Source organism: Pinus tabuliformis, chromosome Q, assembly GCF_031772625.1.
Source record: "Pinus tabuliformis cultivar Carrire ecotype Pingquan chromosome Q, CPIR1, whole genome shotgun sequence".
Lineage (NCBI taxonomy): Eukaryota > Viridiplantae > Streptophyta > Pinopsida > Pinales > Pinaceae > Pinus > Pinus tabuliformis.
In genome coordinates this window covers 242,738,755-243,315,470 of record NC_142296.1, presented here as the reverse complement: position 1 = coordinate 243,315,470, position 576,716 = coordinate 242,738,755, and the positions used below count along the sequence as shown (strand labels likewise).

Below are 576,716 nucleotides of genomic sequence, written 5' to 3'. Positions count from 1 at the left end.
GCTCATATCATTGACGGTTACCTCCGAAAGCCATAGCGGGACTAATGGCGAGGGATCGAATTATGAATGTGTAATTTGATTTTAGTTTTACTTTTCTGCAATTAGATATTAAATTTCTCATATCATTGATGGTTACCTCCGAAAGCCATAGCGGGACTAATGGCGAGGGATCGAATTATGAATGTGTAATTTGATTTTAGTTTTACTTTCCTTGCAATTTTTGATTTCTTTGAGTGCAGTAGCTTAAATCGCTTTTCTATATTTAGACAACAGCAGAGATAATAGTTTCATGATCAGTAGTTCATTATTTACTTGTTTAAATAATAGCACATTTTCCATTCTTGTTCAAGCATTACTGTCATCACTAGTATATTCTAAGACCTTCTGAAGTGTTAAGTTCTGGAAATCATTATAGAGGACATAATTGCCTTAAAATCTGTATCCATACTTACCTTCTAGAGACTTAGGAATAGGATTTCCATTTACATTAGACACTTTAGGAGATCAACAAGAACAAAACCCCAAAACAAAACAAAACAAAAACTATAAAACAAAGAAGTAAGAAAAAGGTTAACTAAGCACATATGGTGCGCCACACTTCATTAGTTTACGATACCCAGATTGATAATTTATGTAGAGTAATTTAAGACATTAAATTGACTAGACATTTTGGCGCCATTGCCGGGGAAGTGTAATTAGGAGACCATATTTCTTACATCTAAAAAAAAATAATAATTCTTGAGTATGCTCTCCTCCTGCACTTTGTGTGATCTGGAGGATCAGAAAAAGGATTGTTATGTAAAAAAAATTAATAATTCTTGAGTATGCTCTCCTCCTGCACTTTGTGTGATCTGGAGGATCAGAAAAAGAATTGTTATGTTAAAAAAAAAGGGGGACAAAATAAACTTCATCATTTCAATTGATTCAAGAAAAAAAAAAAAAAATCAAACCCAACTGCTTTGATAGATTTAGCTGTCCAAGATTGACTAGTTATGGTTTGTAGTGGTCCTCAAAACAATGTATCCTGTTTTAATAAGGTTTTGGATTGTAGCCTGATTCCGCAACTAGTTGAGAATTCCGTAGCTGATTTCAAGGTTTAGCAGGTTACAGGCGTCCAATGAAGAAACCGACCACATGGGCATCTCCAGAATTGTCCCGACATGGATCCTATCCTAGTCACCTAGCCCAGACTGATAAAAAAATGAGCTTAAGACCTCAGTCAAAGTCCTACTTTTAGCATGTTTTCCTTGAAGTCTTTGCTGCCTGAAATTGAAAATCATTAATCCTTCTTATAAATTTACAATTTCAGAGAGAAAAGAAAAACAATCTATGGCTATCTTCAATCTGAGCTTTCACTGTGGCTTCAACAAGAAAATCTGCATCCCTGTTCAAGTTTTGACCTTAAAACAAACCTGCAAAAGCATAAAAAAAGAAGAAAAAAACTCTGCAGATCTATGGAGTTAACTAAGATCAACTCAAATAATTATGCCATAGCTTGGAATAGAATGCATTATCTATTTGGCAGAATTCATTATCTATTATCTATGTGGCTGAATTGCAACCATGGCTTCCACACAGAATGCGTAGACAAATGGATTCATTCTAACTCTTCCTGCCCTACTTGTAGACATTGTCTTCATTTTGGCTTTAAAACAAAGGGAAAGCACATTCGAATCAACAAATTATATCTTTGACAAGCTCAAATTCATCAACCAAGAACTTCTCAGGAGTGTGATGTAATAGTTTACTTAAAGCAAAAACGCGACCTAACAAAAATAAAAACTTTGACAATATAAAAGGCAAAGTCAACCTCCTTTACATACAAGGGTCTACAGACAAAATCTCCCGCATCCTGAAAAACAATGGAATTCTAACCACTTTCAAACCCTTAAACACGATCCGCAATTGCCTTAATCCAGTGAAAGACAAAGTGGACCCTAAATGCCATAAAGGGGTCTACTTAATTCCCTGCTCATGTGGCAAACCCTATGTAGGTGAGACTGGAAGATCCTTTAACACAAGAATCCAGGAACACTCAGCTGACATTAAACACAATCGATCCAAATCCTCAGCCCTAGCTGAACATTCTGATAAAACTAAACACCAAATATGTATAGAAGACACCAGGATCTTAGCCAAGAGCGATCACTACTTCATAAGGAAATTCAGAGAAGCCATAGAAATTAGCAAACACCCTAATAACCTCAACAGAGACGATGGATGGACCATAAGCAAAAACTGGGTTCCAATCCTATCATCCAAATCTACCCCTAACCAGAATCCTCCCCTAATTAACCTAGAACAAACATAATAGATCTAATCCATTTTAATTTAATAACACACTTTGACCTTAATAAAATTAAAATTCAATATATATATATATATATATATATATATATATATATATATATATATATAATCAGAGGAATTAAACATCAATCAAAAATATCTTAACTAGAATAAACTCCTCAACATAGGGCAATCTATAGAGAGCCTTAATAAATAATCACTACTTATCATTAAAGCTAATACAAATACAAGGTAAAAATAACTCAATAAATAAATAGAAACTAAATAAATTGAAATAAATATAATTGCAACAATTAAATTTATAATTATAATTATAATTAATAAATATATTAGAACAATTTAAATTTATAATTATAATTAATAAATAAATTAGAACAAATATAATTATAACAATTAACAATTAAAAATTAAAAATTAATAGTTAATAAGAATAATAATTAAAAACAAATAAATAATCAAAATAAATACAATCAAAACAATTAAAATTAATAAATAAATAAATAAAAACTAAATAAATGAATAAATAAATAAATTGAAATAAATATAATTACAACAATTAAATTTATAATTACAATTAATAAATATATTAAAAACAATTTAAATTTATAATCATAATTAATAAATGAATTAGAACAAATATAATTATAACAATTAACAATTAAAAATTAAAGAATATTAACTAAGAATATTAAATATTAAAATAAAAAATAATCAAAATAAATACAATGAAAACAATTAAAATTAATAATTAATAATGAATTAAAATAAACAAATAATTAAAATTTATACAATTAAAACAATTATAGAATCAATATAATTGAAACATTTAAAATTAATAATTAAAATAATTATAATAATCAAAATAAATAAATAATTATAATTAAAATTAATTAAAATAAATAATAATTAAAATTAAGATTAAAAAATTAAAAAGAATTATAATTAAAATAAGAAATAATTATAATTATAATTAAAATAAGGAATAATTAAAAATTAAATTAAAATAATTAAAATAGAAATAATTAATTAAAATTAAATTAAATTAAATTAATTATATAATTAGAAAATTAAAACAAATATAATTAATATAATCATATAACCTAAAAGTAAAAAAGAATAATTAAATTAATGATATTTGTCGGCTAAGCATTCTCTATATATAATTAGAAAAATAAGACCATTCTTTCAATATTTTCACATCCTGAAGATGAACCACCATTGCTGGTTCGAAACGTCGATGAAAAAGAATCCTTATGCGATGGATCCAGAAGATAATCTAAACAAATTTGGGTTTAATCGATTTACAATTCCTTGATCAAATTATTCTGAAAGTGCACCTCTATTTGAAATGATGCTGTACTGGAGGAAGGGAAGGAAAACCAATCAAGCCAAAAGCCAAACCATCTTATGCTACAGTAGTTGTTCCTGTCGTCGATGAAGCAGCTATTCTCTATACTAAAAATTGCAAAACCAACCATAGCTCAGACTTAGTTTGCTTCTATGAAAACATGGGATAATTACTGTAGAAAATCTTCACTCGCTACCACTGGTTTACTGTAGATATTGCAAACACATTTGCGACAGCAATTCATAAAATGCAGAACAATAAAAGACATTAACTCAGAAAAACGTAAACAGCAAAAAAAATCAAACTTCACACACACGATTAGGCCAAACAGAGGTGGATTTGAAAAAACTAAAACATGGGTTTTTTCGCCAGTAGGGTCAGTTAGATAACCCAGAAACCGTTTTAAGAAATTTGTGGCGGTTTAAGATAATTTCTCGGTTCTTTGAAGCCCATTTTTGCAGGCCGCGAGGAAAAAAAACGGGATTTGAATTAATTAATTAACAGTTGATTTTTGGCTACTTCTGATTTGAAATCAATGGCATACTGATAATTAACTATACATCTTCCACCTTTTTCCACCATGTCTCCTGCCTTTTATTTCCACCTGTTAACAAGCAAGCACAATTGAAGACGACTCTCCATTACGTAAACTGGTTGGATACGGCTCTTCACAGTCGATTGATAGACATGTTATGGAGATTTTTAGAATTTAATTTTGACTTTAATGTATAACAACACTTCTCCAAGCACCGGGAGCTGATTGCGATTTGAGAATGATTGGGCTGAACGATGAACCCTAACAACCTTGGCACCCCCTCCCTTCCTTCGGCCGCCGTCTGACCTCTGCTTGGCCCTGCTGTTGACGGAGACGCGTGATATAGTCATGGAGCGCTGGCTTCCCCCTTCAACAGTGAACTGCATGTCTTCCAATTTCTTCTGAGCGCCTCCCTCTCTCCTTTCTGTTCCGTTCAAATCTCTGGGGTAGCCAAATTGCGGCCCTCTGATGCTGCTTCTCGCATTCGTTGCCCCCTTCAGATTGCAAACACAATGGTTAAGGACGAACAGGCAGATTATACTCACGCTTCTCCTTAGGTGGTGGCTACTGGGAAGACTTTCTATGATCTGGAAGGTTTCTCAACCTTATTACTACCTCCTCTGTCCCCCAAGAATAGCCAATACTCTGTTTTTAATCTTCAGAATTCCCTCAGATCCCTGGATCTGCCTGGATGGTCCATCTGGAAGCTTTATGGGGTGGAAAGCAACGACAGGCTCAATGACGATGGGATACTCCCATCATCTCCTCACTTGCCCCTGCGGCAAGTTCAGAAAAAGAAAGCCCTGCAAAGCTCCTGCCTCCTCTCGTCTCCGATTTGCAGAGGAAAGAGGAACTCTGATCTTTCTGCCTCGTTTCAGATCCAAATCAAACTCATCTCTGGCAAAACTCTGCTACAATGGGTGAGCTCATCGGATCTAGTGCAGGACCTCAAGCATGCTCTGGAACTCAAGCTAGGGATACCCTCTGCAGCTCAAGGACTTCTCCACGAAGGTAAACAACTTGAGGATCTCTACCCCCTTTCTTTTTACAGCATTAAGAGAAATGTCTCCATTATTTTTGCTCTTCGTTTGAGAGGGGGAGCTGTAGGACAATCATCCTCAGCCAAGGCATTTTCATACAAAGATGCTGTCCATGCACAGAAGTAGGAAAAGACAGTTCCACCAGTTCAGGCTCCCAAACCTTTTCTGGTGGACAAACTGGAGGAATCCCCTTCCATTGAAATAGTGCATCCAACGCTGGATGAGCAAACCCAAAAGTTTACAGAGCATGGCATTATTTGCAGGTTCAATGGGCTATGGCCACGCACAACAGACCTCTACTAGTGGATTCCACCCCTGGTTCCCAGACTTTGATCCATCTACAGCAATCATCACCAAGCTCCCAATCTGGGTCAGACTTCCTAATCTCCCAGCGCATCTGTGGCACTTTGCTGTATTCCAAGGGATCGGCAATTCTCTAGGCCGCTTTCTAGACACAGACATTTCTAGAGGGGAAAAGGGCCTATACACCTTTGCCAGAATCTGTGCAGAAATAGACATGAGCAAAGGTCTCCCTGACAAGATCAATCTCAAAATTGGAGACTTCCATTGGACTCAGAACTTGGATTACGAGAACACAGCCTTCCGCTACCGCAACTGCCATCACACAGGGCACCTTCAGAGCTCTTGTCCCTCGATGCCTGCCCAAAAGAAGAAAGCCAATCCTAAGCAGAAATCCAAAAGCTGGAAGCCTCATGACCCTCCCCCCATGGACGATTTTGATTTCAGCTCGGATGAAGAGGAGGAGAGTGAGGAAGGAGTGGAAGCAAAGATGGCACAGGATCCGCCCTCGGCTGAGCCTGAGGATTTGTCTGTCCAACCAATCTCTTAGAAAAGGAATCATGAATCCTCTACCTCGGATTCAAATAAGGAAACCTCTCAGTCAGCCCAGCTCAGTCTGCAATTCATGCCAGCTCAGCAGTGCCCTCCTGAAGGGGTCAAAGTTGGTAAAAAGAAAGGAAAAAAATGCCAAATAGTTGATTCTTCCCATGTTGGGTAGAATCCTATGCTCTGTTTTGCTCCCCGATTCTTCTAGTTACTTCTTGCTCAGCTCTACTCTCTTCTCTTCTCTTCTAGGAGCCGAGGTGGACAGCCTATCCTTTCCGGCTACCTGTGTTCTTACTTCTCTTGGCTGTAACTTCTTACTGTACTATACGTTCTCTTAATAGAATTAGTTTTTACCGAGAAAAAAAAAAACACTTCTCCAAGCACCCATCTAATAACTATTCCTATGACTCGGCATTTTACTTGCTAAAATATCGGCACAGGTGTTGATACTTGTGGATTTTGCCTGCATTAACAAGTTCTGTGTACGTGTTTAACTTTATTATGATGTGCTTGGCAGTTTGACGATATTTTCAACCAAAAACTCTGCAATACAACGACCTCTGTCAACCCGTAATCCCATGAAAAGAGTTGATCAAGCTCATAACTATTTTCCACTTCATATTTATCAAACTGCGCTTACAGTGAAGGTGGATTATACGCTTTGGTTTCAAGTAATCTGAGTAAAACAATAATTAGCATATGGCTGAATCCAATTTCTAGAATTTCTTTAATCAGCGGCCTTGAGAACTATGCCTTGGAACCAATGAATCTTGCTATTGATCATACAAAAGTAGGAGGATTGCGTGCTGAATTTCAAAACTAATGATTGACTATCTTGTAGCTGCGGAAAGCAGCCTGATTCCGCAGCTGATTCAACTTTCCGCAACTGTTTTTGTTAAACTCTAGGTTGCAGGTGTCATCTAGCAAAACAAGCCACATGGGTAGCTGGGAAAATGTCAGTACATGGATGGTGTCCTATTCATTTGATCCAATTCGATGAAAAAGACCCCGGTCAAAGGGAAGTCATGTTGTGTGTTATCATGAGTTGCCACACTAAGTAGCTGCATGTCAAAAAAAAAAAAAAAAAATTTTGAATCAATGAAATGAATAAGTTATTTGCTCACTTTCTAAAGGTATCGATTAATTTTGGACTGATAATGAAAGATGAATGGCTAACTTTGTATTCAAGATTTTTAGCTACAGAAACTGTGCACATTCCGTAGCTAAAGTCCAATTCCGCAGCCAGAAAAACCTCATTGTTAAAATCAGCCTATCTTTCAGATTTTGATGATTTAAGTACCATTGGAAAGATCTCAACAAGATCCACACAATGAGAAATCCATCATTAAAGTTTGAAATGGAAAATAATGAAATAAATTGCTGAAAAGAAGCAACATTCAACTTGGGGCACCAATTCCAAAGCAGGGATAAATTCTTTTGATTTTTCCTTTAAGAACTTGTTTCATTAATACAAATTCTTAGTTTTGTGTGTAAATATCATAACTAGAGAGATCGGCCATCTCTCCTTTGATAATCTTACATTCCATTGCAGAAAAAGTATTAGTTTTTTTGCAGGTTCCAGGAGAAAGGACAAATGACTACAAGAGAATGGTGTCTCTCTAAGAGACCAATTTGTTTAATAAGAGGATGATCAGCAACAAAGAGGAAATATGCTAATACAAAATCAGATCCAAACACTTGAAAAACTTTCAGATACTATTGTCTCCATCACATCCATACTTCATAATAAACCATTCACCTCATTTCACTCCATATTTTCCATTTACATTCACATACACTTTCCATCTCTTTTTCTCCATTCATAACCCACAAATAAAAGCAAGATGCTCATTTACATGCTTATTTCCCATTTCCATTTCTGCTCTCCATTGCCATTTTCCGTTTTCATCTTCCATTTCCTGTCATTTTCATTTCGCAAATAAGCCCTGCTTCAATGCAAATAATTAAGTCCATAGTCCTTTGAGTCTAGTTCTTTGTAAAAGAACCTTGAGGCTTGCATGTCTTAATGGCAAGTCCTCATGCTGACAAACAATGGGAATACATTAATGTCCCTTGTTCGTTAGATCTTCTAGGTGACTCGACATCGGCAAATTCATTCGTACCTAGCAAGATGTGTTTGGGCATCTTGACTCTCATTGTCATCAATGGTGAGAGTTCTCGTGTTGACTAGTGGCATCCATTAATGGTCACTAAGTCAAAAAATTCTTACTATGTTCGACATCAGAACATATTTTCACATAGTAGGAATTGTGCCAATGAGTTTTGAAGACATGAAGACTATTATTTTCAACATTTTGGAGCAGATTCAACAAGTTTTAGTAGAAGCAATAAAAAGTCATCTTATCTCTTTATCCATGACTCCTCTTGTTCAGCCACTTGAAGAAGAATATGATCAAAATTTTTCAGCCACCACATATACAACTCATCCATTCCAAAGGGTAAGTGAAGGTATGTCATTTTCTAACTTTTGACCATAGAATTCCATAAAAGGCTAGAATGATAATTGTTGGAAAAATATTTTTCTTCCTCATTTCATAAAATTGTCAATACCATCAGTTGGGGGGGGGGATACATTCATCTTCATGTCTTGCCATGTCCATATCATATTCAGGAACCCACATACTTCCAACATATATTAACTATTACATTGTTATTATGAGCATACAATGGCTTTTCAAAAAGGTGCTTAAAGGATATATTGGATACAAAGAAAATCATGGTTGTCACACAAGAACCGACCATCATGCAATCCAATAAAGATATACTCTGCAAAAAAATAATTAAAATATCATTATGCAAAGTTCAAAGATCAAAATAGAATGCGACAACAACAAAAAAAATTGGTTGTAACACAAGAACCAACCATGTTGCAATTCAAGTAAAACACTTTGAAGAAATATGAAGTTATCAAATGATATCATGCAAAGTTAAGCCAAAGCTCAAGGATCAAAAGAGTTAATGTAATATATGTTGCATGAGGAAATGCAATAGCTTCAGTTGGGGGGTATGTTGAGTCTTGAAAATGTCATTCATTTCCATTACACTTTCACTATTATGTCCATTATATCACCTCCATTTCACCTACATTTCACTACTATGTCACCACATTCATCCCACTTTCATTATCATTGGGCCACATTTATGTTTTTCCAAACTTTATTAATTCTAAGCCTTTTAAGTGAATTTGTGGTTAAAAATTAGAAAATAATGTGTATATGCTTATACCTAACAAATGGGTTGAGATTGTTGACATGTGTAGGTTGAAATGAGGCTTCTAGAAGACCCTTATGTGGCACTCTAAGGCCAAATTCGAATTTGAGTGGAAAGAATCATAGGATCATGAGGATATGTGTCACATCTCCTAATTGTATTGTAACTCTAAGAAGACATGTGTCCTATCAGTTCCTATTTTGATTAGGACTCTAGAGGTAGAGGGAGAGATTCATGGACTCTCATTAATGAGATGGCTTATCATCTTTTTGTATAAATAGGAGATCTCTCTCCTTCATTTGTTAGTTCTTTAGCTTGGAGTTTGTAGTTTTTCCTTGATGGCTTTTGAAAGCTTTGGAGAGCTTTGTTGTACTTTGTAATTTTGAAGAATTTGAATAAATCTTTGATGTTCTCAACATGGAAGGAGATGTGAAATAGATGTCATGGAGCATATTAGAATGTAAGGTAGAGTAGATTTCATTTTGTAATTTTGCTTTGATTTCATTATGTCATTTGATTGCTTTCAAGTTTGATAGATTATATTTTTCATTCATGCAATTTTAATTCATGCAAGTGTGTTCAACCGGTTGATTGTATATTATTTTTTCTTTACATATTTTTGCATCAACTAGTGACATGAGATTAACCTCTTTGCTGACTTTTCTTTTTTTAGTTTTTTTTAATTCCAGTTCTGTTTTGATTTAAGTCTTCTTTACTTGCTTTGTTAGTTAGTTTAGAAATCAACTTGCCCATGTCATTGACGGTTACCTCTGAAAGCCATAGCGGGACTAATGGCGAGGGATCAAATTATGAATTTGTAATTTGATTTTAGTTTTACTTTTCTGCAATTATATATTAAATTGCTCATATCATTGGCGGTTACCTCTGAAAGCCATAGTAGGACTAATGGCGAGGGATCGAATTATGAATGTGTAATTTGATTTTAGTTTTACTTTTCTGCAATTAGATATTAAATTGCTCATATCATTGACGGTTACCTCTGAAAGCCATAGTGGGACTAATGGCGAGGGATCAAATTATGAATGTGTAATTTGATTTTAGTTTCATTTTTCTGTAATTAGATATTAAATTGCTCATATCATTGACGATTACCTCCGAAAGCCATAGCGGGACTAATGGCGAGGGATCAAATTATGAATGTGTAATTTGATTTTAGTTTCACTTTTTTGTAATTAGATATTAAATTGATCATATCATTGACGGTTACCTCCGAAAGCCATAGGGGGACTAATGGCGAGGGATTGAATTATGAATGTGTAATTTGATTGTAGTTTTACTTTCCTTGCAAGTTTTTGATTTCTTTGAGTGCAGTAGCTTAAATCGCTTTTCTATATTTAGATAGCAGCAGAGATAATAGTTTCATGATTAGTAGTTCATTATTTACTTGTTTAAATAGTAGCACATTTTCCATTCTTGTTCAAGCATTACTGTCATCACTAGTATATTCTAAGACCTTCTGAAGTGTTAAGTTCTGGAAATCATTATAGAGGACATAATTGCCTTAAAATCTGTATCCATACTTGCCTTATAGAGACTTAGGAATAGGATTTCCATTTACATTAGACACTTTAGGAGATCAACAAGAACAAAACCCCAAAAACAAAACAAAAAAAAAAACTATAAAACAACGAAGTAAAAAAAAGGTTAACTAAGCACATATGATGCACCACACTTCATCAGTTTACGATACTCGGATTGATAATTTATGTATAGCAATTTAAGACGCTAAATTGACTAGACATAGATATATTGCCCAGGACATCCAAAGAAGGTTGGAAGTCAAATTTCCATCACACATGTGGCGAGTTTACCGCTGAGGATAATCCTGTTCACCATAGCTCAAGTGAAAGGATCAGCTTCCCTACACCAGGCATCACGGCTAACCATGAGCGTGGCAGTTGACCGTCTCACCACTGTATTTGACTGGTGTACTCCTCTTCTTGCTAGTATGAAGAGCCAACTCACTTCTATCAAGAGGGGGCAGACCAAAAACTTTGGATATGGGACTAATCTGTGTTTTTTCTTTTTTGAGAGGGTCCCTACACTCCGCCCTAGGGTAGCAGTTTCCATCAGCACCCCACGAGATCCACGCATGGGCAGGTGGGCCGACCTGATGAAACGTCTAGGGGGTGGGGACGTCCCACGGACTGCATTTGACGATGACTCCTTTTCCTGGTGGGATCAACAAATCATCGCCATAAATGACTACCCTTATGCTGGGTTGGATTTCCGAGGAGATCTCGATCTAGCATTACCACTGACCGCAGCATGGGGCGACATTGGTAAATATTTTTGATTTTATGTTTTTTTTTTTCAAATATAATAATGAATTTTGAAAAATATTTTTGATGGGATTCAAATGACTAATATGATGATTATGTTCCAGATATTGGGACGGTACGACCAGATGGGTTCCTGTGGCATAGACGACACGGTCGAGGAGCCAAAGAGGCTGCTGCTGATACAGAATGACTTCTACATATAGTTCAGTGACACTTGGTGAGACAAACTCACTGATTACCGATGGCTGTCGTAGAGGACCTTCCTGAGGATATGCAACGTCATGTGGTTGGCATGCCACGTGACTGGGTTCGCACTTTTAGGCATGTAGCCAATGCGATAGCTACCTACTTAGCCACTCATCCTGAGCCAGGGCATTAGATATACCGAACATGATTATGGGCATTTGAGTCCCAATTTTGTATATTTTTTGGATAGACTTATGTACACTGAAGATGTTTTATATATATATATATATATATATATATATATATATATATATATATATATATATATATATATATATATATATATATATATATATATATATATATATATATCAGTTTGACTTTTTGATGCTTGATTTTATTGTGATGAATGATTGATGTGCCAGTCTAATGCTTGATTGGCGATAGAATCCACTAACCAATTATGAGATCTTGGAATGTGAAAATAATTAATATAAGTAAATGATATTTGCAACAACCTCACCCTTAAATACTGGCGATATAAACATGGATCCCTTACCCGATAAATGTTGTTCAATTGTGACAATGTCAATTGTGAATCAAGATAAACTACCAACGAGTCGATTCCATAAGAAATTACCTCGAATAGTAAATTAATGACGGCAGTATACTCAGCCATGTTATTTGAAGCGGGACCAATGCATATGCCCCTTGATACCATCAATTGACCAGTTGGATAGTAGAGTACCCAAGATGCGGAAGCGAGATTCTGAGTGTGCAGACTAGCACCATCGGCAAATCCAAAATAGACCAAGTCATCCATCAACACCTGCCACAACAGACCAAAAAGTATTGATATCACAAACTCTCAATGAGATATGTACAAATATACATAATGTACAAAGAAGCCATTCCCTAAATCCTACTTAAGCAAAGTACTTCTTTAGGTAGAGCCTGTTTTGGGGCTCCGCCAACTTGTTTCCCTCAAAATCGATTAACTCATACAACCCTTTTTCTAAAACTCGTTTAATAATGAAGGGACCGTACCACATAGGCTTAAACTTGCCTGCCCCCAAGGTGTCCTTATCTTGGTCATAGACCAAGACAAGGTCACCTTTAGAAAAGACTCGAGGACGGACAACTTTATCATACTGCGTTTTAACCCTTTTCTTATGAGCCTCATTCATTGTGGTGGCATCTCAACGCTGCTCATCGAGATGTTCCAAATGAAGGAGGTGCTCTTCGAGACTCGAAGTCTTTGGAAGGAGCTCAACAGCTAACTTAAGAGATGGAATTTCACATTCAATAGGGAAGATAGATTCCATCCCATAAACTAACTGAAAAGGTGTAAAACCAGTAGCAGTCTTCATGGAGGTCCAGTATGCCCAAAGAGCTGGATACAACATAAGATACCAATTGGACCGATTTTTGTCAATTGTCCGTTGCAGGATCATCTTAAGAGTTTTGTTGACTACCTCGACCTGAAGATAATAAGGAGACGAATGCTCCTACCAGAAACCCAATTTGAGAGCCAATTCAGACATCAGTTGATTCTGGAAATGACTACCATGATCAGTGACAATCTCTCTCGGGATACCGAATCTTGAGATAATCTGATTAAAAAGGAACAATGCTTCCATGTCACTATCATTCTTATAAGTGGGCATGGCCTCGACCCACTTCGTAAAGTAGTCTACAGCCACGATAATGTACATGTGATTTGCTGCTGAAGGCGGATTACAAGTTGTAAAATTGATACCCCACTTAGTAAAGGGACCGACAGTGACAACGGGGAAAAGAGGAGCTGGATGTGCGCGCATCTTTCGAGTATAGATTTGACAAGGGTGACAGCATTTGACCGCTTCAACACAGTGTTTAAAGAGCGAAGGCCAAAAATAGCTGGCACGCAAGATGCGTTGGGCTGTAGCAAGCCCTGATAGATGACCACCACAAGCTCCACTGTGGCAATCATTTAGCACTGACTCTGCTTCCTCTAAGGTTAAACAGCGCCGAAGGATTGAATCAACCCCTCGACGATATAATGTATCACCAATGATAACATAATTTTTATCCAGGTGACGTAATTTTCGACGTTCATCCTTGGAGAAAGTAGATGGAAACTTCGAATTCTGGAGACAGACAATGATATCTCTATACCAAGGGTCGAGGGAAGAGATGAGGAATAAATGTTCGTTGGGAAAACTTTCCTCATAAACAGTATCCTCTCCACAAGGCAGCTCAGAAATTAGCTCGGTGAAAACCATGGATTTCTTAGACTTGGCGGACAAGAACTTGAGATCAAATTCTTGTAAAATGACTACCCATCGATTATATTTGCACCCAATCACTTGCCTACAGAGGACAAACTGAAATGGATTGACCACTGTTAAGACAAAAGTTTTGCATAGCAATATATAATGGCGGAGCCGCTGGACAGCATGGACAGTTGCCAAGGCCAACTTCTCAACCGGAGAATAGCGAAGTTCAGGACCTATCAAGCCTCAGCTCAAATAATAAATCACATGCTCTGTGAGAGCATCATCTTCCTGAACGAGAACCATACCAATGGTTGATTCTGCTGCAACGAGATATAAAAGGAAGTCCCTACCATAATCCGGTGGACTCAAAAGCGGGGCAGAGACTAATGCCTTTCGCAAAGCATCAAACGACCACTGTGCAAAGTCGTCCCATACAAATGGAACTCCTTTCTGTAGCAAACGCATGAACTCTTTAGTGATCTCGGCATAGTTCGCTACAAACCGTCTTAAGAAATTAGCCTTCCCTTGAAGACTTTGAAGTTGTCGAATTGAGGACGGGGGTGGCAACTGAATTATTGCCTCTACCTTGAAGGGATCGACCCTAATCCCTTCATTTGACATGGTGAACCCTAATAACCGACCGGACGTAACCGCGAAAACGCACTTGTTGGGATTCAACCGGATTTTATAGAAACGACATCGCTCAAAAACCAATCGAAGATGACTAGGGTGATCAGTTCTCTTTCGAGAACGAGCAGCGAGATCATCCAAGTATGCTTCGATGATATGTTTAATGTCATGGAAAGCATATGACATGGCCCACTGAAAAGTGGCTCCAACATTTTTAAGACCAAACAACATCTTTCTGTATGCAAAGGTACCCCAAGGACATATAAAGGCTGTCTTAGGTTGATCTTTAGGACGGATAGAAATTTGTTTATAACCGGAAAAACCATCCATGAAGGAAAAAATCTCATTACCCGCACACTCGTCAATAATCTGATCAATGAATGGCGTGGGATAATTATCTTTCGGACAAGCCTTGTTTAGGTCCCTAAAATCGATGCATACTCGGATTGTTCCTTGCTTTTTATCCACAGGGACTGGGTTAGACACCCAATCGGTATGAGGAATAGGGTATATGAAACCCGCCTTTAGCAGCTTCTCTACTTCAGCTTTAATAGCTACTGCTTTCCTGGGATTAACCGGCCAAAGCCTTTGACGAACTAGTTTGGCGTTTTCATATGTCTTGATCTCATGTTGAACTATGGATGGATCAATGCCAGGCATTTCTTCATAAGACCAAGCAAATACATCTCGAAATTCCTTGAAAAGGTCGGTGTAAATTTGAATTTCTTCAGGGGAACATTCGATTCTGATGAAGAGATTCTCGATCACGTTAGGGTCCCTAGAGATGTTTATAGATATCGTTTTTGAAATCATCGACATATTACCTTCGGCATGAAAGTGTGCTAGAGCCAAAGGATTTGATACCGTACAAACATCACTAGTAAAGAGCTCGGAGAACCTAGATTCTACTTCCTGCAATGGAGGAAGAAAGTATGAACGATGGTGTAAGTCTTCCCAAGGTCGATCTATACCCATCATCGCTTCGAGGATTGCTTCTTCAGAAGGTAAAACTGAATCTAAGCAGTCCAAGGCAGAGGTAGAATCAAGGCTCCAGGCCGGGGCCACATCACCATCTAACTCCTCTTCGGAAAAAGGAGTAGAGTGGTCGTCTGCAGAGTTAACGATAGACTGATATCTAAGCTCAGCTGCAGACATAGGGAATGCCATTCCATTTACTTGTCCTTCAGCTAATGTGGTCGTAGGTGAAGGCAAGGTCCAAGGGTCTGAAAAATAATGAGTTTGAAAGAACTCTTCTCGAGGAGACTCCTTAGATGATGAAACGACATTGATTTTAGTGATAGGAGAGGGAAGATCAAAGGTACCCATCAATGAGGAATACATCCCAACTCCTAGATTCTCAGTAGGCAGACGAGGGTTATCCACTAAAGGAACAGTAGAGTCAGAGATTAACTGGGGATCGACTGGACAATAATTCAATTGATCAACCTTAACGATTTTCCCTTCATGAGGAAAGCAAATGACACGAAAGAGAGTCGAAACAACGGCGTCCATTTCATGTACCTAGTTCCTTCCTAAGAGGAGATTGTCTAGGTTAGCATCAATGACTTCTACTTCAATGTTAACGACCTTCCCCCCAACACATATGGGAAAGGCCGGGATAATCCCATGCGGCTTATGAGAATGACCATCAAATGCAGTCAGGATGGTAGGTGAAGGAACAGCCGAAGGCGATCCAATAGCCTTCCAACATGACATTGACATGCGCACGTGGAAGCTCCTTCATCAATAACGGTATGAAAAATGTTAATTTTCCGGTATGTAGACTTTATTTGGAAATCCATATGATGAGGGAGTCACTTTTTGACATTTAACATGTCGAAAGTGAGCACTAAAGAGTTAGTTGGATCAATTGCCCCAATCGCGAAAAGTAAAAAACTTCGTTGAGCCAGACACGACTGGAGAACCTCTAAAGCTGACATGGCACACAGACTCTGAGCTAGATCCTCAACAATGGAGTAGTTCTGGGCGGCCCTAGCATTAGGATTAATAGTCGCGCGTTTAGCGGAACCTTTCGGTATCCGTAGTATAGTATCGACAGGGGGTCGCTCAATATGAAGGTCGGTATTTCCAGGAGCAGTCTTGTCCTTGGAAGTTTTGGCTTCACCGTAATCATGTGACCGAGTGGCCACATGGACATTGGAACCCATCATGAAAACATTTGATGACTTTCCCCTTCCTGGTTGCCCCCTGCGGAGGTCCCAGGGTTTGAACTCGCGCCAGCAAGAAGTTGTTGCCCTTGGGGAAAAGGGTTGGTTAACACAGCCTGAGAACTAGAAGTCCCTTGCTGCCCTAACAAGCACTGAGCATCTTCAATCTTGGGGCAGAGCTGAGTTAAATGGTCTCCACCGCATAACTTGCATGGAAACTTGACTTTATTTTTAGACTCATTTCTACCACCACCAGCATTATTGCCAGGATTGTTTTCATCAGTCTTCCCATCTTGTCTCTTTTTCTTACCTCGTCCTTTCTTCTTCCCATTGGAATTTTGATTTCCTTTGGGGTTGGATTGGACGACATTAATCGAAGAGGGTTGGGAAGACGGGGGGTTAGACGATGTGACTTGGTTGTTAGGAGCAGTTTGCAAAGACAACTGCTACAATTGGCTCAACAAGTTCACCGCATTTGTGTCTACCGATCCAACGATACCATCTGCATGGGGACCTGGCTTCGACTTGGCTATATCAACCTTAGACCCAGGAGCATCTGGCAAGTATTTTTGTAGGATCCCAAACTGAGAGTAGATCAATTCTAATTGTTGGGCCCTAAAAATGGCTTGCTCCTCAGAATAGACTCCGGACATGGAGACATCCTTAGAGATATCAGGTTGTAAAGATTTCAAAAACCATTCGAGACGGTACTCTGGAGGGATTTTGGCTTTAATGAGCCTCTTTCTCCGTCTCCATTCCTGAATATGATCAGAAATGTGAATTGTCATGTCCTGACGAAAATTGGCCAGAAGTTCAGTTCCGGCATCATAACGGACAGGCAACTGGAAATGATTTAAGAAAATATTAGCTAATTCGGCAAAAGATGTAAAGCTGCCCGCTGGAAACTCTATATACCATTTGGCCGCATTACTAGTCAAGGTGCGTTGAAAAAGTCTCAACCTAACCGAGTCATCGATAAGGGAGTTAGATGAGCACCACAAATGGAATGTGGTTACATGGTTGCCTGGGTCTTCACCGCTCTTCCCTTCAAATTTTGGAATGTCCGAAGGGAGTTTGGTTGGGATCAAGGCCAGGCCAGATTATATTTGATTAGATCGTTATGAGCCTCATTCATCGTGGCGGCATCTTGACGCTGCTCATCGAGATGTTCCAAATGAAGGAGGCGCTCTTTGAGACTCAAAGTCTCTCAACAACTAACTTAAGAGATGGAATTTCACATTCAATAGGGAAGATAGATTCCATCCCATAAAATAACTAAAAAGGTGTAAAACCAGTAGCAGTCTTCACGGAGGTCCGGTATGCCCAAAGAGTCGGATACAACATAAGATGCCAATTGGACCGATTTTTGTCGATTGTCCGTTGGAAGATCTCTTAAGAGTTTTGTTGACTGCCTCGACCTGTCCATTGGCCTGAGGATAATAAGGAGACGAATGCTCCTACCGGAAACCCAATTTGAGAGCCAATTTAGACATCAGTTGATTCAGGAAATGACTGCCATGATCAGTGACAATCTCTCTCGGGATACCGAATCTTGAGATAATCTTATTAAAAAGGAACAATGTTGCCATGTCACTATCGTTTTTATAAGTGGGCATGGCCTCGACCCACTTCGTAAAGTAGTCAACTGCCACGCTCATGGTTAGTTGTGATGCCTAGTGCAGGGAAGCTGATCTGTTCACTCGAGCTATGGTGAACAGGATTATCCCCAGTGGAGTTGCTAATTCTTTTAAGGGAAAAGTTCCCTTAGGGTCTTAGGCTGATACCCTAGCAAACTGAAAGTTGTCTATACAGAGAAACACACATTCCATACAACCATGATGCTAATATAAGCAAACTCTACGATAAGGGGCGTACCTAAGGTCCAATGTTTGAGAAGGTCCTTCCAGGGTCCAAACCCTTCTTGGAGTTCCTTTGCTCCTTTGACCTGCAAAACAACAAATTCACAAAAGTACAGTAGTATATGGACTAAACATCATAAAGAAATCATCTTCATAATATATTGAAAAGTAGTTGGTTATGCAATTAAACAACCATTCATATATGAATCATAACATGGATATCATAAACATGAAGAAGATTTATATCAGGAACAAAGACATGTGTTTCTTTTATTATAGAAAAATAAAGTACAGAAAGGAATAATTTCACCTGAGTCGTCCTTTCACAGGCTCCAAACGGAACTGCCCTTCGGATTTGTCCAATCTCAAGCCTTTAACAAACTCCTTCCATGACTTACCCCATGATATCACAAGTAGTAGATGCACATCATCACACAAGGAAACAAGGGTTTCCTGTAAAAATGAGGGAAGTGCAGGAGGCACAAGGATCTTCAGACCTAGTCAGGGAAATATTAACATAATAACCTTTCTCTCTCTTCTCTCCCCCCTTAGGCCTTCCCATTGAAGCATTTTTATACTTCTCCCAAAGTAGTTTTTTAGTTGGGAATTCGTTGGGAACAGTTGGGCCACGGGCACTAACAGGTGATCAGCAGGTAAAACCTGCAATCTCCGCCTGAAATTAAGGAGATTTATTTTTTTTTAAGTGTTTTAAGACATATACGCGGGTTGGGTATACACAGACCCACGTATACATGCATTTAGCTCAGGGCAATGTCACGTATAGGGAATAAAACACTGTTTTTTAAATTTTGGACCAAGTCTGGAAGGAGGGATTGCCCTGGGCCATGAGTGTAGCATCACAAACCCCAAGAGTGAGATTTGGAGCTATAACACCAGGAGTTGCAGCATCATTGTTGCAATACTGGAGCTCACCAGTAGCCACAACTAGAGAAGCTGAGAGGAGATTGAGTGGAGGCATCCACTCATGCAAAGACCTCCAGTAGGGGGAAATTTCGAGCCAAGTGGGCAGAGGGATCACATGCAGCCATACCTCTAGGTGTGAGGTGGGGCGATGTGAAGTGATAGTCCCAAGAAGGCTGAAATAGGGGCAGGATCCTTGAGGTACCCAACCTCTTTGATTAGACCTTGCTATGGGAGCCCCAACAAGGAGTAGTAGGACTGGCTAAGTGGGTAGAGACAAATGCAGATGGAGCAGCAGAGGGAGCTTTAGCATTGAAGGGTGTTTCTAGCCCAACAGGGAAGTCAGTTGGTAGATCAGTTACTTACTTCTTAGTAACTGAGTTGCAGTGCAGCATTGGGCATCACAATGCAACAAGATGATAGGAGGTGCAGTGCGGATGCAGTGCTGGGAGATAGGACTAGAAACAACACGGATGCAGCAGGAGGAATCAATGGGATTGATGCAGTCAGATATCAAAGTGATAGAGGCTAGAGCAGTCAAATAATGAAGCGCATAAAGGTGCAGAGTTTTCAGTTGACAAAGGCAATAGTAGTCAGAGACTTTGATGACAGATGCATCATACTAATTCAGGTTGGATATTTTTTGTTTCTGGAGTTGTTGGAGCAACAACACTTGAGCGAAGTGTTGCATGCATAACATTCCAAAGATTCAGGATCGGGTTCGAGTTGAATGCATTTCTTGTCGAGAGGGAGTGTTGAAAATAGCAACAAGAAATGCTAAAAATAGCATTGCTATAAATAGCATTTCAGGATATACTCCAACTCTGTTGGAAATAACAAAAAATAGAAATGCTAAAAATAACATTTCGGGATATATTCCAATTTTGATTTGTCCTTGAATCAAAATTGAGAATTAAAATTCGAATTTAGTCTCACTAAATGTTTGAAAAATAATTAATTAATTCATCTTGAGTTAATTAGTTGGAGAAATTCAAACATGAAGTCTTTATGAAGACATGCAACAGTTATCCCTTTAATTGAGGAACTTATCACTTAATTAAGGAGATAAGGATGAGTTGTATTTGAGTTGTAATTAGTTAGCTTAGTTAATTGAGTTAAGTCCAGTTAGATTAGTTCCAAACAGTTTGTGTAACTGATTGTGAGTTCAGTTAGTTAATGCATGCATGCATGCAACTAGTGTTCTCCAGATAACTAAATATTCTCTCATAAATAACTCATGCATGTCAATTTAGACAGAGACCAGTTGAAATTAAAGACAGGGACATTATACTATCAATTGGAGGAATTTTCCTATAAATGAAACTCATCCATGCAGAAGAATTAACTCCTTCAGGATTGCGCAATTATTTTAGAGGTCAGAGCAATGTGTGAGGTGAGAATCACAGAGGTTACAGCTGAAGGACCCAGGGAAAATTGTGCAAGGAAATAGGAGGTTTGGAGGACTGAAGGAAGACATATGTGTTGTCTATTCTATCTATGAGCAGCAGTGAGGGATTGTACTCAGAGCTGGATAGCTTGTGAGCTAAAGCTTTGTGTAATCCTGAGATATTTCCACTTGTATGATAATACAGATAGTGGGGTTTTTAGCTGAGGCTTTCCCCAGAGTATTCTTCTGTGTTTCATGCATGATTGCATCTTCTTCTCTATTATATGTGTTCTGTTTGATCTTGCTCAAAATCGATTAAGCTTCCGCAAGTTTGATAGTAGAAGTAGATCAAGTATTTTGCTTTAGTTACATTGCATTATTAGGTGATCTACAGTGAGAATTTCTAGATGGTATCAAAGCTAGCTAATCCATAGAGAAATTTCTACAAGAGTCATCACCTGAACCTAGAAAAAAATAAAAAAGCAACTAAAGTTACAGTTGTTGCTTCCCCATTTCCAGAAATATTGACTATAGTTAAGCAACCAATATATCCTGAATTTGATCTAATACGGGAGTTCCAAAATATTTGTGTTAAGATTCTTCTTTTGCAGGCTCTCAAAGACGTGGCCATTTATGCAAAAACTATTAAATAATTTTGTGTTAAGAAACTTGGATGGAATCCTAAAGACCCTCCCACTATTCAGAATGGGAAGTGGTGCATTTGCGTAGATTATAGGGCATTAAACAAAGCCACCTAAAAATGCCACTTACCTCTTCCGTTTATTGATCAATTCCTCGACACTCTTTTCGAAAAGAAATATTTTTCTTTCCTAGATGGATATAGCGGATATAACCAGATTCAAATTTATTCAGAAGATCAAGACAAAATTATGTTTACTATCCATGGGGAACGTTTCCATACCGAGTTCTCCCATTCGATCTCTGAAACACACCCACAACTTTTCAAAGAGCAGTTATGAGTATACTTTTTGAATTAATTAATGGCAGACTTGAGCTCTGTTAGGTCCCCATGCTACTAGTGTAACCCCTTATTGTTATTAGTGCAACCACCTTATTATATTGTTGTGCCCATGTAGTCCCCATATTGTTATTATTGTGCCCCATAGAAGCCCACTATTGCTATTATTGTGCCCTTACATTATTATTTTTATGTCGACTCTGATTATATTATGACCCCTTAGACTCCTATATATAGAAAGGAGGTCTTGCCGTTTGTATCATCCAAGAACTGTTCATTTGTGTAATGTAAAGGACGTTGTCCCCTTGAAGAGGCTTGTTTTTAAGGCGTTGATCTATCTTTTCTATCTTTTTGTGAGCTGGTTTCATAATATCTGGTGCCATTTCTTATATTAGCAAAAGTTTGATGCCTGCAAAGTTGAATTATACAGTGACGGAAAAATAATTTTTGGTTGTTGTCTATGTTGTTAATAAATTTCATCATTATATTACATGATATCTTGTCTTTCTATATACCGATCATTCTGTTATTAATTATATATCTAATAAACCAGTTACTAATGGTAGAGTGACTGATTGGATTATCCTGTTGTAGGAGTTCAACATCACTATCAAATATTGGCTAGGGAAGAAGAATCTCATTGTATATTTCTTATCTAGGATCCCACTTGCAAATGATTCCTCTATTCTAGAAGAATGATTTCAAGGCGAACATTTATTTGCAGTATCTTTTAAAACACCATAGTATGTAGATGTTGTGAATTAGCTAGTAGTAGGAAAGCTACCTTTACATTTTTCACCTCACGAAAAGAAACATATTATCCAACACAGTGCTCAGTTTTCCTGGATAGATGATTATCTTTTTCACATAGGAGAAGACCTTCAGATTCGAAGGTGCATAAGGGAAGAAAAAGTTACAATATTCTTAAACTCTGCCACAATGAGCCCTATGGGGGCCATTTTGTTGATCGAAAATAGGACATAAAGTGCTACAGATGGAATACTTCTAGCCCACAATATTCAAATATTCTAAGAAATATGTTCAGAGTTATGATAATTGCTAAAGAATTGGGCATCCTACTTAGTCTAATGAAATGCCTCTTTAGATGCAGCTCATGTTGGAGCCATTTGAAAGGTGGGTTATGGATTTTGTAGGCCCCATCAACCCTCCCTAAAATTATAAATCGTATATTTTGGTTTGTATAGATTAGTGTAGGTTTTAACCCCGTATAGAAATTACCTGCATACAAATTCTAAAACACAAAAAGTAAACAATGCGAGAGCATAACACATAAAACACATATACACATAGATTTTCCCCTGGATCCCAAAATTGGACTACTAGCTTGATTTTTCATTATGTTCCTTTTAATGTTACAATACATATTTATACATGCCGAAGCATCCAATACCATGGATCGAAAACCATTGCGTCCAAAACCATGTGCAAAAAACATGCACAAAACCATAGGTAGGTTCGCCCAACCTAATATAGGGTCCAAAACCAAAATTTTCCAGGGTGCTTCCCTAGACCCCATAGAGTGGGGTTACCTACACCCCTCAAACCCCCTATGAATCCCCCGGCTACGAAATCGGTGCAACAAAGGGGGGGCTCCGCCCCTCTTCTAACCCCTTGGTTAACTACATGGGCTAATCGTGGAAAGAATATAACACAACCCAACATTCTCCCATTTGTTATTTTCTTTCCACAGGGGGCCACAAGAGAGCTTAGTCATTTATCCAGCCCTATAACAACCATTGTTTTTCTACACCGAGAGAACTTCTCAGAGCTCATAGATTTTGTCAATGCATCTACAGTATTCTTCAAAGTGTCCATCTTTACCTGCAACACCTTTTTGTCTTCTATCATATCCCTCATAAAGTGATATTGAACATAAATGTGCTTTTTGTTTGAATGATATGCAGGGTTCTTTGCCAAGAAAAGTGCACTTTGGCTATCACAGTCTATCCTTATAGCTCCCTATACTAACCCCATACTTGAACACAATATCTACAACCAAACTGCTTCCTTGCTTGCATGAGTGGCTGCCATGTATTCTGCCTTTGTATTTGAGAGTGAAACTACAGATTGTTTCTTACCCATCCAACTGATTGCACCTCCAAATAGGTTAAACACATACCCACTTGTAGATCTTCTCTAATCCAGGTCTCCAGCCCAACCTGCATCAACAAAGCCATGAATATCCAACACTCTGTCCAATCCCGGCCTTCCTTGGTAGCACAAACCATAATCACTACTGCCACACAAATACTTGAAAACCCACTTCACTATTTTCCAGTGCTCCTTCCCTGGTTTTGACATAAACTTGCTCAATACTCCCACTGCATGTGCAATGCCTGGTCTAGTACAGACCATTACATACATCAGGCTACCGATTGCACTTGCATATGGAACATCGGACATGTCCTCTTCCTTTTCTTGTGCCTTGGGACACTGTTCAAAAGATAACTTTACACATACATGAATAGGAACCTTCACCGGTTTACTATCCTGCATATTAAACCTCTACAATATTGTCTCGACATACTTTCTCTGGTTTAACCAGAGCTTCCTCTTTGTCCGATCTTTTTTAATTTCCATGCCCAAAATATAGTTTGCAGCACCAAGATATTTCATGTTGAATTTGGAGGACAAATGGGTCTTCAAATCCTAGATAATTTCTTTGTCATTTCCAACCAGCAACATATCATCCACATAGAAGATCAGATAAATAACACGGTTTCCAATTAATTAAAAATACACACAGTGATATTCTTTGCTTTTGGTGAAGCCAAGTCCCCGTATAAATGTATCAAATTTCTGATACCACATCCTTGGTGATTGTTTTAACCCATATAGAGACTTCTTTAACTTGCATACCAGTTCTTTCTTACCCTTCAGCTCAAAGCCTTCAGGTTGCTTCATGTAGATCTCCTCTTCCAGATCCCCGTGAAGAAATGTTGTCTTCACATCCATCTGTTCTACCTCAAAATCAAAAGTAGCAACAATAGATAAAAGTAATATAATAGAAGCTACTTGGCAAAAGGAGAAAAAATATCACCAAAATCAATTCCTGACACCTGGGAATAACCTTTTGCTACCAACCGAGCTTTATATTTCTCCACCTTTCCTTCTGCATTTGTCTTCTTCTTAAACACCCATTTGCTGCCAATGGTTTTCCTTCCAGCTGGCAACTCCACCAGATCCCAAGCCTCTTTTTTGTGCAAAGATGCCATTTCATCTGCGTTCTTTCTCGAACTTATCTTCTCACACCTGGAGTTTGTGGCTCTTCATCTTCTGATTCCTCTTCTACTGTAGAGTCTGATTCTTCCTCCTTTAGCTCAAACTCTATCTTCTCAGGTTCCTTTGGTTGGACTCCATGTTTAATAACATATTTCACCTCTCTGAACACCACATCTCGGTTGTACACAACCTTCCTTGTCACTGGGTTCCAAAGCTTATAACCCTTTAAACCATCCTTATACCCAATAAAGGTGCACTTTTCAGATTTACTATCCAACTTGGTTCATTTCTCCTTTGGAACATGTACATATGCATCACATCCAAATACCCTTAGATGTGAAAGAGAGGGTTCCTTACCAGTCCATACCTCTTGTGGAGTCTTATCCTCCAACGTTGATGGAGGTGATCTGTTGACCAGGTAACATGCTGTCTCCACCGCCTCTGCCCAAAATTCCTGTCCTAACCCAGCACCACTGAGCATGATTCTTTCCCTTTCCATCAACGTCTTTCTCATTCTTTCTACAACTCCATTTTGCTGAGGTGTATATGGAGTAGTCTTCTGCCGTGATATACCACACTTCTTACAGAATTCTTCAAATTCCTTACTGCAAAACTCTCCATTGTTATCTGTCCTCGGCACCTTTATCTTCTTCTCTGTCTGGTTTTCCACCAGAGCCTTAAATTCTTTAAACTTGTCAAAGACTTCAGATTTCTTCTTAAGGAAATATATCCATGTATTCATTGAGAATTCATCTATAAATGATACATAGTACACAGAATTACCTAGTGATGGAACCTTCATAGGTCCAAACACATCACTATGCACAAGATCTAATATTTGTTCGCCCTCTTACCACCAAAGGGGAAACTCACCCGATTCTGCTTCCCATATACACAATTTTCACAGAAATCAAAATCCAAAGAGCTATTACTCATGCCTTCTACCATACCTTTACCATGAAGTATTCAAAGGCCCTTCTCTCCAATATGTCCAAGCCTTTAATGCCATAGCATGGTCTTCTCTCCAAAGACCACTAGATTTTCTGCTCCACTTTAAGGAACCAAAAAATTGTTGCACCCATCAACAACAGTGCTACCTTGTAGCTTGTACAAAGTTCCAATTCGAACTCCCCGCATCAATACCAGTGCCCCCCAAACCATCTTGCAGGTATCCTTCTCGAACATTGTTTTTACACCTGCATCATCCATCTTGCTTACAGAAATTAGATTTTTGGCTAATGCAGAAATATGCAAAACACCCGGAAGTGTTTTAACCCTTCCACCTTGCAACTTCAACTTTACTTTTCATTGACCAATGATTCTAGCCTTCCTGTCATCCCCCAAGAAGACATCACCACCATCATATTTCTCATAATCGCAGAACCACTCTCTATGGGGAGTGAAGTGAAAGGATGCACCTAAGTCAATCAACCATGCCTCATGATCTACTTGTGTACTTGAAGAAGCCAAGTACACATACCCACCTTCATTTGAGTTGGTTTTAGCCTCTGCAGAAGGAGCATCATCAGATCCCTTTCCTTTATCAATAACTTTATATTTACAGTCCCTTTTTTAGTGCCCTTCCTTTCCGCATTTCCAGCACACCACCTTAATAGGTTTTCTTGGAGATTTAGATCTCCCTCTAGATTTAGATATCCCACTTGATAACTTATTTTTGTTTTTGTTCTGGGACTGCCCTCGTACAAACAAGGAATCACCATTCTGGCTCCCCATATTTTTCTGTCTCGTCTCCTCCGTCAGCAAGGATGAGACTATTTCATCAAACTACAAGGTAGTTGTATTGCTACCTATTGCAATAACCAGACTATCCCACAAATCTGGTAGAGAACACAACAAATTGATGCACTTATCTTCATATGAAATTTTAATATCAACAGATAATAACTGACTTACCACAGTATTAAATGCATTCAGATGCTCTGTCACCGAGTCTCCATATTTCATCCTCAGGTTATACAACTTTTTCTGCAAGAACAATTTATTCACTAGAGACTTAGATTGGTACAAAGTCCCTAACTTTTCCCACAAAGCCTTCGTTGTAGCTTCCCTTGACACATTCAGCAATACTGACTCTAAGACACACAATCGTATTGTGATCTTTGCCTTTTGATCCAACTTCTTCCATTCTTCATCAGACACTCCCGTTGGTTTAGTACCTAGAACTACCGCGATCCACTGATCTTTATCCACCAACAGATCCTCCATCTTGAGTTTCCAAAACTCAAAACTCTGACCATTAAATTTCTTGATCTCTATCTTTCCACTGCTCGCCATCTTCTTTCACCACCAGAATCGATCTCGCAGATCTCCCACTGAACAGGGTCTACCACAGTCCCGAGCGAAAGCCCTCAGCAACAAAGGCGTCCCCTTGAGTCCAAAACAACTCTGATACCAAATGTAGGTTTTAACCCTGTACAGAAATTACCTCCATACAAATTCTAAAACACACAAAATAAATAATGCGAGAGCATAACACATAAAACACATATACACAAAGATTTTCCCCTGGATCCCAAAACCGAGACTACCAGCTTGATTTTTCATTATGTTCCTTTCAATGTTACAATACATATTTATACATGCTGAAGCATCCAATACCATGGACCGAAAACCATCGCGTCCAAAACCATGGACCGAAAACCATCGCATCCAAAACCATGTGTGAAAAACATGCACAAAACCATAGGTAGGTCTGCCCAACCTAATATAGGGTCCAAAACCAAAATTTCCCGGGGCGCTATCCCGGATCCCATAGAGTGGGGTTACCTGCACCCATCAAACCCCCTATGACTCCCCCGACTATGCAATCGACGCAAAGAAGGGGGGGCTCCGCCCCCCTTCTAACCGCCCAGTTAACTACGTGGGCTAGTCATGGAAAGAATATAACACAACCCAACAATTAGGTGATGAAGTGGGTGGAAGTGATAGCCATTTTGAGAGCTAGAGAAGTAGTTATAAATTTCTTTTTTAAGCTCTTTGTTCAATATGGCCTACCTAGATAACTCGTTATCAACAGAGGACCACAATTTAGATCCAATAAGATTTCTGCAACTCTACAAAAATACCACAATAAACACAAAGTTAACTCTCCATACCATCTGCAAGCAAATGGTCAGGTTGAGAGCATGAACAAAGTTTTGGAAAATATTTTGACCAAGATAGTGGCTATAAACCATTGAGACTAGGCTTCTAAACTCCCTGAAGCCTTGTGGGCTTATCGTATGACTTGGCGTAACACCATCAGATTCTCATCTTACTAGTTTGTGTATGGAAAACGTCCAAATTTTCCAATTGAATTGGAAATCAAGACTCTTAAGACTACCCAAGAAGTCAGCCTAGATCTTCTAGAAGTGTAAAAACAATGTCTATAATAACTTAATGAATTGGACAAAATGTGCCTGGTCACCCTTCAATGAACATCCATAATTCAGTAGCAAAGGGTTAAATGGCATGACTGCCTCATTAAAAGAACTACTTTTAAAAACATCGATTGGGAATTTTTATATGATTCCAGGTTTCAGGACTTCCTGAGGAACCTACAAACTAGATGGTTAGGCCCTTATTATGTGAGTGAAGTATACGATAATGAAACTATATGCCTCACTACCATCGATGGCTCTAGCACTTATTTTCTTGCCAATGGTCATCAACTATGCCTATACCATCAATCGATTGCAGAGGAGTATTTTCTTCATAAAGTTACAGATGATGCATATTTGTAGATTGTAGTCGGATAAGGGAATATTCCCTAGACCGCAATTGGGTAAAGTCATTCTTTTCCTTAAGTTTTTTTCATTAATTGTTTTTTAATACATATTATAAATATTTTTTTCCCTATTTAGTTTATTTTTTCTTCGATGCATATATTTCCTTTTCTGCTTATAATTTGTTTTACCTATGATTGAAATTGTTGTTACCTAAGTCACAATTGTTTTTACTTAAGTTGCAAATGTCACTACCTTCACCCACAATTGTTGTTACCATTACCTAAGTCATGATTGTTGTTACTTAAGCCACAATTGATGTTACTTAAGTTGTAAATGTCACTACCTTCACTCACAATTGTGATTGTCATTACCTAAGTCATGATTGTTGTTACTCAAGTCACGATTGTTGTTACCTAAGTCACATATGTTATTAATTTTGGCTACAACCATTGTTCCTTTATTCAAAATTGAACAATTGTATCGCCATTGAATATTAGCAAGATTTATGTGTATAATGACCTCTTGATCCCCATTTGAAATAATTGATTGAAGAGCCTTCCCTCTCCTCCTCATGACTCACTTTAGCATCCCAATAATTGACTGAGGGGAAAGGGTTGTATCATATTTTTTTCTATTAATTCGAACAATTACCACTCATTCATGCTAGTTATTCTTTCTAGTACCCTTTTTTGAGAAATTTCTATTAATACTTATTAAAAATACGAATTATTGGAATTTTTTTGTTATTACCTAAAATTACCCATCTCATTTCACATTAAAATAGCCACAACAGAGGGACTATGGTGAAAGATGTGCTCAAAAACCCAAGACGTGATGTGATCTGAGGTCGCAACCTCAAGCTGATGGCATACTTGAGGTGAAATTTAACCTTAAATATCCCCTTCTTCTTGAAATCCATCTTACATGAGATTACATGTCAAGTTAAAAAGGATAAAGATCCTCTTGTAGTTGTGATTCATCATGGGTTAAATAAACTATTAGTTGTAAGGAGTCTACACCAAGCCCAACAGACTTAGGAAACGTTTTTAGGGGGACCCATGAATGAACATGGAACCTTTTTGTTTGCATAGCTTCCAACAAGCTCCCATTAGGATTCATGCTTGTGTTGCAATTGTAATGGAGGTAGGAGCTAACTGGATGGGGTGTAGATATTAGTTCCCATGATTTGGTGTCCTCTATCCTGCTACCAATCTAGTTATGAAATATCTCAACAAGGTGAGTACTTATATTTTCAATAAAACAAGAATAGAGATGGATTCAGAAATAGACGAGAAGAAACTTATGAAGCCTATTCCATAATTGCCTTGCATGTCAATTACTTATTTGCTGGGTAAACAATTATTGCATGAGGACATGCAATTAGGTCATTTGGGGGGTGATGTTGAGCCTTGTAATTGTCATATTTCTCTTATTTAAATATTAAAGTTTTTATACTAATTTTTTATTTATCTTCTTCATATTTATGATCTATTGCTTGGTATAGCATAAAATTTGGAATAATTAATTCGTTTATATGATCATGCCTTAATAAAGTTTGTTCTATTTATAAAATGAACTAATGATTCACTGGTTGAGAATTTATTATAAACAAAGGCTATGAGGATGATTGAAAGACAAATATAAGTTGATAGAATTCAAGATTTTTCGTAGTAGATTCAAGCGAGGCTATTCTAAACTAAGGAGTCAGTTACAAGACAAAATTGTTGGTTTCTTCGTTTGAAAATATCAGATCTATCTTAACTAGGAAAGAACGTCTTGAGAATATTAAATTATCATATCATTCCTTATCAAAGAGATTTTTTGTTGTAATCTTCGTTTTGTATTATAAAAAAAAAGGAACTTTCCTCTAGCAAGGGATTTTTTGACAATGTTGGATACCGCCAACATATAGGAGATCTCCCCGATATAAGGTCCCAATTAGAACTCACATCATTTGGTGTAGGAGTCCCATCCAAAATAAAACCTTGTTGTCGTTTACTTAAATATATGCCTTTTATTTAGCTATCAACACATGAGAGAAACACGTATGTGACTTTGAATGAGTAAGCGAATGTGCCTTATGACTACCCAATTGTAGATGTATCAAGTTTCTTTCATTGCGGAGGGGAAACAAAGTGAGCCTTTCAGAGAGAAGTAATAGTACTACCCTAATGGAGACACACATAGAAAGAGAAAGGCTCGTATAACATCAAGCGAAATAGTTCACATAGATGGAACTATCATTATAAACATTACAACACAATTCCAATAAGTTAAGCATTGAAGTCACTGAAATAGTTCAATTAGTCCAGTTTTTCCTTTAGAAAACATGAATCATAAACATTCAAAGAATAGTCTTAGAAACATTCACAATCCATGTGTGAAATTGTGCTGGCCTTAAAAGGTTTCAATATTAAGCAAAAGTTCCAAGATACATAAATACAATGGACATCACTAGCTCCAATAGTGGAGCATTAGAGCCACTACTTTCTCCCCAAAAGTACAAAATTTGTCTCTCTAATTCCTTGTGGGAGAAGCCAAGGTTAAAGGTCCTCTACATGAGAAATTAAGATCCTTTTATAACTTTATGCATGGATTTTCACATACCCATGACTCTTGACTTTCCAACTCCTAATGACCTTTGGACTTCTACAGCCTTTGGACTTCCAAATGACTTTTGGTATTACATGTATTTTGGACTTCTTTAAATCTTTTTTCCATACATGACTCTTGGACTTCCACTTATTTGTCTTTACAATGATAACAATATTACATGATAACTTCCACATCATCATATGATGAAGACGAGACATGTCACTATATTTGATGACTAGGACTAATAGTGACCGATGACTTGGACTTTCTTCAGTGGTGAGACGATTGCCACTCTTGTCTTTGTTCTTCATACATATTTTGATCATTGAAGCCTTCACCCTCCAAAGGGTCTTTTCTCTTGGAGCCTTTAGGGTGATTCAATCATCAAGCTTTCAATGTGTTCCTTTTTCTTTGATGCTTCCTTTGTTTCTATTATTTGCCGGATCTTCCTCATATGTTCTTTCACATGTGGTTGCAATCAATCATGACAAGCAACCATCATCCTAAAAATATCCTATCCTAGCATGATATATGCAGATTTTCTATTCATTCCTTTTCAGTGCACTTAAAATGGATAAGGAGAGATTCTGGGTGCATTGGTGTACTTTGAAGGGTTGAAGGGATGAAGAGGGAAAGCTTCAGGGCTTTAGCATGCACTCACGTGTCCAAGGGAGAAAGACAATCAAGGTAGGGTGCATGGCACAAGTTTGAAGGAAGAAGTTGGACGATTTGGGCTTCCCGCATTGTGCACCCAAGGGAGAGAGGGAGGGAACAAGGAACACTCATGAAGGTTGAAGGAAGAAGGCTTCAGGCCTTCGGGGTGCACTCATGCGCTCAAGAGGTCCAAGAGGGTGCATGGCACAATTCTAAAGGCTAAAATTTGATGCTTTGTGCCTTAGAAGTATGCTCATTCCCTCAAAAGGTGTAGGAGGCACATGGTGCATTGTGGAAGGATGAAGGGTTGAGCTTAAGGCCTTCAGGGTGCTCTCATGCGATCAAGGAGGATGCACTTCTTCAAGTCGAAGGAGTGCGCTCTAAGGAAGACTTGGTCTCTTGAAGGGCGTAATTCAGAACAAGGAAGGGGAAAGAGCTTAAGGAATGTGGTCTGCACTCTTAGAGGGTGCATGGTACACTTTTGAACAATAAAGGATTCCTGATCAAGGCCTCAAAGTGCAGTCATGCACTCTTGGCCTCAATGGGTTTGCTTTGAAATGGAATTTTTGTCTAAGTTAGGATGATATGATGAGGGGTGACCAAGATGATTTTAAACATGAAACCATGTGCGAATCATACAAACTCATCGAGAAAATTTAGACGATCTTGAACAATGATAAATATGCATCAAAATGCCACTTTGTACACATTCCCCAAGTACAACGAGTGAAGTGTGTACGCCTGCGACCAAAAAGTGTCTTCTTACAACAACAAAGATGTTATGACCATGAAATGCACCTAATGATGTTATAACCAATGTGATGACACTTGATACTATTCAAGGACACTTTAAATACATATAATAACGTGATATGACACTTGATTATCAAGGTACTAGTGATAGTAGGCTCCAAAGTTTGAATGTAGTGAAATTTTTTGAAGGGTGTTGTAGTAGTGACAAAACTTGGTGACACATTGGGTGGACTTCAACTTCTCTATCCGAGAATAGCTTTCGGTTAAGGGTTAGACCTTGAAGAAGTATTGATTGCCTCAATTTCCCCCTTTCGACATGGTTTTATACATAACATCTCACTTTTCTCTACTTGGTTGAACACACATAAAGATACACTATATCACAATTGTTCCAATCCAGGAAATGGTAATGTGTGGCGAATTTATGATATTCAAAGTATGATTTTTCATCTCTAGTGTTGCTTCACTACCAACAAATTTGGAAATTACCCTAGTGGAGTCACTTTAGGAGCACAAATGTTGCTTCTTTGGTAGCGAGCATGGACAATACCCCAACGAATTCACTTTCTTCACCTCCCTGGGAAGGAAGCCTTTCTCTTCTTTCACTTTTATTTATTTATTTAATAGAACTATGCATTAGAACTTATTATTTTCGATGGGGGGGAGAGGGGTCCTGACTTATTGAGAGAAGAGGAGGTTTCCCCTTAAGAGAAGTATTTATAGACCTCTGATATTTGTTTTCTCACTTTAGATTTCCCCTTATCAATTCTCTACCATATTGGACAAGAATTAACACATAAGTAGATTTTCACTAAGTTAAGTAGTTCTGATACTAGCATAGGTGTGGATCTAATAAGTTCCCTTAAGGTTCTCCTATTGGACGAATCATATTTTCCATTCAGACTTGGTTCAAGCTATGGAATTTTTCCAAACAAAGAAGGATAATAATAGAAAAACAAGTGTTGTGGTTGTCATACTTCTCCTTTATTATACCACAAAGTCTTTTGAACCATGCACTTTTACACAAGGCCTTACTTATGTACAATGACAAAAAAACATGACAGGAAAAGACACAAATAACATAAGACATGTATGACTAACACAAACAAAAGGAAAGGAAACAAAAAAATTGTACAGGTAGCGCAACTTGTAGCTACTACTAGAAGTAATGTTTCAAATCTTGACCATTTATGGGAAGGTGGTTAATCCTCTCTTCTAAGGATTTCATTTTGAAGGTGTTATGGCTGAGATTTTCTTCAATGGTGAAAGGTCCAATTCACAGAGTTGGAAATTCGTTTGTTTACCTTTGTCTTCGTGGGGTTTATCCCACTTTAGTACTAGGTCACCCACATCAAAGCTCTTTTCCCCTACAGACTTCTTATCAAACCAACACTTCAAATGACTTTGATGAACAACAAATATTTCCTTGGTTTTAACCCTTTCTTCCTCGAGTTTGAGTAAAGTGTTTATCTTTCTTTGAACTAAAATTCAAGGCCTACCTTGTGACTCTTGGGAGAGTTGTAAGGCTAGAAGATATAGGTTCAGGGGCAAGATAACTTCTTTAACATAAACTAGAAAGTACAACAAGGTTTTAATGGAATTATTGGGAGTTACACTGTCACCCCATAATGCATCGGACAAAGAATTATGCAAGTTCTTGTGCTCAGAGAAAATAGTTTTCTTGATTATGCGGATAATATTTTTATTTGTTGATTCAGCCAAACCATTTCCTTGCGGGTAATAATTAGATGCATGTTTTAAAAAAATCCCATTTTCTAATGTGAATTCATAAAGCTTTAATGATGAAAAGTAAGCCACATTATCAAATACAAGTGATGTAGGAACACCAAACCTGGTTATAATGTTCTGTTGTAAGAAGTAGATGACTTCCTAACCATTTACTTGTCTGAGGAGAAGTACTTCTGACCACCGGGTAAAATAATATTTCACTATTAGGATATATTGGTATTGCTTTGAAAAGTGGGGACATATTTCTTCAATAACATCCAGGACCCACTGCTAGAATGGCTCCTTAACTGCTATTGGTAGCAATGGGGTGATTGACCTTTGATTGTGACCATCGCATATTTGACTAGCTTGGGACTTGCAGACATAGGCGTGAGCATATTTGAATAAAGTGGGCCAATAATAAATAACCCTCATAACTTTATGTGTTGTAATCTCACCTGCATAGTGGCCACCCGTTAGTCCATCATGCAAGTCTCTAAGTACCTTCTATGTATCCTGCGGCTCAAGAAATCTTAGCAGGACCCCATTGTGGTGCCTCTTGAAAAGAACTCCATGAATAAATTGATAAGATGGAGCTTTTAAATGGATTTACCTCTTTTTCTTATTTGATAAGTTCGTGGGAAAGGTGTCATGCTCTATAAATTTCCATAAATCTGAATACCATGACAATGTAGACGTGGACTGAGGAACATGTTCAATATTGTACATTTCTATATCTTGCTCCCAACCTGAAAGATCTTGCTTAGGAGAATCTCTTGCTTTGGCTGCTAGCTTATAAAATCCATGGCCCTTTATGGTACGAACTGGTTTGAATTCCATATCATATTCTTGTAAATAGGTCATTCAGTTAGCCCTCTTCTCACCTAATTCTTGTTGCACAAACAATGTTCTTACCACTGGATGAGCCATAAAAATGATCGTGTGAGCTTTCAAAAGATAGGTCCTTAAATAATTAACTACCTTGTATACAACATATGATTGTTTGTCAATGCTAGGGTAATTTAGTTATGGCCCTTGTAAACTAGCACTTATAAAAGAGATAGGTCATTCATTTCCTTCAATATCCTTTTGAGTAAATACGGTTGCAATCAATGAATCCGAAGAAAATGTATAGAGAAGGAAATATTTACCATAATCTAGACTGAATAATGTGGGTGCATCAATAATAACCTACTTAATTTGAGCGAAAGCGTCCTTCTCCCATTTATCCCATTTGTATACTACATCTTTCAAAATCATATCCTATATGGGATTAACTATCTAAGCATAAACAAAGATGAATTTCCTCAAGGAAATTGATTTTAGCCAAGAAAGACTGCATGGCCTTCTTATTTACTAGAAACGAGATCTGTGTGATGCCTTTGACCCTATTGGGATCAATTTTGATTCTTATTTTTTCAATGATGTACCCTAAGAGAATCCCTTCGGACAATCCAAAGACACTCTTCTTGGGATTAAGAGAAATCCCATAATTTCAACACCACTAAAATATTTGTTTCAGATGACATATGTGATCTAATATTTTCTTGGAAAACACAGTAACGTCATTCAAATAAACAATGACACTCTGACCTATAAGGCCACAGGAGGCAATATCCATATCTCTTTGGAAAGTTGCACTAGCATTGATAAGCCCAAATGGCATCCTCTTAAAGGCTAATATTCCCCATTTGGTCCTGATTATAGTCTTCTATCTGTGTGGTTCCGCTACTAGCACTTGATTATAACCAGAGAAAACATCTAATAGTGAAAACATCTTAGACCCATATATTGTTTGAAGGATCTATTCCATGGATGGCATTGGGTAATTATCTTTATCATAAGATTGGTTGAGGTTTCAGAAATCAACACATAGGCTTATTTCACTTGAATTATTTCTATCCAGGACCAGGTTGGAAACCCAAGGGGAATGTCTGACTTTAAAGATGATCTGAGCATCCAACAACTTTCTCAATTCCTTTAGGATGAGGGGTTCCAGTGTTGGATGAGTTTTTCGTAATTTCTATTGGAAAGGCTTTGCCCCTTATTTTATAGGAATAATGTTTCGGATATTACAAGTATCATATGTCTTTAAATCGTCATATGTCCATGTAAATACATCATGGTACTGTTTGAATAAGCAGATAAAAAAATTCCTATCGCTCTTGTGGAGAACAACACGTACCGAGGTTTACATAAGTCAGATCTTCTTATGTTCCCAGATTGACTTGTTCGGATGATAACTTTGATCTTTGAGTCTTCGTGTTGGTTGGTACTCTAAACCAATTCTGTAGGTCATATAAATTCTCCAGGGACGCCATACCCTTAGGCATAATGTTTCCTTTCGTTGCATTGGATGCATCCTGCAAAGCCTGATCGTTCTCATCCGCATTTATGGCATCATCTTTGAATACATCTACATTAGCCATAAAATGCATTATTTGTTCGTAATCAATGAAAACACGTAAATTAGTGACGTTATTTGGAACAAATGGTTTATATATAATTTCAATAGAAAAAACATTTTTCAATGGCGACATCCTAGCGGCTACATTTGCTAATGCATCTGCTGCAACATTTCTAACTCTAGGAATAGAAATAATATTGAAAGCTTTGAAATTATTAATTAAACACCATACCTCCTGCTGGTAGTTTTTTAGATTCGGTGAAACACCGTGTGTAATATCTCATACCTGAAAAAGGCCACCTCTGAGTCACCGAATACCTTAAGAATCTCTACCTTTAGGTCAATAAAGTTCTTTAATACGAGTATGAGTGCTTCATATTCAATAGTATTGACAGTACACTCGAACTCCAGCCGACATGAAAGGATATGCTTCTCGTTGCATGGATCTATAAGCACACAATTAGCTCTAGAGCCGTCTTTAATCTTTGAACCGTCAAAATATAAAGTCCAAATATCATGAGCTACTAAGATGTTTACTATACTACTATTAATATTATTATTCTGTACATCTATATTACATGATTCATTTGCACCAGCTGGAGAACAAGGAAGGATCTCTAGTTCTGTATTTGGTGGAACGGGTGATGGTTGCACCTAATAACACCCAAGGTCAGTTTCAAAGAAATAATTCCCAAAGATTAGATTGGAAAAAGTAACAGGCTCATTGTGGCCCTCAATTGGTTTCACAGTGTATTTCATATATGTCTCACTTTCCACCCGAATCTAGTTACTCTTGCCCCAATATAGAATCCATAAATGTGACCAGTCTATCGGAAAGTACCCTTGTAATTTTCTCGACCAGTCTCTACTGAGGAGCACACCATAGGCTTTTGGAATGTCCACAATTATAATACTTATACATTGATGAAATCGATCATCTTTTGATAATATAATAAGAATTTTTTTTATTTCACCAATAGCTTAGATAAGAGATTTCTCTAGCTGAATAATTTGTGCATCGGTTTTGTCCCATTTAGAAATTATTTTCTTTGCAATGGATAATGGCATTACGTTCACATATGCACCAAAATTGACTAAACAATTGTGGACATTGTAATTTAAAATATCAAATGTCAATAAAAAAAATAAAAAAAATAAACAGAGAGTGTTCACTTCTAATCTTACGAAAGTAAATACAGATTCAAGGGGACCAGTTGACTTACCGGACACCTTTTGAGAAGAAAAATATTTATTACTTGCTGAAGGTTGTTAAAAGGCTTGAACAGTTAATTCAAGATGGCTTGTAATCCTCACGAGTTCATAGATTGAAATATTGGTGTGCACTCTCTTCAAATATTCAATAATGTTATAATCAATTGTTTCACCTCTAGCAGGTTGTGCTGAAGTGTCTGGAGGAGTAGATTTGTTTGACACTTCTAGAGTGGTAGACTTACTTTTATTATTGGAGGAAGTGTTCTTGGGATTATTTGCATTTTCATACTTACTTTGTGCATTCTGAGATGAATTGATCGGTGGTGAGATCCTTCTTAAAAATTTCTCCCTCAAATTTTGTCTTGTCACCTCCTGATTAGAAATGGGCCCTTTACTCCTCAAACTATATCAACCATTTTTATTTGGAGGAGGGGCTTCACTTTGTGGTGGTTCTTCAAAATTATTCTTGTAAGTGTTATAGATACAATCAAATGCATTCACTGCATGTCCAATACCTTTTCTTTCCTCAGCTATTGCAGGTTCTTTTATTTCTTCTGTTTGTTCCACCTGCTCATCTACTAGTAAGGAATCCACAATTTGTGCGGCCAAAGTGTTCATGTTGTGGTTCGACTATGGGAATGTATTTTTTGAGTGATATTCCCAATGGAAAGAACAATAATGATCTATGTTGATACTTTCTATATTCATCACAGCTCTGGGTAGACTTGGTAGGCTAATTGTTATTGTTATTATTATTCCTTTGAAAAGGGAAGGACTTGGGAGGCTTGCTTCTAGTATAAGTCTCTCTTGACCTCTTTTTTAGCTCTAAAATTTCGTTAGTAAGCATTTTCACCATCCTGGTCAAGCTTTCAATATCTAGTGATTCTTTTTCTTTAACCTTGCTAGAAGAAGGCTGAGATTCCCTACTAGTTTCTTTGGAGTCCTTTGATTTTTCATCATCAGTAATGACTCTGATAGAACACAAATCCTTCTTGACGATGATCTCTTATGAAAATTTTAATGCCAATGTTCCCTTTGCAGCTCTTTTAACGAATTGGGAAATGTTAGCAATCAAGGAAACTGTATAATAATTGATAGTAATTGAATCATGTGTTTGTGTGCCTAAGGGAATCTTATTCAATATACAGCTGAATCTCTGATTAAATTCTTTCACTTTCCCTTTTCCCCCATCTTACTATTTCCAAGCTCTTTCAGTAACATGCCAGGATTTTTTTCATCAGCATATTTCTCGAGAAATAACTTCTTGAACTCCCTCCAAATTTGGACTGAATTAACAGGCAGACTTCCTGAACTCCCTCCAAATTTGGACTGAATTGACAAGCAGACTATGGTACCATGTTGTTGCTTTATCTTCTGATGTATAAGGAAAAATTATGCAAGCACCATCATCATAACTTACCTATAACATCCATAGATGCATGTAGAAGTCATCGATGTGATCTTTTTCCTTTGTCTTCTTGTCTGGATCGAAATTTGATAACAACTTTTCCAGATGTCTAGGCATCCTATGGAGAAATGTTAAAATTGGAAACTAGGGAAAAACTTCATGTGGGTCATCTTATTCATGGCTGATAATATTTTTATTAGATTCCTCTCGTCGAGAGGTGTAGGATTGATATAAATATCATCCGATTCCGATAAGTATTCATGGAGATATGAATTTATTTTGATTATGGAATTATTATCAAGCTGACCTACAAATCATGTAGGCTCAAAAGCCCAACAGTCGTATCTATTCAAACACCAATGTTGTGTATAAATACAGGAGGACTTTTCCTCATTTGGACACACTCATCTCATCACATCTCTCTCTCTCTCTCTACTACGCAGAAAAGAGTCTCTCTCTCTCTCTACTGCGCAGAAAAGAGTCTCTCTCTCTCTCTACTGCGCAGAAAAGAGTCTCTCTCTCTCTCTCTACTGCGTAGAAAAGAGTCTCTCCTCTACTACGCAGAAAAGTGTCTCTCCTCTACTGCGCAGAAAAGTGTCTCTCCTCTTCTGCGCAGAAAAGGGTCTCTCTCTGACACATGTGAAGCTGGAAGCTATTGAACCTGAAGCTGCAACTGCAGATCCAATGTTTGACCAGTGTTGACCATCATATCTCCTCCTTAGAACTATGCTGTAGGTCCATCTGGATCTCTTTTGAAAGCCGCATCTTTTGGTGGTGGAATCAAGTCAATCCAACGGACGGTTTGCAAGATATCGACTGCCCTAGTTTGAAGCCGGAAGTGGCCGAAACTGAAGCTGCAAATGTAGAAGTAAAGTTTGACCTGCGTGGAATAGAATATCTCTTCATCTAAACTGTGTTGTAGGTTCATCTGAACCTCCACTGGAAGCTGCAACTTTTGGTGGTGGAATCAAGCCAATCCGACGGTCAGTTTGTGAGATATCGTCTACCCTAGTTTGATAATGAAGCCGCTAATACTAATGCTGTTGATCTAGGGTTTGTTACTACTGATATGAATCAGATTTATTGTACTAATTCTCTCTACTTAATTATTGAAGATAAAAGAAGATTTGATCAAAGGGTTTCCCCACACATTGTGGGGTTTGTCCTTGGCTAGCCGCCACATCTTGTGTCTCTTGTCTTGGCTTGTTTTTTGTCGATCGTTTAATGTTCTATCTGCACTTTACTTTACGTACATGTGATTGCTAAACTATGGAATATAATAAGAAAAAGAAGTAAACTTTTATAAGCATAGAACATACCATAACTTAACATGGTATCATAGCAGAGGTGAAGACAAATCCCAAGCAAGAGCAAGAGCAATCACCGAAGAGAAGATTGGCAAAGCTATCCTAAAAGAATGATGGGGTCCTCAACACTCTTTCCTGCTGAAGACAAGCTCCGTGAGAAAGCTGACTATCACGGTTGGAAGATGTCTATCGATCTAACCCTTGAGGATCAAGGAGTGTTGGATCATGTGAGAGGCAATATTGTTGAGCCTCCATCAAGTGCACCTCTTGTTGCTAGGAACAAATGGAAGAACGGAGAAATTAAAGCGAAGAAGATCATTTGGGACTCTATTGACAAGTGCTTGGTGGCCTACATCTCTAATCTAGACACCTCTAAGGAAATCTACGATAGACTGGTGAGTTTATTTAAGGTTAATGATGCAAATCAAGTTTTGTTTCTTAGAAATACGTTGAGGGAAATCAAAAAGGGTAAAGATGAGAGTATGAAAACATACTTCTTAAGAATCACCGAGATCAAGAACGATCTCCTATCTATTGGGGAGACTATTACTGACAGAGAAATGGCACTCATAACTCTTGGAGGATTACCATCCGAATGGTATGTGTTCAAGACTACTCTTTTGAACAATAATGTAATTCCTGGTTTTGAGGAATTAATGGCTAGATGCATTCAAGAAGAAACAAGGGTAGAAGAGCAAGAAATGCCCTTACCTAAAGGTCCTCCCACTGCTTTTTCTTCTCATGCTAAGAAAAGAAATAATTATGGGTCTAAATCAAAAAGAAAGGCTGGAGCTAAGGGTGGAAGAAAAGGACGATGTTTCATTTGCAATAAAGCAGGTCACTATGCAAGGGAATGTCCTGATAGAAAGGACTCTCACCATGACCATGATCAAAATCCCTCTCATGGTAATCGAAGGAATGGAAAATTCAACAGCAAAGGTAAAAGGAATGCTGGAAATCAAGGAAGAGGGCAACCATTCAAGAAGGCTAGAAATTCCAGGTATGAATCTAACATTGTTGACAATAAGCAGGCAGAATATTATCTACCAGCTGCTCTATCTACCTCCACTCCTTCAGACTCAATGGGAATTTGGCTTATTGATAGTGGTGCCTCAAGACACTTCACTTGTTACAAAGAAGTACTCCATAATCTGGTAGAGAAAGAAACTAACCTGGAAATTGTCCTTGGAGATGACATGAAATACCTCATGAAAGGTGTAGGCAATGTTTCTCTCAAATTGAATCAAGGTAATACAATTAACTTACAAGATGTATTATATGTACCTGATCTCAAAAACAACCTGGTATCCATCTTGGCAATGGAAGACAAAGGTTACAAGGTAACCTTCAGCAATGGCAAGGTACGTATATGGAAAAATAATGTTAAAGATGCTTTCACTCTTGGGTTTCAAGTTGATTCTTTATATCAGGTCGGTGGAAGTCTGCTAGGTGTCATGTCTTATGACACAACTCTTCAGTCCGAACTTTGGCATCAGAGGTTTGTCCACCTTCATTACAAAGCTCTACGTGATGTAAGACAGATGGTAACAGGGATGCCCAAATTCCAAGTAGAGAAAGAAGGTGTATGTCTGGGATGTGTCGAAAGAAAGCTCAAAAGGGGACCATTCCCTTCAAGTCAAAGCAAGACCTCCGATATATTACAACTAGTACACTCAGACATATCAAGCATGATGCCTGTGAACTCCTTGGGAGGATATTCATATTACCTCACTTTTACAGATGACTATTCTCAAAAGACCTGGATATACTTCTTGAAAAAGAAGGATGAAGTGTTCTCTTGGTTTCGATACTTCAAAGCCCTAATCGAGAATCAAACCGAAAAGAAGATCAAGATCTTAAGAACTGATAATGGGATTGAATATGAATGTAATGAGTTCCATGATTTTTGTAAAGAGGCTGGCATCAAGAGGGAGACTACTACACCATATACTCCTGAATAGAATGGTGTGGTAGAAAGGAAGAACCGCACAATTATGGAAGCTGTCTAGGCCATGCTACATGATCAAAGACTTCCAAAGTTTCTATGGGCTGAAGCTGCAAACACTGCCGTGTATGTACTCATCAAGCATTGGGTTCCAAGACTCCTGAAGAAAAGTTCACCGGTAAGAAACTTGATGTTTCTCATTTTAGAATTTTTGGAAGCCCTGTATATTTTCATGTGCTAAAAGAGAAAAGAAATAAATTGGGTGCATTTGGAAAGAAGGGAATTTTTGTGGGCTATGGTGAAAATACTAAAGGCTATAGAATCTATGTAGCTGGTCAAAGGGAAGTCGTAATTAGTCATGATGTCACCTTTGATGAAGATATGGCTCTCAGCAAGGTGAACAATCTTTTGACTTTTAGGAGCTCTCAAGAAGCCAACACCAGGGAACTGAAAGAAAAGGATGATGAATCAATGCCTGATGTAGAAGAACCCATGGATCTGATTGATCCTCCTCCACATGAGCCTTCCTCTTCTAGGAAGAGGCATTCATGGCTTAGGGGGCTACTTGATGATGCTGAAGGACATGTTGCACCTCGAGGAACCTTTCGTGAAAGTAAGAAACCTAATAGGTATCAGGGATACCTGACCATCATGAGCACGATCATACAAAATGGGCCTTCATCATTCTCAGATCAAGCATCAAGTATGGAAGGATTCTATGACCGAAGAATATGAGTCTATCATGAAGAATGATGTCTGGGAAGTAGTTTCCAGACCCCAGGACAAGACAGTTGTTACTTCCAAATGGCTTTACAAGATAAAGCATGCAGTAGATGGAAGTACGGAAAAGTATAAGGCTCGTTTTGTTGCTCGTGGTTTCTCCCAGAAGGAAGGTATAGACTATGATGAGATATTCAGACCTGTTTCCAGATATACGACCATCTGCTCAATCATAGCCCTTGCCGCTTCACAAGGATGGAACCTACATCAGATGGATGTCAAGACTGTGTTCTTGCACGGATCAATCAAAGAAGAGGTCTACGTGGAGCAACCCAAAGGATTTGAAATTTATGATTGGAAATCTCATGTATGCAGGCTAAAGAAGGCTCTCTATGGGTTGAAGCAAGCACCCCGAGCATGGTATGAGAGCATCAACAGCTACTTGATGAAGCTAGGATTCACTAGGAGTGAAGCCGATCCTAACCTTTACTTTAAGGTTGAAGATGATAAACCTCTCATACTGGTGTTTTATGTGGATGACCTCTTTCTAACAGGTGTAGACCCTCTCATTCTCAAATGTAAGAGGGAGTTGGCTTCTGAATTTGAAATGAAGGACCTAGGATTGATGCACTATTCCCTAGGACTTGAAGTATGGCGGAAGCCAGGAGAAACTTTCCTATCTCAAGGAAAATATGTGGTGAAGATATTGGAAAGATTCGGTATGGTGGATTGCAAGCGTGTAACTACCCTGATGGAGCTTGACTTCAAGAAGTTAAGCGGTAGTGCTGTTGGACCTGTTTTACGAAATGATACCAAGTATCAGCAACTCGTCGGAGCATTAATGTTCTTAGTGAACTCTCATCCAGATATATGCTTCACAGTCAACACGTTGAGTCAACATATGGTTGAACCCCACCACATACATTGGATTGGTGCCAAGAATCTGTTGAGATATCTTCGTGGCACTATCACTTATGGGTTAAGATACACTGCCTGAGATGTGAGACTATTTGGATACACAGATGTTGATTGGGCAGGCAATGTGGAGGACTGTAATAGCACTTCCAGGTGTTGTTTCTCCTTTGGATCTGCTTCAATATCCTAGATGAGTAGGACGCAGAAGTCGATGGCCTTGAGCACCGCCGAAGCAGAGTATATTGCTACCAGCATGGCCTCCTGTGAGGCAATTTGGTTGTGAAAGCTCTACAATGGACTGTTTGGATTTACATTGGTTACCACCGTGATCCTTTGTGACAACCAGAGTGGGATTCATTTGTCAAAGAATCTTGTATTTCATGATCGCTCCAAGAATATCGATATCAAATACCACTATATTTGAGATATGGTGCATCGGGGAGCTATAAGGCTCCAACATATCGGTACAGATGAACAGGTCACCAACATTCTGACAAAACCCCTTGCAAAAGTAAAATTTTTGACTTTCCGAGAACAACTTGGAGTTGTTCAAAGACCCTCCGATGAGGGTCATGTATGATGCATTGAGATATGGGAGCTCCAGGGGGTGCGGGGTGCTTCTTGGAGCAACATATGACCACAGGATGATTCACTATCCCCTGGTGGTATATATGTACACCCTGTCGCGACATTGTAGCAGGATTGACGTGTTCTCCTGTGAGTCCTGGATTGATGTTTTCTCCATGGCGATTGTAGCAGGATTGATGTGTTCTCCTGTGAGGCCTGGATTGATGTGTTCTCCATGGCGGCCTGGATTGATGTGTTCTCCATGGAGATTGTAGCAGGATTGATGTGTTCTCCTGTGAGGACAAGATTGATTAGTTCTCATGTCAAGGCATCCTACCCATGCAGTCTTGGACTCATGGGAAGTACCTCTCATCTGATCAATGAGCAGGGAAATGAAGTTAGGGGCCATAGTAGTACTGATGGATGCATCGATATATCTATTGTACTCCCTATGCTAGGATGACCTCCATTGATCTAGGATCAATGATACTGGTCTGGGGCCAGTGGTAGGAGTTGTACCATACTATGACACTGACTTCGGGTCAATTGAGACTAGTCTGGGACCAGTCGTACACTCTCTGAGACTGTGATACTGGTCTGGGAACAGTGGTAGGAGTGGTACTTACTATGAAGCTGACTTCGAGTCAGTTGAGACTGGTCTGGGACCAGTGGTACGCACTCTAAGACTAACTTTGAGTCAGTGGAGGATGATAATGGTTTGGGACCAGTGGAGTTGTACTCACTATGACGCTGACTTCGGGTTGGTTGAGACTGGTTTGGGACCAGTGGTACATACTCTAAGACTGACTTTGAGTCAGTATGATACATCCTCGATCATTTCTTCTTCTTCATAATTCAAACAAAAGCAGAGCATAACAGAACAATGCAAGAGCAGAGCATAACAATACAGATCAGTACAGGGCAGAACAAGACAAAGAAGAACAGGTAGAATAGAGAAGAGCAGGGCAAGGGACATGCTATACAGGGCAGTTCATTTGATGGATGAATAGTAATGACTGATAGACAGATTGCAGATGAAGTTGTCCCTAGTTGAGAGGGAGTGTTAAAATTGGACTAGGGAAAAACTTCATGTGGGTCATCTTATTCATGGCTGATAATATTTTTATTAGATTCCTCTCATCGAGAGGTGTAGGATTGATATCAATATAATCCGATTCCAATAAGTATTCATGGAGATATGAATTTATTTTGTATCAAGCCGACCTACAACTCATGTAGGCTCAGAAGCCCAACAATCGCATCTATTCAAACACCAACGTTGTGTATAAATACCGGAGGACTTTTCCTCATTTGGACACACTCATCTCATCACATATCTCTCTCTCTCTATTGCACAGAAAAAAGTCTCTCCTCTACTGCGCAGAAAAGGGTCTCTCTCTCTCATACATGTGAAGCCAGAAGCTGTTGAACCTGAAGCTGCAACTACAGACCCAAATTTTGACCAGCATTGACCATTAGATCTCCTCCTTAGAATTGCGCTATAGGTCCATCTAGATCTCCTCTGAAATCCACATCTTTTGGTGGTGGAATCAAGTCAATCTAACGAAAGGTTTGCAAGATATCGACTACCTTAGTTTGAAGCTGGAAACTGCCGAAACTGAAGCTGCAACTGTAGAAGTAAAGTTTGACCTGCATGGACTAGAATATCTCTTCATCTGAATTGCGTTGTAGGTTCATCTGAACCTCCTCTAGAAGCCATAACTTTTGGTGGTGGAATCAAGCCGATCTGATGGTTGGTTTGTGAGATATCGTCTGCCCTAGTTTGATAATGAAGCCACTAATACTGATGCTGCTGATCTAGGGTTTGTTACTGCTGATATGAATCAGATTTATTGTACTATTTCTCTCTGCTGAATTATTGAAGATAAAAGAAGATTTGATCAAAGGGTTTCCCCACACATTGTGGGGTTTGTCCTTGGCTAGCCGCCACATCATGTGTCTCTTGTCTTGGCTTGTTTTTTGTCAATCGTTTAATGTTCTATCTGCACTTTACTTTATGTACATGTGATTGCTAATTTGTGGAATATAATAAGAAAAATAAGTAAACTGTTATAAGCATATAACATACCATAACTTAACAAGAATGTCCAGAAGAGTGAGAGGCCCTTAGGCCATCCAATCCAAGTCTTGGTTGGTCATTTCTTCATCTTTGTGCTCCTTTTCCTTTTCAAATTATGAGGAGTCTTCTCCTTCGCCATCTAAACCATAAAAAATGTCTTCATAAAGAAAAGCATCATCCTCGTACCCTTCGTTAATGGGTGGAAGTTGATCTTGATGCACTATATTTTCTGCGGATTCTGCTAACTCTTCAAGAGTGGCAAAAGCCAAATATTCCATTGTAGAAAATAATATACCAGTACGAGTTGTTCCTTTCTTCTTTGGAAAATGTGGGAGAATCTGCACTCTAGGAATTAATCTTATATCCTTTGCAAACCGATGGGTTATAGGTCAAAATGACTAGATTTGTTCGTATGTAACTTCATATATCAACTTCGAGATATGATGAAAAGACCCTCCTACTTCAAGAATAGGGTTCGGGGTGGTGCTTGGAATATTTATACCTTGTCAAGAAGTCAAATGATTAGTGTTTGTGGAGTTATCAACCATAAAAAACTGGTTTCCCTCCTTCTAGCACCAGAATATTGACAGTGTTGGATACCGCCAACATACATGGGATCTCGTCGATATAAGGTCCCAATTAGAACTCACACCTTTTGGTGTATGAGTTCCATCTTGAATATGTTGAAAGTAGCAACAAGAAATGATAAAAATAGAATCCAGAATATTCCAATTTTAATTTGTCCTTGAATTAAAATTGTGAATTAAAATCGAATTTAGTCTCACCAGGTGCTTGGAAATAATTAATTAATTCATTATGGATTAATTGGTTGGAGAAATTCACGTTAGAAGTCATTCTGAAGTCATGCAACAGTTATCCCTTAAATTAAGGAGATTATCCCTTAATTAAGGAGATAAGATTGAGTTATATTTGAGTTGTAATTAGTTAGCTCAGTTTACTGAGTTAAGTCCAGTTAAATTAGTTCCAAGCTGTTTGAAGAACTAATTGTGAGTTATCAGTCAGTTGATGCATGCATGCACTCAACCAGTGTACTCCAGATAACTAAAGATTCCCTCATCAGAAACTCATGCATGTCTGTTCTGAGAAAGACCCAGTTGAGCTAAATGTCAAGGACAGTGTACAATCAGTTTCTTGTGTTTTCCTATAAAGGAAACTCATGCATGCAGTCAAGGAAAGGTTCCTTGAGGATTGCGCAGTTCTGACAGTGTGTTATAGCAGTGTGTGAGAGAAATGTTCCACTGGGTGAAGGAGATCATCCCAGAGGAACTGCGCAAGGAAATAGGAGCTTGGGGGTAGAGAGGAAGGCTTATGAGAAGCCAGGATTGTGAGCATCTGTGAGGATTATACTGAGAGCTGGCTAGCTGTGAGAGCTAAGGCTTTGTATAATCTCTATATATTTCCACCTTGTATGATAATACAGATAGTGGGGTTTTTAGCTAAGGCTTTCCCCAAAGTATTTTCATGTGTATTATGATTTTTCTTCTTATGGTTATATTGTTCAACTCAATCTTTAAGCTTCCCACAAAGAAAATTGATAGTAGAAGTAGGTTATAGTATTTTTCTTTGGTTATATTGCATTATCGGGTTAACCTACAGGCAGTTTTCTACATAGCGAGATTTGTAGAAGAATTCGCTGAACTTCTACATGGTATTAGAGCAAAGTTTATTGGAGCTGTGAATAGTATACAGTGAAGAGAATCTGAAGTTTGAAGTTCGAGGTTGCAGGTGCAAATCGAATTCATATCATACTTCAATGGAGATGGGACATTATGCGACTAATTTCCCATCGAAGAAGTCCTTGAAGGGATCCTCAGAAGGATCGGAAGGTGAGGCATTAGCCTCTCAGTTCGAAATGGACTTTACCCTCATCGCATGCATGGTGTCATCGATGATGGGTTGTGTTTGGTATCTTGACAGTGGAGCTTCATTCCACATGACCGGTGATAAAATTTTATTCAATGCCTTGGAGGAGAAAGACCTCAAGATGCGCATAGAGATGGGTGACAACGAAAGGTATAGTGTTTCAGGAGTGGGCACGGTTGCTTTTCAGAGGGAGCATGGAGCTCCTATAAACTTGACAGATGTGAAGTAGGTGACTGAACTGAAGAAGAACTTGGTATTGGTCACGATGTTGGAGGACAAAGGCTACGATGTTGTCTTTAGTAAGGGAAAGGTTTTGCTTAGACACATCACCACGAGACAGGTGAAACAGATCAGTTCACGAGTTCAGAACTTGTATGCTCTTGAGGTTCAAGGTGCATGAAAAGCCTTGAGGAGCAAGACAAATGTTAGAGACTTGGTGGTTGAGAGTGAGAGTAAATTACCTCTCAACATGTAGCCCCAGAAGAAGTCTCAGACAATTGTGGAGGAGCCATAATTGGAGAAGTGGGCAGAGGGATCACATGCAGCCATACCTCTAGGTGTGAGGTGGGGCAATGTGAAGTGATAGTCTCAAGAAGGCTGAAATTGGGCAGGGTCTATTGAGAGGTTTTATCTCATGGATCGTACCTTGCTACGAGAGCCCAAAGTACATAGTAGTGGGAGGAATGAGTGGGATTGATGCAGTGAGAGATCAAAGTGACAGAGGCTAGAGCAATCAGATACTGAAGAGCGCAAAGAAGGATTGACAACAGTGCAGAAAGGCAGAGTCAGCAGAAGCACAAAGTTTTCAGTTGACAGAGGCAATAACAGTCAGAGACTTTGATGACAGATGCATCATATTGATTCAGGTTGGATGTTTTTTTTGTTTCTAGAGTTGCTGGAGCAACAACACTAGAGAGAAGTGTTGCATGCATAACATTCCAAAGGTTCACGATCGGGATCGAGTTGAATTCCTTTCTTGTTGAGAGGGAGTGTTGAAAATAGCAACAAGAAATGATAAAAATAGAATCTAGAATATTCCAATTTTAATTTGTCCTTGAATTAAAATTGTGAATTAAAATTGAATTTAGTCTCACCAGCTGCTTGGAAATAATTAATTAATTCATTATGGATTAATTAGTTGGAGAAATTCAAGTTAGAAGTCTTTCTGAAGTCATGCAACAGTTATCCCTTAAATTAAGGAGATTATCCCTTAATTAAGGAGATAAGATTGAGTTATATTTGAGTTGTAATTAGTTAGCTCAGTTTACTGAGTTAAGTCCAGTTAAATTAGTTCCAAGCTGTTTGAAGAACTAATTGTGAGTTATCAGTCAGTTGATGCATGCATGCACTCAACCAATGTACTCCAGATAACTGAAGATTCCCTCATCAGAAGCTCATGCATGTATGTTCTGAGAAAGACCCAGTTGAGCTAAATGTCAAGGACAGTGTACTATCAGTTGCTTGTGTTTTCCTATACAGGAAACTCATGCATGCAGTCAAGGAAAGGTTCCTTGAGGATTGCGTAGTTATGACAGTGTGTTAGAGTAGTGTTCCACTGGGTGAAGGAGATCATCCCAGAGGAACTGCGTAAGGAAATAGGAGCTTGGAGGGTAGAGAGGAAGGCTTGTGAGGAGCCACGATTGCCTGTGAGCATCTGTGAGGATTGTACTGAGAGCTGGCTAGCTGTGAGAGCTAAGGCTTTGTATAATCTCTATGTATTTTCACCTTATATGATAATACAAATAGTGGGGTTTTAAGCTGAGGCTTTCCCAAAGTATTTTCATGTGTATTGTGATTTTCCTTCTTATGGTTATATTGTTCAGCTTGATTTTTCAGCTCGATCTTTAAGCTTCCGCAAAGCAAATTGATAGTAGAAGTAGGTTATAGTATTTTTCTTTGGTTATATTGCATTATCGGGTTAACTACAGGTAGATTTTCTACAGAGCGAGATTTGTATAAGAATTTGTAGAATTTCTACAGAATACGGCCCAACCTTCATTTACTTAAAGATATGCCTTGGCTTTAGCTGTTAGCACGAGAGAGAATCACATATGTGCCTTGTCATGAGAAAGAGAGTGTGCCTTGTGACTTCCCGATTGTAGATGTATCAAGGTTCTTTCACTGTGGAGGGGAAACAAAGTGAGCCTCTAATAGATAAGTAATAGTACTACCCTAATGGAGACACACACAAAAAGAGAAAGGCTCATCTAACATTAAGCGAAATAGTTCACATAGATGTGATGATCATTATAAACATTACAACACAATTCCAATAAGTTAAGCACCAAAGTCATCGAAATAGTTCAATTACTCTAGTACAGGTGAAAGCAACATGAACCATAAACATTCAAAGAATAGTCTTAGAAAAATTCATAATCCATGTGTGAAACTGTGTTGGCCTTAAAATCCTTCAATATTAAGCAAAAGTTCCAAGATACATAAATGCAATGGACATCACTAGCTCCAATAGTGCAGCGTTAGAGTCACTACCTTTTCCCCAAAAGTACAAACTTTGTCTCTTTAATTCATTTTCAGAGAATCCAAGGTTAAAATTCCTCTACATGAGAAATGAGGATTCTTTTGTAACTTGAGGCATGGATTTTCACATCCCCGTGACTCTTGACTTTATTTGTTCTTTGATTCTTCCTTTTTTTGTATTCTCTACCTGATCTTCCTCATGTGTGCTTACCATGTTGTTTCTGAGATACCTGTTGTTGCAATCACTCATGATAAGCAACCATTAGCCTGAGAATATCATATCCTAACATGTTTTATGCATATTTTCTATTCATTCCTTTTTAGTTCACTTAAAAGGGTCAAGGATATCTTCTGAGCGCATTGGCTTACTTTGAAGGGATGAAGGGCTGAAGAGGAAAAACTCCAGGGCTTTGGCATGCGCTCATGCACCCAAGGGAGAAAAGATAGCTAAGGCAAGGCACATGGTGCAAGTTCGAAGGACGAAGAAGGAGGCTTCAGGCTTCCCAAGTGTGTTGTGCACCCAAGAGAGAGAGGGAGGGTGTAGGGTGCACTCCTGAAGGCTAAAGGAAGAAGGCTTCAGGCCTTCAGGGTGGACTCATGAGCTCAAGAGGCCCAGGAGGGCACATTGCTCAAGTCTGAAGGTTGAAGGTTGATTCTTTGTGATTTTGAAGTGTGCTCATGTAATCAAAGATTCCAAGAAGGCCCATGGTGCATTGTGGAATGCTGAAGGGTTGAGATTGAGGTCTTCATTGTGTGCTCATGTGCTCAAGGAGAGAGAACTTCCCTGAGTTGAAGGAGTACACTTTAAGGAAGACTTGGTCTCTTGAAGGGCACAATTCAAAACAAGGAAGGGGAAAGAGCTTAAGAAGTGTGCTTTCTGGTCTTGGAAGGCACATGGGGAAATTCCGAAAAATGAAGGATTCCCAATCAAGGCCTTAGAGTGCGCTCATGCACTCTTGGCCTCAATGCATTTTCTTTGAAACTAAATATTTGTCTATGTGAGTATGATAGGACGAGGGGTGAACAAGATGAGTGTAGACATGAAACCTATAGAATAATCTCATAGATTCACAAACTCATGCAATCTACTAAAGAAAGAGACAAGAATATACTTCTACTTTTTACAGCGGAAGCACATAAATATCGAGCAAAACAATAATCGACAAGAGGAAGAACATCAATGGCACATAACTCAATAAATATCTGGGGAAAGCCACAGCTTAAAACCCCACTATATGTATTGCATTGATCAGAAATCCAAGATGATAATACAATTCTTGTTCTCACAAGAACAATCCCAACACTCAGTAAAATAAATCTCCAACTCATAAGCAAGCTCAAGCCAAATCTAGGCCTCTTCTTTGCTCTCCAAGCTCCCTATTTCCTTCCGCCCTTGGTCAAAGAACTTGGATAAATACAATATGCTATGCTCAACCTTGAGTTTAACCTACACAAGTATAACCTATCCTCCACTCGAGGACTTCCATTGGACAATATTTAGCCAAATTTCCAAGCCTCCAAGCTTCTAATTCTTTGCACAATTCCTGAGAGAATTAGCCCATATTTAAAGGGAAATTCCTCATCCATAACTGCGCAATCCCTTCTAGGTTCAATTCCTGATTGCCTGCACCATCTGTACAACTCAGAAAATTATACAACAAATAGTACATTGTCCCTGCACTCTAGTCTCAACCGGGTCTTTCTTAGAATCGACATGCATGGGTTTCTGATGAGGGAATCTTCAGTTAACTGGAGTAGCACTAGTTGAGTGCACTAATGCATCAAATCACTGTTAACCCACTTTTAGTTCCTCAACCAGTTTGGAACTAATTTAATTGGACATAACTCAATAAACTGAGTTAACTAATTACCGCTCATACTTAACTCATCTTGGACCCCTATAATATAGGGAGAACATATACATGACTTCAGAAAGACTTCCAACTCGAAATTCCTAAGTTAACTCACTCTAGTTAACTATTACAAGTTGTTATGAGAATAGAATTCAATTTTAATTCTCAGTTTAATTCAAGGACAAATAAAAACTGGAATCTTTGGATTTTATTTTTATCATTTCTTGTTGCTATTTTCAACACTCCCTCTCAACAAGAAAGGAATTCAAATCGATCCCGATCCTGAACCTTTGGAATATTTTGTATGCAACACTTATCTCTAGTTTTTTTTCCTCCAGCAACTCTAGAAACAAAAAAAACATCCAACCTGAATCAGAATGATGCCTCTCTCATCAAAGTATTTGACTACTATTGCCTCTGTCGACTGAAAACTCTGCGCTTCTATTGATGTTGCTTTTCTGCACTGTTGTCAACTCTCTCTATGCTTCTTCAGTATCTAACTACTCTATCCTCTATCACTTTGATCTCTGACTGCATCAATCCCAATGATTCCTCTCGCTACTATGTACTTTCGGCTCCCGTAGCTAGGTACGATCCATGAGATAAAACCTCTCAAAGGACCCTGCCTAATTTTATCCCTCTTATTGACTATCACTCCACATCACCCCACCTCACACCTAGAGGTATGACTGCATGTGATCCCTCTGCCCACTTGGCTTTAAATTCCCACCTACTAGAGGTCTCTGCATGACTAGATGCCTCCACTCAGTGTCCTCTCAACTTCTCTAGTTGTGGCTGCTCCACAACTTCCTAAAGCTGCTTCTAAGACTACTTCTTCTAGGGCTACATGTTGAGAGGTAATTTACTCTCCTTCTCAATCACCAAGTCCCTAACATTTTCCTTTCTCCTCAATTCTTTGCATGCATATTGTACCTCAAGTGCATATAGGTTCTTGGCTAGCACACCAATATCTTTCATATGTCCCATCGTCATGAAATTTTCTAGAAAAAGAGATGATTTTAAATCAATGATATCTCCCTCATCCAAACTTCGATTCGGCCGATATTTGTTTTGAATTTGGGTATTTTTTCTTGCACCCTTAGTCAATTAATTTGGATAAATACAATATTCTATGCTCAACCTTAAGCTTAACCTACACAAGTATTTCCTATCCTCCACCTGAGGACTTCCTTTGGCCAATACGTAGCCAAATTTCCAAGCCTCCAAGCTTCTAATTCTTTACACAATTCCTAAGAGAATTAGCTCATATTTAAAGGCAAATTCCTCATCCATAACTACGCAATCCCTTCTAGGTTCAGTTCCTAATTGCATGCACCATCTGTACAACTCAGAAAAATATACAACAAATAGTACACTGTCCCTGCACTCTAGTCTCAACTGGGTCTTTCTGAGAATCGACATGCATGAGTTTTTGATGAGGGAATCTTTAGTTAACTGGAGTAGCACTAGTTGAGTGCACTAATGCATCAACTCACTATTAACTCACTATTAGTTCCTCAACCAGTTTGGAACTAATTTAACTGGACTTAACTCAATAAACTGAGTTAACTAATTACCACTCATACTTAACTCATCCTCTACCCCTATAATATAGGGAGAACATATACATGACTTCAGAAATACTTCCAACTCGAAATTCCTATGTTAACTAAGTCAACTCACTCTAGTTAACTATTACAAGTTTCTATGATAATAGAATTCAATTTTAATTCTTAGTTTAATTCAAGGGCCAATTAAATTGGAATCTCTGGATTTTATTTTTATCATTTCTTGTTGCTATTTTCAACACTCCCTCTCAGCAAGAACTGAATTCAACTCGATCCTGATCCTGAAACTTTGGAATATTCTGCATGCAACACTTATCTCTAGTTTTGTTGCTCCAGCAACTCAAGAAAAAAAAAAAACATCCAACCTAAATCAGAATGATGCCTCTGTCATCAAAGTATTTGACTACTATTGCCTCTGTCAACTGAAAACTCTGCGCTTATTTTGATGATGCCTTTATACACTGTTGTCAACCCTCTCTACTCTTCTTCAGTATCTAACTGCTCTATCCTCTGTCACTTTGATCTCTGGCTGCATCAATCCCATTGATTCCTCCCGCTACTATGTACTTTGGGCTCCTGTAGCAAAGGTATGATCCATGAGATAAAACCTCTCAATGGACCCTGCCTAATTTTAGCCCTCTTGGGACTATCACTTCACATCGCCCTAGCTCACACCTGGAGGTATGACTGCATGTGAAACCTCTAGCCACTTGGCTTGAAATTTCGCCCTACTGGAGGTCTCGGTATGACTAGATGCCTCCACTCGGTGTCCTCTAAACTTCTCTAATTGTGGTTGCTCCACAACTTCCTAAAGCTGCTTTTGAGACTGCTTCTTCTGGGGCTGCATGTTGAGAGGTAATTTACTCTCCCTCTCAACCACCAAGTCCCTAACCTTTTCCTTGCTCCTCAAGTCTTTGCATGTATCTTGTACCTCAAGTGCATACAGGTTCTTGGCTAGCACACCAATCTGTTTGATATGTCCTGCCATCACGAAATTTTCTGGAAAAAGAGCTGATTTTAAATCAACAATATCTCCCTCATCCAAACTCCGATTCGTCCAATTTTTTTTGTTGAATTTGGGCATTTTTCATTGCACCCTTCTTCAAATAATTTGGATAAATAAAATATGCTCTACTCAACCTTGAGCTTAACCTGCACAAGTATTTCCTATCCTCCACCTGAGGACTTCCTTTGGCCAATACCTAGCCAAATTTCCAAGCCTCCAAGCTTCTAATTATTTGCACAATTCCTGAGAGAATTAGCCTGTATTTAAAGGGAAATTCCTCATCCATAACTGCACAATCCCTTCTAGGTTCAGTTCCTGATTGCATGCACCATCTGTACAACTCAGAAAATTATACAACAAATAGTACAATGTCCCTGCACTCTAGTCTCAACTAGGTCTTTCTCAGAATCGACATGCATGAGTTTCTGATGAGGGAATCTTCAGTTAACTAGAGTGGCACTAGTTGAGTGTACTAATGCATCAACTCATTATTAACTCACTATTAGTTCCTCTAATAGTTTATAACTAATTTAACTGGACTTAACTCAATAAACTGAGTTAACCAATTACCAATCATACTTAACTCATCCTGAACACCTATAATATAGGGAGAACATATACATGACTTCATAAAGACTTCCAACTTGAAATTCCTAAGTTAACTAAGTCAACTCACTCTAGTTAACTATTACAAGTTGCTATGAGAATAGAATTCGATTTTAATTCTCAGTTTAATTCAAGGACAAATTAAACTAGAATTTATGGATTCTATTTTTATCATTTCTTGTTGCTATTTTCAACTCTCCCTCTCAACAAGAAAAGAATTCAACTCGATCCTGATCCGCAACCTTTGGAATATTCTGCATGCAACACTTCTCTATAGTTTTGTTGCTCCAACATCTCTAGAAACAAAAAAAACATCCAACCTGAATCAGAATGATGCCTCTCTCATCAAAGTATTTGACTACTATTGCCTCTGTCGACTGAAAACTTTGTGCTTCTATTGACTCTACCTTTCTGCACTGTTTTCAACCCTCTCTATGCTTATTCAGTATCTAACTGCTGTAGCCTTTGTCACTTTGATCTTTGACTACATCAATCCCACTGATTCCTCCCACTACTATGTACTTTGGGCTCCCATAGCAAGGTACAATCCATGAAATAAAACTTCTCAATGGACCCTGCCCAATTTCAGCCCTCTTGGGACTATCACTTCACATCGCCCCACCTCACACCTAGAGGTATGACTACATGTGATCCCTCTACCCACTTTCCCCCTACTGGAGCTCTCTGCGTGACTGGATGCCTCCACTCAGTCTTCTCTCAAATTCTCTAGTTGTCGCTGCTCCACAACTTCTTGAAGATGCTTCTGAGACTGCTTATTCTGGGGTTGCATGTTGAGAGGTAATATACTCTCCCTCTCAACCACCAAGTCATAAATATTTTCCTTGCTCCTCAAGGCTTTTCATGCATCTTGTACCTCAAGCGCATACAGGTTCTTGGTTAGAACACGAATCTGTTTCATATGTCCCGCTGTCACGAATTTTTCTCGAAAAAGAGATGATTTTAAATCAACGATATCTCCCTCATCTGAAATCCGTTTCGGCCAATTATTTTTTTGAATTTGGTTATCTTTTATTGCGCCCTTGGTCAAAGAATTTGGATAAATACAATATGCTCTTCTCAACCTTGAACCTAACCTGCACAAGTATTTCCTATCCTCCACCTGAGGACTTCCTTTGGCCAATACTTAGCCAAATTTCCAAGCCTCCAAGCTTTTAATTATTTGCACAATTCCTGAGAGAATTAGCCTATATTTAAAGGGAAATTCCTCATCCATAACTATGCAACCCCTTCTAGGTTCAGTTTTTGATTGCATGCACCATTTGTATAACTCAGAAAATTATACAACAAATAGTACACTGTCCTTGCACTCTAGTCTCAACTGGGTCTTTCTCAGAATCGACATGCATGAGTTTCTAATGAGGGAAGCTTCAGTTAACTGGAGTAGCACTAGTTGAGTGCACTAATGCATCAATTCACTGTTAACTCACTATTAGTTCCTAAAACAATTTGGAACTAATTTAACTGAACTTAACTCAATAAACTCAGTTAACTAATTACCACTCATACGTAACTCATCCTGGACCCCTATAATATAGGGAGAACATATACATGACTTCAGAAAGACTTACAACTCGAAATTCCTAAGTTAAATAAGTCAACTCACTCTAGTTAACTATTACAAGTTGTTATGAGAATAGAATTCGATTTTAATTCTCAGTTTAATTCAAGAACAAATTAAACTGTATTTTCTGGATTCTATTTTTATCATTTCTTGTTACTATTTTCAACAAAACCATATGTGAATCATACCAACTCATCGATAAAACTTATATGAGATTGAAAAATGATAAATATACATCAAAATTCCACTTTGTACACATTCTCCAAGTACAACGAGTGAAGTGTACGTGATTGTGACAAAAAAGTGTCATTTTGCAACAACAAAGATGTTACAACCATGAAATGCACCAAACGATGTTCTAACCAATGTGACGACACTTGATACTATTCAAGGACACTTGAAACACATATAACAACATGAGATGATACTTGATGATTAAGGTGATGATGATAGTAGGCTCCAAAATTTGAATGTATTGAAATTTTTTGGAGGGTGTTGTAGCAGCAACAACAAGGTGGAAAAAATGTAATTTGAGACAGAACAACAAATAAGGTGTCGATTTTATTTACTTTTTAGATACCATAACGCAAATAATTTTTAATTGATTTCAATTTTCATCATAGTGTTTTGATCTGATTCTTTTTAGAAGACAGTTTGAGAGTTGGTGGGTCAGGCCCGCTTCTTGGACGAAACGATGTCTTTCATCTGTATCATTGAATTAGTACGATTCTACATCATTATTCTTTTTCATGTGATCCATATATCATTAATTGAATAAGCAAATAGTCTTTTGGGAATTACATATACGTTTTCAAAAAGTAGCATAACTTATTGTGTTAGTTATTATCACTATTTCTTAGATGAATGTTTGTTGTTTCTTAGTTTTTCCATTACTGTTTGTTAAGTTTCTATTGTTGTTTCGTAAAACACAATTGTTATTTAAATAGGTGTTGATTTATTCTATGAATAATCGAGTAGTTGAAGCTTAGGATTGAATATTCTTTATGATGTTTCTTGGATAAAGTTACTGTTTAGAAGTTAGTTGTGTGCATGGAATTCATTTTTGCAAGTAAAAGATTGATTTAATTGAAAATAGAATCTACTTTTAGAATAGTCGTTGTTTTCTATCATTGGATAAAACTAATTTATTTATGCGAAAAAAGGTTGGGTCATTTTAGTACCAACACTAGTTAGTGGTAGTTCCTCGAACAAATTTTGTCGACCTCTTTGGAATAAAAAGATGATTTCTTGGTCGATAAATTATTGTTTGATGTTTGATCTTAGACTTTTGTGATCCATATTGATTTTTGTAGCTTTCTTTCGGATAAATCACATCAATAATGTTTTATGGTCAACGTTTCAAACCTACTAATGAGGTTCATCTTCAGGACCAAGTTAATAAAATTGATCTATCAATGGAATTAAGTAGCAGCAAGATGCATCAAGTTCCAGAATTAGTCGTTAGGATTGTAAGATTATTTAATCAAAACTAACCTTAACGACAAGTTTTTGGTTAAGGAATTATAACTAATTTAATCAAAGAAATGATTAGATTAGTAATAATTTAAATTAATTATTAATTATTAAATTATTAATTCTTAAATTATTAATTATTAAATAATATTTAATCCAAAACTAATATTAACTGCTAGATTTTGATTAATATATAAGAAATTATAACTAATTTAGTTTTCGTTAATAGGTAAGAAATTATTAAATTGGTAAATGATTCATTACTAAATTATTATTAATTATTTAATAATTATTTTTAATATGATTAAAAGAGAAGGGAACAAAAAGATATTTTATTTTATTTTTATTTTCGTAGCTTAAAATAAAAGGGATAAAGAAAGAATGATAAAAGGAATTATAAACTATAAATTATAAATTATAAATATAAATATAATGAAAAGTATAAGGTAAAATAAAAATAAGAAAAATATTTAAAATAAAAATAAATTAAAAATTAAGAAAATAAATAATCACAAAGGGAAGGCAAGAACCCAACTCTTACCTAATTTCCAATCATCTTCCCTATTGAAATTTTTGGCTTATTTCTCAATTTCAATGGCCTCTCTCAACTTCCTATGTTGAAAATGATCAATCCTCGCAATGACCTCAGAATCCTCAATGCAAACATGGTGCTTAAGTTGTTTATTCTAAACAATTAATAGTCCCAACACAACAGAAGAGAGGTTCACGAGGTTGGAAGAGAAATTCATTGACATAAATTGTAATATGAACCTCGTCATGGTGGCCCTCGCAAACAAGCTTGGAATTATGGAAGATGGAGGCTCTGACTTAGAGATATAATTAGAGGTGAAATGAAGAGATTGTGAAGACCTAGAAAAGGAGTCAAGGAAAATGCCTCATAAAAAGTAGTTAATTTTGAGTGTCGTCAACCATTCATAGTACCTATTACAGATGGAATCAAAGGTATCCATAAATCCATACTAAGGTGAATTCAATGCTTTAAGACCAAATCACTAGTTGAGACAATTAGAGGATTGTTTTATCATTCACCATATACATGAGGAGCAAATAATATAATTTTATTTTATAGATTAAAGTTAGAGGGACTTGCTTTGACCTAGTGGGAAAGGCATATGAAAACAATTAGGTTGGAGGGTGATCCACTAGTAAGTAAGTGGGAGGACCTCAAAATCCTCATGCAGTCCCATATTTATCCTATCACTTATGTAGAGGACTAATGGATCTAATGAAACTACTTTAGGTAGAGGCAGGGGTTGAGTGTACATGAGTGAACCATTGAGTTTGGGAAGATGGACATCATGATGGGTATCTCTCCCAAGATCCCAGATGTAATCCTCAAGTATTTGTTTGTTTTAGACAACCATTTATGAAATCCAATGATTATTTTCAAGCCAAGAACAATGGGTTAGACATGTTTACAAACATAGTATCTAGAGATCATAGGAAAAAGAAAGGGAAGCCAAGTGGTTCGAAGAAAGGCGAGTAATAGGAAGCTTCCAAGAAGGGGAAGAAGATGTGGAAAGGGGGAAAGGATAAGAAGATAAGGACCAATACACATCATTGAAAAGATCTTAGCAACCCTTGTAACCATGTGACAACATTGATGGTCAGACGAAGGAGAGGTGTTGGAAAATTCATCCATAGTTGAACCCAAAGAACTACAAAAGGATGGGAAGAAAAATAATATTATATCCATAAATTCAAGAAATCGAGTCAAAAGTAGCTCTGATGTGGACAATAATATTTTCTATATGACAATGTATAAAGATGTGAATCTGAGTAGCCTTTCATCCTTAAGAAGAGAAGGAAATGACCAAACTCTTCCATGTTAACATCCATGTAAATAAGACCAAGATAAATGCTATGTTTAACTTAGGTTCATATGCTAATCTCATAGCAACAAATTTGTTCAACAAACTTGGATTGGAGGGTCACAATCATCCTATCCCACAAGCATTAGGATGGCTAAATAAGGATGCAAATATCAAGGTAACAAAATAGTTCAAAACAAATTTGTTATAAGTGTTTATTATATTAATTAAGTAAAACTAGATGTTGTACCACGATGTATGTGGATCATGTTTTGGATTCCTTACATGTATATGTAGGATGCAATATTCATCTGAAGAGACAAAAAGTACCACCTCATCAAGGATGGGAAATCATTCATCATTAACATTCTCAAAGGAAAGTCCAACATTTTGCTGATAAGTTCTAAACAATCCATTCACTATTAGTGTGCTCAAATGTAAGTCCAAGATTTCACTGGTAACTTCCAATGAAACCAAGAAGCTAATTAATTCCAATAAAATGTATGTTTTACTTTTCTTAAGATAAGATGTGTCTGATGATGAGTTAATAAGGGAAAATGAAACCTTGGAAGGGTGTGATAAATAATAGAAACATAAAATGGAAGAGTTGTTATAGGATTATAAGGGAGTGTTATAAGAGATTAAAGGGCTACCACCCAAGAGGAAAGTGGAGCATGAATTCTAATTATTTCCAAACTTTTTGTTGTTGAATATTGGGCTATATAAAAAGTTTGTTCTAGGAATAACCAAACTGAAGAAGTAGTTGTATCAACTGCTCGACAAAGGCGTGAATTGACTAAGTACCTCACCTTGTGGGTCACCCATCATAATTCTACCAAAGAAGGATGAGACTTGGAGAATATGCATTAATTACTGAGTATTAAATAAGGTTTTTCTCAAGAGTAGTAACCCCTTACCTAGTATTGATGATATGTTAGATTAGTTGCAACACACAAAATACTTCACTAAGATGGATTTAAAATCAAGGTACCACAAATTTAAAGTCAAAAAAAGATGAAAAATAAGCCACTACTTCAAAACAAGCAAGGTTTGTATGAGTGTTTTTTAATTACATTTGGTCTATGTAATGTAATGACTACATATACGAGGCTAATGAATTATGTACTACAACAATATATAGTTTCATTTGTTGTAGTTTGTTTGGATGATATATTGGTTTATAGTGCTACCTAGGAGCATAAAGTTTGGCATTTGATGCAAGTGTGAGAGACTTTGAAGAAGAAAATTTAATCTCAAGATAGATCATGCTAATATGGAGGCCATAAATAAGTTGATGGTGCATACAAATGTCTCTAAAATTAGGATTTTTAGTGGACTAACACAATACTTACAAAAGTTCATGGTTTCATTTTCAATAGTAGTTGCACCACTCCATGCCATAACAATGAATCGTAAGAGTTGCCTATGAGGGAAGATTCAGTAAAAGGATTTTGAGGAATTAAAAAAGAAAACAGTAAAGCACTAGTTCTCACATTACAAAACTTGCAGAAACCCTTTGAAGTGGAGATGCGTGCAAGTGGGTATGTCATGGGAGAGATCTTGATGTATCAATAAAGCACTAGTTATGTTATGAAACCAGCTCAAGAAAAGATAGAAAAGATAGATCAACGCCTTAGAATTCAGCCTCTTTGAGGGGGCAACCTCCTTTAAATTACATAAATGAACAATTCTTGGATGATACAAATGAAAAGACCTCCTTTCTATATATAGGAGTCTAAGGGGCCATAACATAATCAGAGCCGACATAACAATAATAATGTAAGGGCACAATAATAACAATATTGGGCTTCTATGGGGCACAATAGTAACAATATGGGCACTACATGGGTACATCAATATAATAAGTGGGTTGTACTAATAACAATAAGGGGTTACACTAGTAGTATAGGGGCCTAACATGGCCCTCTCCTTCAAAAGCGTTGTCCTCAACGCTTGCGTTGTTCTTGATGCTTCTGTATAAAATTCTTGTCCTCCCATGTGGAATCTTCAGCAGGTAGGTTCTTCCACTTGATGAGATACTCTGAAATTGATCGATTTCGTAGTTGTCGGGTTCTTGTTTCTGTGACTACTCCAGGTTCCAATATGATTTTTCCTTTCACTTCAATTTCTGGAAATATTGTTTGAATTGGGATCTTTTTGCAACTTTTGAATAAATGGCCATACTTCTTTGTCCTTCTTCCATTCATCCCTTGCTTCATTTATCCAATCTGGTTGGATAATAGAAATAGCACAAGACAATGCTTCCACATCCTCATCCTTGAAGAGTCTTCCCATTTGGTAAGGTCACCATTTTTTAAGTGCATGTAGTATTGCCAACATTTCCTTCTCATAAATAGCTTGCTTTAGATGTAGCAGTAAAAATACCCAATCTTTCTTACATTACCAAACTTGCAGAATCCCTTTGAAGTGGAGAGGAGTGCAAGTAGGTAAATAACTTTTTCCTTCATTATGGAGTATTTCATAGGGTGGTTATCAACTACCCTACCTACATTAGTAGCTTTATTCCCTCATACAAGTTGTCAAAAAGTGGAAACACTATCTTATGGGAAAGGAAACCATCATCTATATAGATCACTAGTTGTTATAATATCTGTTGGCCTAGAGTAAGCTACAACTGACCAAACACTACAAGTGGATGGGGTTCCTACAACAATTTCATTTAGTCATCATGTATAATAAGGGAAGAACAAAAAATATGGTTGGCATACACATAGTCTGCATTCAAGGAGGGAAAAAAATTACAACTTTGGGAACTCGAAGACATGTGGAACCTTTCACCAAGTATGCATACAAAGAGGCATACACAAAAGATGAGGAATTCAAGGAGGGATTTCAGTAGCTATATGCCAAATTCATGTAGAAGTCAATGGAAAAAAGTATTATGCATTATGGACAAGCTTTATGTTCCTAAAGGTGACCAACTAGAGCCTATTAGAGAGGTTCACTCCTCCAAGGTTGTAGGAAATTTTGGTTTTGGGAAGAAAATTTCCAACTTATAGAGATATGTGTACTCACCCAAAATAAGAGGAAATAGGGTCTACACCATCCCTTAACTGTACCCACTCATCCTTGGTAAATAATATCCATGGATTTTGTAGGAGGTTTACCAACAAATAGGAAGGGACATGAAAACCTACTTGTGGTAGTTGACAAGTTCAACACAATGTACATTCTCATGCCATGTAAAAATACCATCAAGGTATAGGGAGCAACAAAATTTTACTTTGAATAGGTCTAGGTGCACTTTAGAATACTAAGGAGCATCATTTTCAATAGGGACACCAAATTTCTCAGTGAATTTTGGACTGCATAGTGGGTGAAGACAAACACAAAGTTGAAGAGGTTAACAAAATTCCATGCACATACATATGGGTAGAAAAATTAGTCGATATGACATTGTTGCATCTTTTGATGGGTTATAATCAGAAGCATATGTTAACACTTTTACTAGTAGGCCCCCTTTTGAAACTTGCTTCGATATTTTCTACCTTCACCTTTGGATGTTGTATATGGCGAGAAAGGATAAGTGAGGGAGGATCTCATAGGGGATGCATTAAGAGAAGAAAAAATTATCAATAATGTTAGGTGGCTCCATTTGCAAATATAGTGGAAAGTGAAGAAATCATAAGGAAAATACAAGGATAGGCATGACCAACATAGAACAAAGTCATTTAGAGTGGGAGATAGTGTAGGGTTCTAGTTGAAAAAGGAAATACTATAGGGTCTCAGTAAGAATATCAAGGATATACGGTATGGTACTTTCGAGATACTAGAAATAGTGGGAGATAATGCCCACAAACTCAATCCGTCCCCATAGATGTGCATTTACTTAGTGGTGAGTGCTGCAAATAAAATCAAACTCTATGAACTTTCCATGTTCAAGTATGAGGGGGGGAAGGTACTAACTTCCATAGAGGACTTACCACTAGATGATCAGGCAAAGTTGGTAGAGGACACACTTTTTCAGAAGAGGTATAGAACTACAAGCAAGGGGAAGCATGACCTTTGGTAGATTAGGTTGAAAGGACAAATTCCATGCAAGGATAAATGGTATTCTAGGTATAAGGTAGAGGAAAAATTTCCTCCCATCATTTATTATAGTTTTTAGGGACCAAAATGTGGAGATATGACCTATATTGTATCATTATAATATTTTTCATCTATCTTGAAGCTTTTAAAGTGGAGATAATTAGAGGAATCAACTCTCAAGGTAATTTTAATGGTGGTCCTAGTTTGGAAAATTAGGGACAAAAAACTTTAAAATCCATTTTGAGGCCATCAATGACAATGTTTTGTGGTCCCAAACTTACTATGGACTAAGATTCCACATTCAACACACTAATACCTTTCTAGTGACATAATAATTTCCTCAATTGAAGCTCATATGAGAAAGTTATGCCTCCCACAAGTTGTCCTACCTCGTTGACCACCATGGTATGAGTGGATTCCATGTCCACCCATTTACTTATGCATTTTGGGCTAACCATGTGTGGGATTTCAATGTCTCTAGAAGTTCTAAGAAACCTATCACTAATTTTAGGTCAAGGAACTCAAACGTTAACCACAAATGGCTATTATGCTATGTTAAATACCGAGCCACTATGAGGAGTATGGAGTGGGAAGATAGAGAGAAAAATAGGAGGGGTTAAGTTTCTTACTAGCCATATAGGCTATAGGACTTAGGTAACTCCATAGATAGTCCCTCTTTCTTTATACTTTCACATTTTCCATACTAGATAAAGGAGAGTAGGGAAACCTAACCTTCTAGATGGATTTTCTCCCATAAGGGTTTCCCAAGGAAAATATTTGTCTCTATTGCAAATTCTGTGTGTATTTTTTTTCTATTTCTTGCATTTCAGATATTTAAATTAACTAAGTGGAAGATTTCTTAATTGGATAATCTATAATCTAATTATATTTCAATGATTTTATCAAATCCATTGTGACGAACTATTCCAATGGAATATCCACAATATCTTAGAAATCAATTTTTACTTTAGAATCTATATGCATTATTTACTTATCATGTTCAAAACAAACATTGGGTATAAAAGAAAGCTTTTGGCTTTAGGGGGGCACCTTCATTACTAAGGGGTTGGCTTGTTTTCGGCATGTGATAAACTTGTGATGAACCTATCTAGTGAGATATTTGTAGTGGTGATTATTGTATTGAAAGAATGATAAGAAATTCTAGAGTGGAGATTGAGAAGTTCAATGGATTAAATTTTGAGTTTTGGAAGCACAAGATGAAGGATATTCTAGTAGATGGGGAACAATGGGTTTTTATTAACCTAGGTGTGAAACTTGTTACTATGTCAAAATAATATTGGGAAAAGTTAGAAAGAAAAGAAAGGAATATCACTCACCTTTGTCTCTTAGATTCAATATTGTTGAATATCTATGGAGAAGATATTGCAAAGAAGCTATGGAAAAAATTAAGGAACTTGTATCACTCAAAGTCCATGGTAAATAATTTGTTTCATCTTAGGATGGAATATGATGACTTTGTGACAAAGCATCTAAAAGATTTCAATACTTTGGTAAGTAAACTTATCTCTATTGATATTAAGTTGGAGGAAGAAGATCAATATATTACCTTGTTATGTTCTCTAATAGATTCTTGGGATAGTTTGGTTGTAGCTAAAGGTAGTACCAATCAGTGATATGCATTAAAATTTGAGGGCTTAATTGCATCCTTGTTATTAGAGGAAATAAGAAGAATGTCCATGGGAGAGCATAACAGATATTCCCTAATAGTAAGGTTTTGTCCAAAGAAAGAATAAATAAGTTTACAAGAGGGAGAGCTAGATCTAGAGGTAGATCTAAACCTCCAAGGGATCCTTTAAATAAATTATGTTGGAAATGCAATAAAGCAAGTAATTTTAATAAGAAACAGATCAAAAAGTTGTAAAGGTTTTCCATTACACCAAAACTTGTAGGAATTAGAAAACTTCCAAACAAGTAACATCATCCAAGTGGTTGGTTATTCCCATGTTCCTCAAGTGATGGTTAGTCCAACACTCCCCCTTCAACGCAATTTGGAGGAATCAAACCTAGGTAAAGGTTCTGACACCATGTAAAGGTCTTCCATAAGACTAAAATATATAGCCATTAACAAACTTCCAAATAAATAACATCATCTTGAGTGGGAAATCAGTCCCACGTTCCCAGGGTGGTAGTTAGCCCATGAGATTTATTTCCAGAGGTCTGGCGATTATTCCAACATATGTATTCCCATAACAAGGTGCAAGGAATATGTATACATTGCAAGTCGTATTAATGCAGATCACCGTTTTATTTTTCAATCATTATATTATAATGGCTTTGAGATATTTATCAATCATTATATTATGTTAGAAGAACTTTTTATAATGTAGTATGATGATGCATAAGCTTTCCATACTCTATATGGAGTTGGAAAATGAAATTTTAAAACATATATATTATAACAAATATATATATATATATATATATATATATAGATATATAATTCCCTTGATATGTGCATTTTATATCTTAGTATGAGCAAGTTATGTAATTGTGTGTGTGTGTGTTTACAAACTTTGAATTTTTTTAATGTAGAAAAATAAATCAAGTCTTAGAGGTGAAAACTTGTTTTAAATTGTCATGAATGAGCTTTTGTTTTCTGCCACTAAAATACTTCATATCCTATGCAACAACCATGGCTTATGTTGCAAAATATCATTTCCCTCTTAATGTGATCGACGAAAGTCCCAGGAAGCATAGGAAGCTAACTTCATCATGGGATGTTCTTCCCTATCAACTTCAGCCTTCGAATGTCACCCTATCTTTAGGGTTTTTTAGCTCCAAGATTCCTCCCTTCATCTGGAGCTCCCTCATTGTGTCACCACACTACAAATCCATTAAACTGTGAGGATTTTTTTTGTAGAAGGGTTCTTCCATCCTTCAAGGTTATGTAAACACTTCAAATCACTCAATATTTTTGGTCTTCTTAAGGCTTCTCTCAAGATGTACCCTTTGTCTATAGGTTGGAACCATCTACTTTGTCTCAAAAATTGCAATCAAAATACAAGATCGAATGGGAATCCCTTCCATCTCAATGCAACTCTTACATGGGGGTAGGTAGATTTATGAGGGGATTTTGATCAAATATTATGATGTATCCAAGGACACCTTAATCCTCTTTATCTCAATATTGAATGAAGGAGCTAAAGGCTAAGTTTCTCCCTCTTCCTCTTAGCCATGATCCTTTAAGGATGCTCTATACCTAGAGCTCTCGTAACAGACTCCCAGAGATCTCTAAGGGACAGATTTCAATGTAGAACAAGTAGAAAGTTTTATAGAACTAAAGGTGGAGGACTCTCGATTAGGTATATTCAACCTATCCTATGAGAGGATGCCATAATCTATCATTTTAATGGGTCCTAGCCGTCAACATTCGTGCTCCAAGAATGGGTGCATCAAACCTAGTCCCTAAATCTATTTGGATTAGATATTACACATAAAAGCATGGTTATAAGTGCTCTAAGTGATCCTGTAATAAAATTATATTTTATATGTACTAAGATATTGTAGCTCATGTTCATTTACTGGTATATCATTACCTATAAGAATTTGTATTTCTATTCGAAGGGATTCTTTGTGGTTTTTTTCAAAAATCCATAGGACTGTCAAAGAGTTTTTAATCAAGTTTCCTGGTTTTGAGGCCACTCTTGGTTCTCCTTTCAATAATGGTTTCTAAATTCAACCCTTTATCCATAATAGCTATGGGTGCTCCAGTTTGGGTATGACTTCCTAATATTCCCATTCATTCATTAACTCTATATGCTTTAGCTTCTGTAGGAAACTCTCTAACCTATTTTATTCAAATAGATACAAACAAGATTGAGAGTAGTGTTGTCAACTTTTTAAACATCTATGTAAAAATAGATCTTAGTAAAGGGCTTCCTGATAGGTTCCTTATCAATTGGAATGGCATAAAATTTTCACATTCGGTGGATTATGAAAACACATCCTTTTCCATTGTAGTTCCTCTCAACATCCAAGTCATCTCCAAAATTCTTTCCCTTCTTCTCAAGGGAATTCTCATCCCCTTGATGCCAAGAAAAGGAATCGAGGAAAAATACCCAACATGATATAATAAATCCCAAACTCACAAGAAAGTTAGCATGCAATAATAAAAACAATTGTAACCGAAAATAGTCCTTCATCCTTAGTTCAACACCATATAGTGTTAAATCATCCCACAACCTCTACAATCCCTCCTCCTCCTTCACCATCTGCCCACTCTTGTCTGAGTCCATAAGATGGAGAAGAGAGAGATAAAACTATTATTATGGCTTCATCCATGAGTAGACATAAACTTCTTCATGAATAAGATCATTCAAATAGTGATAAGGAATCAACCGTTGTTTTAGATCCTTCGTAAATGAAAATACTTCAAGGAAATGCAACTATTGCCTCTATGTCATATGCTTCTAAAAACTTCTTGTAATGTATTGATGTTCATAATAAATATGGAAGAAAATACCTTCGAAAAACTCAATGATAAAATTTTTTCTCCTGTTGTTGGTCTCCCTAGAGTGGGGCAACAAATGGTTTTGGCCTCTATTTTTCATGGACTCTCCTCTAATTTTGCAAGTTATTGAATCTATTCTTTACGACCTCTAGTCTAGTTTCCAAGAAGGTAGGCCAAAGAGTAAGTTTTCTAAACTAATGTAAATATTTTCGATTGCAATACAAAGGCAATGTACAAAAAATGAAAACATGTTTTAAATTTAAAAAAATAAAGAAATATTTACACTTAAAGATATTCTATTCCTTTTATGTATAATAAATATAGAATTTAGATACATCTACATGAGTCCATTTTAACACCTCAATATATTACAATGGAGTGATAATGAAGTGCACTATAATATAAAGGTTATTAAATTCATGAAAATATATGCAAAGTTATTATTTAGATCATTATTATTGTAATAATTGTCTTATCTTACCCCTGTATTTGGGCGGTACATTGTGTAGTGTGTCATGTCATGCAACACATGATATACATCATGTTTTCATTCAAAGGTGAGATTGGGTGGCAGTCATGCACCATAGATCTCAATTCAGTGAGGCTTTGAGACAGTTAATTGGGATCGTCAAGAACATTCCATCCAATTCTATCATGTGATATGCCTTAAATTGGCATTCATGCCTCTGTTCATATTTATGCTTTTGTACCTTCCTCCCCTCCATTCTTTCTTTTAAGTGGTAGGCTTTGAAAAGAGGGGCATCATTTGTGTAGTGAACACTCCCAGACTTCATTTCTCCAAGAACCATCGCACCAAGAAGGTAGAAATGGTTAGGGAACACGAAAGAGATGGATATGGAGGCAGAAGGCATGGGTGTCCTCCCCTCCCTCCCTAGCATGATGAAGATGTGGATTTATTTGAATAGGATATTCCATCCCACATTTGTCATTTGGTTGCAACAATGAAGGTGGAGGATCAAAGCCACTTGGGTGACGGAGTTTGGGCAGTAAGGAACTTGTTAGTGCACCACCTTTGGACCATGGAAGAAGCCAGAGGAGGAGTCAAACATAGAATGGAAAAGGTTGGAATCTAATTCAAAAATACTCATCTCATGTTTCATAATATCTCTATTTCAATTAACATAAAGTTCCCTATGTCCCCTTAACTCTAGTATCCACCAGTTCCAAGGAAAACTCTACATATAAGGATTCCTCATGCTAGATTAGAACACCTCCTCACCCCTGGCCCTTTAGTGGAGCAGGTAAAGGTCAGAGATCAAGCAGTTTTTAGTTCCCAATTCATAAAGAGGCCTAGAATAAAGTTGATAGTTTTCCAAATCCTCCTACAAGTGTCGCCCAAATCTCCGAAGGTGAATCCTCTCAGCAAGGCGCAAGCTCTTATGGATGTGTGATTGAATGGGAGCATCCTCCCTGGCTACTAGAAGGATATGATGACCATTTTGCATATTTGGACATTCTGGAGCAGGTGAAGAAGGTTAAATCCAAGAAACGTCATCCACAAGAGGATCCAGAGCCAAGAAAGAAACATGACTAGGTCCATCATTAGTCAGCTTATGATTTTGTCTTCCTTCAGTTTACATAGTTGTTTCAATTTTTATAGTCAAAATAGAAGGCAGAATTTTTGTATGGCCTATGTCAATTTTTGTCTTAAACTATCTTCTGCATTCTCTTATGGACCTGTTGTGCTTGTCAACAACCCCCCATTTATTAAATTTAGTAGTAAAATATTACTTTAATAAAGGGGGACCCTTTCAAAAAATGTATATACCCAAAAAAATCAATCCTGTCATGTAGGTATTTCTTTTATTTTTAGAATAAATCAAGATATCAAACAAAACCTATAAAACCATCTAAATGCTACTTTTTCTTATTTAGCATGAAATGCATCACAAATGATACCTTCCTAACCCACCACGATCTACGATGAAACAATCAAAAAAGTAAATCTATATTCGAAAAACGGTCATAATGTTAGAAAGTCCTTAAAGATTCTTTTAAAAGCTAAAAGTCTCACATCGCAACATCGCTGTTTGTAAAAGACTTCTCTTAAGAGGCTACCCCGAAGTATTGCGATTTGCGAGATTGCAATCTCTGAAATTGCGATGGTATAATAGCCTTCTCGCATCACATTTCAATCATACGACACAAGCCTAAACCTATCATAAACCAATATTGCGAAATGCGATCACGTCTTGGACCCACCTCTTAATATTTCCACCAACACATGCGGAGGTCCATTATTCCTTAAAAAAAAATCCCGATAAGTAATGACGTTTGTTTCTCGCATCTTTCATCTTGCACAAACTCAAAAAGTGGTAAGTTAAACGAAAACAAATTATGCGATATAGCAATCTGCGATATTGCTTTGCAAAAGGCTCACCACCCTGGGAGATTGTTTCCTGATTTACGATGTGAATATTTATGGACATTAAAGTTAAATGATAACGAATAATTAGTGGGCATTTATGAAGAAGTATCTGCATTTATGTGAGAAAGGCCATTTAGAGTGATTTGATATCTTCTTACGTGATTTCAAATAAAACACCTTTATCACCTTTACTGGTTTTCTTCATTGATTCATTCCTACGTTCAGTATCATTTTTATCCAATAAACTGTTCCTCTTGAAACTTTTAGGGAAAAGCCGCAGAACAGGGAGCCGAAAGCAATGGTGAAGAAAGGGAAAGCGGTCGCCTCTGAGAAGTTAGAAATGACTCCTCTGTTCACAGATACTACATGTAATAGGGAAGCAGGGATGTCTACATGGGAGACTATGTATCAGTGACTGGAGGAAGAACAACCAAGGATTCTTGAGACAACGATTACAGTTGATGGGTGTGATTCCTCTCATGCTTCCATAATTGAGCTTGCATGCTCATTTCTGCACCGAATAGCCGCACGACCAAAAATAATCTCCTATACCGACATGCTTAAGTGGATCATTGATGACGCTGATATATATGATAGAGAATTCAAAACAAGAGGCCATGAAGTTATAGGATCTTTCACTCCAGATAGCCTAAGGCTTATGTACCACCTACCAGAGGCACAGGTTACCTAAAACAAGCAATTTGTTGAGAAATTCGTCAAAGAAATTGAGGACCTAACGGACTGTACAAAGATTTGGTCAAATAATGAAGAAAGAATCAAGAAAGACAAAAACGGTATGTACGCCACCGCATCTATTTGTTCCCCTTTCTGTTTTACTGCGGCTATGCTCTGTAGACTAGTTTGAAAACCCGACAGTAAAAAATTCTCCTTAGAATGGTTGCCCTTAATAGATACAGTCGTTAATGCAACAATAATAGATTGGGCACAAATCCTATCTGATAATTTAGCTAAAGCAATTATAGAGTATAGAAGGAAAAGGAGTATTGCTTTGAGGGTTTACCCTCCATTTTTCATGTGTGCTTATGTTATGGACGCTATTTGTTTTGGTTCTAAATTCCCTCTTATGGGATGGAAGTAAACTATTCAAGATCCACTTCCTATTCACATCCACCACAAAGACATGTGAGAATCCAAATTTGAACCACATTTTTTCAAGATCTGTCACAGGGTTATGCTTCCCATCCATAAAAAAAATTTATAACCGAGATTCCCCCAGATTCTCCCAAGAAGCCGAGATATACATCCTCCCAGTAGCCTGATGGTTTAGGGAAGAGACATTTACATATATCAGAGTGTTTGGTAGCATCACCTCTCCCCATGTTCTCCCTTTCTATGTCCCAGATAAATTAATGGCTAGAGAGATAGCCTATTAGACATGCAGTGAAGGAGGTATGAGCAAAGCATTGAAGGAGTCAAAGAAGGCCATTTGGCCTCAATTTCCTGTGTCATGTGGAGTGTTTTCATTACATGACCTTGGACATGCGTTCATGGAAGTGGATAATATTTTATCTCTATGATTACCTAAGTTCCCTAGAAGACAATACGAGCCATTTGGTATTGTCAAGGATTTTACCACTATGGTCAAAGTAAAAATATTCAGCCATGAGAAGGACCCATTTGATCATGTTTTCTTACAGAAGAATACCTTTAGAGAAGTGAAGCATATCGCTCATATACTTTTTGATCGAGGGGGTCTTGAAACATTTTATAGCTACATAGAAAAGAGATTATCAAAGGTCCCACTGGACCAATTGTTAATTGAACCAATAAGGGAGCCCACTCCCAGTGTAAGCATAGATGGGGACTCTAAGGAAAAATATAAAACCAATTCTGGAAAGGCAGCCGAGAAGTCTTCAGAAAATAAGAAAAGCAAGAGCAAAGAATCAATCCAGGATATAGCTCAATCTACAGCAAAGACAGATGAACAGACTTCGACTATCAAGCAGACTGAAACCCATACTCCCCCTATACAGCTAATAAAGCCTCTAGTAATTGATTTGGAATAGGAGTGGGATAATTTCAACAAAAAAATCAACATAGATGAACAAGCACCGGATGTTAGCGCTCGAATTTTCCTCAGGCTGAGGAAGGCGAAACTCAAGGCAACATCAAACCAAGCTCAGCCTCGTAGCTAGCCCTACGAGGACAGGAGAGGGCTCTCTCCGGGTCTATCTCGACAAAAGGTCTTCAAAGGGGCCGAGATGAACGATATGAATACTGATTTTAGGCTAGTAAATTGATAAGATAGTTTGATTTAAGATTTTTAGAGTTTTGTTGGAAAACAGGGAAAGGCAATTTTGGGTGCGGGGATGTGACACAGTTTTTGCAGAGGTCATTTTGGGGCAAGGTAGGCAATCGTCTTGATGTCTTTAAAGGAATTGAATGGATAGAAATGACTGGTGAGGAGCTAAGGAGAGCGAGAGACTTTCAGGAGTTCTCCTTAAACAGATGAAAACATAGATATTAAACAAACTTAAAGGCAAAGCCTACAAGATTATGAATTCTACCTTAACACTTCATTTGTTTAATTTGCAGAAGAGAATAGTAGGAAAATGATACACATAAAAAACTTACAAGCACATGAGAGAAACACACCATCAACACAAATAACCACAGGAATCCCAAATAGTGCTGCAAAACCCTGGTCTTTCCTTTGCCAAAATTGCAGAGATACAATGTGTAATACAGTCTAAGCTTATCCCCCAAGAGTCCAACCTCGGCTACTGAATGAAAATTTACATATATAGACCAAGTTAACCTCATTCCCTACCCTCTAGGGGTCGAGCTCCTCCTTCTAGGATTTGTTTCAACCAATTCTAAACATGGAGCAGGAATCTAGTTGACCAAAACAACCTACCTCTAAAAAGAAGGAAACTGATTTCATTACATTAATTTCTTGGTAATTTTGTAAATGAACCATCTAGAAGGTGATAAAAGTGCCATGTTACCTTACATACATCAATTTAAATCATGGTGAGTCAAAAATCACATCAAGGAGAAAAACTGGTGAAAACTGGCCGATTTCCTGAGCTAAAGGATGAAAACTGGACCAAAAACCTCAACGCGCAGCGCCATGATCTCAATGCGCAGTGCACCTTTCAGACTGATTTTGAAGCACTCCCTGGCATCCAAATTGAGCTCAAGATAGCTCGTAGGAAAGCCCTGGATGTCTACTTTCCAACCCAAGTGGAATTTCTCAATTTGGAGCTCATTTGCCCCCTCAAAACTTCATTCTCCCAGAGGTACTTCCTGTTGTGGCAAAAGGTGGCAGCAAGGTGGTTTTTATGGTGTTTTTGAGCCTTTTGACCATCCAGATCTCGATGAAATGCTTCGGCAATAGCTGAGTAGGCATATTTCATCATGAAAAATCCAAAAATGCAAACCGTTTGTGATTTGGACCTCCCAATCTTACGGGCAGCGCGCTGCGCGTTGAACCAAAAAACCTGTTTTTAGGACAAAATTTTCAAAAATGACAAAACTTTCTCCAAATTTGCCCAAATTTGGAGTAATGACCCTTTATCATGTATATTGCCCCACCAATGAAGCCTCAGCTAAAATTTGGAGTGGGTCGGGCTTTTTCTGCCGTTTCAGTGCCTTGCTCAATCGCCTCTTAAGGATCTTCATCTTCACTTTGCAAACATGCATGCGGGCCCAGTAATGATTTTTCATGTGACGAAGCAAGTCTTTGTCTCTATTGGCCTTCGCCAGCAACCCCTCCAAGTGTCGTTTGACCTTCTCAAGCACAAATTTCCGCGCAACAGGTGTCAAATCACCCGGTCTTTTACGGGCCAACCTATAGTCTTCACGGATTCGTTGCAGCTCTATAAGTGTGTGCTCATCCTCTAACTGTTTATTGCGCTGCTCTATATACCTGATATATGAAGTTGCCTCATCATGACTAGTAATAAAACCCGAGGGCTCGCCTGAAGGCCTCTCCTCATGCTTGGGCTTCTTGCCCTTATCCTGTACCTGCGGTGCTGCTGTCGAAAGCGAGGCCCCTTCCACACGAGGTGGAGATAACACTCGCTGTGCTGTTGAAGTCAACGAGACCCCTTCCACCCCGGGTGAAGATAGTACTTGTCGTGCAGATGCAAATAAGGCCCTGTGTCCTTGCTGATATGTTACACATGCTGGAGCACTGACATGCTCTGTCTCAGGAATGTCAAACTGATGTGAAGGCTCTGCCTCATCATGAACTATCTCTAGAGCTGGCTGAGGCGCTGTGAAAAGGTCACGAGAAATAAAATCCTCCCAAGTGATGCCCTGCTGTGCCAACTGATGAACCACTACGATCTTGATCAACACGTAATGATAAATACTATTATGCTGCTGTGCTGGGGTCTTCCTTTGTACAAGAGGCACCATCTTCTCTATGTTGCGAAACATGAAGTATGGAATGTTCATCATACGTACCCTTGTAAAATGCATCAACAAACGGACATGGTACGCATAAAGACGGGAGAATCTGCCCTCACAACTGAAATACCGAATGATGAGTTTCATCAAAGGTGCAAACTGATCTTTGAGGTATTGAAAAGGAAAAATGTTGCTCAAGTGCCTCATATAACCAGGTTTGATGTATGGTTGATAGTAAGATTTCTCTAACTGCTGACGTTTATTCCATTGCTCTCCAATATTTGGTATCCCAGTGGCCTCCGCAATAATCTCTGGTGACAAAATGAAGTCCACTCCAGCGAGATTTACGTGGCCATCATGTAAATGTAGAATGAACAAGCGAGCTAATTCACGATGATGCTGAATTTGTGAAATTAGCTCACAATAGTGATAGCATGACTGTCGATGAAAACAATCCATTGCAAGCGGGCAAGCCTGCAATTGCTCCAAAGAAGTAGGCTCTTCCCTGCGAGGCTTACCACCTTTTCCACCTTTGCGAGACCTTCGTTGCACACTACCCTCTGTTGTAGAATCACTGTCATACCCCTGCTCATAAGATGAATTTGTGTCCGACATAGCTCTGAAAATACAATGTCTGCAAAATGTATGCTGTTTGCAATGGTAGGTTGTAGGTGTGGTGAAATTACTTTTTCAATACATGCTCAAAAACCAACCGAAATATCATGAGATTTATGCAATAATAGACATTCTGTTTTAGTATATTGAGCATAAAACAGCCATAAGGGCAGTTGGACAAATGGACCAAAATGTGATGTGTTGCTGGCTCAAAGCTTTCAAATGGGCATGAAGTTATGTTTCACCATGGAGCTAATCTTCATCAATCATCCATAAACACCCTTAAGGCAGATTTTGGTGAGGCCTAGGGTTTCATTTGATGACCTAGGGTTTCATTTATTTCTCACATCCAACACATCACACCTCTCTTCAAACACACCATAAATGATATGAAATTGATTGAATCGATGATAGAACACCTACTTGCAAATTTGGAGGCAATTAGACACGATTTAGGCGCTTTTCCTGTGACTGTGATTCAACGCGCAGCGTGCCACCCCAACGCGCAGTGCCTGTGTAAATTTACACTGGCTCCAACTGCCCAACGCGCAGCGCTCCACCCAATGCGCAACGTGCTCTTTCTACACGCAACGCGCACCTGTAAGACTGTCCACGGGTATATAAACTTGGTCTTTCTCCTTCCAATGCTTGAACATGCTCTTGCCTTGATTGTTGGTGAACAAATAGACTTGATTTTCCCTTTTATAAGCAAACAAAATATCTCATTTGAATTAAATTGAACCAAAAACCCACTTTGTAAGGTTTGGGTGTTGACACTTTTTTGAATTAATAGGCTCTGATTTCTGGTTTCACTTTTTAAAATAAATTGGTTGAAATAATGATTTCTTCTGATGATTTTTGCAGGGATAGCTCTGAAATGCTTTGGCAAAGGAAACCAAGGCTGCGCTTCAACCTTTGGAGAACTTGAAATTTTGACAATTTTTTACAAAAACGAGATGGTGACTTGTGTTTTTCAAAAATAGAGTTTTGAAAACAAAGTCCAAATTTAGCTGTATAATGATGAGAATTATTGAAATGATGCTCTATGAAGGACATCCCTCTGGCCTGCTGGTCCTTTATGACTTCTCAAGACAAAATTGACTCAACCCTAGACTTAAGACCTCGAAATTTAAAACACGATGATGAATGACCCTTGAAGACTTTATTTACTTAAACAGACCTAAACCAGCAGTGCCAAACACGAGGGGAATAAATGACACAAAACTACTCCACCAGAGTTATGGCATGCCTAACGGAATGCAACTGATCACACTGATGAGACACCTAACCATGAAATGCAAAGAGCTTTGATCTCTGGTGAAGGGCTAGTAGACCAACTCTAACATTGGCTCCAATGGGGATGGTAGCTCCTTGGAGGTGCCAAGAACAACAGATCTTTGGGAGAGCAGACCAGTGCCTTCATCCATTGGGCGATGGAGTCATTATTTTGAACCTTTGACACATTTATTGAATGCAAACTTGACTGAAAACTGACTGAAACTTGACTCAAACCGACTCGATGGCAAACTGAAATAACTTGAAAAAAAACTGACTCAACAGACGAAACACAAATGACTCATGACTGACTTAAAACAAGACTTTACAAAATTTTTGGAAAAACGGCAGCAATCCATCAAGATTTGGAATCATGATGACAACCACCTGCATACTAATGAAATATGTACAATCATGTATAATGAGCTTTCCAATGTAACCAATCAAGCAGATGCCTTCTTGACTGATTCTTCCAATCAGATCTCATGATCAACAATAGATACTGGTAACTGGGCATCCAAAAACATAGCTGACCATGATCTCCTTGATCACTGAACACAACAATAATCACTTTCACTACTGACTGTAACAAATCTGCCATTGGATCCTGAAAAACATGAAGATTTGCCATTGCCACCTCCTGCTGAAAGAATAAGGTGTCCTTTGCTTCAAATTCTGATCTGCCTTCGTCATGTGCTTTGGTAAAAGTATGCTCATGGGCTTCAAAAAACTCTGAATAAATGGATGAGCAAATCTCTTCTTGGAAAAACATTTCAGCATATGAAACATATGAAGAGGAATCTGAATGGAAATCCTGAATGTTTTGATCTTCTGTGGTGTGAATGTGCTGTAGCTCGTTTGTATATGATATGATGGCCAGGTTTTCATGTTCCTTATTACATTCATCAATCATAAGAGAAGGAACTTCAGATGATCCTTGAAGCACAATATTATCATTTATGTCGTCTACCACAAATTCATTCAGAGAAACTGTTTTACTTGCTTGAGCAAAGATCTCACCTTGTTGTTCATGAGCTGACTGAATGACCTCCTCATGAAGACTCTGTTCTGACGACAGAAGGGCAGCACGACTGAGAACATTTGAATCCTTACCTTTGTCTTCTACATTCCAGATGAACTCAACAGCAAAGTTCTCATTGATGGGTTTCAACACAAGATATTCCTGGTCATCATAATCTGAATGTTGATCTGAAATTGCTGACTTGACTGCATCACATTCTAAAATTGAATCTTGACTACCCTGCATGCTGTCTTCTTCTGTGGGCAGATCTGAAATAGAACCCTCTCTTTCATCATCTTCCACCATATGACCATCTTCAGCCTGCTGATCTTGATTCTGTTGCAAAATGTCCTGATCATCTTGACAAATATTGTCTAAGTTTTCTTTATGCTGCTGAAACGGATTCTCATACAGAGCCTCCATGATCTCATCATCCATAAAATTATCATCTTCATAATATTTCTCAAGGCTTTCAATAAAAGTAGAAGCATGTTTGCAACAGTCATGAACTAATTTTAATGATGGGTAAGATACTTGATATCTTTCAATGAACAAGGCATGAAAATCCTTTAAACAGTAAATACAGGCCAGCGGCAAATTTTCATACCAAGATTGGGCTTCACCTTCCAGAGTGGCCAGGAATATTTTCATCAAGCAATCTTCAGGAAAATCCACCTTCAACTTACGAATATGCATATGAAATCTAACTAGATGTAAAGCAGCATCCTTCTTACCATCATCGTTAAATGTAGGCAGATTCCTTGACCAATCTACCTTGGGAATCTTATTCGGAAAACCTGGAATGTGATCTCGGCTCATGGGAGCATATCTTCTTGTGATTCGGTCCATCTTGAAAATCTCACAGCCACTGATCTCCCTGCAGTGAAGTCACCATGAAGCATTGATTTCTGAATTTGTCAGTGAATGAAGTCGCCAGGTGAATGATTTCAGCCTTGCCAGTGTCTGATTGTTGTCCACCATCAACAATCAGATCTGAACTTGATACATGTACTGGGGCAATTAACAAGTTAAATGTCACGTTTACAAGCTAGACCGGAGATTGACTGAAGCAACGTTTATCTACTTCCGCTAATGCAAAGCAAAAGCATTTCGAAGGCTACCTGGCATAACTTCAGGCTCCGTTTGTAGCTTATAAAACAAGTGACATCAACAAGTAAACCATTTGTTCATCCCCAGTATGGTCGCCAATATGTTAGCGCTCGAATTTGCCTCAGGATGAGGAAGGCGAAACTCAAGGCAACATCAACAAACTTCCAAATAAATAACATCATCTTGAGTGGGAAATCAGTCCCATGTTCCCAGGGTGGTAGTTAGCCCATGAGATTTATTTCCAGAGGTCTGGCGATTATTCCAACATATGTATTCCCATAACAAGGTGCAAGGAATATGCATACATTGCAAGTCGTATTAATGCAAATCACTGTTTTATTTGTCAATCATTATATTATAATGGCTTTGAGATATTTATCAATCATTATATTATGTTAGAAGAACTTTTTATAATGTAGTATGATGATGCATAATCTTTCCATACTCTATATGGAGTTGGAAAATGAAATTTTAAAACATATATATTATAACAAATATATATATATATATATATATATATATATATATATATATATATATATATATATATATAATTCCCTTGATATGTGCATTTTATATCTTAGTATGAGCAAGTTATGTAATTGTGTGTGTGTGTGTGTTTACAAACTTTGAATTTTTTTAATGTAGAAAAATAAATCAAGTCTTAGAGGTGAAAACTTGTTTTAAATTTTCATGAATGAGCTTTTGTTTTCTGCCACTAAAATACTTCATATCCTATGCAACAACCATGGCTTATGTTGCAAAATATCATTTCCCTCTTAATGTGATCGATGAAAGTCCCAGGAAGCATAGGAAGCTAACTTCATCATGGGATGTTCTTCCCTATCAACTTCAGCCTTCGAATGTCACCCTATCTTTAGGGTTTTTTAGCTCCAAGATTCCTCCCTTCATCTGGAGCTCCCTCATTGTGTCACCACACTACAAATCCATTAAACTGTGAGGATTTTTTTTGTAGAAGGGTTCTTCCATCCTTCAAGGTTATGTAAACACTTCAAATCACTCAATATTTTTGGTCTTCTTAAGGCTTCTCTCAAGATGTACCCTTTGTCTATAGGTTGGAACAATCTACTTTGTCTCAAAAATTGCAATCAAAATACAAGATCGAATGGGAATCCCTTCCATCTCAATGCAACTCTTACATGGGGGTAGGTAGATTTATGAGGGGCTTTTGATCAAATATTATGATGTATCCAAGGACACCTTAGTCCTCTTTATCTCAATATTGAATGAAGGAGCTAAAGGCCAAGTTTCTCCCTCTTCCTCTTAGCCATGATCCTTTAAGGATGCTCTATACCTAGAGCTCTCGTAACAGACTCCCAGAGATCTCTCAGGGACAGATTTCAATGTAGAACAAGTAGAAGGTTTTATAGAACTAAAGGTGGAGGACTCTCGATTAGGTATATTCAACCTATCCTATGAGAGGATGCCATAATCTATCATTTTAATGGGTCCTAGCCATCAACATTCGTGCTCCAAGAATGGGTGCATCAAACCTAGTCCCTAAATCTATTTGGATTAGATATTACACATAAAAGCATGGCTATAAGTGCTCTAAGTGATCCTGTAATAAAATTATATTTTATATGTACTAAGATATTGTAGCTCATGTTCATTTACTGGTATATCATTACCTATAAGAATTTGTATTTCTATTCGAAGGGATTCTTTGTGGTTTTTTTCAAAAATCCAGAGGACTGTCAAAGAGTTTTTAATCAAGTTTCCTGGTTTTGAGGCCACTCTTGGTTCTCCTTTCAATAATGGTTTCTAAATTCAACCCTTTATCCATAATAGCTATGGGCACTCCAGTTTGGGTATGACTTCCTAATATTCCCATTCATTCATTAACTCTATATGCTTTAGCTTCTGTAGGAAACTCTCTAACCTATTTTATTCAAATAGATACAAACAAGATTGAGAGTAGTGTTGTCAACTTTTTAAACATCTATGTAAAAATAGATCTTAGTAAAGGGCTTCCTGATAGGTTCCTTATCAATTGGAATGGCATAAAATTTTCACATTCGGTGGATTATGAAAACACATCCTTTTCCATTGTAGGTCCTCTCAACATCCAAGTCATCTCCAAAATTCTTTCCCTTCTTCTCAAGGGAATTCTCATCCCCTTGATGCCAAGAAAAGGAATCGAGGAAAAATACCCAACATGATATAATAAATCCCAAACTCACAAGAAAGTTAGCATGCAATAATAAAAACAATTGTAACCGAAAATAGTCCTTCATCCTTAGTTCAACACCATATAGTGTTAAATCATCCCACAACCTCTACAATCCCTCCTCCTCCTTCACCATCTGCCCACTCTTGTCTGAGTCCATAAGATGGAGAAGAGAGAGATAAAACTATTATTATGGCTTCATCCATGAGTAGACATAAACTTCTTCATGAATAAGATCATTCAAATAGTGATAAGGAATCAACCGTTGTTTTAGATCCTTCGTAAATGAAAATACTTCAAGGAAATGCAACTATTGCCTCTATGTCATATGCTTCTAAAAACTTCTTGTAATGCATTGATGTTCATAATAAATATGGAAGAAAATACCTTCGAAAAACTCAATGATAAAATTTTTTCTCCTGTTGTTGGTCTCCCTAGAGTGGGGCAACAAATGGTTTTGGCCTCTATTTTTCATGGACTCTCCTCTAATTTTGCAAGTTATTGAATCTATGCTTTACGACCTCTAGTCTAGTTTCCAAGAAGGTAGGCCAAAGAGTAAGTTTTCTAAACTAATGTAAATATTTTCGATTGCAATACAAAGGCAATGTACAAAAAATGAAAACATGTTTTAAATTTAAAAAAATAAAGAAATATTTACACTTAAAGATATTCTATTCCTTTTATGTATAATAAATATAGAATTTAGATACATCTACATGAGTCCATTTTAACACCTCAATATATTACAATGGAGTGATAATGAAGTGCACTATAATATAAAGGTTATTAAATTCATGAAAATATATGCAAAGTTATTATTTAGATCATTATTATTGTAATAGTTGTCTTATCTTACCCCTGTATTTGGGCGGTACATTGTGTAGTGTGTCATGTCATGCAACACATGATATACATCATGTTTTCATTCAAAGGTGAGATTGGGTGGCAGTCATGCACCATAGATCTCAATTCAGTGAGGCTTTGAGACAGTTAATTGGGATCGTCAAGAACATTCCATCCAATTCTATCATGTGATATGCCTTAAATTGGCATTCATGCCTCTGTTCATATTTATGCTTTTGTACCTTCCTCCCCTCCATTCTTTCTTTTAAGTGGTAGGCTTTGAAAAGAGGGGCATCATTTGTGTAGTGAACACTCCCAGACTTCATTTCTCCAAGAACCATCGCACCAAGAAGGTAGAAATGGTTAGGGAACACGAAAGAGATGGATATGGAGGCAGAAGGCATGGGTGTCCTCCCCTCCCTCCCTAGCATGATGAAGATGTGGATTTATTTGAATAGGATATTCCATCCCACATTTTTCATTTGGTTGCAACAATGAAGGTGGAGGATCAAAGCCACTTGGGTGACGGAGTTTGGGCAGTAAGGAACTTGTTAGTGCACCACCTTTGGACCATGGAAGAAGCCAGAGGAGTCAAACATAGAATGGAAAAGGTTGGAATCTAATTCAAAAATACTCATCTCATGTTGCATAATATCTCTATTTCAATTAACATAAAGTTCCCTATGTCCCCTTAACTCTAGTATCCACCAGTTCCAAGGAAAACTCTACATATAAGGATTCCTCATGCTAGATTAGAACACCTCCTCACCCCTGGCCCTCTAGTGGAGCAGGTAAAGGTCAGAGATCAAGCAGTTTTTGGTTCCCAATTCATAAAGAGGCCTAGAATAAAGTTGATAGTTTTCCAAATCCTCCTACAAGTGTCGCCCAAATCTCCGAAGGTGAATCCTCTCAGTAAGGCGCAAGCTCTTATGGATGTGTGATTGAATGGGAGCATCCTCCCTAGCTACTAGAAGGATATGATGACCATTTTGCATATTTGGACATTCTGGAGTAGGCGAAGAAGGTTAAATCCAAGAAACGTCATCCACAAGAGGATCCAGAGCTAAGAAAGAAACATGACTAGGTCCATCATTAGTCAGCTTATGATTTTGTCTTCCTTCAGTTTACATAGTTGTTTCAATTTTTATAGTCAAAATAGAAGGCAGAATTTTTGTATGGCCTATGTCAATTTTTGTCTTAAACTATCTTCTACATTCTCTTATGGACCTGTTGTGCTTGTCATCAACCCCCCATTTATTAAAGTTAGTAGTAAAATATTACTTTAATAAATGGGGACCCTTTCAAAAAATGTATATACCCAAAAAAATCAATCCTGTCATGTAGGTATTTCTTTTATTTTTAGAATAAATCAAGATATCAAACAAAACCTATAAAACCATCTAAATGCTACTTTTTCTTATTTAGCATGAAATGCATCACAAACGATACCTTCCTAACCCACCACGATCTACGATGAAACAATCAAAAAAGTAAATCTATATTCGAAAAACGGTCATAATGTTAGAAAGTCCTTAAAGATTCTCTTAAAAGCTAAAAGTCTCACATCGCAACATCGTTGTTTGTAAAATACTTCTCTTAAGAGGCTACCCCGAAGTATTGCGATTTGCGAGATTGCAATCTCTGAAATTGCGATGGTATAATAGCCTTCTCGCATCACATTTCAATCATACGACACAAGCCTAAACCTATCATAAACCAATATTGCGAAATGCGATCACGTCTTGGACCCACCTCTTAATCTTTCCACCAACACATGCGGAGGTCCATTATTCATTAAAAATAAGCCCGATAAGTAATGACGTTTGTTTCTCGCATCTTTCATCTTGCACAAACTCAAAAAGTGGTAAGTTAAACGAAAACAAATTATGCGATATAGCAATCTGCGATATTGCTTTGCAAAAGGCTCACCACCCTGGGAGATTGTTTCTGGATTTACGATGTGAATATTTATGGACATTAAAGTTAAATGATAACGAATAATTAGTGGGCATTTATGAAGAAGTATCTGCATTTATGTGAGAAAGGCCATTTAGAGTGATTTGATATCTTCTTACGTGATTTCAAATAAAACACCTTTATCACCTTTACTGGTTTTCTTCATTGATTCATTCCTACGTTCAGTATCATTTTTATCCAATAAAATGTTCCTCTTGAAACTTTCAGGGAAAAGCTGTAGAACAGGGAGCCGAAAGCAATGGTGAAGAAAGGGAAAGCGGTCGCCTCTGAGAAGTTAGAAATGACTCCTCTGTTCACAAATACTACATGTAATAGGGAAGCAAGGATGTCTACATGGGAGACTATGTATCAGTGACTGGAGGAAGAACAACCAAGGATTCTTGAGACAACGATTACAGTTGATGGGTGTGATTCCTCTCATGCTTCCATAATTGAGCTTGCATGCTCATTTCTGCACCGAATAGCCGCACGACCAAAAATAATCTCCTATACCAACATGCTTAAGTGGATCATTGATGACGCTGATATATATGATAGAGAATTCAAAACAGGAGGCCAAGAAGTTATAGGATCTTTCACTCTAGATAACCTAAGGCTTATGTACCACCTACCAGAGGCACAGGTTACCTAAAACAAACAATTTGTTGAGAAATTCGTCAAAGAAATTGAGGACCTGACGGACTGTACAAAGATTTGGTCAAATAATGAAGAAAGAATCAAGAAAGACAAAAACGGTATGTACGCCACCGCATCTATTTGTTCCCCTTTCTGTTTTACTGCGGCTATGCTCTATAGACTAGTTGGAAAACCCGACAGTAAAAAATTCTCCTTAGAATGGTTGCCCTTAATAGATGCAGTCGTTAATGCAACAATAATAGATTGGGCACAAATCCTATCTGATAATTTAGCTAAAGCAATTATAGAGTATAGAAGGAAAAGGAGTATTGCTTTGAGGGTTTACCCTCCATTTTTCATGTGTGCTTATGTCATGGACGCTATTTGTTTTGGTTCTAAATTGCCTCTTATGGGATGGAAGTGAACTATTCAAGATCCACTTCCTATTCACATCCACCACAAAGACATGTGAGAATCCAAATTTGAACCACATTTTTTCAAGATTTGTCACAGGGTTATGCTTCCCATCCATAAAAAAATTTATAACCGAGATTCCCCCAGATTCTCCCAAGAAGCCAAGATATACATCCTCCCAGTAGCCTGATGGTTCAGGGAAGAGACATTTACATATATCAGAGTGTTTGGCAGCATCACCTCTCCCCATGTTCTCCCTTTCTATGTCCCAGATAAATTAATGGCTAGAGAGATAGCCTATTAGACATGCAGTGAAGGAGGTATGAGCAAAGCATTGAAGGAGTCAAAGAAGGCCATTTGGCCTCAATTTCCTGTGTCATGTGGAGTGTTTTCATTACATGACCTTGGACATGCGTTCATGGAAGTGGATAATATTTTATCTCTACGATTACCTAAGTTCCCTAGAAGACAATACGAGCCATTTGGTATTGTCAACGATTTTACCACTATGGTCAAAGTAAAAATATTCAGCCATGAGAAGGACCCATTTGATCATGTTTTCTTACAAAAGAATACCTTTAGAGAAGTGAAGCATATGGAATAGATACTTTTTGATCGAGGGGGCCTTGAAACATTTTATAGCTACATAGAAAAGAGATTATCAAAGGTCCCACTGGACCAATTGTTAATTGAACCAATAAGGGAGCCCACTCCCAGTGTAAGCATAGATGGGGACTCTAAGGAAAAATATAAAACCAATTCTGGAAAGGCACCCAAGAAGTCTTCAGAAAATAAGAAAAGCAAGAGCAAAGAATCAATCCAGGATATAGCTCAATCTACAACAGAGACAGATGAACAGACTTCGACTATCAAGCAGGCTGAAACCCATACTCCCCCTATACAGTTAATAAAGCCTCTAGTAATTTATTTGGAATAGGAGTGGGATAATTTCAACAAAAAAATCAACATAGACGAACAAGCACCGGATGTTAGCGCTCGAATTTGCCTCAAGCTGAGGAAGGCGAAACTCAAGGCAACATCAAACCAAGCTCAGCCTCATAGCTAGCCCTACGAGGACAGGAGAGGGCTCTCTCCGGGTCTATCTCGGCAAAAGGTCTTCAAAGGGGCTGAGATGACCGATATGAATACTGATTTTAGGCTAGTAAATTGATAAGATAGTTTGATTTAAGATTTTTAGGGTTTTTTTGGAAAACAGGGAAAGGCAATTTTGGGTGCAGGGATGTGACACAGTTTTTGCAGAGGTCTTTTTGGGGCAAGGTAGGCAATCGTCTTGATGTCTTTAAAGGAATTGAATGGATAGAAATGACTGGTGAGGAGCTAAGTAGAGCGAGAAACTTTCAGGAGTTCTCCTTAAACAGATGAAAACATAGATATTAAACAAACTTAAAGGCAAAGCATACAAGATTATGAATTCTACCTTAACACTTCATTTGTTTAATTTGCATAAGAGAATAGTAGGAAAATGATACACATAACAAACTTACAAGTACATGAGAGAAACACACCATCAACACAAATAACCACAGGAATCCCAAATAGTGCTGCAAAACCCTAGTCTTTCCTTTGCCAAAATTGCAGAGATACAATGTGTAATACAGTCTAAGCTTATCCCCCAAGAGTCCAACCTCTGCTACTGAATGAAAATTTACATATATAGACCAAGTTAACCTCATTCCCTACCCTCTAGGGGTCGAACTCCTCCTTCTAGGAGTTGTTTCAACCAATTCTAAACATGGAGCAGGAATCTAGTCGACCAAAACAACCTACCTCTAAAAAGAAGGAAATTGATTTCATTACATTAATTTCTTGGTAATTTTGTAAATGAACCATCTAGAAGGTGATAAAAGTGCCATGTTACCTTACATACATCAATTTACATCATGGTGAGTCAAAAATCACATCAAGGAGAAAAACTGGTGAAAACTGGCCGATTTCCTGAGCTGAGGGATGAAAACTGGACCAAAAACCTCAACGCGCAGCGCCCTGATCTCAACGCGCAACGCACCTTTCAGACTGATTTTGAAGCACTCCCTGGCATCCAAATTGAGCTCAAGATAGCTCGTTGGAAAGCCCTGGATGTCTACTTTCCAACCCAAGTGGAATTTCTCAATTTGGAGCTCATTTGCCCCCTCAAAACTGCATTCTCCCAGAGGTACTTCCTGTTGTGGCAAAAGGTGGCAGCAAGGTGGTTTTTATGGTGTTTTTGAGCCTTTTGACCGTCCAGATCTCGATGAAATGCTTTGGAAATAGCTGAGCAGGCATATTTCATCATGAAAAATCCAAAAATTCAAACCGTTTGTGATTTGGACCTCCCAATCTTACGGGTAGCGCGCTGCGCGTTGAACCAAAAAACCTATTTTTAGGACAAAATTTTCAAAAATGACAAATATTTCTCCAAATTTGCCCAAATTTGGAGTAATGACCCTTTATCATGTATATTGCCCCACCAATGAAGCCTCGGCCAAAATTTGGAGTAGGTCGGGCTTTTTCTGCCGTTTCAGTGCCTTGCTCAATCTCCTCTTAAGGATCTTCATCTTCGCTTTGCAAACATGCATGCGAGCCCAGTAATGATTTTTCATGTGACGAAGCAAGTCTTTGTCTCTATTGGCCTTCGCCAGCAACCCCTCCAAGTGTCGGTTGACCTTCTCAAGCACAAATTGCTGCGCAACAGGTGTCAAATCACCCGGTCTTTTACGGGCCAACCTACGGTCTTCACGGATTCATTGCAGCTCTATAAGTGTGTGCTCATCCTCTAACTGTTTATTGCGCTGCTCTATATACCTAATATATGAAGCTGTCTCATCATGACTAGTAATAAAACCCGATGGCTCGCCTGAAGGCCTCTCCTCATGCTTGGGCTTCTTGCCCTTATCCTGTACCTGCGGTGCTGCTGTCGAAAGCGAGGCCCCTTCCACACGAGGTGGAGATAACACTCATTGTGCTGATGAAGTCAACAAGACCCCTTCCACCCCGGGTGAAGATAGTACTCGTCGTGCAGATGCAAATAAGGCCCTGTGTCCTCGCTGATATGTTACACATGTTGGAGCACTGACATGCTCTGTCTCAGGAATGTCAAACTGATGTGAAGGCCCTGCCTCATCATGAACTATCTCTGGAGCTGGCTGAGGTGCTGTGAAAAGGTCACGAGAAATAAAATCCTCCCAAGTGATGCCCTGCTGTGCCAACTGATGAACCACTACGATCTTGATCAACGCGTAATGATAAATACTATTATGCTGCTGTGCTGGGGTCTTCCTTTGTACAAGAGGCACCATCTTCTCTATGTTGCGAAACATGAAGTATGGAATGTTCATCATACGTACCCTTGTAAAATGCATCAACAAACGGACATGGTACGCATAAAGACGGGAGAATCTGCCCTCACAACTGAAATACCGAATGATGAGTTTCATCAAAGGTGCAAACTAATCTTTGAGGTATTGAAAAGGAAAAATGCTGCTCAAGTGCCTCATATAACCAGGTTTGATGTATGGTTGATAGTAAGATTTCTCTAACTGCTGACGTTTATTCCATTGCTCTCCAATATTTGGTATCCCAGTGGCCTCCGCAATAGTCTCTGGTGACAAAATGAAGTCCACTCCAGCGAGATTTACGTGGCCATCATGTAAATGTAGAATGAACAAGCGAGCTAATTCACGATGATGCTGAATTTGTGAAATTAGCTCACAATAGTGATAGCATGACTGTCGATGAAAACAATCCATTGCAAGCGGGCAAGCCTGCAATTGCTCCAAAGAAGTAGGCTCTTCCCTGCGAGGCTTACCACCTTTGCCACCTTTGCGAGACCTTCGTGGCACACTACCCTCTGTTGTAGAATCACTGTCATACCCCTGCTCATAAGATGAATTTGTGTCCGACATAGCTCTGAAAATACAATGTCTGCAAAATGTATGCTGTCTGTAATGGTAGGTTGTAGGTGTGGTGAAAGTACTTTTTCAATACATGCTCAAAAACCAACCGAAATATCATGAGAGTTATGCAATAATAGACATTCCGTTTTAGTATATTGAGCATAAAACAGCCATAAGGGCAGTTGGACAAATGGACCAAAATGTGATGTGTTGCTGGCTCAAAGCTTTCAAATGGGCATGAAGTTATGTTTCACCATGGAGCTAATCTTCATCAATCATCCATAAACACCCTTAAGGCAGATTTTGGTGAGGCCTAGGGTTTCATTTGATGACCTAGGGTTTCATTTGTTTCTCACATCCAACACATCACACCTCTCTTCAAACACACCATAAATGATATGAAATTGATTGAATCGATGATAGAACACCTACTTGCAGATTTGGAGGCAATTAGACACGATTTGGGCGCTTTTCCTGTGACTGTGATTCAACGCGCAGCGTGCCACCCCAACGCGCAGCGCACCTCCCAACGCGCAGCGCCTGTGTAAATTTACACTGGCTCCAGTTGCCCAACGCGCAGCGTGCTCTTTCTACGCGCAGCGCGCACCTGTAAGACTGTCCACGGGTATATAAACTTGGTCTTTCACCTTCCAATGCTTGAACATGCTCTTGCCTTGATTGTTGGTGAACAAATAGACTTGATTTGCCCTTTTATAAGCAAACAAAATATCTCATTTGAATTAAATTGAACCAAAAACCCACTTTGTAAGGTTTGGGTGTTGACACTTTTTTGAATTAATAGGCTCTGATTTCTGGTTTCACTTTTTAAAATAAATTGGTTGAAATAATGATTTCTTCTGATGATTTTTGCAGGGATAGCTCTGAAATGCTTTGGCAAAGGAAACCAAGGCTGCGCTTCAACCTTTGGAGAACTTGAAATTTTGACAATTTTTTACAAAAACGAGATGGTGACTTGTTGAGGAATTTAGACTTCTGTGATCCATAATATTGTAAGATAATCTTCGGCAAAATCACATAACGAATCTTTTGTCGACGCGTTTCGAACCAACCAGTGTTTTGAAAACAAAGTCCAAATTTAGCTGTATAATGATGAGAATTATTGAAATGATGCTCTATGAAGGACATCCCTCTGGCCTGCTGGTCCTTTATGACTTCTCAAGACAAAATTGACTCAACCCTAGACTTAAAACCTCGAAATTTAAAACAAGATGATGAATGACCCTTGAAGACTTTATTTACTTAAACAGACCTAAACCAGCAGTGCCAAACACGAGGGGAATAAATGACACAAAACTACTCCACCAGAGTTATGGCATGCCTAACGGAATGCAACTGATCACACTGATGAGACACCTAACCATGAAATGCAAAGAGCTTTGATCTCTGGTGAAGGGCTAGTAGACCGACTCTAACATTGGCTCCAATGGGGATGGTAGCTCCTTGGAGGTGCCAAGAACAACAGATCTTTGGGAGAGCAGACCAGTGCCTTCATCCATTGGGTGATGGAGTCATTATTTTGAACCTTTGACACATTTATTGAATGCAACCTTGACTGAAAACTGACTGAAACTTGACTCAAACCGACTCGATGGCAAACTGAAATAACTTGAAAAAAAACTGACTCAACAGATGAAACACAAATGACTCATGACTGACATAAAACAAGACTTTACAAAGTTTTTGGAAAAATGACAGCAATCCATCAAGATTTGGAATCATGATGACAACCACCTGCATACTAATGAAATATGTACAATCATGTATAATGAGCTTTCCAATGTAACCAATCAAGCAGATGCCTTCTTGACTGATTCTTCCAATCAGATCTCATGATCAACAATAGATATTGGTAACTGGGCATCCAAAAACATAGCTGACCATGATCTCCTTCATCACTGAACACAACAATAATCACTTTCACTACTGACTGTAACAAATCTACCATTGGATCCTGAAAAACATGAAGATTTGCCATTGCCACCTCCTGCTGAAAGAATAAGGTGTCCTTTGCTTCAAATTCTGATCTGCCTTCGTCATGTGCTTCGGTAAAAGTATGCTCATGGGCTTCAAAAAAATCTGAATAAATGGATGAGCAGATCTCTTCTTGGAAAAACATTTCAGCACATGAAACATATGAAGAGGAATCTGAATGGAAATCCTGAATGTTTTGATCTTCTGTGGTGTGAATGTGTTGTAGGTCATTTGTATATGATATGATGGCCAGGTTTTCATGTTCCTTATTACATTCATCAATCATAAGAGAAGGAACTTCAGATGATCCTTGAAGCACAATATTATCATTTATGTCGTCTACCACAAATTCATTCAAAGAAACTGTTTTACTTGCTTGAGCAAAGATCTCACCTTGCTGTTCATGAGCTGACTGAATGACCTCCTCATGAAGACTCTGTTCTGACGACAGACTGGCAACACGACTGAGAACATTTGAATCCTTACCTTTGTCTTCTACATTCCAGATGAACTCAACAGCAAAGTTCTCATTGATGGGTTTCAACACAAGATATTCTTGGTCATCATAATCTGAATGTTGATCTGAAATAGCTGACTTGACTGCATCACATTCTGAAATTGAATCTTGACTACCCTGCATGTTGTCTTCTTCTGTGGGCAGATCTGAAATAGAACCCTCTCTTTCATCATCTTCCACCATATGACCATCTTCAGCCTGCTGATCTTGATTATGCTGCAAAATGTCCTGATCATCTTGACAAATATCGTCTAAGTTTTCTTTATGTTGCTGAAACAGATTCTCATACAGAGCCTCCATGATCTCATCATCCATAAAATTATCATCTTCATAATATTTCTCAAGGCTTTCAATAAAAGTAGAAGCATGTTTGCAACAGTCATGAACTAATTTTAATGATGGGTAAGATACTTGATATCTTTCAATGAACAAGGCATGAAAATCCTTTAAACAGTAAATACAGGCCAATGGCAAATTTTCATACCAAGATTGGGCTTCACCTTCTAGAGTGGCCAGGAATATTTTCATCAAGCAATCTTCAGGAAAATCCACCTTCAACTTACGAATATGCATATGAAATCTAACTAGATGTAAAGCAGCATCCTTCTTACCATCATCGTTAAATGTAGGCAGATTCCTTGACCAATCTACCTTGGGAATCTTATTCGGAAAACCTGGAATGTGATCTAGGCTCATGGGAGCATATCTTCTTGTGATTCGGTCCATCTTGAAAATCTCACAGCCACTGATCTCCCTGCAGTGAAGTCACCATGAAGCATTGATTTCTGAATTTGTCAGTGAATGAAGTCGCCAGGTGAATGATTTCAGCCTTGCCAGTGTCTGATTGTTGTCCACCATCAACAATCAGATCTGAACTTGATACATGTACTGGGGCAATTAACAAGTTAAATGTCACGTTTACAAGCTAGACCGGAGATTGACTGAAGCAGCGTTTATCTACTTCCGCTAATGCAAAGCAAAAGCGTTTTGAAGGCTACCTGGCATAACTTCAGGCTCCGTTTGTAGCTTATAAAACAAGTGACATCAACAAGTAAACCATTTGTTCATCCCCAGTATGGTCGCCAATATGTTAGCGCTCGAATTTGCCTCAGGCTGAGGAAGGTGAAACTCAAGGCAACATCAAACCAAGCTCAGCCTCGTAGCTAGCCCTACGAGGACAGGAGAGGGCTCTCTCCGGGTCTATCTCGGCAAAAGGTCTTCAAAGGGACTGAGATGACCGATATGAATACTGATTTTAGGCTAGTAAATTGATAAGATAGTTTGATTTAAGATTTGTAGGGTTTTGTTGGAAAACAGGGAAAGGCAATTTTGGGTGTGGGGATGTGACACAGTTTTGGCAGAGGTCATTTTGGGGCAAGGTAGGCAATCGTCTTGATGTCTTTAAAGGAATTGAATGGATAGAAATGACTGGTGAGGAGCTAAGGAGAGCGAGAAACTTTTAGGAGTTCTCCTTAAACAGATGAAAACATAGATATTAAACAAACTTAAAGGCAGAGCATACAAGATTATGAATTCTACCTTAACACTTCATTTGTTTAATTTGCAGAAGAGAATAGTAGGAAAATGATACACATAACAAACTTACAAGTACATGAGAGAAACACACCATCAACACAAATAACCACAGGAATCCCAAATAGTGCTGCAAAACCCTGGTCTTTCCTTTGCCAAAATTGCAGAGATACAATGTGTAATACAGTCTAAGCTTATCCCCCAAGAGTCCAACCTCTGCTACTGAATGAAAATTTACATATATAGACCAAGTTAACCTCATTCCCTACCCTCTAGGGGTCGAGCTCCTCCTTCTAGGAGTTGTTTCAACCAATTCTAAACATGGAGCAGGAATCTAGTTGACCAAAACAACCTACCTCTAAAAAGAAGGAAATTGATTTCATTACATTAATTTCTTGGTAATTTTGTAAATGAACCATCTAGAAGGTGATAAAAGTGCCGTGTTACCTTACATACATCAATTTACATCATGGTGAGTCAAAAATCACATCAAGGAGAAAAACTAGTGAAAATTGGCCGATTTCCTGAGCTGAAGGATGAAAACTGGACCAAAAACCTCAACGTGCAGCGCCCTGATCTCAACGCGCATCGCACCTTTCAGACTGATTTTGAGGCACTCCCCGGCATCCAAATTGAGCTCAAGATAGCTCGTTGGAAAGCCCTGGATGTCTACTTTCCAACCCAAGTGGAATTTCTCAATTTGGAGCTCATTTTCCCCCTCAAAACTGCATTCTCCCAGAGGTACTTCCTGTTGTGGCAAAAGGTGGCAGCAAGGTGGTTTTTATGGTGTTTTTGAGCCTTTTGACCATCCAGATCTCGATGAAATGCTTCGGCAATAGCTGAGCAGGCATATTTCATCATGACAAATCCAAAAATGCAAACCGTTTGTGATTTGGACCTCCCAATCTTACGGGCAGCGCGCTGCGCGTTGAACCAAAAAACCTGTTTTTAGGACAAAATTTTCAAAAATGACAAAAATTTCTCCAAATTTGCCCAAATTTGGAGTAATGACCCTTTATCATGTATGTTGCCCCACCAATGAAGCCTCGGCCAAAATTTGGAGTGGGTCGGGCTTTTTCTGCCGTTTCAGTGCCTTGCTCAATCGCCTCTTAAGGATCTTCATCTTCGCTTTGCAAACATGCATGCGGGCCCAGTAATGATTTTTCATGTGACGAAGCAAGTCTTTGTCTCTATTGGCCTTCGCCAGCAACCCCTCCAAGTGTCGGTTGACCTTCTCAAGCACAAATTGCCGCGCAACAGGTGTCAAATCACCCGGTCTTTTACGGGCCAACCTACAGTCTTCACGGATTCGTTGCAGCTCTATAAGTGTGTGCTCATCCTCTAACTGTTTATTGCGCTGCTCTAGATACCTGATATATGAAGTTGTCTCATCATGACTAGTAATAAAACCCGATGGCTCGCCTGAAGGCCTCTCCTCATGCTTGGGCTTCTTGCCCTTATCCTGTACCTGCGGTGCTGCTGTCGAAAGCGAGGCCCCTTCCACACGAGGTGGAGATAACACTCGCTGTGCTGATGAAGTCAACGAGACCCCTTCCACCCCGGGTGAAGATAGTACTCATCGTGCAGATGCAAATAAGGCCCTGTGTCCTCACTGATATGTTACACATGCTGGAGCGCTGACATGCTCTGTCTCAGGAATGTCAAACTGATGTGAAGGCCCTGCCTCATCATGAACTATCTCTGGAGCTGGCTGAGGCGCTGTGAAAAGGTCACGAGAAATAAAATCCTCCCAAGTGATGCCCTGCTGTGCCAACTGATGAACCACTACGATCTTGATCAACGCGTAATGATAAATACTATTATGCTGCTATGCTGGGGTCTTCCTTTGTACAAGAGGCACCATCTTCTCTATGTTGCGAAACATGAAGTATGGAATGTTCATCATACGTACCCTTGTAAAATGCATCAACAAACGGACATGGTACGCATTAAGACGGGAGAATTTGCCCTCACAACTGAAATACCAAATGATGAGTTTCATCAAAGGTGCAAACTGATCTTTGAGGTATTGAAAAGGAAAATTGTTGCTCAAGTGCCTCATATAACCAGGTTTGATGTATGGTTGATAGTAAGATTTCTCTAACTGCTGACGTTTATTCCATTGCTCTCCAATATTTGGTATCCCAGTGGTGACAAAATGAAGTCCACTCTGGCGAGATTTACGTGGCCATCATGTAAATGTAGAATGAACAAGCGAGCTAATTCACGATGATGCTGAATTTGTGAAATTAGCTCACAATAGTGATAGCATCACTGTCGATGAAAACAATCCATTGCAAGCGGGCAAGCCTGTAATTGCTCCAAAGAAGTAGGCTCTTCCCTGCGAGGCTTACCACCTTTGCCACCTTTGCGAGACCTTCGTTGCACACTACCCTCTGTTATAGAATCACTGTCATACCCCTGCTCATAAGATGAATTTGTGTCCGACATAGCTCTGAAAATACAATGTCTGCAAAATGTATGCTGTCTGCAATGGTAGGTTGTAGGTGTGGTGAAATTACGTTTTCAATACATGCTCAAAAATCAACCGAAATATCATGAGAGTTATGCAATAATAGACATTCTGTTTTAGTATATTGAGCATAAAACAGCCATAAGTGCAATTGGACAAATGGACCAAAATGTGATGTGTTGCTGGCTCAAAGCTTTCAAATGGGCATGAAGTTATGTTTCACCATGGAGCTAATCTTCATCAATCATCCATAAACACCCTTAAGGCAGATTTTGGTGAGGCCTAGGGTTTCATTTGATGACCTAGGGTTTCATTTATTTCTCACATCCAACACATCACACCTCTCTTCAAACACACCATAAATGATATGAAATTGATTAAATTGATGATAGAACACCTACTTGCAAATTTGGAGGCAATTAGACACGATTTAGGCACTTTTCCTGTGACTGTGATTCAACGCGCAGCGTGCCACCCCAACGCGCAGCGCACCTCCCAATGCGTAGCGCCTGTGTAAATTTACACTGGCTCCAATTGCCCAACGCGCAGCGCTCCACCCAACGCGTAGCGTGCTCTTTCTATGCGCAGCGCGCACCTGTAAGACTGTCCACGGGTATATAAACTTGGTCTTTCACCTTCCAATGTTTGAACATGCTCTTGCCTTGATTGTTGGTGAACAAATAGACTTGATTTGCCCTTTTATAAGCAAACAAAATATCTCATTTGAATTAAATTGAACCAAAAACCCACTTTGTAAGGTTTGGGTGTTGACACTTTTTTGAATTAATAGGCTCTGATTTCTGGTTTCACTTTTTAAAATAAATTGGTTGAAATAATGATTTCTTCTGATGATTTTTGCAGGGATAGCTCTGAAATTCTTTGGCAAAGGAAACCAAGGCTGCGCTTCAACCTTTGGAGAACTTGAAATTTTGACAATTTTTTACAAAAACGAGATGGTGACTTGTGTTTTTCAAAAACAAAGTTTTGAAAACAAAGTCCAAATTTAGTTGTATAATGATGAGAATTATTGAAATGATGCTCTATGAAGGACATCCCTCTGGCCTGCTGGTCCTTTATGACTTCTCAAGACAAAATTGACTCAACCCTAGACTTAAGACCTCGAAATTTAAAACAAGATGATGAATGACCCTTGAAGACTTTATTTACTTAAACAGACCTAAACCAGCAGTGCCAAACACGAGGGGAATAAATGACACAAAACTACTCCACCAGAGTTATGGCATGCCTAACGGAATGCAACTGATCACACTGATGAGACACCTAACCATGAAATGCAAAGAGTTTTGATCTCTGGTGAAGGGCTAGTAGACCGACTCTAACACCGGAGACACAAATGACACATCAAGAAACAACTCCGGAAATTATAACAGGGGGAATTGTGAATACTCATGAAATAGAACACATTCCTGTTACCCCCACCTCTGAGATTGTTTTAAGAATAGAAGAAATTCCCCCTCTTGATGTATTTTACAGCCCACAACACAAGGCCATTGTTAAGAGACGGAGAAAGAAAAGAAAATTGGAATCTACAACTGCTACCACTCTAGACAATGAGCCGATGGATGTCCTCTAGAAAGACTTATCCACCGACCCATCGGCCAACCTCACCAGGCTCTCACATTTCGCAGGTGCATACGCTACTGCAACCATTGACAAAGCAATAGAGGTACAACTATTGCTTAAAGAAAAAGAAAACAAAATTTTGTCACTAGAACAATAGTTATAGCAAGCCAAAACCAACCAACAAGCATAAATACAATTGGCTAAGCTACAACAGGAGTTCCAACAAATGAAAATAGAACATCAAAGCAGCTTGGAAGGTAAGGAGGCACATATACAAATCATAATAGATCTGCATAAGGACAACCCAAAGATCAATTAGTTTTTCACCAAAGCACTCAACCTCAACTCCCAACTCACACACCAAAAATAATTGCTATGCCAAAAAATCTCGCAGTGGAACTCTCACTGCGAAATAGGCGACAAGTTAACAAGCCAAGTTGTGGAAATGCGAATTGAATATGATGAAATTCTTAAAAAGGCTTCAGATTTCATAACTTGGAAAAATTCTAAGAATGGGAGAAGATCTGACATGCCCAAACTGGATGAATCACATAAGGAGATCTTATTTGCAAGTTGGGGTTCTCGACTCAAAGAGGCAACAAAGGCAACAGAGGATGCAACAACAGCAGCAAACAATGTCATTGAAAGTGTAAATGAAAATTTTCATAGTGCTAATATTGTGGCAGAGACCACTCCTGGTTTCCTTCCGAATGCAAAAAAACTTGAATTATAGTGGAAACAGGCAGCAGAAGAAAGAATAGAAACAATTAGGCAAGTGACCAGGTTAAACTGGGAGACATATTGGTAATATCTAGTAAAACCGTATAGCCAGTTTATGACCCTGAAATGCCTAATTGTTTATACCGAGAAAATTGTGCCAGTTCTCATCAATGTCATGTTTACAGGACAACTGAAAGCCGAAGTTGGCCAACCTACACTCCTCAGGACCATGCTAGATATTTGTGATCTGAAAGATCAAATGCAGGATTAGTCATTATGCACATTTTTATTTTTGTTTTATTTTGCTTAAATTGAGGCAATTCATTTAAACCTCCTCAACCTTTTTTGTAATAATCTATTTTTAGTTTCATAAGTTAGTATTTAAACCCCTCTCATGCATTTAGAGAGGGGTCCAGAAATTTTATCAAAAACATTCTTCAAAACATGCACTTCTGTCCCTTTGATGAAGTTTTGGTGAAATTAATGGAACAGGATTTATTTTCTACTTGAATTTGACATCTTCTACTGAAATTGCACTTCTGTACTCTTAGATGATGTTGGATGATTTGAAAGTAGATCAATATTGCTAGAGCACATGAGTAGAACGTATTATAAATGGTACTTTTATCTCTTAGTTCCTTTTACTTATGCATCAAGCAATACATTATCTTTAAGTTATTTATGTATGAAAGTTTGAATTTTAGATTGCCATTATTGCACTATAGTATGATGATGATTTATAGTTTATGCTAAATACATGAATGATTTTTATGCGATATATCTCTTATATCGTTTTAGCTAACTTTTTATACGAAACGATCATTGTTAAACGGATTCATTTCTTATCGTAATTGAATGATATTTATTATCAATTACTTTCAGATATCATTTTAGATTGCATATATCATGTTACTCCCAGGGTAGTTATAGTTAGATAAATATTTTTTTATTAGGACAATTTGCGCGTGATTATTAGTTAAATTAGATTAGTTTGAGGTTAAGTATTACTCCAAAAATCTCAAAAACATCATCCCATTAGCACAAGCATAAAAATAGATTGGGAAACGGGTCCCATCATCCCCAGTCAGAGCCACTATTTGAAACGAAAAAGGAGTTGTCCTAAGGTCCAGACTAGTTGGTTATCCCTCTTGTTGAGGCAACAATTTTCGAGCCTTCAACATATTTGGCGCTAGAAAGTAAATCTAAATCTACAGGCCATTCTAAGAGTAATACTCCCTTATCATCACCTCCAACTTCTCGTTTGCATTCCAAATCTCCTATTCCCAAGCGAAAAGTTGAAAAGAAAAATACAGAGCCCACTGCTGAAATCCTAAACAAGTCAGGAAGTTCTTCTTCTGAACCCCCGAAGTACAATCTTTGATCCAAAAATTGCAGGGGATTTCAATATCTCAAGAAGAATCTGAGTTATCCTAAGGTAGTGTCACTTCTCAATATATCCCATCGCAACCGCTAACTAGAGCATAGAGTGAAAAACTTGGAATCCCACCATTTGAATTCCCTCTGCCAAGTCGTTAAAGGGCTAAGAAGATAACATCAGAATCTCACAGTGAGGTTTCTTTCATCATCATCGTCTATTCCATCCATTCCATTGCAAGGTCACACACTTGCTTCCCAACTCTAGATCGTGATTCACATAGGTACAGGAGTTGCACCATCCTCTACCCAATCACCTTCAACCACTGCTTCACCCTCTTCTACTAATATTCCAACAATGGCATAGAATCAACCCCAACCAAGGCCATGGACCAACCCAGGAGTTGTTAAAATGGACGGAACTTTGACCGAATTGCTAGCACAACCAGAAAAATGGTTGCTTAAATTTAACCCTGATAATGGCCTGTTAGCTGAAGAACACATAAATAATTTCATGTTGTCCATTAATTTGAATGGAGTAGCAGAAGAAGACGCAGTTGTAAGATTATTCCCATATACTCTACAAGGAGCAGCAGGATCATGGTACTTTTCGTTACCATCAGGCTCTATTAATAGCTATGATGCTTTTCAAGACCAATTTTTAACTAAATTTGGAGATGATAGGTCTACAACAACTTTGCTAAATGACCTCTCCAATTTGAAAGCCTACCCAAAAGAACCCATTAAGGACTTCAACTCACATTTCAATAAGTTATTGAATAAAATACCTACAGTGTCCAAGCCTAGCGAGGAGGTTCGAAATGAATGGTACATTTATGCTTTACCTTCAAACACAACCATCTTGGTTGATAGAGTTGCCAAACCAACGTTAGGAGAAAATATGAAAGAAGCAATAGCCGTTGAAAAACGTATCTTGGCCATAGAAAAGAAAAACGCATTAGATGAAAGAAAATCCAAGAAAGTAACCTTTAGAGACGATTCTAGGAAAAAACCACCAAAGGATCCTTTTGATCTGGAAGGGTTACAAAAAGTCCTCAAGACCATGTCTAACGATGGTTGACATAAAAAAAACAAGTAGCAGAATCTTCTTCCAAGAAACCTTTTAGACCATATAAAAGGAATTCCCCAACCGATCCTAAACCTCCTAATGCTATATCGAATGCTGAATCAGATGGAGATGAGGAAGAAGCCTTAAGTGAAGAACAAACCGACGATGAAGAAATAACGGAATTACAAGGAATGTGGGATTTTATCATTCCAAATGAAGAGGATTAGGAAGCACTACCTGTTGCCAGTAGAAGCAGAAATTAGCTTGATCCACCTCAATCAAGTTCAAAAGAGAAAACTTCAATGCCACCTCCCGAGATAAAGTCGTAGGTAAGAAATCTTCAAGAAAATCTACTCAAACAAACCCTACCCAATCAAATTCTTCACCTTCATCCAAAACTCTGATAATTCCCGGTGAAATGGAATATAATATTATTGATGATATGAAGAAAACTAGGGCAAACATCACCTTTCATGAGCTTAGTAAATTAAAACATCAGCACAAGCTACTTTTGAAAGAACTTAAAGCAGTTCCCACTACCCCGCTTCCTGCCGCAGTAATATCACAGGCAGCTCAGGAAATGGGAAGACCCCCTAGTATTTCCTCAAACAAAATTGATCCAACCAACATCACTCTAATTGGCGAAAGATCTAAATCTCATACTCCACCATTTCTCCTTAATTTTGAAGTCTTTAATAAAAACTTGCACAACTGTTTAGTTGATTCTGGTGCTTCATCTAACATTTTGCCTAGAACAGTCTATGCTAAGTTAAACGTCCAGCCTCAGAAATCTACAGTACAAATAGTACAATTAGATCGGTCCTAAGTTGAAGTTATTGGAGAACTTAATCAAGTAACCATTAGACTTTCATCAAACCCAAAAGTTTGTCAAGTCATTGATATACTTGTAGCTGATATTCCTGAATTATATGGCTTAATCCTCAGTAGGGACTGGTCAGAAAAGCTCCATGGTTACTTCGCAACCGACTGGTCTCACATCTGACTTCCCTATAACGGCAAGCCAAATCAGATAAGGGTTGATCGAGAGAAACATCAAAAATATATAGTGATAGAACTAGAAGGAGAAAATGAGTCGGTAGCATATAGCAATAATATAATCGGTGTAGGTTTTAACCCTATACAAAAATTACCTGCATACGAATTCTAAAACACAGAAAATAAAAAATGCAAGATCATAACACATAAAACACATATACACAAAGATTTTCCCCTAGATCCCAAAACTGGGACTACTAGCTTGATTTTTTATTATTTTCCTTTCAATGCTATAATACATATTTATACATGCCGAAGCATCCAATACCATAGACCGAAAACCATCGTGTCCAACACCATGGACCAAAAACCATCGCATCCAAAAAACATATGCAAAAATCATGCACAAAACCATAGGTGGGTCCGCCCAACCTAACATAGGGTCCAAAACCAAAATTTTCCGGGGCGCTGCCTTTGACCCCATAAAGTGGGGTTACGAGCGCCCCTCAAACCCCCTGTTAACTATGTGGAAAGAATATAACACAACCCAACATTCTCCCACTTGTTGTTTTATTTCCACAGGGGGCCACAAGAGAGCTTAGTCATTTTTCCAGCCCTGAAATGCCCATTGTCTTTCTACACCAAGAGAACTTGTCAGAGCTCACAGATTTCAGATTTTTTCAATGCATATGCAGTATTCTTTAAAGTGTCCACCTTTACCAGCAACACCTTTTTGTCTTCTATCATATTCCTCACAAAGCGATACTGAACATCAATGTGCTTTGTCTTTGAATGGTATGCGGGGTTATTTGCCAAGAAAATTGCACTTTGGCTATCACAGTCTATCCTTATAGCTTCCTATAATAACCCCATACTTGAACACAATCTCTGCAACCAAACTGCTTCCTTGCTTGCACGAGTGGATGCCATGTATTCTGCCTCTATAGTTGACAGTGCCACTACAGATTGTTTCTTACTCATCCAACTGATTGCACCTCTAAATAGGTTAAACACATACCCACTTATAGATATTCTCTGATCCAAATCTCCAGCCCAGTCTGCATCAACAAAGCCATGAATATCCAACACTCTGTCCAATCCTGGTCTTCCTTGGTAGCACAAACCATAATCACTAGTGCCACGTAAATACCTGAAAACCCGCTTCACTGCTATCCAGTGCTCCTTCCCTGGTTTTGACATAAACATGCTCAATACTCCCACTGCATGTGCAATGTCTAGTCTAGTACAAACCATTGCATACATCAGGCTACCGATTGCACTTTCATATGGAACACAGGATATGTCCTCTTCCTCTTCTTGTGTCTTGGGACACTGTTCAACAGATAACCTCACACCTACAGGAATAGGAACCTTCACCAGTTTACTATCCTGCATATTAAACCTCTACAATATTGTCTCGACATACTTCCTCTGGTTTAACCAAATCTTCCTCTTTGCCCGATCTCTTTTAATTTCCATGCCCAAAATATAGTTTGCAGCACCAAGATCTTTCATGTCGAATTTGGAGTACAATTGGGTCTTCAAATCCTGGATAACTTCTTTGTCATTTCCAACCAACAACATATCATCCACATACAAGACCAGATAAATAACATGGTCACCAATTAATTTAAAATACACACAGTGATCTGCTTTGCTTCTAGTGAAGCCAAGTCCCTGTATAAATGTATCAAATTTCTGATACCACATCCTTGGTGACTGTTTTAATCCATACAGAGACTTCTTTAATTTGCATACTAGTTATTTCTTACCCTTCACCGCAAAGCCTTCAGGTTGCTTCATTTAGATTTCCTCTTCCAGATCCCCGTGAAGAAATGTTGTCTTCACATCCATCTGTTCTACCTCAAAATCAAAAGCAGCAGCAACAGATAAAAGTAATCTAATAGAAGTTACCTTGGCAACAGGAGAAAAAATATCACCAAAATCAATTCCCTGCACCTGGGAATAACCTTTTGCTACCAACCGAGCTTTGTATTTCTGCACCTTTCCTTCTACATTTGTCTTCTTCTTGAACACCCATTTGCTGCCAATGGGTTTCCTTCCAGCCGGAAAATCCACCAGATCCGAAGCCTCATTTTTGTGCAAGGATGCCATTTCATCAACCATGGCCTCTTTCCAGAGTTTTCCATCCTCTGAATCTACTGCTTCCTTCACAGTTCTGGGATCATCATCAGTAACAGACAAAGAAAAATTTGAACAAAAAGCAGATGGACTATACCTTTCTAGCTGCCTTCTTTCTCGAATTGATCTCCTCACAGCCGGAGTTTGTGGCTTCATCCTCTGATTCCTCCTCTGCTGTAGAGTCTGGTTCTTCCTCCTTTAGCTCAAACTCTATCTTCTCAAGTTCCTTTGGTTGGACTTCATGTTTAATAACATCTTTCACCTCTCTGAACACCACATCTCGGTCGTACACAACCTTCCTTGTTACTGGGTTCCAAAGCTTATAACCCTTTAAACCATCCTTATACCCAATAAAGATGCATTTTTCAGATTTGCTATCCAACTTGGTTTGTTTCTCCTTTGGAACATGTACAGATGCATCACATCCAAATACCCTCAGATGTGAAAGAGAGGGTTTCTTACCAGTCCATACCTCTTGTGGAGTCTTATCCTCCAACACTGATGAAGGTGACCTGTTGACCAGGTAACATGCAGTATCCACTGCCTCTGCCCAGAATTCTTGTCCTAACCCAACACCACTGAGCATGCTTCTTGCCCTTTCCATCAACGTCTTGTTCATTCTTTCTGCAACTCTATTTTGCTGAGGTGTATATGGAGTAGTCTTCTACCATGCTATACCATACTTCTTGCAGAATTCTTCAAATTCCTTACTACAAAACTCTCCACTGTTATCTATCCTCAACACCTTTATCTTCTTCTCTGTCTGGTTTTCCACCAGAGCCTTAAATTCTTTAAACCTGTCAAAGAATTCAGATTTCTTCTTAAGGAATTATATCCATGTATTCCTTGAGAAGTCATCTATAAATGATACATAGTACACAGACTTACCTAGTGATGGAACCTTCACAGGTCTAAACACATCACTATTCACAAGTTCTAATATCTATTTCGCCCTCTTACTACCAGAGGCGAAACTCACCCGATTTTGCTTCCCATATACACAATTTTCACAAAAATCAAAATCCAGAGAGCTCTTACTCATACCTTCTACCATACCTTTACCATGAAGTATTCGAAGGCCCTTCTCTCCAATATGTCCAAGCCTTTGATGCCACAGCATGGTCTTCTCTCCAGAGACCACTATATTTTCTGCTCCACTTTCAGGAACCATAGAACTATTGCACCCATCAATAATAGTGCTACCTTACATCTTGTACAAAGTTCCAACCCGAACTCCCCGCATCAATACCAGTGCTCCCCGAACCATTTTGCAGGTATCCTTCTCGAACACTGTTTTTACACCTGCATCATCTAGCTTGCTTACAGAAATTAGATTTCTGGCTAATGCAGGAATATGTAGAACACCTAGAAGCGTTCTAACCCTTCCACCTTGTAACTTCAACTTTACTTTTCCACGACCAATGATTCTAGCCTTCCTGTCATCCCCCAAGAAGACATCACCACCGTCATATTTCTCATACTCGCAGAACCACTCTCTATGGGGAGTGAAGTGAAAGGATGCACCTGAGTCAATCAACCATGCCTCATGATCTACATGTGTACGTGAAGAAGCCAAGTACACATCCCCACCTTCATCTGAGGTGGTTTTCGCCTCTGCATAAGGAGCCTCATCAGATCCCTTTCCTTTTTCAGGAGCTTTAGATTTACAGTCCCTTTTGAAGTGGCCTCCCTTTCCGCATTTCCAGCACACCACCTTTACAGGTTTTCCTAGAGATTTAGATCTCCCTCTAGATTTAGATCTCCCACTCGATGACTTATTTTTGTTTCTGTTCTGGGACCATCCTCGTACAAACAAGGCATCACCATTTTGGCTCTCCATATTTTTCCGTCTCATCTCCTCTGTCAGCAAGGCTGAGACTATTTCATCAAACTGCAAGGCAGTTGCATTGCTACCTATTGCAATAACCAGACTATCCCACGAATCTGGTAGAGAACACAACAAACCGATGCACTTATCTTCATCTAAAATTTTAATATCAACAGATGCTAACTGACTTACCACAGTATTAAATTCATTCAGATGCTCTATCACCGAGTCTCCATCTTTCATCCTCAGGTTATACATCTTTTTCTGCAGGAACAGTTTATTCACCAGAGACTTAGATTGGTACAAAGTCCCTAACTTGTCCCATAAAGCCTTCGTTATAGCTTCCCCTGATACATTCAGCAATACTGAATTTGAGACACAAAATCGTATTGTGCTCTTTGCCTTCCGATCCAACTTCTTCCATTCTTCATCGGACACTCCTGTTGGTTTACTACCCGGATCTACCGCGATCCACTGATCTTTATGCACCAACAGATCCTCCATCTTGAGTTTCCACAACTCAAAACTCTGACCATTAAATTTTTCGATCTCTATCTTTCCACTACTCGTCATCTTCTTTCACCACCAGAATCGATCTCGTAGATCTCCCACTAAACAGGGTCTCCCACAGGCTCGAGCAAAACCCCTTAGCAACAAAGGCGTCCTCTTGAACACAAAACTGCTTTGATACCAAATGTAGGTTTTAACCCTGTACATAAATTACCTGCATATGAATTCTAAAACACAGAAAATAAATAATGCGAGATCATAACACATAAAACACATATACACAGAGATTTTCGCCTAGATCCCAAAACCGGGACTACTAGCTTGATTTTTCATTATTTTCCTTTCAATGTTATAATACATATTTATACATGCCAAAGCATCCAATACCATGGACGGAAAACCATCGCGTCCAATACCATGGATTGAAAACAATTGCGTCCAAAAAACATGTGTGAAAATCATGCTCAAAACCATAAGTGGGTCCATCCAACCTGACATAGGGTCCAAAACCAAAATTTTTTGGGCGCTGCCCCTAACCCCATAAAGTGGGGTTATGGGTGCCCCTCAAACCCCCTGTTAACTACGTGGAAAGAATATAACACAACCCAACAATCGGAAACTATTCTATTGAGTCATTCCTAGGGAATTTCAATGCTCATACTTCACCTTTCTTAGAAAACTTTGTTGTATCTCAAATCAAAAATTATTCCCAAACAGACACCTCTAAATGTGTGAATTTTGTAGATAAACCTGTACATAAATCTTTATTTTGGAAATTATTTTTTGATGGATCTAGATCCAATGATGGAGTAGGGGCAGGATGCATATTAGTTAGCCCAGAAGGGGAAAAGACTATGCTAGCATGTAGACTTGAATTTGATTGCACAAACAATATTGTTGAATATGAAGCATTGGTTTAAGGTTTTTTACAAAGCAATTAGTCTTACTATCAAATACCTCCAAGTGTTTTGAGATTCTAAAATTGTCGTTAGACAAGTAAGAAATACTATTCACTGTCTGACAGGACATTTGAAACACTATCAATCGTTAGTCCAAGACCTAACCTCACATTTTACAGCGTTTAATATTTCCCCTATCCCAAGACTCCAAAATGCTAGCATCGATCTCCTAGCTAATGTAGCTTCCAAGCTTATTCCACCAGAAGACTACAGCCCAGATCGATTCTCCATTGAATTAATTTTTAGGCCGTCTATTCCTGATAATATCACCAACTAGAGAGTCTTTAACAACGACCCCGATATCGTAAGCTTCCTCACTTCAAAAGGCTCTTATGAGGACTAGATAGTTGATGAAGACCAGCATGACAACCAACTGAAGCAAGAAACCAACAACAACTCTATACCAAAATCTATAGTTAAATTGGAAGATTTATACGACCTCAAAGATAGATTTAAACGATCTACTAATTCAAAACTTCAGAGTTCAACTCTGAGGTATGAATTGATCAATCTTGGAACTAACACGAAACCACAAAACATCAATCTAGGTCTCGAACTCACATCGGAAGAAAAATCAGCTTTTATACGTCTGTTGAAACAATATAAGAATGTTTTTTCTTGGAATTACGATGATCTTAAAACCTATGACACTTATATTATTCAACATATTATTCCTATGACCTCTGATGAAAAACCTGTTCAGTAGAAATTGAGGAAAATTCATCCCAATTTAGAAAGCCAGATTAAATATCTATTAAATAAACTACTAAAAGCCAAAATTATTTTTCTTGTCAGGCATTCCAGGTGGGTCTCCAATCTTGTCCCAGTCAGAAAGAAAAATGGTGATATTCAAATTTGTATAGACTTTCACAATCTAAATAAAGCTTTCCAAAAGGACAATTTTCCATTGCCTCCTATGGAACAGATATCGCAGTCAGTTGTAGGTTCAGAACTAATGTCCTTTCTAGATGGTTTCTCAGGTTACAATCAAAACTTAGTCCATCCAGATGATCAACTAAAAGCTACGTTCATAACTAAATGGGGCACTTACGCCTATCAAAAGATGTCGTTCGGACTAATTAATGCTGGTGCCACTTTCTAAAGATCCATTGGCATTGCCTTCAAGGGTTTAGTAAACAGGTCAGTGGTAATCTACTTAGATGATATAACTGTATATTCCAAAAAAAGTAATAATCATCTGAGAGATCTAAAACAGATCTTTGAACATTGCCAAAAGTATGGGATTTCCCTTAACCCAAAGAAGTCTTTTTTCACGTTAAGTGAAGGAAAACTCCTTGGATTTATTGTGTCCAAAATAGGGATTCATATTGACCCAAACAGGATTAAAGAAATTTATGAAATACCTTTACCCCATAACAAAAAATCGATGCAATATTTCCTTGGTCAAATAAATTTTGTCAAACGATTTTTCCCTAACTTCTCAAGAATTGTATTACCCCTTCAAGCCATGATAAAGAAAAATTCTCTATACAAATGGGGTTAGTTATAACATGAAGCTTTTAACTTGATAAAACAAGCAACCATAAACACCACGTCTTTAGCAACGCCGAATTTTTCCAATCATTTCACTTTGTACACTTTCGCTTCCGAGAAATCATACGCAGCCATATTGACACAAAAAAATCAACACAAATTCGAAGCCACGATTTCTTTCTTTAGCTCTAATTTACAGGGAGCTGAATTGAATTACTCAGATGTTGAAAAACGAGCTTACTTTGTTTTCAAATCAATAAAACACTTCAGACCTTTTCTTCTCAAAACCCACACCAAGGTGATAATACCATTCCCAGCAGTAAGAAATCTTCTAGTACAAAGAGATGTGGGCGAAAAAAGAGCAAATTGGGTTACGACTCTGCAAGAATATGACATTGAAATCAAACTAGCAAACATTGTGAAAGGTCAAGATTTTTGTAGGATGTTGGCAGGAGCATTGAATATGTCAGAATCACAACATTCAGGTGATGAAGTACAAATCTATGAGGTAAGCCTTACCAACATTGAATCAACAAATGTTGATATAATATTGTATTTAAAAAATGGATATGCACCTCCACATTTGAATTACACAAAGAAAAGAGCCTTGAGGTTGAAAGCTAAATAGTATCAAATGGTCAACAATGTGTTGTTTAGAATGAATTATGATTTTGTTTTGCTTAGATGTCTCGAGAAATCTGAAGCAGAGAAAGTATTGCAGGAACTTCATGATGGATCGACTAGCGGACACTTTGCAGGAGATGCTACAGCACATAAAATCCTACGTGCAGGCTATTACTAGCCAACCCTATTCAAAGATGCACACATTTATGTAAGGAAATGTAAGATATGTCAGATAGTTGCCAGAAGACAGAAGAAACCAGCATTACCGTTACAACCAGTCAACATCGATCAGTCATTTGAACAATGGGGATTCGACATAATAGGTGAGATCATTCCTCATTCTTCTAAGCAGCATAAATATATCCTTACAGCCACTGATTACTTCACCAAATGGGTTGAAGCAATTCCACTTAAGGTAGCCAACTCTGAGAACATTATTGAATTTATAGATCAATTTATCATCACCAGGTTTGGTTTACCTTCTGCCTTAATGTTCGATAATGCATCTTACTTTTCAGGCAATGCTATGACAGAGTTTGCTCTTAAAAGAGGCTTTAAACTTAAATATTATGCAAATTATTATCCACAAGGAAATGGGTTAGCCAAATCCAAAAATAAGAAACTTATCAGGATTATTAAATGAACTGTTGATCAAAGTCAAAAGAACTAGCATAAATCTTTAGTGTTTGCTCTGTGGGCAAATTGAATAACGTAGAAAACCTCCATCGACACTACTCCTTTTAATCTGGTTTATGGGAAAGAAGTTGTCTTGCCAACAAACATAGCTATTCCCTTGTTTGCCTTAGTTCAATTCATCGAAGAAACTCCTTCCTCATCTATGCAACTTAGACAATTACAAATCCTTAAACTCGAAGAGGAATGAGAAAAGGCTAGAATTACCCATGCACATCATCAGCAGTTAGTCAAAGCATCCTTTGATTCAAATTCTATATCTTCAAAAAATTTCCAACTCGGAGACTTAGTGTTAAAATGGGATAAAGCTCGCGAAGAGAAAGGCAAGCACACTAAGTTCCAACGAATGTGGCTTGGCCCATTCCAGATTGTCGAGCTAATAGGCCCATCAACTTTTCTGTTACAAGATTTAGCAGGTAAGAGATAGCCTCTGCATGTTAATGGGCAGGTCCTAAAGAAATATTTTCCAAAGAAGATGATCTCCTCTGATCACTGTATAGTATATTCTTTAGTTAATTTTATTTTGAAATAATAATACAAGTTGAAAACATTTACGTTTGGTTTTACTGAAGGACAGTTTCACATTTTAATTTTGTTTTCCACTTGTATAAGTAGAAATGGTTATGAAAATTAATCTTCATTCATGAAATAAATAGTTGAGTGCTACAGCTCCAAAACTGCCGATTTTTTTTGCTAAATTATCCAATCTTTGATAAAACTTAACTTTAGAAAGAAATTTTCTTTACATCAGTTAGGAAAAGTATCAACAACAAAGCAAAGTTTCTCTGCGGAAAAACATCTTTAAACTCTACAATTGTCATCTAGAAACTCTTAAGGAGCCAATGATTCCCCCCACCTAAGTAGCTTTCAATTTTAGAGTGCAATTCTAAAATATACTTTAAACTTAAAGGATAAGAGGTCTCATCAAGAGTCAGCTTACCATGATCATAAGATTATAACGAACTGACATTACCAATACTGAATATCAAAACAGGGTAATGGCTTGAGATTGTATCAATCAAAAGACAAGGGGTCTCATCAAGAGCCAACTTGTTCAGTTCAATTACAAATCAAGTGAATGGCATTTCCAATTTTGGCCACCAAACCAAGACATTGTCCTTTAAGAGATAAAATAAGAATGAATTACTTCAATAAAATAAAGAAATCATCAAGTATATAGAAGAATTTATCTTTAAAGTTGCATTCTTACTTAAGTGGGATACTGAATCATTGCTAGGTAACAGGTAACCCTATCGAGGCTATGAACGCCTGCTGGCAGCAGAGGCTCTACCTACAACAAATGAGTATACCAAAACTGGTCTAACGAGATTCTTTTCCTTTTATCTTTATAACCAAGTAATGACTGATTTAGGTAAAATGGATATTTGTGAGAAAAGGGCAATTAGAAGAAAGATAGTTAGAGCAGATGTTGTTTTTTGATAAACAAGAAGTACTACTTACCTTGTATTACATGAAATTTGGTTTTATTTTCAAAACTATCTTTATTTTAGAAGTTTTAGAAAATTCAAAAAACTCTCAAAGATAACTGGTTCTTCGAAGGGAATTGCCAATTGTTGTGCTTGTCAACAACCCCCCATTTATTAAAGCTAGTAGTAAAATATTACTTTAATAAATGCAGACCCTTTCAAAAAATGTATATACCCAAAAAAATCAATCCTAGCATGTAGGTATTTCTTTTATTTTTAGATTATAAATCAAGATATCAAACAAAACCTATAAAACCATCTAAATGCTACTTTTTCTTATTTAGCATGAAATGCATCACAAATGATACCTTTCTAACCCACCACGATCTACGATGAAACAATAAAAAAAGTAAATCTATATTTGAAAAATGGTCATAATGTTAGAAAGTCCTTAAAGCTTCTTTAAAAAGTTGAAAGTCTCGCATCGCAACATTGTTGTTCATAAAAGACTTCTCTTAAGAGGCTACCCCGAAGTATTGTGATCTGCGAGATTGCGATCTCCAAAATTGCGATGGTATAATAGCCTTCTCGCATCGCATTTCAATCATGCGACACAAGCCTCAACCTATCATAAACCAATATTGCGAAATGTGATCACGTGTTGGACCCACCTCTTAATCTTTCCACCAACACATGCAGAGGTCCATTATTCGTTAAAAAGAAGCCCGATAAGTAATGATGTTTGTTTCTCGTATCTCACAGCTTGCACAAACTCAAAAAGTGGTAAGTTAAACGAAAACAAATTATGCGATATAGAAATCTGTGATTAAACGAAAACAAATTATGCGATACAGAAATCTGTGATATTGCTTTGCAAATCGCAAAATCACTATTATCGTAGTTTAAAGGCTCACCACCCTAGGGGATTGTTTCCCGATTTATGATGTGAATATTTATGGACATTCAAGTTAAAGGATAACGGATCATTAGTGGGAATTTATGAAGAAGTAACTGCATTTATGTGTGACAAGCCATTTAGAGTGATTTGATATCTTCTTACGTGATTTCAAATAAAACACCTTTATCATATTTATTGGTTTTCTTCATCGATTCATTCCTACGTTCAGTATCATTTTTATCCGATAAATTGTTCCTCTTGAAACTTTCAGGGAAAAGCCACAGAAGAGGGAGCCAAAAGCAATGGTGAAGAAAAGGAAAGCAGTCGCCTCTGAGAAGCCAGAAATGACTCCTCTTTTCACAGATACTACATGTAATAGGGAAGCAGGGACGTCTACATGGGAGACTATGTATCAGTTACTAGAGGAAGAACAACCAAGTATTCTTGAGACAACGATTACAGTTGATGGGCGCGATTCCTCTCATGCTTCCATAACTGAGCTTGCGTGCTCATTTCTACACCGAATAGCCACACGACCAAAAATAATCCCCTATATCGACATGGTTAAGTGGATCATTGACGACGTTGATATATCTGACAAAGAATTCAAAACAGGAGGCCAGGAAGTTATAGGATCTTTCACTCCAGATAACCTAAGGCTTATATACCACCTACCGAAGCCACAGGTTACCTACAACAAGCAATTTTTTGAGAAATTCATCAAAGAAAATGAGGACCCGGCGGACTGCAAAAAGAATTGGTCAAATAATGAAGAAAGAATCAAGAAATACAAAAAAGGTATGTATGCCACCGCATCTATTTGTTCCCCTTTCTGTTTTGCTGCGGCTATGCTCTGTAAACTATTTGGCAAACCCGACAGTAACAAATTCTCCTCAGAATGGTTGCCCTTAATAGATGCAGCCGTTAATGTAACAATAATAGATTGGGCACAAATCTTGTCTGATAATTTAGCTAAAGAAATTATAGAGTATAGAAGGAAAAGAGTATTGCTTCGAGGGTTTACCCTCCATTTTTCATGTGTGCTTATTATATGGACGCTATTTGTTTTGGTTCTAAATTCCCTCTTATGGGATGGAAGTGGACTATTCAAGATCCACTTCCTATTCACATCCACCACAAAGACATGTGTGAATCCAAGTTTGAACCACATTTTTTCAAGATTTGTCACGGGGTTATGCCTCCCATCCATAAACAAATTTATAACCGATATGCCCCCAGATTCTCCCAAGAAGCCGAGATAGACATCCTCCTAGTAGCCCGATGGTTCAAGGAAGAGACATTTACATATATCAGAGTGTTTGGCAGCATCGCCTCTCCCCATGTTCTCCCTTTCTATGTCCCAGATAAATTAATGGCTAGAGAGATAGCCTATCAAACATGCAATGAAGGAGGGATAAGAAAAGCATTGAAGGAGTCAAAGAAGGCCATTTGACCTCAATTTCCTATGTCATGTGGAGTTTTTGCATTACATGACCTTGGACATGTGTTTAGGGAAGTAGATAATATTTTGTCTCTACGATTACCTAAGTTCCCGAGAAGACAATACGACCCATTCGGTATTGTCAAGGATTTTACCACTATGGTCAAAGTAAAAATATTCAGCCATGAGAAGGACCCATTTGATGGTGTTTTCTTACAGGAGAATACCTTCAGAGAAGTGAAGCATATGGCACAAATACTTTTTGATCGAGAGGGTCTTGAAACATTTTATAACTAAAGGAAAAAGAGATTATCAAAGGTCCCATTGGACAAATTGTTAATTGAACCAATAAGGGAGCCCACTCCCAGTGTAAGCATAGATGGTCACTCTAAGGAAAAATATAAAACCAATTTTGGAAAGGAATCTGAGAAGTCTTCAGAAAAATAACAAAAGCAGGAGCAGGGAATCAATCCAGGATACAACCTAGTCTGCAGCAAAGACAGATAACCAGACTGAAACCCATACTCCCCCTATACAGCTAATAAAGCCTCTGATAATTTATTTGGGAGAGGAGTGGGATAATTTCAACAAAAAACTCAACACAGAGGAATAAGCACCGGAGACACGGATGACACATCAAGAAACAACTCCTGAAATTATAACAGGGGTAACTTTGAATACTCAAGAAATAGAACACATTCCCGTTATCCCCACCTCTGAGATTGTTTTAAGAATAGAAGAAATTTTCCCTCTTGATCTATTTTATAGCCCACAGCACAAGGCCGTTGTTAAGAGACAAAGAAATAAAAGAAAATTGGAATCTACAACTGCTACCACTCCAGACAATGGGCCGATGGATGTCCTCTGGAAAGACTCATCCACCGACCCATCAACCAACCTCACCAGGCTCTCACAGTTCGCAGGTGCATACACTACTGCAACCACTGACAAAGCCACAGAGGTACAATTGTTGCTTAAATAAAAAGAAAACAAAATTTTGTCACTAGAACGGCAGTAACGGCAAGCCAAAACCAACCAACAAGCAAAAATACAATTGGCTAAGCTACAGCAGGAGTTCCAACAAATGCAAAGAGAACATCAAAGCAGCTTGGCAAATAAGGAGGCATAGATACGGAGCATAACAGATTTGCATAAGGATGACCCAAAGATCGATCATTTTGTCACCAAAGCACTCAGCCTCAACTCCCAGCTCACACACCAAAAAGAATTGCTATGCCAAAAATCTCGCAATGGAACTCTCACTGCGAAATAAGCGACAAGTTAACAAGCCAAGTTGTGGAAATGCGACTTGAATAATATGAAATTCTTAAAAAGGTTTCAGATTTCATAACTTGGAAAAATTCTAAGAACGGGAGAAGAGCCGACATGCCCAAACTAGATGAAACAAATAAGGAGACCTTATTTTCAAGTTGGGGTTCTCGGCTCAAAGAGGCAGAACAAGCAACAGAGGATGCAGCAACAGCAGCAAACAATGTCATTGAAAGTGTAAAAATGAAAATTTGTATAGTGCTAATCTTGTGGCAGAGACCACTCCTGGTTTCCTTTCGAATGCAAAACAACTTGAATTACAGTGGAAACAGGTAGCAAGAGAAAGAATAGAAACAATTAGGCAAGTGACCAAGTTAAACTGGGAGACATATTGGTAATATCTAGTAAAACCACACAACCAATGTATGACCCTAAAATGCCTAATTGTTTATACCGAGAAAATTGTGCCAGTGCTCGTCAATGTCGTGTTTACAGGACAACTGAAAGCCAAAGTCGGCCAACCTACACTCCTCAAGACCATGCTAGATATTTGTGATCTGAAAGATCGAATGCAGGATTAGTCATTATGCACATTTCTATTTTTGTTTTATTTTGCTTAAATTGAGGCAGGTCATTTAAACCTCCTCAACTTTTTTTGTAATAATCTATTTTTAGTTTCATAAGTTAGTATTTAAACCCCTCTCATGCATTTAGAGAGGGGTCCAGAAATTTTATCAGAAACATTCTTCAGAACATGCACTTCTGTCCCTTTGAGGAAGTTCTGGTGAAATTAATGGAACAGGATTTATTTTCTACTTGAATTTGACATCTTCTACTAAAATTGCACTTCTATACTCTTAGATGATGTTGGATGATTTGAAAGTAGATCAATATTGTTGGAGCACATGAGTAGAACATATTATAAATGGTACTTTTATCTCTTAATTTGTTTTACTTATGCGTCAAGTAATACATTATCTTCAAGTTATTTATGTATGAAGGTTTGAATTTTAGATTGTCATTATTGCACTATTGTATGTTGATGATTTATAGTTTATGCTAAATACATGAATGATTTTTATGCGATATATCTCTCATATCGTTTCAGCTAACTTTTTATACGAAACGATCATTGTTAAATGGATTCACTTCTTATCGTAATTGAATGATATTTATTATCAATTACTTTCAGATATCATTTTAGATTGCATATATCATGTTACTCCCAGGATAGTTATAGTTAGATAAATATTTTTTTGTTAGGACAAATTGCACGTGATTATTAATTAAATTAGATTAGTTTGAGGTTAAGTATTAATCCAAAACTCTCAAAAACATCATCCTGTTAGCACAAGCATAAAAATAGATTGGGAAACTAGTCCCATCATCCCTAGTCGAAGCCACTATTCCAAACGGAAAAGGAGTTGTCCTAAGGTCTGATCCGGGTGGTTATCCCTCTTGTTGAGGCGACGATTTTTGAGCCTTCAACATATTTGGCGCTAGAAGGAGGGCCTGACTATGAATGTCCAGTAAATCTAAATCTACAGGCCATTCTAAGAGTAATACTCCCACAACATCACCTCCAACTTCTCGTTCACATTCCAAATCTCTTATTCCTAAGAGAAAAGTTGAAAATAAAAATACAGAGCCCACCGTTGAAATCCTAAACAAGCCAGGCAATTCTTCTTCTGAACCCCCTAAAGTACAATCTTTGATCCACAAATTGCGGGGGATTTCAATATCTTAAGAAGAATCCGAGTTATCCCAAGGCAGTGTCACTTCTCAATATATCCCATCGCAACTGCTAACTAGAGCACATAGTGAAAAACTTGGAATCCCACCATTTGAATTCCCTCTGCCAAGTCGTAAAAGGGTAAGAAGACACCATCAGAATCTCACAGCGAGGTTCTTTCATCATCATCATCCATTCCATCCATTCCATTGCAAGGTCACACACCCGCTTCCCAACTCCAAATTTTGATTCACACAGGTACAAGAGTTTCACCATCCTCTACCCAATCATCTTCAACCATTGCTTCACCCTCTTCTACTAATATTCCAACAATGGCACAGAATCAACCTCAACCAAGGCCATGACCAACCCAAGAGCTATTAGAATGGCTGGACCTTTGACCCAATTTCTAGCACATCCAAAAAAATGGTTACCTAAATTTAACCCTGATAATGGCCTTGTTAGTGCCTAGATTTACCTCAGGCTGAAAAGGTAGGATCCAGGGCCAACATCAAACCACGCTCAGCCTCGTAGCTAGCCCTACGAGGACAGGAGAGGGCTCTCTCCGGGTCAATCTCAGAAAAAAATAATCAATGGGCTTGAGATGACTAAAATAAAACTAATTTTAGGCTAGATATGAAATACAAAGATTTGATTTGAGTTTTTGGGGGTTTTGTTGGAATCAAGGGAAAGGCAGATTTTGGGGTGCGGGGATTGAGGCTCAGTTCTGCAGAGATCTCGATGGGGCAAGGTAGGCAATCATTTTGGCACTTAAATTTTAATGAGATGGAGGGAAAAGACAGGTGAGGTGTTGAAGAGGGCAAGGGAAATCATGAATCCTCCTCAGATAGCTGAAAACATCAAATAACTAAAGCAAACATCAAGTAGAGCATTGCACTTTCAATGAATTCTACTTACACTCTTGTTTGCTTAGTTCGGAAGAAATAAGATATATGATGGCACACATAACAAAATTCACAATTACAGAGAGAAGCACTATACCAATACAAATTGCCACATGAATCCCAAAGAGTGCTGCAAATCCTGGTCTCAATTCCTTAACCAAAATGAAAATATGAGTGTACAATGAAGCTCAATTCTTTCTCAAGAGTCCAACCTTCTACCAAATTCCAACCCCTACACTATTAAATTCATAAAATATATACATTTTCTCATCCTTGTACTAAGGGATTGAGCTCAACCATTTTCTTCAAAATAGAATCAGTTACATTAAACTTGGGCCGAATTTCTGAAAATAGGTGTTGAAGATAAACTCGTATCTCCTAAACCATAGCACCTGTTACAAAAATGAAATATGTTTTTGTATATAAGGTCATGTTGGAGAAAAACCTCTCTCAAATTTGGGAAATTTGTTTCCAGTTGCTCGCAATATGTTCCACAAAATCATCTCTAAAACAGAAAATCATTAAAAATTTAAATCTGTGAAAATGAGCTGTAAAGATCTAGTCACATATCCAAATCCATGACACCTATGAATAAACTAAAAGAGGTTTTTATTATATGGCTCGTTATTAACAAAAACCTCTTTGGGTTTCTCAAAATTACTTTCCATCTGTTGTAAAATGGCCCCGCACTAAAATGACTAAAACAGTAAAAAATATGAAAATTTTGCTTTGTTTAAATGTAAGCTCCAAATATCACTGTATATCTCCCACATGGTAGCATATGTGCATAAAATGAAGGAGGTTTTTTTATTTGTATGTGATGAACAAAAACCTCTTTCACTTTTAAAAATTCCTTACCATTATTTCAGAAACTGATTTTGTACTAAACTTGTCATTGTGTGCAGCAACTGACCTCAAAACATGCATAACCAAGAATCACTCATTCATTTTGATCATATCTTCTAATCCGGGAGCCAGTTATAGGAGTGTGATATATCGTTGGAAATATTTTTCTGAGCTTCTTCTGATGGACACACTTGTGACATGTTTTGTGCTGAACATCATGTGCAAAACATCTAACAAAACCAGACATAGTAAGAGCTCATGTTGATCCTTGGTGACAGGCTGCGAAGACTGGAACTAACAGGCCTGTTAGCTGAAGAACACATAAATAATTTCATGTTGTCCATTAATTTTAATGGAGTAGCAGAAGAAGACGCAATTGTAAGATTATTCCCATATACTCTACAAGGAGCAGCAGGATCATGGTACTTTTCGTTACCATCAGGCTCTATTAATAGCTGGGATGCTTTTCAAGAGAAATTTTTAACTAAATATGGAAATGATAGGTCTACAACAAATTTTCTAAATGACCTCTCCAATTTGAAAGCCGAACCAAAAGAACCCATTAAGGACTTCAACTCACGTTTCAATAAGTTATTGAATAAAATACCTACAGCGTCCAAGCCTAGTGAGGAGGCCCGAAATGAATGGTACATTTCTGCTTTACCTTCAAACACAGCCATCTTCGTTTATAGAGCTGCCAAACCAACGTTATCAGAAAATATGAAAGAAGCAATAGCTGTTGAAAAACGTATCTTGCCCGTAGAAAAGAAAAACGCATTAGAGGAAAGAAAATCCAAGAAAGTAACCTTTAGAGACGATTCTAGGAAAAAACCACCAAAGGATCCTTTTGATCTGGAAGGGTTACAGAAAGTCCTCAAGACCATGTCTAACGAAATGGTTGACATAAAAAAACAAGTTGCAGAATCTTCTTCCAATAAACTTTTTAGACCATATAAAAGGAATTCCCCAACCGATCGTAAACCTCCTAATGCTATATCGAACGCTGAATCAGATGGAGATGAGGAAGAAGCCTTAAGTGAAGAACAAACCAATGATGAAGAAATAGCGGAATTACAAGGAATGTGGGATTTTATCCTTCCAAATGAAGAGGATCTGGAAGCACTACTTATTGCCACTAGAAGCATAAATTAGCTTGATCCACCTCAATCAAGTTCAAAAGAGAAAACTTCAATGCCACCTCCCAGAGATAAAGTCGTAGGTAAGAAATCTTCATCGAAATCTACTCAAAAAAACCCTACCCAATCAGATTCTTCACCTTCATCCAAAACTCTAATAATTCCCGTTGAAATGGAATACAATATTATTGAGGATATGAAGAAAACAAGGGAAAACATCACCTTTCATGAGCTTAGTAAACTAAAACATCAGCAGAAGCTACTTTTGAAGGAACTTAAAGCAGTTCCCACTACCCTACTTCCTGTCGTAGTAATATCATAGGCTACTCAGGAAATGGGAAGACCCCTTAGTATTTCTTCAAACAAAATTGATCCAACCGACATCACTTTAATTGGCAGAAGATATAAATCTCATACTCCGCCATTTCTCCTTACTTTTGAAGTCTTTAATAAAAACTTGCACAACTATTTAGTCGATTCTGGTGCTTCATCTAACAATTTTTCCTAGAACAGTCTCCGCTAAGTTAAACGTCCAGCCTCTGAAATATGCAGTACTAATAGTACAATTAGATCAGTCCCAAGGTGAATTTATTAGAGAACTTAATCAAGTAACCATTAGACTTTCATCAAACCCAAAAAATTTTCAAGTCATTGATATACTTGTAGCTGATATTCTTGAATTATATGGCTTAATCCTCAGTAGGGACTGATCAGAAAAGTTCCATGGTTACTTCACAACTAACTGGTCTCACTTGTGGCTTCCCTATAACGGCAAGCCAAATCAGATAAGGGTTGATCGAGAGAAACATCAAAAATATATAGTGACAGAACTGGAAGGAGAAAATGAGCTGGTAGCATATAGAAATAATATAATCGGAAACTATTCTATTGAGTCATTCCTAGGGAATTTCAATGCTCATACTTCACCTTTCTTAGAAAACTCTGTTTTATCTCAAATCGAAAATTATTCCCAAACAGACACCTCTAAATGTGTGAATTGTGTAGATAAACCTGTACATAAATCTTTATTTTGGAAATTATTGTTTGATGGATCTAGATCCAATGATGGAGTAGGGGCAGGATGCATTTTAGTTAGCCCAGAAGGGGAAAAGACTATGCTAGCATGTAGACTTGAATTTGATTGCACAAACAATATTGTTAAATATGAAGCGTTGCTTCAAGGTTTGTACAAAGCAATTGGTCTTAATATCAAATTCCTCCAAGTGTTTGGAGATTCCAAAATTGTCGTTAGACAAGTAAGAAATACTATTCATTTTCTGTCAGGACATTTGAAACACTATCAATCATTAGTCCGAGACCTAACCTCACATTTTACAGCTTTTAATATTTCCTCTATCCCAAGACTCCAAAATGCTAGCGACGATCTCCTAGCTAATGTAGCTTCCAAGCTTATTCCACCAGAAGACTACAACCCAGATCGATTCTCCATTGAATTAATTTTTAGGCCATCTATTCTTGATAATATCATGAACTAGAGAGTCTTTAACAACGACCCCGATATCGTAAGCTTCCTCACTTCAGAAGGCTCTTATGAGGACTAGATAGTTGATGAAGACCAGCATGACAACCAACTGAAGCAAGAAACCAACAACAACACTATACCAAAATCTGTAGTTAAATTGGAAGATTTATACGACCTCAAAGATAGATTCGAACGATCTACTAATTCAAAACTTCAGAGTTCAACTCTAAGGTATGAATTGATCAATCTTGCAACTGACACGAAACCACAAAACATCAATCTAGGTCTCGGACTCACATCGGAAGAAAAATCAGCTTTTATACGTCTATTGAAACAATATAAGAATTTCTTTGCTTGGAATTATGACAATCTTAAAACCTATGACACTTCTATTATTCAACATACTATTCCTATGACCTCTGATGAAAAACTTGTTTAGCAGAAATTGAGGAAAATTCATCCCAATTTAGAAAGCCAGATTAAATCTGAGTTAAATAAACTACTAAAAGCCAAAATTATTTTTCCTATTAGGCATTCCAGGTGGGTCTCCAATCTTGTCCCAGTCAGAAAGAAAAATGGTGATATTCGGATTTGTATAGACTTTTGCAATCTCAATAAAGCTTTCCAAAAGGACAATTTTCCGTTGCCTCCTATGGAACAAATATTGCAATCAGTTGCAGGCTCAGAACTAATGTCCTTTCTAGATGGTTTCTCAGGTTACAATCAAATCTTAGTCCATCTAGATGATCAACTGAAAACTACATTTAGAACTAAATTGGGCACTTACGCCTATCAAAAGATGTCATTCGGACTAATTAATGCTGGTGCCACTTTCTAAAGAGCCATTGACATTGCCTTCAAGGGTTTAGTAAATAGGTCAGTGGTAATCTACTTAGATGATATAATTGTATATTCCAAAAAATGTAGTAATCATCTGAGAGATCTAAAACAGATCTTTGAATGTTGTCAAAAGTATGGGATTTCCCTTAACCTCAAGAATTCTATTTTCGCGTTAAGTGAAGGAAAACTCCTTGGATTTATTGTGTCCAAAACAGGGATTCATATTGACCCAGACAGGATTAAAGAAATTTCTGAAATACCTTTACCACATAACAAAAAATCGATGCAATATTTCCTGGGTCAAATAAATTTTGTCAAATGATTTTTCCTTGACTTCTAAATAATTGTATTACTCCTTCAATCCATGATAAATAAAAATTATCTATTCAAATGGAGTCAGTTGGAACATGAAGCTTTTAACTTGATAAAACAAGCAATCATAAACGCCCCGTCTTTAGCAACGCCGAATTTTTCCAATCATTTCACTTTGTACACTTTCGCTTCCGAGAAATCATACACATCCATATTGACATAAGCAAATCAAGACAAAGCCAAAGCCATGATTTCTTTCTTTAGCTCTAATTTATAGGGAGCTAAATTTAATTACTCAGATGTTGAAAAACAAGCTTACGCTGTTTTCAAATAAATAAAACACTTCAGACCTTTTCTTCTCAAAACCCACACCAAGGTGATAATACCATTCCCAATAGTAAAAAATCTTCTAGTACAAAGGGATGTGGGTGAAAAAAGAGAAAATTGGGTTACGGCTCTACAAGAATATGACATTGAAATCAAACCAACAAACACTGTGAAAGGTCAAGGTTTTTGCAGGATGTTGGCAGGAGCATCGAATATGTCAAAATCACAACATTAAGGTGACGAGGTACAAATCTATGAGGTAAGCCTTACCAACACTGAATCAACATATGATGATATAATATTCTATTTAAAAAATGGATATGCACCTCCACTTTTGAATTACACAAAGAAAAGATCCTTGAGGTTGAAAGCTAAACAGTATCAAATTGTTAACAATGTGTTGTTTAGAATGAATTATGATTATGTTTTGTTTAGATGTCTTGAGAAATATGAAGCAGAGAAAGTATTGCAGGAGCTTCATGATGGACCAGCTGGCGGACACTTTGCAGGAGATGCTACAGCACATAAAATCCTACGTGCAGGCTATTACTAGCCAAACCTATTCAAAGATGCACACAGTTATGTAAGGAAATGTAAGATATCTCAGACAGTTGTCGAAAGACAGAAGAAACCAGCATTACCATTACAACCAATCAACATTGATCAGTGATTTGAACAATGGGGATTCGACATAATAGGTGAGATCATTCCTCATTCTTCTAAGCAGCATAAATTTATCCTTACAACCATTGATTACTTCACCAAATGGGTTGAAGCAATTCCACTTAAAGTGGCCAACTCTAAGAACATTATTGAATTTATAAATCAATTTATCATCACCGGGTTTGGTTTACCTTCTGTCTTAATGTTCGATAATGCATCTTACTTTTCAGGCAATGCTATGATAGAGTTTTCTCTTAAAAGAGGCTTTAAACTTAAATATTCTACAAATTATTATCCACAAGGAAATGGGTTAGTCGAATCCACAAATAAGAACCTTATCAGGATTATTAAATGAACTATTAATCAAAGTAAAAATAACTAGCATAAATATTTAGTGTTTGCTCTGTGGGCAGATCGAATAACTCAGAAAACCTCCATTGGCACTTCTCCTTTTAATCTAGTTTATGGGAAAGAAGTTGTCTTTCCAACAAACATAGCTATTTCCTTGTTTGCCTTAGTTCAATTCATCAAAGAAACTCCTTCCTCATCTATGAAACTTAGAAAATTACAAATCCTTAAAGTTGAAGAGGAACGAGAAAAAGTTAGAATTACCCACCTAAGTAGCTTTCAATTTTAGAGTGTAATTCTAAAATATACTTTAAACTTAAAGGATAAAAGGTCTCATCAAGAGCCGGCTTACCATGATCATAATATTATAACCAACTGACATTACCAATACTGAATATCAAAATAGGGTAATGGCTTGAGATTGTATCAATCAAAAGACAAGGGGTCTCATCAAGAGCCAGCTTGTTCAGTCCAATTACAAATCAAGTGAATGGCCTTGTCAATTTTGGCCACCAAACCAAGACATTTTCCTTTAAAAGATAAAAGAAGAATGAATTACTTTAATAAAATAAATAAAGCATCAAGTATACAGAAGGATTTATCTTTAAAGTTGCATTATTACTTAAGTGGGATACTGAATCATTGCTGGGTAACAGGTAACCCTGTCGAGGCTATGAACGCCTGCTAGGAGCAGAGGCTCTACCTACGACAAATGAGTATACCAAAACTGGTCTAACAAGATTCTTTTCCTTTTATCTTTATAACCAAGTAATGATTGATGTAGGTAAAATGACTATCTGTGAGAAAAGGGCAATCAGAAGAAAGATAGTTAGAGCAGATGTTGTTTATTGATAAACAAGCAGTACTACTTACCTTGTATTCCATGCAATTTAGTTTTATTTTCAAAACTATCTTTATTTTAGAAATTTTATAAAATTCAAAAAACTCTCAGAGATAATTGGTTCTTCCAAGTGAATCACCAATTGTTGTGCTTGTCAACAACCCCGCATTGATTAAAGCTAGTAGTAAAATATTACTTTAATAAATGGGGACCCTTTCAAAAAATGTATATACCCAAAAAAATCAATCCTAGCATGTAGGTATTTCTTTTCTTTTTAGAATAAATCAAGATATCAAACAAAACCTATAAAACCATATAAATGCTAACTTTTCTTATTTAGCATGAAATGCATCACAAATGATACCTTTCTAACCCACCACGATCTATGATGAAATAATAAAAAAATAAATTTATATTCAAAAAACGGTCATAATGTTAGAAAGTCCTTAAAGATTCTTAAAAAGCTAAAAGTCTCGCATTGCAACATCGATGTTTATAAAATATTTCTCTTAAGAGGCTACCCTGAAGTATTGTGATCTGCGAGATTGCGATCTCAAAAATTGCAATGGTATAATATCCTTCTCGCATCACATTTCAATCATACGACACAAGCCTCAACCGATCATAAACCAATATTGCGAAATGTGATCGCGTCTTGGACCCACCTCTTAATATTTCCACCAACACATGCGGAGGTCCATTATTCGTTAAAAAGAAACCCGATAAGTAATGATGTTTGTTTCTCGCATCTTTCGTCTCGCACAAACTCAAAAAATGGTAAGTTAAACGAAAACAAATTATGTGATATAGCAATCTACGATATTGCTTTGCAAATCACAAAATCGCTATTATTGCAGTTTAAAGGCTCACCACCCTAGGAGATTATTTCTCGATTTACGATGTGAATATTTATGGACATTCAAGTTAAAGGATAATGGATCATTAGTGAGCATTTATGAACAAGTAACTACATTTATGTGTGAAAGGGCATTTAGAGTGATTTGATATCTTCTTACGTGATTTCAAATAAAACACCTTTATCACCTTTATTGGTTTTCTTCATCGATTCATTCCTACGTTCAATATAATTTTTATTCGATAAACTGTTCCTCTTGAAACTTTTAGGGAAAAGCCACAGAACAGGGAGCTGAAATCAATGGTGAAGAAAGGGAAAGCAGTCGCCTCTGAGAAGTCAAAAATGACTCCTCTGTTCATAGATACTACATGTAATAGGGAAGCAGGGACGTCTACATGGGAGACTATGTATCAGTTACTGGAGGAAGAACAACCAAGGATTCTTGAGACAACGATTACAGTTGATGGGCGTGATTCCTCTTATGCTTCCATAACTGAGCTTGCGTGCTCATTTCTACACTGAATAGTCGCACAACCAAAAATAATCCCCTATACCGACATGGTTAAGAGCATCATTGATGACGTTGATATATCTGACAAAGAATTCAAAACAGGAGGCTAGGAAGTTATAGGATCTTTCACTCCAGATAACCTAAGGCTTGTGTACCACCTACCGAAGCCACAGGTTACCTACAACAGACAATTTGTTGAGAAATTAATCAAATAAAATGAGGACCCGGTGGATTGCACAAAGAATTGGTCAAATAATGAATCAAGAATCAAGAAAGACAAAAACGGTATGTATGCCACTGCATCTGTTTGTTCTCCTTTCTGTTTTGCTGCAGCTATGCTCTGTAAACTATTTGGCAAACCCGACAGTAACAAATTCTCCTCAGAATGGTTGCCCTTAATAGATGCAGCCGTTAATGAAACAATAATAGATTGGGCACAAATCCTATCTGATAATTTAGCTAAAGCAATTATAGAGTATAGAAGGAAAAGGAGTATTGCTTCGAGGGTTTACCCTCCGTTTTTCATGTTTGTTTATGTTATGGATGCTATTTGTTTTGGTTATAAATTCCCTCTTATGGGATGGAAGTGGACTATTCAAGATCCACTTCCTATTCACATCCACCACAAAGACACGTGTGAATCCAAGTTTGAACCACATTTTTTCAAGATTTGTCATGGGGTTATGCTTCCCATCCATAAACAAATTTATAACCGAGATGCCCCCAGATTCTCCCAAGAAGCCGAGATAGACATCCTCCTAGTAGCCAGATGGTTCAGGGAAGATATATTTACATATATCAAAGTTTTTGGCAACATTGCCTCTCCCCATGTTCTACCTTTCTATGTCCTAGATAAATTAATGGCTAGAGAGATAGCCTATCAGACATGCAGTGAAGGAGGGATTAGCAAAGCATTGAGTCATGTGGAGTGTTTTCATTACATGACCTTGGAAATGCGTTCAAAGAAGTAGATAATATTTTGCCTCTACAATTACCTAAGTTCCCCGGAAGTCAATACGACCCATTCGATATTGTCAAGGATTTTACCACTATGGTCAAAGTAAAAATATTCAGCCATGAGAAGGACCCATTTGATGATGTTTTCTTATATAAGAATACCTTCAGAGAAGTGAAGCACATGGCATAGATACTTCTTGATCGAGAGGGCCTTGAAACATTTTATAGCTATAGAGAAAAGAGATTATCAAAGGTCCCATTGGACCAATTGTTAATTGAACCAATAAGGGAGCCCACTCCGAGTGTAAGCATAGATGGTGACTCTAAGGAAAAAACTAAAACCAATTCTAGAAAGGCATTCAAGAAGTATTCAGAAAATAAGAAATGTAGGAGCAGGAATCAATCTAGGATACCACCCAGTCTGCAGCAAAGATAGATGAACAGACTTCGACCATCAAGCAGACTGAAACCCATACTCCCCCTATACAGTGAATAAAGCCTCTGGTAATTGATTTGGAAGAGGAGTGGGATAATTTCAACAAAAAACTCAACACATAGGAACAAGCACCGGAGACACAAATGACACATCAAGAAATAACTCCGAAAATTATAACAGGGGGAACTGTGAATACTCAAGAAATAAAACACATTCTTGTTACCCCCACCTCTGAGATTGTTTTAAGAATAGAAGAAATTCCCCCTCTTGATGTATTTTACAACCCACACACAAGGCCATTGTTAAGAGACAGAGAAAGAAAAGAAAATTGGAATCTACAACTGCTACCACTCCAAAAAATGAGCCGATGGATGTCCTCTGGAAAGACTCATCCACCGACCCATCGGCCAACCTCACCATGCTCTCGCAGTTCACAGGTGCATACGTTACTGCAACCATTGACAAAGAAACAGAGGTACAACTATTGCTAAAAGAAAAAGAAAATAAAATTTTGTCACTAGAACAGCAATTACAGCAAGCCAAAACCAACCAACAAGCAGAAATACAATTGGCTAAGATACAACAGGAGTTCCAACAAATGCAAATAGAACATCAAATTAGCTTGGCAGGTAAGGAGGCATAGATACAGAGCATAACAGATCTACATAAGGACGACCCAAAGATCGATCAGATTGTCACCAAAGCACTCAACCTCAACTCCCAAATCACACACCAAAAATAATTGCTATGCCAAAAAATCTCGCAGTGGAACTCTCACTGCGAAATAAGCGACAAGTTAACAAGACAAGTTGTGGAAATGCGACTTGAATATGATGAAATTCTTAAAAAGGTTTCAGATTTCATAACTTGGCAAAATTCTGAGAATGGGAGAAGAGCCGACATGCCCAAACTGGATGAATCACATAAGGAGATCTTATTTGCAAGTTGGGGTTCTCGGCTCAAAGAGGCAGAACAAGCAACAGAGGATGCAGCAGTAACGACAAACAACGTCATTGAAAGTGTAAATGAAAATTTGCATAGTGCTAATATTGTGGCAGAGACCACTCCTAGTTTCCTTCCGAATGCAAAACAACTTGAATTACAGTGGAAACAGGTAGCAGAATAAAGAATATAAATAATTAGGCAAGTGACCAAGTTAAACTGGGAGACATATTGGCAATATCTGGTAAAACTGCATAGCCAGTGTATGACCCTGAAATGCCTAATTGTTTATACCGAGAAAATGGTGCCAACGCTCGTCAATGTCATGTTTACAGGACAACTGAAAGACGAATTTGGCCAACCTACACTCCTCAAGACCATGCTAGATATTTGTGATCTGAAAGATCGAATGCAGGATTAGTCATTACACACATTTCTATTTTTGTTTTATTTTGCTTAAATTGAGGCAGGTCATTTAAACCTGCTCAACTTTTTTTGTAATAAACTATTTTTAGTTTCATAAGTAGTTATTTAAACCCCTCTCATGCATTTAGAGAGGGGTCCAAAAATTTTATCAGAAACATTCTTCAGAACATGCACTTCTGTCCCTTTAAGGAAGTTCTGGTGAAATTAATGGAACAAGATTTATTTTCTACTTGAATTTGACATCTTCTACTGAAATTTCACTTTTGTACTCTTAGATGATGTCGAATGATTTGAAAGTAGATCAATATTGCTGGAGCACATGAGTAAAACGTATTATAAATGGTACGTTTATCTCTTAATTCCTTTTACTTATGCGTCAAGCAATACATTATCTTCAAGTTATTTATGTATAAAAGTTTGAATTTTAGATTGCCATTATTGCACTATTGTATGATGATGATTTATTATTTATGCTAAATACATGAATGATTTTTATGCGATATATCTCTCATATCGTTTCGGCTAACTTTTTATACGAAACAATCATTGTTAAACAGATTCACTTCTTATCGTAATTGAATGATCATTATTATCAATTACTTTCAGATATCATTATCGCGTATATCATGTTGCTCCAGGGATAGTTATAGTTAGATAAATATTTTTTGATTAGGACAAATTGTTCGTGATTATTAGTTAAATTAGATTAGTTTGAGGTTAAGTATTACTCCAAAAATCTCAAAAACATCATCCCATTAGCACAAGCATAAAAATAGATTGGGAAACTAGTCCCATCATCCCCAGTCGGAGCCACAATTCCAAACGGAAAAGGAGTTGTCCTAAGGTTCGGACCACGTGGTTATCCCTCTTTTTGAGGCAACGATTTTCGAGCCTTCAACAAGACCATATGGTTTCCCTTCCACATCTAGATGTTCCCTCTCTAGTTGATTTCAAACAAGATTTAGCACTTTGCAGACACCACTTCGTCTGAACATTAGTCTCTACATATTATCACAACTTGTACTATATGCAAATCATTTTTGGTAATACTAAGTTGTCTTCTTTATTAAAATATATATATATATATATATATATTTATATTTATCCTATCTTAATTGCTAAATCATAAGTCAACTTACAATAATATTATCTAAGAAATGTTTACAAATTTTATTATTCTTAATAAAAATGCACTATCTTAATCATAACATTCATAATATACCTATTGGAAAGAGTTTTTCTATATAGTTTTACTCAATTAACAACTTTTATTAAAAACAAAAATATCACATACAAATGAACCATTTTACTTCCATTTTTTTTCTCTCTTGTCAAAACCTTATTTTTTCTATGTGGTTCATAGTCCTTGGAGATTGGTGACCGTTACATCCACAAAATATCTGTACCGGGTATATATTCCTAGAAGGATCACTTCTTGTCAGCTCATCCATGGAGCCTAACCCCAAGAGTGTCAAGAGAATTGAACTCATGACCTTTCAATCAAAGGTGCTTTAACGAGAAGGATTCGATCAACTGAGCTAACCCTCAGGGTTTTGTCAAAGCCTTTTTCATTAACTAACATAAAATAATAAGAATTGTTTGATTCAATAATCACACTTAGCACATATTGGAGATAAAATATGCTAAAAATAACAAGTGGTTGCCATATCACACTTAGCACATGTCATAATGTTTGCATCTGATGTAGATCATGATGTAGGTTAATCCAACATTATAGATCAATGTGTTGTTCAATATGTGTATCTTATCATCATTCATCATATACATAAATTTATTGTCCTCACATGTCAAATCTTTTCCTAATTATATTTATGTTTTTCCATCACAAATTAGTTGGTCAACAACACACTATTTAATGATGCGTATTTTTCAAGTCTTATCAAGAACATGACGTAGTCTAATTGTGTAGTTACAAACCCTCACCTTTGAGCAAGACTAAATTTAATAGTGATAAATCACACTTTTATAATTGATATTTGCATTTACACAAATTTTAACACTGTAGATGGATTTCTAATTACTCAATTTCATAAAAACAATTTTGTATCACAATTTTAGTAATATATAATTATAGTTTCAAAATTGTACAAAAATAATTATTAGATTTGTAACAAGAAAATATCAATAAACAAATCATGTTTTCTACACAATTGGTATATTCTATAAAAATATATATGTGAGATAAGTATAACTATTATTCTTGAGTATTTAGTTTCATCAACTCAAAATGAAAAAGAAAAAAACATTCTCACTTACCTTGCATTAAAAAGCTTTTTGAATTATTTGTTTTAATGATGTGATTCCAATGAAACTTTGCAACTAGAAACTTGATGATACCATGGCTCACCATCATTTATTTTTGTGAATTAGGAAATATCTTTCAAAGATTTTCCTAGTAGTGAGGGTTCCCAATTTTCTTTTACATTTTGTTGGAGCCACTCAAATTCTAATATGGTAAGTGAAATATACAAGAAATTATCATTGTTGTGTAGGTGTGGAAGGACTTCATGCTATACATGTTCTCATCTACCTTCTCTTTGTATGCCTTCATGTTGTCGGTGTGACAAACACCCTCAACTTTGCTTCCACTCTAATTTTGGAGCCTCGTTGTGATACTATGATCTATTGTTCCCACATTTTTCTTAGTCGCTTCGTGATCGCTTGATGATTTGCTAAGTGTTTAAGTCTTCTTCTAAGATTTGAATTGTTAAACCACTTGCCTACAGATGCTCAGTCCTTGATGTATCCATAAGAACACCCCTTTCTAGCAAGCTCAGTAACCAATGTCTATCCTTGAGAATAACCATTGTGCAGTTCTTGAAAGTAAGTCTTGCATAGTCTTTAGGAATAGTGCCTACACAATGTTTAGTTATAGTGTTTTTGCAGTCCCTATGGATAGTGACTGTGCAATCCATAGAGATAGTACATTGTGAAATCTATGCCAACAGTCAGTGTGCAATATCACTTGACAATCTCTCTATCACTCTCAGTTGCATTGTATCTTCATTTCAGTGAGTTTTTTCAACTATCGATTGTGCACACCTTTACTTTTTCAAGTGTCACTTTCACTTTCAATAGTGTTGCTTTTCTTTCTCTTCATTTTATCATGTGTCTCTTTCTCTTTATTTATCTTTTTCAAGTGTAATTTTCACTTTTTCCTACTTTTGCAAGTGTCGCTTTTGATTGTTTTCACTTCTACATGTGTTACATCTTAGTGCACCACTAGAGGCATCTCTAGCACAATCTTCTACATTGGTTGATCATATATATCATAAGAATATGTGTTAGATACTCTCCAACATCTTAGTGCACTATTTTATTTCCATCATCACTTGTCTCGCAAAGTGTATCCTAAGTGTTGCACTTGGAAGTAAGTGTTGTTTTTTTGTCGTTTCAATGGATACATGTTGACTTTGGGTGTTAAGTGATTCATTTTCATGTGGTTGATCATTTATGAGTGTGTGATCATGTTCTGGTTTCATCTCTCGCCTCATTAAACCCACACTTAGTCAATTTCTGAAGTGTTCCTATATTTTCAATTTACTCGACCAACTAGTCTTCAGCATACATCCGTGAAATATGCACTGTGCAGTCTCAGGACCTAGTGAACGTCCCTTGCCTCCTAGAACTATGCATTGTGCATTGTACAGTTATAGTGACTATGCATTGTGCATTGTACAGTTACAGTGCTTAGTCTCTGCCTCGTGCCCTGGGAAACTATGCAATTATCTCTTCTAGACAGTATTCCACTGTGCATTGCACAGTTCCAATCAACAATCAAGCCTCATTATCTTCTTGAATTGCATAATCACTTGGCAAAATCTCCCTTGAACTGTGAATTGTGCAATCACAGTGATAAATATCGCCTCAATGCATCACTATCTCCCTCAACTACACATTTTTGTCTTCCAGTCTCTCAGTAGTCATAGTGACTAGACCTTCATCACTGCCACCTGGAACTGTGCACTGTACAATTCTTGATTCTCTTTCTTAGTCCTGCACTTTGTCCCAACTTGATCATCATGTTATGTAAGGAACAAGTTAGACTAGGATATTTCAAGACTAATAGTGTCTTATCATGAGTGAATTCCATTTGTAGGTACTATTATCGTGACACTATAAGATGATGCTCAAGGAGGAATCCGAGGAGGTGCTACAAGATAGCACTTGTAGAGAAGAAGCACCAAAGGGACCAACATGAAGAACCTAAAGGAATCTTGGATGAAAACAAAGACATGGAAAATCATGCTACATTGGAAGGTTCCCACACTCATCTAAACCCTTTAGAGGGTGAACATGCAGTACAAGAAAAGATCCATCACGAAGAATATATAAAGATGGAAACTAGGAGAAACACTTGGCCTAGACACATCACAAAGAAGTTCCATGTCATCAATGCCAAGTCATGGCTTGTCCAAGTGTCATCACAAATTCATATGAAGTCTTGGCTTGTCCAAGTGTCATAATAAATTCATATGAAGTCATGGCTTGTCCAAGTGTCATCACAAATTCATATGTGTCAATGTATCTTGTCACATCATTTATGCATGTAATTATTATATTTTTAAAAATGAGAAAATGTAAAATGTGTGGAATACTAAGGGTCCCACATGGAATGTGAAGAGTCACTAGAAGGTTCTAAAGTTTTGTATAAGCTCAAAGGTCATATAGGAATTTGAAAACTCATAGTAGAAGCTCAAGAGTCATGAGGGAGGTCAAGAGACACATGGGAGGTGGAGAGTCACCTCATTTTCTATAAATATACCCTCATAGCTCAAGAGAAGGGACTTTGGACTTTGGAATTTTCACCTTGGCTTCTCTAGCTTGGCATAGGAGATAATATCTTTCTTTGGAGGAGCAAGTGATGACTTAATGTTCCACTATTGGTACTAGTGTGGCAGCATTATCCTTGTATATTTTGACACTTTCACTTAATATATGAAGTTCTTTGAGACGACGCACTTTCATGCATATCTCATGAATGATTGTAAGACTATTCTTTCATTGTTTGTGGTGTGTTGTTATGTTGTTATAGACATTTTTGTGCCTTACAGCATTGAGCATGAAATGTTCATAATCTAAGGGATCCAAAGTCCCTAAACATGTTGTTCCTACCCCTAGAGGAACAAGGCTAACAAACCACAGCAATTCACAGAAGTTCTCCACCAGAAACTGCTCAAAAACAAGTCAATTCAGGATCATGTCAATGGCTCCACTAGCTGTCTGCACTGAATGTCAAAGACAACACTGGCTACCTGCGCTGAATGTCAAAGCCAACACTGGCTACCTGCGTTGAGCGAGAGTGGACATGTGGCAAGCTCATTTCTCAAGGTATCAAAACCCAGGAAGCTTCCAAAATGACACTTGCCTCAGGGAATTCGACTGGTGATGAGTAAGAGGTTCCAAATCTCCAAGTGGAAGCAAGAACCTCCAAGTGGAATCAAGAACTGACAGAGGGAGAGGACACTAGTCAGATCTCAAGCTGACTCATCCTCTCTCCAAACATCTATATATGGATCTCTCCTCCATGAGATCTAAAGGCTGGAATTTTGTTATTGCAAAGAATTGCTGTTGGTTTGAGATTGGAATCATTGGGTGCTTAATGCTTTGAAGGGAGGTGAAGATAGGAATTCCATTTTGCTGGGAAGGAGATGCTGGATTGGAACCCTCTAGGTTGTATCTCTTCCTGAACCTTGTTATTCATCAATAAAGCTATCTTGGTTTCTCCTATATGCTGATGTATTCTTGATGTATGATTGCATTAGTATGTTTAGTTTACTTATAATCCTGAACTAGTTATGATTATGAATCTATGTCTTTGTGTAGTGTTCTTCTCTTGTGATCTTGCAGAGACCTGTTGAAGCTGGGCGAGCGAGAAGGCAAGTAGCTGGGAACACCCAAAGAGAAGAGAGGCCGGATCGAGGGACAAACGGAAGACACCGGTTAGTCCATCCATCTCTCTTCATTCTTAATTCATAAAGGAAGAATACTAGAATAGCTGTCTCTGTTTGTTGCTAAGGCACTGTCACACCTTAGGTGGATAGGATCGTCCTGCATAGGCATTTTTCCCCACAACAAATTGGCGACTCCGCTGGGGAGATCTGTTTAGTCATTTTATTTGTGTTTCTATCATTGTTTGTTTCATAGACTCAACAGCAACAATCGAACTGCATCTGCTCTTCTCAGTTGCAAAGTAGACAGTTGCTGCCTTGATCCAATCACTGGATTTGTCTATGATCTAAACAATGGACTCACAAATGATTTGATGATCCTTTGTGATAGATCTTAGTACCCCCTCAAAGCATCCCTTTGATTGTACCTTGCTTGTTGCTTTTATTTGGCCTGAAACCGTTGATTAATTAGCAATCTGTGACCCAGAACCCAGTGAGAAACTCTCGTTTCTCCTTCAGCACGACCCCTGTGAAGAGGTTCTGCATTTCAACGCAGGTCCCATGAAGGCTACCTGCGCTGAATGTCAAAACCCCAGTGTTGAGGTTGCGCTGAACCAGTTTGGCCTTGTGCAGCTGGGGTTCTCTGCTCCCTGTTGCCCTGTTTTGATCTCTGTTTTTTGCAGCCTGTAACCAGCATAGGTACCAGTCTGATAACTCCTTTTCTCTGCTTAAATTCCACCTCCTTTTGTACAAAAAGACTGTGAGTGTTTTTATGTGTTTGTGGCATCATTTATAGTTTTCCTTTGCATGAGTGAAATAATCATCCTGTAGCCCTTGATTCAGATCTGTTGATTGTGATCTTAGGAGAGAGTTCATTGGCTGTTTACAGTTGATTATACATTTGCTTTTGCTTATTGGTTTGAGTTTGTCTCTTTTAAGCGTCGAAACAAGTGCTCATTTCGAAAGTCATAAAGTGTTGTATTCTCTTCTACCCTTTTTGATTTCGAAAAAGTAAACTTGTTTGTACTTGTCATTTAAAAGCGAATTCAAAGTTGTACAAAAAGCTTTCTTTGTAGGCATCAATACTAAGAAAGCGGAAAACAAACACCTGCATTGTGCATTTGCATCTTGATAGTTTGCATGCTTGATTTAGGAAAAGTGCATTAGAGTGTGCTGATTGCTCTTTAAGAAAAGATGGTGTCTTTCTTTTCCCTTAGTAGCTAGGATTTTCAAAGTTGAAAAGATATAAAGCTTGCTTATCATCTTTAGACTGCATTTAGGAATTGTATCATACATGTTGTGGTGATCCAGAAAGGCAAACTTCTAAAAAGATCAACTTAAAATAAACTGAATGAACTTAACAATGCTTTGCAACATAACGCACAACATAGAGGTCTAGGCTAGAGATGTGTTCCGGCATCGTAAAGCCTGGTGACTGTCGATCTCGTTGAAGGTGGGTGATTCCTCCTGAGGGACGATAGCGCCAGTACGGATTGTGCTCCCACGCACCGTCGCGTATATATTGGGAGACCCCTATAGGCATAAAACCTTTATCCTTAGGAAGTCGTGTCGGTCGCCCTACTGATCGCAATGCACTGAACACAGCATTCAGGAAGATCGACCGCCCGTACCTTAAAAAGTATTCTGCGGTTTTGCGAAAAGTATGGCACACCCTCTGCCTAGAACTCCAGAGCAGTTTCTTTTGGCCTTTTTCAGACTCTATAACAGAAAAAGTCCATCCGAGCATTTGTCACTTCGGGCTCGTTAAAACATCGAAGGAGACTAGAGTCATCTTTAGCTTTTTCTCGACTCTTTAAAATTGAAAAAGCAAGTTGTGTCTAAAGCGTCGTTAAAAATTTATTTTAAACGGAACAATCACCCTTTATTCCCGCGTTGATCTTTAGGTTGAAAAGATGGAGCCCACCAACAAAGGAATTCCCCTTGGTGGAAATCCTAGTCCCTTCTCCTCTTGGGGAGATGTTGGTGCGCCCCATATGGCCACATTGTCGCTTCCAGGGCTGACAATTGGCCTGCCGGTCTGGCTCTTTTCAACCAATGTCGTTCAGAACACCACTATTCCTGAACAGTCGAGTCAACAGTTAGACCAGACCAGAGTCGCCCACCAGCCTTCTACTTCATATAATTCTTCCTCTCCTCCTTCCTCTTCGCTTGACGGAACTGGTAAAACAAAAAATCGAGTTCCTAAGGAGAAGGAGGAGAAGAAGAAGAAAGAGAAGAAGAAGAAGGAGCCAAAAGCGAGTGGGGGTGAACAAGTGTCGTCTGACAAAAATCCACACACAGCACTAGCAAGGCCTAAATCGCCATGCGTCATATGCAAGGGAGACCACTTCCACAGAGATTGTCCCTGCATCCCTCGGATACTAAGAGACTGGTCTCCCCGTCTGCACAATTCGGTGGCGTCAACCTCTGGTAACCATGTTGACTGCACACCTTCAACTAGTGAAAGTGAAGCCCCAGGATAGAGATGGAAAGCTAGATTCCCCTGCAAACTGTGCGAAGGTGACCATGCCATCCACCGTTGTCCCTTCTTAGACGAGGCAAAAAGAGTTTTGGAAGATCGCCCGATTTTACGAGCGCAACTTCCTCCTGGATATCAAAAACTCCTGCCAAGTCCTTCGCTAGTTGAGAACCCGGCTGGCCCGCTCAGGTGGTCAGCCGAAGCACCTATCATTGAAGATGAACCGTCTGAATCTATACCTAACGAAAGTCAAAAGGTTGAGGCGGCAGTTGACCCGGTTTTGCCTTCAGAGGCTCCATCTTCGAATGATACCATCACAGAGGAGAATAAAGACGACACCGTCCAAGTTCTCTTCATTAACACAGACTCTGACGAACAAGGGGACAATTCGCCCATTCCTTTATCGCAGGAAGGAACTTCGTCAAGGTCATACCCGGCCGTCTATTCGGTCCCACCACCAAGCAACCTAGTTGTCTCGTTCGACTGGAACCAACTAGGCAGACCCCGGTTACCAGCCAGTATACCATTCAGAATTATCGTTCAAATATACAGAATGGTAATGGCTAGCACTATTATTGATGAGGGGGCATCTGTGAGTATCCTTTCCTCTATTGCTTGGAAAGCGCTTGGTTCGCCAGCACTTTTGCCTGAAATGAGAAATCTATCAGGCTTTGATAAAGGAACCAGTCGACCTTTAGGGATCCTCCCCAATGTGCCTATCACATTGAAAGGGAAGACCGTTCAAATGAACGTGATGGTCGTTCAAGGACCCTTGGATTATAACCTACTCCTTGGACGAGACTATATATATTGCATGGGAGCCATCGTCTCATCACTCTTTAGAGTAATGTGTTTTCCGCATGGAGGAAGAGTGGTCAAGCTCGTGGACCAACTTTCATTTCCCGGATCACACATCGCAAATAGTCATGTACCATCCCTAAATGGTCTATTCACGCAAGAAGTGTCTCAACCCACGATCCATCCTCCTGATGAGCGCGAGTAATCCGGGAGGATATGACTGGAACCCAGGGGGCATGCATCCTGGTCTGCTTCGGCAGAGAAACTTTGGGTATAGAGTAGGTTTCCGCGGGAGAATATGACTAGTCTGTACCCCGTCCGTCTAGGAAGAGGGTTATTCTAGAATAAGATTCTTTTGTCAAAGTTATGTGAATTGGCGGGCTACGTCGCTCACCTTTGTTTATCTCGGTAGACATTGCCGAAGAAGTGTTTCATTCGTGCCCGCGAACAAGACAATCTTTAGGTGACCTGAAAGAGGTAGGCCTCTCTCGGTGAAACGAATGTTTTGACGGAAATGAAGTAGAGGTAACCTTGAAATCGTACTTTATGCCTGGGGGCATGCAAACCTTTTGGAGTGCTAGCAAGGGGCGGCTATTTATTTTTTAAATTTTTAGGACTTCTAACCCTCTAAACTCGTAGGATTAGTCGGTTCTGAACTTGCATAACGAAAGGATCCGAAGCAAAGCTTACGTAAGATCTAAGCTCCCTAAAAAATAGCATCTTCAATGAGACACTCTTATCATATGACTGGTATAATCGAGCAGTTTTAGCACACAGTTCATGCTCGTTAAAAAATAAATGCAAGATCCGAGCAGTTTTAGCGCATAGTTCATGCTCGTTAAAAAATAAACATAAGATCGAGCAAATGTTTCAATCCGCGTTTAAGCTCGTTAAAAAATGAACTACCCGGTAAATAACCACTGCGAATGTAAATTATCAGCCATTAAAGCCTTGGTCGTGTTTGCACCATCACCTCCACTTTTCCATTGGCCGATCATTCACCTCCATTTGATTGTTTACCCATTTTGAGGAACAGCTGCGAAGAGTGATTTCACCTGGCCATCCTTGTGACACTGCCGTGATTGGAAAATTCCAACCTGTACCTGGAATCAGCTGCTAACCCTGTTTATCACTCGTTCCTCAAAAGACGAGTCTTCTTTAAGCTCTTTTCAACTGAATCGTAAAATATGAAAAGATTGCCGAGTTTTGGCCTTCCAGCTCGTTAAAGCGACAGGAAGTGCTATCCCTCCTCTAGATTTTAATCTTTTTGGACCTAAGGGATTATTGCACAGAAAGATCAAGCGCTTGTTTTGTTCGGCTCGTTAAAACTATCGAAAACTCATCCCTTCTGTATTGTTTTATACTTTTTCGGACTTAAGGGATTAGATGACGAAAAAGGAACTTTGGAGTTATCTTTACGTACCTTTTCAGACTCTCTAAAAATGAAAAGGGACCGAGTTGTCTTTGTCGTTAGACTCGTTAAAATCATTAAATAGCGACAAACTTGTCTTTAGACGAGAACGAGTTTCACTATCGCTAGGCTCGTTAAAACATAGTGATGGGCTTGCCCGAAGGGCAGGTTATAGAACAAGCATATGTTATCCTCCTCAAGCTTGACAAAAATAAAGAGGTACTGGTCAGCAATGACTGGGGAAAAATTGGGAGAAACTAAAGAAAACTTTGATGGTAGCAAGTCGCTCTTGAACATGACACTTTTCCTCCGTACCACAATCGGGTTGGGTTGTTTCATTCACCGGTCACATCACCATGGTCTCGCCATACCATCCATATTTGGGGTAATGCTACCGATCCATCGCATCAATGTCGCCATATGTTCAAGAAAAGTCGTTCAGAAAAAGTCAACCGTGTCCCATCCACTGCCATACATTATCCTTCATCCTTTCATGACCGCCACCCTGAATCATATGTCACAGATCGTTTTCACCTCCATCAAAATCATTAACTCCGTTCCGTGTCACTGATGTGGGATTCATTAAGGCCCTCCTTTGACGGATCGCTTCTTGTCGACATCAGCTCATTATCCAAGAAGTTGATCTAGGAACAACCCCTTCAGTACTTTGAAGCTTGCATGCCTCAATGGCAAGTTTCTCACTTCCGGCGATAGGTATACATCAATGACCTTCGACCGAAAGATTTTGCGTGGTGTTCGACGCCAAGTCCTTTATTCACACCACGTGAATTGTACTGCAGTACCTTGAGGGTCATTATCATTATCGGTGATTCCTCTCGCGCTTGTTAACGGTTTACCTCATTGACCGGTAATCAAGCGATGTCTTTCCATGTTCGACTTCAGAACATTTCTCACATGGATCGACTTGTACTTAGAGTGAAGATCGAACGAGTTTGAAGACCCCGGATCTAGTTTCATCCATCTGGGTTGCGATATATATTCAGGAAAAATAAAGACATTGACATGTACATCATTGCAGCAGATAATCATCCTACTCAAAGGATGATAATTTCATCAAAATTATCAGTCTACCATCAGACGATTGTCTGTTCTATGTACAGAAAAATGAATTTATAAAGCTGAGCATGGGAATGCCCGCCTCAGCTAGATCATGAAAGCAGTATGAAAAATAATGTATTGTATTGTATCTTATTACAGGTCTCCTCCCAGCATTGGATGAACTTCGGATCCTCCTGGATAAAGCATTTCACCCGATAAATGGCCTCATACTTTAGGGGGCAACTGTTATAGACATTTTTGTGCCTTACAACATTGAGCATGAAATGACCATAATCTAAGGGATCCAAAGTCCCTAAACATGTTGTTCCTACCCCTAGAGGAACAAGGCTAACAAACCACAGCAATTCACAGAAGTTCTCCACCAGAAACTGCTCAAAAACAAGTCAATTCAGGATCATGTCAATGGCTCCACTGGCTGTCTGCGCTGAATGTCAAAGACAACACTGGCTACCTGTGCTGAATGTCAAAGCCAACACTGGCTACCTGCGCTGAGCGAGAGTGGACATGTGGCAAGCTCATTTCTCAAGGTGTCAAAACCCAGGAAGCTTCCAAAATGACACTTGCCTCAGGGAATTCGACTGGTGATGAGTAAGAGGTTCCAAATCTCCAAGTGGAAGCAAGAACCTCCAAGTCGAATCAAGAACTGACAGAGGGAGAGGACACTAGTCAGATCTCAAGCTGACTCATCCTCTCTCCAAACATCTATATATGGATCTCTCCTCCATGAGATCTAAAGGCTGGAATTTTGTTATTGCAAAGAATTGTTGTTGGTTTGAGATTGGAATCATTGGGTGCTTAATGCTTTGAAGGGAGGTGAAGATAGGAATTCAATTTTGCTGGGAAGGAAATGCTGGATTGGAGCCCTCTGGGTTGTATCTCTTCCTGAACCTTGTTATTCATCAATAAAGCTATCTTGGTTTCTCCTATATGCTGATGTATTCTTGATGTATGATTGCATTAGTATGTTTAGTTTACTTCTAATCCTGAACTAGTTATGATTATGAATCTATGTCTTTGTGTAGTGTTCTTCTCTTGTGATCTTGCAGAGACCTGTTGAAGCTGGGCGAGCAAGAAGGCAAGTAGCTGGGAACACCCAAAGAGAAGAGAGGTCGGATCGAGGGACAAACGGAAGACACCGGTTAGTCCATCCATCTCTCTTCATTCTTAATTCATAAAGGAAGAATACTAGAATAGCTGTCTCTGTTTGTTGCTAAGGCACTGTCACACCTTAGGTGGATAGGATCGTCCTGCATAGGCATTTTTCCCCACAACATATGTTAACACATACTAATGAAAATGAATTGTTTCATTGGCTTTGGTATGCATATTATTGAATGTGTGTTGCTACTTGATTTTATTATTGTTGTTATCTTTTCAACTAATTTGCAGGTTAATCAACGATTCTTTCCATGCTCTTATGTGTCTTTTTTTGTATAATACTATTTATTTTCTTCTAGAGGCTCACTCTCTCTTTCCTTTCCGTGAAAGTACCATATATGCATTGCAATTGCATGCCTCATAGTGTCAACTTACTTGCTTGTTTCAAAGATCATGTGTATAATATCTTATGTTGATAATTGTAGCCAAGGGAAAATCTTAAGAATAATGGAAACTGGCCATATTCTGGTTGGGGCTCCTACTCCAAATGGTGTGAGGTCGAATTGGGACTTCATATTAGGGAGCCACCCTTGGTTGACGAATTTCTAGCATCGTCAACAGTTGGAGCTAGGAGGGTCAGATGACAAGTTTATCTCGTTTAGTATGTTTTGAATCTCTTATCTTGAATGGTTCATTCACAAATCATAATATTGGGATGTTGTTCTAATAGAGAAAATATTTCACTCCCCATGGAGCTTATTTATAGGCTTGTCTCAATCAAAGTTTTATGGTGAAGATGGAATATCCATTGTTGAGCATGCATCTCAATTTCTTAAGTTTTATGATATTAATGAAGTGAATTGTGAAGATGTTTCTTGTAAATTATCCACCCTCACTATTGAAGATCAAGTTAAGTTGTGGTGTCATACCTTATAGTTGCTTCCGTTCATTCATTAGAACAATTTTTCAAGGAGCTTCATCAAGCCTTTCATAGGTATGATTATCGATATTTTTATAAAAGGATTAATCAACTTACGATGAAATTTGATGAATCAATAGAGGATTTTGCTAATATATTTCTTCACCTCTGTTATGAGTTTCTTGAAGAAGATGTGGATTGGGATTTCTTCAAAGAAAATTTTTAGTGTTTGGTTCAAATATCCTTGAAACAATTTGAATCTGAAGCCTTGGTCGATTTGGCTCTCCCAACTTGTTTTGATCATGAGACACCTCAAATTCCAAGGGAGAAACCTACTTTAAATTTTGTTCCTTCTCCCCCTCCCTTTTCATTGCCTAACAAGGTAGTCTCTGGTGTTATTGTTGAAGTTGGGAAATCTAAAAATCAAATTACAGATCCACTTCTTCCACCCTCTTTTGCTTCCCATGGTCAAGATCTTATTAGAGAAAAATTTTGGTGTTCCAATAAATTCACAAAGCCTAAGGTGGAGGTTGATCCCTTGATTTTCCAAGATCACAATGCACATACTCATAATCCTAAATTTTTTCAATTGAAACTATTATTTATTCACGGGATATTTTTCATCCTCTATCATCTACATCTCATAACTTTTTGTACCTCGATTCACTTGATCAAACTACTTTACCAACATGTTCTTCAAATAGTCTTGATCTTCAGTTTGTTGGTCCAAATTTTGATTAGGTACAATATGGTCACATTCCACAGGTAGAGGAGAAGAAAGTTGAAGATACTTGTGATCTCTCTTCCTTATTTCAGATTCCTCCATGTCAAGATGTTGTTCTTTCATTCTTGGATGACCTAGAATCTTGTGAACTCGAAAATCAGTCAAATGAAATCAAAACCCTTAACTAGGAGAAACCATTGGACAATCCTTATTTTTATGATCATGATCGCATTGATGAATGCCCAGGTATATCATCCAATCATTCAATTTCTCAAGAAAATATTCTCATGGGAACTTCTTCCTTAGTTGACCATGCCTTGTGCTTTACTACTTGTAATGAGGCAACTTATAATGAAAACATGTCATGCTTTTTAAATTCACAATTTGATGAGAAAATTTTGAATTGACACAAGGTGTTAAGGTCGCACATGCTGAAGAAGAAAACAATAAAATTAATTAGCATCCATCCCTTGACTTGATTTTTCTAGCCTTGCATCAGAATAATTCTTTAGTTCAAGTTGCTCATGAGATTTCTCCAATCTATACATTCTTAGATACACAATCAAAAGAATATTATAACCTGAGTAATCTTTTTCTCCAGGTTGAATAATCTGATCAAGTCATTGATGTAGATAGTTTCCATCTAGATAATAGTGATCTTGTTGAAATAATCAATAGTAATTATCCACATGCAACTTATGATCTGACTCAGCTCTCAAAACATAATTATTCAACATTTGAAAGTTTCGGGATTTGTCAAGGAGTCAAGGCACTTCAAATCTCATTTAAGGTTATGTCAAGTTCTCACAATCCTAATGGGGTCCCCCGAACTAGATTAGATCTAAATTTCTCGCGTGATTCTTTTCTCCACGTTGTTTCACTGGATACAAACTCCTTCTTGCAATATTTTAGGTTTTTCCAAGACAAATTTTCTCATTTTAAAGATTGGGTTTCTAACTAGATACAGTATTTTGTTTTAGTTAATTCTTCTTCATGTGAACCTCTAACATTGAACCCAAGATTGGAATGTATATCTTTTTTGGATGCACAAAACTATGGAGCCTATAATTCTGATTATCATGACAAAGCTTCTCATTGGACGAAGGATTCTCATTTTTTAAATGCTTCTGTGAACGATTAACTCCTAGTATTTCTTTTAAATGTCCTAAAACAGGTTATTTTGGCCATATACAATCTATCATTTTCAAGGTTAGAAAATGTTTGGCTCATTCAATAGATCAAAACCCACACATTAGATAAATGTTGAGGTAAAAATTGGGCTTCAAAACAAAAATGTACAACAAAAATCAACTTTATAGGAACCAATGGATTCAATATGATGATGTCAACCATAGGGGATGATTCACCATTTTTGGAGTAAAAAAGAACTATTTTTTCAACTCATATTTTCAACTTATCTACCTATGATTTTACTCAAATTTCGAATGGGAGCACTCATTGGATGTGGAATTTAATTTTTCATCCAAGGAATACCCATGTTGCATACGTTTGAAGGACCCTACTACACGAAAAATGTGAAATACATGAAAAAACATGATTGCAATATTTTTTTCATGTATTTCATATTTTTCATGTAGAATGGTCTATCAAAAGTATGCAACATAGGAACTCCATGGATGCAAAATTAAATTTTGTATCCAATGAGTGCTCCCACTCAAGATTTCAGTAAAATCGTAGGCAGATAAGTTGAAAATATGCATTGAAAAAATAGTTTTTTTCTTTTTTCCCTCCAAAACTTGATGAAGTAATCTAATATTATTTAATTATTTCCACTACTATTTATAATATTCCTTAGGAGACCCATTTTAAACCTCAAAATTTCTCTAATGCTTGGATACTGACACTGGATTTGATTTGAAACATGATTCCAATATTTTTTCTGCATGGTATCCTAATCAGTTTCTTCAATTTATAATACCAAAAATTGTTTTAGATTTCCTAAGCTATCATACTACATGTGTAATATGTAATTCGATGCAAAGGGAACCAATCGAGAATCAAGAATATTATGCCTTAATTAATCCACCTAATCATAATACTAGCAATAATAGTTGTTTTTCAATGTATCATTTTCCCACAGTTTGTCTGATGTTAGTTGTTTTACATTTTTTGATCTCCTCAAGGCCATAAATTCTTGTGATCCATCATTTCACTATTCATATCCTTGTCAAGCAGTTGAGGCACTTCATCCTTGGTTGATGGTTATGTCAGTTCCTCACAATCTTGATAAGGCTTCTGAACAAGATCAAACCAAATTTCCCTCACATGATACTCTTTATGATTCCAATGCACTAATTGAAAGTTCATTTTCCCAAGAATTTCAGGGTTTTCAAAAAGATTGCTTTGGATTTCATGATTGAACTCGTAATGCCCTCCTCCCATATCAACCCAAGTAACCAGCCAATCGGGGTAAACATGTGATGAGAAGTTACTATGATATGATTTGACTCCCTATGTGTCAATGAAGGAAGTGGAATCGATAGAAGCACACCATAACATAACTTTTTCACCTAATACAGTACTCCCAGAATACATCCCATTCATTCACTTTATCAGTGCCTGGGTCCCACTGATCTTTTAGACCACTAAACCCCCAGAAACTCACTTGATATGGACAAGCGTGCGTCTGAAAACCTCTAGACACACACACAACATGGATATGCATGCATCTGGGTACTTTTCTCCTTATACATGTGCTTGCGTCTCATTAATTTTCTCCTCATACCTGTGCCTGCATATTTGGGATTGTTGGAAATAATACTGAGAGGGGGGGTGAATCAGTATTATTAAGTCAATTATTTTCTCTTTAAACCCAGATCATATACGCTACTTCAGTTAGATAAAACCGCGTATATACGCAACTACAGAGAAGGAAACCCGCGTATACAATGTAGACTTATAATTTAATTTATCTTACAGATGTTGATCATTAATCTGTGTATCAGAATCAAATAAATAGTAACCAGAAACAGTAAAACAGAGCTGAAGACAATCACACACAAGAACACAAGATATAAGGTCGAAACCCAATGTGGGTGAAAACCACCTGCTGCAATTCGTCTCTATCTTCTTTTAATTAGAAACTTCTTCTTACAATGTACTGGCGCAGTCCTTTACCAGTACGCAGGCTGCAACCTGCAGAGAGCTACAACCCTCTCTCGTTCCCCATCTTCTCCTGGAAGGGAGCTACAACCCCCTTTTCTCTTGCACTAGCCAAGATACTAGTACGTAGGTGATGGCCCACTGAAGGCTACAACCTTCTCTTTCTTCCAGGGACCACGTTTCATAAATTTTCAGACTGGATCCATGAAAATCAATCAATCATCAAGAATTTCTGCATCAAACAATCTCCTTTTCACCAATTAGAACTGAATCAAGTAGGTACTTCTCTGACAGCTATACCCAGAACACAGTAACAGTAATCACACACCAAATTCTGAACCCAGAACATTGCACCAATCAAACAGAAGCAGCTAGAACATAACTCAAGATATGTACGCTACTTCAATAACCAGAAACCTGCGTGCATACGCTTCTGTGTTTGGACCAACTTGCGTATACGATGTTTTTACTCACAGAACCAGCTTGTATATGCGCCTTCACTTCACTGAACCTACGTAGAGATCTATAAAGGATAATTTCAAATATTCAAACCTTAATTAACCCAGATTACCAGATTTATAGATCAATCATGCGCCACATATAACGGATCAAAATCATACAAAGATACTATTATTCAAGCCTTAAGATTATGACCCATCAATAGAACTTATCCTTCTCTTTGCGCTCAGGTTACTCCTTTATTCAGATCCAGATCTGCAGCATAACCAATATTCCAGATCTAGCCCTTTATCAGATATTCAATAATTCCAAATGATGCTTTGCCAAATGATCTCCTTCCTCTTTTATAGACTTAGGCCTTTCACAATACCACGGTCCAAAACCATAACAAAACAATACCATGGACCCAATACTTGGGATCAACACTCTTGACGAGATACCATGGCCCAAAACCATAGGTTCAATTACCAAGGACTAAATACCACAGATCAAAATTAAGTTCTCAAACATGTACATGCTTTTCCTTGCGTGAAAGTGCGTGTATATGCATACGCGCCTTTGCATCGTCTGACCTGCGTGCATACGCGGCTTCATCTAGATGAACCTGCGTATATGTCTTTTCCTTCATTCTGAAAGCCTGAACTGAGATCTGTCACCAGAGAGAGTTTCCATCAAGGACAACACCTGTACCATAATTCCAACAGGGATTTGTGCCACTTTTCAAGCCCAAAATCTAGGTCACTACCCAGAAACCCCTATAGCTTTCAGAATCCATAAATTACATGACCACAAGACTTACAAATCAAAGACTGCTCCAGGACTAGGCCTAACCATCCCCAACTAGGACTGACATTCTATCAAACACGTGTCATCAAAGCAATCTACAGGAAATGAGTACAAGATGGAACATAAATGACTGATAACTCATATGAGACTTGACAAGAAGGATCACCACCCTCTTCCTTTAACTTTTCTGACATCAATTAGGTCTTGCATCCATTTTCCTTTCAGTTACGAATAAATACATGAAATAACCATGATTATAACCAGTCATATAACCATGCTTATAACCAGCATTAAAACATATAAATAACAATGAGATAAAAACAATTAAGGCCACATAATAACAAGTACAAAAGAAAGATAACTTAGCTTTTATTAAACGTAGGCAAGAGCTTACCAAGTTCGGTACTTCCACGTACCACTCGACCGTAGACCTGGCTGAACCAAATCTTTCTTTCAACCAGTCACCCCCGAGCCATATTCCAAGCATGAATGTGGGATCTCATGGATAAACCAATTCAAAAAATCAAGGGAATCAAGATGTTAAACCACCTCCACCCTCACCAAACCGTGATATCACTAAAATTGGCATCGAGATAACAAAACCAAACTGAGCTTGGAATGCCTCCAGACTCCATCACTATCCTTGAGGAATTTTTTGTCTCCTTGTTTCTCTGGCTTTACTGCAATCCACACCGGATCACTAGGCCCTAAACCAAGACACTAGTCTCTGGGCTTTACCACAATCCACATCAGATCACTAGGCCCTAACCGAGACTCCACCATCAGGCTTTACCGTGTATCTCGCCAAAACCGGTCAAGGGATTCCTAGGCCTTTGGAAATTTTCTTGAGACCACCTCCACCTAGATTCTGAAACCATCCGACAATTCCAAAGCTCAAAACCAAGAAAACAATCCCATCATACCATGGCTATCCAGAAAAGGGAAAGGCAAGGCTGAAAACTACTTTCATAACCTGGTAAAACCATGCCACTGACAACAAGATAACCATATACCAACATGCAAATCCATGCATGTCAAAACCAACTAGAAAATCACACATGCAATATGTTAACTACAAGTATTCCTGCTAAAGCTACTTGATCCTACTCTTCCTAACTTGATCTTTTCTTTCCTTCATTTTCCTTGTCCTTCATTTTCTTGCTTTTCCCTTCCTTGCTTCAAGGCTAGAATGCTCCAAGAAAACTCTAAGTATCCAAGAGTGTGAGAGAGAGAGAATAATGAAAGAGATCCAAAACTGAACTAACCAAAAGCTTACACATTGATCCTCAGATGCCTTTTTATCAATGAGGCCTCTATTTCCTTCATTTTCCATTATTTTCCTTCAATTTTATCCTCACATACAACCAATGACCTTTCACCTTCTTTTTCTCATAATTTCCTTCATTTTCATAAATAAATGTGACAAAATACCTTTTTTCCTTTTTAATGCCTTTGCAAATTTTCCTTTCGCCAAAAACACATCCATTGATGTCCGCTAGGATATATTTTCCCAACATTCAACTTGGAATAGATGTCCCTTAACCGTGGTCTTATCTTTCCTTTATTAACTTTTATTACATGAAATTTTAGCCAGGGGATGTTACAGACTTCTCCCCTTGGGGAACATCGTCCTCGGCGTTAAACCACACCAAGACCTCAGCAAAACCACTGAAAAGAAAAAATACTTCCCATGGAGCTTTATAGCATAACTCATTGCAGTATTTACAATGATCACTGTTGAAACATGACAAACATATCGTTTACTGGAACTTTATAACATAGCTCATTACGATATTTATGATAACCACATATACACATATGCACATTTTATAAACCAACAAATAAAAATATATGATGTTCCTATCAATCAATAAGGGATCCAGACCTCCACCCTCAAAAGTAGTACCAGGATTCACCTCCTTCCCAGGAAGTCTAGAATCCACTGTCAAGGTCAAAGTTGCATCCAATTTCCAGCACTACAATCTTGTGCCACTTGTCCTCTCAATGAACAGTTACCAGCTCATTGTTCCAAGGTACACTCCCAATGTGCATCTAATTCCATATGGCAATGCTTATGACCAAAAAAAATCCATCCCCATCCTTCCGTTATCTGCTACACAAGCCCTTGGGAAATTCGGTCACTCCCTTCCGTGTAATCACTCACCTTCCAAGTTCCCCGACATCCCCTATCCTGAGCGATCCATCCCTTGGCAAGGCTTCCTCGCATCAGAAGGTCAACAACCAAGTAATATACGTGCCTCAAAACCATCATGTCAGTCATAGCATGCTCATGGCAATAAATGGACACTATTGGGCACCAGTGTCCCAAAATGGTCCTGCTCCTGAAGTGCTTTACCAGCATATTGCTGCTTGTTCCAATTCCTTTTGTTGTTGCTAATTCTTTCATTCAATTTCAATCACCCAGCTAGGCATGTTCATGCATTCCTATATCAAGAACATAACTTCCATTAGATATAAAATAAATTGAAATAAATTCACATCATACCTCATGATCTGAATGCTAGGCAAACTTGTTAATGCTGTGCAAGCTCCCTCATCAATATTAAAAAAATGTGTTTAGGATCATCTCAAATTAACCAAAATGTGAAGGATCATGTTTCAAGCATTGAGTGTCTTTTATGAGCAATTTATGAGATTAATTAGTAGTTTAAAAAACATATACAACAAGTAAATTGCAGAAAACTAAAACATGACAACTCATAACACAAATTTGATAAAGATTTCGCCCCTCCTGGACTACATCTCCTTGGACCTGCTTCAATGGCTAGGCCCTCTTTGGATTAATGGTCAATTCTCTAATTACATACACCTGCAATGCTCCAATGGCTTTGCAACCTGATCCATTGGATTCAGAAGACCCAAAATTGAATATCCAAGCTTTGCAATTGGACTTCAATTGATCTAGGCTTGACCTCCACTCCTGTTGACCCTAGGCTTCCTTAAACTTCAACGTAGAAAAATCACATATAGAAGTGCCTTTCTGCCTCTGCAACCCATTACATTGTGTTCATAGCATCCAAATCATCTAGGAATGACTCTTTTTTAGCCAAAATTGGTCAAAAATCAAAGAATTTATGGTCTCTTCAGTTTTCCCTAGGAAAACTCCACCAAATCTAGAGAAACTCCAGTTAACCCCGCTAAAAATGGAGTAGTGCTAGATTTGTCGGACCCGCAAAAACTACTGCCAACTTAATCCATATTTAATTAAGGGATAAACATGGGTTAATTAATTCTAATCCGCATTTAGCGTGTAGCGCTAGCCTCCAATTATGGGTTATGGTCATATGTGGAGAGGGTTGGCCCTCTCTTTCCCCAAATGCCACATTTAATCACTTTAAATAAAAAGTGTACCCTATGTTTATTAAGAAACATGTTTTGGTATAATGGTAATATATGGTTCTTGTGTGGGCGAGGTCACGAGTTTGATTCCCCGGCCTACCAAAACATTTTACATGACCTTTGAGAGCGCACGTGGCGGCCTCCAAGCTTGCCACGTGTTAGCCTCTCATTGGTCCACCTCATATGCCCCAGACCAATAATATGCTGACAATTTTCAAAATACGATTGAGCCACATGTGGGAATATTCCAATGAATATTCATTGGAATATTATTTTTGCTGACTGGATTTTACAGATGCCTAGTCAACATCCTAGTCAACCCTGTACCCAAAATTTTCCCTGTTTGACAAAGCAGACAGAAAGCTCTATCTTTCTCATACGAACTCTATTTTGAGTGAAACAAGTTGCATTGTGATCGCATCACTGAGATGGATGGAGTCCTTTAGGTTTTGAGAAATTCTGAGCACTTTGATTTTTGAGCAAAATTTTGCCCCTAATCCAGATTCCAATCACTCCTTCCCACTGAAAGGATTTTTGATCCATAAAAGCTAGATATTTAATGAGAGTTGAATACTCTTCTCCTTCCCAAGTTCTATCAATTGATTCTACTTGGAAAAATCTCCATGACAACCGCTTGGGTTCACTGACATGCCTTGCCTTGCAAATGGCTTGGAACCTCAACCAATGTTCTCCTTTTGCTGCTGACCCAATCCAACACTTGTCGGATGCTTGTTTTCCCACTGAGAATCATGTTCCTCCTTTGCAACACATGCATTTGATGTAAGCTTCTCCTTGGAAACCACTTTTCCAAGTTAAGCCCATCTAAGTGAACTACAACAATGAGTTCCAATATTAGTAATAACAAGAAAGGAAATGACCATTATTTTACCTCCACAGTTCCAAATTCCACATTTGGTTCACCATCTCGTTCGCTTCTTGGCATCAACACATCAAATGGTCTACAATCGCTGCAAATATTTTTGGCATTTTTGTCCACTTTCGTTTCTTGATTCCATCATCCTCCAGTATTAACATGTTGCTCATGTCATGATTTGAGAATGAAGGCTAATCATGAGCCTTTTTCTCGAGCATGGACCTTCCAAAATCCTGCGACATCTTGTCACAAGAAACACCATTAACCTTGAAAAACACTCATGCAAGAATATAACTTGACAACCTCTTCCTTCTACTTCTTCAAAGCAACAAATGTCACATCAAGTGAACATCGCCATGTACTCTTACATCTTGGTGTATAAACCATCGACTAAACACAAGTCGACAAAACATGCTTCTTCAAACAACCGAATTTCAATTCAAGCAAAAGCATGTACAACAACTTGACAATTTACAACAAGAATTCCATGTTCTCATGAAATAATTCGTCACATCTCCCTTTCATCTTTGGAGAAAAAATCAACTCTTCCAAGTCGATATAACATACATGTAACAATCAATCGACCACACAAGCTGAAACTCATGAATTTGCAAATGATCAACATTCTCAAGTTTACAACATACATGTTAACAAAGCAATCAACCTACACAAGTCAATCACTCATGCATGTTCAAGCACAATGAAACTATGAAAAATTCCACTGTTCACACACACAAACTCTCATGCATGTGTAGCAATTCTCAACTCTCTCACAATTACAATCACTAGTACAAGAATCCCATTGGTATGTACGAGTACTTAAAGAGCTGAAATAACCAAATTTTCTGCAATAAAGTGAGTCAACATACTCCGCTTTCAAACACCTTCCTGGCGTAAACATGCAAGTTCAAGAATGCAACAAGCATGCAAATTTGTAGTTGCAAATTTCCATCTTTGCTACATCTAAGTGAGTCAACATAAATCTACTTTCGAACACCTTGCTTCATGCAATATGCAACATACTTTCAAGAGAAAATAAATTCATCCAAATAACAAGGAAATGCATCAATAAGGAAATATTTGCATCAATTATCAAAAGAAATGCAAGGCCTTAATTGGTTAAGACATCTAACCATCTCTTTCTAAGCCATTTCAATGGAAATTCTTTCAGCTGCACTTCATCATGTGTATCATTCTGACCCACATCAATTATGTAATCCTCTTTTCCATTCTTTCCAAAATCTCTCTCCACCTTCTTCAAATGTCGTGGATGACTTGTTGGATGCAAAGTCCAACACTTTTCTACAAGATGACCCTGCTTATGGCAATGAGCGCAAAATAATTGCATCTTCTTTTCAACATGGTTTCCATTATCCAATGGACCTTTAGCTTTATGTCTCTTTTGTTTTGAAAGTTTCCTATGTATGGCTATCCTCCTCCAACACCTTGAAACAGTATGGTTATTCAAACCACAAAAGGAACATGTAAATTTTCTCCAAATCTTATGTGAAGATTTACCATGTTTATCATAATCAAAAGAAACTTGATTAAAGGCAGATTTATACCTTGCACATTCGTCTTTGTCGCCTTCTTGAGGAGGTGAATTTGATGAGGTAGTGGCTATCTTCAGAATACCACAATGGTTTCAATGACCTTAGAGCTTTCAACATCCTCTTGTTTTCCATTTCCATTAGTTGCATGCTTATGAGCATCTTCTTGCAAAGTGGGTATAAAACTTTTGCATTCCTCATGAACACAAACTTCACAAGCTTGAGGTAGTGAACATGTAATCAAATTCCTTCTTGGAACGCCTTCATGTGCCCCCTTGGCTTTGGAGCATTCTCCATCATGTTGTCCATAACCAAGACCCAAATACCTAGGCCTTTCCTCGACAACAATTGGCTCAACTATGCCTTGTGCATGTTTGCCTAACCCTTTACCTTCATAGCCCATATTCATCAATAATTTGGACCCCATTCCTCTAGTTTTACTTTCAAAAGCACCAAAACATTCATTTCGAGAGGAAATTGAAGTTAAACTTGAATTGCATACCTCATTTTCATGCACATACTTGGCTAGGGTTTCCTTGGCATCATGAAGTTGAATCTCCATCTCATGCATCTTTTCAAGAATCTGTTACTTCTCCTCCTTCATAGCCATCAACTCCTCTTGAAGTATAGTGTTCTCCTTCCTATCTTCATTCATCTCTTGCACCATATCTCTTATGATGATAAGCTTTTGCAAAATATCTAAATTAAAGAGTCTTGCTAAGGAAGATGGATTAGAAACATCACTTGTTGAAGTTGCCATCACACTTGTAATGCATCAAAAAGCTTCACAAAGCTTAAAAAATTTTCTCAACAAAGAAGCATCTCAAACCATCTCCTTTCTTTAGCTTACACACATAAACTTGCACATAGTTAAATTATCCTTGCACAAATACAAAACCAATAGCTAATTTTCTAGCTAACCTTGGCAAACCATCTCAAGGTTAAAATGAGCTAACAGTGCTTTGATACCAACTTGATCTGAATGTTGGGAAAACTTGTTAATGCTATGCAAGCTCCCTCATCAATATTAAAAAAATGTGTTTAGGATCGTCTCAAATTAACCAAAATGTGAAGGATTATGTGTCAAGTATTGAGTGTATTTTATGAGCAATTTATGAGATTAATTAGTTGTTTAAAACACATATACAACAATTAAATTGCAGAGAAGTAAAACACAGAAACCCATAACATAAAGCTGATAAAGGAGTTCACCCCTCCTGGGCTACATCTCCTTGGACCTGCTTCAATGACTAGGCCCTCTTTGGATTAATGTTCAATTCTCTTATTACATGCACATGTAGTGCTCCAATGGATTTTCAGCCTACTCCATTGATTCAGAAGACCCAAAAAATGACTATCCAAGCTCTACAATTGGACTTCGGCTGATCTTGGCTTGACCTCCTCTCCTGCTGGCCCTAGGCTTCCTTAAACTTCAATGTGGAAAAATCACATACAGAAGTGAATTTCTGCCTCTGCAACCTATTCCTTTGTGTTCAGAGTATCCAAATCATCTAGGAATGACTCTCTTTTAGCCAAAATTGGTTGAAAATTGAAGGAATTATGGTTTCTCCACCAAATCTGGAGAAACTCCAGTTAACCCCGCCAAAAATGAAGTAGTGCCGGACATGTCCGACCCGCCAACTTAATATGTAGTTAATCAAGGGATAAACATGGGTTAATTAACACTAATTTGTATTTAACGCATAGCGTTGGCCTCCGTTTATGGGTTATGGTCATATGTGGAGAGGGCTGGCCCACGGGGTTGGCCCTCTCTTTCCCCAAACACCACATTTAATCACTTTAAATAAAAAGTGTGCCCTATGTTTATTAAGAAACATGTTGTGGTATAGCGGTAAGGTATGGTGCTTGTATGGGCGAGGTCGTGAGTTCGATTCCCTGGCTTGCCAAAACATTTTACATGACCTTTGAGAGGGCACATGGCAACCTCCAAGCTTGCCATGTGTCAGCCTCTCATTGGTCCACCTCATATGCCCTAGACTAATAATATGACGACAATTGTTAAAATGCAATTGAGCCACCTGTGGGAATATTCCAAGGAATATTCCTTAGAATATTATTTTTGCTGACTGGGTTGTATAGATGCCTAGTCAACATCCCAGTCAGCCCTATAACCAAAATTTTGCATGTTTGACAAAGTGGGCAGAAGGATCTATCTTTCTCATACGAACTTCGTTTTGAGTGAAACGAGTTGCATTGGGATCGTATCACTGAGACGGACATGGCCGTTCAGGATTTGAGCAATTCTGAGCACTTTGAGTTTTGAGCAAATTTTTTCCCCTAATCCATATTCCGATCACCTCATTGGTAGCTCGTCAATAAGATACACTTGCAATCCTATTTACTTCCTATCACAATAATTTAAACTAGCATCTTTGACCAAATCAACATGTATAAAAATATCACATCAGGTTAGCTCAAAACAAAACCATCATAGATCAAAATCATGAATCACATGCAATCATCATAAACCAGAATCATAGATCACATGTAACCATCATAGATTAGAATCATAAATCACATGCATAATAAAACTGAAATAAAACATTGATACTTATCCTTTAATCAATCCTTAGCTTCTACCTTTGTCTTTATTCAGTATGCACTCCGGATCGGTTGCCACACCCAACAAACACCTAGTGCCTTCTCCTCAACCATGTGCACATACACATAGTGTAAATCACAAACATATAACCACATGATATACATCACGAAACATACACCTGATATACATCATGACACATACACCTACACCTAGTGTAAAACACAACAAAATACATACATACACCTACACTCAGTGTATGGCACAACACATATACATACACAAAGCACAACAAAACGAATACACATGTCACGATACCACAACTACACAATTCACATACATAGTATTGCATGGTCGCAACATAACATGTATTACATGCACACAATACCACATGTACACCAGTACCATGTGTACAACATGTACACAACACCACATGTACAACATGTACACAACACCATATGTACATAGCACTGCATATACAACATGTACATAACATCATATCTACACAACGCCGCATATCCAACATGTACATAGCACCATCTATACCCAACACTGCATATGTAATATACACACAACACCATATATAAAATAGGCATACAACATCATATGTACACCATACTACATATACAACATTATAGATCACCATAGGTACAATTGTTGAATATATAACATGCACAATGTATACACAACAATAACATTGCACATCCAAAACCATACTGCCTCTACCAAGCAACATTGCTTCCAATGTCTCTATACTATCCATGCTTATCCTAGCATGCCGCAAAGCACATTTTTTTCATTCTGCTGATGTATCCTTCAACGTTACCTATCATAACATAAAAATAGGCATAATACAAACATACAATATCATTTCATATCCACCTGATACTAACCTCATATATTTTTCATGACTATTGTTCCCACTTGATTTCTCATAAACTAGGAACCTCTTCATGCCATTCACCTGTATAAGTAATCATTCCTCCACAAGAATGATACCTGGTGACTCTGTTAGATAACGAGATACATATATACATGTATACATATAAACATTAGCATAAAAACAATCATGATCCCTGATGACCCTGTCAGATAACAACGTACATACATACATATATGCATATAAACATTAGCATAAAGTAATCATGATCACAAGATAATTACTAGATATCATAAGGCCAAGGTTAAGAGAACTTCCTTTATTCATGCACAACATGCACAGTATTGAGAACAACAGTTCCCAACATAGCCAAGGAATCAGTAACCTCAAATCCATTTACTTTACCATTTATGTTACCTTTCTCATGATTGTCATATCATCGTCCATTTACCTTAATGGACCCAACCAATCCAACTAGTTGTCATACACTTGCCTTCAACTGCCCTTATACATGCACCCACTTCATACAAGCCTTACATCACCTGTTAGGTACCACAAAAATCTCCCTAAACTCCATTAAATTTCCTCTTTCCCAAACCAATTCCCAAGACTCAAAACATAAAAGGCAAGACAAGAAACAAACAAGAATAAAACCATGAAAATCAATAACAATACAACACTACAAACAAAGTGGCAAGGCCTTGCACCAGACATAACAAAGATGCAATCAACTGCAACCAAATCACAAATACCGAAATTACAAAACTAAAAACATATACCATGACTCCATCCCCATGGTTCCCGATGCCTCCAAGTGAAAGCTCAACCTGAGCCTTCTTTAAGATTTCATGGCAATCTCTTTTGCCATGCAATCCCCTACATCATACTTCCATAAACACATAACTGTCAATGCATAAGTAAACATAACAACATACTAGTTACCTTACCTTGTCATACTAATGCCAAGCATGTTACCATGCAACTTATCACACATGTCAACCACATGTACCAAAGATCAAGACAACATATATACTAATTTAAAATCAACCTTTACCAAGACTGACAATCATGTCATAATCCATAGTCAACTCATAGTCATTAGACATAATGCTACAACTATCACCTATTACACTCAAGTACGTGTCAACTATCTCAACACATATCTTTTAGTACAATCATCTTTGTTACAGGTCAATTTGGGCACATCAACCCCGACTTCCAGATCAGTACTGTTAGGGTCCATCAATCCCTAATTCAGTTGTTTTCATTCCCTAATGAAGTCAACCTACATCATGCTTGCCTCCCAAGAGTTTCCATGTCACCATTAATCCAACAAATGCCCCTAAGGAGATCAGCGCAGGTGTCCCTTTATTAGGCTACATTGCAATGCAGGAATTGCACTAGCTAGGTGCACTGCAACGCACTTAGCCTTTGTTTCACCCGCACTGAGCAAGATTCATCGAATTTTTTAAATGAATCCATTGGATTCCTCATCCAATGGATACTTCTGGAAGTTTCCATATGGATTGAGCTCGCATTTGGATCAGGAAGAGGATGAATGAACCTTAATCCATTATCCCTTCCTCCATGGAACCACCTCCAAACTTTGGCAGAGCATTCATGAGGTCCATTAATGGCTTAACCTCCCCCATTTAGCAATAAATTGACCAAGCATTCAAAGGCTAGTCTAGGTTGGAATTTCTTGAGCTAAGGAAATGTTTTTTGAATGAGATTAGTAAGAATATTGTAATGATGTCGAATTGTTGCTTCATGATGAGAGAGGGGATTGAAACTGGAAGGAAGACACTGAATCAAGCATGACATTTCATGGGTTGTAATCTTTCCTTTTATCAATAAGGAATTCAAAGCTTTTTCCATTCATGTGTTCAAATGATTTATATCGTATTTTGGATTCTATGATATGTTTAGTTAACAAAATATTATTGTATGCTTTGATGGGTTTTTGTCTCGGCTTGTGTGCAGGTACTTTCCAAGCGAGTTAAGTACGGAAAGGAGCGCAAAATCGGTCAAAGGAGAGAAGGATCAAGCGAAAGTTACAGGTTGGTTCCTTTTCCTCCTTCTTTTATTTGTTAATCATAGGAAAAGCAGCAAATTACTTTGTCTATTGTTTCTAGACTAGCTACTAGGTCTAGAGGGTTAGGCGTTTGTAGAAACACTAAATTTGCCCAAAACAAATTGGCAACTCCACTGGGGAACGATCCTATCCCTTGTAGTAGCTTATCAATCTCTTAAAACACTTTGACATACTGTACCTTCTGTCATTTATTGAATTCAAGTCCAAATTCACTGAAAATTGAGTCAAATTTGAGCATAAAATTGTCTTGTTGTAATCAGCGCACCTCTGTGACTGACACAGTGCACTGCAGTGCACCTTCTGCATAGACTCAGTGCGATTCAGTGCACTGTCTCTAACTGTGGCCTGCGCTGATCCCTTTAGGGTCAGTTTTCCCATCTAGGAACTGAAAACTTTTGTCAATTTTCAGCAGTTTGAATTGCTTGTTGGATGTAAATGAGGTCTTGTCTCTGAAAACAATTTTTGTTTCCTTATTTCAACCCGATTTAGACTAGATTGTTGGATGTTTTTTTATGTATTTGTTTTATCATTTGCAGTCCATTGTCGAAAGGTAGTTTTTATCGATTTTTTTGTCAAAAACAAAGTGTCGTAAAGTCTTCCTTCATAAATAATCGATTGATCTGTTTGTGCATTTGATTCATATTTTCGTTTAAAAGTGTCGAAAATCTTTGTTTCTTTAAAGTTGAAAGTGTTGTACAATCTTCCTTTCCCTTTAAAAGAAATTGTCATAAATCGACATTTTTTATGAAAAGAGTTTCTAAGTCGTTTGTGCATTAGTTTTTCTTATTGCATCATTCACATTAAGAGAAACTAAAAAGAAAAAGAAATACATGCAATTTGCATTTTAGAGTTTGAGTTTGTGTGTTCAAAATGAATGGTTTAGGGAATTGCATTAGTTTGTGCTCTTTGTTGTTTGTTCAAAAATTACTTGAATGCTCTATCCCTCATAGCTAGGGTTTTCACTGCTGAAAACAAATGGAAAGAGTGCTTCTCATTCTATTTGCATTCTTCGGAATTTCGATAAACATCTCATGGTGAACCCTCAAAGGAAAATTTTAAGAAAGATCAACCTAAATTTTACATCAATTAACCTAATAACGCATTGGAACTTAACAAAAACATCTAGAGGTCTAGGCTAGAGACGTGTTCTGGTGTCTTAAAACCTAGTGGTTGTTGTTTTCATTGAGGTTGGGTGATTCCTCCTCTCTGTTTTGATAAGTACTAGTATGGACTTGTGCTCCCTGTACCATCGAGTATATAGTGGGAGACTCCAATAGGTTGAAATCCTTTATCCCTAGGAAGTCGAGTCTGCCACCTTACCGATCGCAATGCATTGAACACAACATTCGGGAAGACTCACTGTCGTACGTTAAATCCTTGGTAATTTCTCTTTCATTTATCACCAAGGTGTATATTGCAGTTTTGTGATTAGTTTGGTAAACCCTCTTGTCTAGAATCTCCAGAGCAGTCACTTTCATTCCTTTTCAACTCCTTAAAAGAAAAGGTTCATCTGAGCACTTGTCCTTTCAGGCTCATTAAACATCAAAAGTGACTAGAGTCATCTTTTGTTTTTTCTTGACTCTTAAAAAATGAAAAAGCAAAGTTATGTTCTAGTGTCGTAAAATTTAATTGACCGCGAATAACATCATTATTCCTTAGTTGAGTTTAGGTTGATAGAAACAATCAACAACTCTGGAGGAAGATCAACCTCCACTCCGTCGTTCAAGGAGAGTTACGAGCAAACCACCCTTGCCACCGAAAGCGACTCCTATCCGATCAAAGCAGACTCGTCAAACTGAGTTTGGTACATCAAGAATTTCTAGTACTTCATCTGAATTACCAGAGCCGCCTATCACGGCTAGTACTAAGCCTCCAGTTACTCCAACTATTTCTGGTACATCTGTTACACAAGAAGAAGTTACTCAACTACCTGAGGCCACTATAATGGAAACAAGTGAAAAAGTAACTGAAGTTGATCCACAACTTGAAGTTAATCAACTAGAAATTACTTCAGAACTTGAACCAGTTCAATTGGAATTTGATCCAGAACCTATAGCAGTTGAAACCGAAGACATTTCTGAACCTGAAGTTGTTCACGAACCTTCCCTTGAAACTGAAGTTCTTTTACCAGAACATCTGGACTTTGACCTTGAACATTCTGAAGTTGTTACTGAAATACCTTAGTCATCTGTAGTTCCTGAAACTTCATCTTTAACACCAGAAGTCTTTTTCGGACCTGACAATGAAATCCTTCCACCTAGATTAATTATTGTAGAGGAAGAAGCTGAGGAAGATTCCACCCTGGGACTCCACATCATTTTGGACCTGGTTTGTATCTTTATTATCAATCTCTTCCTAATTCTACTGCTGCCTCTGAGATACCACTTGATTCATTAGGTCAACTTTTGGGTCAGTTAACCATGGTAGAACAACCACAAACATCCCAAACTGCTTCATCTGATGCAACCGCGGAAGAATCCTTTGCTGCTATTTCTTTGATGTTTTCTACCACACCTGAGTCACGGCTAGTTACCAGTTTATGTCTGGAATCCACTCAGGGGTTTCTTCTTTGCCATGGTCATCACCCATGTCATCATCAGGAATTTTACCTGGTTCTTCTTATCAAGGACAACAATATTATCCTGCTTACCAGTATCAAACTGGGCAATTCGGTGAACAAAGACCCGTATATCCTCTTAACACTAGACTGCCACCATATGGTCAGCAATATGCCTATTCACCGCATCCTCCCTGTCAAGGAGGACAACCCTATGGTTATGTTCCGTCGTATTTAGGTCAACCTGAAATGAGAGTCTATCAGTGGCAACCAACTATGCCACTACAACCAAGGCTTGTTTATCCAACATAACCTATGCAAACTGAGCCGATTCTTTCAACCCAACCTGTTGTAACTATGGAACCACAGATACAAGCTCAACCTATTGTATCTCAACCTGTACAAGTTAGCTCCGCTACCTCGCAACCACAAGTTTCGAGTCAACGACCCCAAACTGCTCAGGTTGTTATGCAACAACCGCTTGTTTCTGGGGTACAATTACCTCAGGTTAGTGTCCCATTATCTAGAGCGACTCAAGTTGCTACTGCTTTAGTTTATCCTCAGCCTGGTAAAATTAGCGTTGGGGGGCAATATCAAACTTCACAACCGATACCCCAACAACCTTGGCAGCCACAGTGTCAACAGCCTCCTTTTCAGAATGTCCAACCACGGTATGGGCCTACTTTCCAAGCTCCACCTAGGCAAGGACAACATCAAGTGTATCAAGGCCCTGTGTACCAAGCCCAACCCGGTTACGGACAAATGCAAGGTCAACCTGGTTTTAATCCATATACTGGATATTTCCCACCACCCTATCAAGGATATTCACCTTATGCAGGTATGCAAAGGCCTATGGCACAGACAATTCCATCTTATCCCATATATGCTCAACCTGATTTGAATCGAAAGTTGCCATTTGTGGCAACTTTAGAATTACCAGATTTGAACCAACTTACCAATGATACAATTTTATATGCACCATGGTGGCCGGTAATTCCTCATAAGTTGCCTTACGATATTCCAAAGTTTAATGGAAATCTTGGAGAAGACTCGTCAAATCACGTCATGACTTTTCATTTATGGTGTTCTTCGAACTCCTTGAATGATGATTCGGTAAGACTCCATCTTTTCAAAAGAACGCTCATTGGTTCGGCTACTAAGTGGTATATTGAATTGTCGAGAGATTCTTTTAATAATTTCACCCATTTAGCCACTACCTTTTTGACCCACTTCTAGTTACCCATCAGATATGAAACTGGAACAGAAATTTTGACCAATTTTAAATAAATGACTTCTACTCACATATCAGATCATATTCATGAGTGGCGTCGTCGTTGTCGAATGGTTAAAACCTATGTTCCTGATCAGCTTTTAGCTGAGTGATTCATTAAGTCCTTATTTCCATCTATCACTGAGGATGTGGCTAAAGGTGGAGTTGTTACAGAAGAGCAAGTGATTTCTCGTGCCCAATACTTGGATTTAATTTACACACAATCTGGCACACTCTATGACAAAATTCCACATGCACTGCGCCTAAATCAATCCATTCCACCTCCACCATCGAGTAGGGACTCTCATGCCAGCGACAGTGTGATCGGTTCCTTGAGCACGCAAACGACAAGTAAACCATCTGGTCAATCGCTTGCCATTTTGAATCAAACTATAAATGCATCTGAGGTTCCTGCTTCCGAGATTAATGCCGTGTCATCTGACAAAGGTAAGAATCAAAAGCAACCAGGAAGCAAGAAGAAAGGGAAAAATAAAAAGAAAATTGAAAACCCTCCTCAAGAGAAATCATCTGATTCCTCTAATCCGGGAAAGAAACCTCGTTATCCATGTCTGATATGTAATGACGAGCATTTTACAAGAGATTGTCCTCACCGCTCAGAAGTTTCTAAGCTGTTAAAAACTTCTACCGCATCCGCAGTGTTGACAGATCCGTTTCCAAACCCGGATACCAATATGGTTGCAACTGAAAATGCTTCCACATCCCAAGTATTAATGTTATCCATCTCAAAACCTAAAGATGAAATTTTGGTTCAGACACGTAGTAAAGATTATGGTAATCCGCCATCGTCGTCAAATAATTAGGCCACTAATCAACCTGGTTCTTCGACTTCGACCACATCGGAAAATATTCCACTACCCATTGCACCAGAGTTAACAATAAAGCCACCTAAGGGAGTTGTGCATAAATCAACGTTTAACCCTCGAGCTCGAGCTGCTCAAAATTATAACATAGTAGAAGATCTTGCTCAGTCTCCTTCTGCTATGTCGACGCTTGAGGTATTACAAAATTGCCCCTCCCAGAAGCAGGCTTTACTGTCAGCAATAGGTGGAGTAGATCTAGCGGATTCTAATCTTGTGGTTTTTAATCACTCAGGATATACACCACAGTTACCAGCACAATTAGCTTTTCTAATTCAGGTTAAATCTCTCAACAAAAATATTCATCGAACTATCATAGATGAGGGAGCTTCTACCTGTATTATGTCAATGAGCTACTGGAAAACACTGGGGTCACCTACATTGTCAAGATCACCAACCACATTGAAAGATTTTGATGGAATAACATATACTTCATGTGGGATTTTGAATAATTTGCAATTAGAACTAGGGGGCAAAACAGTAACTGTTGAGGTTGAGGTGGTTGACGGACCCCTTGACTACAACATTTTACTTGGATGACCATGGGTTTATGCTATGGTTGCTATTGTTTCCATGTACTTTCATATGATTGCATTTCCCCATAAAGGTGGAATAACAGTTATCGACCAAGCCTCATTTTTTGCCTCTAGTTCTCAAGTTATGGGAAGCATTTCGTTTGTTAACGGACGATCACTTTCACTTCAATCTATTGGTGTAGGTCTTTTCAAAGATTCATCCCTAATGGGTATGTTCACACTTCCTCCACCATTTGGAATTTCAGAAGTTGCGAGAGTCGAGACATGTAATATGTTATCCTCTACATCATCTGATTTAAATAGGATCACCAATAGTATTGAAGATTAAAGTTCTACTGAGGTTATGCTGCTAAGCCCCATCGAGCTCACATAGCAATCAATTTTTCTTGCTTGTGTGGCATTTCCAAATCCACATTCGCCGATGGTATGGGTGGATCATTCACTTGAATACGGTACTTCTTCTGATCCTTTTGCTTGTATATATTCTACAGATGAGGAAATTATCCAATCAATGATGATAGGAGAAGAACCATGGGAATATTATCATCATCGTTCCCATCTTCCAGATTCCAATGAAGATTATTCAGATGAGCTAGTACACCCTTCAAATATAGATTTCTTTTCAAATTCTGTTAGAATAGATTCGATAGATTCTAAGCATAATTTGTCTAACATAGAAGAAACCATTTCTATAGACATTTCGACCAAGCCTAACATTGTAGAAAACATTCATGTCGGAAAATCTTGTTCTCCTTTGGAACTCGATATTTACCGTGCTCTGTTTCATGAATTTAGAGATATATTTGCATGGTCTTATGAGGAGATGCCAGGCATTGATTCAAGTATTGTTGAACATCAAATCAAAATGTACCCTAATGTCAAACCAGTACGATAACAGCTTCGATCGGTACATCCAAAGAAAGTTGTTGCCATTAAGACAGAGGTTGAGAAACTTTTGTTTGTTGGCTTCATTTACCCTGTACCTCTTATTGATTGGGTATCAAACATTGTTCCTATGGTGAAAAAACAAGGAACAATTCGAGTGTGTGTTGATTGTTGGGATGTAAATAATGCATGTCCAAAAGACAATTATCCTATATCCGACCAGATTATTGACAAATGTGTTGGATGTGAAATATTTTCATTCATGGATGGATTTTCTGGCTACAATCAAATCAATATCTGCCCATAGGATCAGTCAAAAACTGCATTTATTTGTCCCTAGGCACATTCGCATATAGGAAGTTACCTTTTGTTTGAAGAATGCAGGGGCTACCTTTTCAGAGGGCAATGAACTATTCCTTCCATGACATTAAGAACATTGTACAACCATATCTTGACGATTTGCCTGCTCATTCATGATCTGATAATCACTCTATGAGTGACCTCATTAAATATTTATTTAACAGAAAGTATTACAGACTCATGTGTTGGTGTGTGTGTTCTGTGTTATTGAAACAACGGATCGATCAGATTGCCAATACACAGACATTTTGAATGGAAAGATAGTAGAGAAATGCAGTAATCAGACACAAAGACACAAGCAATTTTTAATAAGGAGTTCACCCTATTCTCCAGGGCTACGTCTCTGGTCCAGCTTCAGTGGTGGCCTTGTTTTATTATGTCTTTGAGTAGAGAAATTACAATACAGGGACTCAATATGAGTTCTCCTAAAGCAGATTTTTCTTGGCAAGGTGGTTCTTGGATTCCCCAAGCCACTTAGAGTACACAGACTCTTGTTCTTCCTACCCGCTCTGTGACCCTTGGTCTACAGTGGAAAGAGCCAACTATGATGCTCAATCCAGACAGATTCCTCTATGGGAAGGCTTGATTCTTCAAGCTCTCTAGTGCTCGATGCTGCCTGTGGTTAGCTCAGCCCTCTGTCTCCTCTGCTTGGCTTTATTGCTCTCTATGCTTAGTCTTCCTCTCAGGGTTCACTGCTCATTGTTTCTCTTGGTCACTTGGACTCTTCAAGCTAAATCTCCCTTCTGATCTCTCTCATTCGACTGCCTCCGTTCATGGTTTTAGTCATTCAATCCTCGGCCTGTTCGTTTCCTCTTCTTCCTGCGTCGATTCACCTGTCACCTGTGTGATTGGAATTCCCTGTTCGGCATTAGCATAACGCTCAGGAAGTAGCCACGTGTCTCCATCGGAACTGCGCCAGCCCGCTTGTCAATTCGTTGCTTTCTCCACCATGGTGGTCAACAGATTCCAAATCCTCTTAAATCGCAGCTTTATCCCCTGTCAATTCTGCTCTGTCTATCGGGTGCAATCTCAGTCGTCCGATCAGGGTTCCTAAAGATCCAACGTCATTCGCATGTCGAGTGCGGTTGACTTGCTCGACCGATAACGCGCGATCACGGCGGTTTTTCTCTCTCCTCCACTGCCATGCGTCGATCGCTGATTGTGATTGCTCCGCTTTCTCCAAAACCTCTTACCATTCAAGGGCGTCCCAATCAAACCACCGGTTTCCAGGCCGTGGGTCCCACCATCATACATTGACACTTTTTCCTTTTTCTGCTCGCGGTCCTCTGGCTCCTTGATGTGACCGAGTGCTTAAGCCCGACCATTTCGGCCCTGTTTGCCCAGCAATGCGCGTTAGCGCTAAGCACTAACGCGCATCGAAAACCAGCTCCTTTTCCCATTCTGGGGCTCCCAGGGGCTGTTTTGACCTCCTGCGCAGTCTCCAAGGGCCTCAGTCAACGCGCTTTGACCGAGGTCCTCATCATTCCACGTCGGCTGCCATGGCCACTGGTTCAAGGTGTTTTCGATTGCTGTTTTGGATTGTTCAAGGATTTTTTTGACCTGTTTTAGTCACGGTTCTATGACAATCGTTTATGGATCCGATTCGAATCAATTCACGAAAGCGGACTGATCACCCACAGTGTCTTAGAGCAATATTATTACGGTGCTAACACTACAAAATAAGGCTCAACCTGCACAAGTGTGTGTTTTTTGTTGGCTCTGGTCGATTTCTTGGATTCGTAGTCTCAAAAGATGGAATTCGACTCGATCCAACTAAGGTTCAGGCAATACTTGACTTGCCTCCACCTTCGAATTTATTAGAGTTATAGAGACTTCAAGGGAAGTAAACTTTCTGCGGAGGTTCATTAAAAACTATGCTGAAATGGCTAAAGGTTTTACTCGTCTGTTGAAGATAGAGGTACCCTTTCATTGGGATTAGGTTGCACAAGCTTCCTTTAGTGCTCTTAAATATTCCCTTATTAGAGCATCATTAATGTATGCCTGAAACTATCAACAAGACTATTACCTGTATCTCGCCACTGCGGATACAACCATCGGAATGGTTTTAGTCCAAGAAGAAGATGGAATAGAACATTTAGTATATTATTTTAGCTGTAATCTCAATGATACATAAATAAAATATTCTTATGTTGAAAAGTTAGCTTTGGCAGCCATTCAAGCTGTGCAGAGGTTTTGTCACTATATTCTCCTGCGTAAAACTACAATTATATCCGATTGCAACCCTATGACATACATTTTGTCACGTAAATTACAGGGGGGCAAATATTCAAAGTGGATAATTATATTGCAGGAATCTGATTTGGAATTCATTAAGTCTAAGTCAAACAAATCTCTGGTATTTGCCGAACTACTTTCCAATCTTCCCTCATCCTCCAATGATTTAACATCAGAAACATCAATCTTGGATGAGTCTTTGTTTCTCATTTTTTCAAGTGATCCATGGTATGGGGATATACTGATCTATCTCCAAACCCAAGCTTTCTAGCCCAATACCTCTCGCTCTCAGCAGCGACGTATCCGATACCAAGCCAAAAATTATCTGATCGTTGGTGACACGCTTTATCGTCGTGGTATCGATACAATTTTACGTAGGTGCCTCACTCATGAGGAGGCTGAGAAAGCTTTGAATGAATGTCATTCAGGTGCTTGTGGTGGACATTTGTCCGGATATGCAACAACACAGAGAATTCTCCGTGCTGGTTACTTTTGGCCAACAATATTCAAAGATTACATAATTGCCGTCAGAAGTTGTCATGCATGTCAAATATTCGATCGAAAAGTTAGATTACCACCTGCACCTTTGCATCCAATAGTCGTTGTTGGACCATTCGTAAATGGGGCATTGATTTTATGACATGTAACCCCACCTCGACCGGGGGGCATGGGTATATTATAGTCGTTGTTGACTATTTTACCAAATGGGCCGAGGCGATGCCTACATTAAACAACAGTGGCAAAACGGCTGCATTATTTTTCTTCAACCATGTGGTTGCCAAGTTTGGTGTACCACAGGCCATAGTTACAGATCATGGGTTGCATTTTCGCAATCACATGATGGTTGAGTTGACTGCCAAATTATAACTGTCACATGATAGTTCTACTCCATATTATCCGCAAGCTAATGGACAAGTTGAGGCTATCAACAAGGTCCTTAAGCGCATGTTGCAACGAATGATTGGAGTTCATAAAAGAAATTGGCATTTAATCCTGTACTCAGCTTTGTAGGCATATCAAACCTCGGTGATAAATGCTACCGGATTCACACCCTTTTAGTTGGTGTATGGTTTGGAAGTAATCTTGTCGATTCAATGTGAAATTTCATCACTCAAACTCGCAATTGACCTACTACCTGACACTTCTCAGGAAGAAGCACGTTTCTTGGAATTAATCCATCTGGATGAAACTCGTCATGATGTCGAATTGGCTAATGAAGTGCACAAGAAACGGATAAAGGCGCAATATGATCAAAATGTCAAGCCTCGTGTCTTCTCAGAAGGTGACCTGATCCTGCTTTACGATCAGGAGTCTGATAAAATTGGAGGAGGAAAATTCGAACCACTTTGGATGGGCCCTTATATTTTTATGTGCGTTTTGACGAAAGGTGCCTATGAGTTAGTAGATTATGATAGAATTCCATTGTCTAAGCCCAGAAATGGGTTGTATCTAAAACATTACTATGCTTAATTAAGTATGGTAAAACTCATCTAAATATGCTTGGATTGCATGTGTGAGTGTGTTTCTTTTAGGGTTTTTATTTGGTTGAGTAATACACTTTGCATTTGTTGCAAATGTCGAACTTTTCGGAACCATTTGTTGGTTACGCTGGCGGTGCTAGTCGTAGTACGCGGAACCTATCTTCTACAACATAGCGTGTTGATTGAACTTCTCTCTGATGCCATTTCACTTGGCATTCGCTGAATCATCATTAGGCTGGACTCACAGCTTGTTGTGCTACAAGTTACTAGTGTTTATACTGTCTGAAACCTAGCCATTCATCGTATGTTCCTTAGAGTTCGTATTTTGGAAAGGTATTTCGAGTTTATTCAATATCAACATATTTCTAGAAATCTAAACACATTAACTGACTCTCTAGCAAATTATGTGTTAAATAGACATTTGCATCATCAGTTGAATAGGATTGCAAATAGATAATTGTAAAACGTTTTTACAAACAGTTTGTGTCTAAGACAAAAATTGGTCATCTGACCCAAAAACTAAAATGTATACAGAAGAAGTATCTTAGTAAAGTAGTAGTGCTCATGATAGCAGGTCACTGCCTGTGCTATCATACGCAAGAGTCTCATCCAACAACCCGGTACACCAATGGTGTGGCGTTGTAGTCACATAGGTAGCTCCTCGATCCAGACATTCGAAATACCTAGGGTTAATCCCTCTATGTGATCTTGCAATTCAGCCAGAGTCTCAGCCAATTTTAAGTCTCAGAGAACCGCTCTCCCTATAGGTCTTTGTGCTGGTCCAGCTACATCTTGTGGGTCCCCCACAGGTTGAGCAGGTCCGATATCTGTAAAAAAAAAAATTGTTTAGTCTTGGAATTTATCAAAACACAAAAAATTTAAAAAATTTAAAATTTAAAAACACTTGATCAAACAATTTACCAATAGCACCACACATTGCTCCAGCTAGTAGTGGTAACTCTGGATCGCCACAGAAATCCATTCTTGAATATGGATATTCTGTGAAAGTCATCTCTTGTCGATTGAACCATTCAAAGAATGTAGGGGTAAATACGATAGAAGAATGGGCACCATGCCTAGCCATAAGATCCGTCCACCTTTGCATCCGTGGGTCTCTCGATCCAGATACACCCAGTGAAATAATCTGTGGCTACAAGAGAGGAATTCTCTCCAAGGCAAAAGAAATCACGATCAATCCATAGCCAAAATTCCTAATCTTTCCTCTTTTCACCTTGGTTAGTTGCTCTTTCACAGATGAAAAGACAGCCTCGCACCAGTTGAACACTTTTGGCTCTAAGCATTCTAAAGCATATTGCATGTATGATTTTTTGGCCAAATTAAGTTTGGAACTACCAGCCAATCTGGAAATGGTAAAAAGGATCGTCCTTAGTGGTAAATCACTAACATCCTTGATAAGTATCCTTCTGTCTCTGCTAGGCTGGGCACCCTGCCTACAGAACTGTCACACATAATCTTTCACTAGTCTACCCCCGTGGGCAAGTCCTGATAGTGAAATGGGGGCACCCCACCTCGACAATCCAGTTAGGAAGTATATATCATCGATGGTAAAAGGGACTGCTTTGTCTCGAATGTGAAAATACTGATCGGCCGGATCCCATGATTGAACAAGGAACCGTAAAAGATCCATCTGTTGCCGCATGTTGGATAACTGGAAATACTTGAGTAACCCACAATTTCTTAGGGACTCAACTGTTCCCTGATTATTCAAGGCTATGACATCTTGTTCTTCATGTTCTCGTTCCCTCCATATGATTACCATTTCAATTCCTGAATTGGAAAAAAAGAAACCCTAGGGACCTCAAAACCCTAAAATGTTCTTGACTAAAACAGGAAAATAGAATGAAATGAAAAAGAACAGAGTTAGATCCTACTTGATCCAAACAGCGCGAGGAATGATCCTTTGAATCCTCCACAATCAACAAGTGAACTTTGAGGAAAACTGCTCTAGAGATCAAAAGGTAAAAACGAAATGGTGAAAATGAATGGTAAGAACCAATTTTTATGTTTATTTCTTGCACTTTAATCGAGTAAACAGTGGTTTTCATTTATTTAATCCATGAACATGTACTTTTTAATCTATTTTGATGTATATTGAGTAGGATTAGCAACTGATATGCAGTTATGATGTGCTTACGTGTAAATTGAACATATTTGACCACAAAGCAAACTTTTATCACTTTTTCGAGCTTTGTTAAAAACAAAAAAGGAACCCCCATGGAGTCCTCTTTAAGCTCTTTTCAGACTCTTTAAATATGAAAATATTGTCAAGCGCTTGTCATTTCTAGCTCGTTAATGGATTAGAATCGATATCTACTCAGTATAGTTTTACCCCTTCTTCGGGCTGAGATAGATTAACTACGAAAAAGGTACTCGTTGGTCAAACATGATCAATAGGTTCTCTCTTGTATTGTTTTATGCTTTTTCGAACTTGAGAGACAAATTTACGAAAAAGAACTTGTGGAGTTTCCTTTTAGTCCCTTTTCAGACTCTCTAAATGTGAAAAGGACCAAGTTATCTTTGTCGTTAAACTCGTTAAAAACATTAAATAGCGACAAACTTGTCCATCTAGACAAGACCGAGTTTCACCTTCGCTAGACTTGTTAAAACATCAAATAGCGATGGATTCACCCGAAGGGTGAAATTATACAACAATCATATGTTATCCTCCTCAAGCTTGATAAAAAATAAAGAGGTACTGGTCAGAAATGACTGGGGAAAATGGGAAAAGCCGAGAACACTTTATGGTAGCAAGTCACTCTTGAACATGACACTTTCACCTCATCACTGTGACTATGTGGGTTGGGTCATTCAGCTTGATGGTTATCACACTGTTGGTCTATCATACCATCCATCACTTTGTTTTGGGTCAATGATACCAATTCACTTCAGTGTCGCCGATATGTTTGTTACAGGGAAAAGTGTCTACTCAGAACTGCTTATCCCACTAAGGTGTGATAACTGCCTTAGAAACAAACAAAGTAAAGCTACTTTCGTTTTTCCTTTATGAAGTATAGATAGAGAAGAACAAAGAAGACCAACCTCTGTCTTGCGCTAATCTCCTGGTTCGATTCCTCTCTTCCTTGATAGTCTTTCGCTACTTGTTCCCTTGCACGCCCAGCTTCACAGAGTACCTGTAAGATCACAGTAGCATAGCACTATACAAGAACATGGATCTATAATCATAAACAATCTAGGATCAGATGTAAATTGACCATACAAATGCTGCAAATATAAATGACACAAGAGTATGGAGGAAAACTTGAATAGCTTTTATTGATAAACAAGAAAGAGCCAAGGGGAGTTACAACTAGTTGTTCTGACCCAGCATCATCCTCTCAGCAAGGAAGCCCCTCTTCACCTCATACAAAGCTTAGATCACCCAACAATCTGATGTTTGTCTCAAGAAACCAACAGCAATTCCTTACAATATGCAAAATTCCAGCCTCTCTGGATCTCTGGGATGAGGGATCCATATATAGATATCTATAAGGGAGATGAGTCAGCTTGTGACTTGATTAGTGTCTTCCCTCTGATAGTTCTTGCTTCCACTTGGAGATTGATGATCTCTTACTCATCCTTGGTCGAATTCAGAGAGGCAAGTGTCACAGGAGAAGTTTTTGGAAGCTTCCATTGCCTCTCCACCTCGCGGAATGACACTGCCATTTGTCATTTCTTGCCCATCGCACCCCATAGAAGGGATTTTTGAAATGCAACGCACCCACACAGTGTGTTTAGGTGAGATGCAACGCACTTTGCCTATGGAGCAGCTGAAATGATCCTGTTTTGATTAATTCTGAGCAATTTTTCATGGAGAACTTCTGGGAGAAGTTGTAATCAGTTGACCTTGCTCCTTTAGGGGTTAGAACAACACTTTTAGGGACTTAGGAGCCCTTGGTTTATGGACATTTTATGCTTGGGGTTGCACTGCCCAAAAATGTCTATAACAGTTGCCCCCTAAAGCATGAGGTCGTTAATCTTTTGATGTCGGGTGAAATGCTTTATTATGAGGATTCGAAGTTCTTTCAAGCTGGGAGGAGACCTGTAATAAGATACAATACAATACATTATCTTCATAATATTTTCATGATCTAGCTGAGGCGGGCATTCCCATGCTCAGCTTTATAAATTCATTTCATGTACATAGGACAGACAATCGTCTGAGTGTAGACTGATGATTCTGGTAGAGCCATCATCCCTTTGATTGGATGATTATCTGTGCAGCAATGATGTACATTTAATGTCTTTATTTCCTTGAATATATATCGCAGCCCGGATGGATGAAACTAGATCTAGGGTCTTCAATCTCGTTCGATCTTCACTCGAAGTACAAGTCTATCCATGTGAGAGATGTTCTGGAGTCGAACATGGAAAGACATCGCCTGATTACCAGACAATGATGTAAGCTGTTAACAGGCGCGAGAGGAATCACCGATAATGATAATGACCCTCAAGGTACTTCAGTACAATTCACGTGGTGTGAATAAAGGACTTGGCGTCGAACACCACGCAAAATCTTTCCATCAAAGGCCATTGATGTAAACCTGTCGCCGGAAGTGAGAAACTTGCCATTGAGGCATGCAAGCTTCAAAGTACTGAACGGGGTGTTCCTAGATCGACTTCTTGGATAATGAGCTGATGTCGACAAGAAGTGATCCGTCACAGGAGGGCCTTAATGAATCCCACATCAATGACACGGAACGGAGCAAATGATTTTAATGGAGGTGAAAACGATCTGGTGATATAAGGTTCAGGGTGGCGGTCATGAAAGAATGGAGTATAAATGTATTGTAGTGGGTGAGACACAGGTGAATTCTCTGAATGACTTCTCTTGAACATATCGGCGACACTGACATGATGGATTGGTAGCATTAACCCCAAATGTGGATGGTGTGATGGGACCATGGTGATGTGACCAGTGAATGAAACAACCCAACCCGACTTGGATGCGGAGTGAAAGTGTCATGTTCAAGAGTGACTTGCTACCAACAAAGTTTCTTCAAGTTTTCTTCCCAATTTTTCCCCAGTCATTGCTGACCAGTACCTCTTTATTTTTGTCAAGCTTGAGGAGGATAACATATGCTTGTTCTATAATTTTCCCTTCGGGCAAACCCATCGCTATGTTTTAACGAGCCTAGCGATAGTGAAACTCGTTCTCGTCTATAGACAAGTTTGTCACTATTAAAATTTTAACGAGTTTAACGACAAAGATAACTCGATCCTTTTCAATTTTAGAGAGTCTGAAAAGGAACGTAAAGGAAACTCCAAAATTCCTTTTTCGTCATCTAATCCCTTAAGTCCGAAAAAGTATAAAACAATACAGAAGGGATGAATTTTCGATACTTTTAACGAGCTGAATAAAACAAGCGCTCGATCTTTTTGTGTAATAATCCCTCAGGTCCAAAAAGATTAAAATTTAGAGGAGGGATAGCACTTCCGGTCCCTTTAACGAGCTGGAGAGGCCAATGGCTCGGCAACCTTTTCATATTTTACGAGTCATTTGAAAAGAGCTTAAAGGAGACTTGTCTTTTGAGGAACGAGTGATAAAATGGGTAGCAGTTGATTCCAGGTAAGGTTTGGAATTTCCAATCATGGCAGTGTTACAAGGATGGCTAACATGATCACTCTTCGCAGCTGTTCCTCAAAATGGGTAAACAATCAAATGGAGGTGAATGATCGGCCAATACAGAGTGGAGGTGATGGTGCAAACACGACCAAGGCTTTAAAGGCTGAAGTATTACATTCACGATGGTTATTTACCAGAAATTGGTTCATTTTTAATGAGCTTAAACTCTGGAGGAACATGTGCTCATTGCTTATGTTTATTTTTTAACGAGCATGAAGTCCACGCTAAAACTGCTATGTAACAGTCATTTCTTGATTTTACCGTAAATAGCTTTGTTCTTTCAAAGATTGTACTGCATTTTCAATTGCTTCATCAAACTAGTTAGAAATGAACAATACATGTTTGAAAAATGAGTTAGAACACTAATACTTTACTCGAATTACGTAAAAAGTAATGTAAAAGTGCTTTTACCTCTCATTTTACCATTTCATTTGAACTTTGGTTTGTTGGAGCTTTGGAGGTGCTTTTCCCCCTTGATTTTCATCAGCTGATTTTGGGAGATTCTGTGGACGATTCTCGGCGTCGTCTGGACCAGGTAGGAGCTAAACTTGAACTCTTTCATTTCATGCTTTCCATTTTGCATTCTGAGCTTGATTCCTGGTTTTTCTGAGCCTCTGGGGTTTGAAAAACTCGCTCTGCCTTCAGCGCACCCTCTGTGTATCGAAAGGTGCGTTGGATGTTGGCTTGTCTACTGGCCATCTGACATGCAACGCACCCAGAGCACTACTGTAGGTGCGATGGGCGCAAAGAAGGAATTTTATGCACAGTTTTTGATGGAAATTTTTCCTGTTTCTTACCAAAATCAGGATCTAACTCTTCTCTTGTTTGTTTTTAGAGATCTTTGGAGCAAGATGACTATTACATGGCGAGAACGTGAGCATGAAGAAGAGGACATGCTTGCTTTACATGATCCGGTTACAGTAAACGCACTACGGAACTGTGGCTTGCTGAAGTTTTTCCGCATTTCTAGCATGAGACAACAGATCAACTTACTGCAGTATTTTCTCGATGCTTGGGATCCTACCAACCAGGTGTTCCAGATCAGGGGCAAATCCATCCCCTTGACTGTAGTGGACATCTATTTCTTGACTGGCTTGTCGAGGCGGGGTGCCCCCATCTCTTTATCAGGTTCGGCCCGAGGAGGTGAATCTGTGAGAGATTATGTTCGCCGGTATTGCAGAGAGGGATCTCAACCGAGTAAAGACAGCAAGATCATCATCCGTGATGTCACTGACAGGTCCCTCAGGACTATTCTGTTTACTTTTGGTAGGATGGCTGGTGGAGCGGCTCTTCATGTAGCCAACCGATCTTATATGCAGTATGCCTTGGAATGTCTCCAACCGAAGGTGTTCAACTGGTGCGACGCAGTACTTCTTGTGATGAAAGAACAGTTGACCAAGGTAAAGAGTGGGAGGTTGAAGAACTTTGGGTATGGTTCTATTTTGACCACCTTTGCCTTGGAAAAGATACCACTGATGCAGCCGCAGTATATTGCACTCGATTTACCTTCACCGACTGAACCACGTATGCAGAGATGGGTCGACCATATGTCTAGGCATGCTGGTCAGTCTCAGATTTCATTTTCTGATACCTTCTTCGGGTGGTTTGATCGTCAGGAGATGGTTTATTCCGAGTATCCATATGCTACATTGGACTTCCGGGGTGATCCAGACTTAGTACTGCCGGATGGCGAACAGTGGGGCGCCATTGGTAAATTCTTTGACCATATTCTTGTTTATCATTTTTCTTTTATAATGTCCTTGTGCTTTATTCTGTCAAGACTTAACCAAACTCATGTGTTCATGCAGATGTTGGTCCCGTTCGGCCAGTAGTACGCCTGAGAGTGCTAGCTGCCACCCCAGTAGGAGAGGCTGTTGGAAGGGCTATCCTTCGCGACCTCGATGTGGCCGAGACTCTTGCGGCATTACAGGAACAGGTTGAGGGCCTCACTCTTGGTATTCCAGATGTGAGGACTGATGAGCTGCCCTTGAGGTTGCAGCGGCATACTACTGGTGTGCCAAGACGATGGACTCGGCTCTTACGCATGATCGCACAGGCTGTGACTTGCTATCACGAGCATCATTAGACTAGGGTGCCCCCTAGTGTTTTGAGTTTTGGGTCATTTGACCAATTTTGTCTTGGTTACAGAACATTATGTGTAAACCATAAACAGTTATATATATATTTTTGATTTTCGGAGTTTTATTTTGGTTAAGTTACATGATCCAAATGCAATATTGATGGTATGCTTCTTTTTATAAATGTTGCAATTGTCTATCTAACACATAATTTTCCAATGATTCAGTTAATGTGTTTAAGTTTCTGGAAATATGTTGATATTGAATAAAATCAAATTGCCTTTCCAAAATCTTAACCCTTAGGAACATGCGATAAATAGCTGGATTTCGGACAGAGTAGATACCAGTGAGTTGTAGTATGACGAGTTGTGAGTCTAGCCTGACAATCAGTCAGCGTATACCATGTGTGATGGCATCAGAGAGAAGTTCTATCAATGCGCTATATTCAGCGATGTTATTCGTTGATCGACCAATGCATACCCCTCTGAAACTTACTAACTCGCCGCTTGGATCAAAAATGGCCCAGGCCGCAGAAGATAGGTTCTGCGAACTACGACTCGCTCCGTCGGCATATCCAACACATGACTCCAATAGGTTTGACATCTGCAATAAATGTAAAAAGTGGATTACTTGACCAAAATAAACACTTTAGCGAAAACAAAAACATAACAAAAGCATACAGGTTACTATACTGAATCACGCATAGTAACGCTTGAGGTACAACCCGTTACGAGGTTGTGCCAGTGGAATTCCATCATAATCCATTAACTCGTAGGCTCCTTTTGCTAACACTCGCTTAACAATATAGGGGCCCATCCACAAAGACTTGAATTTTCCTACTCCCAATTTATCGAATTCTTGGTCATAAAGCAAGACCAAGTCACCTTCTGAGAAGACACGGGGTTTGACATTTTTGTCAAACTGCGCTTTGACTCGTTTCTTATGGGCTTCGTTAGCCAAAGTGGCATCACGACACGTTTCATCCAATTGGATTAGTTCCAAGAAATGAGCTTCTTCTTCTGAAGTTCCGGGGAGAAGGTCAATTGCGAGTTTGAGGGACGAGATTTCACACTGGATTAGTAAACATACTTCCAGGCCATATACCAGTTGGAAAGGTGTAAACCCAGTTGCATTCCTTACCGATGTTCGATAAGCCCACAAGGCTGAGTATAGGATTAGGTGCCACCTTCTTTTGTGAACTCCAATCATCCTTTGCAGCATGCGCTTCAGGACTTTGTTGATTGCTTCAACTTGTCCGTTGGCTTGCGGGTAATATGGAGTAGAGCTGCCGTGAGACAACCCTAGTTTGGCAGCTAATTCAACCATCATGCGATTGCGAAAATGCGATCCATGATCTGTGACTATAGCTTGTGGGACGCCGAATCTGGTGACTACATGATTGAAAAAGAAGAGGGCAGTTGTTTCACCAGTATTATCTAATGTAGGCATCGCCTCGGCCCATTTGGTAAAATAGTCAACTGCGACTATGATATACCCATGCCCCCCGGTCGAGGTGGGGTTACATGTCATGAAATCGATGCCCCATTTGGCGAATGGCCCGACAGCAACTATTGGTTGCAGAGGTGCGGGTGGTCTTCTGGTTTTGCTATCGAAAATTTGACAAGCATGGCAACTTCTGACTGCGGTTATGAAATCTTTGAACATTGTTGGCCAGAAGTATCCTGCTCGTAAGATTTTTTGCACTGTAGCATAACCGGATTGATGCCCCCCACACGCGCCTGAATGGCAATCATTCAGGACTTTTTCGGCCTCCTCATGGGTGAGGCACCTTCTCATAACTGTATCGATACCGCGACGGTAAAGTGTATTACCGATGATCATGTAGTCTTTTGCTTGGTATCGAATACGTTTTTGTTCGGAGCGAGAGGTATTTGGCCTATATTTTTGGGTTTGGAGATAAATGATTATATCCCCATACCACTGATTGCTTGAAGATATCAGAAACAAATTTTTGTCCACGATCGTTTCTTCGGATGTTTCATCGTTGGACGACGATGGGAGATCGCATAATAATTCTGCGAAAACCAGAGTTTTCTTTGATTTGGATTTTACAAATTCCAGATCAAACTCTTGTAGAATTGCTATCCATTTTGAATATTTGTCCCCCAGCAACTGTCGCGACAATATATAAGTCATGGGGTTGCAATCTGACAGAATGGTAGCTTTTCGAAAGAGGACATAGTGTCGAAATCTCTGTATCGCTTGAACAGCTGCAAGCGCTAGCTTTTCAACATAAGAATATTTGCTTTCTGTATCATTTAAGTTCTTACTTAAATAATATATAGGATTTTCAATTTCGTTGTCTTCTTGAACTAAAACCATTGCGATGGTTGTATCCACTGCATCCAGATACAAGTTAAAGTCCTTTTGATAATCAGGAGCGTACATTAATGATGCTTTCATTAGGGATTCTTTTAAAGCATCAAAGGAAGCTTGCGCAACCTGATCCCAAACAAAGGGTACTTCCTTTTTCAAAAGACATGTATAACCTTTAGCAAGTTCGGCGTAATTTGGAATGAACCTCCTCAGAAAGTTTGCTTTCCCTTGGAGTTTCTGAATCTGAAGCAAATTTGAAGGTGGAGGCAAATTTATGATTGCTTGAACCTTACATGGGTCGAGACGAATCCCGTCCTTCAAGACTACAAAGCCAAGTAAACGACCAGAACTGACACAAAATACACATTTGTGTGGATTGAGTCGTATTTTGTAGTGTCGGCAACGTAGAAATATCACTCTTAAATGCTGTGGATGATCAGTCCGCTTTCGCGAATGAGCCAGAAGGTCGTCGAGGTATTGTTGAACGATGTTTTTGATGTCATGGAAGGCATAATTCATTGCCCTCTGAAATGTTGCCCCTGTGTTCTTTAAACCAAAGGGTAATTTTCGATATGCGAATGTGCCCCACGGACAAATAAATGCAGTCTTTGACTGGTCCTGTGGGCGGATATTTATTTGATTATACCCGGAGAATCCATCCATAAATGAAAATATTTCACATCCGGTGCATTCATCAATTATCTGGTCAATGAAGGGTGTAGGGTAGTTGTCTTTTGGACAAGCTTGATTTACATCCCTATAATCGACGCACACTCTAATTGTTCCTTGTTTTTTCATAACAGGAACAATATTCGATACCCAATCGGTTAGAGGAACCGGGTAAATGAAACCAGCATGGAGAATTTTTTCAACTTCTACCTTAATGGCAGCGGCTTTCTTGGGGTGCACCTGCCGTAGTCGTTGTCGTACTGGTTTGACATCTGGATACATCTTGATTTCGTGTTCAACGATACTCGAGTCAATGCCTGGCATTTCATTATATGACCAAGCAAAGACATCTCTGAATTCGCGAAAAAGAGCGTTATATATTTCCAGTTCTAAAGGAGAACAACATTTGCCAACATAAATATTCTCTACAACATCTGTTTTGGTCGAGATATTTATGGAGATAGTCTCTTCAATGTTGGACAAGTTTCGCTCAGAATCCATCGTGTTTACAGTATTTGATAGAAAATCAAAAACTGAAGGATGATAAAGGTCATCAGGAGTATTTTCTTCACAATCAGGAAGAAGGGAATGATGGTGGTAATCATCCCATGGTGCCCCTTCAATTACCATTGATTGAACAATTCCTTCGTCGGTGTCATGCACTCTCGACCAAGGATCTGAAGGGGTGCCATATTCCTTAGACCTATCTATCCAAACGCTCGATGAGCGTTGATTTGGGTTTGCTTCCCAGGCTAGGAACATTGCTTGCTACAATATTTTTGTTGGGCTTGGAGGCAAAACCATCACATGATCCATGTCGATATCGTTTTCTGAGATCTTTTTAGAAGATATCATGTTGCAGGTTCCTATTGACGCTACTTCCACCAAATTGATTGGAGGTGAAAGGGCAAAAGTTCCCATTAATACAGGGTCTTTTAGTAGGCCTACTCCAATATTTTGAAGCGAATGGGGGCTTCCATGGATCATAGGAATGCTTCCTGTAACTTGAGAACTATTGGGGAGGAAGTTTTGTTGATCGACGATTGTAATCCCTCCTTGAAAGGGAAATGCAATCTTCCTAAAATAGGTCGACACAACAACAGCCATAGCATATATCCATGGTCTTCCTAGTAGGATGTTGTAATCAAGATTTCCATCGATTACCTCAACATCTATTTCTACTGTTTTCCCTCCTAGTTCAACCTTCAAGTTACTTAGAATACCATATGGGGTATATGTTCGTCCATCAAATGCTTTTAATGTCGTCGAAGATCGCGACAAGGTTGGAGATCCTAAAGTTTTCCAGCAACTGATCGACATAATACATGTAGATGCCCCCTCATCAATAATTGTTCGATGAACAGTTTTGTTGAGGGCTTTCACTTGAACTAGGAAAGCTAGTTGAGCTGGTAATTGAGGATCGTATCCTTTATGATTGAAGGATACAAGATTGGAATCCTTTGGGTCTATCCCACCGATGGCTGATAATAAAGCCTACTTTTGGGATGCGCAATTTTGTAGTACTTCAAGAGTCAACATAGCGGATGGCGATTGGGCCAAATCTTCCACTATATTATAATGTTGTGCTGCTCTAACACGAGGATTAAATGTCGATTTGTGTACTACTCCCTTTGGCGGTTTTATTGTCAGTTCAGGAATGATGGGCGGCGCAACTTCTGTCGAAGTTGTTGTCGAACTACTAGGTTGCTCTTTATCCTTGTTGTTCGACAGCTGTGGATTCCCATAATCTTTGTTCCTTGCCGATATCAAAGCATCATTTTGCTGTTTTGAAACCGACAACATTAGCACTTGAGACGGGGAAGCATTTCCACTGTCAACCAGATTTGTTCCTGGATTCGGAAATGGATCAGTTAATACTGCTGAGGTATTTGTATTCTTGAAGAATTTTTTAAGCTCAGCTCTGTGTGGACAATCTAGTATCCGATGATCCTCATCACATATCATGCATGGATATTTTAGTTTCCTATTTCCAGGAGGGTTTGCAGAAGATTTTTTAGGAGATGATTCCTCCTGTTTCTTCTTCTTCCCTTTGCCTTTCTTCTTGCCCCCTGGTTGCTTGGTTTCTTTGCCTTTATCTGTCGATACGGCATTTACTTCCGAGGCAAGAAGTTCATCTTTTGCATTTTGACCTGAAATCTTACGGGCCTTTTTGGATGTAGCCTTTGTCGATTTCGTGTCTGTTGCGCCAATCACGCCATCGTCGGCATGAGAGTCATTGTTTGATTTAGGAGGAGGAGGAACTGAGAATTCTGGTCTAGGGGCGTCAGGTATTTTATCGTAGAGCGTGCCGGACTGAGTGTAAATCAAGTCCAAATATTGCGCACGAGCGATAACTTGCTCTTCTGTGACGACTCCCCCTTTTGCCACATCTTCTGTGATGGAAGGCAGTAATGACTTAATAAACCATTCAGCTAAAAGCTGATCGGGAACATACGTTTTCACCATTCTACGACAACGTCGCCACTCATGTATATGATCAGATATGTGAGTGGCCGTCGTTTGTTTGAAGTTGGTAAGAAGCTCCGTTCCCGTTTCGTACCTTATCGGTAACTGAAAATGGGTTAAAAAGGTTGTGGCTAGGGTACTGAAGTTGTCGAATGAAGCTCTAGGAAATTCGATATACCATTTTGCTGCTGGACCAGTTAACGTCCTTTGAAAAAGGTGAAGCCTAATCGAATCATCGTTTAGGGTGTTTGATGAACACCACAGATGAAAGGTCATCACATGATTCGACGGATCTTCACCTGGATTTCCATTAAATTTAGGAATATCTGACGGAAGTTTATGCGGAATCGCTGGCCACCAAGGGGCGTAAGCGATTGGATCGTTTGTTAACCGATTTAAATCAGGTAACTCTAAAGTTGCCACGAAGGGTAACTGTTGATTCAGGTTAGGTGAAGCATACCCAAGATAAGATGGGATTGCCTGAGTAGTTGGTCTTTGCATACCAACATAATGCATTTGATGCTGGTAACTTTGGTAAGGTTGGTGGGCATGACCATTGTAAAATGGTTGATTTTGACCGTTTTGAATATACGGCTGCCCACTATTTGCAAATATTTGTTGCTCAGAACCTTGGTATACTTGTTGGAATTGTGGTTGTTGGTATTGTACTAGCCATGGTTGTGAAGCCATGTGTTGTTGCCCGATACTAACTGTTTGACCAAGATGAGGGGTAATTATACCAGTTTGAACCTGTGTCATTCCACCAGTCGGCGATTGTGGTTGAGTCGCAGGGTCAAGGGGCTGTTGCATTACAACCTGAGAAACCTGAGGTTGGCATACAACAGGCAGCGTTTGAACTTGCGACACCGTCACAATAGCTGGTGTAGTTGGTATACGTGACATCGGTAAGCATTGTTGCATCGAATATACAACTCTTGGTTGTTGAGGTAGTATCGGTACCCAACCGCTTGAAGTAATTCCAGCATAACCCGAATTTTGTTGTGAACTCCCGTATGGCTGTCCTCCCGGAGGGGATAATGAAAGGGCATACTGTCCCCCATACGGTGGTAATCTGGTACTTAAGGGAATGGTTTGCCCTTGAGGTCAGGACTGCCCAAATTGACCTCCAAATGGATCAATTTGTTGAGACTCAACATAAGAGTTTCCGGATATTATTCCGGATGAACAAACAGGAACAGACCATACCGTCGAAATGGCCCCTGAGGGGGCCCCTTCTGGAGATTGAGAGCTAGTTGGGACAAATGGTATACCGGCGAACATTGTTGGAGTGATAGCAGGGAGTTCTGTCATCGCTGTGTCAGACGACACAGTCCTAGATGTTGACGGTTGTTCAGACATTTCTAATCTATCCAAAAGATTACCTATCGATTCTACAGGAGCTTCCGCTGGTGGTAGACTAACTTCTGATGAAGAAGGATACAGAGTGATCCCGACTCCAAATTGCGATGGAGTACTAGATGGAGGATCTTCCACAATCTCTTCTATAGCAATCAGACCAGGTGGAAGGGGTAGACCGTCAAGTCCGTAGAATATTTCTGGTGTTGAAGAAGGTATGGAATCGGCAGCGACAGATGTTTGAGGAGCAACACTCTCCGAACTGGTTGTAGATGGAACTGGTTCAGTGATACAAGTGTTTTCCCTCATACTAGGATCAGTACTACTGTCCTTCTGTGGCTGCTGAACTTCTTCTGTAAAGGCAGGGATACCAGAAATGTTTGGAGTAACCGGAGTCTCTGATGTTGTTGGAACACTTGTTCTAACTTTAACAGGAGATTTGGAACTGGTTAAACGAGTTTGCTTTGTCCGTACTAGCTTCGATTCTGGAGACAAAGACGGTTGACTCGTAAGCCTCCGCGAACGACGGGGTTTCAATTGACTTTCTTCCACGATTTTGGATTACTCGATCAACTAAAAATAAAGGGGAAGTATGTTTCCAAATTAGATGAATTTTAGACGCTTTGACACAACTTGTTTTTTCAATTTTTAAGAGTCAAGAAAAAACAAAAGATGACTCTAGTCGCCTTCGATTTTTAATGAGCCTGAAGTGACAAGTGCTCAGATGGACCTTTTCCGTTAAGGAGTCTAAAAAGGAACGAAAGGGACTGTTCTGGAAATCTAGGTAGAGGAATTACCAAACCAATCGCAAAACTGCAGAATACTTTTTACGGTACGGCAGTCAATCTTCCCGAATGCTGTGTTCAGTGCATTGCGATCGATAGGGCGGCAGACACGGCTTCCTATGGATAAAGGATTAAGCCTATTGTGGTCTCCCAAAATATACTCGACGGTACGTGGGAGCATAAGTCGGTACTGGCACTTATCGTCTCAAAGTGGAGGAATCACCCAACCATCGGAGAGAACAACAGTTACCAGGCTTTACGACGCCGGAATACGTCTCTAGCCTAGACTTCTAAATGTTGTGCGTTAGGTTCCAAAGCGTTGTTAGATTCATTGAATTTATTTTATAGTTGATCTTGTTTATGAAGTTTTCCTTTCAGGTTCACCGCAAGATGTAGTATAATTCCTAAAATGCAATCTAAGATGATAAACAATCTTTTTATCTTCTTTGTGCAATGAAAATCCTAGCTACTAAGGAAAGAAAGACAGAATTCTTTCACAAAGAGCAAAGAGCACACTCTAAATGCACTTTCCTAAATCAAACCAATCAGACAGTCTAAATGCAAATGCACATGCATGTATTTGTTTTCGACTTTCTTAGTATATGAATGATAAAAAGAAAGTTGATGCACAAATCTGAATTTCTTTTCAAGCGACAATTATCAACAAGTTTCTTTTCGAAATCAAAAATGGAGGCAATCACAACACCTTACGATTTTGAAATGAATACTTGTTTTCGACACTAGAAAAATTACAAATTCAGACCAAAAACAATAGTAACAGGATAATCGACTATCTACAGCAATCAAACTCTTTCCTATGATTGAAAACGACACTTGCGACACTTTCAAATCAAAGGACGACAGTGCGATTATGTTACTTTTTGCAAAGGAGAACTGAAAATGACTCAAAAAACACACAAAAACATTTACAGTTCTTTTGTACAAAGGAGGCGGAATAACAATAAGGAAAAGAGGTCTCAAACAGAGATATACTGATCACAGGCAGCAAAATTCATGAATAGAACTGGAAAGAATGAATCACAGAAACCAAAACTGAACAATGCCTAGTTTGATCAGCACACCTGTAACACAGGGAATTTGAAATGCAGTGCACCTACTACACTCGGGAAGTGCGCTGAATTTCAGATTCTCAGAACAATACCTGCGCTGGGCCAGAGACGAGACTTTGCTTGGGTTCCAAGTCACAGTTTGCAGTTCAGTTCATGGGTTTTGGCCGAGCAAAAGGTAATCAGTAATGCAACAATCAGGGGTAGATCTAAGGAGGATCTAAGAGCTACCACAAGGGGCAATCAGAGAGTTTGTGAATCAGTTGTTTAAATCATAAATAGATCCCGAAGATTGACTGAAGCGGCATTTATCTACTTTGCATTTGCATAGCAAATGCAGTTCGAAAGCTACCTGGCACGACTTCAAACTCCATCTGTAAGTTTATGAAATAGACAACAAGGAAGATAAACAAACAAACTAATTCGTCCCCAGTGGAGTCGCCATTTTGTTACAGGGAAAAGTGTCTACTCATAACTGCTTATCCCACTAAGGTGTGATAGCTGCCTTAGAAACAAACAAAGTAAAGCTACTTTCGTTTTTCCTTTATGAAGTATAGATAGAGAAGAACAAAGAAGACCAACCTCTGTCTTGCGCTAATCTCCTGGTTCGATTCCTCTCTTCCTTGATAGTCTTTCGCTACTTGTTCCCTTGCACGCCCAGCTTCACAGAGTACCTGTAAGATCACAGTAGCATAGCACTATACAAGAACATGGATCTATAATCATAAACAATCTAGGATCAGATGTAAATTGACCATACAAATGCAGCAAATATAAATGACACAAGAGTATGGAGGAAAACTTGAATAGCTTTTATTGATAAACAAGAAAGAGCCAAGGGGAGTTACAACTAGTTGTTCTGACCCAGCATCATCCTCTCAGCAAGGAAGCCCCTCTTCACCTCATACAAAGCTTAGATCACCCAACAATCTGATGTTTGTCTCAAGAAACCAACAGCAATTCCTTACAATATGCAAAATTCCAGCCTCTGGATCTCTGGGATGAGGGATCCATATATAGATATCTGTAAGGGAGATGAGTCAGCTTGTGACTTGATTAGTGTCTTCCCTCTTATAGTTCTTGCTTCCACTTGGAGATTGATGATCTCTTACTCATCCTTGGTCGAATTCAAAGAGGCAAGTGTCACAGGAGAAGTTTCTGGAAGCTTCCATTGCCTCTCCACCTTGCGGAATGACACTGCCATTTGTCATTTCTCGCCCATCGTACCCCATAGAAGGGATTTTTGAAATGCAACGCACTTTGCCTATGGAGCAGCTGAAATGATCCTGTTTTGACTAATTCTGAGCAGTTTTTCATGGAGAACTTCTGGGAGAAGCTGTAATCAGTTGACCTTGCTCCTTTAGGGGTTAGAACAACACTTTTAGGGACTTAGGAGCCCTTGGTTTATGGACATTTTATGCTTGGGGTTGCAGTGCCCAAAAATGTCTATAACAATGTTCAAGAGAAGTCATTCAGTTCAAAACTTCATCCTTTACAATACAATAAACCTTCATTTTCATGCCCGCCATTCTTGAACCTTGTGTCATCAGTCAATGGTTCATCTCCAAAATCATTTACCTCATTTCGTGTCGTTGATGTGGAATACATCAAGGCCCTCCTATGATGATTCGCTTCTTGTCGACATCAGCACATCATCCAAGAAGTTGACTTAGAAACACCCCTTCAGTACCTTGAGGCTTGCATACATCAATGGCAGGTTTCTCGCTTTCGACGATAGATTAACATCACTGGCCTTCGACCGAAAGACTTCGTATGGTGTTCAACATCAAATCATTTATTCACACCTTGCGAAATGTACTGTAGTACTTGAGGATCATTATCATTGTCGGTGATTCCTCTCGCGTCTGTTAACGGCTTACATCATTGGCTGGTAATCAGACGATGTCTTTCCATGTTCGACCTCAAATCATCTATTCACATGGTTAGATTTGTACATTGAGTGAAATATTGGATGAGATTGAAGACCTCGGATCTAGTTTCATCCATCCGGGTTGTGTTATATTTTCAGGAGTACTATATCAAATGTACAATTCGCCTTACATTCATGGGTCTATATCTATAGACATCTATATTTTTACATGTAATGAAAGTTTATAAGCTGAGCATGGGTATGCCTTCCCTCAGCTAGTTCGTGAGAAAAAATCAAATTATCATGATATTTGTATTGTAACTGATGCAGGTCACCTTCCACTTAGAAACCTTCTCTACAAATGGTAAAGCATCTCACTCGACATGTTTATTTTCAAATTCATGCTTTAGGGGGCAACTGTTACAGGAAAATTTGGGCACATCAACCCCAACTTCCAGATCAGTACTATTAGAGTCCATCAATCCCTAATTCATTTGTTTTCATTCCCTAATGAAGTCAACCTACATCATGCTTTCCTCGCAAGAGTTTCCATGTCACCATTCATCCAACAAATGCCCCTAAGGAGATCAACGTAGGTGGCCCTTTATTAGGCTGCATTGCAATGCAAGAATTGCACTGGCTGGGTGCATTGCAATGCACTTAACCTTTGTTTCACCTATGCTGAGCGAGATTCATCCAATTTTTTAAATGAATCCATTGGATTCCTCATCCAATGGATACTTCTGGAAGTTTCTAGATGGATTGAGCTCGCATTTGGATGAGGAAGAGGATGAATGAACCTTAATCCATTATCCCTTACTCCATGGAACCACCTTGCAATTTTGGCAGAGCATTCATGAGGGCCATTAATGGCTTAATCTCCTCCATTCAACTATAAATTGACCAAGCATTCAAAGGTTGGTCTAAATTGGAATTTCTTGAGCTAAGGAAATGTTGTTTGAATGAGATTAGTAAGAGTATTGTAATGATGTCAAATTGTTGCTTCATAAGGAGAGAGGGGATTGAAACTGGAAGGAAGACACTGAATCAAGCATGAAAATTTCATGGGTTGTAATCTTTCCTTTTATCAATAAAGACTTCAAAGATTTTTCCATTCATGTGTTCAAATGATGTATATCGTATTCTGGATTCTATGATATGTTTAGTTAACATATCGTTATTGTATGCTTTGATGGGTTTCTGTCTTGGCTTGTGTACATGTACTCTCCAAGCGAGTTAAGTACGGAAAGGAGTGGCAAATTCAGTCAAAGGAGAAAAGGATCAAGCGAAAGTTATAGGTTGGTTCCTTTTCCTCCTTCTCTTATCCGTTAATCATAGGAAAAGTAGCGAATTACATTGTCTTTTGTTTCTAGAGCAGCTACTAGGTCTAGAGGGTTAGGCGTTTGTAGAAACACTAAATTTGCCCAAAACAATATTAAAATAAGATCATTCCTCGAGCAATCTTACATACACATAGTCATATTATGCAATTCAACCAACTTGCAAACATACCATATTAAATAAATCAACTAGATGACATAATTAAACACTCAAACATCAAATAGATGACATAAGCCAACTCATATCTTAATGTATCTCAGGGGAGGCTATCTTGTATGCACGATCAAGCTCGATTAGCATGACATAACTTCACAACATATCAACTCAACCATAAATAAGGTCATGATATGCATAATAGTCACTAGCTAACATTTTCACATCATAAACTCATAAACAATTAGCATTCATACATAATAATCACATATGCACAGTCAATCTAGATTAGTATGACATAATATCTCAACATATTAACTCATACTTGAATTTCATAACCATAATCATCTACATAGGTCAATCTGGGTTAGCACGATACATATAACATCAAGATCTTAATGCAATAACCCTAATCATCAAGTTAACTAACATAAAACAACAAGTTATATATCATGCTCATCAACAACATATAACCTAATCATCAAGCTAACTATCATATAACAACAAGAAGTTAACCTATAACATACTCATCAACAACATATAACATAATCATCAAGTTATCTAACATAAAACAACAATAGCAATGCATACAACCACAGGTTACTATCATTCATGACTATCTGACACATGTGCATATGACTACACTAATCAACTAACATCTATCATGTATGTAACCATAACATCAATAGAATGAAAGGAATACACATAACCATAATGCATATAACAATCCTTAACCTACATACCTGCATTCCCAACATACAAACTTGTATGATGACATGCTCTTGCCTCGAGATCTAATGTTGCAACTTCACTTTGATGATATGCATCTCCTGCTCTATCTCAGCCAACAAATTAGCATCATAAGATGCTAATAGAATCATGATGACCTAATTGCATACAATGACCTCATGCACAACAAACTTCACCATGAAAATGCATGCATAACAACATATAGACCCTGGCATGCATAAAAAATACATATACAACCATACACTCATGATGACACATTCGACAATAACACCATCAACCTTCACATGGTGACATCACTACAACCATGATCAACACCATGCAAATGCAACAAGCACATGGACTACAAGCATAAGGAACACATATGCAACCGATGAATGCATGACCAACACATCACCCATCCAGTCTGAGGGGTGAACCATCCTTTGATACCACTCTATGGTATTAGATATGACCCAAAGAGAGTGAAACCCACTCTTATACCACTATGTAACACCCTCCTCCCACATCTACCCAAGTAACTGGCCAATCGTGGTAAACATGTGACGAGAAGTTACTATGATATGATTTGACTCTCTATGTGTCAGTTAAGGAAGTGGAATCGACAGAAGCACACCATACCAGAACTTCTAAGCCTACTACAAGACTCCCAGAATGCATCCCAGTCATTCCCCTGACCATCCCCTAGGTCCTACTGAGAGTTTATACCACTAAACCCCCAAACGTTCCCTTGATGTTGACAAGGGTGTGTCTGAAAACCTCTAGACGCACACACAGCATGGGTATGCATGTGTCTGGGGACTTTTCTCTTTAGACTTGTGCCTGCATCTCTGGGATTTGTGCCACTTTTCAAGCCCATAATCCATGTCATTTCCCAAAAACCCTTGTAGCTTTCAGAATCCATAAATCACATGACCACAAGACTTATAAATCAAAAAGTAACTCCAAGGCTAGGCCTGACCATCCCCAATCGGGACTGACCTTATGTCAAACACTTGGCATCAATGAAATCTACAAGAAATGAGTACAAGATAGAGCATAAATGATTGATAACTCATATGAGACTTGACAAGAAGGATCACCACCCTCTTCCTTCAATTGTTTTGACATCAATTAGGTCTTGCATCTATTTTCCTTTTAGTTACAAGTAAATACATGAAATAACCATTGTTATAACCAGTCATATAACCATGCTTATAACCAACATTAGACCATGTAAATAAAAATGAGATAACAACCATTAAGACCACATAATAACAAGTACAAAAGCAAGAGATGCAAGACCAAGTTTGGGACTTCCACATTCCACCCGACTGTAGACATGGTTGAACCAAATATTTCTTTCAGTCAGTCACCCCTGTGCCATATTCCAAGCATGAATGTGGGATCTCATGGATAAACCAATCCAAAAACAACCAAGGGAATCCATACGTTAAACCACCATCACCGTCACCAAACTGTGATCTCACCAAAACTAGCACCGAGATCAAAAAACCAAGTCGAGCTTGGAATGCCTTCGGATTCCATCACTATCCATGAGGAATTTTTTGTCTCCTTGTCTCTTAGGATTTTCCGCAATCCACACTCGATCACTAAGCTTTAAATCGAGACACAGTCTTTGGGATTTACCGCAATCCACACCAAATCACTAGGCCCTAGCTGAGACTCCACCTTTAGGATTTACCATGTATCCCGCCAAAACCGATCAAGGGATTCTTAGGCCTTTGGGAATTTTCCTGAGACCACCTCTGCCTCAAATTTCAAAACCATCCGGAAATTCCGAAGCTCAAAACGAGAAAACAATCCCATTACACCATGGCTATCTGGAAAAAAGAAAGGTAACTCTGAAAACCACTGTCATAACCCGGTAAAACCATGCCAACCATAGCAAGAGAACCATATGCCAAGATGAAAATCCATGCATGTCAAAATTAGCTAGGAAATCACACATGCAATATGTTACTTGAAAGTATTCCTACTGAAGATGCTTGATCCTACTCTTCCTAGCTTGATCTTTGTTTTCATTCCTTTTCCTTGTCCTTCCTTTGCTTGCTTTTCCCTTCCTTGCTCCAAGGCTAGAATGCTCCAAGAAAACTCTAAGTGTCCAAGAGTGAGACAGAGAGAGAATAATGAGAGAGCTACAAAAATGAACTGACCAAAAGCTTACACACTGATCCTCAGACACCTTTTTATCAATGAGGCACCTATTTCCTTCATTTTCCATTATTTTCCTTCAATTTCCTCCTCACGTGCAACCTGTGACCTTTCACCTTCCATTTCTCCTTATTTCCTTTATTTTCATAAATAAATGGGCCAAAATACCTTTTTTCCTTTTTAATGCCTTTCCCATTGCCTTTGCCAATTTTCCTTTAGCCACAAACACATCCAGTGATGCCCACTAGGATATCTTTGCCCAACATTCAGCTTGGAATACGTGTCCCTTATCCATGGTCTTATTTTTCCTTTATTAACTTTTTACCAGGGGCTGTTACAGAATCCATGATTGGCCAGAGAAATGTTACTTAGCAAGATTTGTCATTAATAATAAGTTTCGATATTTCTTGATGTTTGCTAAGGATGAAAACATAGATGGAGGTACATTCAAAAGAATTTTTTGATATTTGTATGATTGTTGTTCTAATCGAAAAAGATAATGTTACAAATTGGTTAAAGTTAGTTGTTATGGCACGTCCTTCTTCTAGTTGGCAAGACCTTCAATCTTTTGTGCAAGGTATTCAAGTTGACATCTTTATTTCTGCACATTGTTTATATTGTTCCTAATCACTAATATATTTTTGCTTGTAGGTCAAAAGAAAATTGGATGGTTACATTGGAAATATCACTTCACTTAACCCTAACTTTCTAGGTGGTTAGATTAGGAGTAGAACCAACTTCATTTTAGATTTTCTTTTGCATTCCATCTAACCTACATATTATTATGCATCTAACCTTTGCATTTTCTTCATTTTCTTGTTTTTTTCTTGCATGATGATTTTAGGCTTATTTTTCCATTTTATTTGTTCTTTAATCTTTTTCTCTTATTTTCATTTCTTTTCAATCGCATTTTGTCAATAAGAACAAGCATGAAAACTTCTCTTGTTTGGCTCGAAGGACAATGTGGAAAATATTTGAAAGGGTAATTGTGATGAAGAACAAGACTTGGCTACATATCTTTAAATTCAATGATGTCTTGATGGAAAATATGATCCATTTGAATGGAAATCCATAAGAAAAACCATTATGCATATATCTATTGTAGGATCTTCATTCCTTGACTCAGTACGGTAATTGAATGGTGTTTTTCATGCCGATCCAATCAAGTAGAGAAGGGAAAGGAGAAAAATAAGAACAATCATATTAATTTAAGTGGTATATAACAATCTCTAAAGGAGTAACATCTCTTTCTCTGAATAAGTCAGGATCCCTCTTCCACCATAGTGATATAAATTCCTATAAAATTCTAATAAGCATAATGAAATAAAATAAAGGGTGAAATAAGAGAGAGGATTCCTTTGTAGAGAGGTGAAGCGAGCAACTTCGTCAGGGTATTGAATAGGCTCACTAGTAGTGAAGCAATGCTTGTGTTCCTATAGTGACTCCGTCGAAGAATTGAACATGCTTGCTAGTATCAAGGCAACACCAGAGATGGAACTAAAACTTTTATCATCTTAAACTCACAAATATATTATCCTTATCTTGGATTGAAACGATTAAGATATGGTAAGCCTTGTAAATGTGTTTAGATGAGAAAGGTGATAAGAGAGACTATACTTGTAATCGTGATAAATGGGGAAGATGATTTGGTCCACACGATGAATCAATACTTCCTGAAAGGCTAGACTCTATGCCTAAAGCTAGACCTAAATAGAGAAACTTGAGTTCTTCTAGTGTGTCACCAAGTGTTGTAGCTACGAAAAACACCCTCCAAATTTTTTCCTCCACTTGAATTTTGGAGCCTCCTTGTGATCCTATGGTCTTTTGTTCCTTGATTTTCTTAGTAATTTCAACGGGTACATGTTGAATTTGGGTGTTAAGTGCTTCATTTTCATGTGGTTAATTGTTTATGAGTGTGTGATCATGTTCAAGTCATGTCCTAGTTTCATCTCTCACCTCAGTGATCCCACACACAGTCAATTTCTGAAGTGTTCCTCTCTTTGCAATTTATCCGAACAACCACTCTTCAACATGCCTCTCTAAGTTTTGTACTAAATAGTTTCAGGCCCCAGTCAGCATCCCTTGCCTTTTGGAACTGTACACTATGCAGTAACTTCCTCCAAGCACTACTCATTATGTAGTCACATTGCTTAGTCTTTGCCTCCTGCCCTTCGAAACTACACAATTCTCTCTGGAATATAGTCTTCCACTGTGCACTATGCAATTTTACTCAACAATCATGCCTCACTATCTCCTTGACCTGCACAACTACACAATCACTTGGCACAATATTCCATGAACTGCAGATTAAAAAATCACAATGAGCAAGCATGCCTCATTGCATCACTATCTCCCTCAATTGCATAGTTTTATCATCCAGTCTCTCAGCTACTTCACATCATGCAGTCACACTGACTAGACCTTCATCACTACCTCCTAGAACTATGCATTGCGAAATATCTAAGCCTCCTTCTCAGTCATGCACTTTGTCCTAGCTTGATCAACATGTTGCATAAGGAACAAGATAAACTAGGAGATTTTGGGACTGATGTTTTCTTGTCATGAGTGAATTCCATTTACAGGTATTTTTATCTTGACATGACAGGATTATGCTCAAGGAGGAAGTTGAGGAGGGGCTACAGGATAGAACTTGTAGAGAAGAAGCACCAAAGGGACCATCATGAAGAACTTGAAGGAATCCTGGACCAAAACTAATACATGGAAACTCATTCTAAATTGGAATGTTCTGACATTCACCTAAATCCTTTGGAGGGTGAATATGAAGTACAAGGAAAGATACACCATGAAGAAGATACAAAGATGGAACCTAGGAGAAAGGCTTGGTCTTGAAACATCACAATGAAGTTCCATGTCATCAATGCCAAGTCATGGCTTGTCTAAGTGTCATCACAAAGTCATATGTGCCAATGTACCTTGCCACATCATTTTTGGATGTAATTATTGTATTTTCAAAAATGAGAAATTGTAAAATGTGTGGAAGACCAAGGGTACCACATGGAATGTTAAGAGTCGCTAGAAAGTTATAAAATCATGTAGAAGCTCAAATGTAACATAGGAGTTTGAAAATTCATATTAGAAGCTCAAGAGTCATGAGGGAGGTCAAGAGTCACATGGGAGGTTGAGATTCACCTCATTTGTTATAAATATACCCTCATAGCCCAAGAGAAGGGACTTTGGAATTTTCACCTTAGTCTCTTTAGCTTGGCATAGGAGATAAGATCTTTCTCTCGAGGAGCAAGTTGTGACTTAATGTTCCATTATTGGGACTACTGTGTCATCATTGTATTTGTATATCTTAGCACTTTCACATAATATATGAATTTCTTTTAGCTAGTGCACTTTCATGCACATGTCATGAATGATTGTAAGACTATTCTTTCATTGTTTGTAGTGTGTGTTTATGTTAAGACAAACTAATGAAAATGAACTATTTCATTGGCTTTGGTATGCATCTTATTGAGTGTGCATTGTTACTTGCTATTATTATCATTGTTATCTAGTTAAATAATTTGCAGGTTAATCAATGATTCTTTCCATGCTCTTGTGTGTCTCTTTTAGGATAGTACTATTACTTTTCTTCTAGAGGCTCACTCTATATTTCCTTGCCATTAAAGTTCCATATATGCATTGTAATTGTATGCCTCACAATGTCAACTTACTTTCTTGTTTCAAAGATTGTTTGTATAATCTCTTATGTTGATAATTATAGCCAAGGATAATGGAAACCAACCATATTTATGGTTGGGGCTCCTACTCCAAAAGGTGTGAGGTCTAACTGGGACTTCATATCGGGGATACCCCCTTGGTTGGCAGATTTCCAGCACTGTCAACACTTCCCTATAAGCATGGGACTCATGATGGTGGCTATATCATCATTTTCTTTCATGGCTAGTCAATGTCTTTGGGAGCCTTGCTTGGTAATGATGGATGCCAAACCAAATTTGCATTTTATTGTAGTAGCTTATTTATTAAGATGATGAATGGATTATGTGAAAACCTATTGTTATTGGAAAAGCACTAAATCCTATCATGGAAAATATGTAGCCAAGTCTATCTTCTCTTCCTATACTCACCTTAGATATTCGAAATCATCATGGTTTTTATGTCATCAATTCTTTTTGTGGCCTAAATAATGTATTTGGTTTGTCCATTTGGTAGTGAAGGGTCACAACCTAGTTTTGCATCATACTATGAGCATTCGCCTTTCATTATGGAAAATGGAACATATGAGAACTCATAATTATTAGGTTAGTGTTGGGATCGAACTTGGTATCCATATGGCCAAGTACATATTTTCTTTTTATGATTGATATAGGTTCTAAAACTTGTCATGGTACATGTGTGGATGAATCTACCATATAATAGATATACTTAATGCAAACATGATCGTCTTAATACTTTTTATCATGCGCTTTGTCTCAATAAAATTAAGTAAAACCCTTTTTTTAAGTTGGGGAGAGTCATGTTGATTTTATTTCCAAATACACATAGAAAGGGTGACCATAAAGTGCACTAAAAATCAAACTTAAATTAATTTTTTCAAAATTTTATTTATTTATTATTAAACCACAACCAACCAATGATAAAAAAAATAAATAAATAAATAAATTACTTTCACCTCCATTTTCTTTACATTTTTTTTTGTTAGCCTCCACTTGTTAGTTCATTTTTCTATTTTATAACAACCTACAGGTGATGATGTTAGCCCCCACTTGTTAGTTCATTTTTCTATTTTATAACAACCTACACATGATATACTTAATGCAAACATGATCGTCTTAATAGTTTTTATCATGCGCTTTGTCTTAATAAAATTAAGTAAAACCCTTTTTTTTAAGTCGGGGAGAGTCATGTTGATTTTATTAAGTAAAACCCTTTTTTTAAAGTTGGGGATAGTCATGTTGATTTTATTTCCAAATACACATTAGAAAGGGTGACCATAAGGTACACTAAAAATCAAACTTAAATTAATTTTTGCAAAATTTTATTTATTTATTATTAAACCACAACTAACCAATGAAAAAAAAAATTAAAAATAAATAAATAATTTACTTTCACCTCTATTTTCTTTACATTTTTTTTGTTAGCCTCCACTTGTTAGTTCATTTTTCTATTTTATAACAACCTACAGGTGATGATGATGACAAAATTATCACCTATTGAGAACAACATTGTTCCATTAGACCTTAACAAGAAAAACTTAATTATTATGTTTGATTTGTTCATTCTAAGATCGAATAGCTTAAAAATAACACTATTTTCTCACGTTTTTATTTGTTAACACATAATGAAGATCAAAGGTATTTGAAATGTTTTGAAATTGAGATCTAATATTCATGTAGGGTTTGGGTTAACACATAATCAAGATCAGTGGTATTGGAAATGTTTTTTAAATGATATATAATGGCCATGTAGGCTATCCATTGCAAGAGATAATTTTTTTCATCTTATACCTTATTATAATTGCAATATTTACAATTTCTTTCTTCCCATGGTATTTTAGGTCTTGTCTAGCTTCCAATTACACTATGGAATTCATGGAAGTTTATTTTTATATTTTTATATTTATTTTCTTCTTGATACAAGTGTTGGGTGAAACAATTGTTCCTTTAAATCGGAGCAATAGATCCACCCTTACATTTAATTATCGATCTAGGTAGGCTTAATTTGTACAAGACTATCATGCAAAGTCTATGATAAGGTAAATGATGACCAATATAAATAAATATCAACCAAAATTTGTTGCACATTCACTCTCAACAATCATTGGAGTTGTTACACACTCCACACAAATTCAATGTGAGGAAATATTGTAGAATAGGATACTATGTCACTCACCCACTCTCATAGCACCCTAAAAACCATCACTCATTCAATATGCACACATAAAATAAAGTGCAACCCAATCTGTAACAGCAAAGAAAATAATTCGCTGCCACACTAAGATGAGGGACTGATCCAGGACTTAAGTTGTCACACCATCCAAAGCTTACTGTAATGAATTAAACTACACAAAATTAATTATAATGGGAGTAGTAACAACAATCATGTAATTGAGAAGTATTTATGTAATTAAGTATTTTACTATAACTAACCAGTGATCCTTGCTAAGAAGGAGGGTCCTTCCTCCTCATTAGGGGCTAGTGCACTAAAAATCACATGGGCTACTCAGAGGAAATTATTGAACCACAAAGTTGAAATTTTGCATTAATAAAAGTATCAGGATTACAAAGCTTTGGTGTTTTACCCCTTCCAATCATATGCTATGATTCTTCACTGTAGCCCTCACGAGAAAATAGTATTCTTTTTTATAGATCTTAATTACAATTAGAATATCACCATGAAAATATTTTGATCTCATGTGATCTTAAAATAAAAGATATCTTAACAGTTACACACTAATTTCCATGGAAGGGATGAAACTATAACGGTTTCCTTTAATTACAAGTAAATTTACAAAATATCTCAACCAAATGATCGAGATGCTCCAAAAATATCTATGAGTGATGAGTTGTTTCTCTTTGACTTTTACGTGCTCCTAGATCTGGTCTTCATAACGGATTAGGAAAGGAAACACACGCTTGGGCAAACTATTTGTGTAATAGCAACAACTCATGGAGCCTTTAATCCAAATCAATAAAGGAACTGAAATGTAGTCATGTAACAACAAGCTTCGACAAACCATTCAAACTTGAAATAGCCCATATATTAGTTTTATGATAAAAAGTAGCCTGATATAGTAGTTCTAATGTCAAATTATAAGTATAATTGGACTAAGAAAGCGAAAACTAAAAAAGGACATACTTAGGTGAATAAGGGTTGTTACAATAATAAGATATGGTAGTATTGGTCAAAATGGAGCAAAAGAATTAGGAAATTAATAGGAAAAATATGACAATTATGTGACCCAACATCTCCCCCCAACTTAAGCTTCTGCACGTCCTCACACAGACTCATGCTATTGATCCCTGACATGGTGAGAGTGAAGTTTTGTTAGGTTATAAGTCCTTGCCATATCTTCACCTTTGGCCCTATACCTTGAGAAATGATCAACTCTGCCTCTCAAAGCTTATCAGTAATATGGTATGGATGTTGATACTGATAGTTGGGTAACCAAACAAGAGGAAACTTGAATCTAAGTCCTATCCAACCTGCATCACACCTCTTAATATAGTCAACATATTGATGAACTACGGAGAGTGCCCGCTCAAAATTCTAATAACAGTAGGGGTCCTCCTCCTTCAATTCTTTTCGGGAAAGATCCCATCTCAACTTGCTTCCCTCCAAGGCACCAGTTCTCATCCCTTGCATATTTCTCTGACATCTCCCTACAAATTATTCTCAATTATCCATCAACAGTGTCTTAGTGGACAAAAACTACCATATTTTATTGTATTTATCTGTAATAGTTTCAGCTAAACCAAGTTCTCCTCTAATGGACAGTTTTACCCATCCCTCATTGGTTGCTACAATATCATAGGAAACTTTATAGCCTATATGATTTTGCATTAAAGAAACAAAGGCCCTTATTTGTACACTCCCACATAGGGTGTCAAATTAGATGATTGATCTCCAAAAAAAGTGAGATCATGTAGGTACAACTCGCAGAGTAAATGTTGTTTTGAGAAATCAATGCTTTGGAAGGTTTCCAAGAAGTCTTGTATCTGCATTGTTTTGTATGGTATCTTTTCCTTGAGAGATATTAATTGGAAGAGGTAAATATTCTCTTGAAAATATAAAGGGTAAGAAGTATAAGGGAGCCTACCACACAATAAATCATTAATGAGCTCGTAGATGAGCTCCTTTTCTTGTTGTAGCAAATGAAATTCTCCTTGTAAGTCCTTCACCTACTTTATTTCTTTATTACTCTCCTTCTGAATTTTTACAAAATCTTCAACTCTTAGTTACTCAGCCCAGTCCCTCTTAAGCTTAGTGACCATTTCCTCGTGTTGCTTTAGGAATATGACATCATCTTGGGGAAAGACAACTAATTTCTCCCACTACTATGCTACCCTCAATAAATCTTCAAATTCAAAGTAAGTCGTTTCAAATGTTCTTTTAGAATCCTCATTATGATCCCCTTTCTCCTCTTGTTGCTTTATCTCAATTGTTGTTTCTTGTGTCACAACAACATCGTCGATACGTTCTTATGGAACAATAGTATTTTTATTTTTAGTTTTCTTTGTTTCAACTATTGATTTTGTGTAACAACAACATCATAAATAGGTTCTTGTGGGTTAGCAGACCATTTTTATTCTTCCTTCTTTGCTTCACTTGTTGGTTCTTATGTAACAACAACCTCATCAACAAGTTCTTCATGTGGAATAACAAGTCAAAACTCTTTGTCATGTTCCCCCACTTGCACTCCTACTAAAACAATAACAATTTCCATGATTTTGGCTTCATCAAGAATTTGTTTGCAGCCCTTACAAAATTTATTTGTGAAAGTAGATGATGTATTTTCTATAGCCTATACCAACATATCTAATCCAATTTCCTTCTTGAAATGGAGTTTTTCTTTAACCAAGGTAGGTTGTTTCTTTAACTCCTCATTTTCCTTTCTTAGATTTTCAATTTGAGCGAGAGGGTCAATTTCTATCTTACTAGGTGAAGTAACAACCTCCTGTTCTTTTGTCTACTCTTCTTTTACTGGTTCTCCTATTGGTTCTTCTTTATCCTTTTTTTTTGTTCTTCTTCAGGTCCTAGTGTGACAACCGAGATTTTAGATGTAGAGGGGCCTTCTTCTTCAGACTTCTCCTTCTTTTCTTTGCCTTGTTGTTCCTCAAGTTCATTAGATTTAGTTGTATCGACATATTCCTCCTCAAAGGTAACGATAGGTTTTTCATATGCCTGAGTCTCTTCTTATGTAACACCTAATCACACCCTTTTCTTAGGGGTTCTTCCACCAATTGGCCTTCTCAATTTCCTTTTTTCCACCCTTTTATTTTCTAAGACACCCCCAGTCCCTTCAAGGGTCTTTACATTCTCAGCTCTAGTTTTAGGCATAGTTTTCATTCCAACAATTTCTTCCTCCAACAATTCCTCTTCAATCAGACACCCACCTCAATTTCTCTATGATGACTCACTAGACACCTCCACAGGTTCTTCCATTCATGCCTTTTTTCCTTGTGAATATGAACTAGGGGCTCTTCTAATGGAACTCCACCTTTTAGGGTTTCGTCGACTAGTTCTAAGAGGTGTATTATCCATAATTCACTTAGAGGATGAAATTGTCTTTCTCTTGGAATATGTAGTAGTTTCGGCAACGAGGGTTGTTTCGGTGCTAGATGTTGTTCAATGCTAGGTGTTGCTTCAAAAATTTCATCGGGCTCCTCACTCACACCATTATAGGGTCTCATTATCAAACCATGCCACGAGCTTCCTTGTTTTTGTAGTGAATGCATGATAATCAATTTAATGAGCGCCTAGTTGGTGAGGAAGGTTTCTGGATGTTTCTCCCTTTTTACAACCTCTTCCATGTGTTATGATGACTTCAACAAGTATTATGGTAGATTAATCAACCACTCCGTCCTTTGGTGTGCCAGCAGTTGGAAGTGATAATTGAAAACAATCCCAAAATGGCCCTCACAGGTAGCGAATTTTTGGATGGAGAGGGCTACATCCTCCCAAGGGTGAGGAAGAGATGTTCTATCAAAATCCATACACCTTGGGTATCAACTCTTCTCCTTCATGTAAAAATATGGCCTTGGCTAAGGGACTAACGACTTTCCATGAGAACCATCGTTCTCCTGTCCTAGGCAGCCCGATCAGTTTTGCAATAATTTCTTTTGTAACAGCAATCCTAAAGCCCCTAGCGATGGAGCGTTGTTCAGTTAAGGCTTGGGAAAATTCTAAAGTGACCAATTCACTGAAACCCTATAATTTTTCAAAATATCTCATCCATCTATCCCTTCAAAAAATTTCCAATGCTTTCAGATGTTGTAATAGCATACTAACAGAGTCAAGTTCGTATTTGAATGTTGCTCCACCCATAGTTGATCATAACCACACTACATAACATTGTTAGGAACATGTTACAAAGATTCTTCAGTGCACATAAATGCTTTACTTATGGGAGAATGTCAAGGTGTCGGAATTATTGGCAGTTACTCATCCTTATTGCCAAATCAGGGTTTTTAATTCAAAAGGACTTTTCGCACAATTGCACTGATCTTCAGATGTAACAATGGGAATAATAAAGGAAAAATTAATAATGATAAAGTAATATTGGTACTAACAATGATGATTACATTGATTTAATCATAGAAAGTAATGACATTAGGATGGTCTAATCAAGCAATATTATGGTAGTGATTGGATAAATAAATACAGCTGAAATCATCATGCATCATTTTAATGATGCACTCCTCCACCCCTGTGAATTGTAATATTTGTTCTCAACATGTGTACGTTTGTTATAATGTCACTTCTTAAGTACCAAACTTATAAATAATTGAAAAAAGATACATACATGTCCTTAGCTTAGCATTGTGATATCATGGGACTGTATGACTGAATGTTATGAAAGTCACTTTGTGGTACAAATTCAATGATGAAATTTTATTGTTATATTGTGATGAAGAATTATAAATGCAACAAAAAGTATTGTATCATCATTAAAGAGTGCATCAGACTAAGAGAAATTCAAAACAATATCTGTAATAGCAAAAGTTAAAACAACAATAATCAAAGAAAGCTAGTTTTCAATCATAACAATTATCCAGTGGCACCCAAATGAGGTTTTCGCCATTGATTATATATATATATATATATATATATATATATATATATATATATATATATATATATATATATATATATATATATATATATATATATATATATATATATATATATATATATATATATATACATATATATATATATACATACATATATATATATACATATATATATATATATATATATCTATACATACATATATATACATACATATATATATATACATAGATATATATATATATATATATATATATATATATATATATATATATATATATATATATATATATATATATATATATAATTAAAAAAAAAAACTAGGTAATTTGCAGCACAAATGAATCCTTAGATGTAGGCTTATGATACAACCTGAGTCGATGTCCATTCACTAGAAAGGATATTTGAGAATTATCAATGGTTGTCAATTTTACAGTCCCATTGTCAAAGATTGCTTCTACCTGATAAGGACCTAACCATTTGGTTTGTAGGATGCCTTTAAAATCCTTAAATATTGAATCATAAAGTAAAGCCAAATCACCCTTCTGAAACAACTTATTTTTAATAAAATTATCATGCAACCTAGCTCATTTTTTTTGAATGATATATGTTCATTGCACAGTAGCTAGGAATTTTTCATCCAACTACATTAGTTGTTTTAGTCTATTCTCTTATGCTACAGTTAAATTTAATTTTACTTCCAAGGCAGTCCTTAATGTTTTAATCTCAAACTCAATGGGGAAGATGGGATTCTTACCAAAAATCATTTCATAAGGGGAAAATCTTGTGGTATTCCTCCAAGTAGTCTTATAAGCCCATAATACCTCATGAAGGATCTCCACCCAATATTTCCTATGTCTTGCAACATTTTTTGTAAGAATAGATTCAAGTAATTTATTGGTACTTTACACCTGTCCATTTGATTGAGGATGGTAAGGAGAGGTAACTCTATGATGGACTCCATATTTCGTAACAATATCCTATATTAGCATAGAAGTGACGTGCTCCTCCATACAACACAACCAGTTTCCCTAGTAAGTGCTCTGGATTCCACCCACTTGGTCACATAATTTGTATAGACAAGGATGTAAATCTTCTGCTGAAATGGGGGATTAATTGTCCCACTAAATATAATTCACATCTCTCATAATATTCTAGTACTAGCTGGGGTTGTAATGACATCTCATCAGATTGTATTGGCTTACCCATTCTTTGAAATTGTCACAACCCTAAACATACCTTCTTGCATCTTCATGCATCTCAGAATATGGTGGGCCAAAAAAAGCCCATATGCAACACCTTATGACCTATCCTCCTATTTGTAAAATTCCCTCCACAAGGTCCAACATGACAGGCCTTGAGGATCTCATGGATCTCATCCCCCCTCACACATCTCTACATTTGTTGATCAAAATCTGTGTGAAAGAGTTTTCCATCCATCCAAAAATATATCGCACTTTGTTATATAATTTTCTTCTTTTCTCTAGGGGAAAGGTGATGAGGCGAATTTCTTGCAGCAAGGTAGTTAGCAATATATACATACCAGGGTGAATAAGTGGATACTGCAAATATATATTCATATGGTAAATAATTCTCAACGGGTAGATCATCAGTGGCATTAGTTAACCTAGAAAGAAAATATGCAACAACATTATATTTTTTAGACTTATATATAATAGTAATGTCAAATTCTTGTAGTAACAACAACCACCTAGCAACCCTAGCATTTGTAACAGGTTTGTTTGTTAAGAACCTGATAGCTAAATGGTTTGTATGAACAAAATTTTGGTAACCAGTGATATAGTTCCTAAATTTATTAATAGCATGTACAACAACAAGAAAGGATTTCTCTGTAACAGTATAATTTACCTTTGTAGGGGCTAAATTATTACTGATGTAATAGATTCCATATGGCTTATTTCCTTCTTGTTGGCCAAGCATAGCACCAATGGTTGTACAATAGGCATCAGTAGAAATGTGGAATGGCAGGTTCTAGTCTAGTCCTCTCAAAAGAGGAGTTGTTGTTACACGTTTCTTCAATTCTGCAAAAGCACTGCCACACATATCAGTCCACTCAAAATATTTATCTTTTACTAGTAGGGAAACTAATGGTAATGCAATTTTAGAAAAAAATTCTATAAATCATCTATAATACCCTGCTTTTCCTAGGAAAATGCGTACCTCTTTTTGTATTTTAGGAATGGGAACTCTTAAGATTACCTCTATATTTCTCGGATCCACTTGAAGACCTACAACAAAAAGCAAATGTCCTAGAACAATACCCTCGATCATCATCATATGGATTTTTCAGTGTTGAGGCAGAGGTGGGTCTGAATGCAACATTCAAGTAATTTTTCAAGGATTTATCAAAATCACTCCCATAAGGTGTCAAATCATCCATAAAAATATCCATACAATCATTAACCATGTTAGAAAAAATTACCAATACTTCTCTCTAAAAGGTTGTTGGTGCATTACATAATCCAAAAGGTAAAACTTTATAAGCATAAGTATCCCAAGGGCAAGTAAAGGTAGTTTTATCTTGGTCTTCATGGGTGATTTGAATCTGATTGTAACCAATGAACCCATCAAGAAAAGAACTTTTTACCAGATAAGTTATCTAGGACCCGATCAATAAAGGGTAATGGAAAATGGTGAGTGCATTTATTCAACTCCCTGTAATCTACACAAATTTTTCACTTCCTATTTTTCCTAGGTACAACAACTAGTGGAGATACCCACCCACTTTCTGAAATAGGATAGATGAAACCTACATCTATTTTTTTTTGGAGTTGTTCTTTCACAGGTCCCTTCAAAGATGGATTCATTCTTCGTTGATGTTTCTTGAAAGGTCAAGATCTTTCCTTTAAATAAATGTGATGTGTACATAGAGTTGGATGGATTCCCTTCATATCTTTATAACCCCTTGTGAAAGCTTCCTTATATTTCTTGAGAGACAAAACTAATACTTCTTTCTGTTCAACAAATAAATTAGGATTGATGTTAAGGATTTTCCAGGCTTGATTTCTACTGGTACACTTTCAAGGCTAGAGGTAATAGGTATATCATGCGTAATTGTTTCATCAAGAGTCTCCTTCATGTCAAATTCATCTATTGCATCGTTTAATAACTTGGATGTACAAGGTGTAACAATAGACAAGTCACTAACGAAATTATTGATGACATCATATTCAGTTTTACTTTTAAATGTTAAAGTTGTACTAATAGTGAGTACTGGGTGAGCATCCATTTCTTCATATTCAGATCCTGATTCTGAAGGGTTTTTAGTTTTAACACTTGGTTTAACAATAGGATATAGGACAAGGTTATTGGTGGTATATCCATCTAAAATAGTCATACACCCAGATTTTCTTCCTATATAAGCATCAACATTTTCCAGCCATGGTCTCCCTAATATCAAGGGGTGTCCACGCAAACATGTTTTAAGTTGCACAAGGAAATCGACTAGGTATTGCCAAGAGTCAAATGCAATAATAACATCTTCTAATATCCCTTGTAGTCGAATATAGGCCTATCACCCAATTCTAAAACAATAGGAGTTGGTCTTAGATTAGTCATCCCAAGTAGTCCCATTGTTTCATTAGTCATTATATTGATGACAACTCCTAAATCAATTAAAGTATTAGGAATAATCATTCTACCAATAGTTACAGTTACAATGAGGTTCCCATATTCCTCATACTTGGTAGGCACATTATTTCCTAATATTAAGTCAGATATTTTTCCAATAATGTGCACAGTAGAAGGGTCCCGAGGTTTCCTAGTTAGTTTTTTAATACATAGCTCTCTAACTGTTTTAGCATAAATAGGGACATCTTGAATTGCTTGAAGCAAAGGAATCTAAACATGCAAATTTTTTAGCTCTGTTAGAAATTCAGACTCAACTTGGAGCACATTTTTAGTCTCATTCAATCTTTTTGGATAAGGTGGACTCAAAGAAGTCTCATTTCTAGTAGGTGTTACAAGTTTCATAGCGTGAGAAACATCTATTGTTATGATGGATTTGTTGTTACAAGGGTAGTGGTGGCTATTACAGGAGCACTGCTGGTTGTTATAGTCACATCCATGGTTTCAACACTTTGCACATCATCAGTTGTAAAATCATGTTGTTTCCCTATAGAACCTTGAGTCTTGTCTCCCTCCCCTCACAAATTTTCTTCCTCATTTTCTGTTATAATAGGGGAAGGAGTGGGAGTTATTGTCCTACTCGAGCAAAGTTGGATTTCATTACATTCAACAGGTGAAATGTAGTAAGTAGGAAAAACCGAAGATTGTACCTGGTGTACTACCTTATTATTAGGATTAGGATTAGGATTGGGTTGTGCAGGGAGATGAGGACGTAAAGGATGGGCACTCATAGGAACATTGGAAGGAAGTTGTAGCAATTTCTACATTAGAGGAATCTGGCTTGGGAGAGTAGGTAATCGCCACGATTGAGGCCATATAGGAACATGCCACTAAGGTCAAGGCATAAGATTTTGAGCATAATAAGGGTTAGTATTATACCATGGAATCGTTGGATATTGAAATTGTTGAGGTGGTTGTTGAACATTATATATATTAGACTAAGAATTAAAAGGAAAAAGAGAGTCTTGCATCATACCTTGTGGTCAAGATTTTCAAGGCCTCTTGACCCTAACAAATTAGGTTGCTTCAACAACTTCTCCTACTTCTTTATAAATCACCTTCAACCCAGGTAAAGAAATACATTGATCAATAGAATGATATCATTCACATATGGTGCAATTATTTAGTGGGCAATCCCTCAAAGGATGTTTTTTTCCTGCACTGAGAGAAGAAAATGGTCAATGCTTGCTCAACTTCTCTCTGTTTCTATTTTTCCTACATCATATTAAATTGAGAAGACATTAAACTCATAATATCAATTTTAAATTTTTCTAATAAATTTCTAATTTCTGCACGAGTTGCTCTAATATTTGTTGTCTTCAAAATCCTGGCAGAGGGATCTAATGTTATCATTCTAATTCTAGTAGATCCTCTAGAACACCTTTGATAAAGTTTAACTACTTCATCATAGGGTTCCGTAGAAATATCTCCTTTCTGTAAGAGATTCAATGTATTTATGCAATCTTCCCTCATCCCTTTAATAAAAATTGTTTTCACTATCTCCTTATCCAGATCACTATACTAAGACCTTTGTAAATTATATTGAAGACGCTCCACATATTATTCTAAGTTCTCATCTAGAGTTTGGGGATTTCTGAATATTTCATCCTTCAAGTCCCTAGACAACAATAATCCTGGTATTTTTCTAGAAAGGTTATCTTCATTGCATCCTCGGTATCGATAGTTCCCCCATCGAGTCCCATAAACCATCTTAAGGCCACTCCTTTCAATATGGTAGGAAACAATTTTAGTTTTTGTTGCTCAGTGGTGTAGTCATGGATTCTACAAAGGACATCTAATTCAAATAGAAATGTATCAGGGTCTTCTGGGACCATACCTTGGAAAGTTGGAAGTGCAAACAAAGGTATAGTCTTCATTGGACCCTGCCCTTGATGATCCCCAATAGGGAAATCAAAGGTAGTAATTGAACTTCCTTCCATGGGATTTGATAGAAAATATTGAGCAGTTGTTACAGATGGTTCCCTTGGTGAAGGAGATTATTCTTCCCTTGTTGATAGGGTATTTTTAGGCTACTCATGTGGATTTGATGATCTTAAAGAGTCCGTAGTACTCTTTGTAAAAGCAGTTTGTGTCACTGCAGTTCCTAAATCCAAAGTAGGATGACCAATAAATTATTCTTCCAAAATTAATCCCTGGTCATTTAAATCTATATCCCCATCGCCTTCCTTCAAAATCTGATCCTCACCTCCAGCTGTTACATAAGGACTAGAAATCTTAAGAGTCACTTCCTAATAATCCTCGAATTCCTCCTCCTTAGCTATAATAGATGTATCAAGAGTTTCTGGCTTTTGTGGAGTAATCTTAACCAGTCTCTTTTCCTTTATTACCTTCCCTTGAGTGGAAGATTCTGCTTCAACCCTCGAAATTATTTCCCGTATATAAGTTTTCCTTCCTATATCCTTATTCTTCTTTTTCCTTCCATGTCCTCTACCTCTAACATGATTAGTAGGGTTTGGGGCATCATTTTTCTCTTCTTCACTACTTATGCAATGCAATCCTATGTATCTTAATCCAGATAAGGTTGATCCTGCTTCGGTATGTTGAAGCGATGCGCGGGTTCTTACCTCTCTTTTTACTGCCCGGAAAACTGAGGATCAAGAACACATCTGTCACACCTTCAAATCATGCACATAAATTAACTAATCATACATGCACCTCTAATATCCATCTCCGATAATGGCACCAAAAATGTTGGTTGAAACAATTTTTCCTTTAAATTAGAGAAACAATTCCACTCTTACATTTAATTATCGATCCAGGTAGGCCTAATTTTTACAATATTGTCGCATAAAGTGTATGCTAAGGCAAATGATGACTAGTATAAAATAACCTCAGCCAAAATTTCTTGCACAGTCACTCTCAGAAATCAATAGAGTTGTTACATGCTCCACACAAATTCGATGCAAGGAAATATTGCAAAATAAGCTACTTTTTCATTCAACCACTCTCACAACACCCAGAAAACCATCAGTCATTCAATCTGCACACATAAAAGAAAGTGCAATCAAAATTGTAACAACCAAGCAAATAATTCACTACCACACTAAGATGAGGGACTGATCCAGGACTTAAGTTGTGACACCATCCAAAGCTTACTGCAATTAGTTAAATTACATACATAATTAACTATAACGATAGTAGTAACAACAATCATGTAACTACGAAAAATTTACGCAATTAAGTATTTTACTCAACTAACTAGTGATATTTGGTAATAAGGAGGGCCCTTCCTCCTCAGCAGGGGATGGTGCAATAAAAAACATACAGGATACTCGGAGGAAATTATCGAACCACAAATTTGAGATTTTGCATTAATAAAAGTATCAGGATTACAAATATTTGGTGTTTTGCCCCTTCAAATCCTGTTCTTTGATTCTTCTCTATAGGCCTTGCAGGAAAACAATCTTCTCTTCTATAGATCTGAATTACAATGAGAAGATCATCATGAGAATATTTTGGTTCTCATGTGATCTTAAAATAAAAATATATCTTAACAGTTACACAACAATTTCCATGGAAGGGATGAAACTATAACAATTTCCTTTAATTACAAATAAAGTTACAAAATATCTCAACCAAATGATTTGGATGCTCAACAAATATCTCTGAGTGATGATTTGTTCCTCTTTTACTTTGTCACATTCCTAGATATGGTCTTCATAACTGATTAGGAAAGGCAACACACGCTTAGGCAAATTGTTTGTGTAACAACAACATCTCACAGAACCTTTAATCCAAATCGCTAAGGGAACTAAAATGTAATCTTGTAACAACAAGCTTTGACAGACCATTCAAACCTGAAACAACCCATATATTAGTTTTATGATAAAAAAAATAGCTTTAGACAGTAGTTCTAATTTCAAATTATAAGTAGACTTGGACTAAGAAAGAGACAAGTGAAAAAGGACATACTTAGGTGAATAAGGGTTGTTACAGTAATAATATATGGTCATGTTCGTCAAAAAGGAGTAAAAGAAATAGTAAAATAAGTAGGAAAAATATGACGATTTCATGACCCAACAACAAGTATCAATACAAATATCATTTTGAATGCCAAACTTAGCATTAATGGCCTTTTTGTAGTAAACCAAAATTTTCTAACTCTCAATATCATTGTAGCACCACAATTTTTTTCTCATTTTGTTTACACAATTTTTTTCTAATTTTGTTTACAAAATTAGTATTAAACAATGTTGATATTTTAAAGGGCATCCTCTCGTGAAATAATGTTCACCCAAAGAAATAGTGTTTTGAGTACAATGTTGCTTTAGCATTGAGTGACTTTTAATAATATTTGATAAGAACCCTATCTTTCTTCATGTTAGCCAACTTATTCTCGTGTAATAAATACCTTATCGTAGTTTTACTCTCCACATGTGGGAGACCAACTAGAAAATATTTAGGGGCTGACTTTCCATCTTTTTTCCTAAATGATTCAACATTTTCAATTTTTTACCATAAATGATTCACCAAAATCATATAAGATAAAATTATTTTACCTAAAAATCAGCAATTTTTTTCTAGGAATAGTTATATAAAATTATTAAACATATTCTAGGACAATGAACCTAGGAAATATCTTTCCCCTCTCTTTGGCCTTGAGTGAATTTTAATAATGTTTTAAGATGCTATAAGAAACATGTCCTTCTTCATGTTAAATAGTGTATTATTGTATAATAAGTACATCAAAATAATCTTAAATTCCATGAGTGGAAGCAATTGGGAAAATTCTATGGGCTATATTTAGCTATTTGGCTAATTTTCCAGTTTTTCCCATAAACGATTCTTCAATTTCCATTTTTTGCCATAAACGATTTTCCAAATTCTACAAGATAAATTATTATACTTAAAAATGTGTTTTTTTTATAGAAATAGTTATATAAAAAAGCCAAGCATCTTTTAGAAACTAGAAATTTAGATATTTTTACAAAAATATTGCCAACAATTTTCTATTTAGCCTTTGATGGGTTTGAAAGATTGGGTAAGTTTTATACACTTTAATATGAGTATGGATCCTTAAAATATTCCTTAAAACTCAACATCTAAAATAAGGATAAGGTAGGGTATATTGCTTTTAATTCTGAGATTGTGTGTTATACATTGCTTTTGAGATTGCTTAATTTTCCTCTAAGTCTTCATAGAAACACCACGATTCCAAACATCACTACCCTACATGACCATTGGAATAATGAATGTGTAAAAAAGGCACTGATTTTTTCCAAGAACTAGAACAAGTTTCTCTACAGTTTTGCAAAACCAAAAAACCTTTCCAACCTCCACTAATCATTTTTTCAACACTACAGTTCCAATTAGTGATTCGAAGATATTTATATGGAGAGACTTAACCCAAGTTGTGATCATCAAAAAATAAGATTTGTATATGTGATGCTTCTAGACTTTATTATCATTATCTTTTTCTATCAGTGTTCACTATCATCCTAAATTTATTGCAAAAGAAAAAAAGCCTTTTCAACCACTTATCAAGGTCAAAAGGATTTCTTCCTAAAATAACAATGCCATTGGAAGTCATTGGAGTTTAGCTTAGGTGGTTGGGAAGAATAGTTATTATCCTCCCCACCTAGATTTAAATCTCATAAAGTGATACGTTAATCTCTTGAAAAGATTAATCTATGTGGAATTCTTAAATGAGTATACAATATGGCATTGGCATGGTACCAACAACCTTTCTATTGCCTTCATGCTAAGAGGGAGGCCAATTTATTTCCATGGAGAAAAATAAATGTCATTAGCATATAGTAGGAAATTTATTAATATCCTTGTGAGGTATATACCTACACACCTAACTTCCTATAGTTGATCTTTGTTGGTATCCTAAATTGCCCTATTTCTACCCCATTTCCATCAATATTAACCTGTGTTTTATCTTAATAAAAGACCCTTCTTTCCTGCACTAGTACAAGATGGTTACCCTTTTCCTACACATGCTCATATTTTATATTAAGATTTATTACAACACTTTATTAATCTTTTTATATAGATTTTGTGCCTATTTACATATTTCTTGTAACTCATATTGATTTCCTAGAGTAATCATGGAACTTATTGTTAATGATAAATGAGTTGACTAGTGCAGGTAGATTCCTGCACCGCCATTGTCCGAGATTTCCGAGAAGCTATATTCCACGAGGACGGATCTCGATCTTCGACTCTAAGTCTAACTACTGAAGAACTGAAGCAGGATAATAGGTGGCGTGCATTCATTGATTTTTCTCCAAAGTTAGGATACGACCAAGCGAAGTTCGTGTGTATTATAACCACTAGCCAAAGTTGTAATTTCGGTTTTCTAAGTTTGTTCAGCCGAGAGGCCTAAACGAGAATTATCTGTAATTATTGTAAATGGCCTAAAGCTGAAAGGATATATATGATGTAGATCGTAGATAGGAAGCTAGCGAACCATCGACTATCATTTTTGTTTATGTAATATGGTTATCACCTCGATTTGGCGCTGGACTATTTTTTAATGTAATTTTCCAAATCGAGTAATACAAGGAACTGTTATGATTTTCATGCGCAGCATTTAAATTCGTCTTTGATGTATCTTTTAAGTGTTGATCTCTTTCGTTCCTTAGAAGGGGAACAAGCTAGTTGGCTAGGGCCCAACCAACCCATCTCATTTACCCCTCTCGCTTTTGTTATTCAAAAAGATGGTGTGGTTATTTCTTTTGCAGCTGTGTGATGTAATAGTTTAATTGATAATATTTAAGTTCTGAACTAAAGTATCTTTTGTAGCCTATGTGTTGAAACTGATCCGTGGTTTGAAGAGTAGTTGTGTTTATTTTGCTTAAGAAATATCTTTCTCACATTTCCTTTACTCTTGTTCTTTGTTTTAATTCATTTTCAAACGGATTGTGCAAGGAACTCCTTCCTGCACCTTGGTTTAGTCATTCGTTGCAGCAAACATTTAATCACTTACCTGCTTTCTACTTTCTGTTATTTCGCAAGCAAATGAATCATTAATTGAGTACTGTTTTTGGTATTAAAAGTTCATCTCTAAAAGATTTGGAAGCAGTTATATCAAATTACCACATTATACTTGCAAAGAATATCATCATTGTGGGTAAAGTACCAACGTTGATTAACACATGCAAAGTAATTAGGCTACTGTTTGATTCTTTTAAAGTGATTTTATTTCATGAAGTTTATTTCCTCTGCAAAGTTTAATGAGTTGAAGCATTTCCTTTTTCACAGATAGTTTACTTCAGAATTTCATTTACAGTTGCAATTCTTTTCCAGCACATCTTTCAGCGTTCGAAGTAATTTGGGAATTGAGTAAAGGGAACTCTGTTTTGGTGCAAAAGCAAGTCACTTGACACAGAAACAAAGTGCTCTAAGCCCTAAAGCTTAGAGTACCTTCACTCAGACATAAATATTTAGTAAGGAAGGTCAAATATACTCTTACACGGGAATATTGTACCTTCACTAGTGCAAGTAGATTGCTACAGTGCAAGGACAAGTTGTTTGTGTGAGAAGAAGATCAGAAGGAAGTTAGAATTTTGCAAGGGCCCACTTGTCACACTGTTTACCATCCATCTGAAGATGAACATAGCATTTCATTCCAGCATTTAAGATTGTTTCTGTTGTGTGGTATTTCTTTACTTGATTTACTTGCAAATTGTCTTTTACATTCTAGCACTAGAGTTGCCTTGGTGTTAATTGCCATTCCAATTGTTTTCTATCTGATTCCGCAAGTGGTGAAAATCAGGTAAATGAGGAACAATCTACTTTTGGATTCCCAATTGTGAATCCTAACATACAAGTGCAAATGAAAAATATTCCACCATCAGCTCTTCCTCATTTCTTTGGTAAGGTACATGAAGATCCAGACTCTTTCCTATTTGAGTTTGATATTTTGCGTAGAAGTTATCATTACTTATCTAATGCCCAAAAGTTAAAGTTGTTTCCTGCAACTCTCAAGGACGCAAACTCCACTGGTTCATGGGATTAGGAGGAAACACTATAAATTCTTGGGAGCATATGAAGAGAGTGCTTCTATCAAAATATCAGGAATATTGTAAAACTAGGGATATTCAAGATGAAATCTTTACTATTGTGCAAAATGATGATGAGATGCTAGAGGACTACTTGGAGAGATTCCTGTACATCCTCCAAAGGTCAAAGCACAAATTTGATCTAAGTACTATTAGAACCTTGTTCTTACGTGGGCTTACTGATGATGCTAGGAATAATTTAAATCTGTTGGGACAAGGGGATATTGCTCAAAAACATTTTGACCAAATCTGTGACTTGTGCAAGAAATTTTCGAGGAACCAATATAGATCTTGTAAAGGAATTCAGAATAAAAACAAGAAAACCGAATCTATTGATGCTATGATTATTGGACTAGAAAACAAAATGGATAATATGAAAATTGAAATAATGAATACTGTTAGTAAACAGATAGACTCTTTGACGTTTCAACAAAAACTTGTAGAAGATCAAGACATATTATCTATTTTTTGTCCTAAATGTAGAAGACATCATCCTTTAAGAGAATGTCCTCTAGATATTAAAGAAACTAATAAATGTGCAATTTGCGCAGATAACCATGCTACAGACAAATGTCCCTCCATACATGGGCTGAAAGTTATACTTGAAGGGGGACAACCTAAAGATGAATCATTGCATGCTATGGGAGCACGAAGGAATCAGCCTCAGGTAAGTTCAGGTATGGTTCCTGAACCTCCACCACATTTTTTTGGTTATAATGCAAACTCGTATTCCTATCCTAACACTGGTCATTCTCAACATTAGCAACATGGAAATCAATATCAATATCGACAACCCTCCCAATCTTGGCAACAAGGATGGAGAGGGCCAAACCATTCACATCATTCACATAATTCCTATCATGCACCTATGCAATCATATCCTCCTACATATGCACCTTACCCAATGCCTCAACCATCATTACCTCAGCTGAGTCAACCTATGCCACCATTACCTTTACCTCCACCATTTTGACCTTCTCAGCTGCCTGCTCAACCTTTACCCAACCCATATAATAAAACATTACAAATGATCCATTCTATGACCCCGCTTTCTTCATCCAGATTTCAAACTATGCCAGTTGGAGTTAATGATCTCCAATTGAGATCAGGGAAAGTGGTAACTTCAGAAAATCAAAAGCAGCCCACGATTATTATCAATGAGAAAGGAGAGGAGGAAACTCTTGACCATTCTGAAAAATATGACACCATTCAGCCTATCCATGTACATTTTGAGCCCTCATCTTCTCCCAACCGACCTCCCTATCCAAAGAGGTTAGTTGTGGAGAAGAAAGACCCCATTCCTAAGTCTAGCCTGGCTTTTGAGCTTAGGAACCTTTTCATAAGGGTACCTTTGATCCAAGCTATTAAAGATATCCCCATTTGTACAAAAATCATTAGGGAACTCTGTCTCAAGAAGCCAAGAAGGAGAATATTGGAACCCCAAACCATTCAATTTTTTGGTAGAGTAGCAGAGTTGATGATGGGATGTATGCACATGGAAAAATATACTGACCCCGAAAACCTTGTTGTCTCTATTCAGATAGGTGATGTCCTTGTCTCCAATGTACTTATAGACCTAGGGGTAGCCATTAATGTTATGACCAAGCAAACCATGGATCAACTTGGATTGGTCCATATTCGTCCTACTCCCACTGTGCTTGAATTGGCAGATAGATCTAAAATCAAGACGGAAGGAGTATTGGATGATGTGGTCGTTTCCCTAGATTCTTGGGAATATCCCATAGATTTCATTGTGCTTCAGCCAAAGAATCTTGTGGGAGGGCATCCCTTGATCTTGGGGCGACCATGGCTTGCTACGGCCGATGCTTATATCGGATGTTGTTCTGGTGATATGTATATTTCCCATGGAGATTCCAGAAAGAAAGTCACCTTATATCCACCTGCTAGATCTATTCAAGAGCTCCGAGACACTTTATGGTTAGACTACAACAATGATGAGGAGACCCAGCCTATTTCCTTGATACATCAGAATGATGAGTCCTCATAGGAGGGTGAGATTCAAGACTTCATAAACAATCTAGACACCATGCCCAATTTCGAATCATTGAGTCAGCTTTTCAAGAAGGATATGACTTTCTACCTCCATCATCACCATCTCTAGCGACACCTTTGTGTGCTCTTGAGCCTAACACTACTCTTGCTGAGATTAGTCTAGGTAAGTCCTTGTATACCAGTTCAGACTTGGATCCTTCTCAACGAGAGCAAATTGTGAATTTGTTGCGGAACCATCTTGATGCCTTTGCATGGGGTTATGAAGATATGAAAGGAATCCCTCCTGAAACTTGTACACACCATATCTATATTCAGGATGAAGCCCAACCTGTCCGACAACCCCAAAGGCGAATAAACCCATCTCTAAGAGATATTCTAAAGGAAGAATTGCAAAAACTCTTAGATGTTGATTTTATCTACCCCATTTCTGACAGCCAGTGGGTCTCTCCATTAGTGCTAGTCCCAAACAAAGATGGGAGATGGCGCATTTGTATTGATTATAGAGAATTGAATAAAGTCACTCTCAAAGATTACTTCCCCCTTCCTTTCATCGATCAGGTACTCGATACCCTTGCTGGTAAGAAGTACTTTTCTTTTCTAGATGGCTTTAGTGGATATAACCAGATACAGATGGCCCCTTAGGATCAAGACAAAACCACTTTTACATGTCCATGGGGTACATTTTCTTATCAAGTGCTTCCCTTTGGGCTATTTACCCGGCTACCTTTCAAAGGGCAGTCTTAGCTATTTTTGCTGACCTTGAATGCGTAGAAATATATATGGATGATTTCTCTGTGTTTGGTGATTCATTTCAGGAAGCCCTCAAGAATCTAGAAAAAGTGCTTCTTCGCTGCCAAGAATCCCATCTCAACTTAAGTGACAAGAAATGTAGATTAATGTGCAAGGGGGGAGTAGTTCTTGGCAATCTTATTTTCGACAAAGGTATCCAGGTTGACCCTACAAAAATAGAAGTCATTTCAAGTCTTCCTATACCCAAAACTCAAAGGGAAGTGAGAGGTTTTATAGGACATGCGGGCTACTATGGGAGATTCATTGAGAATTTCTCAAAGATAGCTACCCCCCTTTTCCGACTTTTGGCTAAAGATAGTGAGTTTTCTTGGTCTACAGCTTGCCAACAGTCCTTTGAGACACTGAAGGAAAAAATAGTCCAGGCACCAGTTTTGAGAGGACCAAACTGGTCCCTGCCATTCCATATTTCCTCTGATGCCTCAGATACTATTATTGGCACAGCTTCAGGACAAGAAGAAGACAAACAATCTTAGGCTATTTATTTCATTAGCAAAAACTTGTCACCCGCTGAACTCAATTATATTGTTACTGAGAAAGAGTTTTTAACTGTAATTTTTTCTATTAATAAATTCAAACATTATATTACAGGGTATGAAGTTTTTGTACATACTGACCATTCCGTTATAAGATATTTGATGAATAAACCATGAACTAGAGGTAGGGTAACTAGGTGGTTGCTATTATTACAGGAATTTAATATTACTATTGTTGATAGACCAGGGAAATCCAATGTAGTAGCAGATTATATTTCAAGATTAAATAATCCTAGTGAAGCAATTCTTGTTGATGATGATTTTCCTGACGAACATCTTTTTGCTGTGTCAACAAAATCTCCATGGTTTGCTGACATAGCTAACTATTTAGTCACCGGAAAATTACCACCTCACTTATCCGCTCGTGAAAAGTGGAATATCATTCAGAAAAGTGTTGCATATTCTTGGATCCAAGGAGACCTCTTTTACACCAGAGCAGATCTCATTATCCGTAGATGTGTAAGAGAGGAAGAGGTGTTTGATATCTTAAAATATGCCCATGATGAACCTTATGGAGGTCACTTCACCGATAAGCGGACTGCATACAAAGTGTTACGAGCTGGCAATTTTTGGCCTTCCTTGTTCAAGGATGCTCAAGGATGCTAAACAATATGTCAAGCGATGTGATAGTTGTCAGCGAATTGGCCAGCCTAATCAAACCAATGAAATACCTTTATGTCCTCAGGTTACGATTGAGCCTTTTGAAAAATGGGATATTGATTTCGTAGGACCAATAAATCCCTCATCATCAAATAAAAAGCATATTTTGGTTTGTACATATTTTGTTACAAAATGGGTAGAAGGTAAAGCTGTTTCTTTTGCTACTGAAAGAGTTGTTGTTGATTTTCTTTTTACTGAAATATTTACTAGATTTGGTGTGCCTAGAGAAATTGTTTCTGACAATGGATCACAGTTTATTTCTAATCTGGTACAGGGTGTGATGGAGCAGTATAAAATATGGCATAGGAGATCTACACCATATCACCCGCAAGACAATGGTCAGGTGGAGTCCACAAACAAGGTAATTGAGTCCATCCTCACAAAGACGGTAAACATGCACAAAAAGGATTGGGTTGACAAATTACCGGAAGCATTGTGGGCCTATCGAACCACTTGGAGAAACAACATGGGACACACACCATATGAGTTGGTGTATGGGAAACAAGTCCTCTTGCCAATAGAATTCCAGATCAAGACTTTCAAGACTGCAGTCCAATTGGGGCTAGATCTCTCTGAAGCACAACAGCAACGCCTTCTACAATTAAACGAGTTAGATGAAATCTGAAGGGATGTTGTTCAGTAGAACATCTTGGTTCAACAACAGCGCAAGAAGTGGCATGACAAGTCCATTCAGAAAAAGCAATTCCAACCAGGTGATTGGGTACTCCTTTACAATTCAAGATTTAAACATTTTAAAGGAAAATTCCATACATGCTGGATGGGACCCTATGAGGTGGTCAAAGTATTCAAAAATGGAGCAGTAGAAATCAAAACTATTGATGGACGGAATTCAGTGTTCCTCATAAATGGGCATAGATTGAAGGTATATTTTCAGCCCCTTACTAAAGGAGATTTTATGCAGCAAGTCCAACAGCCATTTGAAAAGGAGTTGGTAGGTGATAATATCGACCTGTTGAATAATTGATTCCTTCTTGTCCTTATTGAAAAAATAATCAAAGAAAAAAAATAACAAAAATAAAAGTATAAAAAGAAAAAAAAATCCATAATTGTGAAAATCAGTTGACTGACATGATTGCAAAAGGATCAATCTAAAAACCAGCATGCTGGCTAGAAGATCAAAATTCTAATAAAAATTGAATGATTACTTGATTTTTAGATATGTTGGCTACAACCAAGAAGAAGCAGGTTCACGAAACCAAGCACTTACCTAAGTTTGGGGTAACTAGCATGGACATTTTTATCCAAGTAAATGCTTACTTCCTGCTACAGTTATTTTTTCCTGCACCAGTGCAGGTAGATTTCAAGGTAAAAATATTGTCTTTCTTCTATTTCCCATTTCGAAATTTCCCACTAAGTTTCTTTTCTAAATTCCCCATGAATTACCTTCCTTTTCTTCCAAGAAACTACCCTTACCCGATTTCGTAGAATCCCTCTTTTCCCTTGATTTTTTTCCCACATCCCGTTTCATTTATCCCTCTTGGTGATACTGTTTCTAAAATCCTTGCTGTAATATTCCTTCCCATTCTAAAATTTCTACCCCCTTTCCCACTTCTTTATTCCCGCATAAGTTGATTGCAGAATTTGATGCAGTCATTCAGAAGGCATGTCGAGAAGCACCAAAGGATGGCGAATAAATTTTTCTTGTATAATGAGGAAAATTTAAAAAAAAATAAAAATGTCTAGCTACAGAAGTATGTCCTATTAGATTCTTGTTTGGTAAAAATCTCTGGTGCAAGCACAGTGCAATGCAAGCACATCACAGTGCAAGCGCAACAGTACAAGCAGGTCTGATGCAGAAATACAGTTGACTGTGAAAGCAATTTACACAGTCCTGAAATGTTTTATCAAATATTTATGGGCCTGTATTTTTCTGCACATGTGTTGATATAATATCTCACTCCATGTTTTAATTGATGCTTTGTTTCATTAATTACTAATCTAGGAAAAAATCTTCAAAGTACAAGATGTGTAAGGTTGAAATCTAATCTTTTTTTAATAAATGCTGAAATATGTCTGATTGAATTATGATGCTGACTGTGGAAGGGTATTACTGTCTGACAACCTGCACTCACCCTCCTTGCAATTATTCCGCATTACCTGACCATCATTAACCTACCCGTAATCCAATCATTCTAGTCGTTGCATCACCGCTGCCTATACCACCACTGCATCCAATCATCATGATTCACCTTTAACGAGCTGACATGAATCTACACCCGATGTGGAGGGGACTGTTCCATCATAGCCGGGTGAGTGGATCTAAAAAGACGAAGGGTGAGGAACCTCTGCATAAAATTCTTGGTGAATGTTGGAGTTACCTTGAAATTCTTTCGAGGGTGTGATCAGTGAAGTGGAGGAGGTTTGAAATGGCACTTGTGAGGAGTGAACCACTGTTGCTACAGGAGATTGAACAAACCACCGAGTATAGGAACAGTCTTGCACTGTTGCAAGAATCGGGGTTCCTGCCATTCCTCCAAAAATTTGACAGGTTTGACATGGTCGTAGTGCTAGAGTTTGCAAGGACGTTCAAAGAAGGCCGAGTTAGGGTTGGGTCCTTAAAGTTTAAAATTACTGAAGAGTTCATTTCACAAGCCACAGGCCTGCCACTTACAGGGGAGCGCTGGTTTAAAAAGGAGCGGTTGGTGAAGAAGTGTTGGCACCGGTTCGTGGTCGATAAGAAGATTAAGGTTGACTGGAAAAAAGGACTTCCATAGACTGCCATGGTCGGGAAATGGCAAGATTTACTGTTTATATTACAGAAGTTTGTCACAGGCGAAGGATGTTATACCCTAGCATTTGTATACCACCTTTAATTGCTATCACATTTCGAGGCAGGGAAACTGATTAATTTCCCTCACTTCTTGCTCAGGAGCCTTGAAAAGATGGCGAAAAATGTGCAGAACGGAAGTGCAAGCCAAGTTGCAAACAAACTCTGTCATCATGGACTCATTACGATGTTGGTCAAGAAGAAGTTAGAAAAAAAGGGAATAGCGTGGGAGGAATTTCTGAAATAATTCCGAGCGAGGGGTGTAGAAGAGCCTACTAGCACAAGTGCAAGTAAGAAGAGAAAGGTAGAGACATTGTCTCCTGCCAATCGGCGAAGTAAAGGCTCACCAGTGCAAGTAGAGAAGAAGGTCGTTGAAAACACTCCACTTGCAGCAAAAGAAAAGGAAAATTAGACCTCGACGAGGAGGAAAGTTATCGGCCAAGAAACGAACCCATCAAGTTCTCTAATTGTAATCAACGAGTCGCCCCAAGTCTCCCCCATAGTTCATAATCTCTCAGTGCTCGCAGACACAGTGGCACACACTGTGGAGGATGAGGAGAATGCAGAAGACGACGTTTCGTTGTCAACATTTTTCATGGGGCTAAGGAGCAAAAAAACAACGTTGACACCGAACATCGATGAAGTCCAAGCAGAGGAGGACGAAGAGGAATAGCATGAAGAGCCTCCTGACAATTTCAGCGAACCGAATGTGGAGACCCTGAATGATTTCGAGGAGCAGGGCACTGAAGACCCTGCGGTTTTTGAAGGTCAGGGCATTGAAGACCCTGCAGTTTCTGTAAATCAAGGCATTGAAGACCCTACAGTTTTAAAAGGGCAAGGTATTGAAGACCCTGCGGTGTTCGAAGGACAGGGTACTGAAGTCCCGGCAGTGGTAGAAGAACGGGGAATCGAAACCCCTATTGATTTGGAAGGACAGGGTGTTTGAATCTCTTGAGAAACCAGGAGAACAAGGTGTTAAGACCTCGGAGGAATTAGGCACACAGGGTACTGAAACCCCTGGCACAGAGATTGGTGAGGGCATCCATACCCTTAGTGACAGCAAAACCCTGAGCATAGAAACCCTCCGCGATGTCATAAGGCAGACCTTCAACAACCTCGACCTTGATGATGAGTCCATGGCAGAAAAGGCGTTCACACCCGAAGACCTTAGCACAACACCGTCCACTCTCTTCCTCAATAACAGAATAGTGGACCTGGAGCAACAAGTCCATGACCTGGAAGCTTTGAACCATGTCATGAAAGAGCAGATTTGGCAGAAACATAGTGAGGTGGATTTACTGGCAGAAGTAAAGAGGCAGAAGCAGCAGGTAAAGGTATGGAAATACCGAGCTTCCAGATGCTATAGACACCTGAAGAAGGTGACTAAGCAGCTGCGAAAAGCCCAAGACAAGAAGCCAAAGATAGTAAATACAGGAATAAACATTGAAGTGCAGAACTAAGGAGCTGGCCATTCATTTTTGAAGGTTTTTTGCAGAGGTAAAACATTGTGTGAGGACACACAACAACTTATGGATGGGAAGATGTTGGTATCCTAAATGGCTATATTTCTACCCCATTTCCATCAATATTAACCTCTGTTTTATCTTAATAAAAGACCCTTCTTTCCTGCACTAGTACAAGATGGTTACCCTTTTCCTGCACATGCTCATATTTTATATTAAGATTTATTACAACACTTTATTTATCTTTTTATATATATTTCGTGCCTATTTACATATTTCTTGTAACTCATATAGGTTTCCTAGAGTAATCATGGAACTTGGTGTTAATGATGAATGAGTTGACCAGTGCAGGTAGATTCATGCACCGCCACTATCTGAGATTTCTGAGAAGCTATCTTCCACGAGGATGAATCTTAATATTCGACTCTGAGTCTAACTGCTGATGAACTGAAGCGGGATAATAGGTGGCACACATTCAGGGATTTTTCTCCAAAGTTAGGTTACAGCCAAGCGAAGTTCGTGTGTATTATAACGACTGGACAAAGTTGTAATTTTGGTTTTCTAAGTCTGTTCGGCCGAGAGGCCTGAACGAGAATTATCTGTAATTAGTGTAAACGGCCTAGAGCCGAAAGGATATATATGATGTAGATCATAGATAGGAAGCTAGCGAACCATCGACTATCATTTTTGTTTATGTAATCTGGTTATCGCCTCGCTCTGGGGCTGGACTGCTCTATAATGTAATTTGCCAAATCGAGTAATACAAGGAACCATTATGATTTGCATGCGCAACGTTTAAATTCATCTTTGATGTATCTTTGAAGTGCTGATCTCTTTCGTTCCTTAGAAGGGGAACGAGTTGGTTGGCTAGGGCCCAGCCAACCCAACTCATTTACCCCTCTTGCTTTTGTTATTCAGAAATACGGTGTGGTTATTTCTTTTGCAGCTATGTGATGTAATAGTTTAATTGCTAATATTTAAGTTCTGAATTAAAGTATCTTTTGTAGCCTATGTGTGAAACGGATCCGTGGTTTGAAGAGTAGTTGTGTTTATTTTTCTTATGAAATATCTTTCTCGCATTTCCTTTACTCTTGTTCTCTGTAATTCATTTTCAAATGGATTGTGAAAGGAACTTCTTCCTGCACCTTGGTTTAGTCATTCGTTGCAACAAACATTTAATCACTTACCTGCTTTTTACTTTCAATTATTTCGCAATCAAATGAATCATTAATTGAGTAATTGTTGTTGGTATTAAAAGTTCATCTCTAAAAGATCTAGAAGCAGTTATATCGAATTACCACATTATACTTGCAAAGAATATCATCATTGTGGGTAAAGTACCAACATTGATTAACACATGCAAAGTACTTAGGCTACTGTTTGATTCTTTTAAAGTGCTTTTATTTCATGAAGTTTATTTCCTCTGCAAAGTTTAATGAGTTGAAGTATTTCCTTTGTCACAGATAGTTTACTTCAGAATTTCATTTACAATTGCAATTCTTTTCCAGCACATCTTTCAGCTTTCGAAAGTAATTTGGGAACTGAGTAAAGGGAACTTTGTTTCAATGCAAGAGCAAGTCTTTTGACACAGAAACAGAGTGATCTAAGCCTTGAAGCTTAGAGCACCTTCACTCAGACATAAGTCTTCAGTAAGGAAGGTCAAATATACTCTTACATGGGAATACTGTACCTACACTAATGCAAGCAGATTACAACAGTGCAAGGACAGGTTGTTTGTGTGAGAAGAAGATCAAAAGGAAGACAGAGTTTTGCAAGGGCCCACTTGTCAGACTGTTTACCATCCATCTAAAGATGAACATAGCATTTCATTCTAGCATTTAAGATTGTTTCCGTTGTGTGGTATTTCTTTACTTGATTTATTTGCAAATTGTCTTTTACATTCCAGCACTAGAGTTGCCTTGGTGTTAATTGCCTTTCCAATTGTTTTCTATCTGATTATGCAAATAATTTCCTTTAAGAAGTAGGATTAGAAATATGAAAATTTCATACCATTTTTGGTTCGCCTGTGCTTCGTCTCTAAGTTTACAAAACCCTCGGGTTGACAACTAAGTGTTGAGGAGTTTGCTCAAGCGCAATTCCTGCACCCAACACTCTTTGAACTTGTCTATTGAAATATAAAAAAGAGTAGAGCATAAAGGACATCCTTTCTTTACCCCTGTATCACAATTATTTATTTCAACCAACCATTTTTGCTTCTAAAAACTTGGTAATTACTCTCTCTTATAACCTTATTACTATCAAAGGGGACCCTAATATCTTACAATCTCTTTGAAAGGTTATTTCAAGGAAATATATCAAAATTATTTGAAGATAATGAAGCAACATATAAAATTATCTTTACTATTTCACACTCTTCAACTATAATCCTAAGAGAACTTAAATGATCTAGAGTTAATAAAAAATTTGAAACTATCCATCCTTTATCTCACATACCATGGCTTTCTAGCCGAAAAATAATCTTCTCTTCTAAAATTATGCCATATATTCATAAGAGGGATAATGACGATGGTGCTACAATGGCGATTCTTTGCAACATGTTGGGAAGTATTTAACCATTAGATTATATCTGATGCAGTCCATTTACATCCCCCACCTTCGAAAGGACAAGTACATGTATAGTTCACATTTGCCTCTTTCTCAACTAACACTTCATTACCCATTTGACTTCACTTCTCTTAGAAAAAATGGGTATATAGTAAGCATCAAGCAACTTATACATGCTTCCTTACAAAAATACATACATTGAGACATTACATTGGCCTCCCTTGGCCTAGATGCCTTCATTTCTCTGTATTTTTTCTATCATTTGTTTCTTGGTTATCGTTATTTACTTTTCTCTTGATTATTTATTTTCCTTTTCGCGTGTTGATCCTTAAGGTAAGATTGCATGTAGGGGCTATCATTGAAGAATTTGATCTCAAGGTTCCTTGAAACATCTCAGTCTCTCTTAGGTAGGTTTCTTGATTATTAGCACACATATAATTAGTTAACAATAAATTTTGATTTGGAATGTTTATGTTCACACACACTTGTATCAATTTCTATATCCATTATCTTACACTATACAAGGATGTAAAGATTAAATTTTGAAGTATCTTATTATAGGAGAGAAACTATATTTTAACGGTGCAATGAAAATTACAATTTTACTAACTCAAACAACTTGACTATAAGTGAGATAAAGAACATTGTGACCGCAATAAAGAAAAAAATTGCACATGTTAGGAAACACCATTTTTTCGGATTAACTATGTGGAGTTTTAATAATCAAGTCAACTCCATAACATTAACCATCTCTAAGAATTATCTAATAATTAGGACATTTTAAGAAGGTTGTTTATCCCATTATGACTTTATCTCAATATGCTTGACCATGGATTCCACATGTATAATTAAGCTTATTTAGCTTCTATCATACTTGCAAAACTTAAACAAGTATTATATGCACCATTCATTCAAAGCTTCTTTATATTTATCTAAACATCTAGCGGGGCATCTACAATATAACATTATAAAATATCATATTTTGGGATTAATTATATGAAATATTTAATACTTCAAACATTCATTATGACTTGTCTCATATGGGTATTATTTATTAATGACAATTTCACATGAGTTTGAATAGTCCACTTAACACTCATTGGATTATGTGATACATTTAAACTAGAGAAACAAATCGCGTATCATAATTGTTAACTAACTTACACTAGTAACTATGGCTTTCCAAAAAAGTCACCCTTCCCAATACAATAAAAAAACATAACAAGTAAGAATTTCACTAATTAGATATTTATTCCCACTAAACATTATATTCACGTTGGTAAAAAAGTATAATTTATATGAAACAAATTTAATATCAACTCAAGCTTCATATTCACATGGTAGGAAGTTAAAAGTTATATAAAACAATATATCAAACAAGAAGACTTCAACATGGATCTCAATTCAAAAGAGAAGCAATACTATTCCATTTTCACCTCCAATTATAAGAACGTTCATGGCACCTTAATCCATGTTATTCAATTTAATGGAATTTCAAACTGTATTGTATAATAACAATATAATAAAAAAAACATAAAATATTAAGTTAAATCATATAAATAAAATGAATTTGTTAATCAGATGTAATTTGAGTAATGGTGAGTAATTTGATTAAAACCCACTTTAAAATAGGTTTATTTTTAATAAATCAATTATATATAAATTATTAATTTAATTTGTATATTTTTAATTTAGAAAATATCATTAAAATAACAAAATTTGTTTTTTTGTTTTTAATATTATGAATAAATGAATTAATCACTTTTATTTCATTTTATTTAGAGGTGTGCAACATTAACAATAACATATACTAATTAAAATAACATAAAATTGACATCCATATATTAACTAAAATAACATAAAATTGACATCCATATATTAACTAAAATAACATAAAATTGACATCTACTCCCGGGGCTAACTAGTTTGGGTCACATTCACCTTTCTTCTCACTTGTGGAAATGCATAAAAAATGACCTAGTTTAACATAACAACGACATCTACTCTATATGGGTTAACTAATTTGGATTACATGTTTATAAAGCGACGAAGGTGTATTACCTAAAGGACATAACATTGACATCTATTATGTATGGCTTAACTAGTTTTTGTTGCATTCAGTTTCTTCTCACTTGTGGACAGGGAGATAAAGTGGCCTAGATTTTCTGGACATGCAGAAAACGAGGTTAGTCTTTGTTGTATTCCTTTTCTCTTCACTTGTGGACATGTAGGAAAAAAAATTTGTGGTAGTCACTCTTCTCTCATCTTACTTTTGGGTTGTCACATTGATGGTGATGTTCTCGTTTTTTTAACTTGCAAACAAGTAGTAAACACAACTTGTAAAAGCCACTTTTTTTTGCAATGGAATACAGTGATCAAGACCATCATGCACTTATTATTTAAAGAGAAAACAACTCTTATAGGTAGCCCTTGTTTGCATTTATAATCATCTTATGTTGTGATAAAATTTGTTTAATTGGAATTTTGATAAAGTTAATTATTTTATAATTATAATTTTTTTATAAATTATTAAAAGGAAAAGAAAGATGATGGTGATGGTGATGGTGATCATGATAATGATAGTGATGTCTACTAAGACCAATGTGGTCTATCAAACCTTAAGAAAGTAAGAAATTAATTGTGACTCTTTAAATTTTTATGTCTATCATCAAAAAAGAGGGAGCGAAGTGCTCTAAGATCACCATAGTTTTGTTGACTTAACAAGTCAAGAAGGTTCAAAGTGTGGCAATTGTTTTGGAAATGAGAATGGATGTGAGTAAGAGTCAGGCAATCTAAGAGAAAGTATTTTTCATCTTCAACCCCCTTACTATCACAGAGGTGACAAATTATTTCTCCTCGGGGTGTCTTGGCAATAGACCAATGCCCAGTTTTACGTCGAAGCTCATGAGAATTAGTTCTTATCCTTGTAATGTTCATTTTCCTCTTGGTACTAGTTAGGACAAATAGATAATTTTGGTTAGCAAGGGTTGATCACCTCCTTATAATACCTTAGCTTCCTTTTTTCTTATTTTCCAATGTAAATATATATTTTTGTTGCACCGTCAAAAGAGTGAGAAGATAATGAATTGATAAAACAAGGGCTTTGAATTTAACTCTCCTCTCATAAGTTTTATTATAGGACTGTTTTTTTTTCCTTAAAGAGGGAAATATGAGACATCAATCTATTTTTTAAGTTTTATTGTTTCAATATAGTTATCTGTGATTAAAAAAAAAAAAAAAAATTAAATTAAATAGTTAGTTAAATTGAAAATTTAAATAATTTAATTATTAATATTTCTTTTTTTCAAATAAAATTGTGATAAAAATTTTGTGAAATCATGATTTTTCATTATTTAAATCTTTTATTATATATAAATAAATTCAATATCCTAAAAAAAAATATTAAATACTAAAATTATGTAACTCATTATTCCAAAAAATCCCTACCAAATTTCAAATAATATCTAAATAAAATAAAATTATAACTTAATTTTTTTTTTTATAAATTTGCATATTTATATTACATTTAAAAAAATAAAAATAAAGGAATGAGCTCTTCCACGTATCTCGAACATAGATCGCAAATTAAGTAACACAAAACTAAAAAACAATTGTCAAGTCAACATATATACCTAATAAATCATAGTCATAATTAATTATCTATATTTAACAAGTAATAGTCAACTCAACATTAATTATCTACACTTAACAATGAAACCTAAGATTTAATACCAAATCTTAAATTCAGGAATATACAAATATGAAATAAAACCCAAACGTGAAATAAGATAATAACCTATTAAGTTTTCCCTTTATGATATAATAATTAATTATATATATATATATATATATAACAAAGTTTTAAATTGTAATCTTTTTATAATCAATATAGATTTATTTTAAATACCGATTTAATATGAATTGGGAGAGATCTAATTTTTTATGTGTAATATTTTTATGAGCCAACATTATTTACATGTTTTTTGTAGTTACATTATTTATATTATTTATATGCACAGTTTCAGAAAGACAAAGGCGAAGGGATTGCACAATTATGTATATCAAGGCTCAAGGCGGAGACTTGAGGCTTGAGACTGTGCAATGCATAGAGGACACTGACAGAAGGCAGGGATTGCACAGTTCTGAAGCTCAAGGGTCAGGACTGAGTACTGAGATTGGGCAGTGCGTAATTCTGAGAGGCAGATATTGTGCATTGCACAATGAAAATAGGTAAGGCTGAAGTTTGAGGACTGAGACTGCGCAGTGCGCAGTTCAAGAAGGTTGGGTGATGTCGAGTTGCTCAATCAAGAAGTTTTTTAGATTTCACTGCGTATGGGATCCGTGAGATGAAAATGAATAAGGACGAGACTTGAGCATGATCACACACTTAGAACAATTGATGACACAACATAGATCACCCATAAACCATGAACAACATACTTTCCTCAATGCAATGACAGTGTGATGGATTTCCCCCAAGTGCAACACTAAAGGTACACTTTGGGACGACAGTGATGACACTTGTGTGACAATGCTTGAAACTTTGGAAATGAGTGCGATACATATCTACATGATAAGAATGACCCATTAACACAAATATCATCCCTTGAAACAAACCAAAACTACATTTGTACGATGTGTTATGCTTTCCATGCCAAAAGACGACACTTTAATTTTCTTCAAAAAAGGACAATAGCACTTAGAGAAAACACATGTAATGACTCTTAATACTTGTGACGACAACATGCAAAGTCAATGTAGGCTTCGAAATTTGGATGTAGGCCAAAATTTTGGAGGGTGTTGTAGCAGCGACAACACTTGGCGACACTTTGGTTAAACTCCAACTTCTTTGACTTGGTTAAGTCTTTTTTTCAAGGTCTAGTTCTTCTGGGAGTATTGATTCATTGTTTGGATTACTCCAACTTCCCACTTACCCCATGTGTAAATAAGTCCCCTTCATTCCTTCTTGGTTGAACAAAAACCTAAGACTAGTGATATCACAATGTTTTGAATAAGGAGAAGGTTAATGTTATTTGCGAGATTTATATTTTCATAGTATATTTTTTCATCTCTAGTGTTGTTCCCCTGCCAGCAGGCTTGGACAATACCCCAGCAGAGTCGCTTCAAGAAAACAAACATTGCCTTGTTGCCAGCAAGCCTGGATAGTACCCCCGCGGAGTTGCTTGCTTTACCTCACTGCGCAGGAAGCCTTTCTCTTCTTTCACCCTTTATTTATTTATTTTATATAGAATTGTGCATCGAAACTTATTCATTTCATGGGCGAAAGAGGGATCCCAACTTATTAAGAGAAGAAGAGATTGTTCCTTCAAAGAAGCATATATAAAACCTCTGATATTGGTTTGATTGTTTAGATTTCCCCTTTTTCTTCTCTACTTGACCAAATTAGCATGGAAAACACTGAAACATAAAGAACCAATTGTAGGCATTAGGTTTCCATAATAGACACAGATATCATGGTTCAACACAAAAATTTCCTCACGCAAGGATCATATTTTCCATTAGAACATCATTGACCAAAAGGTGTAACCAAAATAAAGAAGAAGGGATGAAGGTTAGACAAATGTTGTAGTGTCACAAAAATCTTTTCAATTCTACCATATACATGGGAACCCAAAACAAACGTGCACACGACACTTATTCACATGAACAAAAACAAACAAAAAGACTCGATAAGGCAAACAAGAAAAGAAAACAACATATTATGTACATAGGGTAGGGCGAAGCCTTAGACCATCATTTTGGCCATTTATTGGAAAAGAGTCATTTTTCTCGTCTAAAGATTAGAGATGGTAATAATGATTTCCAAGCTTCTTGTGAACAACATACGGTCCAATCCACAGGGATTGGAACTTAGTGTGTTTCCCCTTATCTTCATGGGATTTATCCCACTTCAAGACAAGGGAACCCACGTTGAATTCACTTTTCCCCACAAACTTCTTGTCAAACCATCTCTTGATATGACTCTAGTGAAGAGAAAAATATTCTTTTGCTTTCTTTCTTTCTTCCTGTAGCTTAAGGAGGGTGTTTATCCTACTCTGAACCAAATTACAAGGTTTACCCTGCAATTCTTGTGAAAGTTGAAGGGCAGGTAGGTAGATGTTCGAAGGTGGGATAACTTATTTTCCATACACCAAGAAGTAAGGAGAAGTATTCAGAGCAGTCTTAGACATGACACGGTCATCCCATAGAGTGCTCACTAAAGCAAAGTGCCAGTTCCTTTGTTTAGAGAAGATGATATTTTTTATGATACAGATGAAGTTTTTACTAGTTGTCTTGGCAAGAACATTTCCCTGCGTAGAGTAATTAGATGAGTGTTTCAATACGATGCCATTTTCCAATGCAAAATAATAAAGTTTTAGTGATGAAAAATATATTGCATTATCAAAAAGAAGTGAATTCAGAATGCCAAATCTGGTAATGATATTTTGTTTGAGGAAGCGGATGACTTCCTTATCATTCACTTGCTTGAGGGGAACCGCTTCTATCCACCATGTGAAATAATCTGTAGCTGTGAGGATATAGTGGTGTTGCTTCGATGAGTGAGGAAATATCTCACCGATAACATCTACGACCCATTGTTGAAATGGTTCTTCCATAGCGATGGGGTGCAATGGGGAAATTGACTTGTTTTCATGACCAGCGCATTTCTGACAAACTGGACACTTGCGGGCATAAACGTGAGCATATTTAAAAAGTGTGGGCCAATAGAAACTAGTCCACATAACTTTGTGCACCATTGTGTGGCCCGTGAAATGTCTTTTGGTTGATCCGTCCTAAAGTTCATGTAGAACCCTTTCTAAATCTAGTGCTTCCAAGCATCTAAGCAGGACTCTGTTGTGGTGCTTTTTGAAAAGCACTCTGTGTACCAATTGATAAGATAAAGCTTTAAATCTGGATTCCCTTTTCTTTTGTGCTAATAAATGCGAGGGAAAAGTATGATGCTCAAGATATTATCACATGTCTGCGTAACAAGAAGTTGGTGTGTCAATGGGGGTAGCTTGTTCAATATTGTACATTTCGATCTCCTATTCCCATCCAAAAGATTCATATTCTGGCATATTTTTCGCTTTCGATGTTAGTTGGCATAGACCATGGCCTTTGATAGTGTGAACTGGTTTAAACTTAAGATCGTTCTCTTGTAAGCTAGTCATCCAGTTTTCTCTTCTTTAACCTATCTCTTGTTGAACAAATAGTGATCTTACAGTTGGGTGTGACACAAAGATAATACAATGATTCTTCATAATATAAGGCTAAAAGTGTTTTACTGCCTTGTAAACTGTGCAGGCATGTTTATCAATGGTGGGATAATTAATTTCATGTCCTTGCAAGATGGAACTCATGAATGATATGGGTTGCTATTAGTGTATGGTATTTCATACCTATTGTACGACAATTTCAAAGTCACCTATTGCTTTGAGTACCTCAAATTTGAGGTCGATGGATTTCTTCAGACCCAAGATGAGTGCTTCATATTTTTGCAATATTGTTGGTGCACTCAAATTCCAAGCGATAGGAGATCAAATGCTTTGTTTGTTGTGGGTCTAATAAAAAAAAAACCTTCTGCAAAGCCCTCCTATGTTTTTGAACTGTCAAAATACAAAATCCAAGTATTAGAAAAACCATAGCTACAACCTACACTAGTACTACCTACATATATTGTACAAATTCCATTATCATTAGTTGGATTTCTATGAAGGAGTTCCAACTGTATGTCTGGTGGGACTGGTGAAGACTAAGCTAGGTAACATCTATGATCCACTTCAAGAAAACAATTTCTGAAGATCACTTTTATGAAGCCCATTGGTTCATTCTTTTCTTCAAGTTGTGTCACAATACACTTCATGTAGGGCTCACTTTCAACTTGAATCTGATTATTTCTGCCCTTGTATGGAAGCCATAAGTGAGACCAACTTGTCACAAATTATCCTTGGAGTTTGTTGGACCAGTATCTACTTAGAAGTAAACCACATACTTTGGGAATGTCCACAATTATGATATTAATACATTGGTGAACTCTGTAATCAGATTATACTCAGATAAGAACATTTTGGAGTTCACCAATGGCCTGGATAAATAACCTGTCTAGATGTATGATTTGTGCAATGATTTTAACCAATTGTGTATTTATTTTCTTGGAAACCAACAATGGCATCACATTTAGGGATGCATTGGAATAGATCAAACAGTTGTGAACATTATAATTGAAAATTTCAACTGTTAACAGAAACGGTAGGTAGAGAGTGTTAGAACTTAAATTTACAACATTTACAATGAATTATAGGATATTGCAAGAATTACCTAACATTACTTGAGTAGCAGAAACTTCTTTACCTACCAGAGTGTGAGATGAGAGTGCCTAGAGGATCAGTTCATGTTGGCCCGTTATCCTTGCAAGCTCAAACAACGAATTAACGCGAGCTCTCTTCATATCTTCCGCAATGTTGTAATCAATGATTATCATTGTAACTGGGTCTATTGATGAGTCTGGTGGTGTAGCTTTGTCTATTGTATCAGGAGTGGTGGAATTATTTTTGTTGCTGATAGAATTGTTCTTAGAAGAAGGAGCACTTCCCGACTTATTCTATGAATTTTCAGTTTTGGAAGGTGGTAGAATTATGCGCAACAACTGCTTCATAATCTCTTGCTCAGAAGTAGGTCCCTTGCTCCTCAGATTTTAATAGTCAGATGACTACTTGGGAGGAGCTTGATTCATTGTTGGTTGATCAACACTCTATTTTTCAGCATTTTATATGATATTGAACGTGTTTTGTTATGCAACCAACTCACAAATCAAAAGAAAAGATAGATCAACGACTTAAAATTTATCCTATTCGAGGGGGAAACCTCCTTTACATTACATAAATGAACAATTATTAGATGATACAAATGATGATATATCATTGGTACATATAGGAGTCTAAGGGGTCACAATATAATCAGATCCTACATAACAATAATAATGTAAGGGCACAACAATAAAAATAGTGGGCTTCTATGGGGCACAACAATAACACTAGGGACCTACACTAACAATAACAATAAGGGGGATACACTAGTAGTATAGGGACCTAAAATGCCACTCTCCTTCAAAAAAGTGTTTTCCTCAATGCTTGAGTAATTTTGGATGCTTCTGTATAAAATTATCTTCCTCCCATGTTGAATCTTCAGTGGGTAAGTTCTTTCACTTAATGAGATACTCTGAAATTAATCGATTACATAGTTGTCGGGTTCTTGTTTCCATGACTGCTTCAAGATCAAATATGATTTTTCCTTCTTTGTCAAGTCCTGAAAACATTGTTTGAATTGAGATCTTGTCACCAATAACCTTCTTTAATCATGAAACATGGAAAACTAGGTGTATTCAGGAAGATGCAAGTAGCTCCAATTTGTATGCCATAGTACCAATCTTTTGCAACACCTTGTAAGGACCATAGTATTTGGATGATAATTTATTATCCTTCTTAGCTTTCTTGAGGGACATTTGTTTATATGATTGTAGCTGTAAAAATACCCAGTCACCTACATCAAAACTTCTTTCACTATGATGTTGATCTTCCTCTTGTTTCATTCAATTCTGGGCCAGAGTGAGGCTATCCTTTAAGAGTTGGAGAACTTGTTGTTGATGCCGATATGATCTTCCACTTATTGAACCGTAAAATTTTCTATTAAAGATGATGTGATGGATGGTGGATGATATCCATAAAGTTCCATAAATGGGGTCATCTTTGTTACAGTATGGAAGGAAGTGTTATACCACCATTCAGCGAGAGGTAACCACTTGACCCATTGTGTTTGTTTATCAAATACAAAGAAATGAAGATATCCTTCCAAACATTTGTGCACTATCTTAGTTTTCCCGTCAAATTGAGGATGATAAGATGAGTTATGAGCTAATTGAGTACCAAGACAAGAAAATAATTTTGTCCAAAATTTTTCATTGAAAATGGGATCTCTGTCACTTACAACAATCTTTGGGTTTCCATGTATCTTTTGAATTGTTTCCATAAATGTAGTAGCAAATGCACTGAATTTAAAAAGATGAGATAATGCACAAAAGTGTGCATAATTGGTAAGTTTATCAACTACCACCATCATGACACTCTTTCCTTCAGACTTGGTTAAACCTGTGATAAAATCCATTGATACCTCCTCCCAACGTTGACTTGGAATGGTTAAAGATGGTAACAGAAGCAAGGTCTTAATTATCTCAACTTTATTTTGTTGGCAAACCAAACATTCTGCCACAAACTTCTGAATATCAGATTTAAGGCCATACCAAAAAAAATCGTTCTTAACCATATGGTAGGTTTTTAAAAATCCTGAGTATCCTCCTAATGGAGAGGTGTGCAATTCCAAAAGAATCTTTTGCTTGAATTAGGAATTATTACAAAGATATTGTTAGGTCCCCGTACTACTAGTGTAACCCCTTATTGTTATTAGTGCAACCCCCTTATTATATTGTTGTGCCTATGTAGTCTCATATTGTTATTATTGTGCCCCATAGAAGCCCACTATTATTATTTTTGTACCCTTACATTATTATTCTTATGTCAGCTCTGATTATATTATGATCCCTTAGACTCCTATATATAGAAAGGAGGTCTTGTCATTTGTATCATCCAAGAATTGCTCATTTGTGTAATTTAAAGGAGGTTTCCCCCTCAAAGAGACTGATTTTGAAAGTGTTGATCTATCTTTTCTTCTATTTTGTGAGATGGTTGCATAACATTTAGTATGAGAACTTTGGATTCTAAGGTTTCGATGCTCCAAAGACGACATTGTATAATTTTCGATATAACTTTTTTATGCGAAGTTCAGAGGCTAAAGAAAAAACCATTTGAGACAAAATCTCTTTGAACCACAAGTACAAATTTCAAATCTTGTCTCGCTATAGTTTCAAAGATATGATACGAGGAAGTTAGGGTTTTTTCAAGCTCCAGAATTCCATCTCAAACAACTCATCGTGACATTTTCGCTATAATGTTTTTTCTATGAAGGTTCAGACTCTGAAATTAAAACCCATTTTAGCCCAAATCTTGATGAAGCTTGGGCCCGAATTTTAGATCTTGTTTCACTATATTTTCAAAGATACAGTCGATGACATTTAGAGTTTTTGTAGACTCTTGAATTACATTCAAAACAAGTGACCTTGGGAAAATCGTCATCACTTTCTCTCTGAGCATCAGATTGAAATTTTGTAAGAATTTACAAAAAGAGGACAAATTTTACTTGTCTATGTATTTTTTTTCAGGTCCGAAGGTCAAAACAATGACACGTGGCAGGTCGTACAAGTTCTCTCTCCTGAACCAGCCTATAATCTGGTCATTGTAGGAGATTTGGCATAACTCTTTATTGAAGAATCCAATATTGATCAGACTGGTGGCATTGGAAAGCAGACGCAGAGGGATACCGCAGGTCGCAATTTTAGACCTTGAAGATCCAAAATTTCAGAGATACAATAGATTCAAGATCGAGATCCTAAAAGCAAGAAAAATAATGACTTGAATCAAGAAAATAGAAACACCTAGTAAGAAAAATTGGATGGATGTGTTATCACCCTGTAATTTGAAGGCTGTAGGACAAATCACAAGAATGTAACATCAAACCAACTTCGGGATGGGAATCTAGCCCTTCCAATCCTAGAGAGGGCTCTCTCTGTAAAATTTATCTTTGTTGCTTGAAAATATTAGACTAGTTATGATTGTACTTGGGTTTTGGAAGACTGATTGTATTCAATTTAATTAGCATCTATTGGGCAATGGAGTCAAAAGGTAAACTGGATGGTTGCATCAATTTTTCACAGAGTAAACTCAGGGAAAGTTAGGAATATTTACTGGATCTTTCAGAATAATAAGTGGATGATGGCAGAACAATGAAAACCTTCAGCAGAACTAAAGAGAAATTAAGAATTCTTTAGTGTGGCATTCAGTCAATCAGGCAAAACTAAAGAGCAGTCAAGAATTCTTTAGTGTGGCCTTCAGTAGAAAACATACAGATTGCAAAAGCAGCCAGAATAAGGTACTCAAAAGTAAATCCTATTCATCACATTTATGTTTTGCAATTGGAATTTAGATGATTACAGTGAAGAGATGGCAGTGAAACACTTTAACATAAGAAAAACATCACCAGTATTTAAGCCACAAGAATCCTATGAATGGTCTGCTTAGTATTGATGCTCCAGTGCTTAAAAAAAAAACTTACAATGCTCCAACAAATCACTAATATTTCTGATCTCAAACAATCCACCCCTAATACTTCAAAAGCAGAAGTATTTATACAAAATTTACAAATTGTTTACAATAAATGTTGTCTCTAACAGACATGACATTTTTAGACTATAGATGAACTAAAAGCTCTAACTGCTGCAGATTAATAGTTCTGGTGGAATGTGTTGTGCAAATGTTGTTGCTATGGAAGTGGGAGCAGGTAGGATGTGGACCCAAATTTGTGGTTGTGCTTGCTGATGAACTACCAGATGCAGATGTATCTCTCTTTTTCTTAGTAATTCACTCAACTTCCTGTGACTTGATAATCTGATACTTCCCTCACTGACGGCTGATCCTGTGACTGCCCTGTTGTTTTATCATTCATTATTGTCACAAAATATTTTGGAAAATATATAATAATATATATATATTTGAATAATAATTCCAATATATTTTAAAAGAAACTTATAATTAAATTTCTACAAAACTATGTGTTGTTTCCAATCCGTGGTTTTGTTTTCTCTTTCCATGAATTCAAAAACCATGTGTAGTTTTGTTCCTATTACTCCTTCCCCTCTAAATTCATTTTATATGTATGTAAATTCCTTTTACCCTTGTAGAATACCTGGATGGTTTTGCAAAACCATGTGTTGATTTGTATGGTTGGAAGAGTATTCTCACTTTACTCTTTTACTTTCACCTGCAACATGATTTTACACCTGTAAATTTATTTCACCTTAATCTTCTATCGTGAAATGCATTTACATGAATGCTATCTTTGCTCTCCTGTACATTAATTTCATGTGAAATTTTCCCTTTTATTTTCTCTAATAAATTCATGGCATCCATGAATTTTATTTCATGTGTCGTTGTAAAACCATTTTACCTTTGAATCTCATTCCACAACCTTAGTCTCATATTGCCTGTAGCTATATAATTTTACCTCAAGTATGGTTTCACACGTAGCTCTGAAATATTACCGCATTCTTATATCTTTGTATTTCACTTGAAATTAATCCACCCTATATTCCTGTATCATTTATAAGATTCAAAACCAAAACAGTTAATGATTTATCGCACCACTTTAAAGTGGGAGGTGGTCCCGTATCATTTATAAGATTCAAAACCAAAACAGTTAATGATTTATCGCACTGCTTTAAAGTGGTAGGTGGTATTATTTTGGAGGAGACGATATAACATGGCGCTGCCACGTAGCAAAAAGGCAGGCGGGAAAACCACTAATATCGCGTGCTTTTTGAGTGTTAAGTGTTGGATGAGTTGAGCGAGCGATATGGAATTTTAACCGTTCATTTATTTCTACGAATCTCGAGGCAAATAAAAATGAAGGGGGTTTAATTCTTAGTGCAGGGTGGGCCATTGGTTGACTTAGCAGGGGGAAGAGGTAGTATAGGCTTGCTGGGAGAAATTAATATAAAGTCTAAAACTTTACATATATGGGATTTATCCCACATTGACAAGGGAATATTCTTCATGATGGTTTATATAAGCCCATAGTTACATTGTGTTTCGACAAAATAAGCCCAACACTACCCACTTGTGCTTGGTGTTAGGTGTTCTAGGCTTAGGTATTGTGAATGCAAGTCACTTGGAGATGGAGTGGGAGCTAAGATTTTGGGCTTATTTTTTTTATGCAAATTTCAATAAAATCCAAGGCTTTAAAACCAGAAGCTTTGCAAGATATAACCTTTTTGTCACACAAACCTATTGTTAATGATTTGAAAGAAGGTATTCGGCTTATGCTGGGGTAATATTCAGATGAATTAACAAGGAAAGTGGGTGATAAAGCAGGAAGCTGAGTAAAGGATGATGCAAAATGGAGAGGAAGCAGGGCGAGTCAGCAAGCCAAAAGCTTCATCATGAGAGAAACAAATAATATCTGAATCATCAGATTTCCTATAATTATAGGACCCTAACATCGGCTCCAGCTTGGGGATGGAAGTCTCCTTGGAGGTGCCAAGAATTGCAGATCTCTGAGTTTATAGATCAGTTCCTTCTCCATTGGGTTGTTCCCAAATCTGCAACCTGTTTTGCCAACTCTCAAACTGAAATCAAAACCACTTTGCATACTGAACATTGAACTACACACTGAACTGAAAGTTGAGAAGAAAACTGAATTTGAAACTAAAAAAAAAGGCTCAGAGTCCTGAGCTTATTTGCACCCTGCTACCTACCCTATATTGTTGAAAATCAGGTTGACTTAAATAATACAGAAATGCCAATGAAGCCAATCAAGCAGCTGCAGAAACAAATGGACTACTTGACTGATTGTTAGTAAACTCAGAAGTATAATTTGATCATGTGTCCACATAATCAAAGTTGTGATATATAATGGCAACTGCTGATGTATTTGGTCCTTATAGAGAAAACATGTTTGAAAACTTGAGCTGAAAAGAACCTCCATGTAATCTGCTATAGGATCAACACAAGCATAATGTATGATATTTGCTTCTAGGCCTTTAATGACTAATTGATCAGTTGTATCCTCAATATTAAACCCTAAAACTACTTCTTCAGTCTTGTACTTGAAAGCATAATCATCTTCAATCTGCCAGTCAAAAGGTAGTACAATTTCCTCTTGCTTTGGAGAAGGAAGATTTTCCAAGAATTCTTTAGGATCTCGGAAATTATATGACTGAATTTGAGAATGCAAAAGTTTAATGCCATTTTCATATTTTTCAGCAACTAACTCAAGAACACATATTTTAACTTCAGGAGAAAATTTTCTTGATTTGAAAATAAGAAACACAACTCTTAAAAAATCTTCATCAAGTTGAAATTTTGATAACCCATCCCTGAATTCATTTAAATTTTCATGAAATGAAAGGTTTGCCACAAACCCTGTCATCCTGTATCACCATTAATGCTTTGGAATATGGATTCTTTGGTTATGGAATCACTCTGAACTTTGAAGCTTTGGATCTTGAACAATGGAGTCGCCAGGTGAAAGGTACAACCTTCTGGTGTCTAATCGTTGTTCACCATCAACAATCAGATCTGAACTTTGATGCACTTTTCTGAGGAAGATAAAATGTTTTGTTCCCCAGTATGGTCGCCACTATGTTATCACCCTGTAATTTGAAGGCTGTAGGACAAATCACAAGAATGTAACATCAAACCAACTTCGGGATGGGAATCTAGCCCTTCCAATCCCAGAGAGGGCTCTCTCTGTAAAATTTATCTTTGTTGCTTTAAAATCTTAGACTAGTTATGATTGTACTTGGGTTTTGAAAGATTGGTTATATTCAATTTACTTAGCATCTATTGGGAAATGGAGTCAAAAGGTAAACTGGATGGTTGCATCAATTTTTCACAGAGTAAACTCAGGGCAAGTTAGGAATATTTACTGGATCTTTCAGAATAATAAGTGGATGATGGCAGAACAATGAAAACCTTCAGCAAAACTAAAGAGCAATTAAGAATTCTTTAGTGTGGCATTCAATCAATCAGGCAGAACTAAAGAGCAGTCAAGAATTCTTTAGTGTGGCCTTCAGTAGAAAACATACAGATTGCAAAAGCAGCCAAAATAAGGTACTCAAAAGTAAATCCTATTCATCACATTTTTGTTTTGCAATTGGAATTTAGATGATTACAGTGAAGAGATGACAGTGAAACACTTTAACATAAGAAAAACATCACTAGTATTTAAGCCACAAGAATCCTATGAATGGTCTGCTTAGTATTGATGCTCCAGTGCTTTAAAAAAAACTTACAATGCTCCAACAGATCACTAATATTTCTGATCTCAAACAATCCACCCCTAATACTTCAAAAGCAGAAGTATTTATACAAAATTTACAAATTGTTTACAATAAATGTTGTCTCTAACAGACATGACATTTTTAGACTATATATGAACTAAAAGCTCTAACTGCTACAGATTAATAGTTCTAGTGGAATGTGCTGTGAAAATGTTGTTGCTGTGGAAGTGGGAGCAGGTAGGATGTGGACCCAAATTTGTGGTTGTGTTGGCAGATGAACTAGCAGATGCAGATGTATCTCTCTTTTTCTTAGTAATTCACTCAACTGCTTGTTGATCCTCTCACTTGATAATCTGAGACTTCCCTCACTGATGGTTGATCCTGTGACTTCCCTGTTGTTTTATCATTCATTAGTGTCACAAAATATTTTGGAAAATATATAATAATATATATATTTGAATAATATTTCCAAAATATTTTAAATGAAATTTATAATTAAATTTCTACAAAACTATGTGTTGTTTCCAATCCATGGTTTTGTTTTCTCTTTCCATGAATTCACAAAACCATGTGTAGTTTTGTTCCTATTACTCCTTCCTCTGTAAATTCATTTTATCTGTATGTAAATTCCTTTTACCCTTGTAGAATACAAGGATGGTTTTGCGAAACCATGTGTTGATTGGTATGGTTGGAAGAGAATTCTCACTTTACTCTTTTACTTTCACCTACAACATGATTTTACATGTGTAAATTGATTTCACCATGCCTGTAAATTGATTTCACCTTAATCTCCCTTTTATTTTCTCAGATGGCATCCGTGAATTTTATTTCATGTGTGGCTGTAAAACCATTTTACCTTCGAATATCATTCGACAAACTTAGTCTCATATTGCCTGTAGCTATATAATTTTACCTCTAGTATGGTTTCACCCGTAGCTCTGAAATATTACCACATTCTTATAATTTCACTTGAAATTAATCCACCCTATATTTCTGTATCATTTATAAGATTCAAAACCAAAACAGTTAATGGTTTATCGCACCGCTTTAAAGTGGTAGATAGTATTATTTTGGAGGACGTGATATAACGTGGGGCTGCCACATAGCAAAAAGGTGGGCGGGGAAAACCACTAATCTCGCGTGATTTTTGAGTGTTAAGTGTTGGATGAAGTGAGCGCACCATACTAAATTCATTTATTTCTACAAATCTCGAGGCAAGTAAAAATGAAAGGGGTTTAATTCTTAGTGCGGGGTGGGCCATTGGTTGACTTTGCAGGGGGAAGAGGTAGTATAGGCTTGCGAGGAGAAGGGTTTTGTGAAGTAAGGGGTAAAAACATGGATATATATATATATATATATGTACTTTATGGGATTTATGCCACATTCACAAGGGAACATTCTTCATGATGGTTTATATAAGCCCACAGTGACATTGTGTTTTGACAAAATAAGCCCAAGACTACCCACTTGTGCTTGGTGTTAGGTGTGCTAGGCTTAGGTATTGTGAATGCAGGTCGCATGGAGATGGAGCGGGAGCTAAGCATTTGGGCTTATTTTTTATGCAAATTTTAATAAAATCCAAGGCTTTAAAACCAGAAGATCTGCAAGATATAACCTTTTTGTCACACAAACCTATTGTTAATGATTTGAAAGAAGGTATTCGACTTATTTTGGGGTAATATTTAGATGAATTAACAAGGAAAGTGGGTGATAAAGCAGGAAGCTAAGTAAAGATTGATGCAAAATGGAGAGGAAGCAGGGCTAGATTGATGCAAAATGGAGAGGAAGCAGGGCGAGTCAGCAAGCCAAAAGCTTCATCATGAGGGCAACAAACAATATCTGAATCAATAGTTGAATTGAGGCTTCTGTGATCCATAATAATTATTAAGAAGAATTTCGGCGTAAATCACATATAGAGAACCTTTGTCGACGCGTTTCCAACCAACTAGTGTGGTTCATCGTCAGGACAAGTTGAGGAGTCAGATCATAGCTACCAATTATATAGGAAGAGCAGATCATCCAAACGGCTAGGTTGACTAGGTTGACCAACAACAACTATCCAAAACGGCTAGATTGATGAAAATAAATAAAAATAATAGAATAAATAACTACTTGTGATTTATCATATTAATATCTTTCTCCAAGTTAACAAATTATTAATTTAACTCATTCATAAATGAAAAAATGGTTTTTTATGTCATAGGATGTTAAATTATTTTATTTTAATTATTATAGTAAGTTACTTAATTCCAATTTATTTAGTCAATGGAATTGTTTTATATATTAGAAATATTTATTTATTCGATTATTTACTAAATTATTAATTCATTTACTTATTTTAATGGAATAAATTATGAAAATAGGTTAAAATTAATATATATTTCTATTTCCATTTAAATTTATTTATATGGTAAAGGTAGAACTAGGAATATTAATATTCATAAAATTTTTGATAAGGAAAAAGTAAAAATTAAAACGGGCGTCAAATTTTATTTTAATTAATACTAAGTTTTAGCCAAAGGAATTGCTTTATATAATAAAAATATTTATTTATTCAATTATTTACTAATTTATTAATTCATTTACTTATTTTAATGGAATAAAATTATGAGAATAGGTTAAAATTAATATATATTTCTATTTTCATTTTAAAGGTAAAGGTAGGACTTAGTAAATAGGAATATTAATATTCATAAAATTCCTAAATAGTAAAAAATTAACATGGGCCTCAACTTTTATTTTATTATTATTATTATTATATTTTATATTTATTTTATTATTATTATCATTATTATTATTATTATATTTTTGTTTGATAACAAGGAGGACAAGAATAGGACAATAGTAAAAAATAATTACCAAAAAGGAGAACCCTAGGAGGAAGGAAAAGACAGCTCTAAGGAGAAGGAACAGGGGAAGAAAGGGGACAAAACGACAAGACTAAGAAGAAAGGGCAGGGATCCAACAACGACTGATCTTCCAGCCATCATCTCTGTTGATATTGATAGGCCTTTTTTCAATTTCAATCGCTTCCCTGAAAAAAGGCCTATCAATCTCAACAGAGATGATGGCTGCCCTTTCTTCTTCTTTTTTTAGACAAAGTTCGGTTGCTATATATTAATCTGAAAAGAAAGAGGCAGTTTGCCATACATATAATGCTTCCTGAGCAATCTGGATCCAAGGAATTACAAAAAGATTCCTTTCCTTGATCCTTACTTTAGTTTTCCTGCCTCTAAAGCTTCTTATACTACTATAAATCCTTACAAACTGCAAGCCCCAAAATTTACACCTACAAACCATAATTAATCTATGTCTATATGACTAATCTTCCTTGCTGTGGACGCTTCTGGGTCTAGGTCTGGTTCGTTCTGCTTTGCACTAGAAGAGGATGTTGCATCTTTGAGCTTTTTGTCCATCATGAACTTGAGGACAGTTATCTTTTCTTCAGCATGGCTACATCTATTATTCAAACTGCTAAACTGTTCATGCAAGGAATGATCTCTGTGTAAGAAAAGGTTCATCTCAGCCCTGTATTTCTCATGGAGAATTCTGCACTGATCTTCAAGTCTTGCTTCCAAACTTCGCACTTGATCCTCCAGGGCTCGCTGCTGCACTCGCACCTCTTCAAACTCTGCTTGTAAATCCCTGCAGTGGAAGCACTGTTCTGGACGCTCCATTGGCACTGGAAAATACTTGTCTGTGCTGATCGCTTTCTTATCACGGTGTCTCTGGGTTCTATTCTTGCTACTGGTAGCTGCCACCGTGCGCGCAGGGGCCTTAAAGTAACTACCTCGAGCTACTTGAAGAGAAGCAGAAGCAACTCCGCTCTTATAATTGTGAGCACAAATATCTCCTATGGGAAGATGGATTGTGATACCCGGGCCATATAAAGACATTTTCGACAAGCTGTGATGGCGGGAGTGAGCCCTGCGTCTCCCAATATTCCACCACATCGTCCGATGCATATCATGGCCTGTATCGAGGGTCTGATTGCTAGGACGATTTCCCCCTGCGTGATGCCTGCTTCCCATGCGCTGAATAGATCTCCTAATCTGATTTCTGATACAAGTCCTATCTACCATACCTGCTCTGTCCCCTGCACTGATTGTTTGCCTGCAGTCATAGATTCTATTAACTACGGTACACCAAGCGTTGACTAGCTGCATAGTGTTCATGGTAACGGTTGGAGGGATGAGGTGTTATTATAGCGAAGATTGCCTTTGGAGCGTTCACATGCCCTGTTGGCACACTTGTCAGCTTCCTTATTCAGTCCACGAAGTATGTGATAGTAGCGGACTTCTTCCAGTAAGTCGTGGAGAATCTGGTTCCTACAATTTATCTGTTGCAATAGGATGTTTGGCGTGCTCTGCCTCAACGCCATGAGCCTAATGATTATTGATGAGTCGCCAAAGACTATTACTTTCTTTATTCCTATCTTGATCAGTTGAGTGAGACCCTGATACAAAGCCAATCCCTCTGCCCTGTTATTGGATAACTCTCCCAATCCCCATTCAATTGAAGAATTGTCTCACCGTTAGCATTGCAGATAAGACCCCCTGCACCTGCTTGGCCTGGATTTGATTTTGAAGCACCATCAAAGAACATGTAGAACCTATTACAGTTACCCAACCAGATTGCAAATTCCGCTTCCTTTAACCTCAGCTTCCAAACACTGCTTGTCTCTTTCGGTTGTATCCTTCCTTGTCTTGTTTCTTGAGTGCTAGTTACAATCCCTTGGGCATAGCTGATCAAATTTCTTTCTTCAATGTTGTAGTTGGTAGCCTCGATCTTGCCTTGAGTGTGGGCTATAATTGCCTCCACCGCTAAATTCTTTGCCTTATGACACATGACTCTGGTATTGCTTCCTTTCTCTTGAAAGACCTTTCCGTTTCTTGCCAACCAGATGCGCCAAAGAAGGGTCAAAGGTATGGTGTTCCATATCCTTTGTGTCAAATTGCTCTTCTTCTCTTTCCATGGACAATTTTTCTTCCAGTTATAGACAATTTCTGCAATAGTTGTCTTGGGCTCCCATGTAACTTCCCCAATTGTGGCCATCTGTCTCCAGCATTCTTCAGCAACCTGGCAATCTATAAACAGATTTTGTATTGTTTCTTCTGCTTTACAGCAATTTGGGCACCTTGACGGTCCCATTATGCCCCTTTTTTTTTAATTTTCTGCTGTTAGTATCTTCCCTTTCAGGAGTAGCCAAAAAAGGAATTTGACTTTAGGGGGTGCTTCTGCTCTCCAAACCAGTTTCCATTGGCTCCATATTTCCTGTGGAAAGGTGCTGTCACACAGATGTTGGTGACCAGCTTTGGCCGTGTATTGGGTTCCCGTTGGGTCCCAACAATAGCCATCTTGCTTGCCTTTTTGAGTCGGAGCTTTACTGTGTAGAAGGTTCTTTAAAGCTGTGATGCTTGCCTCTAGCTCTCTGGGGTAATCCGGTAATTTCCAACCTGTCCATGCTTGAGAGTGATTATCCCATTGCGATATTTGGGCTAAGTACCATATACCTCTATCATTAAGCCAGTTTATGGCAGGGATTGCCTCCATTTTTTATCCAATGGGGTGCTGTCCTAATATGCTGTCAGTGGAAAAATTGATGCTGCTCCCCCCTCCTGGGACCTTTGAAGTGTTCTGAGACATAAAGGGTATGGCTTTCTTGCAGAGCTGCCAAATTTTTGTGCTATCTCTGTTGGGAATATTAGTGTCCAGGAGTTGTTGCCTAGTGTTGTTCAGGTATTTTGCCTCTAGAACCGTCTTCCACCATGCTGTGGCCCCTGAGATCATTCTCCAAATTATTTTAGCTCCAAGAGCTAAGTTCAGCAGTTTTGGAGATCTTATTCCAAGTCCTCCTTTTTCCTGAGACTGAATGACATTCTTCCAACTGACCAGAATGAACTTCCTTTTTTCCGTTTTCCCTCCTTGCCAGAGAAAATGCCTAAGAGCTCTTTCCATTTTTTGGTGGAAGACCATTGGAGCTTGGTACAAAGAGAAACGATAAATGGGTAGAGAGGCCAAACCTAATTTTAGTAGTACCAGGCGTCCTGCTGGGTTCAGCCACATAGATCCCCATTGTTGGATTTTTCTCTTTATTTTGTCAAGGATTTCATTCCAAGTATCAGCCTTCAGTGGTCCCATACTTACCGGCATCCCTAGGTATGTGAAGTGGTTCCAGTTTAGCTTGAATGAGACTCCTAGAATGTTTGCAATGCTGTGGATGGTATGATTTGATGTGTTCCAACCATAAATACAACTTTTTAACTGATTAACCTTCCCTCCTGAGTATTCCATGAATTGATCTAATATCTTCTTGAAGCGCTTTGCAATAGTGATGGACGCTCCTCCAATCAAGAGGGTATCATCTGCAAATTGGGAGTGGTTGTTGTTCTTTGTACCTTGCTCAAATTTGATGCCAGTGATTAGGCCTATTCTTCGATTTAAATCCAAGGTTTTGCTAAGAGACTCAGCCATGAGGATAAATAAATATGGGGACAGGGGACAGCCTTGTCTAAGGCCTCGAGAGGATTGGAAAGTAGCACAAGGTCTCCTATTGATCAGTGGGGAGATCCATGGATTCGAAATGCAGGCTTTGATCATATTGATGAAGGAGGGGTCAAATCCCATTTTATGAAGGACAGCAAACAGAAAGGAGTGCCTAACCCTATCAAAGGCATTGGCAAGGTCTAGCTTTAGGACAAACCCTTTCTCCTTTCGGCTTATGCTTGAGTGGATGGCCTCTTGCACAAGAAGGATGGAGTCAGAGATGTGCCTATTGGGGAGAAAGCCCCCTTGGTTTTCTGAGATCAAAGAGGAGAGATAAGGCTTGAGCCTGGATGACAGAATTTTTGTAATTATTTTGTATGCAGAATTGCATAAGGATATTGGTCGAAACCTTGAGAAGGTGGAGGGTCTGTTCTCTTTTGGAATTAAGGCTAGATGTTTTGAGTTGGTGAGTCCCCCCATTTTGCCTTTCTTTAAAACCCAGCGTATCATCTTTAATAGATCTTTTTTGATCATCTGCCAGTACTCTCTGTAAAAACTTATTGGAAACCCATCAGGTCCTGGAGCTTTGTCTGGGTGAAGACCCCAAATTGCTTTTTGAACTTCTTCTTCTTCTACTTCTTGCATGAGCCTGCTGTTTGTTTCTTGGGTGACTTCTTTAGGCATGTGCTGTAGTAAACTTGTGTAATCCTCCTCACTTTTTTCCTCTGTCAAAAGGTTTTTGAAGTGATTGGTGGCTGCTTCTTTTATGGAATCCTAGGTATTGTAGCTATTCCCCTCGTTATCCCTAATTGTGCTCACAGTATTTCTGGCCTTTCTAACTGTAGCCTGCTTATGGAAATAAGAAGTATTTTTATCTCCCTCGTGCAGCCACAACTGCCTTGACTTCAGTCTCCATTTAGTTTCTTCATCCCTTATAGTTTGTCTCAGCTGGGTATAAAGTCTTATTTCGTTCTCTTTGGCTTGCTGGGAAAGCCCAAAGACTTCAATATTTTGCTGCACTTCCTCAAGGTCTTTCTTAATTTTCTTTTTACTCAACTCAGGCTCTTGGTAATTGTTCTTTGCCCAGTTTTTTAGAGCCTGTCTTGTTCTCTTTAATTTTGTCTCCCAGATATAGGTCGGGGAGCCTTCCACATGTCGGGTCCAAGCCTGCCACACCGCGTCTTTTGCTGCAGGGATACGATTCCAGAGAGAGCAATATTTGAAAGGAAGTGGTCCTAGCTGGCAATGACTGTGCAGAGTAAGCGTTATTGGATAATGATCAGAGGCGGAGACATTGAGAATGTTTGACTGGCCAGTAGTGAAGGTGGACAGATATGCTATATTTATGAGGAACCTGTCAAGGCGCTCCATGATGTTGCCAACTCCTATTCGTCTGTTGCTCCAGGTATACCTGCGGTTCTTGGGTTTGATATCAACCAGATCTTGCTCCTGCATAATGTTCTCAAGTCGATTTCTGAATGGGTCTGGGTTGAAGTTTCCCCCTCTTTTTTCGTTGGCATGCAAAACCAGATTTAAGTCCCCTGCAAGAATGAGGTTGTTGTCCTGCTCTTCTTCTATATTTGTTTCCAAAGTGTTCCAGCACACTTCTTTCTCCCTGTATTGATTCGGTGCATAAATATTATAGATTTTTACCGTTGATCCATCTTCCTTGCTTTCTAGATTAACACTGATCCAGTTCTGATGTATTTTGGTGGATTTGCAGCTCCATTTGTTACTATCCCACATTGTTAGGATGCCACCTGAGGCTCCTCTTGCTTCACTTGCACAACCACTGTAACGCTTTTGCTGGCTGATGACTCTGTTAATTTCAGATTGATCTTGCTTTGTTTCTTTAACAAGGACGATTTCAGGCTTTTCACTTTGGATTAAATCCTTAAGGGCTGCTATCTTGGAGGGGTGCCCTAGTCCCCTACTGTTCCAGGATAGCATTTTCATCATGGTTTACCGGTTACATGGAGAGGTGCTCGCCTCTCTTTGCCCTTGTTATTATTTTCTTTATCCGAGTGTCCAAGAATGAAGGATTCTATAGGAGTTTGAGAGCCCATGGCGATATCTTTCTGAGTACTTTCTTCTCTCTGCTGTTTGGCCGATTTTCTGCCAGGCCCGTGTTTTTTGGGGACATCACTGGGCGCTCCATGATCCTTTAAAGAACTTCTGGTTATCCTAGTGGAGGGGGTATCAGGGGAGGGTTGAGAAATGTGAGGGGGAGAGGGTTGGAGAGGAGGATCAGATGAGGGGAAATCAGGCTCGGTTTCTTCCTCAGAGAGAGTCGCGAATGGATTAGAAGAAGGAGGAATGGAAGGATCCGAAGATCGAGGGGGAGAGGAGGGGTGATGGTGAGGAGGTTGCTGGGAGGAAGAGGAAGGGAGCTGATGGGATGAATGATGATTGGAAGGGTGTTGGTGGGAAGGCCCAAGGGCTTCAGAGTCCGATGGTTTCTGAGGGGGTGATGATTTTTTCCTTTTGACAGTTTCCCATTGCCCTTCTTGCTCTTCTGATTCTACATTTATGATTTTAGTGCATCTATTTGCAAAATGTCTGTATTCGTGACATACCTTGCATTTGAAGGGTATCTGTTCATAATCCAGCTGCTGTATGTGGCACCAGTCTTCTACCTTCAGTTTGATTGCTTCCGGCAGTCCACGCCCCAGATCAACTTCAACACAAATCCGCGCGCAGGCCTGCATGTTGTCTTTGGGTTCACTGCGGTCTATGTATTTTCCGACCGCGTTTCCTATTGCTTTGACCGAATCGTCGCCCCAGCAGTGAAGAGGGAGATGGGGCAGCCTGACCCAGACTGGAACTGCGCTTGGAATATCTAGCTCTGGATCGAAATCCGGGGTCCATTTGTTGAGATAGAGACCCCTGGAGTCCATAAAGTAAGGCCCGTTTCTGAAGATTAGATCCTTGTCCTCCTTAGTTTCGAAGTGAAAGGTAAAATATCCTCTGCCACAGAATCTGATGGATATTTTGCCTTGGATCTTGTCCGACCAGTTCCGTTCTACCCACCTTTGCACTGTTTTGGGTGAAGGCCATAGTCCTGTAAATTGCCCGATTAATCCTTTCTCTGCTAAGGAAATGGCTGCCATGCGAGGAATGGTCGGAGGCAAATGAACTTCCTGTAAAACATCTAGCTTCTTCACAAACTTTGTTGCTGTTGGTCTAGGTCTTTGCTGGGGGAGAGATTTAACCAGATTTGAGAAGGCTCGTTGTAGCTCCAGATCCCCACCAAGCGGATCCGGAGGATCCATGATGCTGGTCGTTCAAGCTGATGCAGGCAGGCAGGTTCGAAGGCAGGCTCAGGCGCGCGCGCGCGCACAGCAGCAGTAATTTTCAGTAATTATGGCTGCCCTTTCTTCTTAGTCTTGTCGTTTTGTCCCCTTTCTTCCCCTGTTCCTTCTCCTTATAGCTGTCTTTTCCTTCCTCCTAGGTTCTCCTTTTTGGTAATTATTTTTTACTATTGTCCTGTTCTTGTCCTCCTTGTTATCAAACAAATATATATATATAATAATAATAATAATAATCAAATATTATTATTATAATAATAATAATAATAATAAAATAAAAGTTGACGCCCATGTTAATTTTTTACTATTCCTTATCAAAAATTTTATGAATATTAATATTCCTATTTACTAAGTCCTACCTTTACCTTTAAAATGAAAATAGAAATATATATATTAATTTTAACCTATTCTCATAATTTTATTCCATTAAAATAAGTAAATGAATTAATAAATTAGTAAATAATTGAATAAATAAATATTTTTATTATATAACGCAATTCCTTTGGCTAAAACTTAGTATTAATTAAAATAAAATTTGACGCCCGTTTTAATTTTTATTTAGTAAATAATCGAATAAATAAATATTTCTAATATATAAAACAATTCCATTGACTAAATAAATTGGAATTAGGTAACTTACTATAATAATTAAAATAAAATAATTTAACATCCTATGACATAAAAAACCCTTTTTTCATTTATGAATGAGTTAAATTAATAATTTGTTAACTTGGAGAAAGATATTAATATGATAAATCACAAGTAGTTATTTATTCTATTATTTTTATTTATTTTCATCAATCTAGCCGTTTTGGATAGTTGTTGTTGGTCAACCCAGTCAACCTAGCTGTTTGGATGATCTGCTCTTCCTATATAATTGGCAGCTATGATCTGACTCCTCAACTTGTCCTGACAATGAACCACACTAGTTGGTTCGAAATGCGTCGACAAAGGTTCTCTATATGTGATTTACGCCGAAATTCTTCTTAATAATATTTGAATCATCAGATTTCCTATAATTATAGCACCCTAACAGGATGATTTGAAAAATGTGATTGAAGCTAAGATAAATAGCTTTATATGTAACATGGAAGCAGATTTGAAGAAAGGCATGGAAGATTTGAAGAAAGCATGGAAGGTTTGAAGGAAGGTGGGACAAGGATGCTACAAGAAAGACCTCCTAATGAAGAAAAGGTAGTAAAGGAAACTCATGATGAGAAAAAAATAAATGTTAATCATGATTTCATAGAATCTAACATTGGATTGAAGACCCACTATATTCCAAAGATCAATATGAGGAAGTTTTATGGCAAGGATCCCATAACATGGATACTACAAATGGAGAAATATTTTTATCTACATGATGTGCAACTGTTACAAATGGTACGTATTGCATCTTTATATTTAGAACCGAATCAATTTTTATGGTATAAAGGGCTTTGTTCTCGTAAACCACTTGTCACTTGGTCAATTTTCACGAAGGAAATGATAGAAAATTATGAGGATACAAAGAGAAACACCTTCTTTATCCAATTGATAAATCTCAAACAAAAGGGTTCAATGGCAGAGCATATTAAGGACTATAAAAAATTGAATATAGGGGTAAATGATATTTCAGATAAGCAGAGGATTGATGTCTTCATAGGGAATTTAAAGGATAACATTCAACATGAGGTTCGTCTTTGGGAACCTGATTCATTGGAGAAGGCATTCAGGATCAAAAGAAAAATTATGGAAACAAGAAATCCTACCACTCACAATTATAAAGATGGAAGTGTTGTTGCTCCTATCCTTCCACAACCTACAAGGTTGACACCACAACAATTGAAATAAAAAGGAGAAAACGACCTTTGTTACATTTGTGATAACAAATACACTAAAGGTCATAAGTGTGTTGAGAAGAAATTATTTTACATTGATTGTGAAGAGGAGGAAGAAAAGGATCAAGAAACGTCAAAAGAAGAGGATATACACTAGGAACCAACCCCGGAGAAAGAAGAAATGAATCTGACCATATCTTGTAATGAATCAGAAAGAATTACCACTCCTCAAACTCTCAAGATAGAAGGACATATCAAGAAGAAAAAGGATAACCTCACTTTCACACAGAATCGAATGAAACAATAGGCAGACCAACATCGCAGCGAAAGAAGTTTTGATATAGGCAACTGGGTATTTTTACAAATACAACCATACAAACAAATGTCCCTCAAGCAAGCTAAGAAGGATAATAAATTATCACCAAAGTACTATGGTCCTTACAAGGTGTTGTAAAAGATTGGTACTATGGCATACAAATTGGAGCTTCCTGCATCTTCCCGAGTGCCCCCAGTTTTCCATGTTTCATGCTTAAAGAAGGTTATAGGTGACAAGCTCCTAGTTCAAACAATATTGTCAGAACTTGACAAGGAAGGAAAAATCATATTGGAACCTGAAGCAGTCACGGAAACAAGAACCCAACAACTATGAAATCAATCAATTTCAGAGTATCTCATCAAGTGGAAGAACTTACCCGCTGAAGATTCCACATGGGAGGACGAGAATTCTATACAAAAGCATCTATAACTAATCAAGTGTTGAGGACAACACTTTTTGAAGGAGAGGGGCATGTTGGGTCCCTGTACTACTAGTTTAACCCCTTATTATTATTAGTGCAACCCCCTTATTATATTGTTGTGCCTATGTAGTCCCATATTGTTATTATTGTGCCCCATAGAAGCCCACTATTGTTATTGTTTGCCCTTACATTATTATTGTTATGTCAGCTCTGATTATATTATGACCCCTTATAATCCTATATATAGAAAGGAGGTCTTGTCATTTGTATCATCCAAGAATTGTTCATTTGTGTAATGTAAAGGAGGTTTCCCCCTCGAAGAGGTTGATTTTGAAGGCGTTGATCTATCTTTTCTTCTATTTTGTGAGCTGATTGCATAACAGATATAAGCGATCTTTGTACCATAATGAATCATTTTTCCAGCTAAATGTATCAGATGTACTGGGATCTTGCTGCAATTTTTGAATGAGTGTCCACACCTCTTCGTCATTCTTCCATTCATCCCTTGCTCGAGTTATCCAATCAGGTTGGAAAATATAAATGGCACAAAGCAATGCTTCCACATCCTCATCCTTTCTTGAGAGTGCATCTACAACTACATTTTGCTTCCCTTTCTTGTAGATGATTTCAAAATCATAACCCAACATATTTGTGACCCATTTTTGCTGCTCTTCTAAAAATAATATATGTTCCAAAAAGTATTTAAGACTATCATGATTTGTTTTTACCTTGAAATGTCTTCCCATTAGGTAAGGTCGCCATTGCTTTAGTGCACCTAGTATTTCCAACATTTCCCTCTCATAAATAAGTTTTCATAAATACTTTCCCTTGATTGCATGACTTTCAAAAGTAATGGGTATTCCTTCTTGAATTAAGAAACACCAACTCCATTTCCTAAGGCATCACATTCCACAATAAAGGTTTTTGTGAAGTCTGGCGTAGCTAAGACTGGTGCTTGGAACATTGCCTCATTAAGATGTTCAAAGGCCTTAGTTGCTTCTAGAATCCAAGAACATGCATCTTTCTTCAGTGATGTTGTTAGAGGTGTTTCTATTCTCAATAATTCTTATAAAACTTATGATAATACCCTGTCAAACTGAGAAATCCTCGAAGATGATTTATGGTTGTGGGGATTTCCCATTCCTTAATGGCTTTAATTTTGTTAGGGCCTACCTTAACACCCTCATGAGATACAATATGACCCAAATATTCCACCTCTTGTACTTCAAAGAAACATTTGGAGGTTTTTGCATATAATTGTTTCTACTCCAATAGTTTGAGCACCCTTTCCACATGTTGAACATTATCCTTCCAAGACTTGTGGTAGATTAGTATATCATCAAAAAATAATAACACACATTTTCTAAGGAAGGGTTTGAAAATGGACTTCATTAAACCTTGAAATGTGCAAGGTGCATTAGTTAGTCCAAAAGGCATGACCAAAAATCCATGACCCTCATGAGTTTTGAATGTTGTTTTCGGAATGTCTTAAGTCTTATTTTGAATTTGATGATATCCTAAATGAAGATCCAACTTGGCAAAGTAAATTTCTCCATGTAATTCATCCAACAATTCATCAATGACAGGAATGGGAAATTTGTCTTTAATAGTGAGGTTTTTGAGCTCCTTATAATCTAGACACATACACCATGATCCATCCTTCTTGTGCACCAATACTACTGGAGCAGAGAATTAACTTTGACTTGGTTGAATTATACCGACCTTTAGCATTTCTACAACCATACATTCATCTTCACTCTTTTGGGCATAGGGATATTTGTAAGGTTTGATGTTTGGAGGAAAACTTCCTAGAATCAAATTAATAGTATGATCATGGTCACGAATAGATGGGAGGCCTTTTGGAGTCTCAAATTCATTGGAATGGTTGTCCAATAATTTTATGAGATCTAGAGAAATATATTATTTCGATGTTTGAACCTCTAGTGAGCATAATTCTGCAATTACACCCTATTGTTCTTTTTTAAGAATATTTGTCATGTCATTATATCTAATTATCTTTCATGGTTTCCCTGCAATACCCCTTAATTCAACTTCCTTTCCTTCCCAAAAAAAATTTCAAGAAAATTACTTGAAAATTAAAAGATATCGTCCCCAAACCTTGTAACCATTGAACTCCTAGTACAACCTTAGCACCACCCATTGGAATGGAAAGCATTGGACTATTCAATACATATTACCCCATGGATAGCTTGATATTATGGCACTTTCTAGAGAATTTTATAGTTCCTCCGTTTCCAACCATCACTTAACACTCTGGTGCTAGATATTGGAAGCAATTCAATTCCTTGGCTATATTACAATGAATAAAATTTTGGGTGCTCCCTAAAGCAATCAACACTATTACCTTTTTCTTCTTGATATATCCTTCTATATTAGGAGTTTGAGTGGTAATTCTTGCCAATGCATTACACGATATGGTCGGATTCATTTCTTCTTTCTCTAGGGTTGGTTCATGGTATATCCTCCTCTTTTGATATTTCTTGTTCCTTTTCTTCCTCCTCTTCATAATCTATATAGAATAATTTCTTCTCAGCACACTTATGACCTTTAATGTACTTGTGATCACAACCATAACAAAGCCCTTTTGCTCCTTTTTACTCCAATTTTCTTGGTTTCAACCTTGTAGGTTGTGGAAGGCTAGGAGTAGCAACACTTCCATATCTATAGTTGTGAGTGGTAGACTTCCTTATTGCCATATTTTTTCTTCCAACTTTTCTTACCACCCTGAATGCCTTCTCCAATGAATCAGGTTCCCAAAGACAAATCTCATGTCAGATGTTATCCTTTAAAGTCCCTATGAATACATCAATCCTATGCTCCTTTAGAATATTAGTTACCCTAATAAGAAATTTTTGGAATTCCTCAATGTGCTCCACCATTAAACCCTTTTGTTTGAGATTTATCAATTGGCTAAGGAAGGTGTTGCTCTTTGTATCCTCATAATCTGCTATCATTTCCTCCATAAAAATTGACCAAGTGACAAGTGGTTTATGAGAACAAAGCCATAGATACCATAGAAATTGAATGGGTTATAAATATAAATATGCATTACGTACCTTTTGTGTGTTTTGCACATCATGGAGATCAAAATATTGCTCCATATGTAGTATCCATGTTACCGGATCCTTGCCATCAAAATTCCTCATATTAATATTTGGAATGTAGTGGTGTTGTAGTGAAAACACAACACCCCCATTTTATTATTATCATAATACCATGGGGACCATTTTTCTTTCCATTTCAGATCTTTGAGTGCCATCGCTTTATCTTAGCATAATCTACTTTCAGTTGAGGCTTGTTTCCTTTTGTCTCTCGGTTTGGAAATTTAGTCTTAGTTTTGTTATTTAAGCATTCAAATCTAATAAAATATTTATTTTTGTAAACAAAACTAATAATTACTCTTTAGTTCTAAGTTTTTGTGAATAATAGCCCCCGAGACCAAGATTGAAAAAACAAAGTGGCTTTAGGTTAGGCCAAAACCATTTAATAAGTGGTTCTTCCTTTTATTAACAAATGATATATTAGAGATATTGTTTTTGCATCAGGTCATCGGAGGAATCCCTATAGAATTCCCCAATGCCTGAGGTCCAATACACATAAGTGGAATATGGCATATATAATTCATAGTGGCATGGTAAACATATAAACTCCAAACCATATAAGTGGCAACCTTTTTGTTTAAGACTTCAGAGTATTATATTTAAACAAACATATTTTATATCTTCAATCCGACCATATTATAACATAACCACGGGAGGACCCCACATGACACATTACTACTTCCCATACATTGAACCTTACTTTTATTGGTGTTTTGTTTTGGAGCACATTTTAAAAACTCCAATTATTGTTTCCCCCGATACTCTCATATTCATGTTTCTCTGACTTTTGATAGCCCTATTCTCCGATCTCTTATTAGCTTTCCCCTCTGGTCCTCGATATGGCACTCTACACTGCTAAGTAATAATGGTAAGATGGATGCCAAATAACTCAATGAACCTATGTTTATAATGATTTTAGATAGAATGCAATTGCTAGTAATGAGTCTTTCCTCCAAGAAATCAACTATTACTTTGTAGGTAATATGTTACTATGATGATCCATATAAAAATGTTGTTATAGTTTCCATGGAATTCTCTAATGAAATCTAGCGCCCATATTGAAAAGATGCTTCTACTACCATAGCTTGAGAGGGTAATGTACTCAACTTCTCCTTTCTTGAACAATTTGACAAGGCTAACATGACTCGAAAAAAGCATGAGCACTAGGAAGGATACTTGGCCAACAATATTGAACTCTCAATATATTATAGATAATGGTTTTTGCTATATAATTTCCACTGTGCAAGTCAATATGAAACTTGGTCATAAGTTCCCATGGTTTTGCAAAATCCAAGCTTATGAGAATCAAACCTTCTAGACTCATTCAAGTGAATCCTCACTGGAATAGAAAATACCCTCAACCTTAATGCTTTCCTCCTATGGTCTAATAAGTGATCTAGGCATGATGGAAAATGAAACCAAAGAAATAACCTAGGTAAAATAAGTTAGGTCAAAATTAATATTAGCAGTGTGGAGGAAGGGCGAACATACTTGAACAGTGTAATTACTGACAAGAGTGATTTTAGTTAAAATGAAAGGACAAAATAAATCTCGAATTTCCATTGACAATAGAAACAATCATATTTGTATTATTATAAGGGTCATCATTCTCTTATTATTATGAAAAAATGACTTGTAGAGTTATTTAATGTTTAATTTTTGTCAAATGAAGTTAATTTTTGGAGTTAATTAATGTTTGAATTGGTTAGAATTAATATAATTTTTATGTGGTTTGGTTTATATCAAAATCAGTTGGTTCAAGGGTTAAGAAATTCACGAAGTTTGAAGAGTTCATCCCACTGCTGCTGCTGCTCTGCGCGCGCGTGCACCTGAGCCTGCCCTCGGCCTGAGTTCGCTTCTGCTGTTGCTCTTTCGATCAGCCCCATGGATCCCCCGGATCCGCCCGGTGGGGATCCGGATCTGCAACAAGCATTTTCAAATCTGGTTAAATCGCTGCCTCAGCAAAGACCAAGGCCAACAGCAACCAAGTTCGTAAAGAAACTAGATGTGTTACAGGAAGTTCATTTGCCTCCGACCATTCCTCGCATGGCAGCCATCTCACTAGCGGAGAAAGGATTAATCGGCCAATTTACAGGACTATGGCCCTCACCCAAAACTGTGCAAAGGTGGGTTGAGCGAAACTGGGCAGACAAGACTCAAGGGAAAATATCTATCAGGTTCTGTGGCAGAGGTTTTTTCACCTTTCATTTTGAAACCAAGGAGGACAAGGACCTAATCTTCAGAAACGGGCCTTACTTCATGGACTCCAGGGGCCTCTATCTCAACAAATGGACCCCGGACTTCGATCCAGAACTAGACATTCCGAGTGCTGTCCCTGTCTGGGTTAGGCTTCCCCATCTTCCTCTCCACTGCTGGGGCGACGACTCGGTCAAGGCAATAGGAAACGCGGTCGGAAAATATATAGACCGCAGTGAACCCAAGGACAACATGCAAGCCTGTGCGTGAATATGTGTTGAAGTCGATCTGGGGCGCGGACTACCGGAAGCAATCAAGCTGAAAGTGGACGACTGGTGCCATATCCAACAGCTGGACTACGAACAGATACCCTTCAAATGCAAGGTATGTCACGAATATGGCCATTTTGCTAATAGATGCCCCAAACTTATAAATGTAGAATCAACAGAGCAAGAGGGGCAATGGGAAACGGTCAAAAGAAAAAAAACGACCTCATCCCTGAAGCAAGCAGAATCTGAAACCCCGGGACCTTCCCATCAACATCCCTCTCATCCTCATTCATCCCACCAGCAACCCCCCTCGTCCTCTCAGCAGCCCCCTCCTCATTTCCCCTCCTCCCCTCCTCGACCCTCAGATCCTTCCATCCCTCCTTCTTCCAACCCTTTCGCAACCCTCTCTGAAGATGAGCCCGAGCAGGATCCTCCTTCATCTGATCAGCATCTCCATTCCTCACCCCCTCATTCCTCCCAGCCCTCCCCCGATACCATATCAACAAGGATCACTAGAAGCTCATCAAAGGACCATGGAGCGTCCAGCGACATTCCAAAAAAGCATGGGCCAGGTAGGAAGTCGGCTAAACAGCAAAGAGAAGAAAGTGCACAGAAAGATATAGCAATGGGATCTCAGACGCCTATAGAATCCTACATCCTTGGAATCTCGGACAAGGAAAATAACAACAAGGGCAAAGAGAGGCGAGCACCTCTCCACAACACCGGTAAATCATGATGAAAATGCTGTCCTGGAACAGCAGGGGACTAGGGCACCCCTCAAAAAAAGCGGCCCTTAAGGAGCTAATCCAAAGTGAAAAGCCTGAGATTATCCTTATCCAAGAGACAAAGCTTGATCAAACAGAAATCAGCAGACTCATCAACCAGCAAAAGCAATACTGTGGCTGCGCCAGCGAAGCAAGAGGAGCCTCGGGAGGCATCCTAACAATGTGGGACAACAGTAAGTGGAGCTGCAACTCCACCAAAATTCAACAGAACTGGATAAGTGTAAAACTGGAAAGCAGGGGAAATGGAAAAGAGGTTAAAATATACAATGTCTATTCACCGAATCACTACAGAGAAAAAGAAGTAAGCTGGAATACCTTGGAGGCAAGCTTAGAAGAAGACCATGATAACAACCTCATATTAGCAGGGGATCTAAACTTGGTCATGCATTCCAATGAGAAAAGAGGAGGAAACTTCAGCTCAGACCCTTATAGAAACCGGCTTGAGCATATCATGCAGGAGAAAGATCTGGTAGATATAAAACCCAAGAACCGAAGGTATACCTGGAGCAACAGGCATTTAGGAGCTGGCAATATTATGGAAAGGCTTGACCGTTTCCTTATTAACATCGCATTCCTATCCTCCTTCTCCAACGGTCAGTCAGACATCCTCAATATCTCCGCCTCGGACCATTATCCAATCACGCTTACCTTGCAAAGTCATAGCCAGCTCGGACCCCTCCCCTTTAAATATTCCTCCCTTTGGAACCAAATCTCTGCAGTTCGAGAAGTGGTGAGGCAAGCCTGGTTCCAGCATGTGGAAGGCTCCCCAACATACATTTGGGAAACAAAGCTGAAGCAAACGAGGCAGGCCCTTAAATCATGGGCAAAGGCTAACTATCAGGAACCCGAGCTGATAAAAAAGGTCATCAAAAAAGACCTCGAGGTAATACAGCAAAATATTGAAGAGGTAGGACTCTCCCAGCAAGCAAAAGAAGATGAGATAAAATTGTATACCCAGCTGCGGCAAACAGTTAGAGATGAGGAGATCAAATGGAGGTTAAAGTCAAGACAGATATGGCTGCGTGAAGGAGATAAAAATACTTCTTACTTTCATAAGCAAGCTACAGTCAGAAAGGCAAGGAATACAGTGAGCACAATTAAAGACAGTGAAGGGAACAGCTATGAGACCCAGGACACCATAAAAGTAGCAGCAACCACTCATTTCAAAAATCTACTAACAGAGGACAAAAGTGAAGAAGACTACTCAAGTTTACTTCAATACATGACTAGAGAAGTCACTCAAGGAATGAACAGCAAGCTCACCCAAGAAGTCGAAGAGGAAGAGGTCCAAAAAGCTATCTGGAGTCTCCATCCGGACAAAGCTCCAGGTCCTGACGAGTTTCCAATCAGTTTTTTCAGAGAATACTGACAACTGATCAAAAAGGACCTCCTAAAGATGATACGCTGGGCCCTTAGGAAAGGCAAATTGGGGGGTTACACCAACTCAACTTATTTAGCTCTAATCCCAAAAGAGAACAGGCCCTCTACCTTCTCTAGATTTCGGCCCATATCCTTATGCAATTCTGCTTACAAAATAATTACAAAAATTTTGTCTACAAGACTCAAGCCTCATCTCTCCTCTTTAATCTCAGAAAATCAGGGAGGTTTCCTGGCCAACAGACACATCTCTGACTCCATTCTTCTCGTTCAAGAGGCCATTCATTCTAGTATTAGTCGAAAGGAAAAAGGCTTTGTCCTAAAGCTAGACCTTGCCAATGCCTTTGACAGGGTCAGACACTCCTTTCTGTTTGCAGTTTTACACAAAATGGGATTCAATACCTCCTTCATTAACATGATCAAAGCATGTATCTCGAAACCCTGGATCTCCCCCTTGGTGAATGGAAGACCTTGTGCAGCCTTTCAATCCTCCCGAGGCCTCAGACAAGGCTGCCCCCTGTCCCCCTATTTATTTATTCTCATGGCTGAATCCCTTAGCAAAGCCTTGGATTACAACCGAAGAATAGGCCTAATTACAGGCATCCAATTCGAGCAGGGCACAAAGAATATCAACCACTCCCAATTTGCAGATGACACCCTCTTGATGGGAGGAGCTTCGAACACCATTGCAAGGCGCTTCAAAAAGATTCTAGATCAATTCATGGATTATTCTGGAGGAAAAGTTAACCAAGTAAAAAGCTGCATCTACGGATGGAATGCAACAAATCACACCATACACAGCATTGCAAACACGTTAGGGGTCTCATACAAGTTAGATTGGAGCCACTTCACCTATCTAGGGATGCCGGTGAGTATGGGACCTCTGAAGACCGACTCTTGGAATGAAATCCTGGATAAAATCAAAAGGAAAATTCAGCAATGGGGATCTATGTGGCTGAACCCAGCAGGACGCCTCGTTCTTCTAAAATCAGGTCTGATCTCTTTACCCATTTACCGCTTTTCTTTGATCCAAGCTCCAATAACCTTCCATCATAAAATGGAAAAAGCCCTTAGACACTTTCTCTGGCAAGGAGGAAAAACAGAGAAGAAAAAGTTTAACTTGGTTAACTGGAAGAACGTTATCCAACCCCAGGAGAAAGGAGGACTCGGAATAAGGTCTCCAAAACTACTGAACTTAGCTCTCGGGGCTAAAATTGTGTGGAGGCTAATTTCAGGGGACTCAGCTTGGTGGAAATCAGTTCTAGAAGCCAAGTATCTGAACAGCAATAGGCTCCAGCTATGGATACCAATATCCCCAACAGAGATAGTTCCAACATCTGGAAATTATGCAAGAAAATCATTCCCTTTATGGTCCAACACACCTCAAAAGTCCCAGGAGGGGGGAACAGCATAAGCATCTCCAATGACAGAATTCTAGGTCAGCGCCCTATTGGATCCAACATAGATGCAACTCCAGCCATAAATTGGCTGAACAGCAGAGGAATCTGGTGTCTAGCTCAAATTACGCAATGGGGAAATCCCTCTCAAGCTTGGACAGGCTGGACTCTACCGGATTACCCCAGGGATCTAGAAACAAGTGTCCTCGCACTAAAGAACCATCTGCACAGTAAAGCTCCGATTCAAAGAGGGAAAAAAGACAGCTATCGCTGGGATCCTACGGGAACCCTTTACACAGCTAAAGCAGGGTATCACCAACTGTGTGAAAGTGCCTTTCCACAGGCCATCTGGAGTCATTGGAGATTGGTCTGGAGGGCGGAAGCCCCCCCTAAAGTAAAATTCTTCTTCTGGCTCCTCTTGAAAGGTAAGATCCTTACAACTGAAAACTTAAAAAAAAGGGGCATTCTGGGCCCTTCCAGATGTCCAAATTGTTGCCAAGCAGAAGAAACAATGCAACACTTGTTCATAGATTGCCAAGTAGCAGTAAAATGTTGGAAAGATATGGCCTCAGTTGGGGAAGTCACATGGGATCCAAAGGAATCCATAGTAGAAACAGTCTACAATTGGAAGAAACTTTGCCCATGGAAAAGCAGGAAGGGCAAATTAACACAGCGGATATGGAACACAATACCTTTCACTCTTCTTTGGAGTATCTGGTTAGCCAGAAATAAGAAGGTTTTTCAAGACAAAGGATACAACATTAGAATCATGTGTCACAAAGCCAAGAGCTTAGCGGTGGAAGCTGTTACAGCCCGCACCCAAGGCAAAATCGAGGTCATCAACTACAGTGTAGAAGAAAGAAACTTGATCAATTATGGACATGGTAGCATTATCAGCACCCAGGAACCAAGAAAAGAAAATCTGCAATCGAAGGAGCCAACTAACGTTTGGAAACTGAGGCTCAAGGAAGAAGAATTTGCTCTCTGGCTGAGCAATTGCAACAGTTTCTACCTATTTTTCGATGGCGCCTCAAAATCAAATCCTGGCCTAGCAGGCGCAGGGGGCCTCATCTGCAATGCTAATGGAGAGTCTATCTTGCATTTCGAATGGGGGCTGGGTGAACTTTCCAACAACAGGGCTGAGGGATTGGCCTTGTTCCAAGGACTCACCCAATTGATCAAGCTGGGAATCAAGAAGGTGATTGTCTTTGGCGACTCCGCAATCATAATTCGGCTCATGGTGCAAAGGCAGAGCTCGCCAAATACTCTACTGCAACAAATCAACAGCAGGAATCAGATATTACACGACATGTTGGAGGAGGCCCGTTACTACCATATCCTTCGGGGTCTCAATAAAGATGCTGACAAACATGCCAGCAAGGCTTGTGATCGCCCCAAAGGCCAACTCAGCTGCAATGGTATCTCATCCACCCAACCACTGCCATGAGGATCGCGCACATAGACAGCACATGGGGCACCGTAACCAATAGAATCCGCAACTGCATGCAAATCAACAGAGCAGAGGACAGAACAGATAAGATCGAAAGGAATTGCATCAAAAGCCCGATCAGGCAATCAGCTCAGAGCATGGGAACCAGGATTCACAAAGAAGGAAATCGTCCTCGCCATCAAATACTAAATCTTGATCAAGATATGTGTCGGAAGGTGCAGAGGAACATTGGGATGCGCAATTCCCCCTCCCATCACTGCATTCAGGGAAATCCCTTATATATCCCCGGTATGCAGTCTCAACACCCCACAGTTGGAACTTATTTTCGTAGGCTACAGAGCGGAATCCCAGCTGAGTCTCACCAAGATATCTCTGATAGTCTCTGTCAGTCCGAGTATATACCCCCAAGTGTTTTTAGCATCCTTGAGAGCAGTGTTGTTCTCACTAGCAGCAAGATAAATCTTCAGAGGCACGGAGATAAGCAAAGGCTTAGTGCCAGCAATCACTCAAAGGGCACAATGGAGCGTCCTGAACAATGTTTTCACTGCAGGGATCTGCAAGCCGAATTCGAAGAAGTTCGAGCTCAACAGAGAGCGTTGGAGGATCAAGTGCGCAGCTTGGAAACCAGGCTTGAAGACCAATGTAAAATCCTCCATGAAAAATATAGAGCGGAGATGAATCTCTTTTTACACAGGGTACACTCCCTTCATGAACAGTTCAGTGATCTGAACAATAGATGTAGTCATGCAGAAGAAAGGATCACAATCCTCAAATATATGATGGAAAAGAATGATGCGACATCCTCTTCCAGCGCAAAGCCGATTGCAACTGACCAGGATCCAGAAGGATCAACTGCAAGGAAGATGAGCCATATTGAGATTGATTAGTCATGTGTTGCAGATGTAAATTTTGGGGTCGGCAGTTTGTAAAAATCTATAGTAGTATAAGTAGCACTAGGGGCAGTCAAACTAAAGTCAGAATCAAGGAAATAATTTTTTTTGTGATTCCTTGGATTCAAAACGCTCTTGAAGCATCTTATGTATGGCAATCTACCTTCTTTTTTCAGATTAATATATAGCACCCGATCTTTGTCTAAAAAAATATAATTTTTATTTAAAAAATAGTATTATTTTTTTAATATGTTTATTTTAAAAAATTGATAAAATTTATTGGTATTATGAATTGGATATATTTTTATTTTTTATTTTTAATCTTTTTGAGATATTTCTAGTTAGTTTCTTTTATTTTGAAAGATATATTTAATAGAAAATGAGCTATATATATTGATATCAATTTAGTAAAGACATGAAATGAAGTCTATATACACAAAGATAACCTAAAAATTAAATCTTGAACTTATTGCTTAATATTCACAGTTTTCATCCATTTGAATTTACTCATCAAACTAAATTATATATTATATTAATACAATATATTATCATGATCACTTACTAATGTTTTTGCCTAAGATATTTACTAATTCTTCTCACTCATATCAACACCTCAATACGTTATATTTTTATATCTCTGTAAACTCCATTTTATTTTAAAAATTGCCAAATTTAATTCACTCATATCCATAATTTAATATTTATATCCAAAATTTGTAATTATATCATTATTATTGAGATATTAATCCTATTTTAATAACTATACCACAATCCAACCTATAATATAATATTAAAATATTATTTAAAAAAGATTTAAAAACTTTATTCAAAACAATACACTATTTTAGTGATTCCATTTATAATATATTTTAGGAAATATTGTTTATAGAATAATTCACAAATTATGTCTAGCAAAAATTTATCACTTAGGTTATGACTAATTTTACAACTAACATATCACATGTGCCTCTTTTGCAACTCACATATCATAGGGGTGAGTATGAATATTGTTTGATGCAATTATCACATAGGATACCGCTAAAAATGATCGGTGTTTTCCATATTCAATATCGTTGGCATTCCAATTAGTAGATCATAGTTGTACAACCAATCCAACATTATGACATGTGGCAATGTTTTGATATACATAACTTGTCATCATCCATTGTATGCTTAGCCTTTTCATCCTAGCATGTTATAGCACCACCCAATAACATAATTTGGCTAATAACACATTATTCAATGATGCAAGCTTTTCAAGTCCTAGTAATCACATGTAACATCACATCTCATCGTATAATAATCAATCTTTTTAGTCAGTAACTTATCAAATTTTGATGATGACAAACCACGATTTAACCATTAGAATTTACAATTTTACAAATTTTAAAAGTGTAGATGGATTCTTGTGTCCTCATTTTGATTGAAATAACTCTATACCGCAATTCCATTAATTTAAATTTCCAATTCCAAACTTTAAAAAAATTTGTTGGACTTGTAAGGAAAAAGCAGGGAAAATATGACTTATTTGCTACATGATTAGTTTATTTTATAAAAATATATGTGTGAAATAGGTATATATTATATTCGTGAAAAAAAATTTCTAAACAATATTTAGTGTTGTTTTTATAGTTAATACAGATGGATAAGTTGACAATCCTGATAAGGGGAGATTTATGTATATTTCTCTTTTATGGAAATATAAATATATATTTTTTTGCAGAATAAGCACATGCATGCGCGTGCGCACACACACACATGTTTGAAACTTCACATGTTGTTTATTGAATTTATTTTCTACAAGAAAATAGAAATGAACTATGAGCCTAGATATGTGATGTTGTCATAAGTCACCATCATTTCCTTTCATGTACTAGTAAACATCTTTCAAACGTCTTTCCAATAGCAAGGCATCTCAACTTGTTTTTACATCTTGTTGGAGTCACTCACCTTTCAAGATAGCAAGTGAAAAACACATGAACTTATCATTATAGGCAAGTGTTGGAGCACATATTGGTGCCCATGTGAGTCCTACTCTACCTTCTATTTCTATGTTTCCTTGGACATTGAAATAATCATGGTGGCAATGCCATCATTTAATTTCATGGATATCAAATGTCATGGGGATGTTTGTTTGGAAACAAGGGGCCTTAGACTGCATTTGTATCTAAGTTCTCGTAGTATATCATTTTTTGAGTCAACAAATGGAATATAAGAGAGATTATCATCATTAGATATGCACTAGAGTTTATCATGGCAACCATGTGGCCAAGTCTACATTCTCTTTCTATGATCACCATAGAAATTGACACTCGTCATGGTTGCTATGCCATCAAATCCTTTATGAGCTAATGAAAGCCTTTTGGATATGTGTTTAAAAACAAGAGGCCCCAACCTACTTTTGCATCTTAGCACAATCACTCACCTTTAGAGATGACAACCAGAATATACAAGAACTTATCATTATTGGGTAGGCGCTAGAATTCAATATGGCAACCATGTGACCAAGTGCATGTTCTCTTTCTATGCTCAGTTAGGGTGCTAGAAATCATCATGCTCATTGTGTGGCAAAATCTGTCATCCCTTTCTAATGAAAAGATGATTGTTCAAAGCCTTGTTGTCATTGATATTTGTCTTAAGAAAATTGGGTAAATGTACCCCTTTTGTGAGGTGGAGTGAGTCGTGTTGCTTCCAAAATTTTCAAATAGAACTTGAAAAGGATGAACACAAAGTGAACTAAGAATCAAATTTAAGCTAATTATGGTAAACTTTCATTAATCTACTAGTAAAACACAACCCAACCAACCAAAAATGTTTTACGTCATCTTTATTTACCCTCCCATTTGTTAGAGATTTTGCATTCAATGACTAACCCCACTCATTTTCTAAGTTGTGGTCCATTTTGCTATTCTATAACATCTATAGGTACATGCACATCCCATAATGGACATTCTATGCAACATGTTGGGAAGTACTTAACCATTGGATTTATATATGGTGTATGTCATTAATGTGTTCCATCTTCTATATTTGCATGACCCACATTTATTTAACTAACACTCCATTGTTCATTTGACTTCACTTCCCTTGGAAGAAATGGTCATATTATAAGCATTGAGCAACTTGTAAAGATATCCTTATAAAGAGATAATATTGAGTAATTATATTGATATTGCTTGGACTTGGTGTCTTCATTTCTTTGTGTTTTGTCTATCATTTGTTTTTCACCTGTTCTTTTTAATTTGTTTGTTTCTTCACATATTGAAAGGTAAGGTTGCATGCAAGGGTTTTGATTAATGTGTTTGAAGTCTGTCTTGCAAAAATATTAACTTATAGCTTCCAAAACCATATCAATCTCTCTCAAGGGGGATTGTTGGTTGTTAACACACATATAATTAATTAACAATAACCTTTGACTTGAAACAATCACATCAATGCACAAGTTGATTTCCTTATCCTCTACCTTACACCACATAAGGGGGCAAAGATGACAAACCAAGTTTTAAAGTAGAGAATTATAAAAGAGAAACTAGACCTCAAAGGTGCAATAAGAAGTACATTTTAAGTAACTCGAATAACTTGACTATAAGATATTTTTAGAAAAATACAACAACAGGGAAAGAAACTACAAAGTAGTGCACATGACATGAAAGACTTTTAAGGGGATTAACTACATGGAGCTTTTAACTCAAGTCAACTGCATTATGTTAATCACTTCCAAAACTTATTCCAACAATTAGGACTCTTTGAGGAGACCATTATCACATCATAGCTTTATCTCAAACATATTCAACAATAGAGTTTTCTTCTATAATGAAACCTACTTAGCTTACTACCCTATTTGCAAGGACTATTCATTCAAAGCCCCTTTATCTTTATTTAAAGATATAGGAGACTTTTATAGTATAACATTTTAAAATATCATAATTTAGAATTAATTGTATGGAGTATTTAATATTCTAATCATTCCTTATGACAAATTTCACATAAATTTAAATATTCCACTATACAGGTTAGATTAAATAGTAAAATATAAAAGTGAAAAATCTAAATTAAATAATTTAATAACATTATTCTCACTCTAAAATCTTAAACGAACATCTACTACTCCTTAAATTTTTTTACCCCTCTTAATATAATAAAAAAATAACATATAAAATTTTTGCACCCTTAATATAATTTAAAAAATCATATAAAAGTCACATTAATCATATTTTTTTATTTCACTAAACTTCATATCTCAACTTCAAGTTCGAGAAATATCTAACACATCATTAAATTTAACGAAACTTCTGGTTGTATTGCATAACAATAAGATACAAATAAAAATAAAAATATTAAATTAACCGAATGAAAATCAAATGAGCAGAGGTAATTTATAGTGGCTTATGGTCTGCTTTAAAAAACTGTATATTTCGGTGTAACTTTTTGTAATTTTGATTATCCTTTTGGAATGTAACACCACGCTCATGGTGATGAGGAGAACTTGGTTAGTATAGCGAAATGAAATAACATTGGGATACATGCTATTCAGAGTTAATTATGTTTTATTAGGTATTAGCCTCCTTACCCGGGTTCGAACCACGATATATGTTCGCGCTGCGGTGTAGCTATTGTATTTGCTAGGTTGCTGTTGATGCAACATATACTTGAAATATGCCGTTGTAAATAAATTGTATCATGATGTAATATATTCCGCTTTTTCAAAGGGGATTTCCCCTCTGAAAAAAAACGAAGAAAAATATGCCGTTGTAAATAAATTGTACCATGATGTAATATATTCCGCTTTTTCAAAGGGATTTCCCCTCTGAAAAAAAACGAAGAAAAAGTTAATTATAATTTTATTTGTATTTTAATAAGTAAATTGTGTTTAGATTAAGTTTAATTTTAATGTTGAATTGAAAGATGATTTGTTTAATAATAAAATGTGAGAATATTATCATTAAGTTTTTGCAAGATTTAATTGAATTTAAACCTTTATTAAAACATTGTAATTTTTATAATTAATTTTTTTTCAATTTTTTATTATTATAAAATTTAAATTTAATTAAAGTTAAATTCTATATAAATCAATTAATTTGTAGTTTATAAATATTTTTAATTTTTTACTTAGCCATCATATTATAATACTAATAAAATTTATTTTAACCTTGATAAGTTTTATAAATCTAGATAGACAAAGTTCATTTTAATAATGTTTTCAATCTTATAACTCTAAGGATGTGATATGTAATTGATGCTGATAAAAAAAGTTCAATTTAAAAAATATATTTAATATCAAGCGTAATTTTATAGTAATATATGTAATTTAATTGTTATATTGATAAAGTTTATTTTATTAGTGGTGTAAATTTTATAATTTGATTTAAAAAATATATTTAATATGGAGCGTAATTTTATAGTAATATATATTATTTAATTGTTATATGGATAAAGTTTATTTTATTAGTGGTGTAATTTGTATAATTTGAAGAATGTGATAATATAGTTATTGGTGATAAAAGATTCCAATAATGCCTATATAGAAAGAAAAAAAATATGACATCCAATGTATAGTCAATATAATACTCATCTCAAATTAGATGACACAAAACTGAAAAAATACATATCTTTAAAATGTGTACAACAATCATATCAACATATATAGATATGGTAATTATTTTTCCAAGGAAAAAACCGTAAACAAAATTACATTTAGCATATGCACTAGAAAGATAGTGTATTCAATGTGGATATATCCCCCACCTTGTCAAAGCAAAGGTTGTATCCCAACATGTATATACAAAAACATAAGTCTAAAAAGACAGTTCATAAGTTCCAAAATACACAACATATATCGGTTGTTCCAAACATAAGGCCAAAACATGTTCATGGAGACACTGAAAGCAAAAACTACCCTCTGTGAATGGAGAGTGACAAAACTAGCAATGTTAATCATTGTACTAAAAAAGCTAGAACCATGTAGCCTGATACAACATGGTCGGTGTCTCAAAAAGATGGTACCAACATGGGCAAAAGTCGCACCTCACACTGCCTAAAACTCATCCATGAAAGGTCTATGGTAGAACTCAGACTGATCCTGACCTCGAATTTCAGTTACCTACCAAAGCCCCCTATCCAAGAGAATGTCGTCATTAGAAATCCTATCGGCTTCCTGCCCCTATAGATGTGGCTACAAGAGAAGTGTGTAAAAGAAAGATTCAGATTACAAATATCCTCCACTATGTTAACCAAATGAATGTTCCTGCAAAGTTGAACAACATTGACCCAAGTAACCATTAACATAGAGTCACCATATGCTTGGACCCTATCACATCCCTTCTCAATGGCAAAGGCAATCAGAGATCGACAAGCAAGTGTTTCAACCCAATTGTTTGTACCAGATCCCATACCAATTTTGACATGATAAGCATGTTGTTCAGACAAGTAAAGAAAAAATCCCCCACTAGCTCGGGCTCCTTCCCCTCAGAAGCCTTGTCAAAATATCCCCATGAGATTGTTTTGTCTGGATCTTTTTCGAAAATAGATCCAACCGTTGGTTGATTTTTGACTTGTGGAAAATGATTGAGAATAACAATACCTTCAACAACAATTTTACCTAAAAAAATATGTAACCTTAGAAAATCTCTATATTCATCACGAGCCATATTCCCCACAAGTCATATTCCCAAACATATAATAAAAAATAGTACATTGATAACTCTATTCACCCCATTCTAATGCTAACTATGAATGTTCCTGCAATGTTGAACAACATTGACCCAAGTAACCATCAACATAGAGTCACCATATGCTTGGACCCTATCACATCCCTTCTCAATGGCAAAGGCAATCAGAAATTGACAAGCAAGTGTTTCAACCCAATTGTTTGTACCAGATCCCATACCAATTTTGACATGTTAAGCATGTTGTTCAGACAAGTAAAGAACAAATCCCCCACTAGCTTGGGCTCCTTCCCCTCAGAAGCCTTGTCAAAATATCCCCATGAGATTGTTTTGTCTGGATTTTTTTCGAAAATAGATCCAACCATTGGTTGATTTTTGACTTGTGGAAAATGATTGAGAATAACAATACCTTCAACAACAATTTTACCTAAAAAAATATGTAACCTTAGAAAATCTCTATATTCATCACGAGCCATATTCCCCACAAGTCATATTCCCAAACATATAATAAAAAATAGTACATTGATAACTCTATTCACCCCATTCTAATGCTAACTATGAATGTTCCTGCAATGTTGAACAACATTGACGCAAGTAACCATCAACATAGAGTCACCATATGCTTGGACCCTATCACATCCCTTCTCAATGGCAAAGGCAATCAGAAATTGACAAGAAAGTGTTTCAACCCAATTGTTTGTACCAGATCCCATACCAATTTTGACATGATAAGCATGTTGTTCAGACAAGTAAAGAACAAATCTCCCACTAGCTTGGGCTCCTTCCACTCAGAAGCCTTGTCAAAATATCCTCATGAGATTGTTTTGTCTGGATTTTTTTCGAAATAGATCCAACCATTGGTTGAATTTTGACTTGTGGAAAATGATTGAGAATAACAATACCTTCAACAACAATTTTACCTAAAAAAATATGTAACCTTAGAAAATCTCTATATTCATCACGAGCCATATTTCTCACAAGTCATATTCCCACACATATAATAAAAAATAGTACATTAATAACTCTATTCACCCCATCCTAATGCTAACTATGACATATAACTACAAAATTTAGTCTACTCAATTACATTGTAAACCCAAACTCCCCAAACTCATTCAACAATCATCCCAAACTCATTCAACAATCATTCCAAAGTTGTTGAGTAAATAGGCCAATCACAAAGAGATAATCAATATAGATATGGTAATTACCCAAACAATACACAAAGTGATTGACAATCATATCAATTATCCAAACAATGCAAAAAGTTATTATATTTAACCCAACAACTATCTTTTAACAAATCATTCCAAAGTTGTTGAGTAAATAGGCAAATCACAAAGAGATAATCAATATAGATATGGTAATTAATTACCCAAACAATACACAAAGTGATTGACAATCATATCAACATCTATATATTATAATTAATTATCCAAACAATGCAAAAAGTTATTATATTTAGCCCAACAACTATCTTTTAACAAATGCTCAACCTGCCCAAAGAATCTATGTTACCTATGCCCCTGGTTGGTTCTTTCATAACCCTGTTTAGAATCATGCGGATTTTCTCCTTACGGCCAACGTTACACCTCCAGTTCCCTTCACGCCCAGTACCATAAGACCTCAGTTCTATAATCACCCAGCACAAATGAACTCCGGTCTGACCACGGGTCTAATAATAGTAATTAATAATTACAAAAGAGTTATAAATTATTTTCAACTTTAAGATACTAATTCATTATCAATTCCAGATATTTCGGATATGTATTTACAGAAGTTAAGATCTTTTAAAATAATATTTAAGATAATAATTAATTATCAATTTTAAATATGTATTTATAAAAATTAAAAATATTTTTTTAAAATAATTTAGATATATAATATTTTGTTAGATTAATTTTGATTATGATTATGATTATTAATATTATAACTTATATGAATATAAATATAAAGTGGATTTAGAGATTTGAACTTACATCAACCACATAACATTAACTATATAACCACTTAACTTTATATAATATGAGTTTACCAAATAAACTATCAAAAGTTAATATAATTCTATTTATTAATATATAATTTAATTAATATTTTTAATAATATAATAATTAAATTAATATTTTTTTTATCAATATAATGATTAATTAATTATAAACAAATTACATATATTTATTTATTCTTCCATTCTACATTGTAAGATGTCTTTCCTTACAAGATTTTTTTATTTTTTAACTATTTATATAATATTTATAATTATAAATTTATTTTATATTTATATATTAATTTTTTATAACTATATATATTATTTTTAAAAATTATTTATTAAATTAAATTTCACAAATAATTATAAAATAAATTAATATTTACTTTCAAAATTTTAAATTAATAATTGTAATTTATTAAATTAAAAGTAAAAATAAATACTTATTATTAAAAATTGACATATTATTTACTTCACAAGAAATTTTAAAATAAAGGAAAAAAAAATTAGTAGTTAAGAGTTTTGAATATATGGCTATAAATTGAATTTAAAAAATGAAGTCAATAATCAATAATGGTTTATTTTTTATAGTGTACAACCAATTCATTATTTTTTATAGTATACAACTAGAATTGGTTGAGATATATATTATTTAATTTTTTTTGAAAATTATTTTGTTAAAACTTTGATTAAAGTGGATGTTGATATTATAAGTAAATTTAAATATTTTCATTTTTAATAAATTTATGTTATGTGATTTAAATATTTTGATTTTTTTAATACAATGAATAATTTATTTTAATTTAATTTTTAATTAGTGGTAAAGATAATTAATATTAATTACTATGTTATTTTTTTGCAATTTGATCTATTATTGTTATTAAAAAAAAACATATCATTTAGAAGGGTAGATTTTCACTCTTCCTCAATACTTATGAATCTTACACATTAACTCATTTTTTAAAATAAAATAAAACTAAGTTTTAACCAAATATAAATAATTTTAAACCATATTTTAAAACTATTAATATTTGATTTTACCATTTTAACACTTTAAATTAAAAATATTAAATTTTAATTAAAATTAAATTAAATATAAACAAAGTATATATAAAAAAAAATATTGAATAGATTATAACTTTTCTTTTTCCAATATTATATATATATATATACTTTCTTTTTTCTTAGTGTTTTTTTTTAAATTTTACAATGATAAGAGGTCTCTTATTTTATGGGATGAAAAGTGGAATACATAAAATTTTTTTATCGATATTACATTGTGGTTGTTTTAACTTCTCTTTACAATCACCCTAACATCTATATTCAACATGGCCATTATGTGGTAAATTTTGCTTTCTCTATATGCTTATCTCATCATTTCCAATGTACTTTCTTTGTGTCTTTTTGCCTGAGGCTAAGTCTACCTCTCTAACTTCCCATTTTATATTTAATGTTAACTTTCTTATTCTACCTTCCCATTTTATATTTAATGTCAACCTTCTTATTCCAGTTCTAATTCTTATTATAACTAAGTTTGTATTAATAATTAGATAACGAAATTATTTGATTAATTCAAGATAATTAAATTCTTAAAATAGAGTTTAATCTAAATTCTTTAAAATAGGTTTAAATTCATTGTAATAAATTCTAATTTATTTATAACTAACAAAATTCAATTAACTTCCACATTTTTATTTTAATAATTTCCAATTCCATTATATTTCTTTATACGAGTAAATTGTTACAAGTTAATATATAATATTTTATTAATTTTTTACATATCATATAAATATATTTGAGAATTAATTTGACGTTTTTAATTTTTTAATTCAATTTTTTCCATACAAATGTATTTTTGCTTTGAAAGATTGTAAATTTTCTATACTGGGTTTAAATATTAATTATTTTTTCTTCTAATTCAGTATATACAATACAAATATTTTTTTCCGAAGAGTGTAAATTTTGTAGATATTTTCCGAATATAATTTTATAAAACTTAAATTTCTACGATTCACATCTAAGTATAAATATCTTCTTCGGCCTGGAGTATGTCGTAACACTGCTTCTACTTGGCTAAGAGCTCGTCTTCCTCGGACGTAAGGAAACAGGTTAACGGCCCAAGACCCAGAGGCATATGGCAGGAGTGAAAGTCTGCTCCCTTACGGACCACCAGCGGGTTATTACAGGTGGCGTGGTTTTCCTTGATAACGGTGATAAGTCAAATCGACATTCGCGGATAGCAGCCAGAGATGGTTGTCCTCACTGTTGCTACCTGAGTTTTATATAGGTTTTGCCAACTTCGGAAAAAAAAAGAAAAGAAAAGAAAAAAGTATAAATATCTTCTGGAATGTTTGCTGTGGTCATTTTGACTAAAGACATGACAGGAACTCCACGATTGAAGTTTTTGCTGTGGTCATTTTGACTAAAGACATCACAGGAACTCCACGATTGAAATTTTACCAGTCCTATGACACGAAAGATTTCACATTTCAATTAAATACCCATATCCAAAGATGTAAGTCTTCAATTTAATAACCAACCAAACTCATTTGGGAAGATTATGACAGATCCTTCGGTTCGGCGTGGGAAGCCCTGTGACCGTAAGATTTCCACATGGCTGATGTCGTTGACGTGCTCCATCCCCTGCAAGCCAAGTATATCCCTGATCCGAAATTGTCCCTTGCTCAACTAACACTCTACTGTTCATGTTGACCTTTTTTACTCCCCCGGGAGGAAAAGGGCATTCCATGCATGGATGTCAATTACTGATAAAATAATCCATGAATGTCAAATAAAATATATGACAAAGGAGCTTTCAGCACAACAGGCCCCCACCTGCACCATCCATCAACCAACACACTGAGATCACACGCCAAGGATTAGCATCTTCGATACCAGGCAAAAAAAATAGATGAATATAATAAACAGCATCTAAATCTAAATTTCATGGGGCTCTTTATCTCTCTGTGTTGCCACCTCCGTGAAAAAGGTACAGGACGCGTGTGGGGGACGACCTTTCAATGCTCTTCATTTCCACTAATAAGCCATCCACAGTTGCATCCTCCAACTTCTCAGGCTTTTTCAGGCATTTGTTTCAGTGAAAAACGCAGCAGAGAATCGCCACTTTCAACTTTATAGCCCAGGGACACACAGAATGTGCTCAGTTGTTTGCAGAAAACTTGGCAGGATTTAGTGTCAAGAGCGGCACTTATTCATTTCATGCAGTTCCCATGCATGCAGTGCTGTAATTGGCGAGGAAACAGTGTTGGGCCAAGTGTTGTCGTGATATATGCAGTGCTGTAGCTGGTGAGGAAACAGTGCTGGGTATAAGCGTTGTAGTGATATATTTCTTGAAGGGAAGATGAGACAGAATTGTTGGCATGAATGTTGGGGGTTGATGGCTCACCTCCTGTTCACCTTGTTCTTGCACTTCACTGCTGTTTCCATGGTGATCCCTGCTCTCACAGACGTTACAATGTCTGCTCTCTGCCCTGGCGTTGAACAATGCAGCCAAGCCATATACCTCTCTGGACTGCAGCAGACGGTGAGCTAAATTTCGTTCCTATTCCTGGAAACTTCCTCTACATGTCTTGTGTGAACTCTACACATTACAATTCACTTGAAACACAGTCCAGGAGTTGAAGAAAGGATGAGAATTTACAATTTGATGGTGGGTTTTTGAATTTTCCTAATGCCTTGAAAACTATACGTGACCCTTGTTTTAATAATTCCCGGTGAGATTCAGTAACATGGAAGGCCTCTTGCATGGGTAATTTCGGGTACCCATATAAGTGTTGTTTTTCCTTAAAATTAGATACCATATGGCGATATTTCTTTAAAATTTAAAGATTTCATTTGATGTTTAGAAATTCTTGGTGAATTTTCGAGTAAAATATTTGTTTTCTGAAAAAATACGTGAATCCGTGAATGACTAAATCAGGCGAACAAAAGTTTCCCTGAAGTCCTGTAATCTAGAGATTTTGTATTTGATTTTCCTGATGGGTCGATTTTCTCAGTTTTTACTTGGTACAGAGAAACCTTTTTCCAATTTTATAATTCATTAGAGCATGATTAAATTTTTGGAGATTTGTATTATGCTATTTCGCATTATGTGTGGTTTTGGTTTTTGGACTATTATGCCACCTGGTAGTGGCTTTTTATTTCCTCATGTTACTGCCAGGCCTGCTTTGTTTCCTGTTTGGATTTAAATTTGATTGCTTGTAGATACCGGTTCATATTTTATATTAGTACAAAACTTGAAAGCTTTTAATAGAATTCTTTTTCTTAATCCACTGAAAAATGAAGTTTTTTTGGCATGTAATAGATATCAGGCATTGGAACAATGCTGGTGACACCCGTCATGGGGATCTCTCAGACCACTATGGAAGGAAAGCACTGCTCATGATTCCATTGACTGTCTCAGTCGTTCCTTTGGGTAAGCAATTATACAGTAGATTTTGAAAACTGTCCATAATTAGTTGCCAATATCTCAGGCAAAATTGGATGGCTGCTAGTTGTCTCAACTGAAATAATTTGCAGGTGTTTTCGCTTACAGCAGGACAAAGGCATATGTATATGCACATTATGTGTTGCAAACAGCTGCTGCAATTACCAGTGGCAGCGTTCACTGCCTTTCCCTAGCTTATGTGGTACTTCTTCATCCTTCTTAGTTGTTGATAAAACTTTTTATATATCTTAGCGTCCATGGCTGCTTTACTCAGTTTATGTTTTTCAAATTTTCTTTAAGAAACACTCTTTAATGTTGGGGTTGGCTGCACCACATAACATGGGCTTCTTTCCGCTAAGGTGCCAGGTCCAAGGAGTATTTATTCTACCAAATTCACCCAGGGCTTGCACCCTGCCACATCCCTTTGAAATATGTCATTTGGGTGGGCACACCCCAGTGAGAGAGGAACCCTGTTGAGCAGTTTAATATTCTGTTTATCTCACAGTGAACCAAGTGCCCATTTGCTAATTCTGAGAGCTCTATTGGGTGTGTTAAGAAAAGTGTAAATATTCACGAGTTTGGCTGAAATTAATGGCTGGGCATTCTATGTCTCTCTACTGGAATTGAAGTTGCGATCTCGGTTTCTTAGTCAATTGAAGTCGTTAGGTGTCTGGCATATTTTGCACTGTTTCCAACCTCGCCATCCTGACCTCATATGGATGAGCAAACCTGCAAGTCCAATAGTGGTTATTGGCCTCAAAGCAAACTGAGAAGCTAAACAACTTTAGCCAATGTACTGTTTGATCAGTCTCCATTAGAAGCTCTTAGAAACAGAGAAGATGCCCTTGTAAAACTTTACTAATCAAAGGGTAAAAAGTAGGGATTTTTGGGATCCACAAGGTTTTATGTTATAGTTTGTAGCTGAAAGATGAACATCATAGAATTAAGTAGCAGGTTCAAGCTAGGATGATATGTAACAGTAAAATGTATCTTGATACCCACACATGATTTCAAGATGGAATGGTCTCGTAGCAAACCCCATGATTAGAAAGCATTTTTAAGGATTTCAAACCATCACAAGATTAGAATATTGCAAACACTCCTTTTTCATGCCAGTTGATCAAATGTGGGAGCTTCAAAAACCAATTATGGAAGCCAATCATTTTTTTCGAGGAAATATCCAGGCAGATCAACCCAAAGGGATCACATCCTATCGGCTTATTAGCAGAGCCTAACCCCAAGGGCGGCAAGGAGAATTGACCCGTGACCTCCCATTGGCAAGGTACTTTAGCAACGGGAGCTCGACCTATTGAGCTAACCCTCGGGGCTTTGGAAGCCAATCATAAGATAGCAAGTGAGATAATTAATGTAAACATCAGACCCCAAATTCAAAATTGTCCAAGCCATGTCATCTCCTCCAACGCTCCCTTATCTAGAAGAAAAGCAAAGGATTATATCTTTCAAATTTATTTCAATGGTCATGTATGTAGATGCAATGGAGTGAATTCCTTGACGTTGTGAACTGATGACAACATCAGCTTCTTTTATTCTATGGAAATTGGAGTTGTTTTTCTCTGCTCAATTTGGAGTTGTTTTCCTTCTATGGCAATAGGGGTTAATATATCAGTTTTGTTTAGATATGCATGATTTCAAGTTACCAATCATGTAGTTACTAAATCAGTTTTCAACCTTCCTAGACATGCCTGCACTTTGACCTTGAGTTTAGCATATATCAACCATCTTAGGTTGGAGTTAACATATCAATTTTGTTTAGAGCTGCATGATTTCAAGTTACCAGTCATGTGGTTACTAAATCAGTGTTCAATCTTCCTAGACATACCTGCATTTTGACCTTGAGTTGAGCATATATCAGCCATCTTAGATGGTGGGTGGAAAAATTGACTTTTGTGTCCATTATGTGAGTTTATTCAATAAGTTGATTTAATCAATTTACTGATGACTAGAAAGAAGATTTGGTACATCAATAATTGCTTTTGCTGTTTGTTAGTTGGCAAAAAATAAAATAATGCAAGAACATTCCAGTGAGGCAGTAAATCAAACCAAGAAAGGAAGATCAGTAAGGATACTATCTAATGTCTCATGCTGCAATCCTTTGCATTCATTTCATTTCTGAACTCTTTAAAATGCATTTAAATTAGCTTTTATGTGTGTACATTTATGCACATGTTTGCATGGATAGTTCAATGTATGCACAGATGAAAATAGCATGAAAGGACTGGGGCATCCTCTTTGGGTCGATATTTCTTTATAGGAGCTCATCTTGTGGAAAAATAACAGATTTATGACCACTCAAACACTTATCACACCTCCTTGCAGAGGAATCAAACCCTGGTGGATGTTATAACAGTGCCCTGTTTTCACCAATCCGGTTGACTGCTGGTGTTTTCTAAAAAGATAAGATGAAATATATTATGTAACATTTGAGCATTTTCTATCATTTATTCATTTTTTGACACATCAGAATTACTCTTGCTGAAACATCTGTGTGTCAAAGTACACAATCAATATCAGTTTGATACTGATTACATCACCGACATGATCTGCATACTCATTCAAGTTTAAAATTCTTTACACTGGCATCAATATCCTTTGGTAATCTCTAGTGTTCAATATATTTAATGAGAATGAGGTGCACATACCAAATGATGTGTTTAAAAATTGATTGCTTCCAGATAGAAGGATAATAAATCGCAATTCATCACCACCTTGAATTATTCATGTAGGCTGATAACATTCCAGAAGACTCACGCACGGCAGCATTCGGAGTATTGATGGGAGTTATCTCATCTGCATTTGTTCTTGGATTAGCTATTGCACGATTTCTCCCAGAACGGCTTATATTTCAGGTATATTCAATATGTTCTTTAGTATTTCATCACTTTCAATTTATCTAACAGCTCCTCTACATAGCCAGTCTTCTATGTTTTGAAGTCCTGATTTAGTTGCAAATGATATCTAGGTGGCAACTGTTGTAGCAGTGTTTGCAGCAGCATATTTGAAAGCTTTTCTGGTTGAGCCAAAATTCAAGTCATCATGCCTCCCAGGAAGTCAACCAGTTTGCCTTGTAAAATCAACAAATTTCTGGTCTAGATCAAGGTCTATTTGTAGCAGGTCATGTGTACAAGATATTGTACAGTTGTTTAAGAGAAGGTTAGTTTTCTTGGTAATATCTATTTTATTCATGTATGAAAAGCATCTCTTCTTCTTTATCATATAACGCTTTCTTGACAAAGGAAACCTCTTTTAGTCATTTGTTTTTTTCTATGGTCAAAAGTTTATCAAAATTAATAGTTGATATAGTAGGCATGTTCTTGGAAAACTAATATGCATTGTCATTGTATAACTTTATTGCCTATTAAAGAACGAGTAGTCTAAACTGTGATGAATTGGCTCTTTTCATGCTGCTCAGACAATAAAGGGAGGGGAAATTGGCATATTTGGCCTGAAATTCTGTACACATCATTTTGGATTTGATGGAATCACAGATATGCACAATTAGGTTGTAGTAAAGGTAATCTAGTGTGCTGAATCCATTTCCATATTAAAAGCAACAATTTCATCAATAAAAATATGCAATTTCAGTAAAATTTGCCTCACTGGATTCCAGTAATGAAAAACCAGAAAAGGTTCTGAAATATAGAAGATTTAAACTTCTTAAAAGAACCTTAATTGTGTGAAAGGGTAGTCTTCAAAATCACCGTTTCTTAATAAAACAATATTGAATGATGTTGATTTATTCTTCAACAAAAAGAGATCTTCCTTCAGCTTAAACATTAATTTATAAAGTGAAGGTAGAATGTAATAAAGTACAACGTAAAAGATTATCATGTAATTAATGAAACATTAATTTATAAGGTTATTTTATAGTAAACTTTAAAGCACAATGTAGTCTAATGAGGCAACTTTTTGGCCTTTTTCACTGGAACTGATGACATGGTTTTTGATGAGCTTACGTTGTTTCGCTCTTTAAATTGCATTTTTGAATGCAGAAATGGATTCAATGGCATGGAAAACCCATTGGGCACTGGGATTGTGTAGACTCAACAAAACTACAATTTTTTCAATTTCTTGTTGAATTTAAGATAAAATCAACCGAAAAATCTGTCTGGAAAGGACCAAAAAGTGACCTCATTAGACAAAGACTATACCTATGTAAAGCACAATGCAAATAAAAGTCGTGTCATTGATTGAGTCAGTACTTCATTACTTGAATACTTCAATTAATGAAACAATCTATTAAGGAAAGGGTCTTTTGTGGATAATAAAAAATGGCTTTCTTCCATCAAAAAAATAGCTTTCTTCTTTGGAGATTATAGGTTTAAATCTAGATCTAGGGGTTTTAGGGGCTTAGGGTTTTCTAAATTAACTCAACTGCAACAAATACACAAGATTGAGCACTATAACTATGAATGGGAAATACTAGCAACTTGATTCTCTAACACTAGTGGAGAATCACATATATATATTCTTAAAAGGAACATGTATATTTGGCATTATAATAATCTGGTTTGAAGGCCAGAACCATTTATAGCATGTGCCATGAGATTTCCATCTGATGTCCAACATTCCTGCCCATTACATTAAAGATTTTATTTTGATTACATACTATTATACTAAAGACATTCTAACCATAAACTCTCCAAAAACTCCATTATAGGCTACATATCGACATAACATATATCCAGATAAAAGTTAAAAGACATTACAGGTCCTCCATAGGTGGAGCGACCTGGACTCCATCATCCTTCACGATGGGCTGCTCGTGGCTCTCCCTTAAATCCTCGACACTAGTGTTGACTTCCTCCCTTTGATCCACATTCGTCGCTATCTCCTGGTAGTTTGTTGTCTCCCTGGTTGCACTCCATACCATTTCCTTCCATTCTCCTCCCTAAAGTTTCGACCCTGAACTCCATCATTTCCGCGGCCAGTTGCAAATGCTCTGATTTTAACTCCAACAACCCCATCCGGTGAGAGAGCAGTTCATTACTTGCTCTGGATTCAGTTAGCTGCATCTCCGCATTGTGAGAAGTCAGAGTGATTAAAAATTCCACCGCCCTTGCAATCCTGGCCATATATATGCCAAGCTTCTCACCAACTTCACCCTCAGCTCGCTCCATTTCCACCCAAATCTCCCATTATTGTCGACTCAACGACATGAGAAATTGAACTACCTTCTCCTTGATTACATAAACTCCATAGCGCTCCATATATAGTGATGAATTTCCCATCTTGACCACATTCAGATGGCTCGACGCATTAAAGGTTGTTGCACTCATCAAGGCTACTTGCATCGAGTCCATTAAAAATTCAACGCAAAAACTCTGAGATTTGAAGCACTGTCCTCTGCCAAATTGGCACGCTAGAGCAGGGATTACGGTTTCACACATTTGAATTAACCCAATTATCAAATCCTTGTTGATCCATCTGTCCGGCGCTGACTCTAGGCTTACGTCGCTGCTCCAGGTGGCCTTGGAAACACGATTCCCCAAATTAATATGACTCCTCTCTTGCAATCTAATTAATGTGAAGTTTGATTTGAAAGGGTCCCGTATTAAAAATGACATTTGATCCCTACTCCCAAGCTTAGTGTGCCTCGAGACCACCATTAATTCTGACAGTTTGTTCAATATTAGGGGAGTGGTTTTAATATTGTTCCCTCGTCATTTATTCTTAGTTTCTCGGGATTTAGTAAGACTCCATGATTTTCCATGAAATCAGCTTCTTCATTCAAATGCCTTTTGATATGGGAAAACTCTATGGTATCAAGTTGTTCAATTAACAACTTGATCCTATGCAAGACCAGAGGGAGCCATGGATCTTCTTTCTTGCGACACTTATTCACTTGTTGAATGACGATCTTGGAGTCCCCAAAAACCTTCAAGTGCCGAAGTCTGTTGTCAGATACTAATTCCAATCCTTGCCACAATGCCATGTATTCTGCTTGATTATTGGTCGATAACCCTAGTCCCTAGGCAAATTTCAACACTCTTTCTTCATCGAGGTGGAGAACAACCCCTCCCGCTCTTGCCTCCCCAATGGAGAATCATATATTACAAACACATATCTCAATGATAAAACCCAACATAAGACATGATATTGAACTCTTGGATATCAAAGATATAAAGAAAGAAAGAGCAAAACCAAGGGTAGAAAAGAGGAATATCTAAAGAAAGAAAGCACAAAATCCAGGGTAGCAATGAGGAAAATCCTGAAACCAACATAATTCTCTTTCTCAATTTGGGAAAATAAACTCAAAATATGTTCCCCCTAACAGAGGGTACACATCTATTAAGAAGATCCCAAATGACGGGAATAAATGTTTCACCTGTAGAGAACCTTGGAGTTAGGCCATTGTTGCAAAAGAAAAAAGTTATACTCATGCGAAAGAACTAATATCAACAGTGACAACAATGACAAGTGATCGGTTAGATTCTTCATCTGAATATGTAAGCAAACTTTTCAAAAGAAGAAACAAAGATCGCAAGGATAGAACCAATTCCAACTTTATCTATGGTGACCATGATAGAGGCACCACTCGACCTCAAACACTAAACATATTTAGGGACATAAACACAATGGGAGTAACTATACTTATTAACAATGGGAGTACTATACTTAGATTGTAAGGAAATTGAGCATGTTTATCCATCTTGTCATTGACTTCAAGATAGCCATTCTAAAATACACCACTACTCAGTGGGATGGAAAATGTCTCAAGTTTGACTTCACTGTAATTGACTATTAACAATGATCCTCAATGTATGCCATGGTTGTTAGTGGCATTGATGTTGTGCTATGAGCTCAAATGTTATCTACACCTAGCCTCATCATTTTAAACTCATTCTATCTTACACCAAATGATGTTGATGTTGTGTTAGGAGCTCAATGGTTAGCTACACCTAGCCTATTCCATCTTAAGCTCACTCTATCTTATAGTGAATGGTGTTGATTTATTTTGTTACAAGAAACATGTTTTGAGAGGAATAAATTTTCTTCAACTTAGAAACCAAACAAATAATTTTTCGTCAACTTAGAAACCAAGTATGAAGGTTATTTGTTACTCCAAAATTGTCCAAAACTTGTATGTAGCATCATCCATGCTAAACAAACTCCATCTTAAACTCACATAATGTTGTTGGAGCACAAATACATGGAACACACTATGGCAATAATTGAAACCAATGTCCCCGGATGCGGGTGCCACGACTGCAGAAAACGAGGAGACACATGACAGGCATGTGTTTCCTCAGGCGTGAGGACATTCCCCTCTGTCAGTACGCCGCCATGGGATATATGGCAAGGCTCATTGCAAATCGGCATTCATTGCCGCATTCAAGTTACTGGGCTGATAGCAGAGAGCAGTTATGGCGCTCAAGGAACGAAATTTGGTTGCAGGGCCTAGAAAAGGCGATAAGGGGGGCCAGCACAAGATGCTTCATGCTTGGCATTCGGCATTCTTCGCTCAGACGCTTGTATGGTCTCAGGCCCTCCGGGAGACATCATCCTCTGCTACACTGTTTACTGTATGTTATTCTGGGACTGAAAGGCCTCTGTGTGTATTCCGCCCCTGTTTCATCTCTAGCCTCCCGCTTGCCTCTCCGCCAATTCCGCCTTCCCTCCCCGATCTGCTCTTTAGCCTCAGTGCCCCGACAACAATGGTCCCGCCTCGCGAGCGATTGCTCAGCAGACGAGGCACTTCTCGAGGAAGCTCATCCCGGAGACCAGCTGAGGATTCTCAGCCCAGATGTTGTCGCTGCCCCTGCCATAGCCCTCTTGCAGCTCGTCCTATCCAACCCAGGCAATTCATGAACTCCTATAGCTCTGACCCGGACTCAATTCCTTCGCCGGCATTTGGCTCAGCCATTTTTGCTTTCAACAGTTCGATGGTTAGGCCTCGTATCAATGCCCATGTCTCAGTTCTATTTCTGGAGGAGGAACAATCTGTCAATGTTGAGAACCGTGATCAGGGGATGCACCAGGGCGAAATGCCAGAATTGGTCCAGGCCTCGCCGGGGAAGGAAGCGAATTTGGGCCAGGCCTCATCTGGGAAGGCAGTGGACCAGGCCCCCAGCCTTCCTCGGCCCCAGGAAGCATCTTCGTCCAAGCAGGTCGACTTCAACTCTGACCCCCTCCCTTCTGAGGAGGAATTTGGAGGATTCGGATGGACACCGATCGTCGAAGAGGAACCGGAGGAGTAGCAGGTCTCCCGCGCAGCTTCACCAACCTCAGCGACTCAGGTTTTGACTCGGCGTTCAGTTTATATTATCAGTTTTTAATGCCTGTTAGTGTCAAGTTTTTTGAAGCCTCTGTGTGGGATAATGCTGTTGATTTTGTGATGCCCCTGCGTGGGCTTTCTAGACTAATGGGGAAAATATTAATGGAAGAACAAGGAACCCCGGCATGGAAGGTCGTAACTAGTATGGGCACCTCTGCGAAGGTAGCCATTTTTGATCTCAAACATACCAGAGTGCCAAGATCAGGCCTCTGAGGATGCATCTCTGTGACTATAATGTATTTTTGTTCTGTATATAATAGATTAGTATTTTAATTAGAAAAAAAAAATAATTGAAATTTGAAACTTGGCAAATGTGTTAATTTTAGGCAACAATGGTATGTTCTATGCTTTAGAGCAATTTTACTTCAATTTCTTTATTAGCCTAGTATCAATATTCAGATTAGCAATCACATCAACATGATAGTAAAATGCAGATAGAACATAAACATAAACAGTAGAAGACAAGCCAAGACAAGAGGACACAAGATGTGGCAGCAACTAGGGACAAACCCCAATGTGGAGAAACCCTTGATCAAATCTTCTTTTAGTCTTCAATAGTTCAGCAGAGAGAGATAGTACAATTTACAAATCTGATAATTTATAACAGCAGCAAAAGAGCCCTAACCAAAAAAGTCAACGTTGGTCAACAGGGCAGATTTGACCCTCAACAAATCGGTCAACTTCAGTCAACTTCGGCCTCCAAACAACAAGATAAAACAACCCTCAAAACAGTCAAATTCAGCCCAGTCAAAGTCTGGTCAAATAGCCCACTTGCAGTCAGCCCTAGCTGCAGTCAACGCTAGTCAACAGTGAACGTTTAGCCTCGATTTTTGTGCCCAGAAATGCGGCCTGCCCAAACAGAGATAGCCCTCACAAAAACGCAGTCAAAGGAGGTCAACGCATGCTAGTCAATGCTTGGTCAAACTGTCCAGAAATTCGGTCTCCTAAAATTTAGGCTTCCTGAAATTTCACTCTCCTGAAATTTTGGCCTCCTGAAATTTCGGACGTGTGCAGAGAGAGAGACCCAGAAATCCGTACCCAATCAATGAGGAAAGAGAGAGAGAGAAGTGTGAAGATGAGTGTGTCCAAATGAGGCTAATTCACCTTCTATTTATATGCAACATTGAGGATGAATAGACGTGACTATTGGGCTTCTGAGCCTACATAAGTTTGTTGGCCAACCTTGACAATTTGACCATAATCAAAAGAAATTCATAACTTCATTTGTACATGTCAGAATCGAATGATCTTTAGATCAATCCTACACCTCTCAGAGAGAGGAATCCAAGAAAAATATCAGCTGTCATAAATAAGATGACCCACGTGGAGTTTGGCTTGATGCACACTCTCTTCAATATACATAAATAAAGAGAGAGAGGTACAATTTAAATATTACACTTAATCATAGACTCTATTGTGATTGCACACGGTTGTTGTACAATAAAGTGAAAAAAATGAGGGAACACTTGTTAATATCAAGGGCAAAGGCCAAAGAAATGTCCTATAGCAAGTGAGGCCCTTTGGGTAGCAACCTTTTTAGGGCAGCAGGACAGGGTTACGAGTTGTGCAGTTACAACCATTTCTTCTTTGAAAGGAAGATCATCTCATTATGGAAAATGCAAGTATCTTTGGCCATGGACACTCGCTAGAAGTGGAACAAGGCCTATGGTGCTAGGGAGCATTTCTCAAAGGGCAATAAATATTCAAGGATCTTTTTTCGCGGGTTACCTAGGCATCTCAATTTTCTTTCCAAAGGGAAAATAGAACTAGGCATTTCTAGTAACAAAGTTTAAAATCATGGTTCTAAAAGTAGAAAATATTCATCAATGCGACCTTACACGCTATGTTCTTGGAAGGGTTTTTGTGAGACATCCAATTTGTTTAGTGATTTTTAATATGGAATGTTCATTAGTTTTCCAAGGCTACCATTTATTTTCTAAGTTTGTAGGCTAGTCAAGTCAATATTAATTTCTAAAGGACGATGTGAATAAAAATGAAGTCATGACATTAATTTATAAAGTTGGTGTAGAATGTAATAACGTACAATGTAAAAATAGTACATATTAATTTCAAATATTACTTTATAACAAAACAAATTAGAATATAAATAAAACTAAGTGATAACATTGTATTGAGAGTGATAAAGTATATGGATAATAATAATAATTATAATCTAATTTTAAGTTTAGAGGATAGGCATCAAATTGGTGAATGAGACTCCTTTTTTGTGGCACAAGGAACCCCCTCTATACAAGGATCTAATACAGTGTGATAGAGATGTTGTAATTTGTTTGTCATGGCAAATAAGTGGATACTATAGTATGGTAGAGATTTTGTCAATGTGTTTGTCATGTGGATACCACTGACACTAACATATTGATTTCAAGAAATGATAATACTTATAATAAATAATCATAATACTATATGTTAGTCAAATATAAATATAAACATAAATTAAAATATATAGTAAAGTATGTATGCTTATTATAAACATTGTTATACAAGGAGAGGAGTAGATGGATTTAGATTTACACAATAAATACTGCAACTATATTTATGAAAAAGGTATTGTTACTCATATTTTGAGATGTGTCTAGATCCATCTTAAGTGAGCAATTTTTTTTTATAGATTTGATGCCTCTTTATGTTTGATAGATCTAGCGTAAGATGAATTTTAGCTGGTAAATAAATACATGATTAGAATGCTTAATATTATGTATTAATAGAGAAATTGAGGTGGATAAGACGCTGAAATTATAAAAAATCATACTAAGATATTTAGTGAAGTCCATACTGTGGCAAAACAAAAGTTGGAAGTCACAACCGCATTGAAGATTTGGGATATCAAAGTCACACACTGATCAAATAAATGGCGAGATTCAAAACCTGAGTGAAGGATTGGACCAAACAGTTTTAACATGGAGCTAAAAGACCCAGATTCCTCAACCCATTCAAACGGATGGGGAGGAAATTCAAGCTCTAACTTTTCGTTTTCTCTACCACAATATTTGGGATCATATATTGAGTTTTCCATTAAAATAAAACCTGACATTCCAAAATTTGATTGAACGAACAGTAGTACTTCGGTATGTACCGGATCACTAACAATGATGACAAAATCTGGGTAGCATCAATGTTCCCTGAGCAGTCACTGTACAGTTGGTTCTTATGGTGTGGAGACAAAATGCAAGGGTTACTCATAGACTAACCATTGTTTAGAAGATTTTTTTTCAAAGAGGTTCTTGAAGAAGAAGCGTCGTTTGTGAAACTCACTATAGGGCAAGAAATACATGGAATTGATGACTATAATTGTGATTGAGAAGTATTGACGAATCAACGACTACACCAACAAAAAATCAACGATTATAATGGATAAATCGAGGAAAAACCCAACATAAGACACGATATTGAACAATTGGATTTCAGAAATTTAGGGAAAGAAAGAGCAAGAGGCAGGGTAGAAAAGAGGAAACTATTTCCCCCAGGAAACCAACAAAGTTCAATTTCTCAAACTAGGAAAGTATACTTGTGATATGCCCTCGCTACCAAAGGGGTAAAACATCTGATAAGAAAGCTGCAAGGAGAGGTAATAAATGTAAGGTTTCTAAGTACGGAAAATTATGAAATTACTTCTAATTTTGCAGACAGTGAAATTTATGAAAATACCTGTGTTTTTATTTGAATTTCATGTCGATCCTAGGCTGTCCTCGTTCCCAATTTCGCTCTTGTTACCAAATGACCGAAACCTCCCAGTCAAACCAGGCACAATCCTTGGTACCCAACTCCAAAATACTTCGTAATTGAAGTACTCTGGCCCCCGTGCCCAAAAGTTTCAAGAACAATTGCTCAAATCTCCGATTCTCAATTCCAATCTCTCATCTTAGCAACTCAATCTTCAGTTCCCAATTTCCTTCATTGTTCTTCCTTTTTCTTTCTCTCTATGTACATGGATAAATAAGTTTCCTTAAGCAGTCGTCGTCTCATCCATTGCCCTCCCCAGATTTTTATTCGCTTAGTCATGTATTTATTATATTTAGAGGGTAGCTGTCATGTTAAATACATAACTTTAACTTTATATTTTTGATTAAATCATTTAAATATAATGAATAGCTATACCTAGGTATATAATCAAATGTTTGTTACTTTTAATATTTATTTTTAACTTTCAACATTTTAATTATAATATTTAAATTAAAATGAATATTTATACATATTTTCATTAACAGGATTGGAAGTGTAAATTTTATTTAATAACCTTATAATTACGAAAATAATTTAATATATATATTTTGAGAGTGTTGAACTTTAGGAAATATTTCTCTTCTTAATAATTTTAGGTACTTAATCCCTTTATCCTTCGTTTAAACATATTTCGTATTATTTAATAAGTATACTAGAGTAAGACATACAATGTATGCATATCTAGCTATCATATGCATATATCGTATGTTTACTAATACCTTTTTGCTTAAAAATCCAAAATGGGTCATTACAATAAATGTTTCATCTCTGGAGAACCTTGGAGCTTAGGCCATTGATGCAAAAGCACAAGGTTATACTTGTGTGATATCAATCATATCAGTAGCAACAATGATGACAAAGCAGGCCATAGGTTAGATTCTTCCCCTAAAGATGAAAGTAGCGTTTCAAAAGTAGAATTAGAAACCCAAAGCATAGAACCAACTCCAACTTTATCTATGGCCACCATGCCTGGCACTACTTGACCTCAAACACTCAACGTCTTCAAGTGCATAAACACAACCAAAGTAACTGTATTGATTGACAGTGGGAGTACTCACAGTTCTATTGATAATTAGACTGCAAGGAAATTAAATATGATTATCCATCCTATCACTGACTGCAGAGTAACTATCCCCAAGAGATACTGCCACTAATTGTGACCGACAATGTGACAAGGTTGATTTAACTGTCAACCACTGCTAAATATGATCCTCAATGTATGACATCACCATTGGTTTTTTAATGTTGTTTTTAGGAGCTTAATGATAGCGACAATGGGTACTGTTGGTCTAAACTTTAAATATCAAAAACATTTCTCGATGTTCTATCGATATGGAAGGAAATACAAGTTCCATGGAATTCAAAGTACCCCCACATAGATAGTCTCATCCCATAAGATGGAGAAGATGATCAAGGGGGGACCACTTGCTTACTTTTGCTGCTATGCAGTGCAAAAGACACTAGATGAAGAAGATTTGTAGGAATTGCATACGATACTTGAAATTTAAAAGAACATTAGCCTACCTCATCTCTTTCAAAACGATTTAGAGACCATGTTATAAAAGCTAATACTAAGATCATGGCATGCCAAGGTCAAATCATTTTGGCATTCCATTAGACACCAAACTGAAATGTAATAATTGGTTCAAGAATTGCCAGATTATGGGGTAATAACTAGAAGAAAGAGTCCTTACATGGCTCCAACAATTCTTGTAAGGAAAAAGGATGGCTAGTATAGGTTATGAATCAACTATTGAACCCTAAACGAGATAACCATCATAAAGAAATTCCCCATTCCATTTGTCGATGAACTATTGGATGAATTAAATGACACAAAACATCTTTCTAAACTAGACCTAGGATTTGGATATTATCAAATTAGAATACAAGAGAAAGGTATTCCTAAGGTTGCTTTATGCAATCATGAAGTGTTGATCAGTGGTTGTCATTGATGTCAACCCCAACAGCACGAGGGGCTACCCCGATCTTGAAAGGGAATTTTGACTCGAGAACTCATATTATTTTGCATCAAAGATCTTCTCGATGGATTCTACTTGTCGAGATGTTTCCGTTGATATATGGGATTTTGTGGCTTCAAACAGGTCATCGTGGCATTTTCGCTATAACATTTTTTCTGCGAAGCTTCAGAAGCTGAAATTAAAACCCATTTGAGCCGAAATCTTGATGAACCTCGTGACCGAATTTCAGATCTTGGTTCGCTATATTTTTGGAGATATGATCTGAGGAAGTTAGGGTTTTTGCAGGCTCCCAAATTCCATGTCAAACATGTGACGTTGGGAAAATCGTCATAACTTTCTCTTTGAGCATTGGATTCAAATTTCATAAATAGTCACAGAAAGAGGACGAACTGTAGTTTCTTGAGTAGCATTTTCAGGGTCGGGGCTCACAACAGTGACACGTGGCACTTCGTACAAGTTCGCTCTACTGAACTAGTCTATAATCAGGTCATCGTGGGAGATTGGGCCTATTTTGTCTGTATTGGTTTGGAATCATGGTTTTAAATCTCAAAAGTAGTTTTTTCATTAAAAATTAATTATTTCATATATTTTTTTAAAGACGAGTTCATTGAGATTTGACCAGTCCTAGTTTGACCGGTTTCAGTTTGAAAACTGGTTTGATAGGTGGATTGGTTTGGTCACCGGTTACCGTTTTGAATACTATGCTTGCAGCAGTTGGAGACAAGTCGGTTGCCAACGAGTTAGTGCGTATAGCACTCAATGAGTTTACCAAGGAATGGCGTATGTTCGTTGTTCATCCAGGTGATCTTTAGGCGTGACAAGCTTCCATATTGGGAATGCCTATGGAGTGATTTCACTCGGGAGGAGCTGAGGCTCAACTTGGTCGAAGGAACTACTATAAATAGTAGCAAGAGATAGAAGGTGAAGGAGGAGAAAGAAAATGTCGCTCTTGCAAGTAAAGGGAAAATGAAGAAGGGTCTGATTCAGGGTCAAGACTAAAAGGAGGAAAGAAGAGAAGGACTTGTCGAAGATCAAGTGTTTTGGTTGTGGTGAGCTTGGTCACTATGTGAGCCATTGTCCTAAGAGGAAGAAGGACACGAAGGGGAAGCAAACAACTGTATTAATGAAGTTGAGGATTTGTCCACCAGGTTGGAAGATGAATTCACACTGATAGTAATAGGAACTCCAGGAGGAGGAGTATACCACTCCAATATGTCATATCATGCAGGGTTTGAGGAAGGAGTAGCAAGGAGATGTAGAGCTAGCCAAGGAGGGCTTGATCAGTAGATTAGATCCAATTGTTGTGTCAGGGATTCCTCAGTTGGACCTTTACCTTTGTTACGGGAGCCCAAGTATTACAGTAGTAACGAGATCGACACACATATTTGCAATGATAGCGACAATGCTGAGACAAGAGGGAGGTGGTGCGAATTGGCCAATTGTAGAGAGCAAGGTGCAATTCTAGTCAAAGGGACTCTAGTGCAGGGGGCATCAACAGTGTAAGATCAAAGTAGTGCAGTGGAAGCACAGATTGGTTCAGCTACAACATGTAGCAGGAGAATCAAAGTAGTGTAGTGATAGCATCGTGGACGGTGATTGTCGAAGGATTTTATTCACAAATATTTCCAATGGCAGAGGGAGGATGCAGTCTCTCCAGGAGTGCGAGTCGACTGAGGCAGAGGGAGTTGCTGGGGCAGTATGATACTTTGTGAGATCTGATCGATTTGTAGTGGAGAAGCGGTTCCCAGTTTGGTGGTTTGATTTTCCGTGGAGGCTGTGGTTATTTACAACAGTGTGGGTTTGCCAAAGAGGTGCTGGAACACAGTTGCAGAGGTAGGTTCAGGGTTTCAAAGGGAGGCCGAATTGATTTGGAGGGGCCAAGTATCTTACAGGAGGTCAGATCAACCAAAAAAAGTGAAGGAATGAATTTACCGGAGGTTTGCTAACTTATGGTGACCAGTTGTAGTCATAGATGTCAAACATTAGAAAAAGTTGCACGAAACGGGGAAACGGAAACGAGTTTCCGAAACGGGAAGCGATACGAAACGCGACCTCCCCAAATTTTGGAAACGGGGAAACGCGAATATATATATATATATATATATATATATATATATATATATTAAAAATATTTAAAAATTATTAATATATATATGTGCAATCATAAAGCATTAATGATACATTTACATTATATGATTATAATTTATTACATTTAAACATTAAGATTAAATTTACATCACATTTACTCATGAGTCATGAATAATCACATAATGAAAATAAAAATATAGGAACTGGAAAATCCAAAATCAGCCTTTATTTATATTAGTATATGAGGCTGCAAGTACAATAAAGACTATAAGGCTGCAAGAACTATAGAGACAAGTCACAAAAGACTAATCCTCATCAAAAATAGAAGCAGCAGAATGCTCAACAGTGGATGGTGGTGCTGAAGAAGATGATGCACCAATTCCACTTCCAAAATTGTCCTCAATATTCAGGGCATCAAGAGAGAGATCCAAATAGGTTTCTAGAACATCCTGGAAACCCTAAAAAAATTTAAAAAAAAATTAAAAAAAAAATTAAAAAACAACTGTTTTTTTGGGGAAACGTGGCCCGTACGGCCTGGAAACGCGTTTCCGGCCGTACGGCCACGTTTCTGTTTCGGGAAACGTGGCCGTACGGCCGGAAACGCGTTTCCAGGCCGTACGGTACGGGGAAACGCGTTTCGTTTCGTTTCCCCAGGGGAAACGACCCCTAGGGCCACGTTTCCTGCAACTTAGATTAGAAATGTGGATCAATTCAGCTACAACATGTTACCACAAATGAAGATGTTGCCGATATACTCACAAATGCCTTGGGTAGGGCCAAGTTTGTATTCTTTAGGGAGAAGATGGGAGTAGTTGAGAACACATTCCTCGCTAAGAGGGAGTGTTAGTTTTTGAGGTAGCAACAAATAAGTGTCCTAGTCTCTGTGGTGTCTAAGAGGCTAAGGAACACAAGATCTCCAAAACCCAGAAAGGTTTCGCAAGAAAAGCCTTAGAAACACCTCAATTAGATTAACTGACCAATAATTAAGTATTTCCTAAGTCTAACATAGGGAAAGTGGTTAAATAAATCAGATTAATTGAGGGAGGTCGATTTTTCTCTAGATACTTCCAAAAAAGTCAATTGATGGAGTCAAGATGATCATAACCATCGATTGGGATGTGATAATGGTTGTTGGTTTCCCAAAAAAAGATTATAAGAGCAGAGTCGATGGAATTGGAGAGATACAGTTGAGACACAAAGTTGAGCAATTCAACTACCCAGTTGTAGTGATTTGGCAAGGGTGTAGTTGAAGCTAATGAGAGTCAATAGCTAGGTTTTAGCAGAGGTTTGCGAGCATGATTTCAAAGGAGATTTCCTCAGTATTTTCAGTGTCCAAGATATAAGAAGAGGAGGCCAAATTATTTGCAGAGGAGGCCGAAAAACAACAATGTGAATTTGCCAGTTGAGCCAGTGCAAGTTGTAGAGGCTGCAAATTGTGTGCCAGCGCTGGAAGGTGATCTAGAGGTAGAGTGAGTAGCTTGAGAGAGCAATTGGAGGTAGAGTGGTTGTCAAAAAGGGTTTCTAGAGGCTGTGTGAATTATCCTCAGCTAACAGTGTGCATTCCAGGCAGGTTGTGCGAGCGTCAGGAGGAAGTGCGAGTGGCTAGAAGGAGGCCGAGTTGGGTTGCAGAGGGAGACAATTAGTCTCCAATATATTTTGCTAGTGGAGATTATTATTTGTCGGAAGTTTGCCAGTGAAAGACAACCAGTTGTAATTTCTCAAATTGTTGAATAATAATAAAACCCTCATCTACTGCACTGGCTTTCCCTTTGGGGTTTTTCTAGGGATTTTTGTTCAAAAATAACGGTGTCATATTATTGTGTGTGTGCATTATTTTCTTAGTTCCAGTATTTTGTTTTCCGTAACGTTTTTATTTGTGAAGAATTGTAGTGTGAGTTATTCGATATTTGTCGTTAATAATTAACATAAGACAAATAAACCACGTAAGTTAGGAGAATAATTTCTGGTTGTTGTAGTTTGTGGAAATTTCACATCCAACCCCCAACGGGAAGTGACATTTCCTCAATCCACCATTCAATTGATAGATGTTAGTGAATAATAATGATGGTACAAAGGGGATAAGGATTCATGGCCATGTGCCATGGTCAAAGGGACGGGTTGATGAAAGATCCACACCCTAAGTGCATAGATGTGAGGAGGGAGTAATTGTGGATGCATGAGTTAAACTTGTTGTTTGCTTTTCCACTCCTCTTGTGTGCCTTTTACTTTTTCTTGAGTTTTGTTTGTATTATTGGTCATAGCTCAAGGTTTAGAGCTTGCTTTGAATGATATAACAATTGTATTACACTTTAATGATGAGTCAGTTTATTTCTCATCAGGGTTGGGACTTTCAAGGGTTCCTTTTTATGATGTAATGGAGCAATATGTGCTTAAGAACCAGGTGATGGCCATAATAAGTGAGGTAGAGATCATGCTAAGCTTTTTCCCATGTGCTAAAATGTATATCCTTTAGTTCTGTTGTGGCCATGATATACTCTTTCTATTTCTTTTAGCTATGTCAACCTCCTAGGACAATGTTTCCAAGCCCTACCTAGGTATGAGGATGTAAGGGCGCCAAATCCCAAAGAACCAATGGTCAGTTGAAACCGAAGAATGGATGTGAGATAAGGGCTTGTAATGTATGATAAAAAGTGTTAAGTATGACATAGGGATAGATGGAACTACGCTATCTCAATCAGAGCTTCCCAAGTAGTGCCCTTCCTATAACCATTGGGGTATTAAGGGAGGTCCCATTGGACTAGGATCGAAGATTAACCCCCCCATTTAAGGCGACATAACAAGATCATGGTCAAAACCCATCCTTCTTCCATATCACCCCATAATGCATATCAAATGCCCAAATACAAACAAGCATAAGCACTCGATTGTAAAATGATGAGAGGAAGCCCACCTTCATCCACGTGATCATGCCAGATGGGTGAGAAGCATATGGTTGATGCAAGTGGCGGAGATAAAATGGCATATCATCAGGTAGTGGTGCTTTCAGGGGTTGATGGCTATGTGGTTGGCCGACGAGCTGTCAAAAATAGGAGAAAAGTTTTCTCCTATAGGGTTACCCATTTTGGTGGGTAGCAGGGCCTTAAACCGTCACAAAGGCTGTGGGTGAAAATTCTTTTGAATTGAGTTTCCCCTCCTTCCTTGGCTTGCACCCAATATTTAACGTGGAGCTTCTTCGACCATATTCTCCACCTTTGTTGGACACCTCAGAGGCAGCGGAGCAACTGCCCCCAATAGAACTTAGTCCTGACTGCATTGAAATGACTACCGTGGATATAATTATGGAGACCAGGACAAAGGATACCCGCGAACAACACATACAACTCTATCGAGTTGTGAAAGTAGGACAACTTCTTCACCAAGGCAAGTGGCTTACTGAAGGCCAAATTCAGCAGAAGTTTCCCCATCTAATGGGGGCACTTAACGCAATGGAGACCATTGCTTCCTAGAGAGGGGTGGGGGAAAGACAAATCTAGGTGGATATCTGTAGCCACCCAACTATTCCACTGACTCAAAACACATTTCTCCATCTTGAATTTTTTTTTTATAGTTTTTTGGGTCCTAAACTTCTGAGGCCATAAACGATGTTTTTCTAACATGGAAGCGACCTAGGTGATAGTTGTAGGCATAGCTTGGGAACATTTAAAATATGTACTTCTCAACTAGACCTTTCCAATGGTCTACTAACTACGCTAATCAGAGATTGTATGCAAAGTTAAAACCCAAGGAAGTTGATGTACCAACTAATCCCATCGGGCCCACAAATTGTTTTGTGTTTCATCTCGTAGAGTTATGTTTTTGGATGTTTAGGGGTTTCTCATTGTTTTTTATGTTAAAAAGGGCCTTTGAGCCTCATTATGATAGCTTTTGAGAATGTGTGTAGCCGCATCTCTCTCTATTTAGAGATAGCTACCACCATTCTATCCAGTTGGTATTCTACAGTATTTTGTTATTTCATTTATTAATAAAAGTTGGGTTTCCACCATATTATTGTAATTTCTTGTATGTTTCTCTGTGTGTGTTCCATTTACTTTCTTGCATTTCATTTCATTCCTTGTACGTGTTGATTTCTGGTAGCATCGGATGTGCTCTTAGCCTCAAAATTTGCAGGGAGGCTAGGACACATTGATTCCACAATACCTAGAAATCGTTTTGGGAAATTCCACTCAGAGATAGTTTTATTAAAATAATTAATTATTTTTAATGGGTGCCTAAGTCTAAACTTAGGAAATTAAAATAATTAAAGGGTATTAATCTAACTGTGGGATAAACTTCTAGAAGAAGACAAGGATCAAGCCAAAATGATCTGAGCCATTGATTAGGATCTAATTTGGGCCGTTGGTTCTCAACAAAAGGATTATAAGAGGAGGCTTGATGGGCATTTGGAAAACACATCGAGTGGAGATCAAAAGATCGAATTTCTGAAACACATTTGTTGTCAGAAGAGGAATTCGAAGTGATCTTTTGCAGTGAGGGACAGAGATAGTATCTCGAGGGAATTTTTTCCTAGGATGGAGAGTATAAGGCAGAGAGAGCAGAACGACGTCCAAAGAGGCTGATGTTGGGCCACGCAGACCTACGCTGTGGCAGCGCAGAACCTGAGAGGGAGATCGAATTCCTATTGAGGAAATCGAGTTTCAGAAGTCGGGAGCTGGGGTGTGAGACTGGGAGGGTGAGAGCTGAAGTTTCCAACCAGCAGAGGATCAGAATGAGGGGCAGCACAGTCCCAGTAGAGGTGACGCAGAGACTGGGTGGGGTTGACGCAGTTCTACGCAGAGGTTGATGCATAGGTTCATTTCTAACGAGATCAGAGCCGGTTCTTCTAGTGACAAGGGTGAGATCATCTCACTATTTGTTTTGCCTAATTTCTCTCCATATCGGATAGCTAGTTGGGCATCCAACGAATTGTACTCAGAATTACTATTGCATAATAATAAAACCCTTAGCTGGCACACTGATTTTCTCGCATTGGGTTTTTCCAGGGACTTTTGTCCAAAAACAACGGTGTAATGTGTTGTGTATTTCTTTCTTGCTTAATTTCTTGTTTCCGCTTATAATTTAATTGGTGAAGATTGTAGTGTATTAGTTTCGGTGTTTAATGTAGGAAACAGTGACTAATTTGTTCGGTAATTAACAAATAGAAGGAACTTAATCAGTTGCTACAGCGGTGATTCGGGTAATCGAATTTTCACATGGTATCAGAGATGCAGGTGAAGCAAGAGAGTAGAGCCGGAAGAACCCAACGCTGAGGGTCGAAGTGTTGCATAGGCAGCAAATCGAATTCCTAGAGGGATTGTGCAGTTTAGACCAGGAGGGCAAAGCTTTTCGAGGAAGGTCTCTCTCTGAGTGAATCGACAGAGAGGTAAGCCTTCCATATCGAAGTTTGCCAGTGTCAGAGAGAGCAGCGCAGCAACTTCAACGAAGAGGCAGTTTTCTAGTGTGGCACAGTTTTCTGGATGAACATTTTCTCAAGATCTACGTCGACAGTGTGGTAGTTGAGCCTGCGGGTCTGGATCTGCTCAAAAAGTACAAGGGAGAAATGGCGAAGGCTAAGCAGATGATCCTAGATAGAGTGAAGGATCGTGTAGTATGTCACGTCTCAGGCAAAGGGATTACCAAGGAGATGTGGGATGCCTTGTCCACGCTATATAAGGGATCTTCTGAGCAGTGGAAGATGTAATTGGAGTAGAAGATGAGATCCACGTAGATGCAGAAGGGGGAACGCATTGATCCCTTCCTTATGAAGCTTCACGAAACCTCGAGACGAGTTGGCAGTTGTGGGGTCTACACCTTAGCCTACTGAGATGGTGAGGCTGGCCCTGAACTCAATTTCAGAGGAGTGGTAAGTATTTGTCCAGAGCATCTTGGGCAGGGAGAAATTGCCAGATTGGGAAGGAATGTGGGCCGCGCTTCAGCAAGAAGAGATGAGGAGAGACTTAGCCAAGTGAAAACTTGATAGTATCAGCGACAACAGTGGGAAGAAGCCTAAGGAGGAGGATGAGAATGCAACCCTCACATCTAAGGGACAACAAAAGCAGTGGAAGAAGAGAGATGTTTCGAAGATCAAGTGCTTCCGGTGTGGTGAACTTGGTCACTACGCTACACAGTGTCCTCTCAAGAAGAAGGACAAGGACGAAAAGCATGATCCAAAGGCTGCATCCGCACAAATCGAGGAGGAGTTTGCCATGATCGCACAAAGGTTGGGTGATATAGAATTGTAGTTCGAAAGAATTGCAAATGGGCAGGATCCTTGAGGAGTCCACCTTTTGGATCAATACCTTGCTACGGGAGCCCATATTAGTAGTAGCAGGATGGACCGGGTCAGTTGATGCAGAGGAGTATCGGAGTGATAGTTGCAATGGCTAGGAACGCCATAGATTGAGCAGCGAAGAGCAGAGTTGGCAGCAATGCAGTTGGCACACAACAGAGTTAGCAGCAGTGCAAAGGCTTTAGAGGGTCAGCGCAGAGACTGGCAGCAGTCAGAACTCCAACAACAGGTGCATCACGCTGAACACCTGTGCAGTAATTTTGGATGCTTTTCTGTTGCTGATGCGGTAGCAATAGCAGTTGGAGAAGGTTGCAGTGAAGATGCAATGTTGGCAATGGCAGTGCCAACAGCACCACGAATGCAAAATTTGAGAGGGAGTTGTAGTATGGATGTAGTGTTGACAGTGGCAGCGTTAGCAACAGTACAGATGCAACATTTCTGCAGTAGTTGGTGGGCAACAATATCAGACATCAACAACACAGAGGGAGATGTTACAGAGAAGGGTAATGCTTCAGCAGGTTGCATTACTAGAGCACATTCCTCGCTAAGAGGGAGTGTTGATTTTTGGTAGCATTGGATGTGCTCTTAGCCTCAAAATTTGTAGAGAGTCTAGGACACATGTATTCCACAATACCCATAATCGTTTTGGGAAATTCCACCCGGAGACAGTTTTATTAAAATAACTAATTATTTTTAATGGGTGCTTAAGCCTAAACTTAGGACTGATCACAACGACCTCAGGTTCTTTTTGGAGCAGAAACAGCGACAGGAGAGGCAGCAGAAGTGGATCAGTAAGATCCAAGCGTATGACTTCGACATTGAGTATGTCAAGGGTAAGAACAATGTGGTAGCAGATGCCCTTTCACGTAGACCAGCCACGTTGTCTCTTATGAGCTTGGACACAGACTGGAGGGCTCGACTCTTAGTAGAGTACTCCAAGGACAGATTTGCATGTGAGGTTCTGGATGGGCAGGTGGCGGATGACAGGTACAGGGTGGTCGATGAGATTATCTACTACAAGGACCGGATGTTCTTGATTGAGGGATCTCAGCTCAAGAAGAAGATACTTCAGGCATCACATGATTCACCATTGGCCGGCCATCAGGGGTTTACCAAAACCTATAGGGCCATTAGAGAGAGGTTCTCATGGAAGGGCCTCAAGGAGGACGTACTCCAGCATATCCGGGAGTGCGATATTTGCCAGAGGAACAAGGGGGAGATGAGCCATCCCGCAGGATTATTGCAGCCTCTTCCCATTCCGAAGGGGAAATGGGAGTGTATTTCGATGGAATTCATCACAGGGTTGCCCATGGTACAAGGCAAGGATTGTATCTTTGTCGTTGTTGATCGACTGACAAAGTACGCACATTTTTTCGCCATATCTGCACACTACACAGCAACGCAGGTGGCCGAGCTGTTCTTCAGAGAGGTCTTCAGGCTACATGGTCTTCCTAAGACCATCATCAGTGACAAGGACAGCCATTTCATGGGCGGGTTTTGGCAGGAGCTTTTCCGGTTGGTAGGGACAGAGTTGACACCGAGTACCAGTTATCACCCACAGACGGACGGGCAGACAGAGATAGTTAACAAGTGGCTGGAGGGCTACTTGTGTAACTATGTCAGTGGGCAGCAGCGAGCATGGCTGAAGTGGCTGCATCTGGGGGAGTACTGCTACAACACTACACATCACATGTCCATTGGTATGTCACCATTCTATGCTTTGTATGGATATCATCCTTTATCTTTTGCTGACGTGATGTTTGGTGCTAGCAAGGCTTCGAGAGCCAAGATTTCGATCCAAGAGAGTTAGAATATTCTCTGAGCTCTCAAGGATAATATGGCTACAACGCAGAACCAGCAGAAGCTGTATGCTGACAGGGGTCGGGTGGAGAGACAGTTTGAGGTAGGGGACTTGGTCTACCTACGATTACAGCCATACCGACAGTCGTCACTGAAGTAGAAGGGAGCTGAGAAGCTCAAGCCCCGCTTTTATGGGCCATACAGGGTGATACGCAGGATTGGACAGGTCGCATATGAGTTGGAGCTGCCCCAAGGCAGCAAGATTCATAACGTTTTTCATGTATCATGCCTGAAGAAGGCATTGGGGTAGTAGGTGACAGTGACAGATGAGCTACCACCCACGGATGATGAGGGGCATTTGGTGTTGCAGCCAGAGGCTATTATTGATACCAGGGAGAGGCAACTACAGAGCAGGACGGTCCAGGAATTCTTGGTGAGGTGGAAGAATTTACCGGATGAGGATGCCACTTGGGAGAGTGAGAAGATTTTGCAGCATCCATCACTTCAGTTGCTTGAGGACAAGCAACATTTTGCCAGGGGAGACTGTAATATTCCTAATTAGCCATGGCTAATTGGAATATTCGATTTTGCTCAATTTTGCCTTCTATAATTATTTATAAATAAAAAGGTGAGGAAAGGGGGAGATAACTCACTTTTTGAATAAAGTCACTCCCTAGTAGCACAACGTTGTAACTTAAAAGGGAAGCCAAGGGGGCCAAAGGACCACATAGAGAAGGGGGCCCACGTAAACACTTGGAGGGACTGCGCAGATGGATAGGAGCACGTGGCAAGAGAGAGGCTACGTTGGAGGAGGTGGGCCTTAGGGTTTTGAGAGAGGCCAATGCTATAAAGGAGAGAGGAGCCTCCTCATTTTGGCATTGGATTATATTGCATTTGAGCTAGTCACTTCGACTTAGAGCACGCTGGCTGTTTAGCCTGTTTGCAGCACTGTTTAGTGTATCGAGTGTCTCCATTCGGAGATCTCACCCTTAGCCCCGGGGGACTTCGAGTGCCTGCTCGGGCAAGGTAATTTCATCATTCTTTTGTAGGAGGATTGATTGTTGGAGTTGAGGAGGAGCTGAGCATTTTGATGACTGCGCAGTCTTGAGAGAGGAGGACACAGTCTCTTTTGGTAGGAGCTTCGGATTGGGTTTATGTGGAGGATTTGAGCTTGGAGATTGAGCAAGGGATCAGCCCTTGCATATTGGAGGATTTTGGCAGAGTCTTGGGCAGAGTTTTGGAGGATTCTCTTCAGTGGCAGCGCAAAGCCTTGAGGAATAGCGTAGATCCTCAAGGGGGTGATTTTCGGGGGTCAACGATTTTAGAAAAGCTTTCTGGGATTTTTTGGGTTTATTGAGCAAAGGCTGATTCCAGAGTTTCAGCATTTTCTGAGGAGGGGAACAACCCCAAATCCTCACTTGATTCCAGCAGTAGCAGCAACACAACAGTTCTCCGGCAGCTTGGACGCAGTTCAGAGAGAGGCCATTTCCTTACCATTCTGAGTGTATTTCTTCATTTGCCTTGTACAAGTCGAGGTGCTATCTTTCTGATCACCTCTTGTACTCTTTCCATTACTCAGTATAATAAAATGGCTTAGCATTTCTCTCTGCATTTCTTGAGTATCTGCTTATATTCCATGTATACATTATTTTATGTTGCACTACTGTTATTTTTATCTCTTTGAGCTTCCCGGCTACTATACCACTTGTGTGTTTTTCTCCTATACTCTTAGACAGAGTCTGGAAAGGGCCAGGGACCCTCCAGATCTCGTCCTCCTTTCAGAGGCAACATATCTGGTAAACGCCCTCACAGTCCATCTCTAGTTGGAGTTTGCTTGTGTTTGAGGGATATCCCTGAAAAGGGATATTACAACCACACTAATCCATATGTATTGAAGGCAAAAATATGCCAAGTTGACTTGAATCCCATATGCTAAATAATTGAAAGAAAGAGTAGTTAAAGAGAATTTGTGTTTTCCACTTCACAATTGGACCCTCCAATATCTATTTAAGAGGCAATACTTTGGAGTGAGGACTGTTACCGCTCAGATTAACAGGGTTGGTAAGGTTCAACCCAGATGCAAAATGGTAAGCACATAGGAGATGCACCCATTGTCACCTCAATGCACTCTCCTCTCACTTTTAGCCAACTCCCAGAATGCCATAGGGGGTATCCCAAACTACACAAGCTTCACCAAAAGTCTGAGGATGACCAATTCCTACAAACACTCAAATGGTGAATGTGAGGAGTTAAATAGAACTAAGATATATAATCTGATATATGATGTTTACCGCAGAGATCATAGACCAGCAAAATAAATGCTCAATTTATGAATGAAGTAACTTTAAGAGAAGTGCCAAAATTGAGTGTGAAGGCTTTTACCAATGGTGGGGTTGAGACTTTGAATCTTATCTTTGGCTTGGGGCTAGAAATGATGATTTACCTTGCTGTTATACATCTAGAAAACTGCAATTCTATAGAAATCAACAAGCAAAGACCCATTTGGCACCTCCCACAAGCCTAAAGGTGATATGAAAACTTATAGCTATGAGTTGGAGACGTTAGTATAATGTAATATGAACAAAATACAACTACTAGGACTTCAAAACACTAAGTCCTCAGGAAATTATTCAAATCTGGAAATTGTTATTCAGTTTTAGGAGTCTAATTCACAAGGGCTGAAAAATGAAAGTGTCCCAAAACCTGTTACAACTGTTAGGAATGTTGAAAACACCTCCAAAAATGAGTAATTTTCAATTAAAATACTTAAGAAGTGCTACTTGGGGTAAAAACTTAGAAGGGTTAGAATCAACCTTTCAGAAATCCCAAGGTAAGGGATTTCACCAATTCTTAAGCTGTAAATGTTAAACATAAAAATAAGATTGCTAAAATCACCTTTTAAAACCCTCAACAAAGATGATAGATCAGATTTATATGAAAAATAAAAAGGGCTTGTTACCCACCAAAAGTGGGTACCCCTAGGAGAACTTTTCTCCTATTCATTTTCTTCCAGCCAACAACTAACAACCATTGATAGCCACCTTGTAACCGATGTGATGTGCCCTTTATCTTTGTTCCCTGCATCAATTGTATGTTTCCTCACCCATTTATCAAGAGAATATGTTAGATGGTGGGCAATCCGACCCAAAAGGTATGTTTTTCATTATGCAATTGGGTGCTTATGTTTGTTTTTCATTTGGGCATCTTGGGCATGGATTATTGAATGACTTGGAAGGAAGGGCCTTGACCGTGGTTTTGTTCCCTCACCTTAAATGGGGGTTAATTTTCAATCCTAGTCCCGTGGGATCTCCCTTATTGGCCTATGGCTTTAGGAAGGGCACTACATGGGAAACACCGATTTTGGTAATGTGGTCCCATTTTCCCGTTCCATACTTTTCACTCTCCTCCACACATTACGAGCCTTATTCCACCATTTCCCTTCTCTAGGTCCACATTATTAGTGGGTCCACAAGGCACTAACACACACCCCCCACTCCGCGCCCCATTGTCCACATATCTGGGTGGGGTTTGGAAATGTTGCCCCGGAGGTTGATGCAACTAAAAGAAAGTTAAAAGCATATCATGGCCACAAGCAAAAAACAAAAGAAAAAGAAAATCATAAAATGCAAAAGATGATCAGGGCATTCAATATATGACGTGGAAAAAAACCGAGCATGAGCTCTACTCCTTATCATTTGGGCCATCACCCTAGTTCCTAGGGCTAATAGTTGCCCCATCACATCATTAAAGGAACCCATGCATGTCCCAACCCCTGGTGGGCGATGAATTTCCCCACCTTTAAGGGGGTAATAACTGCATTTACATCATACATAGCATGCTCTCATTTGTTGGAGCTTCAATCAGTGATACAAAGAAAAATCAAGAAAAAGCAAAAGGCAATTAAAGAGGGGTAAAAACAAAGGTTGGGGTAACTCATGCATCCATGATTGCTCCCTCCTCACATCTATATACCTAATAAGTGGGATTCCTTGTTATTGCTAACCCTTAGCCCATGGCATTTGGATCTGAGACCCCCTTTACCCCCATCCATTTTATTATTATTCAGATGCCACCTATTGATTGAAGGATGTACCAGGGACATGTATTTCCCCTTGGGGTTGGGAACACCTAATAGGATCATTTATTAGCCACTCCTACCCTGACAGGTAACAATATTATGAGATCAAAGCCCCAAATTTGGAAGAGAAGCCCCATATAAAGTCTTAATTCTCCCTTGACTAACGAGCTTGGTTCACTTAGATGCACTAATGATTAATTGTACCTAATGGTGAAGATGCAACACTATACATTATGTGTGATTGGTAGGTGGTTTTTATCATGGGATGGGCAGCTTAACTGGGGCTTAAGTCCACTAGAGGAGCATATGACACTCTACAAGTGAAGCGTTGAGAGCCATGAGACTCCTATCACTTTCCAACCATCATTCCATTCCATGGGCACCTACAACACCCCAGCAGTCTACGCTTTGCCCACATATTATTCACGAGATGATGCATTTGGACCAACATGCCCCAACCGGCTAAGTAGTGTACACATGGTTGGTCGCTGATGCAAGGTCCATATGAGGTTTGTATCACACTTTGAGACATGGGATGGCTAGCACTATTCTCTTAGCCCTCAACGTTGGAGTAGAACCAGCCTATTCCATCACCCGGAGACCCATGAGACTCATTTTGTGCCCTAAACACAAAATTGGGTTCCAAATGATGATTTCCATAGAGATCTAGGGGCCAACCCCTAGAGGATGATTTTTTGTAGCCCTCTTCACTCAACTTGGCACCAAGAGAACTCAATGCAAGCCTCCAGGAGGCCCATGCATGGATGATGTTGTCGTTTCGACCCTCTTGTGGGTGTTTTCTTATGTTTTTACATTGGCTATGAGGTTGGCTTGTAACCTCAATTAGTTTTTGCCCATCATTTGAGAACTAAAAGGGGATTTTAGGCTAAATTAGCATTCATTATAAATGTATAAATAGAGGAGACCTCATTTGAGTCTCTCATCATCATCACATTTGGAATTCGACCTCTTGGGAGAAACTCACACTTTTTCCTTGTGTATTCTCACTTGTTGGAGATTCTTGGAATGCACTTTGATATTTGGAATCTATTTTGGATTGTCTTTGGAGATATTTCTTTGATGAATGAATGGATATACTACATGTTATCTTGTAAGCGCCTATTATTGAATATTTTCATTTTGAAATTGTCTAATGTATGGAATTATTGCTTCTAGATTATGCTAATTTGTGCCCTAATTTGTCAAAAATTGATTTTGAAAGCTATCTAGTTGAGAATTGCATATGTTAATCATTGTATAACATGTAATGAATGTTCCTAGTGGAGGAAGTTTTTAACTCTCCATCAAAATCCATTTATCATTGAGTGGGTAAATGTTGGAATTATGATACCTAGGGCATCACATTTCGGCCTCCTTAGCAGAAAATTTGGCTTATCTATCACATCCTTGACTCCATATTTCCAAAGGAAAAGGCACTAATCCAAGTCCTTGGTGTTCATTCTTACCTTTTATCCATAAATTTTCCTCTTGAAATTCGATCCTCTAAAGGCTAGGGTGAAAATCTAGGGCTTGGGACGAAATTTTAGGGAAGAGGATTTTTGGGGATTTTAGAGCCTAAACATCAAGAGATAGGTCTAGGCTACTTAACCTATCAATTTGGTGGGCATCCACTCAAATTTCATCCATAAAATCTCTTGCCCTAGGTGTTGCTCTAAGAGGGAAACCCTAGTTTCTTTTTTCGCTCAACTTGAGGACTTTCTTGAAGGTTGTATGAGCTTACTACTTGTTGAATTATATCTCAAGAATCCTTCTCTCTTGGGCCTTGACCTCGTGAATATCTATCACCATCGAAAAATCTTGAAGCCCTAGGTCTTGAGCCTTCTTTTCTTGAGCATTTCTTTGAGAGAGTTTTGCTTCTTTGAAGCCTTGTACCATTATTTAAACTCTCTCTTGAGTGAGATCTAGCTTGATCACTCTATGCCATATACTTAGCATATCCATTTTAAGTGATCTCTCGTTACCGAGACTCCTCCCATCATTGAAAGTCTGTAAAGAGTAGGGGACCTTAGCTATGTTGACAGTGGGCCATTGTCCCATTGTTAACACTTAGTCTAGCTATTTGTTTTCTAGGGTTTCTCCCTCCAAGGCTTGCTAAATTTTGTGGTAATAGGGCTGCTAACTTCTTGGATGTCTAATGAGAAACAAATTTGAAGAAAACAAATCTAGATTCACAAAGTAATCGATCAAACCAATTCTAGACAATATCATAAAGAGATTCATCGATTCAGTTTTTTTATGCTTATTTTTAATGTTTTTTGGATTTTAAATTTTTCTATTTTAGGGCTTTTTGAATAATAAAAATAAAAGTACAATTGCAGAAATTTTGGAAAAAGGATGGTTGATTGTTGGAATAAAAATTGTTCCTTATTTCCACTAGGGCTATGGGATCAAATTGATGCCCCTCTTAAGTTAGTTGATCAATGCTTGTGGATTTGGGCTTAGAGGTGGAACCCTAGAAGTCAAATCACCTCAAGCCGAATTAAGAACAACTTATGAAACCACCCTAGTAGAAGGGATTCCACTTGGGGAAAAGGCTTTCATCCTATAGATCAACAATGATGCAAAATAAATTGAAACCCTTGATGAGGAGCAGTAGGGCATGGCCCAACAAGCAGAAATAAATCTTACATTACACCAACAAGAGAGGTGTTTTAGTAAAAACCCTACATGTCTCTCTCCAAGTGACAAAGATGCCCTTCAAATGTATCAATGTGATTAGCTTGGTAGTAGTCTTTAGTTATCCACAATTTTCCTTAGAAAAATATTTGAATATTTGATCTCAACGAAGAAAGAGAAACTCCAAGATGAACACCAAAGCTTTCATGAAAATAATTCACATTATAGCAAATGATCTCAACAATGCACAACGATTCGCTGAGGGAGAGCTATGTGATGAGGCTCTCAACATCTATCCTCCTTTTACTCCCAAAAAAGGGTGACTTGTCATCCATAATAGGCTTGGAGACTAAGTCAAATTACAAAATTTCAATTTTACATTACTTAAAAACCCTTAAAGATGTGAGACGTCCCAACAAAGGAGGTTCGATTTGACAAAAAGAAGGGCCAATGTGGCTTTAGAGTACAACATCCACTTGGAGTCTTGCTTGATTTGACCTGAAATAATTTTGGAAATGCATGGAGACCTCAACAACCTCCTTATTTGCCTCAACCTTCCTCAAATTTGACTTGACTTTGCTCCAACACTGAGTAAAAGGTCGATGACTTCTCTCTTTTGATTCAAATGCTTGCTTGTTGTTTGATTTAAGGCTTGAACTTTCTTTCTTTTAGGTTGATCTTGATCCAATGGAGTATCTTTGACTTGCTTTGGTATCTTGCTTGCTCAACACATGCACCACAATGCTTCTTTTTGACTTCATGACTGCCCCAAAGATGAAGTCGGCCCCTCTAGAAGGTATCCTGAAGCTGGAAAAGGAAATTTGAAGAAGGCATTTTCAATGCTTTTGACTTGGAGCTGATTGCTCTTAATTTGGAGGCTGTAATAGAGCCTTTCATTGCCTTGGAAGATGTGGGACTTTGCCTTGGGCAGTGCAAATACTTCATGAACTGTGAGACTTCTATGAGAAATGATTGCCATGGCCAAAGAGGTGTGCATACATAGGGAGGTAGTCCATGTGGGGAACAAAAGAGGTGTCAAAATAAACGGAAAATGAGGGGAAGAGTATAATAAGCAATCACCTTTACAGGGCTAAACAATAAGTGCTCCCATATTTCATGAGTCCTAGTATGTCCACTTTCATGATGCCTGATTACCACCCCAAGACATAAGAATGCCCATCAAGGCAGGGGGTTACCCCACACCAAGGGAATTTCAGCAATGCCTAAAACAAGCACCATGAAGAAGCTAAAAAACCCGGCCATGACTGTCCACCATCAGGAGACATTTTTACAAAACACATCCCACATGGCCTTATAGGGCGATCACTTGCACACATTTGGGCTTACAATTGGTGTGGTCAAAAGTTTTGGAGTACCTGTGTTGGAAGAGGGGTAATAGGGATACTGGATGTTTCTTGGATTGGCCTCACATTGACCATTGGTGCTTTAGAATGCAGTATAACCGAGCAAGAAAGTATATGTATGTATATCTATGAATGATCCAACAGGTAATGAGAGTGGAACGATAAACAAAGTGCCCACAATTATTATAATGGTATGTCACCTCAGCCATGGACAGTGCCAACAATTCGTTGGAAAATGAGAATTAAAGGTCAGTGATTAATTTAGTATTTCAATTTCTGTCTACAGGAAATCCTTCAATGCAGAGTCAAGGGAGAGATTACCACGCACTGCCAGACAGTGAGACCTCACCTAAAAGATGCATACAGTCCACAGTGATGCATATGGCCCACAGCCATGGATTTCCAATTCAATGTGAAATGGATGAAGATAAATTCACGTTTGTTGCATTCACATAGGATGTATGGATAACCTAACTTCTGAATGAAAACTCATAGGAATTCCTCTTGAGACCATTAATAAAATTACAGGAAGAAATTTAATTATAAGTAAAAGCTTATGTAACTCATACACAGAAGATTAACATAGCCATTGAGAATTTTTATCTCATAGAGACAGTATTTACCTTGGAAATCCAAACTCCGAATGGTGTCTCAGTCTTATTTTGGCAATCTCAGGCTACAATGTAGTCTATGGCTCCACTACATTCTCCTCTATTGGCCAGGGAAAAAGAGAAAAAGCCTTTTTGAGTGTCAGGTTACAAGAAGATATATTATAGATAGAGTGTTAATGGGAAGACCAAGGGATTGACCTTTCATTTCTCATTCCTCTCTCTTTTTCCTTCCTCTCCTACTTTCTTTTTTCCCCTTTACCTTTTGTTGTCACACAGATTGTCACGACAATGCTCAGACTAGGGGCTGTCACTCTGATCCCCGATCTCTCTGTTTAAGCCGTCTCCCGAGGCTAAGGGGGGTAGGCCCTATGGGATGAAGGAAGACCAACTGTGGACCAGTTGGGTTGGGAGACACAACAAGCCGATTTAGCACTTGATTGATTTTAGGAATTAATGAACCAGTGCCTTATGGAGTTAATGATTAAATGATTATTTATTAGATGTTGCAGAAAATATGAACCTTGTAAAACAATCATTTATCATCAAACCCAAGCAATGCAAGATATCCAGTAAATTCACAATTGCTTTAACGATGATCCAGCAATTAAACTTCAAGAAAAATTAAATGCTTTAAATGATCATAAAATTTAAATGCTGACCAATTACCACTTTCACATAGCTAACTTTAAATAAACATTTAAGTGCATTTAGCTATACCACAACAGAAAAATGACTTTAAAAGGAATTTCCGATTTTAAATTAGTCTTTTTTTGTAATTTTTTTTTAATCTTTTATATATTTTTTTATAAAATTCTAAGCATAACTAATTTAAATCTAAACTAAAGGAAATTGAAAATTATTAAAAAAATTTAAATCCTAAAAACAAAAAATGAAAATCTAAAACTTTTTATGATTTTTATATTCTTTTATTTATTTATTTATTATTATTATTTTTTTTTAATGATATAAAATTCTAGATTTAAAATTAAAATAACAAAACTTAAAATAAAATAAATCTAACTAAAATTTTATTCTAAACTAAAATTTAATTCTAAAAATTAATTATGCTAACTATATAAAGAAATAAAAATACACCGACTTGAATCCTAGGGAAATATATACGTGAACGGATGTAATGAAAAACACAAATGAAAAATTAAAACACACATATGACCAACCCTAACTATACAAATAAACCAAAAGAAGTCGTATTTCACTTTGTATGCAGGACGACCACTGCGTGAGGAGACTGAGCAACTGGATGGCGGAGGGGATGAGGCAGCGTGAAGCAATAGCTGCTGGAAATGGAAGACTGTGGGCAGCGGCGTGGACAGGGATGAGAAATTGAGGCTTCGATGGACTGTTAGCGGGCAGAGCAGAACAAAAGATTGAACACATGAAGGATGAGGGCAAATGGAGAAGCAACGAGGAAGGGATCGGATAGAAATCAGGCAAACGGCGCGTGAGAAATGAGTGAGGAGAAGGCAACTCGACGGGCAGACAGAGGCTGCGTAGGAGTGAAACGCAGTGTGAGGAAAATATTAATTGCAGGTTGAACGTGGAAGAGGCAGCGTGAAGCTGCGATGAAGCCACAGCAACGTGGGCAGCAAGGAGAGTTAATACTGAAATGGAGTGGAATGGAACAGTGATGAAGGGAAGGGAGCTGCGTGAGAATGGGGAGAGAAAACGCGTTTGGAGCTGCGTGAGGCAGCTTGGATAAAAGCGAACGCAGGTGGCTTATGAGGGACGCAGAGAGACAGGCAACATGGGTTTGCTGGGCAGCATAAGGAAGGTTGCGTTTGACAGAGTGAGGGACGCTGGTATGAGCAGCAGAAAGGTTTGCTGATACAGACAACATATAAAAATTTGAGCTTTTCTGTCAGAAAATAAAATAAAAAATCTTTGAGCGGTAGAGAAACTGAGACCTTTAAACCCTTCCTGCTTCAGATTGCATAATGGAAACCTTGATTTCCTGATGGAAAATCTTGAAGAACTTTTAAAATCTATACCTGCAACCTGCAATGGCAAAAATGGAAAACCCATAAGTAAAATGTGCTAGAAACAAAACTGAAAACCCTAAAATCAGTTAAAAATTTACAATATTTACAGATTTTCGACTCTTAAGCAGCCAGATTTGTCAATAATCCACAATAATATTTTTAGAATTTTAAACTTAATGTGAGATACTTCAGAAAACCCTTCTTGCATTCATAAGAAAATTTCAAATGATAAGCCCGGAATTAAAACTAGCTGGGCTCTTTCAGAAAATGCAATCCGGGAGTTGGCTGGTTCAGCCGAGAACTTCCCCTAACGCCCGGTAAACTCAAAACTAAGATTTCCTGCACAACTTAAAATCAACCATTAACATAGAGGGAGAAAACAATAGTGAAATTTAGATCAAATGGAGATACCTGCCATTATATTTCAGAAATTAAACTAACATTCAAACCCCAGAGATCAGACAAGATACCGGTGCCTGAATCAATCTTTATCAAGCTATTATCAATGGCTGAAAATAAAATTATGCAAAAAAATAAATCATCTTACAGCATTTCCAGAAGAGTAACACCAGCGAGATTTTAACCCCAAAGTCTTTCTTTATTGCACAAAAAATGACTACAAGAGAGCTTTCTTTAGCACCAGACTCTCAGATCCAATATGATCTCAAATGACCCCTGACACCTTATTTAAAGGAAAATTTCCCAACGGCTAGTTCAAGTGATTCATGTCAAAATGATTTCGATTGTTGATGAGGATCAAAATCCCTTTTAATCTCATCTGTCGAATTTTTAAATGCATTTTAATCTATTAAAAAATTGAAATTCTGCATTTATTTACTCAAAACTTTGACTTATTATTATTTTATTTTATTTTTCAAATTTTTATTTATTCTTATTATTATTATTTTTTTAATTTAATTTTATTATTTTATTATTTATTATTATTATTATTAATTTTTTTTTGGATCCTCGAACTTAGCCTTTGGAAAAATCACCTAGGACATAGGACTTAGGACTTATGAGGGGATAAAACATTTTCTAACCCTCAAGACACTTTACATCATAACTTTTACAATTTTACATCTCAAGGGGGAAAACCCATTTGACATAGACCCTCATAGACCACCCAGTTCCGCGACACAAATATAATCTAGCAGATCCTAAGTTGCAGGAAACGTGGCCCTAGGGGTCGTTTCCCCTGGGGAAACGAAACGAAACGCGTTTCCCCATACCATACGGCCTGGAAACGCATTTCCGGCCGTACGGCCACGTTTCCCGAAACGGAAACGTGGCCGTACGGCCAGAAACGCGTTTCCAGGCCGTACGGGCCACGTTTCCCCAAAAAAACAGTGGTTTTTTATTTTTTATTTTTTAATTTGTTTTAAATTTTTTTTAGGGTTTCCAGGATGTTCTAGAAACCTATTTGGATCTCTCTCTTGCTGCCCTGAATATTGAGGACGATTTTGGAAGTGGAATTGGTGCATCATCTTCTTCAGCACCACCATCCATTGTTGAGCATTCTGCTGCTTCTATTTTTGATGAGGATTGTTATGATGAGGATTAGTCTTTTGTGACTTGTCTCTATAGTTCTTGCAGCCTTATAGTCTTTATTGTACTTGCAGCCTCATATACTAATATAAATAAAGGCTGATTTTGGATTTTCCAGTTCCTATATTTTTATTTTCATTATGTGATTATTCATGACTCATGAGTAAATGTGATGTAAATTTAATCTTAATGTTTAAATGTAATAAATTATAATCATATAATGTAAATGTATCATTAATGCTTTATGATTGCACATATATATATTAATAATTTTTAAATATTTTTAATATATATATATATATATATATTCGCGTTTCCCCGTTTCCAAAATTTAGGGAGGTCGCGTTTCGTATCGCTTCCCGTTTCGGAAACTCGTTTCCGTTTCCCCGTTTCGTGCAACTTAGAGCAGATCAACACACTAGGATTCCCCTAAGATTCTAATGACAAACTTCATTCCGGCTTTGGGGTTAGGCTGAAGGAAAACTCTACCGATCATGGATCGGTGAGACAAAAAACCTTCCGGAACGTAGATTATCACTAGAAAATAAGGTTTACCTAGGCAAGTTACATACATGACTCAGATCTGCTAAGATTATTTACAAGTTACACATGCAAACTGGGTTCACAACATAACATGATCGGGTTGACGATGACTGTCGAATGGCACGGACATGTCGATTAAGCGCTATCCCTTTTGCGAAAAAGGGGGGGTACTGCTATGGGTAGTTGACACGTAGTGGTCAACACCTTTAATTCTTTTTTTCAGTTTCTTTCATTTATTTTCTTTATTGCTACATTTTCTTTTCCATTACTTTCAATAATTGTTAAATTTGCATTTAGGTATTGAGTCTTACAACCATTTATCTTGTTCAGATCCATTTTGGATCAACAATGGGCTAGTAAGATCCAAGTCTTTGATTCCGAGATCCTTTACAAGAAAGGTAAGGAAAATCAAGTCGTAGATAGCCTATCTAGTAAAGAAGAGGGACACTCAAAATTCTGCTTGGTCTAAGTGGTCATTCTTGAATAGATCTTGAATGTACAAGAAAAATATGTGACAAAGGCAAACACTAGGAAAATAATTGATGAAAATGAAAGCACAAAGTAGTCAACAAATTCTAAAAATGACATACTTTGGTAGAAGGGAAGGATATATTTGCCTACACCATATGAATTCAAAATTTAAATTTGAAGGGAAGCCATGATTGTCCGATTGCTGGTCACGTTGATGTCTTCAAAACATACCACAACTTTTGTATAAGGAGGAAGAGCAAAACAAAATAGAAGTGGGTGTCGGGAAGAATAATTATTAAATTCAGATTCATATGTAGGTTTTCAAGGATGAAATGTTGTAATATCTGGTAATTACCTGAGTAACCTAGTCTCTAGAGAAAGCATTTCCCAGAGTAAGTCCAATCTTTGTAGCTAGAATTAAAAAATGTTTCTTTATTAGAAGAAGAATGTCTCTTAATAATAGGCATGACATTGCTAACTAAGCCTGCATTTTAGTAACAATTCAAACTTATCCTACCTACCTGTGCACACAGTATGTTTCTTGTCACATAAGTATCATTATCCACAAAAGACCGGATATGCAAACAGTGAACACTGAAGAAGAAAATGGATGACACGAATGTTGTGCCAAGGAGGAAATAGACCATTGATTTGCTTCTTGTCTGTAATGAAATCCGAAAACTAAACTGTTGGTCTCATTTCCATTTTAACTCTCTCCCTGATGGGGAAGACTTCGTCTACTTTTCATTCTGAATATAATAATATTTGTTGTCAATCAGATCTCTTCAATATTTAATTTTCATTTTTCTATTGTGTCCTGGAAATTCTCACAGAGAGGCTAGATCATAAGCTTATATACTAGTTTTCATCTTCCGTATTTTAATTTCCTGACGTTTGTTTCCATGTCTGTGCAGTTTGATTTTGGCACAGATCACAGTCATAGCATTCTTCAGCAGTCTTGCTGATGCTGGTGTACAAGGTTCCTTGCTGGTATGATTATGTACTATCATTTAAGCAAATTCATAATATGGAATTACTTTCTCTAATGCTCCAACATAATTGTTAAGTGTTATAGGAGGAGATGATTTATACATATGCATGTCGGCTGGATTCCATGAGGGTAGGAAATCTATGAACTATGGCAACCGTGTTTCTTAACTGTGATCTACCTTGTAACAAAAAATATTATTTTAATTATTCTGTGATGAAAAATGTCACTGATTGGCATGAAAATGTTCCACATTATGCTTGTGACTAGTTGGATTCTCTAGCCTCATTGACCTATTCTTTTGGTTTTCTGTGGACATTAATAGTGATATCATTTCATCTAATCTTATCTTTGTTAGGATATTTAGACACTTAGGAGTTAGTTAAGTTCAACTAATTTGACAGTTACAATTACATTGTAGACATAAAGTGATCTAATGGTTCAACTTCTTCTTCATACCAATGATACTTGATCCATGGATTCAGATCTAACTCGTCCATGATGTCTATTTAAACTTGAAAGAGTGTGGAATGTCATTTTCTAATGATCATTTATGGGAAGTGTTCATGTAATCTATTCTATTTTTGCATTAATATATTGCCTCCCTAACCATGTTGACTAGGGCTATGGGCCCTCCTTGAGGGTTTTAACTACATAAACACCAATGTACCAATCTTTGATTTGTTTGTGAGTGGTTATTGTAAGTGTGTGGATATACCCTATTTTTCAAACAATATTGAGGCTGTATATAGCTTGGTTAATCATCCATTTCTTAAGTGAATATTGTCCATTCAAATTTGGGAATTATCTATAGAAGTTAGAGTAGCGCTATTGAAATTTAATTTGATTCCTCCGGATTTGGAATTGTTACCCCTCATGTCCGCAGGGTTACATACATATTTTTGTAGCATATTTCACAACCATTGTAAGCCCAAAGTCACAAGTCAAAAACCTGGTAGCCATAGTCGGTTTGTGTTCTTGTTCAAATTCGGCTCCAATGAAATTCAACAAAAAATTGTGAAGATAAAATCAAGTTCGATGATGTTCAACAAAATCTAATCTATATAGATTATTAAAAATATCTTTTATATTTTAATTTTCTAACATATATAATTTCTAATACATATATAAATCTATATATTAAGGTAAAAATTGAATATAATACATATATAAATCTATATATTAAGGTAAAAATTGAATATAATTGAATATAATACATTTATAAATCTATATATTAATGTAAATAACTAACCATATTTTTTATGATCCGGATATAAACAGGAACGCAACAAATTACAGATATAACCATAAATACATAGATGCAGCTGAAATAACACTTCATTTCGTTAATATCAAATATTGAAATATGTTTACAAACAGAATGGAAATAAGACTAGCTCGGGTGATGGTAGCTTATTTCTGAGAAGAGATGTGGCCGCTAGTGTTGATTTGGGGTAGCATCGGATGCGCTCTAGCCATGAAAATTGGTGGAGAGACTAAAGAGCATGAGATTTCCGAGACCCAGAAATCGTTTTGGAAAATTCCGTTCGGATGAAAAGCTATTAAAATAATTAATATTTTTAATGAGTTCCTAAGTCTAAACTTAGGAAAATAAAAATATTAATGGGTATTAATAAAGATAAGGATGAGAAGCTTCTAAGAGACGAAGAACAAGTCTATTTTAATCTTAGTCGTTGATTAGGGACTTAATCTTGGCCGTTGATTCATCAACAGGAAAAGTATAAGAGAAGGCTTGAGGGTCAGTTGGAAATATACTGAGGGAGACCAGTTAGTTTGATTTTTGGAGCGGGGTTTGCTGAGAAATTCAAACTAAAGGTCTGGATTGTAGCATGAGGTAGCGAGTATGGAACGGAGAGGCAAAAATAGCACCAGAAGATCAACACAGAGATCAGAGAGGCAGATGCAGACGCAGTAGGACTGCGCAATCACTGGAGGGCCTGCGTGGGTGACACAGAGAGGCCTAGTGTTGATGCAGAGAGGCAAGAGCTAACGTAGAGGGTCTGGGAGCTATGCGAGGCCAGCAAGTTTGACGCTGAGTCTAGGGGAGGTGCAAGAGAATTTATCTCTGTTGGGTAAGCTATTTTGGCACCCGGTTGTACTCAAGAATAGCTGATTAATAAAATCCTCCTCTGTTGCACTGGTTTTCCCGCATTGGGTTTTTTCAAGGACATTTGTCTAAAAATAACTGTGTTGATGTGTTTGGTTTTTATGCATGTATTTGTTTCTGTTCTATGGTGTGATATATGCAGTAAAGTTTATTTTAATATTTACTGAAGTGATTTTGTAAATAAATTATTGAAGAATAAGTAGGAAAAATAAATCAGTTGCTGCAGTAATAGAATTTTCACATGGTATCAGATCAAGGAATTAGAGACCTGAAGGGAAAATCAATTATGGGATGAGATCATGATGAAGAGGCATCAACATCAGGAGACTCATGCAGATTTTTGGAAAATTGCACAAGGGATAGAAATCTTGATTTCTCTATGTTGGCTTCCAGATTGGAAGAAGAAGTTGCTTATGAAACAAGCTCGGCATCATCTGAGGTATGGTATATAGACAGCGGAGCCTTTGAAGCTATTTGCCTTGTCGGCTTCGGATTGGACATGAGCCGAATCTGCCTGAGTCGCTACAAATGGTGTGGCCACATCAATGGGACATAATGGCTGGAATCCCAAGCCCACCTTAAAAGGGTTGTGGCTAGTCGAAATGTGGAGAGCTCGGTTATAGCTGTGTTGGACATAGGGGAGGCTCTCATCCCATGTTGCGTGGATGCTTTGAGTTGTACATACACAGAATGTGTATGATCATCCTGTTGATGACCTCTGTCTGGCCATCAGTTTGGGGATGGAAAGCTGTGGACATAATGAGCTTGGTGTCCAACATCGACCAAAGATTGGACCAAAATGTACTGAGGAACCAGCTATCCCGATTTGAGATGATAGACTGTGGCGTTGAAGTTTCTAAGTTTACTTAGTTAGAAACCCTCCATGCATTTTACCTGATTTATTCCTGCCTACTTGTTATTTTTCCTTAACAAGTTATTTACAAAGTAAATATTGAAAATAAACACCAGTGCATGCTCAACATATTACAGATCAACAACTAAAAGAAACAAGAGCAAACACACCATATGACACCATTATTTTTGGATTAATGTCCCCGGAAAAACCCAATGTGGGAAAACTGGTGCAGCTATCTAAGGGTTTTCTTATTAAGCAATATCAGAGTACAATCTGGGTACCGAAACTGGCCTACCCAACAGAGAATTTCCTTAGCAGTAATACCTCTTGGTTTCTGACAAATCTACTAGCTGAAACCCCAGATAATCCTTTTGGCAGCTACTCAACACCAATCTGCCCTAGAAAACCCCAGCGTCTGCCCAATCTACACAATGTCAGCCTCTCCTACCCCAGCGCTGGCACTGCGTCAGCCTATCTTGGCTTGCGTCATCCCCAGGAGGCCCTGCGTTAGCTCTCTGAGCTTTTGCATCAGCTACGCTAGCCCCTCTAGTGCTCTGTGCAACACTTAGCTGCCTCTGCGTGAGCACTGGCTCCTCCTGCGTCTCTTTCTCTGGCTGCTCTGCTGCTATCCCGACACTATCTCTGCCTCTCTGTCTCTCTGTACTCAATGCCCCTCAGCTGCTCTCCCGATCACTGATTCTATCTCTCTTAGCAAACCCCACTCTAGGGAATAGAATGAATGATCACTCTGGTGTTTTCTCCAAGTGACCCGCAAGCATCCTCTTATACTTTTCCTGTTGACATCTCAACAGCCGAGATTAAGTCCCTAATCAACGGCTAAGATTAGATCTGGCTTGATCCATGTCTTTTAGACCACTCTAACATAGATTCATATCAATACACATTAATATTTTATTTCCCTAAGTTTAGACTTAGGGACTCCATTAAAAATATTAATTATTTTAATATCTCCTGATTTGTTTAGAATCTGCCCAAACCCTTTCTGGGTATTGGATATCTCATGTGCCCCAACCTCTCCACCAAATTTCGTGGCTAGAGCACATCCGATGCTACCCCAAATCAACATGTGGGATCCCAAAGTGTACTCGCACTCATTCAAAGAAGAGTTTAGCAATGGCTTCTGCTGTGATATTCTTCTTGCAGGCCACCATAATGGCCATCTTCGAGAATCTGTCAACGACCACAAAAACACAGTTGTTGCCATGCTTCGTAGAAGGAAGGCCCGACATGTAATCCATGGAGATGGATTCCCAAGGTCGACTAGGGGTAGACAATGGAGTATAGAGGCCTTGCTTCTTGATGGTCGGTTTGGCAATGGCGCAAGCAGTGCAGGATCTGATGTACTTCCCGACATCCTGTTGAAGATTCGGCCAATAGAAATACTTCTGCAGTACTGCCACCATTTTCTCGACCTCGAAATGCCCAACGGCCCGATTGTAGTGCGCTTCCCAAATCATCTTGGCACGCTCGCTTGAAGGAACACAAAGGTGTCCTAGGTGGCATAACAGAGCATCCTAGAGGTGAAAATATGGAACTTGCTGACCCTCCAAGAGCGTATGGTATGTGTGGTCAAATTCTGGGTTGCTTTTGTAGAGAAGTGGCCAATCAGAAGTCTCGTGCCCACAAGAGTTGAGCACAATGGTTAACGCCATGATTGGTGGTCGGCTGAGGCAGTCTACAACATTATTGGTGCTTCCCTTCTTGTACTTGATATTCAAATGGAACTGTTGCAGGTATGTGGACCACTTCTGATAGTGATTATTCTACAAATTCCCTTGCGTCTGTATGTACTACAAGGGTCGGTGGTCTGTGTGGATCACTGTTTCCTTCCCCAAAATGTAATGCTTCCATTGTCGGCAGGTCTGCACAATGGAATACATCTCTTTGTCATAAGTGGGATACTTCCAGACTGTGTTTGAAAGTGTCTCATTGTGATATGCCACTAGATGCCTCTGTTGAGTAAGGACTGCCCCAATAGCATAGTCAGAGGCATCTGTCTTGATCTCAAATGGTTGTTGCAAGTCTGGTAATGTGAGCACTAGTGCAAAGCAGAGGCGATGTTTCAAATCTGTGAATGCCTTCTGTTGAGATTCAGACCAAAAGAATTTTGCTTTTGCTCCTCCCTTGGTGACTTGACTCAAGGGCCAAGTGATATGAGAGAACCCCAACACGAACCTGCGGTAGAAATTGGCAAGACCCAGAAAGCTGCGGAGCTCTGTTAGAGTGGTTGGGGTTGGCCAATCCTGAATGACTTGGATTTTGGCTGGATCCACATGCACCTCCTGTTCATCAATAATGTATCCTAGATACTAAACATGGGTCATGCCAAAAGTGCATTTCTCCAAATTGTCACACAGCTTGTGTTGCCGCAATGTTTGGAGAACCTGTCGGATGTGGTGGAGGTGCTCTTCCCAACTCTAGCTGAAGATCAATATGTCATCCAAGTATACCACTACGAATGAGTTGGTGAATGGTTGCAAGATGTCATCCATTAGCCTCATGAAGGTTGTAGGAGCATTCGTCAACCCGAAAGGCATAACCAACCATTCAAAAAGGCCCTCCTTGGCTTTGAAGGTAGTCTTCCACACATCGAAGGGTTCGATTGGTACCTGGTGATATCTGGACTTCAAGTCGATCTTGCTGAAATATTTTTCCCCCTTGAGTTTGTCCAACAGGTCATCAATCTGTGGGATTGGGTACCTATTCTGGACACTGATCTTGTTCAACGCCAAATAGTCAATACAGAGTCTCCAAGTCCCATCCTTCTTTTGTACCAACACGATTGGGCTCCCACAGGGTGATGAACTCGGTCAGATGTGACCTTTCTGCAGTAGCTCCTGAATTTGGCTCTTGATTTCATCATTTTCCAGAATGGAGCGTTGATAGATTGGTCCATTGGACAACAACACACCTGGGGTCAGATCGATGGAGTGCTTGACCTGACAGTGCAGAGGCACCCCTGCGGGGAGGTGAAAATGTCCTCGTACTCCTCCACGACATTGTCCATCTATTGTTGTTGTGCAGAGGGGCCCTGTCTGGAGGTCGTCGTCACTGTCTTCTTCTTTCCTTGAGGGTGTATCATAAGGAAAACAAATATCCCGGTTTTGGAAATGAGCTTACTGCATTGTTTTGTAGTAACCGGAGAGATGGCAGTAGGTGGTGCTACCTCTGGTATCCTGTACAACTTATTTCCCAAGGTAACAATAACAGCGTGAGGCCTTGACTCATACACAACATGTTGCTTCCACAAGTATGTTTGGCCTAATAATACATCACAAACATCAAGGGGGCAACGTCACATAATACCTCATCCGTGAAGAGCTTGATGCTGTATTGAAGGCGGCACTGTTGGCTCATGCGATGATCCCATCCTTGGTGAAGCCACCCGATGCTGTACGGTTGTGGGTGTGCTATGGTCGGTAAGCCCAACAGTTTCACGACCTCTGCTGCAATGAGGTTCTTTTGGCTCCTGCTATTGACAATGAACTGTAGTGGGGAACCCTTTACCCACATCTGGGAGTGGAAGAGACGCTCCTCCTTTGGATCTTCACGTTCCTCTTTTTGGATCTTCGTGGTGGCAACAGTGGTGTTGGGTTCCGTATCGATAATCTGCTTCCCTTTGTCATTTCCCTTGTCGGGTTCTAACTCAAAGTCGGAACATGCATCTGATTCCAAAGCCTTCACCTTAGCCACCAATCACTGCTTGGCCCGACACTCACTTGTGTTGTGAGTGGAGCTCTTATGGAAGTCACACCACTTTCCCGTGTCCTTCGGCTTGGCAGTGTTGTTCTTTGCTTATGGCTTTGACGGGTTGTCCTAGGTCATCCCGCCTTGGCTTTGTCGTTTGTTCTACGGTTTGGGGGCACCTTTCCCTTGCTTTGGATTCGCAGATCCAAAGCTTTGCTTCATCTGTTTAAACCTCTGCTCGATCTTGATGGCATATTGGTATGTCATGCCGAGCAAGGAGATGTCCTGGAACTCCATCTTGTCTTGGATGTATCTGTGTAGGCAACTGTGGTACTTGAGTACCAAATGTTTCTTAGAATCCTTGATACCTAACTTAGTGCGAAGGGTATGAAAAATATTGGTAAACTTCGGCACATCTTAGTCCCTTCCCTGCTGCAACATGGTTCACTTTATGTGTTTGTCCTCATAGCTCTCGACAGGGTAGTACTACTCCTTGATGACGTCCTTGAACGAATTCCAAGTGGGAGAGGCTAAAAACATTGAGGTCATACTTTCATCCTTCTGCTCACAGTAGGTTTCCCACTAGTCCTTGATGTGGGGGGCGGCTTTGAGAAGAGCAAAAGTAATCCTTTCCCTGCTAGAAAAATCATGAACAAAAAAATATCCTTCTAACAGATTTAACCATTTATCTACGACGTCTGCATCTATTTGGCTTCAAATATGGGAATGTCAAAGTTTACTTGTACCTTAAAAGATGTGGAGCTTGTAGAGTGTCTGTTGGATGTGGATGCGCCGCCGGTGCGCAACCGTTGAAGTATCTGGGCAAAGTTATCCATCATCGTGTTCCTTTGTTTCTCGAGGGCCTCCTCGAGCAATATTTTGATAGGATCTCCTACTCCCTCGTCTTTCTTTTCTTCCCCCATGGGCGATCGTCGAGGTTTGCGAGGCTGATCTTACAAAAGTTCAACCAGATCGAGCCCTAACTCCTTATATCCCATCCTCGCTGGGGACATGCAAAGAAAAAAAAAGAAAGAGCAGACCGCACTGATACCACTGACCCAGATTTAAACAGGAACACAACAAATTACAGATATAACCATAAATACAAAGATCCAGCAGAAAGAACACTTCATTTCATTAATATCAAATACTAAAATATGCTTACAAACAAAATGGAAATAAGATTAGCTCGGACGGTGATAGCTTATCTCTGAGAAGAGATGTGACAGTTACATGCCTCTGAACTGAGTTACAATGAGGCTCAAGGGCCTTTTTATTATTGAACAATAAGAGAAAAATCTAACCCAAAGGAGTTGTGTTAAGTTATGGTATGTTCTATGCTTATAACAGTTTACTTCTTTTTCTTATTATATTCCATAGATTAGCAATCACATGTACATAAAGTAAAGTGCAGATAGAACATTAAACGATCGACAAAAAACAAGCCAAGACAAGAGACACAAGATGTGGCGGCTAGCCAGGGACAAACCCCACAATGTGTGGGGAAACCTTTTGATCAAATTTTCTTTTATCTTCAATAATTCAGCAGAGAGAAATAGTACAATAGATCTGATTCATATCAGCAGTAGCAAACCTTAGATCAGCAGCATCAACATTAGCGGCTTCATTATCAAACTAGGGCAGACGATATCTCACAAACCGACCGTCAGATTGACTTCATTCCACCACCAAAAGTTGCAGCTTCCAGAGGAGGTTTAGATGAACCTACAGCGCAGTTCAGATGAGGAGATCTTCTAGGCCACACAGGTCAATCTTTACTTCTGTAGTTGCAGCTTCAGTTTCAGTAGTTTCCGGCTTCAAACTAGGGCAGTTGATATATTGCAAAGTGTTTGTTGGATTGACTTCATTCCACCACCAAAAGTTGCGGCTTTCAGAGGAGATCCAGATGGACTACAACGCAGTTCCAAAGAGGATATTTTCTAGGCCACGCAGGTCAATCTTTGGATCTGCAGTTGCAGCTTCAGGTTCAACAGCTTCCGACTTCACATTTGTGAGAGGGAGACCCATTTCTGCGCAGTAGAGAAGAGACTCATTTCTGCGCAGTAGAGAGAGAGAGATGTGATGAGAAGAGTGAGTGCAAATGAGGAAAAGTCCTCTTATATTTATACACAACCTTGGTGTTTGAATAGATGCGACTGTTGGGCTTCTGAGCCTATATGAGTTGTAGGTCAGCTTGATAATAATTCCATAATCAAAATAAATTCATATCTCCATGAATACTTATCAGAATCGGATGATCTTTATATCAATCCTACACCTCTCGACGAAAGGAATCTAATAAAAATATTATCAGCCATGAATAAGATGACCCACATGAAGTTTTGCCCTGGTTGCTAATTTTAACAAGTTGTAACACTAAGAGTTTATGGGCCCCGTTGGGCAGCCATTTTCTTGGGGTCGTAACTTGGTCATATTATTTCCGTTTGACGAGTATGATACCTCATTGGAAAGATCTCTCCGAGGAATACAACTGCTGACATGATTTCTTTCGAAATTGTTGAAACACTTTTTGCCAAAAAAATGTCATTTAGGGCCTCAAAACGTCTCCGGAAGTTCAGAACTCAAAAAACTGCCAAAAATAGTAAATTGTGCTACAATTAAGGAAACTGAAAAAAATTGAAAGAACAATGGTGAGGGTCCAAGTGGAATAGGCGGGTGGCCACCAATATCCACCTGGATCATGTTATGGGTGGTCAATGCATCTGTCGCTCCAACACTCCTCTGCACCAACTGACACCGGTCCATCCTGCTACTTCTGATCTGGGCTCCTGTAGCAAGGAATTGATCTGAGAGGTGGGCTCCCCAAGGATCCTATACATCTGTAGCTCTTTCGAACTACAACTCCAAATCAGCCCACCTCCCTCCAGGAGGTATCTCGGCTGTCATAGCGAACTCCTCCTCCTCAATCTTCATGGGCGTAGACTTCGGATCGTGCTTCTCATCTTTGTCCTTCTTTCTGAGAGGGAACTGTGTTGCGTAGTGACCAGTGTTGCAGGAAATGTCCCCCCCCTCCCAGATCAAAACCCCGATCCGCGATTCGTACGGATGCGTGGGGGAAGCGCCGTATGAAACGCGTTTCGGGTTGATAAACACGCTTCCTGGAAATTTCGGAAGCGTGTGACTGAAATGTGTTTCGATTTTTTCGAAACGCGTTTCGTACAGTGCTTCGAACGTACGAAGCATCGCGCTTCAGAGTACGAAGCGTACGGATCGCGAGCGATTCCATACAGCTTCCTCCGTTTCCGCCGCGCAGCCAAAAAAGCACTTTTTTTTTTTATTTTTATTTTCCATTTTTTGGCATTTTGGATTGTTGGGGGTGGGTCCACCTTGGGTTAGGGTGAGTAATGAAGGGATTTAACCCCCCATTCATCTCTCATTTTCTCACTTTGAGTTTATGAGAGTTGGAGAAGAGAAGAGAGGAGAAGAGAGGAGAGCTTGGAGGAGTGAAGAAGGAGGAGCTAGGAGGAGGAGGAGCTTGGAGGACTTTCATCTACAAGAGCTAAAGAGGTAAGTGCAAACCCCAAACTCCCTTATTCTTTTGACATTTTTTTTTGTATTTTTCTCCTCCCTCTCCTACTCTTTCCCATTGATTGTACTTGCTCATTTAATTGCAGGTTGCCCACCACCTATATCCATTTTCCAAGATGGTGTTCTTTTGGCTTCTATGTATCATTCCACTTTTGGTTTTAATGATGGCATAGGGGAGCAGGAATAGAAGGGAAGAAGCACAAGGGGATAGTGGTCCCAATATGAGTGACCCAATGTATGATGAGGAGGAAGGGTTTGAAGAGGAAGGGGATGAAGTTGGACCTGAAGGGGAAACTGAAACACTAGAGGGGAAAGCTGCATTAACACCCTTGTGGAACCATGTGACCAAACTTGAAGGAGGAAAGGGTGGTGGAAGCTACAAATTTTTGTGCCCTCATGGTTGTCATGGAGGAAAACCATTTATTGGTTCATATACTTGTGTGAGGAGACATCTTTGTGGGGTGATGGATAGTGATGATAAAAAGGGTGCTGTGGGGATACAAATTTGCCCAAACATTTCAGCTAAACAAAGAAGCAAATACATCCAAATAGAGGAGGCTGCACAACAAAAAAGCAAGAAACAAAAAACTCATTTTGAATCAAGTGCAACCTCTAGATTTGGTAGCTCATCTCCCCATGGTACCTCTGGAAGCTCTGGAGGTAAAAGAACAATAGGGGATTTCTTTAATGTTGTTGGGAGGGATGATGTGGATGGAAAGATAGTCCGATTTCTTTGTGCTTGCGGTGTACCATTCAATGTGCTTCACTCTCCCTATTGGCATGAAATGGTAAAGGCCATCAATGAAGCCCCAAAAGGATACAAGTCCCCCAACTATGAGAAAGCTAGAATAGTGTTATTAGAAAGAGAAAAAGCAAAGGTTCAAAGAGCTTTGACACGTTTTACAAATGTGTGGGTAGATTGTGGGGTATCCATTGTATCAGATGGGTGGACAAATATTAGAAACCAACATTTGATAAATGTTCTTGGTGTTTCTGCCCGTGGTGCAGTATTTATTACATGTCATGACTCCTCCATTAGTGCATCTTCCCAAAACATTGCAGATCTCCTATTGCAATCAATCAAATATGTTGGTCCGAATAATGTGGTTCAAGTGATCACATATAATGTAGCAAATTGTAAGGCAGCAGGAAAAATTATTGAGCATACTCATCCACACATCTTTTGGTCTAGGTGCCTGGTTCACATATTGAACCTTTTGATGCATGATATTGTGAAGCATAAAGAATGTGGGTGGATTAATGAGCTTTACAGGAGAGGGAAGCAACTCATTAAATTCATCACAGGGCATACAAGGGTAAACTACTTCTATGGCACTTACTCCAAGTTGTAGTTGCTTAAACTTGCAAAGACAAGATTTGCTAGTTATTACCTCACCTTTAGGTGGCTAGTGAAGGTGAGACAAGCTTTAACTAATATGGTGTGCACTGAAACATGGGATGAAATTAACACTGATAGAGATGATGCTAATGCAGCCAAGGACACTATTCTTGACATGTACTTTTGGTCACAGGTTAAATATGTTTTGCAATTCACCAAACCAATTTATTACATGATCAAGTTTGGAGATTCAGATCGACCAATAATTGGGGAGGTGTATGAGCAAATGGATAGCATGTTGGGGCAGATTAAAGACATTATTGAGCCGAGAGATATCACTTTGTACAATTATATTCGTGTAGAGATGGAAAACCGTGGGAAATGCTAAATGTTCCATTGCATGCATTAGCATATGTTTTGACACCTAAATACTATCACCCATCATGGCTTTCAACACCAACACCTAGGGGGGAAGCATGAGAAAACCACACCAAGATATGATTGCATTGAGTAAATTAGTCCCTGATGAGGAGGAGGCTGCCATGGTACGGAGACAGTTGAGCAACTATACGCTTAACATTGGTCCATTTGGGAGCATGCATGCAATTAGAGATCGAGAGACTTTTTCTTCTCTTGAGTGGTGGAACATGCATGGAGGGGCTACTCCACTTCTACAGACTTTGGCATTGCGGGTGCTATCACAGGTGGTAAACACTTCTTTTGCAGAGAGGTGTTGGAGCTCTTATTCTTTCATCCACAGTGTTAAAAGGAACAGGTTGAGTTTAGACCAGGCAAAGAGCTTGGTTTATGTTCATTACAACTTGCGATTGTTGTTCCATTACTGTGATGATGCAAAGACTAATAAAGATCTTAAGATTTGGGACAAGAATCCAGAGGAGTCCACTTTGGAGGATGGAGTGTTGTGGTTAGAGCAATTAGAGGATGCTCTTATCCAGGTATGTCCATTGTGGTATGAATTTTTCTTGTAAAGCATTTCTCTAATTCATGTTTTTAATTTTTTTTGTTAACTAGTGTTTTTTTTTTGTATGAATTTTTCGAGCGATTCCAGGATGATGATGATCGTGTTGAGATGCTGCCCCCATCTGGTCCCTTGGTTCTTAGGTTCCATGGTTCAATACCAACAACAAGGGGGTTCGTCTTCATCAGTTTCAGTGCCACAACTTCCATAGGCACCATCTTCTTCATTGCCACCACGTGGAGGCCCACCACCATGTTCTCTTCGTGGTGGAAGGAGGAGAGATTAGTAGATATATTCACAATTTACTACATTTGTCATAGATTAATCATTAGACTTGTAGGCTTGTGAATTTGAACCTTTTTGTCTTGGCAGTGACCAAGTGACCTATTTTGTAAACATTATTATTTGAATTTTGGACATGACAAATGTTGATAGTTGCTCACTTGCTAGATAAATCATAATATGCTCTATGTTTTATGTTTTATAATATGCTTAAATGTTTTATGTTTTATAATATGCTTAAAAATTTGATGTATGTTTGTAATTGCTAAAATATAGATGGTTGATGTTTGAATAATTAATCATTGATGTACATACTAGTAACTATAATGGAATCATGGATTCCATATCTATCTTGATTTATGCAAAAATATGCATGTTTTCATGTATTCTACAACTAATTTGGTCTTTGGGATGTTTGTTTTGAGTATAAATGCAAAAAAATATATAAATATATATATATATATAGCAGACGCTTCGCTTCCTAGATTTTTGGAAGATGACGCTTCCGTGTCCCCGCTTCCAAAAAACATCCCCGTTTCGTCCCTGCTTCGTGCAACATTGGTAGTGACCCATCTCACCACACCTGAAGCATTTTATCTTCGAGATGTCCTTCTTCCGCCTCCACTGCTCTTGTTGCCCCTTCGATGCAAGGTCTACATTCTCATCCTCCTCCTTGGGCTTCAACCCACTGCTGCTGCTTTTGTCAAGTTTACACTTGACCAAGTCTCTCCTCAACTCCTCTTGCTTGAGAGCTGACCACATCTCATCCCAATTCGGCAAAGTTTCCTGTCTAGGATACTCTGGACAAAGACTTGCCACTCATCTGAGACTGAATTGAGGGCCAGTCTAATCAACTCAGAATCTTGAGGTGTAGACCCCACAACTAATAACTCATCTTGGGTCTCCTGAAGCTTCGCGAGGAACGAATCTACGCGCCTCCCCTTCTGCATCTGTGTAGATCTCAATTTTTGCTCTAAGTACATCTTCCGTTGCTCGGAAGATCCCTGATACAGCATAGGCAACGCATCCCACATCTCCTTAGCAGTCCCTCTGCTAGCGATGTGACAAACTACATGATCCTTCACTCCATCGAGGATCATTCTCTTTGCCTTCGCCATTTCTGCCTTGTACTTCTTCAACGGATCCTGATCTGCAGGCACAACCACCACGCTGTCGACATATGTCTTGAGAGCATGCTCATCTAGAAGGAATGACATTCTTGCCTTCCAGATGATGTAGTTGGATGCCCCATCCAACCTGTCCTGATCTCTCAAACCACTGGTTGCCATCTCTGCCACGAAAATGTCAAATTGCTCCTCTCTGCTTCTTACTGCTACTGCTCAGCCAATAAGAAAATGGAATTCTTGGCGGGAAGTCTACTAAGGAAAAATTCCCTCACTGTGCTTCTCTTCTCTTTTCTGACATCTTTCTGCCCAGCAAAACGGCTTGCAAAAAAACTGCATCCCACCAGCTCTTCCTCACGCTAAGGCTCAGCGCTGCTCCCTCTGCCACAAATTTTTTTTGATCTGGAATCCCTTCCTCTCTGTCGACTCACTCAGAGAGAGTCTGCCTCGAAAATTCAACCCTCCTGGCTTGGATTGTGCAAACCCCTCCGGGGATTCGAACTGCTGCCTCCTGCAGCTATTTCGATCTCCTTTTCTGCTCAGCGCTAGGTTCTCTGGCACTGTTCTTCTTGCTTCACCTGCACTGCTCCGATACCATGTGAAAATTCCTTAAACCCAAGAATCCCTACTGCAGCAACTGATGATATTTCTCCTACTTGTTAGATTTACATGAACAAGTAATTTGCAGTTTTCCTTCGGCAAACATCGAAATACATACACTGCAGCCTACACCAATTAAATAATCTGCCGAAACAAGAAACTGAACAATAGAGAAAGATACACACAAATGACACAGTTGTTTTTCGACAAACGTCCCTGGAAAAACCCAATGCGGGAAAACCAGTGCAGCAAATTTGAGGGTTTTTATTATTAAGCTAAAGTTATTTCTAAATACAATCTCTAGATGCCTTGCTGGCAATCCAGTATAGAGAATATCACTCGGCAGAAGAAATTAGTGAGATTGCCTCACTCTACACTGCAAGTCCCAGCTGATCCGCAGCTGAATCAACGAGTTCCTCGACTACTTCTGCACTGCCACTGTGTGAGCGCTGCATCAACCTCTAAATCCCTGCGTCAACTCAACTAGGAATTGATTTGTCTTCTGCAGTTGATTCTAGCCCTCCCAACTCAGAAATGTCAGCCTCCTCGGCAAATTCGGACTTTTGCGTAGGGGGCTCTGCACTGCTCTACATGGGCCTTGTGTGAGCCCTTCCTGGCTCTGCGTCACCCTCTCTGGCCTCTGCAATGCCTCCTCTATGTGTATCTTTGCCTTTTTGCTAAGTATTCGTGGCTCCGGAGAAGATCCTCTAGGCAAAACTCCCTCTGCCCCTCTCTGCGTGATCATTACAAATCACTGTGCTGCCTCTAGCTTCAACAATTCGATATGACTGATCAACTCTTTGTGTGTCTCTTCGAAATGACCCTCAAGCCTCCTTAAATAATCTCCTCGTTGACATTCAATGGCCCAGATTAGAAGCTAATCAATGGCTAAGATCATTTCTGCTTGATCCTCGTCTTCTTCTAGAAGTTACACCCACAGTTTAGATTAATACCCATTAATTATTTTAATTTCCTAAGTTTAGACTTAGGGACCCATTAAAAATAATTAATTATTTTAATAAAAATGTCTTCGGGTGAAATTTCCCAAAATGCTTTCTGGGTTCTTTGGAATACATTTGCCCAAGCCTCCCTGCAAAATTTGAGACTTAGAGCACATCTGATGCTACCATAAATCAACATCCAATATGTTCCCAATGATGTGCTCACCATCTCCTTTTATAGATCTAATGGGCCCCTCTCCAACCTTCTAGAAGTATTTTACTTTATTATTTTATTTTCATTCTAGAAGATTCTCCCATTAACTTTATCTTAAGTGACTTTTTATTTTAGTCACTTTCCCTCTCTTTTGGCCCTTTTTCTCCTATTAAGCACCTTTCCTCTTTTTATCAATAAAGTGATTAATTAAAAAATACTTTTTAACCCATGAAATTATTATTCGACCATTATACCTTCTTTGGTCACTAGAAACATCTCCCCACCATCCCTGGAAATCCATCCTATCCACATCATAAAGAAAACTGAAAAATGGGAACATTACAAGTCCTCCTACCCCAAGATTGCTTGTCGTCAAGCAATCCATACCTATCCACCACAGAGGCATCTGCACACTGATACCAAGATCCCATACAAACCACTGGGTCATCTCATTCCTTCGAGCTAGACAAAAATGAACAAGTTCCTCGATACCTGGATGCCAAACAAGTCGCTGACTTGATTTGGCATCAATGAATCCCCCTGGATCCCCAAGTCCCCATGGCCAATCATCATCACGGAGACCCCATGGCTCTAGCTGTGCTCTGTCTCTAGCCATAGATGTTGTTGTACAATAGAATACCAACTCATCAATTCTCTCCAAACCAACTCGTGGCATAGACCAAGGTCAATCCCACTATGATGATGTTGGGCTAGCGCAATTGGAATATTGATGAATTGTCAGCCTACATCCCATTGCCAACTGGAGCATGTAGTATCCCTCATATCTAAAGGCTCCTGCTATACTATGCCCCTAACTAAGAATGACTCCCCATGAATAGGATACTAACTCATGATCTCTTGGCAATCCATTATGTGGGAAGGATCGGATGCATGGGCACCTGTATATGGAACAAGTCCAATATGCTTCCCCGTTCTTAATTCATGTTGCTCTGCTTGGTCAATCAACAAGATCCGTCTAGGAAACCCTGCCCCTCTTTTAATAATGGAAAAAACTATGCTGCGAGCCCTATCTATGTACTCCTGGAGAGGGCCGCAGTCTGAAAGTACTTCAACTTTGTTGGCTTCCTGTGCATCTGTCTACTCCTCATCAATGGTTGGTCCAAAATATGGTTGCTCATCCTCCTCCACCGTGGGCTGAACATGAGCCACTAATTGCCTCTCCATAGATAGCTCATCATGCATAACATCCTCATCTAACTCACGTCCCTCTATGTGCTCTCCATGTTGAATCATCACTGGTAGCTCATCTCCCTGAATGTCTCCTACTTGGTCTTCTTTACTCATTGGGACTATTGACTACACATCATACTTGTCCCTCAAACATGAATGTACATCTAGGTTGTTGCCAATAACTCCACATGATTTCCCATGCTCCTCAGAGGCATCCTCATAAAAACCCATGGAATCAAGTATAAAAGAAGAATCCTCATTCAGAAAGTCAAAAGGAATTTCTTCCTGATCTACTTTTGTCGTCTCCTTTGTGTCACTCAAGCATGAGTGGTTAGGCCCTCAATGTTCCTTGCAGATGAAGCAAAGACCCTTTCTCCTTAACTCATTGTTGCTGCATGGTCCACAGGTCCTCAATAACTCCTCCTTGGTCAACAGTCTTTTGAACAGTTTTATGTTTTCTCAACCAACCTTTCAACTAGCTCATAAGCAACAAGTGAGACCAACTATTCCTTCCTCCAAATGGCCAACAACTTAGACTGCAATTTCTTGCAAATGGCATCACGACCTCCCATAACTGAAGACAAAATGGACTACATGTTTGTTTTGACAGTGCCAGGATGATGTTTCTTAATGTTGCAGGAGCAATGGAACATTTGAAGAATCAAGTCATTACACTCTAGATTAAACATGATGTGATATGATTTGACCATGGGCATGATTTCTAAAATATTGAGCTTCTTCCCACAAGTAGGGCCCACAATATTATTGAAATTCTAAAAGGTCTCTACTATCAACCTGAAGACTTCCCTCAGAATATCACCATTGTAAAGGTTTATAGGTGAGGTTAGCCTCATGAGATTACTGAGACAAGAGTCAACTAGAAGTTTGACCCCTTCACAAGGGTGCTCCAAGAACTTGTGTTGTATTAGGGCAAGCATGGCTGGTTTTAGAGACCAAGCTAAACTCTTCCAATTTGATTGGTTCACCTTGGGAAGGAGTGAACCTAGTTCTTCCAATTTGAGAAGGGCTTTCACTGTAACCTTCATGAATTTCAGATCTGTTCCAAGTGCAAAGAGTTTGTGTATGATTTCCTTCTCTTTCTGCAAATTCCTTGGTTGCTCTTGTTGAAGAATGGCATGGACCCCTCTTGAGAAAGGTCTATTGTTCTGCTTAGGTATTTGGTCCCATGATACAATGTGATTCAAAGAACCAACCTCGGTACTGATAGGCTGATGCAATTGTCTTAATTCATTTAGGAGTTCTATGAGTCTATCCATAGTTTTGCCCAATCATGACCACTAGAAGTTTTCCAAAGCCACTAAGTTTTAAGGTGTTTCTCAATGAAGAGTTTTGTCAAATAGTTTATGCATGCATTGTTGTAAGTGTGATTTCTTTATTTGGTTCAAGTTGCATGTAATAACAACATATATGACTCATAAAATCACTTTAGAACAATTGAACAACATTCATATTGGACTAGCAACATGTATATGGATGGTGGCACTTATTAAACCTTCATTTATCCATAAAATACTTGCTTAGGAAATTACGTAGTGATAATAGAGATATAGTGACAAGAAATAGAAGATCTTGGTTATGAAATATATTTCAGCAACATACTTGAATATAAAGATTATCTTCAACTCTCCCCTTGGTGCCAACGAGTTAGTTTATGAAGGAAACAATCCCTTCGAACCTCTAATATAGCCACTGTTTCAGCCATGCGCATTGTTGTATCTTTGTAGACATTTCTAGGCTGGAGAACTGTGCCAAAGCATCTAAGTAAGGGTTTTGATTGAGTTGGATGACCAATGAATTAAACCTTTAACACTTGTATAATCCAAATATTTCTGAGAAGTTCAAAGGGCTGATTTTCATTCATAACAACATAAAATCTTTGAATTGATTTTGAAAGTGGAAAGGGAGAAGATATGTGATAATCAAACATTCATACTGAATACTTAATTAATCAAATACAGTTGATGCATGCAGAAGAATTCTACAACCAAACAATATATATTCAAGAGATGACAAAAGGAAACAATTTAAAGATGCAAAGGAACTAATTTAAACAGACTGTTCAATTAGTTAATCTCCATAAAGATGATAACTTTGCAGTGGGCTATCAGGGAAGTTAATACTTAGCCTTAACCATAACTCCTATGTTACCTTGAATATATGATGAAAAACATAAATGAATAAACCAAAAAGACTCACATGAACACAGACGCTGTTAAGAGTGAAGTCAGAATCCTTTGATTATCTTCAAAAACTTCCAGAAGAGTACAATAATGTCACTGGATTATCACAAGGGTTCAACCCTTCTTATTTCGAATTACAAAATACTTAGTGTAATTCAAAAATATCTAAATCAAATACAATTCTTTTACAAATTACAATGTTTATCCAAAATGATTTGGATATATCAAACTAATACAATATAAAAATAAACTTTTCTGAAATTGATTGCCTATTCAGCACTCTATTCAAGGGTGTTGTTGATGACTGCTGCCTAAAAATCTGTGTCTGCTCTTTATTCTCCTTCCTTCACTGTGCTGGCCCTGAAAAATGTGCATTCAGCTACTGTTATTCTGTCTTGGTGCCCTGAAAAACTGCATTCAGTTTTACTCTATGAGTTCGAGTAATTTGTCCCATCTTTTGCATCTGGAATGGAAAATTTAATTACTTTTCTATTTGCTTCATCCACTTTTGTGTACTTTTCAAAAGTTGGCCTAGTGATAAATAAATGTTGAATTTCATGCTGGATAAATAGATCATATTCCAGGCCTTCAATAAATGCTTTACCACTGATGATTCATTTGATTTCAGCGAATTTTGATTTATTTGCTGCTATCTCATGTAATCTTTGTTGGTAATTTTCTAGTGGAGTCAATTGGCCACTAGAGTCTCTTAGAGGTGGAAGACCCTTCTGGAGTAAGATGTTAAAATTTCTGTGGAATTTCTTTACTTATCCTGTTTTGACATTTATTTTCTAATTGCAGCATTAAATTTCTTTTAGTCAAAACTCTTCTTACTTCTAGGACTATATTAGTCCTGTCTTCAATTCTTAATTCCTCCAATTCTTCTTTAGTCTTGGAATTCAACACTTTGATTATCCTAGTTGCTTCTCCTGGCTTGTGATCTAAGTCTTCTTTGATTTCTATTTTGGCTGCCTTTAATCTTGTCACTGGTTCTTCTTGTTCAAAGATTATCTTAATGGATGTCAGGAGTTCAGTTATGGTTGAATTGATATCAACCCATATTTTTTCCTTTGCTTTAGATAATGTCTGCCAATGGTTCATCTTCATATTTTTCAAGTTGTTTGGTTAGCTTGAAGTTTTTCTGCATTTAAGATATATATGCATTACCTAATTTGATTTTGTTTTCCTCCATTTTCTGCAATGTTTCTTTTAGCTTCTCAATCTCCACCTTCCTTAAAGATAAATTTCCCATGGATTTTGATAATCTTTTTGTTGTTTCCTCACTGATTGCCTCTATCTGTAATGTAGATATTCCTGCACTTGTCTGTTGTTCTTTTTCCTTTAACAAACTTTCCATGTCAGCCTCCATTTTCTGAATCTGGATGTTTTGTTCCACAATCATTTTCAGCATGTTCTCCTTCTCTTTTTCCAACTATCCTACTTTGTTTGCCCATGGATGTTTTGTTCTATGCAGTTTTAGCTGCTTTCTAAGTTCTTGAATGTCTGCATTTCTCCTTTTGATTATTTCTTCAACAACATGGACATCACTAGGATCTACTCCTAGTTTTATCATTAGATCTTCTAGCCCCTTTATTTTGGTATCCTTGGCTAGGGAAGACATTCTTTCCAATTTAAGCTATGAATGAATATTATTTAAGGAGGCCTGTAGCTTAGAAGCTGCCATGGCTGAGCTTGTCAATGTAGAATAAATCATTTCCCCTACCTGTTTATGGAGATCAATTTTATCTATAGGGTGTATTTGTTTAATATCAAAATAAAACATAGAAGCTTCCTAATCATTTGCACTCTTAGGAACTAGTACTTTTGGCTCAAGGAATGCCAACTGGAATTGCCCCTTATCAAGATCTAGTGCAGATAAAAGCCTGTGTTGAGTAGTGGAAGATTGTTTCCAAAACTCAACATAGGTGGAGTTTTTGAGTACTTCATTCTTCATCTCCTTGAACCTGGCAAATATACTTTGTTGACCTGAAGATGCAGAAACAGGAGAAGTAGGAGAATCAATAACTATTTATTTAGTGCGCTGAAATGAAAAAGAAGGCTCGCCTAATAACACTACTGTAGTTTGTTCTTCTGAATTTATGCCTTTTGATGATTAATCTTCTATATATACTAATTTTCTTGTTTTGAAAACTTTTAAAGCAAATGCTTTAGGTGTTGAACTTGAAGGTGAGACACTTTCTCTTGGTCATTTAAGCCTTTTTTCTTTCAGTCTTGGAGTCTCTAATGTTGTCTAACTGGAGGTTTGCTCTTCAGTTTCTTGCAGAGTGTTTTCTTCCCATTCTTCTCTGTTAGCAAATTGTTCAATCTCTGGTTTTGATATGTGTAAATAAGGTGTTGACTTTTGCTTAGTCCTTATCTTTGAAATCACTTCGAGGGGGTCATAAAGTCAACTGAAACTGAGTCTGAAATTCATTTGTTTAAGTAGAATGTCTACTTTGTTGATTTGGGGTAGCATCGGATGTGCTCTAGCCACAAAAATTGGTGGAGAGGCTAAAGCACATGAGATCTCCAATACCCAAAAATGGTTTGGGAAAATTCTAAACAGTTTGGGAGATATTAAAATAATTAATATACTTAATGGAGTCTCTAAGTCTAAACATAGGGAAAATAAAATATTAATGTGAATTAATATAAAACTGTGTTAGAAGGGTCCAAAAGTAATGGATCAAGCCAGATCTAATCTTAGCCATTGATTAGGGACTTAATCTCAGCGGTTGAATTGTCAACGAGAAAAGTATAAGACGAGGCTTGAGGATCACTTGGAGAATACACCGAATTAATCAAAAATTCGATTTCTGGGGCAAGGTTTGTTAAGGAAATCGAAGGAGTGATCAAAGTTGCAGCTGATGGGCAATGAATACAAAAGCAGGGTGGCAGAGAGGGTACTGGGAGAATCAGTGCAAAAGTCGAGAGAGAGGGACGTAGAGTCAGTTAGAGGCCACGCAAAGCTAGTTAGGGCCCACACAGAGGTAGCCAGGAGCAGTGCAGTGCTAGAGAGAGCTAGCGTGGGTGATGCAAAGGCTCTAGAGGCTGACGCAGGGCGAGTTGGGGTGACGCTAGGCCAAAGAGGCTAACGCAGTCCCTAGAGGCAAACGCTGGAGATTTCGTGGGGCAGATTGGAGCTGAGAGCTATGGGATTGTTCATTTGGGATTTTAGTTGGAATATCTATCTCTGAATGAGAGTTATTACTGCTGAGATCATTCTCTGTTGGGTGAGTTGGTTTGGCACCCAGATTGTATTCTGAAACTGCTTAATAATAAAACCCTCAGATAGCTGCACCGGTTTTCCCGCATTGGGTTTTTCCGGGGACATTAGTCCAAAAACAACGGTGTCACTTGTGTGCTTGTTTTTCCTTCAGTTGATGATCTGTAATGTGTTGAGCATGTACTTGTATTTATTTTCAGTATTTACATGGTAAATAACTTGTTAATTAAACAGAACAAGTAGGCAGAAATAAATTAGAAAGTACATGAAGGATTTCTAACAGTTAGACTTAGAAATTCCAACATGGTATCAGAGCGTGGTTGCAGATCATAGGAGAACTAAGGGCATTGGCCAAGCAGAGCAACAGCAGTAGAAACAGCTATCCCGAGTGACAGAAGTTGTTCCTAGTGGAGAAGCAGCAAGGAAGGGGTGATGCAGTGCCTGCATCATCAAGTTTGAGCCGGGAGGAGGATCAGTGCAGTGGCAGAAGGGAGCAAACTTGACCTACGCAGTGCCTGGTCATCTTTCTCAGTCATGAAGGATTGGCGCCTGTGGCCAGGAGGTGTGAATTTTGCTGGTGCTAGGATTGTGCAGAGCTTAGAAGCTCTAACCTTTAGTTTGCTGAGGCATAGGAGGTTGTGGGTAAGTTGCGGAGTGAAGTTGGTGGGGTACTGTGGTTAGAACAATACCTAATAGGGAAAGACCAAGGAGGAGAGAGTTGGTGCCGAGGGTTTCTAGCCAAGAAATCCAGATCAGTGGTGCAGCTGCACTAATGATTAGAGTGGGGGAATCTCGACATTGGCAGAGGAGTTTCAAGGAGGGAAATCAAGGCTCAGAAGGAGTCACACCGAGAAATTCTAGAAGGGAAGTATAGGAGCAACAAAATGGCAGTGAACGGGGTAAGAGACCAGGACAGATTGGACAAAGCCTCAAACTTCGTAGTCTGGAACGCCAGAATCTTGTATGTTCTAGACAGGAATCGTCTCAAGCACTTCGCCTTGAAGACGATAGTGATCCCAATTAACCCAGTTGAGAACGACAAGTCCGAGGAGGCAATGGCGAGGGCTAAGAGCATCATCCTTGATGGGGTCAAGGACCATGTAGTACCACGTATTGACGAAAAGGAAAAGACAAATGCAATGTGGGAGGCCCTGACAAAATTATATCAGCATACTTCCATGCAGAGGAAGATGTTATTAGAAAATCAGCTGCGGTCATACCAAATGCAGAAGGGAGAACAGATCGACACCTTCCTCGGTCGATTGAAGGAGATCTGGGATCAACTGACTTCCATAGGGGCCACGCCGGATCAAGAATTGATGGTGAGGACAGCCTTGAACGCAGTCTCAGAAGACTGGGAGGTGTTTGTCTAGAGCATACTGGGTAGGTCGACCCTTCCAGATTGGGAGGAACTGTGGGCAGCTCTTCGCCAAGAAGAGATCAGAAGGCTGACCAAGGCGGGAAGCAGTGGCAAGGGGGTCAGAATCAAGAAGGAGGAAGAGGAGGATGCTGCCCTAGCATCTGAGGGAAAGCAGGAGAAACGGAAGGACCTCTCCAAGGTCAAATGCTTCCACTGTGGGGGACTGGGTCACTATGCGAGCCAGTGTCCAAGGAAGAAGAGAAAGGGAGAGGCTTCCGAGACCAAGGCTGCGCCGGTAAGGGTGGAGAAGGAAGTGGAGACAGATGATGATTGTGCCATGAGTGCTCATACACCACTTCAGAGGAAGTGGGGAGACATTGAGCTGTAGTCAGATGGACTACGGGTGATGTGGGGTAGGATCCTCGAGGTACCCAGCCTCTTGGATTATACCTTGCTACAGGAGCCTCAAAGAGGAGTAGCCGTACTGGAGGATGTCAGTAGAGACAGATGTGGATGGAGCGACAGAGGGAGCTATAGTGCAGGAGTCCCAGGACAGCATGAGGCAGCAGTGCGAGGTGCATGGAGTTGTTGCAGCAGCGTAGAGGTCAGAGAGGGAGCACTTGTCAACGACAGAAGGAGTTTCAGCATCGTGGGTGTCTCTAGCCTGACAGAGATGTCAGAGTTGGGAGATCAGTTACTTACTTCTTAGTAACTGAGTTGCAGTGCAGCAGTTAGTAGTGGTAGTGCTATGGGCAGCACGATGTAGCATGATGAGAGGGGCTGTCGTACAGATGTAGCAGTGGAAGTGGCAGGGCCATGGGTAGCAGTACATGATGCAGCAGTACAGAGGATGTTGGGCAGCAGGCCTGGCATCAACACCAGGACAGATGCTGGATGATCAGGGTGATGCTCAGTGAAGAGTATTACTAGAGCACAATCCCCGCTAAGAGGGAGTGTTGATTTGGGGTAGCATCGGATGTGCTCTAGCCATGAAAATTGGTGGAAAGGCTAAAGCAATGATATCTCCAGTACCCAGAAATGATTTGGGCAGATTCTAAACAGTTTGGGAGATATTAAAATAATTAATCCTTTTAATGGAGTCCCTAAGTCTAAACTTAGGGAAAATAAAATATTAATGTGAATTAATATAAAACTATGTTAGAAGGGTCCAAAATTCATGGATCAAGCCAGATCTAATCTTAGCCGTTGATTAGGGAATCAATCTTGGTCGTTGAATTGTCAACGAGAAAAGTATAAGAGGAGGCTTGAGGGTCACTTGGAGAACACACCGAATTGATCAAGAATTCGATTTTCTAGGGTAGGGCTTGCTGAGGAAATCGAAGGAGTGATCAGAGTTGCAGCTGAGGGGCAGTGAATACAGAAGCAGAGAGGTAGAGAGGGTACCGAGAACATAAGCACAGAAGCCGGGAGAGAGGGATGCAGAGATAGCTAGAGGCCACGCAGAGCCAGTTAGGGCCCACGCAGAGGCAGCCAGGAGCTCTGCAGTGCCAGAGAGAGCTAGTGTGGGTGACACAAAGGCTCTAGAGGCCGACGCAGTGCCTCCAGAGGCTGATGCAGGGCGAGTTGGGGTGACGTTGGGCTGACACTGGGCTAGAGAGGCTGACGCAGTCCCTAGAGACAGACGCTGGATATTTCGTGGGGCAGATTGGAGCTGAGAACTGTGGGATTGTTCATCCGGGTTTTTACTCAGAATATCTGTCTCTATTTGAGAGGTACTACTGCCGATATCATTCTCTGTTGGGTGAGCCAGTTTGGCACCCAAATTGTATTTTGAAACTGCTTAATAATAAAACCCTCAACTAGCTGCATCGGTTTTCCCGCATTGGGTTTTTCCGGGGACATTAGTCCAAAAACAATGGTGTCACTTATGTGCTTGTTTTTCCTTCAATTGATGATCTGTAATGTGTTAAGCATGTACTTGTATTTATTTTCAATATTTACATGGTAAATAACTTGTTAATTAAACAAAACAAGTAGGCAGAAATAAATCATAAAGTAAATGAAGGATTTCTAACAGTTAGACTTAGAAATTCCAACATACTTCCTTTTCTGCTGCCCTGGCATTAACAATAAATGGACCAATCTGTGCCTTTAATCTAAACTGAGCTTTCTGTTTCCTTGACATAAAAAGTATATCATCCATATTCATTTTTTGCCAAATAAATTATAATGCAAAAATCCTCATGGGGAGGAAAATTAGTAATTTATAAGGTGGCAGCTCACATCCATAAACTCTGATCTTTGAAAAGTTATGGTATAGATACCAGTCTCCAACTTTGGACTGCTCACTTAGGTGTAGAATCCTTTTTATCTCTGTTGAAATCTTGGCAACTGCATCCCTTCTTAACAGACATAATGCCATATGCAAGAATTGGTTGACAAAGTCACTAAAAGAATATTCAGAATTTTCCTCAGTAATGAGGTCCAATGAATTACTAATTGTGGCTTTCCTTTAGCATCCAATTTCTGTAGAGGGAACTTGAACCTTTCTGATTGATGATATAAAAACAAATAGACCAAAATTGTCTGGTGCTTGAATGATCCTTCAACACTGAACTTGAGAAACTGATCATGAATTATATCTGACAAGAATTGACTAAAATTGAACATAATTGAGGGTTTCTTGCCAGATGAAAACACTGATAAAAACCCCAAGATAACTTCGTCTACCCACTGATCATTTGGATACCCTAACAGACAAGAAACTATGGAAATTACCTACCTAGACATCTCAGAAAATATTGCAAAAGAAAAGGGTGGATTTTTCCTAGGCAATTCAGAATTCTCGGGTAGGAATGACTCAAAAATATGAGCTCTTTGTGAGAAAGTAAGCTTCTGATAAATCTCCATAAGTGAATAAGTAGAAAAAGGGTGGAGAGAGTTCTATAGATTCAATTGCAGGGATTGACAGATTGATTCAGAGGTTATGGAGAAAATAATTTCATTGTTTATGGAAACTATAGCTCTTTGACTTGGGAGGTATCGGGCTTCACACCAGGTGACAAATTCTGGGAAATGGTGGGTCTGGGGGAAACAAAATTAAGGGAGCATGGATTCCCAAAAGGAGAATTCATCGCTGACATCCTCATACTTCTAGAATGCCCAATTGTGAAGCTCATACATATCGAATGCACAGTGGGTTTCTGTGATTTTGAATTGGATATCAATGAGAGGTAGTTCATCAAGGTTAATTACAGGGGGTAGGAGGGGATTCTCGACAGATACCTTGGATTTTCCCTTATGGTTAGCCATTTTGGAAAGTATAAAATCACAGGAAATGATTGAGAATTTTACCTGGGAATGATGGCCACTGATAGCTGTTGATCGTTGGAGTTTGCTTTGATCACGTTCATAATGCTCTGGTTGCAGGTGGAAGGTGAAAGAATTCAGTTTAGCAGAGATAATGGTTTTATTATGATGCTCATAACCACTTTTTTGTCGATTTAACCATTAATGGTGTGGGGAATTAAATGAATTAGACATTGGTGGGAGTGATTAATGCGATAATGGTCGTTTGGTTAATTTATCGGGAGGGATAGTTATGACCAGAAATAACAAAGAGTTGTTGGAGGCTAGAAAATAGCGTGAAGGTTGGCAGAGGGGAAAAATGGTTTGCGGGGGGTAGTGGTGGTATGTGGTTTGAGGTAAGGGGATCCTGCAATCAACAAGAGCTTGACACGTATTCTAGAGTGGGAAAAGGGGAAAGCACTTTTCAAACCCCACCCCATCGTTAACTTCTGAGAGTGCAGGGGGTCCCGCAATTCATTTTCTGTTGTTAATCTGGGAACATTTAATATTGACCATTAAAAGCTACATGGCGATTATCATCTTCAGCGGCAAGTCAAATCAAATTTTATTTACAATATTTTATTAAAAACAATACTATTTAATTGCCGAATTAAAAAAAATACAATGGTTGACATTTCAATTTGCTCGCTTATTCTAACGCATAATAATATTTCTCTCTCTTTTTTTTAATTTCTTTTTCTCTTTCCTTCTTTTTGATTTTTTGATCTTTGATTTTTTTCTTTTTTTTTTTTTCTATTTTTTGAAATCAATAGAAATTTGTAAAACAATTCCAAGGGTAAAAATAACTTACAACATGCATATCATAGGACAAAACCTTGCAATCTTGGAATCCGTGCTCCCTTATGAACTAGTGTACACCTTTTAGCAGGACATTTCTTAGCTCCCTAATAGAAATATAATTGACACTTTGACCCAGGAAGTTCGAGGCCTCTTCCTCTCAATAGTTGCGCACAATAGGAGAACAAACATGGTTGGCTCGTTCCTCTGGAAAACTAAAATAACCTCATCCTTTAACAGTTGGCCATACTCATCTAGGAAGTGATTAAACTCAACATTTATTCTTTGAAAATATTAGCACGCAGTGGGAGGAGATTCCTTGGAGGAACTTAACAAATATCATTTCACGAAACATAAATGATATGGTCCACAGTGTATGCAAATTTGGCCGTAGTAGATAATGATCTTGACCTAGTCTTTGTAGTGGAAACATGACCTCTCTAACATAATGATTGGCCCCCTTTACTCAATGTAATCTATGCCTCAATGCTCAACCGAACTCCATCAATATACGAATAGCCTCGACCCTTTTAAGAGGAGGTGATTATCTGATCCACTTTGTAAATGAATTGTGTACAAGAACAAAGGGTTCTCAGCCTGCTCAATTATTAACCCAGCAGATGGCAATGGATCCTTCTATTCACGCCCAGGATTAAAATGGTGCCTAAGACCCCAGAGAAATAACCACGATCTGGCTCAATCACTTATCTACTACTTGTAACTTAGACATTCAAGCCACCCAAAATTTGAAGTTAACCCCAGACTGCTAATGCGCATTGGTTGACGATTTTCCCAAGCAATCACATAAGATTTCAACTGCTAATGGAGAAGATATCATGCACAAGATTGGAGCAATTGTGCCCTAATTTCCACAAAGCCTTATTCTGCCTCAGACGAATTATCTTTTCCCATAAAATAAATCTGATTGGGATTTTCTAGAGATACGTTGAATTTAATCTATTAGTTGCATTTGATTTTGATATTCCATGGCCTGTAACTAATCGATCTCCTCCTAAATTCGAGTTGGCCCATGAATTAATGGATTTCGCCTTCCTGAGAATTGGAATAATTCTTTTGATTATCTCTGTCATGAGGGGACCCGTACCAGTGATGAAGACTATTAAAATTGGCAACTAGGGCCAAACTCCATGTGGCTCATATTATTTATGGCAACTGATATTTTTATTGGATCCCTCTCATTGAGAGGTGTAGGATGATCTAAAGATCATCCGATTCCGATAAGTACTTATGAAGTTATGAATTTATTTATGTTATGGACAAATTGTTAGGTCGGCCAGCAACTTATGTAGGCTCAGAAGCCCAACAGTCATGTCTATTCAACCTTTACGTTTTAGTATAAATAGAAGAGGACTTCAAGTCATTTCTACACACACTTGGATCTCTTCTTCTCTCTACTTGTCTTTGGGTTTTAGTAGGAGGAGAGATCCTAAGGAAAAGCCGGAAAAGTCGGAACTGCGAGAAAAGCCAGAGACGCTAGAAAAGTTGGAAATACTGGAAAAGCCGAAAAAGTCGGAAAATCCGGAATTGCCGGAAAAGCTGGAACTACTGGAAAAGCCGGAAACGCCAGAAAAGCCAGAAATTATGGAAAAGCCGGAAAAGCCGGAAACGCTGGAATTGTTGGAACTGCCGGAAAAGCCGGAAATGTTGGAAAATCCGGAAATGCCGGAATTGTTGGAACTGCCGGAAAAGCCGGAACTGCCAGATCTCTTCCTCTCTCTACTTGTCTTTGGGTTTTAGTAGGAGGAGAGAGTACCGATGGATGCATGATTGTATCTACCATACTCCCTATGCTAGGATGACCTTCATTGATTTGGGACCAATGATACTGGTTTGGGACCAGTGGTAGGAGTTGTACCCACTATGACACTAACTTCATGTCAGTTGAGGACAGGTCTAGGACCAGTGGTACATACTCTGAGACTGACTTCGAGTCAGTAGAGTACTAGTCTGGGACCAGTGGTAGGAGTTGTACCTACTATGACACTGACTTCGGGTCGGTTGAGGACTGGTATGGGACCAGTGGTACACACTCTGAGATTGACTTTGGGTCAGTGGAGAATGGTATGACACATTCTCGATCAATTCTTCTTCTTCATGGTTCAGCAGAGCTAAGTTGAGTAGAGCAGAGCCAGCAGAGTTGAGCAGAGCCAGCAGAGTTGAGCGCAGCAGAGCAGCGCCAACAGAGTTGAGCAGAGCAGAGCCAGCGGAGCTGAGCAGAGTAGAGCAGAGCCAGCAGAGTTGAGCAGATTTGAGCAGAGCAGAGCAGTGTAGGACATTGATAGCAGAGAGAGTACAATTGGACATATGGATCAGCGGATGGAATTCTCCCTAGTTGAGAGGGAGTGTTAAAATTGGCAACTAGGGCCAAACTCCATGTGGGTCATATTATTTATGGCAGCTGATATTTTTATTGGATCCCTCTCATTGAGAGGTGTAGGATTGATTTGAAGATCATCCGATTCCGATAACTATTGATGAACTTATGAATTTATTTATGTTATGGACAAATTGTTAAGTCGATCAGCAACTTATGTAGGCTCAGAAGCCCAACAGTCATGTCTATTCAACCTCTACGTTTTAGTATAAATAGAAGAGGAATTCAAGTCATTTCTACACACACTTGGATCTCTTCCTCTCTCTACTTGTCTTTGGGTTTTAGTAGGAGGAGAGATCAGCCGGAAAAGCCGGAACTGCCAGAAAATCCGGAAACGCTAGAAAAGTCAGAAATACCGGAAAAGCCGAAAAAGCCGGAAAATCCGGAACTGCCGGAAAAGCTGGAACTGTTGGAAAAGCCGGAAACGCCAGAAAAGCTAGAAATTATGGAAAAGCCGGAAAAAGCCGGAAATGCCGGAATTGTTGGAACTGCCGGAAAAGCCGGAAATGCCGGAATTGTTGGAACTGCCGGAAAAGCCGGAACTGTCGAAAAAGCTGGAACTACCGGGAATTGCCGAAACAACGGGAGCATTTGTCTGTGAAGGAAGGCAACATGATGTATGAGATCATGGGCAGCATAATAAGCAACATGATGATATGAGCATGGGAAGCATAATGATGCATGATGATATGAGCATGGGCAGCATAATGATGAATGAGATCATGAGCATGGGCAGCTTGATGATGAATAAGACAATGGAAGATACAACATGAAGATGAGAGCAGCTCAGTCATCAAGGTTCAACACATGTGATAGTACAACAAGGTGTCACACGGTAATGTGCAGCAAATAGACGAGATGCAACACTATGATAGGTGAACGAGTCACCTTAGAGAATCAGTTGAAGCAATATGTCTTCAACTGATCTCATGCCAATATCAAAAGTCAAAGTAATTGACTTCTATTGTAAATGTACTATCTCTCTCACTTTCTCTGCTGAACTTTGAAGAACATAAAAGAAGAATTAATCAAGGATTTCCCCACATTGGCGTTTGTCCCTGGCTAGTGCCACATCTTGTGTCCTCTTGTCTTGGCTTGTCTTCTGCGAATTATATTTATGTTCTATCTATAGTTTACTTTATGGTGATGTGATTGCTAATGTGGAAAAGAAATTGAAATAAATTGCTCTAGCATAGAACATACCTAAAATTAACATGGTATCAGAGCTGAGGTGAAGACAATGCCCAAACAAGAGTGAAAGAGCAATCACCAAAGACAATAGGGACAAGACAAAAGGATCAATGGGCTCCACATCTCTCTTCTAAGTTCACAAAGGGTGAAGTCAAAGCAGAACATATTATCAGAATGGCATAGCGGACGTTTTTGATGGCCCATCTAAAGATCACTTCATTGGGAAGTTTGGATCTAAGGGGTGGAAGGAAAGGCGGATGCCTTGGTTACAATAAGTTCGGCCATTATGCGAAGGAGTGTCTGAAGGTAATGCAAGTCATCAAGGAAATGGTTGACTCTTCAAAGAAAGCAAGGAACCCCGAATCACTTTTATGTACCTAATTGCAAGAAGAACCTGGTGTCCATCTCGAAAATGGAAGTCAAAGGTTTCAGGGTGGCACTCATCGATGGAAAGGTACGTGTTTGGGAATAGGATTTTCAAAGATGTTTTTGAGTTCAGGGTTGTATCAAATTGTAGAAAGTCCACTGGGGACCATGTCCATTGTCACGTAGCATCGAAGGTCTGTGAGTCAGATGGTGAGAGGGATGTCTGAATTCAAAAGGAGCATGAAAGTACATGTCTGAGATGTACCGAAGGAAAATCTTACAAGGGGACCATTCCCCTCATGTAGCAGGTCCACAGGTCTGGAACAACCCAAGGGGTCTGAGATTGATAATCAGGAATCTTGCATATGCAGGTGGAAGAAAGCCCTCTATGGCTTGAAGCAAAACACCCCGGGCATAGTATGAGAGGATCAATAGCTGTCTGATAAAGCTGAGATTCACTAGGAGTGAAATGGATCCAAACCATCCGAAGGTTGTGGATGATAGACCTCTCATACCAGCACCTTATGAGGACGACCTACTTCTAACAAGTGCAGACCCTCTCATTTGCAGAAGTAAGAGGGAGTTGGATTCCAGATGTGGAATGGTGAACTGCAAGCCTGTGACTACCTCGAGGATCTTAACTTTCAGAAGTTATATGGTAGTGATGTCGGACCAGATTTGGGAAATGCCTCTGAATCTCATAAACTCATTCGCGTTGATGTTCTTGGTGAACTTCCGTCTGGACATATGTTTTGCAGTTAGCATGGTGAGCTCATATTTGGTTGAACCTCACTGGATTGGTGCCAAGAATCTTTTGAGATGTCTTCGGGGCACAATCTCTCATTGAGAGGTGTAGGATTGATTTAAAGATCATCTGATTCTGATAAGTATTGATGAAGTTATGAATTTATTTATGTTATGGACAAATTGTTAAGTCGGCCAGCAACTTATGTAGGATTAGAAGCCCAACAGTCATGTCTATTCAACCTCTATGTTTTAGTATAAATAGAAGAGGACTTCAAGTCATTTCTACACACACTTGGATTTCTTCCTCTCTCTACTTGTCTTTGGGTTTTAGTAGGAGGAGAGATCTTAAGGAAAAGCCGGAACTGCTAGAAAAGCCAGAACTGCCGGAAAAGTCGGAAACACTAGAAAAGCCGGAAATACCGAAAAAGCCAGAAAGGCCGGAAAAGCCAGAAAAGCCGGAAAAGCCGGAACTGCCGAAAAAGCCGGAACTGCCAGAAAAGCTGGAACTGCTGGAAAAGCCGAAAACGCCAGAAAAGCTGGAAATACTGGAAAAGCCGGAAAGCTGGAAATGCCGGAATTGTTGGAACTGCTGGAAAAGCCGGAACTGCCGGAAAAGCTGGAACTACCGGGAACTGTCGAAACAGCCGGAGCATCTGTCTCCGAAGGAAGGCAGCATGATGTATGAGATCATGGGTAGCATAATAAGCAGCATGATGATATGAGCATGGGAAGCATAATGATGCATGATGATATGAGCATGGGCAGCATAATGATGAATGAGATCATGAGCATGGGCAGCTTGATGATGAATAAGACCATGGAAGATGCAGCATGATGAGCAACATGAAGATGAGAGCAGCTCAGTCATCAAGGTTCAACACATGTGACAGTACAGCAAGGTGTCACACGGTAATGTGCAGCAAGTAGACAAGATGCAACACTATGATAGGTGAATGAGTCACCTTAGAGAATAAGTTGAAGCAATATGTCTTCAACTGATCTCATGCCGATATCAAAAGTCAAAGTGATTGACTTCTATTGTAAATGTACTATCTCTCTCACTTTCTCTGCTAAATTTTCAAGAACATAAAAGAAGAATTGATCAAGGATTTCCCCACATTGGGGTTTGTCCCTGGCTAGTGCCACATCTTGTGTCCTCTTGTCTTTGCTTGTCTTCTGCGATTTATATTTATGTTCTATCTGCAGTTTACTTTATGCTGATGTGATTGCTAATGTGGAAAAGAAATTGAAATAAATTGCTCTAGCATAAAACATACCTAAAATTAACAAAGACGCTCCAGTAACTCGGCCTTGATGAACGATCATCGTTTTGCCTGTAACAATGATGAGACAACTTTTCAACATAGCTAGATTTGATTGCATCAAGGGAGGGTCTTGCCTTGCATGAGAATGGAGAATTTTGTCCTCATGTTATCTAGCTTCCAACAATAATTATCCCTTAAATTTTGAGCATCTGAAGGAGATCAAATTCGACCCAGATCATAGAAATACCCAGACTTCATTTGCACAAGGGTTTACTAATTTCGGCCCCTCTGGATGGATGCCCAGACTCCAAGGAATGCAATTAATCTTGCCCAGGTTATAGCTCTCCAATTAATAGTTTATCTTTGGCTTGATAATGGATACAAAACCCTAATCTGAGCAATTTCTTCTTAAAACAAATATCAATCTTGGCCTCTTGGTGCAATAATAAACCCCTGCAATCAAATTATCTTATAACCTCCAGGGATCACCGAGACTAGATTGAGAGTCTTCAGCAGCCCCCGATTTAATTTCTTAGAGAATGCCCTTCGATCCTTCCAATTATGGTCTCCCCCTGAAATAATCCATGAACTGGGGTCGACAATATGATAATTTTTTTTTTAACCCACAGCGGACAAAAATCATGCTCTAATACCACTGAAATATTTCTTTTGGGAAAAAATATAGTAAATAATCAGAAATGAAATTGAAACAACAATCAAAATAACACAACTTATAGTGGACACCAACAAAATCACTGAGCCATTTTATTAATTTTCGAGAAGGAGTACATAAGTAGGAAGAAATAGTGGAACCTAGGCTTGCTAAACAAGTAATGAGAAACCCAGAAATTTGCCTCTGACCTAAGTGTAGTATGGCCCAAGATGAGAATGCGTATTGCCTAGGAAATAATTTGTTGAAAGATGGTTGAATGAATGAGCATGGCAGGCTTGGAAAATGACCGAATGTTAAAATTGGCAACTAGGGCCAAACTCCATGTGAGTCATATTATTTATGGCAGCTGATATTTTTATTCGATCCCTCTCATTGAGAGGTGTAGGATTGATCTAAGGATCATTCAATTCCGATAAGTATTTATGAAGTTATGAATTTATTTATGTTATGGACAAATTTTTAAGTCGGCCAGCAACTTATGTAGGCTAAGAAGCCCAACAGTCATGTCTATTCGACCTCTACGTTTTAGTATAAATAGAAGAGGAGTTCAAGTCATTTCTACACACACTTGGATCTCTTCTTCTCTCTATTTGTCTTTGGGTTTTAGTAGGAGGAGAGATCATAAGGAAAAGCTGGAAAAGCCGGAAAAGTCGGAACTGCCGAAAAGCTGGAAAAGCCGGAATAGCTGGAAAAGCTGGAAAAGCTAGAACGGCCAGAAAAGTCGGAAACGCTGAAAAAGCCAAAAAAGCTGGAAAAGCCGAAACTCGCAGAACTGTCGGAAAAGCTAGAATTGCCGAAAATGCCAGAACTGCCGGAAAAGCTGGAAACGCCGAAATACCAGAAAAGCCGGAAAAGCCGGAAAAGCTAGAAATGCCGGAACTGCTAGAAAAGCCGGAACTACCGGGAACTGCCGAAACAGCCGGAGCATCTGTCTCCGAAGGAAGGCAGCATGATGTATGAGATCACGGGCAGCATAATAAGCAGCATGATGATATGAGCATGGGCAGCGTAATGATGCATTATGATATGAGCATGGGCAACATAATGATGAATGAGATCATGAGCATGGGCAGCTTGATGATGAATAAAACCATGGAAGATGCAGCATGAAGATGAGATCAGCTCAGTCATCAAGGTTTAACACATGTGACAGTACAGCAAGGTGTCACACGGTAATGTGCAGCAAATAGACGAGATGCAACACTATGATAGGTGAACGAGTCACCTTAGAGAATCAGTTGAAGCAATATGTCTTCAACTGATCTCATGCCGATACCAAAGTCAAAGTGATTGACTTCTATTGTAAATGTACTATCTCTCTCACTTTCTCTACTAAACTTTGAAGAACACAAAAGAAGAATTGATCAAGGGTTTCCTCGCATTGGGGTTTGTCCCTGGCTAGCGCCACATCTTGTGTCCTCTTTTCTTGGCTTGTCTTCTGCGATTTATATTTATGTTCTATCTGCAGTTTACTTTATGCTGATGTGATTGCTAATGTGGAAAAGAAATTGAAATAAATTGCTCTAGCATAGAACATACCTAAAATTAACACCGAATCACAATGAAAATACACCTGGAAAGTCCTCTCCAAAATCCTAGAAAAACCCAACAAGTGTTTGGCTTAGAACTTCAGGGTATGAGGCCCCACCAAGCAATGTAACGAGTGTTTTTATTGATTTTAAATATGATGAATTATATATTATCTTTTAATCGTCAACTAGATTAGTAGACTTGTGAGGTGCTTGGTGCAGCATACACAAATGACAAGACTTTTCGCTTATTAAATGACCTAAACTAAACACGGGTTGGTGGTTTTGATTTAAAAGGGTCCTACCTCTTAACTTTTAGCTTGGTGGCTCCTCATTTACCCAAAAAATTTAGTGGGAAAGCTCTGTGTAGCTTAGAAGTTATGAAAGTAGTATAGACTATTTAATTATTGATTATGTAGAAATTTAATATTTTATAATTCTTTTAAAACAAACCAATCACCAAACCCTTCGAAACAAACCAAAAGAGAATTGTTAAAAGACTATACATAGAAATTAAACTACACTATCACATAAAACATATTAAAAATCAAAGTGAAGAAAATACACACCATATACAATTAAGTTGAGAGTTGAATACCACAAGTCTATTTGCAAAAAGCGATAAATATGAGTTATTCAACTATTTTTTGTTGATTTGGAGTAGCATCGGATGTGTTCTAGCCACGAAATTTGGTGGAGAGGCTAAGGCACATGAGATCTTGAATACCCAGAAAGGGTTTGGGCAGATTATAAACAGTTTGGGAGATACTAAATTAATTAATATTTTTAATGGAGTCCCTAAGTCTAAACTTAGGGAAATTAAAATATTAATGTTAATTAATATAAAACTGTGTTAGAATGGTCCAAAAGTCATGGATCAAGCCAGATCTAATCTTAGCCATTGATTAGGGACTTAATCTCGGCCGTTGATTTGTCAATGAGAAAAGTATAAGAGGAGGCTTGAGGGTCACTTGGAGAACACACCGAGTTGATCAAGAATTCGATTTTCTAGGGTAGGGATTGCTGAGGAAATCGAAGGAGTGATCAGAGTTGTCGTTGAGGGGCAGTGAATACAAACGCAGATAGGCAAAGATAGTGCCGGGAGGATCAGCACAACAGCCGGGAAAGCTAACACAGAGGGAAGAAGCGGAAACTGCCAAAACAGCTAGGAAAACTGACGCAGAGGGTAGAAGTCGAAACTGCCGGGAACAGCTGAAACTGCCGAAATAGCCGGGAAAGCTGACACAGAGGGCAAAAGCCGGAACTGCCGGCAACTGCTGGAACAGCCGGGAAAGCTGACGCAGAGGGCAGAAGCTGGAATTGCCGGGAACTGTTGGAACAGTCGAGAAAGCTGATGCAGAGGGCAGAAGTCGGAACAGCTGGGAAAGCTGACGTAGAGGGCAGAAATCGGAATTGCCGAGAACAACCAAAACTGCCGGGAACTGCCAGAACAGTCGGGAAAGCTGACGCAAAGGGCAGAAGCTGGAACTGCCGGGAACTTTCGGGAAAGCTGACGCAAAGGGTAGAAGTCGAAACTACCGAGAACTGCTAGAAAAGCTGACACAGAGGGCAGAAGAGGCTGACGCATTCCCTAGAGGCTGACACTGGGATTTTTCGTGGGGCAGATTGGAGTCGAGGTGCTGCCGGAGTGTTTATCCGAGGTTTCAGCCAGAGCATCTGTCTCCGAAGGAGAGGTACTACTGCCGAGATTATTCTTTGTTGGGTGAGTCGGTTTTGGCACACAGATTGTATTCAAAAACTGCATAATAGTAAAACCCTTAGATCGCTGCACTGGTTTTCCCACATTGGGTTTTTCCAGGGACATTGGTCCAAAAACAACGGTGTCACTAGTGTGTTTGTTTTGTTTCCTTTGGTCGATGATCTGTAATGTGTTGAGCATGTACTTGTATTTATTTCCAGTATTTACATGGTAAATAACTTGTTAATTAACAGAACAAGTAGGTAGGAATAAATCAGAAAGTACATGAACGGTTTCTAATGGGTTAGACTTAGAAATTCCAACATGGTATCAGAGGTTGGTTGCAGATCACAGGAGAACTGAGGACATCAACCGAGCAGAGCAGTAGCAGCAGAAAACAGCTATTCTGAGTGACAGAAGTTGTTCCTAGGAGAGAAGCAACAAGGAAGGGGTGATGCAATGCTTGCGTCATCAAGTTTGAGCCAGGAAGAGGATCAACGCAGTGGCAGAGAGGAGCAGACTCGACCTACGCAGTTCCTAGTCATCTTTCTCAGTCAGGAAGGATTGACGCTCGTGGCCAGGAGGTGCGAGTTTTGCTAGTGCCAGGATTGCGCAGAGCCTAGAAGATCTAACCTTTAGTTTGTTGGGGCTTAGGAGGCTGTGGGTAAGTTGCAGAGTGAAGCTGGTGGGGTATTGTAGTCAGAACAATATCTAACAGGTCAAGACCAAGGGGAGGGAGTTGCTGCCGAGGCGGATTTCTAGCCAAGGAATCCAGATCAGTGGTGTAGTTGCACAAACGATCGGAGAGTGGCAACTTGACAGTTGGCAGAAGGATTTCCAGGAGGGAAATCGGGGCTCAAAGGGAGTCCAAAAGAGAAATTCCAGATGGCAAGTAGAGAGACTCAGCATGAGTCAAACCGAGAACTTCTAGGCGAGAATTAGAGAGACTCAGAGGAGTCGACAGAGAAGAGTAGAGAGATGGCCGTGAATGGATGAGGGATCAGGATAGGCTTGACGGAGTGTCCAACTTTGTGGTCTGGAAGGCCAGGATCCTGTTCATTCTAGATAAACATTGTATCAAGGCCTTCGCCTTGAGGGATGACGATTGTGCCGTGAGTACTCATGTGCCACTTGAGAAGAAGTGGGGAGACATCGAGCTGTAGTCAGGCGGACTATAGGCGATGAGGGGTAGGATCCTCGAGGTACCCAGCCTCTTGGATTAGACCTTGCTATGGGAGCTCCGAAGAGGAGTAGCAGTATTGGCGATGTTAGTAGAAACAGATGCGGATGGAGCGACAGAGGGAGCTACAGTGCAGGATTCCCAGGACAGCGTGAGGCTAGCAGGCTGCAACAGTGAGAGAGGCACAGGAGTGTTGCACCAGTCCAGGATGGCATAGAGAGGTATGCAATGGTGCGAGATGCAAGGAGTTGTTGCAGCAGTGTAGAGGTCAGAGAGGGAGCACTTGTCAGCAACAGAGGGAGCTTCAACATCAAGAGTGTCTCTAGCCTGACAGAGATGTCACAGTTGGGAGATCAGTTACTTACTTCTCAGTAACTGAGTTGCAGTGCAACAGTTAGCAGTGGTGGTGATATGGGCAACACGATGCAGCATGATGGGAGGGGATGCAGTGCAAACGTAGCAGTGGCAGTGGCAGGGCCATGGGCAGCAACATAGATGCACTGGGAGCTATCGTACAGATGAAGCAGTGGCAGTGGTAGAGCCATGGGTGGAAGTACGAGATGCAGCAGTGCAGATGATGGGCATCAGGGACCGATGTCGAATGATCAGAGTAATACTTAGTGAGGAGTATTGTTGGAGCACAGTCCTCGCTAAGAGGGAGTGTTGATTTGGGGTAGCATCGGATGTGCTTTAGCCATGAAATTTGGTGGAGAGGTTAAGGCACATGAGATCTCAAATACCCAAAAAGGGTTTGGGAAAATTCTAAACAGTTTGGGAGATATTAAAATTATTAATATTTTTAATGGAGTCCCTAAGTCTAAACTTAGGGAAATTAAAATATTAATGTGAATTAATTTAAAACTGTGTTAGAAGGGTCCAAAGGTCATGGATCAAGCTAGATCTAATCTTAGTCGTTGATTAGGGATTTAATTTCGGCCGTTGATTTGTCAACGAGAAAAGTATAAGAGGAGGCTTGAGTGTCACTTGGAGAATACACTAAGAGATCAAGATTTCAACTTTCTGGGGCTGGGTTTGTTGCGAAAGGTAAGAGAGTGATCTGGAGTTGCAGCTGAGAGGTAGTGAATACAGAAGTAGAGAGGCAGAGATAGTGCTAGGAGGATCAGTGTAGCAGCCGGGAAAGCTGACACAGAGGACAGAAGCCGGAACTTCCAGAACAGCAGGGAAAACTGATGCAGAGGGTAGAAGCTGAAGCTGCCGAGAACTGTCGGAATAGCCGGGAAAGCTGACACAGAATGCATAAGCCAGAACTATAGGGAACAACCGGAACAACCGGGAAAGCTGACGCAGAGGGCAGAAGCTGGAACTGCCGGGAACAGTCGAAACTGTTGGGTAGACGCCAGAACTGTCGGGAACTGTCGGAATAGCCGGGAAAGTTGACGCAGAGGGCAGAAGCCGGAACTACCGAGAATAGTCGAAATTGCCAGGGACAGCCGGGAAAGTTGACGCAGAGGGTAGAAGTCGGAATTGCCGGGAACAGCCAGAACTGCCAGAATTGCCAGGAAAGCTAATGTAGAGGGCAGAATCTAGAACTGTTGAGAACTACAGGAATTGCCGGGAAAGCTGACGTAGAGGGCAAAAGAGGTTGACACAGTCCCTAGAGGTTGACGCTGGGGTTTTTCGTGGGGCAGATTGGAGCTGAGGAGTTGCTGGAGTGTTTATCCGGGGTTTCATCCGGAGCATCTGTCTCTGAAGGAGAGGTACTACTGCCGAGATTATTCTCTGTTGGGTGAGCTGATTTTGGCATCCAGATTGTATTCAGAAACTACATAATAATAAAACCCTCAGATAGCTACATCGATTTTCCCACATTGGGTTTTTCCAGGGACATTGGTCCAAAAACAACGGTGTCGCTTGTGTGCTTGTTTTATTTCCTTCAATTGATGATCTGTAATGTGTTGAGCATGTACTTATATTTATTTCCAGTATTTACATGGTAAATAACTTGTTAATTAACAGAACAAGTAGGTAGGAATAAATCAGAAAGTACATGAAGGGTTTCTAATGGGTTAGACTTAGAAATTCCAACATTTTTCGAGCTATAAACAAACAATCGCTATACAAATAGACAACTATGTAGATGAGACAAAAACAACTAAGTGAATCAAACAAAACGTCTATGGCACGTGACTGCACCTTGAGCGAGCCCAACTCAAGGCTCGATCCGTGCCTCTGTTCTTTAACGATTCAGCGAAGAGCAATAGCAAATAAACGAAATATCACCACATATTAGAACTCGAAACACAGATATCATATTTGACCTTCGCTGATCACCCAAACACAACAAACTTGATATTATATTTCAAAAAAAAATGATAACAACAATAGTCTCTGTGCTCTGAGCATGTTCTACTTTATATAAAGTTTACAAAATTAAAAATAAGCACACCAGGGGTTCGTCCTTATCAATGCTAACTAATTTAAAAACAAATAAGTAAGTCGTTACCGTCATGCCTCGGTTTTAATCATGGCTCAACCTGCCCATCCTAATTTCATCCTTGAAGGATAAGAGTTGTAGATAGTTTCGATAAAATTCTAGATTCTAGACTTAGCATTTTGGAACAGCTGATCTTTGCAACCTATGAATGATCGTGAATAAGGATCTCGACTTGTAACAAAATGTACTAATAGTTCAAGATGATTGCTAATTGTCGGGATCTCAGGGCACCTCGTCGATCACTGGATAACCATTTCCTAGAATAGACTAAAGCTTGCACGAGGGATCTTTGCGAGGTCTAATAACATTATTTCCACTACAAATTCTTGTAGATTAGTCAGTGGCACACAAAGAAGTAAAACAAATTGAGGGGTTAATAAATTGAATTTTTAATGGGCCATAGGCCACAATAAAAATTTTAATGTTCAAGCACAGATCCCTTTATTTATTTTAACTCTTTAGTCACAGAATTTTAAAACTTTTTAGATTTTTTAATTGTTTTAGATTTTTTTAAAAGATTTTTTTTTAATTTTTAAAGATTTTTTTAATTTTTAGGATTTGAAGATTTTAATCTTTTTAGGATTTTTTAATGTTTTATGATTTTTAATGAAATTTTATGTCCGAAATAAAAAGATCAAATAAAAAATAAAAAAGAAAAGGCAAAATAAAAATAGAAACAATGTAATAGAATAAAATCCAAATAAAAAAAAATAAAAATAAAAAAAGAACAAAACCGAAAATTGAACCTTTTGTTTTAGATTTGTTTAAACCAAATCAAAATGAAATATGACATAACAAAAACCTTAAACCTAAAAAAAATATTAAAGCTAACCCAACACCGAATATACAAAGTTAAAGAAATAAAAAAAATGAAATCGCGTTTTGCTTTGCAGGTGCCAAAGTTTTCGACGGCGGGATAAATGAGACTTGAGGAATATGGGTTTGCATGTGAGGGAATCCGCAGGGAGTGACGATGGCAAAGGATGGCAGTGGCTAGAAGCTCGATGGCGGAAGAGGATCGACGAACGGAACACGCAGGTTAGGCAATGTGGGAGAGATGAGGAGCTGGATGCCGCGTGAGGGTTGCGGGAGGCTACGGAAGGATGGGGAAATGCAGTGAGAGGTATCGAGGGCAGATGGAGAGGGATGGATGGTGGAAGGAGCAGAAGACGCAGGAGGGAGCCATGGGAAATGAAGTTGCATGGAGAGGGGAAGAGATAGCTGTAGGGAGTTATGGCGGAGAAGGACGTGGATGCAACAAAAAGGAGGGCGAGGGAAAGATCGTGGCTGCGGAGATAGAAAACTGTGGGTTTCCTTGTGGATGGGCAACGTGGAGGACTTCAGGCAATGAGAAAGGGTTAGCGGATGATGAAGGCAACAATATGCAGAAGGGTGAGTTGGAAAGGAAAGAAGGATGGCAACGATGGAGCAGCTGACAGAGCTCGAGTGAGGAGGGAAAGAGCTGCGTGAAGGAGAACAGGTTTGCGTGAGGGTGAATGAAGGACTTCTTTTACAGGGAGAATGGCAACAACAAATTTGATGCCAGAGGATGAGAAAATACAGGGTTTGGTGGCAGCGATGGACGGTAGTGAGGGTCCTATAAAAAAAATTTCGAAATTTTGCAATGAGACGAAAACCCAACCAACAAAATGATAAACTTAGATAGATGGTACCCAAAAAACCCCAGAAATTCCCATAAAACCTTGATCAAAATGTTGTACTACTGTTTCAGATTTATTAGTGAAGCCCTTAAAAATTTTCCAGATTTAAAAAATAAAAATAAATTTAAACCCCTGGACTGCGAAAAATATTCCTGCAAAATGATGTTGATGAACCCCAGAGATCCAGATCTTACCTTTCAGGGCCTAGATTTGGACTCTACACAGTGTTTTTCTTCAGATTTGTAGCTGCATGACAACAATAAAACACCCAAACAATATATACAATGACCCAAAAAACTAAAACCTAGAAAACCCAAGTCAGAAAACTGAAAATACTTATAGATCTATGTACATGATTGGCAGATCTATCAGATTTAGGGAGTGTGAGTCCAACTCCGCTCCCAGATCTGATATTTTGAGGCTCTCAACAGGCAGATCTATCAATTTAGCACAAATTTTTTTTTTTGAATTTTAAAGGAGGTACTGAGTTCAAAACCCTTCATGCATCACCCATAAAAGATATATTATGATAAGCTCGGGATCAAATTAAGCTGGGCTTTTCAGAAAACATGGATCGGGAGTTCGCTGGTTCAACCGAGAACTTCCCTGAACGCCTGATAATCTAAAAATCAAGACTTTCCTGCAAAACTCAATTCAACCATCAACATAGAGCGAGAAAACAATAATAAAATTCAGATAAATAGAGATCCCTGCTATTATATTCAAAAACTTAAATTATCATTCAAACCCCAGTGATACCTGTACTCAAATCACTCTTTAGAAAGCTATCATCAATGGCTAAAAGGAAATCTATGCATGAAAATGACACATCTTACAGTATTTCCACGAAGAGTAACACCAGCAGAAATTAACCCCAAAGTCTTTCTTTATTGTTCATAAAAGGATTACAAGAGAGATTTTCGCTTAGTACACGATCCAGAGATTGGATGATACTGACTGACAAATGACCTCCTATTTAAAGATAAATCCTCCAACGACGACTAACAAATGACCTCCTATTTAAAGATAAATCCTCCAATGGCTAGTTCAAGTGATCCTCATCAAAGGAATCTCAACCGTTGATGAGGATCAAAATTCCTTTTAATCTCATCCGTCGAAATTTTAAATTCTTGAGGAAATTCGAATTTTTCAATTAAATGCATTTTAATTAATTCAAAAATTAAATTTTTGAATTAATTTCCTCAAAATTTTGACTTTGACTTAACCCCAGGGGCTAAAGGCTTAAAATTTAGCAAAAGATTAATTTACCTTAATCCCTGGACTTTTTTAAAATTTAATTTTTAAGGACCAACGAATTTTTCCTTTGAAGAATTTAAATTTACCTAGGACCTAGAATTAATCAAATTTTTGGCTTAGGATTTTAATTAATTTTGGTCAGAAAATTCAATTAATTAACCTATGAGGGGATACGTTATTTTTCTAACCCTCAAGGCACTTTACATCATGATTTTCACATTTTTTACATCTCAAGGGGGGAAACCCATTTGCAAAAGACCCTCACAGACTACCCAGTTTTGCGACACAAATATAATCTAGCAGATCAAGTAGTTTGTAATAAAATAAGCTAACCAAATAGTTAGGATTATTCCCAAATCACTTTTACATAGACTCGATCTAGAACACTAGGACTCCCCTAAGATCCTAGTGACAAAATCCATTCCGGCTTTGGGATAAGGTTGAAGGAAAACTCTGCTGACCATCCGAGAATGGATCGGTGAGACAAAAAACTTCTCGGAATGTAGATTGTCACCAGAAAAGTAGGTTTACCTACGTGATTACATACATGACACGGATCTGCTGAGATTATTTACATTATACACATGCAGACTGGATTTACATTATAAGATGATGATCAAACTGATGATGATAGCTGGATGGCACGAACACATCGATTAGGCACTATCCCTTTTGCAAAAAAAAGGGGGTGTATTGCTATGGATTGTTGACACGTAGTGGTCAACATTTGGCTCTACATGGGGACATGTTGCTGCACTGGAGGAATGTGAGACTCCAGAATCTGCATCCACGCAACACACACCATAAGTAGCATCCATCCAAAAATCATCATATAACGTTAAGCACAAGAAAGAGATAAGATCTTCATTTATTAACTAGTCTAATAACATGAAAAACACAAATCTAACTACAAAATGAAATACTGAAATAACAGGGCATAAGGTTAGAAATACAATACAAAGATGCCCCATGGCATCAGATGCGTTCAATATAGTGCATACTGAGCATTTGCTTGCTTTCAGGCAAATCTGTCGGTTGTTTCTCGGATGTGCCATGTCCAATTCTACATATGGTAGGACTTTTTCCTATCCGAAAATCAAGTTGTTCGCGACCATCTGATGCATCAAATCGCTTTCTCATTCTCTTTCTCTTGCGCTTTTTCTTTGTGGCAGGCTGTATCACTGATGATGTGGAACATTTTGCTTCAAAACTCTCAGATGAAGTATGTAAGATATGCGTGACATGTCTTTCTTCATTTTGCATCTGCTCTGTCAAGAATGATGGATCAGTCGCACAGGTGTCATGAGTAATAACTTGACCTTTTTTAATTTCTTCTTTGATCATGTCATTCTTAGTTAAATCTTTGTTAATGGAGTTAGCCTCTTTCTCGGGATATTCGCAACAAGACGGGACCTGTGATTTCCTCTCTTCCAACCTCTTATGTAGTGAACCCATTTCTCTGGCATGTCTTACTATTAACTTCGCTTGATTGAGTTCAGTTTTCACGAATCTTTCTTGCAGAGTGACATGATTAGCTTGCATAGCCTTTATTTGATTCTGAATAATGGACATCTGATTAGAATGATTAACTTCCATTACTTTTAATTTGTTTTCGATGATATCTATTCCATCTGTATTTATGACACATGGCACCTACTTTTCTTCTATAGCCAATAATCTATTCTGAAGAGATATTTGACTAATTTCCATGTCCGTTATAATTTTATCATTCTTTGCTTTCATGCCCATGAAACAATTTTCCATATAGTTTATCTCTTTCTCATGATTTGCTTGCATGGTAGCTAACTGATTATTATAATCGAATCTCATGATGGTCATTTCTTCATCCATAGTTGACAATTTGTTCTGAATTGGACTTATTTCTTCCTGATAACTTGCTTCCATGGCAGTCATGTAATTTGAATGATTAAATTCCATGATCGTCATTTTTTCCTCTAGGGCTAATAACTTGATTTGCATAGAATTAATTTCCTTGTCATGATTAGCTTTCATGGTCTCCATTTCCTTAGTGTTGACTCTGCATGTTGGTCCTCATATCCTCCATATTCTGAGCACACTTTTCTACTACGATGGTTACGTGATCAGAGTGTTTAATTTTCATGATTTCCATCTCCTCATCACGTTTTTCCAAGTGGGTGTACAAAGTTCTCATATCCTTGACGTAATCAGTTATAAATTTTTCTTGATTAAGCTCCATATTTTTACCAGCTGCGTTAGTTCTTCTATAATTTTCTTATCATTATCCCTTTCATTGTCGACACTGATTTGATAACTTGTTCCTGCTTTTCCACTATCATCAATTTGTCTGACAACGGTACAAGTGGATGGCACATTCTGATATGAAGAATTGTCTTGAAATCTTTCATTGACAGTTGGATCCTTTACAAGATCACTTTCATTATGTTGAATAATTTTAGGGGCACAAGGTGAGCCACCTTGATCACCATATCTATCCGTAAAAGCATTGACAATGTCTTGTAAAGAAGCGAATGAATCTTCAGGACAATTATTAAACCAATTCAAAGCATCACCATCTAAAGAAAAGGCAAATGGATGCATTTTGACATCTTCATGATTATACTGGGGAGAACCACAATATTTGATTATTGTATGAGAAACCCTGCATAGATGCTTTATAATAGCGACCGAATCACTACCTGAGAACAAAGGCAATTTATGAATGGCCGCTTTTGGTATATCATGGAGAAAATCAGTAAAATGACACGGGGTAAACGAATCATCCATGATGACTTGCTTGAAGGGATAAGGAGGGACCAAATGGATGCTAGAGAGAGACCCTTGCTCAAGAAAATCAAGAGATCCACAAGAAGCGAGCTTCTAGTAGAAATTCTTGTAAGAAATGAAAGAAGTGGAGTCGCCACTTGAACATGAATCTAGCTCTAAGATCCAAAAGGCAAACAATTGGATATAAGGGAGGGTTTCTTGTCTGAGAAATAATGGATGAATAAGTGGAGTTGCAAACCACACAAGAAATGAATGGATATGTCCAGGTGCTAAAAGTGCAGATGAAATGATTAATGAGATGATGAAAAATGAAGCGATGAAAAGGTCAAATGACGCCAAAAAATGTAGTGCCGCTTGACAGGCTAATGAATGGCGGAAAAGATGAGATGATTAAAACGATGTTGAGAAAACCAAGGATGAAAAAACTCTATCCCTGGCAATGGTGCCAAAAAATGTTGTCGTTTTCGGCTCAAATGAAAATATGAGAAATGAGAAGAATGGTGAGGAAATGTCGTTGAAACACCGAGAATAAAATGTCCCTGGCAACAGCGCCAAAAAATGTTGTCGCACAAAGTGTCTAGGCACCACGAGAATGCTCAGAGTAAGGGTTGTCACTCTTAATCCTTACTCACTCCATTCAAACTCTCTCCTAGGCAAGTCAAGGGGGGTAGTCCCTAAGGTAAATGGATGAAGATAGCATGTGAGACATAGACTCTTATGAGATTTTAATGATGGACAACCTGATGAATCTAAAGTGAGTCTAGGTCAATTAAGATAGATAAATCAAAATAAGACACAATCCCAAGATATAAATGACTATAGACCAATGCCTTTTATATTTGAATTAACCACCGACTAAATAAAACAAGTTATCCAGAACAATTTTCCAATATGTGACGAATAATGACAATCATGAATAATCAATACAAATGCCCAAAACTATATTATGCAAGAAATTCCAGAAAAATGATTTTCGCTAATGACCTAGATCTAGAACTTAATTAATTTTCTCCTATAACCAATATAAATTTTAAAACACTAGTCACACTTTGACCATAGCAAAATTATGAAAAAGCATTTAAACACCAGATAAGACGAAAGAAATTTAGATTAGTGCTTCAATTATTCTTTAGTGTGTCAATTAATTATTTTTTTGGGCTAAATTAGATAAAAATCCTAAGCCAAAAAATTAATTAATTTTGAGTCAAAAATAATTATAGAGAAATTAATTTCTCTCCAAGTGGAAAATAATTAAAAATTCGTGCATCAAGGGAAAGTCAACTTTTGGAGATCCCCCACCAAGGGAAAAATGAATATTTTAAGAAAAATGGAGCCCTTGGACCTTGATGGTTAAGTTAAAGTCAATTTTTTTAGAAAATTAATCAAAAATATTAATTTTTGGATTAATTAAAAGTGGGTTTTAAGAAAAAATCGATTTTTTCCTCAAAACTTAAAATTTGACAATGGAGATCAAAAGATGATCAAGTTATTTTCAATGGTCGAGATTATTTTAATGGGTATCAAGCCAACTAGCCGTTATTTCCCACTTGGAGGATTTCTCTATAAATAGAAGTCATTTTGCTTTTCAAGTTATTCTAATCTTGGGCTATCTCTGGATGATGTAAAATTGGTAATGTTGGTTTTGAGCCATTGCTCTGTTGGGAACGTTTTAATATCATGATAGAAAGACTTTGGGGTTCAGTTTATGGTGTTCTTGTTCCATTGATTTGTGTTACATGCTAGTTATGTGCTAATTCTATATTGTGCTACATTGTTACATGAATTATTATTTCATTTGTCGATGATAAGTCATTCTATTGGTAAAAAATAATTTTTATCTTAGGTGATCTGATTCATCATATGATCTAACAATTGGATTTAAGAAAAATTATAGAGATCTGTAGGTACATGGCCCTTGGGCTCCAAGTTCACAGACTATGGGAAAGAGTCAACTATGTTTGGGCTTTAGGAATTTTTATATGATATTCTAACTTTGCATAAGAGTGTCTGGCCAATATTCTAACTTTTCCGAAAAATACATTTATCCATTGCCATTATTCAGAATTTATTTCTCAAAAAATTTAATATACATTGTATATTTGTGAATATTTTGTAAATAATTTTTTGTAAAATAATTTTGTAAATTATTTCTAACCCTTGTTTGCAGTAGTTGGAGTTTTGGGTTTATTTTAAATTTTGTATATATATTGGGGTTTTGGGAAATTTTATTTCATTTGTGCAAGTGAATTCACAAGCCATCAAGGAAAATTCAAATTTTGTGTAAGGGCTTGAAGGGTTTCTCTCACCCAAGTGAGACGTCTATCCTTCTTGAAGGAAATCGTTGGGGTTTTGAGGCAGATCTAGGCCTAGGAAGGCAAGATCTAGCCTCTAGCTTCCATATGGGCTCAATGCACAAGCAATAAGGGAAGCCGCTAGCCCTCAAAGACGAATTTGTGGCATTTTGTGGCGATTTTGATGATTTGGGTCAAACGTTTTGATTTTGCAGGTGATCCGAATTTTTTTGGCCTTCTAGGCCTAACGTAGCCCTCATCTGCCCTTGTCGTGGCCTTTTCTTCCTCCCTTGGTGAGCCACTAGACTATCTTGGCCTCCAAACTCTTGTTGTAGCCTTTTAGCCCCCTGCCGCAAGCCCTAAAGGGTTGCTTCTCCTAGCTGCAGGCCTTTCCAAGACCTTAGCCTTCTCCCTAGCCCTCTTCCCTTCCTCCGTTGGCCTCTTTCCTCCCTTCGTGAGCCTTTCTTCTCCTTTGTTGCCTCTCGGCAGCCCTATTTCCTTCTGCTATAGGCCTTAAGGCCTCATTTCCCTTAGCAACAGCCTCTTTCTTAGGTGCTGCAGGCACTCCTAGTCCTTGACGGCAGGCCTATTGGCCTCTTTCTTAGGTGCCGCAGGCCTACAAGGCCTTTCCCTTGGCTGTTGCCCCATCCTAGACCTACAGTTGACCTCTAGCCCTCATTGTTGCCTTCTTCTAGCCCTCTTTGTCTCATTTCAGTCATTACTCGGATTATCATTGAGTTTTTGTCACTAATACTTTGTGGTTGCAGAGATTTTCAAGAAAATTTTGAGTTAACAACCGTGGTAGGAGGCCAATAATTCATTGGAGGAGTTTTGGGCAAGTAAGCTAGTCATTTTCAAGGCTTAAAGGCCTATTGGTTTGCCTCCTCAAACCCTCATTTTCATCTCTGTTTTGCTAGCATCCTCTGATCATTTGCTTACAGTGGTATAAAACTCATATAAGTGGCATAAATTTAACTAACAAGTCACCTAAATGCATTAACCAGTCATTGCATCAATTGGGTAATCACTGTTTAGCATATTTCATAATTTTCTGATAACTGTTCACACTGTTTGGAAAGCATCATAAAGTCTGATCATACATAACAGTGGCATATGAAAAGATCGTAAACTCATTGAGCATTCATCTCTTGGTTTCCCTTGCATCACTGTTTACAATCTTGTGTTGGCAAAGTGGCTTGATTAGGCTGCCTTCTATTCTTTCCTTGACTGCCTCATTTGCATTTTGCATGCATTTTTTTCTTGCACTCATAGACATTTCTCACTGTTTGCATTCCAAGTGCTCTCATTTAATTCAAGAAGTGAGTATTGGATTTAATTTGGCATACCTAGCTCACTATTGTCATAAAATTTGAGCATAAGTTACATAAAGGTTCCTGTTGTCGCGCAGATTGACACGACAACGCTCAGACCGGGGGCTGTCACTCTGATCCCCGATCCCTCCGTTTAAGCCTGTTTCCCGCGGCTAAGGGGGGTAGTCCCTGTGAGATGATGAGGCCAATTGTCGACCAGTTGGTTGGGAAACACGAGATACGATATAAAAAGGGCTCGATGGATTTAGAGATTTAATAGACCAGTGCCTTGTGGAGTTAATGTGTAAATGATTACTTTTTAAATGATATAGAAGCATGGACCATGAACGGCAATCATCTATCATCAGCTAAACACACAATGCTCTTAGAATGACAAAAAAAACGATATCCAGCAGCTGAAAATTTGAAAAAGATGAATGCTTTAAATCCCACGAGAAATCATAAACCATCAACCAGATATCAATTTCGCATCTCGACTTGAAGATTCCAGATCTCAACATGAAAGATATATCGTGAAAACCACTGAATCTGGCAAAATATTTTTCCACCAAATTTTTTTTTTTTTTTTTATTTTTTCAATTTTTTTTTTTTTTAAATAAAATCTAAAAAATAATCTAAAACTAAACTATAAAACTAAGCCTAAAGTCTTTTTTATTTTTTTGTCATTTTTTTTTTTTTTATATCATAAAAAACTACTAAAAATTAAAATCTAAACAAAAATTTAAGGTTAAAATCTAAATATGAAATAAATCTAATTAAAATTAATCTAAAACATTAAAAAACTAAAAAATAAAAATAAGCTACATAAAACTAAAAAAAACTAAAAAACTAAAATATTTTTTTTTATGAAATCTAACTATATGAAACAAATTAAAATCTAAACAATAACTACGCTAACCTAAATATAAATTAAAATCTAAAAATACAAAATAAAATTGATCTAACAAAGCCTAAGTTTAAAACTTAATAAACTAAATCAAAAAAGAAAGGAATATTTACAATATCGAATTATTATCTTTATTCATCAAAACGAATATCATTATAAAACAAAATCTAAAAAAATGATCACCCTAACTAAATGAAACGTAAGTCAAGCAAAAAATAAAGAAATACTCCATCGTAAAACCATCTATACATACCAATGTCGTGGTCAGAAAACAACGAGTTTGTCAAACGAACCTGAGGCTGAAGTCGGAAGGTGTACAGCCCTAGCCGCAGAGGAATTCCTTTGTTTATCTGGCTACCGACGTGACCGTGATTCGATGCTGGCGTGCTTATACCTGCAATCTACTGCGTGATTTTTCTTGAAACCAGATTTGCGGCTTCAGCATTAGACGGCGGAAAGAATTTAATTGGATCTACGAACTGGAGCGGAATGGCTGAGTTTGGATAACGATAAAATCATAGCCCTGTCCTGTCTGGCGTGAAAAATGAAATCGATTTTATCTGCTGTTGGCGGAACTCGGAAAAACTGCTCAGGATTTTACTTGGAATTCTGCTTCATTTGCTATGAGAATTACGGTTTCTTCTCTGATCTCGATACCAAAGTTTCCTACGCTCTTGAGAATGTTAAGAGCAGCAATGATATTGAAGCTTTCAATTACACTGTCGCGAATCTCATGGAGACTCTGGCGTTTTAGCTTTACACCTCCGAACGTACCATCAAACCCAGAATTCATTTACGCTGAGAATTGAAGAACCCTGTCCGTGTATACCTTCGACAGCATAGGGTTAGATCGGTTGTGTAAATCAAATCTCACGCAGATACATACGCTGAGCGAACCACGCCTTAGAAACATTTCCTGACTTTCAAATCAATTAAAGGAAATACGCAGACATTGTGATCGGATTGGCGTTTATCATTTACAGGTGCAGTGGGCAAGGAGATTGACGGCGGCCCTGCAATTGCAAAGAGACAAAATCCTATACCTGCAAACGCAAAAGAAAAACAAAACCCTAATGAAAGCTGCATAAAACAAACATTTAAAACCCTAGATCAGAAAAATTAAAACCCTAGATCAGCTTAATAATTTACAGATTTGGCCCCTTAACAGCCAGATTCGGCAATAGGCACAGTAATATTTTCGAAATATCAGAAAACTTTGAACTTCACTGTGAACAGAAAGAAGAATCTCTCAATGTAAAACACGAAATAAAACTTAAAAGATTAACCCAGGGAACAATCAGCTAGGCTCTGCACAGAAAGTGCTTGCGGGAGTTGGCTGGTTCAGCCGAGAACTTCCCCGAACGCCCACAAGATTTCCTACAAAAATGTTTTCCTGCACATCTCAAGCAACCATCAGCAAAGAGAGAGAGAAAGCTGCTAGATCTCAAGAAATAATGGAGATACCTGCCATTATTTCAGAAACCCTAGCCGCCCTCAAACCCTAGCAGGTGAACAAGATACCTGTGCTCACACTACTCTAAAAACAAGCTATGATTAATGGCTGAAAACTGAAATATGCAGAAAATTAAAGATCTCACAGCATTTCCAGAGAGTAACACCAACACGATTTGGACCCCAAAGTCTTTTTATTAACCAGAAAATCAGATTACAAGAGAGCTTTTTCAGTACAGACTCACAGATCAGATGATTTGAAATGACCCCCTAAGACCCTATATAAAGGAAATGATCCTAACGGCTAGTTTCGAGTGATCCATGTAGAACAGATCTCGACCGCTGATGAGGATCAAGATATCTCTTGATCTCATCCGTCGATTTAAAATATTATTATTTTATTAGTTAGGGCTTTTGCTTCATTTTTTAATTTTTTATTATTTTTATTCATTTTTTTAATTTTTTAATTCATTTTAAGATGGATCATCAAACTAAGCCGTTGGAAACATCACCTAGGACTTAGGACTCATGAGGGGATTTACAACATTTTTCAACCCTCAGGACACATTTCATCATGATTTTTACAATTTACATCCAAAGGGATGAACCCACTTAATACAGACCCTCATAGAACACCCAGTTCTGCGACACAACTATAATCTAGCAGATTAACATATAAGACTCTCCTAAAGTTCTGATGACGAAATCCATCCCGGCTTTGGGGTCAGGTTTGAAGGAAAACTCTGCCGATCCGTGGATCGGTGAGACGAAAAACCTCCCGGGACGCAGATCATCATTAGAAAGTTAGGTCCACCTAGGCAACTTTACATACATGACTCTGATCTGCTTAGATTATTTACAATTCATACATGCAGACTGGGTTTACAAAAAAAATGATCAAGCTGCTGATGATGGCAGGATGGCACGGACATGCTGATCAGGTGCTGCTTCTTTCTGTCAAGAAAAACGGGGTGCACTGCATGGGTAGTTGACCAGTAGGGGTCAACATCTGGCTCTACTTGGGGACACGTTGCTGCTTGCAGGAATGTGAGAATCCAGAATCTGCATCCATACAACACAAAAATAAGTAGCGTCCATCCAAAAATCAGCATATACGTTAAGCACAATAAAGATAAAAGCTCTTCATTTATTAACTATCTAAAACAGAAACGAAAATGCGGAAAAAACAAGGAGTAGGGTTAGAAATACGATACAAAGGATGCCCTACGGCATCAGATGTTTTCAATATAGTGCATACTGAGCATTTGCCTGCTTTCAGGCAAATCTGTCGGTTGCTTGTCGGATGTGCCATGTCCAATTTTGCATATGGTAGGACTCCTTCCTATCTGAAAATCAAGCTGCTCACGGCCGTCTGATGCGTCAAATCTTCTTCTCATTTTCTTCCTCTTGCGCTTTTTCTTTCTGTCAGGATGAATTACTGATGACCAGGAACTTTCTGTTTCAAAACTATCAGATGAAGTATGCATGATATGTTTTTCTTTAGCCCGCATATGATCTTTATCATTCTTAAGTCTGTCCGGATCACCTTCAATTAACCATCTTTCAATCGAATCAATAACCTCCTCAAAATAAGATGGAGCTTGTTGCAACAAATGAGAAGGCTCCTGATCTGTTGATGTCCCCTGGTTTCTCTCACTTTCCAATTGCTGAAACCTTTGAACTTGTATTTTAAATGCATCTATCTGACTAGAGTGTTCAACCTTTACAGCACTGATTTGTCTGGCATGGTGTTCTTGCATGTCTTTTATTACTTTAGCATTCTCTTCCTTTATGTCCATCAAGCAATGCTGCATAAAATTTATTTCTTCTCTGTGATTCGCTTGCATGTCAGCCAACTGATTATTATGATTGAATGTCATGATAGTCATTTCCTCATCCATAGTGAATAACTTATTTTGCATAGAGTCAATTTCCCTATCACGATCAGTTTTCATGGTCACCATATTTTCCTCTAAGACTGACAACCTGCTTTGCATGATTCTAATTTCTGTTTCATAATTAGTTTTTATGGCCTCAATTTCCTTAGCATGCTGATTTTGTGTGACCTCCAACTCCCTATTACGTTTTTCCAGGTGGGTGCATAAAGTTTTGACATCATTGATAAGACTAGTTTGATTGCTTTCCATATTTTTTACCAACATCATTAGATCTTGTATAATTTGCTTTTGTTCTTCCCTTTCACTATTATTTGTCCCTGATTTTCCACTATGATGATCTGAAATATTTCCGGTTGACACATTCTGATCTTGAAATCTAGCTGAATTACTTTCTTTCTGTTCGACAATTTTAGAAGGCAAGCTGTTTGGATAACCATATCTATCTTTAAAAGCATCAACAATGTCTTCTAAAGAAGTGAAAGAATCCTTAGGAAAACTGTTAAACCAATTTAAAGCATCATCTTCTAAAGTAAGGACAAATAAACGCATTTTGATATCTTCATGATTAAACTGAGGGGATCTGCAATATATGATCATGATGCGATCAAACAAGACTAGATGCCTTCTAACAGCGATTGGATCACCACCTGAAAAAATAGGTAATTTAGGAGTGGCCTCCTCCGGAAGATCATGGAGACGGTGAGTAAAACGACATGGTTTAAATGAATAATCCATGATGAACAATAAGGGATCAGATGGATGATAGAACTAGCTCTTTGCTCAAGAAAATCAAAAGATGAAAGAAGTGGAGTCGCCACTTGAACAATAAAACTGATTCTAAGATCCAAGAAGTAATCAACAAACAGATATGCGGGAGGCTTCTTGTCTGGGAAAAAAATAAGAAAAATGGAGTCGCCACCCAAACAAGAAACACACCAAAGATATGCTGATGATACGTGATGAAAAGATGCCAAAATATTGACTCTGCCAGCGCAAGTGAGAGATGAGAAGATGAGAAGATGAATGATGAAAGTCATTGAAATGCCGAGAAAACAACTTCCCCGGCAACGGCGCCAAAAATGTTGTCGCGCAGATTGACACGACAACGCTCAGACCGGGGGCTGTCACTCTGATCCCCGATCCCTCCGTTTAAGCCTGTTTCCCGCGGCTAAGGGGGGTAGTCCCTGTGAGATGATGAGGCCAACTGTCGACCAGTTGGTTGGGAAACACGAGATACGATATAAAAAGGGCTCGATGGATTTAGAGATTTAATAGACCAGTGCCTTGTGGAGTTAATGTTTAAATGATTACTTTTTAAATGATATAGAAGCATGGACCATGAACAGCAATCATCTATCATCAGCTAAACACACAATGCTCTTAGAATGACAAAAAAAACGATATCCAGCAGCTGAAAATTTGAAAAAGATGAATGCTTTAAATCCCACGAGAAATCATAAACCATCAACCAGATATCAATTTCGCATCTCGACTTGAAGATTCCAGATCTCAACATGAAAGATATATCGTGAAAACCACTGAATCTGGCAAAATATTTTTCCACCAAATTTTTTTTTTTTTTTATATTTTTTCAAATTTTTTTTTTTTAAAATAAAATCTAAAAAATAATCTAAAACTAAACTATAAAACTAAGCCTAAAGTCTTTTTTATTTTTTTGTCATTTTTTTTTTTTTTATATCATAAAAAACTACTAAAAATTAAAATCTAAACAAAAATTTAAGGTTAAAATCTAAATATGAAATAAATCTAATTAAAATTAATCTAAAACATTAAAAAACTAAAAAATAAAAATAAGCTACATAAAACTAAAAAAAACTAAAATATTTTTTTTTATGAAATCTAACTATATGAAACAAATTAAAATCTAAACAATAACTACGCTAACCTAAATATAAATTAAAATCTAAAAATACAAAATAAAATTGATCTAACAAAGCCTAAGTTTAAAACTTAATAAACTAAATCAAAAAAGAAAGGAATATTTACAATATCGAATTATTATCTTTATTCATCAAAACGAATATCATTATAAAACAAAATCTAAAAAAATGATCACCCTAACTAAATGAAACGTAAGTCAAGCAAAAAATAAAGAAATACTCCATCGTAAAACCATCTATACATACCAATGTCGTGGTCAGAAAACAACGAGTTTGTCAAACGAACCTGAGGCTGAAGTCGGAAGGTGTACAGCCCTAGCCGCAGAGGAATTCCTTTGTTTATCTGGCTGCCGACGTGACCGTGATTCGATGCTGGCGTGCTTATACCTGCAATCTACTGCGTGATTTTTCTTGAAACCAGATTTGCGGCTTCAGCATTAGACGGCGGAAAGAATTTAATTGGATCTACGAACTGGAGCGGAATGGCTGAGTTTGGATAACGATAAAATCATAGCCCTGTCCTGTCTGGCGTGAAAAATGAAATCGATTTTATCTGCTGTTGGCGGAACTCGGAAAAACTGCTCAGGATTTTACTTGGAATTCTGCTTCATTTGCTATGAGAATTACGGTTTCTTCTCTGATCTCGATACCAAAGTTTCCTACGCTCTTGAGAATATTAAGAGCAGCAATGATATTGAAGCTTTCAATTACATTGTCGCGAATCTCATGGAGACTCTGGCGTTTTAGCTTTACACCTCCGAACGTACCATAAAACCCAGAATTCATTTACGCTGAGAATTGAAGAACCCTGTCTGCGTATACCTTCGACAGCATAGGGTTTAGATTGGTTGTGTAAATCAAATCACAGGCAGATACATACGCTGATCGAAACACGCCTTTGAAACATTTCCTGACTTTCAAATCAATTAAAGGAAATACGCAGACATTGTGATCGGATTGGCGTTTATCATTTACAGGTGCAGTGGGCAAGGAGATTGACGGCGGACCTGCAATTGCAAAGAGACAAAATCCTATACCTGCAAACGCAAAAGAAGAACAAAACCCTAATGAAAGCTGCATAAAACAAACATTTAAAACCCTAGATCAGAAAAATTAAAACCCTAGATCAGCGTAATAATTTACAGATTTGGCCCCTTAACAGCCAGATTCGGCAATAGGCACAGTAATATTTTCGAAATATCAGAAAACTTTGAACTTCACTGTGAACAGAAAGAAGAATCTCTCAATGTAAAACACGAAATAAAACTTAAAAGATTAACCCAGGGAACAATCAGCTAGGCTCTGCACAGAAAGTGCTTGCGGGAGTTGGCTGGTTCAGCCGAGAACTTCCCCGAACGCCCACAAGATTTCCTACAAAAATGTTTTCCTGCACATCTCAAGCAACCATTAGCAAAGAGAGAGAGAAAGCTGCTAGATCTCAAGAAATAATGGAGATACCTGCCATTATTTCAGAAACCCTAGCCGCCCTCAAACCCTAGCAGGTGAACAAGATACCTGTGCTCACACTACTCTAAAAAAAACAAGCTATGATTAATGGCTGAAAACTGAAATATGCAGAAAATTAAAGATCTCACAGCATTTCCAGAGAGTAACACCAACACGATTTGGACCCCAAAGTCTTTTTATTAACCAGAAAATCAGATTACAAGAGAGCTTTTTCAGTACAGACTCACAGATCAGATGATTTGAAATGACCCCCTAAGACCCTATATAAAGGAAATGATCCCAACGGCTAGTTTTGGGTGATCCATGTAGAACAGATCTCGACCGCTGATGAGGATCAAGATATCTCTTGATCTCATCCGTCGATTTAAAATATTATTATTTTATTAGTTAGGGCTTTTGCTTCATTTTTTAATTTTTTATTATTTTTATTCATTTTTTTAATTTTTTAATTCATTTTAAGATGGATCATCAAACTAAGCCGTTGGAAACATCACCTAGGACTTAGGACTCATGAGGGGATTTACAACATTTTTCAACCCTCAGGACACATTTCATCATGATTTTTACAATTTACATCCAAAGGGATGAACCCACTTAATACAGACCCTCATAGAACACCCAGTTCTGCGACACAACTATAATCTAGCAGATTAACATATAAGACTCTCCTAAAGTTCTGATGACGAAATCCATCCCGGCTTTGGGGTCAGGTTTGAAGGAAAACTCTGCCGATCCGTGGATCGGTGAGACGAAAAACCTCCCGGGACGCAGATCATCATTAGAAAGTTAGGTCCACCTAGGCAACTTTACATACATGACTCTGATCTGCTTAGATTATTTACAATTCATACATGCAGACTGGGTTTACAAAAAAAATGATCAAGCTGCTGATGATGGCAGGATGGCACGGACATGCTGATCAGGTGCTGCTTCTTTCTGTCAAGAAAAACGGGGTGCACTGCATGGGTAGTTGACCAGTAGGGGTCAACATCTGGCTCTACTTGGGGACACGTTGCTGCTTGCAGGAATGTGAGAATCCAGAATCTGCATCCATACAACACAAAAATAAGTAGCGTCCATCCAAAAATCAGCATATACGTTAAGCACAATAAAGATAAAAGCTCTTCATTTATTAACTATCTAAAACAGAAACGAAAATGCGGAAAAAACAAGGAGTAGGGTTAGAAATACGATACAAAGGATGCCCTACGGCATCATGTTTTCAATATAGTGCATACTGAGCATTTGCCTGCTTTCAGGCAAATCTGTCGGTTGCTTGTCGGATGTGCCATGTCCAATTTTGCATATGGTAGGACTCCTTCCTATCTGAAAATCAAGCTGCTCACGGCCGTCTGATGCGTCAAATCTTCTTCTCATTTTCTTCCTCTTGCGCTTTTTCTTTCTGTCAGGATGAATTACTGATGACCAGGAACTTTCTGTTTCAAAACTATCAGATGAAGTATGCATGATATGTTTTTCTTTAGCCCGCATATGATCTTTATCATTCTTAAGTTTGTCCGGATCACCTTCAATTAACCATCTTTCAATCGAATCAATAACCTCCTCAAAATAAGATGGAGCTTGTTGCAACAAATGAGAAGGCTCCTGATCTGTTGATGTCCCCTGGTTTCTCTCACTTTCCAATTGCTGAAACCTTTGAACTTGTATTTTAAATGCATCTATCTGACTAGAGTGTTCAACCTTTACAGCACTGATTTGTCTGGCATGGTGTTCTTGCATGTCTTTTATTACTTTAGCATTCTCTTCCTTTATGTCCATCAAGCAATGCTGCATAAAATTTATTTCTTCTCTGTGATTCGCTTGCATGTCAGCCAACTGATTATTATGATTGAATGTCATGATAGTCATTTCCTCATCCATAGTGAATAACTTATTTTGCATAGAGTCAATTTCCCTATCACGATCAGTTTTCATGGTCACCATATTTTCCTCTAAGACTGACAACCTGCTTTGCATGATTCTAATTTCTGTTTCATAATTAGTTTTTATGGCCTCAATTTCCTTAGCATGCTGATTTTGTGTGACCTCCAACTCCCTATTACGTTTTTCCAGGTGGGTGCATAAAGTTTTGACATCATTGATAAGACTAGTTTGATTGCTTTCCATATTTTTTACCAGCATCATTAGATCTTGTATAATTTGCTTTTGTTCTTCCCTTTCACTATTATTTGTCCCTGATTTTCCACTATGATGATCTGAAATATTTCCGGTTGACACATTCTGATCTTGAAATCTAGCTGAATTACTTTCTTTCTGTTCGACAATTTTAGAAGGCAAGCTGTTTGGATAACCATATCTATCTTTAAAAGCATCAACAATGTCTTCTAAAGAAGTGAAAGAATCCTTAGGAAAACTGTTAAACCAATTTAAAGCATCATCTTCTAAAGTAAGGACAAATAAACGCATTTTGATATCTTCATGATTAAACTGAGGGGATCTGCAATATATGATCATGATGCGATCAAACAAGACTAGATGCCTTCTAACAACGATTGGATCACCACCTGAAAAAATAGGTAATTTAGGAGTGGCCTCCTCCGGAAGATCATGGAGACGGTGAGTAAAACGACATGGTTTAAATGAATAATCCATGATGAACAATAAGGGATCAGATGGATGATAGAACTAGCTCTTTGCTCAAGAAAATCAAAAGATGAAAGAAGTGGAGTCGCCACTTGAACAATAAAACTGATTCTAAGATCCAAGAAGTAATCAACAAACAGATATGCGGGAGGCTTCTTGTCTGGAAAAAAAAAAGAAAATGGAGTCGCCACCCAAACAAGAAACACACCGAAGATATGCTGATGATACGTGATGAAAAGATGCCAAAATATTGACTCTGCCAGCTCAAGTGAGAGATGAGAAGATGAGAAGATGAATGATGAAAGTCATTGAAATGCCGAGAAAACAACTTCCCCGGCAACGGCGCCAAAAATGTTGTCGCGCAGATTGACACGACAACGCTCAGACCGGGGGCTGTCACTCTGATCCCCGATCCCTCCGTTTAAGCCTGTTTCCCGCGGCTAAGGGGGGTAGTCCCTGTGAGATGATGAGGCCAACTGTCGACCAGTTGGTTGGGAAACACGAGATACGATATAAAAAGGGCTCGATGGATTTAGAGATTTAATAGACCAGTGCCTTGTGGAGTTAATGTGTAAATGATTACTTTTTAAATGATATAGAAGCATGGACCATGAACGACAATCATCTATCATCAGCTAAACACACAATGCTCTTAGAATGACAAAAAAAACGATATCCAGCAGCTGAAAATTTGAAAAAGATGAATGCTTTAAATCCCACGAGAAATCATAAACCATCAACCAGATATCAATTTCGCATCTCGACTTGAAGATTCCAGATCTCAACATGAAAGATATATCGTGAAAACCACTGAATCTGGCAAAATATTTTTCCACCAAATTTTTTTTTTTTTTATATTTTTTCAAATTTTTTTTTTTTTAAATAAAATCTAAAAAATAATCTAAAACTAAACTATAAAACTAAGCCTAAAGTCTTTTTTATTTTTTTGTCATTTTTTTTTTTTTTATATCATAAAAAACTACTAAAAATTAAAATCTAAACAAAAATTTAAGGTTAAAATCTAAATATGAAATAAATCTAATTAAAATTAATCTAAAACATTAAAAAACTAAAAAATAAAAATAAGCTACATAAAACTAAAAAAAACTAAAATATTTTTTTTTATGAAATCTAACTATATGAAACAAATTAAAATCTAAACAATAACTACGCTAACCTAAATATAAATTAAAATCTAAAAATACAAAATAAAATTGATCTAACAAAGCCTAAGTTTAAAACTTAATAAACTAAATCAAAAAAGAAAGGAATATTTACAATATCGAATTATTATCTTTATTCATCAAAACGAATATCATTATAAAACAAAATCTAAAAAATTGATCACCCTAACTAAATGAAACGTAAGTCAAGCAAAAAATAAAGAAATACGCCATCGTAAAACCATCTATACATACCAATGTCGTGGTCAGAAAACAACGAGTTTGTCAAACGAACCTGAGGCTGAAGTCGGAAGGTGTACAGCCCTAGCCGCAGAGGAATTCCTTTGTTTATCTGGCTGCCGACGTGACCATGATTCGATGCTGGCGTGCTTATACCTGCAATCTACTGCGTGATTTTTTTTTTCTTGAAACCAGATTTGCGGCTTCAGCATTAGACGGCGGAAAGAATTTAATTGGATCTACGAACTGGAGCGGAATGGCTGAGTTTGGATAACGATAAAATCATAGCCCTGTCCTGTCTGGCGTGAAAAATGAAATCGATTTTATCTGCTGTTGGCGGAACTCGGAAAAACTGCTCAGGATTTTACTTGGAATTCTGCTTCATTTGCTATGAGAATTACGGTTTCTTCTCTGATCTCGATACCAAAGTTTCCTACGCTCTTGAGAATATTAAGAGCAGCAATGATATTGAAGCTTTCAATTACATTGTCGCGAATCTCATGGAGACTCTGGCGTTTTAGCAAAACCCAGAATTCATTTACGCTGAGAATTGAAGAACCCTGTCTGCGTATACCTTCGACAGCATAGGGTTAGATTGGTTGTGTAAATCAAATCACAGGCAGATACATACGCTGATCGAAACACGCCTTTGAAACATTTCCTGACTTTCAAATCAATTAAAGGAAATACGCAGACATTGTGATCGGATTGGCGTTTATCATTTACAGGTGCAGTGGGCAAGGAGATTGACGGCGGACCTGCAATTGCAAAGAGACAAAATCCTATACCTGCAAACGCAAAAGAAGAACAAAACCCTAATGAAAGCTGCATAAAACAAACATTTAAAACCCTAGATCAGAAAAATTAAAACCCTAGATCAGCTTAATAATTTACAGATTTGGCCCCTTAACAGCCAGATTCGGCAATAGGCACAGTAATATTTTCGAAATATCAGAAAACTTTGAACTTCACTGTGAACAGAAAGAAGAATCTCTCAATGTAAAACACGAAATAAAACTTAAAAGATTAACCCAGGGAACAATCAGCTAGGCTCTGCACAGAAAGTGCTTGCGGGAGTTGGCTGGTTCAGCCGAGAACTTCCCCGAACGCCCACAAGATTTCCTACAAAAATGTTTTCCTGCACATCTCAAGCAACCATTAGCAAAGAGAGAGAGAAAGCTGCTAGATCTCAAGAAATAATGGAGATACCTGCCATTATTTCAGAAACCCTAGCCGCCCTCAAACCCTAGCAGGTGAACAAGATACCTGTGCTCACACTACTCTAAAAAAAACAAGCTATGATTAATGGCTGAAAACTGAAATATGCAGAAAATTAAAGATCTCACAGCATTTCCAGAGAGTAACACCAACACGATTTGGACCCCAAAGTCTTTTTATTAACCAGAAAATCAGATTACAAGAGAGCTTTTTCAGTACAGACTCACAGATCAGATGATTTGAAATGACCCCCTAAGACCCTATATAAAGGAAATGATCCTAACGGCTAGTTTCGGGTGATCCATGTAGAACAGATCTCGACCGCTGATGAGGATCAAGATATCTCTTGATCTCATCCGTCGATTTAAAATATTATTATTTTATTAGTTAGGGCTTTTGCTTCATTTTTTAATTTTTTATTATTTTTATTCATTTTTTTAATTTTTTAATTCATTTTAAGATGGATCATCAAACTAAGCCGTTGGAAACATCACCTAGGACTTAGGACTCATGAGGGGATTTACAACATTTTTCAACCCTCAGGACACATTTCATCATGATTTTTACAATTTACATCCAAAGGGATGAACCCACTTAATACAGACCCTCATAGAACACCCAGTTCTGCGACACAACTATAATCTAGCAGATTAACATATAAGACTCTCCTAAAGTTCTGATGACGAAATCCATCCCGGCTTTGGGGTCAGGTTTGAAGGAAAACTCTGCCGATCCGTGGATCGGTGAGACGAAAAACCTCCCGGGACGCAGATCATCATTAGAAAGTTAGGTCCACCTAGGCAACTTTACATACATGACTCTGATCTGCTTAGATTATTTACAATTCATACATGCAGACTGGGTTTACAAAAAAAATGATCAAGCTGCTGATGATGGCAGGATGGCACGGACATGTTGATCAGGTGCTGCTTCTTTCTGTCAAGAAAAACGGGGTGCACTGCATGGGTAGTTGACCAGTAGGGGTCAACAGTTCCTAACATTAATTAATGCTCCATTGATAAACATAACACAATGTGGAAAGGATTGTTAATTGTTGAAGTGATTTGACAATTGGTTAAGTTGTTGCATTTCCCTCTAATAAGAATACTAACACGTTGTTTTTCTTGTGAATTTCATAATCTAAGAGATTATAAATCTACAGTGAATAACTCACGCATAAAAGCACTTGACAAATCAATCTCAAGAGTTCAATACCTTGTGGAATGGTTAATATTGCTTGAATTGGTGTTATCTAAATTAATCATTGGACTTGGGCATATTCACATCTCTTGTTCTTTCACATTACCATTGGAGATCTAATTGGAATTGTGGTAATTTGTTGTACGTTATTCATCTAAATTGCCTATCTCTCGATCAATCTTTTATTGGTACCTTTTTCATTCTTGTATTGTCTCTAAAGAACCTTGGCTAATTGTTCTAAGTAATATCGTGGATAAGTGCTCTAATTTTTCTTATTCACCATTTATTGTTCTATAGTAATAATCTAACTCTATCTTTGACATATTGGTGAATTGTGTTTTTTTTTTGTAAGTTGAGATGGGACTCTTTCTATTACTATATAGAAAATAAAACAGTACATAGTATCAAAACATATTAACTTGCCCTCATGGGGAAACTGAGTATTTTAGCCATCTAAAGTTTTTAATGGCCGACCAAAAATAGAAAGCCCAAAGTCTGATTATCCTTGCAAGATGAACTAAACAGTCCTGAGAATTCCTAATCCTACTGGTCTGCATAAAGTATGTTTCCTTATCTAGAACATGCAAAAAACTATATTTATCTAGACTATGTACTTTCATATACATATCTTTTCTCAGACATCTTCAGTTGCAGGTTGCTGGTTTGCTCCTCCGTCTGCTCCCTGATGTTCTCCCTTCAATAGCTGTTGTAATTCATCCAGTTTCTTCTCTTGCCTCTCTAAAGCAATGTGGATGAACCTCAGTTCCCTACTCAATTCAGGGCCTCCCTGCGCTATTTCCACCATCTCAGTAGCAACTTGCTCTAATGCTTTTGCCAATAACCTTTTCATTACCCAGTAAATGTGGAGAGATTGCTTGAACAGAGACATTCTGCCTCTGGTGTTGCCTGGGTCATGCAGTAAGAATTCCCAATCCTCCATTTCTGCGTCAGATTGGCCTTGTAAAGACTCCTCCTCCAAATGCTGCATAATTCTTCTGACCTCTGGATTTGTATTCTGCTGATAGGCCCTCTCAGCCTGGTGAATTCTCTGCTCCATCGATCTCCTTGTTTTTTTGGCTGGTCCCGCTTCCTGCTTCAGATTCTCGCCTCTGTCACCTTCATTCCTGCTCTGCCCCCGACCTCTCTTGCCGCCCGTATCCGTCCTGCTTCCCGCTCCCCTACCACTTCTTCTCCTGCCGTATCTTCTTACGCGTTCCACCTGCGGTGCTGGCTGATCCTCTTTCGACTGCGGGTTGACCCAACCGCCTGTTGCTTTGCCCTGTGCTTTATACTTCCTGTTAGCTTCGCGACGGGGTTCTTCATCCTCAGAATCGTCCTCAATCTCAAAAATTTCTGCCGGGAGCTCCTCTTTCGCAGCAGCCTTGCCTTTCCTGTCCCTGTTCTTGTCAGCTGCAATAGTCAGCTCCTCCGCCACCCTTGACCTCATCCTGGTTTCCATGCTATCTCCAATTATGTCACGGGGTATGTTCTGGTGCAGGATGAAAGTTTTCCTGTCTCGCTGTCTCGCTACTGTCCTAACCTCTGCACGCTGTATTGAAAAGAAACTAACCTGCTGCCTTCCCTTACCAGTCTGGGTACTTATTACCTTTCTGCCATCAATGTATGCCACTATATCGGCGATGCATTGCCGCCATTTATTATCCGGGATGTTGCCTCTCCTGGCCATCATTCCTTGTTTATCATTTACCGTTTGAAGTTCTGACATGCCGCTCCACCATCCTCTCCGATCGCTTGCATTAATTATTTCGCGGTGGGAGCGATCCTGTGATGCCTTCCACACACGCCGCCGGTGTACTGCACTGTGCGTTTTCATCATATCATCCCTCTGTCCATACTGACCTGCATTAATTAGCCGAGATCTCCAGTCCCACTCACCTATCCAACTCATTAGTCCTGGCGTTCTCGCTCGTTGCCTGATCATGATCCTCATTAATAATCGTTGCCAAGTCTACCCAATCTCTGCTGGCTCGCACCGCTGTCCATTGGCTGTCTACAATGCTGCCTCGTCCTTTACAACCCCAATTCGCCAGGAAGTCGGCCGCGCGGTTCCCATTCCGCCTTACATGGTTAAATAATTTGTATTCTATCCTTTTTAGCAGACCCGCTATCTCTTGGACAATTCCGGCAGTTCTCCAACTGCTGGTAATTCGTTCCCAATCTCTTCCATTGCTAAGTTTCTTCAATATTTCAATCGCGATCTGAGAGTCACCAACTATTTCCAAGTTTGTATAACCATTTCTGATTGCGATTCTCAGCCCCTGGTGGATCGCCCAAAGTTCAGCCTCATTATTCGTCATTTCCCCGCCCCATTCAGCATAAATCCACCTTACCTTCTTCTGACTATCGCGAAATATGCCTCCGAAACCAGCATTGCCAGGATTCCCTTTCGATGCTCCATCAAAGTTTAATTTGATGAAGTTATCTCTGGGGTAGATAAATTTATCTGAATTTTGGGCTCGCGCGCTATGCCTGATGTCCTGCTTATGATACACCATCTCATACTTTAAGTTTAAACTGTTCAGGATCATCTCCTCTGTTTGATTAGCCTTCCAGTCCTCCACGTCCCATTTCTCCACCAAGATTGTTTCCCTCATTAGACTAACCGCTCGTCTCCATATAGTTTCCGAATCTTTTATTTTGTCCTGGAATATCCGACGGTTCCTTTCTTTCCATATCATCCATAGCACGAAGCCTGCAATAAGATCCCAAGCTCTGCTAACAACTTTACATTGGAATTTCTCCTTGTTCCATTGGAAAATTATTGCGTTAATGTCTCTGGGAACTATCTCAGATTTGCCGAATATCTTTCTTGTATCCATCCATAATTTCTTAGTGAACGAACAATTAATTAGGAGGTGATTTCGGGTCTCCTCTTCGTTTTTACAGAGACAACATCTTGAGGGTCCACTGAAGCCTTTTTTTTGAATTCTGTCCCAAGTTAGGATCTTGTTCTTAGCTGCAAGCCATATGAATAGGGAAACTTTCGGCCACCAGTTGCTTCCCCAAATAATTTTCCATTCGAGATTCTCCTCATTTATAGCCTGTGTGTCCGCTAAGTAGTATGCCTCTTTGACGGTGAAAGATCCTTTCATGGAGTTTCCCCATCTAAGAATGTCCCTTCCTGTTCGAGCTCTAATTTTCCTGGAATCCACCTCTTTCATATAAGCTTCTTGTTGCTCTTGATTTAGCTCGCAGTCCCATTCAATTGGTTCTATCCATTTTCTCCAGATTCCATCCAATTCATTATCTTTCCAATAGTCTTTGACACATTTTCGATTTCCCCCTATTCTTTCCTGTAGCTGTTGGACCGTCTGAATTCTGTTCATTTTTTCCTTCTGCTGCCATTTTTCATCCCAGAAGTTGGCTTCCTCACCTCCTCGAATTTCCCAGAAAGTATGGTTTTCTACTATATCTCTGTTCTGTCGAGCTAGATCCCAGATTGTTGAACCCTTGGGGGTTTCTCTCTGTCTCAAAATGTCCACTGTTGTGTCTGGCATATTGTATTTGAGTCTCCAAATGGCTTTCCACAGGTCATTACCCTCTCTTAACCATCGCCACCAGAGCTTCGCTCCTAACACTTTGTTGAGTTTTTCCGGGTCGCGTAAACCCAATCCTCCTTTTTCCTTCCTCTCTGTTAGGTGTTTCCAGGAAACTAGGGCCCATTTTTTCTGTTGATTCGCCCCTCCCCAGATAAATTTTCTCATGATCTCTCTAATCTTTGAACAGACTCCTAAAGGAGCCGCCATTATCGACAGAGGATATATGGGAATAGCTTGGAGGACTGATTTCGCCAGCACTACCCTTCCTGCCATGTTTAAAGTTCTAAAAGCCCAGTTCGCTACTCTGTTTCTCAATTTGTCCAAAACTCCTTGCCAATTTTTCAATTTTTTGGATGTGAAGTCCAGTAAATTCCCCAGGTATTTCGTAGGCAGCTCTCCTCGTTTAAAGCCCATCAGTCTTGTAAGGTGAGTTTTAATCTGTTCCATAGTGTTAAATATAAATACACAGGATTTGTCTCTATTAATTTCCAGTCCGGAGGCTTCAGCGAATAAGTCCAAAATCCTCTTCAGCTGTCTCACTTCTTTTACAGTTGGTTCCCCAAATAACATAATATCGTCAACGAATTGCTGATGGGTTAAGGGCAGATCATTACCCCATAGCTTCAAGCCCTTGATTTTGTTCGCTGCTCGTTCTTTTTTAATATATCTACCAAGGCCCTCTGCTGCCAATATGAAAAGAAACGGAGATAATGGGTCTCCCTGTCTAATTCCTCTAGACGCATTAAAAGTTTTTGAGGGGGTTCCATTAACAAGTATGGAGAAGTTCGGAGTTGTAATTAGACTATGAATCCATTTTACCCATCTCTTACTGAAGCCAAAACTTTCCAGGACTTCTTCCAAGTATTTCCAATTCAGTCTATCATATGCTTTCGACAGATCTAATTTAATCATCATGCCCTTTTGTTTTTTCATTTTTAATGAGTGGATAACCTCTTGGGTTACTACTAGACCATCTAGGATTTGTCTACCTTCTACAAAACCCGTTTGTTCAGTAGATATTAACTTGTCCAACAGGGGTTTCAATCTTTTGGCGATCAAGGTTGTTATTATCTTGTAAATAACATTACACAATGCTATGGGTCTAAAACCCTTGGCATCTTCTAAATTATCATTCTTAGGAATCAAAGCATAGAAGGTAGAGTTAATGGCAGGCCATACCTTCTGGTTCATCCGAGATTCTTCTATCAATTCTAGGATTTCTCTTCCCAGAAAATGCCATCCCGCTTGGTAGAATTCGATCGTGAAACCATCTGGACCTGGAGCTGTACCTTTTTTCATGGATTTTACTACTTCTTCTATCTCCTCTAAGTTGGCAGCTCTCATCAGAGCGTTATTTTGGTCTTCTGTAACTAATCGTGGAATGGCCGAGCATATTTCCTTTATTGCTTCCGATCTGTCCACTAGAGGCTCAGCTAGGATATCTTTATGATGTTCCACCAGCACTTGCTCGATTCCTTCTTGCTCAACTACTCTTTCGCCATTCTGGTCTTTGATGGATAATATCCTGTTTCTTTGTCTGTGTTGAATCATTGCCTGATGGAAGAATTTTGTGTTCCTTTCCCCTTCCCTTAACCATTTTATTCTTGACTTCTGCCTCCATAGAATTTCTTCTTGCTTTCGCCTTTCCTCTAGTTTTCCAAGAATTATCCCTTCTTCTCTAATGCTCTCCTCTGTCCTGCCTTCTGTTATTATCTTTTGTTGCAGTGATTCCATTTCTCCCTCTAGTTTTTGTTTGTCCTCCATAATGTTACCAAATTCCTCCTTATTCCATTTCTTGATTCTCCCTTTCAACTCTTTAAGTTTCAGTTGGAATGTATGCATCTTTCCTTTACCCTGAACTGTACTTTGCGTCCACCATTCTTCCATTTTCTTTATGAATCCCGGGTCCCTTAACCAAAAGGTTTCAAATCTGAAGGGTCTCCTTCCAAGATTCCTTTTAATATCCACCTCCAGTCTGATAGGCCAATGGTCAGATCCAAGAGATGGCATGATCTTAGCTTCAACGAAAACGTCCTTGTTCATAATAGTTTCTGATACTAGGAAGCGATCAAGTCTCGATGCTATCTGATTCTTGCCCCCCCTCCTATTGTTCCAGGTGCAGATTCCATTGATAGTTTGAATGTCTACAAGTCTTAAATCATCTATCATATCATTGAACATTTCCATGTATTGATCTGATTTTCTTATCCCTCCCTTTTTCTCCTCTAGGGATCGGATTAAGTTAAAATCGCCTCCTATAATCCATGCAGACTCTGGATAAATTCTACGAATTACTTTCATGTTTTTTATAAAGCTTTCTTTTTCTCCTGGGGTATGTGGGCCGTAAACCCCTGAAATCAGTGTGGAAAAAGTCCCGATAAAATCGGGATTTATTCCCCAAAACGCGATTTTTTCAAGAAAAGGATTAAATCGGCCGATTTTTTGCCGACTTTTTAAGAAACGAAAAAATCGGGATTAAATCGAAAAAGTCGGGATTAAATCGGGACTTTTTCCAAAAAATCGTGGTAGTTTCTTTAATGATTTTTTTTTCTTTGAAAAAATCGGGATTTTATTGAAAAAATCGGGATTTTATTGAAAAAGTCGGGATTTTATTGAAAAAGTCCGGATTTTTTTAAAAATGAATATTTTTGTATTTTTTTAATTTTGCCGACTTTTTCGAAAAACTCCCGACTTTGCCGAGTTTTTCAACTTTTGGACCCTTGCCGAATTAATCCCGACTTCGACTTTTTCCACATTGCCTGAAATAACTACCTTTTCTTTCGTTCCTACTATTCTACCAATGCCGGTAAGGATTCTGGTCATACTGGTCCAGCCTTCTAGGATTATGTCGTTTGGGTTCCACAAAATTGCAATTCCTCCCGCAGATCCAATAGCATCTTGCCCCATAACTTCGTATTGAAGCTTATTTTTGTTGATTATTTCTTCCAACTGCTGCACTGTAATTTTCGTTTCCTGAAGAATCATAATACTCGGTTTATCCTTTTTTAATTTCTCTTTCATGTACCTCTGTTTTCCTTTACTATTCAGACCCCTAATATTCCAGCTGATGATAATCATTTAAAACTTTTGAGAGGGGGGGAAGAATAGACATATTGGTGAATTGTTATAAAGAGCATTATTCTTGTCTTTTATTTAGTACTTGAGCAATTATCTCTTTTTTACATTGGATATATCTTTTGAGAAGTGATTGAATTTGAGCACTCTATCTTGCGGTTGAGATTGTCCTTCATTTGTCATTTAAGTGCTCTTTTGTCATATCTAAAGAACATTTGTAATTAAGTACTTGAATAACATTAAATAATCTCAACCTAAGAAGCACTCAATCATCTTGCATTTGCATCCTAGGAATAGTCTTACATTAACTAATGAACCTCCAAGCATAAGCTTGGTTGATAAAAAGATAGGACCACCCTTCATCTTGTAGCTTGCGAAGGATAGACCCTCTCTAGTGGTTAACATGGTGACCTTGCAGTTGTCAGAGCCACTGTCTCTGCATTGGTAGAGGCACCGGGTAGTTACATTTCAAGGGCAGGTTCGTTAACCAAGCCATTGCTTGCTTCACCTTGACTTCTCTCTACAACTTACTTTATAGACTAGCCTCAAAATAGTTAAGGATTAAGGGATTCACCTAGTTAGGCATTTAACTAAAATAAACCAAGACTTTGCATTTCACCTAGATTATATAGGATTTTCATATCATATAGGTTAGTAAAGCATCTCCAAGCATCAACTGTTCATCCGATCATTTGGGTTAAATTCATATAAAACAAGTATTTGACTCCATAAGGCACTGGTCTCATGCAATAATCTAATCTAATCTCAAAGACTTGCTAAAGCAACCAAGAGGCTAGGCCATTCAGTTGTGTCTCTGGATTTGTTGGTTTCCAACAAATCTTGCATTCTCATATTCCATAGGGACTACCTGCAATAACCTGTTGTTGGGAGACAACTAGAACGGAGAGGGTAGGGATCAGAGTCATAGCCCCCACCCTGAGTCGTTGTTGCACCGTGCCTGTACAATTTGAGCGACAATAGGCCCCTCTCCAACCTTCTAGAAGTATTTTACTTTATTATTTTATTTTCATTTTAAAAGATTCTCCCATTAACTTTATCTTAAGCGATTTCTTTTTAGTCACTTTACCCCCCCTTTTGGCCCCTTTTCTCCTATTAAGCACCTTTACTCTTTTTATCAATAAATAGATTAATTAAAAATCACTTTTTAACCTGAGAAATGATTATTCGACCATCATACCATCTCTGACCATTGAAAACCTCTCCCCACCATCCCTGGAATTCCATCCTATTCGCATCATAAGGAAAATTGAAAAATGGGAACATTACATTTTCATGCCCTAACTCAAAGATGAGGATAAAGGGTGCTAGATTTAATGAAAAATGAAAATCAACCCAAAGTATCAATTTGGAACATAAGGGACACATGGAATGTGACATGGATTTCCTTGGTCATGCTACTTCAATCAGTTTCTCCTATTAGTTCTCCTCTTGAAAGAAGGACCTTGGGGGAGATCATATTGGACTAGGGACAAAGGATAGCCTCCCAAGTGAAGCATGGGAACAAGGGTACAATCAAGAGTGGTCAACCATCAAACTTGGCCTATGATCCATATTAGTATGTTGAAAAACATTAAATGAAAGTACATGATTACAAGAATGTGTTGATTTGGGGTAGCATCAGATGTGCTTTAGCCATGAAAATTGGTGGAGAGGCTTAAGCACATGAGATCACCAAGACCCAGAAATGGTTTGGGCAGATTCTACCCGGTTAAAGAGATATTAAAATAATTAATAGTTTTAATGGAGTTCCTAAGTCAAAAGTTAGGAAAAATAAAATATTAATGGATATTAATATAAAACTGGGTTAGAAGGTTCTAAAGGACATGGATCAAGCCAATCTAATCTTAGCCATTGATTAGAGATGTAATTACTAATCTCGGCCGTTGAAAGACCAACAAGAAAAGTATAAGAAGAGGCTTGAGGGTCAATTGGAGAATACACCATTGTGATCAATCATTCGATTTTATAGAGCGGGGTTTGCTAAGAGAAGTCGAATCAGTGATCAGTTTGCAACAAGGGGTAGTGAGTACGGGACAAAGAGGCAGAGATAGTGCCGAGAGACCAACGCAGAGGCAGAGAGGTAGACGCAGAAGCCAGAGGGAGCCACGCAGAGGCTAGCAGAGACAACGCAGAGGCCAGAAGGGCCTGCGTCATCCACGTAGAGGCTGCAGGAGTGACGCAGAGGGCCGTAGAGGCTGCGCAGTGCCTCAGAGGGCTGACACAAAGGGTTTTGAGGCTGACGCAGAGGCCAGGAGGGCTGACGCAGTGCTTCAGTTGTGCTGGAGAGGGTTTTGTGGGGCAGATTTTCTGAATATCTGCTTCCGAATAGAGAGGTATTACTGCCAGATTATTTTCTCTATCGAGTGAGCCAGTTTGGTACCCAGTTGTACTCAAGGATAGACTGCATAATAAAATAATGCTCAGAATTCTTGCACCGGTTTTCCCAAGTTGGGTTTTTTCGGGGACGAGTTGTCCAAAAATAACGGTGTCACTTGTGTGTTTGCTATTTCTTTTAGCTGTTGATTTGTAGATAGTTGAGACTGTATTGTATTTGTTTCGATATTTATATGTTTAAATAACTTGTTCGTAATTAACAAGTAGGAGAAATAAACCAGAGAATACAGATAAAGTTTCTAACGAGTAATAGTTAGAATTTCAACAGAATGCTTAATCTTTCTTTTGATAGATGACCCACCTTCCTTCAAGAAACATGTCAAATGGGAGAGAGCACTAACCAAAGCACAAGTGGAGATCTTTGATGTAAAGCTATCTATGGGCCATCGCAGGGATGTTGGATGGTTGGCTGATAAATGAGGAGAAAAAAATTATCCGACTGGTTACCCACTTTTGGTGGGTAATAATGACAACTCATTGTAAATATGAAAAATATTTTATGTTGAATAATGACAACTCATTGTAAATATGAAAGATATTAAATGGTTAGTGGTTGATTGGGATAAGAGGTAAATGGATTTGTGTTAGGTGAAACTATTGGAGATGGAGGAGAAAATTGGTAGGATTTTCTCTCAAAATTTTGCAGGAGTCTTTTTAGAACAAGAATATGCAAATCTTAAAATTTTAGAGGACCAAAGAGCTCATCTGTTAGCGATACAAGAAATTAGTTGGAGACTGGAAAGTCATGCACTTTGGTTGGAGAAAGATAGAAAGTATGCTTTTTTTCATAAGTTTCCGACACTAAGAAAGCCCTCAACACCATTTTGGAACTCGAAGTGCCAAATGGGTCCAAGCTTAGGTTGTTCAAGGAGATTTCAACAACAAGATATTCTCATTTTGATGCTTTGTTCAAAGAGCCAGTGGAGAATCACATGGCAGAGAAAATGAGGGTTCTAAGATTGTTCCCCAATTTTTTGGACCAAGACTTGAATGTTAAATTAGGGGTCCCTATTACAAAGGATGAAATGCAATATGTTCTAAAAGGCTTTAAGAGGGCAAAAATTCTAGGCCTAGGTGGTTATAATGTGGAGTTTTACCTTGATTTCTTTGATCTTTTGATAGATGAGATTCCTAGGGTGGTAAAGGTATGTAAGGTCACATGCATAATTTCAGAGGCACTCGACATAATGTTTATTGCTTTTATCCCCAAGAAATCAAACCCCTCATCTTTTGGTGATTTTAGGCCTATCACTTTGTGCAATGTACTTTCCAATGTGATTGTCAAAATCATTGCCGATTGGATTAAAGGGGTTTTGTCTACCTGTATATTTGGAAGAGAAATTTAGGTTCCTCTACAACAAACACATATTGGATGCTATTAGTCCTACATAGGAGGGGCGCCACTCTAATAAAAAACTTCCTGAATGTGGTCATGAAGCTTGACTTCGCTAAAGCGTATGATAAGGTAAATTGGACTTTTCTTAGGTTGGTACTCTTGTAGATTGGAATGAGCTTGGAGGTAGTCAATTGGATTATGGGGTGTGTTCCATTAGAAAAAATTGCAGTTCTCATCGATGGTTCTACGTCGAGGTTCTTCAAAGCCTTGCAGGGACTGAGACAAGGATAGTGAATGCACCCTTTTCCTTTTTTGTTGGTTGCAAAAAATACGAGGAGACTTATTTCTTGTGCCAGACTTGGAGGCATTGTCAGGGATGTTCTGGTTGTAACTTGAAATTTTAATGCATCTCTTGTTTTTTGACGATGTTCTCCTATTTGGGAAAGCAATGGTAAGGGAATGGAGAACTTATAATCATCTATTTTTTCTTTTTAGCCACTGGGATGGAGATTAGTACTAACAAATCACTAATCCTCTATAATGAATTGTCAAGGGAAGTAGAGGCACAAATATGAATTATGTTCTCTTTCAAGGTCGAGCCTATGATAGAAGCCTAAAATATTTAGCCTTTGGGATACTTTGTGAATCCCAATAACTACATAATGGCTAATTGGATGTGGTTGCACAAAAGAATTGAAATTAGGATTAGTTATTGGTGTCATAGATTGTTATCTATCAAAGGTAGATTATTTTTTCTTAAATAAGTTCTTAAGAGTATCCTAATCTATTGGCTCTCTTTGGCACATGTGTCTAAGAGACTTTTAGAGAAAATCAGGAGAAGGTGTTTTAGTTTCTTATGGTTTGGAAAAAATCAAAAGGAAAAAATGTTGCTGCTGAAATGAAATACTGTGGCTAAACCAAAGAAGGATGGAAGTTGGGGTCTCAAGAACATGTCCTTATTTGGTCAAGTGCTAACATAAAAATATTTATTGGGGGGTGTTGTATAATGAAGCTAAAGTATTTCAAAGCATATACAATGGAACAATGGATTCAATCCGAGACCATGTCTTGCAAATGAGCATTGAATATCTGGAAGGGTTTGGTCAATGCATTTTTGGTTCTAGGTCGTTGGATGGCACATAAAGTTGGGAGGGGGAATCAAATTAGATTGGGGGAAGACCCATGCATTGGAGTTGTTGGAAATCATATGTTGTCTCAGGATTTGAGGTCCCATCCTAAAGATTGAGATTTCACATGGCCTGCAGATTTTGGGGCGCAGGGTGATCAAGAAAGTTAGATGCAATTTTGGCTTTTGACAAAATAATTAGGTCAACAAGGAGACTTGGCATCTAAGTGGAAGGAATATACTAGGTTCCTCTCTCATAATGCAGTCTTTCTACAAGACATTGAGGATGAGTTGGTTTGGACATGGAATAATGGCCTCGGGTATCCTCAATGCCAAACTCGGTTATGAAGCTCTTTCCTACAACGTCCTCAATGGTGATAGCAAGTGGTGGTGGCCTCAAATCTATCCTTTGAAGGCCCGAATATTCTCGTGGATGGAAAATAGCAAATTGGATTCTGACTTGGGATAAAGGGAAAAAGCATGTGTGGGAAGGCCCGAACAGGTGTTCTCTCTGCAGGGCTGGTGAAGAGACAGTCAATCATCTTTTTGATTCCTGACCCTTTGTTATGCATGTATGGAAATTGCCCAGTCTTCTAGGTCTGTGTCATGTTCAAGCAATGTTTGTGGCAGTGGGTGAGTTGTTCATTGACCAAATCCTTTAAAAACCTCCCTAGTTATGTTTTCTGGGGAATATGGGTTCATAGAGACCAGGCTTATTTTCGTGGCCTAGTTGGGGGTTCTGGTCTGGTCTCTCATAAGATCCAAGTTGCCTTTAAAGAAGTGAAAAAGAAAGCTACTTGTAAGCTTGTTCGGCTGCCGTAAACACCCTCTTTTAATTCTTCTGTTGCTTAGAATTATTTTAATGGATCCTGTAGGGTGATCCAGGATTCTGCGGTGCTGGTATATTATGGTATCTTTCTTCTGTTCACTTTTTCATTTGAAATCGGGTGCAGGTCCCAGTACCAATACAAAGGAAGAATTGGTAGCCCTTTGCACTCTTTTATCCTTCACCAGAGATAAAGGAATTCAGCAACTACAGGTGGCAGCTGACTGCCAGGTAGCAGTTAAACTGGGTTAAAGGTAAATCTCAGTTGGATAGCATCCTTCTATCTTCTTGGAAATGTCATATAGAAATGCTTCAGGAGTTATTTGTCTCTGTTACTATAGAACACATATACAGAAATTTTAATGAATAGGCTGATGCCCTCTTAAAGGAAGCAATTGGACTTGACAAAGGCCTGTCGGTATGCTGAGTTTCTTGGTAGGGAAACTCAACCAGAAATCCAGAGACATTTTTTGGTGGTCAAATGTCTGATCCATATTTCCAAATTTTGATTGAAGGTTTGCATCAGTGTTTTCAAAACCGTTTTAAAAAACCGGTTACCGGTCTAACCGGCCGGTTAGCAAGGCCGCCGGTCTAGACCGGCCAAAAAACCAAGTTGGAAGGCCCCCTTCGCCCAGTTTTTGCCCTAACCGGTGAAAAACCGGCCGGTTTAGGACGGAACCGGCCAATTTGTATCAAACCGGCCGGTTCTGTCCTAAACCGGCCGGTTCTGTCCTAAACCGGCCAGTTTTAGGCATGCTCTTCAAACGAAATAGTTTGTACTTTGAACTCAGTAACAGCTAACGCCTTTTTCTGCTTTGGTAGAGAAGCTTCCGCTGCTTGAAGTAACAGGTTCGCAGCTGAAATCCCTTGACTTGAACCCACTCTGTAACATTAGAACAGTTCACGTTTAAATGTTGTAAACCACCATAACTGGTGTCGGCTAGATAATGCATCCAATCCATTAAAATAATCAGATAACTTTGCCGTGAAGCACTCAACTAAAAATGATGCATGAGGCCAGACTATAGGACCATTAAGTACGTGTTTACTGATCATATAAAATACCACTGGTTAGAAGGCTGTCAAGGTTTACAAGATGTACATGCAGTTCTCAAGGTAACTCTATTTTATAGCATGAGGATTGTGATGAATGTGCTTCTAACTTTCTCGGTACAGAATCTACTAGTGCCCTCAAATGGTAAGTCTATCAGGATTGGGAAGAGTGACAATCCTTGTTGGTAAGGTTTATGCTTCGTTAATACATTTTACCGACCTTGAATCTGAGGGTAAATCAAAAAGATCGCAACGTTCATTGATATCACACCCCAGTGATCCTATCTTTGTGCTTGAGTTATGATTTTGTATTTATGACCACACTATGATTAATGACACTGTCAAAAAGCCACAAGATGAAACAGATTCATGCAACCAACTTCTTGAACAATGGATACCAAAGTTCTGTTAAAATTGGCCAAGGCGATTTAAGATTCAGGAACCTCCCAGTGATTTAATTAGAAAGACAGCCAACTTCCAAGGTTTTGCAGCAAGAATTTCACAAAATTGCCTTTTATCGGAACTCCCATGCACAAACTTGAGTTTCAGATTACATTTCAGTTGGTTTTTATAAGACTGATAAGAAATTGCACAGAAAGCTTTTCTGATTAGGTCAATTGCCAATCTTGGAAATCATCAAAGACAACCATTTATGTAGATATGTGATGTAAGCTCAACAGTTCAACATGAAACTTTGTAATCAACAGATCAAACTTCCTCTTAAGCTGGTGTTCCCCCAAATCCCAAGTGCCCACAATTATGCTTGTTTTTGTACAATTTTGAAATAAAACACCCCATGTGACTCCATATTCCTTTGGAATGTCCTCCCTCAAGCATTCTCACCTTGTCCCAGTAATTGAAAGCTTAAAATGTCATGTACATCTTCAGAATTACGAGTGACTTTTTTATCTGTAACATTTCTCCCTTTGCACTTAAAATGCCTTAGCATTTTTTTATGGTTGCTTTAACATCACATTACCGGTCCTTGCCAGACAGACGGTAAACTTCAAATCTAGGAAAGGTTTCGTTTCCACTTCTATTGTCATTGGTGGCATTGATACTGAGGTTGCAAATCAGGCTGAGGCATCCTCAAACTCTGAACCAGATGATGTCTATGTAGCTCCTGATGATGATCCTGTGTCTAGTAGTGGTGATGAACTTGATGATTGATCATGTGTACACTGTAGACTTGTAGTAGGACTGTAGGCCAATGGCCTCATAGCTTGCAACATTGTTTTTGGACTTTATAGGCCATTTAGAGCCTCATTTCTTATGTATTTTGCTATTTTGTTGATGATATGTATTGCACTCGGTGCCATTTTGATATATTCACCTTTACATGGTATATAAATGAGCAAACTTTGCATATTTTGTCTCTATTGGCTTGGAATTATGGTTTTACATCTTAAAAATAGTTTTGTTTCATTAAAAATTAATTATTTAATGTTTTTTTTAAAACCGGTTCGTTTAGACCAAACCAGTCCCGGTTAGACCAGTTCCGGTCGGTAAACCGGTTCATTAGGTGGACCGGTCCGGTCACCGGTTCCGGTTTTAAAAACATTGGTTTGCATACATGCTGAACATAAAAGAAAAGGTTGGGTTTTTTCTATATTTGAATTGGAACAAGTTGTTGTATCTACTTGGTAGAGAGTGAGCTGAAGGTTCTCTTTTGTCAATTATGATATATAGCCTTCGGCATATTGTACTTGTAGTTTGTCATTGTGTAAGACAAGATATCCTGCGATTTAAAAAACTCTATCCCCTCTTGTGCATGCTGAAGTGGAAGAAACTTATAAATATCATTCAAATCAAACTGAAATTTAACTCTCTGAAAAATGTTTGAGAAAATAAGTGATACTCCAAATTTGATCTTCAAGAAGTATGTATATTTTCCAGTGTTGAAAATATCGGTATCGGCAAAATATCGGCAAGGGTCCGGAAAATATCTTATCGGCAATATCGGCAAAAATATCGGCAAATATCGGCAAGCATAAAAAATAATTTTTTCAAATTTTTAAATATAGCCGATATTTTGCCGATATTTTCAAAATATCGCGATATTTTGCCGATATTTTCCGATATTTGCCGATATTTTGAAAATATCGCGATATTTTCAAAACAGAAAATATCGCGATATTTTCTCGGCGATATATCGTTTTGCCGAAAATATCGCGATATTTACGAATATCGCCGATATATCGCCGATATTATCAACAGTGATATTTTCCAATCAAGTTAGCTCATCGTGGGTGGATTTTCCAAGAGAAAACTAGATGGCAATTAGTACATGAAGCATGTGTTTGTTTGTCAATTGTCGTTGTCTCATCATATCAGACGATGCCCTTTCTAGACTTGGTACAAGACATGTTTTTCTCCATCTTAAATTGAAGCATAGATTATAATGTTTGATTAGATCAAGGCTGCCACTTCACCCTTATACTGCAAAATAACATTTTTTAATGTAGAAAATGGTACGAAGAATGACACTACAGTAATAATAAATGTCTCTCATAAATCCTAAACTCCGTTATAAACTTTCTTTCATATACCGTGAACATAAATTTGGTAAGTTTACTGAACACTGCATTTTTAAATGAAATGTGTTGAGCTTCTTATTTCAATGAAAGTGAGCTAGCTAAGTTCACATGCACAGAACTACTTTTAAGGTTTTCATTGTACCATGCCACTTGCTTGTGACTAAACACAATTTAACAAATAATTTCCTATCAGTTCCAAGTTCCAACCAACCTCAGATGTGTAACGACCTATCTATAAAAGTAATATTAAATAAATTTTAGTAAATAAATTATATTAATCAATTAATAAAATAATAAAAATAAACTAATGATAAAGTATTTAATTATAAGTCTAACCCTTTATATTAAAATCAGACAAAAAGAAAGTTAATCAAAAATCAATATACCCTTTAAAAAAAAATGTATATGACATGACATGGGAAGGGTGTCACGAGGAAATGAAGTGGTAGGTGCTGGAGGAAGGACGGCCACCGCTAAGAAACAATTTATAAACGAGAAAGAAGAGTTTGGGAGGGGATCGGAAAGAAGAAGGAAGAAGGAAGGGGATACGGAGGAAGTAAACTTGAGTTACCAACGGAAGGAGAGCTGGTTGTTCTGAGGTTTCTGGGCACAGGGAAACAGTCTGCTTCAACTGAGAAGCTTACTGAACTGAGTAGCGAGGTTTTGCTCAGTTTGGCTGGGTGGTTTTGGTCTTTTGGTAAACGGGAGCGAATTGGAGGAGTTCTGAAACATTTTCATCCGCAGCAGACCAAGTAAGTACTTATCATTGAATCAAGCAATTAGTCATATGAAGTTTTGCATAAATTTAGAACAGAAATTTTTCTTAAAGTTTCATACTCTGTTTAGAATACATAGCTCTATAAAAACTCCTTACAATATTTACAGTTTAGTAAATCTTTATAGTTTCAGAAATGATTCTTTACATCAGCTCAGCCCTTACAAGATGGTAAACCAAATGCCCCCTCGGCTTCACAAATTAATATGATTGCTAACATGATGCAGTTTTACTTTGGTGCAGTATAATTTAACATGTTTCTATGGTATTGTATTTTAACAATGTCAAAACTAGGGAAAGTATTATCCACATATAGATTATTCACGTGCCTCCATTCTCTTTTTTCTCGGAGTATCTGATTGGAATATGTTTCTTAGTCTTGCCAAATATTTCCAGGATTCATTTTTCTGAAAAGGTCGTTTATATCGTAATTGCTTCATGTTGGCATCGAAATATCTTGATATTTACTAAACAAGAGCAAGCACAAGGCTTTAAAGATTTAGATTTCCTTCAAAATGATTTGGGGGTTTGGTCAAAAGTATAATGGATATTGCTAATAAAGTATGAACTACAGAAAGTGCTATTTATAAAGCGATCATTTACATTTGACTTAAAAGTATTCCTGCTGAGAATCTGATTGAATATTTTCCTTAGTCTCACCAAGTATGTTTGTTTGTTGTAGTTCTATCTAAAAGCAAGATTCCATTTTGAGAAGGATCAATATGCAGATCTGTTGCTTATTGCAGGGGTTGCCGGTGCAGTGTCACAGGTACTGTTCACAATAAGACCTTTTAGCCTTTTAGGGTCCACAAAAGCTTTTTTATTGGTAAATGGCACAAGCAAGAACTCCTTATTTTTAGAAAATCTGCCATTTGTTTTCTTCATGTAATACATGCAGGAATCTTATATAGGAAACTGACGTCTATATTGATGGTTTCAGTTGCTCATAATGCCCTTGTTGGCACGTCATCTTGGAGAGCACAAGCTCCTATGCATAGGGTTGTTTGCCGGCTTTGCACATGTATGCAAAATTCTTTACATTTTTGTCCGACTCTCATTTCTTGCAGGACTCTTCATTATTTGTTTCTGCCAAGTCATATCAAATGTTTGAAAATTTCTTGTTATTTGCAAACTGCTGCAGACTTTGTTATATGGCATTGCATGGTCCTCATGGGTACTCTCTCTCTCCCTCTCTCTCTCTCTCTCTATCTGAGTTTCTTAGTCACACACATGATATTTATGCATAAATTATTTAAAAAAATGGAGAGTATAATTTGGAAAAGAAGGGAAAAAATGTGTTGCATATATAAGAGAGAAGAAGTGACATTTGTGAAATTAAATCTCACTAGTTCATTGTTCCATCTGTAATAGACTAATAAGATATGTTGCTTTAGAGATGTTTTTTCTTGTCAAGAATGGAGAATGTGACATGGGGAAACATTCTTATTTTGTTAGGGTGTTCCTCTCTTCTTCTCGGGGATGGGCAGGCTATCCTGAACATCCCTTGACTGCCCTAGGAACACCAAGGACTATTGACCAATTTATTTATTTTTTCAATTAGACAATCAGTATTAGTTTTTTGTGGAATCATGAATGGCCTCTCTTTCTCTCTCTCTCTCTCTCTCTCTATATATATATATATATAACAATTTCTATGTTTTAGACTTTCATGTATTTATTGTTTATCTTTTACATAAAAATTATGTATTTTATGGCCATCCCCTATGTCAGCCTTTGTTAATTGGCCCCTTCCCCTCAGTGATGGGGACTCATTTCTATGTCCCTATTGTGTGGTTCAATCTTGACATTTTTGTATATAACCATACGCTTCTTTTACAACGAAATTTCAACAAGTAGGCATGAATGGACTCATGAATGGTGTATGTTTTATGTAGAGTTGTTCAATATGGTTATACATACCTATCTAACAATGTCAATGTTCTAGAATTTCATGTATTTATGGATTATTTTTCCCTAAATTTTATATATTTTAGGGCCATCCCCTATGTTGGCCTTGTTACCACACAATATAGCAGGGCCCTAAGGAAGGGAAACCTAAAGGACAACTACTAGACTAAGTGACAATAGTGGGACAATGACCCACTGTCACCTCAGCCAAGGTCCCCTATTCTTTATGAAATTTCACCGATGCAAGGAGTCCCGAAAGGAAAAGGATCACTTGGAATGAATAGGTCAATGCTTTAGATGTGAAGTGATTCCACTAAGCCCATTCAAGGAGAGACACAATAATAGTTCAAAGCTTCAAGGATGTTAAAGGATCTCCACGAAAGACCTAAGAAGAGATCAAGACCTAGGGTTTAAGATATGGAATGGTAATATATATTTCTAAGGTCAAGACTCCAGAAGATGAGGTAGGACCTCTCAAGAAGCCTTATGTGATGATTTGACACTTTAAAAGGCTCTTCGCTCCTCTTGAGAGACCTAATAAGGACTTGCACTAGACCTAGGGTTTAATGAATAAGCGTGGGAAGAAATGCTTCCAAGGTATTCACTAGGTCAAGGCAAGGGAGGAGAAAGGGTCTCTTATGATTTATTCCACTGAATACAAAGCTCATACAACCCTCAAGAAAGCCACCTATCCAAGGAAATACAAGCTAGGTTTCCCTTCTAGGGCACACCTAGGGCACAAGGATTTATGGATAAATCACCGTGAGAAATCAACCAAAATTGGAAATCCTCTAGACAAGACCTCAACGAAGAGTTTTGTCTGAATGAAATCCAAAAATTCATCCTCTATAGAATTTCGCTTGATGCCCTAGCTAGCTGTCCTACGAAAGGGGTTGAAAGTTTAAAGAAGAGAAAAGATGGATAAAAGGAGGATTGATCACCAAAATTTTTGGACCAGTGCCTAGTCCCTTGGGCTATGGAGTCTAGGATGATTCAAAATTGGCCAAAACCGTCTTTGAGGAGGCTAAAGATTGACGCCCTACAACCAACCTTTAACATTTACCCACTCAATATTTATGGCATTTCATGGAAGAAAATGAAAATCTCATCCACTAGGAACATTCATCAATTATCATGCAATGAGTAACATATGCAATTGCCAACAAACTTACTTTCCAAAATAATATTCAACAAATTAGGGCACAAAAGCATTAACTAGTTACAACAATTCCATACATTAAACATTATTCCAAGAAAATATATTCAACAAGAAGCACTTACAAAATGAAATTTGTGAAAATTCCTTGAAATGCAACAACTGGAAATAATTCTTTTAACTGGTAAATTAATTATGCAGTTTGTTATGTTTATAGCAAAATAACAAATTTTCCCACTGCAATTTCTTCACCATAAAAAATATTGCAGAAGAAAAAATAGGAACTGAGAAATGCTAGTACACACATAAAAATTGTAATTATTTTTGGACAATTGTCACCAGAAAAACCCAATGTGGGAAAATCAGTGCAATAGCTGAGGATTTTATTATTATGCAACAACGAAATTTTAAATACAATAAATATGTATGCCCAACTGGCTATCCAACCTGAGAGAAATACTGACAAAATCAACTGAGAGAATTTGCCCTCTTCCATGAGCAATCTCATCTCAATCTAGCCACTCGAATTGACTCTCCTACTGCCTCTGCGCATGCCTTGCGTCACCTCTGCACAGGCCTGAATCTCACTAGCTCAGAACTGCCTCCAATTATCTACTGACAAACTATTGCTGGTGTGTACGCCTCTAACTTGGCCCTCTGGAAACATTCCCGACCACTAGCACCTAAAACTGCCACTGCTCCAGCTACATCAAATGCCCTCTTTGAGGCTCTACGCAGGCCCTGCACTGCCTTCTGGAGAAATGATTCGGCCTCCTCTCTATGAATCTCCGGAACTAGAAAAATTCCTTCGGATCATAGTCTCTGCCTCTCTCTAGCTCTGCACCCCTTCTCTGGCTTGAACTCTGCTGCTGGATAACTCGAACTGCCTAAGGAACTCACACTGTGTGAAAATTTCTAAACAAAAATTCTATTACTGCAGTAACTAATTTATTTCGCCTACTTATTATTCCCAATAAGTTATTTATGAAATCCCTTCAGTAAACATTAAAATAAATTCTACTGCAGATATCACATCATTATACAGAAATAAATATATGCACAAGAATCAATCACATCAACATAGTTATTTTTGGATAATTGTCCTCGGAAAAACCCAATGCGGGAAAACTGGTGCAACAGAGGAGGGTTTTATTAATCTTCAGCAGTAATTGCTTTTACAGAAAAATTTACATAGACACTGGGAGAAAACACCTGAGACTTTTTCTCCGAGACTTTCTGACACCCTGGAGAGCTTCCTTTCTCTACTGCGCCAGCCTTGTGTCATTCTACGTGGCTCTGATCCCTCTCTGCATCATCCCTACGTCTCTCTGATCTGCGTCTCCCTCTGCGCTATCTCTCAGAGTCCCTGCGTCACTTCTTCTGAGCTCCTTGACTATTGCTAAGCCCCCCTCTTCCTCCACCCTACAACTCTCCCTCTGAAATCGATCTCCTTCTCTTTGAGAATTGATTTTCCTTGAGATACTGAGTATCTGCTGGTGTGTCTCCAAATGACCCTCAATTCTTCTCTTATACTTTTCTTGTTGACGAATCAACAACCGAGATTAAGTCTCTAATCAATGACTAAGATTAAAACAGACTTGATCCTCGTCTCTTAGAGGCTTCTCATCCTTATCTTTATTAATACCCATTAATATTTTTATTTTCTTAAGTTTAGACTTAGGAACCCATTAAAAATATTAATTATTTTAATAACTCCTCATCCGAATGGAATTTCTCAAAACGATTTGTAGGTCTTGGAGATCTCATGTGCCTTAGCCTCTCCACAAAGTTTCAAGACTAGAAAACCGTTCGATGCTGCAAAAACTAACAACAATATGATATATCCATTCACAAATCATGATGTAGCTCCAAAGAAGATTGAAATTTTAACTCCAAATATAAAATGCATGAAAGAATCTCCACTACGTCCAAGAGAGAAAGTGTGAGGCCTTTTACAAGAGAAGAATCCAAGTGATGATGATGAGTTCTAAAAAATGACTCTTTTCTATATATATGAGTCTCTTCTAATCAAATTAGCCTAATGAGCCTCCAAAATTATAAAATAATCTGCTAAGAACAAGCCTTGGTCACAAGCAGACCAAGTAGCTATCATAAGTTATGAAAAAGGCATCCACAAGTAAGCCGAATTGACGACGTCATGACGAAGAAGGGTCATTGGAGGGCCATGCCAAGTCCTCTAAGTTCCATGATGAGAGAGAGGGATCCAATAAAGATGAATTAGGGGATGACCCCTAATTTTCCATGTAAGTTATCATGTGGGGCCCCAAGCTAGGTTTGGGGCACATCCGCTGGTCTCATGGGTCTCCAAATAAAAGAAAACCCTGTACAATGCTCCAAATGAGGGCTCTGATGATGGTGCATGCTCTCCCATGCCTCAAGGGTGAGACAAACCTCCTTTAGGCCTTGGATCATTTGCCTCGATCAAGCTAAGTCGGTTGGTCATGCTAGTTCATGTGCATCATCTCACGAATAATGTGTTGGAAAATGTGTAACTAGGTTCTGTCTTCATAAATATGAAATGTACTTTTCATTCTTGTAAATTGTAAAATGAAAGAAAATTATTATTATTATTTTTGGAGCATGGGTTTCATGCTCAAGGTATTTTATTTTATAGGTCAAGCACCCATTGAGTGCTTCTAGGGTTTGTCCTAGGTCAAGAAGTCAAAAGAGTCATTCTCGTAAGTTGAAGATGTTGATTCTTGGTAGCATCGGATGCTCTTTAAGCCTCAAAATTTGTAGGGGAGGCTAGAACACATGTATTCCAGAATACCCAGTGATCGTTTTGGGAAATTCCACCCAGAGACAGTTTTATTAAAATAATTAATTATTTTTAATGGATGCCTAAGTCTAAACTTAGGAAATTAAAATAATTAAAGGGTATTAAGCTAAGTGGGCTTGATTGTGGGGAAAAACTCCACAGTTAAGCGATTCAATATGATTTGAGCCATTAATTAGAATTTAATCTGGGCGTTGATTATTCAACAAGAAGATTATAAGAGGGCATCAAAAGGAGAGTGGACAACTCCATACAATCCATGGAAGAATGGAGTAATGGAGCAGAAGAATAGAACAATTGTCGGGGCAACAAAGGCTATGTTATATGACCAGGCCTTGCCTAGATTCTTATGGGTAGAGGCATGCAACACAACGGTGTATATCCAAAATAGAACTCCTCATAGAGCATTGAGGAAGAAAATGCCTGAAGGGGTCTTCATAGGGAAGAATTCGGAGGTAAGTCAGCTTAGGATATTCGGAAGTGTGGCATATTGTCACATTCCAGACGAGAAGCGTAGTAAGCTGGATCAGACTGTAGAAAAGGGGTACCTTGTAGGGTACAGTGAGACGTCAAAAGCATACATAATCTACATTCCAAGCAGCAGGAAAATTGTAGTAAGACGAGATGCCAGCAGAAGATCAGTCAACAGATGTTCCATTAGTCCAACAGCAGCAAGGGCAGTAGGAAGGACAAGTAGGAGGACAGATATCAGGATTGAGTACCGTAAGAAGCACCAGTATTTCCTTAGGAGTAGGAGATCCAGGTAGTTCTCAGCAAGATGGAATAGCAGGAACAGGAGGAGGATTTGATTGAGCCTCCCACCACCAATGGTAGAACCAGCAGGGAAGTATGGCAGACGCTGAGGGATGCAGAGGAGTTTGTTGGAGCTCCTTGAACCGACAAGATGCAACATAGACAACCTGACAGGTACCAAGCCTTGGTAGCACATGTTGAAGAACCCTCTAGTTTTCAGGAAGCTGTACAACGTCAAGTTTGGTTGGATGCCATGGTAGAAAAGTACAGTTCTATCATGATGAATGATGTCTGGGAAGTGGTACCTAAACCAGAGGATAGATAAGTTGTAGGATCAAGGTGGATCTACAAGATCAAGTACGCTGCAAATGGCAGTATAGAAAAGTATAAGGCTAGGTTTGTGGCAAAAGGGTACACACAAAATGAAGGAATAAACTATGACGAGACCTTTGCCCTAGTAGCTAGATATACCTCTATCCCATCCGATATATCCCTAGCAACTCAAATGGGATGGGAGATTCACCAAATGGATGTCAAGACGACATTCTTGAATAGGGTGATAGAAGAAGAGGTGTATATAGAACAACTCAAAGGCTTCGAGACTCATGAAAAGAGAACTCATGTATGCAAGTTAAAGAAAGCCTTGTATGGTCTCAAGCAGGCACCCAGAGCATGGTATGGTCAGATTGATAGTTACTTGCAGCAGTTGGGATTCATCAAGAGTGATGTTGATTCCAATCTCTACTATCTAATGGTGGAGAATGAGCCACTTATTCTGGTATTATATGTAGACGATTTATTTCTAACATGGTCATGTGGGCTCATAAAGGACTGCAAGAAGAATCTTGAAGCAGAATTCGACATGAAATATATGGGGTTGATGCTTTATTTTCTAGGTTTGGAAGTTTGGCAGAAGAATGGGGAGATCTTCCTGGGGCAAGGAAGATATGCTATAGAGATTCTGAAGAGATTCAGAATGTAGGATTGCCGGCCCATGGCTACACCTATGATCACCAACTGGAAGAAAATGTATGCATCAGGAGACAAGGAAGTGGACCCCACCTTGTACAAACATCTCATTGGGTCACTCATGTCTCTGGTCAACACTAGGCCAAACATTTGTTTCACTGTCAACACCCTTAGTCAGTTCATGGTGGAACCAAATGTTGATTTGGAGTAGCATCGGATGTGCTCTAGGCCTCAAATTTTGTAGGGAGGCTTGGGGACATGTATTCCAAAGAACCTAGAAACAATTTATTAAAATAATTAATATTTTTTAATGGGACCCTAAGTCTAAACTTAGGAAATTAAAAATATTAATGGGTATTAATCTAATTGTGGTTGTAACTTCCAGAAGAAAACAAGGATCAAGCTAAAATGATCTTAGCCATTGATTAGCTTTTAATCTGGGCCGTTGAATGTCAATGAGAAGATTATTTAAGGGAGCTTGAGGGTCATTTGGAAAACACACTGAGAGATCAAGAGATCGAATTTCTGAAGTGAGAAGTTCTCAGGAGGAAGTTCTGATCGAGGAGATTTCTTGCAGTTGAGGGGCAGCGATAACATCCAGAGAGGGAGAGAGATTTTCTCAACCAGAGAATCATCATGAAAGAGAGACAAAGAGTGATCTAGCAGCTCTCACACAGAAGCTGACGCATGGCCACGCAGAGGGTGAGAGAGAGTTCGAAATTTTTTCTGGGCAAAGTAAGTTTTAGAAGCCGGGAGTCGGTGTGTGAGACCAGGAGGCTCAGAGTAGAGATTCCAGGCAGAAAATCGATTAGTAGGCTGGGTGACGCAGTGCCTAGAGGAGTTGACGCAGGGACTGCGTAGAGGCAACATAGGGCCTGCCAGAGGCACCTCATCTAGTGACCAAATCAGTCGGGATTTTTCTCAGTGATTGTGTGAGGTAATCTCACAAATCTTTCTGCCAGTATTTCTCTCTGTAACTGAATAACCCAAGAGGTATTCAAAGATGTATTCAAAATTTTCTACTGCTTAATAATAATAAACCCTCAGAGCTGCTACACCGGTTTTTCTGCACTAGGTTTTTTCCGGGGACGTGTCTAAAAATAATGGTGTCTATTGTGTTGTATTTTCTTTCTTGCTCAATCTCTTGTTTCCGCATGTAATTTAATTAAGTGAAGGCTGTAGTGTATGTATTACGATATTTGTTGTAGTAAACTATAAGTAATTTGTTTAAAGGAATTTAACAAATAGGAGTAATATCATCAGTTGTTGCAGTAAGGATTCTGATTGTGGAATTTTCACATGGTATCGGAGTTGCGGGTGGAACAAGAAGAGCAGAGCCGGTAGATCTAGCATTGGGCAGAAGAGGGAGATCGAAAAGCTGCAAGAGGCAGCGATTCGAAACCCCAGAGGGTTTGCGCAGTTTTAGCCAGAGGGCTGATTTTCGAGGTAGTCTCTCTCTGAGTGAGTCGACAAAGGAGGACTCCTAGTTCGAAATTTTGCTAGGACAGAGGGAGCAGCGCTGAAGCCTCAGTGTGAGGAGAGCTAGTGGGACACAAATTTTTTTGCAGGCAGTTTGTTGGGCAGAAAATCGTCAGAAGGGAGAGGAGAAGCACAGTTGAGGGAATTTCTTCCTCAGAGAATTTCAGCCAAGGAATTCGAATTCTCTAGAGCTGAGTAGCAGCAAGGGGCAGCAGTTTTACTAGCTCCAACAGGGAGTGCATAGGCTAGCCCAGTAGCAACACAAAGGAGAGAGGAGATTTTCGACATTTGTGATAGAAATGGCAACCAATGGCTTGAGGGATCAGGACAGGTTGGACGGAGCATCCAACTATGTCATCTGGAAGGCTAGAGTGTCATTCCTTCTAGATGAGCATTCCCTAAAACATATGTCGACAGCATGGTGGCTATCCCTGCAAATCCAAATCTGCTAAAGAATTACCGAACTAAAATGGCAAAGGCCAAGAGGATGATCCTGGATGGAGTAAAGGGTCACATGGTTTGTCGCGTTGCTAGCAGAGGGACTGCTAAGGAGATGTGGGATGCCTTGGCTACGTTATATCAGGGATCTTCCAAGCAGCGGAAGATGTACTTGGAGTAAAAGCTGAGATTTGCCCAAATGCACAAGGGGGAGTGTGTGGATCCATTCCTCACGAAGCTAAAGGAAACTCGTGATGAGTTGTCTGCTGCGAGGCATACACCTTAGGATTCAGAGTTGGTTAGATTGGCCCTCAATTCTGTCTTAGATGAGTGGCAAGTCTTTGTCCAGAGTATCCTGGGCAGAGTAACATTGCCGAATTGGGATGAGATGTGTGCAGCTGTAAAACAAGAGGAGTTGAGGAGAGACTTAGTCAAGATCAAGCTTGAAGGAAGCAACAACAATAGTGGTTCGAAGCCGAAGGAGGAGGATAATGAAACCCTTGCTTCGAAGGGACAACAGGAGTAGTGGAGACATAAGAAAGACGTCTCGAAGATCAAGTGTTTCAGGCGTGGTGAGATGGGTCACTACGCTACTCAGTGTCCTCTCAAAAAGAAGGACGAGGATGAGAAACACGATCCGAAGGCTGCGCCCGCGAAGATCAAAGAAGAGGAGTTCGCCATGAAAACCGAGATAGCTCTAGGAGGGAGGTGGGTTGATTTGGAGTTGTAGTTCAAAAGAGCTACAGATGGGCAGGATCCTTAAGGAGTCCACCTCTTGGATTAATATCTTGCTACGAGAGCCCAGTTTTGTAGTAGCAGGATGGACTAGTGTTGGATGGTGCTGAGGAGTGTCGGGGAGACAGTTGTAGTGGCTAGGAGTTCCAGAGACTGAACAACACAGAGCAGAGTTGGCAGCAGTGCAAATAGCACGAAGCAAAGGTCAACAATAGCGCAGTAGATTTAGAGGGTCAATGCAGAGACGTAGTAGTCAGGCTTCAACATTCACGTGGCATCATACTAAACACAATTAGTTCATCAATTTTGGATATTTTTCCGTTGCTGATAGAGTAGTAGCAACAGTTTGCAGTGCAGTAGCAATTGGAAGTGGCAGTGCTAGCAGCAGCACAGATGCAACACTTGAGAGGGAGTTGTAGTACGGATGAAGTGTTGACAGTGGCAGTGTCAGCAGCAGTAGAGTTGCAGCAGCAACGCAGTAGTTGGTGGACAACATGTTAGACATTAGCAACACAGAGGACGTTGCTTCAGAGTCAGAGCAGTATGCAACAATGTATATAGAGCACATTCCTCGCTAAGAGGGAGTGTTGATTTGGAGTATCATTGAATGTGCTCTAAGCCTCAAATTTTTGCAGGGAGGCCTCGACACATGTATTCCAAAGAACCTAGAAAGTGTTTCGGGAAATTCCACCCAGAAACAATTTTATTAAAATAATTAATATTTTTTAATGGGACCCTAAGTCTAAACTTAGGAAATTAAAAATATTAATGGGTATTAATCTAATTTTGGTTGTAACTTCTAGAAGAAGACAAGGATCAAAGCTAAAATGATCTTAGCCATTGCTTAGCTTTTAATCTGGGCTATTGAATGTCAACGAGAAGATTATTTAAGGGATCTTGAGGGTCATTTGGAAAACACATCGAGAGATCAAGAGATCAAATTTCTGAAGTGAGAAGTTCTCAGGAGGAAGTTTTGCTCGAGGATATTTCTTGCAGTTGAGGGGCAGGGATAACATCCGAAGAGAGAGATTTTCTCAGTCGGAGAATCATCAACAGAGAGAAGCAGAGAGTGATCCAACAACTCTCACACAGAAGCTGACGCAAGGCCACAAAGGGCGAAGCAGAGGTAGCGCAAAGGGTGAGAGAGAGTCCGAAATTTTGCTGGGCAGAGTCGGTTCTAGAAGCCGGGAGCTAGGGTGTGAGACCGGGAGGCTCAGAGCAGAGACTCCGAGCAAAAATCGATCAGTAGGCTTGGTGACGCAATGCCTAGAGGAGTTTATGCAGGGATTGCGTGACGATTGCACAGAGGCAGCGTAGGGCCTACCAAAGGCACCTCATCCAGTGACCGAATCGATCAGGATTTTTCTCAGTGATTGTGTGAGGTAATCTCACAAATCTTTCTGCTAGTATTTCTTTCTATAACTGAATAACCTGAGAGGTATTCAAAGATGTATTCAGATTGTGTTATTGCTTAATAATAATAAACCCTCAGAGCTGCTGCACCAGTTTTCCTGCATTGGGTTTTTCTCGGGGACATTTGTCCAAAAATAACTGTGTCTATTGTGTTGTATTTTCTTTCTTGCCCAGTCTCTTGTTTTTGCATATAATTTAATTAAGTAAGGCTACAGTGTATGTATTACGATATTTACTATAGGAAACTGCAAGTAATTTGTTTAAAGGAATTTAACAAATAGGACTAATATCATCAGTTGTTGCAGTAAGGATTCCTGTTGTGGAATTTTCACACTGAAAAGGGTACATTGGGCAGCAGCTAAGCACATTCTTAGATGTGTGTGGAACAATTGGATATGGGTTGAAATACACTTGAGCAGATGACGTCAGATTGAGCGGATTCACAGATGTAGATTGGGCAGGTAGTTTAGTAGACCGGAAAAGTACCTCCGGGTATTACTTCAGCATTGGAGCAAGAATGATCTCTTGGTGCAACAAGAAGCAAAAGTCGGTAGCTTTGAGCTCAGAAGAAGAAGAATATATGGCGGCTAAAACAACTACGTGCGAAGATATATGGCTTAGAAAATTGCATGTGAGTTTGTTTAGGAAGAGGATGGAAGCAACCAGTGTTTACTGTGATAATCAGAGTTGTATCAAACTCTCTGAGAATCCAGTATTTCATGATCAGTCGAAACACATTGATATCAGATGTCACTTTATCAGAGACTGTGTTCAGTGTGGGGCAGTACAACTGCAGTATGTCCCCACAGGAGATCAAGTAGCAGACGTACTCACAAAGGCTCTAGGAAGAGCTAAGGTCATCCAGTTTAGGGAGCAGATGGGTATGGTAGAGAACCTGTTTCAATAGCAGAAACAAATGGCTTCTTAGTTGCAGTAGCAGCATATGAGAGCGGGTTGCAGTGCAGATGCAATAGTTGGCAGCAGTATGCAGGGACAAAAGCAACACAGATGCAACATTTGTGCAGTAGTTGGTGGATAGTGATGTCAGACATCAACAACACAGAGGGAGATGATACAGAGTCAGGGTGATGCTTCAGCAAGTTGCATTACTAGAGCACACTCCTAGTAGCAAGAGGGAGTGTTGATTTCTAGTAGCATCAGATATGCTCTAAGCCTCACAATTTGCAAGGAGGCTAGGACACATGTATTCCAAAATACCTAGAAATTGTTTTGGGAAATTCCACCCAGAGACAGTTTTATTAAAATAATAAATTATTTTACATGGATGCCTAAGTCTAAACTTAGGAAATTAAAATAATTAAAGGGTATTAATAAAACTGGGTGTGAATCTTCTAGAAAAAGACGGAGATCGAGTCAATATGATCTGAGCCATTGATTAGAATTTAATTTGGGCTGTTGATTATTCAACGAGAAGATTATAAGGACTTTGATGGGCATTTGGAAAACACACTAGGCAGATACTTAGTTGCCCAAATAGATTGATTTTCTCACTGGCTGAAGTTTGGCAAGAGGAAATCGATTCAGAGGGTGACTTGTAGGTGAGAGAGAGAGGGTATCAGAAATAATCGAGAGTGCAGGAAACGCCAGGAAGAGACAACACAGAAGAGGGACGCAAATCACCCATGCAGAGGCAGGGATGCATGGACAGCGCAGTCACTGCACAGAGGGTGACGCAGTGTGGCTAGCGTGAGGGCAACAGGTCCTCTTAGGGCTAGAAATTCACTATGGAGTGGAGAAATTTGTTTGTAAAATTCCTCTCAGTGATTCTTCTTCTATTCTTATATTTGTAGATTGTACATGAGATTTTGCTGGAAAAATAATAAAATAAACCCTCATCTGCTGCATTGGTTTTCCCACATTGGGTTTTTCCAGGGACAATTGTCCTAGAATAACTGTGTTAATGTGTTATTGTTGTGCTAGTATTTTCCTTACATTCATTTTATTTTGATATTTTCCGTAGACAACTGCAAATAATTTGTTTCAGTAAACTAACAAATAGAAGAAATATTATCAGTTGCTACAGTAGGATTTGGAATTTCCAGATTTTCACAGAAGACCCCTTCGGGCACATTGTAACTTGTAAAGAAAATAACTTTTGTCCTTAAAAGTGTCAAAATACCCTCCAAGATCAAGTCGGCCTAGCGGCTGCCAAGTTGTCCTAATTTGAGGAGCCCATATAAAGGAGGAAACTCAGCCTCCTTGGAGCACATTCATCTCTCACTCATTCAAGCGAAGGAAGAAGAGGAAGAAGGAAGCGAAGAAGGAAGAGGATGAAGAAGACTTGGTTTTGGGATATTTCTCTCTCACACGTGCAAAGGAAGGCTAGGGTTTCTGTAGCAGATCTAGGGTTTTCCTCTACAAGTTCGATCTTGAAGAAGAGAAGGCAAGAAGGTCAAGCAAAGGTCACAAGAAGCCATCCTCAAGCTCCAGAAGTCAGAGAAAGCCAAGTGAAGGTATAAGGAAGTCCTGGGAGGCTAAAATAAGCTCACATGTGTGGCAGCAGCAACTGCAGAAGGGCCAAAAATTTCAGGTTTGCAGTGGAGGCCGAAATTCTGCAGCTGGAGGTTGAAGTTGTGCTACTAGAAGAGATTTGACTAGGTTTGACTTGGACAAGGAAAGCACATCATCCAAAAAGGTTGGACTTGGTCTTGAAGGGTATTGGTCTTGGTCTAAAGGTCTTGGAATTCGTCAATTGAAGAATCTATAAGGAAGAGAAGAGATTTTTGGGTTTTCCTCTCAAGTGGAGAGGTTTTGGCCCTGGATTGCAGCCTATATTTTGTGTTCTTGTTCTTCTCGTTTTTGGTAGCTATTTGATGATACACAAACATAATAATAATAATAATAAGTGAAGCTAATAAGTAAGATAAGTAAAAAGGCATCACAAAAAGTTATCAAAGAAAGAGAAATCACTCTAATCTTTGCTCTTTAGATTTCTCAACATGGTATCAGAGCTAAGGTTGGCTAAGGGCATTATGAAGATCTCTACTACATTGAAGAAGTTTCTCAAGAAGTGTTCAAAGGTATCAAGCCATCTCAAGAAAGGTATCAAGGAAGCATAGAATCTTGTATTTACTCCAAAGAAGGAAGTGACCAAGGGAAAGGATGAAGGACTCTTCTCGGCACTCATTGGCACATTTGGGAGATCGATAATGGTGCATCGTGACACCTGACTGGTCATCGCAAGCAACTAAAGGCATTTCCAAAAGGAAAATCTTCTTACTCCGTAGAACTTGGAGATAATAAAAGCTACCTCATAAGAGGAATTGGATCAACCTCAATAGAACTGGAAATGGAGGCAATACTCATCTCAAGTTTCAACAACATCCTATTTGTTCCAGGTTTGCATAAGAATTTAGTCTCCATTTCAAGTTTAGAAGATAAAGGTGATAGAGTGGCTTTCATTGATGGAAAATTTGTAGTATGGACTTAAAACTCAAGCATAGAAAATGCAAATGTGATTGGCATTCATGAAGGAAGACTTTACAGGTTGATATCTCCTCTTGCTCAAGCCTTGGTTCACATTGAAATCAACCCATGTGAGATTTGGCATAGAAGATTTGGTCATATCCATTTCAAAATCCTTCCAACTCTAAGTTCAATAGTAGATGGAATTCCCTAACTAAAATAAGATCACGAAGGAGTATGCAAAGGATGTGCATTATGTAAAAACACCAAGAGACCATTTAGAAGCATTGCTTCACGATCAAAAGAAATCTTGGATCTTATTCAATTCGATGTCTGTGGTCCTATGAGTCCTCAATCACTTGGAGGTCATCTATATTACGTCACATTCATAGATGATCATTCAAGGAAGACTTGAGTTTACTTAATGAAATCCAAGGATGAAGTATTTACAAAATTTCAAGAATTCAACGCTGAAGTAGAGAACCTTACAAAAAGAAGAATCAAGATATTGAGATTCGATAATGGAGGAGAATATACATCCAAGGAAATCGTAGCTTTCTGTAAGGAGTCTAGGATTAAGATGGAGTTGATAGTCACATATAATCTCGAACAAAATGGAGTTGCATAATGAAAGAACCGATCCATTGAAGGAAGTGTAAAAGAAATGTTACATGATCAAGACTTACCGAAATTTTTGTGGGGTGAAGGTACAAAGACAGTTGTATACATACAAAATCGAAGTCCCCATAGGTCACTAGATAACAAAACTCCTGAAGAAGTATTCACTGGGAAGAAACCTACCATAGATCATCTCCGAATTTTTGGTTGTCCTGTCTATATTCATATACCTAAGGACAAAAGAAAGAAGTTGGATCCATCAGGCATGAAGGGAACATTTGTTGGCTATAGTAACTCCTCTAAGGCCTATAGGATCTACATAAAGGAAGGACACCGAATAGAAGTCAGTCGAGATGTGATATTTGACGAAAGTATTGCATTCAAGAAATCAAAGGATCTCCCTATGGACTCTGATGATGAAGAACTTCCAGTATTTGAAGAAGAAGTTATTAGGGAAGAAGAAGAATCAAATCATGAAGATGAAGGTCCCAGTGAACCTATACAACCTGTGGTTATCCACAAAACTAGAAAGAGACCTAACTAGTTGAAGTCTACACTACTTGATGTAGAAGGTCATGGAGCAACTCAAGGCACATTTAGGGAGAGCAAGAAGCCAAAATGATACTCTGGGTATGCAGCCTACATGACAAAACTAATAGAAGCAGAGCCATCCACTTTTGAAGAAGTTGTCAATCACCAAGAATGGAAGGATGCCATGAATGAAGAATATCAATCTATAATGAAGAATGGAGTTTGGGAGATCGTACCTAGGCCTGAAGACAAATTTGTGGTAACTTCCAAATTGATCTACAAGATCAAACATGCAGCAGATGGAAGTATTGATAAATATAAGGCAAGATTTGTGGCTAGGGGCTTCTCTCAACAAGAAGGCATCGACTATGAAGAGACATTTGCTCCGACAACAAGGTATACAACTATACGTTCATTGGTCTCTTTGGTAGCATCGATGGGATGGAGCATCCACCAAATGGATGTCAAGACTGCATTCCTGAATGGCACAATTGATGAGGAAGTTTATATATGTTAACATATGAAACTGCAGTGAAATTCCACTTTGGACATCTCTCCTGATGATAATGATTGCATTGAATTCCTCTTTTCGAAAGGACCAAAATCGACTTAAAGATCACTCAAATTGGATAAGGGAAAGTGTACTTATGAAGAAAATCCTACATGTGCACATTTGACAAAGTTGACCCTAAAGCAAAGTGGACACCCTTGGAAGGCTATAAATACAAGTGACCTCTACCTTATTTTGAGACCATCATGAGACACTATTATATTTTGGTTTTTGGTTTGTATAGGTCTGAGGCTCGTCCATGGAGGAACAGGTTCGCTCTGAGGTGAAATTCCAAGGTTTGAAGCTCACATCTCAGTTTTAGGGTTTTGGTCCATAGTCGCAGGCACAACATATGACAAAGTCGACCATAATCGCTTGGATAAAAGCTCATCCATGTGACTGGAGCCTTCCAATTGCACAGACAACTCTCCATCCATGCAACTGGGTGTTAGGGTTTCAGAATCGTAGTTGCTCGCTTCCCTTAGACCAGATCCGACCCCAGTCGTTCGCATGCCAGGCTTAAGGGTGCGATTAGGTTGCTATAGTCGCTCGCATGAATCCTCCTCTGTGCGACCGAGACTTAAGTGATAGAATCTCAGTTGTCCGAAGATTTTGCTCAGTGATCGTAGGGTTTAACTATTGACTGCAGACAATGACAGTTGATTACAGACTTTAAAATCAGATTTTTGAGTATAAGTTTTGTTGGGTTCATTTATGGATGTTGTAGTTGTTTTTGCTGGTTAGTTGCATAGATGAAGATATGGATCATTGTACTCTCTTTTGCTGAATCATTTGATGACAATCTAAGAAGAAGAAGAATTTGAAAGGGTTTTCCCCATAGTGGGTTTTGCCCTGGTCTCCGACCAATCTTGGTGTCTCTATGTGTGAATGCTTTTCTTCTATTGTTCCTTTATGTTCCGCTGCATTGATGATGATGATATTGTTCTTTCTATATAGTTGCATATGTTGCTGAATAATGATGTAAATCTGAATAATGTTATGATGTTATGGGGTGAACTTAATGTGTTAATGAAGAAATGCAATTATCAAAGCAAAGAACAATATAGCCCTATGAAAAATTAACATGGTATCAGAGCTGGGTTGAAGAAAATTCATGGAGATCACCCCTATGATGACACCATTGATGGATGCAAGAAGAGGATGGTGGAGACCTAAAAGAATTATAGGGTTTGAAGATAACCTTAGGCAATTTGTGTATTAGGTTTTGATGGATATTATGAGGTTAGGGTTTGAGAGAAACCCTGGTTTATGGAAAAGATATGAGATATGAAACCTAGCATGGTCAATGTGAAGATGCTCAAGCACTTGTGACAGATTTGATGAAGCCCTAAATGGGATAGTCTCTAGTAGGCCTGGTTGTTGATAAAGTTGGTTTAAATAGTGAAGGCAACATTATTATATGTACAATGGACAGTGATGGCTCTTGAAGGTTGGTTCAATAGGGAGATGATCACCTCTCATTGAAGATAAGTACTGTAGATTTATGATGCTTTTCTATGTCTTTACTTTTGTTTAAACTTATAGATCTGATTATTGTTTTGACTATTACTTGTGCTTCCTGCATATATATTTGAGTATTTTGGATGTTTCTAACCTCCTTGATGAGATGTAATAAGAGGATCATTTGAGACGAAGGAAAGAAAAGCTAGAGCTGGAAAAGGTAAAGAGGCGCCTGATGAAAAGATGACAAAGGGTTACACGCTACCTATGTCAAATGAAAAGATGCACAGGTATTTGAATACTGCAAGGTATGCATGGTATATTGTTTCAATGTTATGTTTCATCTGTAATATTGGATGGCAAGGTAAGCCCTATGATATGATGAGAATGTCTCTTTCTCAAATGGTTCATGCATATGGAAGTTTGGATTCATGGTTCTTATGATGAAATGGTTCACTTGATATTGAACAAGTATCTTACCTCTTAGACATGATGAACTTCTTGACCCTATGAAGCTACTTAATATTGAGTTTTGATATATTGGCTAACATCTATCATTTTTGGATATCTTGATCCCATGAAAAAGGCTAGGTCCTTGATTCTAATAAATGGTAACTTGATGCTATTGATATTGTTTGTGAAAAGAATGATAGCCATGATGATAGAAGTGTAACAATGAGATTGATATTCAGGATCTTTTGTTGATCATGGTTATGCTTTGATGTGCTTAGTAATTATGACATATGGTAAAATTTAATGCCTTGACTTGATGGATTGAGTTATGTGACAAAGAAGTAATGTTGTGATCATGATTCTTGAAGTATGCTCCTATTAGCTATTTGACACTAACCCTTGATGAAATATTGATGTCATGATGTCATGGTGAAGTAGTTGATGCTAACATATATGACCATGATGAATATGTGGATATAGTTTGACTTTATGATCTAACAGATATGCTGATGCATGACAGTATTATAGTCAGGTTGATGACTTGAATGAAGATGACTGAAGTGGCTTCCCATTCAGAGGGAGAATCTCTCCATAAGATCCTTACTCCTATTACCATTGGCATTATATGTATATTCTTTATTGTTGAAGTATGATTTATGGGCATGAATAGACAAACATCTGACACTGTTTATTTGTAGCAAAGTTTTGATATGAGAAGAGAGAGTTTTCCCTTACTGTAACCCTCAGTCGCACGGAAGCAGGGTTATAGGTGCAACTGTAGCCTTTCAGGCACACGAAAGTAAGGTCAAGGGTGAGATTGTAGCCTCCCAACTGCTTGCAGGGAAGGCCTATGGGTGCGATTATGTCTGTTGGACACAAGAATGAAGTTCTATGTATAAAATCAGAAGTACACCTGAAAGATGTTAGGCCTACAGATGTGGAGCAAACAATAGAAAGATTTGTGAGCAGGAAAGTTTGAATGTTTACTATAATATGAATATATAGACTAAACTTGTGTTTGCAGGTGACCAGGACATGCATATAGATATGTCATTATGTTTGAAGTTTGTGCTACAAGAGTTTGACATGATTTGGTTGTTTAATATAGATAAGAAGTGTTTGGAGTTTTGACATGATGCTTGATAATGACTTAGAACTTTGACTTGATGTTGAGATATGTTTTGGACTATAGATCTCACTATGATAGAGAATTTGGGATTTGACCTGATGACTAATGATTTGATTTGACGACTGATGATTTTCCTTGATGACAATGCTATGTGGGCATAGTGACTTTCAGTGACTAATATTGGTATTTGATAATGGTTTTGTATTGGCCTCCTCGTTCTTAGCACATTGGTTGAAGTATTGATAGTTGTGATTCAGTGTGAAGTAATCTGACAATGAATGGATGGAACCTGCATAACTTATTCTTGGTGTATGCATTTGCATCTAGTGACTTATATTATGATCATGAGGATGACTTGATGAAATTTGGATTGATATTGTTTGATAAATGACAACTTGTTGGCATGATAATAGATGAATTCATGACTTGATGAGAGGTCTTCCTGTCACCTGGTCTAAAGAATCTGATATTGGTTATGATCTGGCATCTAAACTTTGATAAGCTGACTTAGTTGATTTGATTGCACAATATTGATTTATGTAAGGCTGAGCATGTTGGTTTGGTAAAGTGTTATGTTTGCAGATAGCATTGTATGTTGCAAGATCCCCAATCTTGATGTGTCCGCATTGACAATTATCTGGTGAAGCCAGGATGATGTGTTGATCCAAAAATCTACTTTAGAAGTGTTCCAAGGTGTGATTTTTGGTTTTGATTTTATATGTTGACGGTTTACTGTTGACAGGTAATGATCCTCTGATAATCTGAGTAAGAGGAAGATGTCTTTTGAAGCTCAAAATAATGAATCATGACATGGTGAATTGATTTGTGAAGTTTGGAAAAGAAAATTTATATTGCGAAGCTATTTGTTGGAAAGTGGTAATGCAAATCCTTGGACACTTCGATTGAATTTCAAGAAATTGAAGAGATATTGTTGAACTTGACTTGGCAACCGACAGTTGATTGAAGCATTGATGCTCTGTTTTGAACATTTGTCCCTATATATATATGATGTGCATAGAACTTGGATGAATTCATGATTGAGCCACTTCATATACATTGAGTTGATTCCTAACATCCTTCAAAATACTTGCATGGAATGATCAATTTTTGATCTGAGATATTCATTCTATGATATGTGACTACTTGGATGTATTGATGATGATTAGGATCGTTATTGATGAGATGAGCACATTTGGATGCTGCCTTAGTATGAGATCTGCCATGATATCTTGGATGAGAGGTCCATAGCACGACCGAGGTTGAGTACGATGTTGCTAGCATGGCTAGCTATGAGGTAGGATGAAGAAGCTCCTTAGAGAGCCGTCTGAACAGGATCTGGATATGACATGGATACATTATGATGACAAAAATTGGGAACCGATTAGTAGAGAATCCCGCATATAGATGGGACTGAGATACCTTCATATATTGAGATAGTGCTGCTATACAAGACAAGCTCAAGCTTGTGGTTGACACCTCCTTGAGAGGGAGGATGAATATGGTATCCTTTTTTGTGATATATATATGATTGTTTATGTTCTAATATGATATTTGATGTAATGACTTGCATGGACAGGAGACTAATGCTATTGCTACATGATGATCAAGCTGATATTTGATATGAACATAATGATATGATAGAGAGCATCGCTAATCGAGGACACTAAGCCAACTCTTCCTCCCCTGTTTAAGCTCCCAGGGTGTGGAATTGAGATGGAGGGCTCCTGGGGTTGAGGGAACTCTGGACAATAGGGTATCACCCCTATCTGTTACCCACAGGGTTGAAGATGCTGCTCCCCTATCTTCATAGAGTGAGGGATGTTGCTCCCCTATCTTGGTCTTTGCAGAGTATACCCCAGTTGGCATCATACCCACAAGCTGGGCTTGTTGGGAATACCGCTCCCTGTTTGGCCAACGAGTTGAGAGTGTACTTGGGGTGTACAACCTAAGTCGATTATGATGCAGGTGTTCTACCACATGACTGCTTAGAGTCATTGATGGGAAGATCAGCAGGCAATAGGATTGGGTTGAGATTTTCTCCCCTATGCGATTCCAAGTTGAGAATGAGCTCCCTGATGTGATTCCAGGGTTGAGATGTGCTCCCCTGTGTGTTTGGATATCCTATTGCTCAATATGGGGTCGTAGTAGTAGCTCCCCCATGAGATTCCGGGTTGAGATATGCTCCCTGATGTGGTTCTAGGTTGAGATGTGCTCCCTAATGATATGCTCTCTGATGATGATGCGGGTCGTAGATTTAACTCCCCGCCGATATCTCTGTGTAGTAGCCCGATGAATAGAGGGTGGTAGCTTAGGCTCCCCTCCGATGACAAATTCTTCTTCTTTTAGATTCGATAATATTCAACATATGAGTAGGGACAATCAAGAGATAAGAAGGAATGAGCAAGAGATGAATTGAGATGATCAGTGATGATACGAAATGATGAGATACTTGATGACAGGATACACATGACATGATGCAGGTGGAATTCTCCCTAGTTGAGAGGGAGTGTTAAAATATGCAACTGTAGTCAAATTCCACTTTGGACAACTCACCTGATGGAGATAATGATTGCATTGAATTCCTCTTTTCTAGAGGACCAAAATCAACCTAAAGATCACTCAAATCAGATAAGGGAAAGTGTACTTATGAAGAAAAGCCCACATGTGCACATTTGACAAGGTCAGCCCTAAAGCAAAGTGGACACCCTTGGAAGGCTATAAATACAAGTGACATCTACCTCATTTGGATACCATCATGAGACACTCTAATATCATGGTTATTGGCTCACACAGGTCTGAGGCTCATCCGCAGAGGAATAGGTTTGCTCTGAGGTGAAATTACAGGGTCTAAAGCTCGCATCTCAGTTTTAGGGTTTTGGGCCACAGTCACAGGCACAACAAAGGATGAAGTCGACCATAACCCCTCACACAAAAGCTCATCCGTGCGCTAGAGCCTTCCAATCTCACGGACAACTCTCCATCCACGTGACTGGGAGTTAGGGTTTTAGAATCGCAGTCGGTCGCTTCCCTCAGACCAGATTTGACCCCAGTTGCTCACATGCCAAGATTAAGGGCGTGATTGGGCTGCTATAGTCGCTCGCATGACTCCTCCTTCGTGCGACTGAGACTTAAATGATGGAATCTCAGTTGTTCGAAGATTTCGCTCAGTGACCGCAAGGTTCGACAATTGATTGTAGATAGTGACAGTTCATTACAAACTTCAGAATCAGATTTTTGAGTATAAGCTTTGTTGGGTTCATTTATGGATGTTGTAGTTGTTTTTATTGGTTAGTTGCATAGATGAAGATATAAGTTATTGTACTCTCTTTTGTTGAATCATTTGATGACAATCTAAGAAGAAGAAGAATTTGAAAGCATTTTCCCCATAGTGGGTTTTGCCTTGGTCTCTGACCAATCCTGGTGTCTCTATGTGTGAACGTTTTTCTTCTATTGTTCCTTTATGTTCCGCTGCATTGATGATGATGATATTGTTCTTTCTATATAGTTGCATATGTTGCTGAATAATGATGTAAATCTAAATAATGTTATGATGTTATGGGGTGAACTTAATGTGTTAATGAAGAAATGCAATCTTCAAAGAAAAGAGCAATATAGCCCTATGAAAAATTAACAATATAGAACAACCTTTGGGATTTGAAGTTAAAGATAGAAAGGTATATGTGTGCAAATTGAAGAAGGAATTATATGGCCTCAAGCAAGCACCAAGGGCATAATATGATAGGATGGATGCATACCTTCAGATATTAGGCTTCACAAAGAGTTTTGTTGATCCAAACCTTTATATCAAGGTGGTGAAGGGAGAGTTGGTAATCATTCTTCTGTATGCGGATGACCTTCTCTTGACAGATGTGGATGGTCAAAATCAAGAATGTAAGAAGCAACTAGCAGCAAAATTTGATATGAAGGATCTAGGGCTGATGCACTACTATTTGGGACTAAAAGTCCGGCAAGGACCCGATGAGATCCATCTAGGTCAAGGGAAGTATGTGATCAAGATGTTGAAGAAGTTTGACATGATGGATTGCAAACCAATGAAAACCCCAATGATCACAAATTTGAAAAGACTAAGGAGTTCTGAATCGAGCCCTGTGGATCCTTCCAAGTATAGACAATTGATTGGCTCCCTGATGTACTTGGTGAATACTCGACCAGACATATGCTTTGCAGTAAATGTTCTTAGTGAATTCTAAGTGGAGCTGAAGCATGATCATTCAATAGCAGTAAAACATATTCTGAGATATCTGTAAGGAACCATCCACTACTGCCTGAAATACGATAGGAGGAATGATGTCCACTTGATTGAATATATAAATTCGGATTGGGGAGGTAGTGAACAAGATGGAAGGAGCACTATAGGAGGATGTTTCAGTTTGGGATCCTCCATGATCTCATGGATGAGAAGAAAGCAAGATACAATTGCTTTTAGTGCTGAGGCGGAGTATACTGCAACTTGTGAAGTAAGCAGAGAAGTAGTCTAGTTGAGAAAGCTACTATTTGACCTATTTGAAGGACTTATGGATCCTATAGTGATACATTGTGATAACACCAGTTGTATTCGATTGTCTGAAGACCCAGTGTTTCATGGAAAGATGAAGCATATCAACAAGTACCACTACATTGAGAAGCTAGTACATGATGGTGTGTTGCAGCTACAATATATCTCCATTGATGAGCAAGTAGTTGACATATTGACAAAATATCTTCTTAATAAGAAGCTTGTGTATTTGAGAAACAAGCTTGGTTTGGTTGATATATCCTCCCTAATTGAGAGGGAGAGATAGGCACATCATTCTTGTCTTCACTTGGGAAGACAGAATGGAGGATTGGGTAAGCACCTGGCATCCGATACTCTTTGAGGATAAGGTAGGGCATCCAAGATAAGAGTAGTCGTGGACCGATATTCTTTTAGGACCAGCTATACAAGATAAGAATAGTCCAAGGAGGTCATACTCTGTGAACACCCGGGTGGGGTATGTACCTTGAGAGACAATGGTGATGGTGTCTATAAATCATTGGTCTCACCAACATTGTGCTCTAATATTGTGGAGAGACAAAGTCGTTAGTCAAGGCCTTGCTATATGAAAACGCTGGTTTTTAGGATGCTAAACAGATGGGTTATTAATCTAACTCTTTTTATGAGATCTCTTTAGATTGAGAATGTCCATGTACAATTTATGAATACCTCCCTAGTTAAGAGGGAGTGTTGAAAAATGTGTAACTAGGTGTTGATTTCTGGTAGCATCGGATGTGCTCTAAGTGTCAAAATTTGTAGGGAGGCTTGGACACATGCATTCCACAATACCAAGAAATCGTTTTGGGAAATCCCACACGAAGACAATTTTATTAAAATAATTAATTATTTTTAATGGGTCCCTAAGTCTAAACTTAGGAAATTAAAATAATTAAAGGGTATTAATCTAACTGTGGGTGAAACTTCCAGAAGAAGACGAAGATCGAGTCTACATGATCTAAGCCATTGATTAGAATCTACCCTGGGTCGTTGGTTCTCAACTGGAGGATTATAAGGACTTCGATGGGCATTTTGAAGACACTTTAGGCAGATACTTAGTTACTCGAGTAAGATCGATTTTCTCATTGGTCGAAGTTCAGCAAGAGGAAATCAATTCAGAGGGAGAGTTGCAGGTGAGGAGGAGAGAGAGCGTAGCAACATCAGTTAGGAGTGCATGAGCAGAAGACAGAGCAGAGAAGGGACAGCACAGAGGCTGTGACGTAGAGGGACAACGCAGAGGCTGTGATGTAGAGGGACAACGCAGAGGCTATGATGCTGGGACTGCGCAATCCCTACGCATAAGTTGACGCAGTGAGATGCAAAGGGGGCAACAGGTTCTCTGCTGGATCAGAATCTCGCTGAGAAGTATGAAAGAATTGTCAGTAAATTTCTCACAAAGATTCCTCTTCTATTCTGCTGGTTATATCTTGTACATGAGATTTTTGCTGAAGATTAATAAAGAAACCCTCATCTACTGCACTGGTTTTCCCGCATTGGGTTTTTCCGGGGACAATTGTCCAAAAGTAACTGTCATTGTGATTATACTTGTGCTAGTATTTTTCCTTGCATTTACTTTCCGCAATATTTTAATTGTGAAGGTTGCAGTAGAATTTATTTCGATATTTGTCGTAGAAACACTGTGAATAACTTATTTTTGAATTCAAAAATAGAAGAAATAATATCAGTCACTGCAGTTGGATTTCTATTTAGAAATTTTCACATGGTATCAGAGCTGAGTTAAGTAGAAGTGTAGATCGAAAGAGGCAGAGTTGAAGAGGAGGGACTTCGAAATTACTGCATAGGCAGAAAATCGAATCCTTAGAGGAATTGTGTAGTCCAGTCTAGAAGGGGCAATTTTTTCATAAGAAAATCTCTCTCTGAGTGAGTCGACAGAGAGGAAGATTTCCAAGTTGAAATTGCCAGTGACAGAGGGAGCAACGCAGAAGCTTCAGTGCAAAGCAGTCTTCAGGTGACGACGCGGCCTTTTTTGTAGTATTTTCTAGGGCAGAAAAGCGTCAGAGATCGATAGGAAAGTAGCACAAAGAAGGATAGAAAATAAAGATGTATCTGGATTATCTTCTATATTAGAAGAAGAATTCACATGTTTGTCAAGTTCAGCATCAATAGATGTTTGGTACATTGATAGCAGGGATTTAGCCCATATGATTGGAGTACGAGAATATTTCTCGAGCTATCAAGATGAGCAAATGGACTTCCAAATTACTATGGGAAACAAAATGAAGTGTACTCCAGTAGGGAGAGGCACCATAGCATTTCAAATGGAAGCAGGAACCAGCATTCGAGCAACTAATGTTCTGCATGTGCCTGGGTTAGTAATGAATCTGATTTCAGTGTCCTAATTACATGACAAGGGATACGATGTATACTTCATTGTAAAGAGAGTATATGTCAAACATCCAAGCTGGAAGAAGAAGAAACAAATTGGAACTCGAAGCAACAAACTGTATAGGTTGCAGCTCGAGTCTCCAATGGCACTAATAGGAAACAATCTTAATGGTGAAAAGGAACTGAATGAGCTATGGCACAGGCGAATGAGACACTTACACCATGGAGCACTGAGGATGCTCAGAGAGACTGTTACAGGAGTTCCAGTCCTTAGTACTGAGCATGATGATATATGCAGAGGATGTGTACTAGGGAAGTACGCTAAAACAACTTTTTCCAAGAGTAAAAACAGAGTAGAAGGTGTATTGGGATTGATACACTCAGATATCTGTGGTCCAATGTCCACAAGAGCTCTTAGTGGTGGCGAATACTTCGTCACTTTTATTGATGATCACTCTAGAAAAACCTGGATCTATTTCTTAAAGACCAAGGATGAGGTCTTTGATCGGTTAAGAGAGTTTAAGGCTCTTGTTGAGAACATGATAGGGAAAAAGATAAAGGTATTGCATTCAGATAATGGTGAGAAATATACAGACAAAGACTTCACAGATTTCTGTGCAAAGGAGGGCATCAAAAGAGAATGGACAACTCCATATAATCCAGAGCAAAATGGAGTAGCAGAGTGTAAGAATAGAACTATTGTTGGAGCGGCAAAGGCTATGTTGTATGATCAGGATTTGCCTAGATTCTTATGGGCAAAATCTTGCAACACGGCAGTGAATATTCAGAATAGAAATCCTCATAGAGCTTTGGGGAAGAAAACTCCTAAAGGTGTCTTCACAGGGAAGAAGCCGAAAGTTAGTCATCTCAGAATATTCGAACGTGTGGGATATTGTCACATTCTAGATGAGAAGCGTAGTAAACTGGATCGGACTGTAGAAAATGGGTACCTCGTAAGATATAGCGAGACCTCAAAGGCATACAAAATCTACATTCCTAGCAACAGTAAGATTGTAGTAAGACAGGATGCGAAGTTCATGGAGGATAGGGCTTTCAAGAAATCTCGAGAGATGCTAACAGAAGATCAGTCAGTAGATGTTCCTTTAGTCCACTAGCAGCAGGGGCAACAAGGAGGACAAGTAGGAGGACAGACACCTGGAAAGAGCACAGTGACCAACACCAGTATTCCTCAGAAGAAGGAAATCCAAGTAGTTCTCAGCATGAGGAACGACAGGAACGGGAGGGGGAGTTGATCGAGCCTCCCACCACCAGTGGCAGAATCAGTAGAGAAGTACGACAGATGTTGAGGGACGCAGAGGAGTTTGTCGAAGCTCCTAGAATCAAGAAGCGGCAGCGTAGACAACCTAGCAAGTACCAAGCCTCAGTAGCACAGGTTGAAGAACCATCTAGCTTTCAAGAAGCCATACAACACCAAGTATGGGTGGATGCCATGGTAGAAGAGTATAGTTCTATCACGATGAATGATGTCTGGGAAGTGATACCTAGACCAAAGGATAGATCAATTGTAGGATCAGGATGGATCTACAAGATCAAGTATGTTGTAGATGGAAGTATAGAGAAGTACAAGGCTAGGTTCGTGGCAAAGGGGTACGCACAAAAAGAAGGAATAAACTATGAGGAGACCTTCACCCCAGTAGCCAGATATACCTCTATCAGATCCGTTATATCCCTAGCAACTCAAATGGGTCGCTCATGTATCTAGTCAACACTAGGCTAGACATTTGCTTTATTGTCAACACCCTTAGTCAGTTCATGGTGGAACTGAAAAGGGTGCATTGGGTAGCAGCTAGGCACATTCTTAGATATGTGCGTGGAACAGTCGGATATGGGTTGAAATCAGTGTTGTTAAAATCGCGATTTTATCGCGCTTTTTTCAAAAAATCGCGCTTTTTTCACCAGACCGCATAAAATGCGCGTTTTATCCCAAAAAATCGCCGGGTTTTTTTTATAGCGCTTTTTTCCGAAGTGGTCTAGTTGAGAAAGCTACTATTTGACCTATTTGAAGGACTTATGGATCCTATAGTGATACATTGTGATAACACCAGTTGTATTCGATTGTCTGAAGACCCAGTGTTTCATGGAAAGATGAAGCATATCAACAAGTACCACTACATTGAGAAGCTAGTACATGATGGTGTGTTGCAGCTACAATATATCTCCATTGATGAGCAAGTAGTTGACATATTGACAAAATATCTTCTTAATAAGAAGCTTGTGTATTTGAGAAACAAGCTTGGTTTGGTTGATATATCCTCCCTAATTGAGAGGGAGAGATAGGCACATCATTCTTGTCTTCACTTGGGAAGACAGAATGGAGGATTGGGTAAGCACCTGGCATCCGATACTCTTTGAGGATAAGGTAGGGCATCCAAGATAAGAGTAGTCGTGGACCGATATTCTTTTAGGACTAGCTATACAAGATAAGAATAGTCCAAGGAGGTCATACTCTGTGAACACCCGGGTGGGGTATGTACCTTGAGAGACAATGGTGATGGTGTCTATAAATCATTGGTCTCACCAACATTGTGCTCTAATATTGTGGAGAGACAAAGTCGTTAGTCAAGGCCTTGCTATATGAAAACGCTGGTTTTTAGGATGCTAAACAGATGGGTTACTAATCTAACTCTTTTTATGAGATCTCTTTAGATTGAGAATGTCCATGTACAATTTATGAATACCTCCCTAGTTAAGAGGGAGTGTTGAAAAATGTGTAACTAGGTGTTGATTTCTGGTAGCATCGGATGTGCTCTAAGTGTCAAAATTTGTAGGGAGGCTTGGACACATGCATTCCACAATACCAAGAAATCATTTTGGGAAATCCCACACGAAGACAATTTTATTAAAATAATTAATTATTTTTAATGGGTCCCTAAGTCTAAACTTAGGAAATTAAAATAATTAAAGGGTATTAATCTAACTGTGGGTGAAACTTCCAGAAGAAGACGAAGATCGAGTCTACATGATCTAAGCCATTGATTAGAATCTACCCTGGGTCGTTGGTTCTCAACTGGAGGATTATAAGGACTTCGATGGGCATTTTGAAGACACTTTAGGCAGATACTTAGTTACTCGAGTAAGATCGATTTTCTCATTGGTCGAAGTTCAGCAAGAGGAAATCAATTTAGAGGGAGAGTTGCAGGTGAGGAGGAGAGAGAGCGTAGCAACATCAGTTAGGAGTGCATGAGCAGAAGACAGAGCAGAGAAGGGACAGCACAGAGGCTGTGACGTAGAGGGACAACGCAGAGGCTGTGACGTAGAGGGACAACGCAGAGGCTATGATGTTGGGACTGCGCAATCCCTACGCAGAAGTTGACGCAGTGAGATGCAAAGGGGGCAACAGGTCCTCTCCTGGATCAGAATCTCGCTGAGAAGTGTGAGAGAATTGTCAGTAAATTTCTCACAAAGATTCCTCTTCTATTCTGCTGGTTGTATCTTGTACATGAGATTTTTGCTGAAGATTAATAAAGAAACCCTCATCTACTGCACTGGTTTTCCCGCATTGGGTTTTTCCGGGGACAATTGTCCAAAAATAACTGTCATTGTGATTATACTTGTGCTAGTATTTTTCCTTGCATTTACTTTCCGCAGTATTTTAATTGTGAAGGTTGCAGTAGAATTTATTTCGATATTTGTCGTAGAAACACTGTGAATAACTTATTTTTGAATTAATAAGTAGAAGAAATAATATCAGTCACTGCAGTTGGATTTCTATTTAGAAATTTTCACATGGTATCAGAGCTGAGTTAAGTAGAAGTGTAGACCGAAAGAGCCAGCGTTGAAGAGGAGGGAGTTCGAAATTACTGCATAGGCAGAAAATCGAATCCCTAGAGGAATTGCGTAGTCCAGTCTAGAAGGGGCAATTTTTTCATAAGAAAATCTCTCTCTGAGTGAGTCGACAGAGAGGAAGATTTGCAAGTTGAAATTGCCAGTGACAGAGGGAGCAACGCAGAAGCTTCAGTGCAAAGCAGTCTTCAGGTGACGACGCGGCCTTTTTTGTAGTATTTTCTAGGGCAAAAAAGCGTCAAAGATCGATAGGAAAGTAGCACAAAGAAGGATAGAAAATAAAGATGTATCTGGATTATCTTCTATATTAGAAGAAGAATTCATATGTTTGTCAAGTTCAGCATCAATAGATGTTTGGTACATTGATAGCAGGGATTTAGCCCATATGATTGGAGTACGAGAATATTTCTCGAGCTATCAAGATGAGCAAATGGACTTCCAAATTACTATGGGAAACAAAATGAAGTGTACTCCAGTAGGGAGAGGCACCATAGCATTTCAAATGGAAGCAGGAACCAGCATCCGAGCAACTAATGTTCTGCATGTGCCTGGGTTAGTAATGAATCTGATTTCAGTGTCCTAATTACATGACAAGGGATACGATGTATACTTCATTGTAAAGAGAGTATATGTCAAACATCCAAGCTGGAAGAAGAAGAAACAAATTGGAACTCGAAGCAACAAACTGTATAGGTTGCAGCTCAAGTCTCCTATGGCACTAATAGGAAACAATCTTAATGGTGAAAAGGAACTGAATGAGCTATGGCACAGGCGAATGAGACACTTACACCTGGAGCACTGAGGATGCTCAGAGAGACTGTTACAAGAGTTCCAGTCCTTAGTACTGAGCATGATGATATATGCAGAGGATGTGTACTATGGAAGTACGCTAAAACAACTTTTACCAAGAGTAAAAAAAGAGTAGAAGGTGTATTGGGATTGATACACTCAGATATCTGTGGTCCAATTTCCACAGGAGCTCTTAGTGGTGGCGAATACTTCGTCACTTTTATTAATGATCACTCTAGAAAAACCTGGATCTATTTCTTAAAGACCAAGGATGAGGTCTTTGATCGGTTAAGAGAGTTTAAGGCTCTTGTTGAGAACATGATAGGGAAAAAGATAAAGGTATTGCATTCAGATAATGGTGAGAAATATACAGACAAAGACTTCACAGATTTCTGTGCAAAGGAGGGCATCAAAAGAGAATGGACAACTCCATATAATCCAGAGCAAAATGGAGTAGCAGAGTGTAAGAATAGAACTATTGTTGGAGCGGCAAAGGCTATGTTGTATGATCAGGATTTGCCTAGATTCTTATGGGCAAAATCTTGCAACACGGCAGTGAATATTCAGAATAGAAATCCTCACAGAGCTTTGGGGAAGAAAACTCCTAAAGGTGTCTTCACAGGGAAGAAGCCGAAAGTTAGTCATCTCAGAATATTCGAACGTGTGGGATATTGTCACATTCTAGATGAGAAGCGTAGTAAATTGGATCAGACTGTAGAAAATGGGTACCTCGTAAGATATAGCGAGACCTCAAAGGCATACAAAATCTACATTCCTAGCAACAGTAAGATTGTAGTAAGACAGGATGCGAAGTTCATGGAGGATAGGGCTTTCAGGAAATCTCGAGAGATGCTAACAGAAGATCAGTCAGTAGATGTTCCTTTAGTCCACTAGCAGCAGGGGCAACAAGGAGGACAAGTAGGAGGACAGACACTTGGAAAGAGCACAGTGACCAACACCAGTATTCCTCAGAAGAAGGAAATCCAAGTAGTTCTCAACATGAGGAACGACAGGAACGGGAGGGGGAGTTGATTGAGCCTCCCACCACCAGTGGCAGAATCAGTAGAGAAGTACGACAGATGTTGAGGGACGCAGAGGAGTTTGTCGAAGCTCCTAGAATCAAGAAGCGGCAGCGTAGACAACCTAGCAAGTACCAAGCCTCGGTAGCACAGGTTGAAGAACCATCTAGCTTTCAAGAAGCCATACAACACCAAGTATGGGTGGATGCCATGGTAGAAGAGTATAGTTCTATCACGATGAATGATGTCTGGGAAGTGATACCTAGACCAAAGGATAGATCAATTGTAGGATCAAGATGGATCTACAAGATCAAGTATGTTGTAGATGGAAGTATAGAGAAGTACAAGGCTAGGTTCGTGGCAAAGGGGTACGCACAAAAAGAAGGAATAAACTATGAGGAGACCTTCACCCCAGTAGCCAGATATACCTCTATCAGATCCGTTATATCCCTAGCAACTCAAATGGGTCGCTCATGTATCTAGTCAACACTAGGCTAGACATTTGCTTTATTGTCAACACCCTTAGTCAGTTCATGGTGGAACTGAAAAGGGTGCATTGGGTAGCAGCTAGGCACATTCTTAGATATGTGCGTGGAACAGTCGGATATGGGTTGAAATCAGTGTTGTTAAAATCGCGATTTTATCGCGCTTTTTTCAAAAAATCGCGCTTTTTTCACCAGACCGCATAAAACGCGCGTTTTATCCCAAAAAATCGCCGGTTTTTTTTATAGCGCTTTTTTCCGAAAAAATCGCGATTTAAACGGAAAAAAGCGCCGAGGGCGCGGGCAGCGGGCTTTTAATAAGGAAAAATGAATTTTTTTAAGTCATTTCTGACTGTCGCCGCGCGGAGGAGGAGGAGAAGAGCTGAAGGGTTTGGGTCGACTTTGGGAGCGAATCCAAGTGTTTTTAGGAGAAATCCAAGACAAGATCACCAATTTGTCCATAAAAACGGTATGTAGATTAATTTTTTTTTGTTTTGCTTCTTTAAAAACTTTGTTTTTCATTGTTTTTAAAGAATTTTTTGTAATTTTTCATTGATTTGGGATGGGTAATTTGTTATGACTATGAGAACCAATTTTTTATTTTATTTTTTTCATTTTTTTTAAACATTGTTTATGTTTTTTGAATTTTCATTGTTTTTTGGCATTTGCCATTGGCATTTGGTTGGGTAACTTGGGTTTGGAAATTGGGATTTTGGAAATAATTAACTTGTAATTTTGTAAATGCTAAATTGTAATTTGTATTATGTAATCCTAAATTCCTATTTCCTAATCCTTATTTTTCCATAGGTTTGCAAATTCAAAATTCAAAAACAAACATGCCAAGGAAATTGGATCCTTTCTGGGAATATGGTGAACCTAAAGCTCCGAATGATAGACAAAACTTGAATTGCAAGTTGTGTGGAAAGGAGATAAGCGGGGGGGTGTACAGGTTGAAGTACCACCTTGCACAAATCCCTGGACGTGATGTGGGGCCCTGTATAAATACAAATCCTGAACTTATCCAAAGAGCCATGAGAGCATTGGGAGAATTAGAGCACACTAGAGAGGCCAAAGAAGAACTCAAAAGGCAACTAAAAAGGTCAGCTGAAGGAAGTGGACCAAGTGGCACTGGTTCTACTGCAGCGTCAGTCAATCCGGTAGCTGCATCATCATTTTTTGTTCCTCGAACCACACCTGGTTCACAACCAACTATCGGTTCAATGCTAAAAAGAACTGAAAAAGAACAAGCTGATAGGTTGATGGCAAAATTTCTCCTCTGGAGTGATATTCCTTTCAGCATTGTAAGGAATAATCCATTTTTCCAACCTGCTGTTGATGCTATTGCCAGTGTTGGCCCGGGGTACAAAATCCCTTCTTATCATGATTTCAGAGGCCGGATTCTTCAAGAGGAAAAGCGTGACTGCACCCAAAGATTGGAGGATTTTAGGACATCATGGGCACAAACAGGATGCACTATTATGTCAGATGGTTGGATTGACCAAAAGGGGAGAACCCTTATAAACTTCTTGGTTAGTTGTCCCAAGGGGACTATGTTTATCAAATCTATTGATGCAACTCATCAAATCAAAGATGCAAGAACTTTATGTGATTTGCTGGATGTGTTTATTTTGGAGGTGGGTGCAGAAAATGTTGTCCAAGTCATAACGGACAATGCTGCAAATTATGTTGCTGCTGGTAGAATGCTTATGGACAGGCATCCTACTTTATTTTGGACACCTTGTGCTGCCCATTGTATTGATTTGATGTTAGAGGACATAGGGAAAATTCCCTTTGTCAAAGATATTGTTGACTCATCAAAAAGCATCACAAAATTTATATATAATCATACATCTGTGCTTAGCTTGATGAGAAGATTCACCAACAACAAAGAGTTGGTGCGCCCCACCATTACACGGTTTGCGACGAGTTTCATATCTCTTCAATCCCTTTTGAATTCTATGTGGGATTTGAAGAGAATGTTTCTTTCAGAGGAGTGGCGTGCTTCGTCAATGAGCCGCAAACCAGAAGGAGAGGCGGTATGCAGACTAGTTTCATACCAGGAAGACTTCTGGGCGGGAGTGCAGGAGGTGTGCGCCGTTACTGAACCTTTGGTAAAGGTTCTTCGGTTGGTTGATGGTGAGAAGCCCGCAATGGGCTATTTGTATGAAGCCATGGACAGGGCCAAAGAAGCCATTCGGTCCTACTATGATGATAAGGGAGATGATGGGTTTCAGAAACAACTCCTTCTATGGGAAGTGATTGATGAGCGATGGAACAACACACTCCATCGTCCCATTCATGCTGCTGGGCTTTTCCTGAACCCTGCATTTTCTTATGCATGTGGGTTTGATTTTGATGCTGAGGTCGTGGAAGGATTATTAACCTATGTCCAGAAGATGGTGAGATCTCCAGAACAACGTATAGAGATCTCTAGACAAATTGAGACATATAAGATGTCAGGTGGCACATTTGGCTTTGAGATGGCTGTCACTGATAGGACGATTAAAATGCCAGGTATTTTTTAGTTTGTACTTTGTAACTTTGTTTCAAATTTCATTGTCTCTTCAAATTCCATTTTTTTCTTATGTTTATTTAAAATTTTATTTGTAATTTTGTTGTAGACGCATGGTGGAAGATGTATGGTGGCAGAGTACCCCTTTTGCAAAAGCTTGCCGTACGCATCCTCAGCCAAACATGCAACTCCTCAGGATGTGAGCGCAATTGGAGTGTATTTGAAAAAATACACAACAAGAAGCGCAATAGGTTAACACTTAAACATTTAAAATATTGCAAATTTCCAAATAAATTTTTGAATTCATTAAAGTTTTAAACAATATTTTTTTTATAATATTAATTATTAATTATTATTTCATGAACTTTGTACAGGTTGGAGTCCCATAGACTTAATGACATGGTCTATGTCTACTACAATCTTCGATTGTGGGTGAGGCAACTAGAGAGGACACCTGATATGGAAGCCATCTCATTGGATGGGATTGACACCACTGCTGAATGGAGGGTTGAGACCGAGAGGCCTCTCATGGATCCCACTGATGATTGGTTAGTGCAGGATGAGGGGGAGGAGGAGGGGGAGGAGGAGGAGGAGGAGGAGCAGGTGGAGGAGGAGGAGCAGGAGGAGGAGGTGACACCGCCTACCCGGGCTACCACTACCACCAGTAGAGGACGTGGTCTCCGTCTACCTCAGCCTCTTGTAGCTGCTACTACTAGTTCTTCAGCTTCTAGAGCACGTCAGACTCCACTGCCATTTCCACCAGCACAGGCACCAGCTTCTACATCTAGAGGGAAAGAGAAAGCTGTGCCATTTTCTCGCAAGAGGGGCAGAGGAAATCAATAGGATTAGACTTTCATTTTATTGTATATGACATTATGACATGATGAGATACATTATCATATTTTTTGTTGATATTTTGAGGCTGAGTTGGGACTCAGGACTTACTATTCAGGACATGATTCAATGTTATGTGTGATTTTAGCGCTAGAAATGATATTAAACATCTTATATATTAGTTTTTTTATCATATTTATGTGTCAATGTATTTATTTTATGTTGTAGATGGTTTAGATATTAAAAAAATTGAAAAAAAAATGAAAAAAAATGAATATTTTTGTGCCAAACGCTTTTTTCCCGCTTTTTTCCGCTTTTTTCCCGCTTTTGCCGATTTTTTCCGCTTTATTCCCGGCGCCGATTTAATCCCGCTCGCGCTTTTAACAACATTGGTTGAAATACACCCGAGAAGATGACATAGATTGAATGGATTCACAAATGCAGATTAGGCAGGTAGTTTAGTAGACTGGAAAAGTACCTGTGGGTATTGCTTTAGTGTTGGATCATGAATGATCTCTTGGTGCAACAGGAAGCAAAAGTCGGTAGCTCTAAGCTCAGCAAAAGCCGAATATATGGCAACCAACACAACTACATGCGAAGCTATATGGCTTAGAAAACTGCTTGTGAGTTTGTTCAGGGAAAGGATGGAGGTGACCAATATTTTCTATGATAATCGAAGTTGTATTAAACTCTCTGAGAATCCAATATTTCATGATCGGTTGAAACACATTGATATTAGATGTCACTTTATCAGAGGCTGTTTTCAGCGTGGGGCAGTACAGTTGTAGTATGTCTCCATAGGAAATCAGGTAGCAGACGTACTCACAAAAGCTCTAGGAACAACTAAGTTCATCCAGTTCAGGGAGCAGATGGGTATGGTATAGAATTTGTTTCAGTAGTAGAAACAGGTGGTTCCTCAGTTGCAGTGGTAGGAAGTTGTAGTACAGATGCAGTGTTGGCAGTGGCAGGGTCAGTAGCAGTATGAATGCAGTGATGTCAAACATCAGCAACGCAGAGGGAGATGTTACAAAATAGTGTGATGCTTTAGTAGGGTGCATTGCTAAAGCACATTCCTCACTGAGGGAGTGTTGATTTCTGGTAACATCTAAGTCTCAAAATTTGTAGGGAGGCTTGGACGCATGCATTCCACAATACCCAAAAATCTCTTTGGGAAATTCCACTGGGAGACAGTTTTATTAAAATAATTAATTATTTTTAATGGGTCCCTAAGTCTAAACTTAGGAAATTAAAATAATTAAAGGGTATTAATCTAACTGTGGGTGAAACTTCTAGAAGAAGACGAAGATCGAGTCCAAATGATCTGAGCCATTGATTAAAATATAATCTGGGTCGTTGGTTCTCAACTAGAGGATTATAAGGAGGACTTTGATGGGCATTTGGAAGACACACCAGGCAGATACTCAATTACCCAAGTAAGATCGAAGTTCTCACTGCTCGTAGTTTGGCAAGAGGAAATTGGTTCTGAGGGAGAGTTGCAGGTGAGGAGGAGAGAGAGGGTAGCAACATCAGTCGAGAGTGCAGGAGCAGAAGACACAGAGTAGAGAAGGGACAGTGCAGAGGCTGTGATGCAGAGGGACATCGTGGAGGCTGTGACGCTGGGACTACGCAGTCCCTATGCAGAAGCTAATGCAATAAGACGCAGAGGAGGCAACAAGTCCTCTCCTGGATCAGAATCTCGCCGAGAAGTGTGCAAGAATTGTCAACAAATTTCTCATAGCAATTCCTCTTCTATTCTTCTGGTTATATCTTGTACATGATATTTTTGCTAAAGATTAATAAAGAAACCCTCATCTGCTGCACCAGTTTTCCCGCATTGGGTTTTTCCGGGGACAATTGTCCAAAAATAACTGTCATTTTGATTATACTTGTGCTAGTATTTTTCCTTGCATTTACTTTCCGCAGTATTTTAATTGTGAAGGTTGCAGTAGAATTTATTTCGATATTTGTCGTAGAAACACCGTGAATAATTTATTTCTGAACTAATAAGTAGAAGCAATAATATCAGTCACTGTAGTTGGATTTCTATTTAAAAATTTTCACACTAGGTTCGGTCTCATAAATATGAAATGTACTTTTGATTCTTGTAAATTGTAAAAAGAAAGAAAATTATTATTATTGATTTTGGAGCATGGGTTTCATGCTCAAAGTCTTTTATTTTATAGGTCAAGCACCCATTAAGTGCTTCTGGGGTTTGTCCTAGGTCAAGAAGTCAAAAGAGTCATTGTCATAAGCTGAAGACCCTTTCGGGCACATTGTAACTTGTAAAGAAAATGATTTTTGCCCTTAAAAGTGTCAAAATACCCTCCAAGATCAAGTTGGCCTAATTTGAGGAGCCACGTCCACCTTTGAGAAGCCTATATAAAGAACGAAACTCTGCCTCCTTGGAGCACATTCATCTCACACTCATTCAAGCGAAGGAAGAAGAGGAAGAAGGAAGCAAAGAAGGAAGGGGACGAAGAAGAGTTGGTTTTGGGCTATTTCTCTCTCACACGTGCAAAGGAAGGCTAGGGTTTTTGCAGCAGATCTAGGGTTTTCCTCTACAAGTTCGATCTTGAAGAAGAGAAGGCAAGAAGGTCAAGCAAAGGTCACAAAAAGCCATCCTCAAGTTCCAGAATTCAAATAAAGCCAAGCAAAGGTATAAGGAAGTCTTGGGAGGCTAAAATAAGCTCAAATGTGTGGCAACAACTACTGCAGAAGGGCCAAAATTTTTAGGTCTGTAGTGGAGGCTGAAATTTTGCAACTGAAGGTAGAAGTTGTGCTACTAGAAGAGATTTGACTGGGTTTGACTTGGACAAGGAAAGCACATCATCTGGACAGGTTGGAATTGGTCTTGGAGGGTATTGGCCTTGGTCCAAAGGTCTTGGAATTCGTCAATTGATGAATCTATAAGGAAGAGAAGAGATTCGCAGGTTTTCCTCTCAAGTGGAGAGGTTTTGGCTGTGGCTTGCAACCTATATTCTGTATTCTTGTTCTTCTCTTTTTTGGTAGTTGTTTGATGATACACAAACATAATAATAATAATAAGTGAAGCTAATAAGTAATATAAGTAAAAAGACATCACAAGCAATTATCAAAGAAAGAGATAATGGCCCTCATACATCCACTAATACAAGGAAATACAACTAGGGTTTGGTGTCAGCGCTTTGACAACCAATCTACCCTGAATAAGATACAATCTGACGACCTACTTGTTGATGGTGGCCACATACAACCCTTTCAGTCCACTTACCCTAAACACATATGCCTGTTCCTTTGGCTTTGATCTGCAACAACACCAACCTACCTCTATCAATGTACCAACTCCTTTGCATCACTGAACACAACTCCAATTTTCCCTGTAACTGACCATTCGTCCATCAACGCATCAACACATAGGGTCTTCTTGTGAGTTGTTCATAACTCCGTTTGTGAACAACTCTAGACTGCCCATTGTTGCTCAACTCCTTTGGGACTTCTTGCCCACTAGCTGCTATTTAGTCCTTCAAGGACACAACTCTTAGTGACTTCTTCCCACTATTGTCTTCTTGTGTTGCCCAATGAAGAAAAACTTAGGGCACGAAGTGTTGTCCACTTCTGCTGTATATGTCAACGAGCTCCCCTGACCTCCTCCTTTCATCCTTCAAAAATCAATCTTGGTCTTCTTCAATTCTGCCTCTTTTAACAATCCTATTAATCCTTTAAGAGGTTGTACTTAGGGTTTGGAGCAAGCCACTATAGCCCTCACAAAACTATTCTTTTGGCTGCTCCAACTTTTGTCCTAAACTAGGACAACATCCACTAGTAATAAATCATCAAAACAAGAGGATAATCATACCTTATTCTCCAACGCTCTGTTGGTCCTCTTGTCCTTGGATGTTGTGCAATTTGATCTCTGGTTAGGGTTGCGTTAGCCCTACCTTCTGCTCCAAATATTGTGTCCTACCTTACTTTAGGCCTCTGAAACCTTCACTGCATCTTTTTATGGTTGTAGCCTCATTTAGGTCTATCTCTAGGCCTCTCAACCCTCCCAAAAGATGGGTCATCTAGCTGCAACCCTTCTTGAAGTTATAGGGCCAATAACAGAGATAAAGCAACCTTCAAATCATGCATAAGCTTGCTAGAATTGACCTCCCATACCTCATCCCTGCTCTAGATCAACTCATCCCTCAAGATTGTCTAGAAAAGTCACCAAACAAATCTCCTTTTCACCTTCGTTGGGGTATTCAGATCTGCAGCCATATCAAAGAAGTACCTTGTGATGTGTTGCACATTGGATGGTCTCAAATGAGGTCTCCCCGTGTCTTATTTATATGTTACTTAGGGTGTAATGAACAACCCTTCAAAGGGCACCTCTAGTGTCTAGACAATCGGAACTTTATGCCAATTTCACCCCACTAAACATATAAAAATTAATATCTCACTTTGTAGACCTCTGTTCTTGGTGCTTGAAATTGCCCCTTGTTCCTCTAAGTGTGCTCTTCCATCTCCAAGAATCAAACCATCGAACTCATATTTGGTTTTGGCCCAACTCCTTTGGGTACAAAACCCTCACCTTGGGTTCTAAGCCCATAAAGCACATTTGTGGTGCTCATTCCTCCAAAACCCTCTATCCTAGGGGTTGGGGTACATCCCAAGCTACAAATATCAACACTCCCTCTTAGCAAGGGAGGTAGTTCCAACACTAGGAAGTAACCATCATCACCGACGACGCTAGCCCATCTAGCGTCCATCACTACAACATACTTTGTAGAATGAATCACGCTATCTCGATAGTGCCTCTGCCTCATCTCATCTGAACTTGAAGATCTCAATACTTCCATAGGGTTGCTCCCTCTGAAGCTAGACTCCCTTTGAGTCTACACGATCTCCACTGACTCAACCTACTACTCACCTTGTGTCCTACAAGGTCAATCCGAGCTGCGGTCAAACACAAGCCATCACCTCACTGCAACCCAATCCTACAAACACTCATCCTCCCAGATCAAACACAACTCGTGCACATCCCTCCAATCTCAGATATGCAACATCACGATCCAATGAAGAAACTAGCCCACCAACATCCATTCCATCACATGAAGCAATCTCGATCATACCAAACTCATCCGTGCCAAAGAAATCCTCAAGCTGTCCCAATTATCCATGGAAAAACATAGGAATTCCATGATCAACAAATTGTTGTTCACCAGGCTCACCACCAATCCACTAGAACTCCCAGCCAATCTCACTGCCAAGCCAATCAAGTCCACATCTTCATGTTTTCAATTGGATCCTCTGCTCCAAGATCCAGACAATCTCAGTTCCCTGTGAACTGCTTCACTATGCACACACTGATCCACTAACCCTTGAAAGTAGTTCTGATAGAAAGTTATTTTTTCACGTTTCTGGAATCTAGGTTAGGGTCGTAGAATCTTTGATATTACCAATCCAAATACCACAACAAACTACTTTGCACAACAAAATATAAATAGCGGTAAATCAGTCAGTGCACAATATAGACAACTTTTTACAATTTTTAACAACCCAACTTCATTATACTAACAACTATAATACAACATTCTAGGGCTCTCGTACCAGGGATAATGGCCCTCATACATCCACTGATACAAGGAAATACAACTAGGGTTTGGTGTCAGTCCTTCGACAACCAATTTACCCTGAACAAGATACAATTTGACCTACTTGTTGATGGTGGCCACACACAACCCTTTCATTCAACGTACCCTGAACACATATGCTCGGTCCTTTGGCTCTGATCTATAGCAACACCAACCCGCCTCTATCAATGAACCAACTCCTTTAGGTCACTAAACACGGCTCCAATCTACCCTCTAGCTGACCATTCGTCCATCAATGCATCAACACATAGGGTCTTCTTGCGAGTTGTTCACAACTCCATTTGTGAACAACTCTAGACTACCACTGCTGCTCCTCAGCTCCTTTGGGACTTCTTGCCCACTAGTTGCTCCTTAGTCCTTCAAGGACACAACTCTTAGGGACTTCTTCCCACTATTGTCTTCCTATGTTTCCTGATGAAGACAAACTTAGGGCATGAAGGGCTACCCACTTTTGCTGTAGATGTCCTTCTCTAACACGCAATCTAGGGCTAATCAACCAGCTCCCTTGACATCCTTCTTTCGTCCTTCAAAGATCAGTCCTGAGCTTCTTCAATTCTGCCTCTTCTAACAGTCCTCTTAGTCCTTCAAGAGGTTGTACTTAGGGCTTGGAGCAAGCCACTATAGCCCTCCCAAAACTATTCTTTTGGTTGCTCCTACATTTGTCCTGAACTAGGACAACATCCATTAGCAACAAATCATCACAACAAGAGGATAATCATACCTTATCCTCCAACGCACTATTGGTCCTCTTGTCCTTGGTTGTAGTGCAATCTGATCTCTGGTTAAGGTTGTGTCAGCCCTATCTTCTGCTCCAAATTCTGCATCCTACCTCACTTCAGGCCTCTCAAAACTTTGTTGCATCTTTCTGTGATTGCGACCTAGTTCAGGCCTGTTTCTAGGCCTCTCAACCCTCCCGAAATATGGTCGGTCTAGCTGCAACCCTTCCTGAAGTTCTGCGACCAATAATAGAGATAAAGCAGCCTTCAAATCATGCACAAACTTGCCAGAATTAACTTCCCAGGCCTCGGAACTGCTCTAGATCAACTCGGCCCTCAAATTTGTCTAGAAAAGAAAACAGATCTTCTTTTCACCTTCGTTGGGGTCTTCAGATCTGTAGCCAAATTAGATAAGTATCTTGTGATGTGTTGCACATTGGATGGTCTCAAATGAGGTATCCTTGTGTCTTATTTATATGTTACTTGGGGTGCAATGAACAAACCTCCAAAGGACACCTCTAGTGTCTAACCAACCCAAACTTTATGCCAATTTCACCCAACTAAAGATACAAAAATTTATATCTGACTTTGTAAACCTTTGTTCTTGGTGCTTGAAACCGCCCCTTGTTCCTCTAAGGGATCCCTTTCATCTCCAAGAATCAAACCATCAAACTATCTCTGGTTTTGAACCAACTCCTTTGGGTACAAAACCCCCACCTTGAGTTCTAAGCCCTCAAAGCACATTTGTGGTGCCCAATCCTTAGAGTTTGGAGTACCTCTAGCTTAGGGTTTGGAGTACCTCCCAAGCTACAAATATCAATAGAAGGGGGAGAAGCAAACAACAACATCGACAGACATAGATGAGTTAACCTCCAGGTTGGAGGAATTTGCATTGATAGCAACTATACCTCCAGATAGAGGAGGGGTGTGAGGCTTCAGAGTTGTAGGATCGGGTAGGGTCCATGGAAGAGGAGGAGCATTTGCAGTATACTCTTCATATGGATCATTACCTTGTCTACAAGGGCCCACAATTTTCAGTAGCATGATGATCCATGTTAGTAGGCACAATCAAATTTTGAGGGGTAGTAGCAGAGACTAGTTGCAGTCAATTACTCGAAGGCACAGAGATATTTGGGCGCATACAGTTACTCAGCAGACACTGAAAATACTAGTTGCAATCAGAGACTTAGGAGATAGTTGCAGAGCTGGTACAGGGACACAATGGATCATTAGATCGTTCTTAGTTGCAGTAGTTGTAGCAGCAACAACAACATGAGATCAGATGCAGTGCAGGAAGAGTTGGCAACAGTGCAGGGTGCGATAATGCAGTGTCAGCAGTAGCGTAGATGCAGAGTGGTTCAGCTATAGAGGTAGCAGAAACATCAAAGTATGCATAGTAGCTTGATGGACAGTGACAGGTTGTTACAAATGTCAGACATCAGTAGCATGAGGGAAGATGTTATGGGAGAGAACACCTTCCTCGCTAAGAGGGAGTGTTAGTTTTTGTACCATTGTACGGGTGTTCTAGTCTAGATTTGTGTCTAAGAGACTAAGGAACACAAGATCTTCAAAAACCATAAAAGGTTTCGTGAGATAAGCTTGCGAAATGCCTTAATTAAATTAATTAACGGTCATTTAAATTTTTCCCAAGTCTAACTTAGGAAAATTGGTTAATTAATAGGAATTAATTAAGGAAAGTTGAGAAAGCTCTAGAAACTCACACAGATTGAGTTTGAGATGATCTTAGTCATTGATAACGATTTAATCATGGTCGTTGGTGATCCAACGAGAGATTATAAGAGCAAGTCGATGGGTATGGAGATGATACAATTGTGAGACACAGGGAGAGTGGGTTCCTTTGTAGATCGAGCTATCTAGTTGTAGAGATCGAGCAGGGAAGAAGAGTTTGAACTAGAAGGAGAGCAGAAGCAAGAGGGAGAAACAACAAAGAAATTTGGGAGGAATTTCCTAGTGATTTCCAGTTCCGAAGAGCGAGCAGAGAGGAGACCGAAATATTCTATAGAGAAGTCATCTAGGTGGTGCGAGTTACCCAGATTAGCAGAAGGAAGTGCCTAGAAGAGTTTATATCAGTTGCTGGAGACTAGAAAATCATTCTGGAAGGTAGAGCAAAATTTTCTTGTGGCAGGGGAAGGCTAGACAGCCAATTTGGAGTAGTTCCAGGAGGTCATACAAACTGTGCAGGCCAAGAGTGCGAGCAACCAGTTAGGTAGTGCACATAGGCTAGAAGGGGGCAGATTTATTTGGCAGAGGGATAAATTTTCTCGTAATTGTTTTGACGAGATTGTTCTTGGAGGATTACCAATCAGGCATCCAGATTATTGTACTCAGATTTTGTTACTGCATAATAATAAAAGTAAACCCTCATTTATTGCACTAGATTTCCCTTCGGGGTTTTTCCAGGGACTGTTGTCCATAAATATTGGTGCCATTTTTATTTTGTGTGTGCATCTATATTTCTCAGTTCCAGTTTATTTTCCACAACATAATTTTATTGTGAATAATTGCAATGTGATTATTTGTTATTTGTCGTAGCAAATAAACTGCATAATTAATCAGTTAGAAGAATAAATTTCCAGTCACTGCAATTCAAGGAAATTTTCACACTCTATAGAGGGAGCACTTAACTACTTGAGTTACCTTCCCTTGCCTTTGTTTTCCAAACCCTTTTATTAGCCTTTTTCTTGCTTTGATTGGCTTGTTTAACTAGCTTTACTCATTATCATGTAGTAATGATGATATCCCCCTTTAATGATGAGCATTTTATTGCTTCATCGAGGTTGGGATGTTCTTTAAAAGGTTCCTTTTATTTTGATAGGGATGAAATATGCATGGAACTTGGGGGTAAGTGGCTATATAAGAGGGGGTAGAGCTCAAGCTATAACTAGATTTTGATTCTCTTTACATCCCTTTCCACTCTTTTGCGTTTTAACATTGTGGTCTATGCTCTTTCTTTTATTTTATAGCTCCATCAAATTTGAGAATTTCGAACCCCTTCTTCCCATAGGATGAGGTATATATGGAACCAATATGAGTGACTAACAACAACCGATCAAAAGATAGATGAATGTGTAAGAGAATGATGGCAAGTGTTAAGTATGAATAAGATGGAGACACTACCACAATTAGAGCCTTCAAATTGTGCCCCTCTTAGAAAGTGAAAGAAAGGCCCTAACGAAGTCACAATGGACTAGAAGCAAATGATAACCACCAAGGTGAAATGAGGGAACAAGTATATGCTCCAAGTGTCTTGATCTATTTCCTTATCTCAACCCATGATACATACTAGAATGTCAAAAACATTAAATGAAAGCACTTGTATGCAAAAATGGTTAATGAGCCTCACAATAAATGACCCCACCTTCATTGGATTCCTTTGAGGGCATGAAGCATCTGAGGCTGCTATTTGTGGATCATATGAGGCAGCTAGCTGGAAATCTGCATCTTAGGAGAAAAAGTTTCTCCAAGGGTCAACCATGTATATAGATGGGTAACAGTGCTCATATAATTGTTTTTCAAAATTATAATTTAACACTACAATAGTTGCTGAAAACAAAGATTATTATTTATCCTTTTCAAAAATTTCGAAGATAAATACACAATGAAAAGCAAATTTGACGTAGTAAATGTCATTAAATTTTTTGTAAAGATATTAGAAAGGTAATGAAATTCTCTATGAAATATCTTTCTACTGCACAACAAAATTCTCAATGCATATATGAGTTTCGATGGCTTTGATTTAAAAAAATGTCAAACATGAAAATTTCATCACCATATTCATTAGAAAGTGTGATTGATACCCATGGGTTCACTCTTATATTAACTTGTTGAGTTGTTCTTTGTAAGAGTTTGATTTTTTGCATTGAGAGGTTAGATATTAGGGATTTGTTGGAGTAATACAACATTCTTTAAGAGTTAGAGGTCACATTTCACTTTAGTGACTTGTGACCGACACATTATGCTAGTGGTTGTTCAATTTCAAGGAGTTCATTTAATCATTTCCAGACATATGTACAAAAAAATGTTGAATGTTATGTTCATCTGACTCCATCTTATTTATTACTGCCATCTCTCTCTCTCTCTCTTGTTTGTGTTGGTCTTCTCTTAAAACTAAGAGGGGAAAATATGCAATATTTTCCAATTATAAAATATACAGTTCTTTTCATTTTGAAAAAAAAAAAAAAATCATATGAAAGAGTGGTCTTTGCCTTGTTTACTTTTGTCAAATTTTTCTTGTTTTTCCAGCTGTTGAAAAGAGGTCTTTCTCAATTCAATGTCTTGGTTTTAATGGTACAGGTTCCATATGTTGCTGCCTTGACAGGGGTTTTCTTTCCTTTTGTCTTTCCATGTGTAAGTTTTGAATTACTATTGTGGTTGGATTTGGTTGACTTGTCTCTGTACTTGTTAGTTGGGTATGGATTCAGAAATATTTTTCTCTGACTTTTTTTATTTTGTAGGTTGGTAGCATTGTCTCCAAGGAAGCTGGAGCGGATGAACAGGTACGTATTTTTTTGATAAAATTAAATTTAGAATAGGAGTATTTTAACCTTCACTATATTAAAGGTTTGATGTCGATATGTTCCCTATGTTTCTTGTCAAATAGTTCCTTGCTGTGAATAGCTTGATTTGTAGAAATGCATGAGTAGATTACTTGCCACAGCCTAAATTAAGAAAATGGTACATGCATTTTCCATTTTAGAAATTGGCATGCTATGGGAAGTTTTTGAATTTCCATAGACACATAGAACAACCATTTTTTCCCAATTTCTCTCCCTTGAATGTAAAGGAAATACATAGACATTGTTTTATATTCTCTGGTTCAATTGGTATTCATTGAACTGTACTGAAATTATCTGCATGTTGATTGTGCATTTATTTGCTTTATGTGACAACTTATCATAAACTCTGTACAATAATGAATAAATTCTAATAAACTCTATATATTGATCACTCAATTCTTGAGAAGATATGATATATGTGATCAGATAAGTTTATTAATGTTTTATCCTAAACCTTTAACAAGTGGTTATTAATTACAAATTTTCTATTAGATTGTTGCTCTTTTCACAGCATTAGCTCCAATGTACTCTTTTTGTTATTGCTGCTGTAAAATTATAATTTAAGCCTAAGAAATAAACATTTCATTGTGGTGGTCAAGCATAACATGGAACATCTAATTAATAAGTTTCTTCACAACAATTTATCTAGCTAGTTGATAGCAAACATTTGGATTAAATAAGAAAGTACCTCTGATTATATTTGATTTATTAACCTAGAGTACCACTGTAGCTCCTCTTTAGATTTTGCTTGATTTAGCCAAATGCAACTCCTTTTTAGATCTTCAGATTTGGCTTGCTCAAACTGGATATAACTCTCCTAGGCAACTAGGAACAACTTATCTGGCTACCTAGTTCCAAAAAACCTTAGGTTCTTTATCCCTGCATGCCCAAAGCTCTAAGAACAACCAACCAACCAACAAAATCGATATCCCAACTATCCTAGTAGTTCAAAGCAATGCCATGACTCCAAAATAGTTCATCCTCAATGTTTTTCTTTGAAGATACATCCACCGCCTCACATGCTTTCCTCTTCCTCTCTTATCACATTTCCATACCCACTTTCCCAAAGTCTCCTCAACCCCCCTCATTAATGACCTTCCACCCTATTCTTCTAGAGTTTTGGGAAATCTTAGTTAAAATAAAATAAAAATGAGTTTCATAAAATGTATAAAAATAAAGTTGGAAAGTCTTACTTCTCATGCTAGCTTATAAATGAAACTTGAGTATTTTCCCCAAAATTTATGGCAACCCACCATACCCATTTATAATTTATCATACCAGCCAATAATCAAATTCAAGGATGATATTTAATGCCACCAGATATCTACATATGCAATTATAATTTCCATAATCATTAAACTATTAATTAAGTAGTTAGTTTTGTAATTAATATATCAAGTAATTGTATTAGCATACATGCATAACACGTATGCATAGCTAGCATACACATCTTGCACATATACTAGTGATAAATAACCATTTACTCTAATGCAAAATTCTTGTATGTTCGCAACCAAACATGTAGGACAGTAAATCAGAAAAATGCATCGTTCAATAATTTCTACTAACAGAATTACAATAATTTATCCATCACTAATCATCACATCTAAATTTTCATAAATGAATCAAAAGTTAGAACATGTGTTATAAAGTAAGAAAGTGAGAGTGGAACATCTCCCCAAGCAATATCCTCAACTATCTTTGATTAGTCTTCCTCCCTAAATTATTTCCATCTTTCACATCCTATCATTACTCTATTACAATATGTTGGAGCATTAGCTATATCAACCTAACTCCATATCTAGCCCATAAGTGGAAGAATTGATTACTTCAACCTACAATAGGGGAATATTGAGGTAAAAAATGAGTCTTTTACCCACCAAAACGTGGGTAACCCATAGGAGAAAATTTTCTCCTCCTTGGATAGCTAGCCAACCAACAACCCTATATGATCAACACATAACATGATTCCAAGATCCTCCATTTCTTGCTCCAACTAGACTTCTCTCTCTGTAATGTCCCAAATGAAATAAAATTGGAACAAACTCGAATTTTTAACTCAGACAAACTCCAAATAAAAATTTCATTCACAAATAGAAGATTGTCATGTAAAACCCGAATAGTGAACCCATAAATTGCACATAAAATCTCATTAAAAGATCACAAAATGCGGAGCCATGAGAAATGCAGCAACAAAATCCAACTTATATAGAAATAGATGCCAATACAATAGTTGGGCATGGCCCTCCAAGATATGTAATAATGCTAATGCCGACCTCCAAACTAAAACAGGAAATCAATCACTACACTTGTGGATTTTGAATGAATCCACTAGGGGGAGATGGGTGCTCGCCCAATCTCACTGAATCACCCAAAGGTTTCCATCTTGGGGCTACCAATGGAGTAGAGAACTGGGTTCTCAACCTCTCATGCAAGAGACAATATCAAAATCAAGATGTCTCCAAATGACCTTCTCCTCTTTTATAGATCTCATGGATAGATCTCCAAGCCTCTAGAAGCATCTTATTTTATAATTTTATTATTATTTTAGAAGCTCCTCCATTGAATTTATGAAGTGATCTTTTAATTTATTTGATTTCACTTAAGTCACTTTTGGCCCTTTTTCTCCAATTAATTATTTTTCTTTAATTAAATGACTAATTAAAGTCATTTTTAACCAAGGAAAATGGAAAATCACCCACCATACTCTCTTTGGCCACTAGAAGTCTCTTCTCATCATCCCATCGTGTAGATCTTCTCGTTCCGGTTCCAACGAGCTATTACACTGAGGCATTCCATCAATTAATCTTTCTGGAATGCGACCTCGAGCATAATTAATTAAGTTATGCCCAATAATAACGCTGATTTTTGAAAGTTGCCAGAATGTGATGGAACGAAAGGCAAATTGTGCGGATGATGGAATATGCCATGCGAATGACATCAAATCCCATAAAAATTCCTCAAAACTCCATCGAGACCCCTGATGGCATAAACCTGCTCCATTGACCGGGCCATCACCTGCCCTGGAAATCCACCTTCACTGTACTTTGAAGAAGAATAAAAAATGGGCACATGTGTTAAAATTGGCAACCAGGGCAAAACTTCATGTGGGTCATCTTATTTGTGGCTGATAATATTTTTATTAGATTCATCTCGTCGAGAGGTGTAGGATTGATATAAAGATCATCCGATTCTGATAAGTATTCATGGAGATATGAATTTATTTTGATTATGGAATTATAATCAAGCCGACCTACAACTCATGTAGGCTCAGACCAACAATCGCATCTATTCAAACACCAACGTTGTGTATAAATATAAGAGGACTTTTCCTCATTTGCACTCACTCTTCTTATCACATCTCTCTCTCTCTCTACTGCGCAGAAATGAGTCTCTTCTCTACTGCGCAGAAATGGGTCTCTCTCTCACACATGTGAAGCCGGAAGCTGTTGAACCTGAAGATGCAACTGCAGATCCAAAGATTGACCTGCGTGGCCTAGAAGATCTCCTCTTTGGAACTGCGTTGTAGGTCCATCTGGATCTCCTCTGAAAGCTGCAACTTTTGGTGGTGGAATGAAGTCAATCCAACGAACGATTTGCGCGACTACCCTAGTTTGAAGCCGGAAACTGTTGAAACTGAAGCTGCAACTGAAGAAGTAAAGATTGACCTGCATGGCCTAGAAGATCTCCTCTTTGGAACTGCGCTGTAGGTCCATCTGGATTTCCTCTGAAAGCCGCAACTTTTGGTGGTGGAATGAAGTCAATCCGACAAACGGTTTGCAAGATATCGACTGCCCTAGTTTGAAGTCGGAAACTGCTGAAACTGAAGCTACAACTGCAGAAGTAAATATTGACCTACGTGGCCTAGAAGATCTCTTCATCTGAACTACGTTGTAGGTTCATCTGAACCTCCTCTGGAAGCGGCAACTTTTGGTGGTAAAATGAAGTCAATCTGATGGTCGGTTTGTGAGATATCGTCTGCCCTAGTTTGATAATGAAGCCGCTAATGCTGACGCTGCTGACCTAGGGTTTGCTACTGCTAATATGAATCAGATTTATTGCACTATTTCTCTCTGCTGAATTATTGAAGATAAAAGAAGATTTGACCAAAGGGTTTCTCCACACATTGTGGGGTTTGTCCTTGGCTAGGCGCCACATCTTGTGTCTCTTGTCTTGGCTTGTTTTCTGTCGATCGTTTAATGTTCTATCTACACTTTACTTTATGTACATGTGATTGCTAATCTGTGGAATGTAATAAGAAAAAGAAGTAAACTGTTAAAGCATAGAACATACCATAACTTAACATGGTATCAGAGCTGAGGTGAAGACAAAGCTCAAGCAAGAGCAAGAGCAATCACCGAAGAGAAGATTGGCAAGGCTATCCTAAAAGAATGATGGGGTCCTCAACACTCTTTCCTGCCAAAGACAAGCTCCGTGAGAAAGCTGACTATCACACATGGAAGATGTCTATCAATCTAACCCTAGAAGATCCAGGAGTGCTGGACCATGTAAGAGGCAATATTGTTGAGCCTCCATCAAATGCATCCGCTGCTGCATGGAACAAATGGAAAACCGAAGAAGTCAAAATAGAATATCATCCGGGACTCTATCGACAAGCACTTGGTGGCCTACATCTCTGAACTGGACATCTCCAAGGAAATCTACGATAGACTGGGAAATGGCACTCACGACTCTTGGAGGATTACCATCCGAATGGTACGTGTTCAGGACTACTCTTTTGAACTATAATGTAATTCTTGGTTTCGAGGAATTAATGGCTAGATGCATTCAAGAAGAAACAAGGGAAGAAGAGCAAGAAATGCCCATGCCTAAAGGTCCTCCTGCTACCTTTTCTTCTCATGTTAAAAAAAGAAATAATTTCGAGACTAAATCAAAAGGAAAGGTTGGACCTAAGGGTGGAAGAAAAGGACGATGTTACATCTGCGATAAAGCAGGTCACTATGCAAGGGAGTGCCCAGATAGAAAGGACTCACACTGGGACGATGATCAAAATCCCTCTGATGGCAAATCAAAGGAATGACAAATTCAACAGCAAAGGTAAGAGGAGAGTTGGGGATCGAGGAAGAAGACAACCATTCAAGAAGGCTAGAAAGTCCAGGATGTATTAAATGCACCTAACCTCAAAAAGAACCTAGTGTCCATCTCGGCAATGGAAGACAAAGGCTACAAGGTAACCTTTAGCAATGGCAAGGTATGTATATGGAAAAATAATGTTAAAGATGCCTTTACTCTTGGGTTTAGTGTTGATTCATTATATCAGGTCGATGGAAGTCCGCTAGGTGTCATGTCTTGTGACACAACTCTTCAGTCCGAACTTTGGCATCGGAGGTTTGCCCACCTTCATTATAAAGCTCTACCCAGTGTAAGACAAATGGTGACAGGGATGCTCGAATTCCGAGTAGAGAAAGAAGGTGTATGTACAAGATGTGCCGAAGGAAAGCTCAAAAGGGGACCATTCCCCTCAAGCCAAAGCAAGACCTCCGATATATTATAGTTGGTTCACTCAGGCATATTTGAGGTTGGCATTAAGAGGGAGACTACTACACCACATACTCCTGAGTAGAATGGTGTGGCGGAAAGGAAGAACCGTACGATTGTGGAAGATGTCTATGGGTAGATGATGTAACAATGCCTGATGTAGAGGAACCCATGGATCTTATTTATCCACCTGAGCCTCCCTCTTCTAGGAAGAGGCCTTCATGGCTTAGGGGGATACTTGATGATACTGAAGGACATGCTGCACCCCGAGGAACCTTCAGTGAAAGTAAGAAACCTAACAGGTATCAGGGATACCTGACCATCATGAGCATGATCATACAAAATGAGCCTCCATCATTCACAGATGCCATCAAGCATCAAGTATGGAAGGATGCTATGACCAAAGAATATGATTCTATTATGGAGAATGATGTTTGGGAAGTAGTTCCCAGACCCCAGGACAAGACAATTGTCACTTCTAAATGGCTTTACAAGATAAAGCATGCAACAGATGAAAGTACGGAAAAGTATAAGGCTCGTTTTGTTGCTCAGAAGGAAGGTATAGACTATGATGTGATATTTTCACCTGTTGCCAGATATACGACTATCCGCTCAATCATAGCCCTTGTGGCTTCACAAGGATGGAACCTACATCAGATGGATGTCAAGACCACGTTCTTGCACGGTTCGATCAAAGAAGAGGTCTACGTGGAGCAACCCGAAGGATTTGAGATTTATGATCGAAAATCTCATGTATGCAAGTTGAAGAAGGCTCTCTATGGGCTGAAGCAAGCACCCCGAGCATGGTATGAGAGGATCGATAGCTACTTGATGAAGCTGGGATTCACTAGGAGTGAAGCCGATCCTAACCTTTACTTTAAGGTTGAAGATGACAAGCCTCTCATACTGGTGTTGTATGTGGATGACCTCTTTCTAACAGGTGCAGACCCTCTCATTCACAAATGTAAGAGGGAGTTGGCTTCTGAATTTGAAATGAAGGACCAAGGACTTGAAGTATGGCAGAAGCCAAGGGAAATTTTCCTATCTCAAGGAAAATATGTGGTAAAGATATTGGAAAGATTTGGTATGATGGACTGCAAGCCTGTGACTACCTCGAGGATCTTAACTTTTAGAAGTTATATGGTAGTGATGTCGAACCAGATTTGGGAAATGCCTCTGAGTTTCAAAAACTCATTCGCGTTGATGTTCGTAGTGAACCTTCGTCCGTACATATGTTTTGCAGTTAGCACTGTGAGCTCATATTTGGTTGAGCCTCACTGCATTGATGCCAAGAATCTTCTAAGATATCTTCATGGCACAATTACTAATGGATTGAGATACACTACCGGAAATATGAAACTGCATGATTATTCGAATGCTGATTAGGCAGGTAGTGTGGAGGATCACTGGAGCACTTTTTAGTGTTGTTTCTCTTTGGATTCTGCTTCGATATAATGGATGAGTAGGAAGCAGAAGTCAGTTGCCATAAGCACCACCGAGACCGGATACATATCTATGAGTATGATCTCGTATGAAGCTGCCTGGTTGGGGAAGCTCTTCAGTGAGCTGTTTGAACACATACCATTGTGATTCTCTGTAACAACCAGAGGTGGGATTCGATTATTGAGGAATCCTGTATTCGTCGATTGCTCCAGCAGATAGACATCATCTGGGATATGGTAAGTCGATGAGCAAGGAGGCTCCATCACATTAAGATGATGTACAGGTTGATACACCTTGTCAAAGCCTCGAGGAAAGATCTAATCTGTGATTTTCCCAAACAACTTGGAGTCGTCAAGAAACCCTTGTACAAGGATCCTGCATGTTGCATACATTGAGCTCTGGGAGCTCTGACGGCTTGCGGGTCTTACTGGAGCAACATACGACCACAGGGTGACTCACCCTCCCCTGGTGGTGCGCACTGGAACAAGATGACTCGCTCTCTTGTGGAACAGGATGATTCGCTCTTCTATGTAGCAGGATTGATGTGTTCTCCTGTGAGACCTGGATTGATGTGTTCTCCATGGCGATTGTAGCAGGATTGATGTGTTCTACTGTGAGGCCTGGATTGATGTTTTCTCCATGGCGGCCTGGATTGATGTGTTCTCCATGGTGATTGTAGCAGGATTGATTAGTTCTCCTGTCGAGGCATCCTACCCATGCAGTCTGGGACTCATGGGAAGTACCTCTCATCTGATCGATGAGCAAGGAAATGAAGTTAGGGACCATAGTAGTACCAATGGACGCATCGTTGTATCTACCGTACTCCCTACGCTAGGATGACCTCCATTGATCTAGGATCAATGATACTGGTCTGGGACCAGTGGTAGGAGTTGTACCATACTATGACGCTGACTTCGGGTTGGTTGAGACTGGTCTGGGACCAGTGGTACATACTTCGAGACTGACTTCGTGTCAGTGCAGTACTGGTCTGGGACCAGTGAGAGTGGTACATACTATGACGCTGACTTCGGGTCGGTTAAGACTGGTCTAGGACCAGTGGTACACTCTCTGAGACTGCGATACTGGTCTGGGACCAGTGGTAGGAGTTGTACCATACTATGACGCTGACTTTGGGTTCGTTGAGACTGGTCTGGGACCAGTGGTACATACTCCGAGACTAACTTCGTGTCAGTGCAGTACTAGTCTGGGACCAAAGAGAGTGGTACATACTATGACGCTGACTTCGAGTTGGTTGAGACTGGTCTGGGACCAGTGGTACACTCTCTGAGACTACAATACTGGTCTGAGACTAGTGGTAGGAGTGGTACTTACTATGAAGCTGACTTCGGGTCGGCTGAGACTGGTCTGGGACCAGTGGTACGCACTCTGAGATTGACTTTGAGTCAATGGAGGATGATACTGGTCTAGGACCAGTGGAGTTGTACTCACTATGACGCTGACTTCGGATTGGTTGAGACTGGTCTGGGACCAGTGGTACATACTCTGAGACTGACTTTGAGTCAATATGATACATCCTCGATCATTTCTTCTTCTTCATAATTCAGACAAAAGCAGAGCAGAACAGAATAATGCAAGAGCAGAGCAGAACAGAGCAAAATAGTACCGATCAGTACAGGGCAAAACAAGACAAAGCAGAACAGGTAGAATAGAGCAGAGCAGGGCAAGGGTCAGGCTGTACAGGGCAGTGCATTTGATGGATGAATAGTAACGACCGATAGACAGATTTCAGATGAAGTTCTCCCTGGTTGAGAGGGAGTGTTAAAATTGGCAACCAGGGCAAAACTTCATGTGGGTCATCTTACTCATGGCTGATAATATTTTTATTAGATTCCTCTCGTCGAGAGGTGTAGGATTGATATAAAGATCATTCGATTCCGATAAGTATTCATGGAGATATGAATTTATTTTGATTATGGAATTATTATCAAGCCGACCTACAACTCATGTAGGCTCAGAAGTCCAACAGTCACATCTATTCAAACACCAACGTTGTGTATAAATATAAGAGGACTTTTCCTCATTTGCACTCACTCTTCTCATCACGTCTCTCTCTCTCTACTGCGCAGAAATGGGTCTCTCTCACACATGTGAAGCCGGAAGCTGTTGAACCTGAAGTTGTAACTGTAGATCCGAAGATTGACCTGCGTGGCCTAGAAGATCTCCTATTTGGAACTGCGTTGTAGGTCCATCTGGATTTCCTCTGAAAGCCGCAACTTTTTGTGGTGGAATGAAGTCAATCCGACGAACGGTTTGCAAGATATCGACTGCCCTAGTTTGAAGTCGGAAACTGCTGAAACTAAAGCTACAACTGCAGAAGTAAAGATTGACCTACGTGGCCTAGAAGATCTCCTCTTTGGAACTGCACTATAGGTCCATCTGGATCTCCTCTGAAAGCCGCAACTTTTGTGGTGGAATGAAGTCAATCCGACGAACGGTTTGCAAGATATCGACTGCCCTAGTTTGAAGCCAGAAACTGCTAAAACTGAAGCAACAACTGCAGAAGTAAAGATTGACCTACGTGGCCTAGAAGATCTCCTCATTTGAACTACGTTGTAGGTTCATCTAAACCTCCTCTGGAAGCCGCAACTTTTGGTCGTGAAATGAAGTCAATCCGATGGTCGGTTTGTGAGATATTGTCTGCCCTAGTTTGATAATGAAGCCGCTAATGCTGATGTTGCTGATCTAGGGTTTGTTACTGCTGATATGAATCAGATTTATTGCACTATTTCTCTCTGCTGAATTATTGAAGATAAAAGAAGATTTGATCAAAGGGTTTCCCCACACATTGTGGGGTTTGTCCCTGGCTAGCCGCCACATCTTGTGTCTCTTGTCTTGGCTTGTTTTCTGTCGATCGTTTAATGTTCTATCTACACTTTACTTTATGTACATGTAATTGCTAATCTGTGGAATATAATAAGAAAAAAAGTAAACTGTTATAAGCATAGAACATACCATAACTTAACAACATGGCAATACTTCCGCCCAAAGATTGCTTGCCCTCAAGCAATCCAAATCTGTGGACCAATCTAGTGGCCTGATGCAATTGAGACCCAATGCCCAAATCCCATACAAACCACTGGGTGATGCCTTGCTCCTATGTCAACCCATCATGAACGGGCCCCTTAATGCTCGGATCCCAAACCAATCTCTGACTGAACTTGTCATCAACGAATCCTCCTAGATCCCAATGCCACCAAAAACAAATATCAAGGCTCCATGGCTCCTGCTCTGCTATAACTCCAACCAGGAATGTTGCTCCATCCACCGTGTACCAACTCATCACCTCTCTCCAATCCAACTCTTGGCATAAACCAAGGTCAATTTCATCATGTTGATGTTGTGCTAAGATACTAATGAGTGGACAACCTACATCCTGCTGCCAACTGAAGTACGTAATATCCCTCACCTCTAAGGGCTCCTACAATACAATGCCTCTGACTAAAAATGATACTTCATCAATAGGTTACCAACTCATGATCTCTCTCCAATCCAATGCATGGGCTCTTGTGCAAGGAATACAGTTGTTATGTTGATACTGGTCCAGGCTCAACTCTTGATACTCTACCTGGAAAATCAAAACAAGGTCAAGAAATCCTGCCTCTCTCCCTCTAATGTGAAAAAGTGGGCAAACTGTGCTGCAAGCCCTGTCTATGAACTCTTGGAGAGGGTTGCTGCCTGAATATGTTGCAACTTTGCTAGCTGCCACTACATCTGTTTGCACCTCATCAATGGATAGACCCAAAGATGTATGCACTGCCACTTCCAACAGCTCCTGCCATCTACTAGCCTCCTGCAAGACTACCCTATCAATCTCCAACATCTCTTGAGGACATGTGTTTGCAAATATTGCCTCCCTGGAGACTGCCTACACATTTGTCTGCTCTACTCCAATCGTTGGCCCCAAGGGTGTCTGCTCATCCTCCATCATGGGCTCAACATGAGCCACTAGTTGACTCTCCAAAAATGGTCCATCCCACACATGGTGTGTATCATTTGACTCATGCTCCTCTATGCGCTCTCTATGCTGAATCATCAGTTGCCCATTTGCACCCTGATATCCTTTCCTCATGGGAAAAATTGACTGCTCCTCGTACTCCTCTACCACACAAGGATGCATATTTGGGATATTGCCATCATCTCCACACGATTGCTTGTGCTCCTCAGAGCCATCATCGTACGACCCCATGGACTTGTCCAACAAAGAGTCCTCATCCTGACAAACATAATGAATATATCCCTTCTCTAATGCTGTCATCTCCTCAGTGTCACTCAAGCATGAGTGGTCAGGTCCCTTGCAAATGAAGCAAAGACCCCTCCTCCTCTGCTCATTCTTGCTGCATGATCTACCAAACCTGAGCAGCTCCTCCTTAGTCAACTATCTCCTAAACAACCCAATGTTTTTCTCAACCTACCTTTCGGCTAATTCATAAGAAACAGGGAAAACCAGTTGTGCTTTCATCCAAATGGTCAACGATCTAGCCCGCAACTCCTTGCAAATGGCATCACGATCTTCCATAATTGAAGACAAAATGGATAGCATGTTTGCTTTGACCATGTCAGAGTGATGTCTCTTAATGTTAAAGAAACATTGGAACATCTGATGGATCAAGCCATCACACCCCAAATCAAGCATGATGTTGTAAGATTTAACCAATACCATGGCTTCTAGAATCTCAAGCTTCTTCCCAAAAGTAGGACCCTCACTGTTATCCAAATCCTAAAAGGCCTCTACTATCAATCTGAAAAATCCCCTCATAATATCATCATTGTAAGGGGGTATAGGTGTGGTCAGCCTCATGATGTTACTAAGACAAGATGCAACTAGAAGTTTGACCCCTTCACAAGGGTACTCCATGAACTTGGGTTGTATTAGTGCAAACATGGCTGGTTTTAGAGCCCAACTTAGTTTCTTCCCCTCTGATTGACCCACCTTGGAAAGTAGAGAATCTAGTTTGTCCAGTTTGAAAAGAGCTTTCATTGTGACCCTCATGTGTTTCAAATCTATCCCAAGTGCAAAGATTTTGTGTCCTATGTCCGGCTCCTTCTGCAAATCCTTTGGCTGCTCTTGTTGAAGAATGGCATGGAACCCTTTTGAGAAAGTTTTGTTGATTGTTGCTGCTGATTTATTAAGGGAATTTATGAGGGTTTGATCCATGTTTTACTTCAAGCTGCTTTGACTGACCTCTCCTGACTTATAACACAACCATACAATGATGAGGTAGCTCAAGACTCAGACTCATTTAAGACTTGACAACAGAAATATAACAGACTTCTTTTTATGCAGCAACTAGCAAGTGGATACAAGACATGGATTGTTTAACAATGAAACAACAAGTGGACACCCCTATTGTAAATTATGACTATGAACAAAACACTGCTAATAGGATCAGGTAGTGTTGTGTAGAAGAGAGGCTCTATTACTGTAAGTGACTTCACTTGGGAAATAAACTCTATCCCCTTGTGGAATTTAAACAAAGTGTTGTGTTATCCCAACAGTTGAATGAGGTAGGTTGCAGACATGTTTTTGTTTGTTTGCTCAAAGAGATACATGCACAGTCATATATAGATGCCCAAGACGTCCATAAATTTCTGGAAATGATAAGGCACTATAGATGATGAGCTTCCCTTCACTTACTCAGAAATACATAATGGCTACTAACTGATGTTGATTTGGGGTAGCATCGGATGTGCTCTAGCCACAAAAATTGGTGAAGAGGCTAAAACACATAAGATCTCCAATACCAAGAAATGGTTTGGGCACAATCTAACCAGTTTGGGAGATATTAATATTTTTAATATTTTTGATGGAGTCCCCAAGTCTGAACTTAGGGAAAATAAAATATTAATGTGAATTAATATAAAACTGAGTTAGAATGGTCGAAAAGTCATGGATCATGCCAGATCTAATCTTAGCCGTTGATTAGGGACTTAATCTCGGCTGTTGAATTGTCAACGACAAAAGTATAAAAGGAGGCTTGAGGGTCACTTGGAGAACACACCAAGTTGATCAAGAATTCGATTTTTTGGGGAAGGGCTTGCTGAGGAAATCAAAGGAGTGATCAGAGTTGCAGCTGAGGGGCAGTGAATGCAATAGCAGAGAGGCAAAGATAGTACTAGGAGCATCAACGTAGAAGCCAGGAGAGGGTTGACGCAGAGCCAGCTAGAGGCCACGCAGAGGCAGCCAGAAGCCACGCAGAGGCAGCCAGGAGCTGCGCAAAGCCTGAGGAGGGCTAGCGTGGGAGACGAGAGGATCCAGATATTGACGCAGAGCCCAGAGAGGCTGATGCTGGGGCAGAGAGGCTGACGCAGACCCTAGAGGCTGACGCTGGGAGATTTCGTGGGGCAGATTGGGGTTGATATCTGTCTCCGACTAAGAGGTACTACTGCTGAGGGCATTCTCTATTGCGTGAGCCATTTCTGGCACCTAGATTGTATTTTGAAACTGCTTAATAATAAAACCCTCAGATAGCTGCACTAGTTTTCCCATATTGGGTTTTTTCGGGGACATTAGTTCAAAAATAACGGTGTCACTTGTGTGCTTGTTTTTCCTTCTGTTGATGATCTATATGTGTTGAGACTATACTTGTATTTTTTTCAATATCTACATGGTAAATAACTTGGTAATTAACAGAACAAGTAGGAAGAAATAAATCAGAAAGTACACGAAGGATTTCTAACAGTTAGACTTAGAAATTCCAACATGGTATCAGAGTGTGGCTGCAGATCACATGAGAACTGAGGGCATCAGCTGAGCAGAGCAGTAGCAACAGAACCAGTTGTCCCAAGTGACAGAAGTTGTTCCTAGTAGAGAAGCAACAAGGAAGGGGTGACACAGTGCCTGCGTCATCAAGTTTGTGCCGGGAGGAGGATCAGTGCAGTGGCAGAAGGGAGCAAACCTGACCTACGCAGTGCCCGGTCATCTTTCTCAGTGAGGAAGGATTGACGCCTATGGCCAAGAGGTGCGGATTTTGTTGTGCCAGGATTGCGCAGAGCCTAGAGGCTCTAACCTTCAGTTTGCTAGGGCACAGGAGGCTGTGGGTAAGTTGCAGAGTGAAGCTGGTGGGGTACTGTGATCAGAACAATACCTAATATGGCAAGACAAAGGAGGAGGGAGTTGTTGCCGAGGATTTCTAGCCAAGAAATCTAGATCAGTGGTGCAGAGGGGTTTCCGGGAGGGAAATCGAGGCTAAGAGGGAGTCACACCGAAAACTTCCAGGAGGAAAGTAGAGAGACTCGGAAGAGTCGAAAAAGGATCAGCGAAATGGCAGTGAATGGGGTAAGAGATTAGGATAGACTGGACGAAGCCTTAAACTTTGTAGTCTAGAAGGCTAGGATCTTCTCCGTTCTAGACAAGAATCGTCTCAAGCACCTCGCCTTGAACACGATAGCGATCCCAGTTGACCCAGCTGAGAACAAAAAGTACGAGGAGACAATGGCGAGGGCCAAGAGCAGCATCCTTGATGGGGTCAAGGACCATGTAGTACCACGTATTGCCAAAAAGGACACGGCAAATGCGATGTGGGAGGCCCTGACGAAATTGTATCAGCATACTTTCGTGCAGAGGAAGATGTTACTAGAAAATCAGCTGCGGTCATACCAGATGAAGAAGGGAGAACCGATAGACACCTTCCTCTGTCGATTGAAGGAGATCTGGGATCAACTGACTTCCATAGGGGCCACACCGGATGGGGAGATGTTGGTGAGGACTGCATTGAACACAGTCTCAGAGGATTGGGAGGTATTTTTCCAGAGCATATTGGGCAGGTCGACCCTTCCAGATTGGGAGGAACTGTGGGCTGCTCTTCGTCAAGAAGAGATCAGAAGGCTAACTAAGGTGAGAAGCAGCGGCAAGGGGGTCAGAATCAAGAAGGAGAAAGAGGAGGATGCTACCCTAGCATCCTAGGGAAAGCAGGAGAAGCAGAAGAAGAAGGACCTCTACAAGGTCAAATGCTTCCACTGTGGGGAACTAGGTCACTATGCGAGCCACTATGCAAGCCAGTGTTCGAGGAAGAAGAGCAAGGGAGAGGCTTCTGAGACCAAGGCTGTGCCAACAAGCGCAGAGAAAGAAGTGGAGACAGATGATGACTGCGCCATGAGTGCTCATACGCCACTTGAGAGGAAGTGGGGAGACATCAAGCTGTAATTAGACGGACTACAGGCAATGAGGGGCAGGATCCTCGAGGTACCCAACCTTTTGGATTATACCTTGCTACGGGAGCCCCAAAGAGCAGTAGCAGGATTGGCAGATATCAGTAGAGACGGATGTGGATGGAGTGACAGAGGGAGCTTCAACATCAGAGTGTTTCTATCCTGACGGAGATGTCAGAGTTGGGAGATCAGTTACTTACTTCTCAGTAATTGAGTTGCAGTGCAACAGTTAGCAGTGGCAATGCTATGGGTAGCATGATGAGAGGGGTTGCAATACATGATGCAGTAGTACAGAGGATGTTGGGCAGCAGGCCTAGCATCAGCACAGGGACTAATGTTGGATGATCAGGGTGATGCTTAGTGAGGAGTATTACTAGAGCACAATCCTCGTTAAGAGGGAGTGTTGATTTGGGGTAGCATCGAATGTGATCTAGCCACAAAAATTGGTGGAGAGACTAAAGCACATAAGATCTCCAATACCCAGAAATGGTTTGGGCAGAATCTAACCAGTTTGGGAGATATTAAAATAATTAATATTTTAAATGGAGTGCCTAAGTCTAAACTTAGGGAAAATAAAATATTAATGTGAATTAATATAAAACTGAGTTAGAATGGTCCAAAATTCATGGATCAAGCCAGATCTAATCTTAGCCGTTAATTAGGGACTTAATCTCGGTCGTTGAATTTTCAACGAGAAAAGTATAAGAGGAGGCTTGAGGGTCACTTAGAGAACACACCGAGTTGATCAAGAATTCGATTTTTTGGGGCCAGTCTTGCTGAGGAAATCAAAGGAGTGATCAGAGTTGCAGCTAAGAGGCAGTGAATGCAGTAGCAGAGAGGCAGAGATAGTACTAGGAGCATCAGCGCAGAATCCGGGAGAGGGTTGACGCAAAGCCAGCTAGACGCCACGTAGAGGCAGCCAAAAGCCACGCAGAGGCAGCCAGGAGCTGCGCAGAGCCTAAGGAGGGCTAGCGTGGGAGACGCAGAGGCTCCAGATGTTGATGCAGAGCCCAGAGAAGCTGACGTAGAGCCCAGAGAGGCTGACGCTGAGCCAGAGAGGCTGACATAGACCCTAGAGGCTGACGTTGGGAGATTTCGTGGGGCAGATTGGGGTTGATATCTGTCTCCGACTGAGAGGTACTACTTCCAAGGGTATTCTCTGTTGGGTGAGCCATTCCTGGCACCTAGATTGTATTCTGAAACTGCTTAATAATAAAACCCTCAAATAGTTGCACTGGTTTTCCCGCATTGGGTTTTTCCGAGGACATTAGTCCAAAAATAATGGTTTCACTTGTGTGCTTGTTTTTCCTTCAGTTGATGATCTGTATGTGTTGAGATTGTACTTGTATTTATTTTCAATATCTACATGGTAAATAACTTGTTAATTAACAGAACAAGTAGGAAGAAATAAATCAAAAAGTACAGGAAGGATTTCTAACAGTTAGACTTAGAAATTCCAACAACTGATATTTATCATCAGGAATAAAGGGAATTTAAATACAAAGACTTCAACTATGATAACACAAGTTACAGGACAAAATAAAAAGATTGCAAATAGAGTGGAGGAACCTCGGTTGTTTACTTCAACACCTTGAAACCACAAGAAAGATCCATAAATAATGAACAGCTCCAGGGACTTGTCCTCCGTGAAAAAGAAAACCATATGTTGTCCAATAAGGAGTAGCCGATATCTGAAAAATATGGATGACAGCAAGCTCGAACCCTGCTCTAATTAATGCCTTTCTCCTTATTGGTCCTTTTGCTTTACCAACAACAATCATCAATCGACAACATTCAAAATTCACACTCAACCTTATGTGGTGTTGGCATCAATATGCATCAACAACCTCGAGGCTGGTAGGCTCTCCGCTAGTGTGTAGCTCAGCAAAATAGTTCGTTGAATGACAGTCCTCTTCAAGATGAGAGCAAAAATAAATATATGTATATTCTCTCTGCACAAGTATGCCCAGAAAACCGTGCACGAGAACAACAACTCATTTTGTAATAGATATCAGTCCAGCAATGAGAATTCGTGGTCCTTGAGGCCAATAAGGCCCTGCACAGTGGTTACTTCACCGAACATAGATTAGAGAGACTCGCATTGTAATGACCCATTTCAATCTATAAGCAAAAGAGTATTAGCATGCATACGATGTATGCATATGATAGCTACATATGCACACATCACATGTCTTGCACTAGTATACTTATTAAATAATTAGGAAAAAGTTAAATGAATGAAAAGGGACTAAAACACCTAAATTATCAAGAAGAGAGATATTACCTAAAATCTGACATTCAAAAGATACATATGAAACACTTCGTACTTATAAGGTGTTAAATAAAATTTATAATTCCAATCATTCTAAGATAAATATTGATCATTATAGAGTTTAAAGTTATAAGTTAAATATTGTTAATATATATGTATATAAATATATATTTATATAAGTCAAAGTTTTTCAATTAATATCATAAACATTTGATAACTATTGAATTTGTTATTATAATTAAAAATTTTATAAAAGATAAAATCATTAAAGTTTAAAAACATGACAAAGACTTTAAGATTTATATTCATATCCTTACCTCATTCTACACGTAAAGTTAATCTGCCAAATAAAATCTAAGGAGGGCGGTGACCGCCTAGGAAGGTTATTTATCCCAAGCACGCAGAGGCAGAAGGGAGGTTTTTCGGGGAAGAGGAAGACTGGAAGGAGAATAGGAGATCTAAATCAGAGCTGGGGTTTCGATTATTCTTGAAGCTTTTGGGCACGGGGGACCGAAATACTCCAATTGGGAAGTATTTTGGAGTTGAGTACCAAGGTTGTGCTCAACTTGGCTGGGAGGTTTTTGGTAACGGGAGCGGGAGCAAATTGGGATCGTCTTCAAGCTAATTTCCAGGTATTCCTCTACACTTAATTTTTCAAATTCTATGTTTGGTTAATGATAAATTCAAGGTAAATTAAGGATTCTGACATAATTGTTAGGATAGACATATATATATATTATGTAAATGAGGACCTTACACGCACAACTAGTAATAAGGAGATTTTGTCCTGATTTGTGTGCCCACCAACAAGAAAAAATTTGTCTTCAAACTCTAGCAATTACGTATAGGCTTCTTTCAGCACTTTGTTCTTGAGTTTATCACTGAGCTAGGCTTTTAATATCCTTGAGATGAGACTAGCTAGGAAGAAGAGGGCGTGACCAGTGAAAAGTAGAGAGGATAGTGTCCCAATCTCTCTAATATGAATTTTGGCAGTGTCTTTTCTAGACGGACTTATCACAACGACAACACTGAGTGAATACCCACATCCATATAAAAACTAGAGTGCGTGCTCCACCAAGAAATGTGTACGCTCAGTGAGCAGCGTAAGGTACTCAACCTCATCCAGCAAGGAAATATGATGTTTACTGGCCCAAACGATCTTCAACATGCTTACGCACACAGGTAACAAGGGTGATCACAGTCTATTTACTGGTCAACAGTGAGCAGTAAGAAATGTGACCCTCCCATAGTAGACAAATCCGCCTCTAAAAATACTCACGACATTTTAAAGAAATGCAACCAGATGAAAATTAAATCGGCCCCTTAAAATAATAATTCAACTTGGTAAAATTTGTTGGCTCCTTCACTCTTTGACAACAATCACAATGATATAATCAAAGTCATTTCAAAAATATATTCGGCCTTCAAATAATGTTGCATCCAACAATAAAGTTGGCCTTGTTGAAATTTCTAAGTACTACCCATTATAAATTTTATCTGTATTCTCTGGTTTATTTCTCCTACTTGTTTAATTACTAACAAGTTATTTAATCACATAAATACTAAAATAAACAAAATACAATCTCAACCATCTACAGATCAACAACTAAAAGAAATGAACAAACACACAAGTGACACCGTTATTTTTTGACAATCGTCCCCTGTAAAACCCAACTTAGGAAAACCAGTGCAGCAATTTTGAGGGTTATATTATTCTGCAGTCTTTCTGAGTACAACTGGGTGCCAAACTGGCTTGCCTAACAGAGAAAATAATTCCGTAGTAATACCTTTCTATTCGGAAGAAGATATTCGGAAAGTCTACCCCACGAAATCCTCTCCAGCACAATCTGAAGCTCAACGTCAACCCTCCTGGCCTCTGCATCAGCGCGAAACCCTTTGCGTCAGCCCTCTGAGGCTCTGCGCAGCCTTTATGGCCCTCTTCGTCACTCCTGCAGCCTTTGCATGGATGACGCAGGCCCTTCTAGCCTCTGCGCAGTCTCTTCTACCTCTGCGTGGCTCCCTCTGGCTCAGTGTCTGCCTCTCTGCCTCTGCGCTGGACTTCCGGCACTATCTCTGCCTCTCTACCTCGTACCCATTGCCCCTCACTGCAACTCTGATCACTGATTCAATTTCTCTTAGCAAACCCTGCTCTAGAAAATCGAATGACTAATTACTCTGGTGTGTTCTCCCACTGACCCTCAAGCCTCCTCTTATACTTTTCCTTTGGTCCTTCAACAACCGAGATTACATCTCTAATCAACAACTAAGATTAGATTTGGCTTGATCCATGTCATTTAGAACCTTCTAACCCAGTTTTATATTAATGCGCATTAATATTTTATTTTTCCTAAGTTTAGACTTAGGAACTCCATTAAAAATATTAATTATTTTAATATCTCCTTAACCGGGTAGAAGTTGCCCAAACCATTTTTGGGTCTTGGAGATCTGATGTGCTATAGCCTCTCCACCAATTTTCATGGCTAGAACACATCCGATGCTACCCCAAATCAACAGGCCTTGCAATAATTTTTGCGACCCCACTTAAAATAATGTGCCACTTCTTCATAAAATAATTCGGCCCTTTTATATAAATCAACTTTGATGAAAATCGCTCATGCCCTTATAATACTTTCAGCTACACTTTGACGAAATTTCAATCGACCGCTTCTATAAACTCTAAGCTCCAAACATTGGGCTTCGTAAATAATTAGGAATTGGGCTTCTTAAAAAAAAATTGATCAGCACCACCTCTCAATTTGTCGAAATAATCAAGCAACCAAATTGTTGAAATAATCAAGCAAGAGTTTTGTTCTTTGCAGAATTACTGAGAATAAACTAGAAAACCCTCGAATCATAATAGCTGCAACTAAAAACTAAAGAATCTGAACCTGCAGGCTGAGCCAAGCTCAATGCTCTAATACCACTGTAATGTCCCAAATGAAATAAAATTGGAACAAACTCGAATTTTTAACTCAAACAAACTCCAGATAAAAATTTCATTCACAAACAAAGGATTGCCACGTAAAACCCAAACAGTAAACCCATAAATTGCACATAAAATCTCATTAAAAGATCACAACATGCGGAGCCATGAGAAATGCAACAACAAAATTCAGCTTTATTATATAGAAATAGATGCCAATACAATAGTTGGGCATGGCCCTCCAAGATATGTAATAATGCTAATGCCGGCCTCCAATCTAAAACAGGAAATCAATCACTACACCTATGGATTCTGAATGAATCCACCAAGAGGACATGGGTGCTCACCCAATCTCACTGAATCACCCGAAGGTTTCCGTCTTGGGGCTACCAATGGATTAGAAAACCGGGTTCTCAACCTTCGGGGGCTACCAAGATGTCTCCAAATGACCTTCTCCTCCTCTTTTATAGATCTCATGGATAGATCTCCAACCTCTAGAAGCATCTTATTTTATTATTTTATTATTATTCTAGAAGCTCCTCCATTGACTTTATCAAGTGACCTTTTAATTTTATTTTATTTCACTTAAGTCACTTTTGGCCCTTTTTCTCCATTTAATTATTTTTCCTTAATTAAATGACTAATTAATGTCATTTTTAACTAAGGAAAATGGAAAATTGCCCACCATACTCTCTTCAGCGACTGGAAGTCTCTTCTCATCATCACATCCTATAGATCTTCTCCTTCCAGTTCGAATGAGCTATTACACTGAAGTGTTCCATCAATTAATCTCCCCGGAATGCCACCTCGAGCATAATTAATTACGTTATGCCCAATAATAACACTGATTTTTTAAAGTTGTTGGAATGCAACGGAACAAAAAGCAAATTGTGTGGATGATGGAATATGCCAAGCGAATGCCATCAAATCCCATAAAAAATCCTCAAAACTCCATCAGGATCCCTGATGACATAAACCTGCTCCACTGACTTAGCCATAACCTGCCCTGGAAATCCACCTTGGTTGTACTATGAAGAAGAATAAAAATGGGGACATGACACTCTCCCATTGAACATTTCTTCTTGAAGGAAGGTGGTTCATCCATTGGCAAGTAATTTAACCATCTTGCAATCATGTGCTTTCACTTAATGTTATGGGTATTACTAATATAAATCAAAGGGAAACCTGGATAATCTTGACTATTTTCTTGTCCCCTAACTTCACCTGGGAGGTTAGTCTTTGACTCTACTCCAATGGGACCTTCTTTGAGTCCTTAGGGTTTTAGGAAGGGCACTACTAAGGGAGAACTAATTGTAGTGTGTCCAAGATATTCCATAATCACTGTTATTTTTTGTAGCATCGGATGGTGTTCTAGTCTCGAAACTTTGTGTAGACGCTAAAACACAAGAGTTCTCTGTAACCCAGAAATCATTTATGGAAATTCCACTTAGAGATGGCTCATTTAAATTAATTGACCATAATTAAAAATTTCCTAAGTCTAACTTAGGAAAAGTGGTTATTAATAAGAATTAATTGAGAAAGGCGAGAATTCTCTAGAAACCCACACGGATCGGCTTAAAGATGATCTCAACCATTGATTAAGTTTTAATCGTGGTCGTTATTGATTTTTTAGTAGCTTGGGAGGTACTCCAAGCCCTAGGGTTCGGGGTTTGGAGGTTCGAGCACCACAAGAGTCACTTGTGGGCTTGGAATCTAAGGTTGGAGTTTTCCACCCATCGATGTTTGGACCAAAACCATGGAGCATTTTGGACATGAAATGGATGGAGATGATATAGGACGAAGAGGAGAATCCAACACTTGAGAATCATCGAATTCTAAGATGTCCTTGATGAGTTATGAATTTTTTAAGTTGACAAATGAATTTTTGGCACATAATTCATGTAGGCTTGGTGTGAATGTGGCAAGAGAAATGTCTATACATTGACCCTTCTAAATTGTATGAATAGAAGGTGTGTGAGGCTCATTTGGAGCATCCATTGTGCATCAAATCATAGAGATATATCCCTGTGGCAGCCAAGCTCTAGGAGAGGACAAAACAAAGGTGATTGAAGTCTATTTGGAGGTCGAGTTGCTATAGAAGGAGAGTCGCAGGGTCTATGTGATATGCTGGGAAGATTTCAAGTGTTTGGGTATTGTTTGCAGGTCCTAAAGAGGAGCGAAGGATGTTGCATTCCCTAGACAAAATCTGAGGTGTTTTGGTGTGTTTAAGAGGGAGTTTTGTCCCTGTTCTTAAGGCCATAGCCCTAGAGACCAGAACATGTAGGCCGCAGGCCTAACAAAGGTCAAGTGAGGGTGGTTTGGGGTTGGTTATTAGCCCTGAATAGCAGCGAAGAAGGGGAGGACTTGAAGGACCCTAGCCGCAACAAAAAAGGGATTGTGAAGGTGTGTCGTAGGGCTGACATGGGTCACAGTCATGCCCTAACCAGGACACAAAAATTACAACAGTAAAAACCTCAGTCCAAGATGAATGCAGTGGTATGTTTTGATATGTTGAGTTGATTTTGATGCTAGTTTGGATCAGATTTAGTTTCAGCCTATGTGATCCAATTACAAAAGCTGACTTGGAGGGTTAGCAGCCTTTCTTAAGAGATATTACAATGAGTGTATTGGGTGCCATTGGACTGGTAGAGGGCAGCATGTTGGCAACTCAAAGTATCCCTTGACAAGTAGTCATAAAGGGATTTTGATCGCTGAAGTTTGGGTGAAATTGTTGAGCCTATGTGTAGTTCTTTGATGGACAAGAGAAGCTACTAGAAGGAAGATTTGGAGCTCAGGTGTTGGCTAGCCTAGAAGAGAAGATTGGATCAACCCGTGTTCATTGTAGCAGAAGCGACTTGCAGCAGTGATAGGTGGCAGCCCTCTTGGAGGCTCTGTGTTGTCCTTTGATGGACTAAGGGGTAACTAGAGAGCAGAACGGAAGCGAAGAATCGACAAGACGAGATCCAACATAGAGACTGTAGTGAGATTGTCATTGTATCTTGTATCCCTTGTATGGGAGCCCTAGATTGTTGTATTACTCATTTGGTTTAATATAATAGATATTGGGTTGTTGTACATATTTGTAGAATAATTTGTAAAAAGTTGTTTATACTTGTGCATGTGTGATTTACTGCTTTATATTTTCTACTATGCAAAGTAGCTTTTGTTGAGATTCTTGGTTTGGTAGCGTTAGAGATTCTAAGATTCTATCCTAGACCCAAGATCGTGGAAATTCAACATGGTATCAGAGCGTGTTTGAGCTACTTTGAAAGATAGTGAATCAAAGTGTGCACAACGAAGTACAACTTAAGAGGGAGTTGGTCACATTGTAGGTGAAGAGCTCACTACAATGTCGAAGTTGTAGGTTGGTCTCTGGTATGAGGACAGGTTGGAGGGGTTGTCCAACTATAGTCCTTGGAAGGAAAGGATCAAGTTGGTCTTGCAGGTCAACAAGATCTGGGAGTTCGTCGAGAAAGCCATCAAGAAGCCAACTGACCCAAAGGAGTTGGAAGTGTATGAGGATTTGGATACGAGGGCGAGATTGATCATCCTTGATGGTGTGAAAGATCACCTCATGCCTCATTTTTTTCCAGGAAGAACACTGCACATGAGATGTGGATGGCTCTTCAAAAGTTGTTCCAGAATAAGAATGAGAACTAGGTATTGGTATTGGAGGATAAGTTGAAGTCCACCAAGATGATACAGGGTGAAGGAGTGACTTCGTGGTGAGATTGTCTCAGGTCAAAGATGAGCTTGTTGCCATCGGTGTGACTATTTCAGATTCTAATATGGTGAGGATTGCTTTGAAAGGGTTCACTGAGGAATGGAAGCCCTTCATCAAAGGGATTGTTGCCAGAGAGAAGTTTCTAGAATGGAATAGGTTGTGGGATGACTTCATTCAAGAAGAGTTGCGAGACGAGGATATTCATCCGAAGAAGAGGGCTTCAGATGATGACATGGCACTTGCAGCACGAATGAAGGGTAAGTAAAAGAAGGACTTGAGTAAAGTCAAGTGTTTCAACTGTGGCGAGATGGGTCATTTTTTGTCAAGATGTCCAATGAAGAAGAAGACAGGAGATGACGAGAAGAAGAAAGGGAAGCAGGTCGTTGGTGTTGCCACTTCCGTTGAGATAGATGCGCTCACTAGAAGGTTGGAGGAGGAGGAATTTGCTATGATCCCTCATTTCTTGCAGGGTACTATTGATGAGGATGGATGGTACGTGGACAGTGGTGCGTCGAAACATATGACAGGGTCACAAGAGGTTTTTGAGACTCTAGCTGAATGGGATTCGAGGTTGCACATGGTGTTGGGCGACAAGAGTCATAAGGAGATTCGAAGATTGGGAGTTGTGCCATTCAGGATGGAGACAAGACGGGTGATGCGGGTCCAGGATGTATTGTTTGTTCCAAGACTCAGATATAGCGTGATATTTTCCTTGATGATCGAGAAGAAGGGGTTTGAGGTCTTGTTCCAGGATGGGAAGGCAAGACTTGGGCCTAGAGGCTCTAGCTCTGTGGGTATTGTACTTGGAGTTAGAGAGCATGGTCTATACACGTTGATGGGAAAGCCTATGGATCATGGGATGAAGTAGGTAGACCAAGTGTCAGTGCAAGCTTCAGAGGAGAAGGTACAGGTTCCATAAAAGAAGGTCCAGGTTCCAGAGGCTTAGAGGTAGTCGAGTTCTAGCAAGAGCTTGCAGATTCAAAGGAAGACTTTGCAACCCAAGAAGAGCGCGTGGTCAGTGGGCAGCAAGGGTGCTTCCATAGCCAAGAAGGAATCATGGAGGGATTGGAAAGCGATACAAGAGAACAAGAAACAAGATGCTTCCAGTGACAACAACACTTCCAAGAGAGGCATAGTTCATACCACAGGATTTGCTATAGTGGTGAGTGCCAAGAGTTGGGCGAGTGTTGCGAGTAGTGATGATGATGATGAGTTACTTCCTAGTATTGGAAGTACCTCCCTTGCTAAGAGGGACTGTTGATTTTTTAGTAGCTTGGGAGGTACTCCAAGCCCTAGGGTTCTGGGTTTGGAGGTTGGAGCACCACAAGAATCACTTGTGGGCTTGGAACCCAAGGTTGGGGTTTTGCACTTATCGATGTTTGGGCCAAAACCATGGAGCATTTTGGACATGAGATGGATAGAGATGATACAGAATGGCGAGGATAATCCAACGCTTTGAGAATCATCGAATTCTAAGATGTCCTTGATGAGTTGTGAATTTTTGAACTTGACAATTGAATTTTTGGTACATAAGTCATGTAGGCTTGGTGTGAATGTGCCAAGAGACATGTCTATTCGTTGACCCTTCTAAAGTGTATAAATAGAAGGTGTGTGAGGCTAATTTGGAGCATCCATTGTGCATCAAATCATAGAGATATATCCCTATGGAAACCGAGCTTTAGGAGAGGACAAAACAAAGGTGATTGAAGTCTGTTTGGAGGCCGAGTTGCTATAGAAGGACAGCCGCACGGTTTGTGTGATACGCTGGGCAGATTTCAAGTGTTCGGGTATCGATTGCAGGTCCTAAAGAGGAAAAGAAGGATGTCGCATTCCCTAGACAAAATCTGAGGTGTTTTGGTGTGGTTAAGAGGGAGTTTTGTCCTTGTTCTTAAGGCCGCAGCCCTAGAGACCACAAAAAGTAGGTTGCAGGCCTAACAAAGGTCAAGTGAGGGTGGTTTTGGGGTTGGTTATTAGCCCTGAATAGCAGCAAATAAGGGGAGGACTTGAAGGACCCTAGCTGCAGCAAAAAAGGCACTGTGAAGGTGTTTTGTAAGGCTGACATGGGTCATAGTCATGCCCTAACCAGGACACAAAAATTACAGAAATAAAAAACTCAGTCCAAGATGAATGCAGAGGTATGTTTTGATATGGAGTGTGAAAATTCAGAAACTACGAATCCTACTGCAGCAACTGATTAAGTTTCTTCTATTTGTTAAATAACTTGAACAAATTATTTACCATCCTACGGTAAATATCAAAATTAATACATTGCAGCCTTCACAAATACAATACTGTGGAAGAAAAATAATGCTGGAAAAATAGATGCACACACACAAGTACATAGATATTTTTGGACCAATGTCCTCGGAAAAACCCAACTTGGGAAAACCAGTGCAACAGCTGAGGGTTTTAGTTATTATGCAGTAGTAAATCTGAGTACAAATCTATGGAAGCTCAAATCTAGCTTTCCATATAGAGAAATAACTGACAGGAGCTCTAGTGAGAAAAATCTCACTCCCACAAGTGATCCGACATTGACCTTGGCTCAAGATGAGCTGCCCCTTGCTGCCTTTGCGTCAGCGTACGTAGATTTGCGTCCCACAACTCTCTCACTAATTGATCAACGACTATTTGGAAAATTGATCCTTCTGGCTTTTGGGCTCCCACTTTGGCATCTGGCACTAAATTTCAAATTTTCCTCAGCAAAATACGGATTTCCCTCTGAAGATCTATGCTGCCTCTCTGTGGCACTCACTGCCTCTCTGCTATGCACTCACTGGACTGGAGAAACTTCCTTCCAGACTTACTATACCTGCCCCTCTCTCACAACTTTGACTTCATTGAATCACCTCCAGTAATTGAATACTGCTACTTTGGAGTTCGATTTCCTAGCAAAATCGAATTCCTTGTCTCACAAGTGCATTCTCCAACCCCCATCAAGTTTCTAGTTATAATCTCTTGTTGAGACATCAACAGACAAGATTAAAACATAATCGATGGCTAAGTTTAACTAGAACTCGATCCTTGTCTTCTTCTAGAAGATTCTCACCATCACTTTACTAATACCCTTTAATTAATCAGTTTTCCTAAGTTTAGACTTAGACACCATTAAAAAAAAGATTAATTATTTAATTAAGTCAACTCTAGGTGGAATTTCCAGAAACGATTTCTGGGTTTTGGAGAATACATGTATTCTAGCCTCTCCACAAAGTTTCATGGCTAGAACACATCCAATGCTACAAAAATCAACACTCCCTCTTAGCGAGAAATGTGTTCTAGCACTGGAACCCATTGAAGCAACACCCTATCTCTACACCACCTCCTGTTACGCTGTTGATGTTTGGTTGTTGTTTCCCACCAACTACTGCGTAGCTTTGATGAATGTTGCATCTGTGCTACTGTTGGCCCTGCTAAAATGCTTCCAACACTACAACTCCCTCTCCATATGTTGCTACTGCAACTACAATCACTGCAATGGAAAAGCTTCCAAAACACTGAACTAGCTGTGGTCAGTATGATGCATCTGTCACCTGAGTCCTGGTTGTTGCTAGAATCTACACTGTCACTGAAGCCTCTGCGTTGCTGCTGACTCTGCTCTGTGCCAACTACACTGCTCCCAACTCTGTGATGCTCTACCCAATATTTGACCACTACTAGCCACTGCATCTGTCACTCTGGCTTCTAATTGCACCATCTGCCACTGATCCATCCTACTAATGCTTTGGGCCCCTGTAGCAAGGTAGTGATTCATGAGGCGGACCTCCTCAAGAATCTTGCCATCTTGTAACTCTCCAGGGCTACAAAACCAAATCACCCCACCTCACTCCTAGAGGTATCTCAGTGATCATGGAAAACTCTTCCTCCAATCTGGAGGACAACCTGTCAATCTTCGTGGATGCAACCTGTTGATCTTGCTTCTCCTCTTTGTCCTTCTTTCTGAGAGGACATTGAATGCTGTAGTGGCCAAGCTCACCACATCTAAAGCATTTCTCCTTGGAAATTTCCTTCTTCCTCATGCGTTGCACTTGCTTTGATGTGAGGGCCACATCTTCTTCTTCCTTTAATTACTTTGTCCCATTGCTGCTGCTACTACTAGTGATGGTGGTCTTCACCAAATCTCACCTCATCTCCTCCTACTACAGATCAACCCACATACAATCTCAGTCTGGCAACTTTTCTCTGCCTAAAATACCCTGGACAAAGACTTGCCACTCTTCGAAAACGCTGTTTAGAACAAACCGCACCAACTTAGTAGATTGAGGTGCTGACCCTACTGCAGACAACTGACCTCGAATATCCTAAAGCCTAGTAAGGAATGGGTCTATATGCTCCCCTTTTTGCATCCTCGTGCATCGCAGCTTCTCCTAAAGATACATCTTCTGCTACTCGGAAGATCCCTTATATAGAGTAGCAAGTGCTTCTCACATCTGCCGGACAGTATCTTTGTCAGCTATGTGAGACACCACGTCATCTCGAACCCCATCGAGAATCAACCTCTTTGCCTTCGCCATCTCCTTCTTGTAGGCCTTAAGTGGATCTGCATCTGCGAGTACAACTACCACGCCATTGATATAAGCTTTGCGATCGTACTCATCGAGAAGACAAGAAATTCTTGCCTTCCAGATCACATAGTTGTAACTCCCTCCAATTGATCCTGATCTTTCAGCCCTGCTGATGCCATCTCAACAAAAATGTCGAATGCCTCCTCTAGAGTAGGCAAATATTCTCACAGCTACTGCTGCTCTGCTAGGAAAATTCGAACTTTTGGGCTAGAAGTCCCTGAGAAAAGAATTCCCTCAGTGTGTGCTTTTCCTTCCTCTTGACGCTATTTTGCACTAGCAAAATACTGCAAAATAACTATGTCCTAGTTTAAGATTTGCTCTGCAAGGAAAATACTGCGTCTCCCTTTGCCTCTGGTGAACTCTAATATGGAAAATCTAATTTCTCTGTCGACTCTCTCAAAGAAATAAATTCTCCTCAAAAACTGACCCTCTTGGCCCAAGGAACTGCGCTGCCTCTTGAGGGTTTTGAAGTATTGCCTTCTGCAGAGATTCGAAATTCCTCCTTCCTTCTGCTACTAAGCTCTCCGTCTTACGACCTGTCCTCCGATACCATGTGAAAATTCGAAAACTTTGAATCCTACTGTAGCAGCTGACTAAGTTTCTTCTATTTCTTAAATAACTTGAACAAATTATTTACTGCATCCTACGGTAAATATTGAAACTAATACACTGCATCCTTCACAAATACAATATTGCGGAAGAAAAATAATGCTGGAAGAATAGATGCACACACACACAAGTATACAGTTATTTTTGAACCGATATCCCCAGAAAAACCCAACTTAGGAAAATCGGTGCAACAGTTGAGGGTTTTATTTATTATGCAGTAGTAAATTTGAGTACAAATCTTTAGAAGCTCAAATCTAGCTTTCCATACAGAGAAATAAATGATAGGATATCTAGTGAGAAAAATCTCACTCCCATCGATGATCTACACTGACCTTGGCTCAAGATGAGTTACCCCTTGCTGCCTCTGTGTCAGCCTACGCAGATCTTGTTGATTTGGGGTAGCATCGGATGTGCTATAGCCACGAAATTTGGTGGAGAGGTTGGGGCACATGAGATCTCCAATACCCAGAAAGGGTTTGGGCAGATTCTAAACAGATCAGGGGATATTAAAATAATTAATGTTTTTTAATGGAGTCCCTAAGTCTAAACTTAGGGAAAATAAAATATTAATGTGTATTAACATGAATTTGTGTTAAAGTGGTCCAAAAGACATGGATCAAGCCAGATCTAATCTTAGTCGTTGATTAGGGACTTAATCTCGGCCGTTGAGATGTCAACAAGAAAAGTATAAAAGGAGGCTTGAGGGTCACTTGGAGAATGCACCCGATGATCAGTCATTCTATTCTTTAGAGCAGGGTTTGCTAAGAGAGGTAGAATCAGTGATCGGGAGAGCAGCTGAGGGGCATTGAGTACAGAGAAATAGAGAAAGCAGAGATTGTGCCAGGAGAGCAGTGCAACAACCAAGGAGGGTGATGCAAAGCCAGCAAGGGCTCACGTAGGGCCACACAGAGCCAACCAAGTGCTGCGCAGAGCACCAGAGGGGCCAGCACAGCTGACGCAAAGGCTCCCAGAGCTGACGCAGGCCAAGAAACGCTGATGTAGGGCCAGCGTGAAATAGAGAGAGACTGACGCAGTCCAGTGTGGGCAGACGCTAGGGTTGCAGAGCAGTTTTGTGCTGAGGAGCTGCCGAAAGAATTTTCCGAGGTTTCAGCCAGGAGATTTCTCTGAAACTGTGAGGTGTAGCTACTAAGGAAATTTTCTGTTGGGTAGGCCAATTTCGGCACCCAGATTGTACTCTGATATTGCTTAATAAGAAAACCCTCAGATAGTTGCACTGGTTTTCCCGCATTAGGTTCTTCCGGGGACATTGGTCCAAAGAAATGGTGTCATATGGTGTGTTTGTTCTTGTTTCTTTTAGTTTCTGATCTGTAATATGTTGAGCATGCACTAGTGTTTATTTTTAGTATTTACTTTATAAATAACTTGTTAAAAGAAAAATAACAAGTAGGTAGGAATAAATGAAAAGAAGTGCAAGGGTTTCTAAACTAAGTAAACTTAGAAACTTCAACATGGTATCAAAGCGTGATTGCAGATCACAGGAGGACTAAAAGACATCAGCTGAGCGGAGCAATAGCAGCAGAAAACAACTGTCCCGAGGTGACAGAAGCTGTTTCTAGCAGCACAGAAGCCAAGAAGTGTGATGCAGAGCCAGCCAGAGCAACACAAAAGAAGCTGGGAGCTGCGCAGAGCCTCAAAGAGGGCCAGAGGGTTGACGCAGGGCATCCCAAGGTTGACGCAGACCCATCTGAGGTGACACAGAGCCAGCGTGAGGCAGAGAGGGGTCGACGCAGTTCACAGAGAGATAGTTGCTGGAGTCTAGAAGGCTGCAGAAATATTGTAGAGTGGAGCTGGTGAGGTACTATAGTCAGAACAATACCTGACAGAGCAGGGCTAGAGGAGTTGTTACCAAGGGTTTCTAGCCGAGGAACCTGGATCAGCAGTGCAGTTGCACAAGATGATTAGAGTAGGGGGAATCTCGACAAGCGGCAGAAGGATTTCCAGGAGGGAAATTAGGACTCAGAGGGAGTCCAGAAGAGAACTTCCACACAGGAAGTGGAGACTCAGAGGAGTCAAACAGAGAACTTCCAGGAGGGAAGTAGAGGAGCGTCATGGCACTACATGGGGTAAGAGACTGGAATAGACTAGACAGAGCATCGAACTTCGCAGTCTTTTAGGCCAGAATCTTATCAGTGCTTGACAGGAATCGTGTCAAGAACTTCGCCTTGAAGGTTATAGCTATCCTAGTCAACCCCAATGATAGTGACAAGTACGAAGAGGCGATGGTGAAGGCCAAGTGCATTATCCTTGACGGGGTCAAGGATCATGTGGTACCACATATAGCCGAGAAGGAAACAACAGTTGAGATGTGGGAGGCTTTCAAGAAACTGTACCAGCATACTTCTGTGCAGAGAGAATGTTGCTCGAGAACCAGATGAGGTTGTATCAAATGAAAAAGGGTCAATCGACTGACACCTTCTTCGGAGGACTGAATGAGATTCGAGACTAGTTGACTGCTATAGGAGCGACACCGGATCAGGAGCTTATGGTGAGGACAACCCTGAATGTTGTCTCAGAATATTGGGAAGTGTTTGTCCAGAGTATCCTGGGCAGAGGGACTCTCCCACCTTGGGACGAGATGTGGGCAGCTCTTCGCCAGGAAGAGATCAGACAACAGTCGAAGATAGGTAGCAACAGCAAAGGGATCAAGGTCAAGCAGGAGGAGGAGGATGTGGCCCTAGCATCTGAGGGAAAGCAGGAGAAGCGGAAGAAGAAATATCTCTCCAAGATCAAGTGCTTCCACTGTTGGGAGATGGGTCATTATGCGACCCAGTGCCCAAGGAAGAAGAGTAAGGGAGAGTCTTCCGAGACTAAGGTAGCGCCAGCACGGGCAGAGAAGGAAGTTTTGACAGACGATGACTATGCCATTAGTGCACACGCTACTTGAGCAGAAGTGGGGAGACATCAAGTTGTAGTTAGGCGGACTATAGGCGATGAGGGGCAGTATCCTTGAGGTACCCAGCCTCTTGGATTAGACCTTGTTACGGGAGCCCCGATGAGGAGTAGCAGGACTAGCTGAGTGGGTAGAGACGGATGCGGATGGAGCGGCAGAGAGAGCTACAGTGCAGGAGTCCCAAGGCAGCGCATAGCTAGCAGGCTGCAGCAGTGCGAGAGGCACGTGAGTGTTGCACCAGTGCAAGAAGGCACAGAGGTGTGCAATAGTGCGAGATGCAGGGAGTTGTTATAGCAGCGCAGAGGTCAGAGAGAGGGAGCACTTATCAGCGGTATAGGGAGCTTCAGCATCAGTGGGTGTTTCTAGCCCAACAGGGAGGTCAGTTGGGAGATCAGTTACTTACTTCTCAGCAACTGAGTTGCAGTGCAGCAGTGGGCAACACGATGCAACATGATGAGAGGAGGTGCAGTGCAGATGCAGTGTTGGGCGAAAGGACCAGTAACAACACAGATGCAGAGGGAGTTGCAGTGCAGATGCAATGCTGGGAGGAAGGACCAGCAGCAGCACGAATGCAGAGGAAGTTGTCGTACAGATGTAGCAATGGCAGTGGCAGAACCATGGGCAGCAGTACAAGATGCAACAATGCAGAGGATGTTGGGCAGGAAGGCCTAACACCAGCATAGGTACCGATGCCGGATGATCAGAGTAATACTCAGTGAGGAGTATTGCTAGAGCACAATCCTCACTAAGAGGGAGTGTTGATTTGGGGTAGCATCGAATGTGTTATAGCCACAAAATTTGGTGGAGAGGTTGGGGCACATGAAATCTCCAATACCCAGAAAGGGTTTGGGCAGATTCTAAACAGATCAGGAGATATTAAAATAATTAATATTTTTTAATGGAGTCCATAAGTCTAAACTTAGGGAAAATAAAATATTAATGTGTATTAATATGAATCTATGTTAGAGTGGTCCAAAAGACATGGATAAAGCCAGATCTAATCTTAGCCATTGATTAGGGACTTAATCTCGGCCATTGAGATGTCAACAGGAAAAGTATAAGAGGAGGTTTGAGGGTCACTTCGAGAATGCACCCGATGATCAGTCATTCTATTCTCTAGAGCAGGGTTTGCTAAGAGAGGTAGAATCAGTGATCGAGAGAGCAGCTGAGGGGCATTGAGTACAGAGAAACAAAGAAAGCAAAGATTGTGCCAGGAGAGCAGCGTAGCAGCCAAGGAGGGTGACACAGAGCTAGCAAGGGCTCACGCAGGGCCACGTAGAGGCAACCAAGTGCTACGCAGAGCACCAGAGGGGCCAACACAGTTGACGCAGGGGCTCCCAGAGCTGACGCAGGGCCTCCTGGGGCTGACGCAAGGCCAACGTGGGATAGAGAGGGGTTGACGCAGTCCAGTTTGGGCAGACGCTTGGGTTGCAGAGCAGTTTTGTGTTGAGAAGTTGCCAAAAGGATTTTTCGGGGTTTCAGCGAGGATATTTCTCTCAAACTGTGAGGTATAGCTGCTAAGGAAATTCTCTATTGAGTAGGCTAGTTTCGACACCCAGATTGTACTTTGATATTGCTTAATAAGAAAACCCTCAGATAGTTGCACCGGTTTTTCCGCATTGGGTTTTTCTGGGGACATTGGTCCAAAAATAATGGTGTCATATGGTGTGTTTGTTCTTGTTTCTTTTAGTTGCTAATCTGTAATATGTTGAGCATGCACTGGTGTCTATTTTCATCATTTACTTTGTAAATAACTTGTTAAAAGAAAAATAACAAGTAGGTAGGAATAAATCAGAAAGAAGTGCATGAAGGGTTTCTAAACTAAATAAACTTAGAAACTTCAACAGATCTGCGTCCCACTACTCGGACCAGCATCTCTCTCGCTACCTGATCAACTGCTATCTGGAAAATCGATCCTCCTGTCCTCCGGGCTCCCACTCTGTCTTCTGGCACTGAATTTCGACTTCTCCTCAGCAAAATACAAATCTCCCTCTTTTGCTCTGCGCTGCCTCTCTATGGCAATCACTGTCTCTCTGCTTTGCACTCACCGAACTGGAGAAACTTCCTTCTAGTCTTACTGTCCCTGCCCCTTTCTCACTGCTTTGACTTGACTGAATGACCTCTGGCAATCGACTGCTGCTACATTGGAGTTCGATTTCCTAGCAAAATCGAATTCCTTGTCTCACAAGTGTGTTCTCCAACCCCCATCGAGTTTCTTCTTATAATCTCTTGTTGAGACATCAACAACCAAGATTAAAACATAATCGATGGCTAAGATTAACTAGAACTCGATCCATATATTCTTCTAGAAGATTCTCACCATGACTTAATTAATCAGTTTTCCTAAGTTTAGACTTAGGGACCATTAAAGAAAAGATTAATTATTTTAATTAAGTCGTCTCTATGTGGAATTTCCAGAAACGATTTCTGGGTTTTGGAGAATACATGTTTTCTAGCCTCTCCACAAAGTTTCGTGGCTAGAACACATCCAATGCTACAAATATCAACACTTAGTTGATCTTGATGCTAATTTGGATCAAATTCAATTGCAGCCTGTGGGAGGCAATTAGAAAGGCTGACTTGGAGGGTTAGAAGCATTTCTTAGGAGTTGATCTTACACTGAGTGTATTGGGTGCCATTGGACTGGTGGAGGGCAGGGTGTTGGCAACTCAAAGTAGCCCTTGACAAGCAGTCATAAAGCGAGTTTGACCGCTGAAGTTTGGGTGAAGTTGTTGAGCCTATGTGTAACTTTTTGATGGATGAAAGAAGCTACTAGAAGGAAGATTTGGATCCCAGGTGTTGGCTAGCCTAGAAGAGCAGATTGGATCAGTCCGTGTTCATTGTAGCAAAAGCAACTTGCAGCAGTGATAGGTGGCAGCCCTCCTAGAGACTATGTGTTGTCCTTTGATGGACTTGTTGCACTCAAATTGTCAAAGTTCCAAAGAAGCGGGAGTACCTACTTTTTTCGACAAGAATCGGATCACATATCAGCAGTCCATGTGTCGTGGTCATCCCATTCTGCAAGTTATATATTGTAGATGATCTTAGTAAACCTTGATTCTGTGTAACAACCTAGATAAGCTTATAATTTGATGACGAATTTCATCCTAGGAGGTTTTTTAACCTCATTGATTACCTGTGTTTTTTGACACGGCTAATCAGAAGAGTTTTTTCCCTCCTGCTTAAACCCCCAAAGCTAAGGTGAAATTTATCGAGTTGTCTTTAGTGCGAATTTTTGGAAGCTTTTACGGTGGGTTTTTCTGGTTTAATTTCTCTAAAATCTGACAGGAATTTATTGAAATCACAAGCTTGATGGGTAACCCCTGCACATTCGAAGTGCCCTAGGGGTTTTTCAGGGTGTTGAATCCATATATGCAGTAAAAAAACCAGTTTAAATAACACATATCAAGATTTCCCCTTAAATTTTTCCACCAGATTCCGTCACTGAAAAGTCCAAAAAGTCGCACTAAAGACAACTCCGAAATTTATTGTTGAATTATCAGGTGAGTCCTAATGTTTTAGTTGAGTCTAATGTAAAAGTGGTTTAGGAATAATTTAAGCTAATTGACTAAGTTATTTTATTATAAATCACTTGGTTTACTAGATCATATTGAGTCGCAGATAAGTTATGTGTTTTGAGGGTCTAAGAGAAATGTGTGTTCCCTCTTTGAGTCCTATAAATGAAAAATCATATGTATTAGAGAGTTGGAAAAATAATTAATCCCCTCGTGTGTAAATTAATTAATTTTTCTAGCAAAATAAAATTAAATCCCAAGCCAAAAAATTAATTAGTTAGAATCAAGTTAAAATGTCTTAGAAAAATAAATTCTCAAAATGGAAAAATTCGTGGGTCTTAAAATAATCAATTTTTAAAGGTCCTCCACCAAGGGAATATTTTCTTTTTCAAGAAAATTTGGACCCTTGGACCTTGGTTTTTAAGTCAAAGTCAAATTTTTGAGGAAATTAGCTCTAAATAATTAATTTTGAGTTAAAATGGAATTAAATAATAAATTCAAAAATTCCTCAAAAAAAAAGCAAGCGCCAAGATTAAAAGATCGTGAAGTGTTTATCAACTGTCAAGATTATTTTTACAAGAATCAAAGAAACTAAGCTTTATTTTTCCATTTCGAAGATTTATCTATAAATTAGAGAGTCATTTGAGTCTCTAGTCATCTTGATCTCTGGCTAGAAAATTTCTGCTAAAACAACTTTGTAACTATTGTCCCACTGGGAACTATTTTTTCAATCATAATAAAGACTTTGGGGTGCAATTCAAGGTGTTCTTGCTTATTGATTTGTGGTATGTGTTGACTACAGGCATCTCTATGTTGTGTTGAATATTGGTAAGATTTGTTTTTTCATTAGATGGAGATAGAAATTTACTATTGATAGTTTTGGGCTAATCTTAGGTGGTTTGATTCCCCATATGATCTAACAAATTATTTTGAGATAAATTCATAGCGCTCGCAAGTACTTTAGTCTTTGGCCTCTAAGTTCACAAACTTGGGCACGAATCACTGTTGTTTGGATTCCAAATATTTATATGGTGGATTAAATCTTCACTAAGGCTATAGTATACATTGGGGTTTCTAAAGTATTTTTAGCCATTCTTCAAAGGAAAAAACTCCATAAAAATATTTTTCTCAAAAATTTAAAATTTTTTAAACCCTTGTATATTTGTAGATTTTGTGAATAATTTTGTAGATCTAGCTTGTAAATTATTTTTTCTAACTTGGGTTTTGGGTATTTTTAGTATTGTGTATATATTTGGGGTTTTGGGGCTTTGAAATTTTGTACAGTATTTGGAGTTTTGAAATTTAAATTTTTTATATTAGTTATTTGGGTTTCTATTCTAAGTTTGTTTCAAGATTGAAGAAGAAATTGGCATTGGAGACCTCAAAAACCCTAGACGTCTAGGGTTTTCAGGCTATTTTTGCAGGTTGTTTATTTTCAAATCGGGGAAAAAACCCATTTTCTGAAGATCCTAGCCCTTACCCAACCTAAAAGGCTAGTGCTTAGGATCTATTTTACAAACATTAAGAAGACTATAAGCCATACTAGGGCTAAATCTCATTGCAAACAAGGGTTTCTTCAAAGGATTAACATTTTATCTCTAACAATTTGTTTTGCAACAATTTTCGCTAAAATCTTGTGTTTTTAGGTGCCAAGTACATTGGAGAAATTTTGGCAAATTTGGGCAAGTAATCATCAAGGCCTTGGGTCTAGGGTTTGACCTCTAAATCCTAGTTTTATCTCTGATTTATTACAACAGCCAAATCAATAACAATTAAGTCCTAAAATCACATGTTACATGGTCAAAATTGTTTAAAATTGCAAAATCTTCATTTTGATTAATTTTGGCCACTTGGGCATTTCTAATTTGACCTAGATCTAACATTTTAGCTTGTTGGAACTTGCTGCATAACTGTGAAATTCAAGTCTGAAATATTTCTTAAGCATATACTTGATAAAGACTAAAAAATTTGAATTTTTAGTTTCCGGAAAAAAAACTTACTTTTTTAGACATTTTGGGCAGCATATTCAATATTTTTAGCTTTTTGATCTGTGACTAATTTTCTACTGTAATAAGTTTATTAGCTCTGAAATTTCTGAATCACATATCTTAAGAGCCCTAAAAATTGAGAATTTTGAGTTCTAGTGCATTTTTTCTATTTCTGGGCATATTGACCATCTATTTTTGGCATCTTTAGCTTGCTAATCTGTGATTGTTCACTGTTGTAGTTTTAAAATCAGATCTGAAATATCATTGAATACATCATCATAAAGTGTTCTAAAGAAGCTAATTTACATCGCTGGTCAAGTTGGAAATTTTATGTTACATGTGTTGGGCAAGTTTCATCATTTGAAGTGGTTTATCCATTGTTGTCATAACATTGATAAGCTTTGAATTTTCTGAAGTGTTATTGCTGATATAAACTATCATAAATATGAATTTGACTTATCTCATCTTGCCCTAAAAGGTTGTCTATCTTTGCACTCAAAATCTGACATTGATCTTGATTGATTGGCATAATATCTTGTGTTAATAATCATTGGTGGATAAATTAGTTACTTGGTATCTTGTGAAGTATTGTTGAAGTTTACACTTGTATCTCTTAACACGTATCTTGTTTAAGATTGTATCACAACATTGTTAAGTACTCTTGCCTTAAGAAAAATTCTCAATAAGTACTTAAATAACTTAAGCAATCTTAACTCAAGATAATCTCACCCATAATCTATTGCATAAGCATATTAGATTTAGATTGCATTAATAATTTACCTCCTAGCATAAGCTAGGTTGATAGAGACATAGGACAACCCTTCTTATCTAGCTTGAGGGGCCTCGACAACTCTTTGGTGGTTAACACAGTGACTTTTCAGTCGTCAGAGCCACAGTCTCCGCAGCACGGGAGGCATCGGGTGATAGAAGCCTAACAGAAGGTATCGTTAATTAGGCCCTAGCTTGTGTCCTGTTAGCATCCTTCCCACAACCTACCTTGGAGCCTAGCTTCAAAATAGTTAAAGGAAGGTTACACTTAGAGTCTTAGACTAGGCATTTAACTAAAATTTACCAAAATCATTGCATCTCACATAGGTCCTAGGACTTTCATATCATATAGGTTAGTAAATCATTCAAGCAGTGGGTGTCCATCCGGTCATTCGGTTCCAATTCATAAGAAGCAAGAATTTGTGACTCCATTAAGGCACTAGTCTCATAATAGAAAATCTAATTTAATCAATAATCTTACTTAATTTTAACCAAGTGGCTAGGCCTCTCATCTGTGTCTCCCAAGTAAGTTGATTCTCAACTTGTTTTCCTTCACTTCATTCCATAGGGACTACCCCCCATAGCCCTACTGTTGGGAGACAACTAGAATGGAGTGGGCAGGGATCACAGTGACAACCCCTGTCTTGAGCGTTGTCGCGGTACTTGTACAATCTGGGCGACAACATTTTTTGGCGCCATTGCCAGGGACGAGTTTGCTCGTTGTCAGGGTTAACGACAATTTCTCATAATCATCATATCATCTTCTGATCCTTCATTTTCCATTCATTGTCCCACCAACGCCACACATTTTTTAACACCTTCTTTCATCATTCTTCATCTTCTCGTCACCTTATCCTTTTTCCTTTCACTAATTCTATCATCTTGTTCATTTACACTTTTAGCACCTAGACGTTTAAGTTGGTGTCCTGTTTGGATGGAGACTCCACTTATTCATCCATTTTTCTCAAGCAAGAAGCTCTCCTTGATATCAATATGCTTCATCATTGACTAATTTTTCGGTTTTTTGTCTTTTGGATCTTGGAGTTAGATTCATGTTCAAGTGGCGACTCCATTTCTTTCATTTCTTATAAGAATTTCTGCTAGAAGCTCGCTTCTTGTAGATCTCTTGTTTTTCTTGAAAAATGATTTCTTCTGACATCCATTAGCCCCCTTTCTCCTAAAGCAGATCATCATGGATGACTTGTTTACCCTGTGTCATTTTACTAACATTCTTGTTAGCCTCCTTTCCACAACTTACCCTGGAGCCCAACTTCAAAATAGTTAAAGGAAGGTTACACTTAGACTAGGCATTTAACTAAAATTTACCAAGATCAGTGCATCTCACATAGGTCCTAGGACTTGCATATCATATAGGTTAGTAAATCATTCAAACAACGAGTGTCCATCCAGTCATTTGGTTTCAATTCATAAGAAGCAAGAATTTGTGACTCCATTAAGGCATTAGTCTCATAATAGAAATCTAATTTAATCAATAATCTTGCTTAATTTCAACAAAGTGGCTTGGCCACTCATCCGTGTCTCCCATGTAAGTTGATTCTCAACTTGCTTTCCTTCACTTCATTCCATAGGGACTACCCCCCATAGCCTGTTGTTGGGAGACAACTAGAACAAAGTGGCAGGGATCAGAGTGACAACCCCTATCCTGAGCGTTGTCGCGGTACTTGTACAATCTGGGCGACAACATTTTTTGGCACCATTGCTAGGGACGAGTTTGCTCGTTGTCCGGGTTAACAACAATTTCTCATAATCATCATATCATCTTCTGATCCTTCATTTTCCATTCATTGTCCCACTAATGCCACACATTTTTAGCACCTTCTTTCATCATTCTTCATCTTCTCATCACCTTATCCTTTTTCCTTTCACTAATTCTATCATCTTGTTCAATTACACTTTTAGTACCTGGCGTTTAGGTTGGTTTCCTGTTTGGATGGCGACTCCACTTATTCATCCATTCTTGTCACGCAGGAAGCTCTCCTTGATATCAATCTGCTTGATCCTTGACTAATTTTTCGGTTTTTTGCCTTTTGGATATTGGAGCTAGACTCATGTTCAAGTGGCAACTCCATTTCTTTCATTTCTTACAAGAATTTCTGCTAGAAGCTCACTTCTTGTGGATCTCTTGTTTTTCTTGAACAAGGATTTCTCTCTGACATCCATTAGCCCCCTTTCCCCTAAAGCAGATCATCATGGATGACTTGTTTGCCCCGTGTCATTTTACTAACATTCTTCATGATATTCCAGAAAATGCCATTAATAAATTGCCTTTGTTCACAGGTAATGATGAAATCATTGCTGCAAAACATATCTTAAGGTTTACTCGTTGTATGATAATGTGTTGTAGATCTTCATGTTATGATCATGAAGACATCAAGATGCGACTTTTTGTCCTATCTTTGGAAGATGATGCTAGAGATTGGTTTTGCAAATTATTTTTAGACCAATGTCCCCGGAAAAACTCAACTTGGGAAAACCGGTGCAGCAGCTGAGGGTTTTATTATTATGCAACAATGAAATAATTGGAGTACAACTGGATGCTGAAACTAGCAATCCTACGGAGAAAAACTAGCAAGAAAAATCTAGTGAGGAATTTCCTCAGTCCACAGGCAAATCTGGGCTCTGACCTCATCTCAAATTGAGTCCTTCAAACTGCCTTTGCGCAGTCACTATGCCACCCTAGCGCAGTTGCTCCTACACTCAACTCAGAACAGCTTCTCCCCAAGCCGTCTAATCAGCTATTGTCTAGGAAAATATCTCTCCTAGCCTCTGGAAACTCTGCCCAGCGTCTGGCACTAAAAATCTGCTTCTCCCCAGCGATTTCGAAATTTCCTCTAGACGCTACTGCGCTGCTCTACGTCAGCCTGACTGTGGCTCCTCAGCCTCTCTGCAAATGCACTCACCGGAATTGGAATCCTTCCTCCGGCTTCACTGCTCCTGCCCCTCTCTCACTGCTTCGATTTCTCTGTCTCTCTCTCCAGCAACTGAATGTTGCTACTTAGGAAATCGAACTACACAAGTGTTTTCTCCAAGCCCCATCGACTTCTTATAATCCTCTGTTGAGACTTCAATGGCCAAGATTAAATCTTAATCGATGGCTAGAATTAACTTGAAGTCAATCCGTGTGAGTTTCTAGAACATTCACACCTTGACTTAATTAATTATGATTAATTAGTCATATTCCCTAAGTTTAGACTTGGAAATATTTAAAAAATGAGTAATAATCTAATTAAGTCATTTCTAGGTGGAATTTCTAGAAACGATTTCTGGATTTTGGAGATCTCCTGCATTCTAACCTCTCCACAAAATTGCAAGGCTAGAACACATCCGATGCTACAAAAACTAACATCATTATTCACAATGCTCATGCCCAACGTGTGTTGACTCCCACACCTTGAATTTTCTCTTAATCAACTTGATGGGATAGTTCTCTTGCTTGAATGTTGTGGGGGACTTTTGATACAGCCTATTGCATCAAAAACACAATCGGTTAAAAGGTATACAACGACTTACTGTTGATTTGTTTGGGTTAGTGGGGAACTCTACAGTAGAATCAACTCTGGTTAGCTAGTAAACCATATCAATAAGATTGCTGGAACCTTTGACTGTCAATCAACACTGTGCACAACTTCGCTGGATTGGAAACATTGGTGGGTGATTTCTATTGGGTAGCTACAGACATGCGATGGTATGTCCTGAAGAGTGTTGCATTTGCACATCAAAAACAAATCCACAGATTTTATTGCTAAATTTCTTCACACAATAGGAAATGAATTTCTTTACCACTGATTGACATTCAACTGGCAACAGTCCTATGCAACATAAATTTAATTTGGCATTACAGAACTGCAAACTGCAATAAACAGAGTTTGGAGTTGGTTGACAGAGTTAGTGCTGTGTGGACACCTCCAGTTAGCAGAGTTTATTACTTGGTAGGAAGTATACATATATCTCTCCAATTTTCAGGGATATACTTGATTGAATGCTGGAGAAATAGAGCTTCCACTGAATCAGTAGTGCAAACAGAGAACTAAATTTTTCTGCACAGTATCCATGTTGGTGAAACATGTGTGCTATAAGTCTCTTGAAGAATGCCTAGGATTTCAATCTCAATTTCAGATGAGTGAATATAGAATAATTTTTAGTTAGCACATCCTACTTGGATTTGTGAAAGATTCTGATGTTTATTGATATCAACCTGAAGAAGAGCAGTCTTTAAAGTTTAAACCTACAAACAAATGGTACAAGCACTCATTATGTAGTGAAACTGAATACAGCTTCAACAAATCCATTCATGGATCCACCAACCAGGTCAACTTTCAAACCATGTCTAGGATTTCAAGTTTCAACCTCAAGCACTGATAGATATGCCTGTGGAGAATCTAAGATCACTCTGCCAAAGTACAAATTAGAGGAAATTGTTCTACTACAGTTGGGAAGTTTATCAAGCATATCAAAGGGGCACATATTCAGGTGTCATAAACATTGTGAAAGGATTAGAAGTATAGGGACCTAAATGATGTGAATGGGTTCAACCATTATTTCCTTATCGGAGACCAACTATGGTTGCATTTGCCAAAGGAAGAATTTAAGTGGACAGACTGAAAATAAAATCAATCAGATATGTACCCTTCTAGGTCACTGGAAAGAAGAGAAACAATGCCTTGGAACTAGACTTGTTCCCATACTTAGGCAGTAATCTAGCATTTAAAATGGATAACATCAAGCTGCACAATCTATGGGTGCCACATGAAGAAGAAGCTAATCAAATCAAACTGCTCAATATAATAGACTGGAATCCAAAAGTTGATAAGCCATTGGAGAAGGATACCATATATTAAGTCTAGGAGAAGAAGATGAAAAGCAACGAGTGTAACTTGCACCTAGTCAAAAGACAAAGATAATAGCTTTATTTTATGATAAAGATGATGGATAAATTTGGAGAAGAATTGGTTCTGATCTTTTTAAGTTCATGTTTATTTCAAGTTTTTACCATAGTTTGGTTTTATATGAAATATCTAACATTTTAGGTAAAATTATTTCCCTTGATTACTTATACTTTGATCTGTTATATTTAACTGTCTTATAGGGGAAAGTGCAAGGTTGCATTTCGAGCATTCGTTCTTCTGGAACAATTATTGCTCCACTTACAATGAGTCCACTCACAGGTGACGCTTTTGTGCTTTCTCATGTTTTGAATTTCTTTGAAAGCTAAATAAGTTAGATAGGTGCATATGTTAAGAATGATCCTTTTTATCAAGCTAACTAGTCTCTTTCATATTCCTTCAATATAATATTAGGGTATCACAGTTGGAGATTATTATAAGACTTTTCACTGCAACTGATATATTAAAAACATTGAATATCCGGGGAATGGTTGTATTTTAACGTCTTGAATTACTGCCAGTCATAGAATAAATATGTAAGAAAGTACCTGTGTTGACCCATCCTAACCACCTGCCTAACTTAAATACACTCAGTGGATACTCTGCAAAGCTATTTTCAACCATTGGATAACAAGTATACATTAAATGAAGGAATTGTATATGTCAGGTGTTGACATGAACAACTATAAATTGTGTCCTATGAAATAATAATGTTGGTAGAATAACGTTGTTGTCATTGGGAGTGGGGCCCCATCATCATTGGCCAGATCAGGAAAAACAACTATAGGTTCCTAGCCATCATTAGCTTAGACTGCCTCCTCTGATGATTTCTTATTCTGAAAAATGGCTGGGGCCAACATCGGGAACTTGTCATCTTAGGGCCTGGGTGGAGGACTCCCAGGACATCTACTAGTCTCTGGTCAACAACGAAGTCCCGGAAGATAAGTGTGAACACTGTATAAGTGAAAAAGTCAAGTTAATAGCTTGGATTTAATCCTCTAGAGTCTGTTTAGAAAGTCCTCTAACACAGGTTTATGGCAGAGTCACTTGTTACTATTAACTGCCATACTTCTGATATATCTTGGCCTTGTTTCAGTTCCAATCCTTCTAACAACATGCAGGACGTTGAAGGCCTAGTTTCATATCTATTTGGATTGCCAGCTTGAATCTGGCTTTTAAAACTGGGCAAGGAACCCAATCTCATGTTTGGGTGTGAAAGATGTCTCATACAGTATTGATGCCAGGACTGATATTTTATTACTAAATTTTTTCTTGTCGAGTTTCAAGGTTCCCGAATTCAAACTCAAACTCAAACTAGGTGAGTTAGCTTGAAATAAACCACTTTAAGCTACTGTAAGACATTAGAAATGAAATTGGCAAGAATAAATTGATGTTCTAATGAGTGCTTTGAGAATTAATCAATCATATCCTGAAATAAGGACTAGCTCAAGGCTGTCCCACACTTCTAAACCTATTTTTATGACGAATAAATGCATATTTCGAAGAATAAACCATCCAAGAAAGAGATTTTCCACTTATATGCAAGACATTTTGAACAATTTAGCTAGGGTTTGAGATATGCAACAAATAAACAACCCAATTATGTTATTATCAAGCTCATAATAAATATATATATATATATATATATATGAAGTAATATGGAACTTGAAACAAAAGAGTGAATTCCACCTTAGGCTATTCGATGTTAGCACTAGAATTCACCAAAATAATCTCCAAACAAATGATAAGCAATTATAGGCATTTTGGAGATGATTTTCACTACTTGATGTGAAAATTTATGAATCTACACATCAGAAATCCTACTGCAATCACTCGTTTATTATCTCCTACTTGTTATTACATTCAACAAGTTATTTAATTTATAAACAGTGATGAAAAGCACTACTGCAGACTACACTGACATACAGATCATAAAATAAAAATATATGAGATAAACACACAAGGGAAACCGTTATTTTTGGACAACACATCCCTGGAAAAACCCAATGCGGGAAAACCAGTGCAACAGACAGAGGGTTTGTATTATTAAGCAAGAAGAATCTAAGTACAACAGGTTGCCTCTCACACCGGCTAACCTTTCAAAGAAATATTGGCAGCAAGAAATACATACAAGGGTTTACCTTGTTTTCCAAGTCACAACTGATCCACTAAGTGGCCAGAATCCGGCAAACATTGCAAAATCCCAGCGCAATCACTGCTTGGGCCAGCGTCTTGCCTCTAGGAGACTGCATCACCCCTTCTGCTGGATCGATTTGCTGGAGAACACTGTTGTTCAGCCCTTTCGTCTCAGAACTCGCTTCTCCGGCAAAATCTCGAACTTATGACGAATATCCTGCACTACCACTGCAAGAGACCCTCTTGGCCTGCGTTAGCACTGCATGAGCCCCTTCCTGGGTTGTGTAGGCCTTTATGCTGCCTCTCTGATGCTATTGTTGCCTCTCTGCCTGGTACTCTTTGGATCGGAACTCCTTTTCGATCCAAATATCTTCTTCTGCCCCTCTCACTACAACTCAGATCACCTATTCGATTTTCTCAGCAAACCTCGCCCCAGAAAAATCGAACTGACTGATCACTTGGTGTATCTCCAACTGACCCTCAAGCCTCCTCTTATACTTTTCTTGTTGATGAATCAACAACCGAGATTAAGTCTCTAATCAACAACTAAGATTAAAACAGACTTGATCCTCGCCTCTTAGAAGCTTCTCAACGATATTTTTATTAATGCCCATTAATATTTTTATTTTCTTAAGTTTAGACTTAGGAACCTGTTGTCGCAAAGAATGTCTAGGCACTGCGACAACGCTCAGATCGGGGGTTGTCACCCTGATCCCCAATCTCTCCATTTAAGTTATTTTTCAACAGCAGGCTAAGGGGAGTAGACCCTAAGGAAAAATGGAATGAAGAAGAATTAGTTGGGAATCAACCAGTTCGGGAGACACAGCGAGGCAATCAAGTACTTCAATAAGATTTAGCAAGACTTAGGATTTGATTAGATTTTAAACGACTAATACCAATGCCTTATGGAGTCAACGATCTTGCTAGGGAAATGAAGACCAAGTAATCGATAAGCAACTGCTGCTTAGGTGAATGACTATCTTATATGAAATGCAAGTCTAAAACTTAATGTGAGATGCAAGAATCTTGATTGATTTTAGTTAAATGCCTGCTTAAATTGTGAACCCTTCAATCCTTTCTGTGTTGAGCCTGATTTCGTAGTAATTGGCAGATAGAAGGTCAGGAGAAGCACACTAAGGTGTGATTAATGATACCTCTCCCGAACTTCTAACATACCTAGTGCCTCCAGCGCTGTAGAGAGTTGTGGCTCTAATGACTGCAAGGTCACCGTTTTAAGTACTATTAAAACAGGCTTCTCAAAAAAAATGGATGGAGATCTATCTGTCTATCGACCAAGCTTATGCTTGGAAGTAAATTTTATCTATGCAAAGTAAACTTATATGCAAATGCATTGGAAGATGAGATGAAGCTAGACTCGAGGATGGTGAAACACTTGCGTTGCTAAAGCCTTCAATTACCCAAATGAGATGTTCACTTTATTAGATGAAGACTTAAAGGATAAACTCTTGAATATATCACAATTAAAACACCAGCTTATTTCAAATCTTCTTGATACAATTTAGCGCAAAGAGAACAAAAACTACTTTGCAATTCGATATCAATGTCAACAAATGCTCAAAAGTATTCTTAGCTTAGGAAACAGAGATATGCAATCTATTATAATTCCACAACAAGATTCTTTAACAATCACTTGAAAACATTTGCAAAATGTCTAGCATGTAACGAGCATTAAATAATCCAAGCAATGACGATAGATAGATGCAAAATATTCAACAGATGCACAATGTCTTAGCAATTAAATTTTAAGAGATTCAAATACTTTAAACAACCATGAAATTTAAATGCTAACTGATTTAGATCCTAGAATTGAAATATTTATGCTTAGTGACCCAAATTTAGGAAATTTACCATCTTCCTATAGTTAACCTTTAGATATAAAAATTTAAGCACATTTAACTAAGGAAAAAATTTGATACCACACAAGTTTTTCTTTAGATTTTATCCTTGAAAATTTTGATTAGTCTTTAGGAAAACTTTTCGATGTGCTAAGCAAGACTAAATGTGACCAAAATAAATCGAAAAAGGATTTAATAATTTAAAAAAAAAATTTAATGGGCCAGAGGTCACATAAAAAATTTAAAACCTTTAAATGTGAAATTTATTTCGATTTAAAACTTTAGGATATCTCAAAGTCACATTAAAAATGAAAATGAAGCTCCATTTTTTTAATGTTTAGAACTTTTTTTAAATTTTTTAGATTTTTTAAGTTTTAGAATTTTAAATCAAAAAAATGAAATGAAAACAAGTAAAGTCAAAATATAAAAGGATCAAAACAAAATCGAATTGATTAAAAAAATAATTTAAAAGCCAAACAAATAATCAAAAAGTCGAAAGCCAATACAAAACCAAAAAATCGAAGCCTAAAAAAGGAATTTAAAAAAAATAAGAATCAAATTTAGAATCGAATTATTTTGTTTTGTTTTGTTTGTTTATGTTTTATATTTAAAATATAACAGATATAAAAGTTAAAATGAATTTGAAATGTATCACCCTAACCCTAACTCAACAAATGCATAGAGACCCAAAAAAAAAAAAATGAAATCGTGAAGCTTTGGAGGGGTTACGGGAGGAAGAAAAAAATTGACCGCAGAAAACAATGGAGCTGCGTAGAATTTGTGTGTAGGTTTGCGTGGAAAGGAGAGGAGTAATGGAAGCTGGACGACTGATGCAGAAAAGCAAAGAGGGAGCAGCGGAGAGAACCAACGGACGACAAGGAAAGAAATGTGATGAGGGGAGAGCAACGATGGACAGGGAGCAAGGGTTTAGCATACAACAGATTGAGGAGGTAAATTTGGCAGACAACGAGAGTATGAGGAGCAACAACAGATTGGAAAGCTCAAGGATCTCGATTTCTTTGCAGGTTTTGGTAGCGGGTGAGGAAATACGCAAGTCTGGCAGCTCGACGGAGCTGTGGGAAAGAAAACATAGGCTTATGGAGCTTCAGATCAAAGAAATGAAAGCGGAAAGTGAAGAAAGGCAGCGATGGGCAACAGACAAAGGATTTGTAGCAACGTTTCTTCCACAAATACTTGAAACTTCTTCAGCAAGATGTGAAACCTAAACCCCAGGCAGCAACAAAAATACCCAGAAACTTCCAAAAAAAATTCTGTTTGAAATTTTCTTTCCAAATCTGAAGGATTCCTTTTTTAAGAAAAATATGAAACCCTTATTAGAATTTTTCCAGATTTAAAATAAAAAAATTTAAACCCTTAGACTGCAACAAATCTAGACAGTATCCCTGCAAAATGATTTCGAGAGTCTCAGGAAAGCAACCCAAACTCCAGACAACCTAGAAAGAACGAATTTCAGACTTGTACTTCAGATTTATCGATGAAACCCTCGTAAGATTATTTCCATATTTGAGATATTTGAAAACCCTTGGACTAAAAAATTAATGACACTGCAAAAGTTGATTTTGAGGCCAGATCTTACCCTCCAGAGCGTAGATCTGGCTTCAAAATCAAACTTTACCTTCAGATCTGCAACCTGTACCTGAAAACACAAACACCTAAAACCCGGATATATAAAAATAAATGAAACCCTAGTCAGAAAAGTTAAATTTTTTTTACAGATCTATGCATAGGAATAACAGATCTATCAGATTTGGCGAGTGTGAGTCCAACTCTGCTTCCAGATCTGATAATATAAGGCTCTTAAAAGCCAGATTTATCAATTTAGCACAGAAAAAATTGAAATTTTGATTTTAAACAGAGGTGCTTCGCCCAAAACCCTTCATGCATCAACAATAAAATTTCTTATGATAAGCCCAAGATCCAATCAAGCTGGGCTCTTCAAAAAATACGAATTGGGAGTTGGCTGGTCCAACTGAAAACTTCCCCGAATGCCCGATGATCTAAAAATCAAGAATTTCTTACACAACTCAATTCAACCATCAACGTAGAGCGAGAAAACGATAATAAAATTCAGATTTAATAGAGATACCTGTTATTATATTCAAAACTTAAATTACCATTCAAACCCCAGTGATTGAGCAAGATACCTGTGCTCAAATCACTCTTCAGAAAGCTATCATCAATGGCTAAAAGGAAATCTATGCATGAAAATAACACATCTTACAACATTTCCACGAAGAGTAACACCAGCAAGAATTAACCCCAAAGTCTTTCTTTATTGCTCATAAAAAGGATTACAATAGAGCTTTCACTTAGCACGACTCAAAGATCGAAATATCTCAACTGACAACTGACCTCTTATTTAAAGATAAATCTTCCAATGGCTAGTTCGAGTGATCTTTGTCAAAGTAATCTCGACCGTTGATGAGGATCAAAATTCTTTTAATTTCATTTGTCGAAATTTTAATTATTGAGGAAATTTCGAATTTTTCATTTAAATGCATTTTAATTAATTCAAAAATTAAATTTTTGAATTAATTTCCTCAAAATTTTGATTTTTTCTTAACCCTAGGGACCAAAGGCTTAAAATTTAGCAAAATAATCAATTAACCTTAGCCCCTGGACCTCTTAAAATTTAATTTTTAAAGGACCCACAAATTTTGCCTTTGGAAAATTTAAATTTAATTGTTTACCTAAGACCTATAATTAATTAAATTTCTGGCTTAGGATTTTAATTAATTTTGGCCAGAAAATTTAATCAATCAACCTATAAGGGGATAAATTATTCTTCTAACCCTCAAGACACTTTACATCATGATTTTTATATTTTTTACATCACAAGGGGGAAAACCCATCTGAAATAGACCCTCACAGACTACCCATTTCTGCGAGACAAATATAATTTAGCAGACTAAGCAATTTGTAATAAAATAACCTAACCAAATAGTTAGGATTATTCCCAAATCACTTTTACATAGACTTGATCTATAACACTAGGACTCGCCTAAGATCCTGGTGACAAAATTCATTCCGGCTTTGGGGTAAAGCTAAAGAAAAACTCTGCCGGCCATCCGGGAATGAATCGGTGAGACAAAAAACCTCCCGGAATGTAGATCGCTACTAGAAAAATAGGTTTACCTAGGCAATTACATACATGACAGAGATCTATTGAGATTATTTACATCATATACATGCAGAATGGGTTTACATTATAGCATGACAATCAGGTTGATGATGATAGGTGGACGACGCAAACACATCGATCAGGTGCTATCCCTTTTGCAAAAAAAAGGGGGTGTACTGCTATGGGTTGTTGATACGTAGTGGTCAACAGAAACCATTAAAAATATTAATTATTTTAATAACTCCCAATCCGGGTGGAATTTCACCAAACAATTTCTGGGTCTTGGAGATCTCATGTGTTTTAGCCCCTCCACAAAATTTCGGAGCTAGAGCACATCCGATGCTACCCAAAATCAACACTTGAAATATAAGATAAACTTTTAACAATGTTCTAGTAATGAAATAGAAGTTGAGTCTAAGAATATATGAACCAGTGTTGCAGGGGAGCACCCTACCCCTCCCCGATCCTACTCCTAATCTGCACTTTGGGCGTGAGCGACTCGGGAGCGCGCTCCCTAAAAAAAAAATGCTCTCTGCCTTTTTGGGAGCGTTTAGCCTTTTTTGTGGTAATGTTCCAAATGCAATTTTTTTTCAAAGAAACAAATAAGTTTTGAGTGGGGAAACTTAATGATCAGGCCTATGGCCCTAGTATTGATATGCAATTCATGGTAATGTTAAATTCTTAAAGTAAAAGTGACATTCTCCTTAATCTTCATTTTCATCCTTTTACTTAAATTTTTAACATTACCATGGAATGACTCAGGATGTTTTAGAGTGGTTCCAACTTCATTGAATTTCATATGGAAAAAGTAGAATTTTAGATTTCATTCAAAATCCAATAGACTTATCAATTTTTCAGGATTTCAGGATTGCAATGTTTCCATTGAATTTTGTCATGTTATTAGGGAATGGAACTCGTATTTAATCAAGAGCACCAATCCCTCTATGTACCTTGATGTTAGTGACATTGGTTGTCGAACTCCTCTATCACGACCCTCCTAAAAATGTATGCATCACTCAAACAAAATTTTGACTTGACAAGCTATGCTTTTTCTATCTTATGTTAATGCTTAGAGGGTGATATTAATGACAAAGATCCTGATTTTCCAACAAAACTAGAAAACTAGACATTTCTCGTGGTGGTATGAGGCCCAAGTATAAGCAATAGATAATAGATTTACTTGTCTTTTCTAGTTTCTAGTAGTTTTTATAACTATTGACTCTTTCATATTTATTATGATATTTTTTTAAAAAATATATGACAATTTAAGTTTGAAGTTGGCAATTATAAGTCATTAATAATGAATTATGAATATGATGCTTCATGAACGTTGAATGTTGTTTCATTTCATTTTATAACATTTCATTTCATGTTAGATATTATTTGTTGTAATGGTTACACTTAGCTTACAAGAACAACTTTGGTGATCAATGATGATAAATGTTATATATTGAGTTTTGAAAGCTTGAAACTTTAAGATTGATGAATCATGAGACTCAATATGTTGTATGTTACTATGTTATTAACTTGTGGACGTGGTTGATGAAGATTATAACTTCTAGATGATTGTTGTTATATGGTTCAATCTATGTTTTTTTATGTTTTTATATCTAATTCATAATTCTACATGTTTTTGTTGACATATATGTATCAAAATATAATATATAAAAATATAAAAAACGCTCCGGGATTCGCTCCCAAACCGGGAGCTTTTGAAAATGTCGCTCCCGCACCCATTTTCACTCCCGCTCCCAAGTAACACTGATATGAACCTTCCAGAACAAACCCTAGCTTTATGTTTTCCTAAACCTGATTTTTATTGTTGCTACGTAATTTCCAGATTTGAGAAATTCTTAAAATCAACCCAAAGAAAGTCTAATAAAACTTTGAAGCAAAATGTTATAGGGATGATTTAAGGTCTAGAGATAAGAAATGAAACACAAACCCTTGATAAACTAGTTTAACAAGATAAATAAAGCACGAACTTTGCACTAGAGTAGGAAAGAAATTGAAATTATGATTTTTCTTTGATATTTTCCATAGCATTTCTTTCTAAACAAAATAAAATCAATTTTAGGGTTTTTTGGATCATTTTTGAGAAAAGAAAAGTGCCTTATTCCAACTAGAGTTTATAGGGTCAAGAAATATGCCCTTCTTAAAATTGGTCTATTTTTTCTTAATGGATTTGGGCTAAGAGACTAGAACCCTAGGGGTAAAATAGTCCCCTTCCCAATCAAAATAAGGTATGTAATCCGACTTGAAGGAATGGGTTCCCAAAGGAAGGTGTAGGATACCGAGATGGAAGTATGTTAAATTCCCAACAAATGACTGAGTTGTTTAGTGAGGTTTTCAGTGAGAGTTTTCATCAAACACTTTGTTGGCACACTGCTGTAGGTGAAATTTTTGTTTATTTATCCAAATAAAATGCACAATGGTCATTTTATACCATGAGAACACTCCACAACTATAACTGATTTATAATGCACTCAGAAATTTATATATATTCAAAGCTGGTATAAGAGTAAATGACAATAAATCTGAACATGAACAGACTTATAATTAATTTGCCATGAACATACACAGTGAGCACAAGGATAATAGAACTTGGGGTGTTCTTTTCAGCAGAACGACTTGAATATCAGATCTCCTTAGGACAAAGCAGTAGTATATATATATATATATATCAGTCTCCCTCTTCAGCAGTACATTTCCAACAACTCAACCCAGTACATATATGAACAGACCGACAATTCGTTCCCTTACTGAAGACTGAACCCTTGTGGCTCTGACACGCACAGGAACGGTAGTATCAGCTATCACGTTCAGCAAGATAATATTCAGTCTGTCTAGGACTGTTAATGACTTCCAGCAATGAAACACATCCAACTCAGTCACACCAATATTCTGAAATCAGTTCCTTGAGGTGTATGCACAGCCAGCAATGTATAAGAAGGGAATGCTGCCTAGTACAGCAGCAAACTTGGTCCTTAACTGACCAGAACTTGGCCAAGATGTTAGACAATGGTCTAGTCTATGAAAGGCAGGGAAACTCGTCCTTCCTGAACTGGAACTTCGACCAAGGTAGCAACATAAATGCTCAAACCTTTTTATTGAAAGAGTTCAACCTCATAACCCAGAACTTCATCCCTTGGTGGTAGTGAATGGGTCTTCTTCAATGGCAATATCGACCCCATATTTGGCTTGGACATCCACCTGAAAGATGATATATAGCAAACACAAAATCAGCAGATAAAATCAACTGATAGCACTTTTACCACCATTATCTTCTGTAAATCGTTTTCTCCTTAGTAGTGCAATGGTGAAATCTGAGTGATTCCACTCTCTGAATTAACTAAGGTGTATAGTTTCAACACCAAAACTAGCAATGGTGGCTAGGGTTTCTCAAAACCTAAGCTTTTCTCCAAAAACTCTCCAAGAGCTCTATTTTTCAAAATGCAAGTGATAGAATGAGAAGAGACTCCTCACTTTTTCCCTTTTATAATTTAGTAGCCACTTTTGCCACCATTTTACCCTTTTAATTTTTATAAAGTCACTTTAAGAACTTTTCACTTTATAAAATGAAAGTGACTTTTCATTACCCTAGGATATGTCCCCCTTTTCACCCACTTGGTAGTTATAATGTTTTCCTACGCGGATCATGTTTCCTCATTAAAAATTTTGCCCCACCTTACCCTACAAGAACTTTATTGGGCTAGCAGAACTTTGTCTTATGTCTTCTACGTAGTTGGGGTCATTACAAAAGAACCTTTTTCAACAAGATCAACCTTAGCTTGATTAAAATAATAAATACCCTTGCTAGGGATTTAAGGGTAAAACAAAGAAAGGAATTGAACGCTTACCAATCCAACAAAAGAAGGGATTAACCCTAAAACATCTTCCTTTCGAGTGGTAGACTTACCGCTCAAATAGCTTGATCTTGAAAGCTCATAGTGGTCTTGAGTTAAAAAAAGAAAAAAGAAAAATTAATGCACCAAAAGAAACCAAGAGAGAAGAGCTCCAAGTATTGACACCAAAACCTCAATAGGTAGATCTTCAACAAAATTGTATTCTCAAAGAAGTAGCCAACAACAGCAACAATTTGGAATGACAGGAGAGCCTCTATTTATAGAGGAGGCTTCAAAATCCTTCTCATTCAATATTATTTTTTCTCATTAGATCTAGCCAAGGAGAACCACAAAAGTGACTTTTCTTCTACAAACTAAAGGAGACTATCAAGCTACAATAAATATGTGCCACATGTACAATAAACCCTCAAGAGACGAGGCCATCCAACTAAAGGAGGTCGAATACGGTCCAATAAGCCTCAATTTCTCTCTCGAGTGTAAGGGAAGACTCTCAAAATATGTTAAGGTGCACCTCCATTGAAGAAAAGTCCAGATGATGTCAACATCTCTCCCCAAAGCATGGGACAACCACATGCGTGGGGTAAATATGCACCAAAATATGGGATGAATACTTTAGGCAATATCCAATGTCTAAGTGTTAAAAGGTGCCCACATGTGCTAAAACAACTAGTAGAATTGTCCTCCAAAGGGGTCAGCCCTCAAACCAACTAAGAAGATGCCTTAACAATACATGAATGAATGGAGCACTCAAGGATCTAGGACATGGCATGTAAGATTTGAAGTGACCCATGCTTGTAGAAATAGCCCCAAAGTACATCAGATGATGTAACTACTGCCTTGGAATCCATGTACTGCCTCAAGATCTATGAAACTACCTCAGGAAACATGTCTTTGCATGAGAAATTGTAGAGCCATCTCCAAGAGTCCATGGCCAAAGTGTGATGAATATAGAAGAGGGAATCCATGCTTAGGTATAAGATAAGTGTTCTTCCATAGGTTTAACAACTTTTACAACATGAATAACACTTTTACATTGGGTGACACGGAAAATCCTAGATGCCTCTAGGACATTTGTCCTAGTAGATCCATCATAAGATCTTCGCATATTTACCCAAACCATAAATAACCTACATGGGATCTGTTGTAGCTCCTAGAGACAACCTCCAGGTTGAGAGAGGTCAGTGCCTAGGACATCTAAGAATGTTTGTAAGATTTGTCCATTAATATTAGATATTAACACATTATCAATTGATGAATGGTTCAGATGTCTCTTCCGAAGGGCAAGATTGCTTATTAACAGAAAACTCTAAAAGAGGACTTAATATAAAAGCTCTAGTGGCTAACTTACAGAAGAACATAGTTCATTTGATCATTGTAGCATATATGGAAGAAGACCACGAGGAAAAGAAATTTAATACATAGGGCTTATCATAGAATCCTATGCATCAAACTTCAGCGAGAAAATGGAAGAGTGAGAAAATGTAAATGAATTTCAGAGAACATGGAGTGCTTATTAAGGATATTATATCTCATTTATCATAGGCATCTTTAATCAGAATTAGACACATATGAATCCATGATTCTAAGATCAAATCTAGTAGCTACTATTACATGCCATCTGAGAAGAAAGAAACACATAATGGAATAAACAAAGAAGAGATTACATACTACAACTTCTTGAAGGTAGAATCACCATAACTTCTTTATTAATCCACCAATGGAGCATACATTTTTGGTTCTCTTTCTATTCACACTACAAACAACCCCTTGAAACAAAATTTTAAACCCTTCAAAATTACTTTGTCCACAGTTTTATAGGGCCTCATGGACGAGTACCCTTTACAAAATATTCCTTCTTGATCTTCTAATGATTCATCATAACAAAATGGTGCGAGCGTGCTACTTGCACAGTTGTACTAACTAAACCCTAACTAAATTGATTTCATTCTTAAAATGGAATATTTACAAAAACATAAAAAACAGCAAGGTGTCATGATTAACACAATCAAAATATCTTCATCGTTGTTGAGCTGCTTCTAGTGGAAGAGATCTTGGGTCAATGATCTGGAGTCGTGGAGGATTGATGAACTAGTCACACTTTTGCCACAGTGTTGGGCTTGGTAGAGGAGAGCGAAAGAAGCTCTGATATGCAATCTTAAGACTGGTGAGCCTGCATAATTTGGCCTGGTGTGAAACAAGGTCCTCACCAACCATAGCAATTGGAAATCCCTCCTGAGATAGTTCACTACAGTCTTCCCCTTTAGAGAGGAGGTCTTCTCATGAGAGGAGTCAGCTCTTCTCTTAGCCTCTACTAGCATTTGATTGTACTTCTCCCATGGGATCAATCCTTCTACAAGGTCCCAACAGCTGGGTAGTCTAGCTCTAACCCTCTGCTCAAACTCTGAGTCAAAAATAGCTACATCTTTAAGCACTTTTTCCATACATTCTTCGGCCTTGGCTCTAGTAGCTTCCTTCTGGATCATCTTGGAGACCTCCAAGATTGCAGTTACCCGATCTACAATATCTATGGTCCTCAACTCACTAGTTGGTTTTTCATTAATATACTAGATGAATTTTTCAGTTGTCTTAGCATTTCTTCAATCCTCCTTTGTAACCACCTCCTACCACATTTACCCAAGTTAATCAGTCCACTGGGGTAAACATGTGATGAGAGGCTACTATGATGTGATTCAACTCCCCATGTACAGTTAAGGAAGTGGAACTGACACAACACAACCAATCTAAACTTCTACACATGCTACAAAACCCTTAGGAGCCAACCAACCCTTCTAGGTGATCAACCCCTGAGACAACTTGACATTTGACTGACCTAGAGCCTCAGTCGCTTCCATGACATCGGAATGCATGCGACTGGGACCCTCCAGTCGCTCCCACAACAAGGGCATGCCAGGGACTGGGGACTTTTTCAGCTAGTTTTGAGCCAGTGATCCCGAATTATGTGCCACTTTCTTAGAGCTAGGACTCAGGCCACTACCCTGAACTTCATGAAACTTCTAGAAATGAAAAATGACATCAAAACAATGACACTAATGCAGATACTTGAACAAAAGCTTGATCTAACCCCTACTAGCCATGACAGGCATTTCATCAAACATGTCACAAATATGCATTCTATAGGTCTTATCAACTAATTAGAGCATAGGGGTCTCATACTTATCTGAGAATAGCTAAGAAGCATTGATGCCTTATCACAATAGTTTCATTATCATCTACTGGGTCATATATTCATTGTACATTCATTTACTAATCGAAACATGATGAGAGCCATACATAAACTCTATCATAAAACATATTCATAACTAGCATATAACCAACATAAATAACAAGGATATAACAACCATAGAGACCACATATGAACTATTACATTTACACATTAAATACCAAGGAGAAGGAGCTCTTATTAATGAGTGTATAGGCCAACTAGGTTTGGGATTTCCACATACGACCTGACCATAGATTGGCTGAACCAAATCTCTCTTTCAACCAATCACCTTCGTGCCATATTCCAAGCATGAATGTGGAATCTCATGAAACAAATCAACTAGAACCAAACCAGGGCTTCTAGAAGCCAAGCCACCTCAACCCTCAACCAATGATTCCACCTCACAGTCAGACATCATTAACCATCATCAGATTGGTCTCTACCCAAGCTATCCAGGGCTTCTAGGACTAGTAATTCAACCCACAACTGTTGTCAGGCTTCCATAGTGTTTGTTCAACTAGGGCTTCCAGGACTAGTAATCCAACCCACCAAGGGATTCCAAAGCGTTTGTGCAAACAATGCTTCTAGGACTAGTAACTCAACCAAAGCTGTTATAGGGCTTCCAAAGCGTTTGTCCAACCAAGGCTTCCAGGAACTAGTAACTCAACCCACAGTGATAAGGGACATGAGAACCAACCATAAACCAAAAGGAAAGACACCCAGAACACCATGGCTATTCAGGAAATGGCAAGGCTAGGCAAAACCACTATTAATCCAAGCAATCCTCCATGCCAATGATAGATCATAACCAATAAACTGCATGCATATGCCAGGCATGCCAAAACTAGCAAGGAAATCAAACATGCAACTCGATACCTGCAAGCAAAACCCATTGTAGTTGTTGATCCCAATGTCCTTGTTGATTTCGGGTAGCATCAGATGTGCTCTAAGTGTCAAGCTTTGCAGTGAGGCTTAGGCACATGTATTCCAAAGAACCCATAAATCATTTTGAGAAATTCCACCCAAAGACAGTTTTATTAAAATAATTAACCATTTTTAAAAGGACCCTAAGTCTAAATTTAGGAAAATAAAATAATTAAAGGGTATTAATATAAACTGTGGGTGTAACTTCTAGAAGAAGATGAGGATCAAGCAGAAATGATCTTAGCCATTGATTAGCTTCTAATCTGGGTTGTTGAATGTCAACGAGGAGATTATTTAAGGACGCTTGAGGGATACTTGGAAAGATACACAGAGTTCAGAAGTTCGATTTTCTGAAGTAAAACAACTATTGGGAGAATTTCGATAGTGAGTTGTTGTAGAGAGGGGCAGAGAGAGTTTTGGATGGAGGATCTTCTTCGGAGCCAAGAATACTCAACAGAGGTAGAAAGACACATAGAGGAGGTAGCGCAGAGGGTAGAGAGGGTGACTCAGAGCCAGGAAGGGCTCACGCAGGCCCCACGCAGACCAGCGCAGAGGTCTGAATTTGCTGAAGGAGTTATCGTTTCCGAGTTGGGAGGGCTAGAAAAGGTTGCTAAAGGCAAATCGATTCTCAGTTGGGCTGACGCAGTGACTTAGAGGCTGACGTAGGGCCCACGCAGGGGCAACGCAGAAGTAGCCGGGGAACTCGCAGTTCAACTACTGGATCAACCAGAATCAATAGTGTTGAGTGAGGTAATCTCACCAATCTTTCTTGCCAAGTTATTTTCTCTGTAATTGGATTTCCAGGAGGGCATCCAGAGTTGTATTCAAAATACTTCTGCATAATAATAAAAACCCTCAGATCTACTGCACCGGTTTTCTCGCACTGGGTTTTTGCGGGGACATTTGTCCAAAAAACACTGTGTCACTTGTGTGTATCTTTCTCTATTGTTTTATTCTTGTTTTGGGCAAATTAATTAATTAAGTGAAGGTTACAGTTGTATTAGCTTCGATATTTGTTGTAGGAAGCAGTAGATAATTTGTTTCAGTAATTAACAAATAGGAGAAGTTTAATCAGTTGCTGCAGTAGTAGATTCAGGTGGGATTCTCGAATTTTTACATGGTATCAGAGTAGTGTAGGTGAAGCAAGAAGAACAGTGCCAGAGAACCCGGAGCTGAGCAGAAAAGGAGGTCGAAAAGTTGCAGGAGGCAGCAGTTCGAATCTCTAGAGGGGTTTGCATAGTCCTAGCCGAAGGGCTGAATTTCAGGGCAGTCTCTCCCTGAGTGAGTCGACAAAGAAAAGGGCTACCAGATCGAGATCTTGCCATGGTAGAGGAAGCAGTGCTGAAGCCTCGGCATGAGGAGAAGCTGGTGGGACACAGTGTTTTTTGCAGGTCGTTTTTCTGGGAAAAAAGACGTCAAAAGAGAAGGAAGAAGCACGATTGAGGGAATTTCTTCCTCAATCAGACTTCCCACCAAGAAGTCCGTTTTCTTATTGGCTGAGTAGCAGTAGTAAGATCCAGAGAGGAGTTTTCGACATTTGTGGCAGAGATGGCAACTAGTGGATTGAGGGATCATGATAGGTTGGATGGAGCATCCAACTATGTCATCTAGAAGGCTAGGATGCCATTCCTTCTAGATGAGCATGCCCTCAAGACATATGTCGACGACATGGTGGCTGTGCTTGTAGATGCAGATCTGTTGAAGAAGTACTAAGCTGAAATGGCAAAGGCAAAAAGAATGATCCTCAACGGAGTGAAGGATCATGTTGTTTGTCACATCGGTAGCAGAGGGACTGCTAAGGAGATGTGAGATGCATTGCCTACGCTATATCAGGGATCTTCCAAGCAACGGAAGATGTACTTGGAGCAGAAGCTATGTTCTTCTCAGATGCAAAAGGGGGAGCGTGTGGATCCATTCCTCACGAAGCTTCAGGAGACCCGTGATGAGTTATCTGTTGTGGGGTCTACACCTCAAGACTTAGAGTTGGTTAGACTAGCCCTTAATTCAGTGCCAGATGAGTGGCAAGTCTTTGTCTAGAGTATCCTAGGCAGGGCGGCTTTGTCGAATTGGGATGAGATGTGGGCATCTCTTAAACAAGAGGAGCTGAGGAGAGACTTGGTCAAGTGTAAGCTTGACGGAAGCAGCAGTAGTGGGTTGAATCCCAAGGAGGAGGAGGATAATGCAGCCCTTGCGTTGAAGGGACAGCAAGAGCAACGAAGATGTAAGAAGGACGTCTTGAAGATAAAGTGCTTCAGGTGTGGTGATATGGGTCACTACGCGCCTCAGTGTCCTCTCAAGAAGAAGGACAAAGATGAGAAGCACGATCCGAAGGCTATGCCCACGAAGATCGAGGAGGAGTTCGCCATGACAACCGAGATTCCTCCAAAAGGGAGGTGGGCTGTCTTGGAGCTGTAGTTCGAAAGAGCTACAGATGGGTAGGATCCTTGAGGAGCCCACCTCTCGGATCAATTCCTTGCTACAAGAGCCCAAATCAAAAGTAGCAGGATGGACTAGTGTCAGATCATGCCAAGGAGTGTCAGAGAGACAGTTGTAGTGGTCAGGACCGCTAGAGACTGAGTAGTGTAGAGCAGAGTTGGCAACATGCTAGATGGCACAAAATAGAGGTCAGCAACAATGCATAAGATTCAAAGGGTCAGCACAGGGACTAGCAGCAGTCAGGTTCCAGAATTCACATGGTATCATACTGAACACAACTAGTTCGGTAATTTGGGATGTTTTCCCGTTGTTGATAGAATAGCAACAATAGTTTGCAGTGCAGTGGCAATGCTAGCAGCAACACGGATGCAGAATTTCAGAGGGAGTTGCAGTACAAATGTGTTGGAATTTCTAAGTCTGTTAGAAATCCTTCCTGTACTTTCTGATTTATTTCTTCCTACTTGTTCTGTTAATTAACAAGTTATTTATCATGTAAATACTGAAAATAAATACAAGTACAGTCTCAACACATACAGATCATCAACTGAAGGAAAAACAAGCACATAAGTGACACCGTTATTTTTGGACTAATGTCTGCGAAAAAACCCAATGCGGGAAAATTGGTGCAGCTATCTAAGGGTTTTATTATCAAGCAGTTTCAGAATACAATCCGGGTTCCAAAAATGGCTCACCCAATAGAGAATGCCCTCGACAGTAGTACCTCTCAGTCGGAGACAGATATCAGCGCCAATCTGCCCCACGAAATCTCCCAGCGTCAACCTCTAGGGTCTGCGTCAGCCTCTCTGGCCCAGCGTCTACCTAGTGTCAGCCTCTCTGGCCCAGCGTCAACCTCTCTAGGCTCTGCGTCAGCCTCTAGAGCCTTTGCGTCTCCCACGCTGGCCCTCCTCAAGCTATGCGTGGCCTCTAGCTGCTTCTGCATGGCCTCTAGCTAGCTCTGCATCAACCCTCTCCCAGCTTCTACGTTGATGCTCCCAGTACTATCTCTGCCTCTCTGCTACTGCATTCTCTACCTCTCAGCTGCAGCTCTGATCACTCCTTCGATTTCATCAGCAAGCTCTACCCTAGAAAATTGAATTCTTGATCAACTCGGTGTGTTCTCCAAGTGACCCTCAAGCCTCCTCTTATACTTTTCTCGTTGACAATTCAACAGCCAAGATTAAGTACCTAATAAACAGCTAAGATTAGATCTGGCTTGATCCATGACTTTTGGACCATTCTAACTCAGTTTTATATTAATTCACATTAATATTTTATTTTCTCTAAGCTTAAACTTAGGGACTCCATTAAAAATATTAATTATTTTAATATCTCCCAAACTGGTTAGATTCTGCCCAAACCATTTCTGGGTCTTGGAGATCTCATGTGCTTTAGCCTCTCCACAAATTTTCAAGGCTAGAGCACATCCGATGCTACCCCAAATCAACACTCCCTCTTAGCGAGGACTATGCTCTAGTAATACTCCTCATTGAGTATCACCCTAATCATCTGGCATCGGTCCCTGTGCTGATGCTAGGCCCACTGCCTAACATCCTCTGCACTGCTGCATCATGTACTGCTACCCATGGCCTTGCCACTGCCACTGTTGCATCCATACAATAGCTCCCTTTGCATCCGTGCAGCTACTCATGGCCCTGCCACTGCCACTACTACATCTGCACTACATCCCCTCTCATCATGTTGCATCGTGTTGCTCATGGCACTGCCACTCCTAACTACTACACTGCAACTCAGTTATTGAGAAGTAAGTAACTAATCTCCCAACTCTGACATCTCCGTCAGGCTAGAAATACTCTTGATGCTGAAGCTCGCTCTGTCACTGACAAGTGCTCCCTCTCTGACCTCTGCGCTGCTGCAACAACTTGTGCACCTCGCACTACTGCCTCACGATGTCCTGGGACTCCTGCACTGTAGCTTCCTCTGTCGCTCCATCTGCATTTGCCTCTATCGACATCCGCCAGTCCTGCTACTCTTCTTCGGGGCTCCTGTAGAAAGGTATAATCCAAGAGGTTGGGTACCTCGAGGATCTTGCCCCTAGATCAACTGTAGTCCGTCTGACTACAACTCAATGTCACCCCACTTCCTCTCAAGTGGCGCATGAGCACTCATGGCACAGTCATCATCTGTCTCCACTTCTTTCTTCGCCCTTGCTGGCGCAGCCTTGGTCTCAGAAGCCTCTCCCTTACTCTTCTTCCTCGGACACTGGCTCGCATAGTGACCCAGTTCCCCACAGTGGAAGCATTTGACCTTGGAGAGGTCCTTCTTCTTCCATTTCTCCTGCTTTCCCTCAGATGCTAGGGCAGCATCCTCCTCTTCCTCCTTGATTCTGACCCCCTTTCTGCTGCTTCCCGCCTTGGTTAGCCTTCTGATCTCTTCTTGACGAAGAGCCGCCCACAATTCCTCCCAATCTAGAAGGGTCGACCTGCCCAATATGCTCTGGAAAAATACCTCCCAATCCTCTAAGACTGTGTTCAATGCGGTCCTCACCAACATCTCCTCATTCGGCATGGCCCCTATGGAAGTCAGTTGATCCCGGATCTCCTTCAATCAACCGAGGAAGGTGTCTATCTATTCTCCCTTCTACATCTAGTATGACTGCAGCTGATTTTCTAATAGCATCTTCCTCTGCACAGAAGTATGTTGATACAATTTCGTCAGGGCCTCCCACATCGCATTTGCCGTGTCCTTTTCGACAATATGTGGTACTACATGGTTCTTGACTCCATCAAGGATGATGCTCTTGGCCCTCGCCGTTGCGTCCTCGTACTTTTCGTTCTCAACTGGGTCAACTGGAATCGTTATCATTTTCAAGGCGAAGTTCTTGAGATGATTCCTGTCTAGAATGGATAAGATCCTAGCCTTCTAGACTACGAAGTTTGAGGCTTCGTCTAGTCTATGTTGATCTCTTACCCCATTCAATTCCATTTCACTGCTCCTCTTTCGACTCTTCCGAGTCTCTCTACTTCCCTCCTAGAAGTTCTCAGTGTGATTCCCTCTGAGCCTCGATTTCCCTCCTGGAAACCCCTCTGCCAATGTCGAGATGCCCCCACTCCGATCGTTAGTGCAGCTACACCACTGATCCAGATTTCTTGGCTAGAAATCCTCGGCAGCAACTCCCTCCTCCTTGGTCTTTCCCTGTTAGGTACTGTTCTGACCACAGTACCCCACCAACTTCACTCCGCAACTTACCCACAGCCTCCTATGCCCCAGCAAACTGAAGGTTAGAGCCTCTAGGCTCTGCGCAATCTCAGCACCAGCAAAATCCGCACCTCCTGGCGACGGGCGTCAATCCTTCCTGACTGAGAAAGATGACCGAGCACTGCATAGGTCGGGTCTTCTCCTCTCTGCCATTGTGCTGATCCTCCTCTTGGCTCGAACTGATCACGCGGCACTGCGTCACCCCTTCCTTACTGTTTTCCGCTAGGAACAACTTCTGTCACTCGGGCAGCTGTTTTTGTTGTTGTTGCTCTGCTCAGCTGATGCCTTGAGTTATCCTGTGATCTGCAACCACCCTCTGATACCATGTTGGAATTTCTAAGTCTAACTGTTAGAAATCCTTCCTATACTTTCTGATTTATTTCTTCTTACTTGTTCTGCTAATTAACAAGTTATTTACCATGTAAATACGAAAAATAAATACAAGTACAGTCTCAACACATACAGATCATGAATTGAAGGAAAAAGAAGCACACAAGTGACATCGTTATTTTTGGACTAATGTCCGCGGAAAAACTCAATGCAGAAAAACTAGTGCAGCTATCTGAGGGTTTCATTATTAAGCAGTTTCATAATACAATTTGGGTGCCAGAAATGGCTCACCCAACAGAAAATGCCCTCGACAGTAGTACCTCTCAGTTGAAGACAAATATCAGACCCAATCTGCCCCACGAAATCTCCCAGTGTCAACCTCTAGGGTCTGCGTCAGCCTCTATGGCCCAACATCTACCCAGCATTAGCTTCTCTAGCCCAGCGTCAGCCTCTTTGGGCTCTGCATCAGCGTCTAGAGCCACTGTGTCTCCTACGCTGGCCCTCCTCAGGCTCTGCGCAGCTCCTGGCTGCCTTTGCGTGGCCTCTAGCTGGCTCTGCATCAACCCTCTCCCAGCTTTTACGCTGATGCTCCCGGTACTATATCTGTCTCTTTGCTACTGCATTCATTGCCCCTCAGCTGCAACTCTGATCACTCCTTTGATTTCCTCAGCAAGCCCTGCTCCAGAAAATCGAATTCTTGATCAACTTGGTGTGTTCTCCAAGTGACCCTTAAGCTTCCTCTTATACTTTTCTCGTTGACAATTCAATGGTCGAGATTAAGTCCCTAATCAACGGCTAAGATTAGATCTGGCTTGATCCATGACTTTTGGACCATTTTAACTCAGTTTTATATTAATTCACATTAATATTTTATTTTCCCTAAGTTTAGACTTAGGGACTCCATTAAAAATATTAAGTATTTTAATATCTCCCAAACTGGTTAGATTCTGCCCAAACCATTTCTTGGTCTTGGAGATTTCATGTGCTTTAGCCTCTCCACCAATTTTCAAGGCTAGAGCACATCCGATGCTACCCCAAATCAACAAAATGCAGTGTTGACAATGGCAGGGTCAGCAGCAGTACTCATGCCGCATTTGCGCAGCAGTTGATGGACAACATGTTAGAGATAACATGTCAGAGATCAATAGCGCGGAGGACGATATTATGAAGTCAGGGTGATGCTTCAGTGGGAGGCATTGCTAGAGCACATTCCTCTCTAAGAGGGAGTGTTGATTTCTGGTAGCATCGAATGTGCTCTAAGTCTCAAATTTTGAAGGGAGGCTTAGGCGCATGTATTCCAAAGAACCCAGAAATTGTTTTGGGAAATTCCATCCAGAGACATTTTTATTAAAATAATTAATTATTTTTAAAGGGGCCCTAAGTTTAAACTTAGGAAAATAAAATAATTAAAGGGTATTAATATAAATTGTGGGTGTATCTTCTAGAAGAAGACGCAGATCAAACAAAAATGATCTTAGCCATTGATTAGCTTCTAATCTGGGCCGTTGAATGTCAACGAGGAGATTATTTAAGGAGGCTTGAGGGTCACTTGGAAAGACACACAAAGAGTTCAGAAGTTTGATTTTTTGAAGCAGAACAACTGCGGAGAGCATTTCGATAGTGAGTGGTTGTAAAGAGGGGCAGACAGAGTTTTGGCTAGAGGATCTTCTCCGAAGCCAAGAATACTCAGCAGAGAGGCAGAAAGACACAAAGAGGAGGCAGTGCAGAGGGCAGAGAGGGTGACTCAGAGCCAGGAAGGGCTCACGCAGGCCCCATGCAGACCAGCACAAAGGTCCAAATTTGTTCAAGGAGTTGTCGTTTCTGAGTCGGGAGGGTTGGAAAAGGCTCTTGAAGGTAGATCGATTCTGAGTTGGGCTGACGCAGTGACTTAAGAGGCTGACACAAGGCCCACGCAGAGCAGCGCAGAAGTAGCTGGGGAACTTGCAATTCAGTTGTCGGATCAGTCGGGATCAACATTGTTGAGTGAGGTAAACTCACCAGTCTTTCTTGCCAAGTGATTTTCTTTGTAACTGGATTGTTGGGAGGGCATCCAAAGTTGTATTCAGAATACTTCTGCATAATAATAAAAACCCTCAGACCTGTTGCACTGGTTTTCCTGCATTGGTTTTTTCGGGGACATTTGTCCAAAAAATACTGTCACTTGTGTATATCTTTCTCTATTGTTTTGTTCTTGTTTTGGGCAAATTAATTAATTAATTAAGTGAAGGTTGTAGTTGTACTAGCTTCAATATTTGTTGTAGGAAGCAGTAGATAATTTGTTTCAGTAATTGACAAATAGGAGAAGTTTAATCAGTCGTTGTAGTAGTAGATTCGGGTGAGATTCTCGAATTTTCACAGTCCTCTTGCGTTTTCTTGCTCTTCCTTTTCCTTTTGCTCCAAAATCCCAAGTATGCCACACTCCTCCAAGAGTGCTCCAAGAAAACTCTAAGTGTCGAAGAGTATGAGAGAGAGAGAGTAGAATAGAGAGCTCCAAGCTAAAACTAAAAAAAGTGTGTACTTACAAAAGCCATGAATTGATCCTCGGAAGCCTTTTTATTAATGAGGCCTCTAATTTCTTCAATTTTCCATTATTTTCCTTCATTTTCCTCCTCACATGCAACCTTTGACCTTTGACCTTCCTTTTTCTCCTATTTTCCATAACTTTCATAAATAAAATGTCAATTAATGCTACTTTGTCTTTCCAAAGCCTTTTCCATTGCCGTTGCCAATTTCCATAGCCATTAATTAATTACAAGTGATCTCCATCACTATGTGTTTTCCCAACATTCATCTTGGAGTGCGTGTCCCATGACCTTGGTTATTATTTTGCCTTTATTAACTTTATTACATGGATTTTAACCAAGGTTGTTACATCCTTGGCAGATAGGATGAAGAACTCATAATCCTTGACTGCAACTTTCTGCTCTGCCATCACAGTTATATTCTCCAAGTTATTCTTCACCTCGGTTATTATTTTAAACCATATCAGTTGTTTGGCTTGGAGGAGGGGCATGTTACCTTTTAGTCTATTTTCAGCTCAGTAACCTCCTGTTTTGTAGTCTGCATATTTTTGTTGATTAGCTCAGCGTTAGTCCTTACGGTCTGCAGTTGTTTCTCCTTTCATGTGAGAGCATGCTTGGCATTATCCAAATCCCCCTGCACCTTCTTGAGTTCGCCTTCAGAGAGTTGCAGCTCAGTGAGGGTCTTAGTGAGCTGCTCAGTGGGATTTTGTGGATTCTTTGGTACCAACACTGCACAAATATGAGAATCTATTCTTTGTTGGAGCTTTGCCACCTGTTGCTTGAGGGCTACTACCTCATTATTCTTGTCTATCAGATCCTTGGCTAGAATCTCTTTTTCTCCTTCCACCTGGGCTAATTCCCTGGATTGCACATGTTCACTAGCAAGCATCTTCAGCTTATGTCTTAGGTCTTGGATCTCGGCCTGTGAACTCTGGATAAGAGTCTCTATCACAACTTTGTCTTCTGGGTTCACTCCTAGCTTGACAATCAGTTCTTTGAAGTTCTCATTCTGTAAATGCAGAGCTCTGGAATTAGCTCTCTCTTGCTTTAGTTTTGTGGCAGCCTTCTCCAATAGCTTCTCAACTTTGTTGATTGTCATAGCACTTCGTCTTAGTTCATTATAAAGCATCTCTCTCGCCTATCTATTAAAGTTGATTTTGTCTGGCAGAGGAACACTAGTCATGTCTAGAGATACATCTACAGTCCTAAACTGTGAGTCTGATGGAAGGGACTAGGTCGAAGGATGATGTAACGAAAATTTCATTAGATATCTATCGAGGTCCATGGCAGACCGAAGTCTGGTCTAGTAAGGGACCGAATGTGATGCTAGTTGTTGTTGCATCTCCTCTTTGATCCTCTTGTTACTTTCTTATATTACCTTCCCTGCAACCCAACTAGATCATGTCGCTGCTGAGCTCCCAGCAAAACTCAGAAGTGCTACCTTTGTTGATGAAGAGGCAAAAGCTTGAAGTGGGTCTTCTAAGGTCACCTGGAAGCCTAACTAGTCCAACTTTGTCTCAATCAACCTGGTCTCGATCTCTTCATCAGCTGTTTCCTGGATTTTGGCCCTTTTACTGGAGTGAGCTTCTTCCATCTCCACATCTCTAGTCTCGTCCACATTCCTCTTCTAAGTTTTATCCTTTGAAGTCGAAGTCTCAATCTCCATCTCTGTATTAATAGGCTAGGAATCGAAGTTAGCCTTCCATTCAACTTCAGGCCTATACTCATGATCATAAGCTAAGGCATTAATGCTTTTCCTTTTCTTTGAAATGATGCCATGGGGGTCATAGTGCCAAATGTCTCCCATTTCAAAATTCAGTTCCTTTAACAAATCTTCAACTGGCTGAAGGGCTTGTCTAGTATTTACAATGAAAGGACCTATTGGCTTGCCTAATTTGAACATATAGCCTTTCTTGGCAGGAACAAAGTGGATTTGATCCACATGCAGGCTCTGCCTGATGAATTCTAGGCAAAGATTCTCATGGGCATAAATATAGGTAAACAGTAAGGAGGAAGCTCACACCCATAAACCCTAATTTCAGTGTAATCCTTGAATAAGTACCAATCACCCACCCTGGTGTCTTTGCTGAGCTGGAGGATTTCTTTTTGTTGGGGCAAAATCCTTGGGGGAGAGACATTGTGAATAATTTTGTATGTTATAGCCATATATGTAGATATGAATTGGGAAAAACCCTCATTGTTGGGTTTCTTCCTAACAGTAACATCCCAATCAAAGACAAACTTTCTCTGTTTGTGGGAATCCATGAGACTGAGGCCCAAGTATTCAAACTCATCCACATGGGTGTATAAGAATAAATAAAACAGAATGGAGTAGTATCTAAAGAATGCAGTGATAGGAAAATGGTGCAGCTAGAATTTAATGGATTCAATAAGGAATGAAGGTATATCGAAAACATGGCCTGGCTACATCATCACTCTCAGAAATCCTATGGCAGCTTTGGTAACATTAGTAGTATCGTCTTCCCCAAAAAGTTGGGCAATCACTATGAGGATGGGCTGTATTGCTTCTGTAAACATAGGTACAAGAAAAGAGTCAACAATTGGCAAGGATAGGTGGCCAGGAGCCAAAATCATCTGCAAGAAAGCTTGTTGTTCCCTAGCTGGAAGAGTGTTATAGCTGTAGAATAGGGTAGTTTCAGTAAATTTTTCAGAGTCAGGAGAAACTGGGTACACCAGAGCCTTTTGGATCATTATCTCCAAGATCTTCACTCCAATAGACGATATGAAGCATTTTTTGTCTTCAACATAAGACACAGCAAGCCATGAAATAAACTCTGGAAAATGATAGACAGATGGTGCAATTTGGTAATACAACCCTGACTCCACTACCCTAAAGGGGTCTTCTCCCTTGAAATGGCGATCATACATGTCAAACCGGAGGTCTGACAGGTGGTAGGGGCATGGCGAGTCATAGATTTGAGATTTTGTGTCCATGAGAGGCTCAATGTTCAAAGAGGGTTTAGCCTCTCATGGTTTAGGGGTTTTAGGTGCAGGCTTCTTCATTTTGAGCATAAGGATAAAAACTATAAATAGAAGGCTCGGGTTACCTAGTCGACCAGGTGAATTTTGGATGAACGACATTGAGGAAGCTCTGGATTGTTTGATACGCGAACAATGTCGTGGACCAATGGAGCGACAAGAGGACTTGACTGCAGGAAATATAATTTTAAATTCAAATGGCTAATGGGTTGGATTTTTATAGGCAAGAGAAAACGGTAACGTGATGACAAGTGAGCTCATGAGAAGGTGACACGTGGCGGTAGGCAATTGGGGGGACAAATGGATGACAAATGGGGGGGAAATACCTTTTACCTTTTATCACAGTGCTTGCTTGTTGACGTTGATGGCACCTCGTGTTGATTTTCCACGACCTTGGGTCTAGGTTAGAGTCTTAAAATCACAGACGCTACCAAACCAAGAATCTCAACCATAAACTACTTTGCAGAGTGGAAGTATAAAGCAGTAAATTACATAAACATAGAACATAGACAACTTTTTAATTTTTCAACCCAACTTCATTATATTAACAACATATAATACAACAATCTAGGGATCTCGTACCAGGGATAATGGCCCTCATACATCCACTAGTACAAGACAAGATACTTTGACCATCTGGCTGTAGCATCTAACAGCTCCTCTCGGTCGTACCCTGTACCTGCCCGGTCCTTCGGCTCCCGATCTGCAACTCCTGCCTCTATCAATGCTCCAAGTCCATCTGGCCACTGAATCTCGGCTATCCAATCTACTCTCTAGTTTTCCCTTCATCCATCAAGGGCACAACTCATCGAGACTCCTGTCGAGTTGTTCACAGCTCCACTTGTGAACAACTCTCAATCTGCCCACTGCTGCTCCTCAGCTACTCTGGTACTTCAGCCCACTATGGTCTTCCTATGCTGCTCCAATGAAGACCAACATAGGGCACAGAGGGCTGCCACCTATCACTGCAAGATGTCCATCTCCTACAGTGAACACGGGTTAGGAGGACTTCCCTTCATCTGCTACAGAAGTCCTTCTCCACACGCACGCCTCGGCTACACAATCCTGCTCTTGGTTGATCAGACCCTTGAGCTTATCAACAACTGCCAGGCTAGCAATCACCTTTGTCCATCAAGGTGCTGCACTTCAGCTTCAACATGGACACTAACACGTTGTCCTCCGGCAGACCATAAGTGTCCAATCTTGTCCACACTTGGTCTTCTCTCACGCTGCCCTCCAACAGTCCTCGAGAGACCAAGTTCATGTTGTAGCATCTGCTCCTAGTTAGGGCATCCCCACACCTGGGAGACCCTTACACATGGCTGCCCACAGACTCCACCAATCTGCCATGTGTCCTCACCTAGGACACCATCAATCCATCGTACATGAGTCGATCTGCAACATACCTTGTTGCTGTTCTCTTGCCTCTTGATCTAGTGTGACTGCTGTCACCTTGGTTGCTTGGTAGGCCTCCCAACAGTTCACGTGGGATCCACCAAACAACTCTTAAGGGCTGCTACAATCGGCACATCAAACAGATCCTTGCAGGAGTCAACCCTTGACCCAATACACCTCTAAGCACGATGTTGTTCACCATGCTACACTATCTTTGTGGGATCTGTCACTAGGGCATCTAATCAACAGATCTTCCCCCTCTCCTTGATTCCCACAATGATGCCTTTAACTGATCCAACACTGATCCTCAAACTAGGATCCAACACACATCTCAACTCTGTTGCAATACTGTTTGCACTATTGTTGGTTGAACTCTTGGTTAGGGCACGTACTGCATCCCTAGTTTCACCCCACAGTTAGCAAACAAGCCCTTCTAGGGTTGCAGTCCACCTTGGAGGGGTTCCTCTCATGCCATGTTGCCCCCTTAGGTTGTTGTCCACCCCTGACAACCCTCCAATTTGGCCCAGTTGTGTGCTATGGCCTGTGGCCTAGCAGCACAACTCTCCTACAGCTTCCAGCCCTTCAAAGTGTACCCAAAAAGTCCTTGGATTTTGCGGTTTAGCAAGTGAAGAGGGGCCTCCTATTATACTGTTGTTATGGGCTCATTCCAACCCCAAAACAACCCTTCATTAGCACTGTACAGAGGTGGTATGGCTTGCGGACTACCACAGTCCTCTTCTTGTGCTCACAGGCCACTCAACACAAATATCCCTCCATCATAAACCCATCCAACAGCCTGCAAATCACCTTCATCACACTCGGCCTACCTGTAGTGGCTTAGTTCTCCATGCAATCACAAAATGGCCTTCAATCCATCAACTTCGGACCCTGTTCAACCCTTGAATCAGCCCTAATCTCCTCACTATCCTTGCCTTTGCTCCTACGACTAAAACAGAACCCTTCTGCCCTCCTACGCCGCACTTTTCATTTGTGATTGTTGCACTTCTTGGATGCTCCAAATGAGACCTCACGTCTCCTATATATAGCCTTTCAAGGCCTCCACGAAAATAACTTGAACCAACACGTCTAATTGTGATTTACTTCAAGTCGGCCTACTTGAAAAAACCATAATTAACATGTCAACTTCAAAATTTATTTTCTCCCAAACGACAACTCGGATTCAGACGATTTTCGATGTGTTGGAATCATCTTTCCGACACAATCATCCTTATCCATCATATGTCGTGAAATCATCATGGTTTTGTCCCACTACACGATGGGTGCCAAAACCCCCAAGCTTGGTCCTCAAGTCCACAAGACTATTTGTGGTGCTTTGACCTCCAACCCTCGAATGTTAGGGCTTGGAGTACCTCCCAAGCTACACAAAAATCAACACCTCGATGTATAGCGTGGCGGGCGTGGTCCCTACCTTTCTCCAGCGGGTGGGAAAGCAGGAGTCGAGATTGAGCCGAGACTGCCTAGAGTTAATCTGGGTCGTCGATCTGCTAGATCTACTTTGTTGACCTTTCTCCTCTGGGGAGTGATGCCAACATAAAAATCGCACCAGTTCCCCCCCATAGTGCTTTTGGGGGATGGACAGGTCACGATGAATGACGATCTGCCCGACACCTACTAGGAATTTAAGCAAAGGGCCTCGCCTTCCATTAACCTTCAACTCTTTGATTGTTGCGTCCATGAAAAGAAAAGTGTTTAATGTTGCCTTTGTCTGAGTGTGTTTAGTGTGCAACAAGCACCCATCTTTTTGTTTCCTTTTGCCAACCTGGGTGTATCTGTTCTTCACCTGCACAGGATAAATCTAGGACCATTCGATGAAGATGTAATCATGCTAAAGAGGAGAACAACAAGATCAAGCTAATGACCTCCAAAGGGTAGTCAGCTAATCCATAAGAGCAAGGAATATCTTAAAATGGGGACTAAGAGAATTTCCCATGACCAACGACAAAGGATCTGTAGGAAACACCTAGGTAAAAAGCACTTTCACATAGGTCATCCAAGCATGGTCCAATACAAGTCATGAGTACAAAGTGGTCACACTTTTGACTAATCATGACACAATATAATTGGCACATCTGAGCATGGTATTTTTAACTCTAACATCATTAGGATAGGCACAAAAGTTGCTCATATGGTGGGTCACACGCGATGAAAAAGAATGAGGTGGATTGAAGTGAATTTGAGGTGAGGTGTAACAAGTTAAAAGTGAATGGAGATAATTGGATAGGGTACATGCATAACTAATCCTAACAAGCCCCAAAAAATTGAGCAAGATCAACCACCTCCTTAACACGTGGGAAGGAGAATATTTGGTCAATACATGTGGAACATGTGAGTGTGAACAAGGTTGAATAAACCCAATGCATTTCTTTATGAGAGTAACCACGATATATATATATATATAGTGTTGGATTTCCTTAACATGTGTGCCAAACAGGAGTGTTACCCTCAAGTTGTGTACATGAACATTGTGAAAATTCCACAACTAGAATCCTATTGCAGCAATTAGAAATTATTCTCCTAATTGTTAATTTAATTTAACAATTTATTTACTGTTTCCTACAACAAATATTGAATAACTCACACTGTAACCTACACAAATAAAACTGCGGAAGAATAAACGTTGGAAGAAATGTTAGCACACACACATAAAATAACACAATTATTTTTAGACAAATGTCCCTAGAAAAACCCAACTTGGGAAAACTAGTGTAGCATGTAGCAGTGATGGCTTTATTTTATTATGCAACAGTGAAATTTGAGTACACCTATGGATGCCCAACTGGCAATCCAAATAGCAAGAAAATCTGGTCAAAATACTAAAGGAAATTACCCTTCTCCCACAAGCAATCTTTGGCTCAACTTTCCCTACTAAAACTCGGCCTCCTTAAGCTCTCCATCAGCCTCTGCGCTGCTCTGCGTAGCTGGCTGGACAGGTTGCTTCGGACTTGTTGAGAAATCTAGGTCATTAGCATTAGGTGATTTCTCTTCTATTAGAGACTTCTTGTGAATGCTTTTTACTTGTTTAGATTAGGATCTTCTTCATGTTAGATTATTAGTGTTCTTCTTTATTAAACAATAACCAATACATGAACATAAATACAAAAGAGACACAACATGTAGGCTATGATCCAGGGCCAAAACCTCTCACTCTTTGAGAGGAAACCCGTGCAAATTCTTCTTATAGAGATTCCAATTGATGAATACTAAGACCAAGACCCTTGACCTATTAGCCACTCCAAGGCCAAGACACACATTCTCTTGTCAATACTCTTCTTGACTCCTCTTCCATCGAGATCTTCATCATTGCCTTGATACCGAGATCTTCATCACTGCCTTGACATCATTTTTTCCTTCACGAGCCCTTATCACAGAGATATGACACCTTACTGCACTTTGATATGACACCGAGACAAAGGTACATATCACTGTAAGGTAGCATCTAGCTGTCCCTTTATCCTCCTTCGACTGATTCATCTGAACCTCTTCACTGCCACTGTGATCTGAGCTGCTACCACCTTAGATTTGTTACCACTGTGATCCATGTTGTTGACTATCCATCCGAAATACAGAGAGAGAGACATCCTATTCGAAACAAAGATCTGAACTTACTTGTTGATTGTGATAGAAGTTTGAATTTATCACTGTTGCAATCCATCCAAAACAGAGATCAAACTGCTTGGAGACCGAACTCATCACTGCTCTCTTCATTTGAACTGTTGATTGTAGTTCACCGAAAAATTTAGAGGAATCCGAACTTCTGTTTCCACCGAAAACTTCAGAGAGATATGACTGAAATTTTGTCTTTGGGGAATAGGTCGAGGTGCCTATTTATAGTGGTTTGTCCGTCATATATAAGCCGACATGAGTTTATGAACCGATGTGTCTTCATTATGTGAGACGACATGAGTTCCTTTATTTATCTTGAGGCCGACATAGGAAGAGGACAGTGCGCTTGTCGTTCGAGGGCTATTTAGAAATTTTCATAGACTCGTATACATTGACACATGCTCAAGAAGAGCTCTTCATACATGACATTAATTCTTTGACTTAAATGACAAATCCTAATGCTCCCAATGGGAGCCATCTAAAATAAAATCACTTGCTTATGAAACCCATGAAGCAAGGCTTACAATAATAATTTTATTTTTCTTCATTACATCATTTACAAAAGTCACAATTACATGTCATTATGAAGACCGAACCTAGGTACACTTTTCAACACTCCCTCTTAACTAGGGAGTTATTCATAATGGTACTTGGTCATTCTCAATCTGAAGAATCAGATTGGTAACTTATAGCATCATATCAACCAGCATTGTCACATAGCAAGGCCTTGACTAACAGCTTTATCTCTCCACAAGATCTGAGCTCAATGCTGGTGAGACCAAAGATTTATAGACACTCTCATCATTGTCTCTCCCGGAACATACCCTACCCGAGTTCCCAGGGTGTGTTCCATGAGGACTATTCTTATCTTGGATTCCCAGTCCTAAAAGAATATCGGTCCTCCATGACTACTCTTTATCTTGGATGCCCTATCTCATCCTCAAAGAGTATGAGATGCCAAGTGATTACCCAATCCTCCATTCTATCCTCCAAAGTGAAGATAAGAATGACGTGTCTATCTCTCCCTCTTAATTAGGAAGGACATATCTATTCCATTAAAGGTATGTACTCATTCTTACACAAGGAATGTACCTAAGCTCCCTCTTGGCTTAGGAATTTCCAAGTTTCCTCCAAGTAAGAAACTTGTTTCCAGGCTCCCTCTTAATTAGGGACCTACAACAACTCCTCAGGTGGAGATAATGGAACAACCAGCTGCTTTGAAGAACTCCTTCCTTTGATGTCATGAATTTCTCTGTCACGGAGCCTTCATCCTTTTGGGACTTCTTCATATGGCATAGACCATCCATCACTTTCATCCATGAGTTAGTCATGTCATTATTCCTTTCATTTCGAAAGTGATTCATCAGTCTTCATCTGGCCTTGCGTCATGTCATATTGCTTTCTTCATGCCATATTTGACAATCTTACATCCTTCTTTATGGTCCTCTTGGAAGTCATCCATAGTTCTTCCCTTTGGCAGTCTTGCATAAGTCCATCCAAATATTTGTTCAAAAATAAGAAATGAACACTTAAATGAAAAACTACCTTTGTGATGGTCTTTCATCATGACATCTTCCTGTAGGTATCAACTGTTGATTTTTGGTAGCACTGGATGTGCTCTAGCCATAAAAATTGATGGAGAGGCTAAGGAACATGAAATCTCCAAGACCCAGAAATCGTTTGGGGAAATTCCACCCAGTTGGAGAGATATTAAAATAATTGAGATTTTTAATGAGACCCTAAGTCTAAACTTAGGAAAATTAAAATATTAATGTGTATTAATATAATATGGGTGAGAAAGTTCTAAATAACGAGGATCAAGCCAGATCTAATCTTAGTCGTTGATTAGGGACTTAATCTCGGCTGTTGAATCATCAACATGAAAAGTATAAGAGAAAGCTTGAGGGTCAGTTGGAGATACACCAAGATAACAAGAGAGATTAGTCAGTTCGATTTTCTGGGGCGAGGTTTGCTGAGAAAATCAAGCAAGTGATCTATTGCAGTGAGGGGCAGTTCAGCAAGAGGCCGAGAATACATAGCAGAGAGGCAGTGAAAGTGTCGGAGAGATAGTGCAGAGCCAAGGAGGGTTGACGCAAAGGTAGCCAGGACTGACGCAAAGGCTAAGGAGGCCAGCGCAGAAGATGAAAAAGGTCGTAAAGCTGACGCAGGCTGCGCAAAACGCTGCAGGGCTGACGCTGGGCTAAAGAGGCTACGCTGAGGAAATTTTGTGGGGAAGACTGGGAGTTGATCAGCTGACACAGAGTCATAGGAGGGTGATATAGTCCCTGGAGGGTGACGCAGTTCTAGAAGATAGCTTGGAGCAGCTTTCGTTGTCCAGCTAAGGAACAATTGAAGTTACTGTGGGGCCAATCATCCGGTTGCTGATTAGCCGGAATATCTGTCTTCGGAGGAAGGTACTACTGCCGAGGATAATCTTTGAAGGGTGAGCCATTTTTGGCACCCTAGTTGTATTCAGAAATAGCATAATAATAAAACCCTCATATTTGTTGCATCGGTTTCCCGCATTGGGTTTTTCCAGGGACGATTGTACAAAAATAATGGTGTCCCTTGTGTTGTCTCAGTTTATTTCAGTTGTTGATTTGTATATTTGTGAAGGCTGCATTTGTGTTTACTTTGATATTTATGCATTTAAATAACTTGTTAATGTAAAGAACAAGTAGGAGATAGTAAACTAGATATTGCAGTAGGGGTTTTTGATGTGTTAGATTCAAAAATTTTCACATGGTATCAGAGGAATTGCAGATCACAGGAGGACTGAAGACACCAACAGAAGAAATCTGAAAATTTGCAGCAGAAGCAGATGTCCCAAGAGACAACATTGTTCAAGAGCTGAAGCGGCAAGGGAAGAAGTGACACAGTTCTTAGAGGATGACGCAGAGGCTCACGCAAAGCCTGCGTCAGCATTTCGAGCCAAGGGAAGGGCCAGCACAGAGACAGAAGGAGGTAGATCAGGGCTATGCAGTGCCCGTCATCTTTCTCAGCCAGGAAGGATTGACGCTAAGGCCAGGAGGAGTTGATACAGATCTCAGTGATTGATTAGAGTCAGAAGGGCTTAGATTCTTCAGTTGTCGGGGCTAAGGGAGCTGTGCAGATTGTGATTTGAGGAGCTGGTCTCAGCTGTCAGATTGACTAGCTGTCTCGGCCGGGGATGGCTTTGTGGCCCAAAAACATTACAAAATTAATTGCCTCATTGAAGGGAGGCACATTACAGGACAAAAAATAAGTCAAAATCAAATGAACATGATAAGAAGATATCTCCGCGCCCATCCCTGTGATCGCCGCTACTTCAGGTTGGATTGTGCTCGCGGTCTGGCCTCCTATGTTACTCAGCTGACTCCTGTCGCTTCAGCCTTTACTGCTTGAACTATTCATCTTTTAAAGTTGGGAGTGGGCGCCATCAGTTTCATGCAGCAGTACTGAAACAGGAGACCCTTGGGCGGTACTTTGTCTTCCCTTTGTATGGGACACCATGCCTGATAATTAAATCCTCCCGAGCTACTAAGTCCCTTTCCACTCCTATCAGTGACGACCTCGATTCCGTATCACAATGGGCCTTTCTAGATCAGCCCATGTTGGGTTTGAATGCACCACCTGTTTTCTTAAAAGCCAAAGCTGCCAACCCATCACACCTTTAAAGTCTCGTCCTGCACTATTGGCGCCCTGATATGCCTGATGATGCACTCATGGTGTAATATGGAGGAGTTTCCAGTGCTGGCCTTTATCACTTAAAATGTTGTGAAACATGCGAGTCCTGATCCCCTTTACTTCTGCCCCTTTCTGTAATTTTCTTGATATGACCGGGGCCTTGAACCAGGTGCTTAGCCTGATGGCATTAGAGCCATTTTCCTTTAAAACGTGAAATCCCGCACTTCGGCGATTTCCAATGCTTGCCCCTTTATATTTCCTCTTGACCCGTACGATCGCTGATTTGCAAGGTCGGGTCCACCGAAGGCATCGCGATCGCAATATGGGAGAGATAGACCCCTTCACCTCTTTTCATAGCGTAGGCCGACTATCCGGACGCAAAGTCTTCATAAGATATGATAAATAAAATATTGCATCGGGGAGGATCCCCCACATATCGAAATCGCAAGCCTAGAGGGACTACAGTGGGGAAGGTCCTTGAATTGTGCGATCGCCAATATGTGATTTGCGATGGGTGATGTCATCACTACCACGTGTCACCCTATGAGTGGTGACACATGGCACCAAGAAATGCCCCCATAGGACCCCCAAAATGACGAATCTGCGTGACATGTGTCTTCCGTACCGCCATGTCATATCCGTACTGCCACGTCAGGATGACATTAGCTGCCATGTGGATTCATAAGGACCAATGATATTCTGCCATGTGGCCCCCTGGAGGAGAGATAAAAAGGCTCACTTGTCCTTGTTTTTGCATTGATTTCCTTTGTTAAAGGATTTCAACCTTCCTCGACGACTTAACATTATATCGGCGTTTCCCCAAATCATGACTTATTTAACCCCAGTCCCATTCAACATTGTCGATCGCCGATCTGCGAGAACTCTGATATGCAGGACCAACCATATTCCGCCACATGCCCCTTGGAGGAGAGGGAAAGGGCCTGCTTGCCCTTAGTTTTTCCTTGCTTTACTTTGTTAATCTTTTTCTCGACCCTTTCGGTACTTTACACTATTATCACAAAATCGCGATATTGCAAGGTTTTAAAGTGGTACCCCCGCTGATTTGCCGATTCACCAATTGCGATGAACTCCCGGGGCCAGCCGATTGCCGATAAGCTCGGTCCCACCGATATGCTCGATTTGCGATATCGGCGATCGGCTGATCGCTGATTTCGCTGCATGCCCTGTTGCTACTTCGAAAAAGCCATCGATCGTCGATAAGCTTGGTCCCGCCAATATGCTTGGGCCCCGCCCATCATCGATTTGCTAATGCGACATGCCTTAGACCCGCCAATCTGCGATTCGCGATATCGACGATCGGCGGATTGCAGATTTTGCTTTCTACCCCTGTTGTTGCCTCAGAAGAGCCCCGATTTGTGATTTGCAATGGCCCACCGTCTTGTGATTTGCGATGGCCTGCTGTCTTGCGATTTGCAATATCGGCGATTGGCGATTTCCATGGCCAAGTGCTTATGTGCCACCCCTTTGAGCCTGCGATCGTCAATATGCAATATTGGCACTCTACGCCGTGACCCACCGATGCGATATGTGCCATGAGCCTCTGATATGCCCGATACGCCGATAGACCGGACCCGCCGATATGCGATTTGCGATATCGGCGATCGGTTGATCGCGACTTCAAGTGTCTTCCTCTTTGTAGCTACTTTGGTAAGCTCCGATCTGCGATTTGCGATGAGCCTGACCCTTAACCATTTTTCTTTGTTTTCTAGCTTTGAAAGTGTACCTTCAATCTGCTCTAACTTCTGATCCAAGAGTCCATTTTCAACGTTCCATATATCGTTGGAAAGCTTGTTCCAAGCACTATGCGACAGAGAGGGTCTTATCAGGCTTTGAGTACTTTTGCGGCCTGGGAGATGGCTTCAAACTTCACTACTCTCTGGCAACTTTGATCAACTGAAAACTCATAATGCAGTGAGTGACAACAAACCCATTGGAGGAATTTGGACCCAGGTGGGAGAAATGATAAATGGTGCTATTATGAGTAGAAAGGGGGTAATATATGTGGATGAGGGAGCAGGTGCACGCAACCAAAATCAAGGTTTCCCATGAAGTACCATCCCTAAAGCCAAAGGGTCAGTAAAAGAGATCCCACGGGACCAAAATCCAAGGCTAACATCCAATGGGGTCTAGGGGACAAGAGCACAAACCTAGCCCATCCTTTCTGTCGAATGCCCCCACTAATCCATGCCCAGAAGTGTCCATGATAAACAAACTACAATACTCAATTACCAAATGACAAGGCATACCTTTAGGTTCGGGAGGCCCAACTTCAAACATATGATCACGGCAGATGGGTGAGGGACCACATGGCTGCCTCAGGTAGTGGAGAAATGGCACAATGAGCTAGTTGGTGGTTGCAAGGGGCTATCGGCTGAGGACTATCTTGGAGAAATTTTCTCCTAGGGATGTCGCCCACAAAATGGTGGGTAACAATGACCATATTTCAAAAAATCTCGTTTCCATTCTGCATCTAATGGCATTAATGAGGTGGAATTATGGGAATTCTATCAAAAATAACAACCCCTAAAGCCAGTCGTCCTCAAGATATGTTCTAAAATCCCATTGCAACATAAAAAGTGAGTTGTCTCACACCTAAATTCCATTAGGTAGAGAAACATCAAGGATCATCTTCTAACTTCACAATAACAAATAGAATTCAAACTTTCCAAGTTTAGGTATTATGGGAGCACTATTAACCTGTAATATCCCTACTTAGGAAATACAGTGATAAACAAAGCAAAAGTAAACATGCACACACAAAAAATCAGATACATAAGTGAACACCTAGAAAATCTCCAAAAACGTCATCCAGCTGAGCCAATTTATTATGTGAAGTAGTAGCACAATAGGGGTATGTTAGGAGTGCACCTAGGCTTGCCAAAAAGGCAAGCTAGACAAGCCCCAGGTAGGAAAATAATATGTCCGGATGTGGAAATGTACTACTCCAACTATGCTCTGCGCTGCCCTGGAAAAACTGTTTTGTCTACTGGAAAGAACCTGTTGAAAGACCCTCCTACAATTGTCAGAAAATTCTGGGAAATTAACCCCGAGCTCCTCTCCAAAATCCCACCAAAACCCAAAAAAGGGTTTGGTCTGGCTCTGACCCCCGAAATTGACCCCCAAATACCACGACCTCCACAACTGGCTAGAAAATACGGCCCTCCTGGAAAATCTTTGTTGCAACCCTCCAAATGGTGCCAAAATGTTGGGCTTTACTCCCCCAGATGTCTCCCTCAATTCCCTTGCTCAACCCAACTACACAAGCCAACTCCTCAACTCCCACGTGTGCCCAGAAAATGCCCTCTGCGCAAGTCCATGTAGTCCACTAGAAGACCATGCTAAAGCAACAAGGGTCCCCTCCAAGATTACGTTGTTCTTGCCCCAAAACCTTCAGCAAAATATGGTGAAATTCGCCCCCTGGAATCCTCCACGAATTTGTTGCTCTTGCTGATCTCCCAAATGCAACTCGTACTCCTTCCCACGCCCAGAAAGCAGCAATGAAGCCCCACGAAATCCCTGTGACAATGTTGGACCAACTCTCAATGGATAAGACTTCCCTCCTTGGGCTGGCACTCGAAGTCCACCGAAGCAAGGGGTGAGAAACTCGCTTGAGAATCTCGAGTGCAGACTCTACTAAACAACTCAAGCATGCTAGGTGCAAGTAATTGTCAAATTTCAAAAAGCCCCTATAGCTACCATCCTCCTTCAATTTATAATTCTTTCCTTGCCTCCTTATGTGGGTCCCTCCACCTAGCATTTTCATCCTCCTTCCCTTGGCAATTCGAATTTTTTCCCAAGGGAGTGCTATTTCATGAGGGGTGGCCCCACGTCCCACTAGCCAAATAATTGCAGCCTCCCCTTCTCCCAAGCATATTCCAAAGCACCTTGGCCCCTAAAATAGTCAAAATTGCAAAATTGTGAATCTTCCTTTAGAAAATAAAATTATTTTAGGAAGGGACATTACATAACCCCTATTACATATCTCAACAACCAAGAAGAGAAGTAGTTCCCAAGAAAGCCAATCAAGGGGCACTATTGAGAGATGGTATGGTTTGGCAAGTAACTTCATGTGTTGAATTGTATAGCCATGATAAAGTTGTTTAAGATATTCATCCATGTGAGTGCCTTTGAAATACGAGGGAGCACCTATACATTGAATTACCCTTTTCTTGATAATGTGTCTTTTTACCTCTTAGTTTCCTTTCTCTTTGTTTATTTAATATTTTTTGCTTTTAACTTTTATTTTATTTCATTTTAGTCCTTTTCTAAGTATGCATTACCCTTTTCTTGATAATGTGTCTTTTTACCTCTTAGTTTCCTTTCTCTTTGTTTATTTAATAGTTTTTGCTTTTAACCTTTATTTTATTTCATTTTAGTCCTTTTCTAAGTATGCATTTCATTCCATCGGACTTTGGGTAATGGCTTCATAATGAAAGGGTATTGCTCATGCTTTGTTTCCTTTGGTTTTTGACTTTTCTTTTTTCTTATTTGCTCTTACCACTTTTTAATAGCGACGTTCTTCTCATGGGATTATGAAGTAAGAACATTTTTTGTGACATATGACAACCAACCCAAGGGTGGGACAGTGAAAATCGGGAAGGATGGAGGATGTTTGGTATGGATTAGGATAGTGTATATGCTACACCTGTCAAAACCCACCACTAGTACAACTCAATCTAAGAGTGACAACCTTCTTATTTGCTCTTTGCCTCGAACTTATCACTTTTTAATAGTGAAGTTCTTCTCATGGGATTATGAAGTACAAACATTCTTTTGTGACATATGACAACCAACCCAAGGATGGGACAATGAAAATCGGCAAGGATGGAGAGTGTTTGGTATGGATTAGAATAATGTATATGCTACACCCATCAAAACCCACCACTAGACGACTCAATCTAAGAGTGACAACCCTTATATCAAGGATGAGGATTGCCCAACAAGGTGAAAGGAGGCAAATAGCACAAATTTAAAATATCATGATTTATTATTTGACTCAACCAATGATCACCACTTGCATGAAAGATATATAAGACACTAATACTCAATATGAAGCAATGAAATAGTGTACTTCATGTGTGTGAAGCACCATATTCATAATCATCACAGTCATCAAATGGGAGTAAGCTGAGTAAATGTGGAAAGAATCTCTTCTTTATTGTCCATAGAGAACCATGGATCTCATATGTGAAAATGTCATTTGTGGTAAGAATCACAAGAGACAGTGTTTAACATGTTAGTGTTGATTTTGGGTAGCATCGGATGTACTTTAGCCATGAAATTTGGTGGAGAGGCTAAGGCACATGAGATCTCCAAAACCCAGAAATCATTTGGAGAAATTCCACCTAGAAGAGGAGCTATTAAAATAATTAATATTTTTAATGAGTTCTTAAGTCTAAACTTGGGAAAATAAAAATATTAATGTGTATTAATAAAATATGGGTGAGAAATTTCTAAGTGACGAGGATCAAGCAAATTCTAATCTTAGCTGTTGATTAGGGACTTAATCTCGGTCATTGATTCATCAACAAGAAAAGTATAGGAGGATGCTTGAGGGTTAGTTGGAGATACACCAAGTGATCAAAGAATTCGATTTTCTGGGGCGAGGTTTGCTGAGGAAATCAAGTTAGTAATCAGAGTTGCAGTGAGGGGCAATTCAGTGAGAGATTTTCATCCGAGGCTGAAGAATACATAGCAGAGAGGTAGTGCAGTGCTGGGAGAGACATCGCAGGCCCTAGAAGGGTTGACGCAGAGGCCAAAGAGCTGACATAGAGGACGCAGAAGGCTGACGCAGGTGACGCAGAAGCCGTAGAGGCTTACGCTAGGGAGATTCTATGGAGCAGACTGGGAGCAGTTCAGCAAATTCTGAGCCGCAAGAGGGTGACGCAACTCCTGAAGGAGTGACGCAGTTCCAAAGCAGTGCTTGGAGCAACTTTCACTATCCAGCATAGGGAACAACTGGAGTCGTTGTGGGGTTTGATCATTCGCTTGCTGATTTACCGGAATATCTGTCTCCGGATAGAGGTGATATTGCCAAGGATATTCTCTGTTGGGTGAGCCATTTCTGGCACCCTAGTTGTATTCACGAATTTGCTTAATAATACAAACCCTCTATATGTTGCACCGGTTTTCCCGAATTGGGTTTTTCCAGGGACGATTGCCAAAAAGTAACGGTGTCCCTTGTGTTATTGTCTCTGTTTATTTCAGTGCATGGTCTATATATTTGTGAAGGCTGCAATAGTGTTTACTTCGATGTTTATGCAATTAAATAACTTGTTAATGTAAAGAACAAGTAGGAGATTGTAAACCAATAATTGCAATAGGGGTTTCTAATGTGTTAGATTCAAGAATTTTCACATGATATCAGAGCGATTGTAGATCATAGGCAATTGAAGACACCAGCCAAGAAATCTAAGAATTTGCAGCAGAGAAGCAATTGTCCTGAGAGACAGCATTGTTCCAGAGCTGAAGATGCAAGAGGAGGAGTGACGTAGTGCAGAGAGTGTGACGCAGAGGCTCACGCAATGCCTGCGTCAGCATTCTGAGCTGGGAGAAGAAGACGCAGTAGCTGGGAGGAGCCCACGCAGTCACTGCGTCAGCCATCAAGGCCAACGCAGAGGTAGAGGAGGGCAAATCAGGCTCACGCAGAGCCATGTCATCCTTCTGAACCAGGAAAGATTGACACAGTTGGTTGGGAGGCGCAGATTTAGTCCACGCAAAGATTGCGCAAAGCCCGAAGAGCTCAGATTCTTCAAGTTGTCGGGGCTAAGGGAGCTGTGCAGATTTTGATTTGTGGAGTTGGTGGGACGTTGTTTCTATCGATGCAGAACAGTGTCTAAGGAGACTGAACCAAGGTAGAGGGAAGCACTACCTCGACAGATTTCTAGCCAAGAAATCTAGATCCGAGTTGGAGCAGCAAAGGAGGATTGGAGAGGAGTAATTCGACGGTTGGCTGGAGGAATTCCGAGAGGGAAATCAAGACTTAGAGCAAGTCTAGAGAAAAGGAGCAGAGATGGAAGTGAACGGATTGAGGGATCAGGACAGAATGGGCGGGGCTTCCAATTTTGTCATCTGGAAGGCCACGATCCTAGCAATCTTAGATAAACATCGCATCAAGGACTATGCCTTGAAAACAATAGCTGTCCCAATTGAAGCTGATGCAACTGAGAAGTATGAGGAGGCCCAGGCAAAGACGAAGGCGAAATGCATGATCCTAGACGGGGTCAAGGATCCTGTCATACCACATATTGCTGAGAAAAAGACAACAAAGGAGATGTGGGACACCCTAACCACCTTATACCAGGGATCTTTCGTGCAGCGAAAGATGTTTTTGGAGAATCAGCTGAGCTCATATCAGATGTAGAAAGGAGAGGAGATAGATCCCTTCCTTCTCAGGTTGCAGGGGATTCGTGACCAGCTTACTTCCGTGGGGTTTACTCCAGATCAAAAGTTCTTAGTCAGGACTGCCCTGAATACAATCTCCGAGGAATGGGAGACATTTGTCCAAAGCATTTTGGGCAGAGCGACTCTCCCCAGTTGGGAGGAGATGTGGGCAGCTCTTCAACAGGAAGAGCTTAGGAGATTGACCAAGGCAGGGAGTAGTGGAAAGGGAGTTCGAATCAAGGAGGAGGAGGAGGATGCAGCTCTCGCATCAGCGGGACAACAAGGACTACAGAAGAGGAAGAAGAAAGACATCTCCAAGGTCAAGTGCTTCAACTATGGGGAGCTGGGACATTATGCCTCTCAGTGCCCCAGGAAGAAAGGAAAGGGAGAAGCTTCTGATTCAAAGGTTGCTCCAGCAAAGGCGAAGAAGGATGTCGAGACTAATGATGATTGTCCCATGAGTGCTCATGCACCTCTATAGAAGAGGTGGGGAGACTTGGAGCTGTAGTCAAGAGGACTACAGAAGGGGGCAGGATCCTTGAGGTGCCCAAACTCTTGGATCACATCCGGCTACGGGAGCCCTTAAAGGCAGTAGCATGATAACAAGTGTCGGGTGGAGCAAGGTGCGATGGAGCGACAAGGCAGTCCTAGAGTGCAGAAGTTTGTAGCAACGCAATGGCAGTAGAGGGAGCACAGGATAGCAGCAGAGGTAGCTTTAGCATCACGAGGTTTCCAGACTAACTAGGATGTCAGTGTTTGGGTGAAGTCAGTTACTTACTTCTCGATAACTGAGTTGCAATGCAGCAGTTAGCAGTGGCAATGTTATGGGCAGCATGAGGCATCTTTTTCAGAGGGAGTTGCAGTACAGATGTAGCAGTGGCAGTGGCAGTGTCATGGGCGGCAGTACATGAAACAACAGTGCAGTGGATGTGGGGTAGTAGTACAGGAAGCAACAGTGCAGTGGATGTGGGACAACAGGCCCATCAGCACAGAGGACTGATGCAGAAGATCAGTGTGATGCTTCTATGGTAAAGCATTGTTAGAGCACATTCCTTACTAAGAGGGAGTGTTGATTTTGGGTAGCATCAGATGTGATCTAGCCATGAAATTTGGTGGAGAGGCTAAAGCACATGAGATCTCCAAAACCCAGAAATCGTTTGGAGAAATTCCACCCAGATGAAGAGTTATTAAAATAATTAATATTTTTAATGAGTTCCTGAGTCTAAACTTAGGAAAATAAAAATATCAATGTGTATTAATAAAATATGGGTGAGAAAGTTCTAAGTGACGAGGATCAAGCCAGTTCTAATCTTAGTCGTTGATTACGGACTTAATCGCGGCCGTTGATTTGTCAACAAGAAAAGTATAAGAGGAGGCCTGAGGGTCAGTTGGAGATACGCCAGGTGATCAAAGAATTCGATTTTTTGGGTTGAAGTTTGCTGAGGAAATCGAGTTAGTGATCAGAGTTGCAATGAGAGGCAGTTTAGCAAGGGATTTTCATCCGAAGCTGAAGAATACATAGCAGAGAGGCAGCGCAGTGCCGAAAGAAACAGCACAGGCCCTAGAAGGGCTGACGCAGAGGCCGAAGAGCTGACGCAGAAGACGCAGTAGGCTGACACAGGTGATGCAAAAGCCGTAGAGGTTGACGCTGGGCCTCAGAGGCAGCACTGGGGAGATTCTGTGGGGCAGACTGGGAGCAGATCAGCAGATTCTGAGCTGGGAGAGGGTGACGCATCTCTTGAAGGAGTGGCACAATTCCAGAGTAGTTCTTGGAGCAACTTTCGCTGTCTAGCATAGGGAACAGCCGGAGTCATTGTGGGGTTTGATAATTCGCTTGCTGATTTACCAGAATATATGTCTCCGGATAGAGGTGCTACCGCCAAGGATATTCTCTGTTGGGTGAGCCATTTCTGGCACCCTAGTTGTATTCACGAATCTGCTTAATAATACAAACCCTCTATATGCTGCACCGGTTTTCCTGAATTGGATTTTTCCGGGGACGATTATCCAAAAATAACGGTGTCCCTTGTGTTATTGTCTCTGTTTATTTCAGTGAATGATCTATATATTTGTGAAGGCTGCAATAGTGTTTACTTTGATGTTTATGCAATTAAATAACTTGTTAATGTAAAGAACAAGTAGGAGATTGTAAACCAGTAATTGCAATAGGGGTTTCTGATGTGTTAGATTCAGGAATTTTCACAGTTAGGGGGTAACATGACAGATACAACTACATGCCAAAAAATGTCTGATACCTTTTTTTAATGCCCATCAAATTCTGCTAGCCACCAAGCATACTATCTTTTGTGCTATTTGTGCCAAGAAAATATTTCCGAAGTGTCCATGCTGGTTGAGCGGTAAGTTGGGGGTGACTTGGTTTCAAATTTTGCAATCGACACTTCTTGCCTGCCAATCTGAACATTGACAATTGTTTGGAATCCTATCTTAAAAGATAAGATTATCTGATTAACTATAGTAAAGTAGTTTAAATGGGTTGGGCTTTGTAAACCACTAGAGTATATCTATTTTCATTCCAGGTTTATTAAGCATATTCACTCCAGGTCTATTAAGCATTGAGCTGGATTAAAAATAAACAAAAAGCAATTAATCTTTTTTAGGGAAAGATTATCCAGGCTAAATACAGTAATATAGTTTAAATGGATTGGACTTTGTAAACAATCAGTCTAAATCCATGGTTTTAACTCTGGATCTACATAGAGAGGGATCCAAAAAAACAATTAAAAAATGATTAAGATATATATCTTTAGGTGCTTAAAAGATCCCAAGTTAAGATGGACAGTATATTGTTTGATACTGTGGGTTGATTAAAAAACCAGTCATGAACAGTCACTAATGATACCAAACAGAATTGCCTCTCTCTTTCTCTCTTCATATACAATAGGCCTTTTTCCCCCTCTTATATATACTCTCTTTTAATTTGGCAATTTTTATACGTTTCATGGATACCTTTCAGCATTCACGATCATCATTCTATAAATGAGTAAAACATTTACTCTGTACTAGCACTCTTCACCATACATTCTAGCATTTTATCCATAGTTAGTTCCTACTAAAGACTTCTGAAATAATTACAAAAAGTAGTTCCTCCAGTGTCTCAGTCCCATAAAATCTGAAATATAATATTATTTGCCGTAGTCTAACCAGATTGCTTTTTTCTCCTGAAAATCATGAAAATTCCGGCTATATTTTGATAAAATCTGGCAGGAATTTTTCTAAATCCAAATTACAGCCATTAAAATTCAATATTTTGGGTGCATCAAAAATTTTTGATGGTGCTGAATCCATTTCCATGATTCAAACACTGCTACTAAAAGATTTTTTGAATTTTTTTTGCCCACATTCCGGCCACTTTTGGCCGTCCTGGCAATTCCTCCACCTCCGTAGACGACTCGATAATATTCATCCCTCCTTATATGATAAGGCCCATCGCTTTGATTCATCATTACGTGTAGTCAATAAAAAAGAACCTGAAACATATCATGACTGTCCATAGTAAAAGTTCTGTGCATAAAACTCAGATTTTAAAGAGCCTGAAACATATCATGACCATCCATTCAGTAAAATTTCTGTGAGCAAAACCCAGATTTAAAAATCAGGAAAAGGACTCTGGATCATATTCAGCAATGAACAGTCAGTAATGATACCAAACAGAATTGCCTCTCTCTTTATAATAGTCCCTTTTTTCCCTCTTATATATACTCCACGGAAAAAAAGTTGCAATTTGGCAATTTTAATACATTTCATGGATGCCTTTCAGCATTCACGATCATCATTCTATAAACGAGAAAAAAAATTACTCTTTGTAGTAGCACTCTTCACCATACATTCTAGCATTTTATCCATAGTTAGTTCCTACTAAAGACTTCTGAAATACTTAAAAAAAGTCGTTCCTCCAGTGTCTCAGTCCCATAAAATCTGAAATATAACATTATTCAGCCCTCCTTATATAATAAGGTCCATCGCTTTGATTCATATTACGTGTAGTCAATAAAAAAGAACATGACTGTCCATAGTAAAAGTTCTATGCATAAAACACAGATTTTATAGAACCTGAAATATATCATGACTATCCATGCAGTAAAAGTTTTGTGAACAAAACTCAGATTTAAAAATCAGGAAAAGGACTCTGGATCATATTCAGCAATGAGGTCTTCCTGATGTTCCCACACATGCCAGGATCTTGGTGCCATCTCTAAACTTGTTTTAGAAACGGAGTTTGCCAAAGTACTCCTCTCTGTACAGATGTAAGAAAGTGATTTCATTAAAAACGTGCTTGAAATTTAATATTTCCTCACCTAGTAAAGAGGTCCGAATAAAAAAAAGAGCAAAAAAGTTTAAGATAGTCTCGATTGAAAAAAGTTGATATAAAGCTTTGAATGATTATGACTGGGTTACTATTTTTTTTGTTTAAAAATTATTATTATTATTAAAACATATTATATTAATTCAATAAACGCCCACATCACAGATATAGGAAGGACAATCTCTTCAATACTGTGCTATAGAATGCACTGTTGATACTACAGCACATCTAATATTCTTTTCTTGTTTAACTTGCAGCGTTGTTCCTATCCAATGAAGCACCATTTAATTGCCCGGGATTCAGTCTCATTTGTGCTGCATTTGTAATGGTAGATATTTGCCAATAAATTTATTTATTTTACTCTATTTTAGGTTCTTAGTTTCATTCAAATTAATTTAACTTGCAATGCAACCAAGCCCACCTCGCTCGATAAACTTGGAGACATAAAGTTCAACGATTTTATCTGATAGACAATCGGAGAATTCTTAGACTGTTTTCTTGATGCAGGTGATTGCATTCATCCAGGCTTCTGTGATGAGGCCGAAAGTTACAGACCATGTGCAAGTGTTGTCCCTCGAAGATGAGCAAGCAACAGTGAATGCTCCCTTGATATCCTCTAGTGACTGAGCTCCCCAAACAAAAGACATCGATAAGTGGATCAACTGTTATATAGCCTTCCACCATCCATACTATAAAATCAACTGTAATGTAGCCTTCCGCCATCCATACTATAAACAAAAGACATCGATAAGTGGATCAACTGTTATATAGCCTTCCACCAGCCATACTATAAAATCAACTGTAATGTAGCCTTCCGCCATCCATACTATAAAATCAGCTGTAATGTAGCCTTCCACCACATGGTAGGCCATCTGAATGTAGATTTAGAGTATTTTATTTGTACAGATGTATATATATATCACTTCTTTTTCAAATGAAAAAATATACTTTTAATATTTCATAGGAAATCAAAAAGTACAATATCTTCGCTGCATAGCAGCTCAGCTTAAAAACTGGGCTGAGAAAAAATCCCAAATATATTTTAGACCTTAAACATATTTTAAAACTTAACTAAATCCTATTTAAATAGGATCAAATAGGTTAAAGGACAAAAAAGAACAACACATATATCACACTTATAACGGAACTATGAGTGAAATATCTCGGGGATGGTACAGAAATCTATGCTTTGTACACTGACCTAAAATTGATAGCAACTGTACTATAATTGCATATATCACATTCTTGTTATTTAGCCAACTAGAGCTAGGTCCTTTTCTTCTGTATAGGTATTTTTTGTTACATGAATTGGGGCCATTTCAGACCAGAAGGACTTATTAAATTATCAGAGAATTGCTTAATTATGGTCTTTGGCACCGCAATCTATTGATGATGTATGTTAAAGACTCCTTATCACTTTGCATACTTTCAACTGACTTATTAAATTATCAGAAAATTGCTTAATTTGTCTTTGGCACCACAATCTATTGATGATGTATGTTGAAGACTCATCACTTTGCATACTTTCAACCGACTTATGCTCGACTGTAATGAAGGCATCTGATTATCAATGCAGTTTAGGATATTGCTTTGACATTAAATAGATTCAAACACATTTATTGCAAAAGAAAAGGAGGAATTATTATAGTTTATGGATGTCAAATAAATTTAACTGGAACTTGGAATGAAGTCTTTACCCTACTGAAATGAAAGAATCTTTCAAGGCCTTAATTGTGGAAGTATTTACCCCGGCCATAAAGATAAAATTACATTATGGAAGATCACACATTGTATTAATCAAATAATGTTATATATAAATACATGTAGTGTTTCCTCAAGATAGGTAGACAATCTTGGACACACAATCACTTTGTTGAGAGAAGATCTCAACCACACGCCAATCTAGGAAACATCTAGATCTCAACAACTTCTAAACATTAGGAATGGACTCCTGCACATAGAATAAATCACAACAAAGACAAGTAGGAATTATATTTCCAAGTCGCCCCCTTAATGACTACTTGTCTCAATCTTAATCAACAAAATCTAGCTATGGTCCTCATGTTTACAAACATGATAAAAAAAAATATGTTGATGTCCATATAAAGGAACAACCACCTACCGGAATGCATGAGTACCAACCGCTGCAACTACTAGTCTATTAGGATGTTCTTTGTGTACATGGTTTAGTCAACCATTATCTGCATAGTTGTACCTGTACTAGTAAATCCCCCTCCATCATTGTCATCATGGGTTTTTTATCGTCATCATAGGTTTTCTCAGATTACCTATAACCATGCTTTAGGTTTTATCGGCTTACCCTAAACCATGCCCAAGGTTTTGTCGGCTAACCCTAAACCACGCTTAAGGTTTTGTCGGTTGACCCTAAACCATGCTACAGGAATCCATGTCCACTTCACTCTCACAAGCGGTTTCTGGCTTACCACAAACCTGCACTTCCAAAGTGGTTTTAAGATTACCACGAACTTTATGGGGGTACACATGAATTATAAGGCTAACAACACAACTTTAGGGACATAATATTACAAACCTTTCAAGGACCACTAGAAAACAACATCGACTTGCTTACACTTAAGATGTGTGACTCATAATACAACATGCTCGTGAGTCTATCCCACAAACTCACACAAACTTTCACTTTGTTATCTATCATACTTTAATTTTTGATGTAGCTCCAACCACTATCCTTTGATGCCATCTTCACTGTCATGTCTTCATCATATCTGGTAATCAATCATTCCTGCAAATAAATTTGTCTATTGTTGGAATGGCCAGTTCCAACATAAACTCAAACATGTGACAATAGTTGGCTAGATTAATTGTCAAGCATCCCATCCTTTCCACCATACATACATCAATACAATTTTACATGACTTGATACACTTGAGAGTTGATTTTGACCAGACAAAATTATAACCAAGACGTCCCAACACAAATAACAGAAATGAGGGTCGGCTTTCTCATGCCATGGTTTTTCACAAATAAGATTTCAATGACAAAAAGAAGAGAAAGTAGAGCAAATTTGGTTAAACGATCCAAGAAAACCATAGAAATCAGTTCCAAGCGGCTACAGGCTCGACGCTTCACAGTTCCCTTCCATTGATTAAAATCTCTGCAGCAATCCACCTGATCTAGCTACACCACTGAAAGGGTCTTGTCTCTCCATTAGCGCAGCGGCTTTCTCCTATCAACGGATCTCATGACTTGAACACAAACACGCCAGAACAAATTCTGCCGATCTCCCAACCATAAGGTGAATTCCAATTGCAGTAAGTGTCTTCCGTCGAGTGATTATAGACCCCAACTACCTTTTGGTAAGTGAAAGAATGGACCAACGTAATTTCAGGGGGATGGGTGAAGGTGATGCGTTGAAATTATAGGTGAGGAGTTTGAGGCTTTAACTCTGGGCGAATGCCAAATGCAAGTCATCGGCATAAAAATGATTTTGATGACTCGTATGACGCGGCAGCTTAATTGAATGAATATTTGTAAAAACTGGAGAGTTTTTTTTATTTAATTTTCTTTAAAAAGTTACAATCTTTGTTTGATTGAGAGCAGAGATAATCTTTGTTTGATTGAGAGAAGAGATGTTCATTCTACAACCCATAGTATTAGGGGATGTTCATTCTATAACCCACAGTATTAGGGGATGTGTCATTTGTCTATCTGTTTTCTTTTTTAAAAACAAATAAAAAATAAAAAAGTGTGTTCTAAATGGAAAAATGATGTCCGTTATAATATAAAAAATGAATATTTTGTGAAGTAAGTAAAAAATGTGAGTAAAAGGATTAAATTTTATACCTTTCAAAAAGTATTTCAACAAAAAATTTAAACAATGAAAAATAACACATTGTATTTTGCACTCTAAAGAAGTTTGCACATGAAGAAATTTGATCTCTTTGGACTCATGTTACATCTGTACTTAAAATAATGGATATATACTAGTTGGTATCTGCTTGATTTCTTGTCGTCAACAATGTCTGTCTTAACACAGCTATTAGCTTTGTTGCCCATATCCCTAAAATTATTTGCAACTGGTTTTGTTGCCCATAAAAATGCTTGCACTAAGTGCCCCTGTTCATCTCAAATGCCCTCCTTATTGAAGTTGCCCTTTAAAGTGTTATCATATCACATTTCACTTATGTCAAGTTAATTCTCTGGCCTCATCGAACATTTTGCACATTTTCATGGCGCCCTAGGGCCTTGCCACAAAGTTTTGAAATGTATAATTACCAGCAAACAAGGACCAAGATTATATAGTCTAAGCATTTAAATCATTGCATGGAAATGCATGCAAATCATCATGCGTAAACTTAGAAAAAAGTTTTGATGCGTCTTTGAATAATTTTGTTGAAGATAAAATGTGTAAACTTCAAATAAAGTTGTGATGTGTTTTTGAATAATTTTGTTGAAAATAACATTTATTGTATAATGAAGACAGAACAAATAAAATAGACAATTTCCTTATCCATTTAAATCATTATATGAAATACATGGAAGTCGTCGAAGCATATGATATTTGGCAAAATTTAATTTAACATTCAAAGTATATGGAAAACAATGAAAAGTATTTAACATTTAATTATTATACGGAAGGAAAACATTAGTTTATCATTTAAGTCATTAGATGGAAAATAAATGAAAATTATTTAATATTTAAATTATTATGTATAAAATGTTTGCTATAATTTTTTATGCTCATTTTATTATTATATATATATAGAGGGGGGTTGGTTGGAAAAAATATTACAGTGTTTTTTTAATTTTACTTCTAAATCATTATATTTAATATAGGAAAATCAAATTTTATATAAAGCTTAAGCTTGAGTGATTAGGAGAAATATTGATATATTTTTAATTTCAATTTTTTAAAGCAGTATTATATGAAAAATATTTTTTTTGAAATATATAATATTTTCTTATTCTTATTTTTCATTTTGACAAGTCAAATTTATTGTGCCTAGAGGCATATTCTACAACTCTGTATGAGAGCTATAATCCATGCTCAATGTGGAATTAACACCTGTCATTTTAAAATAAATTATAATTTTTTTGCAATTTTAGATCATGAAAATAAAATTTAAAACCATTATTTAATTTTTGATAATTTCTTCTTCATAATTAACCATTTGAAATTTACATGATTTTAATTCTTTAAAAACAAGGTTACTTTTATTTTTATCTTTCATTAGTATTTAATATTCCCTTCCCAATTATTATTGATTTTAGGCTATCCTCAATTATGTTATTATTGATCAAGTAACATTATCAACATAATTTAAAATAATTAATGTTAAATAATGATTAATGTTATTATTATTATTAACATTAATTAAGGACATATATGCATGAGAAAAAGGAATGGTGCACAGTTCAAGGAATGGAGGCTATCCAACCCTAAACTTGTACTAAAGAAATTCAAGATTCCTGCATATATTAATAAAAGGAAACCTAGTACAAAGCTTTAATGAAAAGTTCTTTTAAGTATATTGATTTGCAACCTGACCTTGGAAACCCTAGCACTCTGTGCGCATCAACGGATTTCTTGCTAAAGAATAATGGCAACGAGATCAGGGGGGGCTCTGCCCCTCCCAGTGATGAGGAGTCAGCTTTTCGTGCCTTGATTTCACTACTAAAAGGAAAACCTCGTCCTAAGGATGTAAAACCCCAAACATCAAAATTTTTAACAGATCTAGTACACTCTAAGTGTTCTAAAAAAATTCTAGCAGTGAAAACACCGAACACAGAATAGATATGAAAATGCAGCCTCTTATTTATGTAAATAACTAAAAACAAAGTTACATGCCCACACAAGACATACTAAAGTCTATCTTTGTGGCATGTATGGATGCCCATCAACGGAGAAATTAAAGATATTGAAGCACAATCGTGGACCCTGGATGAATCCATCAGATAATTATGCCCACGGGGTTTTCGTCCCTAGGATCAAACTAGAACTGGCCTCTCCAAGTTCTCAACAAAACATAATAGGATGAAAAACTCAAGATGCCTAAATGCCTAGTTCCTAGTCCCTTTTATAGGCTTGATGGACTCTTTAGAAAAATTATTTTATTGTTTTCCCTCGAAAAATGAAGGTAAATACCATGGGAAGATCCCATGGGCAAATACCATGGTAAATACTATTGGTGGTTTTCGTCCATTTTGACCATATTGAAAAAAAAGGAATATTACAAATCCACCCACCCAAAGACTGTTTGCCATCAAGGAATCTACATCTATCCATAGTAGAAGCATTTGTACATTGCTACTAGGGTCCCATACAAACCAATGTGTTATCTCATCCCTGCATGCTAAATAATCCTAAATGGATCCTTCGATACGTGGATCCCAAACCATCTTCCGGCCAATCCCGCTCTTAATAGATTCACTTGGATACCAATGCCACCTAAATTCTGGGACCTGTGGGTTATGATACCATCTCAGCCCTCCATCATTGCATGTACCTAAGGGCCCAAGCTGCAATATGCTCTTGTCTAAGGGCATCCTCCTAGGAATCATCCCATCAATAGAGTTCTAACTCATAATCTCTTGCCAATCCATCTCGTGGGAATGATATAATGCATGAATCCATGCCCACGGAATAAGTCTACCATGTTGATGTTGTCTGAAGCTCAACTCATGCTGCTCCACCCGGTCACCCAACATGATCTATTTGGAGAACTCTTCCCTGCTCTCCCTAATGTATAAAGGTGGGTTGGTAGTGTTGCAAGCCTTATATATATAGTCTTATAGGCGGTTGCTCTGGAACCCCCAACTGTACTCCTCTTGTTTCCTTGTGAGGGACTTGAGTTGTTCCTTAACACTAGATAGCTTACTCATTGATTCGGCACATACCCCTATGAGCTCCTCAATTTTCCTATCCTTCTGTAAGATAGTGTCTCAGGCTATCCAGACTCTCTACTTCAACATCATAAGATCTGTCTTGAAATGCATGATCCTTTCCCAAAAGTATTCTATTGGTAATTTTGGTGCCCTGTTAAATTTCTCTGTATCTGTATGCACCGTATGTTCAACTATCATAGCTCCAACTTGAACCTTTGATCGACTCCCTGGATATTGCTCATTCTGTACACTATGTTTGTTATGATCCCCATTATGTACCTCATGTCGGTTCACTACTACTGGTTCCTCACTCAGGTCTTCCTGGATGTCTTCCCCTTGGCCTTCTCCACTTGTGGAGACAATCTATTGTTCATCTTCTCCGATTGTCAAACATGGATGCACTAATGCACTGGACTGTTCATATTCTTCGTGGATGTCCCTCTAGAAATCTATGGACTTCGTTGTATAGGAGTTTACCTCACCATGCACTTTAGAATGCTTGTCATCTTGTAAGTCTCCTTGAATAATATCATGTTGTTGCTCATCATCTTTACTTAACTGCTCGAACTCTTCATGGGTGCTCTCCTAAAAGTCAGTGGATCCAACTATAGAAGACTTCCCATTACAGGAAGGATTATCCTTATGTTCTATCCTTGTTGCCTCCTTCTTAACACCTCGGCATGAATGGTTAGGTGCCCATGGTCCCTTGCCAATAAATCTTAGTCCTTTCCTTCTAAGTTCATTCTTGCTGCATGTCTTACTTCCTTTGTTCTTGCTTCCTCCGTCAATCCTTATCATCTCTTTCTTGGTTAGCACCCTTTTGAGCACGTTTATGTTTTGCCTGACCAACTTCTCGACTAGATCATAGGTGGTTGGTGATACAATTAGTTCCTTCCTCCAAATGTTCAATAATTTGGATCTCAATATCTTGTAGATGTCGACATCTCCTTCTAGGAACAAGGACGCAATCTTTTGCATGCTTGTTTTGACACGGTCTGGATGAGCTGATGTAATGCTAGTGTAGAAGTTCTAGAACACCTAAAATATTAAGTCATCACATTCTAGATTCAGCATGAATGTGCCAAAGCTAAACTCCGCCATGATTTCTGAGATTCTGCGTCGCTTCTTAAATGTAGGAAGCGTGATATTTTTCAACCCTGGAAGAGCTTCTACTATCAACTCCAATATATCCCTCATGATATCTTTATTGTAAGGCAATAGTGGTGATGTTAAAGCTATGTTCCTGCTGAGGCAAGAAGCAACTGTGAGCTTGACCTCTTCACAAGGATGTTCCCAAAATCTAGGTTGTATTAGTGCAAGCATCGATGGCTTGAGAGACCAACTGAGTTTCTTCCATTCTAGTTGCCCCACCTTGGACAAACATGTGTCTAATTCCTCCAATTTACGAATGTCTATGACTGACTTCATTCGTTGTAGCTCGAATCCAAGTGCAAAGAACTTAACCCCTCTTTCTTGTCTTTCCTTTACTTCCCATGGTTGCATTGACTGCAGAATGTGTTAAATTATGGTATGTTCTATGCTTAAGATCAATTTACTTCAAATCTTCTTATTAGCCCAATGTCAATTTCCAATATTGCAATCACATCAACATGATAGTAAAATGCAGATAGAACATAAATGTAAACAACAGAAGACAAGAGACACAAGATGTGGCACCAGTCAGGGACAAACCCCAATGCGGGGAAACTCTTTGATCATTTCTTTTATATTCTTCAATAATTCAGCAGAGAGAGAGAGAGATAGTACAATATCACAAATCTGTGATTTACAACAACAGCAATGGAATTTTGATCAGCAAAGTCAAAGCTAGTCAAACAACACCCAAAAGACCTCAAGACAACCTAGGAGAACTCGGCCTCCAACAATAGTAGATAGCAGCCCGAAACAGTCCTCAAAACATAGTCAAATAGCAGTCAATATATCAGCAATCCTGCAGTCAACCCTAACCAATCAACACTGGTCAACATCGTGGTCAAATAGAGGTCAACAAAGGCTGATTTGAACTGTGGCTTGCAAGATAGAGGCTCCCCACATAAATCCACAGTCAAGGGTATCCTCATGCTAGTCAATGCAGTCCTTTAACACCTCGGTCAACCCAAGTCAATGATGTTGTACCTTCCGGCGTCCTCCTGCACCCAATAAAAGTTGCTACTCCTAACTGTGTCCTCCTTCCCACGTGAGAGAGAGAAGCTCCTCCTACGCATACCCAAACAAGCTAGGAGAGAGGAGATGTGGAGATGAGATGAGTGTCATAATGCCTCAAGGTCTCCTCTACTTATATGCCACGTTAAGGTTTAGCTGGGGGTGTGAAACACAATTTTACTTGCTCGTCGACCTTGACAAATTGTCAAAAAATACAAATAAATTTGTATCTCCATGAATACATGTCAAAATTAGATGATCATTAGATCAATCCTACACCTCTCAACGAGAGGAATCCAAGAAAAATATCAGCTGCCATAAATGAGGTGACCCACATGGAGTTTGGCACTAGTTTCCAATTTTAACACTCCCTCTCAACTAGGGCAAACTCCATCTGCTAATCCATCTGTCTGTCGGTACTATATTTTCCATCAAATGCACTGCCCTGCACTGCTCTGCTTTGCTGAACTACGAAGAAGAAGAAGAAATGATCGAGAATGTATCATACCATCCTCTACTAAGCCGAAGTCAGTCCCAGTTAAGAGAGTGTGTCCAATAGCATTCATACTGACCTGAAGTCTCCCAATGAAGAGAGTGTGTCATACCACTCTCACTGATCCAAAATCAGTTCTAAATAAAGAGAGTGTCTCATACCACTCTTATTGACCTGAAGTCAGTTCCAAAAAGAGAGTGAGCTATATCACTCTTACTGGCGTGAAGTCAGTTCCAATTGATCCCATATCAATTTCATCCTAGCATAGGGAGTACAGTAGATACATGATGTGTCCATTGGTACTACTATGGTCCCTATCCTCATTTCCCTGCTCATTGGCCAGATGAGAGGTACTTCCCATGCATCCTAGACTGCATGGGTAGGATGTCTCAGCAGGAGAAGGATGAACCATTCTTCATGCCTACATGCCACCATGGGGTATCACAGGGGAAGGCTGAATCATTCACCCTGTACATAGCACACCACTAGGGGAGGGTGAGTCACCCTATGGCTGCTCGTCGCTCCAAGAAGTACCCCAAGCCCCCCAGAGCTCCCAGAGCTCAATGTATGCATCATACATGACCCTCATAAGAGGGTCTCTCAACGACTCCTAGTCGTTCTCAGAAAGTCAAGAATTTGACCTTTCCCAGGGGCTTCGTCAGTATGTCGGCGACCTGCTCATCTGTCCCAATATGATGGAGCCTTATTGCTCCTCATTGTACCATATTCTGGATAAAGTGGTGCCTAATATTGATGTGCTTGGAGCAATCATGAAATACAGGATTCTTAGATAAACGAATCCCACTCTGGTTGTCGCAGAGGATCACGGTAGTATCCAACGTATGACCAAACAACGCACTGAAGAAATACCTCAACCAGATAGCCTCATAGGAGGCCATACTCGCAGCAATGTACTCTGCCTCAGCAGTGCTCAAAGCCACTGACTTCTGCTTCCTAATCATCCAGGATATGGAGGCAGAACCCAAAGTGAAACAACACCTTGAAGTGCTCTTTCGGTCCACCACACTTCCTACCCAATCAACATCAGAATATCCATGTAGCCTCACATCTCCGATAGTGTATCTCAATCCATGAGTGATTGTGCCCCGACGATATCTCAGAAGATTCTTGGCACCAATCCAATGTGAGTGATGAGGCTCAACCATATATTGGCTCAACGTGTTAACTGCAAAACATATATCCGGACGAGAGTTCACAAAGAACATCAATGCTCCTATGAGTTGACGATACTCAGAGGCATTACCTAATACATGTCCGGCAACACTACCGCATAACTTCTTGAAGTTAAGCTCCATCGGGATAGTCACAGGCTTGCAGTCCACCATACCAAATCTCTCCAACATCTTCACCACATATTTTCCTTGAGATAGGAAAATTTCTCCTAGCTTTTGCCAGACCTCCAGCCTTAGGAAATAGTGCATCAATCCTAGGTCCTTCATCTCAAATTCGAAAGCCAACTCCCTCTTACATCTATGAATGAGAGGGTTTGCGCCTGTTAGAAAGAGGTCGTCAACATACAACACCAGTATGAGAGGTTTATCATCTTCAACCTTCAAGTAAAGGTTCAGATCAACTTCACTCCTAGTGAATCCCAGCTTCATAAAGTAGCTATTGATCCTCTCATACCAAGATTTGGGTGCTTGCTTCAGCCCATAAAGAGATTTCTTCAACCTGCAAATGTGAGATTCCCAATTATGAATCTTAAACCCCTCAGGTTGTTCCACATAGACTTCCTCTTTAATCGAACCATGCAAGAATGTGGTCTTAACATCGATCTAATGTAGGTTCCATCCTTGCGAAGTGACAAGGAATATGATCGAGCGGATGGTGGTGTATCGAGAAACAAGTGCAAATATCTCATCATAATCTACACCTTCCTTTTGAGAGATGCCTTGAGCAACAAAGCAAGCCTTATATTTTTCAGCACTCCCATTGGCTCTACGCTTTATTTTGTAAAGCCATTTCGAGGTCACAACTGTTTTGTCCTAGGGTCTGGGGACCACATCCCATACATCATTCTTCATGATGGACTCGTGTTCTTCATTCATAGCATCCTTCCATACCTAATGCTTCACGACTTCTTCGAACGATGAAGGCTCATTTTGAATGATGGTGCTCATAACAGTCAAGTATCCCTGATACCTGATAGGCTTCTTACTTTCACAAAAAATCCCTCTGGGTGCAATATGTCTCTTGGCATATTCAAGAGTCCCCCTAAGCCATGAGGGCCTCTTCTTAGAAGAGGAAGGCTTTTGTGGAGGGGGATCAATAGGATCCATAGGTTCTTCCAGATTGAGCATCGTCTCATGAAAATATACGAGACTTCCAAAATTCTAAAATGAGAGACATCAGGTTTCTTACCAGTGAACATCTCTTTGGGGGTATTAGAATCCAATGCTTGATGAGGGCATCAGTTTTGAACATATACAGTGGTATTCGCAGCGTCCAGCCATAGAAACTTCGGAAGCCTTTGATCATGGAGCATGGAACGGACAACTTCCATAATCATATGACTCTTCCTTTCCGCCACACCATTCTGCTCAGGAGTGTATGGTGTTGTGGTCTCCCTCTTAATGCCAGCTTCCTTGCAAAATTCATGGAACTCAGTGGATTCATACTTGGTCCCATTATCAATCCTTAAGATCTTGATCCTCTTTTCAGTTTGATACTCAATCAAGGCTTTGAAGTGACGGAACTAGGAGAACACTTCATCCTTCTTTTTCAAGAAGTATATCCAAGTCTTGCTAGAATAATCACCTGTAAAAGTGATATAATATAAATATCCTCCCAAAGAGTTCACGGGCATCATACCAGATATGTCAGAGTGAACCAACTGCAAGATGTCAGAGGTCTTGCTATGGCTAGAGGGGAATGGTCCCCTTTTGAGCTTTCCTTCAGCACGTCCTAGACATACTCCTTCATGCTCTACTTTGAACTCAGGCATCTCTGTCTTACATTGGGTAGAGCCTTATAATGAAGGTGGGAAAACCTCTAGTGGCATAGTTCAGATTGTAGAGATGTGTCGCAAGATATGACTCCTAGCGGACTTCCTCCAACTTGATATAAAGAGTCAACCCAAAACCCAAGAGTAAAAGCATCTTTAAAATTCTTTTTCCACACATGTACCTTGCCATCGATGAAGGTCACCTTGTAGCATTTGTCTTCCATTGCCAAAATGGATACCAGGTTCTTCTTGAGATCAGGTATATATAGGACTTCATGCAAATGAATCGTGTTACCCTGATTTAATTGAAGAGTAACATTCCCTACACCATTTACGGGATAGGTGGAATTGTCTCCAAGAATAATCTCCAAGTTTGTCTCTTTCTATAAAATTAGAGAGAGCTTCCTTGTAACTAGTGAAGTGCCTTGAAGCACCACTATCAATAAGTCAATTTCCCAACAAGTCCGGAGGAGAAGTAGTGGAGAGGGTTGATATTAGATAATACTCATTTTGCTTACTGTTAACAACATTTGATTCATACCTGGAGTTCCTTGCTTTCTTGGAGGATTGACCACTTCCTTGATTTCTCCCATTCCTCTTTCCTTTGCCATTGAACCTGCTATTTCTTTGATTGTGGTTGGAGTTGCCCCAGGAGTGATTTTGATCATTTTCATGTGATGTGTCCTTTCTATTTGGACACTCCCTCTCATAGTGGCCAAATTTATTGCAAACAAAGCATCTTCTTTTCCTTCCAACCTTTGATGCGGGCTTTCCTATGAAATGACCTTTGGACCCAGAATTATTTCTCCTTTTGGCATGAGAGGAGAAAGCAGTGGGGTTGCCTTTGCTTGAAGGCATTTCTTGCTCCACCATCCTTGTCTCTTCTTGAATGCATCTCGACATGAATTCTTCAAAGCCCGGAATTCGATCTTTGTTGAGAAGAGTGGTTCTAAATATATACCATTCGGATGGGAGCCCTCCAAGGGTAATGATAGTTAGTGATCCTTAAGAAGCAGGATTGAATATCTTCATCCTTGCCCTTCTTAATATCCTTCAACTTATTTTTGAGGAACAAAACTTGATTTGCATCATTAACTTTAAACAAGCTTACCAATCTATCGTAGATCTCCTTGGAGGTGTTCAACTCGGAAATATAGGCCACCAAACGCTTGTCAATTGAATCTGGAATGATCTTCTTCGCTCTGACTTCACCCCTATTATATTTGTTCTTTGTAGCAGCGAATGCATTTGATGGAGGCTCTTTAATTCTACTCGTCACATGGTCCAACACTTCCTGCTCTTCCAATGTCAGATCAAGAGACATCTTCCATCCGTGATATTCAGACTTCTCAAGGAGCTTTTCTTCAGCGGGGAAGTGTGATGAGGAACCCATAAAGCCTTTTGACTTTTTCCAACTGTCTTTCAATGATTGCTTTTGCTCTTGTTTGGGCTTTGTCTTCACCTCAGCTCTTATACCATGTTAAATTATGGTATGTTCTATGCTTAAGAGAAATTTACTTCAAATCTTCTTATTAGCCCAATGTCAATTTCCAATATTGCAATCACATCAACATGATAGTAAAATGCAGATAGAACACAAATGTAAACAACAAAAGACAAGCCAAGACAAGAGACACAAGATGTGGCACCAGCTAGGGACAAACCCCAATGCAGGGAAACCCTTTGATCAATTCTTCTATATTCTTCAATAACTCAGCAGAGAGAGAGAGAGATAGTACAATATCACAAATATTTGATTTACAATAGTAGCAATGGAATTCTAATCAGCAAAGTCAAAGTTGGTCAAATAGATCCCAAAAGACCTAAAGACAACCTAGGAGAACTCGACCTCCAACAATAGTAGATAGCAACCTGAAACAGTCCTCAAAACATAGTCAAACAACAGTCAATATATCAGCAATCCTACAATCAACCCTAACTAGTCAACGTTGGTCAACACCTTGGTCAAACAGAGGTCAACGAAGGCTAATCTGAACTACAGCTTGCAAGATAGAGGCTCCCCACACAAATTCGCAGTCAAGGGTATCCTCACGCTGGTCAATGTAGTCCTTTAACACCTTGGTCAACCCAAGTCAATGTTGTTGTACCTTCCGGCGTCCTCCTGCACCCAATCAAAGCTGTTGCTCTTAACTGTGTCCTCCTCCTTCCCACGTGAGAGAAAGAAGCTCCTCCTACGCATACCCAAACAAGCTAGGAGAGAGAAGAGATGTGGAGATGAGATGAGTGTCATAATGCCTCAAGGTCTCCTCTACTTATATGCCACGTTGAGGTTTAGCTGGGGGTGTGAAACACAATTTTACTTGCTTGCCGACCTTGACAAATTGTCAATAAATACAAATAAATTCATATCTCCATGAATACATGTCAGAATCGGATGATTGTTAGATCAATCCTACACCTCTCAACGAGAGGAATCCAAGAAAAATATCAGCTGCGATAAATGAGGTGACCCATATCGAGTTTGGACCTAGTTGCCAATTTTAACATAATGACATGGACTTTTTTCGAGAATTGTCTGTTGTTTTGTCCATTATTTTGGTCTAAAGAGGTATTGTTGCATAAATGACCATATATTCTCACTAGTTCATCAAGAAATTTCTGAGTATTTTCCAAGATCTCTTCAAGACAACCCATCTTCTTTTACACGAAAGTGAAAAATATACAAAAATACATTAATTCTTTACATTAACATGTTGTCCATCATGTTTTCAAAAAATTTGGCCTAAAACACTTTAGTCATGGAGTTGAATAATAACCGAAGAAATAATTTTCCCACCTTTTTTTTTCAACAATCTTAGCAACTACTCCCAATAAAGTTCCACGAACACACTTTTCCCTTTTTTTTTTTTTTTTTTTACGACAATGTGCCTTATTTATTTTTTTGAATGGCCAGATAGCAAGATCATGAATAGCGGATTTGAATCTTTGAAGCTGCTACAATCTTGGTATGCCTTAATAACCCTCAACTTATTTATTAGAGAAAAATAATGTTGTTGACCTTACGTTGCCACCAAGTTGCCCTTAGGTGGAGAAACTCGAGATGCAACAACTAATTCGTCCAACCTTCGTTACTAATAATTCAACCCATTGGATGGGAGTTGGGCCGCCTCCAAGTACTGTTTCCTTCTCCCACTCGGCTACTACAGGTATCGACTAGATGGTTAGTCAGATTCAATCCTTCCGAAAAACAACAGCCTGGTTCCATACATGGGGTTTGAAGAAAATTTATAAGGAAATGGACCATACATGCATGAAAGGGAGAGGTTTGCTGTTAGTTGAACGAGTTTTTGCGTTCATGAAGACAATGGAGGACTGAATTCGCATTTTCTGCGATGGTTATGCGCCATGATTCTTGATATGACCATAATCTAGATTAGTCCCAGCTCTTCCACGCTGCGCAAAAGGTAGCTCGGTCTCGACCTGCACGAGTACTGGTGATTCACGTGCTCAACCTCCAGTGAGATGCGCTGTGGGGTTTGGCCAATCTCCACGTACTGTGACTGCTCGGCCCTAACTAATCTGTCAGCTGACGTGATGGGTTTCAGCTCACTGTTCAGAATTACAGAGTTGATATGTGAACGCCCTGAAGTCCAGCGGATGGTTAAAAAGGGTCTACCAGATTCCTGCGCACAGGACCTTCAAGATCTGGCGGTTGAATCACCTTCGGTGAAGTTCAGACCTTGGAGCCTGACATCGAATAGACCCATTATGTCTAGTGTATAAACAACTCGTCTGCATGGTGTGTAAATAACCCACGGCCTTAACAGCAAGATTTGATTTCGATCGTACCCTTGACCTGTTAATTAAGATGATGATAATAGATCGGTCCTTCCCGTTTCGATATCTGCTGAGGATATTAGACATCAGCGTGATCGGGTAGATCAGTGCCTTCTTCGACCAACTATATAATCCTCGACGTTGATTAGTATGGCGCTTCACGGCCTTTTAAATAATTGGGCGTTGAATAATTTTGACCGTTGCTGCTATTCGACCCTCAGCATACAAGAATCTTGAGTGTAGCAATCAGCAAAAATTCCTTTTCAACAAGGCCCTCAATTTCTGCCTAAAAGCATGACAGTGCCGGCTTAGTGAAAAGATGCAGCCCATATGACGTATGTCTCGATCTGCTAGGTTTTTATGGCCCAAATTTAAGCTTTCAGGAACCGGCCTTTCTTTTGGTACTATGAGAACGAATTTGAGATCACCTGCAAATAACAATAATTTTTTGCAGATAAAATTATTCACCTAACTAGGGTAGTCACCGAAAACCACCGAAATTGGGCGAGTCACTAGCTAGGGTGATTATGGAGAATCACCGAACATTAGTTTCCCTTATCTTCGATTTGCAATAAAAACACCCTAAAACACCCTTAGGCTCGCTCATAGGATGCACAGCTCTGATACCACTGTAAAATCTCAAACATCAAAAATTTTAATAGATCTAGTACACTCTAGGTGTTCTAATAAAATTCTAGCAGTAAAAACACCGAACACAAAATAGATGTGAAAATGCAGCCTCTTATTTGTGTAAAATCACTGAAAACAATGTTACATGCCCACACAAGACATACTAAAGCCCATGCCTGTGGCATGTATGGGTGCCCATCAACAAAGAAATTAAAGATATTGAAGCACAATCACGGACCTTGGATGGATCCACTAGACAATTACGCCCACGGGGTTTTCGTCCCTGGGATCAAACTATCATTGACCTCGCCAAGTTCTCAACAAAACACAATAGGATGACAAACTCAAGATGCCTAAATGCCTAGCTCCTATTCCCTTTTATAGGCTTGATGGACTCTCTAGAAAATTTATTTTATTGTTTCCCCTCGAAGGAAAATACCATGGTAAATACTATTGGTGGTTTTCATCCATTTGGACCATATCCAAAAAAGAGAATATTACAAAGGAACAACAACCCAAGCTCATGAAGAAGGCTGACAACGCTCCAACAGTCGTCCTCCCTCTGAGCTTTTAAAGAACTTTCTTGACCTTCTCTAACAGGGCTCTGGTCGAGAAGTTTATGGGAATGTGGACCCCTCTCCTCAGTCAGTGGAGCAGTGGGCTAACAAGAAATGGAAACCCGTGATGAAAGGGAATCCTAGTGTCTATGTTGTGGGAAATGGTTTTTAAACCTTGCTCTTCGAATGTAAGGAGGATCATGATATAGTGTTAGAAAACGAACTGTATTTGTTTGGCTCCATAAGCATGTACCTAAATGCTTGGTCATTGCACTTTAATCCGGACGACAACATTCCTACAACGGTGCCTGTCTAGGTTAAGCTTCCACGCTTGCCCGTCACACGCTGGAGTGATGACTGTTTGAAGGCTGTTGGAAATGGTGTCTGGCGTTTCCTTGACTGGGCTTAAACAAGTGGCTAGCAATTTGCTTGTGAAAATTTTTGTATCAAAGTGGATCTCGAGAAAGGCTTGCTATCAGAGATAGTCTTAACTTAAGGTGAATGGAGTCTCACTCAAACACTGGACTATGAACAACTTCCCTTCAAGTGTAAAAGTTGTCACGAGTATAGGGACTTTGCTCATAATTGTAAGAAGAATAAGAGCAAAATCAGTGAGGGGTTGACCCCTTCACAGGGAAAACAATGGCATGCACAAAAAACGGTGCCCTCCAAAGGAAAAAATGGAGCTAAACCTAATAAAAACCATGCTCATAATGTGGCTTCAACTTCTGCAAATCCTTTTGGCATTTTGTCGTAGGAAGGGAAAGCGTAGTTGGCTTCAATGGCAGTAACAAAGAGATAGTACCTGTGGAGGAAGTGGAATAAGAAGAAGACGGGGAGTTTCGCAAGGTAGAACTAGCACTAGTTAAAAGCTTGGCTCAATATAAGGTTCAACACAATGTTACAACCTCTCAAGTCCTAGTGAGGAATGATAAAGGTTTTGACAGTGCATCTCCATAACTAGAGGTCATTGGTGAAGGGACTGGGAAGGTGGTTGTGAGAAGTCCTACGAAGAGATTAAATTGAACAAGTGACTCATCTAGTCAGGAGTTTGAGAATCACAAAGCCAAAGGAAGGCCCTCCAACAAAGATGTAAGGGAAGTCAAAATGGGGCAAAACATTAAGATGGGAAATCAACCTCAGATTACAGAGATCCTGAAAAACGTGAGTAACAAGGAGCAAGTAAACGTCAGATCCAGAGGAGGTAATTCCAAAACCTCTAAGTTATGATGAAATTAATTTCATGAAATATAAAGGGATTGGGAAACCCCATTAAATCCCAGGTTGTAAAAGATCTCATAAGAATTGAAAAACCTCAAGTTTTGTTCTTATAGGAAACTAAGTTAAATGATGAGGAAATCTTACTGCTATCTAGATCCTTTTGGAAAAACAGTTTGAGGGTTGCTCAAAGTTCCTATGGTGCTTCTGGAGGATTGATCAAGATTTTTGGTTGTTGTCAAACTTGAAGATAACAGCACCAAACAAGTTATGTTGTTTATCAATGTTTATGCTCTGGTAAACTATAATGAGAAAGGAGAGTTTTTGAATTCCTTAATTAGGTTAAAAGAGGAACAATCGCATATTGATTCTATAATTGGTGGGGATTTCAACATGGTTCTCTTCTCATTAGAGAAACGCGTAGGAACTATTGTCAGAGACCCATTTCATGAGAGAATGGAATATCTTCTCAATGATTGGGACCTAATGGACTTAGCTCCTAAGAAAGGGAAGTATACTTGGATCAACAAAAGAAGTGGTGCAGGTCACATTGCGGCTAGATTGGATGGGTTCCTAATCCACAATAATTGGTTGGTGGGAGGTGTTGAGTGCTTATCGTCAATTCTTGCAAGAGGAGATTCTAATTATCGACCTATCGATATTAATATAGATTCCCCTTAGGATCTGGGACCAATCTCATTTCAATTCAATCCCGGGTGGTTACAAAAGGAAGGAGTGATAGAAATAATTCATCAAGCTTGGTCATCTATGGTGATTGGATCTCATGCTTTTGTTTGGGAGTCTAAATTGAAAAAGGTGAAGCAGTCTCTTTGTTCTTGGGCTAAACTCAACTTCAAGCCTCTAGATCAAGAAAATATTGAACTCATTCGACATCTTGAGAGTCATCAAGCTCAGATGGAGAATGAAATAGTGACAAAGGGTCATATCGAAACAAAAAAACAATTAAGCAAACATATATCTCTTCTTAGTAGGCAAGAGGAGGAATATTGGTGTTTGAAGTCAAGAAGTCTCTAGTTAAAGGCTAGGGATCAAAACACCTCCTTCTTCCACAAGAAATCCAAGGCGAGGGAGATAAGAAATCGAGTTAAGTAAATTATACCGGAGGGTCAACCAAAGTTATCCTCATTCGATAAAATAAAGTAGGAAGCCTACAATTTCCTTAGAAATTTATATTCAGAGGATAAAACTAATGATTTGGGTGAGGTTCATTCCTTTATCTATGCCTTGCCTTCAATATTTTCTGACTCTGAAAATCTTTAGCTCATAAGGTTGATTGATCAAGAAGAGGTCATTGAGGCCATTTGGTCTCTTGACCCAGACAAAGCTCCTGGTCTAGACGATTTTTCCATTAGCTTTTCTAGATTCTTTTAGGCGCTAGTAAAGAAATATATTTGCTTGTTGAATTTTTCTAGATCGAAAGAGAAACTAGGAAGGAGCACGAAATCTTGTTTCCTTGCCTTAATTCCAAAAGAAGCAAAACGTGTCTCCTTCTCTCGCTTTAGACCCATTTCCCTCTACAATTCTACCTACAAAATTTTGGCTAAAGTGATTTCCAATAGGTTATGTTTACACCTAATCATAGGGATTGGGTGAACAACTGTAATTAATGTAAATAAATAATAGAAAAGATGGAGAGTCACCGGGAGATGAACTGAACAGTCACTCCCTCTTGTATATAATAATGAACAACCTGAATGAATAATATGATTTGATTTGAGGAGTTACCTCCTGGTTTGACAGGTTACGGAGGATTCTTCCAGCAATTATCTCAGAGAATCAAGGGGGGTTCATGAAGCACGGGTAGATCCTTGACAATGTCATCCTAGTCCAAGAGGTGATTCATTATATCAAACAATGTGGTGAGCCAGTAATGATAATACAATTAGATATGGAAAATACTTTTAACAGAGTTCGACATTCCTTTTCATTTTATGTTCTGGAAAAATTGGGGTTCTGTGAAGAATTCATAAAGTGGATAAGAGTTTGTGTTGGAAGTGTTAAGAAATCTAGGACGTCTAGATTAGGTGATTTCTCTTGCTTTAATAATTTCTTGTGATGTTCTTTTACTTAACTTGATGTACTTGTTATTAGCTTCTTCTTTTCACTTGATTATTATTGTGTTCTTATCATCAAACAACTACCAAACTATGAAGATCAAATGAACAAGAGGACATAAAATATAGGTTGTTAGCCAAGGCCAAAATCTCTCCTCTTGTGAGGAAAACCCACAATAATTCTTCTCTTCTTATAAAATCTTCAAATGACGAATTCCAAGACCTAAGAATCTTGTCAAAGTCTCCTCCATGACCAAGGCAAACTTCTCCTTGATGAACTTGCTTCCACCCAAGTCAAACTTGCCTCATAGCAGCTGCAACTTATCCTTTGACCAATATTTTGGACTTGCAATTTCCACTGCACTTTAGCCTCCCTAACTTGCAATTTTCAGCCTCCTATAATTACTGCAACTTCCCATGTGTTACAGTTTTTAGGGAAATTTTGATTTTCTTTCTCCTTCACTCAAAGTGCTTTCTTCTCCTTAGGATTTCGGCTTGCAGACTTGATCCTTTTAAAGAAAAAACTTGACATCTTTATGTGACTATAATTTAGTCCTTGATGCAACATAACTAATGCCCTAATTTCACACGTGTGATGAATGAATCCCCAAAACAGTCCTTGAAATACTTTGATTTTTCTCTCCTTTTGTTTCCTCCTTCGTTGGATATTCTGCCTTTCTTGTGGTTCAACGAGCTTGAGTGAGTGTCCTTCAAATGAGGTCGAGCATCTTATATATATATATATATATATATATATATATATATATATATATATATATATATATATATATATATATATATATATGATTCCTTGTGCAGTTCAAACAACTCGAATGAGGCCAACTTGTCACCTTGTAGGCCGACTTGTCTTGCAGGGAGTCTTTTGACACTTCTTTGACTTACATAAAATTATTTTTACATAATTCAAGATGCCCAATGGGGTCTTTCATATATGAAAATGACTCAATTATCTTATTGACTCTATGACAAGACCTAGGAGCACTCAATGGGTGCTTAACCTACAAATAAATTGACCTTGAGCATGAAACCCATGCTACAAAAATAATAATAATAATATTTTTTCTTTCTTTCTTGTTACAATATACATAGAGAATCAAGAGTACATTTCATATTTATGAAGACCAAAACTAGTTACATACTTCAACAGGTAGTCCATGGATTTCCCCATTGATAAATGACTGGCTATGTCATTTCTCCCAAGCCTCTAGGGGTTTGCGGCAAGGTTGTCCCCTCTCCCCCCTATTATATATTTTGGTGGCAAAAACTCTTAGCAGAAATTTGGAGCTCTCTAGGGTTGAAGGGAAGTTAAAAGGTTTAAGAATAGCCTCAAACACAAAGGATGTTAACCACTCTTAGTTCGTTGATGACACTTTCCTCTCAGGGTGTGCATCAAGGAAACTTGTTGTGAGATTCAAACAAATCTTGGAAAAATACTTGAACATTTTTGGAGGCCTTGTCAACAAATTAAAGAGTCAACTATTTGGTTGGAACAATGATGTATTGACCCTCCAGGAGATTTCAAAGGTTCTTGAATTCCCTCTAACAGTTGACTGGCAATACTTCAAATATCTTGGTATTCCAATTTCTTTGGGTGCCACAAATTCGGATTGTTGGTATGATACTCTCAACAAATTTAAGAAGAAAATCCAAGCTTTGGGAGCCCATTCGCAAAACCACTGTTGGTCGAGTGAAATTGTTAAAATTTGTGTCCTCTCCTCCTTTATATATTTGTTATGGTTTTCTTTCTCCAAAATTTGTGCTTTCGCAAATGATTATTATGATAACAAAGTTTTTATGGCAAGGAGGGAGGAAAAATGAAATGAAATTTAACTTGGCTCAATGGACATGGTTCGCCTTCCCAAAGAAAATGGTGGATTAGCTGTGAAATATCCCTTGTTCATGAATCTTGCTTTGGGAGTAAAAATTATATGGAGGCTCATTTCAAACAAAAAGGAATGGTGGAAGATGGACTTTTTGTGAAAATATTTCAACAAAAATCAACCGCTAAGAGCTAAGACAATGCAGTGGTCTGGACCAGGCTCCCAAATCTGAAAATTATGTAAGGCGACCACCCCTCTTATTGTTGATCATCTGAACTGGTGTGCTAGGAATGGTTCTCGTATCAACCTTTGGAAGCATAATTTTTACCCAAATGGTACATTGGGAACTCAAGAGGATTTTAGATATCTAGCTTCATGGATGCAAGAGAAAGGATTTTGAAAGCCGAAAGATATTACTCTATGGGATGAGCATGGTTCTTGGAAAGGTTGGTTCATGCTTGACCTCATTGCTCACCTCAGATCTTAATGGTATAAAATGATTGATATTTGAAAATGTTTGGCTCCAATTTCCTCCTCCTTGCAAAATGTTAGCTCTTGGAATTTAAGTCCCCATCATAAATATACAGATAAGAAAGGATAGTCCCATTTAGTAAAGTGCCTCCCTCATCCTCCCTCATGTAGCTTGTGGTCTAAAATTTGGATTAACGATGGCATTTTTGAAAATTAACACCTTTTGTTGGTCTCTCGCGCATCTTAAAATTCTCATTGTTGAAATTATGAGGAAAAGAAACATTCACGGCCCATCTAGATGCATTCTAGGCCTCGATTCCGAGGAATCCATTCCTCATATATTTCAGCGTTGCCCTTTCTCCTTGGAGTCTTATGTTGATTTGGAATAGCATCAGATGTGCTCTAGCCATGAAAATTGGTGGAGAAGCTAAAGCACATGAGATCTCCAAGACCTGGAAATTGTTTTGGCAAATTCTTCCCAATTTAGGAGATATTAAAATAATTAATATTTTTAGTGGAGTTCCTAAGTCTAAACTTAAGAAAAATAAAATATTAATGGGTATTAATATAAAACTAGGTTAGAAGGTTCTAAAAGACACGGATCAAGCCAAATCTAATTTTAGCCATTGATTAGAGATGTAATCTCAGCCGTTGAAGGACCAACAGGGAAAGTATAAGATGAGGCTTGAGGGTCAGTTGGAGAACACACCAGAGTGATCACTCATTCGATTTTCTAGAATGGGGTTTGTTAAGAAAAATCAAATTAGTGATCAATTTGCAGTGAAGGGCAGTGAGTATGAGACAGAGAAGTAGAGATAGTGCCGGAAGACTAGCGCAGAGGAATCGAGGAAGACGTAGAAGTTAGAGGGAGGCACACAGATGCTAGCAGAGACAACGCAGAGGTCAAGAGGGCATGCATCATCCACACAGAGGTTGCTGGAGTGACGCAGAGAGCCAGAGAGGTTGCGCAAAGCCTCAGAGAGATGACGCAGGGGGTTTTTAGGCTGACACAGAGGCCAGGAGGGCTCACACAGAGGTCAGTAGGGTTTTCAGTTATGCTGGAGAGGGTTTCGTGGGGCAAATTTTCTGAATATCTGCTTCCGAATAGAGAGGTATTACTGCCAGATTATTTTCTCTGTCGGGTGAGCTAGTTTGGCACCCAGTTGTACTCAGATAGACTACATAATAAAATAACCCTCAGAATTGTTGCACCGATTTTCCGAAGTTGGGTTTTTTCAGGGACTAGTTGTCCAAAAATAACAATGTCACTTCTGTGTTTGCTATTTCTTTCAGTTGTTGATCTGTAGATGGTTGAGACTGTATTGTGTTTATTTCGATATTTATATGTTTAAATAACTTGTTTGTAATTAACAAGTAGGAGAAATAAACCAGAGAATACAGATAAAATTTCTAACGGGTAATACTTAGAAATTTCAACATGGTATCAGAGCGTGGTTGCAGATCACAGGAGAGATGAAGGCACTAGCTGAAGCAGAGCATTTGTAGCAGAAACAACTGTCCCGAGTGACAAAAGTTGTTCCTAGCAGAAAGCAGCAGAGAAGGGTTGATGCAAAGGGGTTGCGTCATCAGTTCGGTCTAGAGAGAGGTCAGCGTAGAGGCTGAGGAGGATAGAAAAAGGCTCATGAAGAGCCACGAAAAGACCAAGAGGGTTGACGCAGTTGGCTTGAGGAGAATTTCAGCCAGTATTGGGATTGCGTAGAGCCTAGAGGCTCAGTTCTTTGGTTGTTGGGGCTTGGGAAGCTGTGGGCAGTTTGCGAGGAGTGAAGCTGGTGGGGTGTTGTTGCTGCAAAGATAGAACAATACCTAACAGGGCAAAACCAAGGTAGAGGGAGTTGCTACCTAGGCAGATTTCTAGCCAAGAAATCCAGATCAGTGTTGCAGATGCATAAGAGATCGGAGAGATGTGACTTGATGGTTGGCAGGCTGATTTCCAAGAGGGAAATCTAGACTCAGAGGGAGTCTAGCATAGAACTTCCATATGAGAAGTAGAGACTCAGAGGGAGTCGAATAAAGAACTTCCAAAGGGAAGTAGAGACTCGGAAGAGTTGAATGGAAGAGAAGAGAGATGGCCATGAATGGACTAAGGGATCAGGATAGGCTGGATGGGGCGTCCAACTTTGTGGTCTGGAAGGCTAGGATCATGTCCATTCTAGATAGACATCGCATCAAGGCCTTTGCCTTGAGAACAATGGCTATCCCAGTTGACCCGACTAACAATGAAAAGTACAAGGAGGCAATGGCTAAGGCGAAATGCATCATCCTTGATGGGGTCAAGGATCATGTGGTCCAGTGTATTTCCGAGAAGGAGACGATAAAGGAAATGTGGGACGCCTTGAAGACGTTGTACCAGCATACTTCCATGCAGAGGAATATGTTACTAGAGAATCAGTGGCGTTCATACCAGATGTAGAAGGGGGAGAAGATAGATCACTTCCTCGGCAGATTGAAGGAGATTCGAGACCAATTGACTTCAATAGGGGCCACGCTGGATCAGGAGCTGATGGTGAGGACCACTCTAAACGCAGTCTCTGAGGAGTAGGAGACATTCGTTCAAAGAATTATGGGCAAGACGACTCTTCCAGATTGGGAAGAATTGTGGGCGGCTCTTCGTCAAGAAGAGATCAAACGGCTGTCTAAGACGGGAAGTAGCAGCAAAGGAGTTCGGATTAAGAAGGAAAAGGAAGAGGATGCAACTCTGGCATTTGCGGGCAAGAAGGAGAAGAGGAAGAAAAAGGACCTCTCCAAGATAAAGTTCTTCAATTGTGGGGAACTGGGGCATTATGTGAACCAGTGTTCGAGGAAGAAGACTAAGGGAGAGGCGTTTGACTCCAAGGCAGCATCAGCGAAGGTAGAAAAGGAGGTAGAGGAGGATGATGATTCTGCCATGAGTGCTCATGTACATCTAGAGAAGAGGTGGGAGGCATCAAGCTGTAGTCAGGGGGACTACAGGCGATGAGGGGAAAGATCCTTGAGGTACCCAAACTTTTGGATTATACCTACGAGAGCCCCGAAGTGAGAAGTAGCAGGATGACGGATGTCGGTAGAAACGGATGTGGATGAAGCGGCATAGAGTGCTACAGTGTAGAAGTCTCGGGTAGCGCAGAGCTAGTAGGCTGTAGCAGTGCGAGAGGCACAGAGGAGGTTGCAACAGTGCATGATGGCACATAGAGGTTTGCAGCGGTGTGAGAGGCAGGGAGTTGTTGCAGCAGCGCAGAGGAAGTAGAGGGAGCACGAGATAACAATAGAGAGAGCTTCAACATCGGGAGTGTTTCTAGCCTGACAGGGATGTCAGTAGTTGGGTGGATCAGTTACTTACTTCTTAGTAACTGAGTTACAGTGCAGTAGCAGTTAGAAATAGCACGATGCAGCATGATGAGAGGGGGTTGCAGTGCAGATGCATTGTTGCCAGGAGAAAGGACCAGCAACAGCACGGATGTAGAGGGAGCTGTCGTACGGATGCAATAGTGGTAGTGGCAAAGCCATTGGCAACAATACATGATGTAGTAGTGCAAGGATGTTGGGCGGGGAGGCCTAGAATTAGTACAGGTACTGGTGCCGTATATTCAGGGTGATGCTCAGTGTGGAGTATTACTAGAGCACAGTCCTTGCTAAGAGGGAGTGTTGATTTTGGTTAGCATCAGATGTGCTCTAGCCATGAAAATTGGTGGAGAGGCTAAATCACATGAGATCTCCAAGACCCAGAAATGGTTTGGGAAGATTCTTCTTGGTTTAGGAGATATTAAAATAATTAATATTTTTAATGGAGTTCCTAAGTCTGAACTTAGGAAAAATAAAATGTTAATGGGTATTAATATAAAACTGGGTTAGAAGGTTCTAAAAGACATGGATCAAGCCAAATCTAGTCTTAGCCATTGATTAGAGATGTAATCTTGGCCGTTGAAGGACCAACAATAAAAGTATAAGAGGAGGTTTGAGGGTTAGTTGGAGAACACACGAGAGTGATCAATCATTCGATTTTCTAGAGCGGGGTTTGCTAAGAAAAGTCGAATCAATGATCAGTTTGCAATGAGGGGTAGTGAGTACGAGATAGAGAGGCAAACATAGTGTTGGAAGACCAGCGCAGAGGTAGAGACGCAAACATAGAAGTTAGAGGGAGCCACGTAGAGGCTAGCAAAGACAACGCAGAGGCCAGGAGGGCCTGCGTCATCCACACAAAGGCTACTGGGGTGATGCAGAGAGTCAAAGAGGTTGCGCAGAGCCTCAGAGAGCTGATGCAGGGGGTTTTCAGGCTGACGCAGAGGCCAGGAGGGTTGACGCAGTGCTTCAGTTGTGCTGGAGAGGGTTTCGTGGGGCAAATTTTCTGAATATCTACTTCAAAACTGAGAGTTATTATTGCCGGATTATTTTCTCTGTCGGGTGAGCCAGTTTGGCACACAATTGTACTTAGATAGATTGCATAATAAAATAACCCTCATAATTGCTGCACTGGTTTTCCCAAGTTGGGTTTTTTCGGGGACGAGTTGTCCAAAAATAACGGTGTCACTTTTGTGTTTGCTATTTCTTTCAGTTGTTGGTTGTAGATGGTTGAGACTATACTATGTTTATTTCGATATTTACATGTTTAAATAACTTGTTCGTAATTAAGAGTAGGAGAAGTAAACCAGAGAATACAGATAAAATTTCTAACGGGTAATACTTAGAAATTTAAAAAGCTTAGCAATTAGGCTCGTTAATTCCAATCTCTTTCATTGGCTCTATTCCGAGCTCATGGGAGGACATATTGTTATAGACATTTTTGTGCCTTACAGCATTGAGCATGAAATGTCCATAATCTAAGGGATCCAAAGTCCCTAAACATGTTGTTCCTACCCCTAGAGGAACAAGGCTAACAAGCCACAGCAATTCACAAAAGTTCTCCACCTGAAACTGCTCAAAAACAAGTCAATTCAGGATCATGTCAACTGCTCCATTGACCATCTGCGCTGAATGTCAGTGGCTCCACTGTCTACCTGCATTGAATGTCAACTCCAACACTAGCTACCTGCGCTGAGCGAGTTTGGACAAGTGGCAGACTCATTCCTCAAGGTGTCAATGCTCAGGAAGCTTCCAAAATGACACTTGCCTCAGGGAATTCAACTGGTGATGAGTAAGAGGTTCCAAATCTCCAAGTGGAAGCAAGAACCTCCAAGTGGACTCAAGAACTGAGAGAGGGAGAGGACACTAGTCAGATCTCAAGCTGACTCATCCTCTCTCCAAACATCTATATATGGATCTCTCCTCCATGAGATCTGGAGGCTGGAATTTTGTTATTGCAAAGAATTGTTGTTGGTTTGAGATTGGAATCATTGGGTGCTTAATGCTTTGAAGGGAGGTGAAGATAGGAATTCCATTCTGCTGGGAAGGAGATGCTGGATTGGAGCCCTCTGGGTTGTATCTCTTCCTGAACCTTGTTATTTATCAATAAAGCTATCTTGGTTTTCTCCTATATACTGATGTATCTTTGATGTATGATTGCATTAGTGTATTTGATTTATTTCTAATCCTGAATCATTTATGAATATGAATATCTGCCTTTGTGTTGTGTTCTTCTCTTGTCTCAAGTAGCTGTTCTCTTGTCGCAAGTAGCTGTTCTCTTGTGATCTTGCAGGAAGGCAAGTAGCTGTTCTCTTGTGGTTCTGCGAGGAGGAAAGTAGCTGTGAACACCCAAAGAGAAGAGGATCTAGATCGAGGGACAAACGGAAGACACCGGTAAGTCCATTGATCTCTCTTCTTTCCCATTTCATAAAGGAAGAAACCAGAATAGCTGTCTCTGTTTGTTGCTAAGGCACTGTCACACCTTAGGTGGATAGGATCGTCCTGCATAGGCATTTTTCCCCACAACAAATTGGCGACTCCACTGGGGAGATTTGTTTAGTCATTTTATTTGTGTTTCTATCATTGTTTGCTTCATAGACTTGACAACAACAATCGAACTGCATCTTTCCGGGATGCAAAGTAGAAAGTTGCTGCTTTGATCCAATTGCTGGACTTGTCTATGATCTTAACAATGGATTCACAAATGATTTGATGATCCTTGTGATAGATCTTAGTACCCTTCAAAGCATTCCCTTGATTGTACCTTGCTTGTTGCTTTTATTTGGCCTAAAACAGTGAATTAAAGAGCAATCTGTGACCCAGAACCTGAGGGAAACGAAAGTTTCTCCTTCAGCGCAGACCCAGTGAAGGGATTCTGCATTTCAACGCAGTTCCCGTGAAGGCTACCTGCGTTGAATGTCAAAACCCCTGTGTTGAGGTTGCGCTGAACCAGTTTTGCCTTTGCAGCTGGGGTTCTCTGCTCTGTTTTACCTTGTTTTGATCTCTGATTTTTGCAGCCTGTAACCAGCATAGGTACCAGTCTGATAACTCCTTTTCTCTGCTTACATTCCGCCTCCTTTTGTACAAAAAGACTGTGAGTGTTTTTATGTGTTTGTGGCATCATTTACAGTTTTCCTTTGCATGAGTAAAGTAGTCACCCTGTAGCCCTTGATTCAGATCTGATTGTCATCTTAGAAGAGAGTTCACTGGCTGTTTGCAGATTGATTATATATTTACTTTTGCTTATTGGTTTGAATTTGTCTCTTTTAAGTGTCAAAACAAGTATTCATTTCGAAAATCGTTAAGTGTTGTAATCTCTTCTACCCTCTCTGATTTCGAAAAAAGTGAACTTGTTTGTATTGATCATTTAAAAGCAAATTCAAAGTTGTACAAAAAGCTTTCTTTGTAGGCATCAATACTAAGAAAGCGGAAAACAAACACCTGCATTGTGCATTTTGCATTTGATAGTTTGCATGTTGGATTTAGGAAAAGTGCATTAGAGTGTGCTGATTGCTCTTTGAGAAAAGATGGTGTCTTTCTTTTCCCTTAGTAGCTAGGATTTTCAAAGTTGAAAAGATATAAAGCTTGCTTATCATCTTTAGACTGCATTTAGGAATTTGTATCATACATCTCGTGGTGAACCTTGAAAGGCAAACTTTAAAAAGATCAACCTAAAATAAATTGAATGAACTTAACAACGCTTTGTAACATAACGCACAACATAGAGGTCTAGGCTAGAGACGTGTTCCGGCGTCGTTAAGCCTAGTGACTGTCGATCTCGTGGAAGGTGGGTGATTCCTCCTGAGGGACGATAGCGCTAGTACGGATTGTGCTCCCACGTACCGTCGCGTATATATTGGGAGACCCCTATAGGCATATATCCTTTATCCTTAGGAAGCCGTGTCGGCCGCCCTACTGATCACAATGCAGTGAACACAACATTCACGAAGATCGACTGCCCGTACCCTAAAAAGTATTCTGCGGTTTTGCGAAAAGTTTGGCACACCCTCTGCCTAGAACTCCAGAGCAGTTTCTTTTGGCCTTTTTCAGACTCTATAACAGAAAAAGTCCATCCGAGCATTTGTCACTTCGGGCTCGTTAAAACATCGAAGGAGACTAGAGTCATCTTTAGCTTTTTCTCGACTCTTTAAAAGTGAAAAAGCAAGTTGTGTCTAAAGCGTCGTTAACAATTTATTTTAAACGGAACAATCACCCTTTATTCCCGCGTTGATCTTTGGGTTGAAAAGATGGAGCACACCAACCAAGGAATTCCCCTTGGTGGAAATCCTAGTCCCTTCTACTCTTGGGGAGATGTTGGTGCGCCCCACATGGCCACATTGTCGCTTCCAGGACTGACAATTGGCCTACCAGTCTGGCTCTTTTCAACCAATGTCGTTCAGAACACCACCATTCCTGAACAGTCGAGTCAACAGTTAGACCAGACCAGAGTTTCCCACCAGCCTTCTACTTCATCTTCCTCTCCTCCTTCTTCTTCGCTTGACGGAACTGGGAAAGCAAAAAACCGAGTTCCTAAGGAGAAGAAGGAGAAGAAGAAGAAAGAAAAGAAGAAGAAAGAAAAGAAGAAGAAGGAGCCAAAGGCGACTGGGGGCAAACAAGTGTCGTCTGACAAAAATCCACACACAGCACTGGCAAGGCCTAAATCGCCATGCGTCATATGCAAGGGAGACCACTTCCACAGAGATTGTCCCTGTATCCCTCGGATACTAAGGGACTGGTCTCCCCGTCTGCACAATTCGGTAGTGTCGACCTCTGATAGCCATGTTGACTGCTCACCGTCAACTAGTGGGAGTGAAGCCCCAGGACAGAGTGGGAAAGCTAGATTTCCCTGCAAACTGTGTGAAGGCGATCACGCCATCCACCGTTGTCCCTTCTTAGACGAGGCAAAAAGAGTTCTGGAAGATCGCCCGATTTTACGAGCGCAACTTCCTCCTGGATATCAAAAACTCCTGCCAAGTCCTTCGCTAGTTGAGAACCCGGCTGGCCCGCTCAAGTGGTCAGCCGAAGCGCCAGTCATTGAAGATGAACCGTCTGAATCCATACCTGACGAAAGTCTAAAGGTTGAAACGACAGTTGACCCGGTTTTGCCTTCAGAGGCTCTATCTTCGAATGACACCATCACAGAGGAGAATAAAGACGATACCGTCCAAATTCTCTTCATCAGCACTGACTCTGATGATCAAGGGGGCAATGCCAGCATTCCTTTATCGCAGGAAGGAAGTTCGTCAGAGCGATATCCGGCCGTTTATTCGGTCCCACCACCAAGCAACCTGGTTGTGTCCTTTGATTGGAACCAACTAGGCAGACCCCGGTTGCCAGCAAGCATACCATTCAGAATTATCGTTCAAATATACAGAATGGTAATGGCTGGCACTATCATTGATGAGGGGGCATCTGTGAGTATCCTTTCCTCTATTGCTTGGAAAGCACTTGGTTCGCCAGCGCTTTTGCCTGAAATGAGAAATCTATCAGGCTTTGATAAAGGAACCAGTCGACCTTTAGGGATCCTCCCCAATGTGCCCATAACATTGAAAGGGAAGACCGTTCAAATGAACGTGATGGTCGTTCAAGGACCCTTGGATTATAACCTACTCCTTGGACGAGACTATATATATTGCATGGGAGCCATCGTCTCATCACTCTTTAGAGTAATGTGTTTTCCGCATGAAGGAAGAATGGTCAAGCTCGTGGACCAACTTTCATTTCCCGGATCACGCATCGCAAATAGTCATGTACCATCCCTAAATGGTCTATTCATGCAAGAAGTGTCTCAACCCACGGTCCGTCCTCCTGATGAGCGCGAGTAATCCGGGAGGATATGACTGGAACCCAGGGGGCATGCGTCCTGGTCTGCTTCGGCAGGGAAACTTTGGGTATAGAATAGGTTTCCGCGGGAGAATATGACTAGTCTGTACCCCGTCTGTCTAGGAAGAGGGTTATTCTAGAATAAGATTCTTCTGTCAAAGTTATGTGAGTGAAATAAACTATTTTTCACCCACCTTTGTCTATTTCGGTAGACATTGCCGAGGAAGTGTTTTGTTTAAACTGCTAACAAGACAATCTTTGGGTAACCTGAAAGAGGTAAGCCTCTCTCGTTAAAACAAATGTTTTGGCGGAAATGAAGTAGAGGTAACCTTGAAACTCTGTTTTATACCTGGGGGCATGCAAACCTTTTGGAGTGCAAGCAAAGAGCGGTTATTTATCTGTTTTTTGGATTAGTCGTTTCCTAACTTGCATGAAGAAAGGATGCGGAGCAAAGCTTAGTGAGATGAAGCTCCATAAAAAATAGAATCTTGATGAGACACTCTTATCATATGACTGGGTATTTGAGCAGTTTTAGCACACAGTTCATGCTCGTTAAAAAATAAACGCAAGATCCGAGCAGTTTTAACGCGGACTTCATGCTCGTTAAAAAATAAACATAAGCAATGAGCAAGAGTTTCCTCCAGTGTTTAAGCTCATTTTAAAATAAAAAATGAACCTATCCCGGTAAATAACCACTGTGAATGTAATATCATCAGCCATTAAAGCCTTGGTCGTGCTTGCACCTGCCACCTCCACTTTTCCATTGGCCGATCGTTCACCTCCATATGATTGTTTACCCATTTTGAGGAACAACTGCGAAGAGTGATTTCACCTAGCCATCCTTGTGACACTGCCGTGATTGGAAAATTCCAACCTGTACCTGGAATCAGCTGCTAACCCTGTTTATCACTCGTTCCTCAAAAGACGAGTCTTCTTTAAGCTCTTTTCAATTGACTCGTAAAATATGAAAAGATTGCCGAGTCCTTGGCCTTCCAGCTCGTTAAAAGACAGGAAGAGCTATCCTTCCTCTATATTTTAATCTTTTTGGACCTGAGGGATTATTGCACAAAAAGATCGAGCGCTTGTTTTGTTTGGCTCGTTAAAATTGTCGAAAACTCATCCCTTCTGTATTGTTTTATACTTTTTCGGAATTAAGGGATTAGATGACGAAAAAGGAATTTTGGAGTTGACTTTATGTATCTTTTCAGACTCTCTAAAAATGAAAAGAACCGAGTTATCCTTGTCGTTAGACTCGTTAAAATCACTAAATAGCGACAAACTTGTCTTTAGACGAGAATGAGTTTCACTATCGCTAGGCTCATTAAAACGTAGCGATGGGCTTGCCCGAAGGGCAGGTTATAGAACAAGCATATGTTATCCTCCTCAAGCTTGACAAAAATAAAGAGGTACTGGTCAGCAATGACTGGGGAAAAATTGGGAGAAACTAAAGAAAACTTTGATGGTAGCAGGTCGCTCTTGAACATGACACTTTTCCTCCGTACCACAATCGGGTTGGGTTGTTTCATTCACCGGTCACATCACCATGGTCTCGCCATACCATCCATAATTGGGGTAATGCTACCGATCCATCGCATCAGTGTCGCCATATGTTCAAGAGAAGTCGTTCAGAAAGAGTCAACGGGGTCCCATCCACTGCCATACATTATCCTTCATCCATTCATGACCGCCACCCTGAATCATATGTCACAGATCGTTTTCACCTCCATCAAAATCATTAGCTCCGTTCCGTGTCACTGATGTGGGATTCATTAAGGCCCTCCTTTGACGGATCGCTTCTTGTCGACATCAGCTCATTATCCAAGAAGTTGATCTAGGAACAACCCCTTCAGTACTTTGAAGCTTGCATGCCTCAATGGCAAGTTTCTCACTTCCGGCGACAGGTATACATCAATGAACTTCGACCAGAAGATTTTGCATGGTGTTCGACGCCAAGTCCTTTATTCACACCACGTGAATTGTACTGCAGTACCTTGAGGATCATTATCATTATCGATGATTCCTCTCGCGCTTGTTAACGATTTACATCATTGACCGGTAATCAAGCGAGGTCTTTCCATGTTCGACTTCAGAACAATTCTCACATGGATCGACTTGTACTTAGAGTGAAGATCGAACGAGTTTGAAGACCCCGGATCTAGTTTCATCCATCCGGGCTGCGATATATATTCAGGAAAGATAAAGACATTGACATGTACATCATTGCAACAGATAATCATCCTACTCAAAGGATGATAATTTCATCAAAATTATCAGTCTATCATCAGACGATTGTCTGTTCTATGTACAGAAAAATGAATTTATAAAGCTGAGCATGGGAATGCCCGCCTCAGCTAGATCATGAAAGTAGTATGAAAATAATGTATTGTATTGTATTGTATTACAGGTCTCCTCCCAGCATTGGATGAACTTCGGATCCCCCTGATAAAGCATTTCGCCCGATAAACAGCCTCATACTTTAGGGGGCAACTGTTATAGACATTTTTGTGCCTTACAGCATTGAGCATGAAATGTCCATAATCTAAGGGATCCAAAGTCCCTAAACATGTTGTTCCTACCCCTAGAGGAACAAGGCTAACAAACCACAGCAATTCACAAAAGTTCTCCACCTGAAACTGCTCAAAAACAAGTCAATTCAGGATCATGTCATCTGCTCCATTGACCATCTGCGCTGAATGTCAGTGGCTCCACTGTCTACCTGCGTTGAATGTCAACTCCAACACTAGCTACCTGCGCTGAGCGAGTTTGGACAAGTGGCAGACTCATTCCTCAAGGTGTCAATGCTCAGGAAGCTTCCAAAATGACACTTGCCTCAGGGAATTCGACTGGTGATGAGTAAGAGGTTCCAAATCTCCAAGTGGAAGCAAGAACCTCCAAGTGGACTCAAGAACTGAGAGAGGGAGAGGACACTAGTCAGATCTCAAGCTGACTCATCCTCTCTCCAAACATCTATATATGGATCTCTCCTCCATGAGATCTGGAGGCTGGAATTTTGTTATTGCAAAGAATTGTTGTTGGTTTGAGATTGGAATCATTGGGTGCTTAATGCTTTGAAGGGAGGTGAAGATAGGAATTCCATTCTGCTGGGAAGGAGATGCTGGATTGGAGCCCTCTGGGTTGTATCTCTTCCTGAACCTTGTTATTTATCAATAAAGCTATCTTGGTTTTCTCCTATATACTGATGTATCTTTGATGTATGATTGCATTAGTGTATTTGATTTATTTCTAATCCTGAATCATTTATGAATATGAATATCTGCCTTTGTGTTGTGTTCTTCTCTTGTCTCAAGTAGCTGTTCTCTTGTCGCAAGTAGTTGTTCTCTTGTGATCTTGCAGGAAGGCAAGTAGTTGTTCTCTTGTGGTTCTGCGAGGAGGCAAGAAGCTGTGAACACCCAAAGAGAAGAGGATCTAGATCGAGGGACAAACGGAAGACACTGGTAAGTCCATTGATCTCTCTTCTTTCCCATTTCATAAAGGAAGAAACCAGAATCGCTGTCTCTGTTTGTTGCTAAGGCACTGTCACACCTTAGGTGGATAGGATCGTCCTGCATAGGCATTTTTCCCCACAACACATATTCAAAAAGTGGAGATCTCACTATCCTTAGAGTCGAAAAACCTCCTCCTTGTCAATTTGTTGTTGGACATCTCTCCCCAAATTTTTGTGTTGGTCCATTTGGATTGCGAGGAAGAAAGTCATTTTCAAGAACAAGATTTTAACTCAGATGGTTGCATCTAAAGCATGCTCATTTCTTTTTGAAGCAATATCTATTAGAGGTTACAATTTTAAACATATCGAAGAATTGAACAAAGAAGGACGTGACTAGATTAAACTTGATAGGAATTTTTCACCTTCGTCTGAATTCATGCTCATGCCAAATAGGTGTTTGGTTTCTTATATTAGGCACAATCAAATTGAATTCCTCAATTGGAGAATGGAGAAATCTCAGTTCTCTCTATTTTATGATGGGGTTTCGAGAGGCAACCTAGGAGAGGATGGAGAAGGAGGGGTTCTTTATAGTCCTCATGGAAAAATGGTGACACAATTTTCTTGGGGCCTAGATATAGCGACCAACAATATGGTAGAATATCTTGCATTATGGAGAGGTCTAGAGGTGGCCATAGAAAATGAAATTTAAATCATGTTAGTTTTTGGAGATTAAATGCTTGTCATTTGCCAAATGGTGAAGGCCTAGGAAGCAATATGTCCAGATTCCCCTCCCATGAATCAAGGGCTCTTATTTCTGCCACTCAATTTGGAAAACTATAATTCTACCATATACACAAAGATTTGAATCCGATAGCTGATATTTTAGCCAAAAAAGGTTCCACTATGGAGCAAAGCAACATTGAAGTGGAAAATAGTTTCAGCATCTCTTCAATTACCTAATTTATGAAAGGTTTAAATTTTAGTGAGATGGATGGGAGTGTTTTTCTTCCCCATTATTATGTCTTAATGAGCTATTCAAATTTCAATCATTCTATATAGGTCTCACATAAACCTGGGGATGTTTATGAAATGGATACATGGCTAGCTTCCTTTCCATACCCTTGCAAAGTAGAGTGTTCTCAACAAAGAATGGGTAGTGGGTTTTGGTGACTTGCCCTTTTTGACCACGAATATTCATGCTCCCTCTTTGGTTCCTTAATTGGGCTAACAAGTGGTAGGTCTCTTCATTCAATTCAAGGGAGGGGTGTCTTATCTATTTGATCTCCCTTAGGTGGGATCTGGGGTGGATTGTCTTGGTTGCAGAGTTCAGGACCTCGAGCAGAAGAATGAATTTAATGCAATCATCTGACACCATTCCTCGTCTGTCAATTCTTTCTCCAGTTGATCTTTAGTTAATGGATATGGATTTACTAATGTTGTTTGGCTCGTGGAATGGCTATGCCTCTGCCTATATATCAAATTCATTGGTCCCTCGGAGTATTCATGTGTTCTCGTCTCATCTTGGTTTTGAAGTTGGTGTGTTCATTGTCAACGAGTTATATAGTTGGATGTTTGATCTATGGTATGCAATGGACAATTATTTTTCCCCCACGGACAATGTCGATGTCATCCTTGTGCTTAACAGGCTTCTGGACGCTTCTTAGGCTCTGTTATTAGTCCCTGCCATCTGGCATTCGGCAGGGACTATAGTAATCGATCAGGGTGGAGTTAGCATTAATTCTGCGGTGTTATTTGCGGTGTTTTAGCTGTTTAACATAAGGTTTCCAAATCGCCTTTCAGCCGATGTGCTTACATAAGCTAAGTTCCATTTGCAACATCCGCTTCGCCATCTTATTTGGCCTCTTCCCGAGGCGGAAGAGGCCCGATCATACCTTAAATTACTTTTATGCGCACTGCATTCTCCCTAACTGTCAACGGTCTGGGTTTAATGTTAACATTAATTCCCATTAATTCGTATTATCTGCAGGGGTATGGGTATGTTAAGGTTTCCTAAGCTTTGGTGTTAAGCTGCAGGTGTCCGTGGCTGCCGGCAGGTGTCAGGAGGGCGGTCCCCAATATCAACACCTTGCATCTGCTTCCCATGTTTCTTGCATTTACTTCCCAGAGAGCTTCTGGTTGTAGGACGACAGGAAATTCTGCTCGACCTTCCTTGGTGGGGTAGCGGAACGACCTCGCATCTGTCGCCTGGTTCAATCAACGACCATCTTGCATCTGCTTCCCATGTTTCTTGCATTTACTTCCCAGAGAGCTTCTGGTTGTAGGACGACAGGAAATTCTGCTCGACCTTCCTTGGCGGGGTAGCGGAACGACCTCGCATCTGTCGCCTGGTTCAATCAACGACCATTTCTGGAGGAGCCCAGCACGTTCGACTACCTTACAACAGGTTTTCCCATTCCTGTATGTTATCCCATTCCTGTATGTTATTTTTGTTGCAGTGAAGGAAAATCCCTGAGACTGCTTTCTTTATAGTTGGTTTCACAAGTCTGATTGACTTCTCTGCCATATAGCTGATGGTCTGTTGGGAAAAAATCTGTCGCCTGGTTCAATCAACGACCATTTCTGGAGGAGCCCAGCATGTTCGACTACCTTACAACAGGTTTTCCCATTCCTGTATGTTATCCCATTCCTGTATGTTATCCCATTCCTGTATGTTATCCCATTCCTGTATGTTATTTTTGTTGCAGTGAAGGAAAATCCCTGAGACTGCTTTCTTTATAGTTGGTTTCACAAGTCTGATTGACTTCTCTGCCATATAGCTGATGGTCTGTTGGGAAAAAACAACATGGATTCAAATAGATCAAGATTTTTTTTTTGAGATTTTATATAGGATACAAGAGAATAGAATATATTTATTTACATCCTCGGAAGATTCTGTAGAAACTATAGGACTAAGTTACAGCGAAAATTGTACAACAAATTTCCGCAGCGTAGCTACCCCAAGGCTAACTTCACCTACTCTATCTATACTGTGAAAATACCCATTTTTCAAAGTTTTTAAACACCTTGAGTATCAACTACCTACTTGTTTTTAAGTTTTAAAACACTTTACATATAAGTTTATAACTACGAGGGCTTCTTCTTACTTTCTTGTACAAAGTTACTGTAACATGTATATTAACCCACCTAAAAAAATGCCTGATGTTCAACATGACTTACTTGTTTAGGTTCGCCATTTCTGCCTCCAATGGTGGTTGCAATAATATGCCCCGCCTCTGTGACATTTCCAGCTACGACAGTTGCTTTTTCTTCCATCTCCTGAGGAACTTACCCATTAGGAAAAATTGATTTGAAACACTGTAACAGTTCTGTTTCAAATAACCTAAACCATGTGATCACCTTGTCATCCTTGATCTTCATGGTGTTCATCTCTCTGGGTAGGCGTTCAACTCCACTTGGTCCCAATTTTACTGGCGCAGAACCGGTCTTGGTTTTTGGGGTCCTCCCGGTGAGGGGAGGTGAGCGACCTAAACTGCTATATCAATCTATTTTCGTGAGCCTCCCGGCCATGTATCTTCTCTTGGCAGGTCCTGAAAGGTCTGCTTTGCTTTCTCATTGATGCCTTGCTCCGTCCTACCTTTCAGTCAGTGCAGGCTGGGAATCTCAGCAAGCAAGCAGGTTTCCAAGCTACCTTTGTACAATATTCAGATGCAGACACACGGTGGAGTGTCATCCTTCGGATATCACATTGACCAGGGCCATTCCTCGCGTGTTCTTTGAGAGCCTATCAAACCATGATCAAAAGGAACAGATCTCCTTTCATGCTAATCTATGCTAATCTCGACATTGCCGGAAGAAAGAGCCTGTGAACTATCCAAGATTATGCTGTAATGCATGCACGCTGGCGGGTCTTCAGAATGGTGGCCACGGTCTTTTTGTTCCATTAGTCGAACTATCCAAGATTATGCAAAACAGGTGTAACACATGCAGGGAGGGTCTTCGGAATGGCGGGTCCGTGGATTATCTCCAGAACAGGTTCTACACGACTTCCGACTCGGATTTGCCAAAATATGTCATATGATCACGGTTCTCGACGATATCTACGACACCTTCGGAACAATGGAGGAGCTCGAACTCTTAACCGCAGCATTTAAGAGGTGATATCTGGGGAGGCCTATTTCATACATATAATTCTTATGTATTTTTAATAACTTTACCTTCAAATTAAGAAAAAGTATACTAATCCTTCTCGATTTTAAATAAGTAACTTTCCTTTCGAATTAAGAATATGTATTCTACTAATCGAGTCAACGAATATTACCATTGCATAAATTGTGTATATAATGATCAGATGGGACCCGTCTTCAATAAAGTGTCTTCCAGAAATCAGTGAATTAGTAGTGCTGCTTTAGTTACTTGCTTAGAAAGTGACTGGCTGGATTGTTGCAGAAACAGACTGGGATAAGAAACCGGCTTTCTCACTTGCTTAAACTTAGATCTGCCTGCCCTCTACCTGCCGCCTTTGAAACTTGATCTTGATGCTCACCTGCACCCCCGGCACTGGTTCTGGTTAATCAAGCGAATCACCCGGATCAACTGCTTAGTCGATCAAGCTCATTGGTTGAACTAAGAGCTTACATTATAAAATATGTGGCTTTATCTTATAAAATATGTGCGTTCATGTCAATCTATTTTATTGGTTATATTTGATAGCACTTCGATAGAGTGTAAGATAATCAATCTAGAGCAAGGGATAACGCTCAAAGCACTGGTTCTGGTTAATCAAGCGAATCACCCGGATCAACTGCTTAGTCGATCAAGCTCATTGGTTGAACTAAGAGCTTGCCAGCATAGCTATGACACATCACGTATTATGCAGGCTCAACTTAGTGCAGGG

The 576,716-nt window shown here is 38.9% G+C and overlaps 3 protein-coding genes and 1 long non-coding RNA gene across 4 annotated transcripts; 2 read left to right on the top strand and 2 right to left on the bottom strand.

Annotated features, from left to right (window-relative positions):
- Positions 1–249,344: 249,344 nt before the first annotated feature.
- LOC149219094 (uncharacterized) lies at positions 249,345–250,529 on the bottom strand. The gene has a single exon (XM_089386703.1). The coding sequence runs from the start codon at positions 250,527–250,529 to the stop codon at positions 249,345–249,347; it is 1,185 nt and encodes a 394-aa protein (XP_089242829.1).
- Positions 250,530–260,967: 10,438 nt separating this feature from the next.
- LOC149219093 (uncharacterized) lies at positions 260,968–262,176 on the top strand. Its single transcript, XM_089386702.1, has one exon. It carries the CDS (start codon positions 260,968–260,970, stop codon positions 262,174–262,176), a length of 1,209 nt encoding a protein of 402 aa, XP_089242828.1.
- Positions 262,177–277,408: 15,232 nt separating this feature from the next.
- Positions 277,409–537,141, top strand: LOC149219092 (uncharacterized). Its single transcript, XM_089384255.1, is given in 15 exon segments — positions 277,409–278,114; positions 278,895–278,928; positions 278,931–279,005; positions 279,110–279,219; positions 281,762–281,884; positions 281,998–282,188; positions 317,374–317,449; positions 399,473–399,559; positions 399,731–399,811; positions 399,932–399,964; positions 445,569–445,622; positions 445,730–445,771; positions 489,322–489,400; positions 536,440–536,510; positions 536,690–537,141. Coding segments are annotated over 15 exon segments (1,359 nt in total). The 5' UTR covers positions 277,409–277,931; the 3' UTR covers positions 536,810–537,141.
- Positions 537,142–574,622: 37,481 nt separating this feature from the next.
- Positions 574,623–575,315, bottom strand: LOC149219091 (uncharacterized). The gene is made up of 3 exons (XR_016248677.1): positions 575,219–575,315; positions 575,039–575,137; positions 574,623–574,646 (listed from the first exon to the last, which is right to left on the bottom strand). It is a non-coding gene; the product is annotated as an uncharacterized LOC149219091 (long non-coding RNA).
- Between the last annotated feature and the right edge of the window lie 1,401 nt (positions 575,316–576,716).

Bases quoted from the DNA above. Each gene is read 5' to 3' on its own strand.
- LOC149219094 (XM_089386703.1), bottom strand. From the start codon at position 250,529: ATGATGAAAATGCTATCCTGGAACAGTAGGGGACTAGGGCACCCCTCC.
- LOC149219093 (XM_089386702.1), top strand. From the start codon at position 260,968: ATGTGGGACAACAGTAAGTGGAGCTGCAACTCCACCAAAATTCAACAG.